This window comes from Lichenostomus cassidix, chromosome 1 (assembly GCF_008360975.1).
Source record: "Lichenostomus cassidix isolate B80296 chromosome 1, HeHo_3.0, whole genome shotgun sequence".
NCBI lineage: Eukaryota > Metazoa > Chordata > Aves > Passeriformes > Meliphagidae > Lichenostomus > Lichenostomus cassidix.
The window spans coordinates 78,513,024-79,089,739 of NC_139479.1; the positions used below are offsets into that span (position 1 = coordinate 78,513,024).

A 576,716-nucleotide genomic window follows, 5' to 3' on the forward strand; every position below is an offset into this window, starting at 1 on the left:
CTGGTTCCATAAGGCTACATTTGGGTGCACCCAAAACCAGACAGCATGTGTTAGAAAAATTTTGAAATGGAAAAAGGCCTTAATCAGAGCATTATCTCCTTGCTTTAGGAGAAACATTTTTTTCCATGTACAGTAACATGGCTTTGAGGTTTGCTTTAATCAAGTAGTACTATTAAAAATTAACAGTAAGCAATGATAATATAAAGTGATTTTTCCTGAAGACCTACTAAATTAGATTTACATTTACAATAATTAATGGATGGTAAATAATATTTTCACATGGAGAAATGGAGAAATTTCAGTAGAATAGAAAATACCTTGTTTCTTAGGACAGAAAGCACAGAAATAGATAAAATCACAGAACAAGGTAAGTTGAAACCCTTAAATTCTCCCCGTATGTCATATATTCCAGGCCCTGGTCCTCTTACTGCCTCTCTTCTGACCTCTCTCCAGTTTCTAATCTCTTTCTCTTGTAGGAGTATATTTTAAATATTTATAATAAATTAAACATTAAAGCAATTAAATTTTAATTAAATATTAAAGCAATTACATGAAACAACAATAGCAAATTGTGCCCTGGAGGTAGAATCCATAGGATCCAAATAGAAGTTCATGGCTGAGATTATCACCTGGAATGCTTAATGGTTACGGAAGACAAATAATCTGTTCTCAATGGTAACCTAAAGTCACTATTAACATTAGGTTAGATGACTTTACATCCTAGATCACTGAACATAAAGAATCCAAGGATGGCTGGCTCAGAAGGAAGCACCAGCACTGCAAGTATCTGAGGGTAGATGAGAGCAATCCTCCCCCCGTGATTGTATTTCAGTCTGTGCTGGAAAGCAAACCCAAGGCACAGATTTGCACTGGAAGCTCTGCAGGCAGCAGCTCCAGTACTCCAGGTATTAATCTTTGACCTCAAGATGCACAGAAACTGTTAACTCTGCTTTGCTTTTAGCAGGATGGAGAATGACAAGGATGCAACATATCCTTGCAATGTATCAATTCACAACTAACTTTAAGTAGCATATTTAAATTTCCCTAGCAAGCAATTCCCAGGAAAAATCCTTCCTGTTTGTACTAAGGCAGTGGTAATGCCCCAACAACTGGATTGTAAACATCCCATATTCAGGGAGACCACTGAAGTTCCTGAAGGCAATTGGAATGATCTAGCAGACTTAACAAAATCAGCACATCACCTTTTATGTGTATTAAGGCTTAAATACTTACACTGCTTGAATCCTCACATGTTGTTCTGTAAAGATAAGATCACCTCCTATCATTGTGTTAATATTTAATGCATTTAATTTTCCGTATTATTTAAAATAAATGCCTTAAAGTGACTTAAAAATAATCTTCATAGCTTCTCTTTTTTTTTCTTAATATATATTTGCCATATAAATGACCTTACAAACACTGACATGTAACTGCTCAGGAGACTGCAGCAGGCAGTTGCTCTCTCTGCGTGGCCTGTTTACAGCAGCATTTTTCCCTGGAGGGCAGTTCATGACATGTCTGAGCAAGCCAAGAACTAGCCAAGTGGGACAGCTGGAACTGGCTTCTGTGCAGCTGGTTCTTTGTACTTTCTGTCTTCACTGGGCGGTAGCTTCAGAGCAGCAGTGTCCACTGAGCTCGGTGGATTTGCTGTGGCTTTTACATCTGGTGGCTATCCAATGGCTCCTGGAAGCTCAGGTTATGTGTGCTGCAGAAAGTTATTCCAAAGATGCTGGAAGCTAAAGGTCATATCAAAGCAGTGGCAGATTTACAACTCACATGCCTGTGAATAAAGACTCCCTTAACTGGCTTGCATTTGATCATCCCTGGCCATACCTTCCTGATAAACACACAGAATCATACAATGGTTTGGGTTGGAAGGGACCTTAAATATCATCTCTTTCCAACCTCCTGCCATGGGCAGGCACACCTTCCACTGGATCAGTTGTGCAAAGCCCCATCCAACCTGGCCTTAAACTCTGGCAGGGATGGGGCATCCACAGCTTCTCTGGGAAACCTGTGCCAGCTCTTCAACACTCCCACAGTAAAAGTTCCTTCTTTGGCAGTGGCCTGAGGGACACTGTAAGGTTTGTCTGCCAGGGCTGGTCACCACATCTTTAGGTGTCTGGCTCATTAAGTCCCATAAGGAGCCCTGCTGGATAATCACTCCTCTACCCGAGAACCAGGGGCTGGAAAGAAGAAATTTAAGTAGTCTGTTGAAGCCTAGAAAAGCAAGTTTAACTGGGGATATGAGCTAAATATATGCACAGAAAGACCCTTGGTATTGCTGGGGAGAACATACATCTGAAGAAGTTAAATTAAGAGAGGAAGAATTTGACATTCACCTGCTGTTAGCATTTCCTTGCCTGCTCTCCTATGAAACCACACATTTCTCTCCACAGCCAGGAGTCCTTCCCGCAACAGCCTAGTGTGCCTTCTGGAAAAATGCTTTCTTCTTTGTGGCTATGACTGCTGGCTCAGAAGAGGTAGGGGGTTTCTAAATTGCTTTCTTTGAACGTTAGAGGAAGTCACAGTCATTGCACTGATGTTTTGTCCCCCATTGCATGACAGAGGGGGGTAGGCAGAACAAAAACTGCAAGTAGGAAAGGTTTTACCAGCAGGGAAAAGCCTGTCTTTTATCTGAAAATGAAGATGCTCAGTAAGTGTTCAGACAGGAAGGATTGTCTCCTTCTTCTTCACGTCCACCTGACTGATCCCTAGAATACTGCAGAAGCCCTCCAAGTTTTTCTGAAGGGCTGGAAATGCCACAGCCAGACACCTATCTTTGATCTTCATGTTGTTTTGCACTACAGATGTTGCTGTGCAAATAAAGGAAAAGGTTCTGTGTGAGTAACTTTAGGTTCATTGAAATCACTAGAGTTATCATTTTAGTGTCATTTTAGCATGATTTTTTTTCATTAGGTGCTCCCCACTTAGTTTTTAGACCACAAAGGCTTCTGGTGCTGTGTGACTTTATGCACCAGCAGCACTGCAGTGTTAATGAGGGGAGGGTTTCCACCGTGATGGACAGGATAGGATACAGAAAGCTGTTTACAAAACCTGTTACCAAAACAGAGGGAAGGAAGAAATAGCTTATTTTTGGCTGATGTTAAGGGGACAATCAGCATTGCTGGTTCCATTTTGACATAACACTTAGGTGCATTTTGACCTGTTTGCCATCTCAATTCTCATCTTTTCCATCCTAGTAGAAATACTGATGTCATTCCATATCTCTAGCTTTGAACATTAGACTGAAGCAAGAATTTTACATAATTTATAGTCTTGAATGTTCTCTGAACTATACTTACTTTCTCTTACAATGCTCTGCTCCATCTCACTCTAACAGTGAGCCTTGCTGAACTGCCAGGTTACTTCTGCCACCTCAAGTATTTCCCTGAGATTGTGTCAAGATCTGTTGGTAAAGGTGGAAAAGAAAAAACAGCTCCTCTACAAGCAGAAACAGAAATAGAAAATTAAATAGGAAACTGACTAAAGTAAGGTACTCATCCATGCTAGGCAAAAAAAAGAAGGTATTCTTGAGGGAAGAGACACTTCTAATGTTGACTTGGTATTTTGCCTTTCCATAGCTTAAACTTCTGTTTCAAGATTGCTGAGAAGGGGTATTTGTGTGCTGACTGGTGGTGACTGGAACACTGTTCTGAGTCCTTGCTCTAACGGGGCACACACTGCAGGCAGCATCCCTCCTCCCCAGCAGCATGAGGTGTGCTCTTGGCTGTTCAAAGTGCTCAGGAAGGATCATCCATCCCCTCTTCTTCCTACACTGAGCTTCTGAGGCCATGCTTCAATCCAGTCCAGCTAGGGCAGCCTGGGCTGTGGAGCTGAACAGGTGTGAGGAAGGAGGAATAAACGGGGTACCCCTGAATGCAGACTATCCCCTGGCCAGGCTGAGCCTCATGCCCAGCACAATGACATCTCTTTCCAGGGCCAGTGCTCACACACGGACTTGAACTTGTCCCAGCTGGTCCCACCTGCCAGTGCCATGATGCTGGAGCGTGGAGATGCCCACAGCAGGCACACTGTGGTGTGGGATGCTGCTTTACACACCCACTCCTTGTATCCCCACTAAGCAACTAGCACAGGACAGCTGGATTGTGCCCTGAAATCACATCAGTTGATGGAGCTCACTGCCCAGATGGCTACACGATGCGATGATGCCTTTTGCATTATTTGAGGATGTGGATTTAATCAGGGAACTGCCTCAGCTTACACACATTAGCTAAGAAACTCTTGGCAAGAGTGCTCTGCAGTGCAAGTAGGGCACCTATGGAGGAATTTCCATGTAATAATGAAATTAATTGGAAGAGTCCAAAAAAGTAGCATTTTCTGCAACACAGAGAGGCAATGAAATGCTACATTCCTCGACAAACTGGTGTATCTTATCTTGTTCCCTCCTTTTAAAGTAGGAGAAAAATCAAGAAGCAGTCAACACAGCTAGGCTTTTCTCTTTGTTTACTTGGAAAACTTGTTTTAACCATCAACTTTAGCAAATTTTGGCAGTTACAAACCTGTACACTTTTTTTTGTTGTTTTGTTTTTATAGCAAAAGAACACAAGACAATACTGCCAACAGCAATTATGAAGGAACAATTAATTTTCAGATGAAGAACTATACCCACTCAAAGTGATAAACCTTCCCTTTTGCATAAGGTTGAATTGGTTGTCATTGGAAAAATGACATTTCTTAATACCTACTTGAAATGGAATAAAAATCATATCTCTAGGTTTTTTGTGCAAAACACATTCATTTAAAAAATTCAATAAAAAAATCTTCTTAAAACCAGAAAGAAGTTAAACAAAAAGAGCTGAACCCAAAGGAAAATTACAGTACATTTTGAAATGATTAAAAAGTTCTCAGATCTAAAACGTTGTTTTCTTTTTCTGTTATCTTAAAAGTTTAAACCAACTTTGATGACTCTTTAGAATTATATCAGACAAATAAACAAACAAACAAAAGAAATTAAAGCAACCTGATTGGCATCAAATATCTACAAAAGCCTGGTAATTTGAAACCATTATATACATTATTTTATAAACTTCTTTTTAAACACCAAAACATACATCTTTTACAAACCAGCCTGCTTGAGACAGGTAAAATTTACAAGACAATCTTTTCCAATACAGTGCTTTAAAGAGAACTGCTTTCATTCCTAAACACCTTTGTCATCTCCTGAAAAGCGGCAGTATGGGCTCATTGCATTGTTGATTAATAGTGTTTCAGGTATTCCTATGACAAAAGAATGCTACAGTTCTGAGGGCTCCAATCTCTTTCCACAATACAGTTCAAGTGCACTCTTAACACTGGTAAAGATTACTTATGGCCTTTGTGTAATACGACATATTTGCAATTATTGCTTTTCATTATTACATAAAGAAATGAATTTAATTTCATTTCCTCCCCATCCGTCCATCCCTTGGATGATGCAGCTAATTTACTAACTGAATGGCCCTTCTGATAATGGAGATGTTAAACATCAAATTCATGAAACACAGGCTAAAAACCATGGATAATGGGCAATGGTCTAAATTTCTAAGGCTCAAATCACAGTTTGGTGTATTGAGAGGAACAGAGATGCAAACAGGCAAAAAGCACAGTTTTTACCACATGGTAAATGATGATAAACCATCAGGGAATGAACCTGAAGATGTAACTCTCTTGTTGGAAACCAATGAAATGTCCATTATTACTGAGTGAATAGCTCCAAACATTACCTACACAGCACAGATGTAGTTTCATACTGGTTCTAAAGAGCTGGCTTCCTCTGTTATTAAGGATGCTTCCTTTTCAAAAGCAGCTTAGCAGAACTGGTCCAGGGTACCTTCAACTCCCTCTCCCATAACTGCAGTTATTATGGATGTAAGAATATACTTACTGGAGCATCCATTTAGCTTTTTCAAGCTTGATGAGGAGTAAAGCTGTGTTCTTAGCATTTTGTCCTGTGCAGCCCATATTTTTCTTTATGATGGAATTTATAGGAGACAAGAGCAACAATTTTTATGTCATATTCTCGAAATTTCCCACCTGCCTGGTTTGCAGAGACAACAGGTTGTTGCCTCCCCATTGATCAGCATTTCATGACATGATTTTTTTCACTGTGCTGCACCCACACTGAGTTTCTGGCTAGAGAGGGTACCGATACATCAAGGCTCTCACTACTTCAGATTGCATTAGAGAATTTAGAGAATGGGAGAAAAAATTCCAAGGACCAAATTTAAGTTCTTTGTGGGACATGCAGAAGAGGAGAGTCTGCTTGAGGGATGGAGCACACAACTTTCAGATTCAGGAAAACAGTGGCAGTGAAAAGCCTTTGACTCCTTCCAGCCTTTTACTGGAACTATAGGTTAAAGAAAGCCATGGGGGAGTTTGGGATCAAAGGTGTCACAGAGCTTAAGAAAAACAGCTTGATTGACAGGAAATTACAGTTCTGTAGTGAATCTCTGCACTCCAAAGTCCTCCTGGTTGCCTTCACATGCCATATCCTATGGAGGGTCCTAGAGGAAGGCAATTTTATGGTGGTCTTCTAGTGGGGCTGTCTATTTCCTCCCATGGGAGTTAAGTGATACTGCAGCTCCCTGGTGTCAGATTTGGCCCTTTACTCTGATTTAAGATACTGGTCAAGCACAGCAACTAGATCCAGTACCTATAGTTTTGTGGGAGGGGGGGTTGCCCTTTTTTTTTTTTTTTTAATGTTTGTAATATAAAGGCAAAATATTTAACATACTTAAGAAAGGTACATAAGCCTAATTTTTACTTTTGCACAAGGCCACTTAATGTGGTGCTGGCAGCATAAATCATGTTGTAGTCACTATAAGGCTCTTTCCATTGCCAGAGTTATTAAAAAGGCTGGCACTGTGCATGACATTCTCAACTCGATCAAAATGCAGAGAAGAAGAACCCTCTTACTTAAGACTCATACACCCCTGGCAAAGCTCGTGATTTCTGATATAAATGTGTATTTGCATTTTAACCAGTTGTTTTTTTCTTTTGCTGCTTCTTTCCAAAAAGCAAAAACTTTCTTGATCCTAAGTTATAAGCCAGTGATACTCAAAAGTACTTCATTAAGCCTATGAAATCATCTGCTACAGATGATTCTCAGAGAAAATACCATGTAGTGGAGCCATCTACAGGGATGTAGTTTGAAATACAGACACACAGAATAAGCAGAGATGTGAGGGGAAGCTCTTGCAGAACCAGGGACCTGGTAATGACAGCAGCAGTGATACAAAAAACATCATATGGCAAAGAAAGGAAATATATATTGGATGTGCTAATATGAACAGTGATTCTTACATTATGTTAAGAATATGTTCTTCTGTTCCAGATTAGAAGATTGTGACTCGTTCGTGCAGAGTAGTAATTAAAAACAAAATAAAATGTCTTGGTTTAACAAGAGATGTTCATATGAAGATCTTACTCCCTAAGAGGTATTTCACCTTTTGATTTGCATTTGAGTCTTATCATTATCAAAAAGAGCCTGAACAAAACCAGAAAGGCCACAGAAGTACCAATATTCACAGAGGGGAATCTGAAGATGGATTTGGAGGGGAGGAGATATTGAGGTATAGAACTCATGAATAGGACAGAGAAGGCTGAACAGGTGATCCTTGGCACCTTCTCAACAGCACTTTAATAAGTAGGTGTTCAGTGAAATGAAATGGCAACAACATCAAACAGAAAAAGTACTATACATTGTATTTATGCATATTTTACTAGTAAAACTCACTACCAACAATATATTACTGAGGCAACAAGCTTGGTAAGAAACACTGATTTTTTTTTTTTTTAATGGAAATTGCTAGGCTCCCATCGTGCTCTTCCTGACACTTTTGATATGTCCCAATAAAGGTCTGATATTGGTGTCTCAGGCTTATGCAAGAATTTTCACTACAGAAGACAGATGACAAGTACACGTAATAACTAGCTGGGGGCTCGAACAGAATTAATTGCATAATGGATAAAAATGTCTCAAACCAAAAATGAGTAGGAGCAAACCTCATGTAAACTGCAGCCCAATGCTAAGAGAGCATCACATTCTCAGGAAGTCATACAAGCTTTAAAAGTGCAGCTAAATTTGCAGAATTGCTTTGCAAACTCTGATGCTCCTACTCTTGAAGAGACATCAATCTAATTGCATTTCCTTTCCTGTAACACGGACTTCATGAACAATACAAGTTATCCTCTATCCTTGCCTCTAGGCTTGCCAAACCATTTTATGGCCTTCTGGCAAATCCCTCAGTTCCTTGCAATCACAATACAAATTTCTTATTTTTTTCTTCTTAAAACCACAGGAATAGTATCAGGGAAAAGGGTTTGAAACGCACCATGAGCACATTCAGAATATATCACTGTTACAGAAGCATGTTTACTTTGAGAAGACCAAGTGACATTCCTAAATTCAATGGACAGGACCTATTTGCAGACAAGTACTTGATAATACTTGTATGTGCAGTACATTCTTTCTAGAACTTCATTCATTTTATTCATATGTCTGCATAATGAGCTGTCTTCTACTGAAGAATTGCTGCATCATCCCAAAGAAAATATCCACACCAATCTTTCATAGCCATACGAGCTATTGGAGGGAAGCAGCAACACACTGTACCTACTCCAAAAATTCTAGAAATCCTTTTTTAATTTATTAAAAGTGTTACAAGCTGCAATTATTTCAATTACATTCAATTAATAATTTTTTTGTGTTGGGGAAAATTTTTGAATAAACCCTTCCTGTATGTCAAGAAATGGCCCACAATTTAATTTTGTGTGAAACTAAAAAAAAAACCCAAAACAAAAGTCAAGAACATGCCCTGGGCATTCAACTGCTGGAACTATCCAGTTTCAGCAGGATAAGGTGATAGACCAAGGGACAGGACGTAGAAAGCAGCACAGAAAACCTGCTAATGAATCTGTTCATACATCACAATGATTTAGGTATTCAATACCTTTTCAGAGTGACAGAATTATGCCATGGAAGGAATGGATGTAAACACAGCAGTAATGCAGGCTTCCAAACTCACATTCACTGGTAAGCTACACAGACACTGTAAAATGCAGTGGTAAAAACATTTTCAGAGCACCGAGCAACAGGTGTGTATATTCTGCTTTAATACACTGAGTGCAAACCCCATATTTCCAGATTGCACTTAACTGCTCAGGCCAAATCAATGTGAATGACCATTTACTCCAATCAGGCTGAGGGAAAAATAGAGGCATATGGATACCATGGTTTTCTCAACCCACAATAATATTCTGAAGCCTTCAAACAAGCCCTGGATGTCCTCAAATGCTACAAAATCATGCACCCAGTGGAAAATCTAGGCCACAATCCATCCATGCAGCTCCACTGACTGAGTCAGTCTACAGCAGCTGAGAGCTCATCCCATGAACTCCAGGGATGGACATTTTCCAAAAGATGTTAAACTAACGATGTGAGGTTACAGCAGCCTTATATATAACTCAATTGCAACTAATTTTACTGCAGTAACTGCAGCAGGAGGACTGCTGTTAAAGAGCTGATTGCCCAAGGAAGAAGTTTCCAAAAAACGATCACCTTTAGTAGTTTACCCCATCCATGTTTTCAGATCCATGTTCACGTTGCATACATGTTAAGGGAGGCTGTGCATACACAGCTGGGCCAAAACCAGGCCACTCCTGAGCCAAACTCTGATATTTCAGGAACTCCCCGTGGATGAAGCTATGCACCTGACATCAGGTTTTAAAAATGACAACCAAAGTAAGCCAATTTGGAGTAAATATAAACTGTATGTATGGGTGTTGCTCTATACAAAGCAGAATGAAATGCTATATAACAAACAAAAATATAGATAAATATTTATGGACAAATAACTGGTCACTTGTCTTTGACAGGCCAATTTGTAAATGTTGCTTTTTTTAGCCATCTGACCTCTTGTATTCAGCAGCCCCAGCAATCAATTGCTTATGCTCTTTGCTGACATAAAATTTCATTCAACAATGCATCCTGGAATGATCCATACTTAATACTGTGGGGAGATCAAAACACTGTAACACTTTTAATAACACAATGCCAGAAACCGCCCCCCCCCCCGCCCCCAAAACAACCCAACTTTGTGAGAAAGAAATTATTTAGCAATTATTTTCCCACCTGCCTCAAAAGCTGAGTTTTACTCTTGGTAATAAATAGAAGGTACACACTCTCCAGATTGTCTGTAACAATTTTGTGATGTATAATACTTAACACAATTGGTCTATTCATGTCTGCACATACAGTATCATTTCTGAACAAGTTAATAATGGGTTATACTGTACTTTTCTTTGCCCAATATATATAGATACACCTTCAGCAAAATTTCTTCTCAATATTTATACTATTAATTGGACCAAATGACAAAATTTAAAAAAAGAAGAGGAGGAGGAAGAAGAAAGGAGCTTCCTTTACACTTGTGTCTGATGCTGGGTCTCCACAAATGGAATGTGAACATTTTCTAGGTTGAGTTCCTCCACGCTTTCAAAGTCACTCATGGCTACTTCAGAGTCATCAAAGCCGCAGCCGGCTGAGACGTCAGAGGAGGAGGCATCTAGAGAGTTGTGCAAGGATAAGGGCATCTTACCTGCACTAACATTTTCTGTGTTCTGGCTCGGGCCAACAGCAAAAGTACTAAATTCGTTCCCAGTTTGAGATCCTGTGGTGTCCGTCTCGTTGGGGAACTGGTGAGGAGGGAGGTATTGGCTCGGGTGGAAGTGCGGCCGTCTCCTGCAGTCAGGGCTCAGAGTACTCGCCATTGAGACCGGCTGCGAGGGTGGCAGGGACTCATATTGGTCTGGGTAATCCTCTGGGAGAGGAGGTGGCAACTGGTCCTGGCTCAGAAACTCCTCTTCGTGAGGGGGAGGGTAGTCGCTGTCGATGTCGTAGCCACCAAGGTAGTAATCTGTTTCCAGTTCTCTGGTGCTGCCATGATGAGCCGAGCCTCCATCCGCTGTCTCAAAATTGGGCACTTCCTCGATGTCGGACAAGCGAGCACTTGGCATCCAGTCAGAGGTATCCCAATGATACGCTGCAGCAGGGAAGAGAACCAGAATGCTCTGTTAGGGTGAGACCATGGAGGAGAGCAGAGGGTCCTGCATGCACTCGCCTGAGTCCTCACAGCACATTGAAATCACAGCATGCGCCACGGGTCAGCCATGCTCTGACCAGAGGGTAGAGGAGGAGAATAAATTGCATTATGATGCCAATGCAAACAGGCAAAGAAACAAAACACGGCCACTCTCAGGCATTTTGCTTTTTAAGATGCCACTGGGTTGTATTAGAAACTACGAGTCCAAGAAACCAAAATGACAAAAGTGTCTGAATTACTGCTTTTCACAGTTATTAAAAAAAAAATTTCAATGCAGTCAGCATGCTTATGGTATCTCATCTCCCCTTCCACCTCCAATGAATTCATTTCAAGAAAAAAAGTGTGCAAGCAAATATTCTGATTGACTGAAAACTGAATTTTGAAACAAAAAAAGTGCCTGACCATTCTCATGCAGCTTTTGAACCCAAAAGAATTCAACAAAAGAATACATATGAAGCAGTTCCAGAAAAAACCCAAACAAATCAAGTCAGTGCTCTGCCCACCCCGGCCCAGTCCAACAGGCAGAAAGTGTCCCAGAAAAAATCACCTCTGTTGTAGTTCTGTCCTTGATCCATAACAGACACTGTCAGATACAAAGTGGAAAGCAAAAAACTGGTAACTCGGAGCTTGTCACCAGCATTGTATTACATGTGAAAATACAAACTCTGCATGCATATTTCTAAAGTACAGCTGCCTCCGTGTCATTTCAGTAGGATTTTTAATTGTTTTTTATTTTAACATACAAGACAGGCTTGTCTGTCAAATGCAGACATACATAAAGAAATGTTTATGTAGTGTATTATATTCCTTTTCTATCATACCTTAATTATTTACCCTCACTGAACAGGTACAGAATTACATTAGAGCTGTAATTCTTAACACAAAAAAAGGGCTATCCGCCATCTATATGCTTTATAATTGCAAAGTACATTTTTCTCTCACTTGTTCACTTTGAAACAGAAAAATAAGAATCTACCATTCTCAGGGCCGGTTCAAACAAATCTGGGCCCACCTGGGCTCAGATACCATGGTGATGGGCACGGTATAAGAACCTGAATAGAATAGAATACAAAGCCATTTAATGGGGCTATCAGCTACAATGCTCCGCAACCCCACACCCACCTCCCACCTGCACTGCCATGCTAGCTGGTGGGGAGGGAGGCATTCCAGTATGGAGAGGGTGCAGGGGTGGGGGAGAGAGCAGGGAAAGAGGTTTTATGTGAGACAAGAGCGGGGAATAAGCTGCAGCGTTCTCTAGATGGATATGCTCTTGTTCAGCCGCATGTTATTGGGCTTCATGCAAGAAGTCATCGGGCAAAGTCTCTGGATGACATTGCTGGAGGAGGTCTGGCAGCAGAAATAGACCTTTATGGCGTCACAGCTCGTAACCTCTGTGGCTCAGACACAGGTGAGGGTGGAAAAGACTTCTCCAGCCCTTCCCCTGCTAAGACCACACTTGCCCTTGCTCATCACCACGTGGTGCGTGTGGTGATGGTGATTTCTTCATTAGCTCGACAGCCAGGCAGGAACTCTACCTGCTCTGCCATGGCCTGGAGCAAGGAGGGCTGGGGCTCCTGCAGCTTTAGCAGCAGTGTCTGAACCGGCCCTAACCTCTCTTCTGCACTTCTCTCTCCCTTCTACAGTGGATTTTGCTGTGTTTGGGTCAGCGTGATGGCATTGCACTCAAGATGTGTCAGGGCCCTCCGAGTTGTGTGGATCAGGATCCAGGATCCAGGAGAACCTCAGTAATTTGCTGACTTGCACAACCCTGGACAGGTCCCTGGGGCAGGAGCCCCAGCCTCCCATGACTCTGTGGCAGTGATTCTGCCCAGAGCTCCAGTGGGGCTAATTATTCACCACTGTCACCAACTCTGCAGCAGAGCAGGCAAGCATCCTAAATCTCATATAAGGAACTGGGAAGTGGGCAAAGCATATTCAGTGACAGTCTCTTGAAACTGCTGCCAGCCTGGCTTTTTCTGACCTGCAAAGGATGATGAGGAGCCAGTGTGTTTGCTTAAGACTTCCCTTAGGAAGGCAAGCTCATTTGCAGTGCCTGTGGTTTCTTTTCAAGGTTATTATAATATTTTTTTTTTTTTTTGAGTGGGATTTTCTTTTGAATTAACCTTAGCTAGTCAATTTCTTTCTGATAGTGAGAAGAATGGTACTCTTACACTTCAGGAAATCAATAAATGTCCTATGGACAAATACTCAAGCGGCATCACTAGCTAGGAGTAAAAGTGTTTTTCAAAACTACTGTGACACTGGCTCAAGAAAAAAATCAGTAGTTTCACAAAAATAATTTACTTGATCACCTTTAAGTATTAAGCAGACTAGATAAACTGAAGTATGCAAAATCTGTCTTAAATTGCTAAGGACAGATGAAATTTTTGATTTGTGGATAACCTGAGTTGATGTAAAGTTGACATTTGCCCAAGGGTAATATGTTGTAAAAAAATGTTGTAAAATAAACAAAAGTAATGTTTCTCTATGACACACCACATTTCCTCAGTGCGTTATGGAAAAAAGAAAACAGTGATATTCCCGCTTTACAGGTTCACTTATAACATGATATGCCTGAGGTTACCCAGGAGGTCAGTGGAAGAGGTGAATGTTGGGTCCTTGGAGCACATTGCCATGCTCTATCCCACGGGCACATCAACCCCACGGGAAGTCACGGCATCCATGGAGCTGTGCCCACACATCTGCAGTTTGGCAGGGCTACCTGGGAGACACCAGCCAGCCACTGCTGTGCTCCTCTCCGTGGGATACCACTGGAGAGCATGACCCAGCTCTGCTGCAGCATGCCATACTTTGCAGACTTCCTGGGTCATCCTCTGTTTCCCAGTCTCTGCAGCCAGGATAATCTCAATGATATGGCTCCATTATCAGTCTAATCTTTTCTCTGAAGGCAATGAGAATAAACAAGTAGAAACATTGACTTGAACAGAAGAGGTTGAAGGCTTGACACCTTTTCTACCACCTCCAGTTACCCACAGATATTTTGTGGTACGTTCCTCTGGCATTTTCATGTTTGCTGGTGAACATGCTGATCTGCAAAACCCAATCCCTGCCACAGGATTGCTGGTCAGTGTAGATTAGTGAGGTTCTGCTGGAATGTTTCACAATGAAAACAGGAAGCATTGTTGTATAACAAGAAAGATAAAAATTTAAATACCTTCATTTTCTATAGTGTCAACTACATTGTTGACAAGCTGTATGACAGTCACTATGGAAGCTTGCAGGGGAGGGAAAGCAGAAAATAAAGGGAGGGGAAGGACAGGTTCAGGTTAGTATTTAAAACACACATCATATGTTACCACAATAAATTCTCTCAAAAGACAGAACTGACATTGAAAAAGAAAAAAGGGCTGCTGACCAATGCATGATTTATGCAGTGGGTTGCAGGACATTTCATTTCAGATAATCCCATATATCTTCAGAGTGGTGATAAATTCCAAACCAGCATTTCCAGAAAGGCATATGGGATGATGTGTATCACCTCATAAATTCAAGCAGACTGGTCAGCTGATTCAATTAACCAAAGCAGTATCTTGTCTACCTGACACTAATTTCTAATTCATTCTTGCTTAGAGGTCTCCAGAGATAGTGCCATGTACTCCAAGGATCATTATCTTTTAGACCATCACACCATCAGAAACGGTGTTAAGCTCAATCTATTCCCTAAGAGGAATGTTTTACTTATTTACCGTTCTGTGTAATACCTCAGAGAGGTTAAGCAGCACGGCTATAATTAGGAGGACAGATCCATATAGCAGGTTCAAATTTTGACCTGTGTGTGACAGAATAGTTTCACAAATGATTTGTGTGTTCTCTGCAGGTGTTCTGCCAAAATATACTTTTCCCTTGAAATAATTAATATAGACTGTGCAGTTGTTTAATGTGGAGGCCTATAATGTGTGGTCCTCTAGATGATCTGCATTTTGCACCACCTAACACCCCTGCGCCTCTGAGGATATGAAATAAAACCCACCAAAACCAAAGGGAAAGCTCTGGTTCAGTGGGCCCTGGATCTGTCACTTTTCCTTTGTCTTTAGTTATGAGGAAACCAATGGCTTTGGAGGAGGCTAGGAAGGGGACCAGAAACGTGGGGCAAAACATACTCTTTTTGTTTCACACAGCCAGCAGACTTAGAGGTCACACAAAATGTGTTAACAGTGCTGACATATGTCGAATATTTCCACATCTTTGCTAAATGTTGGGTATGGGATCACGGATATTATCCAATTTCCTCAGTTCTTGTGAGGGCTTAGCAAAAAGAGCCTTGATAAACCAAAGTACCCATATTCTGTGTCTATGATCAGCATATTTATGCCATCAACAGCACTGGTAATTACACAAAGGAGACTTGTGCTGGCTAATGCCTAATAAACATCATGGAAAAATAAGGGACTCTATGCAATTAGTGCTGCACGGCTGGGAAAAAAGATGGAGGGCCGCTGTAAACTCTTAAAGGAGAAAAACTGAGAGTGAAAAACAGAAGGTCAAAAGCCAGGGTCAGCAGAGTTTTGTTTTCAACTAAGGGCTGGCTCTGGTGGGAGCTGTGCAGAGCATGTGTACAGGAAGGAGGGAACCCCCCCCCCGCCCCCACAGCTCAGTGCAAGTCAATGCTCAAATACAGCATTGCTCAGATTTTTGCTTTTGGACTACAAAAATTACAAGGCACAATAGAAGAAGCCACTGTCCTGTCTCCCCAAAAAGCATGGATGCTGAACTGCATTTGTTGTGGTTTCACTGACAACCTTCTAAGGTTCTTTGCAGGTATGTGAAGTACAAAGAATTAAAATGACAAGAAGAGCATGGATTTATGGCTTCAGGAGGGCTATCCATTAGCCCTTAAGTACAGGCATGTGAGCATGTATATGCTTACTTCTGCCTGACTTTGCCTTTCAGGCTCTTTCACTGCAAATCTTCCCTGCTGCTTCAAGCAAACCAGAGCATGTGGTCTTGCATCGATCTCTGCAAATGACTCAGATGATTTAAGCTTCTTCCCTCACTCTCCCTGAAGATATGGATTTGTTTGAACCCTGAACTAGAAATGTTATCTCTAAAGGCCATATTTTAAATGCAGCTTTCACAAAAAATGAGTGGGCACAGAAGGTCCAGTCTAGCTTCTGTGGGTACTGTGTCGCTGGTTTCAATGGAGACAGGTTCAGGAGTTTGAAATGTCTAACTAGAATATGGGAATTATAGAAAGTAACAACATATAATACATGACCACTTGAATAATTATTCCAAAGGTAATGTAAATATATATATCATTAAAATAATACTTATTCTAAAAAAAGGCTAAAGTGTTTTTTTTTGGTGCAGGGGCAGAAAAGCATTGAGAAGCCTCACAAAAATAATTGTAGTGCTTTGGCCACAGCTGAACCAAAAGGAAGTGCAAGTGCACTTTGTTATCAAGTGCTTTTTCCAGCATTTCAGAGCTCCTAGAGAACAGCTGCATGACATGACTGAGGAACTGAGTCTCCACCAGTTCATTAACTGGTGGCTGAGGAAACCAAGTGCAGTTTCTTTGTGCTAGTCTTTTCCTGTGTGTCTGAGTAAGGCTTCCCTGACATCCACCATCCCTCCCCACAGAAACATCTTGACTTTTCTCGGACCCACTGCTCAACATACACAGGGTGCAGCAACAAAGGTCTGCTCGGAGTTTGCGGCCTCTCTGTGGGCTGTGTATGGCTCTGCCCATCTCATCCCCTGAGATAATGATGCAGGACATGAGAGGCAGGCACTGAGGATGCACCGAGCAAGGATTTAATGGTGCTCTATTGTTTGCTGAGCTGTGATTGCCAGGGAGAAGCCAAGACACTGGGGATTGACTCATCTGCTCATTGTTGCAGCTGAGCAGCAGCAGAGTTTTGTTGGGGCCATGAATGAGACCTGGCAAATAGCACAGAAATCCCTTTATTTGACTGGTGAAACATGAAAGTCATGCTCTTCCAAGAAGCAAAATTACATAAATTCTACAGTTTCACTTGCAACTGATTAGTCAACTTGCTTCTTGGCAATGTGACTCTGCTGTATCATACCTCTAATTCACTGTAAAGCTTGGTCTTGACACAACAGCCCCAAGCATCAAGATTTTTATTACGTTCCTATAATTTACTAAGTGGAACACAAAATGAGGGTTTGAACCCATGACTTTCTGACTTCTAGCATCATTAAAGGATTTCAAAATGTCACATAAATGTTTTAAATAGTATTAGAAAGAGAGATACATAGCTTTTCCCCCAGAATAATAAAGAAGGAATTATTTCTTACCATTATCATCACCGGAATCAGACTGGAAGGAGCTGAGGGACTGTACTTCAGAGTTGCTGCCTTTATTACTTCCTGAAAAACAGGTCACTTCTTCAGCGTCATCAACCCCTTTACCTTCATTGACAGCAAAAACAAAGCAAAATGGTACTCTCTAGGTATGCACATTTATCTATTTATACCATGGACACATTTAAATCCTGCCTTCTATTATTTTAGTGAGAATAAAATTATTTCCTTCACACAGAGGACATGACCTATTCGTCAAGAAGGCAGCTGGTGAAGATACCTAGACTTCTGAAGTGTTTGAAGCCCAATGAGTCTTTCAAGTGGCTGACAACACTGTAATCAAGGAAGAAACATCTGTATTCAGTATTGCCTTTTTAGATGACGTATAGTCTCAACAGCAAAGAAAATGATGACTTAAGGAATGTGGTATAAACAGCTCATACAAGAGATTACAGTTACATTTATCTTTAACTGTTCATTTCCTAATCTGAGAGCCTCATTAAAGGCTTATTCAATGCCTGGTAAAGTTACTGTGCATCTTTTTATTCGTATCAGTGGCCCTTGGATCAGATTTTAATAGCTCCATCACTGACATACAATAGATTATGCTTCAATTTACATTGCTTTTCATCAGGGACATTCAATCTTGACAACTCTACTGTTTAGAAACATAACTGCAACCTATGGTATAAATTCTCCTGTAATTAAACACATATGAATAAACACACTCAACCACACATTATATGAGCAATAATGAGGAACACAGAAAGTTATCCTCCACTGTAAGCACTGAGATACCTGAGCCAATTACAAATGAAGGCGCTCAGGTGCTACCAACATGAAGTACAGCTCTCTACCTGCCAGCTGTAGGTATTTCTACCCAGCATGGCACCCCTCCATACAGTAAGAGCTGATTTGCTCCTCTTGAGCAGCAGGATATGCAGCAAATGGAGTGAGTGCTGCAGCAACTAAGCTGCACTGCTTCCCTCTCCTTGACAGCTGAGGTCTGTCTCCCTGGTATGGCCTCACGGTGTGCAGAAATTCATACAGGTACCCGCAGTGCCTGTGGCACAAACACCAGGAGAATACAGAACAGAGCATGTGTGGTGGCTGGTGTGCTGATGCTTTCAATCAGCATAACTAGATGTAAAGGTTTAAAAGGTCAGCCACAATACAACCCTGAAACACAGTCCAAATAAATGAAAATTATTTCAGTTTTTCACTACAAGACCTTAGCCAAAGAGCTGCCTTAGATAAAAATGTGCTGATCAGGGCACAGGTATAGAATCATAGAACCCATAAGGTTGGAAAAGACTTCCAAGATCATCCAGTCCAACCTCTGACTAAACATCACTATGCCAATTAAACCATAGCACTGTGTGCCATGTCCAATCATCTCTTGAACACTTCCAGGGATGGTAACTTCACCACCTCTCAGGGTAGCCCACTCCAAGGCTTAACCACCCTTTCAGCGCAAAAAATTTCTCCTGTTGTCCAACCTGAACCTCCCCTGGCACAGCATGATGCTGTCCTCCTGACCTTTTTTCTCCAGTTGCCCTGGAGAAAAGGCTGACCCTGATTGTGCATGCTCCTAAAAGGCAGTGCCAGATTCCTCTCTCTGTTCCTCAGTTCCTACTGCTTTAAACTACAGGACTACGAAATTTTTTGGATCATGTAGTTTTATGTGACAGTTTCGGTAAAAGCTGTGGTACAATAGGGTTGAAATCATAGAATCACAGAACAGTTTGAGCTGGAAGGGACTTCAAATATCATCAGGTTCCAATTTCCCTGCTATGGGCAGAGAACCTTTCACTAGACCAGGTTGCTCAGAGCCCCATCCAACCTGGCCTTGAACACTTCCAGGGCTGGGGCATTCACCCCGTCTCTGGGCAGCCAGTGCCAGTGCCTCACCACCCTCACAGTAAAGAATTTCTTCCTAATAGCTAATCCAAACCTACCCTTCTTCAGCTTAAGGCCACTCATGCCCTTGTGAAATGTCCCTCTCCAGCTTTCTTGTAAGCCCCCTCCAACATGTTCTGGAAGATGCATTAGGAAAAACTAGTAAGAGAAAACACTTAAAAAAAATCATATATGGTGAAGCAAACATCTCCCAGTCCATATGACATGTTCTGACTTGCAAGGATAGATGATGTAGGGCCATAACTCTGTCCCACAAAACTGGTATTTCCTGCCATGACAGAAGATGGGAAGTTTACTGCATCTCCAGCAATCTTGCTCAGGAATGGAGGGAGCACTGTGTCATCAGGTGAGAAACCATCAGTGCACAAACAGGGCAAGTGTGGGGAGTGAAAATTCTGTGATGACTCTGATACTGAATGCAGAGGGGAATGCAATGGCTTGAAAAGGTGATCCCATATATCACGCAGCACATGATTTTCTACTTCACTTCACAGACACTGAAAGTAGAGAATATTAGTTCATTTGTCCCTGATGCAAAACAGGATTGCTTCTTGCAGAAGGTTTAAGTATCTTTAACTCTCTTGGGAAACAAACAGCCTGAACCTAGCAGAACTTATATTTGAGAATTCTGCCCCAAATTGCTTTTTACCAACAGCAAGATGATTGTGTTGTATCACTTGAAGAATGCTCAGAGCACTTACTCATATGTGCTTTCTGAATAAGTGAAATAAATGTCTTTAGTCATACTTAACACATAGCAGTAGAGCTCTTGTATGCCTGGTTTAATTATAACCTTTCAAAATTAAATCAGATCACTTCTTGGAGAAATGTAACAATTCACAAGCATTAGGCTGGAGCATTAGGAGTACCTGTGTTACTGTACCTGCTGCACCCTGAAGGCAACCCTCACCTATGGCAGGGAAGAATGAGACTGGCACACAGTGCTACTTACTTTCCGTCCCAGCATCCCATGTGCTCTTCCTGATGGAGTCACAGTCGGAGCGACAGGGAGACACAGCAGGCAAGTTTGGAGCTACACTGCACACTACCACCCCCCTCCTGGCTGTCAGTATTCGAGGGGACTCAGGATGAAACGTTGTCATCTCCTGGTGCTCCACACCAAGCCCGTCCACTATCTTGTCCAGGTTATTCCGTGAGTCACTCTGGAAGCATGGGGTATAGGCCATTGGCCTCACCGGCACCTGTGGAGGCCCAACCTCTTGGTAGATATTCCTGCTGTCTCCACTGTTCCTGATGTTCTTGAACTGGATGCCATTGCTCTTGTTGAGCAGGGCCGCAGTGGCCGGATCCTGTACGAGCGTGATGTTGTTGCGGGAATAGTTCTTCCTGAAAACTTTCTTGCGGAAAATGATGAAAAGAACGATCAACGTAAATATGACAAACAGGACCACGGCTATTCCTATCAACTCCTCCTTGCCAACGTAGGAATGCCCAGCTTGTATATTGGGAACCACCACGGGGCGAAGACCACAGTACTGACCCACATAGCCAGGGGTGCAGTTACACAGAAAGGAACCAAAGATGTTGACACAGGAGCCACCATTCTCACATTCTTCTCTTTCACACTCATTGATGTCTTCTTCACACCTTAAAACAAGAAAAGGAGAGTCTGGAATCTGGAAAATACCTAGGAAGCAGTCCAGCTTGTGAATGATGCCTTATCAAAGCAGTGCCATTAGTCAACACCTTGTGATACTTTTTATCTTATTATTATCATATTATTTAAAGGCATTTTCTTTTTCTACAGCTATTACATGGGGTTTTTTTTTAAGACAATAAAATGGAAATACCAAGAAGGAAACAAGAGTTTAAAGCATCTGATAGATACCAAGAAGGACATACAGCATCTAATGGGAAAAGGCTCCCTGACCATAATGAGACTCAATGAATGTAACAGAGAATCTCTGCTTTTTTATATGGTTTTTTGACTACCCCATGGGTTTAAATAAAAAAAATATTAGAGAAGGATTCAAGGAGAAGATAGCTGAGAAAAAATACAGTAAAAACATCAGAGTATTGAGAAGAGAAGAGAAGAGAAGAGAAGAGAAGAGAAGAGAAGGACATACTGAGTATGTAAAATTATTTAGGTCTGGTGATAAAATAAACAAATACTAGAGACATGTGGGGAAAAAAAAGAAGAGGAATCATAAAGAGAGAGAAGAATTGGAAAGAACAAGAAGTAGTAAATTGCAGAGGAAAAAGTAGAAACAGTAGCCAAACCAGATGAGAAAAAAAGCACGTTGATGATCAGGTCAGGATTTTCTGTGTCTACACCAAGTATATGATCAAGGTAGGGATTTTTAAAAATTACTGCAATAAATTAGCCTTTTATGTCAGAGCTAAGGTAACTAAATAATTGATTCATTTTCAAAACAAAGATTACACAGCAGCTTCCACAGGTTTTATGAGATTGCTCAAAAAGCTGGCAACACTTAGATAGGTGTATCTCAGTGCAAACTGTCTCACAATAACATCCTGAATCAACACTTTAGGAGGCTAAGTTCAGAAAAAAACATTTCCTAGCACGCAAGTCTCGTGGATTTCTCAGCTGCCATAAGCTTAGACTTGAAACAAGCATTAAGGTTGTGGTTATTTTTTGTGAGGTGAATCACAGCTTTTGGGTATAAAATGCCAGATGAAAAATCCCACCATCACTGAGCCAAAAAGCTCCCGTTGCCCACCTGGGGAGGGACACTTACGTTACTCCTGTCAGGCCATTTTTGCAGTTGCAGATGAAAGCATTGCCAATGGGATCGCATGAGCCTCCATTCCGGCAAGGATTTGGGAAGCAGGCTGTGATTTCTGACTCACAATTCCTTCCTGTAAACTGGGAGAGGCAAGTGCAATGGTACCCTGGGAGGTGAGGGACAGAGAGAGGTAAATTAGAATTCTACCACTGAGTCTGTCCAAAAGCAAGAGGACCCACTTGGCTGCTTTACACCAAAAAATAAATTGTACTGTGGGGCAAGGGCATGTTTATGCTCATTCTGGTCTCTCTGCGTGGTCCACACTAATGCTAGACATGAGTTTGTTTTTCTGAGATGTCTGGACAATCTGAGCTCATGTCTGCAACCTGGGACGAGAAAATTGCTGCAGCCCAGACTGTCTAATTCTCATGATTCAGGTAAGAATAAACATCATCCACAAACACCTTTCGTAACAAGAAATATTCTAGCGCAAGGGTGTATTTCCCAACATTTTTGAAAATGTTTGCTGACAGTGGCAGTCTACTGTCCTTTTGAGGCTTCACCAATGAACATCAGCTGAGTGCTTTTCCACCTCTGCCCCTTTCAGTGGTGCCCCTTTCAAGGATGACACAATGGGGATGTGACAGCAATAAAACACCAGTTTTAAAAAGTGCATCATCAAGTCAGAAACTATAACTTCAAAATACCAGCTGACCTGGGCAATACCAGTCCTAATCAGAGCTGATTATGTTCAGTGTGTGCTATCAAATTCTGATTAATCACTGACTGCAATAGATCAGACATAACAACACTCAAGTGGAGGGGGACCCTGTGGGGGATCAAAGTCCCATTTCTATGTTTTTTGCCAACACAGGAGCAACATCAAAATAAAAAAAGCTTTTAAACACATCAAATGAAAAATCTCCTTTTTTTCTCCTCTCCTTGTGATTTCATATGGCACAGGGCCATTCAATAAAAGCTTTATTTAAGGTCAGAAAGAAATCTAGTGAGGCAGTGCATCTCTTGTTGTGAACTGGATATGGAAATCTTGGTGCTTTTTCGCCTGAAAAGAGCACGGAACGTAGGCAGTGAAAGCCAGAATATGGCAAAGAGTCCCTGGAAGGGAAAGACTCCTAAGTGAGAGTTGTTGAACTAGCAAAATTTTCCTGGACATCTGTAAAAAACCTTTGGCTGATCTTTTAAAAAACTCCTTACACAATCCAAATGTCCTAAACAGATGCGTCGACAAGGTTCAAGCTCCAGTTATGAGGTTCACATACTTACTGAATATAGCATATTAAGCAATTGAAACAAGGAACTTTCCTGCCCTTAATACTGCTGCAGTTAGAGCTGAAATGGTTGAGTGCAACTCAATTCAGTGTCAAAATTATTGGCAATCAAGCTGATGTAGTGGAAATATCATCTCTCAGTGGTGAGCCTTTTAAATTTATTTTTAAAAACTTTCTATATCTATGTAACTGGAAAAAACCCAAATACTTGTTTTAAAAGTTACTCTTTCTGCAAACATGGCAGGAATTTCCAGCCGTTACAAGGAAGAGAATTTCATGGAAACAATATGGAAAAGCCCAGTGGAGGCATAAGGAAAAAGCAATTCTGCATTAAGACTCCCACATCTTTTATGTCCTATACGGTTCAATTCACCTTGTTCAGTTACTCTAATTGAATTCTTTCATGGGGACAGGCTTTTGAGAATAAACTTGGAACCAGACTTGCTGGCATACTCAGTCAAGAGTCCAATACTGTTTAATTGAAGATAAATGAAATAGATACTCAAATATCATGCTGTTTCATTGTCCTGCTACAAGAAGAGACAGACACTCTGATCCTTCCAAGGTTACAGAGTTAAGAAGATAAATTATTCAACTTTTGGGCTTCCCGGAAAGCATGTTTAGTCAGCATCAGCAAGATGGGATTATTTTTTTTTGTGTCTTAAAAATACCTCACTCAGACAGTGTGAACAGCTTTCTGGACCTACAGAGATCTGGGTCTGAAGAATTACAAACCTGTGACTGTAGGCAGAATTCACAGCATGAATAAATAAGGCTGTTTCAGTGCTTCCTTTTTATGACTGAACAGTGACATCTATAGTTCAAAAATTTACAGTAATGTTTTATATGTTTTTTACAGTCTCAGTGAGTTTAAGTGAAAAGAAAACGTTCAATTCAAATATAAACCACTTTATTCATAATAAATTCTGCTGCCTTATATAACAGCAGAATATATGTCTTATTCTATTTGTTATCTGATATTTTATAAATCTCCATAACTCCAAAGTGAGGTTAAAAGCAGTTTCTGTTGTTTTTTAACTGAGTCCTTAGGTGCCAATAATTTGTAAGACAAAGCCTTTGAACCACTTTCTTTTTATGTCTTGTGTTTGATTCAGCTAAGTTCTAGGTTCTCATTCTGTAACATATTCTGTTTACATTTGTTCATTATGGAAAACTTGGGAAATACTGATTTGATTTTAAAAATATTTTTACCACCAACTATAAAAGGAACATCGATTTATGCATTTTATACTAAGAAGAGATGAAACTGAATGCACCAGATGGGTTAGATCCCCGTCAAGCAGTGTACAAACAGGACCAAACTAACTGTCTGCTTCTGAAAGCCAACATTTTTCACTGAATTTGATTTAATGATGCTGCAAAACACATCAGATATTAGAAGCCTTAATTACTCACTATAGATTCTAAGTCTAAGGCTCAAATGTAGAAATAAACAAGGCACTTAAACAAGACAGTATTCAATTACCATATTTATCACTGGTGTTTCCTCTTGTTGCACTCGCTGCCATACACCTGGCAAGTCCAAGCCACTGGCAAAAGACACAGAACTTCTCCATGACACACATGCTCAGAGCTGCAGAGCATTCACCCGGGAGGTCTCCAACACAGCAAAACATATGTCAAAATTCATGGAGTAGGGAAGAGAAGAGCTGATATGATGGCTCCAAAGACAGCATATAGCAGCTCAGCCAGGAGACCTGCCAGACCTTTAATCCTTCTCCAAACCTCTCAGCAGAGGCTGTAATTTTGCCCACTACTGCACATTTCAGCCACATGGCTGTGGACAAAGCTCAATTGTAAAGAAAACCCTTTTGGTCAGGAGTGCACCTTGGGTCTAACAAAGGATTTTTACTACACTTTTCATTTAATATCCTGGTAATGTATCATGCATTTCTCCCCTCCTGTTTAGAACAAAAATAACAAGCAAACTTCTCACATTCAAGGACAAGAAAAGGCTCTGTGCCCTGTCGTCTCAGCAGGGGATGAAAAAACTCTTTAAAGCAATGTCAGGCTTGATTCTGTCTACAATGAAAGCACTGACGTATTGGAAATTCATCAACATTTAAGATCATACAGACCATCTGAATTTCCTCCAGGAGATATGAATCTTTTATTTTGCACATGGATGCTGGAAAATGTCGCTCTGCATTCTCCAAGGCAGCAAGTTTTGTGATGTCACCACTGTTTTTCTTCAGAGGGAATCAGCGGGAAAAGACTGATTTCCGGAAAACACCTCTACAATGCTTCTAGGGTGGAACCACAACACTCTCAGCATACGGCATAGTAGCATGTACCAATAGCTACCTAAGAGCAACAACAAGCTGTGAGTAAGAATACAGCCTTTTTAGGTTGTATCTACATTAATGAACCCTGCAGAGCAACAGCAGTGGGTCTGTGGAGCCAAAGAGCTGGTGCTGAGGACCCACCACCCTCACTGCATGCAGCTCAGGGCTTTGGGATCACTTCACTACATGAATTCCTTCTCAGCCTGGTCCTGCCCTCTGAGATGTTGCCTCTCCACAGTGAGAACTGAAGTACAGGGAGAGATGATGATCAGAAAATTCACACCAGACGTATGAATGACCTAAAACATTACATAGACATAAGTCTGCACTCTGTCTTGGGCTTACTGGTTGTTTTATAAGGCTTCTCTCATGCTCCTCCACTAATCTTGAGTACTGACTAAATGACGCAGTTCAATCTTTCCTTCTCACTGTGACTCAAACAGCTTGTCTTACTGCTCTCTTGGAGTGTCCCTATAGAGAGGAAAAGGTCTTTTTCATCCCAGACCTTACTGAAGAGAAACATGCAGTAAGCCAGGACACTACACAGGCTCCCTGCCCATACCTATATTTGCTTGGCACTTAAGAGGCAGAGGCAGTGGCAAAGGCAGGCACGGTGCCATCAGCAGATGGGGTGTCGTTATGTAGCGAACATCTCTGTTGGTAGCATTCCCAGCCTGAGCATCTGAATGTCTGTCTATCCTAAGGTTTACTTGGCTTTATTAAAGAGGATGCTCTGAACTGCTGCCAGTTTCTTTTTTGAACATGTGTATGCTCCTGTTTCTATCTATCCCATGCAAGAGAGGCTGGCGTTTATCTGTTAATGTGGTTTGGCTTTTCCATTTGTCTCTCTGTGTAGTTTCTCTCCCTGCTGTGCAGCTAGACCTGACAAACTCCACGTCCAGAAACAGCCCTGCCCTTGGCATTACACAGCATTACAGGGCAAGTTACCTGATGAGAACTACTGTCGGTGAAGAGGACCTCTCCCAGGATTTGTATTTTACTACGTCTACAGTCAAACCAGGCTACCTTCAAGAAGTGTGTGTTCTTCAGCCATACACAGTTCTGCCACTCCAGTTTTAACTTATCTGTCTTCAAACAGATGATTGCCACTTGTTGGTATGAAAATGAATTTCAGTCTTTGCTGAACCAGAGCTTTCTATGAAAGGATTGGCATGTATGTGCTTTTAAAGTGGGAATTTAAAACCAGATGCTTATAATCATAGCTATAAAAAAGATTAAACAGCCCCAAAATTCATAAAAAGCTTTTAAAAATTAATTGACGTGCATTTGGTATACTCACATCACAGTAAGTTGGGTTGTTGGTGTGTGTGAAAAGGCAAGATCAAGAACATTAGTAAGACCAGGTCAGTTCTGTGGTATTATTACAATAATTTTTCCCTGCTTTCTTTCTTATGAACAACCTGATCCTCAAAACCAGCCATGAGTCATGTTGCCAACATTTAAAACATGCATTAAACCCACCACCAGGTGCCATATTGTATTTTCTCCTCCCTTTGGTTTATAACTCTGTTCATGAAAAAAAAAGAAAAAATAATAGAAGAAAATGTGAAGAGTGGGGAAAGCAATGACTTTATGTCCTCACACTCTGCCCACAGTCCTTGACTCAGTAGATATTTCCACTCAAATGCTTCATGTTCAAATAAAATCGCCTACTCATACAAGCCATGTACTTTAATCAAGGCCAGATGTATATAGGACTGATCAAATTAAAAGGAAGTAACTGTACTTATAATTGCAGGCTTTACAATCATGAGGTTTCTCTCTGTGGTTGAAAACCTTGGTACAATCTTTGCATGTGATTACAGTAAAGCTTTCTATTGCTGAGATTGCTCATGCTGTTACTCATGCAGACAAACGTACATTTACTATTGGCAGCCCTGGAAGTGCCACACTATTATTAAGGTTGTGTGACATTTCCCATTTTAAGACCTCATATTCAGCAGCTTATAGCTTAACCATACTTTAAACACTTGGTTGAATTTTCTTGGGAAATTTCAGTTCAAAGAGCCAAGCTGTTTCCGAAAGTCATGCTGTTTGTCAGTTTCAAAATGCTAACTTTCCTTAAAAATAGCTTTACTGACCCATACTTATGGATAGGGACTGAAAAGTCTGGAAGAATGTGGCCTATACTTCAGGGCTGTGGTTTCCACTGTCTCCCAAGAAAATTGTCCTAAAACTGAGTCTGTCTCTTTCTGCTACAAGTCTCCTGAGCTGTCAGACCTAGTGAGTGCTCATCCCCCCCTGCCAGCCCAGTTTAAGCACACATTCCATCTGCCCTTGGGGTCTCTCCACATTCAGTCCCCACTCTTCAACCACAGACATCACTGGGCAAACACTGCTGCCATGAGTGCAAGCAGAGGCTCACGTCATGGCTGCTTTCTGCTGGCTTAGAAACCAGACTTCAAAAGCAGAGAGGCTTTTCTTCACTCTTGAAGTTCTCTTCCGAGTTGTCTATGCTTCCTCCAACAGGCTGAGATCCTCATTCTGCCCTGTTCCACATGCAGAGGGGTCAGACAGAAAGAGCCACTGTGCATCAGCTTAGCCCTGTGCCAGCCCTGCTTTTTGGAGAAAGACCTTTGCAGTCAGTCCTGAGTTCTGTGCAACCCAGGCACAGCCTGCCCTGCACCAGGTGGATCAAAACTGCTGGGAATGTATCCATCCAAACCCTAACAGCAGCGGCATGGACACACTCCTAGTGCATACAGAGCATTGCTTCAGCAATTCTCCAAACAGGGCCATAACAGGACCCTAATAGGACCCTATTCCCATAACCACAGGATGAAGCAAAAGGTAATTGAGGCAGCTTTTTATTAATGGTGAAACAGGGCAGGAGGTATTTCTCCTGAAAGGATGATCTCACAACAGGAATACTGTTATAGAGGTTTGTGTCATCGATAGTCAATTTATGCAAATTATATGTAAATTAGACACAGCCCCTTTGACTTCTGGTATGTAGCCAGCAACTCTTTCATGTTTTAATGTTGGGTAACCTTTCCTTGACTGTTTTCTTCTTAAGTTAGCTATAAATCTCAGCTTTCTTTTTCTCTCTCCTAATTTTCTTGTAAAGCCCAGCAGGGTGTCCATAAGAAAAGGATATTAACAGTATATGAAATCTGCTTTGTAAAATTCAAATTAGAGGATGTATTTATTAAAACAATTCCTTTAATTATGCCAAATACTCTCAGTTCAGGAAAAGGAATATTATTCTCCAAAAACTTTAAAAGGAGGATAATGTCATAGAAAATATTAGTCAAGAGATCCTGATGCTACCAAATGTCCTGTGATTGGGAAAAGGACCTTTGCATGGTATATTTTTGCATTCTTCTTACAAAAAATGATAAAAGCTGCCATTTTCATTCTTAAGAAAATTCTTAAAAAACAAAGAGTTTTTTTTTTTCTATTTTAAATGGAAGGCAGCTGCTAACATCTATGTCAGCAAATGCAATGCTTAATGGTTCTTAAATGCACATTGCAATTTGTGTCTTTGCAGCTATGATTTGCAATGCTGTTGGACTCTTGTGCTCATGGAATTTAATTACGTGGCATTTCTGCATATGGAGGACACTGACAACAGAATTGCTTTGCCTAGTGGAAGCAAAAATGCCCATGCCTTCTCCTTATGGGCTGGGCTGTAGCACCACCGACATACAGTCAGGGCCCATTGCACTGGAATTATGGCTTTATAACAATCCTTTATTTACACACACTGCTGAGACAGTAAAAACAGCAAACAGATTTTTTGACGGCAGGCAGCCAAAACATCCCTGCAGGGCACATGCCCCTCGCCGAGGCAGGAACGCAGGCAAGTTAAATTGGTTCTGTGCCTGCTTTCCAGCAGTGAATTTTGTTGACATGAAATTGGTATTTGCCATTCCAGTACTAAGATGGGTCCAAACTTCAGTGCCACTTGTTTCTCTCCTACCCCATGTCTCCCCTCAGTTTGAACTGGCATGCGCACGGTGTTGGGAAAAAAAGAATTACTGTAAAGAGTTTTGTTAGAAAGGTTTCAATTTACTCATCACGAGATTGCTGAGCAATACTGTAAATAGACTCAAATAAAATCAATAGAAGGAGCTGTTCTCATGCTTCCTAGGATATGAGGCAAATGGTTAACCTCATTTATTATGGACTCTGAATCAAAGCCATCACACGTATGTTCCTGTACATACTACCTTCCTCCTCACGTCCCACAACACATGCTGGATTGCCAGGGCTGTGCTTCACTCCTCCCATCTCCTTCCATCAACAGCGAAGCTGATGGCATCCTTGATGCATCATTTGCAATGGCATAGGAGAAGAAGTGGTTGAATCAAAGCCAAAGATCAAAAGGCAATCCCAGCTGAGAGCCCAGCATGGACAAATCCACATTGTCAGAACTTATTTTATAAGGTTGGGGCCATCCAACTGAGGAACTTATCACAGTTTGGCTCAGATCTCACCACATGTCAGTCTTAAACTGATCTGAAGTTTAGGCCTAAAAAGTCTATGTGGTAGAGGGGCTCAGAAAGGAAATATGAGAGCCAGGCTTAAACTAATGAAAACCAGAAATAATTACTGTGGGTGCAAGGGAACTGCATGGACACATTAAAGCAGAAAGCTCTGGGGCAGTGGTTAAATGCTCCATAAAACAAGAGTTTAGTGGGAACTTCCCGAGGGAACCATGACCAAAAACCACTGACAGTAAGTGGATGGAAAGATCTGAACTTGCAAAAAACCTCTCTGGTGAGCAACCTTCTTTTCAGAGGAAGTTTTACTCTGCCACAAAAGGTGCATAATGCTGCATGCTAATACAGTATGGGGAATTTAAAGGGAAACTCCTACACTTCAGAGGGAGAACTGCCCGAGAGGAAATGTTCTACCTGAGTGCCACTTTCTTTTCTCCTGCTAACATGCCGCCTGTTCTGGTAACTCATGCACTGCAGTGAGTCACTGGTATCAAATCACACAAACCATCACATAACCACTGGGTAGGAAACTCCAACACAAGCACAGTTTAAATCAATATCCTATAAAGTTTGGATAATATTACCTAGACCCTAGAGCACTCAGGCCTCCAAGGAAGCTGTAAAATACAGTTCAGGGGGAGTTTATAATGGACCAAACTTGCTATTTTCCATGCAGACATATAATCAAATTACTCACTTACAAAAGGACGAAGGTGTTTGTGGACAGCTCAGTAATTATTTGTGACAGCTTTGGAAACAGAGTAAGGCAACACTGCTGTTGCATCTGTGATGGACGTTTGAAATCACCATCTTTGTGTACAGCCTCAATGCTGTAAGGATGCTGTAAATGGATACTGAAAAATCCAGCTGAACATTACAGTAATTGTAATTCTATTGGTTTCTATAGAAATAGGATTATCCTAACAGCCAATAAATCAATTTCCTCCTGGAACACTAATGCAGTAAGAAGGGGCACCATTTCACTGTTATTTATAGAGCAAACAGCTTTTACCCAATTTGCAATACCTATCAGAGTTTTATAGAGTTCATGAGATTTTTCAAGCATGTTGCTGCATAAAACCATCTCTGGCAATAAATTACGGAGGAACACAGGGAGGGGGAAACCCATGAAGTAATGAAAACATTTACCACCAGATGGCACGGCAGTACAGGTGCCGCCGTTCTGGCAGGGATGTCTCTCGCAGGCATCGGGATAAAGGACGCAGCCAAGCTTCAATTCCGTCAGGCCAACCACTTCTGCGAAGCTGCTGCGCTTGTTCTGGAGTGGCAGCTCATTGTTATTTAGAACTACTGAGTCCAGGCAGCCCTGGAAGCCACTCAGGACCTGCGTTGTCCTCTTGTCAGTCAGGCTGCGGACGTTATCCACTTGGACCTGGGCGCCGAAGTAGACGGAGCTGTCTGTGCTGAGCGTCTGAAAGTAGAGCGGGGCTTTGCGGCGCTCCACGTAGCTGTCGTCCAGGGACAAGCTCGTGAAATTGCGGTTCAGCTCCAGGAACACCGAATGCCAGCTTCCATCGTTAACAGCCCTGCCAGAAATTCCCAGGATTCCTGGGCCACTTCCGCAATCCAACTGGAACCAGAGTTTGCCATCCACAATCTGCAGGAGGAAAACAGAAATCAGACAGCTTCAGGCGCTCAGCTGTCTCGTAATATGTTCTCACAGAGAATCTGGAAGCACAGAGAACTTCTAGACAGTCTCTGCACACTGTTAAAGCTGCTCTCCTACATGACACTAAAATAGCAAAAAGCTGTGCCTTTATCATCAGCAAAAAAAAATTGTAAGGTGGAAAACATCAGCTTACTTTGAATTTGCCCAAAGCCAATCACTGCAGGAAAACTGGAAATATAAAAAAACATATGTATGCAGAACACAGGCAAAACCTGGGATAATTATATGTTTTACTGAACAGGACATGGACTTGAGGACCCTTGTTCTGCTCTTGGCTCTGCTGTTGAACAGCTGTGTCTCTCTCAGCAATTCTGAGAGCTGTGACTCTGCTCCCAGTGGTTGATGTTACCGAATGGACGGACACAGCACAGGATCACCTCTTAGTGTTTGAGAGGCTCATGGCAAAGTCAGTGGCCACACTTTCAGCAGGTGATGTTAGGTACTCTGCTCATGCACACACCCTCTGCTTCTGTAACCTTTTAGAGCATCTCAACGAGGTGTAGCTTTGTCCCTAAATGTCAGAAGTTCAGTTTCCTTAATTACAGCTGAAAGATACTGGTTGACCGTAAGTCAGTCATTTCCCAAAGGAGCTACACTACCTGCTCTGTGTATACCTCATACATGATATAAGATGGCTCTGACTTTTCTTTCTTTCCTCATATTTATACTGGGCTTGTGGCTTTAGAGAGTTTGTAGAGGATTTCTCATTCTCCCTCCCATTCCTCTCCCATCCCAGATTTTCCCTCATAAAGGGAAAATCTGTGCTACTCTGCTGGAGCAGGCAAAGTGCAGAGTGAGGGAATAAGCATGAACTGCTGCTTTCTTGATTAGCACTTTACCCAAAGATTTTAGGTTTCTCTAACAGATGGCAGATAAGTTTAAAATGGCTGACAAGGTTGGAAATAATTTCTGATGACACTTTAATTGGATTCAAGCTCTCTGAAAATTCTTGCAAGTATTTTACCTTTATGTCATGCTCTAGGAAGTATTTATTTCTGCAAACCCCATCTCAAGACAGTTCTGTCCCATTATTTATCCCCCTGAAAAGTTCAGGTGCTGTGTCATTTTTCATCCTTGCAGGCAGCTCACGTTGTTCTCTCACTAGTGTATCTGTTACAGAGCCTGACTTCTCTCTGCAATGAGAGCAGAGCTGCCACAGCTGTCAATGCAAGAGCCCCACAGACCTCTGGTGGCCTGCTGAACTGGCATGGCCAATGCAGATGTGAGGATGCTGCAGTGTGTCCACCTGCCTTTGGTCATTTTTAGCCATTTCTAGCATGAATAGTCATGTTAGCTGGAGACATCCCTTGGCATGTGACTGTGCTCAAACTCTTCTCAGCCAGGCTCCCTGATGTGGCTTGAAGGTAAATGTGAAACTGTTAATCTACAGGAGCAGACTGTGCTGTCATGTCATTATCAGCATTTTATATCCTTGGAGGTTGACAAAACTACCTGGAGAAAAGCTAAGGGTAAAATCTTGAGATCTGTAGATTCCTGGATTCCCTTGTCTTTTGCAAATCTTTGGTTTCTTGACTGACTGGACCTCAATCCAAGTCACACTGGGCAATCAGGGTATAAACCACACCACTCCTCCTCTTGGTGATCACTCAGCAGAGTGGACAGAGAGGTGCTAAGCATGGGGCAAACTCCCTATAGATGCCAACTGTCTACTGACTCTGCATTGTATGAGGGGGTGTAGAGGAATGAATACATGCAGAAGGAGCCAGGGAAGGAGCTAGAATTAGCCCCTGCTATGAACAACAGGCTGTTTTGAAGTCCCTGATCTGTAGGATGTAATGAAACTGAGAATTCAGATCTATGAATGTAATGCATGCTTAAGGGGTGGATGTTGCTAGGTACTCCTACAGCTCTATCAGAAAAGGCTAATGGATGTATAGAATAATGAGTCTGCATAATTTTTCATTAACAAATATTTTCTTACATGATTCAAAACTCAGCTGTAAACAGTTTCAGTAGATTGAAATTGGGTCTGTTAAAGCATATTCTCAGGAGGAATCTTGGTAAACAAGATGCCCTGATAAACAGAGAATTTTTTCTGTCCAGAAATGAAGCAATAGTTTCTTTTCTCCCTGTGCAACAACATATTCCATAAACCTTGAAGGTGCTGTTCAGAAAGTGTGGTCTGCCTCACCAGGAATACAAATTGAACAGAAAAATGCATGCCAACATATTACACTTTCAAAAACAGCCATCATTGGATAAGCAGCTAACTTGCTGCTTTCTTAAAAGGCTTTTTCCAATGGAAACTCTTCTACTGATTGTGTATAATATACATATACCTCCCCTATGACTACTTATGCCCTGAAGGACCTGCTGCCTGCATGTCTATTACTCTTACTCACAGAACATGTTTTTCCAATTATCTTTATAAATACAACACCACATTTGAGCACCTGGGATAAATATTACACGATTTGTATACAGGAAACTATGATCTAAAAGATTTGCCATTAAAATATGTTTTATACATCTTTCTCATCCACTTTTATTTCTTTTTACCAGCAGATGATCTGACATACACAGCAAATATATATTGTCTGAAGAGTTAAGTTTCCTTCCTGTTATTGAAGAAACACAAGTAACCTCTGCCTAGAGGGAAAAATGGAAAGGATGGCCTGATGCTTACAGTACTAGCCTAAGACATGACAGATCTGCATGGGAATCCACACTCTGCAACATTCTTCCTCTGAGATCTCAAGCAAGCCATTAGTTTCAGGTCTCCATCAGTAAAAGAGGGGTAACGTCATTTCCCTGCCTCACACCACTGCTTTACGGATACATACATTAAAGACTGTGTGACATGCCCTGATACCCCTAGCAATGGGACCATAAAAGTACTTTCATTAATCAGATGGTCAGAGGCCTTGCTGTTGAGGGGCTGGGAGGAAATATTTGTCCCCTGATGGATCTTGAGGAGGAGGAGGAGGAAGAACAGGAAGAGCTGGCAAGGAGCAGATGCTGCAAAGGGCTTCACACTACACTACTTAGCAGCTTGACTGACCAGGAAGGGAGAAGGTTCTTCCACTTTACAGGTAAACTTGCTGTCCCCTCTCCTAAGCACAGAGAATTCACCCATCATTCAGCAATTAATCCCTTGTGTTCCTGTGATTCCTTGTAACTGCTATGATGTCAGGGTCACTGCTCAGTCCTCAGAGGGGGTTCTTCTTTGATTTTAGCCTGGACCTTGCTACCAAGAAAAGCTGAACTTCAAGCTAACTGTTGGTTGTTTGTGTGTTGTTTTTTGTGTGGGTTGGTTTGGTGGGTGGGTGTTGTTTTTTGTTGGTGGGTGGTGGGTGTGTTGGTTTTTTTGTGGTGTTGGGGGGGGGGTGTTTGTTTGTGTGGGGTGTTTGGGTGGGGTTTGTTTGTGAGACTAGACCTTCACAGATCACCGCTCAACTGGACTACTTCAGTTGGACTGCTACTACCACCCTAACAGGGTGTTAGGTTGTATCTGACTTTGTCAGTGCTTTTCCTTGTATTATTTCACTTATTTTTAATTTCAATCTTAACTTGTGATCTCCTACTGGTTTGTTTTCAAACCAACACACTAACCAAGGGACACTCAAGCAAAAAGTATGGACATACAGTGAAAAGCCAGGCTCTTGTCCAGTCTCAGCAGTTATTCAGACAATAACTTCAGTGGGATGGCTGGTTTGGTTTGAGAGCTGGTACCATCAGACTCAGTCCAGGACTTACTGTGTGGTGTATTTTATCCATCTATGTACTACAACACAGCAGGGAGCCTGAGTTATTCCATCTCACAGCAGAGACATACAAATTTTGCAACCTCTCACCAGTGCAGCCCATGGCACCAGCAGAGATCCTCTGCACTATGAAAGCAGAGAGACACAGCTTCATCCTAGCTGGGCAGGAAATTCCCACAAAGCTTCCACTTCCCAGAGCTTTCTAAGCTCAGGGTTGAGTTACAAGTTCAGTTTTAACAACCAGGACAAGGAGGTTAGCATACACTTAAGCATATATGCCACAGGATTCCTCACCTGTAGAGAAGTAAAAAGAACAGAGATGACTCCAAAAGCTGATGCAATCTGTTACATTTCAACAGTTTCATTCAATGAGCAGAATGGAGCCAAACACATACTGCAAATTATATTAGAGTATTAGTCTGGCTTGGATGTTTGGCTAACATCCATATTTGTGTATCAACATAGGTAATAAAATGATCAAATGGTTCTTCTGAGACCACCTGCAGCTCACACAGTCCATCTGCAGTCAAACACCATGGATACAGCATGCTGCCTCCTAATCTATCTGGGGAAATATTTCGTTAGGTGAATTGCATTTCAGGTTCGTTTGTGTAAAACCGTGTATTTAATTAAAATATTACTCGTTTCAACTCCAGCCACAACTGGGATCATATCCAAGCTTCAGTCCTATCCAGCATAAGCCATGCAGCAGTAATGCATTAAAATGTATAATACACACTTAACTAAACCACGCAAAGTTTCACATTAACTGCCTGGACAGAAGAACATATGCTTGCCTTTTACCATTTAGCAGCTATATTTATTGCATGATGGGAAATCTTTCTTTACCCATTTTTAATCCTTAGAATTTCACAAAACAAGATGAATCTACATTATATTCCTTGGGTGAAAAAAAAAAGATAAATTATGGAATTCTCTTGTGCCATGGCCTTGTAATGCTTTAAATGGTTAAATCTTACTTTTCCCAGTTAGCTGCTACATAGGTGTTTTTGGGACATGCAATCCTTCCAAAGGAAAAAAAGCCCACATTGACCTGAATCTCATTTTGCTCCAATTGTCTTAAAAGCAAGAGCATGCAACCAAAAAAAATGGCCAACCTCTCAAAATCGATGGATGAGTTGCTTTATTTGAAACAGCTGAATAAATAACACCCTTATTTTATTATATCAATACAGTGTAGCTGGTAGGCTTTCAGCAAAGTAGTACACAAGCAGTTTGCTCTATGGAATTGATTATTCATCCAGGAAGGACACTGTGTTATGATTATGAAATATTTCCATCCCTGGAGTTATCACAAATACATGAGCTCCCAAAGTTAGGCTGGTCATTTAAACACCAAAAAGCATATTGCAGCATTAATTTTTAAACACACTGCAGTGGCAGAGACTTGCTTCAAAACAATCAATGCCACTGTATGCCCCAACAGCAAAGGTGTTTTCTGCCTGTCTTCCCATGGGCTCATACCCTGTGGGTCTAAGTTTCTTCTACCTCTGCCTTTATTTGAAGCTCAGTGATGGTGCTGGGCCCTCTGGTGCTAATCCAGCAGATACTTAAGTAGATGCTTAAAATTAAGGTATGTGAGTAGTTCCAATTGCTTTCAAATACAGGAAGTTCAGCAAGTGATTAAGTGCTTTGCTGGAGTGATGCCAGAGTGCTCAAAAGAACACAGGATTTTGTCCTTTATCCTCTATTTGGAAAGCTTCTCCTCATGTTTAATTTAACTGAAAGCAATGCTCAAATGATAACAACTTCACATTTATAGATCTATAATTAATCTGCTTAATGGCCTCATTTCTGAGTGCATCCCTACCTCACAACATATGTACCTGGTTAAACAAAGAAAAGGAAGCCTTACCTCTGGTTTACAAATGAAAAACCCCGTATGTTTAGAAAGTCCAAGCGTAACTTACTTGAAAACACCTGAGTTAGAGATCCCCAAAGTGCAGTCCATGAGTCAGCTGCCACCCCTGACGAGACCTGATAAGGCTGAATCCCTTTAGCATGATGCCATTTGTCTGCCACAGAGCACTTTGTGAGACCTTAGCCTGATACTCCTTGGCTAAAAGACCTTCACAAACCAAATTCTGACAATTCCTGATCTTGTATGTGATACCATTTCTTAAAAAAACTATGCTGAATGTAATGATTTTGCTTCCTTTAAACCCCATTCATGCAGAAACCCATGGCCAGACCTGGGAAAAGGACATACACACAGCAACAGTGAATCCTGCCCTATGTAAAAGCTGAGAATGAGGCTTTGGGAAGGTAATTCCCTATGTCCTCCCCTGCTCAATGCATAGGAGAAAGCAGAGGCTTTGCATCCATACACGACCCTGGACCTCACTCAATGGATACTTGAGGTGGCAGCTGCATCTGAAGCTCTCTACTTCGTCTTTCTTTGTTTTTTAGACCTAGGAAGCAAAACTGCTTGACATGGAGGTTGCACTCTGAGACTGGAGCACAATAACCACAGCTCTTGTTGCTGCTCCTTGAAGTATTATTTTTAACTCTCAGCATTTTTCAAAACAAAATAATTAGGCGATTGTGTGAAGTGGTGACTGAAAACACAATTCCTACCTCACAACTTAAAACTCCATTCAGGTGATTGCAGTGAGGAGTCCTCTTACTGGTTTGTTGTTTTTTTTTTTTTTCTTTTGGTTTGTTTGTTTTTGTTTGGTTTAGTGGGTTTTTTTTGTTGTTGTTTGGGGTGTTTTTTGGTTTTTTTGGTGGTGGTGTTTTGTTGGGGTTTTTTTGGTCGTAGTAGCATCATCAACTTTTCTGTTTTGGTGGCAAAATTTCCCTGCTTCAACTGGAGATTTTTACTCAGTTGTCTGTAACCTGGACACGCTGTGCTTCTTAATGGTGAGAGCTTTTTACACAAAACTCTAGCAAAATTAATTCTCCTATCACCATTCTAACTCCAATTCAGGCCATCTCTGTATGATCACCTATTGTTTTCAAGAGGCACTTTCCACCAGAGCCATTTGTTTTTTCCCAGGTATTTTTTGAAATTACAAAATTGCAAACATTGCCTACTGACATATGCTAACAGCAACCATGATGAAGACTTCAAAGAAGGTCTTCCAACTTTCAGTTTTGCTTGGTTTTTTTTTTAAACAAAAACATATGCCTGAAAGTTCAAACTGCATTTCTGCGTGTCTCAAAGCAGAGGTTAATTGTCTTGTACAAATTTGAACAATGCTGACAGTTCCTGGTGAATGACAGGCAGTACCTTTGCCCATAAAATATTTCAGTCTAACAGTTATAAAATTATTTCTTGTCCATTAATAACTCATCTAGCCACTTCAACATTACCTAAGCATTCAGCCCAACGTACCCTAAAGATTGCAAACACAGACACAAAAGGCTCTGTGCCATTTCTCCCACTGCTGAATTACAGAATGTGGCCGAGTTACAAATGTCAATGTTTTCATTCTGTACCTTAGAGGCTATAGGAGAAATACTATATGTGCAGGCTCTTGGATGAGCCTAGTACTCCCTTTCTATCCAGCATTTATTTGCCATTCCACAGCAACCCAAAAAAAGAATAAAAATGCATGGAGAGCTTATCAATTAAATATTGACTTGGCAACAATCTCCACTGACCCCATGACTCCCTCAACAAAGAATCTTAATCCACAGAGTGCAGAGATCTTCATACTCAGTAGGAGACACGTTCTAAGCAGTTGGTTCCTGGAATTAGCTCGCTAACAGAGAGGGCATATCCTCTAACCACAGACAGGACAGAAGGGAGGAACAGCAATTTCAGCAGGCTTCGTTTTGACTACATAGTCATAGAAATGGCCAAATCATACATCTCGTGCAGCCTGGCTACTGCACACAGACACACATAATGTTCTTATAATGAACAGCACCCAGTGGGGAATTTTCCAAGTAAAGTACCACTAACAAGCTGCTTTTCTGATCATTGTTGTCGCTGCTGTTGTTGAAATTGTTTTCCCCTGTTAGAATCAGACTTCATCTTCTCAATCTACAGATGAAATGAGAACAGCATTCCCCAAATCAAGAGCCAAGAGAAAATACAGAATCAAGAAAAACAACTGCAGAAAAGATAAATTATTTTAATTACCTTCAGAATTATGCAGGGATTAGCTCTGGTGTACATTATAATCCCATTGCTTTGCAGGGTTCGCAGACGGAGAGCCAACTTGAATTCCTCTTTCTTGCTATTTTCAGAAACACGGTATTTAATGTAGCTATTCCCAGCAAAGCTAAGGGAAGTGTGGCCTGAAACAACCATTTTGAGAAGACACATGTGCTTTTAGTGATACATAAATAAGGCCTCAACTGTTAAGTAATTAAAGAATTTATATAGTTAATGAGAATGGCTAGGAAGAAAAAAATAAAACCCATTTTTGATGAGAGAAAAAAAGGTGGCATCTACTACAAAATATATTGCATTTCTGTTTTTTAAAACTATTTTTCAGGGGATAGAGGAAAGTTCTATTTCTCCATACTTAAAAAAAAAAAGAATAAAAAAGGAGGTTTCTCCAAGTATTCAGCATTCTTCAGCTTATACACTCCTGGAGGCACTAGTCTTGCCTCACTGACAACAGAGGCAGTCAAAGGTAATCACACCTGTACATCAGGCAGGTGAGTTTTGAGTTTAAAGTTACGTGTGGGCAGAGGTCAGCCAAAACCTTGCTATGAGCTCCCTCCAGTCACTGCCCAGGACCACAGTTCTGCATCTGCCATGCTTTCATCAGGCAAACAGCACAAATCGTCCACCCTGCAGCCTGGGATTCACTGAACTCAACAGAAAGCTCCACTTCACTGGCTGTCCACCTGGCTCTTCATATCCCAGGGAACAACACAGATGCAGAGAACTAACCAGTGCCCTCAAACTTTCTTTTTGGGGGTAGTGTAGTGTTTTCATTAATAAAGGTTGGAATTTTGGTAATCTAAATAGTAAGCAGAAGAATTAATTATAGAGCTTTGCCCATGGCAGGAAAACATCTGGCATAACATTCTCTAGGAAAAATCCTGTTTTCTCAGCAGCCTGTTTTACTGAGCTGGTATTCAAGCAAGCCAGTGGGAATTTCCAAACAGAAACTGGATCACAGTCTACATACAGCCCCATAGCTATAAAGACAAGTATTTATAGGGCTTATAAACAGACACACCAAGTGCCTGTGCTGAGATGGGTTAAGCAGTACATTTTCTGTTGACTTCACTGGCACCTCTGCCTACAAAATGAGAATGGCAGCACTTTATTGTCCAAGTATATCCCCCTTTATGGCTGTGACATGCACCTGAGCATTCGCCAAGCTTCCCTGGTGGGCACTGGCAGATGAATGGTCTCCGGTTGGCTTCATACCCCACACACTGCATGTCCCCTGGGCATGGCTTCTCCAGACAGGGATCGTTGGAGCCTGGGCAGAGTCCCCCTGCAATAAGTTAAAATACTGTCAGGGATCCACAGGGTAAAGCATGATCAGCTGCAATAAAAGAGTAAGGAAAGACAATTATTTATCGCAAACTTCAGTACAAGCAAAAAATGGCTTAATAATAATAACAACAAAAAAGCCCCAACAAACCTTCATAGAAAGAAACAGCTTTTTGGACTAGTACACAGCAGAGCTGCTATAGTTCTTTGCTATAAGTCTTTGAAAGACTGCCCTAAACCCCATTGGAACATACTATAAAAACGAACTATTATGAGCAGTAACTGGTTTATAATTGGTATTATAACTCTCAGGCCATTCATTTTCCCACAATGCTTCCTGCACAGGGGCTTCAGAGATATGAGGAAAAAAAAAGTACTTGAAGCTGTGTAGCTGTTTTGCCCCAGAACATGCATGAGAAGCAAATTTTAGGAGGTAGAAATGGTCACAGCACCAAGCCTGCCAGTGTTCGAGAAGCGTTTGGACTGTGCTCTCAGGCACATGGTGTGACTCTTGGTGGGCTGTCACTTGTGCAGGGCCAGAAGTTGGACTTTGATGATCCTTGAGGGTCCCTTCCAACTCAGAATATTCCGTGATTCTACGCCATGCTTGGGCTACAGTGTGACACCTGGACTTTTCATCCTCATACTACCTAGGACAGGCTGCCAGCTTGATCATACAGTACAGACAAACTCGCCATTTCCCTGTGTTCCTCCTGATATTTCTGAGATCTAACATCCTATCCAGCTTGCCCAGGCTACCAAAACCTGCCCTCCTTTTTTCTCATCTGCAGGGACAGAACTATACTGACTTCTAAATTTGCTTAAAATACTTGAGTGACATAATTACATGCAGGTTTTTCAAAACCACCTAAATTCTTTACATCTATCAAGCTCAGCATGTCAAGGACTTACTTTAAAGCCTGTCAATGTCAAAAGAATTTTTTGCATTTCATTGGGTTTGGCTAGAACTTCTATGTAACTTCTAAAAGTGTCTAAATAAATCTGTTTTGATTGCGCTAATCTTAAAAGATTTGCACACACTGTCTATAATAATGCAAAACTTGATATAACTGTTGCTGCTTAATATATGACCTTTCAGAAATATGTGAATTCCACAACAGTTAGCCTTTCCTTGGTTGCAATAAGGCTCTTGGGAGATGCAGGGTCAGTTTCTACATTTGGGCATCTGTGTATGGCTGTTATGAAAGCAGACTTCAAGTGCAGGAAAAAAGGCACTCCTGCCTTTGCTTTTGTTGATTTGCAGCTGCAGCATGAACAAAGGGAAAGGCAATTGCTGGGAATGTACAGACACCTCTTGTTTTGTTTATCAAGTTAATTTATTTAAGACAAGCAGGTGATGCATTTAATGATAAAAAGCACCTTCCTACCCATCACTTTCTGAATATTGGCAGCTCTTGTATGCTGCAGGATCTATATTATAGGATCCTTATCATATTCAGAAACTAGTTTACTTTTCAGTACATTATTTTATTTACAGTTTATAAAGGAAGAAATCAACCTGTCATGGAGTACATCTCCAAAAGTAATGCAAGAAAGAATCTTATTGCTCTCACACTTTTGTACAAGCCAAGCAGGGTTCATAGTAAGCATAGCTGAAATTACCTGACACTGTAAGTATTTTCTGGGAAAAGAAAAATTACTACTGTAGCTTTCAAAGTGGACATGGGCTGACTACAAATATTGCAATTACTGTAAATGTCTTCCTTGATGTACAGCACAGTCAATTTAATGTTTAACATCCTCCCCTCCTTCATCAAACATTTGTTTGAGAGGTCTATGCAGTAAAGGATTTACAGTACTGCCTGCAGTACTGTTAGAAAACGATGCATGGCAATCTTTATTAATCACATTAGTAGGTAACATTAACAGGAATAACAGCTGCAATATACAGTCACACTTTAAGCCTTATAGAATCAAGAAACAAATGTCATTTAATAGGGTTCTGCACTACAGAATTATATTCTATTTAAGTGTAAAATCTGTAGAATTCAACAGAGCATATGATGTTTTCTATACTTTGGTTTGTTTGGTTTTTAGCATAAAACTTCACATTTCTTAGAATTCAGTGGCAAGTAACAATTATTTCTGAAATTTTACCAGGTTATTAAAAATTCTACGGGCTGCTTTGTATTTTCACCTTGGCTGTTTTAGCTATTTTAACTCATTCTTATGTGACAAAATACACAGCATTCTGGTGTCTGCAGAGTATATCTCTTCTTTGAACAAACTTAAACCTTTTGTGAGGCTGCAGTTCAAGTGAGCCTGTGTAGCTGACAGACATGCCATTTGGACTAAAGCCCCACAGCTCATCAGCATGCAGCAGAAAGAGGCACTAAGATTTCCAAACGTGGCTCTGCAAACTTTCACATCCCCTAACCTATGACTGTATCTTTGACATGAAGCAGTAAAGGAACAGCTTACTTTGTTATCCATCTCTGACAGGTTTTTTATCTGATTCAAACTCTGATTTGTACTTTACAGCCATCCTTCTGCATTCAAAAAATGTATGGAAAAGATCTAACATACTTGGTGGAACTGTGGAGATAACTGTTTGCCCTGAACAACCAAGAATAGTCCTTCTGGTAAACTACAAGAAAACCAACTTTTTATTCATCCTTCTGCAGCAGGATTTCATAGCTGTCACAAAACTTTAAAATATTCAGACTTGGGAGAAGTGCTTTATGCCTGTCTGTATGGTTATAAGTACATAAGCTACAAATCTGCATTATTGCATTGCCCCAGCTAACATGCATTTTCAGGCTGATTTCACAACTATGTGGAGCAAAATTGTAAAATTGTTCAAGGTTACGTTGTCCACATCAAAGATTTACAGCCTAGGTTTAAATAAAATTATTCTAATGTTGCATTTCCACTCCAAAGAGCAGTCTATTTTCCATCCAATAAAAGATTCAAGAAATATAGGTTCGACTTGATCTTGTTCTCTCCTAGGCAGGTCCACACAATCCACAGCATTCTCTTGAAACTCACATTAGCATTAATAAAACTGTTCTCTACAAGGTTTCACAGAAACACATGAGCTAGCATCAACCAGTGCGTGGCAGGAAAAGGTGGAATAGACCCACTTGATTTTGACAGATCATCTTCAGTTTAATTCTCTAAAAGAAGATAAAAGTATTTCAATCTTCTAACCAACATACTGAGGAAGAAAACACTGTTCCATTGCAAGATGAGAGATTTATTTAATTCCTATTTCTTCCAAAAAGGAGAACTAGGATTGTAAATATATTTTGAAAATTGAGTGCTTCAACAATTTTAACTTAAGCCTTGTGATATCAGGCAGTTTTCGATCAGCCCATTCTCTTGAATTTGTATGAGTATTAAAAAGAGTTTGTGTCTCTCACTTGTAGAAGAAAGCTTCAAAGGAGGGAGACTCCTGAAGGCCAGAGTTGCAGGAAGCTTGTAAAGCAAACTCCAAATTGCTACTTCAAATAATAGTTTACTGGGGAGAGAAGGCTAGCACATGATCTGCAATCTGTTTTCACTTTTGGAGCACAGTGACCAGGTATTATAGGCAGTGATTATTTCATGCATGTCAGTGTAGACCCCATGGAATTATTTCTGCACAAGCCAGCAATGGGTTTCTGCTGGCTCAGGTGCCCCAGGAAAAACTGCGTCACACAGTTATGTTCCAGTGAAACAGATTCTCTCTGAGTTTTAGAACAACAAGACATTTGAACTCTTTCACCCACTCCTTGATCCCAGCTTCCATTAGGACTCCATAAGTGATAGACAGCAATTCCCACTTGTCCTGGTTCCACAGTCATGCCCCCACTTCATGCTTCAGCTCTCCCACATTTTCTATGAACTTGTGCATTCTCAGCATGGGCTTTATTACTGGAGATATTCACAGGCAGAAGCAACTTTCCTTATGCAAGTGTGACATTAAACAGACCACGGCCAGATCTAAAAAAGTTATCTATAGTTCTTTGTTCTCAAGCACAGGCCTTTTTCTCCAATTTTCCTTGCCAGGAGAATTCCAGGATCATTAATATATATGTGTGTGCATCCTGAAAATGGGAAAAGCAGTGCTGTACACATAAGAACAGGGTTTCTGATGCCCAGTCCTTCAAAGCACCCAGGACTCTTTTAGAGGCAATGTGTGCTCTGTGGAGCTGAGGCCAAAACTCATCTCTGAAGAATAGGTTCCATATTAACAGCAGATCCTCACAGTCTATTATTTCCTTTTGTCAGAGAACTCACAAAATAGTAGAAGGGGCTTCATAAAGTCTGAATTGTTTTGTTTCATGAGAAAGTGGTCCCAGACTGCTATTCTCTTGATTAAATAACATGGATTTGTCTGCACTTTTGCCAAACACTCCTGGGTCTATTAGAAAAATTCTTTCAAACTATTAGGCCAGAACCATATTAAACACTTGAAATGGAATTCATCTCCTCTAACTTTAGGGCATGATTCATCTGACTGATTTTAGACATCTAGGGAGAGATGTATCACATTATTAAAAATACCTCATTCTTCCTACTATCTGCAAATGGGGCCTGGAGTGACCAGCACAGATGTAGATACATGCCCATATTTGTCACGATTATTTCAACCCAGTCCTCTCCTGTGAACATAATAATGTAACCTCACTTTTGTCAGACTGTAATGCAGAACAACTCTATAGCAAAATAGTCCCAACAAAACCTGCTCTGCCCCTGCATCTTTGTCTCAACACAAAAGCATTAGTTTGTATAATGAAAAAAATACAAAACAGATTTTTGCTTCTGAAAAATGAGAATGCCATGAGAACTATTTTACAGGAATATATTTATTCCATTCCTCCTTTCTTATTTCCCCCAGCACTGACAGATGTTTGCATACCTCATGCCATGCGATGGGAAGTTGGTAACCACATAGTTCCCTATGGTCACTCTGACACAAGCCCCAGTTTGTGACAATATTTTTCATACAAACACAAACAGATGAACCAAAAATCTAAGGAGACAGTCTGTTATTGGAAAACTCTTTAGTTCAATTTTATTGATTTAAAAGCTAAGATTGATGCATGTGAACTTTTGAACTTATCTTGCCAGAGCTGAGCTGCTGAACCTCTGAAGTTCCCCCACTGCCTACTTTACAGTCTCCCTGCATTTTCACATTAGATAACTCTGTTTGCTCACAAAGGTAATCTAGGTAAGTTATGCACAGCTGGCATGCATAAATTGTGCATATCTGTGACATCTGCCAGTGGGAAAAACACTCCAAGTATGATACATATTTCAAGAATGAGTGAATTAGTTCAAACTCAAGCTTTCAGGGCCATAATTGAATCAGATCTCTGGAAACATATGCAATATTTTAATGGCTTTTTCATAATTCAAGCTATTAATATTTACTGGATGTGGAACTCTCTTAGCAACAAAGGAAGTATAATACTTTTATTACACAGCTAATATCTTGCTAATGCTGTTTTGTTAAACAAGCCAAAATAAATTCGTGCACTTTTTCCTGACTTGCTACATTTGTACATGTATTTACAAGAACTACTGATGGGAGAAGTTATTTGCATTTTTCTAACTTTTACTCCAGTGTTTAGCTTTCATGAAAGCAAAACTACCCATACATTCTCTAACTAATATACCTTCACAAGTCTGGGTTACCTCCTGTGTGAGAAAACACACTGTGTTTACGTAAATACCAAGCTGTTTTTTAATGGCTCCTTAATTAAAAACAGTAGAAGAGGCTGAAGCATTAACTAATGAGGAGAAGGCCCAAAGCATGAATTTTTGCTTCCCACCACGGTATCTTATCTCTGTGCAAATAACAATGAACACCAAGGTGTTCACCTCTATTGGCAGCTATACCTATCTCAGCAGCTCTGGACATCTCTTTCACTACAGGCTGGATGGTAGGCTGGATGTGGTCAACCCCACCCCAAACTGTGAGGATCGCCCATGGGAAATCAGCACACAGTGGCTCAAACAGGAGCACTGGGAACCCCTCCAGCCTTCCAGCAGGACCAGGACAAGCTGCCTGTTGCGAGTGATCCCACACAGCAGTCTTCAAGGCCATGACAAATGGCCCAGAGGCTGGGGACCACAGTGGGTCACAGAACCAGACTGCCTTTCCAGCAGCCTTTCATCCATTTTGAGGATTGACTGGTACATGACAGAAAAACTTGGAAATCGCTGTCCCAGCTGAATTTCTGTGTTTCCATTGCAAACTTGCTGTGCCAGGAGAGCTGCTGGGCCAGAACTCTACTGCACTGTGAAGTCCCTTTTTTGGAGTTAAACTAAGGGATTATGAGGCACAGGGAATAATACATCATTATTGACTTTAATAGGTAGTGAAATGAAATTATAAACAGTGAGAATTTGGCTGCCAGAAAACCAATTTCTGACTGTGAGGACTATTGTTATCCCCATGGAGATGAGGATTTGTGATTTTTTGATACAAAAGTTAGACTAAGCTATAACTTTGAGAATATAAAAAAGTTTTGCAGACAATGTTTCCTGCACTGGCTCCTGGACCTGACTGGAGGATATTGCAGCATTGTCCCTTTTAAACCTGTGAAAATCCTTTATTTCAGAGCCTTTCATGTGTGACAAAATGCTGACTATTGTTATAATAGGTATGTCTATTTGAAATTTTTAACACTATTACTTAAAAAGTGACCAGATACTCTGCTCTTGAATGTACCTCAGATAGAGAATCATGATATTTTTTACAGAACTGAACTTCTGTGGCATTATTATCCATGTGCTGCAGGAAGAAAAATGATTTCTGGTTAAGTTTTACGCAACTTATGCCTATTTTCATCCCCTCTGAGGTCAGTGGTAGAACATAAAGCCCTGCTGACTGCTGCAGAAACAAAGGTTGGTTATTGAGGGATATGGCTGCTGAATTCTTGTACTGCTCTGTGTGTGTGTGTATGTGTGCTTAAGATGAGGGAGACTTAGATGTATTGATTTTGCAGCAGCGTTTTTCTCCTCTCTTAAATGAAGTGGAATGAGGAGCAAATAGCCTGGCAGACAAAAGAAACAAACAGAGCCAGTATTATGACTGCCTGAGGTTTTAAAATCCAAGTGCAGAATCATACAGAAGATTGGCTCTTGAGTCTATTTGTCATATGCCCATGTGAAATCTCTGCCAAAATGTGGGAGCCTGAAACCCACCCTGTCCCCTACTGCATCATTAAAGGTCAGGAACAGTGCTTGCTAATAAAAGACTTGGCTGGGTTCTGGGGCTCTCTGCAACAAGGGGACTGGAAAAGGCCTTTCCACCTGCCTGGCTTAGGTCAGGGGTGCTTTTCCTTGGAGACTGCCGGTGCATTGCTGCAGACCAGGCTGCTCTGCTGCGGTCACAGTCCAGGTTTATTCCAGTGGTGGCACCAGCTGGTTGGGAAACGACATCCCTCCCTCTCCTCTCCCTTCCTCTCCCACTCCTTCCCCTCCCCTGGAAGCTGGCTGATGGCTCTGATTACGGAGCCTTCAGGAAAGCGGTCTTTGTCGTAAAAGGCCAAAGCTCATAAACTTCCATTTACATCAGTAAACACGAACAATTCTTCCCGAGCCTGAGAAATCAATTCCCACAAGGCATCAGCCAGTCGTGCTTTAGTGGACTGAATTGAAATGCCCCTTCTAATCTGCATCAGAGGAATAAAATGGATCCTACCGCACAATGTGGAGCGATGGGAGGGGAAGAGGGAGCAGTACTCACCATTGCACATGCAGCGCACATTCCTGTAAAAGCGGGGACACACAAAACTAATTCGTGCCGTGCTGTAAGTCATCAGGGAGTGGGAATCAATAGACAGACTTTGCTCACAGTGTTGCTCCTGACAATCCAGTCCAGAGCAATTCTTCTCCAGGATAGCAGAAATACGAATCACATTTTCCAAGTGTCTCCTCGCATTGGTAAGCTTCTGAATCAAATAGGCAGGCTTATAGAAGCCACCGCTGTGCATCTGAACGGCAAACAGCATGTCGAGCTGGCTGCTGCCCGCCACCGGCTGAATACTGATGATGTGCAGGCTGTCCTGCTTCTGGGACAGCACGGCGTTGCGCAGGGTGCGCCTGAACCCGTGCATGTGCAGACCCACAAAGTCCTCCGGGGAGACGTTCTCGAAGCGGATGGTCACCGTGTTCTGCAGCATCTCCTGCAGCAGCTGCTCCACGTGCACCACGACATCGATGGGCACCTGGAAGCGGCCGTCGCTGACTGAGACGTTCAGGACATACTTGCCGTTATCCAGCCCGCCGAGGGCGATGATCTTCCCATCATGGCTGTTGACCTTGAACAAACTTTTCTGCTCTGATTTTAGCGTGTATGTTAGGACATCGTACACATCCTGATCTGTGGCGTGAATTTTCCCAATGACTCCCCCAGGAAAATCATCTTCCATGGTGACAATGAAAATCTCCAGTGGAATGGCAGTTGGTTTGTGAATGCTCTCTTCAATAACCCTCACCTGAACGTAGGTGTGGGAAACTTGCTGAGGTTTCCCAGAGTCCTTTGCCTAATGCAATGTAGAAAAAAGAAAAAAAAAATCAAAAAATAAAAACACACATAGAACACAGCCTACAACCATACTTCTTGCTATGTATATATTCTCACAGCATCAGTAATTCTGAGAAGAAATTCTCAAAAGAACTTCCCAAATGCATTTTCAAAATACATATGTAAAGAAGCGTCTCAGCCATTTCTAGCAGAGGAACTTACAAACTCTTTAGGGAAGCACAGATCTCTAAGTGGATTGCAGAGAGAAATGTGTCAGTAGAATGTCTCATTACTCAAACTGAAATGTTCCCAGGATCCCACAGCTATCACTTGTCATCTTCACAACAGAGAATATACCAACAATGTGGTATATTCTGCACCAAACAGAGTTTGGGCTCACTTCTACCCTGGAAAAGAGCCTGAATTCCAGTGAAATACCAGCTTTCTGCATTGCTTGGTGTGCTCCAAAGCACTCCAGACCCTGCTTAGCTTATGTGGATGTAAGGAAGTTCAGAATTTTTCTACAGCATTCTGTACTTCTTCACCTGAAGCAATGAAGAAACATGCTTGACATAAATAAAATTTATCATCCTCCAAAAATGAAATAGGTGCTTGTGCTGTTACTAATGATAAAATATGAGAGCAGCACTGCACTTGGACAGATGACTGTATGACCCAGAGCAGGTATTATAGCATCATTTGCACTTTTTTTATAGAGAGCAAAAGAGCAAGTATGACAAAAAACCCAAGGCCATCTTGACAGAAAGGTGTGCAAACTTGAATCAGTGTCCTTTCCTACAGTAAGAAAAATGTTTTATTGAAGTCACTATTAAGATATACTGCTCCACACATTTATTTGCTCCAGAGAAGAACGGAAGACTTAACTGCTACTGAGCAGAGATGTAGCACATGTTCAAAGATTTTTGTATTTGGACACAGGGAGGAAAATTTATAAGCTGAAGAAAAAAATGGCAGAATGACAACAGGAATATGGACATTACTAGGCTCAGATTAGCAACTCTAAGACACTCTAAAATTCACTCATCTTCACTCCTAAAAGAGCTGGGTGGAGTATTTAAAAATATTTTATTCATATGTGCAGACAAACACACATGTGCATGCAGAAGAAATTACATCTCATTCCACTTTCTATTTTAACATTTCTTCTTAATAAACCTAATACAGAGGAGGGACCTGATAGTGCAAAAGAGAAAGCAGCACTGGCACATATGGATGGGAAGAAATACTTCTACGGTCCATACAAAACAGGAAACTATAAAATGTTTTCACTGCAGAAATCCCTAAAGAAAATAATACTGGGAGGAATCATGCCTCCACAATCTAACAGCATGGTTTTCTGAGCATGTTGGTGCATCTCAGACATGGTGGTCTGTCTAATATTTCATTTATATGCAATACATGGAGCTCTACAACTAGGGGATGCTGCTCAAATTTAACTCTCATGCCCAGTTTTGGCTACACTAGAACGCTGGCTAGCAAATTACCCTGAAAGCAGGATATTTTATGATTAAGGCATGGTAAGAAAGAAAGGTGATTTTTTATTTTCCTACAAGGCTAAAAAAGTAGGTTTCAAGGATATTGAATGGCAAACTTATAAAACTTTGATTTGAACTGTCAATTAGCATCAGAGCTTATATTTTTTGAATTGTAACTAACAATTGCAACTAAGGGTGCTACTGCTGTGAACAGCATTAAATGTGCTTGTAAAAGAACAGAAAGGCTGTATTTAGAGACATCAACCCCAGCAAAGCCAGTGGAGGAAGCAAGAATTTCAGACACAGCTTATGGGACCATGACTCATTTCAGTGAAGAGGTTCATTCCCTAGAATTGCATATTTACTGAACCCTAATACATCTTCTCTGGCAGGCCTGAGAAATGTGGACAAATTACTTTTGGATTTACAGGTTTTGGCAATCAAAATTACCCTGGTTACAAAGCTTCTCCACAATTATTCTAAAGCTAAGTTTGAGCTGGACTTCTATTGCATGTCTTATTTTGACATTCTTTAAAAGCTAAGTTGACCTTGGAAATGTGATTTCATGAATTCTTGGAAGGCTTCCAAAAATTTATGATTGAATTTATGACTTAAAAGCAGAAATGATTTTCCTTCCTAGAACAGTATTTTGCAGTCACTTGTTCTGGGGTGTATTTATATGTATATAATGCATTTTTGCTCATTTTCCTTGCTTAGCTACAGAAAAAAATTGATGAAAATCTTAAACCATAACGGTCCCTGCTCAGAAAATTCATTTCATGCCAAGGAAATTGGAAAGGTGGCTGGCTACCTATTTATATTTATATTTATATTTATATTTATATTTATATTTATATTTATATGAAACTGGGTTTAAGAATATCAAAGAAAATATTCCGTATTGTGCATTTGCAAACTGGAATGTGTGGTATTTGCTCACAGAATAAAATCTGTTAAAGCCAACCCATACAGGCAAAGCACAGGTACCTACCACTAAGAGATTTTTTTGTTTCAGTGTAGATGTAAAAATCGAGTCTTACCTGCACGCAGAGCACATACTCAGTTGAGACCATGTGCTTGAAGATGACTGCAGACCTCAACACGCCGTGAGGGTCCAGTGTAAACTCCTCCTCTTCATTGCCAGTGAGGATGGTGAAGGTAAAAGGGGGGCCATTGTGAAAAGAGTCTTTGTCTGTCACTACCAGCTGCAAAATGCTTGTGCCCACTGGTTTATTTTCCTTTACACATATACACAGTGTATAAAGAAAAGGATTAAAATGATACATATTGCAATCATAAAATACCACATTTTGCTATCGAGAATATTCAACTGAATGCTTTTTGCCCAAGGTGGCATTTCACAAGATGCATTTTTTTCACAGTGCTTATGCCCCATGGACCAGCAACAGAGATGAAGGTACTCGCCACACCTCCAGGGCCTGCTGAGCTCTGTCTGATACTCTGTCTGATCAGCACTGACTAAAAGTCGAGACTCACACCCAGAGCAAGGTGTAAAGATGTGTGAACTTATCCCAGAGCAGACATTTTGAGGTTAGAGTACCTGGTGCAGCAGGGATGAATATTAAAATGTGTGACAGATCCTGTGGTTAAGGAGCCTCAGCAAACAGAAACTTACCAAAAGACTCAAGAAAGATTTATTTATACTTTCTTTTAGATAAGATGATTTGAATACATATTTTCCAGACAGACAATCAAAAGGTACCTAACTGAAACCAAATGCTTGTGCATTTTAAAAGTCAGAGGAGTTTTTGATGTGCAGGATAAACTTACTTGAATTACAGCTGTGTAGTTAGCTGGAGTAAACACGGGGCTGTTATCGTTCACATCAGAAATGTCCACATTGACAGTCACAGATGAAGACAAAGGAGGGGTGCCACTGTCTCTTGCCTGGACAACTAATGAATAACCAGATATCTGCAAAAAGGTGAAAACGTTAAATCATTGTGAAAGTTGTCCTAAATTTTAACCCAGGTTCTTTACATACAATGCACCTCCTTCCATACTCTACAAAAGCTGTTTGGCCTCATTGCCTTCCTGCCCTTAGTATAACATTATCCTGTTTATTGCCACACTGCGCTCCAACTCCCATTTTATAAGGCTACCAATAAACATAACGGCTTCACTGTACTAAAATAACTGTATCAGATAATGCATTCCTGAAACAAAGGGGCAGACAGAAAATAAATGACAGATTAATATCTGAACTCAGCTATTAGTACTGTAAGCTTACATTTTCATCTCTCCTAGGTGTCAGCTGGGATATGTGACCTGATTCTATTTATCGTACAGTTGGTTTCCAAGATATTATATAAATTGCTTATTAGAGCCAGCATCAGTTTGACACATACTGTTTCTAACGCAGTGATGGAGAGCCAAGAAAAAGTTCACAAGCAGTTGGCTTAAACACACTGGAAAACATTTGGGAGTACGAGGGACAACAGTCTCTGTAGCAACAGAGTATTATCCACCATTCTGTGGAAGATAAGTGGGCTTGAGCCTACTTGTTTGCAACAGACACAAACAGCTCAGCGTAGTGCAGGCAGTTCAGTGTATCATCCATGGGCCCTCTACACACATATGTGCCCGTGTGCGAGGTGTGAGCATATGTGACAACTTGCAAAAACTCTGTCTGTGCACAGTGTAGGGATGACAGTTGGGTTTTCCGAACTGCATCCTTATGTTGGCTTCCTTAGGTCTTACAACTGCTTTTTACTGTATATTGCTCCTTGCTTCGCAGGGAAAGCTGCTGACATGTCTGCCCCGGAATCCTCCCACAGGGGAGCATGGGAAGGGCAAAACATGCCAGATACAACACTCTGCTGCACCCTCTCAGTGCAGGGCTGGGAAGGGGAAAAGCATGGCCCTGCAGAGGGGAACAAGATAATTTTAAAGGGGCTTTTTTGGGAGAGGGTGTGAGGGAAGGAAATCCAAATCCATTTGAAAAACAACAGCTTTTTTGGTAGTACGGAGGAGTTTAGACTGAGCACAAAAAATAAGGGGGCTCTTCCAGGATGTGAGACCAACACAAAGCAAAAGGGAACATGTAGGAGGAGAAAGACTGTGATTTGGTGGGGGCATAGAGACAGGAGAGAAGAGGAATCCTGAACTATGGAAAGTCAAGAAACTTGAGGCAGAGAATTAATCTTTTTTTTAACTGTAATTTCTACTGCTAGCTAAAGACAAGACAGGGAATTTTGTAGGATCTTTCAGATTTTTTTTTCTGTGTTTGCATTAATTTCCATGTATCCCAGAAAGGTAGACGGCAAAAGTAATGGTCTCTATGTGATTACAGCTTTGGAAATAAATTTCCTTAAATCACTGAACCTGGGAGTCAGCACTGCCTTTGGGGATCTACAGCAGATGGGGCATCATGTACAATTTTCCCTGAAGGGGTCAGAAACACCTGTGTCTAGGAAATGTGCCAAGGAAGCAAAGAAAAAGACAATATCACAATTTACTTTAACTGAGGGAAACTTTGGAAAATGTAGATCTAACACAGCTGGCATTACACTTGCACACTTGCTGGTGAGGGTAAATGTGTGTGTCTTCATGCAGCCATCCACGAGTGCACTTTAGAAACTAAAGAAAGTCATATTAAGAAACTCAGCCTGTGCTTTTATTACAACCAATTTGTAACATGCACAGCCATTGTTAATCCCCTGTTCTAGACAGTCTGTGGTAAAGTCATTCTACCACCAAACATGAGCAATTTAATCCTGCCTTTGTGATAATACAGGAAGGGGTTTTTGCCACTGTTTTAAGAAGCAGTCCTGCTTCCAGTAAAGAGCTTCTCCTGCTGAGCCTACATTCTGAGAGTAGCAATCTGCTTCCCCAGTTTTGTGGAGACATTGCTGGGAGGCAGGAAGCACGGATTATGTGTTGCAAGATTTCTGAAGCCATGTAGCACTCTCCTGCCCTGCAAGTAGCAAAGGCAACTGCATTTGTTTGTTTTTTTTTCCAAAAGCTGCTAATTGCTAGCTATGGCAAAATGGTGATAAATAATCCTGAATGAATAATGGAGTGAGCAAACAAAGCAGCAGAATCTGTTTAATGAAGCTCTCTTTCACTTTTGGTACAGCCTGGCCACTTCATAACATGCCCTCCCCAGTGGCATGTTTTGCAGAGCGCTAATTAATGGCTGAGGTCTCAGCGCGGCGCTCGGTGCCACAATCTGGAGTATTTTGCCAGCACTCTGTTGCACACACAGCCTCTCGTGAGCACTTGCACGCACAGGGGACAGGAGGCAGCTCATTAACACAGCAGCAGCTTTCTGGCACCACGGGAGAAATCCAGTGCTGCTTCTCTCCCCTCCTCTGACCTCAGCTGCTGTGTGGTGCAGGGTGGGTATGGCAGCAAAGCACTTGGCTTGTACATGGGATTGGGGACAGGGCTGGCATGGAAAAAAGTGGTAAAATGTCAGAAAGACCTGATGGAGCATCTTAGGCTGATCACTGTGGAGTACAAAAGAAACTCCTTTAACACAAGCTAGCAGCAGAGTGGAGATTGATGCACATCTGTAAGCCATTGAAAGTTGAGAAGTCCCACATGTCTTACCCTTTCTCTATCCAATTTCTTTTTAACCTTCACGAGTCCCAAAACAGGATCAACTGAAAATTCATTGTCTTGATCCCCATTCACTATGGAAAAATGAATCTGGCCATTGGGAGGACTGTCCAGATCTTCTGCTATTAACTTTTTTGAGAGAAAAATAAAAAATTAGTGAAACAAATATTAAGTGATCTGTATGATACATTAATTGTTCAACACTCCAAAAAGTAAAACTTCATATTGCATCAGACTAGTTACACCTGAACTGTACACCTCTACAGCATCAATCCAACACGTATTTGTTAGGAGGCTTCCCTTGGACCTTTTTCCAAATTCTAGTCTGAAAACATACCGAATATTTAAATATTAATATTCCATATGAAACTTTCTCTCTGGATTCCCCAGTTGCAAGATGAGAATATTGTGTGGACTGGGGATGGCACACTGCATGCCAGACTACATAAATACTGTATGTGCAGCTCTGAGCAACCTGGTGTAGTCAGAGGTGTCGCTGCCCACAGCAGGGGGACTGGAACCAGATGATATTTAAGGTCCCTTCCAACCCTATGACTCTATGGTTCTATTTCACTGAAAAGTTGAATTCTGCCTTTCCATTAAAACCTATTTCCAGCTGTCTTACAAAATGCAATGCCTTGAATGTGCCATTGCTCTTTGACAGCATTAACAGGGTTCAAAAGAAAGAGTCAGTACCAGTACTATTTTCTTTTGGGGAGAAACTGACAGCAGCTTGGAAAGCAGTAGCAGACCCAGAGTAATGGCTAGAAAATGGATCGGGGGATTCAGGACATAGCAATTATCACTATTAACCAGCGCAGCATTTTGTTAGGGGCAGAGGGCTTCATCTCACCAAAATGCCACCCACAGCCATGCTCACCATGACCACAGAGTCCCCAATGGCAGCATCCTCGCTGATGACAGCGCTGTAGACAGCCTGGCTGAACGTGGGCGCGTTGTCATTGACGTCCGTCACGTTCACGTTCACCGTCGTGACCGCGCTCAGCGCTGGAGTCCCTCCGTCCTTTGCTTCCACTACTAAGTAGAAGTCCTTGCACGATTCAAAATCCAAAGCTTCAGAAATGGAAATCACTCCTTTGAAGCAAAGGAGGGAATGTCAGCAGCCGGCAAGAAACAAATAATGCCGTGGAGTAAGGGATTTGACTGTAGTAAACAGTACAGCATGCTATTTATCACCATGGCACACATACAGCACTAACTGTAACACTGCCCAGCCCAATAAAAATGTTTATTCAGGTTTCTACTGCTGTCGTTTGATTAAAGAATGATGCCAATTGCACTTGGGCTGCCTCTGCAGAAAGGACCTTTCCGAAGCATGAAGCAATGAATGGTTCCTCATGAAAATAGCTTTCATTATATGAGTATCATAGCGAAGAAGTGGGGGCCATATCCACCCATTTACCATCTCATTCACTGAGCCTTTGGGAGAACTGGATGCCGACTCTGGAAATCAGCCCTGACAAGTCAACAGAAATTCACTCCCACACAATTAACTTCTCACGAATTAAATACAAATGAAAGGGATATGTATACCTTTGAGAAATCAGTTGTCTATCATTTAAGTGATTAAACAGAGACTTCCCCACTCAGCTAGGTTTATAAATTTTGTGTTACTTCACCACACAATCAAAATTAAGATTCTCTGTAACTTGATTCACTCCATGCACCCAGACACCCTCTAGGATAGAAATTATCTCATCTCTAGTGTTCTCATAAACCTCAAACAGTATCAGTTTCCTAACGTTCTTAGGAAATATATTTCAGGACTTAATAATCATTACAGCTAGGAATTTCTTCCTATCATTTACCCAAAATAATTCAAATGTAATTTAAGCCCATTCACAATTTCTTATGACTGGGCATGGAGTACAGTTTATTCCCCTGTTCCTCACAGGTACTTTCTACAGGCATGAAAACTAACAGTATGTCTTCTATTTTCTAGCTTAAACAGCCTTAATTCCTTCAGTCTTTCCTGGTAAGTCACATTTTACAGACCTCAGATCATTCCTCTTAATCTTGTCTGGGCTCTCTCCAAATGAATTCTACCTTTCAGCATGACTTGCTGAAAGCAGGAGCCCTGAAGAGAAGCTTCCAAGTGGCTAGCAGAGAGTTCCCACTGATAAATGGTGTGAAGGACATTATTTTTCAAGCTCTGATCAGGCATGCTGCATCACCACTCTGCTGTCTAGAAACTGAGCTCCTGCCTCCAAAGTGATAATAATGGAGCTGTCACACATTAATGAATAATATATAGTTTTAGTTTTGTTGGGTTTTTTTCCTATGTGATTAAGCTTCATTATGGGTTTTTATTGATTTATTTCCTTGGCGTCATTGTCAAATGTGAAGTTAAGTATCGCTGCCTAGGCGTGCTTATGTTTAAATTTTGCTAGCAGTAGTCAACATGATGAAGATGACAGACAACACACAGTTATGTTAAGTCCCTCACTCGAGAGGCAGCAGTCTCCACAGAGTGAAAAGCCATTTTTGCACACAATTATATAAATGACACAATGCATAATTTTGAGATTTTTCAGGTTACTGGTTATTACAGCTGCACTCAAACAAGTGTTATCTTCAGCTTTCAAAATCAAATCTGCTTTGCTCCCAGACTCTGGTGGCAGATTTGTACTGGTCATCCTGAATGCTATGAGAATAAGGGGATCCACTACAGGAAGCATAAAAGAAATAGCTTACTGTAGACAGGACTAAAAACTCAATGAGGATAAAAAATATATCCCACTAAGGAAATTCACAGAAAATGAGGCATTTACACCAAATATGGTAGCTTTGCTTGGTATTTTTTAAACACAAGCCGTGGCGTATTTCTAAAATTTGTGATGTATAACCAAAAAGACCTCAATCCAAGCTGCGGCTGAAGTCAGAAAAAACAAATCAGAGCAACCTAAATTAGGGAACCTGCATAAAGCTACATGAACAGCAGTCACATATTAGGACTGAATTGGTCCTAACTGGTCCTAGTAGCACTGTTTGTTGCTTTCTGAGGGGCAGACAGTTGAAGCTGTACTCAGCTGGTAAGCAAGTAAACACTGCAAGTGTTCAGAAGTGTCTTCCACAGTTTGGCTAATAGGTTGTCACATCTTTATTGGCTCCAACAGACTTACTAATGGAGAAAAGTATTCTCCACTTGAGCTGGGGCAACCAAGTGTGACCATAATTGACATCACTCTCCAACCTAAAATTGCTTTTTAACTGTTTAGTTAATTACCCATTGACAAGCTGTGAGTCTCTGGCCTCAGAAATCTTTTGGTCCAAGAGCCTTCCCCAAAGCATTCATGTTTTCCTGATGCTTTCATTTAGCATTACAAGTAAGAGCCACTTTACAAACCTGTTTTTGAGTTAATCCTGAACTTCCCTTTCTCATTCCCTGATCTGATGAGATAGGCAATCTCAGCATTTGTACCAATGTCTTGGCTTGTAGCAAAAACAGAAAGGACCTCGGTGCCTGGTGACGTGTCTTCAGGTACTGTAACGAGATAATCTCTTCTTTCAAACACAGGGGGGTTGTCATTAATGTCTAGCACTGTAATGGTAACAGTGGCAAATGAGGATAAGGTCAGCACAATGCTTTGATCTGAGGCTTTTACAGTGATGTTATAGGAAGACTGAAGCTCTCTATCAAGTGGATGCTCCAAAATAATGATTCCTGATGACTGGTCAACTGAGAAGTAACCATCTGCAGAGTCTGACAGGGAATAGGTGACTTTTCTGTTCACGCCTGAAAGAGAAGCAAATGGGAAAATTATAATGTGAAATAAAGAAAGCAAAAATCTCTTCTCATCTAACAGAAACCCTAAGCAAAATCTGCTATAGCACTAACCATTCCCAGTGAGGGTGGAGGTAGGAGTGCCTGTGGTTACAGTATTGCTGAAAGTTTGGGAGATCAGGACATGCTCTTCTCACATGACAAATTCCTGTGGGTAAGTTAAGTTCCTTCCCTCATCATGACACTATTTTTTTAAAGATTACTTTGCAAAACTGCTGTGTATTGAAACTTAAAAGCAGAATCCAGATATGGTCCTTGCCCAGAACAGCTTATAATTGAATTAGATGAGACAAGCAGAATGCTGAAATTGGAAATGTCTCAGAGCACATCTTGAAGGAGCAGAAATGTACATAAGGGGAAAATAAACCCATAGAAATACATCAGGTGGCACAGAATGTACTTGCTACCGGTGCTGTCTTGATTCCATTGTTGAGCAAAAAAATATTATCATAAGATGATACCTGTTAAACAAAAGCTGCATCAAAAATCTCCTGCCAAAATATGAGCGTTTTAAAAAGGAAAGTCCCTCAGTCCCCCAACCTGAGAGCAAAAATTGAGTTGTACGAAAGATATCCTGTATTTTTAAAATCCTGCCTGTATTTCCCAATACAAAGCACCTATCCACCTGGCTGCTGAATATGCAGATCTATGCTAAGGTTGTTGTCAGTAATAAGGCCTGAGGGGATGGTACTGACTTGGTTTCTGCACTACAGTGGGATAGCCATTTCAAATCTAATTAAAAGTGAACACCGATATAAGCTAATTCAACTCCCTTGATGCTAGTTGATTTTGTGATTTCATCCTGGGTGCTTCAGTAAGAGATTGTAACTAAAACATAAAGATCCACTAAAACGGAGAGTCTCTGTTTTTAACATCTCTCACTTGAGCATTTGCTGCTGTTTTTGTTGGAGAACAGACTTTACAAGCCTGACATTAATCAGATGAACAAGAGTTACCAACCCCTTCTAGGCATATTTTGTTAATTTAAAATTTGTGACAGTATTATTCTGCTTTCCAGCAGCAAAGCATTGTAGAAATGTCTGATCAAAAGCGGCACAAATCACAGTTGTTTTCTGCTTGATGTAGCAGGAGTTGAGCATCCACACAAGGGGGAGCTGGGAGACTCTGTTCAATCACACACACATAAAAGCTAGAGCAACTACAAAGTCCCAGGCCCTACTTGAAGCGCGTTAGGAATTACTGTTTGGCTCTTCAGAGAATAAAGTTTCTATGCAGTGCTTGAGATACCAGAGTATATTTCAAACGTTCAAATGTCTTTAAAATATGGAACAAATTAAATGGCAATTGTGCAATGAACCAGGCTGGTAGGTTTTTTGTGTTGTTTTGGTTTTTTAATCACAGCAGAACCTCTCTATTCACTATGGCGTCACAAATGGGAAAAATAAGAAGTCCCACCTTTAGCAAAACAGGAAGGCAGTCAAAGAGAGGTGACTCCTGTCCTACAGATGAGGAACTGAGCTCAGCCCACGAGCTTGTTGGAGGTTCCTTCATGTTGAAATATGTAGGCTCTGAACACCCTACAGCTGCTGCAGGGCACTCACTCCTTCCCTTAGTCTCCTGATACACACATCCAAATACTCTTTCAGTCAAACTGACAAACGTTAAAAACAAGTAAAGCCCTCTAGAAAAGCGGAAGATTTTCTAGAAAGCCCTCTAGAAAACGGAAGATTTTCAGGGGCTGAATGGTTGGAGGTGTCTGTGTTTCCAGCTGGGGAGGATCTCCTTCTGTGAGGAATCCTCCATGAACTTCCACTTTAAAAAAAGGACCGACCTGACTATGACAGTTAATGAGTTAGTAATTACACCTGATCCTCAGGGATGCTGGAAAATGGGATTTTCCCCCCTCGATTCTGAGCATGAAGTTGAACACCCAACCTACACATGAGTTTTAACTGTAAAATTATTTAGTATTCTGCACTAGCCACTCATGGTGCCTGCCAGTTGCTATACAATATTACACACTCCTCTGAGGCAGGGGCCTTAACATACACCTTCTACACATGGCTGGGACTGCAGGACAGCCTTAGTCTGGTTTGCACTTTTCTCCGGCACAAATTCCCTATTTAATACTCACTACAGCACACCTGGCACAAGACAGAAGATTCAGATACCACAGTGTTTAAGGGCACAAATAGCTAAAAAGGAGATGTGCAACCGATGACTTGTCCCTTGAAACACCATGAAACTTCAGCAAGAGTATCCTGCAATGGGGAATGGGGAGAGGCAGAATTTGGGGCCTGTGACACCACAGAGGGTGAGCTTACATACAGGATGTGATAAAAAAGTAAATGCAATCCAGTAAATGCAATCTGACATATAATCCAGCCCCTCTTCTTGCATTCTACCTCCTAAAAGTGATGTCACTGAATTAACAAAATATTACTAACATTTTTTGTAAGCCATTACTAGTGATCCTGCAATGGAGACAGATCAGACAGAGATCATGGTGTTCTGGCTGTTCATTCTAATAGATGGGATTTTTAGGCAGAAATGGAGAAAGTAAAATCTTGAAGGTAAGTGCTTTTATTTTTAATTCCTGGAAAATGCGAGAGGAATACAGAAGTTCCAGTGATGTAGGTTATCTTGTACCAGTCTGGTATGATGAAGTGAACAGTCTTATTTTTCCCATGGGACGTGAAAGAAAAGCTCTTACAGGTGAAAGTGCCACTTTATGCAAGGAGAGATAGATCAGGTCAGAAGACCTGAGTCAAGACATAGATACCAAGCCTTGGTGGCTTTTGGCCCAAATGCCAAAAGGAGAATAAAAGAAGGAGAAATACAGAGGCAGATCATAGCTGACCCTCTTGCAGAGTGTGTTGAGGGCTGGAATTTAATACTTGCTTCTTTAGGGGTGTAATTAATTCAGTGAAAAACTGTGGCAGAACCAGCACTTTGAAGAAAGTGTTGTATTACCTCAATAGCTGTTTTCACTCAGCTTTCCGAGGCTGGAAGATAAATGGGCATGAGGCAAAGGTGAAGTAGAAATAGGAAGCTATTTCTACTGGAATTCGAAATGCTCTAGTCCAGAGGGTACCCTCTGCTGAGAGAGGTGTCCACCAGTGTGTGTCAGTGACATCCCTGCCACAGAGGTGATGGTAGATTCTGCTGTGCCTATGAAGGAGATGCTTTCTGTGGAAAGGAAACAACTGCTTCAACACCATGGTTCCTGCACTGGTAAAGAGAGCAATCCTCCCACACTGCTTGCCTACAGCTGTTGGGGCATTATTGTTTGCAAACTGTGTTGTGTCAACTCACTTACTCACTTAAACTTCTCAGATTTCTAAGGTGCCAATCATGAACATGAGATATTTGAACATGGAAAGCCTTTGCAGGAATCACTATTACAGTAAGAGAATTGCAGTACATTATTTTAAAATAAAGGAATAAGGTAGTACATTTTGTGTTCAGACTTGTATTAGCATATAGAATATTGCCCTTTGCCAAATCTCTGGTGTGAAGAGCTTGTAAAACATACACCTACCTAGCCCCTCAAATGCCATTCTTCAAATAAGCTTTTATTCTTGGTTTCTTCTCTACTAAAACAAAGGGGCACGCACTGAATGTCACATCACGACAACTTCCATGTCATTACTACTCTAAATAGCATCATGAATATAAAATAACTTCTCTTCATAATTCAGGATCATCAATATCCTCCTTGTCTAAAGCATAGAATCACAGAATCATTCAGGTTGGAAAGGACCTTTGAGATCATCGATTAGCCCAGCACTGTCAAACCCACCACTAAACCATGTCCCTGAGTGTCACATCTACATGTCTTTTAAACACTTCCCAAGGCTGTAACTCAACCACTTCCCTGGGCAGTTTATTCCAGTGCTTGACAATGCTTTCAGAAAAAAAAAATTTCCTACTCTCCAATCTAAACCTCCCCTGGCTCAACTTGATGCCATTTCCTATTGTCCTATTGCTTGTTACTTGGGAAGAGTCTGACCCTCAACCCAATACAACCTTCTTTTAAGTTGCTGTAGAGAGGGAGAATCACATATAAAGTGAAAGTTGCACATATTTAAGGCCCCACATAGCGTTCCTGCTTTCTGTTTTCATCTGTCACCCTGAACTCATTATTTAATGTGTTTCCCTAAGTACAGCTAAACCACTCATTCTTGTTTATGTCTGAAAAATCATGATTAACTTTGTCATCTGCTCATTTTCATCTTGAAAACCTATGAAAAGGAAAGTAATGTTAAGTGTTAAAAATAAACAAACATGAGGCAGAGCAGAAAGCAAGCTGTAAAAAAATTTATTTTTCAGTTTAGTTTTTTTAGTGGTTTGCAAGCATGCAAAACAAGCTATCTGATTATTGTGCTTCCTTTTGCCCCTTTCATGGTGTGATGATTAACACTGTTGTGTACCTACGACCTTTCCTGAGTACTCAAATGTTAACCACAAGGCCAATTATTAGAAAATAAAAGTCCAAAACTTCATTAACAGCAAACAAGACAAAAGATGAATTCTAAACCAGATTTTATAGTACCCTACTCCATCATGTTGAGATGAAAGAAAAATCTTGCCTGAAGTACCTTGCTGAACTCTAGAAGAATATATAGCCCCATAGGGAAAGTATTTCAAGTGATTTTTACAACTTAAGCAGAAAACCTGGCCGAGTTCAATCCATAACACTGCTACCAAGATAGGCTTTCACTGTTTTTCCCTTTTCTGTGGGAAAAAAATAGCATTAACCCCAAAGACCTTTATTCACACCACTGCTCCAACAGAGTCATGGTACCCTGGGATGAAGGCAGGGCCACAAAGGGCAGAGCTGAAGATAATCAACCCCTGTCTGAAGGGAGATACTGCACAGAAATGGGAGGCATGAACTGTTAGCAGTAGGATACCATCCATGGGTGTCTAAAACCCTGCTTTCCATTTCAGCTGGCTCAGGTGTTGTCTTTTTTGGTGGGAAGTGGAGATCTGGATGGTTGGCTCACCCTCCATCTCTTTCCTATGACATATTTACATATCCCTGGGTACTGGCTTACATCACTTGACACGAAGAAGTGTTTTCTCCAGTGTTCCTGAGTGATTCCCTTGTGCTGATCAGGCATAAGTGTGACAATTTTTCTGAAGTGGGAATTTTAGATACACCTGATTTAGGGTTACACAGTGCAGGCGACAACATGGAGAAACATAACCTGAAGCAGTGGAATGCACATGTAGAGAGAGATAAAACACACATACACATACATGCAAGCATGCATATATGAAGCATTAAGGTTGGAAAAGATCTCTAAGATCATTGAGTCCAACTGTTAACCCAGCTCCACCAAGTTCACCACCAAACCATGTCCCCAAAGCAGCACATCCACACACATTTTTAACACTTCCAGGGGTGGTGATTCCACCCTGGATAGCCTATTCCAATGTCTGACCAACCTTTGAGTGCAGTTTGCCTAATATCCCATCTAAACTTCTCCTGGCACAACTCGAGGCCATATCCTCTCATCATTTCACTTGTTCCCTGGGAGATGAGACCGACCCCTGCCTCGCTGAAAGCTCCTTTTATGTAGTTGTGGAGAGCAAGAGTGTTCCCTCTTAGTCTCCTTTTCTCAAGACTACACAACCCCAGCTCCCTCAGCCTCTCCTCATCAGACTTGTGCTAAAATACTGTGTATATTTTACACATACACACATAAATATATACGTAATTCATATGCATATGTGTTTCAGTGACCCAGTTTAAATACAGGGTTTATTCACTCAGCATAATCCAAGATGAACAATTCTCCTTCATCTAGTTCTTTGCCACTATGTTAACAATGTCTTGGAAATCTCAAAAATTAAAGAAACTACTAGAAATGACAGAGTATAAAGGGTACCGGAATCTTGACAGGTCACCTAATTTATCCATGCACAAAGACAAGATGGATGCAATTTATCCCCAAATGCAGGTCGATTCTTTGATCATGAGCTTGCATAACGTCCTTGGATAACACACCCCAGTGCCTCACTTTTCTTATAACTAAAAACCTTTTTCTAACTTTTTGCTGGGCTTGAATAAAATTAATAAAAGCCAAGAGAAAAAAAAAAAAAGAACAAGGGTCGACTTCCTTCCTCAGAGCTACTTATCTGATAGCTGAAGATGATCATACTTTATCATCTCAACTCTTTTTTTTCCCTGGCAGACCCTCTCAACTGTTTCAGTATTTCCTGCCTTTTTTCCCCAGACCTGTGACCTTTTTTGTCAATCTCCTATATCTTCCTGGAAGATGCAGCCCACATCTTCTTGGAACTGCTGTACCCAAAACAGCACAGCCTTTCAGGTCAGGGTTTACCAACACCGAATAAAGAGAAAGAAATTCTATTTTCCAGCATTACTCTGTTTTACCCATCTCATTAAAATATTTGCCTTTTCACACCAGTATGGAAGTGTAAACACTCCTTCAGCCTGTGGGTCACAGCAATAGGGCTCCATCTCTGCAGTTCTGCTGCCCACACAGTCATTACCCAGACAACATCAGTGCACTTGGTTTTCTTGCCCAAACACAGGATGCCACATTTATCTTGATGACTTGCACTGGGTTTTTCCACACCACTTTTCCAACTGTTAAATACCACAACTGCGGCTTTGACACTATCCAGGGTAACTTGCAGCACAATTCTATTTTCTAACATTTAGCAACACAGTTCTTATGCCTAATTATCCACTCAGGAATGAAAACAGGAGCAATGCTGCACCCAGTAGCTTTCTTAACTTACCCCTCCAGTGAAATGGTTACTACAAACTCCCCTGGTAACAGTTAGGTGCAGACCACGTTTCCCTGGCTTGCTCATAAAAATATTGTGCAGTACAATGTAAAAAAACTTGCTAAACCTAAGCAGTAACACCCACTATATTTATTTCTATATGGCCTCCTCACATGTTGCAGAAGGAAATGAGATTGGTTTGATGACTCCTGCTTGCTGAACACAGCCTAGCTTTTAGTCATCTTAATACACACATGGTCATTATTTTTAATGCAAGGTGGGTGATTGCATTCCCCTGACTAACAACCTGCAGTTTTAAAAATCTGGCCCTCTGAGAGATTCAACACGGTCATGCTGAATGTTTTGATAGAGGTTTTTCACCAAAATCCCTGAATACCTTGTTTATTTACCTCCTAAAACTAAGTCAGTCTAAACTCCAAAGAGCCTGACCATTGTTTTTTTATTCGGCGATTTTTCAAGGGTCCAATGTGCTTTATCTCTGCATTCCTATTAGTGCTTTTGCATTTATTAAGAAGGCAAAATCTAGGTTTTCTCCTGAACTGGGTGAATTTGGACCTGTAGCTGTCCTTAGGACTGGCCAGTCAACTGGGGAATGTGGGACATTGCCCTTCCATTCTCCTCATGGAAGACTGGACAGAAGTCTAATGGGAAGGACACATATCCAGTCCAGAGAGAAGGAGAACAAGGGTACATCATCATGGACTATTACTATTCATTGAATAAGCTCTGAGGAACAGAGCCTAGCACCAAATCACCCACCAGGCTATAGAGCAATGCTCACTCATGCCTTTTGTTTTATTTGGGTTGGGGTTTTTTGTTTTGTTTTTTCTTACGTGGCTGATTCCTGAATTCTTTTTGAAAACAGCTTCAGTGACAGTGGAAAGGCCTCCCTACTTCAACTACACCCCTTACTTATGCAATACTGTTTTGGATTCCTAGACTAAAAGGAATTAATAATTCAAGTCTCTTTCATATCCTGCATTAGTGCACCAACTCTGGTACTATTTTAAAAGTCTGTGAGGCACCGATGTGGGTAAAGATATAGGAAACACCATGCATATTTTAAACAGAATGAGTCGTCCTCTGGAAAGTATCTTGTAATATTTATTTTACAAAAACTCAGACAATACCCAAAAATACCATCTAGCTGGCATCATTGCCACAGTTAACTACCTGTTAGCTGTTGAGTTTTAGTAAATCTTCTGCCCTATTAACCTGTTATGCTTCTTATTAATGATTCAATCCCTGCTTTTGTCTCTTTCAGATCTCAGAAGTTTCTAGAACCATTTTAAGGGACATGCCCAACATTAATAAACTTGCAAAGTAGGGGTTTGCTGTATACTGGTTGTCCCAGAAAATGCAAAATCAGTATCTACTCCAGCATTTCTATTATTTTGTTGCTCAACATTACACACCATTCAGAGATCTGCTCTCCAATCAAGCTGTGACTGTCTTGCACGTCTCCCTGACACTTCTGCAATCTCACCTGGCAACACTTTATGCTTCCCCAAGCCCAGCTGTGAGGCAGCTGTGTCTGCAACAGGCTCAGCTGCCCTAATTCCTTCAAGAGCAAAGCCACCATTGATAAGGCTGAAGTCTGTACTCTACTTCCATGTATGTATTCTTGTAAGTTGCGACCCACTGACCAGCCTGAGTGATTTTTTTCCATGTTAGGCTCACCAGCATCTTGATGCCACTTTCTAAAAACCAGTGATAAACCTCAGAGAACTATCTGTGTTCCTTGGTCACTATTTCTGATAGGTATTTAATTTTCATTGTTTTAGTTGTTTCTTCTTTTTTTTCTCACTGACACAGAGAGAGGACAGGAAGAAAAAGAAGATAAAATGTGCTTGATTCCCCATCCCCTTGGAGGTATGTACGCTCCAAAGTGAAACTTAAAAGAGAAGTCATGTTACCACTCTTCCCTAGTAAAGAAATGTCTTATTTTGTGTGCACCTGCCTTGTGAGCACACATGGTAAGGGCTTGGGTTTAGGTGTTTTTGGACAAAGCAAGTCTTTATTGAAACATCAAAATCAGTGAGGTGAAACTTCTCAGGAAAAATATCAGTTTTGTTACACATTTCTTTGAAATCCGAGATAAAATTCTCCATCAGAAGCTGAAAGAAAATGACACTCCTTCTTCTAGTTTGCCAATTTCCCTATCTATTCTTGCTGGAGAAATTTGGGTTTAGGAAGCAGATGTCTCCTACTGAGAAGGTCAAACAACTTCCCCCGGAAGGGCTGAGTCTCTTCTGCTGCAGCTCTTCCACTTTGCGTGAAAAAGTGAGTAATTAGCTCCTCATGCCAAGAATCAGACTGATTAGAGAGTGATTGATTTAAACTTTCCAGATTAAACACAAATGCACTAATCATATGACAACAGAACCCTTCTCAAAAATCCTGGTTCAAATAATATTTAACTCTCTACAACTGCTTAAAGAACACAATCAAATTCAACCATAATTAATCCATATAACCTCGTTGTTTAAACATATCTGTGGGAAGGTCTCAGATTTTATCCTGGCTTCCTGAATTAGGCTTTCAACACCCATTTTTTCTCTCACACCCAGCTAAGCACCAAAACTTCAAATACAGAGAACAAAGAACAGAAATCCAGGCTCATCATTCAAATCTTCTGATCCCCAAACTAGTTGGATGTTTTTTATTGGAATTGGTGAATAAACCTTAGACTATTCAGCTTGTAGGCTGGGGAAGGGCTGTGGGGCAACTGAGGACAGAGTAGGGCAGTCTGGACACTGCATGAACTCTGCAACCAAATAAAGGCCACGCCTGCCAATTTTTTACCCACCTGCCTGTGTTATCCTGCAAGTTGGCTGCATGCAATACAAGGTGCTGGATCCAAGATGGCCCAGTCCATCAGTACTGGCTGGTTGCACAGGGAATGGGGAGGATCTGCTATGGCTTTAAACCCAGGCTAACAGAGAGGCTGGAAGGCAGCAGTGGCAGGCAAGACAGAGCTGACTGATAAGGCTATTCCCATTTGGAGCAAAATTAGAACCTCATATTCATCATAAACCCAGAAAAAAGCCAATCAGTCAGTGAAATCACTAAACTGACTACAGATCTGGATGGCTGATGCCCCAGTGGTGATGAAGACTGTGGAAGGATGGATAATGCACTGTTCATTTTCAGTACAGAAAGTGCTCCTGCCTTTGGCAGACTACAGCATCAGTCATCATGGAAACAGACCTGAGCACGGAGGTCACTCACAAAGCAAAGCACCTGCAAGTTAGGCAGGATTTAACCATGGCTTAAAGCTCTGCTGAGCTTGGATGATGCTGCCATTCATTCTTGTACTGTGTGAGTGAGGCCACAACACTCTGTGCATGCAGAAAAGACGAGCAGCACTGGAAATGAGGATGTGCCTCCACCTCAGGTTTGGGCTCCATGTTTATTCTGAAGTTTAACAATTTTCTGACATCATGTTTGCCACAACCATGAAAGTTTCCTCAGAGTTGCTACCCTAGCATGACCCTGATTTCTTTGAAACAAGCTGATATTGTAATTTTCTGATGCGTTTGCTCAGGTAATTACACCTCAGCATTCATTCCAGCTCCTCTTGTGCCTTAATTTGAACAAAATGGAGTAATTTGGCACTTTGCTTTGGAGACAGTGGGAAATGAAAAATTCATTGCTTTCTGTGAACCTCTTGAAAAAATGTAAAACCAGCATTTAGCTTTCATTTCTTTGTTTGAACATTTCCAAACCTGCTGGTGGTGTGTAAGTAGCAAATACCATATTGTCGAAATATTAAAAATTTCCAATCACAGCAGTATGAGAGAAAGAATTGTTTCAATTAAAACTACTAAAATGTCCTAGCAAACACACTTATGTATATTCTCTCCCCTTCAGGAGACCATTTAATTTAAGATCCCCAGCTATATGTTGAGGTTATGGAAAATGAACTTGTGTGCTACTAAACAGTTAAAGACATTTTCTTCTGTTGAATACTGTGAAGAACAATCACATCTCTCCTTCAGTGTGTCCAGCTGGTACAGCTATTTCTAAGTATTCATCCAAATTATAAATATATTAAACAGCAATTTATGGTCCAGTCCTGTAATTTCACAGGATATGATGAGATCAGGAACATCAACAGATGTCCAAGGCACAAGGCAGATATAACACTATTTTTCTCTTAACTGGAAATTGTCTTAATTATCCAGCAGTGTCTGACCACAATATTTTCAGGATTCTGTTAAACTGTGTTTAGTTGCAGACCACAGAAGGACTTCCCTCAAGTTTTTGAACACTTCATGCTTCAATACTCATGGCTCCTGTCCTTACTCTTCAAGCCCAAAGCAGAGTGGGCAAATTCTAAGACTGATCACAAGATTAATCCTGAATGTTAAAATTTTATTTGTATGATGATTACTGCCTCCACTGATGTTTTCAGGATAACACTTCAAAAAGCCTTAGAGGAGTATCACAGCCCATCAGGAATATCAATAATACATTTTTCTCTCATAGGAACATTACACTACCTGAACTCATTCATTATCTAGCAACAGGGAATCAGTGATTTTAGTAAAGAATAACAGAACAGTTATTAGAACGAAATCTAGGTTTAGGAACTTCTTTTTAGTCACTTTCTTATGATACAACGTATGGTTTCACTTCTAAGCATTAAGGAAGTACATAACCCCTTCCCATTCATCACAAATCCATCAGCATGGATCCCTCCCTTTAAGTTCTCTAGTTTCAGGAGGGAAGTACAGCAACTAGCTCATGGTTTATGTTTACGTTTTTTTTCATTGCTAACCATCTTATTATGTAAAGTTGGTGCTGGCAAGAACTTTTATTGAAAACTTTTTATTCTAATTCTGTGCCCCCTCTCTCCTTGAATGTCATCTCACCTACAAGAAAAATGGTAATTAATATAACAGTGGAAAATAACAACACTGTCTCTTCAGACAGTTCAGTAGTTTACCACCAGTAATTGGCTTTTCACTGTAGGGCAATATCATAATTTTAATTGTGAGTTTTCAAGCATGGCATATAATGCAGCTCTTCATAGATACATTAATGAATATTTCCTGCTCCTTCATGAATTCCTGTATATATAAACCATCACCCTCACAAATAACTGAGACTTCCAGCACGCACTGCACTTGAAAAAAAAATATTTTTCATGGAATGAAAGATCTGCTTTTTATGTGAAACTACTCAGACCATAGTTTTTACAAAACATCTCCAAAACACAGGAAGAAAAAAAACAACCAAACAAAGGGATTTATTTATTCCAACTCAAGTGAATGACTTGAAAAATTTTCTAATATTCAGTATGGCAAAACTTTTTGTACTACACAAAAAGACCCCCCCTTTAAATATTTATAACTGGGCCCAGATTTCAAGGCTAAGGTCCTCCTATAATAAACTATTACAATTTCAAAGAATGTGCAGTTAAATAACCAGAACATTTATAATGTATATTCAAAGTGTACAATAGTTTTATGCTAAAGTAACCAGCTGGAACAAATGGGAGCTATTGAAGTATAAAATTCTAGAAAGGCTGTGATTAATCAGGTATAGGTCCCTATGGCATGTAACTATATTACTTGCATAAACAGAGGCATGGGTATTCAAAATCAGGGCTCAAGAAAGAGGTGAGACTACTGAAGGAAGAAAGTTGCAATATAGCCCCAAAATGATAATTTACACCTAAACATAGCTATTGTGAGCAACAGAAGAAAAGACTACATGCCTCTGTGGCTGCTGCAATGCTTTTCTGTTTGTAACACCATTATGTCAAGCTCAGACACAAACATTTTCATATATAGAAACAGAAGAGAAAGAAATGCGGAGGATAAAGAAGCAGGAGGAGGAGAAAATGAAGAAATTCAGCAACAGAAAAATGAATCTGCATTGTAATTCCACCAACCCACAGAGTTTTTATGAACATTAATTATTTCTTGCAATGTTATCCACTTACCAACATCAGGATCAGATGCTTGGACTCTCGTTAACAAAGCTTTAGTGGCTGTGTTCTCATAGACACAAGCATTGTAGTGGTCAGATGAAAACACTGGTGGATTATCATTAACATCTTCTAAAATAAGATGGATTTCTGACTGGCAAAACCTGCCACCCCCATCAGTGGCTCGGGCAACCAAGTTGTATGCAGGGATTTTCTCTCGGTCAAGAGGGGCCAAAGATTTCAGCTCACCTGAAATGGTTTAAAAACAGCAGTTCATTATTATTGTAGCAACATCACTTATCCTAGACAGTCTGTGCCTCAAAACCATGTGCTTCACAGGAATAGAAAAGAGAAAACAAAATCCACATTCCTTATTCCAATGAATACATTAAAAACTCATGGCAGTGTCACTTCCCCTTCCTCTTTACCCAAAAAAGTGAGGTGCCAGTGAGTGCAGGGATGACAAACCACTGATGGTGGCTTAAACAGCAGCCTACAGCTTCACCCATATGAACACTCCCATGTTTTTCCAAGTCTGTCTTTCTGTCACTCTCAAGATTTTATAGACTCCTAGACACAGAAACACATCCTTCTTAGCAGGACTTGCTGTGACAGGACAAAGGGTGATGGTTTTGAATTAAAAGAGGGTTGACTTAGACTAGGTATAAAGAAGACGTTTTTTATGATTAGGGTGGTGAAACACTGGCACAGGTTGCCCTAGAAACTTTAACTGGATGTGTCTCTGATGAACATGATCTATTTGAAGATGACTCTGCATATGACAAGGGGGTTGGCCAAGCTGACCTTCAAAGTTCACTTCCAGCCCAAAATATCCTGTGGTTCTATAATACATCTCTGATCTAACTGGAAGTCTGCAGGGAAACAAGAGGATCAGTATCCTGTTCTGGCTATAACATCCAACCTGGCCAACAAAGACATCCCTCTTTCTCTCACCAGCCACGACCATTCAAATGGTCACTCACACCTGCCAAAACTGGAACTACTGGCTGATAGCCAAATGTAACCTAACTCTAATTAAGGAATCAGTATCCACATGTTGAGGGATAAATGCTATTCAGAAACATTTGGTTGTCATCTTACCATTTTCTGGATCTAAGAAGAATTTATTGTTCCCAGAACCATAAAGAGAATAGCGAATTTCACCATTGGACCCTATGTCAGCATCTTTAGCACTGATTTTAAGAATTACTCTGTTTGATGGAATGTCTTCAGGAAACAGTGCTGTGTATGCAACCTAGAGTCAAAAACAGAAATGTAAGCTATGCTGTAGCAGTATTTTACAGTCTTTGCACAACCTTTTTTAAAAAACTACCTGTAGTGTGTCTTTCGATACAGGAAACAATTTTCCTTTACACAACACATTCCTAGAAATTCAAATCACTGTTAAGCTTTGAGGTGTCACAGAAACAATGCCAAATTATGACTCTGAATAGGGCTCATTTTAGGTGTTTAATGTAATACCATTTTGTATCTGCTGTTTATTCCATTGACACCCATGAAATGGAAATTTCGATGAGTGTGCTAACAGAAACAACTGTTTTTATCACCTCATCCAGCAGTTTTGAGGGAAATACAGATTGTGATTCCCCAGAGTGGTTCTTGTACTGACAGTAATCCATCAGTGATAATGTAATGATGGGAATTATACGAGTATATGCATGCACACATACACATACACATACATATATTTGTTTTCTGTGAGCAGTACTATTAAGGAACTCTGGGTTTCATCATGTCTTTTCTTTCACACAGACCTTTCTATTGCACTACCATCCGTTCCCTGTACTGCCTTTCCACAGAATAAAAGAGAGCTAGCACTCTGAAAACTGTGGTCAGGCCAGACTGCATGCATTCCCAACACCGGGACAGCAAGCTACATTTTTCTGCCTTTTCCACTGTATGTCTGGCATCTGTAAAGTTGGGGAAAGCTGTAGTTAAACTAGACTGAGGACATTTCCACATGGGCTGTGAAGGGAGAGCCCATTTTTTTCTGTAGGGGAGGAGTAGCTGCCCAATGCGACCTCACAACGCATCATTTGTTGTAAAGCCAAGTAAGGCCACTGTGTACAAGACTCCTTTGCAAGCTTTATGAGATCATTATATTTCAGTCTTGGCTTCACAGGAATGCTTTATGCTGCTTCTCTCCCAGATCACTACAGATTCTTCAACTAAGACCATGAGGATGAAAATTGGAATTGCCTATGAGTACTTTGAATACTTGCAAGCAGCAAGATTAGCCATAGGGAAAGCATCACTCAGCACAGAGGTCAACTGCCATGGATGGTGTTAACTCACCTGGTCACAAACTGGATTATTGTCATTAACATCAGTGACAGTCACTTCCACAGCAGCTTGTGTTACAAAGAGGCCATCTGTGGCAGTGATGTTCAGATAATAAATGTCTTGCTCTTCCCGATCTAGAGGCCTTTTAACATAAACCTTCCACTCATTCTGAACCAGTCCCAGGGCGAACTTCCCTTTGGGATTCCCTCCTGCAAGAAGACAAGCAACACACAATGAGCTGTGGTGTCCCTTCAGAGCTCCCACCTGGTTTAAACACAGAAACACATCACAGAGGACCTGAAGTAAGCAGCCATCATTTCTTTCACAGCAATTGGTGCTTCCAAACTTGCAGACTCAGGAAATCTGTAATGAAATTACACTCCCTGTGTTTATTGCCCCCCGAATGCCCTGTATGAAAGTGAACTGATAACTTTCAGCAGAAGAAAAATCTATTTAGCAGAGCTGAAGATGATCTCTTGTTCAGCTCCCCGTAAGGGTAATCAAATTCAAACTGTGAACAATCAATAGTCCTCTCAGGCTGGTACAATTGTCTTTCCACTTAGTCTCGGGAGAGGATGTAATACACTGTAGCTCTTGTTACCAAGACAATTTCATTAGCTGTTGATTATGCAATCAAGGACTGGAAGTGGGTTCTATTAAGGAATCCTCTAATGAAAGCTTTATCATACAGCTGCGCCATTCTTGCGCTTATTAAAATTCTAGTTTTTAAAGAAGTTTATACGACACAGGAAGACGCATTAGTATTAAATAGTCCTAACAAGAGGTCATTTGAGGAACAGTTGGAAGATAAGCAGTACAAATAGATCAGATGTATCCAAGAGTAAAAGCTGGTGAAAAGCGTGCGGGAGATAAAGCAGGATAATTTTTTACCACGCCGTAACAGTGAGACTGAACCTGGCAATGTTGCTCTTCCACATAATTTAATTGCCTGGTGACAAAAAGAGCTTGGGAGAAGGAAGTTTGGTCCACATCACCCTCAGGTGGGAAAGAAGAAAGGAAGGAAGGACATGTGACATGCAGAAGCGTGCAATAATTAAGGCGGGCACAGTCGTCCATGTTTCCAACAGTTATTTACTCTTTTATCTGAAATGGTACAATCTCCTGTCTGGTCCATGAAGAAGCACCTTCAGTCACCTTTCCCAGGGTCTGATCCAAACCTCCCATCAGACCAGACAGTAAAACCTTTTAAACCAACATTATGACTTAACTATGCTAGTCAGCTCAGCCCCACACAGCTGCTTGCTCATTTCCTCCCCAGTGGGAATGGGAAGAGAGTCCAGAGGGTAAAAATAAGAGAACTCATGGGTTGAGACAAAAACAGTTTAATGGATAAAGCAAAAGCTGCGTGTATTAGCAAGAAAATAAAAGGCAATTCATGGCAGGTGTTCAGCCATCTCCAGGAAAGCAGGGCTCTGCCACACTGACAGTTACTTGGGAAGATAAATACCATTAACTCTGAACATCTCCCCTTCCTCTTTCTTCCCTCAGCCTTTATATGCTGAGCATTCTGCCATACAGAGTGGAACACCCCAGGGCTCAGTTGGGATCAGCTGTTCCAGCTGTGTCTCCACCCAGCTCCCTGTGCACCCCCAGCCTCCTCACTGCTGGGATGCGTGAGGAGCAGAAAAGGTCTTGACTCTGTGTAAGCTCTGCGCAGCAGTAACTAAAATATCCCTGTGACATCACAAATCCAAATCACAGCTCCATAGCAGATGCTACTTAGAAAATTAATTCTATCCCAGCCAAAGCCAGTAAAGCCAACTACTCAGTCTTCTGTGCCCGGCTTTTTCTGTAAAAATGTATTTGCATATATAACAATTTAGGATAATGCACTATAGCCATAGCAAACTCATGTGGTACAGAAACTGAGTCAGGACATATTAAAAAAGCACCATGCTGCTCCACTGGGGGAATCTGAATTGCAGCTAACTCACTACTAGCTCTTTGTCCACCACAGTTAGCTTTCTCCTACGGTCTCCATGCAGGAATTCAATCAGATAACTACTTTCCATGTTGCTCATGTTTAAGAGTGGTATAAAACTATTAAGGGAATGCTTATTCCCTCTTGTAACGTTCAAGAATGTCAAACATGCTGGTGTACATTTGCTTACAAATTAATCAGGTTTCTGACATGTGTCATGGATCTGTCCAAGCTGAATGGAAAGAACAGGTTCTTAAACCTTTCCCTCTAGTACTTCCATTGAATGACTGCATAAGTAAATATTAAAAAAAAAAAAAAAAAAGAAATCCAAGGCTGAATTTATTTGTTTTGACTCTTCCATCACACAATTAGTGTCTCCGATGTTGCTTCTGTTGTCACAATTCTGTCAGTTCTCAGGGATCTTTTTAGCAAAATAACAATGCAGGGCAGGTCTAAACTTGAAGTTGAGCTTAAAACCAATCAAAAAAGCCTAATGTCCATTCCATATCTTCTTTCTACATCAAAAAGAAGAAGAGAGGTCATAGGCTATAATCTATGTCTTCTTCATTAGCTACCAGTGACAAGATAGACTTTTCTATTTAATATGAAAACTAAGTCAGTTGAGTCAGGCTGAGCAAATCTTTCTTGTTAAGCGTCACCATTTGTGCTAGCTGTGACTGTGCCAAAAAAAGCAAGTTGTAATGAATAAGATTTCCAGAAAATTAGTCAGATAGGCATTATAATTATAGAAGGCTTTTGAATCATACAGAGCACTAAACTCATGTATCAAATACAGATATTTTCTGTTGATAGAAAACCACCCTTTTTGATCATAAACCCAAGGAGTGTTCCCACTGATTTCTATGACAGTCTGGAATAATCACCAGAGGACACATTGTTTTATCTGCTGTGTCATATAAACACACATTTCTCCTAAAGAGAGCTACACAGAGTGTTGATGTGTACTACTGGCCAGACCTGAATACAATCCAAGGAAATGAGAATCTGCCCACTGACTTGAGTTTGAATGTGACTTCAAAGAAGGCAGACCCCTGCTGATTGACATTAAATTCCCTCTATTCAGTTCAATGACAGCATAAAAAAAGCTTAACTCTCCTTTATAAAAGGCTGTAATCTTGTCATAGTGAGTTTAATGTTGTAAACCATTAATAAAAATGGTCTTAAATATTCTTATTTTGCTTCATGATATTAATCAGGGCTTTCCTGCATATTAGTCTTTTTGTAAAAGGAAATTATTAACTGTCCTGACCAACTAGGAAGCAATACACTCAAAGTATGGCATCCCATTGCTGAGAAAAGAGGAAAGGTAAAATCTAATTAAAATCAGCTGGTGGCTTTTATGGTTAGCAGTTACACTACCTTGGAGCAATTTTAAAATCACTGTTGCTTTGTTGCTAATGGAATGGCCTTTAAATCATACCTAGGAATTTGGGGAATATGTATAAAAAAATGGTCTGTGGGAACTCTTTTCCTCCCCTAGGAAAGAATCAATCTGAATGACCAAGAAACCTGTGCAATAAGCAGGAGTAATGGTTTTTCTGCATGTCTTTTTCATTAGCACTCTTTTTCATTAGCACTCCTTTTTTTTCTCTTTTTGCTTCTCAGGGCTGGCTCTATACTTTATTGATGGAAGGCAAAGGTGTACTATAAAGTGTAAGAGAAAGAATGAGATATAAAACTAAAATACCATCAAGGAAATATTCTTAAAAATGGAAAGGCAAAAAAATCCACACTGTGGCCCAGGAAACCATTTCCTGGTACTTATACATATGTCTTGATGCAGATCTCGTTCTGCAGTGATTAATTAACTTTTTCACTAATATATGCAAGCAGATTCAGTTTCCTAGGGGCATTCTAATTAATTAGTTTTTCACTCTGAATAATGTAGCTTTTCTAAACGGAAGCCTCCTGACTACATGTATTAATGGATTCTTTAAAATCTTTTGGCAGTTTTCTTATGTTCTACTTTGAATGTCACAACAGTGAAGTGCTAGCTACAAAAAACACTCCAGTAACTTTTTAGAAAGGCTTTGAGGCTAAAAGAATCAGCAGTATCTTTTATCTTTTGTTACTTGAAGTTTAAATAATGCTCTCCCTCCCTCCCTAGTCAGCAAATAGTACAAAGCCAAATCAAGCTCAAGTTTAAGTAAAGAAAGAAAACAGCCAGATACAAGTGAAATGCAGAGCCACAGTGATCCAAAATAAACAAATACTGACACACATCATTACTAAAGCACACACAGAGGCCATTATAGCAGCTAAAAGGGAATGGAAAACTAGAAGCCAACAGTATCAGTTTTCACTGCAATGTCCCCATCGGGGAGGGGGAACTGAATCCTTACTAACTTATTTATTTAGTTACTGTCTTACATTTATGCATTTATTTAGGTACTTTCAATTCCCAGTTAGAACTCTAGGCATTTGCATCACACAAAATCAACAGGTTTATCCTCCACTTCCACTTTTACATGTTGCACGTTTACTGAGCTTCTAAAATGATAAATCAAATCCTCTTAGCTTTACTACCATAAAATTGCAGAAACTGTTCTTCATCCGGCAGCATAAGGCCTTCCCAAACACTGAAACATCCATCTCTCCAGAACTCCAGTGTCTCAAATATATGACAAAAACTAACAAAAGCCACACCTTTGCTCATACTGGGCGATCAACCCAGCAAATAACCTACTGTGTACAACACCACTTCTTTCTTCCAAAACACCCTGTCCATCTTCCTTGTATTCAGCTCAACCAAGCTTAAAGACTATTGACTCCTTAGCTTTATGCGCCTGATGAAGCCTAATTAACATCACTGAGGAACACAAAACACTTTACTGTACCAGTGTCTTGGCAGCTGACATTTTTGTGGTGGCTTTTCATCATTTGCCACTCTTAAATCTCAGTAATATCTGGCGGGGTGTTGGCTGGCTACATCAAAAGAGCCCTGGTTTTAGGCAAACTGCCTCAAATGATATAGGCAATGACCTCAAATGAGCCTTCAAAAGTAAACCAGTGTGCTTCCTAAATCATCTGCACTTCCTGTTGATTTTCTATTAAGATTTATGTGTAGTGCTTTTGCTTTGTGTCTCCAGCTGCTTTTGAACTACAAATAACAAAGGGCAAGTGCAAAATTTTTTGCCCTCACCATCAAATGCAAATGAAGGTGGATTTGACAATGGCAACTACTTGCCAGCAATCATGGAAAACAATCCTAAACTGAAAGAATCCAAGCAGAATATTTATTTACCCACCAGAATGTATCTACCACTTTTCAAAACTGACCAGAAGACTGCAATAAGCATTTGCATTTCTTAAAAGAGCACAAAGGACTCTTCAGTGATCACATCTGACCCAGAATGTTTATTTCCCTTATCTTCTAAATGATGATTTCTTCCATCTATCTTCTGTGTGCTACTTTTCTCCAGATGCATTTTCACAAAGCTGTTTTTGGTGGATCCACATGTCATTCTCATAATTTGTTTCCTTCTTCCTTTTTGTCAATATACTGTTTCTCCTAAGTTTACTGTATTCACAGAAGTTTCTATGAATCAAAATGCCTTCAGAAAGCTACAGCTTTTGAATAATCATCTAGCTAATCTGATTCCATGAAATACTCAAGTGCACTTCCTGAGATCTGCTTGAGGTAAAGTGTGAATAGACTATTTTTTAGTCAAACTATACTTTAATATGTTTAGACATTTTAATCAAAAGAACCTAATTTCTCCTTCTGCAATTCCCAAGCTCAAATGATATATTCAAAGGAAGTGGAATTTCTGAGCCCATGTGCTGTAATAATTCTGCAGTAGGAATTAAAGAAAGTTCTGGGCTTTGACATCTAATGTTTTCAGAAGCTGACAGAACAGCAAAATATCTGTCATATTTTGAACTGTGATAGAAAGTAAAGTACAGAATGATCTATATTTTTTGAGACACATCTGACAGTTGTTATTCAAAAGCCCAGTTTTTGCTAAATTAACAGGTATGTGAAGAAAAACCACCATGTAACTAAATGCATTATTAATTATAAGAGATGACTGCCAGACTTCAGAACAAAGCTGATGATCACAGTGAACTAACATATCTTTGTTACAAACGTAAGGGTTTTCATTTCCCACAGTACTTTACACTGGGATCCCCAAAATACTCCAAATATTCCAAATTCTCAAATATGAGGCACTACTTACTTAGTTTTACACATGTGGGAAGTGGGCCACCAGCTGCTAATGCACCTTGCCCAAAGCCTCTAAGTCCTGATATTTACTCATAGAACTACTTTTGCCTTTATTTCTAATACCCTACAACACATTACACTATAAACACATAGTCTTTGCAAGCCTGTTAAGTGAGTCCAAAATTTCAAGCTGCAATTAATCAACAATTTTCTGATTGCTTTAAAAATTATGCTAGTTCTGATGTCTAACACAGGCAGTCAGTGGCTAACTGGAGTGTCACACCTCTCCCTACACACACCATCCACAGCCATTTTCATTTTGGTACCTAACAAGGGGCAGGAGCCCTACCCTCCAGAGCAAAATATGCAAACTATTTTCCCAAAGCCTGCTTTCTACATGCCATTTTGTATGTGTCTAATCCCATCCAGTGAAAGAACTGTGAATTTATCCAATAATTTGGTTGTTACTAGGTAGTTAATACTAGCTCTTGAATAGCTAAGGTTGGGGGAAGTGACAAAGTTGCTCCCTAACAAAATCTACTGGACAATGCAAGGTGGAGGCAGAAAAACAACTGCAGCACCCATCACTCGTAACATACTTACACAAAAGCCAGGCTGAATCTAGGAGAAAAGAATGATAATAAATATTACACAATAGGAAAGAGCAACGTTACCATGCTTTGAAAAATGTGTTAGTAATGTAATCAAAATTGCCTTATGCTGTACATAACAATGCATAGCAGCTAACCAGTGCTTCTAAGTATATTACTGTTTCCCTGGCCAGAAATCTGTGCTGATAAGAAATGGCATCCCCTCACTCCATAATGAAAAATTCATTCATATTCCCCCCACTCCTCATTCCAAACAGTGGTATTTCAAAGTGGCTCCAGCATCAACTTTACTATCTCAAAAAGAAAAATGTTATTTCAAAAGAAATTTAAATGCTTGGAAATACAAGGATTTTCTCTGTAAGAAGAAAATTTTCCTTTTCCCTTGTTTGAAACATTAAGTCATGATGATTTTTAAGCTGCCATATAAATTATGATGGGTTGATGGGTACACTACATTGCATTGCAGCAAATCAGGAAGCATTCATCTTGGAAAATTGAGAGAGTAACACAGACACATTCTTCTCTCTCTTTTCAACTTTGCTGCAAATTCTGTCAAAAAAAAAAGGCAATGTAATTGTCTCATTCACAGTGATAATTTAGCTGAAACCCTGCTAAACATTAACCTAAAACTGGACACATGCACAGTTCTTCAGTAAGCTGGTTATGGGAAGAAAGCATGCAAGCTGTTTCTTACCTGTAATATGGTAGCTAACCTGCCGATTGACATCAGATGTGTCTTCATCCCAGGTGCTCAGGACAGCCACAACTTCCCCTGGAGGGTCACTCTCCTTCACTGACCCTCTGTACACCTCGTGCTCAAAGATGGGTGCATTATCGTTTATATCTGTCACAGTAACTGAGACCAAGGTGGTTGAGGACAAGGACAAAGCTTCACCCAGATCTGAGGCCACCACTGCAAAGGTGAAAGCAGAATCCTTTTCATGGTCCAGATCCTTCAGTGTACTGATCCAGCCACTGTTGCTGTCAATGGTGAATGCTTCTGTGATCTTCTCCAGCTCTGATTCCACCGCCAGTGTGTACGTGACCTGCCCGTTTGCACTTGAGTCTGCATCAACCGCTTTAACTTGGATGAGTTTTGTTCCTATAGGCATCCCTTCCATTATTACAGCATCATAGCTGGCTGCTTCAAACACAGGCTTATTGTCATTTACATCCAACACCTTCACCTCCACATCCACAGTCAACACAACGTCTACTTTGTCTAACTGAATCGTGGCTGCGACTTTGAAGTGAAAAGCTGGAATTGTTTCGTGGTCAAGTCTCTTATCCAATTTTATGAGGCCTGTGTCTTGCTCTATGATGAAAACACCGTCTTTGTTGTTTTCAGGTAGCTTACCATTAACTGTGCTATACAAAGCACCCTGATTGGGCAAAACATGCAGAATGTCAATAGTACTGCCTATGAGGGTGTCTTCTGCTATTGTGAAAGAATACTGGGGTTGAGAAAATGAAGGCAAAATGGTTTCTGGGGGTAAAACATGGATGTACACAGGAATGAGGGAATGCTTTACAGGAATGCCACCATCAACTGCTTTGACAAAAAATGACAGAACTGTGTTTTTATGCTGGTTAAAGCTACCCTTGGTGACCATCCATCCATTATCTGGATCTATTTCAAGCAGATCAGGTACTGAAGCAGAGGCTTCACTATACAGAGAATACGTAATTCTGGAATTGGCTCCATCATCTGTATCTACTGCTTGCACTTGGGTCACCAAGTAACCTTTCCCAACATCTGCTTTGACACTTGCTCTGTATTCGACCATCATAAATTCGGGAGCATTGTCATTCTCATCCACTACTATCACTCTCACAGTGCAAAATGTAGTCCTGCCACCTCCATCGAGGGCTCTCAAAAATATATCGATATCACTTTCCAGTGGGTTCTCTCGGTCTAACCTCTCAGTTGTCAGAATCTGCCCATTGCCATCAATCAAAAATCGGTCCTTGGCGAAATCATTTATTATAGAGTAGCTGATCTGGCCATATACACCTGAATCCCCATCTGTTGCCTTCACGTGGATTACCTTTGTCCCAGGAGCAGCGTTTTCTCTAACCTCTGCAACATAAATGCTCTGTGAAAACACAGGGCTGTAGAGGTTGGCGCCAAGGATCTGTATGTGCACCTGAGCTGTGCTGGTGAACAGCCCATCTGACACAGAGACATTCAGGCTGTACAGGGGCTCCATTCTCTGCTTGCGATGGTTGGAAAGGGTGATAACACCGCTCTTGCTGTCCATAATAAAACTGGTCCGATCATTTCCTGATAGGATGCTGTATTCCAGTCTGTCAAAATCAGAGCTGTCAGCATCAGAAGCTTGGACACAAGTCACAAAATGACCCCGAGGTGCCAGTTCACTCACATATGATTCATATATTAACTGGTTAAAAACTGGAGGGTTGTCATTCATATCTGTTATTGAGATACTAACAAGAACCTCACTGCTCAGTGGTGGGAAACCATTATCAGTTGCTCTGACTTTCAAGCTGCACTGCTGTATGAGTTCATGATCCAGCATCCGGGCTGTCAAAATTAGGCCGCTGCTGCTGTCTATATGGAAATAGTCAGTGCTGTTAAAGGTGTCCTGGACTATCTGATACTGTACAATCCTGTTATGGTCAGAGTCAGCATCAGTAGCAACAACCTGCAGTACAGGGGTCCCAATCAAAGAAGCTTCGGACAGAGTAGCATTATAAGCCGACTGATCAAAGACTGGAGGATTATCATTAACATCATTAATGATCAAGTCCACAGTGACTTCAGCGCGAGCGCCAGTGAGGGAGTCGCTGGCTCGCACCATCAGCTTGAAAAGGGAATTTACTTCATAGTCCAGTGGGCTGATGACACTCAGAACTCCAGTATCAAAGTCGATATTAAACTGGTTGTAGGGATCTCCCTCGACAATGATATAAATGATACCCTGGCCTTCTGGACTGGTTGCATTTATGCTTAAAATTGGCGTGTGCATTTCTACATCTTCATTCACAGAAGCTGTATAGAAGGGCTTGTCAAACACCGGCATTGCTTTGTTCACAATAGTAATGGGGAGCTCCACCGACGCAGACAACGATGGGTTACCACCATCTTTGGCAAGAACGACAACCATGTACTCTATATTAGACAAATCGGAGTTGAAGGCTTCTTTTAAAGTGACACTACCAGATGCTCTATCAATTTCAAAATGTCCATAGTCTTCCTTCAGCAGGTATGACACATCACCATTGTCACCCTTGTCTTTATCTATAGCTGTCACTCGATATATCAGGGTACCAGGTTCAGCATCGACCTGCACAGCAGCATAGTATGGAAGCCCCACAAACACTGGGGCATTGTCATTTATGTCCTCAATGTAAACTCTCACCACGACTCGAGCCACACGGAGGTGATCTAGCTCACGGCTTGCTTCCACCACCAACTCATACAGCTCCTGCTCCTCTCGGTCAAAGGGGATGCCAGTTGTCTGAATGACTCCTGAGGTGGATTTGATTTTAAATTTGTTTCCTGGGTTTAATATGCTGTATTTCAAAGGCTCATTGAGGCGATTGCCAACAGCATTCACCACAGCGATCTTTGTGATATTGGTGCTGTTTTCTGAGATAGAAGTGGAATAAAAATTTTGTGTGAAATGGAGTCCACTGTCCATGGCTTCTTTTACCATAATTGTCACCATAGCAGTGCTATAAAATTTCCCATCAGATACTCTTACTATTAGCATATAATGGTCTTTGGAGAGACTATTGTTTTTAATGGTGACTACCCCCGTGCTTGAGTCAATTAAGAAATGGTCCATATTGCCTTCAATTATACTAAATGTTAGTTCAGGAGGGATCTCTGAATCTGGGTCTGAAGCTCTGACTTTGAGAACCTCAACACCAATGTATGTGGGCAGGAGCAAGACTGTCTCAAATACGGCCTGGCTGAAGACTGGTGGGTTGTCATTGACATCAGTAACCTCAATGGTCACTTCAACTGGGCTCTCTGCTGTAAGCTGGGGATTCCCACTGTCTCTAACATGAACATGGAAATGGAAATGGGCTATTGTTTCATGATCTAAATTGGCGATGGTTCTGATTGCACCTGTGCTAGAATCTACCGTGAAATACTTTTTCGCAGTCGATTCAACAATCTGGTAGACAAGCAAAGCGTTCTGGTTGCTGTCAGCGTCGGTGGCACGGATCACGAGGGGACTGTTATTCGCACTCCGCACCACGCTGTTCACAGGAGCAGCTTCGCTTATGCTGCCCGAGTACTGAGAGGAGAGGAAAGCTGGTGGGTTATCATTTTCATCAACAATCTGGATGTTCACAGTGGCATTCGATGCCATGCCTGCCATATTTGTTGCCTGTATGATGAGGCGATAGGAGGAAGCACGTTCATAATCAAGGCCCTTTTGGCTGGTGATCACTCCAGAATAAGGGTTTATGGTGAAGACTCCATCAACGTTGCCATCTTTAACCTCATACACTAATGTGGACTGACTGATTGCCGAGAGAGAAATGACTGAAGTACCAATATCCACATTTTCATTAACCTCTGCTTGGTATTCTTTTAGAGTGAACTTAGGGTGGGAGTTATCTGCCATCGTCACAGATATCCGCACAATTGCTGTTGCAGACAGCGCTGGAGAACCTTGATCAGTCACTTTGACTGACAAAACAAACTGTCCCATTGTTGTTAAGTCTGGTTCCTTGAGTAATGTAATGATGCCTAAAACTGGTTCAATCTTGAATGTGTTCCCTGTATTTCCTAAAACACAAATATTGCAATGAGATTAGAAATGCAATATGACTCACTCGATGATAACTTAAACCAGGAGCAATTAGATACATTTTTAAAGGCAGTTATTTAAAAAAAAAATCTAAAAATAACAACATAAAACTATTCTAAAGGCCCTTTCAGTCTTTCTTTCTGCTAATCAGATAACTTAGTACATGGTATAGGTGTTGACAGCATCAGTAACTCAGGTGTTGCTACCTATATCCTGAGTACCAGCATCTGAGCAAGAACTGCATGCACATTACTCCTACTGAAGTAAGGAAAAGCATCCCTAAATTACAGAAATTAGTCAAATACATGTACACCTAAGGCAAAGAAATGAGATCAGAGGCTAACAAGCCAATTACATGACTAATGGATAACAACTCAGGCTCCTAATTGAATGGGATATTAAGAAACCATACAGGAGATTATAGTAGTTCAAGACTCAAAGAACTGAATATAAAAAGGTTAAAGTGGCATTTAGAAAAAATAAAACAGAGCAAATAGCATAGAAAAGAGATTCAAGTGTCTTGTGGCACAAAGATTTATCATATGATCTCTAAGGAGGATGAATCTAGATGAATGAGATTTAGCAGAAAATGTCATGAAATGCCTGTTACAACATGAAAGCAGGGATATCGCTGACTGCGTAAAGGTGAAAACTGTGAGTATAGATCAGAGAACTTTTGGGGGGCCTTTCTTCTTGCCAATCTCTTCTTGAGCAAGACAGAGTCAAAACTTTCTACATGTATACTTATCCTGTAATTAGAGATCACCTTTAATTGGCAATCCGTATTTTCCTTCTCCATTGAGTGCTTGTTTAAAGTATAGGATGCTGCAGATGAATATGGCATTTATAAGCATACAGACTCTTCTGAATTTGATTCTAAATGCAAACAGCATATACTGAGTTACAGTGATTTCAATCATGATAACATGTTCCCTCTATTGCAAGTCACATCTTAAAATATGGAACTGCTTCCAATCTACAGTCAAGCATCCATCTAAGGCTTGGAGAGAAATGTATCTCAGGTGCTAAACATGAGATTTTGTTTTAACAGTGATTGTTACAGGTGTGCACAGAGCAATAAATGTGTCAATTGTAGATGGAATGCCAAATACATGGAATCCTAAATGAAGTGAGGTAATGTGAACTGTTTTTAAGATATGATTCACTATCTGTTGTAAATTCTGGAGGCTAATTTAGGCTACATACTACCCCATGTAGTTCAATACTGGCAGTGACTTTCTGTTTTTAGGCTTCCTTTCAGATCAGTAAAGTTTACTCTACTATCTAAACCAAAAATTGTGCTATTCACCCAGGAGCTGAGATTCTTCCAGAGCTACAAATTCTCATAAAAATCACAGTATCTGTCACATTTACAGGCACTACAAATGCTGCTGCAGTTATACTGTCAGTGCTTGCTAATACAAATAATTTTGAGCCATTGACTGCCTCCTGCAAGGCCAGAGCTGGTTCTTCTCCTTTAGTAATTTCTTACGAAATTACACAAAAACTACTTTCTTTCCCAATTACTCTCTTCAGATGTAAGATGAGGTGAGTAATTCCCCTGAATGAAAGGGCTGTGTACAATCTGAATTCTGCACTTAAAATCAATATCCTCAATTGCAGATTTTATGGATCATGGAAACTACAGCAGCAGAATGCTGAATTTTGATGCATCTGAGACTGGGACATGTGTGGATAATGCAACTGGAGGAGTGTGAGGCTTACAGTAAATGGATGTTTGAAGTCTGACATTGCAGAGAGAGCTCATGGTGGAACAGAACCAGGCTGTAATGAAAAAGACAGTCTCTAGAAATCATCTAATAGGTAAATCATCTTTTCTAATAATAATATTTTTCTGTCTGCATTACGTATGATTCTATTACCAGTGTAATGAGAACCATACTCCTAAGACATCAGGATGCTCTTTACATTGTGGTGGCAACTCTTGATGATTGGGAGCCCATAATAGTAATAAGGTGTCAAAAAAAAGCTGGGAATAGTCTTGAAAAACATTGCCGCAGGAACGTGATCTATTCTGCTCAGACTTTGTTCCATAAGGCACAGTGTTGTCCTGCCTGGGCATGTGTAAAACTGCCCCTAATCTAAGTTAAAGGCCACTGGAGAATATTGAGAAATAACTGCTAAGACCAAATGAGGTGCATAAAGGAAATATTTGGTTTGGAGTGCTAACATCTTCCTTGGTCTAAGTTCAACACTTCCAGCTGCAAAAGACTTCACCTTTTGGTTTGCTGAAGGTAATCTCCTTCCACAAAGCACACAGGATAGCGACAGAAAAAAAGGTTCCTTGGGTCTTCTCCAAACTTCAGGTTATGTCATCCTAATTTATGGTGTGAACTTGAATTCTGAGTTAAATCACGATGAGATGGTACAGATATTTTTATTTCATTACGTATTTGTCATTTAGTCTGTTCCTAATTGACCTAAGCTATCCTAGCTAGTAACGAGTCTTTATAATAATATAAGGATAAATAATGATCCAGTAGGATCAGAGCCTACCTAATGCTAGGAAGGGCTTGTGATCTGCTTAATATGGGGGCAATCTGAAGTACCTGTGACTTCTCTTTCTGGCAAAAAAAGTTTCAAATTTCGCTATTATTACAATGGAAAGATTCATATTATTAATAAAAGCCCCTAACCAGAAATGAAACATTACAAAATTCAAATGTTACAAATTTCTACGTCTTTATCTCTTTTTCCACGCATCCTTCTTATGTATCTGTTATTGGTTTATCTCAAAGATAATTCTTAACTTCAGATTCATGTGACCCAGAGAAACTTACATTCACTTGCATGTGTGTCAAGAGATAATGCAAATGTTACATTACCATGCTGCTGCACCAGCAGAAGAACGCTTTTGGTGGTACAGATTATGTGCTGAATGTAAATACCTAGAGTTTAACAGCAAAAGCAATTTTAATCTGGTATCATCATGCCCTCCCTTAGTTTCAAGAGACCTTGTGCCATTAAAATGCAGTGGCAGAAGTTCTGGCATAGCCCTGTTCTTAGTCTCTGTGCTCCTCTGGTCTGAATACTGGCAAAGATATCAGGACATACCAGCTGTTGTGGCATTTTTTTTATGGAGGATCTACTGTGCACTGGTCTGAAACCAGAACCCTGAAAACAAGTCACTGGCTGCAGTTTTGAAAAACTATCTTCTGTGATGGCTTTGACCCAATGAGGTCAAAGGTTACTTAGAGGTAACAGGCTCTGTAGCCATCTGGTGAATATGAATCTGACACAGAATAACAGAATGGCTGGGCTTGAAAGGAACCACTAGAGAGCATCTAGTCCAACCTCCCTGCTAAAGCAAGTTCACCTACAGCAGGTAGCACAGGATCCCATGGGGTTTTGAATATCTCCAGGAAAGCAGACTCCATAACCTCCCTTGGGCAACCCATTCCAGAATGAGTTTCTGTTGAGACAGGTTTTGGGTATAGTAGCTTCAAAATAAAATTAAAGAAACCCCAACAAAACAACAAGAAGGTGTCTCATTTGCCCATCTATACAGGAGAAAGCAGACCAAAGAAGCTGAATTGTATGTCAAGACAGATCACCATCACAGCACTGTTCTGTGTCTGGCATGATCCATGATACTTCATTTTTGGCCTCTGTCCTAACCTGCTTCAATAGAATAGATAAGCTCTGCGTTTTCTCCTTTGTCTTTGTCCAAAGCCGTGACCTGCAATACTGCTGATCCAACTGCTGCTGATTCAAACACTGAGGCTTCGTACAATGGGCTGGTGAAGTATGGACTGTGGTCATTGGAGTCTTCCACATTTATGATGACTCTGGCCAGGTTTCTTCTGTAAGGGAATTCTTGATCTCGGACCTACAGAACAAGTGTATAACACACAACTCAATAGTCAGCTAGTAAAACTTCACAAATATTACTCATTTGAGTGTGAATAATACTTCCAGTTCTATTTAATACGAAGTAATAAAAATATCCATTTGTCCCAAAGAACAGTCTGAAATACATTCCTACACAGGACAGCAGATAGTACAATTAGAGGAACAGGAAAGAGCTTAGTTGCTTCTTTTTTCACTTGTGAAAAAATGCATTACAACTAACCATCATGACATAAATTTTAGAAGTGGCAGCCACATGAGATCTTAAATTTGGGTTGAGGTTTGCAAGAAATACTTTTTTTTTTTGAATACTTGCTGAATGGTCATGCCTTTATCTTGCCATTACCTGCTTTACAGCTTATAAGCATGCGAGTCTAGTGCTTGTAGCTGGCAGTGGACTACTTCATGATTATAGATGTATATGCCTTTTTGAAGATGATTTTAGCAATACCAAAAAAAGTAGAAATTACCTTATGAAGTGCAGATAACTGCCAACAGAGGCATTAGTTATCACATTTGTCTCAACCCCATTTAAAATACCTCAGGATTGCTTCACTGCTATTTCTGCCACCACTATCCTCAAAAGTTTGGCTCTTCTTAAACAAAGGAAAAGATCTATTGTATCAGATGGAGATCAAGACCAAGTACCAGGGAATTACCTCTGTCAGCCATGTGTTTCTGTGATTCAGTTTATAGCTATTTTTTAGGCTGCTTGACTGGCAACCTTTTACTCTGTGAGTGGAAACCACACTCAGCTGCTGTTTGCTGAGTCTCACAGCAGCTTTTTGCTTCAAAGAGTGCTCTGGCAAAGATGCCCCTGTACCTAACACATCATGATTAAGTTCTTAGAAGGACTCTGTTGCAGAAGTCTTAAGTGGTTAAAGAAAATAGTGGACTATAATGTTTAAACCAACACAGATTTTTTTAATTAAAAAAAAAAATTGTATGTCGATGATATACAATCTTCACTTGAAAACAGACAGATTTATGTTCTGCAGTTTAGGCACACCAAACAAAAATTGGTAATTAACTTTTTTCTGCACACACAAAGATGTGGAAATATAGATAAAAAAAGCTATTTTGTATATCAACAGTTTATGTACTGAAATAAGTCCATAAAAGTAAGCTGTAAATGAGGTTTGTATTCAGAAAGGCTGTAGCATTCTCCATGGCAAGAAAGCAGTTATCTCCCTGTGAATAACTTCTCAAATAACTTTCAGTTTCACTTCAGAAACTCTGAAAATTACCTTGAGGGAGAAGACCAGATGCCAAGAGATTAAATAATTTCCTGCTTGCTCTCCCTTGAGATAGCAAATCATATCATATTCCATACAATGAATTCACAATAAAGTTTTGCAAAAAGCCAAAATAAAAACTGTGAAATAAACACAAAACAGGCCAGGCAAGATTAAATTAGTGGCTACTTATTGCACTGAGCCCTTTGCTCACACGAAGACTAAGGTATGCATGTACCTGAAGCAGCCATGATTGTGTCCTGAGCCAAGTGAATATTGCATTCTTACCATGACATTAAGGATGTGCTTATCTTGAGCTTCGTGGTCTAATCTCTCCGCCGTATAGAGAACCCCAGTGTTGGGATCAATTCTGAATTTTCTCATGCTGACTGTATCGATGCTGCTGTGAATAGTGTAGCTCAGCTTATGCTTTTCATCTCTGTCTATAGCTTCAATTTGCAGGATTTCAGTATCAGGGAGGATGTCCTCTGAAATGGTGACATCGTAACTTGGCTGAGAGAATTCTGGGCCATTATCATTGTTATCCAACACTTTGATAAGAACCTACATTAACAAAAGAAAAGCATTCAAAGTTACTGAAGTCTAGTCAGACTACTGAATAAGCACCTAGAGAAATACAGTTTACTTTGAATGGCTGAAGATGTTATGCTGATGCATGGTGGGACTGAGAAACATTATTTAATATTAAATGCTTACTTTTCAGATCAAAAGAAAAAGAAAGGATTTGAGTTTGGAAAGAAAATGCTCCTAATTGTAAGACATACTCAGAGCCTGATAAAGAAGTCTGTATTTTCAGAATCTATAGATTGGAAAATAATTTTACAATGGTCATAAGGAAACATTTTGTCCTTCCTTGTAAGTGTTTTGGTTACAAGAGACTTCTAGAGCTATTACAGACTTTCCTTTCCCCTTCACTATTAATCAGGCTATAAAAGAATTCTTTTCATATTGCTTAAATCTGCTTTTTAGACAACCAAGATTCAGCTGAATCCTGTATTTTCTGCCCAGTATACTGGATTGGGGCTTACTGGCAATGTCAAGGTGTGACAACAGCAGAGACTTCAAGTTGCTCTGACGCCTTGGATTGCTCTGAGGTGGGCACAGGAGACACAACCTCACTACCACTCAAGCCCTCCTCATACAGATCAATATGTACCACCAAAGACAGGTGATCTCAGGGCACTGGCAACATTATTATGTTTTTTGTTTCTTCCTTGCTTTTGCTTTGCCAGTGATGGCTGTCTTTATTGCCAACTACTTCTCTTTCCCCTCCAACAAATATCTGTCTTCTTTCTGTTGCAGTTTATGAATGGTAGAATGCAAAATACATGAATGGATGCTGTGATCTTTGCTTCAAATCTGTCTTTAAAACCTCACTATTGATCCTTAAGGAAACTTGGAGAGTGGGAAAACAGGCCAGGGTGCTGCTCTTGCTGCCTCTTACACCCATTTCAATGTAACACAAGCTGACCTTGGTAACTAATAAGAATCACTATTTTCCAAGCTTTGCCTTTCACAAGTTATGTTATGCATGTGTTGCTCTGATGACATTTTGTGGGTTTTGCCATTGGAGAAGTCACTCCCTGGGGACATGTGCTTTCCAGACTTTGTATGCCATAGATTGCTGTGGGCAGCGTGGCAGCAAAACTGTCTAATACTGAAAGCAGAAATGTGAAGAGTTGACTCTTTTTTCAGTGCTAGAAACAAAAAGTATCTTTTGCAGAATATGCTTGTGAAAGCACACATCTAATTTTACAGCTTGTAAAATGGAACAATCTTTTCATTCAAAGGCTTTGAAATAAGAAATAGTCCAGTAAATGACTTGGGAAAGGCCATGCACAGGACTCTTTGGTTAGACTAGGAGACTTGACCCATCACTCATGATATTTTTTTTGTTGCTTTGAAAAGTACTTGGCACTTTTTTAAGCAAGTATTTTATTTTGCTTGATCAAGCCCTGTCCACCCATACTTTCTCAACAGAAGAGATATACAGCTATACTTTTACTGCAATATTGCACAAACAGATGTTGGCCTCAGAGAGAAATGAAACTTTAGATTTCCATGATATGTGGAAGGGTTTGCAGAATACATTACCAGAAGGAACATGAGCAGTTTTAAGAAGCAGTTGTAATGAACTAGCCTGGGAACTGTTTAAGAGACAGCTGAAATAAAATGCTCTGTAAGTTAAATGGCATAAGACTTGCATTCCATACAATTTCATTTTCACCAAATTATGGCACGCCAGAGTGAAGCAGGGTGAAGCCTATATTAAGTTATCCTTCAGTCTTGGACAGATAGCAATAAAATTGGGGGAAAATACACATCGCTGGGCCTATAATAATGATGAAGATTTACTTAGCTTTTTATACTTTTATTGTTGCTATAATATATCAAGGCACGTTTCTGATCTGACTGAGAAAAAAAACCCCAAACCTACATTTCGAAAATATGCAAAGAAACTAGTTGTAACATATGAAAGAAAGCCTGAGGAGAAGATTAAAGACTTGAACTCTAATCTAGTGGGACACAGAGCCAGTGCTGAACCACTTTTGTTAGTGTAAGGCAAAGACACAGAACCAATAGGAGTTGGGGATAATCAGTGTTTAATACTTCTAGATATCTTCTTGAGCAGTTTTGATATTCTCAGTCCTTGACAGGTACCACTGTAACAAGACTGGATTATTTTACTGCTGCATTCTTAACACAGATAATTTATTTTTCTTTTAATTCATGGCCAAAATCTTTGTCATGTATCATTTCAGACAGTCTAATACAGAAGTAAAAACTTTTCAAATGGATTGAAAACACCAAGAAGGTTTGATTCTGCTGATGCTAGTACAGCACAGCCTACCTTGAACAAGTAAGGTTCCTTGTCAGGGAAAGGCCTGTAGCTGTGAATTTATTTTTAAAAATGGTGTGTGCAAGCTGAAGCTATTCTGAAAGACAAAAAAAAATTAAATGTACAGAAGCACACCAATATGTTTTACAATGACTGCTACAGAAATGACATGCTATTTTGTTTGCACAGTATTTAATTACCCCAGAATAGGGATTCACTTCCTATAATAAATTATGCATTTTAGGATCACTGGCAAACTGAGAAAGCAGAGGAGAGCACAAAGGTTTATCCATCCCAAAGCTTGCATTATGACTGTCCAAGCCACGGCTAAGTGATTTTTGCCTTCAGTAGCCTACACAAACGAAACAGGGTGGGACTGCATCAGCATCAGAGACCAAGGGTAACCCATGAGACTGTGGAAATTACAGCATGGATTCACAGAGCAGCATTTCTTCCCACTGAAAAAGGTACAAGTTATTGCCCTGACATACAGACAGGCATGGTTGTGCTTGGGGACTGTGAGGCATGGAGAGAGGAAAAAATAAAAAAATTGAGGCCCTCATTCACTGTGATCATCAAACTTACAGGGAGCTATGCACTTGTAATTGCTTTGATCATTGCCAGAAAAAAACTTATTTTTCCTTTTTTTACTTTTCTCTCTTTCACTTCAAATCTACTGTAAAACTCATCAAGTGCCTATTTAAGTGGCAGGCATCTTCCTCTCTAGAGATGACAGTATTTTAATGATTTGTCAAGTGATCCACATTGAAATACAAATTATTTATTACATACTTTGCACTTCAACAGCCACTTCCATCTGGAGATGGAAGGCAGTGGGTTGGAGATGCTAATGAATAAAGAAGTCATTATTGATTCACAATTTCTTCTATTTAAGCAGTTAAGAGTATTTCTGCTTTTTGTCAGCTGTCCTTCAAAATCCCCGAGAGTCAAATGTAATTTTAACATTTCTCTCCTTTAATCGAGGGGGGTGTATTTTCCTTGCAACAAAAGAAAGTTAGGTTATATATGGGAATACTGATTATGCAGAGCTCTCTTAAACCTATAAATGGAACTCTTTAATATTCTTAAAAATTAAATTATCTTGGGAGTTACTTGAAACAAAACCAGGTAAAAGAAAATGGAGTTTAAATCCCATTTAAAATAGATATTAGTCCCTCAGTTCATACAACATTTTTGAGGAGCAAGTGACTATTATCCCAATATTTTGCCCAGGAAAAACATTGGCTTGCAGCAAGGTGACCAAAACCATGGGTGAAGTGTGGTGGCAAAGGTGGGAAAGGTGTTTTATTTTTTGAGCCACACTACTTTTACTAGGTCACCTTAAATGTCATCCTTCCTATGCAGATTTCCTGCTCCAGCAGGATAACTCCTAGTAAGATGTTACTTGAAAAGAGGGCCTTTTTCTTCTGGAAAGGAAAATGTGAAACTGACACGAACACCAGGCTCATAGAAAACCTGATCCTACAAACATATGGAAAGTTGAGTAAACTGAGTGCCCCCGGATTGTTAATATGGGGAAAGTTTCTCAAATTCATTTAATGGCTGCCAAATTTAGGCATAAAATCTTGGTACTACTGGCAAATTTCCCATTGACTTCAAAAGGGTCAGCAAAAGGCTCCCTGAAGTCTTATGCTTTAGCCAGCTGGTAGCACATCTTTCACCTCAAATCAAGTGTTACATACACTACTGAAGTGACTCAAAGACTCCCAGTGTCTGTGTAATTTAATATTTTCTACATATTCACTTCCAAATAGAAGATATGGCAAGAATGAGCTGTGTGGCATAAATATCCTTTATTACTGCATCAGCGCCTGGGGTGTTAAGCTGTGACAATACCCATTATGTAGACTCAAAGCCAGGCTTTAAAAGTTTCCCAAAGGTGACAAATGGAAATGTTTACTGTTTGTTGGCTGCTAAATAGGGATTCCTCTTTGCTGAGGACTGTTCAACATTACTGACTGAGCTACTTTTCACTGACAAACATTAGCTGCAAGTCTTTTTTCCACGCTCGTAAAAAGCAAACATGCAGCACACCAGTCTCTGCCTGGTTCTTCTTGAAAGCCCGTATCTTTTCCAGTGCATTGTGGGCTTCAGAAAGGCAGCCTTGCCTCCTTCTGCGTCCATTGTGTGGAGCCTAATTTATAATCCGAACAAGCGCTTCGCTAGAAAAGATTTGCTTCTCCTTGCTCACTTCCTATTTCCCACAGTTAAAGCAAGATTCAAATAAAGGAATCATGGGACTCCAAGATTACAAATTAGGCAAAGTAACATTCAGAGCATTAGCAAAGACTTTGTACTCAAAATCGTAAGTGAAAAGCCTAGAGAAACACAATCAAATCAAAGCAGGACAAAACCTAATGCAGGAAGTGTCTCCAAAGCTGTTTTTAATGTTGCCCATAACAAATACCTTTGGTTTAGGCACAGACGTATTTGAGTGAAAACTGGGTAAATGCCAGCAGCTGCTTTACAGGCATTTGAAGCTGGAAGAATCTGCTTGGCTAATTGCTTGGTCTGGGCACAGTGTTGTAGTACAACCTATTAAGTGCCTGAATTATTTAAACTCAGGTTACACTTCTGTACAGGTTTTGAAACCTATTTTGATTTAATACTGCTTTCAATAGTGTTACCACATAGCTTTATTTTCTGCTTCCTGACAAGTTTTTCTGTTCTCCAAACCACAACCTTAACATAAAAATTCAGTTTCCCTATCATCCTCAGTGGCCAGTTATTTATACCTTACTTTGTTCTTTGTGTTATGTTAAAATTGAAGGAAAAATCTTTGCTTCGCAGGCAAGGCAGTGCTGAGATCACTGGATGTGACAGAAAAAAGAAATAAAGGACTGGATTGGGTATAGTTTGGAGGAAATGTTCAACAGCGCAAAAGTGAAAAACTGAATTGAATCCCCATGTCTCTTTTTCTGCCCTAGAAGAATCCACAGCCCAGAACTGCTTCTGGCAGGCTCTAATGTCTTATCTACATTTTGGCCATGGTCCTCTAAGAAGAGCTTTTCACCATTCATTTAAAAGAACCACTCTCACTCAGGGAGACTGATCAGCTCCTCTTAAGTAAATGTTGTAAAGGAAAGGTGATCTCTGAAAGGTGAGACAGAAACTCTGAGCTAAAAGTCAATACTTAGCTCAAGACTAAATGAAAGCCCAAAACCTTCTGCAAGGAGAGACAGAAAGGGGCAATGAGCAGTAACTTCTGTCTGCTCTTCCAGTCTGGTTGGCTCCAGCAGGAGGTGTAAGCAAACGTATTGATCTGCAAGAACTTTTCAGAGGGAATTGCATGTTACCCTCTGAGCACCAACTCTAATGGGAAATAGTGAGGTGGTTTTGCAATATGAGAAACTGAGGTGCTTTTTGCCTCCTAGCTTGGAAGCAACAGCCTTCATGCTTTTTATTCATCTTTTCTATAGCAGTTAGAATGATGGGAACGGAGAAGGCAGGAAAACAAGCAAGGAGTAAAACCATCTTTTTCACAAAGTACCATCACTCCAGAGGCTGCTCTAAAAAATGTAACTATCTGCTAGGACAACATTCTCAATAAAAGTGAAACATTACAATAACTTAAATGATAGTTTGATTATTTCCCCCTGTACTCTGCTTCTGTGGGTATTTTAGCAAAACTCAAGAGTATGCACTACAAATAAGTAAATAAATCATTCCTTTTGCGCTTGTATGCAACAGATCTGAGTTGTTCAGTTAAAAAAAAGGGTTTGGGACAAACCTGACTCATGACCAGGAGAATTTCTGATGTTGCACAGTCAGAGTTAGTCAAAATTGTGGCAGCAGTAGGCATTTAGATGCTATTACAATGATATGCAAGTCCAATAGCTTGCCTAGCAGCTGCAGGAATTGTGTTTCGTGGGAATTTAGAGCAAACCTATGCCTTCAGCTTTTAACAAATGACAGCATGGCCTCAAGCAAAGATGGATAAAAGAAAGGGAAAAAACAAAAGCTCTCCCTGGCTAAGTCAGGAGGCTTAGCCATCCTAGAAGTTAATCACCGTGACTTAAGTTTTATAACCACACTTCAAATATATAAATCAAACAAGTCAACATTCTTTGAATTTTGCCTTCTCCATCCCTTCCCATCCTGACTGCTGCCTGGATGGCTCAGGCTTAGGTGGATGGGCAACATGGCGAGTGGCAGTGGCTCAACATGTCCTGGCACTGTGCTTTTCACTTTGGAGACTGTATTTCTTTTGGAAACCTTGATCATGCCCAAAACAAATAGGCTTTTGGCTACACAGAAAGTTTGTAACCCTTTTTTTTTGTTAATACTCTTTTTTTTTTTTTGCCTCTTTTCACAACAGTGAACCATTATTACAACAGATGTAACTTTTAAATCAAAATTATTTCCTTCCTCTCATGGTACAGTAATGAACCATGTGCACAGTAAGGCATGAAGGAAGTGAACAGTTCATGGGAGTTCAAGGCATGCAGGAACATTGCTGAAGAAACCTCACCAAGTCCATGCCAGGGATCATATTACCCAAACAAAAATCTTTGGCATTTTTATGCTGTATTTTACCACCTCCAACTGCATAATAGACAGAAGGCCAGGAAGAGATAAAGGAAAACAGCTGAGGTGGAATAAAAAGCAAGAGTGTTCCATTGCACATGGTGATCATCAGCTGTTTCATAATAAACCATCACACTTTGAGGGGGGCTTTATATTATTTTATTGTTGTTCAAGGGGATGTATTTATAAAATTCCTTTCTACCTGCTTCATCTTCTAACATATTTTCCTGCTGCTACAGCTAAAAATGCAGGTAGTATTGTGTACAAGGAACAAAATACTTACAATGTAGTTTTATCAAAATCCAGAGTAAGGCCACTGAGAGTCATCAATAGATGACATATTCTGTGACATATTTTAATTAAACCTATCAGTTTTACTTTTTAAAAATTTATTATTGATTTCTAAAAGGAAATAAAGATGACGAAGGTAACCAAAGGCTCCAAAGTACAGCCAAAAATACAGTAGGAAAGTTTTGCAAAAGTGAGTGATAAATAGACTGTCCATAATTCTGGCAGTTTTGAGATAATGATCACTTTAGAAATCTCTGGTGTGAAGACCAAAGAAACACATGCTCGGATGCCCTGGCCACAATGAAATAATTAAACAGTAACCATACAGAGAGAAGAAGGTGGGGGAAGGAAGGGTCTGTACCCACCAGTGATTATTAATGCCATACTAATGCAATCTGAAGCTATCTTACATTCCTAAATAGGTCACATCAATGTTAAAAAGAATGCTCAGGCTTCTTTTAGAATGCAACAGCTTTGCTGAAATATGTTTTTACCATATGTTTTAATTAAAAATGTAGGAGTTTCATCCAAATAGGTTTTGAGGACTGTTATATGGGTCAATTTATTAAATCAAAAGCAGCAGAAACAATAAATGCAATATCCATGAGAAGAGAAATTACTTTTAACCAGCATTTTTGAAATTCCCTAAGCTTTTTAATTTTTTTTTGGCTGAAATTTTTGAGAGAAACAAAAAAGGTCACATTAGGCATTCAACACCATCTGAAATGTGGACTGAGAGTATAGCCAAGATTAAAAAACACAGCATAAAAAAAAAACTACTCAAGAGTTGAAGACAATGCCTTATGGAAAGGGAACATAAAGAGGTCAGTCATTCTCCTTTGCTTGTCTACTGGAAGACTGGGAGGTGATTTGAGTATTGGAAGTGCCTTCCTGGGGAGAAAATAATGTTTTTTAAAGAGTTCCTGAACTGAGCAGAGAAAGGCATAACAGGGAATATGGGCCAGATATAATCATGCTTGAAGTAAGGGATATTTTTAGCAGAGATGCAATTAATTCTGAAACTAACAGGGAAAACTGGATTTCCTACCACCTAACTTACTATCAATCAATGTTTTCCTACCAAGGGTGGATTATCAGGAGAAATTATCAGACATTTTAGGGCTGGTCATAAACAGGAATTCAGACTGAGAAAGCACTCAATGATTTAACAGTTTCTTAGGAAAGCTGGTGTTGTGGCTCAGTGAATACAGACTTACATCTAAAGCATTTGAGCAAAAAGGCAAGGTACAACAGAAGCATCTGCGTGTGCATGCATACATGTAAACATAAAAAATGTTCAGGCCTTCCTTCTGCATTATGAACTAGCAAATAACACCACAAACCTATTTTTTTTCATTTACACTTGCAAAGTAACTAAGATGTCAAATTTCTGGCCCTAAGTAATCCATAGCCCACGACTCCACCTCATAGTGAAGGATTCTGCTGTTTGAAGTCCTTCTGGTGCCACCTGGACATCAGAGTCCCTGTTCCTGTGCCATGAGCCAACTCTAGACTGGTTCCCACTGAGCAGATACCCAGGCTCTGCATCAGGGTCTCTCTGATAACGATGTGTCAGAGCCAGCATTGCCCCAGCCCTTCACTTTTATCTGACCCAACTTTTAATTGATGAAAGACACCAGGCCTGATAAGCAATCCTGCTTTTAAAAGGTTCAGTGGGGCTGTTTTGCAGAAGACATTGTACTCACAGGCAGCGACACTAAAGGAGAGATTCTTTGAATGTTAAGTTTTGCCTCTGAACAATTTCTTTTCTGAACAATTGATCCTGTGTCCCACATTTGGGTCTTGGGAGGATGAGAGGTATAAACTCTATTTAACACAATCAATAGCAATATTCCCCAACACCACAGAAGCACTATTGTATTTTGGACCATTATGGGGTGACACAATTGTCAAAATCTAGGCTTTGCTGCGTGTGACAGGGACTCCCTCAGCTGGAGGAAGGCAAATTACTTTCATGTGAGCATGAACAGAACAAAAGGAGAAATCACGCTTTGAAATGCTCAACAGCCGATTCTTTACAGCCAGATGGAAAGGCTCTGAAAAATATCCCCTCCATTAGTTATTGGTGGTCTCAAAGGATGAGGTTTCACTTGAATGGAAAAAATATTAATTTTTATAGCATATACATTCCAGTAACAAATGAATAACTTGCCAAGAAAGGAATGTGATATTCTACCTGAGTTGTGGCAATGTTTGTTCCATCGGTGACCTCCACAGTCATGTTATACATTGACCTCTGCTCTGCATCCAAGGGCTTTGCAATGACAATAGTGCCCACTCCCTTCTCCGCGTCGAAAGAACTATCGTAATTCCCTCCTAATTGTTGCACAAAAATACAATCAAATTAGCCATCTCTGGAAAATTTCCATTGAAAATATTCCTAAAAGTGGGCATATCTGTTTGGTGTCATCCATCTTAATGGGCTGCCTTAGCATACACAGTATGTCTGGTGACACCTCTTTGTTCATAACTCATTTATGTTTCAAAGCACAGTTTGTATATTGAAAAGCAGATATCATTAAAATACATTGCCAAAAAAAAAAAAAAGGATAAAAATCTAGCAGTACATTTAAGTAAACCATAGCTGAATCTACAAAAAGAATCAAATGGCTATAAGCCCCTAAGATGTGTGCGCTTGCAGTTTCAATAATGAACAAGAATAATTATCTTTTTGTATAGAAGTCATTTCAAAGGAGTTTTACTCTACAAATTTTATTTTCATGAAATCCCCACTGATGCTTCTGAGTGCAAATACCATCATCTGAGTTTTTAAAAATTACAATTATAATCAATTTAAAAAAATGCAAATAGAGATTTGTTATGTTAATACCAAGGACAATGATAATTATTGGCAGCAAAGGTCAAATTCTGCCAGTATTTTAGGAATTATTTAAATAGATCTGGCAGGATACACATTCTAAATTCCTTTCAATAAATAACAAAACCTCACAAAGCACTGTTCATGTACTAACATCCCCTTTTCCTGTCATACACTGAATAATGCAGCGGGGGAAAACCCTCCTGAGTATCGAGTGAAAGAAAGAAAAAGAAAAAAAATCTATTAAAAAGTAAAAGAAAACTATAAATAATATAATCTCAAATATAATTTTAGATTAAGGGTTACAAGATTTGTCAGCCACAGCTATAGTTTATAAATTAGAACCACTCATTATTTCCTGAAGCAAAGCACACACTCCCTGCTGATAAGCTGTTTTCTTACTCACTCTTCTATAAAGTGTAATTTAGTATTAGTTGAGTCTGAAATTTTTGGAGGCTAGGGACAGGGAGAGGTGGGACACAACACTGCTGACAAACCAACTCTTAAGGTATATTCATCACACAGCAATTCAATGCCACTAGCTATGTTCTCTGCCAACCCAGTTCTACAGAGAGGAAAAGCCTTTCAAAGCCCACTGAGTAAGAGCTGCTCAAACCTCCTGACGTGAGGTCCACAGGCAGAAAAACGTCCATGCCATTGACTTAGCTCTGGTGCAATATATGTAAGAGAGATGTATGTGAATAGCTGGTAGTGTCACAAAATGGCTCTTGAAATTCTAGGGCTGGGGACAGAGAAGGGAAGAGGAGAGTCTTCCATGCTCTCCCATCTGCATGGTTTGCTGACCAGGAACTGGCATTATTCTCAGAAGCAGTCATGCATTCAGGAAGAGAAAAAGGTTTTGGCATTTGAAGAAGTTGAAGATTAGGAAGAAACACAGCAAAATCACAGCCCCTGAATTCCTTAATGTAAAGAAACTCTCACTTTTACCTCTTGCACAGGCTATTGCAAAGAAAGGGTGAGCTGGAAGAAACACTGCTGTGTCCATTTTTGCCATGAGAGACATTCAGGGTTAAGTAGAAGAAAATGGGAGGAAGAATAAGAATGCAGGTTGACTGCTGCAGAGGAAAGGCAGAATTGGTGAACTTCTGCCCACTGAAATGATCCAAAGGCAGCAATTTCAGATGTGCCATCAGACTTCCCTATGTTAAAGAGATGTATGCACATATACAAAAGTCTAAGCCTAAAAGATGAAGTTGTGGTTTTCCAGGAAAACACTGGCACTGGATCTGTTGTCATTTATGGTGGATAGAAACATTGCTTATTCCTTACTCTCCTTCTGCAAGTTGTCCTCGATATTTAAGCAATAGCAAGGTATTTGGACATTGATTAAATCTTCGGTGCTCTTAAAAAAAAAAAAAAAAAAGCCTGGAAAAAAAAGTTTTTTCTCTCCAAATTAATGTTTTAAATTGATTTACTTGAGAAAAATTGCACCATGAAAACCTCCTTTGAAGAAAAGAGCTTGAGAGTCATGCAAGGAAATCTCAGCTGAAATGAAACTAGCCTTGGGACAGTAGGAACTTTCCAAAGAGAATGTTTCATACTGATAACCATGAAAACAAAGTGAAAGTCTATACTTCAAGATGCTTAATAACCATCTTAATGAGCAATCAAAAATTATATGCTATCAACTGGCACATACTTCCAAAAAAACCCCTGCCTTTAAAACTTCCAAGAAGTAACATGGAGGGATTAGCAATAAATGTTTTAAATGACCTTCTGCAGGCTCAGAGCTGGGTTTTCAGGGCACCACACAGTCTATTGCAAATAGACCAACTTCTTCGAGCCATTTCCATTAACGGAAGTATACTTTTCCCCTAAAATAAGAACTGAATCCATCATGTGAATTTTTTATACATTATTCACATCTTCCAAAATGGTCTAGTGACAAACAAATTAATCTTGGTTGCCAGCCACCCCAGCATACACCTGTAAGTAACCAGGCAATGCAGTTCATTTTACATTGAATTGTTTTCTATTAAACAAGGCAGAAATTGCATCAAACACTGAGGCAGAGATGAATCAGAGAACATCCTGCCATGAGATTTGTAATTATAATCTATTTTGGAGTGAAACCCTGAATTATTCATGATTCAGTCCTCTACATTTTAACAGACCATGGTCAGATGAAGAACCATGCAGACGGATGAACTTCTGGGAATACTGCATGAGATACTGGGTCCTGCCTCTCATCTGCAGTACTAGAGGCAGTCCGCAAATGGTTTGTGCTGCTGCTCAGCATTCATATTCACTCAAAACAGGTCCTCATATGATGAATGCTTCTGAAGGTGCACTAAACACTGAAGAATTAATGAAATACACATAAATGCTATAAAATCTAAACATTAAGGGTCTTATAGATGTGTTAAGTCTATGCAAGGCCTACTATGAAGTACCCAGAGAAGCATCCACCACAATCATCTTTGAAAGATGGGTGCTGGAGTTGCACAAAGAGAGAGGTAACATTCTTGTGTAAAGACAAACAGGAATCTTCTCTTTAAAACTCTTGCAGCTGGGAACTCCATATGAAACAATTCCTTCCAAAGGTGCCCAGGAAGAGTTGGGAGGGCTGAGGCCCTGGGAGGTGACAGCTGAAAAGGTGTTGGCTTCTGGGGTACTGGAGGCTGTTTTTAAAAGCCTGATGCCATGTCTGTACCAACCCTTTTGAAGTGAGTTTGTCTGCTGTGCCATAAGCTCCCACAGTATCAGTTTTAACAATTTTACTACTGTCCATTTAACATTTTCTTTGATCACAGTCTTTGGATGAAGGAGGGCTAAGGATGATGGCATTTTGTTCAGCTGCTGAGCTTTATTAATGTGAATTTTCATTACTGATTCAACTTTCCAGCATTTGGCACATGATTTTCTTTTTATTGTCTACTAAACCCTGCTTTCAGATACAAGATATGTAGAAGCTGTCTTTGCTAATGTGCTTGCAATTGCATTAGGAAAGAAATATTTCAAATGAAGATAATAGATTGTGAGTTCCTCAGGCACTTTGGGAAAATCAGTGACAAAGAAAGCAAGATGATTGAACTGACAATTTGGCTAGACAGGTTGTCCTGAGAAAGCATTTTAATACTAAATAACCTCAGAGAGATGTGGATTAGCTGCTGTCTATGGTATCATTTCAGGCTAAAATGTAATGCTGATACATCTTTAATACAGATTAAAGACTTCACTTAAAATAATCTGATTAGACTGAAGCACTTTGAGTAGGATTTCATGGAAAGTCCACATCTATTTTAAATGCCATCTTTGGATGAGAAGACTTATCATGTTGGAATGATAAAAATTCATCCAGAAAGCATTTCTTCTCTATAACTGACGATTAAGATTCCCAAAGTCACCTAGCAAAAACAGTTGTATCTACACTTTGGACACTTAAAGTTAAGTGAGATGATTTCCACCCTTACTTTCTCGAGGTTTTTCTTAATGCTCTTGCATAAGCCCTGGAGGCATTAAATTTTTAGAACTACTAATGTTTTATGTCATCTGAAAGTGTGTTATAGTTTATATAGGATTTTCCAATTCCAGCTGTTATCACGACAGCTAAAGAAACAGCCCCTGGTACAAAGGATCTTATAAAGGAACAGCCCCTGGTACAAAGGATCTTATTAGCTGGCCCTCACTACAACTTTGTAGAACAGTCCTTATTTTCAGTTTAACAGATGGTATAGTACAATTAAGAAGGAGATCTCAGGAAATTGAACTGAGATACCTCTGAGCCAACAGTCTATAAGCTGTGTTCCTGGTACAGAGTTGGTCACATTTTCTGTCTGAATTTGAAGTGTTACCGTTGTCCTTATCTTGTTTCTTGGCTTCATAGTCACTATGAACATATTTTTCTTCTGACAAAAGTCAAATACAGCCAAAACCTAGCAGGAGTCTTCCTTCACTGGTAGATAGCAAATAGCACACAATTTCCATGCTCAAACTTACTAGAGCCAGAATATACCGAGATCCTCATATGAGTCTCATTTGGCCCACCATGCCATGATGGGCAAATGGAGGAAAGAAATACAGGAGATTATCTGATTTACAGAACAGTCCTCTAAACTACATTTTCTCAGTGCAGAGAAGATTCTTACTTGCCTTGTCCCAAAGAAAGCTGACAACAGCAAGAACAGTGATGATAAATTGGGCCAATTGCTACAATTCTCACTTTGCTCAGAGAAGAAAACCAGAGCAAACCAGAGGAAACTAATTCACCCTGAAACTCAGAGATGACGCTAAAGTACCTCTATGATTTTCAGAAAAAGAAGCAAAGCCAAAATTTTCATTTATTTTGTTTTCAAAGAAGATAAAATAGAAGAAAAACCTCGAGAAATAAAAATTCAACTACAGATTTTGTTAATCATAACATAATACATATTAGTAAAACGACATGCAAATATTTATTCTTTTATTTACTCTATCATGCTAAGAAGAAAGTAATGCAGACTGAATTTTAGATAAAACTACTGTAAAGAGAGTCAAAGGCTTAAGTTTGCTGCTAAGAAGCTGAAAGCAAGGGCATAAAAAGCAAAAAAGAAATCAGGAAGGTATTTTAGATAGTTCTCAGAGAATATTATTCAAAGAAGGCTAGGGAGCTACACATTTTTGACATTGATGAAAATGCGCAGCACTATGAATTAAATGGTCAATTAACTGAAATTAATAGATATTAAAATTACTGCCATTTAAGCACCCTTGGTAGAAAGTTCTGATGTGCTTTTAAAATTTGGCTGTTCTTACAAAGGCACAGGCTGGGGGAGGAAGGAAAGATGGAGGGAGGGCTGTTTGGAGAACCAGAGAGATGTTGTGCAACATGCTACTTAAGCAAAAACTAGCACCATGCAGCTTAGCTCCAGTGTCAAAGTAGTCATCCCACCATTCCCACCAGTAACAAAGGAAAAAACAGAAAGGGCTCAATTTACCTGGTAGAAATAAATGTTTCTGACTTATCTTGGAGTTCCCATTGAAAATTAGGTTCTCATTAATGACTGAATAAATTTAACAAAACTGATCCAACTTAGGTTTATGTCTTTCACATTGTGGGATCTGCATGAACTGAGAATGGTGTTGAATGCAGTCTGAAAACAGAATCCAGGTATGACATCTCAACTCTTCCCAATTAAACAAACATACAAACAGCTAAGTATCTTGCTCCTCTCTAGTCCATCAGTGGAAGATGATTTTGCTGCTTGCAAGGCTCCTTCCTCTTTTGGAGCTGATGAACTCAAGAACTTAAACAGCTACTAAAAGTATATATGATTTAGGTGCAAAGTTAGGCAGACAGAATACTTTATAGCCAAACTTTATCTGCTCCCTCTCTCTCTTTTTTTTTTTTTAGCTGGGAGAAAGTGCATGCTATGCATTAAAAAAGAGATCCTCTGGAATTCCAATGCCCATTTAGTTTGAAAAGGTCATAAAGATAAAGGTCAAGCTGCAAACTCTATATTAAACCATGCCTCTACATAAGCCTTCAGGGGTTTTGTTGACATTACTGTGAACTATGCACAGAGGTACAGAATCACAAAATACCAGATGGAGCAGGATCAGGTCTAGGTTTTACAGCAGCACAGAAACCATCTCTTGCATCAACAGTCCCATACAGCTTTTTGAGCATGAAAAATAACTTCTACCAATACCCCATGTCTTTCACTGGGCTTTTCAGCACTAGACCTCAATGTTGATGATACTGAGGAACAGTGAGAAAAAGCAGGGTTTGACACAGGCTTAAGGCAGCAACGAGAATCTAAACACACAGTGCTCTGTCTGTAAAACAGGATGGGCTTTGTCTTTGCTCCTTGCGTGCTCAGTGTCTGTAACAACAGCCTTCTGCATGCCCAGGATTGTTGGCTATTCCTATTGCAGAAATGGGTGCTGTTGGTAGTGCTATTATTTGTAACAGCAGCAATATTTAATGAAAACATTCATATGGTAACAGAACTGAACTGGATGGTCAGGGTCACCGATTTCTCATTAAATCTAGGAAAGCTCTGCCTCAGTGACCCTCTGCAGTAATGTAGCATCTTGCAACTTCAGAAGCTACAGCCTATAAGGAAACCATTAGAATTGTTTAAATAGGAAAAATCTTCTAAATCATTTCAACTGGGTTAGGCATAAAGGCCACATTAAATGACAAAGGCTTAAATTGCCTAATGCTCTCCCTATCATCTCTGTTTGGTAGGCAAAAATCAAATATCATTATAAGGTGTTGCTTGATTGAAAGTGACTCTAATAATGAAAAAGAATGTAGCGGAAGAGCAGGGGCTTCTCTCAGGGCAGCATTTTAATGAGAATTGGTGAAGTTGCCATGGAAAGGACCAAAAGAAGTCCAGCAAAAGGTTCAAATAGGAAAAAGACCTGTCAATAACATCAAAAAAGATGGATTTGTCCTGGGAGGAAAGGGTCAGTGAGGAAGGGAATGGAAATGTAAACATTAGCTAATAAACTGCATGTAGGATACTGAAGCAACTAAGGAAATGGCAGGAAAACTGTAGGAAACATATGCTGTCCTCCCCCAGGGACTAGCAGGAACCCTAGGACATGATAGTAGCTTTGGGTTTGATTTCAATACGATTGGCACCTCAGAAACCATGCTACAAAGTCAAAGAGGAAAATATTGCTGCTTCTGTCTTTCATCTGCGCAAATTGGCAATAAAAGGTGGATGAAAACTACTCTGACAGAACCTTTCTCTTCTGGTCCCTGTCCTTCCTGTTGGCTAAACCCATTTGCAAATAACTATTCTGAAATGAGAGCCAGGCTCAATCCTTGTAAATAAAGACTGCTGATGCACACTTTCCACTAAGTCTATAGCAAAGGCTTTTTGTTTCTCTAATCTTTCATATAGCATTTGCTTTACAACCCTTCATTTAAATAACATCACTTTGTGCAGATGCACTATTTTACATCCAAAGGTATGCAAACATTACATACAAGCATGTGCAAATATTAAGAAGCACAATAATTTTGCAAGGGAAATTCTCACTTTTCAGATGTTAAATGAGTTATTTTAAATGACGTTAACTGAATCTGCAGCACAAGCGGGAAAGAAATGCTTAGGAACATTGACTCCCATTTCTCTACTGCAACCAAGCGAGACCCTTTGCTCCCTGTTGTTTTGGCAGCTAATGGCATTTCCCTGTGATTTTATAACTTCTGTGGCTTCTTCTCCTTTTTGCTAAGGATGCTTCTCCCTCCCTATTTTTATAAGCAATTTTATGTAAGGCAATTTTGTGGTTGAAATCTCACATTAAAACACATTTCTCTGTTTCAGCTTGCATTCAAGACAAACTTTTGGTGGCTCCATTTGTAACCCATATGTTGAGGCATCCCATTCTGTTTCACAGTTATATGGATGGCACTGGACTGTGAAAAGTTTGAATTAATTATTTGTGATAAACTGTGGAAAATCCGTGAATAAAATGATAATAATTGGACACAAATACGGTAAAAGCTGTCATAGAAGGAATCGCAGCACATCCATGTGTCGCATCGCATCCTGTCACAGGCACTTATGAAAGATGTAATATAAATTGTCTCAAAAAACTTGCAAAAATAAAAGGCAGCCTGGATAGTTGTATTTTAGCAAATGTGTTTGCACTAAGGGTACCTTCTGTTGAACAGTTCTGCCCACAAGCTGTCTGTAGAATATAGAACATCTCTCGAGCATGCTTGCCACCTTGAAGCAGGGCAGTCGGAAGCAGAAAAAAAAGAACAGAATGCAGAAAAAAAGGTGAAGAAAGAGAGAAATGAGGGACAGCAAGTCTAAGTACCATAAATACATTTAGAAATGAGATTAGCAAAGTATGACAATAGAATTTAAATGACAGACAACATTAAGATTGCAGTAAATAACACAGTATGAAAAAAAACCAATTCAGCCATACAGCGCTCTTTTTTAAGCTTAGCTAAGGAGTCATAACAAAAGCAGGAATATTATTACTATTATTATTGTTATCACTATATTAAAATAGCATTTTCATTTCATCATTAGGAAAGTGCATTTAATAGGAGGGTGGGGGTGGGAAGACAGTTCACTGTTAGTTTCCTTGCTCTCAAAACCACAAATCCGTATGCTTTGCTTCTGAGGCATCCTCCTCGTACCACTGGCTCCACACTTACCGACGATGTCAAACCAGAGGGGAATGTTGGATGGCTGCACAGACACCACCCCGACAATCTCGGTCACTTTATCGCTCTCCATGACGGTGAAGTTGTAAAAGGGTTCGTCGAAAGTCAGGGGCACGGGCGAGGGCGCCGGCTTTTTTATCCACTCGATATGGAGACGTGCAGTGGAAGACTTCTGGGGCCGCCCGTTGTCCACAGCTTTTATCTGGCAGGCACAAAGAAAAGAGGGCTCAGGCTGAGCATCCCAGCTTGGCAGCTCAGACCTAATTGTATCGCAGCACGATGACTGCTTGGAAAATGGCCTTTGTAATCCTAGATGTAAAATCCCATGAAAAAAGAGGAAGATAAGCACTTATTTCTCAGTTTTCACTTTTTTTTTTAATTTTTATTTTTTGCAGTATGCATTGACTTTTCACTGAAAAAGCTGATTTTAAAGTAAAATGTTCTGTTTAAGGAGTGCTGGTGTGAGGTCTCCTGCAGATGCAATTCAAACGCTCCCCACACAGATCCTCCTCTCCAGAACCAGCTTCCCTCTCTGATTTCATCTTGCACCCAGCTCCCTCTTGCAGCAAAGCTGAAAGCTTTATAATGAGCCTGTGTGAGACCATGCATTTGCAAAACATGCTCACCCAGAGCATGTTTGACTGCTTTGAAGTGGCATCTGTGTTGCAGTTAAGTACTCCTTATATTGCCTTCCTCAGGATCTTTAATTGAATTAAAATTGTTTCAGGTAATTTCCCCCATTCTCCATAATGAATATAATTTAAAATTTTGCCATATTGTGTTTTTGCTTTTCCTTCTCCACTCTGTCATGTTCATTAAGAGTTTCCTTGCTTGGTGCTAATTCTTTTTATTATAAAGTCCCTAGAAAGATGGATAGACTTGATATTTGTGTGGTATGCTTTATGGGTTTAGCATAGCAAAGACAAGATGAGCAGCAAGAAACACTGGGCTTAAGAAAAGACTGAATGTAGGTTACAAAATGGGTGCTTTGGTGGATAAAATCAATGTTAACCAAAGAGCTTTCCTAAAAAAAAGGTAAAGGAAATGTTTCTGGCTATATAGGAGCACTGGTGTAAATATGCTGTTATACCTGTTAAAAATGGGAAATTATTATTTTTTTTTTCTGAAATACCTTGCCCTTTTTTTTCCTCTGGAAATGTGTTAAGTGGGTTTGATGCTAACGCTCATCACCCTGCTCCATTCCAGGCAGGAAGGCCCTTTGTGAAAATACACTGAGGGTGTGATGAGCAGTTTCTAGGTAGAAAATCTTCTTCAGAAAATCTTGCTGCATTGTAAAAAGTCTCAGATCTCAGACATGACTTTCAGCTCTCCAGAGGGAAAAGTACTCACTCAAAGGCTGCTCTACTCTGATTCCTAGGTATTTCTCAAAGTTTTGTGTTTTATTTATTTTCCAACATTATGAAGGTATCCCACTATGAAGATAACCCACTACTGTAAGAGACATCACCTCCTTTACTGCAGGTCAGACCATGGACTTCTGACACTTTTATTTCAACTCCTTAACTTGTTGGCGAGCCTTATATGGCTTTATATCAATTCAACCATATTTCATTCTCCCTTTCTTTGACTTTTCCTATATGGTTAGAGTTCTGAAAGAAGAATTTTGACAGCTATTTCTTTTAATTGAAATTGCTTCCACAGCATAGAGAACACAGGACTTCTCTCTTCGGTGCAGCCACCTAACTGGGACAGTAGGTGCCCTCCGTGAGGGCAAACAATTGTGTCCACACAAAAAGTCAGTACTTATTCATCCCCAGCTGTAGCTGCCCAGTCCAACATGATACAACCTTGCGAGCAGACAAGTGCTTGCTCTTCATTTCTGCACTCTCACGGAAATAGCTTATGCTAACAATTTGCAAGTTGACTTAACACTCTGAGAATACTCCATGGCCTGCAATAGCATGAATGATCTCTCAGACTCAATTTTTTGGAAGTAGCTGTATATGAACACAGCTAGATTTCTTAATTTAGGTCTTACATACAGGTCATACAGTAAAGACGGTCATATATCCCTTTTTATATAGAAGGCCTATTTTGGGAAAAAAAAAGAAGAAAATGTCAAATCACGGGTTTGTATGTCAATGAAGGAGCACTTACTGTTAAGATGTCGTAACTCCCTGCTGTGAACTGCTTTCTGGAAGAAACCATCCCTGTTTTGGGATCAATGAAGAACTTCCCATCATCGTTTCCATCCACAATGCTGTATGAGATCTCTGCATTAGGGCCTTCATCCTTGTCAAAAGCAAAAGCTCTGTAGATTGGCTCCCCTCTTTTCTTACGGTCCCTCTCTGGCAGCTTGATCTGATAGACTTTCTCTGGAAACTGGGGTTTGTTATCATTCTCATCCAGAACCTGGACCACCACCCAAACGGAGGACTGCTTGGGAGATGTGCCCCCATCTGACACAGTTACCTGGAAAACAGCAGCACAAGTTATTCTCAGCAGCCACAATGGACTTTATAAACTGGAGAAAGACATAAAACACAAGGAAACACCTTGCCCTGCGCAAAGCTAGCCTGCAGTTTATGCAATCTTCTGTGTACGTGACACACAATAGAAACGTACTCAGTGCTTAACTCAATTTGTCCACAATGCCAAATCCAGGAATCCAGGAGATTTTTTACTTTTGAGATGAACGTGGAATAGGGAACCTGCAGACTAGGAACCTATCTATCAAAACATAAAATCCTTTTATCTCAAATTCTGCAAGTTTATCTCAGAAGAGAGAACTGGAATTAACCCATTAATCAAGATCCCTGCATTTTTTGCAAACATATTTTAAAGTTTCTTCTGTCATGGCAAGAATTTGAAAGATGCATTTCTTCTTAAACCCTAAAAGAACCTCTGTCATTTTTTTCCCATTAATTATTTGGAATTTCTTAAACAACAAAAGGATTTCTGTCAGTTCTTTTCATTCATTACCCAAGATGTGACAGCTCATTAATTCCAAACCTGCTTTATAAGATTGTAAGTAGCACAGAGAGGCAGGTAACAAAAAATTTCTGCTGCATTGTGTAGAGAGTGCACCGTACTGCCAGAAACATGTAAGAAATAAAATCTTTGAGATGAAAGTTAATTAGCAATTTAGCTGCAACTTAAACAGAATTACTAATAATTTTCAATCTGAAACACTATGAAAATGAAATGATTCAAGATCAACAAGCCCTCAAGAGATTTAATAATATGCCTTCAAAATGAAATCAATATGTTTCAAACTTCTCCCTCAATATTTCGATTGCATTTTTAATGAGAAAGAAATAAGGCAGAAAGTTATTTCTGTTTGCATGAAAGAAGTTCAAATTTCATTTTCAGCTACATATGGTAACATGCCAAATCCCACAGTAGCAATTTCTGATGATAGTGAGCCAAGATATTACATACCCTTCCCTGCTCATACTGATCACTGCACATCAACTGGTTTGCTGGTAACTTCCTAATGTTTTATTTTTCCTTAATACTTTCTGGGGTCCCTTGCAAATCCTATAGTCCTGATGTCCAATCCTTAGGCAAAGCAAAATTTTCTAGGAACAATACCCCTTGGCATTGTTCCATCCTTGAGTAAAGAAGTCTAAACTTAGAGTAAACTGCAGTTTTACACTGAGATCAGCAGAAAACACATATTTTCTGTGAGAAAGGTGAAAGACATTATCCCGTTTTCGTATTTAATTATATTTTTAAAGATTGATGCAGTGAAAGGGAGCAGACTGACAGCCTCAGGGACTGAAACAGCTCATTTACAGAAAAGTGAGTGGTATGGCAACATATAGTGGCAATGTAAATTCCTCAAAATAGCCCAGAACCCATTTGGAGAGTGGAATCTGTCTTCTCAACAACATGTACCCATCTTAGGCCTCTTTCTCCCAAGACTGAAGCAGAATCTCCTCAGTGCTGAGTAGGTTTGGCAATCAGCACTTGTTGGGATCACCAGCCCTGTGATTGGAACAGCTGTGGGTGTGATCTCCATCCAACTGCTGGACAGAGATCAGACCCATCCTGCAAAGCCCCCAATGTGACATCTGGCAGTCACCAGCACAGGGGTGTGGGAAGAGGACCCACATCATTATCAGTGTGCTCAGCCATCCAGTTCCCACTAGCAACACCTTCCAGAACAGCATTTATAACGTTGAAAGGCTGCACACACGGCTGTGAATCTGCCTTTCCACTCAGTGAGAGCCACACCACCAGGGATCTCAGCCTCTCTACGCTCTGAGAGAATGTCAGAGCTCCTGCAGCAAACATAAAGACAGTTCTGCCAATTCACTTAATAAAGGCTTGCAGCAATATCTAACTTTTGTCCCACTTAGAGGCTGATCCCCTCTATTTTTGTTCTGCTCCGTTGCAACTGGCCATGACCACAGGTTAGCAAAGGAAAGCCTATTTTGGGTTTCTCCACAGATAATATAATCAATGGTGACAAGCAGTACAGGCTGTATTTCACAGAGACAATAAGAGACACACTAATCCAAACTCAAAAAATGTCAACAAAATGCTTTTTAAGGGGGTAATGTTCCTGCATTAAAAAATATTAGCGAGATTCTGGAAACTCTTGTTCTCTGAACAAATTCAACTTTTTTTTTTTTTAAGACATTTTCTTCAACCTGCTAGTAGTAATCTACAAAAAAAGGTGTGTGTGAGAGATAAAGAGTTTACAACCAACAATGACAATAAAATCTATGAAAACCACTGTGGTATAAACAGTCAAGAAACTATGGTGAAAAAACCCTACCTAAGTCAAGAAACTGCTCAAGAAATGAAGCATCCTCCTGTCTTACCAAAATAGTCTCACGGTTTGTTAGGTTACTGCTGAAATCCTGACTAACATGATGTTGTGGCAGTAAATATGTGCATCCATTTGTTTGTTTTTGTAAGCCCAAACTTGGGGGAAATCTATTCAGTAACAGAGAAGTTGCACTGAAAATATTTGCTGCCAGCAAACATAAGATAGTAATGGCTCTAACACAAAATGTCAGTTAATTAATAAAAATTAACGTAGAATGCCTGAAGTTAATCAGTTCTACTTGAGCTAAAATTTACATCCCTGGAGAGCAAAATGTTAGGTACCACATGAGCCTTTTTCTCTGGGTGACACTCAAAACTTTTCAAAATTACAGGATGCAGCTCCACTCAAAAACTTCTAAGTGCCAGACACAGGAGCTGAAGTTCTTTCTTTGCAGGCATGTAAATTAATTAAGCCTCCCTCACACCAGTGATGTGATTATTTCCCTAACTGTAAATCTGCACCCTGGCTGACCCCTCTTCTGTGCTCCATCATCCTGACCCCAGCCTGGCTATTCAGGTTCCAGCTATAAACAAGGTAAAAGAGTTGCAAAAATTTCCTCTGCCCCTACAGAAAAAACCCACCATGACAACACATTAAAACAAACCAACAAATTGCTGCCAGTACAGAATTGTTCCCAGACAAAAAGGGGGAGAACAGGAGAGGTCATTCAGCACATCACTCTGCAAATACCATTTCCATCAGGACACAATATCACGCCAGCACTTAGGGGCCCCTCTAACCAGGGCAATTTTGATTCAAACATTACTGCAGTTCTTAGCAAAACCCTTGAACAGCTGGAAATTACAGTGAAAAGTAACCAGGGAGGGGAGGGAGGTTAGACGTTCATAGGACAAAGCTAATTCACAGCTGGTATCTCTGGAAATGCAAAAGGCAGATGTGCAGGGCACAGGAGAGCTTGCAGGAGAGAAGCTGTAATTTAGGACCAGTAAGGTTCTTTTGTTTAGAAACCTGCAGATAGCATGGCAGGAAAAAGAAAACAGGGAAGAAATGCAATACAAGTGAATGACAGACTGTCTCAATATCTGTTTGTCAAGATGTGCCATCGAAAATCAAACAATAGGTTACTCTCACAGAAATCAAGATGGGAAAAGGGTAAGGACAAAATCATGGCTTTCCCAGTGGAGATGAGGAATGGTTATTCAGTCAGCATATGTTTTACTAAATGGTGAACACTTTCTCCTGCCTGTGTGATGAGTCTGGTATCCAGACTGAACTGCTGCAGACAAGCTGGTGCTTGACCATGTGCAGCTGAGATGGACCAGCCAGCTATTGTCCCCTCTGCTCCCCTGGGTAGACACTGCTGCTCATGCTGTGTCAGGACAGCCTAAACGGAGGATACAACCACCCAAAGCTGGGATACAGTCATGAGAGCCACTGAATTTGGACTCTCTGACCAATCAGACAAAGGCTTGGTCCATTTGGCAAGTGTAGAATGTCTTGAAAGGAATATGACTATATATTTAATAGGGCCTGAATGCAACAGACGAAAAAATAATATGAACTATTATATACATTCATGGTGAAATCCTTAGCATTGTTGCTGTTTTCCCGCCACCTACAGAGAGTTCCACTACAGTTTTCTTCATAAAATGAACACTTTCTGTCAGGAATCTGTATTTGCCCACTGGCTTTAATGCTTATAACTTTACTGAAAGATGTCTGTCAATACACATATGGGTATTGGTTACCTGGAAATTCTTTGCTAGAGTAACAACAGCCACACCTCCCTCACAACGTTTCCTTCAGCTGGATGGACCAGGGTAACGCCTCCTCAAATTCCTTCTACTTCTATCAGACATGTATTTTTTGAGAAAAAGTGCACTAAAATATCTCCTTCTGCAGAGTATGACAAATTCAGTGTAGTAACAGAACTTTCTCTCCACTTTTGCAGGAACTACTTCAGTCGGTTTGGTTTATAGGTAATAACACTCCCTTTCCTACAAGACTGAGAGATATCCATGTTTATGTTCAAGTCCACAGAACAATTACAAAGCGTTTCCACAGCAGCGGACCTTCTCATTGAAAATATAGATATACACTGACTGTTAACATAGAACAGCTGGAATGTTAGATGTGACAACTTCTTCTTTTTATGACTGTGGAGAAGGCATGGAGCAGACATCTACTGTGAAAGTATTGGCTAAAACACAGCATCCAGCCTAGCAGACCTCAGTGATGGTGACAAAACCAATTTTGTCTTGAGACATTCACTCCTATTATGAATCAGACTGTGACACTTAATTGCAGAAGGTGTAGTTCTTGAATCTTTCAGAATACAAATACAACTGTGAGGACCACCCCACTGAATTAAGAGTACTAAATTGAGTCTCATTAACAAAAAACTCATGACTTCCAAGATAATTATTAACTCAGCCGGAGGGAGTAGCTAGCAGGGATGTTACTTCAACAAGTACAAGACAATTAGCAGGTGTTTAATGTGAGTCATCAAGCCTTGAGAAGAACAAGACTCTTCTTCCATATCATTCTTTGGCAGGAGGGAGTACTCAGCCTACCCAATTTTTAAGTTACGAGGAACTGCCACATTACTGTCATTAGCATTGCAAAAAGCTGAAGATGTCATATTTGCTTGTTTATTTTTTTTAATGTGATAACTGCTTAATGCAAAAACAAGTGAGCTGAGATGCTTTTGCCTCATCAAAGGAGTGTGCATAACGAGGTTTTCAGGTAAAAGTCTCTCCCTTCCCCCAACAAGAATTGCTAATTTTGCTTCAGAAAACCTTAGAAAAGAGAATCTGGTTGAGTTACTGAAGGCAGAAAAATGATCAAAGGGAGCGGGAGAGTTGAGGCATACCCCTGCTGTTAGTGACTAATGGGTTTGTTTCTTCTGCCAACGTGTAAACGAGCTGCAGTACCTATTGTAAGTCTCTGGAATTCAGCCCAAGTAGGAGAAGTGAAAGATTATAAAGGAGAGCTCATCGAGGGATGAATAGAGCTTTAAAGTCAAATGCACTGAATTACTATCTCTGCCTACTTCAGAGGCAGACTAAATTCGTGGCTAAATTCTTACAAGGAAATATTTTTCTGAAATGCACGCTGTTTCTGAACTACGTGTCAGATTATTGCTACAAAGTGAAGGCAGTGTAGCTCAAAGATACACAGAATATGAGAGAAAAATAAATGTACATCTTTTTTTTTTTGTTTTTTTAAGTTCAAATCAAATACTGAGTTAGCTGTAGCAAACTAGATACCTTCTCTTTTAACCCTTTATTTAGCAACTGTGGAAAAGAAATGCATAGTTCTTACTTCACTTATTCTAACAGCATGTGGTGCTGTCCCAAAAGACAAATTACTTAAACACTTCTTGTCCAAAAGAGTTCCAGTCATATCAATATGATCCCTCTTTCCTTACTTCCTTTACAATATGCTAATCTGGGAAATCTTTTCAACCATAAAAAAATTTAATACTTTCACTCTGGCCAGGTATGAGAAATAAATAGTTTAGAGTAGATTTTAAACAGAGATTATTACTGACATAAACACTCTAGGTGTTTGATTAGGAACGTCAATGGCTTCCAGCCACACTCAAGCTAGAGAACGATGCATAATGGTCTGTTAAACCATTTGAGAATTAACGATGACATCAGGTAATTTCAGCGCTGTATTGCTGAAAGACAGGAAGAAAGGAAGGAAGGAAGGCTTTTTCATTTGGCGTTAAATGCTCCCTGTAGTATTTGCAAACCTAAATATTAGAGGAGTGTACTGAAGAAAGCCTTAGAGGCTTCAAATCTTAAACTTTTGTCAGACTCAGAGTGCTGAGACCAGTAGATGGTAATCAAAGGACCTGGCAGAATGAAATATCTGAACGGGTGACTTAGAAGTCCAAAACCACTACTACAACTACTTCTACTGCATTTATCCAGTGTCACACTTTATTCTTCAAGCTTTTTGAAAACACAAACAGTAAACAAGTCTCTGAAAAGAAATGGAAGACTTATATTTCAGCTTTAGTAGCAATAAAAGGAAGGATTTGCATAGTTTTTGACAGTGACCCTCTAAAAGAAAAATAGCAATTTTCCACAGGCATTGCTTTTAAAGTTCATTACAGTTTGGAGATCCTGGCGACCTTTGTGCATCAGGCTTTATTTATAATGTTCTTCAATCAATACATGCTAAGTGCAGAACCAAGCATTACTCCATTACATTCCCAGGACAATAGAGCAGCCTGTCGTGTTAAAGGAAACTCCTTCAGGCAATCTCACAAAGCACCTTCCCCTTCATTTCCCTACCTAAAAAGAAAATTATAATCCTTAGGAATGTCAAGCTCATATAATTTGCTTCTGATGAACTGCAGATTAAACTCTGTCCAGAAGTGACTCTAAGACAGTCACTTTCCCGAAGTCCGAAAGTGCCTCTTACTTCCACCAGCGGAGTTAAATACTTAAAAAGCTTTACCTCTACTGCCGAACTGTAGGATAGTCATATAAAATTCAGCAGAAATCCTCTGGAAAGGAAAAGCATTGCTCAACTAGGATTTTTTCTGACGTTCTAGGTGGTAACAGCAGCTTGAAACTGCACATATCATATCATCCATGTTGAGCAGTATGCAAAGTTTGCAACAAGAAGATTGGAAAATTTGAGATGACCACAGCAAGAGCATCAACCTAAGTCTCCAAACAACAACTGTAAAGGTCTTTTGAGTACATTATGAGCCTCCTCTCTTTGCTAATGAGTCTAGAATAATGAGTCTTGCTAAATATATAATGAATAAGAAATTGGAAAGCAGCAGAATACACTCCAAACTGTCCCCTGGTAACACCTGTCCAAGGACATTCAACCACCTTCAGACTGACACCTTACAAACAAGATAAAGTATGAAAGGCAATTGCTTAAAAATAATTTTTTTTAGCCATATGAAACCTCTTGAGGAACAACCTATCACTAAACGGAAGTATAACTACCATCATAGCCCCTAAACGAGAAAGAAGATAAAAGTTGTCTATTGATCTTCACAGTAAACTTTGAAGAAGGTGTTTAGCTCCTGCTGAAAGTGAAGATTACAATCTGAGAGTTTTGTGAACAGAAAATGAATAGTAAAATCTGAGAATATTTCACATCAAGCAGATTTAAATAACATAAATCTTGCAAATCAAGATATGCATGCAGTTTAATGTTAGTAGTACTCTCTATGTCAGTTTTAATCTGATTCATACCTGAATATCTACTCTAGCCATTTGTGGATTTTGCTTTTCTTGTGATAAGAAACACCTGTGATTAAATATTGATAAGTTCCCCTCTATCAGCTCTACCTCTACAGATAATGCCCTTCTCCAAAAATTTTATCTTAGCACTCAGGAAATACAGCAGCTCTCAGTTTTTGTGCTTCAGAAGAGGTGGCATCAACTTATAAGCTCACCACACTGCTCTTTTCTCGAAGATTCAATTACTCTTCATTTTCTATCCACAAAAGTCACTTGATTTTCATCTTCACTATTAACAGGAACCAAATACCTTCTTAAGTTTCCCCAAAATGATGAAGATTGTTACACATCTCCAAATGTCCATTTTTTTCATAGTAGACCAGTCAATATGTGCAATCATGTAAGAAGAACATTCTGGTTATTAATAAAGACAGAATATGTTACCCATGCTTCCAAGATATTTTCCTAGTATTAATAATTTATGTTACATTTTAACTATCAACAGACATGCCCTGTTCAAAAAATATGTGCCAATGTATTGCCAAAATTTAATCAAGCTATAGTACCAGTCACCTTGGAGTTAACTAATCAATGGTATTTACTTTACATCCCTGTTTGGGTGTGCAGCCATGTCAGTGTGCAGCACAGGTCCCCAGATACCAAAACTGACATGGAATTAACTCCCAACTCTTTTAGCAGAAACTCTCAAATTCAGAGAAGGTGTGTGGCAATATCCCTCCATCTATTTGGCAGTAAGTCAGCAGCTGAAAATCTTCTAATAAAAGTTATACTGTGAAAGAGCTTGCTCTGCACACCCTTAAAAATATTGTGGCAGCAGCTTCTGTTACAACAAAGCAATAACTTCAACTAAAACTTCCAGTCTTCAGAGGAAACAATCATCTTGTGTCCTAAACTATAATATAAAAACTTACTTCTAAACATTTTTTGTCATGATGACAGCCACTGCCTTCTGATGTTGGATGAAACATCCCCTTGTGAGGCTCTGTGATGGTCAGTCTTAAAATGATATTGCTGTTACTGAGGAGGTAAAATGTTTATTTGGCCAGCAATGAGATGAAAGATATACGCTGTACTTCCTTAAATTTATTTACTTTATAGGTGCACTGCATCCAAATTCTATGCTGCTACATAAGCAGAACCAAGGATTTTCAAAAGAAAGATAACACTTTTTTTTTCACTTGGTTGTGCTAACAGGGGATGACACCACCTTGTCTCTGGCAGAAAGGCAGATTAAGATGCATCCAGTCCCATCTCCAGCTCCTCCTCCAGCCATTTGCTCTTCCCCTGTCATCCGTTTGCAGCCACCTCCACCTGCCAATAAACTGTTTGTGCATCTGTGCTTCGAACAGGGCTACTGAAATAATCAGGGTTTAAAATGAACCGCCGAAAGAAAACAAAACCCCCCCGAAAGACAGATGGTCAGTGAGCGATGGCAATGAGAGAGCAAAAGGATGAGGGGTATGCCAGCCCCCCAAGTCAGGCTGGGGGAGGTTTACTACGATGTTTGGTAACTGAAGGAACATGCATTGCGCAACAACAATTTTGGTGATGAATTCTGCAATTTCACTAAAGATAGAAACTTAGTCTCCAACCTCCGCCCCCCAAAATTCTCTGTCTTTGAACTCATCACTTACCAACAAGCCTTTGATCAATACCAAAGCAGGCAGAGCCAGAACTATTAATATTAATGTAAAAGACTTTGTGTCCCATCAGTAACGCTGAAAATAGCCATTTTTCATCTTAGACTGTTTTTCCACAATATGCAAGAAATGAGTGCTCTCCATCCACAGATGCAGGTAAAACATTTCAAAGACAGTTTTACAGCTGACAGACTGACGAGTAGCCTCTGACATTTAAATGCAATTTAGCTTTCTCACAGTAAAAAAATGAAGCTTCCACAGTTTTATGTTCAAAATAAAGCTTACCGGTTAGAAAACTGATGAATAAAAAATTGATTTCATAGCTGGGCAGAAAGTATATAAATCAGACTTTTAAGTGATACAGGCTGTTCCCAATTTTTTAATATCCTGTAGAAACATTCTAAATATGCAAAAAGAAAAATGTATGGTTTAGGCCTTAGAAATTTCTCAGACTTTATTGAATAGTCACTCAGGATGACTGCAGTGACTGCTTTCATTAATCAAAAAGGAAAAAAAGAAGATATGATTTTTTGGGTGATATTTAGGTTATTTGATAGTAGTTTCTTTGGTCATGAAAGAGGTGCAAAGTAAAACTTTAATGAACTTAGAGGCCAATATCATAGCAATTATTCATGCATGTTTGAATAAAGTAATTTTTAGAGTGAGATGAGGATTCCATACTAAAATATCTTACAGAATAGTATAAAAACTCTCAGAAAATCAGTATGAAAAGTAATTAAAATAAGGTAAAGGAGATGAGCATGAATAAGGAGGCTGGTTGTTGGGGCTCTTCCCAAGGCAGATTTTTTTAATGACAATATCCTCTTTTTGTGAGACCAGGTTAAAGTAAATCAGATCAATAACTGCTTTGATTTTAGTAATAAAAAGTTCTACTTGACTTCTTCATGCCTACTTCACAACTTTCTGTTACAAATCAATTTTGGACAGATAACAGGCATTAATTGGGCCATATTTAATCACACTTTCATCTAATAGGCAACACAGTCAAGCCTTATTATCTCAATCTCTGCTTGTCTTTGATTTTATGTGTCCTGTAAATATCTACTACCCAATTTATATTGACATGGGGTCAATTTTACAAGCTGGTTGTGAATCAATCAGCATGGGGGAAAAAAATGAAGATTCCAACTTTGAAGTAAAACTCATAATCTTGGACCAACCACCTGTTTTTACTTTTTCCACATCGATTTTCCAGCTTGGAAAACTCAACCTGGAAAATGAGCTCAGGTGTTATGACCAGTACAAAAGACGTGAAACTGAATTCAGGTAATTGTTCTGGTGATAAAGGAAGAGTATCTGTAAGCTGTGAGCCTTCAGCTAAAGGGGAGGGAAAGTATCCACCACTGCAGCATCACCCCTGTATGCCTGATAACTGACTGGGAATAATCTTACTTAGTACCCAGGCAAATGTGGGATTTTCTGTTTGCTTTAAAGAAACAGCAATTTCACATGCAATTATTTTCTTCAGCATGATTTTTTTCCCCTTGTTGGTTCAATCTGTTACACACAAAGCCAGTGATCCTGTGAACAGCGATGTATACGAGTAATTTTCAAAATGTGTCTAGACCACACTGCCAACATAAATAAGTAGGTTTGTGTATGGGAATGAAGTCCTTTTGGGGTAACGATACAACAGGAAAAGCTGTCCCCAAGTTTTAATATCCCAAATGTGTTAAAAAAAAATCTTGTCCCAAAACCTTAAATTCCCAGAGTAACACTTGGAATGCATTAAAATGTTCAGGTTATTAATATTAATTAATCAATTAATACTATTATAATTAATTAATTGCATAGTGCCTGGAGTCCTGGAAAGGGATCTTTATGTGCCAGAATAATAATAAAATGGTATTCTACTCCTGCAGTGCAGAAGGAATTTTAAAAGATCACAACTTTTAAAATATTCTTAGAAATTTGATTCTTCTGAAGAATTAGCCTTTAACATGCATTTGGGTTTTGTAGCCACAGGATGGCATTCACTGCTGTGCAAAGGGTCAATAAAATGATAAATGTGAATAAAGCTTAGGAAGCATACTTTTTATCTGCAGAAAGGAAATATTTAATCGAAAATTATTAATATAAATTTACTGCTTTCTACTGATGACAACGATTGATTCAAGAATGTAATACAGAAATCTTAACATGCATAGCCCTTAAGGTTCATGTTCTTACATTAAGGCCCTCAACAGATATGTATCTTGCCTGACTCCAGTAAGCTGGGACACTCTAAAAATACAAAGCAGCAATTCCAACCTGGGACACCAGCAACTGCATAAAGCGCTTCAGTTTCACTTCCATAATTTATGGAGTCACTCTATTGGATTTATACAGGCTCATAATTTACTGTTTATTTTCCCATTAGGGCAATGTGTGGAGGAGGTGTTGACACACAGCACACCAACGCGAGGACAGTTGGACCAAACGAATGGCCAAGGTGACCGATAATTGGACTGCAAATGCCAAAGAGTGTGGTTGAAAAGACAGGTATATCAACCCACACATACTTTTCCCAGTTGTGAAATCAAAGTTAAGAGCAGGGACAATCAGCTACAAGTAGCCACAATTTATAGAATTGGGTTTGAAGTCAGTGGCAAGCAGCACCCAATTAACGGCAGTAGAGGGGTCTAAAGTGACTGCTGAAATGACTGGATTTAGAGTGATGAGCAGGAATGTCAGATGGAGAGACAGCCAAGTAATGCTATTAACCTTTGTGAGATTGCCTCGCTGATAATGTGGTCTGGGGGACAATAAAACACTGCATGAGACAATATGCCCAATTTGGTGGTGCAGGACCGATATATGGGACAAGGCAGTGAATTTCCCTGGATTCACTTTATGGGCCTCCAATTAGCCCTCACTAGGTGAAGGAAGAGAAAGGAGGAAGCAAAAAGGATCCCTCTAATGAGTCGCTTTGTTGGTTAGTAGCAGAAAAGATTGAAAAAGCAAAGTTCTAGGAGCTGCTTTGCTTTTGAGATTGTCTCAGGAGCTGTTAGAGGGGCAGGGTGCTTTGCTGGAAATTGTTGTGAGAAAGTTGATTTATGGGAGGTCAGCACAACTACATCCTGACAGGACCAGTGCAAGAGGTGTGATCTCTTGGCACAGGCAAATCAGACATTCCAGCCCCATGCACTGATCCCCGTGGTTAGATGCTGGGTCATTGCTGCAGATGGCTGCTCACGATGTGGAGCCCTGACTGACATTACGTGGAGATGCTGCCAGTGCTCCCTTTGAGAAATTCCACACAAAATATAAACAAACTTGTTCTCCAGAAGTGCACAAAAGTGCATCCAGTTTTAGAAATGGAGTATTAGGAGTAGATCTAATCCACAGATTACTAATATGATAAAACATCTACAACTGGTTCACAGGCTTCGTGAGGCAAAAGCAGTTTGTCAATCAAGTGAAGTTTAAGATACAGTTCCTGTTTTGCTATGTAAGTCTGGTGAATGTGTACTCAGTAACCTCTAGAAAACAGCACAAATGTGTAATTTATTCAGCTACTACTTTTTAGGCATTCAAGGGCTAGTGGAGCACATTGCACTCCAGAGAAACCAGGGTGTGTCTCAAGTTAGGAAGTCATGAGGTAGCTCTCAGCTATAGCTTGGAGGAGAGGGAAGGGACACCAAATTAGCTCTGCAAGAACTGAGTGAGGTACTGAAAACACAGCCCACAGCTCTGAGATGGGTAATTTGCTTTGTCAAGAAGCAGGATAAATGACTGCCTCATGCTGAGCACTGTGCTGCAGCAGCAAGGATTTCTTTTGGGACCTGAGCAGCTTGCTGGAAGTTGGGCATCCCGTCACCACTGTGATCCATCATCAGGCACCCTCCCAGGGCTGCAGAAATAACACATCTTCTGTACACTTCAGACTTCTTTTTATTAAAAAAGCCACAGCTTTCAATTGATACTTTCACACTGAGAGTCGGATGTTATGAAGGTTGAATGCCTGAAGAGAAGGCATTTGAAGAAAGTATTATTTTACTTTTTAAATGTCATTCCCTGGCTGGGGTGCTGCAGTGAAGACTGCACTCAGGCACTATTTAGTGGATTGCAACCAAAACAGTGAAAGATCCTTAACTGTATATGTACTTGGTAAATGCCATTGAAAAAGACAGAACAGGCTTTAGTACTCAATTCAATCCCACAAACATATGTCCAAAGCTACACAGAGAGAGTTTGTGCAGGTCCATTTGAACAACAGGGTTTTGGTGGCAAGGACAAGCAGTAAATGCAAATTAACCTCACATGTCAGTTAATATTTTGATTCCTTCTGCTATAAATTATGGTCTATTGAGACCAAGCTAACACATATCTCTAACACATTGCCTTCTGTCCCTCTCAGTCAACAGAAATCACGCCATTTTGGCATTCTCTGATGTATCAGATAATAAAACATTATCCCTGCTTCTCTAAAATGTGTGGTCTAAAATTTATGACCTTGTAGAAATTTTCTAAATGTTTTTTAAACTGTGGTCGTGTTGGGGTTTTTAAAAAGTGTGGCAATGTAAAACCATGTGTTTATAGTCTCCCTGGGTTTTTTTTTTCAATAAAGTCTTTAAAATAACTGTTTGAGGTTTAAGAATGCTTGTTTTAGTTTACACAACACCTTCAAATTATCTGGAAGGATAGTGGAGGGAAACAAGATTCAAAGGGAACACCAGATATATTTGAGGCTGTGGAAGAAAATATCAACTTATTTACTGGTATCTGAATTAAAGACAACATGCTGGGTCTCAGAAAAGTTGAAGCCATAATTTGACAGACTGCTATTAGCAATATTTGTATTTTTTACTTTCCCAAGCAATGTGAGAAAAAATAACTCATTATTTTGATTCTGACATTTTTGCTCTCCAGTGCTCATGTTAATCCTTGCTTTTGAATATTTAGAATATTCCTTGCCAAAGAAAGTATTATTTTTTGCCAAGCCATATAATGTACTCTAGGACTGCTATGATAACATTTTCAATGTCTCTGTATCATGAGAGATTAGCAAACAGCAATATTACATTTGAGAATGATGAGATTAATCTGTTTCTTGACAACTGAAATTTGTTAGGCTGTGAAAAGAAAATTACTGGTTTTGAGGGCAGATTTCTTTGCACTTGATGCTTCAGGGCCTTTGTATTTTTCTGTTTAAATCATATCTTTATAAAAAGCAAAATAACTGTTTGGTCTCTGATTATTATCAAACTGAAGTCAGATAAGAAAAACATTAGGATTCTTATGTTCTGTGATAATACATTTAGTGAGAAAAAAAGTGTCAATTATGCTTAGTAAACTGATTTTCAACCTGATTAGAGGTTTTCTTATCTCTAGGCATCTAGTAAATACCTTAATTTGTGTCATGTTACAAATTATGCTGCAAACTACAATCTTATTTCAGCACATTTCACACAATGATGCACTTTTGCCATAACAAATTATTATTAAAATTAAAAAAAACCCTAAACCCCAAACGTCACAGTTTTTTCAAACTACCATGATTTTGCTTGACATTTTCCTATCCTGTCCAGTATATCTTCATCACTCAAGAAGAATGTTTAAGGTTTATATTGTGGAGGGACAGTGTGGTGATGTGGGAAAGATCTGAAAGATCAGAAAAAAGGGAAAATACATCATATTGAAGTACATTACAGGCTACAGTGAGAAGACTGTGAGGTGTGGTGAGGCTCAAAGAAAATATCGTGTATTCACCAAGTGCCCGGACTGGTGGGGAGTTCTGGAAATTATAAACCCCTGAATAATAAGAGCTCTAATAAGGAGAAGACAAAAGAAAAAAAAAAAAAAAAGAAAGAAAAAAAAAAGAAAAAAATCCGAGGACAGAGCACTGACAAAACTCTGATGATGTCATTCTAGATGGACATTCTAGATGTCATTCAATGGATTGTGCCTCAAGAATAAAGATTATCTTCACTGTGATGGTAAAAAGGCAGCTGTAGGGAAGATAGTAAAATCTAAAAGACCTTGTAAAAGGAAAGAGTTGTTCCAGTTTTTCCCTTGTGGAGAGGCTGCCTTTAACCACAGAGCTCACAAGTAAAGATGATGTGGGGAAGAAACCTCTTAAGCCTAAGTTTCAGTACCAGGGAACCATCTCTAGTCAGATTCCATGGTCACTGCAACAGCGTGGGATCAAAGAGCATGCGGCAAACCAACCCAAAGGCTACTAAACACAATGGAATTGGAGACTTAGTGCTGGGATCCCCACACGATGTATTGCAGGGTGTAGGATTTGGTGCAGATAAATGGTGGTGGGAAGTGAAGCTGCTTTGAAAAAATCCCAGAATCAATTTTTTTAGCAATAACAAGTCTGAATTCGGAACAGCTGAGTACAGATTACCCTGGGAGAAAGAACAAATGGATGCAAATCTTGTTTAAGGGCATTTTTCTAAATGATGGATTAATTAAAAGGCATACTAGGATTTCCTGTGCCCAGAAAGGAATTTAACAGAGATGCAATGTATTTCTAACTAAGGAAGAAAATGCTCCCCTGCCTTAAATGCAACTCTCAGCTTGGTCTTAGCTGTGAAGGCAGGAAAACAAGACCTCTGCAAAATGTGTGTGTGTGTGTGCATGCATGTTTGTGTGCTCAGACATTACAGACATAAATTAACAGTCTGGCAGCTGATGGGTACTACACATGCTACAAAAAACATGATATAGCACTAAAGCAGACATGCTTCACATAACACAAAGGCTCTGTATATCTAAAATAGATTCAAATCATGTGAAAGATTTCCTGTGGCTTCTGCAGAAGATTAAAACATTGGTACATTCATAAAAAATGTGAAGATTTAGCAAAGCAGTGCACCCTGCACAATGACTCTTTGTTTCACCAAGCACGGAGCCTGGCAAAAGAGACACCCTGAAAGAGTATATCCAATCAATTTGGGCCTGGTAGGTGGGCTTCAGCCTATAAAAAAGGGAGCTACAGATCTTAAGAAACATACAATGAAGAAAAAACCTGTTAGCCCCGAGCTAATCTACGAGCTAATCCCTCAGTGAGAATGCAACATTAGACCAAACTTCTAAATCCTGACTGAAAAGAGAAGCTTGATATAGATTAACCACAGAATTTGCCTGCAGAAGCTTAGCATGAGGAATGATTCATAAAACAAGAAGGAAGACCACTAATACATCCCTCTCTGTTTCAACAGCATTTAACACACGGGTGCAGACCTAATTTTCAAAGCATGCAATAATACTTGATATTTTAATAATACTTTTCCCCCCATTTGCATTGATCTAATGCTCTGCCATCTCATAGTTCTGCCAACAGAAGAGAGAGGCTTTGAGTATATTTTGAATTGCTTTTTTCTCATGCATTCACTCATCCATTTCCAAACACACCTGGGGAAATGCAGCCATGGGTACCAATGTCTAATTCTTTTATCCTTGGATTATTAGGGATAACTTTGGGAAAATACTTGCCACTGAAGCCAGAGATAAGCACACCAGTCAGGATAAGCAAAAAAACTGAACTAGCCCCCAGCATAATACTTTCCCCTCTCCACAGTGACATCACATACGTCTTAATATAATGCTAGTTAATCATATGGTAACTTTCTTGTACTATGCCATGATGCTGAGTCCAGTGAGATTTTAATTAGGTCCAGAGGGTCAAAGAAGTGCTGATACACCTCTAGGCTCCCAGGAGATGCTCAGAACCTTGCAGGGTGACAGACTGCAGGCTGGGTTTCCTTCCTGGCACAATTGTATCTTTTCTGTTATGCCTTTAGAAGATTTGGAAAATGCCTGATAACACAGCACACAAAGTCTGTATGCTGAGTATTTGCTTCTATGCTATGAGGTGCTTAGAGCCAACACCTGCTGTTAGAATGCTGTGGGTCCACAAGGAAAATCCTAAAAGAGGCATTTGATGCCCAGCATGAAAAAGCCAACAGAGCTGTGCTTTGCAGATATTCATTTCTTCATTTCATGACCCAACAGTTCAGGTCAGTGATTCATGAAATCTGTAAAACAAGCTCTCTCCCCTCTGCAAATGCCAGATATATGCAAATCATTCCTTGACTAAGGCAAAGCTCTAGGCAATCAGAAATGTGATTTTTCTAATGAGACACAACCACCATGGTAGACAGCAGTGTGTGAACCAAAGCCCTAGCCCTGGATGACTCTGATCTTGCCAAGCTCTTCAAAACATGAACCCGAATGAGTACCCACAAAATCATCTGTATCTTTATATTGCACCAGGGTTTCATCGAAATAGCTAATATTCTGGGTTTTTTTAAAACCTGGATCATAATACCAGTTGTTCCCTGCCCATTTCTAGCAGACTCACTGTCCAATGAAACATGATTTCATAAAAAATATGTTTTGGGCAGCATTCCACTGTAGATGGTGAATCTCTCATCACACGTTGATGAACTGGGAAAAATAAAATCTTTTCCATGAACTGAGGAGAATAAATAATATATGAGCTGTGCTTTCTTATTTTAATACCAAATAAATTAACACAAGCTTACATTACATCTATAGAAGGTCTATAAGCTATTGGGCTCTTTCCTACAATTGTCAAGCATTCATAACAAAACCCTAAAGTTTTGCATATTGAATTATGAAGATTTTTTACTTAGGAAGCTAATTAAAGACATAAAAGAATACTGCTTTTCTTCATTACTATTGATATCCTGAATCAATAAAATAGATTAACCAAAGAAGTGTGAGATTTTTAATGCTGGACTAAAATCCTGCCATGTAAGAACTTCCATATCAGATTAGCTGGATGGCTTAAACACTCTCCAGGAGAGGCCAGAATCAGATACTATGATATAAATCATGCACTGATTGAACTGTCAGTAGTGTATTTATCCTTGACATCATCCTGTGCAAAACATTTTTAAGAGAGTCAAACTAATCTTGAGAAAGTTAAAATAATGAGTTTAATATTATCTAAAAAAATAGATTGAAATCAAACATTAGCACAAGGCAAAAAAGTAAACAAAGCATCCTCAGGGCTGACTCAAAAGTCTACAAATTTTATGGAAATGTCAAAGGCATTCTTTGCACATCCAGTCTCTCAAGGCTATTGGAATTTCATTGAATAACTGAAATGAGCTGAGGGTCACTGCTACTATTTGATATACACAGACCCATTTTTGCCCTTTTCCTTTGGTATATATATTGTCATCAGAGTTGTGGGCACATTTTCCAGTGGCTACCTGAATTTAACATGGAATACGAAGGACTTTAAACAGACATTTCTTTTTTTGGTGGTTTTTTTTTTTTTTAATCCAAGCTTAATTTGCCCCATTATTATAAATTTATAAAGAGGTTTATTTCTCTTATTTAATAAGAAAACAGAATTAAGATTCCACACGCATGAAGAAAAGTGTTATTAAATTCAGTTTTCCCAATGCTTAGGCTTTGTCGTTTGTGTTACTTCTCAAGACATTATCTAAAATAAAGGGACATTTGGGAGCTATCGAAATTTGCAAAAATAAGAGAGAATAATACATAAAAACATGATGCCTTAATTATTTTGCTGCTTAAAATTTCTGTTCATAACTCTTGCACAGAGACCACTCACTTAACAACTGAACTAATAATATTTTCAGTGATGCACTTGGTAATTTTTCATCTTATCACCTTACATAAGTTAGAGACAACAGTCTAGCTGAGAGACCACTTATCTCTGCAGACAGATGAATCACACCAGGACTTTTCCCATATTTTGCTGTGTAAGACTTTCTGCTCGAATACACATGAGAAGCTGTGTGCAATGTCATATGCAAATCTGCCTCTGAAAGATAGTCTTAACCTCCAGTCATCTCCTGCCTCTGGAAAGTTGTTGGCTATTTCTGAAAATAGCAGCTTGATGGGGGAAAAAAAAAAAAAGGTATCTGGGGGGGAAAGGGAGGGGGGGCCAAGTGCAGCCCACTGGTGCAGAAGAACACAGGGTGGAGGATGGAAACCTGCATCATGGGGTGAGTGAGCTCAGTTTGTGACTCTGAATACAAAAAGTCGTGTCTCTCAGAGATCTACCACCACACTGGCCAGGTGGATTTCCCCTCTGCTGATAACCCCCATGGGGGATATGAGATGAGCATGTTTTTGATTTTCTTTGGAACTGTTTGTTTTCTTCCCTTTCTTTCCTCCCCACCCTCTTTACCTTCTTTTTCCCCTTTGTTTTCTCGTTTCCTTTTCATTTTTCCCCAGAACTTCGAAGTTGACATTAAAGTTCAGCGTGTCTCCATTTGAAGATGACATCGATACATCTTTCATTGTCTTTTTAGAAAGCTGCCTCTGTAAACCAACTGTTCAACTAGAAATACTTTCAGGTGTCTTAGAAATAATTAAAATAGTTTTCTTATTTCCAGCAAGCACAACAAGTAATACTATTCAAACTCAAGCTCAAAAAAAGAGGCTGTTTACCTAATTTTTGAACTTCCCTTGCATTTTTCTGATAGGCTTCAGTGTTAAAAAAGGAAAGGCATGTGCCTTTGGAGCCATTTAAACCTCAGACAAAATGTTCAATCAGACACACTGCCTCATTTTTACACCATCACCAGCATGTCACTGAGAAAAAATGCAGCTTTCTCTGCCAAATGTGGGCAATGCTAAAGAACCATGAAACAAATGCTTACACAGACTTGTAATCCAGGATTTAAGCAATCAATGTGCTGTAGAGCACTATTCAGCTACATAAACCCAATGAACTTCAGCTTTTGTACTTCTCCTGTAAAAATATACATGAGCATATTGCCACACAGCTGCCTATATTCTTCAGAAAATGTTGCAGTTTCTCACAAAGGACCACTGACTTCAGGCATCACGCTAGCAAAGGCTCCAGCCCAACTGAGCAGGCTCAACAGCAAAACAAAGTTAAATTTGTTAAGTTCTTGTGTGGGAGATGCTGTAGGAAAAGAGGAGGATGGTGGAGAACACAGGCTGGTCCAATGCTGAACCACCAGTGTGGTGTTTGTGGGAAGAAATGAGAGGTAGTGCTATTTTTAAATGCCACTTTGTGAGTTTTTAAACTCCATCTCCCCTGCTAACTGTGGCTATAAACTTTCCATTATCAACTTCCCCTGTGATATTCTGGACCAAATTCCAAGTGGAATAAAATTATAATCCCTGTATCAACATTCCCCTCACATTTACAACTCCCCATTAAAAGTGTGGAAATTTGCTTTTTAGAAGGCTCCAATTACAGCAGATTATCATGCTTTCCTCTAATTACTGCATATAAATACATACCATGTAACACAGTTTATTGTATCCTTAGTGTACTTACAGCAAATAGAAACCAATATGCTTCATTCAGCCCATGTATTTTGACACTCACATCAGATTTAGCAATTTGTCTTCATTACAACCCCTTGCACTGTTACTGCCATCCTTCTCAGAGCTGTGCTTGAGCTTCGCAGCAGGAAGATTGATGAAGCTTGTGTATACTGATTTGTGACAAAAGCAGGGCACTTGAGAGGCACTGTTACCATTCTGATCGCACTAAGTTGGCTAAAAATTAGCTGCACTAAGCCAATACTCTGCTCCCACTTCTCCTCCTCTTCAATTAGGGTACATGACTTGGACCTTGAAAGGCTAAGGCTGCTGTAAGACTATTTTTAAACGCATTGCCTTCAGTTGCTTTGTCACTTCTGAAGAGATTTATAGTTCTGACCATGCTTATTAACAGCTACTTTTATTCTTTAGAGACACTTTGAATAGACAAGTTTTTCACCATGACAAATGTTAAAAGATATTTTCTCTATGAATCTACAGTGGTAAATTTAAATAGCTGTTCTAGTGTTTTGAAGGAACAGATAGTAAGGATACAATTTTCACAACTGGCTAAATGACTGAAGAGCCCACACCACATGTACTCATCAGGGAGAGACTAAATAGCCTCAGCACTTTAAAAGCACCAACTTATTATATGCCATTATCAAGAGCATGGAGAGGTCATCTCGCTACAGATAATTCATCCTGTCAATCATGAAGTTTCAAAGACTGTTGCTAGAATTGCAGAAGCTTGTAACTCTTCTGGCTCATTCTTTTGCTAAACACAGGTCTTGCCACAGCAATTCCCAGCAAGCTGGACTGCTCAGTGGTGGGAGCATTTTGCTGAGGCTTTCTGTGTTGGAAGCCTGAGTAACAAAGCCTCTGCAAAAGAGTATTTAGAAACTGCCCAGGATGAGAAAAACGTGCTCAGATCCACTTTCTGGGCTGAATGTGCAAATCAATGAACTGTAGCGTGGATTCAACAATCCTCCCCCTTCAAGCTGCACATGTACACTGGAAAGCAGAGGAGGAACTATTCATGTTCTGAACATCTCAGAATCAGCTGACGCCACACAAGGGTGCAGATCCTGCATGAAATGGTTTCATCTTTATGCTTATTATTGGACCTCCACCGCTCCAGCAGCTGCTTGCATAAAATCACATAGCAAAATCACTAGAGTTTGTAAAACTGTCAGCCACCATTAGGAGGCATCTACAAAAATCATCAGCAGAAAAAACCAACCAGACTGTTTCTGTGGGCTTTTTTTCTATAGCTCAAACTCCACTAACATTCTCCACTTCCAGCTTCTTTTTTAAAGTAAATTACCTTTACATGAGAAGAGAATGTGAAGTGTTAGCACAGAAATTATTAGAAGACAACATATATCCAGAAGGAGGAGGAAGTAAAAGTAGGAAAGAAGATGATGTATCCAACTATTAAACAAGAATAAGGCCAAATCACCTGAAACTTGCACCTCACTTGGAAATACATCATGATCCTCATTCATTTGCAAAGCAAGCAGGTAGCTCTCAGGATTACCTTTCCTCTTTCAGATTGTTATTTAAATACTTCATCACAACTACAAAATCTCTGAGAAAGTCTGTGAAATAGAACAAATGCTTCTGGCTTGCTTCATGTGAGAAAGTAATGTAATCAAGTGGTTATTTTCCTCCCATTTCAGGCAGAACCATTCCATTAATAAGAATCCACTAAAGCAACAGACCATCCTGTATAAAATCAGTGACATCCAATTTAAACCTGAGCAGAAAAATTCTACCTGATAACATGCACTGAATACAAGTTGCAGCTATGTAAGGCATTACAAATGTGTCAGAATAAAAATTAAGCTCTCAACTTGGGAGGTTAAAAAAAAAAAAAAAGGCATTGACAGTGCCACAGTCAATGCAAAATCTGTGAGAAGAAATACGTTTTTCCCCAAATGCCAAAACAAACAAACAAACAAACAATCCCCAAACAACATCACCAAAACAAATAGGAAATCTCAATGATTTTAAAGGGGAGTCCATTTCTGAATTCTTCATTTTGGCTCAGGGTCTAGACATGTTTCTGCACTCACTTTGGAACATACTCTTTGCTAGGTGGAAATCCTGTGACAGCAGCCTAAGGTACCATTAAAAAAAAATCCCTGTGGACACAGGTCCATACATCTAAAGAAGACAATTAAAGGAGGAAGGAAGAAAAATGCACATCTGACCTGGAACGCAGTATTCACTTTGCAACAGAATACTTGTGCACTGACAAAGAGAGTCACTTAGATTCACCTTTCCTAAGCTTGGCAACCATAAAAACACACATCCAGTCCTCACCAGTAATTCATGTTTCCTCTGGTACAGACAGGCACAGGCAACTCTGGAAGAGCAACTCTAAGCCATCATAGGCTCGGCTGGGAGCCGAGCTCTGGCACTACACACAACTACAATGACTAACATCTGCTATCTTATTTCACTTCATTTTCCTAACAACTTCTGTGAAAGAGGTGGAAATACTGTTAATAATGAAATTTGCTAAATAAATACTGGCAGGTATTTACAAGGTATAGCATCTCTATAGCATTAAAAGACAGGCGTATTGAAAATAATTAAAAAGTTGTATCTAGGAAAGGTCTGTCAGTGCCTCACACACACACACTGGGCCAAGGGGAGCAAGGGTTGCTAGGTCAAGCACTAATCAGAGCTTTTCAAAGGGAGCCAAGTTTGTGCTCTTTTACACCAGACAGACTCCTGGAAGAAGGGTATGAAATGAAGCCGGAAGGGAAACACTGCACTACTGGGAAACCACGGCTGTCTCGGCAATTAAGGCCTCCCCAGGGGGTTAATTACACAGAGACAGACAGGCATTTTAGAAAACGTTTCAGTTTGCCACAAGAACAAGCACAGCTTGACCAGCCTGGCTCTGGATCCCAGCCTGGGAGCTCCCAGGAGGCAGCGATGGGCGATATTTCAGCAGCAGTTCAAAGGGTCAGTTTGACCACCGGGGCTATGTCTGCACCAGAGACCAATTCCCTTTCCCACTCACTGTTCCCAGGTGAGTTTTACAATGTGGTTGTCTCCCCACTTCTGCAGGACACCCTGCTCCTGTGTTTCTCTTCTCCATAGCCTGCCCTCCACTTTACTCGCCATGCACAAGCCTTGGAACAGCGTACGACACAAATTTTCCTCTACTGCATCTTCAGCCCTCAGAATCTTGCCGATTGTTACTTTTGCAAGCAAGATACAATTCAGGGGAAAGAGTAGATTAACTTGTATTGATGACTACAGCTGAATTCCTATAAGTAACTAATTTTTTCCTTTTGCTGATAATAGTAGCAGTCCCCCCATCTGTATGGGAATCCTCTGCAAGATGTGTATTTGGCATGTTTCACTCAGATCTCTGAGGCAAACTCATAAATCACATAATTACAGAATCACAGAATGGTTGATGTTGAAAGGAACCTGTGGAGCTCATCTAGTTCAACCCCCTGCTAAAGCAGGTTCATCTACAGCTGGCTGTGCAGGGTCACATCCTGCAGCTTTTGAATGTCTCCAGAGAGAGACTCCAAAACCTCTCTGTGCAGCCTGCTCTAGTGCTCCATCACCCTCACAGAAAAGATGTTTTTCCTTATATTCAGATGGAACTTCCTGTGTTTCATTTTGGGCTAACTTGTCATCCACCAGGATTACCTAGTCCTTCTCCACAGAGCAAAGGAGACTTACAGACCCAAGATTCTCGTCAATAGACATATTTCAAAATCAAAGCCCATTTCGTTCCATTTGTGATCTTCTCTGACAGTATAAACTGGAAAGCTTGAAGTCGTTGGAACACACGATTACTTTACTAACTTTCCAATTTAATAAATCCTAAAAAGGGAAACATCCTTGTATTTCCGTCCATTTATTTATGACATGGAACATGTAAGAATCTACAGTGAATTATCAAGAAAAAATGCCAACCCAAACTTGTATAGTAATAATAAAAAAACCCCTTCTCTCCTGTGTTCTGCACTAACCAAAATATTTTGGGATTTCTAGCAAATAAAAAAATGTAATGAATATGCAAATATGTATTTTATTACATTTTGCTGTTGATAGTTATAGCATTGGGAACTGTTTTGTCCAGATGTTTTATAGCTTGTATGGATATGAAGAGAATTTCCTAAAATACATAGTAGGGATGATTGATTATGTGGGACAATATGGTTCTTTTTACTTGTACCAACAGGAATCAAGAATTCCTTACTCCACAAACAGACAAAAGAACAGAGTCAAAGAACTTTTACCCAAAGGAAAAAACCACACAGCATGGTGTACAGCAATGTGAAAGAAAACACATGTGGCAAAACCAGTAGTTTACAAGCATATCACTCCATATCCAACACATGTGAGCTACTTAGAAACATTCATCACAAGGGCCAAGGGAATGGTTTAGATACTCTTTTTTAGAAGGCAAATTTTAACTTGAAAATTGTTGTTAACAGCCCAGTAAGTGAAAATTAAAATCCCCCATTGACTCCGATGATGCAGTGAATGTGAAAAAGGTCAAAGTTTGTTTTCATCCAAATTATCAGTTTGTACATTAGATCCAAGATGCAAAACTTTAAACCTGTTTAACCCGAGAGACTAAAAATCTTGGCAGTGTTGGGGTAGGTCCATCTATTTAAAAAAAAAAAAAATTGCTCAGGATATTCTAAACTTCTGTCACAAACAAAATTTAAGGGCTACAATACAATACTTAACTGAAGTAGATTAGAGGTGGAAAACAAGTGTTATGCATATTTGTTCAATTTTTTTCCTGTGCCTGCAAATTGCAAAATGTTTTATTTCTTCTGTGTAATCAGGCAATTCCCAGCTTTGTGTGAGTCTGTTCTAAATGAAGAGAAGGGAGGATACCACTCTCCTGGAACAGGAAGAATTGATTTTAAACTAGAAAAATCAGCTAACCTCTTAACATGTATCTTCCACTTAAACTTACCTCCAAAAAATGTTCTGCTTGCTGTTCCCGATCCAATTTTCTTGACGTTGTGGTAATCAGACCTGTAAAAAAAGAGATTATATTTGATTGTCAATACCCACTGAAAAATAGGTATCTTTATCAACCTGAATACAAATTAATGTTTAAAACACTCAAAGGGAAAAAATCTATTTGAAGCTGTATCAGACACGGATTTCTTGACATCTGTCTTTTCTCAGTCCAACCATTATCACTTTCTGACCAACAATGAGTCTTTAAAGGAAAATGCTGTGAGAAAAGTAACTGAGAAACAGTTAACTGTGTGTCTACAGTTAACATGCTACATTTATTACAATGAATGAAAAATACTCACAAAAGAATCACTATTTGTCTTATGATTAAGAGTTTCAATTAATCATTTACATTTGACTGAAATTCTTCTGTAAAAAAACCTAATTAAATATTTTAGAGTTCTCAAACAATTAATGGAATAGGATGCTGATTACTTCCACACCAAGAACACTTGACAAAGAAGGTTATTTCGGTAATAACTACTTGTATACATAATGATTTCCAAATGTAATCATTCTAATGCATTAAAGGTTTTGTACTACAATTTCATCAATTTGTTCCATGCTCAAATTGAGTCTAAAATAAAGTACCCTTTTACATGAATATGATCAAGATATGGTTTTTTTTAAGCAGTGTGCTTTCACGAATGATTAAACTCTTGTGAGATTTATACCAAGGAAAGAAAATTAAACACTTCCAAAGTTCCCTCAAGAAAAGTGATGCATATCTCCCGTGAACATACCTTAGTTTTTTATTTTGTTCTTACTAGAGATTTAAAGGGCAGATTTGGGGTTTCCCTCACACAAAACATTTCTTTGGATAGGAAAATGCATCATGTGCTTGTTTTTTGATAGACCAATTTTTCCTAGAGATAAAGCTGATTTTGGAGACAATGCCAGTGGGCAAAGCTGTTGTCAAGAATTTGTCATCTCTAAGATTACCAAGGGAAACAAGAAAATAAATTCTCTCTGGATTAACTATTCTACTTACTGAATTAATCAGACCAGCCAAGCATCTAAGCACAAATCCATGATGACCCTGCATTCTTAAAAAACCCCATCAGCAACATCATACATCTACATAAGACTTCTAGTCCCAGAAAGCTTCTACAGCTACAGCTACAGCTCCCCACATGCTATCACCTTCTCCTTGGGGGAATCCATTTACCTGTTTTGATGAGAAGGGGAGAAATATTACTTTAAGTAATGAAATGAAATGAAATGAAATTAACAAAGGAAAGTGCACACTACTTCCAATATTTCAGACTCATTACAAGATATATTAGACCATAGAAATGACACCCAAGGGGAGGTCACAGAAATTAAGAGTGCATCATTACAATTACATTGGAGAACCTGGTGCTGGCAAGAAGCTGAAAAAACAAAACAACTGGTATTGCCTGCATCAAGAAGTTGTAAGTATTCAAAACTGTTACACCATATGGAAGACATCTATCTACTCAGTGCAGGAGTTTAAACAGACATGGCAGCACAGATGATAAATTGGTGTCATTCACATAAGATCCCCCATGTCTAAAAACAATGCAAAGATACAGGCAAGCAATTCCTATTCATGACAGAAGTTCAGCCCCAATAAAGTGATAAAGTAAAAAGTTAAAATTGGTAATAACCCTGTTCATCACATGCATGGTCACTATAGATATTTATCAAGCATGATCTAATCACAGAAAGGAATATGATAACTTTTATATAATCTTCCACTTCCTTCATTCCTGATGTGCCATTGTGAACTCTACCTACTTTCCTCTAAAACAAGAGATCTCTAGCTGTAAATTATAGAAGGTCTCTGTCCTCACCATCTTCTTCAGGCAGACAAATTCATATTCCTTTTGAAGACCAAGAGCTAACATTTGAACCTGAGTATCATGAACTCATAGAATGAGTAGTAATTGTCTTTTGTCAGTAAAACTGGAACTACTACTACTACTGCTCCTCCTTGCAAAACTACTGTTATCACAAAGGAGGTTTTTTGTTTCCCTTTGTTTAATGTAGAGCATTTTTGACTGCAGTAATTGTCAGAGTGCCTTCAGACCTGAACTTTGTTCTAAAAGAGGTATATGAACACATAACAAGTCTGTACGACAAAAGTGCCTGTATTTTAAATGTAGTAGATCTTAAAAGATTTAGCATTCAGATTTAACAGCTGATCCTAAAGGGAGCAGATAGCAGACCATCACCATCAGTTCTGCAGAGCTGATCGTGGAGTATGTTGATTGTGAACTGGCATAATTGCTTGGTTTTGCTTTAAAGACAGCCCTACATATAACACCCATTCTGGGCAGTTTCACAGGTTATTAAATTAATGTATAGAAATACTTGCTCCTCTGTGTGTGCAGTTATGAGGCGTTTAGCTTCCCCTCCTGTTCTCCAAGGAACTGTCCCACCTGACACCTGTGATGGCCTCATGCAGTATCCTGGCTGCTCACTGCCACACACATTCCTGAAGCCAGGGACAGATCACACTGTGCAACACTCCTGATCAAAATATAACTACACATAAAATCAGATCTCAATTACTTTATATTAATTATTGTAATGTATTGGTATGGATATGAACCTCGTTCTTTCAGGTTACAAAATTGTATTTCAAGAAATTATGAAGTGTAATCATCAAAACTGAAAAAATAAATATGCCAGTTATGTCTAAGACTACCCACAGCTTTACCAGTCCAGTCTCAAAGAAATTAATTTCCTGGGTTTTATGAAAACCTTGCTGTGTTCCACCCTCCTGTATTCACTACTCCATGCCACAGATACATAATAATAGCAATATTTAGCAGGATGTGGAATTTTATTTTCAAGATATTGGGGCAACTGAGAGAAACTTGACTTTGCACAAGAGACCACATCCAAGTTTTAGGTCTTATCTAACTGTATTAAATTGTCACACTCTGTTATGGTGTAAAGATATTATCTAAAGAAAATAACTCACAGAGAAAAATAAATCCAAGGAAATTATGTTAGGCTGCACTCCTGGTTATGATGGAAACTCACAAGGGGACAATGATAAAAAATGACCCCTCCTTTTTCTCCTATCTTCAATATGTGCTGTAGCCCTTACAGACACAGCCATATGGACAACTCCCCAAAGCCAGCTGGGAAATATAGCACACATTTATCAAAAAATAGTCAAAACCACTAACAAGCTTCAGAAGCTGTTGCACACTTCTCAAGTGGTTTCTCTCAAATTTCCAGGGAAATATCATGGTCCTGCTAAGGGCAGGAGATATTTATAACTGTGATCTTTAAGAACATCTACAAAAGTGAAGAGGAAAACTGTATTTGATAGAGAAGTTATTTACAGTAAAACTATCCGCTTACAAAAAAGGTTATGTCATTCTGCTCACAGAATTTCATACTTTGATTTTGTGAGTTAAAACATCTCTCTCCTCATTCTGGCACATCTGTTCCTCAGACCATATAAATGAATTGTTTTGTTAAACTCCAAAACATTGCTTGACCCAATATTTCAGCTAGGAGATAACTTGCTACATAAGACCTTGGAGTCCTTATACAACTTCCTTTTCTATGATCCCTGTCACTTTTGCTGTTGGAGTATTTTTCCCATCTTAATAAATGAACAATTATTGTTACACTCCTATTACAGAATTTGGAAATGCTGGAAGGTGAACAAGCTTACTCTATACAATCTGTCCCATAATACTGCAGGACACAGTCACAAATCCCTGCTGACACTGACAGGGGAGCATCCTTCCAAAACCTCACTGTACACTGGATAAGATCATCGTCTCCCAAGTCATTCCCCTGTAAAAGGATATTCAGCATGTAGATGGAGAAGAAATGGCAATGTTCTCTATCCCATCACTTTATAATGGGGATGGGACACTCAGAGATGTAGGGTGTGCAACAAGGCACACCTGCCTCAGTGCTTAGATGCAGCCTCAGTGACACAGAAGAAAAAACAGGACCAACACAAAGAAATGCTGATAATTCAGCAAATACATCAGCCTGTACAACCAAAGCATCATCTCACAAACAAATCACCAGTTATAAGGGCTCAGAAGTGTGATCGGAGACATTTCAGCAACACTTAGCACTGATGCCTGGGACAATGCTTTTAGCACATTGAGATGTGCTAAAGGAGGGAAAAGCTCAGTGAAACAGATCAGAACCCACCTGAGTTACTCTATATTTGCAATCAATGAAGCATGCAGCTACCAGACTGCAAATAAAGAAATGTAACTTATTAGCAAACAGTAACTTGGTGATAGGTCTGATGCCATAGGAGTAATGCCAGGCATGTGTGTGGATGAATGCACATGTGTCTGTATCACTGAACATGACATAAAATCAGGAATAGTGACGAATTCAACAGTATGGCTACTGCTTTATAATTTTAAGGGTTTTTTTTAGAATTTGATGATGATCAAAGTGAAGGATTTAATCCATGCTCTGCCTTCAGTTAGCTCTCGTTTCACAGAAGGGTGCACACAGAAATAAAACTTGGAGAAAAAACTGGAGAGCTTGAACAATATTACACAGAGGGAAACACTGCTGTGGGTTTGCTGCTTCTGATGCTTATTCTCTACACATCCAGAACAGCCCACAGCTGTAGGTGTGATAGTAACTAAACTGACCTTTGACTTAGAAGAAATTCACATATTTTTCAGCACTACGGCACTTAGGCACCAAAAATTAGTTTGCCACAGGCTATTTTCTGACACAGATTGAATTTCCCTAATATGGCTGTGAAGCCAAGGAGAGTTCAATAGTCTTCTCCTTATGAAATTAAATTATTTTCATTCAACCTGTGGATGGATAACCTTACCTGAGCTGTTTCCCAAAGTACTGCTTAAAAGATAACAGAATCTGGTATGGAGAGACAGCATATTTAACTGCTATCTCTGGAAGTGCTGCACATTTTATAGTATAAAGAATACTTAAAAAAAAAAAAATTCTGAAGAACTCCTTTATCGATTTCTCATTCTCAAACTTTGTTTAGGTGAAATGTGAAAGAATTGTAACACAGGTACAAGTAGGCTAAAGTAAAAGAAGCCAAATAAATATTTCTCAGTTTTAAGCTTAAGGCTGAGTGTCTTCATAGAGATAGGAGGCTGAGAAAGAAAGCAACATCATCCCCTTCCCTGGAAAAAGATTAACAGGATAAAATTTACTGCATGTTTTAGTGTCCATTAATAATTTCTTTTCCCGCTCAGCATATTCATAAAAACCATTTATTATAATACAAGTGCAGGATGGATGGGTAGGAAGTGCAACAAGGGACTTCAGGTTATTATGCAGGATTTAAACACAACCTCAGAGCATACTGCCAGGCTCCAAGTGATAGCAGAACATGCTTTACACCCTTCCCACTCACAGTGGAGTCAGGATCTTTGCCCAGGACTTCCAGGCAGCACAGGGCCATATATGTCCTGTGACACACAGAGAAATGGTCTGGATGGACTAGCTGAGGTCTCATCTGAAAGATTTCCATTCCCTAGGTGATGAGGGAAACTTCCTCCTCTTTCGGATACTGATCCTCATCTTCAGCGAGAACAATTTTGAAATGGAAACAAGAATATAAAATTAGACACCTTTCTCCTCAGAGTTCTTGTGCCCTGTGAGATGCTCTGAGCATCCTGCAGCACTGTTCCTATCCTGTCACAGTCCAAAGTGGATGTACTTCCTAGTCTGCCCTTCTCAAGTATTGTAAGGAACAAGAATACAGAAAGAAAATCACAAGAAGATATCAAAAGAAAAATTCTGAAGTTACCCTTAAAAGCTCTGCTTGGAAAAATAATGCCTGGGGATTGTTTGCTGGAAATACATGCCTTTTAACCCAACCAGTTAAACAGACAAAAGGAATAAGTAAAACAAACACTGTTTTTTACAAAAATGTTCCATAAATTCAGTGACGGTTATACACACTGCTCATTCACCAAAGCCCCAGGGCTGAATCGGCAGAAATTCATTTGGGAGTTTACGGATTTACTAGAAATCTAAAATATTTATTCACATGACACACAAAGGTATGAACACAGCCTCTCCATGCATTTATGAGCATAGAAGAGAGTATGCAGCTGCTGAGAAATACAGCCATCAGCTGTCAACTGTCCCACTACTCTTTGAAAGTAAATTTAAGTCTTTAGATGGATTAAAAAAAAAGGGCAGCCACGATAAATAGCATTAGGATTTGCGCTGTATATTCAGGAACGTAAAACTATCGTGTATTCCTAACCACAGAAATGTTGAAATGAATAGCAATAACCAGGGTAATTCTATTATCCACAGGCAGCGAGAGGCATTGTAAACACTCTAACAGCACATTCATCTCCTGCAATAAATTAGGAATCGACAAAGCAAAATTGAATTTCAAAGATAAATGGTAGAAAACGATGTACATTTTACTTGGAGATGTAAACAAACATATCATTTTATATAATTACACATGTAAACCTCTAATTTAGAAAGACTGTATTCTGATCTAAATGAATGATACTTCACTGAACAAGAAAGAGAACCCACCAGGCGAGCCTGTGCAATTACGTGGAGGACTGCTGCTTTATTGTTTTTCCTGAGGTGACAATGAGAGTGAAACGACCTTTTTGAAACAAGCTAGGTATAAAAAATGATTGCTTTTTAAAAACAGCTACATTTTCTAATGCATGGTTATGTCAGGAAAGAAAAAAAAAGCTGAAGCAAAACCTTTTTGTTCCTCTTTGGTTGTCCCTTCTGTCTCGTTAGAGTTCCGTCAGCTTATTGCTGAAAATATCAAAACTCTGAATGAAATGCACAGCAAACATTCACTTCAATGAAGATTTTGGATTATGCTTTCCTTTAAAGGCAGATCCTGGCTTTTTTTTGTTCCTAGAATATGTTTAAAGTGACAATATGGTGTGCCAGTCTGTTCTGCCTGTAAAACAGGGGACTCAAAGGGACTCCCTTTCATTCTTTAAAACTCAGCCAGTGCAGTCCTCAGGAACTGGAGGCAAAGCCACAACTCTTCTAAATATTCTTCTCCACTTGTGGAGTGGCCAGGTTTTCTGTTCTGTGTATTCCTCCTGGAAGGCTGTTAGTGAACATGACCATTGAATCCCCTGGTTTCCAGATTGCATTTATGAACAATTTGCAGCTCCATTTTTGTCAACTAAAAAGACGAGGTGTATTGGCTTCCTCTCACTTAATGAATTTGCCATTTCCTTTCCTGCATTCCAGTTCCAACCTTCACCCCTCCTAAGCCTGATGGATGGAGAACGCTGTGTTCCAGATAATGTCTACACAGCCACACTAAAGCAGCCTAACTACTGATTCCTGAGAATGTGTCTAGCAGGGAGCAGCAATCTTGCACTAGCCCTCAAATACAGTGTTTTGTTTACTCCATCAATGAATTTCTACTCTTCAAACTCCCAGAGATCCTTTCTTTGGATTTTCTTTTCCTTTTCCACAAACCCTCCCATTTGGACTATGCCTTCCAATCCTGGATGAGAACAGACTCCCTCTCTTGAAGACAGCATCATTGAAGAAACCACCAAATAAGATCATTTGTCTAGCCAATACTTGAGATAATCTGTTAATGTATGCCCTTCAGCATGCAAATTCCTTATTCAGGACTCATCATTTTTATTTCCTCTTTAGCCAGGCCCATACGCAATATCAATTCAACAATTAATCTCCACGTCCTTGTGCCTCATAAATTCTGCAGTGCAACCGTATCAAATGCATTACTGAAGTTCACGTAGATGACATACAAAGTATTTCTTAGAATATCATTTATCTTATCCGTGACATCAAGATAGGCTGATAAGATTTACTTCTGGTAAACCCATGAGCATTTTTATCCTGTTTTCTATTTATTTTCATGTTTTTAATTATACTGTCCTTCAAAATACATTTGAAAGCCTTGCAGTTGACAGAGGTCAGACAAATAGTTCTGTGACTGTAAGGCTTATTTCTTCACCCTGTCTTCCTCCTCTTTGCTGACATTTTATTTGTTATCTCCCAGCTGCATGGCTTAAATCTCTGATTTTGTAATACCCCTCAGTAGTTACTTGCTTCAGGAGTTGTATTTAAGGTGCCAGTTCTTTCACATTTCTGGAGCACAAATTATCATAGTTGTTCATACTTGATGAAAGAGTGATAGCACCGAGTTGTGTTTGGCCAGGAAGAAGCCAAATCCAAACTTGCTGTGGACAGCAGGATGAGGTCTGCAAAGGCTGCTGTATCAAACTAGTCACTACCAGACTCTTCACTTTGCACTGCAAATAGCTTCAGGCATCGCAGTGATGTGTTTGAACTCAGGTGGGATGAAACTCAAAGTGCATGCCAAAATGCCTGCCCTCTAAAATGATCCCTCAGGACCTATCCACAGCTGCAATATTTAAATGGTAATATTTAATGTGCCCAAGCTGCACTGGCCCCTGCAGCACAACTGATGAGCAATTTCTCCCTGGTGTCATTGTCGCCTGAGTCATCTCTTTGGGCTGTGATGCTCTGGAACAACTGAGCAAATGCCCTTGAGGGACCATCCCACAGGAGCTTAGCTCTTCTAAAACACTTCACACATAAATTCATGCTTTGTAGGATAAGAAGGTTTTCAAGTTCAAATCCTTTTTTTAGACTCACACAAATACGTAGGAATAGAAATAACACTTGTATCTTTTGCTTTCTTCCCTTCAGAAGCACAGTGCCACCTAAAAAACTAATTGCTAATATGATGCCTCAGCACAGATTTTAACATCTCCCTGCATCGCTTTCATTTTCAGGGAGAAATTACAGAATTCTATTTGGGTTATAATTAGCATATCATTATTAGTGGCAGGAATAGCTATAAATATATCTAACTGGTGGCTAGCTTAGTAACCAGCACACACCATCATTAAACAATTTTCTTCAATTTTTTTGTGCACAAAGGCCTCATAATTCTGCAAAAGCAACGACTGAGCCTAACTAGACTCTGGATATAATTTATGCTAATTAATTTCACTGTTTGCAGGAATGAAGACTTATATAATATCTGTGGCAGGCGTGGTGGCATCACTTTCAGTGGAGAAGGGGCTATGCAAATATTCTGCACCTTGGGCATGGATACATCATGAATTCTTGTTCAATCTCTTTCTCTGGTATATTATGACAAAATAAGGAAAAAAGAATCATAAAAAAGTCTCCAATGTACGCTTTTGTGTAAGATATGCATAGGTCACAGCATGATGAAGTCCTGGTATTTTCCCTTCTCAATTGTGGAGGAGGTGCAGAGGGTGTGCAGGGCACAGCTGTCAGTTTCCCCCGCTAGTCTACACACCCTCATTACCTTATAAAGAGAAGTGATTTTGCATGTTTCCCTCAACCAAGCGCTGTTCTCAACACAGGAAAAACAGCACCAGCTTTTTTCCCAAGTGCATTGAAAAAAAAAAGGGTGCTGATCCCTCATGACCATCAGCTGTCTCCAGTTCAGTAAAGCCACACCACTGGGAGAGTGGTGCCTCGTGCTACCTGCAGATTCCCCAGGTCAACTCAATCTCATCTTCATCTCTAATAAGAAAATGACTCATTGGCAGGTAATCTTGCTGATTTGGACACAGAACACAGACCTGTGGAAAGAAGCCTCACAGAAAAGATGTATGGCCCTGTTTCATGACAAGCACCTCACTCAACTAAAACTGGGATAAGGGGTATCTTTCTTTGTAAAGTGCCTTGCGACCTAAAAGGAAAAAAAAAACTTCTGTAAGATACTATTAACTGAAAATATCATGAAACTCACTTATAAAAGCACTAAGCATTTTCTAAAAGTTGCCCTTTTTTTGCTTCTTTGAGCATGGATTTATGAACTGTTGTCAAATGGTAAAATACAGCATTAGGTGTGACTCCCACTTCAGTGCTCAGGATGTAACAAACAGCAAAAATGCACAGCAAAACTAGAACAGGAACAGTGGCTGCTTTTCTCTGTGAAGCCAGCCCAGTGCCCCAACCTTGTGAAATGGCTCGATCCTTTGAGTAAATCAAGTCTCCTCAGATGCCTCTCTCTTGCACAGGTCCCTTTTAGAAATATGATGGATATGGATGAAACAGGAATGGAAACATGTATGTGAAAGCACTCAAAGAAACAACAGTCAGGTTCGATCAACAGTCTGTACTGCTAAACCAAGGAGACAGCTGGGGAACATGCTGTTTATATCTGGGCACAGGGCTCTGGTAAGGTCCCAGCATTGACTTGTCAGCAGGAGATCTGTGGCTTGGTAACAGGAGGAGGGCAGTAAGGTTCCAGCACATCACCTACACTATCATGGTAAGAAAATGATGGGTGATGGCCTTAAAGATATCCAAGATGGGATGAAGAGAGTCAGCAATGAGTTACAGAAGCAGAAATAAACAAAACTGCAATACAAAGGTAATTGCTAATTCCAAAATGTTAAAAGACCTGTTCAAAACTCAGCTCCTTGTCTGTCAAGAAGAACCCAAGAGACACAGTGAGGACTTCAGTTTCCCACAAGAGTCATCTTTGGCCCCAGCACCTGGATACATATGCCTTGGTATGCAGAGTATGACAGTGTGAGTGCGAGAAACCAAGTTCCAGATCAAGTTAAATAAAATAAAATAAAGTGCCCTTCTCCTTTCACAAGGTCTCACGTTGAGTTTTATTGCAATTAATTGTGACACTCTTATTTCAGCTAGTTTTAATCTAGGCAACTTTGCACTAAAATGGATACCATGTTTAACTATCCTGCTGACCACAAGCTGAGGAGAACCATGAGGATAATACATACACCCATTGTGAAACCTATTCTGTGCTCGCCTATCATGACTCAAAAGCTAGTTGTTATTGCACTACTGGATACAAAGGCTCTGAGGCAGAGTGGGATGCTTGGTGTGCTCATTTGCATCTCATTACCCAGCATGCTCTTCCTCCTCAGTGCTATTTTCACAGTGGCATTGTTGTCCGAGCCCTGGGAACAAGTGAAGAGATTTGGTGACTTTGGATGCATGCAGTTCTTTTCTACTTGCTCTGCTCTCCCTTTATAATGACAGGTTTTGCAAAGTGGTGAAAATGAATCGATTTTCGATTTTTAAGGCTGTATGGGTGTGGGTTCGTTTTTTGTGGGGTTTTTTTTGTTTTGTTATGTTTGGTTTTTTGTTTTATATTGTTTTGTCGTTTTTTTTTCCCAGTAGTTTAAGCTATCAGGAGCAAATCTTGAATAACAAATAAGATTACAGAAATGTGAGCCTAATGTTCCTCTCTACAAGGCGCTCAAGCATGAAGGTTTTGATCGAAGAGTAAGAAATGAGATTTAACTTCCTTCTGATTTAAGTTTCATTTGTACAAAGAACCTGTTTCAGCAAAATGTGATTGCAAGCTCATTATTCAGTGAAGGGCAAATATCTTCAATCGCAATCTAGTAAGATCAGCAGCTTTTTCTCTGTTACAAGCCTCAGTGAAGAGAACTGAACATACTGGCTTCTGTCATTGTCTGCATCTGAGACTGTGATGATTTCACCCTGTCCAATTCGTTTCAAAAGCGGTAGCTTCCAATTAAATGTATAAGTTGTCAGCCAGAGTAAGTGTCTATCATTTGAGCCAGATCAGTTTTTGTTTCTGGCAGTTTTACTGCATCAAAGAGTTGATTTACAGATCAGTTATATGGTTTTTTTTCACTACTGATGGGAATAAAACTGCCTCAAACATGGGACTTGAAACAACACTAGGTTACCTGTTTTCTATAGTTTTCAATAAGTTTTAACAAGCAGGAAATAAAACTTCATTCCTCAGTGACTTGATAGTTTTCAACATACACTTAAAAATCATTTTAAAAAAATAAACTCCAGGCAAATTTAAGAACCTTAACATCATGTTCTTTAAAAACACCTAGCACACAAAGATTACATTGTGCCCTATAAATGTCAACGAATTCAGCACCAAACCTTGTGTGAGGTATGAGTTTAGCCCCTTCTTGGGTTAAACAGATTTCTCCCATTTTACAGATAAGGAATCTTAGCTATAAAAGTAAAACTGTGTATTGAAGACTGGTGCTGTCAGTCTCTCAGGTTCATGTTTTTAGAATATGAGCAATTTTGAGAGTCCTTCTTGAGATAAAAAATGCGTAAATGTAGGTAAAAATAATGCACAAATACTTGACATAGAGTCTCTGTGCAAGGAAAAACTATGACTTTTGGGGTTTTTAAGACTTAGTACCTCCTTAAAACATGCAGAGCGTTTGCTCCTTGGGCTCCTTGTGGCAGGAGGCTGAGTGGCATTTCACAGCAGGATCCTGTGACTGTGCTTTGAAGTGTTTGTGCTGCATAACCCTTGATGAATCAATTAGGCCTCCTCATTCACCCAAATTATTGTTTTTACTTGCAGTATTGTTTTTACAGCAATAGCACAGCCTTAAATCTAGAAACTGTACCAGTAGGATACGAAAGGATCAGGTTTTATCTGCTGTAGGTAATGTTTGGTGAAATTGAAACAACCCAGAGGTAAAAGGTAAATGGATTAGGTTTTTGAAACATTTTATGATAGAGTAAATCACTATCAGGTAGCTTCTTAACAGCCTATATCTAGAGAGGCACACTGACCTAAGAGTCACTGTGGGGGAATCATGGAGACACAGGAGATGGGAACAGAGACTGGAGACTGCTTGGCAGCTGGGATGGAGCTGCATCAGTCAGGACTGCCACAGATCCAATCCTACCAGCAAAACCCCACTATTTTCAAAAGGGCCATGATACCTGGTAACAACGACAGACAGAGCTGGGTGCACTGCTGAGGACTTGGGCAATCCTGGTGGTACTTCAATGAGTGGTGATGGCTATCCAAAACAGGAGTGCACAGAGAACTACAATGGCCTTTTCTCTTCCAGAAGAAATGGTTGTATGAGGATTTATGAGAAATGAGTCAAGGTAGCCACAGTGTAAAGTAACAAAATAATCAACAAGAGTTCATTAAAAAGTGAAATGAGCAAACAGTTCATTAAACATTCACTAAGACACCCAATGCTCCAAAATAATTTTGCTTTGTCAGTTAAAGGAAGGAGGACAAAGAAGTGAGAGTAAATGTATTTTTAGTGCATGGATTTTTCCAAGAGTCAATAATACTTCTGCAGCTACACCACCAAAACCTCTCTCAAAGGCAAGGGCTAGCACAGGTGCCCTGGAGCAGAACAGGACCCTGGTTAACCGGGACAGGTAAGGCCCACCGTATTCACTTGCACCCTACCTGGCTGACAAACATCCTTGTATAGTCAAAACAGAGAAGCAGGCACCTCTTAAGCATGATTTATATGGTGGTTTTTTTAGATATCCAAGATAAGAGGAGATAAAATGTAGTTTAGAGGTCTCTCTCTCTCCAGTCACTATAAAGGCAGTTTAAAGATGGTGCAGATGACTACAATTTGGTAAGGGGAGTCACAGCCTCTATGTCCTAAGATAAAAATCCCATGGGGCACATGAGGGAGGCAAAATGGGATTGTCTCTTACCCCTGCAGTTCCTACTGGATTTGGGGCTGTCAGCGTAGCTTTGCAGCATGAATTAGAGCAGCTCCAGACAGCTGTGAAGCAGCTCTCCACCCCTTATTTTAGGCTACATCACCCTCCTTCCCATCATCGATATTTCTCTGTGAGGGTCTGCTGGCTGGCCCTGTCCCTGTCTCTTGTGAAGGAAGGGATCTCTCCCGTCGCATGGCTCAGATGCTTCCCTCATCCTCCAGCCACTGGAGTTCAAGGAGGGAGATAGCACCTGCGACCCCTATTTCTGCTGCTGCCATAAATTCAACTTTCCATTAAATTTTTATTCCTAGGTCAAGACAAGAATGATAGATTAAAAACAAAAATAGCTGAGCATTCAGTATGGAAGCTGCTGCAGCACAGCACTTCCAGCCTGACAGACCCCAGACAGCCTCCAAGTATGCCAGTTATTGATTTTCGTACCAAAACATTTACACTGGCACAACCCCCAGTGAGTTCAATTATATGGGTATAAAGGTGCTTTATACCAGCATAGATTATGAGATAAACAAGCTCATTTATACAGCTCTAACTGCCTTCACTTCAGGGTATTTGTACCGCTTTAATGATACCAGTGTAGTTAAAGCAATACAACTTGTGTCTACAGACAAGACCTCAGCCTGATGGTAATTAACACGGGCACTTCCAGCCACCCCGAGCAGCTGAGGCTTGTGTTAGAAATAGCAACTGACCCATAAAAATTTGCAACAGCATCAGAAACCTCTATAAAACAGCTCCACCTTCAATTGCTTTTTTCACATTTGCGGGAAGGATGTTTATTGTGCCCCTTTTATCAGGCAGCGCCAAGAGCTAAAAGTTGCTTGTGGTCACTTTTCTCTTGCATCTGGACAGCAAAACAAAAAAAATAATCAATTCACCCAGTGACATTTTGCTGTGAAAGAGCAAAGCCAGCACAAAAACGCGGATAGAAGTGGCGGTTAACCCTGTGCTACCCTTATTGTCCCTTATTCTCCAGCTCCGAGTGCTCCAGCAGCCCGCGGAGCACGGGAAAAGGGCTCTGCCATCTGTTGCTAGGGCTGACATCACCCCTGTTTGCTCAGGCTTTGCTCCTCGGGGCTGTGTTTGCATCATTAATCAGCACTGGCCCTGTGCTGGCCCATTCAGCAGCGCCTCGGCTGTCAGCTCTGGAGAACCTCACTGCAGAAAGGAGCTGCCAAAGTGCTTGGCCTCACTCAGAGAGAGGTTTGGACATACATCAAGATTGCTTCAGACAGAGCATTTGTCAGCTCATCCTGGGAGAAAGTGCTCCCTGCACAGTACACAACTTGACAAAGGGAGGAAAAACAATCCCAGAAAACCACCCCCATCTCCCATAAGCACTCTCCACAGGTTAAACTTCACTCCAAGCCACAAAAAACCCAAATCATTTAAAGAAAAATTTAGGTTCCTACTTTCAGTGATTTTATTTTTTTCTTATATGGCTGTTTACCATACTCTACCTGGCATCAAGATAATTCATACCTTCCTACACTGCTCAGCACTAATGATAGACTCACTTCCAAGTGGTTTTGACAAAATTGGGCATCAAAGGAAATGCTTTTCTCACTTTCCAGCAGTTGAGAGGGTTTGCTGTTTGTTTTTTTTTTGTGAAAAAAAAGACAAAAACCAAAACAACCAAAAACCACCCACACCTTTTCATTACAGTGTTTTTAATATCAGTATTTTTTCTTTAAAACTAAGAGTTTGGATTTGAGGATCCCACTGTGCTGTCTAATAGTCTCTCTTCATGCCTTGATGTAGTCCAAGTTCTCAAAGAATCTCAAAGGCAAAACCTACTGCTCAGAGGAAGCTGTCTCAGTGCGTTGCCCATCCCAGAGGAATTGAAGCTACAGTAAATGTATTGAGACTGCTGTTCTTAAAAAGACCAAAGAGGTATTTGAAATTTTGGGTTTTGACACCCAAAAAAATCAAACTTGTTTTTTTCTAATAGAAAAATAAACCCCACAGCAAAACCTCTCAGACTCTCTTGCACTTTCTACAGTGTTTTATTGGACAATGCTCTCAGGCACATGCTGTGATTCTTGGAAGTGTCCTGTGCAGGGCCAGGAGCTGGATTTTGGTGACCCTTGTGGGTCCATTCCAGCTCAGGATATTCTATGATTCTGTGACTCTATATAACTTTGAGATATGTCACCAACTGAAAATTCTCCTTGCAGAAGTGGTTTCTTGGCTGGTATGTTTGGTTTCTGTAGCACTGTTATTCCCTGACAAACAGGTCCAGCCTGGAAGGACTAAGAAGCCAAACTGGAACCCAACTAGCCCTTGAGTGAGTGTGTGCTCAGGGCTGCAAGTAGATGAATCTAATTTCTTGCTTTTCTCAATACTCAGCCACCCCTGACAGCAGCTTTTGAGCACAAACAGCTCACATTTTCCCTGTCCTCTTACCCTAACGGAGGAAGCAAAGGGTTGGCACTGGACAAGGGTCTCCAAGAGGATACTGTGTGTCCATTCTTGCTCCACATCGCCTTTTCCACAAGAATGATACCACCGGAATATAAGACCTTAAATGGAGTTGTTTGATGGCTCTGCATTAAAACATCATCTAAGGGTGAAAAATTCACACCTTTCCAGTAATTTCACAAGAGCTACATCATGGCAGCACCATACTGTCACTGAAACAGTATAAATATTTCAGTTGATATGATGCCAAAAACCACAGAGAATGAAAGTCATCTTGTCTGGTTTTGGCTAAGTAAATCTGGGTGTCCTGCCTAAGCCTGTAATCCAGGTTTCTGCTGTAAAACACAGGAGAGAGTGATGGGCAGTCCAGACTGCTTCTCTATTCAGTACCTACAGACCAGTCTGCATGCCTGGCTTAGCCTGAAGTCTCATTCTGAAACAGTGACACTAACTGAGAAGAGACTAAGGGGACACCTTGTTGCAGTCTAAAGCTTCTTCATGAGGGGAAGAGAAAGGCAGACACTGATCTCTTCTCTGTAGTGCCCAGTGATAGGAGCTGAGGGAATGGTCTGAAGCTGTGTCAGGGGTAGTTTAGGTTGGATATTAGGAAAAGCTTCTTCACCCAGAGGGTGTTTGGGCACTGGAATAGGCTCCCCAGGGCAGCGGTCACAGCACCAGGCTGACAGAGTTCAAGAAGCATTTGGACAATGCTCTCAGGTGCATGGTGTGACTCTTGGGGTGTCCTGTGCAGGGCCAGGAGTTGGACCCTATGATCCTTGTGAGACCTTTCCAACTCAGGATTTTCTGTGATTAACCCCATTCTTCAGTGCCAGCAGCACCAACACAAAAGCTGTCCTCATCATTCTTTGCTCTCCCCTCTCTCCCCCTGCCCATTCCATATATTCAGTAGGCAACCTGGGCAGCAGCATGCTGGCATTCAGAAGTCTTGGTTTCTTTTGGCAATTTAGTACTGAGTTTTAGCTGTTTATACAGGAAGACTTAATGAGTACAGTTACTTGTGTGAAAACACAAGCATCTGTGGTTGTGATTATGGCTAAATTCAGCCTGCAACCTCAGCTGTCAATAGTTTATTATCCTTTAAAAAATATAATAAAACTAAATCACATCCTCTAATTATAAAGGAACCATTTTGAGAAGCCTGAAAGAGGTGACCTGCACCTTCTGGGCGGGAGTGCGCTTGCTGTGCGACCTTCCCGTCACCCGCAGCCTAACGAAGCAGAAATAATTGGGAAATTCCCTCCGATGTCACCTCTCAGACTGCGCTTGCCGTTTCTCAAGGCTGTCATCGCGCTGCCGCCTGCTCGCAGTAATCGCTGCTGGCACGGGACGTGCTCGTACCACGCTGCATTATTAGCAAGCTGTCAGACACCGGCGACGCAGAGCCCCCGTGCCAACACACAGAGAGTTAGAGGGGTAATAATGTTGTTTGGTAGGTAAAAATAACTGAACTCTTAGAGTAAAAATAAAACACAACACAAAACTCTAGTCTTTGGCTGAATGCTATTTTCTTTCTTTCCCAGTGCCAAGCTCAGGAATGGGTTTATAAGGTGGGTACAAGCTGATGTTGAAGAGCAGTAATTTATTTGCACAGTTGTCTCTGCAAGCCTACAAGGGTTGCTAGAGGCGAATACTTGCTATGTTATAATTGCTTTTTATAGGCCAGAGAGTGCCTGTAAACCAAGCCCTGAGTAAGAACTTGAACACAACCTCCACCCCAGGCAGAGCAGCTCCAGGAGGTAATCATGGCTCAGACACACACTCCTGGGTCCCACTTACCCTCACACATCCCTGTCATGTCCCTGGGGCAGTCACCCACCATGGACCTGTGACACTAACACATTCTGGCACAGCTCACTCTGCCCTGGCTCCCTGGGAAGCCCAGAGGCAGGAGGAGAAGAACCCCATGCAGTCCTCATGCCCCTGCTCGCAGCACAGGAATGGAATAGTGAGCAGTGACCCCCCTGTATTAGGAGCAGCTGAGAAAGGAGCAGGGGGATTCACACTCTCCTGTAAAAAATATCCATCAAAAGTCAAAGTCTAGCTGTCAAACAGTTAATTCCTTTATACCATCTCCCCCTACATAAGGAACAGCCTCTCAGTTCAGTTTTCAACCTAACACCTCATTCAAATCTCTCCTGGAGCCCATAAAAAATCTGTGAAAGGCAGTAAAGATTTCAGGAAGAACAAGTCCCAGCTCCTTCCCTCTAACCAGCTCCTCAATATACACTCTCTTCCACTTCTGTTTCAGCTGTAAACCCAGGATACAGGAATACTATCAATTTCAAGCAGTGATCATTATTCAGTATCACAAAGACAACAGGATAATAAAACAATTTACAACTACGTTGAAACACTTAGCAGCTGATCTCCTCTCTGTGCCCAGGATATCAATAGCCAAAATTTCCCCTTTTACAACTGCAGCTTAGGAGCTTGGATCCTGTACCTCAATGCACCCTGCCTGTATCTGTGTGTGTAGCGTGAGATGGCATTTTTCCAAAGGATATGCACTGTATTAAATGGAAATAAAATATGACTGTATACTTCCTATCCTCTCCAAATGAATGAATTTAAGATTCATTTCCAGACACAACTTAGAAAACTGGAGAAAATCTGTGTCACTTCCAGCAAAAACTGAGAAACAGGCACTTAGTGTGTTTCTTGGGGTGTCCTGCGCAGGGCCAGAAGTTGGACTTGAGGATCTTCATGGGTCCCTTCCAACTCAGCACATTCTATGATTCTGTGATGTGTTTCTGAAATATTTATTTCTTACTTATACACATGGTCAATACCTGATTTGAAAGCAGTGTTTAAGTCATCACCATTATTTAGACTGGCACTTAGGAGACCAGTTTCATACGTGGCCATCCTGATATTTTACTAATGTGAGCAAAGGCTGGGTAAATGCTGGATCAGTGATAATTATTATCTCCTGTCCCTGAAACATCTCTGAGGAAGAATATAGTGAAGGGTACACGCAGCTTAACAGTTTTTGCTCTGTCATATCAGCTCACTAGCTACTTGCCAAAGGGATAAACGACCAGTCACCTGCATCCATTCTATCAAATCTCATAATGTTTCTTAGCACAGCAGTAAGAACTGATGTGCTGGTGATGTTTCTACCTTCACAAATCAGGGCCAAAGGCTAGGAGGAGTGATCACCAACAAACAGGGCTTGCACCTGCTGAGCTGCTCCATTCTCTTCCACATCCATGCAAGGTCCACAGAAACATCTAGGTCAAGCTGTTGTTAGAAACCAGAAAAGGCTGCAGCCTTGAACAGCAGCAGTGCACTGGAATGCTGGCAATGTCTCCCTCTGAGCCAGCTTACCAAGCAAACAAGTCTGCACTTGAAAGAATTGTAAGCAACTGAAGTCAAGGTTTAGCAGAACAATTAAAGTTATTGTGCTCTTAAGCATAAGGATGAAAGCAGTATTTCAACAACTACTTTTAATTTTCAGATTTAATAGTCTCAGTTGGGGTGCCACAACTGAGGGTACCTTAAAAAAGTTTTTAGAAGACTGAAAAATTACATCTTCTGAAATCAGATCGTTGTTTCGTTTTGGGTGCCCCTAAACTGAAGCAACTGAAGTTCCTAATGAACTGTTTTAATAATTGGTCTGAATTAAACTAATTACCTTAAAAGAAGGAGAGAAAACACTTCTGTGTTAATATCTGGCACATGGGCATGACTCTTTGGAGTCAGTCCTATCTTCTAAACTCCTCTTTTCACAGTGAGCTCTGGTACAGATTTTACCATATCCAGTGTCTCTCCTATCAAACACTGAATGTAAATTTGTGCTTTCTGTCTGATGACTCAATGATCTTAGAGGTCTTCTCCAACCTGAATGAGTCCATGATTCTATGCTTTACAACCACATGGTTACATTTCTGGCTTCAGATCCTGGCTCACAGGGAAGGACAGCTGAAAGCCATCTACTGCAACAGAGTAGGCTTAGTGCTTGACCCACTTCTTCACACCCAGTGCCTGGGAATGCTGCTGTGAGAGATCCAGGCAAGAGTGTCCACCTCTGCTGGCAAAAAAACAGAAAGAAAAACAGAAAGAAATCCACGAGGCGATAAAAAAGTTGATGTTTCCTGAGTGATCTTTATGCACATTGAGGCAATATGAGAATCTGGCTGCTGCTCCTGCTGTTTACACAACCTGGGGAGCATGTAAAATGGGGCAGAGTACGGTGGAACAGCTACAGCTATTGCTCCTCATTGGGTAGAAAACCAGGGGAATCCAGACAAGGAAAATATGAACATAGCTGTATACACACACAGATAATGAATGCAAGAACAGAGCTCTGAGGCTACAACCTTTCTAGGGATTGTTGGGAATATATCAGGCTTTTCTGTTGAACAAGGATGGGAGGAAAGCAAGAAGCAGTGATGGTGGCCTCTCTACATGTGAGGCAGCTGATGGGTAAGACAGGCCTATCTGACTCTCCTATTAATAACATTTTACAAACATCTGTACCTGATACACTTGTCAGAACATGATGAGTCCAGACAGTCAGTGATCAGGCTGACAACTACATCAGTTTCTCTTTCGCTTGGGTAGCTCCAAGGAGTAATCAAAGCTGCTGTCAACTAGGAGCCATTATGTAAATTTGGGGATCAAGCGTATCTCTTCTTAGTAGTTCCACAACCACCCAGCTCAGTGCCTGTTTGCAAATGAGATGATATTTTCTCAGCATAAGTTTATCTGAGATTTACACTTGTGCTTATCCATCTGGTCTTATGGGATAATTCTTGGGCATCTTTTTTTCTCCTGATTCCTAATGCATTTGTTGCTTATTTAGTTAAGTGGGGGAGTGTATCAATTTATTTTGCCCTTACAAATAAGCATTACAGGAATCTACTTCCTTTGAAGATGCTAAACTGTCCCTTTAATAGATGAGGATTACAAAGATCATGAAAAATCCTTATGCCATTAATACATCTTCACATATTCATTTTGTAAGCAGCAAAACTAGGAGGTTAATGTGTCATTTGGACAGTGCTGGTTTTCAGTGGACCGTATCATTGTGTCCCATCATCTCTTTTTCTACTAAACCACTGGACTATCAAGAAAAGTTATCAAAAATCTATCCTAAATCTAGGGAAGAGAGCTTTCCAGATGTGTGGATAAAATGCTATTTACATTGAGGATAGGAATGGCATATATAAAATACATATATAAAGTACAATTAACTACCAATGCCTTTAAGACGCCAAGACAGCAATTCAGTGAAATATGAAATCCATGATGTACCAACAGGATGGATTTACACAAATTTGACTTCAAGCTTCCATATCTACACATCTCATTTTTTCAGTTTTTGCACACAGTATTTTCCTTCTCTCTCACACACACATAAGAATGTAAAGAAGTGAGTAACCTGTAGCTACCTAGGCCAATATGCTTTGGTGTTTCAGGAGGACTTAAAGTAATTTGTGCTTCCACCTATGAAAGTGAAGGATCTGTCATGGTCAGTCAATACGGCTAGCAATCAGTAGCTCACTAGATCTCAACTGGAAGTTGTAATTATATTTGCATCTGCCTAGGCAGTAGGGAAAAGGTGGAGAGAAGCAAAAAGGCAGACTGGTACCAGTCTGAGTTGTAGCTGCTGTTCAGGGCTTCCCTTCCGCAGCCCTGTAACGGTGGCTCTGCACCAGAGCCACTGAGATCTGAAAAAAGACACAGAATCACAGAACTTATGGAAGGGACCTTAAAGAACATTCAGTTCCAAGTCCCCTGCCATGGACAGGGACACCTTCCACTAAACCAGGTTGCTCAAAGCCCTATCCAGGCTGGCCTTGAGCACTTTCAGGGATGGGGTCTGTGAATCTATCTTTACAAAGGAGACAAAATCAGGGGTCAGGAGGCACTACTCTTTTCCTCACTCTGAAGATCTTGTAATGCTTGAGTAATGCAGAATACACTGCAAGTAATCTTTATTTATTCAGGTCTAAAATATGAGACGCAAGTTTGAGAAAACCTGTGTGGGGAGGGTCAGCATATCTCAAGACTGGACTGGGGCATTAAATATGAATACAGTAAATTTAGTAATAAAAACACTTGAAAAGAGAATGGACAAAAAAAGTAACTTTCAATTGCTTAGGTTTTGTAATCTTCAGTAAGATTTACTATGTGGCAATGTAACTGAAGAGAACAGCCCTCATTCTCCAATTTTACACTACCCTAACTCTGCTGACTCCTCTGTGGCCACTTCCCATTCATGCTATTGTAATTTGGATGAGAATTAGACCAAGTATCCTCATGAAATTTTAATTAAACACTCAGCACAAACTGCAGCAAGTGGAAGCAAGTACATAGAGTAACCAGTTGGGAATGCTGCTGTAACGCTGAGACAGAGACACTGTGTCAAGCCTGTTTTTGAAAGACTGTAGCAGCCCCAAAGAATACATCACTGACACAGAAAATTACCAAACATTTATAAATAATACAGTATGCTCAAACCTATCACACTGCAAACAAAACAGATCAGCAAGCTATCGAGCAGCTGATGGGAGAGGAAGACAAAAAGTCAGCCAGCCTGGAGTCAGCCAACTGATGACAACTGGTGTCAGCGACAGGGCAGGTGAACTGAGGTTTTAACAAGGGCTGTAGAAAGGGGGGCTGCAATGGTGCGAGGTGCCTTCATGGTCCTGACTCTTCTCATAACTGCTTCAGGCTCCTGAAGCTACAGCCACGGCTGACACCCCTCAGCCGCCGGCTAATTCTCTGAGAAAAATCGAGGTAGAGGGAGTGGAGTACGAGGAGTGAAAGGAAAAGTGTGATGCCAGAGATTATCTCCAGCAGCAGAGTGGAAGTGACATTCAAAGCGAGCTTCACAGACAAAAGACAAATGCAGTCAAGAAATCTTAAGTACTGTTAAAAGGCTCTGCAAACTGATATGCCTATTGTGAGAAGCAGTGTAATTGGCTCTCTTTAAGTCTGAATGTCACTCAAAGAGTTTAGCAAGATATAATAAATTGTATCTGCAAGGAGTTTCTTTCCCTGAACAATCACTGAACAGTAATGTGAGATAATAGGTCATAATGCTACAACTGAAGGTTCCTGTCAGGCAGAAATTTAGGTAAACTCACATTGCTTTATTTACAGGATTTGACCGCCAGGCTCAAATCATCACATCAAATCAAAATTGGTAATGAAACTTAATGGATTCTAGCTATAGTAACTAAACCATGATGTAAAATCTACCTCCCTTCTCCTCTTGTTGACATCCAAGTGCCACAGGCAGACTGATGTTCACTCATAAAGTACTCTTAGTTCAGCCTTTTTTCCTGACATAAGATGACAAGATTGTGCTGCCTGATAAAAGCCCATGATCACTTTTGTGCTGCCTGGTAAAAGCCCTCAATTATATTTATTAGAGAAGAAATTATATTTATTAGAAAAATTTTCAGACAAGTACAGGTCTCGATTATACTAATTTGATGTAACTTGCTACAGATTTCAGAAAAAAACACCTGTAGAGAGGCAAGGCTGAGGAAGCTGAGGCCAGTGGTGGTGGATCTATCCATGACATCAGGTCAAAGTTTCAGTACAAGTGGACACCAGCAGCAATGGCCAGTCCTGAGCTCCTGACTCTGTCTGGGGTGTGAATTCAAAACCTTACATCCCCTCTCCTCAGAGAACAGCCAACCCAGACCACAAGGCATGTGTGTGGAATCACAGTGAAACTATCTGGTTCCTCCTACAGCTACTGCATCACAGCAAAACAAAATATCTAAAATTTATTGTCTCTGAGAGAAAGCTTAAACCAGATCACCAATCTAGGAGCTCTTTGGTGGAGAATCTCACCTTGGAAATTCTCCAGTTTTATGTTGGCTATGTTAATTGAATTGTGGTTCATCAAGAAACACCAGGGCTGCCTCAGCAGCAGAGAACAAGGTCTGAACATTCCCTCCAGGTAAATACTCACAGCCCTGTAACAGAAAGTCGTATTTTCTCTTGCTCCCTCTGCAAAGATTGCTGTGCTTTACTTCTTCCATTACAGAAAATCATTAATTCTTTTTTTTGCACTGAGAGCCAGCATAAAAGAAAGGGTACCCAAGGTACTATTATACTGCATCTAATCTAGTACACTCATCTCCTGGAAGAGGAGAAATGCCATCTTGAATCTTTGGCAAGAGGGAACATTAGGCTTCCTGGGTAAGTGCTGTAGTTACTGCATTATTTCATCAAAGTCAGAGCCCCTCCACCCTTCTTACACACATCTTCAAAAATGGCAATGACAAGGTGCAGGCTGCCCAACCTGTCCAGTAGGCTTTCTTTACGCTCAGAGAAACCCTCCTGGATCAAGCTCCTCCAGTTTTACATCTGAATTATAACCCAGGCTGATCAGTTCTGCACAGGCCACAGTGGACCCCAGGACCCTGGGGCAGGGTGAATGTTCACTATTAACACAAATGAGCTAAAAAACGGAAGAGACATCAGGGTTGTGTGTGAGTAGTTACGGCTTTGGGACTGCAATATTAGATTTATGTTATCCTAAGTCTCATTTTAGTCAGTTGATGTTTTCTGGATCTGGCCCCTGGTGACTAGTTAGCTGAAGCAGATTTCCTGTTGCCTAAGCATATAATAATGATGTTTCACCAGAGTAACCACCCAAGTGTCCCTTCACAGCCCATGGAACCTGGCTTCAGAAATGCTGACTTTTAGAGCTCTGTATTTGGTTAAGCAAATCCCATTCCAGGTGTTAACCTCACACCCAAAACTACCATTTTCTGTGGCCTGGAGGAAGCGCACGCAGATCTGGGGGATTATTTTGAGAGGGAAGCAGATGCTGGATGCTCCAACACTTGCTGTGAGAGCTGCAATGAACGCAGGAAGAGGAAGGGGACAGCAAAAGGGAAGTTTTGCCACACAATCTGAAGGCTCCTTTCCCTCCCCAGCCTAGCCTCAGGCACACTGCACGTACTGTGCTCGCCCTTGCACACCACAGGTCACAGCTCTACTCCCAAGGCTAATCCCAAGCAATTTCCTACAGACAGTTATAACACTCAAACAAGATGATTCCACAAAAATCTCCAAAGCAATTTTAGTAGTAAAACAGTGTTATTTTTTTTCCTGACAGTCTATATTAGAAAGCAAACTCACCCTTTTTGGCTCCTACTATACATCTTAACCTTTTGGATGCCATGGAAGGTGACAGGGCTGCATGAAGTCAAGGTTTGAGAATTCACATGCTTCTGTGACATATAATTGTTATTTTCCTCAGTGTCTAGCTGCAGACTCTGGGTGACCTCCAGGATCTGTTTTGTACTTGTTGTGCTTTACAAAAATGTGGTGACACAAAAGTGATGTAGGGTTCAATGGCTGGAAGATCTGGGTCATGGTTTTGCATGGGGAGAATAGATGGTTCTCACAGGAAAACATGAGATTAAACATGACATTTTAGAACATTCAGTGGCATCTACTTAAAGAACACTGTCTATTTTAAACCTGCTCCCTGTAAAAAAAAGGAAAAAAAAAGAAAAAAGATAGCTTGTAGCTACTGTATGAAGCCTGTCATCACTGTGTGTCAAAGCAGTTAAAGAAAAAACATAAACAATACATCCACCTATGACTTCCTTCAAAACACACTGATTATCTATCCATGTTTTGCCACTTAAATACAAAAATACAAATGAACTGCTATGCAGATACTGATTTTATCTTCTTTACCCAAACCCAAGTTTCATGCCATGGTACATAAAGGTTCCTTCAACCCAGGCTAAACCAGGGCTCTCCTGCCTGGGACAGTGACTGGATGAGGGTTGTGAGGACAGACAGAACCTGATGCCATTGCCAGGGAAGGCTCATCCTCCTCTGTATGGAGCTGAGAGGCTGACAGTCCACAAGGTGTATCAGTCTAGATACCAGGACTGCACAGGGTATAATGGGGAAGATGGGTGAAGCCTTGCACAAGCAGAGCGACATTCACAGTAGCCACACAGGCCAGGCTTCCCAAGACAGAAGCCATGGAAAATACAGGCAATATGTATACAACAGTCCTGCTCACACTGCTCATAGTCTGCCTTTCCTGCTTTGTGTTTTCAAAACAGAGAGCTCACACAGACCCAAGTCTGGTTAGAGATTCTGTGCACTGTTAATAAGGAAACAGACTTGAAAGCCCTAGAGATGCTATATTCCAAATTTTGCAAGTAACAGAAAAGTATTTGAGAAAAAAATCCTGCCCCTTGCACAAAGAGAAATTAAGGCATGTGGTATCAAATAACTTTTTACACAAGATTCAATTTCAGGACAATTTGTTATTTTAAACACATAATTCTTGTCAGATTTCAAGATTTGGATTGATGCAGGGCTCCAGACAATATTTCGGGGGTCAACTGACAAGGAAGTATCTGGAATGAAGAGAATTAGGACTGGATTAAAACACTTCTAATTTCAGTGAAATAGATCCTAAACTTCACAGTAAGTGTATGATTTGCACTTGAATTTGCACAGGTAGATCCCTGAACCCTGCATAGGTCCCTAAACAGCACCTGCACGATTGACTACTTGGTCCTTATTTGACTGAGGAGAGCTGTCAGAAGGCATCAAATCGGTGACAATTTTCATAAATAAGGAATTGATTAAAATTCTGCACAAGAATTTTCCTCTTAGAGGAAAGCTCAGAGAACCCACAAGATGCCACAGAAAGCAGCTGGCAGCGTCTCTCGGTATCTTTGGTAAATCACTCAGTCTGAACCATGTTCAACACCTCCCTAAGGTTTGGAGCTGGTCCTGCCTCCCTGTGTTTTGTAGGGCCTGAGTAACACTTTCCATAGGATCTGTGGCCACTTCTTCTGCAGCACAGCACCTGTCTACAGCCTGGGAGAGGTCCTGCTGGGACGTCCCAGCAGTTCAGGCTCATTGGATGGAGGTAGGGAGAGCCATCCCTACAGCTCAGAAGGGATTAAACATGTACCTTCACAGTGGTAACGTGGGACTTTTACAAGGCCACACAAGGACTTCAGGCTGGAGCAAAAGCAAGGCAGCTCTGGACAGCAAGTTCCAAACCCACAACAAGGACATCAGAATTAGTCCCTATATTGCTGTGAAACTACTACTTCACTGCCTGATAAAGCCTTATCATCATATTCACAGATTATTTTTGAACCCCAGAATGCTGGAAGAAGCAGGTGGAACAATTTAGATTAAAACGCCACAATCAAACTCAGTTTAAAACACTGACCCATTTGTAGTGTAAATGATTGAACTCCAGATTGTTTCACTGCACTCCTAGAATCAGACAATGTCTACAAACGCAGGAGAAAACCCCAAACCCATCGACAACCAAAAAAGCATTTACAGGTTATTCCCTAACCATGGCTTGATGTATTGCATCATAAAATGTCAACATCAAAACAATATAGAAAAAATAATTACAGACAGTGTTAGTGTTGTAAGCTGATAAGGACCAGATGGTCTTTTGTATTTATGGTTTGCCTTGTGCATACAAATGCTTTTGGGATCTAATTAGCCTTCTACAAAACTCAAACTGGGTAATTACTATCATTATCCCCTTTTCAAATAAATCTGAAGTCTAAACTGCAATTAAGTTTTTTATCTTACAATTCATATCCACGTATTTTAAGGATTGTTCTTTGCTATCTTTTCACAAATCTTCTTCCAGTGATTGACGTAAATAAAATGGAAGAGCTTAAAATTTTTTTTAAAAGGATGATTTCGTACAAAGAAGAGTTTTTGCTTAGTGGAGTTAAAGTCTTCCTGAGAAACGTCACATTTGTAGTGAAAAGGTTGCTGATTTCCCAACCATTTAATCCTGGCACCTTCATGGTTGCTGCGTGTCCCACATTCCTATTGACAGCAATCATTAAAAACAAAGAATGGGGCACAACTGACAGAGCTGCTGACAGACACGTATAAGGAGGTGCATAACTTCTCCTCTACATACAGTAATCATCTTTCATATGACATGGAGTGGCAGTCATTCTAATTAACTTTGAACTTAGGCAACACATAGGATGATGATGGGCTATGAAAGGGTAGTGGTGCAAATAATAAGCACCAATGTCATTTTTATTGGTTTCTTGCCCTCAGGACAGCTCATCACATGACACAGGTAGCATGCTACAGAAAAGCATGACACTATAATAATGCACACCACTGAATTTGCTTAATAGGGAATTAATCAAAATCTGTCCAAAAATAGATAGCAGATGAGATTACAGTGTTATGAGCTAATCTTCTTCCACCCCCATCCCTGATGAATGATTGTATGTTACACAAATGCACTGCCATTTCCTCTTGCAAGAAAGAAAGTACCCAGTTAAAAGGTGATGCTAAAAAAACAAAAAAATTCCCCACAATTCTGGCAACTAAGGCAGGACATATTAGCTGGTCAAAGTTTTGATGCAAATTCCTATTCTCCTCATGAAATATTTTCATTTTATTTTACTGCTTCTGTGAAGATCATTAAAAGAGTATGAAAATCAGTACTAAAATCAGAGTAAAAGCTGTTTCAATCGGAATTGACTTTCTGATAGTAATATGAGTGATTTCTTGAGATAAACTTCTGTAAACATTACTTTCTTTCTCATGTTTTTTCAAGTGGAAAAAAACACTCAGATTTGACTGTTCTGTGAACAAGGGTTTAAGCATTTCTAACCCCCCTGACACGATGCCAGGTATTTCAGACACAGGACCACCGAAGGCAATTCAGGCTGGAAGGAACCTCAGAAAGTCCATTTTGTCCCATTAACCAAGGGACTGCTCATCCTCTTGATCTTCAATGCAATGCTGCACACCAGGGCCAATTTTTATTAAACTTTTTCCTTTTTGCAACACCAAACCTTCAAGCCTTGAACTCAGAAGGCAAACAGAGGCTCCTATGCTGATACAGAGAGATTCCCAATAGTCCTGCTCCATTTCCACTCAGACAAATTCCCATTAATGTCCGTGTTCCTAAGCCCACATCTGTCGTATAAGGAAAAAACAGTTTTATGCCTGGCTGAGTTTTGATGCAACTAAAATTAGTGTCACCCACTTGTCTATCAGCTCATTTAGCTGCAGCAGGGATGGGTAAGTGTGCTTATAGCTTGCCAAAGCACCCAAGCAAGGACAGGTAAGTGTGGCTATCTTGCCTCTCCCACCTCCTCATTCAGAGATTAATTCCCTCTGCTAACATATGCAAAATCAAAATTCAACTCTTCCCTTCTCTTGCCCAATAAGGACAAGAGATCTGAATCCAGGCCAGAAGGAATATTGCAGTTACCTGACAGGAGTTTTCTGGGACATTCCCTCCTAGTGCATCTGTTTCATTAGCAAAGAAATAATTGTATGTGCATGGGAGCAGGGACAGAAAAATAGATTTCTCTTTTCCCAGATGAGTGCCTGTATCACCTGGCTACTGAGTCACTGTCACTGTCACTCTTTGTGGCCTAATTCTGTAATGATTTCCATGACAACAGAGCTATTTGCAATTTGAATATTGTGGAGTCTGGAAAAAAAAAATTTTACAGATAAAAATGCAAAGAAATATCACAGGTAATACTAATAGCAAAAGAAAAAATGGAAAAACCAGCCCCCACCCAGGAAGTAATCCCTGTCTCTGACTTCAGCAGACAATTTCTCTGTGTCTCCAGGTAGTAACAGAAACTGTTTATGGACATTATAATTTTTTTCTGCCATAGTGAGATAAATACTGCTTAGTTACTGATTTCCTAAATCTTCAATTAAGACAAAAAGCTGCAAACCATAACAAAACATTTCTGGTAGACCTTCATCTGTCCCTAGATGATACATCTGTTAAACAGACAGGCCCTGCCTTGGAATGGTCTATTTCTTTGTAATGACAATAGGATTGAGAATTTTAGTTTAATTCATGTTGTAAGGGACATGTGAAGGACACACAGAACATTTCACTGCACAAATCAAGGGTACAAGATCAGGAGGCTCAAGGACTAGCTGAATTTCCAGTATCTCCAAAGATGAAAACTCCATAACCTCTCTAAGCACCTGTTCCAACATCTGAGCATCCTCAGACTGAAAAAGTCTTTTCTGACTTGTACCTGAAATTTGCTGTATTGCAACCTGTAAGCCTGGAGTGACAAGGATAGGTAGACTGCAGGTTGTCTAAGGGCAGGGGAGATGCATGCTGCTCCAATTGTTCTTCCACAGGCAGAGCAAACAATATTCCTTCCAGACTCTCATGACATCCCAGTTGCACATGTCTTGCACCTGCAGGAGCTATAATCTCAAAAAACCCAACCAAGTTTCCTGGTATCTTGGCATCACACATCAACACAAAATTAGCACAAAATCAACACAGGATTGTGCTGTGGTTGTTTTGTGGTTTGTGTGTTGTTTTTTGTTTTTAATTCTTCTGCCCTTTTCCCTCCATTCTTCTCATCTCATCCTTATCTTTACAATGCTACCCTACAGTCTCATGCTTCTTTTGGCCATGGGAACCACTGAAAGCAAAGAGAAGTGGTGAGAAAGAGGTCCACAGACTTGTAAAGGGCTTGCCAGACTTCTGCTTGTGCGAGTCATGAGTGCAGACTGTCTATTCATATCCTTGTTCTCCAGTAAGAGGATGGGACTAACTGGATGAGGGCTGACTGGTGCAAATGTACAAATCCCTGAGTTCACATGTAAGCTTCTCTAATTCCTCCATGGAATCTGTAAAGCTGGACTTCTTCATACCATCCTGCATACCTCCAGAGATATTCACCTGTTACACTACTGGAGTGATGACTATTCATCAGAGGAGGGAGATGAGTCAGACAATGCGGTGAGCAAATTGGAAAACTCATCTTGGACTACAGCAATGGAACACAAAAACCAAGTGAGGGAGGGCTTACGTTGTAAAACCAGCATGTCCTTGGTGGTGTGATGTGCTTATGGAGTCAACTCTTAAGTGGAAGGAGGGCCCAGAGCCAAAAGAGTAATTTTAAGGCAAAGAAGGTCTCCAGACCCAAAGCAGTAGGAAGGGTGAGCTGGTGGCAGATAGGCTCAAAGGCTCAGGAACCTTTCTTTCAGGGGCTTCCACGGCCTCTGTGAGAGAGAGGAGTTCAAATCTGAAGGAGTTATCAGCATCATTGGGAGAGCCTGGAAAACTCATCTTTGTAGGCAATGCCAATGAAGTAGAAAGTAGAAAGTAGAAAGCGTTTCCAACTAGATTTGGAAAGGTGGGCCTAACATGGTTAATGCTTCTGGGCCATCATGAAACCTTAGCAGTACAATTGCAGCTGCACCATTCGTGACCAGAGTTCTGTGAAATGAAGTGACACCTCCAGATCCATCAATACTGACAGAGAAATGCATGGAGAAGCCTACCAGTATGGAACACCAATATTCACAGTGCAAGGCTGCAAAGCCATGCTCATCTCAGACAACTGTCACTCTGAAAACATGCTCTGGCCTTGGATTTCACTGTAAGTTTGTGCCAACCCAAGTTACTGCATGCAGCTCAGTGCTCTGCTACAGGAACAGAGGATGACTCCGCCAGGAAAACTAGAATCAGCTCTCAGCGTGCTTTTTTCTGACCAAAAAGCGGACAATAAACACAGACAGCACAATTCCCACAGACATGGGAGTCCATGGATGTGGTCTCATAAACATGTTATCATGGTGAGTTCAGGAGAACCATGATAGTGACCAAAGGAGTGTTCAAGTCAGTCAGGAGAAAGTGAAAGCATCCTTATTTACAGAAGCCCCCTGGTACCTGATGGAAGCAAATTACATCTGAATTAATGCTGACCTAAAGTGGTCCAGCTTTGTGCATGAGCTGGGCTAGATGATCTTCAGGTTCCCTTTCAATCTAAGCTTTTCTGTGATTCCGTAGATGAAAATGAATAAATTAAAAATAAGAGATTAAAAGAACAGAAAGGAACTCATCCACAGGACACAGGCAGGCTGTGAATGCTCTCTCTCAAAAAACTGCAGTTGAGGAGAGCAGGAATTATGCATTATCATTCACACCCTTTAGCATGGGGTCCTTAAAGCATTTGGACAGAAACATGACAGACAGATACACCAAGGAAAACAGTCTTGGCACTTGTGTGCTGGGTGCGTTGAGGTCTGCAGTGCAGCGTGCACACAGACAGGCACTCTTAAGGATAACTATATTTTATTCCCCAGCATAAAACTCAATTGTCCCAATAATGGCATGGCTTGCAGCCAACAGTACTGTTATGTTTTGCTCCAAACAATAATTGAGTTGACAGTCCACTTTTTCAGTGGAGGTTGAAATATCAAATTTGATCAGATATTAGTACTGATGCTGCTGCATTTTGCCAGCTTGACAGTTTTTCTGGATGACAGGGGGATTTGTGATCACAGCACCATGACTTGAGAGCCACAGCTGTGGCAGGAAATTGCTTTGGTCATGGGTTTGGAAGCATGTGCTGCAGAATATAATACAGTGCAAGAGTAGGAAAATGGGTCAAACAGACAGAACTCAGACCCAAGTGACTCTGGATTCATTGAGTCATTGAAAATGCTGTGGTCTGAAATGCCTTTCCTGCAATTTTTCAATCAAGATCCTGCCTCTTCTGGACTTTGGATGGATTTCTAACAAGAAGGAAACACAACACAGATAATGAAAATTACAATATGTGTCTTTTCTGCAGCTCTGTTAAACTTGAAGTTGGTGATTATATTTAAACCTTTGCAGCCATTGGTTTTCAGATTTTTTTTCAAGCTTTTATTCAGGGAAACACACTGTGCATATGGCTTTGTCTCCTTGTTTTCAAGAACACGCTTAGCTTTAGAAGTGTGCTTAAATGCCTTCTCAAACTGCTTTGTGATATGTGCCTTAATGCAGGCCGGCATAAGTGCTTAGCCACGTAGCAGCTCACCCAAAAAGTTCCCATCACCCATATGGCTCATTACACTGCTCTCCTGAGATATCTGCTGGATGCCAAATGGCTCCTGAGTGAAGCTTAAGGAGCTTAAGGAGAAGGTGCTCGACCTTCTAATGCCACGTGCAGTTGGCATTGCTTGGGAAACCAAGCTTCTTCCCCTTGATAAAAGCCAAGCAATCACACTCCCCTGATGCAGTGGTGGTGAACTAAGTTACTCAGCATAAAAGCTTCATGAGCTGCAAAGAATGCGGGCAGGTAGGGAGTTCCTAAATATGTACATCTTAATGATACTTCCTGAATTGTGGAATGCAGCTTTGCCCATCAGAAGCTACACTTGCTGACACGCTGTGAACCTCAGACAGACTCTGTTCCCAAAGACCTGAGAGTTAAGTGAATACATTATGTGTGCCTGTCATTCTTTCTCAGTAACATTTTTTTCTCTCTTAGCTGATTTTAACCTTCATTTGACAGGAAGAGAGAATTCTCTATCCAAGTTCCTGAGTCTGATAAAAACAAGCAGCTGACTGAAGGACAGAGGGCCATTTTATTGACTCTCTCTGCTCAAGCTGTAGCACGACTTCATCTGACTTAGTGGGATCAGAGAATCCTCATGTCCAAAAATGAATTATGAATGGAGGAGTCATAGGAAAAAAGCAACTCATCAAGCCCTAGCAGCACCAGATCTTTTTTTCCCTGATGACCACAGCATGCACAATCATATTTCATGCACTTGCTGCATCCTTGATGCTCTTGTGTTTTTTACCCTTTTTGGATGGTGTTAACTCAGCGTGGCAGAGGGACAGCTAGAAAAAGGAGAAAAATACTCAAGCATTCCTTCCCATTCACTTCCAAAATCCTATCAGTTAATCTCCACAGTTCTATGTAGGAGCCTATGTGTCACTGTCATAATACTCAGAGAATGGGAAGGTGAAAGAGTGGAACTTTAGAGATGCATAGGGAGAGAAGAGAAAATTCTGTTTTCCAAACTTCAATTTAAAAGAATCTTTAGTTGTTCTAAAGTATGATTTTAATGAGAAGAAACATCTTCCTTAGTTGTGGATCTCCCCTGTATCTAAGTTTTTTTGAGGAAATCTCCACTAAGAAGCAAGTTCGCAGATGATGTTTGCAGACTTATGGTGCTTTCTGGACTGGAAATGTATTTAAGCCTGCAAGCAGGAAAGAGGCCCCTGGCCAAACCCCCAGCATGTGCTATTGATTCTGGCACAGAGCCACGTCAGCAGCTCTTCCAGGTACTTAAACACTCTCTATGTCTTGTTACAGTGCCCAAGTCATTCAAATACAGGAGTACAGCAAGGTGCAGTTTGCAATATGCCTCCCAACCTCAAAATATTTGCCGTCATAGCCTAACAAATTGATCATATGTAAGCAGAATCTTAAACTGATCTTAAACAGGAAAAATGAACACGAAATCCTTTTTCTTCTGTCAACTCTAAGGGATAAACTTAATGCATGTGCTACTGGCTCCTGTAGTTCTTAAGGAAAAAACTAGGTTTGCATTCTTAACAATAGTATATTCACAAACATTGTTCCAAGAGATCTATTTGGAGGAGAGATGATGACACAGTTATTACAAAGAATCTTGCTTTGTTTGCCAAGCTGATTTGCTTCAGAAAAATGACAGAGAGATAAACCCAGTAGAGTTTCCATGGGACTTTTAGCTCTAGAGGAGACAGGGAGGCCAAGTTATGCATCAAATGGAGCATGGTACCAATCCAAAACTGCCAGTGCTGGCTTTCCGGTGGTTCAGAACATGGGTGCTTCTTAACAGATTAGAAATGACAGATTTAGTGCAAATTTAAAGGGAATAGAGTATTGATCGAGGAGCCAAGGCACCACATAAGCTATCGTACTAACACAAAAGGTTTGGTTCTGTCTCTGCTCCCTACACACAACATATCACACTTTTTCATTTCTGCCTGACCAAGGGGTCCTTGACAACTCGACACAGGATACTCAATGTTATGTGAGTCTGTCAACTCTCCAGGATTTCCCATTCTTATGTCAATCTACCACTTGCCCATTTATTCCAGTTTTCCCTGGAATTCAAAATTAGTGCTAAGGTCAGAGCTTTGGCAGGCAGAAATCAGCTCTGCTTCAGGGAAATGTTGCACCAAACCAAGCTGTAATATAGCAGATCGACTGCACAGCTCTGGTCAAAAGAGAAGCATCTCTAATATTCCTCTTCACTCAGCCCATACTCCCTTCCAACTGTTACAAGCTTGATGGCATCTGCTACCACCGGTCTGAGAGCAGTTTTATTTCTATCCCCCAGTTAGTCTCTGATTTCATGATATTTTATGACTATCCACACCCTGTCAACAACCACCCCCATTTCACTATTGGACCAGGAACATTAACTGGAAGGACGAGGCTGCCTGTGTTCCTTCCCTATCCACAGACTGTCTCTCTTGAAGACCAGCTCTCCTGAAGGAAGCAGGAGGTGTCTCTTGAGTCAAAGCCAAAAGACAAGAAGAGGACTAGTGCAACACAAATCTCTCCAAACATTTTCCACTAAAAATGCCTGGCAATATGCAGCGAAGCCCAGAACAGTGAAGTAACACTGTGTGCTTCAAGCATGAAAGTATAATGTGAGAAGACTTTCAACAGGGAATTATCTAACACAAAACCAGAGGCTGCCAAAGAATTTAGGTTCCTAGTGGTCCTACTCTTCCATGACAGTGCCATCTCAAATGAACATCTGTATTTTATTAGATTATATTGTAATCTGTGCACAACAACTTTAAGGCAATAGACCTTTGTATTTGAAAGTGCTCCAAACATGAATGCATACAACCACGGGTAGCCTGCTACTCAGAGCATGCTGTCTGCACTCCAGCTTCAGGAGCTTTCAATCTGTTAAAATACCACAGAATGTATGTCAATATATCCATGGAAAGGGGCCATAATCCTTTCTATTACCCTTCCTGCTTCACTGCCAGTCACTTTTGGAGCCAGGGAAGGACATTTCTTCGAACATTTGTGTTTCACCGTGCCTTCATTTCCATCAAGACCCCCATAACACATATTGCAGTCTGTTGCAGGCTTCTTTATGCCCTGAGGGAAGAGAGGGGTGCGAGCTGTTCAAATCTAAATCCTCGAATAAACATGATGCAGTCTCAGAAAGTGAAGCCCTGCTGCCAGTGGGAAAGCTATTGCACACCCAGCACCATTGGCTGCAGGAGGTTTGGGCAGTAGGGAAACCCTGCACGTAATGCTGCTGGAGGAGCCTCTGTCTGGATTTAGCACAGCAAGAGCCATGGACTAACCCGGGACACAGCCTGGATGCTTCCTGGGAAGGCAGGAGAGCTGGGTTAGAGAACTTGCAGGCACAGGAGGGGACTGAACCTGGCTCTCCCTTTAGGAGGATTTTTTAAAGCATCATTAAACCACACTGCACAGGCGTAATACCATCATGTCTTTGCAACTCTTTCTGTTGCAAATCAGTTCTTCCCAAACTCACCATCCTGCAATTCTAGGGTTCAAACTACCACGTTCAGACAGCAGCCCTGTTGGTAAATGCTGCTGCTTGTATTGCATCTCAAGTTTTACAACAATAATTAACTGGATGAGCTACGTATGACTCCAAACCTTCAAGACTTGTCTGGTCTTGAACATATTTTAGCTTGGTGTTTGCTGTACCTACAAAAGTCAAGAAATGTTTGACTTCTGTGTTTGCTGCTAGTTCTACAATCAGATGCCTACTGCCTCATTTGATCAGCTGTAAAGTCAGATTTGCCTGTATTTATTTGCCTGTTGACTGCCTTATGGTTTGGAAGTTGTTTTAGTTGCATCATTGTCTAAATTAGTAATTTACCTCAACTTATTTCAGTTCTTCTTAGCTTTGTGCAACTGCAGATTCTTTTCATGCTCCAAAAGAGAAATCAGAGTTTGTACAGAAGACTAGCAAAATTAAGTAACTGTGGTTCAAGTAACCTTGTGAAACAACAGGAGAGCACAACCTGTGAACTACTGTGATGTTGAAGCACAGAGAAAAAATAATTTTGAGTGAACCAAAAACTCAGGAGAACTAAATGCCCATCATCAGCATCATAATCCTCGCAAAAAGAGCATGTGATGCTGACAGCTCAACCTGCTAGAGAATGGAAATGTAAAATCAACCAGCTACTTAGACTGTACAAAAACATAATTTGACTGCACTACTAATGGTCCTTCACAGAAATCTGGTGATCTAGATTCTTATTATAATTGGACTGATGATAATCAGCTGTTGTTGCATTTGATTACAGTGAAAAGACATTAATTAAAATAAATTTTAAAAAAATCTGATTCTTGAATTCTTGTATTAGATGTGCTGTTATGGTTGCCTATAATTTTTATGGAAACATTTGGAATTCTATATGTAAAAATACGCATGTGCATATATACACATACAGTGATTTATAGAACACTTTTATTACACTGGAGTGCAGCTGTAGAAACTATCACGAGGTTGATTCACGAATTTAAAGTAAATCAGACCTAGTGAATTGCTCCAAGATCTGTATGCTGCCATGAACAGAGGTAGATAAAGGGCATAAAATATCTGTGAAAGTGATCCCACAAATCCCAGAGTTAATATATTTTATTTAAGTGGACTATAAGGAATTATGATTTTTCCATTGCTTAAAAGTATTTCACTGTAATTTGCATTGCCAAGATCACATCTCCTTCTTAGAAGAGATGATACAGGACAAAAGGCAAGAACTGCTTTTACAGAAAAAAGAGACCAAACCAATCAGTTCAGTGCTGCTCTGAAAAACAGCTAAGCTCTGAATCTAGGCCTTACGCTACCCAAAATACCTAAACTAAAAGTCTGTTATGTCATCTATGTTACTTACAAGAGTCACAGCCAAAGGGATGCTAGTTAAATGAAAAATCTTAATGCAATTTCCAGTGCTGACCCTTTCAATGCTCTTAATTTTTAGTGTCGCATCAATCTCACTCTCATTGTAACTATTATCATCAAGCAAAGATGAACACACTTTATCAGCAATCAAAAGTGGCTTCTGAGGATTGCCAGCAAAGAACAGTTAAGGGAAAACTTTCCCAATTAATAGACTATTTTCCTTTTCCTCCTGAAGTCAAAAGGTTATATGATTTCCTTTAAAAAAATAGATTAAGGTAAAAAGAAGTCTTTGTGATTATGGGACAAATTTCATTTGAGATGAGGTCAATGAGTGCCTTCTCAATTCATTACTGGGCTGTGCAGCAGAGGACCGGATGGTCAGCCCCCAGCTCTAGCCACAATCATCTATCACAAGGTAAAATCAAGTCTTTCATTTCCCCTGCTGTTTCATGTTGTTCAGAGGGCAATGTAACAACAGCACAATCCTCTGCAGGTTTGTTCTTGGCCACCTCTTTGCCCTGGCAAGTGATTACTAAAATTATTCTAGAGATACTCCGCTGAAGGATTTATTGAGGCTGGAACAGTGTGCCCGTTTAACCAACGCTTTAATCACTAACTGGTACCCACGCTGCTGCTATCAACTCACTGCAGGTTTATCTAAAGTGAAGAAAACCATCAGCTTGCTCCTGCTCTACAAACAGTAATAGGAATCAGTAGCACAGGACGGACTGAGCTAAATACCACTCTGCTTTTATGAAGATGTCAAGGGCTGGATAGAAAGCAGCTAGCTTTCAGGGATTGGACAAATTGCTTCAAAATGCTTCAAGATAAAAAAATATTTTAAAAAACATTCCAGCCAAGCTCATAATGTAGCAGGTACCGTAGACAATTATGAAGCAATACCAAAGTCATGATCTATGCAGACACAATTGTGAGCTGAAATCCTAAACCACTGGGGTCATATAACAGTGTATGGTACAGCTGGTTCCATTACAACTTCTTTCTTTGTGCATCCTGCTTCCTGTTTCATTTATATCCTGATCACTATTGCATCTGTCATTTCAAGCATGTATCTGATTTTCTGCTTCCAGTTCTATACCATCGATTTTTCACACATTTTTTCCCCAAGGAAGGGGAATCATTCCTCCACTGACTAATTAAGAAAACTCATATCCACATATAAATCTAATGCTCCATATAGCTGCCAAATAATGTGCAATAGGCATCTTCATCTTTAAATTTATGATATTTGACTAGCGCCCTGAGCAATTCTTAACTCCACCACCTTCACTTCAACAGGGATGAGTACCAGATGTTCCTGAAGAAGTTACGAGAAGACATCAAAATATGTACCCTGTGCACTGTGGAAGTTTCTTCATACCTCCCTCCCAATTAAGGGCTGGCTCTGAAGCATGAGGGTTTATAATTCTTGGATATTTTTCTCCTTATCCTACCTAGTACAACTGTGGATATTCTCATTAGCCAGTTTTCTATCAAGTTCCATACCTTGAGGCCACAAGCAGCACAGGCTCATTATCTCGCATTACTTTTAATTCTGATTGTTCAGTGCTTGAAAAAATGAACAGTAAGAACTTCTAAATGCCTTAATGACATGAGATTCGCTAAGGGTGCTTCTAGTGGGAAATAAAGCCACCTTTTTCACAAGGAGTAAAGTACCAAAGGTGGAATAAACCTTACCATGATCAGTCAACACGGCTTACAAGCCATACAGATGCTTTTACATTCTTAAGTTTTATATTAAACATTTATTATGTGGATACAACTTCTCATCCTACATCCTTGCTGAAGGTATTTCAAAATCACTTAAAGCCCTAACAGTTTTAGTTTCTTCTTTTTCTAGTTTTGCAAGCAAAGCAGCAATTTAAGTCCACATAACAGACACAACAATTTGCATTAAAAATATGTGACTTGACTTGAACACAAAAACAAGGAGCCTTTTGACAAGCTCAGACTACAGACTGATAAATATACTGTACCTAACTGTGATTAAATATTTAATACTATAGACTATTCGCAGTTCACATATAAAAAGCCACTGACAACTCTAAGGAAATTGTGAAAAGCATACTGAAGAAATCTGCTGATGAACTACATTTTCAAAGGGAACAGTCATTCTTCTACTTTCCTAGCCAACAAGGTTAGCATTAAGAAACTGCTTATTGTGACTTCGACAATACCCTCCTGTGGTTTCATCCTCACGTGCCTTTATAAACTGTGTGCCTGTGACTGTGCAATCCCAAGTACTGCACTGGGAACAAAGAATCACAGACATCTGAGCAAAAAATAGCAGAAGATTTGGTGCAGACAAGGCCTACAAAGAGTGTTTGTTCAGAGTAGCCTTATCTCACATATATCCAAACACAATATGAGTTCTTTTCACTGTTATAGCTCCAAATTAAACAACAAATGTGACACTGGGAGAGAAAGCTTGAGGTGACACAGGCAGAAAGAAAGGGCTCAGGATAAACAGAAAGAAGAAAGCTGTCCCTTAGGCAATATCCAAAGTGAACCTGAACAGTCAAGCTGTTTTAGAAGAAGAGGGCTAGAAAGGGAGCTCAAATGAGATGCTGGACTGCAAAGACAAGGTTTGCATCTGATGGTTCACGAGAGACAGAGGGCAGGAGCCCTCAAACCAAAAGCAGGAGCATACAGTGTAGCTCTCCACGGCTTGCTTAGCAACCCTATGTAAGGCTGCAGCCAATGAGGAATATTCTCCCACAGATGACTCAGTTGGGTCTTGTTTGTTTTCAGTTAGCATTTAGGGAATCCTAGGGAACAAATTCAAATGTAAATATCACTATTACTACTTTTCAAAAACTAGGTGACATTAATTCTGCAAGGGGCTCAGCAACATAGCTGTTTTGAAAACAGATGTCTGGGAAGCCGTTGAATCCAAAATTGGAAATTTGGAAACTCTGTTTCCTACTAGGAGCAATTTTTAGGAAATATCAGTGAATTCTAAAATTTAAGACTTCTCATAATCTCTGTTCAGTGGTAGTTACAATTGCAGATTCCTCTTAAAAAGAATTCCCAGGAGTAATCAGAATCATGTAAATCAAGAAAATATAATCCAAAATTTTAATGTGATAAAGCAAAATTAATCCAACTGCTAAAACTTGAAGTATACAAACACCTGCCAAGAGCACAACCTTATCAAAAAGCATGACCACATGATACGCAGGTTTGATAATTTTCATGTTATTGACCTGGACATACAGCCTGGATATAATGACTTGAATACTGTAATCTGTCAGTCCCTTCAAACCACTGATCTGATTTACCTTGTCACATGCCTCATTCTATTGTAGTTAAAACTCAGAGCTGTGAACTCTGTCATAACAAACATGTCACCTGCAACTGCTTGAGAGCTGTATCAAAATGAGGCATCAAACCTTCTCTTGAGCCCAAAATTAATTTTATACCCAAACAAAGACTATGGGCAGATGGAAACAGAGGTAACATCTGGAAAGTGACAGGGATGAAAGTTTGTTCTCCTGCCAGGACCTGTACGGAAACTGAGGCTTGCAGCCTGTAACAGCCCATAAAAACTTCCAACCAGTGCCTACACAAGGCAACCAAACTGATCCAGGATTTCTATGAGAAGGGCCAACACTGCAGCAAAATGCTGCATGATGTGTAGGTCCCTGTGAGCATCCGGTGCAGTAGGAATCCCAGCAAGGATTTCTTGAGACCAGGTTCAAAGGCTTTACTCTCACTCGAGCCTCTCACATGGCTTCTGCTACCTTCAGTAATGCAAAACAGACACTGAGAACAAGAAGCTGGTCATCTGTGACTGGCCACATCACTTTTGTTTTATTGTGATGCTGCAACAACCCTACTTTTTGAGGGAAAAAACCCCTTATGTAAATGTAAGTCAACATTTCAGTAAACTATCTGTCCTACAGAGCACACATCCTTGCAAAACGATGATGAGTAAATTTCATTTTAGGAATTGTGAAAAGTTATCTTACTCACATCAGCAACCTTCCAGATCTAACGATCAGTACTGGGGAGGAAAAAGCTATACTACAGAGATAGAGTTTTCTTTAAATAATTCAACTATATATTTATGCAAAAACATTAAACAAAATAAAGTAACAATAAATAATATTAAAAATTAACATATCTGAACAAAGCTGCCACTGTCAATCTTGAATACTGTTTGTAAATTCTAGCCATGGGCACTTCAGCACAAGCACAGAAACATTACTGTTTATAAAACATTTGATTATAAAATGAGAGAGGGTTTCCCAGGAATAAACCCAAATTTAATAATGCACTTGAGTATTCACTTCTATCAAGAATAGAACCAGCAAATTTAATACTTATACAGGATCAGTTGCATGACTGCTGATACTCAGTTGCCTACAAATGTTCCATGCTTGGGAATATTTGTTATGTACTCTACTGATCTCTGTTTTTACAATTTAACAATGAAAGGCTTGGTAGCTGTGCAGAAGTTATTAATTTCTATGCTGCATTTCAGAATATCTGGATTTATTTCTTACCACTGAAAAAATTAAAGATGCCCTATTTGCTGGGCCTGGTGGAAATACAAGAGATTCCAGTGTCTGACAGCAAGCAAGTAGCAAGGCTGTTTTCTTTCAACAGGCTTTAGAGATGTTGGCAAGGCTGGGCTCTCTCTCTTTTAAGTCTTCCCAGGAGTTCCTTTACTAATCAAATTGGCTATTTCTCTTCGGAAATCTCTATAGTCTTTCTCAAGGTCTATTCATATCACCTTTAAAGATTGCCTGTTCCAGTAACTCTTGTCTTTGAGAAGTCACAGATTCAGATATTCATGAAACACCAGTAGCTGTGAAAACACACCACTTATGACACAGTTTGGGTCAGGTATTGTCTCAGTCATCCTAAAAAATCCTTACCAAAATCCCTTTCCCAAGTATCAGGAAGAGTAAAAAGCCATGCAGCATCTGCATCAGTTTGGGATGGAGGGATGGATGGATGGATGGATGGATGGATGGATAGACAGACAGCTAGATACATAGATAGATAGATATAGATACACAGACAGACAGACAGCTCTCCCCAATCTCGTATTTGCAAAGTTCATCACTGCCTCTTAAAACACACTTTACAATGACCTCCTTTATATTATTACACATTTCATTGCTCAGACACCCACATCCAGGGTGAACAGTATGTTCAGAACAACCCATTAATTAACAAATTTAATAAGAGAATATGAAGACAGGACCAGAAGGACTTTAAGTAGTTTTGTCCATCTCATGGCCCCAAAGACGGATCAGCAATATCTAATCCTTTCCTAACAGATATTCTCTTTACTACTCTTCCTACTCCAAATATTCTCTTCTACTGTACTGCTCCTGAGGATGTTTTATGGCACTTCACATTTCATCACTGAAATGGACAGCTTAGCTGTCCTTATGGTTAAAACACTTCCCCTAAAGTTTAGCCTGGATCTCTCTCATTACCATGACACTTGCTGAGAAAATGAGCCTGACATTTTCTTTTGATCACAAGTCCAATGAAAAGGTGTCACATAAAAATTGATGTAAGAAAATCCCTTGGAAGCCCCCAGCCTGAATATCAAGTAAAAGAGAAGAGCAGGAGTGATAGGAGCTGTTGAGGCAGAGCACACTTACAGACGGGGCAGCAGCATCACCATCTGCTGGAAGAAGCGAATTTAGCTAATGTACCAGTTGCCACCAAAGGAGGAGTGAGAAAAGCCTTTGGCACATATGCAACATAACGAGAGGAACACAGAGATGCCACACGCTGCCCAGTTCACAAGAAGTGAAAAGTCAAATGGCTTTCCCATGCCACGGAGCAGAATGAATCTACCCTGACAGCCTAAAGTAGTTTCAGATGTTTCAGCTATTAACCACAGTTTAGACTGAAAGCCCAGCCTTTTTAAAATACACCTCCCTCCTTGCAGAGGTCATCTGCTGTGATGGAGGATTCCTGATGTCCTTAGCCCAAGCAGAGCTGGAGCAAACCTCCCCTCACTGAGATGGAAAGTCAGCTCCAAGGACTCAAGCTAGCAGGCATGTCTGTGCTTTGGGATCTGCTATCCCTTTGTGAGGAGCCAAGACCAAAGGGAGTATGAAAAGCTGATAATTGTCTCAGGAACAGATTGGGATCCTGACGAAGAGGAATTTCACACTTCTCCACAGGCACCGCCTGGTCAGATGGTGTTTCTTTGTGCTGTCTGTGTGTGGCCAGGCAGTGAACGCTCACAGGTTCTTGCTAATATCTGTTCTCCCCTTCACAACTGCTGCAATAGCTCTGGGGGCCCTGCAAGTGTGGAACAGGAGGTGTCCTTGCACAGCCGGACGTGGGACGCCCTGCAGCAGAGCTCAGTGGAGATGCCTCCGGTGCCACTGCGGGAGTGCAAGGCAGCTCGGTGCTCTCCACAGGGACTCACGGCATCACTGGTGACTTCAAGGAACACCAGGGAAACAGCAGTGTCCCAGGGCATTTGGCTGCTAGATTTCACAGGAACAGACTGGCTCCCAGTGCTGCTGGTTGAGCCTTTCTGAGGACTCACACTGACAGGGCAATGGAGGCAAATTGCTATTGTGTTGACTTCAGTAGCCTGTGGTGTCAGTTTTGGTGGTGAGCCCAGGCTTGGTGAGGTGTTGAAGATGGCTACCACGTGAATTAATGTCACCTTTCACCATTGATGGTGTTGAGAGGTTTAGTGAGAGGAAAGCCTGCAGGCACTACACAGCAACAGCTATTGGAGCTCCAGAAGACACTTTCTGTTGGGTTTATCCGAAAAGAAAGCTGGGAACTGAGGCAGAGGGTAAGATGCAAATCACTCAAAGTCATTTATGCGACACTGCTCATCCCTCACCCCCAATTCATATTGTTGAACCTTTTCAAAGCTGTTCTCAGGGAACCCCTGCACTGAGCATCAATGACAATAAGCCAGGAAGGTGTATATTTTATCTGCAGGACAAATTGTGTAACTTATTCCAGGGCAGAAGTGGTGATAAGGTCGTACAGAGGGTGACTGCTGGTTAGCGTGTTATCGAACAGTGCTGGGAGTTTGTCACCACTGATGATTTCAGAAGAAATCACTGTAGGATAGCTGTCTCTGGGGAAAAATATAATGGTGCCTCTGGCTTTGTGACAGTGAAGGTAGCCCTGGTGTCTCCTTCATAGTCCTGCCAGTGCAGTGTAGGTCTGCAGCATCGGCTCTCACATGATCTCCACATGAGCCCCACTGAGCTCCAAACCAAGCACCAGCACTCTGACACTGCTCTTCTGACAACCCTTTTACTGTCACCGTTGCTTTTCTACTCTTACCAGGGAAGCATGTGTCAAGGAGTTAATTCCTACCCTTGAGATCTACCCATGACATTGCATTTAAAATATCTTTGTGGTATTGAAAAGCTATAGCTATCAGCAGCCTGCATTCTGCAGTCTGCTGAAAGCTGCCTTTGTACTTCACCAATATTTGATATTGAAGTTATTTTTAAGACACATTTGTTTCTTGCTGTAAGAAAAGACCAAAACCACACCACTTAATGCCTCCTCAGAGCCCACAAGCAAAAGCTATTATCACCATGTGTCTGAAATTGCTACCTTTTATTAAGCTGGCATGTCACATCCAAAGGAATTGCAGCGAGCAGCCTGCCTCATGGATGTTATTAGGGTGGAATCGCAAGCGTGAGCATGGCCCTACTCCACACACTGCTTGGAAGGGAAGACTGATCAGATTTCACATCTAATAAAAGGTGGGAAACTGAACTCCTCTTAGCCCTTACTGCTAATTGCAGAGTGGTGCTGATTGAGGAACAAGCACTGGAGTTTCCAGTTCCGAGACTTTTATAAACACGAAATTAAACCTCTATTTGTAGAAATCAATAATATCATCATCACCCTGATGTGCTCTGTTATTGTCCAAAAAATAATGTCATGGAAGTCAAGATGTAGTTCTATGCCATATATATTTGATGTGATACTTCAACACCCATATTGTCAACCACTGCTGGTGTTACCCTTTTTTGGCCAGTACTGTCACAGTCTCCTGAGCTGGACTGGAGCAAATGGGTGCTCTGAGAGAGGAGGTGAGATGTGGCAGCACCCAGAACTGTATCACTAACACTGTGACGGGTTACAGTGATGCTACATGCCTGTGGCAGTGTTTTGTGTATTTAGCAGCTCCCAGCTAGATCCAGGAGTACCAGAACTGTGTTGACTTCAGTGCAGAAACTGGCATCATGTGCATAAGACTGCACCATTAAGCACCAAGTTACACCTTTGAAAACATGGATTTTAGGCTCTACTGAGATTTCTACTCACTATCCCTTTAGTTGAGCCTAGCAATGGACTGCAAAAGAGAAACCTCTCTGGGGCAGCTATCACCAATTTTCAAATTAATACTCTGCCCTGTTCAGAAGGCTCTCTGCTGGTCACCATAACACGACTATGGTAAACAGGCTGCCAAATGATCATGTTCTGATTTCAGTGATTTTCAGTATGAATCTCTACTGATCATTACTCCCTTCATGAAAGAGGCATGAAACTACCCTAATCACACCCAAGGAACCAGTGATTTCAGTGCTCCTACACATCTGGGAAAGAGATTTCAAGAGTGGAAAAAAACCAGAGGACTAAATGACATACCACCTGGAAAGGAGAAACTCAAAAACCATGCAGCTGTTTATACATTCAAGTAATATCAAATGTCTGCTACAGAGAAAACTACTTTAAATGTGGTAAGACGGACCCAGGCTTTCCAGAGCAGGTCCTTAGAAAGTGGGCTAATTTCAGCAGTGCAGGAAAGCTGAGGATTCATCTCTTCCAATGTCCATTTACAGGCTACTTAGCACTGTTGAAAACTGGACCTTGTCGTCTGGTGTCCACAGACTGAGAGAAGGGTCCACCAGTGGGACTACTTGTTTCCCCATCATTTTTCATAAAAACAAACAAACCTCCAACCTCAAACCTCTGTCCAAAAGGAGCTTTTCCTATGAAAGGGAGAAATGTCAAAGGCTTTGTGACAGCCACTTAGGTCTTTGGCTTGTGAAGGAGTGTCAACAGAAATTATGGTGGTACCTACAATGGTGGTACCTGCAATGGCATCAGATTTGGAAAGTGATGACTGGGACCTGCTGTAGTTCAGGAGTGCCAGACAACAGTTACCTGCACAGCCCAGGACAATCAGTGGGTGCAGCTCCTGAGGGAAGCTTTCAGCTCTTGTTTGAATACAGCCCTCAGCATAAACCCATGGATCAGCAGCCTCACTCAACAGACTACTTGAATTTTTAATCACTCTCTTGAATTCAGGCATCAGAGCAGGTGACTGAGTTTGACACAGTAAATCAGCCGAATATGAGCTATGTAATTGCTTCTGACTTTACACAGAAAAAGCCTGGATAATGTTGAGAAGGGTATCAGAGACATTTGAATAATGTTGTGTTAAGGCAAGTCAAGCTCATAAGCAACAGAAAACAACGTTCAGAAATAGGAAAATGTGTAATAGTGTCAGGGGGAACCTCTTCACCAGAGAGTTCACCAAGTCCCATTTGATTCAGAAGCCATTACCCTGCATCTGTATGTTAACGAAGCAGTTGTTTCACTGCTAATTGCTGTTCCAACAAATTGCTTTTTTTCAATTACAATTTTATTATCAGATTTATCACTGCAAACTGAAATAGATGTATTTCAATTTTAGAAAGACAACAGAATGGTGCAATTAACCACCAGTCTTCCAGAAAGGCAAAAATCAGAGTCTGTAATTCCAAGGCTTTACAAATTCTTTAGAAGCTGAGCAGACATCTAGGTACATGTGTCTTCTGTGGATGTCTGCTTCCAAGAGGATGCCCAGATTAGCCTCTTTTAATTGGGTTGCCTGGATAAAATCCAGACATTTTAAGACTTATCTAGACATTTAAGTAAATGGTTTGATTTTTAGAAATGCTAATACAAACCCCATATCCATTTCAGTTTGGTAGTCTTGCACATTTGAGGCCAAAAGGTGAATTAATCTTTAAGTAACATTAAAGTTTTCTTAAAGAGCTCTCTACTATACAGCTCCACTATCAATGAAGTAAGTAGACTTTGAAATTAAAATTAACACTTTTAAAACTGAATTCATCATTACTTTAGAAATATGAGACCTGAAGAACCTTTTAGTAAGTGTAGATACCAAAATTCCTGCGATGCCTGGAAGGACCTTCTCTTGTTACTAATTCTAAATGTAGTGACTGACAGAAACACAATGAATACTGTGTTAACCACAGCAGAAGTGTCAGTCTGGTTTTCTTGGATAGGAGGCAGAGGCTTCACAAGCCTTAGTCCAGTTCATGCAGGTGCTGTGGTTTGCAAGGAGCCCTGATCAAGACAGTGTAAGAGCTCCTGTGCTACACAAGAACACCATCAACTTTGCTGCACTGGAGAAAGCTGTGCAGGGATACTTAGGACTGTGAGGGATAAAACAAAAATTAAGGAGGAGACTAAAGTATTAGGCAGCAAAAGGTATGAATTTGGCAGCTTCACAGACTCAGACACATGGTTTTGGGAGGATAACGTATCTAAGATGCTGAGGTGGTCTCCGGAGGAAAGGAGAAGAAATTTCTAAGACATCTATTTTTTTCTACTTGTTAAATGAACCTGTGCTTTATAAACATGTCCCTAGCTTGCAAAGAGGGCATAGAAAACTCACACAATACAGGGGAGTGATACCAAGCATTCTGTTCTTTTGTTGTTTACTACATGCATCTTTCTAAATATTGCTACCAGGCCCTAAAATTGTTTCTTCCCTGGGCTGAATGGGTAACAGTATTTTCTCTTCAGAGTAAAGTCAAATGACTACCACAAAAAAAAAAAAAAGCATTTGTCATGTTTGCAGAAAGATCTGAGAAATAATATCCAGTTCAGAAGTGGGGTGCAAACAAAATGAATGTCAAGGACACATCTGATTCACACTACTCCTTACAGCAAACATCTTTCTGAGAGGGCAAAAGCAACCAACAATAATTCTCCTCTGCTGTCACTACTGTAGTGCTACTAGAACTACTGTAAGGACAACCAGTGCCAGACAGCTGCCCTTCCACCATCAGTGATTATGAAAGATTTTGGCTTTATTTAGAAACACAGAATCACTTAGGACTTCTAAGATCATCGAGTTCAACTGTCAATCCAGCACTGCCAAGTCCACCACTAAACCATGTCCCCAACTGTCACATCTACATGTCCTTTAAATAAAAGCAGAACTGCTAATTTTAATATTAATTGCTTTTTTTCTTATTCTTTTTATGAACATAGAATACATTTTGTATTCTTACATTTCAAAACGCTCAGTTTTCTAAAAAGGTTACACTGGCTTTTTAGAAGCTGGAAATAATTCTGACAGCAAATTTATAACTGGAGAAATAACTGCTTTAAATACAAACAAGGCCATAACCATCCATCTATCAAGCATCAGCTTAGAGTAATGGATTACAGAGAAGAGCCACTTTAGTTAATCAGCTTGGACTTTGTAATACTTCTGTGTTTCATAAATAATATTCTAACAGGAGCTTTCCTGTTGGAGACCACTTTGAGCAAATGGTGGAAATGAGTCTGCCCTTTTCCAGAAAGTATCAAATGAGAAGACACAATGATGGCTATCTCTGCCCTTTGAAGCAAACTATTAGAAAATTAATCTTGTTGAAGATGACCTGAATCAGCCCTAGGAAAAACCTAGCAGCTTCAAAATCATACATTGACAGTCAGAAATAGCAAGGCTAAAAGGGGTAAGTCACACACATGCAAATGTGGTTATTTTCTCTACTTAAAAAAACCCGCACTAAAACTTTCAAGGTCTCAGAGACAATGACTTGGACATACAACATTCACCAAGGAACTTTGCTAGAGTCTGCAAGAGATAAGACTGAGTGGTCATGTAAGAACAGCATGCTGGGGTCCTTTTAGGTATTTGTTTCCACCAAAATTGCATCTAAGGCATCACATTGAAGTGAAGTGTGGGAAGGCTGACATCTTCCTAAACACTCTAGTCTAAAGTTTTCCTAAACAGGTAAAACCTTTGACTCCCTACGGATATTTTCTTGAGCTTCCTTTAGAAAATCTATCAATAATGCAACAACAGGATTAGGTTAAAATAACTAATCCATTTACAGCAGAAGAATCCTGAAAGCTTGGAAACAACATGTAGTCCTGACCCCTTCAAGCATGTCCTTCAGGAACAAAGGAGCCTGGTTTGACAATCAGAACCTCAGTGTCACCCAGTGGGATGTGTACTGGCAAAGAGGCATTCCCCTGATGCACAGCTACTACACCACTGAAGGCTGTGTGCAATTAGTGAGCAGCACATCGTGCAAGACAAAATTCTGTCTAAAGTGATTTGGCAAATTTCTGCTGTTACAGAAACTGGTAATGGAGTGTAATGGCTACATATATCAGATGGGGTCTCAGTCATTAAGATCTCATTCCAAGAGAAGAAAACACAATAAAATGGGTAGTCTTTAATTCACATAACAGGCAAGGATAAACACTGAGGTGATTCTGCCAAGATTTACATCTGGGGTTCCAGGAAATCAAGGTATTTTTGGCTTGATGCTTAAGGTTAACAATCTATCTCATCTGGCTATTCATGTATCATCTTTCATCTTGAAGTATTCTACAGCACTTAAAAATAATATACAATCAGAATATCTACTCACAGGAACATTCATTTCTACTCTTCACATTTTAAGAGCTCCTAGCACATGCAACAGATAAGTAATGGGCAGAAGCAACTTGATGTTTTATGATCAGCACAGTTCAATTTCTGCCACTGGTACCATTAAATAAATATATAGACATCCAAGCTCCTCCACTAACAGGCAAACAAAACTCCATCTGGCTCTTGGGTTTTTGCAGCTTTCTTTCTCTTGTTTGAACTGCAAGCTATACTCAAAATGGCTTTGAGTATATATATATATATATAACTCTATATATATATATATATATATGTGAGTATGAATATAACACTGAGATTAGGCATAAATTAAAAGACAATTCTTGATGAAAGAGCAGGGTGAACTCAAATATGCCTGCCCACTGTTCTTGAATGTTGAACATTAGCCACTGCCACAGAAAAATGTAAGCTACTCTGATAGATCTATTATGAAAGCAACTGAATTTGCACGGAAAAGTCCTCAATGTAAGGATAGAACTTCCAATACTAAAGCAGGACTAAAAAACAAAAAAAAAACCAACCAGAAGACAAACAACCCCTCCCTTCTATGCAACTGGTTCCTGTTTCACAAACTAATGCTTTTGTGATCCCTGTTGGGAGGGAGCCCCAAGGACTGCTAAATACCCAAAGCCAAAAATCATGAGTGTATTTATTTTATAATGAACAAGTTCTGCATTCCAAAGTGCATACATTTTTAATTTAAGCAGCCCATATAATGAAATACATACTTTCTTTTTCACAGTTTACCTGCTTTTCTGGGTATTATCTCCCTCATATCATTTTTAAGAGAGTAACAGGGTTATTTGAAAGAAAATATTGGTTGACTGAGAGTAATCTAGTATTATACATCCAACAATGCCCAGTGCTGCATGCTTCCCATGGAGATGCAAGGTACCTGTAGATGGAAGACTTGTCTCCATAGAGGAAAATAGTGGTTTTAACTTTGTATCAGAAGAATGGAATTATTTTCCATTCTAAAGCATAAAACCTGGTATCACTTATCATTTTATCTTACCCAGTGTAACAGTGATAGTAACAACAAACACCTTTTTTTTTTTTTAGGTGGTTCTATTTCACATTACCAGAGTTTCTAAACAGGGCTCTGGGAAACTCTAGTACATTAAGGATGTATGAGAGGATACACAAGTTCTTTAGCTGAAAGAAAATGACATAGTCCCTTCTGACCCTAATGTAAAAATCCTTCAAAGAGTAGGTCAGTCACTTGGTTAATTTAGGGACACTGACAACATAATATTTGTTCTTTGAGCTCCAAGTCTTTGGATTTGCTTTCTTTTTCCTTTAAAAAATCCCCTTTCCTTGAGGAGACCCCATTTACTACTCAGTAGGGCTGCATCCCACTAAATGCCTTCTAGGATCAAACTCCAGCCATTCTATGAAACTGCCCCAGATAATCACAATATGTGATGAGAGGATAAAATTCTGAACATTCCTAACCCCAAGAGTGCCATTTCTGCTCTTTGAAACAGAAGTACAAAGAGAAGAGGACAGTGCATTTTACATTCCCCTCTGCACTACACATCACCAAATTTACTTATCAGAAAAATTATGTATGTTTCAAAAAGGAAAAAATAACCTTGGATTTTTGAGTGAAAAAAATCTGCACATTATCCCCTCTTTAAAATCAGTTAGAGAGCTTCTCATATTTATTCTTTCAGGCTTTAGGCAAGTGATATTCAAAAAAACCTGGAGATTTCATTATGATCTCTTGTATTTTCAGTAATGGCCTGATGGAGATTAACCTCCGGGTTACAGTGAAAGCTTTCATGCCTTCTGTTTGCCATGACTACAAGTACTCTCCAGATGCACTAGACTATTTCCTTAAATGAAACTGAAAAGTTAACACAAAAGTCTTATCATACGAAGTCAGACCATATCATACTAAGCCATGCTTAACCTGAGACAGACAGCCAGCCATGAGCAAGTTCAGTGAAATCAAAATTACTGCACTTAACAGATTTATCACTGAACAACTGTATGCATGCTCCTACCCTGCTGCCAATGCAAAGGAAATCATGTAAACTCTAAACTACCCTGGTGGTGATTTCTGCATTGCCATCAGTCAGGAGCATCTAATGTCCACCACCAATATACTTTGTTTAAGTAGAGGGAGAAAAAAAAAAAACTTAACTAGTGAATACAAGAGGACTCCAAAATTTAATTGTGGTTTACTGGAGGCAGTTCTGTGATTCTGGAATAGGAAATAACATCTCCTAATTCATTTGCTAATCCATCTCTGGACTTGGATTGCAAGTCTCCAAACTGCACAAAATCATATAAATAAAAGTGACTTCAATCACCCATTTTAATCATTATTTAAATCAGCAAGCAGGAAACATTAATTTAAATAATCATTTCTAATCTTGCTTTGCAGCTGTACTTTTTAGTTATTTCCCTAAAGTAAGTTTCAGTCCAGTGGCTGGTAATCATTAAAACACACTTAATTGTAACTAAATTGTAACTATATGCTAAAGTGGAAACCTTTTTGTAACCAGGACAGTACATTAAATCTGCAGACACTGTAAAGAAGTTCTATGCTTTCCTTTGCTACATTTGTGGTTTTCTTTTTCTGGACTACTTTTATTACTTCACTTAGTATTTCATATTTTATTCCTGCATCAAATTGCCCTGGGAGGCTAACTAGAATTCAATTACAAAGTTCATAAATAATATTTTTTAAATTACGTATTACTTACTATGACATGATAGATTAAGTATAGGAAAAATATAATAGCAACTGATTTATTCAATTAATGAAATGCTAGTCAGAAAACTGAACTGCTGATTTCTAGACACTAAGTAAGAAGTGCAGATTTTGCGAACTTCCCAGTGCCTGAGCAAAGGCACATCACAAGTTTTGGTAGATTTGGGATGGATGAACTAATTTAGTTTTCTACTAAATTTATGCAAGAATCATTATTTCAAAAGATCTGCTGCCACACAAGTATCACTGGATTGCACTGGGAGACAGTAAGAAAAAACTGGCAGTGAGATCAGTGTATAAACAGATTCATTATTCCAGAAACAGTTGTCCTTTTGTGATTGTGCTTCTGCATAAGGCATAGATAAGATACTGGCTCTTAGGCATTTGTAAAGAGGGATGTTAAAGAACATCACATAAATTTATTACTCATCTTGTAAGAAGCTGGCTTAATCCATACAGTATTGAATATCACTATATCAGTTTCATGGATTGTAAATAGATTGGGATCATGCTGAACATTAGAGTGACACTGTGTACAAAGTATATTACTTGCACAAATTTATTCTTGCTTGCACTCAGTGTATCCTTGTTCAAAGACAGCATCAGCCAGGAACAAGTGCCTCACCAACAACACAGGGCAAGATGCAGCCCAAGGGACCTTCCCAGCCTCCTGCACTGCACAGCAAAGGGCTGTGCTGAGGCAGAAAGCATCCTCCTAATGGCCAGACTGCACCAACACGCAAATGCAGCCATTTAAAATGCAAATTTAATTAATTTTAATTAATGATGCACCATACTTCAGTTTGAATATTTACCATTTGAGCTCAATGTACTTAGTATTTTATGCCCCTGCTCTGAGCACTCAGCAAATACAAGCAGTGAAACATGTGAAGGGGCACAAAGGTTACACAGGCTTGTTTAATATGTGCTACTGAACAAATGTGACATAATTAATGCTACCAAAAGAATTAACTACTTTACTATGGAAAAAAAAAAAAAGCCCACTTTCTTTGACACATTAGTTTTATGTTGGAAATTTCAAGTGCCTTTTTTTCCCCCATATCTATGCATAAGGTTTTTACTACATTATGCAATGGGTGGGGATTCGAAACAGCTCTACAGTCATTTGTGAGGGAAGATGCAAACGACACCTTATCTTTAGCTTCTGCAGAGAAAATGACTGATGTGAGGAAAACAACAACAACATAACAACGGGATTTAATGACCTGATGTTTTATGAAGGATGGATTCTGTTCCAAGTTTGGAACTGCTGCAAAAACACAAGTGAATAAAATAAAGCACAATTGCAGAGCGTCACCTCAAAATAAAGATTTCATATGGTTGCCTGCAGACTAACCTATTAATTAAGTGTGTGCAGAAGCAATGCAATCAGAAGCAGTGTCTGAGGCTTTTAAACATGATCCCATAGTGTAAGGGCTCCTTGGAGAAAGTAACACATTGTGCTCAGGAACACATCTCATAATTATAACAGTAGAATATTTGTACTCATTCTCAAAGGCAGTGTTAATTGCCACCTCTCATTCTTGAGTGAGACTACTTGACTTTTTAAATTGTGCTGGATCTAAACCTCTGTGTGGGTTGCAAACCATATACCACAAGGGAAATGGTAGCATGCTAGAACATTGCTGCTTCTTTTAGGATCTTAACATCATCACCTTGCTTATTTTCAGCTCAAAATATGGTCAAATAAAACAGAAGGGATTGGTTCTGCTAATTCAAAAGCGACTCAGGATGGCAGTTCTCAGTTTTAATAAAGGAGTTCCACTTATCTTCAGTTATTAACTATACTTAGCAATGTTCTTTTATATCGGCACTTTTTCTAGAACACTCTGCATTATTAATGGAACAGAGAATTGTATTTATAATATAAGGCACTGGCAATATGGAGGAAGGGCCTATTGCACACATTCAGAATTATGTATCTACAGATTCTAAACACAAAAATAAAATAGTGCATGAGACAGGCCGAAGTATACATTACTCCCATTTTTTTCTCAGGGACATTCCTGATTTTTTCTTTTTACCTTACAAAAAAGGTACACACATACACACACACACATATATATGTATGGCCAACAGGACCAGGGCAGTGATTGTCCCCCTGCACTCTGGTGAAGCCACATTTTGAATCTGTGCTCACCTCAGTTCTGGGCCGCTCACTGCAAGAAAGACACTGAGATGCTGGATCGTGTCCAGAGAAAGGCAGTGGAGGTGGGGAAGGGTTTGGACCACAAGTCTGATGAGGAGCTGCTGAGGGAGCTGGGAGTGTTTAGTCTGGAGAAAAAGAGGTTCAGGGGAGACCTTGTCACTCTCTACAACTGCCTGAAAGGAGGGTGTAGCCAGGTGTGAGTCAGTCTCCCTTCCCAAGGAACAAGCAACAGGACCATAGGAAATGCCCTCAGGTTGCTCCCAAATCCAAGAGAAGCAAGTGATGCCCATTACAGCTGCTCACCACTTAATGACCAACACCCAGCCTGTCCCCAAGCAGTGATAGCACGTACTGGCCAACTCCCCCCAGTTTATGAACTAGGCATGATTGTCTGGGGCATGGAATATTCCCTCTGCCAGTTCAGGCCAGCTCTCCTGGCTGTACTCCTTCCCAGCTGCTTGTGCACCTCCTCGCTGGCAAAGCATGGGACACTAAAAATCCTTCACTTACGGCTTGCACTGCTCAGCAGCAAGTTAAACATCAACATGGAATCAACACTACTATCCTAAATCCCAAACACAGAACTGTACCAGCTACTAAGATGAAAATTAACTCTATCCCAGCTGAAACCAGGACAGAAATCAAAATAGAAAGTGAGACCCTGAGGTCCTGTCTTCCAGCAGATTGGTAAGACTTAATTCCAAGAACTTCTCTGTACATCCCAACTTTTGCAGTTGATAAAAATAACTTAATACTAAAGACACTCTAAAGACAAGAGTGACAGTTTCCCATATTCACAAACTGTGAGAACCTGATCTGTGTTTTCCCCTTTCTTGTTCTTAACGGGTGAGACACAAGGCTCGAGCTACAGAAAGAATTTTCTCTTCAAGATACTGTTTCAATATCAATGGCTGCAGCACTTGCTGTTCAGCTGCAGGATGGATATGGCATTACAGACAGTGGGGGCTGCCCCAGAAAAATCACTCAACAGACTTTCCAGATTAAATGAATGAAAGAAAAAAAATAATAAAGAGATTGGTTAAAGAGAATTCAAAGATCCTACTGGATTCAGTGAAAGGCCTTTTAAAAGGAAGCCTTCCAAAAAGTCAATATACTCTATCAACTGGATTTATTCAATTCATTTGTAGAAATCCAGTATGTTTGGGGACACTGATATCCTTTACAAAAGCTACACTGATTACTGTGTTGGGTTTACCAGCCTGAAATTCCTGGAAGCATCCTTTGAGATGTTTCTAAAGAGTGCTGCTGAACACTCTTGGCTGTACAGAACTGAATTCTGGGTTGGAGGAATAGTCTTATTAAAAAAAAAAAAAAAGGTAAAGTTTGTGACACTGAGGCTTGTTGAAAAAGGTACCATACACTACAGTGGGAAAAGCTATAAACACCAGTTCTGGCTGACTGCCTTTGAAAGTAAATGCATTAGTAAATTTTGGTTCAAATAGTCCAATAACATTAGCACAGAAGAAGATGCTGTCAGTGAAAAGACTTCCCTTAAATCAGAATCCAAAGCAAATCTAAAATAATTCCACCACGTAGCTACCTTGTTAAAATACAGTCTCAAAGATGTCTGTCTTGCATGGATGCCCACTTTTATTTAAAGCAAAAAATAAAGATGCTTAACCTTTATGTGGAACATATAGGGAACAAGTAAAGTGACTTAACAGCAAAATACATTGTCTATCTTGTCTTGTACTGAAGAAGTGACTGGAATTCCTAATGAAGTTCAGCACACCTCTCTCTTTCATATGCTCAAAATGCCCTACTTTCCTCATGGTGCTGCCTGCACTAGAAATGTCACCCATTCAACTCAGCTTCTTGCACCCAGCCCCCTGCACTCCTTTCCAAAACAACTTACCTACAGCAACAGACACTGCTTTATTCACCTGACTGGTTTTACTGCATCCTTCTCTCCTTTATCTTCATGCAAACTCGAGATGAGAATAATGCACATTTGTACTCAGTTCCAATATATATGTGTCACCAGGAGTTGCTGGTATTTTCTATGTACTGGCACCTGGGTGATATTTTGGAAGCCTCAGGCAAACTATCTCTTCAATTTAGACATTCCTTTTGTATTGAAGATGTGCCTCTCATTGAACAGCTCAATAACTGCAGTATAAAGTGTTTCTTCAGTTGTTGCCTCATAACACTTCATAAAAGTTAAAATAGAGAACTTAAATAAATGTAGGAAGAGGGATAAAAATAACAACAAATAAGAAAAGGTAAGGTGTATTATGCCTTTTCAATGTGTATGGGAGCAAATTCAGAGTATGGTGTCTCTTTTTCCATATAAAAATAATCCACTATAGTGAGGTCTCACTGAACAATGAACTTTTACAAAGCTGTTTTTCACAAAGTTCAACTATAAGTGCTAAAATTTGTTCTCTAGTGACATTGTGGCAACAGATTACCAGGCTACCTTTAATGTAAAACAATTCTAATCTTTCATCTTATGCTTGCAAAAATCCTTTTTTTTCCCCCTGGTAACACCAAATTAAATAGTTTTAACATATGACACACCTTTCATGCATGCTCTATTTTCTGCATTGAATCTCATCTGTATCTGTATCCAGAGTCCTAGCACATCAGAACTGAAGTGTCACATGTTTAGTTGGCTGTGTAAAAGCAATGACCTAGAAAGTTTGCTCTCCAAACCCAGATGGCCATAGAGCTACAGCCTACATTGAAAAAAGGCAGCAAATAGGAAAAGTACCATGTATGTTGTGACACAATGATCTTTTTGAGTGCCAGCAGTTGGACCTGATGATCTTAAAGGTCTTTTCCAAGTTAAACAATTCTATGAATCTCTGACATTGCTGACTTTTCACAAAATCAGTGCCTTTTAACAATGAAATGCCTCATTTTTTCTCATTCAGATTTTTTTGCAGAACACTAAACAAACTCTGATTTGTTAAAGAACACTAAAGTTTACACTGGTTGTCAAAAGTCTGTCCAGAATTTAAAAGGTCCTAGAAATTGAGTTCTCCTTCTGTTATCTGGAATAAAAGAGGGGTAATGCTTTGACACTTCCAACCCCCTCCACACACATGCTATCTCTCTTGCAACAAAGAAATAAACTACCTACTTTTTATGACTGCTAGTACAACTGCACGGATCTTCACTTCCAGATGTCCTAGCAGAAAAAAACTCTAAAACATTCTTAAAATGGAGGAAAACAAAGCAGGCATGTTCTTTGTGGTGTGTGCATTTATGGCAAGGCACCACACTGACAGAGGCAGCCGCAGCCTGTGCTGTGAAGCTCCTTCACCTTGTTGCTGAGACATTAATCAGACTCTGCTCCTCTTCAAGGACTTCAGGATGTTTTGGTCAATGTCAATGCTGGGAAAATGAGAAGCTTGCCCTTCTGTCAAACTTGTCTTGAGAGACATCTTCTCCAATTATATCCAGGGGCCATTCAGAAGAAAACTCGAACTGTACATGATTTGTACAAAGCTACTTGACAGCATAAAAAATGACCAATAACTCACCGAGTTCCCTTCCCTGTGGTTTACTGCCTCTTTATAGCTTGTTCAAAAGTACTATGCAAACTGTAGTGTTCATCATTAATCGACCTCCTAGCAGGTTACTGTGGCACTGAAGAAAGCTACCCAGCGTGCTCGGAAGCTGTGCACTTTGTTCTTTATAACGCCAGAAGTAATTCTGATCAATTGGAGTATGATGCTGGTACTCCAGACCTCAGAAGTCATTTTAGGTTTTAATAGCATGAAAGGATTGTTTCTCAGCATGCCAAGACAGAGCAGGTGTGAAACACAAAGGACACTGACATTGCTCCACTGTTACTAGCACTGCCAACCTGGAGAATTCAGAAACTATGAAGTTGCTCTGATCAGAATGAGATTTATAAACAAATGTAAGCAACAAAAGAAGACGGGGTGGGCAGATAAGCTGTCTTCTCCCTTTGAATGATTTCTGATTACAGTCTCCTGGACCTCACTACATGAAGTTCAGCATATGTTCCCCATCCCCCTTTTCAGGCTCTTCTCCACCACTAACTTCCTTCTGCACCAGAGTGGGGGTGAACTGAGCCTCGGGTGGATTTCTGACTCTGTGTCCACTACAAGTTCAAAGTGCTGGTAAGTGCTACTGTGCTGTTTGTGTACAATTTGGAAGATAAAAAGCTTCCTCTAATCTCCCACAACAAGCCTTCCCCATCACCAAGTCTTCCCACCCATGCTCCATCCCCTGGCCTTCTGGCCACACCTGTGCATGCAGCCAAAGCTGAGGCACTTGCTGTGTGGCATTTCTGAAAAGGCTGAGCTGTGGTTTCAGGAGCCTGAGGAACAGTAGTTTTGTGCAGTGTTTGGCTTTCAGCCTATACCTTATGGCTATGGAGCTGTATTTAGCCAGGGTCTGCAGTGCTCCTCACAGTGGTAACTAAGTGCTGACTGGCTGGATGAGCTTTAGAAGGGTATGGTTTAAAATTCGGACACACATTTCACGTGAGAGTGGCAGAAGGTACATTAATGAAACCATGTGATTATAGCCCAGAAGTGAAGACGGCAAACATAACACAAAGTTATTTGTTTTGTTGTTAGAAAACTACTGTGGGATGTCTGACAAAGCTGAGGCTGAGATGCAAGACAAGTGCCAAGCAGGACTGAGGTTGCATTTAGGGTGCCTCCTTGAGCTGGTACAGAGATTCTCCCTTGTTAGACAAGCCCCTACTGTGGCGACCTCAGGGGATTCAGATGAAGGCTGAGGCCAACATGATCTACACGAGTGTCAGCAGCACAGACCCCTGGAGAAGCCCACGCAGCCAATTTATCCACCGACAGCTGCAGCAGAGACAGAGCAGGGTGAACAGTTGCAGACTCAGGAAAATCACACAGCCTCATTTCAGGAGATCATTGTGATATACCAAATGTACAGCCCTTTTTGTTCACCTTTACAGAAAGAGCTTAAACTGATCAATCTGTTCTTAGAGATGGCTACGTGTTCCTCTTTAATGACTGCTGAATAGCAAGTACTTGCTAAAGCAGAGAGCATCTGGGGAGAAGAAAATACTGATACCCTAATTTAAAAAATGCCTGGCAATTTTATCTGCTTCAATACCCAAATGGTGTATGTTTGCAGTCAATTAGTCATTACAGATCCCTTTTCAGCCCACATGGCAACAGTTGTTTTTTTTAACTGAGAACAAGGCAAATCAGTCCCGAATGATGAAGCTGAGCCTTAAGTTTTTGATGTCCTCACAAATATGAAACTTTCTGTTTACTTGTAAAAAATGCAGCTATATATATTTAGACTATTATGATAGATGAAGCGATTAAAATGGTACTTTAAAATTATATTAGTATTCTTTTAACACATAGGAAAAGGAAAAAAAGGAAAGTACATAAACCGCCAGCTAAAAAACCCACCAATTCCTGTAACTGTATTTCTCTCAGTTTTGTAATCTTATCATCATGTAGTATTAGAATATTCTTTCTCTGGACACTGTCTTCTGACAGAGAAATTAAGTAATAACCAGATTTGCTATGTAAATGAAACCTTGGTAAGTCACTCAACAATTTTCTTCTCTGTATAACCTCTTCAGAAAGATGCATGCTCCATTTTACATTTTTCATTAATGCACCAAATCACAGGAGGTTGAAAAGGTTAAAGATGTTTAATTGTTACTAGATGATAATCAGCCAGAAATTATATTCTAGCATGTAGCTGGCTGGCAAAGATGTTTCATTTTCCGACACATCCCTCCTAATTCTTCCTTTCCCTTTGGAATTTATCATTAAACTGCATTTATCTGTCTCACATGACACATACGGTCAGGAATCAATCTGAAAAGCCAAATCTGAAAGCTCCTTGCCATTTCTCATTTTCTGTGACCAAATAAGGGAAGAAACCTGCATGACTTTGGTGGCAGAGACCAGCTTTTCTATTTACATCATTTATACCATGACAGCCCTTGGAGGCCCTAAATGTGGACCAAGATTAATTGTTCCAGACCCAGGGCAAGCAAAAAAATGAAAACAAGCTGGATTAAAAAAAAATATAAATATATAATTTCACACCTCTCTTTCCTCTCTCTTTACTGAAAGTGTTGCTAAACTGGGGCTAGAAGGGAAAAAAAAGGGAAGGTAAAGGGATTTCTCATGCTACTTGTCCTGTGATGCCCAGAACTGGTGGGAGATGAGGGACAGAAGGAGGACAATAGAGACAAAGTTTTGGCAATTTCTACCCCGGTCTGGAGCCACATATCCTACCTACCATGCTGGTGGTGAGTTTCCAAACAGCTAAGTTAAGGCACATAAAGTCTTTCCCTAGAACCTTCAAAGACACACTCACACCCTCCAATTAAAGTCAGAATGGGAAGATCAGCCCTCCAGAGGGGTTTCCCTCTGTGCTTTCATTACAGAGGCTTTCTGAAGAGGTTTTTTATGCTTCTGGTTTATGTATGCTCTAATGCAACCTGAGAATTGAACGGTATATTAATATTTCTTATATAGAACAAGTCTGTATCTTATTGGAAATGTTAAATGGATTGGTTAATGCATTTTTGAAAGGTATTTAAATGCAGTGGCATTAAAGATTAATGTAAAAATCTCAATACAGAACAAAATGCAAGATGCTACAGACACTACAGTAATTCAGGCACCAATTTAAGTGGCAAATGGTATTTTTCTATAACCTTACCTCTGCCTTTGTTAACAAAAAAAAAGAGATAATAGGCACAAGAGCACAATAGTCTTGAAAGTGACAAAATATATAAAAGGTCACAGAACTGGATGGAAAAAGGATATTTTGAAATTTCCCTGTTCTGCAGATATTGAGCAGTACTGCAACATCTGCAAAACTCTCTGTGACTGGGCATGAGCTCGGGTTGTTGGGTAGGCTGGCAGGGCACAGACAGGGGAAGTCTTGGGAGCTGGCACTGCACCCTAGAGAGCACATCCCCTAGAGAGCAGGAGCTCTCTAGGGTGGCACATCCCCTAGAGAGCAGGAGCTGCTGCAGAGGTGGCACTTCAGCTGCCAGTACCAGGACATCTGTCCTGCAGGTTTGGGCCCTGGAGAAGCCCTGGGCCCATGTTCCCTCTGAAAACAGAGAACATGACTGGTTGTCTCAAACTATAACAGCTCTTTCTGGTGTTGAAGCCTATGGCAGCAGGCATTGCTTCCTTCTCAAAAGCCAGCAGACCAAGCCACAATAGGTGATCACCACCGAAGAGTAAAGTCACAGTGAAACCTGTGAACGCAATCACAAAAATCTCTATCTGGAGCTGGGTGCAGGGATAACCCCAATAGCATCATGGCAGCCTCTTGGCATGGAGCAATATAAAACCAGGCAATGGTGGAAACCACAGGAGAAAGACAGGTGCCCTGAGGCAAATCCCTTTGTCCTGAACCAGGGAGCCCTAAATGCAAAGATCTCAGTAAGAAGAGAGGATGGGTGAGAGCAACCTGTGCAGCTGTGTCATGCCACGGAGCCACCACACTGCACTTTGAGCTCCCCAAAAGCTGCTAAAGATGGAGCAGCAGCAATGCCAAGCGTGACTTTGACTCTGGGAGCTGACTTCGGTGATGGAGAACATTTCCACTGAATGCAGATTGTGTTTCCATGAAAGCCAGTGCCGCAGCATACTACATCCTTCTAAACAGTATTATTAAACTACCATAATAATCACCCTGTTCTTCAATCCAAGGTCTCAAAGCACATTACAGGCAGTAATGAAATAACTCACACAAGAGCACTGTGAGGAAGAAGGGGATCATTACTGCTGCTGCTCACAGTCATAAAGTCGTGCTTTTAGACACAGAATTTCATTGCAAGGACCAAGAGCACAAGTGTCACCATATACTTCACTGCCAGTTATGGGTCCTGTCAAGGATTTGTCATTGCTTTCCTGATGCTCAGTATTTTAGCCAAAGTCTTGAGACTCTTGGTAATTACAAGAGACTCAGCTTTCATTTACAAGAAACAAAATGAAAACAATCTCCAGAAAAAAGCTGTATTTGTGGATCTGAAGTTTGAAATCTGTTCAGTCTGCCCTAAACCAGAAGGCAAATGAAAACAACAAAAATGTATTTTCTTTTTGTGCTTCTGATACTCCCAGTCCCTTAGGGAGCTACAATTCCTTCTTGGGGGCTGAGTCAGGCTTTCTGTCGGCGTGTGGGCACCAGCCCTGCACCGCTGGCGTGAAGTCAGCTGGCTGGGGCAAAGTCCTGACCTCTGCACAGGGGAAGCCACTCCAAGAGACATTTCCAGACCGTGCATGAGCCTTATGGCAGAGTTAAGGAGGGAATCCAGGTCTTAATTACCCCACATTTCAAGTTAACGAGGAATTGTTAATACACAAGTGAGTGAAGTGCCAGCCTGCTAGAGCAAACACCGTGCAATGTTGCAATTTCAACTTGTAGCTGGAGTTCAGAGGAGCGAAGCTCTAACTCATGACTCCCCCCCACTTTCCTTCATCAGCTAAAGCCAACTCCTCACCCGTGATGCCTTGATTTCCAAAAAGACAACTCTCTGTGACTTCTTACATTGGCTTCTGTGCCACTAGCAAGTTTTTGCTGGCGGGTAAGGAAGTGAGCACCATCCTGTTCATAGGGCAGAGCCCATGGAGTGGGTGGGAGAGCATCAAGGGACAGCAAGGACATCAGTGCCTGCCATTTTGGGGAGCAAACATGACTGCAGTGCTGAGGTGATGGTTCACACTGGACCTCTTCTGTGCTACACAATGCTGATCATCATCTGCAGCTGATAAAGTCACATTGGCTGGGCTCACAGTGTGCATAAATCTGTGATCAGTAGGAGCAGAGTGGAAACAAGCTGGACTTCCAAAGAGCATCTGCTGTACATTTTGGAAATATCAGAACTGGGGGCTTCATCTTATTTTCTCTTTAAATACATACTGTGATGTTTAGAAAGCTAACATCTGTCAAGTCTCCTTACCTATGTATATCTGTATGTATTTAGAGGCAGAACCAAATTTTCCATCTTTTGACAGTAAAGGAAGCATTAAAGGGAGTAACTGCCCCCAAGCCAAAACCCTTCCAGCTCTAGCCATAAAAACAATGCAGTAATTTGCCCTTGAAGAATAGAGACAGCCATGGTGGATGACAAACGGCTAAGCCATATGCATTCACCTCCTATCTACAACAAAAAGAAATTAAGCATTTATCAGCTTACTGTGGAGCCAGCGCCATAAGCAATAATTTTTGTGAACAATAACCTGGCACACCTTCTTTGCTGCACTGGTAGCTGCTGCTGCTCATGTTGAGAAGGTCCTTGGAGCTACTTCATACCCACCCCTTGCACCTGACCCTGTTTTTCTCTGCATGCTTTGGACTTAAGCAGGAAGGACTTTGGAAGTCACGTTCAGACTGTGACCACAAATGGCTTCATGGAGGCAGAACAGCCTGCATTTTTCTACATGTAAGTCAATGACAATATGGCACCAATTAAATCAGTTCTTCTTTTCCTCTCTCTGCATTAAAAACTATACTGTCTTTAATTAATTAATAATTCGATTAATGCATATAAGTACCAGCGTGTGGAGAAATTACTATGAAGTAAATGGGTTTTTATTCCAGCAAAGAAAGGTACAATGAAATCTAATGGTGGAGAGGAGAGGCAGACAAATTCAATGAAAAATAAACCAGACATTTCAAAGAATACAAGAGATAAGCATTAGGGGGAAAAAAAAAGGTCTCGCAGCCTTTAAAACAGTATCTTCCTGGAATACAGGCTTTAGTCAAATACCAGTTAGAGATCTCAGTGTAGGAGTAATTATGTGATTTTCTACCATGTCTACCATGAGGGGTCAGAGCAGGTGATACAATATCCCTCCGACCTTAAGACTATGAATTTGTTCATTCACTATCCTATCACACTGAAAAAATCGCAAAACGTCTTCTTCCATCTCTAACCCAGAAAATATCACAAGCAGGAAAAACAGAGGAGCTCTCATGCATTATGCTGGGAAGTCTAGGAAAAAATCACTTTCATCAACAACTAAATACATAATGTATTGCATTACAACAGTGAAAATAGCATCAAAATTTGTAATACAATATAGTAAAAAAATGGAAAATAACTATCTTAAATTAACTACTTTTTTCTAAAATAATTACTTTAATCCAGTGAACTTTTGAGTGGCAGAGATTTGAATTTTTTCTTCTATGTTAAATTATAATCCCTTTAAATGGAGGAGATGCATACGGGGGGAAGGGGCATTTCATACTCATGACATGATTTATGGTCAATATGCTGAAAGGCCATGGAAATCAGCTCCAACTGTTATCTCAGATGAGAATTTTTCTCTAATAATTTCAAATGAACCTGGCTAAATATACTTTCTCATTTCACACTCAGACAATCACTAAGGGTTCAATCCCACACCCATCTGCAGCAATGGCAGGAATCCCATTGACTTCACTGAGAGCAGGATGAGAGCCTCTTTCCTTGAAGGTGTTACAGCTCATTTATAGCCATTTTTTCCAAAGTATTCATGAGACAAAAGAGTAGAGCTGTGTTTTTTTCAATTATTAAATTAACAGAGAAAATGAAGCTGGGGTTGTTCTACACCAGCCTGGTGCAGGTGCCAAATGCACAGCACCAAACCATTCAACCCTTGGAGCCATGTTAAGAGACGACACCAAAACTAGCAGGAATGTATTTGCAAAGGCATCTAAAGTGGATTCTCAAAAGTCGCTTCTAAAAATAATTTCCAGGGATTTTTTGTGATTTCACCCAGGGTCGCTGTGTCATTTATCCTACAAATCAGTTTTGACCGAATGAAAGATTGCAACACAATTCAATGTGGGGAAAGGATAAACTCTAAAGTAGTAAGATCAGACTGTTATTCATTTAGAGTACTTTCACATCCTGACAGTTCCACGATTTCTGGGAAAGATTTATCTTGTCCTAACAAAATCATTTCTCAAGTGTCATGACTCAAGTGGACCTCTAGTAAAAGCAGGGTTGAGGACTGGGTACCAGATGGGAGTCAGCACCCTGCATTTCACACCATCAGCAGCACAGACACGGTGATGCAGGGGGGATGTCTCTTTCCAGAGGCTGGGAAAAGTCATCCTGCAGTGATTCTGAAACCACAACAAAAGGGAAAAACTAACAAATTCGTGCAATTTAGTCTTATCTTAAAGTACATGTAACTTGCAACTGGAATTTAATTAATAATTTTGGCAAAGACTGACTTAGGAAGGGTACTTCATGGACTCTATAAATAATTTCTAAGGCACTCACAGTTTCATTTATACCTTTTCTCTTTCTAAAGGTAACTGAATATTCAAATGCACATTTGTATTTTAAGTGTAATTTCTAATTACATGCACAATTGCTAATCCATCTGTTTACTACATACTGTAAATGCCTGTCGTTCTCTATGCTTGAATAATTATTGAAAATTAAATATTGTAAACAGTCAAATTAATTTCTCTCAGCATACCAAATTGCAAGAAGGCTGCAAGATGATAAAATATTACATGCCCCCAGAAATGGAACAAGTCACTCCTGCCCCACACCTCGCTGAATGTGCTTATTGATGTTTTGTAACAGATAGGAAACTTTTTAATCCAAAAATTTATAACGAATCCGGCAAGCTCCATTACACCTTGCTATCAGTGAGAGAGTGATTTAAAAGGAATATGGTCTGCAATGTTTCAAGCTGTGACAGAACAAGAAAATCATGTTTCTTATGAGAGGCAAGTTGGTGTTAATGTTTTCTTATTTTAATCCTGTTAGAATCAATATAGGAATATATATAGCAATTTCTCTTCTTTTGTTGATTTATTTATAACATTTCACAGCAATAATGGTATTCAAGAAGCCCACAGGAGAAAAACATGGGACAACACTGCATTTGAATATATATTATCCATTCCCAGAAGAGACATGGCCTCTCCTCCCAGCTTTTTGTGCAAAACAGAGCTGTGCCATAAAGCCCCTCTACTGCTATGCTAATTTTGGGTTTCAACTGTGTTCATTACGCATTAATAGCTTCTTAGTCCAGATCAGATCATTTGTTTTGCGCTCCTGGATAGTAATGGTCAGGGAATTTCACTGCTTGGCCTCTGTCTGGACCATAACCTTGGAAAAGCACCTTTACAGCTACAACTATCCTGAGCCATAAAAGTAAGACCATTTCTAGTCTGAATTTCTCTAACTTCACTGTCTTTCATGCCTTTTATCTGTTAGATGAAAGAAAACCTTTGTCAGAAATCCTGTCCCCATGTAGGCACACACAAGCTAGGAAGCCACAGCCTCTTAAATTTTTCTTGACAAATTACACAGACTGAATTTCTTCAGCTCCCCGTGGTATGGTGGTGCAAATTTTAGGTTTAAAAAGGGGCATTTGAGAACCCCAGTGATGAGATCCTTTTAAGTAGATGGATTGATACAGGATCCAGTCATGCTTGAAAAGAGATGATAATCTTGCTCTAAATGTCTGACTCTTATTTAACCATGAGTCCCACTGCCCACACAGGTAGACAGGTGAAAAAAACTTAGGATTTTAACTCTGGTACACCTGTCTACATGCTCATAGTTACCAACGAGAAATCAAGAACCCAGAGGCTTTCCCTGATCCTACCCTGGCTGTAGACAGCAAGTGTCTCTATAAATCCCTGCCAAAAACCCCTGGAGCTCTGGTGTAGGAGGAAGGGATGGGGATGCTCCAGTAGGTATTTTATTTTTCAACTGTAGTTACAGGACAGTAGCCAGCTTTTCCAGAATATAAAATTTCACCTTTCAGGAGCACAGCTGGACATCATGTTTGAAAACTTCAGCCTTTCCAGAATCCTCTGCCCTCATGCCCCACGCAAACAGCAGTTAAGCCCTTCTCTTGTGAGACTGCCGCTGTCTTTCTTTACTCATGAAAACTGAGGAGAACAGGGGAAAAAACCCTCCAAACTTATACACATTCCAATAAAGAAAAAAAAAATCCACTTTGAATGCTTTATGCTGAAAAATCCTGTAAGTAAAAAAAAAAAAAAAAAAAAGAAAACCAAACAAAAAAGCCCCACCAAAAAACTGCAAAAACACCAAACAAAATAAAACCAAAAACAGAAAGAAAGGAGAAAAAAAATGAAGAAAGCTAAAAGCAAAACCCACCAAGTGCTAAATTTTGGAAGTAAACTAATTAAAAATTGTGTATATATATCTACACACCTCAGAGAGAGGGAGGGAAATCTCTCCATAGATACAGATGCAGAATATATATATATCCTGTGCACAATTTGGAGCAAATCCCTCGCAGCCCCTCTCTGCAAGTTCTGCAAGAGGCTGGGAGCTGCAGCCCCAGGATGAAGCCCAGGGCACACCAGGGCACAGCAGCACCTCGCCAGCATGTGTCCCACTGCCCACTCCTCCCTGGTGTAAAATCCTGCTCTCCACTCCTCCGCACACCAAGAGTGCCCAGCAACAAACTTAGCACTGATCAATACCTCCTTGGTTTTTCTGACGCATCTCCATCTGCTTTTCCCCATCTGTTGTCTCAGGCTCTCCCTAAAAACTGCGAGCTTTTTCGGTGTAGCAACCATCTTTTACTCCAATTATCCTGCCAAGCACGGCAGGGTGCTGCCTCACGACTGCGGCTGCAAAGGTGCCACAATATTGCAAATAAATATTAAAATAAAATAAACCACCATTTCAGATCACCAAAAAGGCAGCACAGGTTTTGCTTGTCCTGACTGAGTTCTTAGCTATGAATTATTTTTAATTACTAAATAATTGAAATAAAAGCACTAAAGAAAATCCACAAAAAACACACACCCATGCAAAAAACCCCCACCCAAACACAAAAACGCAAAAAAAAACCCCCAAAACCAAACCAAACAAAAAAAAAACCCAAAACAAAAAAACACCCCACCCCCCAAAAAACCAACAACCAAAACAAAATAAACAAACAAAAAAAAAACCCCACCAAAAACCAAAAAAACCCCCCACACAACAAAATCCCACCCAGAAACAAAAAGACAAAACCAAACCCAACCTGAACCCCCCACAATACTTACTTTTCTGGCAAGACTCAATATGCAGAAATTAGGGTATCTTGAGAACATGATTTTGTGGTTTGTGTTATTTTTTTACTGAAAGGCACTGTTAGAGGAGGGGGTGAGCATTCATGATGACAAAAGCCAAGTCCATATACATATTTGGGTGAAACAGTTTTGGAAATGCAGTATTTTCTGTGTGATGTAACTGTCTTTACATAGTCACTTCAATAAAGTATGTATTATTTTCTTCATGTTTTCATCTCCTCTCCTCATGTTTGTTAATAAGCAAAAATAATTTCTGTCTACACAGGAATTGTTTCTTCTCTGACATTTTTGTCTCCCCATTAGATCTTCTTTATGCTCTCAGTACAGCACTTCAGTTGTTAATAAGGCAGCCTGGTAAAGAGGTTAGGCTGATGCCTTGCAGGGTGTTTGTAAAATCCCAGCTATTCTGCACAATGGCTTCAAGCAGAAAGTAGAAACAGAAGTTTTGGAGGTGGACAGGAAACCTCCTCCTGCAGGCTGAATACAATAAAAAGTCCTAGAGATCCTCCCTGCTCAACACCAGGCAGCAGTAGGAGAGATTCACCAACAGATTGGAGCTAAACTGGGGAGTGGGGTGTGAAGCCCACCCATCCAGCTGACCAAACAAGGACTGTATCCAAATCCTGCATACCTGCTTCTGACACTGAGCTGTGCATGCTTCTTAAAGGACTCTGTCCTCTGCAAGTGAACCCAACTCAAGCCGAGAAGTTTTAACACATACAAATGCAGGTTGTAGGTATATTATTGAGTCAAAGCTGCAGCTCACCCCAATCGACTACTTGAGTTAATTCATAAGCATGTGCTTGCCTTCTTTTTCTTCCCTTTAATACACAGCATTCCCTTAATCTGTTTGGGTTACATTAAGTGCTAGAAGAAAGAAATAAAAAACCTGAGAGAAATCCCCCGAGAAATTACAGACTCACATGAAAAATACCTCAGCATCATGCATATCTAAGCTGTTAATATAGTCTAAAATTTTTCCATCCATGCACCTACTTTGGGTAATCTTGTGTGTGTTTATCCTCTGTTTAATCAATCTAATTCACACCTACTCAATAAACTAAATTTAGCAGCAATTATTCTTTGTGTCATTCGCAGTGCATTCCCAGGTCATGTCTCAAGAACTGCCTCAAACACATAGAATAATAAGGATAAAGAGAAAATTCTCTACCCCCAGTTGCCTTTCCTAAAGGATCTATCCGAGTGATATAAATGATGGGCTTACAACATTTGTTCAAAGATTTAAGAAAACTCATCTCATTCTCCTATAAACAAAAGTAACTTCAGCATCTTTGAGCAATGACAGCACCTTTCCGTAACAATATCTTCTAAAGGGTAAGATGGTTAAATTCTCAGGTGGCACAAACCACATAATTCAGCTGAAGTTGTAGTACCACAAGCACTTGTGCTTCTTTAAGCAACTTTGGTTTAATACTGCACATTTTATTACACAGAGTCTGTGATTAAAATGAAGGTCAGAAAATACAAGCATATGGTGAATGGAAGCAAAATTAATTATAGCCAAAATATTCTCTCATAGAGCAGACTTACATTTATCTTTTGGGTATTGTGGCTACATTAAAAAAAAGGTGCATGTGCACTGCTGTTCATACACTGTTGGTAAGTTAAAATTCAGGAAATAATACTTAGTTTTCAAACCCAATCCCTTTAAGAGCTGCAAAGCTACTTGCTAATTACCATATAAATAGATCACTGCAGCACAGATTCCTTGCACGCAACTCATCTGACACAAACATTAAATTTCTCTTAGAAGGCAACAAACCCACAGCATGTCTTGACATTGCCTCACATACACAGAAAGCAACGAGGAAACATGTTCTTGCACAGAAAGGACAAACAAATGTAATATTCAGAAAGAAAGAAAGAAAGAACACGATTACTGGGGGGTAGTGGGGGACTTCAGTGCTCTGGGTTTGCTTCCTTGCTCCATGACAGCACCAGCACCTGGCTGATGGAGAAGGGAGTTGCTTTATCCACTCAAAAGACATGAGTTAGCTCTGCCCTTATATGCCCAAGTTCCAACAGTGTCACCTAAGACTCCTCAACCCTGTGCAAATTGCAATTCTTTCTCTCCTTTGGGCAACCCAGGGTTGCGTTTGGACAAGTGAGAAAAAAGCCAATGAAGGACTGAAAGGCAGGACTGGGAAACGGTAGGCCAGACAGAAACAGGACAGAAAATAAGTTCTACTGGGGCTCCAATATGTCCAGGTAACTTCTGCACACATGGTAGAAAACACTGGTGTCAGTGTAGCCTTGCACTTAGCGGGGCAGGATGGGCTGGACCCATGCCCTAAGGCTTTGTGCTACATGTGGCCATTGGCTTTGAAGGCAAATTAAGACCAAATTTTTCTCACTGGCATCGGATGAGTTAGCTGCTTCCTTTACATCAGTTCCCTGCTCGTAAAACAATTAAAATGGTCCTATTCTGCCTTACCAAACAGCATGAAGGTTGTAGCTACCACAGGGGGAGAAACCAAGTAGGTACAACAAGCAAGGAAGTAGAGACATAGAAAAATTCACATGATGATCAATGTAAAAACAAGGTTAAAAGAGCATGGGCCCATGTAGAGAGTGTTTTTTAAAGATCCAACTTCAGAGCTCTTAGAGCTCTGTAGAAAGCTGTGTATAATGTGAAAGCTGCGATTAGGGGGCTCTTCTGATATTTAACCCCCAGATACTGCTTTATTTTTACACACGTATGTCTGCAGTTAAATTAAGCTCTGTGCATGCAGACATATGGCAGCACGATCTGTACAATTACACAGATAAGGTCACGTACTTAACTGGCAACAACACTACTAATTTCAAAGAAGTTGTGTCAGTCTTCCCAGGAAAAGAAAAACACTCTTATTAACATAAGGGGAAGGGGAAAGAAGAAGAGAGTAATTTCACAGAAAATAATTATCTTGGGTTATAACAGCATAACTGATGGAAACAGAGAATCAGGAAAAAAGGGGGAAATAACCCAATCCACTGTTAAGCTTAATTTTTTAACAGACTAGTTTAGCTGAACTGGGAGGTGATGAGGCTTTGGGGGTTTAATATGTGCTGACACAACCTCTGACATGATGGAAGACAAAGAAGAATTAATAGTTGGTGGTTACTGACATCGTTATGGCTTATGCAAACACACCTGCCTTCCAAGTTGCCTTCTCTTTTTATTTCCATTTCCCAGCTATGTTATTTTTTTTAATATCCACATGTAGCATAGGTCAATCTAATTCTGCAAACAGGAAATATCACTGGTTGTATCAAGGATTGAATGTTAGCTAAGAGTAAACCAGAACTACATTCTTTGCCTCTAACTTCCAGTGCACAGATTTTAGAAACTGCTCACACAACAAGGTGAAACACTATTCAAGCCATGAAAAGTGCCTGTTCTAGGACGACAGTGTTACTGTATTCACTGCAACTGAGCAAAAGGGAAAAATGCTGATTTAATATTGTCTGCTTGGGATTTGCAGCATCCAACGTCACAGACATCTGTAGTAACTCTGACTGCTGAGCAAAAGATAAACGCAAGTTACTTGATTGATTGATTGATTGATTGATTAAAAAACAGTAGGAAATAAAGGCAAAGAGAACCCCATCAACTCCCCCTATCCCAAGCTTTCACCTACCTCATCTGGGCTAACATTACAGCTTATTTTCCTCTCTGGCAGCTCCCTCTCCGTACCCTGTGCATGAATGCAATACTCACAGGCTCCATACCTCAGCATCCCTAACTCACCAACCTAATTCCACCTGCCAGAGTTCAGATTTGGACCACAAGCAATTACTGTAATGCAGGGACATTTGCTGGTATTATCGTAATAATGCATGGCAGGATATGACAAGTATCCACAGCATTTGCATTGTGCATACATTTACATGGCTGTTACTCAGTACTTGTGACACAATTTCACCCAGTAAGCTCAACTGTGCTTCTGCCATTGATAATAATTCTAACAAGAGAATTTGGCTACCTGGAAGTGAATGGAACACCCCTAATTACAAATTAGTGAAGGAATAGTACAGCATATTAAATAGGTAAGTGATTTCTTGATCAGTTCTGCCTAGCTGTGACTTACAGAAATTTATGAGTACAGAAACTGAACTGACAGACATGGTAGAAAAACGAGTTTCACAGCTAAGCTGACAGACAAAGTTGCTTCTGAACAGGCAGAATATATGCTCTGTTGATGTTTTTTAAAATAATAAATGATTGATACAATGCACAACAATGTAGATTTATGAGATTAGGGGGAAAATTGTTCCAGAATTGGTGCTGGGGCAGGAAAGGAGGGAGCTGTCTAGGTATTGGGCAGAAACTTCTTGCATCAGAAAAAACTGTCCCACCGGCCCTTACCATGCTTATGCCCTTCAGACATAAGTCTCTACTGAAGCAAATCGGGAGTTCAGATTAAAAACTGGTGCTGCATCAAATAAGTGAGGACACAATTGTCCAGTCAAGGCAATGGGAATACTCCTTAAAATTCTTTCTGTGAAAGAGGTCTAAAAAAGTCATCATGGAGATCTAAAGAAAGGTTAAAATTTCTATAAGCCAAGTATAAATCTGCTGATTACAAAGAAATGGCATTTATAAGAAATATTGTATCTTTACATGCCATTTTAAAAGAGGCATTTGATACCAGAGACATCAGCAATCTCAACCATATTCAGCACTTCATGAATAAAAACCCACTACTAGCAGAAATCAGGTCTGTTCACAAGAAATCATAAAACTAGATTTATTATTTTATTAATTGCAGCATTACTGTAGCCTCAACTAAGGTGACAAAGTTCACACCTTTATCCCCTTCACAGATAACATATACAGATTGAGAAGGGAATTGCTGCCAGGGAGGAAGGGAGGAGGGAAGAGACATGCCGGCCAAATTTTGTCATTTTCAGTGGAATCAGTGGTCTGCCCTTTAAACTATACTTACTCAATCTAAAATGGTTTTATATTCCTCTTCATCCTACCATTTTGGAAGTGATGCTACTTTTTTTTTTTACCTTTTTGGTTTTTTTTTTTTTTGCATGCTATGAATACATGATTGTGAAGGCATGTCTGTTAATGCCAAGATGCCTGAAAAATCAATAGCTTGCATTTCCACAGTGTACTTGATCTGCAAACTGTCTACTGTGAATTAATTTACAGGACAATCACACAAGGTAAGAAAATACTTCCACTTCCACAAAGAAAAAAAAAAAAGAAAAAAAATCATGAGGTGAGGTGACTCACTCAAAGTCAAAAGAAGAGTTCGTGTCCCTGCTGTGCTGCAGCTCAGGATTTAATTGAAAATTTACTCTGGGGAATAAACGTGCCCTGGCAAGCAGATGGACTTGATTTACATCCTCCTCCCTATTTTTTTTTCTTCTTCTCTTCTTTCTTAATTATTACTATTATTATTGTTATTATGACAAACTCCTTAAGGCAGGAACTTTGTCTAATATGCTGTAAAATGCCTAGCAGGCTTATGGGTCCCAATGTGATTAAGCACGTAACACCAACATCCATGGTCCTTTGATTTTCCAGCTCCAATGATGTTAACCCTGGGCTCCAACCACTGGAAATATGGTGTCTAGTAAAGAATAAACCATGCCAAAGCAGAAATTAAAGCTTTTAAAATTCTCCAAAGCTCAATTTTTAACAGTGAGTGTGTTACAAAGAAGTCATTAAGAGCCATGCTTTTAAATAATAGAGAAGTGAAAGCAAAGAAAGTAGATCATTTAGCGTGTGTTGATACAACATAAATTACAGAGAATGGAAGCCAGCTAATGTGGTAGGGGAATTACATTGTAAAAATCTGTATTAATTATGGTCACATATCTGTGATGGATATACTGGGCTGCACTCTGCAACTGTTGGTGAACTCAGCAAGTGTACAAACAGCGTTCAAGAGCACGGAAGGAAAGGGAGACCAATTCTGCAAATTCCCCATTGACTGGAGAGCCCCACAATCAATGTCTTTTCCCTCTACAGTTTCCTCTCTGCTGTTGGACAGGGCAAGGACACTTACAGGCTGAACAGCACTGAGATATTCATGCTATGATATGACCTGCAGAGCTGATTTTCATCATACACACGAGCTGTCAAAAAGGGTTCCATGGCCAACACACAAGGGAGATGCCCTTCAGAAGGAGCACCCAGTGGAAGGGAGGTGACCTGCAACACCATCAAAATTCAAAACACATTTTCTAATTTGATCACTATAGCACCTAGAACGCATCCTGGAGAAAGACTGCAGTTTAGACTAAAAGCCCCAGAGAAGTTAATGGCCTTCATTTACAAGATGTGGAAGATCTTATTTCAGAGGATGCTTATTAAGAATTTAGCAGCATGGATGGAGCAGCCAGGACAGGTGAGTGTCCCTTGACCACAAGAACAGGCTTAGAAACCTAGAAACCCTCCAGGACGACTGGGAAACCCCTCAGGGCTTTCAGAGCAATCCCATCCTCAGGGTCTGCTCTAACAGCAGCTATAATATTCAAGTGTGATAGAAGGACTGCTCCATCCCCAGGAATATTCATGGCCAGGCTGCACGGGCTCCTGAGCAACTGGTCTAGTGGCAAATGTGCCTGCCCATGGCAGGGGGGCTGGAACTAGATGTTCTTTAATGTCACTTCCAAACCAAATCATTCTATGATTCTGTGATTTCTGGGCTGAAAAGAGGCACTGGGTACCCAGCAGCTGGACAGCTGGCAGCCATTGGGATGTGGAGCAGCAGCAGACCACTGGATTTATCTCAGGCTGCGAGATCAAAGATGTGTGGGGATTTCTTGGGACAAACCAAAGAAAAGCAGCTATAAAAATCAGGATGTATGACAGGAGGGTGAAGCACTGTTTCAGTATGGCAGCGCAAACGTGGCTTTCAGACCCAGCAGGATTCTATGCCGGCTGGCTTTGTCAGCGCACAAGAAAGCAAAGCCCAGCCTACTGAGAAGAGTAGCATTCACCAATTAAATTATGAAACTCACTAACCCTGGATTAGCTTATATAAATATTAATACTACTTCAGCCTGAAAATATCCAGAGTCTTTCCAAATCTAGGTGCAGATGTGACACTTCAGAGACAATTTCCAGAGGCAGAGTATTGCTGCTCTGCAAAGATGTACTGACCAACAGGCACTATTTCTAAACCTGCTCGTGCATCCTGCCTTAACCACTGCAGCAAATACTATTTCAGGGGTGCCAGGGGTCTGCCTTTGTTTAAATGGTACCAGCTAAAGCTAAGCAAGGTGTAAGCAGAATTTCCAGACACACAAGCATAATTTTTGAGTAAATTAATTAATAACTGTGCACGAGAGTGGAATTTGGTCTGCTCGCATGTTAGGTAACGAATCTCTTAAGTAGTCTACATAAGACTGAAGAGAATCTTACTGGGTTTGTTCAAAATATTTTAACACTAACCAAAATAATGCAATGGTTTGAATTAAAATTAGATTTTTTTCCAGAGTGCAGAAACATAATAAATCAATGCAGTAAATTACCCCCGTGCTGTGAAATTAACACCCATATACATGAAATGAAAATAACAATTTACAGCTCTAATCCATCAATTTTTTTTATTAACTCCATTTTCTGTTTTATTTACTTTCTTCCACATGCCTCTCACCCCAAAGTAACTTGCTTGGCTCGGGCTGAATGTGGCACTCCTGGGAGCTGGTCAGCCCAGCTGCTGTGGCAGCAGCTCTGCCATCCTCCCCTTCTCACACCACCCACAAAGGAGCACAGCCCTGTGACCCTGTGCTCTGCCAAAGCAACCCTAAGCCCTCCCAAGCACAAAAGCCAAGCCATGAGGAAAAGCCCTGGCTCTCCCAGAAGCCCCACCAGGGTTTAGGCTGGCTTGCAGCTGCTGAAGATGCTGAGCTTCAGGAATGCCTCCGTTGCCGCTGCGTGTATACACAGATGGGAAACAAATGCCCAGGGGAATGCCTTTCCCTGTAGTCATGTAACCCCTAAAGTCACCTCAAGTTTTTGAAAAACATGCTTCCTACCCCCCTCACAAAACTGTGCTTTGCAATATAGTCATTTTGCCCACTGTAAAGCAAAATCCCAGCTTGCTCTCTTGGACCTGCTACACTTAGGCTGCAGTGTCCACCAGTCTGCGGAACAAGGCTGCCTTGTTCTCGAGTGTGAATGATTTATGGCTTCACACATATTCATGTGCTACATTATTCACTTAGTACTTGTACCTATGAATATCAGCTCATGAGATAAAAGTGTGGACTGAGGTGCAAACAGATGCTTGGCTGTATTTTAATAAAAATACCAAGGTGGGAAAAAAAAAAGGCCTTCATGGGAGGTTGCCCACACTGCCTTTCCAATCCTGACACACATGGGAGGGCTGTTCATGTTCCCGTCATCTTCCCTGGAGCACCCATATAAACCCCAAGCCCGAAGAGGAGGGCCCTTGCCACCCACGTGCACTTGTGCCCCCACAGCACAGTCAGAACCCCATGAGCTGCCCAGCGTGACTTCAGTGCCCAAATCTTGCTATCAGCAGCTTTTTAGCTGCTCTTCATTTCTGCAGGAGCAACTCTTCATCTCTAAAACCCACAGAACAAACTGTAGGTAATAATGCTGAAAGGTCTGAAGACTGCCTTCAAACAGATCCAAATGCACACGATACATTTGCAGTTTGACTGCCTAAAATAGCCACTGCGAGCTGTGCCAGTCTATAAAAATGTAGGAAGTGACAAGTTGTCTATTAAGAGGTTTCTGCTATCTACAGACATGGTATACAAGGAGCATTGTTGCTTCTGCTACCCAGATAATCTATCAGAGTGTAAGATTTGGCTGCAATTATAATCATGAATTAGAACCAGGAACAAAACCTGGACTCCCTGCGTCCCTGCTACATCAGACATGTAGTAGTAGTCCATGTGCCTCTGGAAACCTGCCTGATCTTCATGAGCTACAAGGCAGCTGAAAGGGAGCTCCAGAGGAAGGCAAACTTGGTCACTGCTGACCTCCAAAGACAACTGAGAACATCCCTATGCCCCAGCATACTCCCCATGTCTTCTGCTGCTTCCCACTAGAAGATGTAAAAAATGCAGGATGCTGCCTTCGTGTTGCCTCTCAGCAATGGATTACTCACGGGAGTGAGATGGCAGCTTGCTGGCAGTGTTTAAACTTCCAAAGTGACACAGAAAATAAAAGATCCCCTTTCCCAAATGACTGTTCTCCCCCGACAGCAGGAGCATGCTCATTCAGCCCACGTATGCAGCAATCGCAGCATATTTGGGTTCACATTAAACCTTTTCATCTTGATTATACAGCATGCTGTCGCATTTAGGGCTGCTGTGCAACACTCTACGTGAGTTACTGCTGTGCTGAATCCCAGCAAGCGCACGGGGCTGGCATGCTACAAACCTCTTCTGTGTGCGCAGAAGTCTCCTGTACAAAACAACTGGAGTGTGAATTACTGTCTTAGAGAAACTAGTGCACTGCAGGGAGATGCTGAAAGGAGCCTTGTCAGAGAACCCCAGGGGCACTCTCTAGGAAAACCCATTATTCTTTTATTACTCGGACATCAGCATCCCATCAGGAGAAAGCTTTCTGATGTCAAGGCCTGGCACTCCCCTTTGGGACAAGGGATCTCTGCACACACACTCTCTGTCAGCCTCATCGCTTTCAAAGGCAAAAACAAACTCAAAGAGGCCACCTCACCCAGTTCTCACTGCTCTGCATTTGGCACTGAATTGTATAGAAGGGGATGACTTATCCTGTCTATGACAAATCACAGCCAGCCACCAGCAAGGATGCTCACTGAGTGTAAGGGGGGCCCTTTGGGAGTTGCCCAAGCAGCAAAGTTACTCATCCTGAAGCCTTTAAGTTCTCAGATAGCAATTTCCACAGTGCAAATGAAGATTAACCACTGTCAATGTTAACTGTGCGAATAAGAAGATCTCACTGTTAGGGAAAAGTATCCCTGCCTGCTCTCCAGAAGGACAAAGAGCCAACCCACAGGGTGTGCCACCAGGCTCGGGTGCTGCAAGGCTGCCACGTGCCCAGCTCCAGTCCTTGTCACAGGCTCGCCCTGGCAGAGAAGCAGAGCTGTGCTGAGCAGATTGCTCTGCGGGAGGAGCTGACGGAATGGAAGCACGAGCATTAAACACTGTGAGTCCTAACTCTGCTACTTTGCCCAGATGGGATTTATGGGGTTGGGAGGGGGAGAAGAGATGCAGATGGAAGAGCATCTTCGGCCATTCCAAGTGTTAAAAATAAGTGAGATATGTGCCTTAGGGCTCAGCAGATTGAACACAGTGATTATACAGTCTCCATAATTCCTCACCTGGTCTTATGCCTGAGAAGATCCTGACCCCTTCTTATGCCACACATTGCACTAGGATTGCCCAACCAAATGCTGAAAACCTATTTAGTGAACATCATTTCCATAAACAAAATTAAAAATGTCTCCTCTCATGTCTATTCCTTCTGGTTTTTTAGCTGTTTGGAAATTTGCAGCAGATATACATAAACTTAAAAAAAAAAATCAAAATCCCAGAACAAAACTAGGAGCATGAGAACCATCAGGAGCACTGTGTGAATTCTCTGAACTACCTGCATAAAGATCAGCATATTGCTCTGAAAAATCCCCTCGACTCTCTAACTCCATATCATGCTGGAGGGTCCCCACAAGACCAGTAAGTGAGAAAAGCTGGATACATGCTGGCGTGAGGAACACCTGCTGCCAAGCACAGGTAGGCATCCAGCAGAGCATCCATGACCTCAGGCTACATCTCCTGGGGCAGTTTTTTTATCAACATCATTCAGCAAAGGCACCCAGGGTAAGATATGTGCAGAGCTGCTCTGCACGGATGCTATGCTCCACTGTCAGCCAACAACAGTATTTGAACTAAAAACAATCACCATCTCTGCCACACTGCACCCACAGGCTATGTGCCCAGCTGTTACAAATCAATGCAAGCACATGGATTTTTTTTTTTTTTTAAAGGCCAGAGGGACTTTTAGGTCATCTAAACTGTCTTTTGTATAAAGCAAGCTGTAGAATTTAATCCACCTAGTTTTGTGGAGCCTTATTGCATGTACCAGCCAGCCATCATGTCACTCACTTCAGTGGTGCTACACCAGCACATAAAGAATGAAATGCTGCTATATAACCTGCAACAGCTTGAATCTGCTACCTAGCATTGCTCTGCAGACTCAGTGCAGCAAAGTCTCATCCCTGCAGACGCAGGGAAGAGGCAACAGCCAGCAGTGAGTCAGTGACCCAGGGCAGAGTGATTGCTGCAGCAGCAGATCTGCAGCGCATCATCTGCCAGTGAGCTTGGTACCAACGCAGAGCACAATGCTTTAGACACATACAAGATGCTTCAGTCACATAAGCAACCAGAAAACACAGGTTTGGGAAGCAATGCAACCCCAGTGCATCCTGAAGGGGAGAAAGCTGATAAATATGTAAAATGCATTTTCCCACTGCCCTGAGGCAACAGGGTTTTGTTACCTGTTTTGGGATTGATTACAAAGAAGTTCTGGGGATTTCCGCTTGTAATCCGGTAAGTCAGTTTTTCATTAGTGCTGGAGTCAGGGTCCTGGGCTTGGATCTGAATGACAGATACATCCTTTGGGGAGTTTTCCATGACGACTGGGTAATAGATAGGCTCAGAGGTGAGAGGGGCATTGTCATTCACATCCTCCACTTCAATGTAGACTTCAATAGTAGTGTAGAGTGGGACGACACCATGATCAGTTGCATATACTGTCAACCAGTAGGATTTGGTCGTCTCCCGGTCAAGAATATCTGCTGTGTCAATAACTCCTGCAGAAAAACAGCAAGTAGAGGATGTCAGGAATAGGATCAATAAAACATCACATCTATTTTCATTAGGCTGTGCTACAGAAATGTGTTCAGCATATAACAAATGCTCCACCCATAGAAAAATTCAAGTTGTGCAACAAATGATAACAGAAACTCAAGCTCAGGAGTTGTTTTGTGAACCCAGCTCAACATCTCAGTTTTTGAGTGAAACTGAGTGGGAGGGAAGGTGAAAAGATGGCTCTTCACAAATGTCCTAATGCCACAGCCGTATCTTTGCTAGACCTGCAGCTGCCAGAGTAACAGAAGAAACACCATCATTTTCTGCTTTGTGATGCAAACTTTTATAAACCTTGGTAGGGAGAGATACAACCATTGACAATGAACTGCACTAAAAAAGTGACTTGTCTTTTCAAGTTCCTGACTGTGCCCTTGCTAAAGAAGAAAACCTAAGAGGCAATTTAAAATTAATCTGTCCAAGTTCAGAAAATGGATGGTAAATTTAAAATTGAGCTCTCTCATTACACAATGCCAAAATCCTGGGTAACAAGCAATCAAAAGTTCACAGAGTAGCCCTCAGACAATGAGTATATCCTCTTTTATCACACAGGAAGGAAGGGCTTGGCCACTTTACCTAATGGAGTAAGAAAACATCAGCTGGTTTCCTACATAGTCCTAAGAAACACAAGAGCAAGCGTGTTTGTGTATAACAGAGCCACAGAGAGGGATCGAAGTACCACCCCCTTGCCTGAACAGTCCTGCCATGAAGGACATCCACCCACCTCATTTCTGCCTAAAGTGCTTTAGAAATCCATCCTCCTCCTGACACAATCACCTGGTTTGTATCTGGTTGGAACCAGATGGCCTTTCAGGTACCTTCTAAACCAAACCATTCTATGATTCTATAATAAAGCAGAAACTCTTTCTGCCATTCTAAGACTTGCTTGTATTGGCATAGTCCAAACCTTCACTGGCTTTTAAGCACTGACCATGAATGCACAGAGGACCAAATACACCAATACCACACACAAAATCACACCAGCATCAAAAAAAGCAAATGCACTTCCTCACCATTTCTATGACATTTCCCTCTCCTCATACAGCACTGTTAAACCTTGAGAGACACACTAATGCAGTGGATCTCAAGCTTAAGAAATACTCAAAAGGACAGTTTGCAAACCATCAAATCATGTCATTAGTAGATGGAGAATGATGGAGAAATTGCAGGGCAAAACAGGAACACAAGAAACCTGAATTTAGTCTCAGATGTGTTTGATGCTATTTAAAACAAAATTATCACTTAATCACTGAGGACAGAAGTGCTCTAAGGTCAGCACTAATAAAAGATACGTGTGTCTTTTCGGCTTTCGGGGATTTTTTTAAGGATCTGACTACACTGTTTCCATGATAGCTTCAAGTCTTAGAAAAGTTTTCAAGGTAGTAGAGAACTCAACCACACAGTTACAGAGATGTCACATGTATTTATTTGCTCTTGTCTTTTAGGATATATATTTTTGTTTAATACTACAATTTTTTTTCATGTTTTGGCTTTTTTTTTTAATGCCTTTTAATGCCAGTTCTAACTGACAAGTATATTCCTAACATTTGATCAGCCATATAAGAGAGGAAGGGGAAAGGACCAGCACTGATTCCGGTCATGTACGGGCTTAGGTCTTTTCCTAGTAACCTCAGATCCATGTCCTTCCCACTCAGATGTATTATTCACCCATTGTAGGTGAGCAGGGCAGCACTGGAGGACAAAGGCAGAGTGTATTCTAAATATTCTTGCTGGCAGCAGCCTGTGCTACGTAATGAGTTTCTGTAGAAACATGGGTGAAATATATGGTGAACTGTGATGAAAAAAGCCTGCAAGTCCAGAAGAGAAATTACACTGCAGTGATGAGAAGAGCCCATAACAACCCATGGAAATAAATAAATAAAACGAATCCACATAGGAAAGAATGAGGATTAAAAGATGAATATTAGTGATCCTAGAGATGATGATTTATTCAGAAGACAAGAAGAATTATTTGAGATCTTTAAATAAAATTTGAAGTAAGTAGGGTTCTCCCCCAGCGAGAGCACAGAAGGTTTTAGCAGATTAACCTATGTTTATGAAGCTGAATTTCACTGATACCGAGGTGATAATAAATCTATCTTCTGAGTCATTCCTTCATTTTATAACTCCTGGCAATAGTTACTTTTCATTTCTGAATTTCAGAAGGAAAGGATCATTGAACAAGCATTAGCTACTGCCAACAGGTCTGCTATACTGGTTCTTACTTTTGGTTTATTAAAGGGTCCCAGATACAATTAATTCCTTTTCCTCAATAAATCTTGTAATTTCACCTGTCAACACCACACAGCAGCTTGATAAAGAAGAAGGCTTTGTCACTTTCAGGTTTTCCACATGGAAATCCATCCATCCCCCTGGGAACACCTTCCATGGTGCTCTTGAATGTTCTGCACAAAATGCCTCCTTGCTGTACATTCACATATGGGGTATAAAGGTAACACCCACAAGAATGCACAAGCCGCCCAAATATTTAATGAATCTCTCCACATAGGTATGGATGACTCCTTCCAGAGGGATGTCAAATGCCATCTTCATCTGAGGTGTTAACCCTTGAGACTAATGAAGACACTTGATCATCAACAGTGCTTCTTTATCACTATGGCATGGATTCAAAGAGGCTGACAGAGCTGGCATCAGGAGCTGCAAAATATTCCCTGGGGCAGTCCACAGATAGGCTCTCACTCACTTTAGCTGAATGAAAGGAGGGGGATATCCTTGGATAAAACCACAATAAATTCAGGAAACACATCACTTGCTTCAAAGCTTGTTGGATTAATAGATACTACAGAAAGACAGAACTCTGTTTTCAGGACCAGGAGAGCAGAAGGGAGTAAAGGCCTTTGGGAGCAGCTCTAAGCGCTTTTTTTGGACAGATTTTGTGGTCCACTCTTTCCAGCTGCTTGCTAATTAGAAAAGAAATGTGAACAAAGTAATGATGCCTGAACTAAACAAATCAAGAAGAAGAAACAACAGCAGAAATCATGAAAATTTCAATGGGACTAAAAATCAAAAAGTTCCAAGATTTTGCAGACACATTTCTGAACAAGACAGAAAAACCAGATGTTCTCATCCACTGGGATGCTACATCATGGAGGCACGACTGCTTTTTTACTTGAGACAGCTGAAATCTAACCACATAGTCTGTGAGCCAGCTCTTTATGTTGCCCTCGGCTGCATTTTGCAGTGTCCCTGGAGCCCTGGAGCCAGCAGTACCTGAGGCCCAGGGCAGCCTCAGAAATAAAGCCAGACAACTCAAAAAGCAGTGCCACCAATATACTTGCCACTGCATTCCTCCAAGTACATATGCCCCATGCAATTTGCCTTATACCACGTGCATTATGAACACTGTAAGTGAAAAATAACAAGAGTGCGTTAGTTGCTCATTAAAATCCTCAGCACATTTATATGTAAATTAGGTGCAGCCCTTGGGCTCGGCAATGTGCCAACAATGCAAAGGTTGTGTGCTTGTTTCTCTTTAATGCTTGTTTTCCCTCTTTCCCTTAGAAAATAATGGGATAATGTTTTCTGTATGGCTCCTGCAATTGGACACAATGAGACACTGCATTAGGAAGGACGAAGGTTAAAAAAAAAAAAGTAAGAAACTAGTGGCTATTAAAGTGGACAAAGAATCAGCGAACTGGATTTCCCTCTTTCCTCTCCCACTGATATGCTGTACATCTGTCACCAGAGCACTTCAAATGACGTGGTCCACTCAAAAAATATCTGAAAGTATTAACTATCATGATGAGAAACCTGAGAGGCTCTTGAAACAAAAAGGGATTAGAGAAAAGCATTATTTCTTTCATCGCCTCTTTTTTGTCCCCTGTTTGTTTACTTTACCTATTTGACAGTACTGTGTATATAGGTAGTGTGATGGATGGACCTGACACAGCTCTTCAAGAGAGTGTTTACTGGAGCTGTCAGCCTGGCTGTTTACATAGGTGCCCATTGCCATGGATATCTGCTACACACATACGTTCCTCCTAAAAGTCAGATCATCCTTCATGAATACCCTCAATAGCACAAACATTGAAAGGAGTTCAGTTCTGTTTAGTTTTTTCCAAGGCAAGATTAAAAGACAGCTTGGTGGTCTGTAAGAAGCTGTGCATGGAAAAGCCAGAAGAGAATCACAAAGCTCTTTAATCTAGCTGAGAAAAGCAAACTGAGGTCTGATGGCTAGGAGTCAATGGCAGAAAAAGGAGAGTGCAAATGTTCAGCAAGGAGGGTATCTGGCAGGAGCAACTGCTTGTCAGGGACAGGCCAGAATCTCCCATCATTTGGCACCTTAGTACTGGGACAAGACAATACAACCTATTCTTCTATCCGAGCTATTGGCTTAGCTGCAAAAACTAATGTAGTATGAGATTTTGCTGAGTGACTCAGTAGCCCATGTTATAAAACTTGCTAGTAGAAGCAGCCATACCCTCAGCAAATTATGAACAAGGTAAGGGGTAATAAGGACCGACTAGGAAGTATCTGCGACTCTTCCAGAAACTCTGATACAGAAATACTACAGAAAAAGACTTAGTTCTCTCTTTTTCAAAGTACTGCAGTTGTTTTGCAGGGGGACATATTGCATCAGCTCAGTTATCAATTGAGAAGAGCCTCAGTGACAAAAGATGTTGCTTATTCTCCTCAACCCCTTTCAGGAGTGTGAGCTAATTGCACAAATGTGCATCTCAGACTGGGAAATCAGGAAAGGTTAGATAAGGTGAACGGCCCATTTATTTCCAGAGCCTGGCTCAGGAACAACCATAGAGGCAGGCAGGAGGAGTGGGAGGCAGCAAAGGCAGAACATGCCCTCATCACAAGCTGCAGCTCAGGGTGCAAGTGACACTACAGTAACACACTCCCAGATATTCCTGGCTGCCAGAGTACAACATGCCCATTCCCACCCAAAGCCAGTTCTTCTCTATGCAAATGCAAGGTTTAGTTGTTAAAGTCACTACAAAAATACACAACCTTCAGGGTGACTGAAAACTAAGGGTAATGCATGCACCTCCCTGACTCCAGACCCCAGGACACCAGCAAACTCATTCAATATGTCCAAGGGCCACATCAGTTTCTGCCATGAAACACTAGAAAAACACATTTCCAGAGCCCCCATCTGCCTCTCCCTCCTCCAGCTTCCAAACAAAGGGGCTCAGTGCAAACTAGCTACAAAGCAAAAGCTGGTTTGTCCCCAAATTAAAATGACAGAAATGAGGCCGCCAGGAATGCCAACTAACAGTGAAGTACTCAGGGCTCTGTTACATCCCTCAAAGGAAGAAACAGAAAAATCACTGATTCCAAAATGCTACTAATTATTCATGATCCTTTATCAAAGACTCCGTGAGTCTCCTGGCAGTAAACACAACACCTTGGCTGTCACTGAGCCGACAGCCAAAGGTCCTTGTTTGCATTGCCTCGCTGGGAAAAAAGTAATAAATAAAAGTAGGTTGAGAAGAAAACAGTTGAATAATGAGTTTTTTGGTTTATTTTCTGTCTCAAATACAGAGGGAAGAAAGAACTTGCACACCTCATCTGCCTGCACCAAGATGAAGGCTTTACATCCACCTAGCTCCTTTCCTACTCCCAAGCTCTGGCCAGATCCTGCCCCCACACATCGGTGCACAGGGGAGCCATGGAAAGATTTGTGAGTGTAAATGCAAATGTCAGAGCTAATTCAGATTCCTTGCATTGAGCAGAGATGTGATTTTTGAAGGACACTTAGTGCAGAGATATTGTAGGCAGGAAAAGTAAAAAAATATTGCAAGCCCACTATTCATCAAACCAGTGAATGTAAAATCAACCAAAATGTCATGATTCGTAGACAGGAATTTCACACCCAATTAAGGAAAAATATTTATGATTTCAAGAAAACTAGCATTATGCCTAACCCATTCTTTTTTTCTTTATTTAGGTCCTTCATAAAGAACAGTTCTGTGTGCATAAAAGCAGAGTGCATACATCTTTTGGGAGATATTTTATTCCTTATTTTCATTAAAGGGTAAACTGTAAATATAACCCAAAGGATTAAAGAGTTTTAGTGTAATGAAGATGTGAACCTGAGCACCAATGCCAGACCAGTTCAGCACACTGGGACCACCAAAGCCAGCGGGAATCAGAATAAACCATAGATTATGTTCACCCCTTTCTAAAGCCTTCTCAAGCCATAAATAACCAGGGCCAGTTCTGAATGTGGACAGCAGTATCACATCAGCCACAAACTCAACCGGAGCATGAAGGAGACCTATCGCTCATCCCCCCCACAGCTCGCAGCCGGCAGCTTTGAAAATCTGCCTCCTTACTCTGGTGATTAAACGCTATTTCAATGCCTTCATTTGAGGCCCCCTATTGTGCAAAGTGTGCCCTCCTGTTTTTATTTTATTGCACAAATTTTGTAGGCTTTACTGCATATTAAAACACAAACTCAATTCCTATTGAAGCAAGAAGAAAAATCTCCACTGACTTAAATGGAGATTAGATCATGCCCAGGAATGAGTCCAAAAGCAATATTAACTTTGTGAGGCTATACATACCTACAACTTCCTAATATTTTTATGTCTGGTTCAAATACAAAACATATATAACAAACCACTCTTGTCAGACACTGAAAGACAGGTTACATTCCTGTCTAGGGCTTAACTTCTAATTTTCTCTTTTTTACTGATGTTTTGGATGTACAAATTTACTGTAACCTCAGAGTGCAGTTTCTGCAGTGATTATCACGTCTGAGTTCCCAGAGCAGTAAAAGAGAATTAGAAAGCCAATCCTCAACAATGCTATTTCCAACGACACTGAGTAAGTCTGCAAATAAACCTTTTACCCTGATATTACACACAATATCATGACCATCACAACCAGCCAGAATCGTGGCAAGGACATTCAACGTGTTAATAAATGTAATATACCTGCATGCAATAGGTAAGTGGGTAGATAATGTACAGTTTACAACTGTGGCTGGACACAACATGCAACCTTGTGTTTCAGAGGCAAGTTCAAGGTGTTGACTCTTCCCAAAGGAAGGAGCAGTGCTGCTGCTGCTGTGAGCAGAGCACTGGTGCTCAGAGGGGCTGTAAACAGCTCCTGCTCACAGAGGAAACAACCACCCAGCAATGGCTAACATCAAACCTGGCCAGTTGGGCTGAAATGCAGCTCAGGTGCATATGGAAACTGCAACTTTTAATGGCTGGAGCTGATGGTCTTCTCCAACCTTAATGACTCTGTGATTCCTCTGACCTGTGAGATGCTGGGTGGGACAACAGCCCAGCCAAAGTCAGGGGTACCTGTGTGACCTGAATGCAAAGTGCAGTTGAGTTGTGTTCTGTCAGGACCATTAAATCAGGTACAGCCCATCAGCACAGCTTACACTGGCATGACCTCAACACCAGGCTGGGGAGGGTGTCCTGCCTGAGCAGGAATCCTGGTCAGCCCTGCCTCTGGCTGCAAAACATAAAAATAACTTCATTTACTAAATGTAGAGAGGAAGTTCAACTAACTAAAGGCAATAATCAAGTTTAGGTCTGGCCACTGCCCTCTCAAATAAAAATAATAATTAAAACATAAGCATTTAAACTATTTTTATAATAATGTATGAATAACTTTATGTTTATGAATGCATTATATTATATCTAAATAAATAAATAAATATATAAAATGTATATAATGTGTATATATATAAAATATGGAGTATTTTATATATATATATATATATATATATAGGAATGAAGTGACTCCAAGGGTGAATGTTGCATACTGAATTGGCAGTGCCACCCACCACAAGCACTGGGTTTTCTCTGGGGTCAGATCACATCTTCCCAGGTGTCTCCAAGGCTGACAGCAGAGTTGGGGCACTGCTGCCACGAGGGCAAACTTCCCAGTGAAGCAGCAACTTAATGGCATTGAAATGGAGGCACATTTCAGATCAGGGGCTTGACCTTCCAAGCTATTTAGAGTTTTGAGGAAAGATTCCTCCCTCTTTACCTTGAAATGACTTAAATTCAATGCTGTTTTCCTTTGCTTGCTTTATTTGAAGCTGGGGGGAAGGCTTACAACTTCACATCAAAATGAGCTATCACTTAAATATGACATCTTCAAGGTCACTTACACATCAATTTCAGAGCAATTTTCCAAACATATCATCAAGACACTGAACCAGAGGCTTAGTCAAATAAATTCTCTATCTTCTTCCACTTATGAATTAAATGAAATAAGATGTGCCAACATTTTTACCTGACTAGGCTTTATTACCATTTTTGTATCTTTCAACACATCCCTCTACTTATTTAAAGAAATATTCATATTCATCTTGCTTTAATAGCTTTTTCTTGGGGAAAAAATAAAAAAAAAATCTTATATGTGTAAACGAAAATTACAGAATGGACAACTCCAGAAGAAACAAATTGCCTTCAAAAGCACAAATACAGGAAAGAAACCTCTCATTTATGAATAATCTCTGTCGAAGCTTAACACAGTCCATCACTGCTAGACAATGCAATAAAACTCAGCAGTAAAACCAGGCTGAGAGGAGTCATGAAGCACCACTGACAACTACACTGCTGCCACATTCCATTCCCTACTTGCTCCAACTGCGTGAGAACAACGGGGCAAGTCGTGATGCTGCTCTGACAAAGGGGATGTGTTGCCACCCTGCATGGCTTGAGCCATATTGTTCAACTTTTAGGAATATGGGCTGCCACTGGTATCCCTTTAGTGGTGGTAGATTGACCTTTCTCTTTGGTCTCAGAGGCACAGCAAAATATGATGCCTACGTACTGAGTGACTTTGTGCTATTCCCTGGACATGCACAGGCTCAACTTTTCAGCCAAAGGGACTAGAAAAACAAATGAAAAGTGCAATTTTGTGACTGTGGCAGGTGTCCTGCAAAATTCAGATACCTCAAACTTTCACTAAATCTTGCAGGAAGATCTACTGTGGGAATACACTTTTAATGTAATTCAGGAGAACAACAGTTGATGGTGTAATTTCACTCTACTGACTATGCTTGTTTTTTTCTTTTTTTTAAAGCACTTGTGGGTACTGCATTTCTAGCCACAAATGAATTACAAACTGGGAACTCTCTTCATTATTATAGCCTCTCTGTATGCATTTTTCCCTCTGGATTTGTCCCTACAGCAAATGACAAGTTCTGCCTTATTTTCTGAGCACCGCTGGGATTTCAAAACTCTCACATGCCTTGTGCCCACCTCCACAGCGTTCCCAACCAAACCAAACGTGGGGACGGCAGCAGCAGAAATCCTCAAGTTGCTAGCACCAAGGATGAAAGCTGTTAACCCTCAATAATAATCTGCTTGAATATAGGCATTTTTTCCTCAAAGGGTCTGGCTAATGCCCAGAGTAACCCAGATTTTTCACACATCCTCTTTAGTAGATTAATAAAGAGATCAAAGTCCGAACCATGTGTCCTCTGCCTGGAGGACTGGGAAGCTATTTTAAAAAGAAGGGTTTGCTCCTGGTTATTTTAGAAATAAGATCATAAGTGCAGTAAAGCTGAAGCAGAAAGAAAAGATGGATAAAAAAGGCAAAGGATGCTCAAAAGGATTCTGATAAAAGTCCTGGCAAGGGACTTCTGTGCAGGGTCTTCTTCCTTTACACAAAGATCTGCATCTTTTGTACTGCCTACAGTACAAGACATTGCTTTGGGAGCCCTTCTGCAAAATCTGTGCCGATCTGCCTCAGGTGTTTTGTACCAGGGGTGAGGGAGGTGGAGGTAAGCAGAAGCAGCTCTTCAGGGGAGCCTGGTTGCTGGGGGAGGCTGCCCTGGAGAGCAAGTGATCCTGCATATGGAGCAGTGCTGGCCCAGGATGGTTGGGCAGAGCACACAAGGAAGTATTGGGAATATTCCAGCTAGGAGATGTCTTTTTCTTTTCAGTTATATACATTACACTGAAAACAGATTATATGTATGTTTTACTGGGAAAAGAGTCATCTTCCCACTCACTCCCCCACTCTGTTCTTCTTGCTTATTTCTTTTGGCCCACAGCAAATGAGCAACCCTATGAGAGAAGCAGCAATATTACCCTGGAATCTGCGTTTATCTCTCTATCCAAACATTAACCCAGAGGAGCAGTCAAAAAGGAGAAAAAGAGTACCTCTGAAATGGGTTTATAGCCACACTGCCCCTGAATATGAGCATTTCAGGAAAGAGGAGTGTGATGCACAAAGCCAGAACAGGAGCACCATTTAAGCCCTCCATGCTTCCTCTTCTTGGACATACCATGCATGACTCTGGAGCCTCCTTTACAAAGCATATAAAAAAATTGGAGATTAACAAAAAAAGTCTCCACAAACAGTTTGAGGAGCCGAGACAATGATTTATGGTAAGGGAGTTTAAGATTTCAATCGGCTAAGCTTATTAAAAAGAAGATGAAGAGGCAACTTGATTAGAAAAATCCATGTAAGGTTCATGGGGAAATATTACTGGGAAGCAAAGGGCTCTTTAATCTATCAAAGTAAGGTGGAGCAACATCTAATGATTGGAAACTGAAGCCAGGAAAAATAAAATTAGCAATCAGCTTGATACCCTTTATTATTTTTTTTTTAAGCAGATGATTAATTCCTGGAATAAACTCAGACATCTGCAAATGAGAGCTACAAACTGTTGAGGGAGAAACATTTCATGGCAAATGCATGCTATGCTTTAGTTAGAGAAGGATCATTTAGTAAAGATGTAAGAATTGATATATAATAGTGAGCGATATAAAAGGGATGAAATCAAATTATCTGGTTTTTTTCTGGTTTTAAGCACTACAGGTCTGTGAACACGGTCCAGCTGTTTTCTCCAAGGAGCTTGGAAAGAGAAGGTTCACTGGTACTGGGCTGCTACAGTGCTCCCAACACACCCAGCTGCACTTCCATGGTCATGTTATGTTGTCTCAACCGCTTCATTGCCAACGTCACACTGGGGAGAAAACACATCCAGTGAAAAAAAAGAAGCTCCTGGTATCTTCTCACTTCACATATGAAGGCATGCAAGAAATGGAAGAGCCTGTTCTAGAGATGTGCATTAGAAGCAGCACATGTGCTGATGTGACAACTGGGGAGCCTGGAGCAATGTCCACTGCTCCTGCCCAGGCAGAGCACCTGGCGGGATGCACTGCAGGGGTGGCAGGCAGTGAACAGCCTGGTCTCAGATTAGAAGATGCTCTCAGACAGCCAACTTTGTGGCTTTGCAAGAACAATCAGTTGTCCCTTCATTTCTTTGAGTGAAATTTCCAGTGGTAAGGATATGCTTCATCAATATTGTAGCAGAACCTTCCTGATTTGCAAGAAGACATTTTGCATATCACCATGAAATGCAAAATGCACTGGATGCACTGGATGCACTGACACCTGAAGTTTTATCTAGACCCATTTGCAGGACTTTCCTTAGGTCCATAAAAGGAAAGTTCTTCCTCTGTATCACATTGGTTTTGTGTGCCAAGGGACAAGGTACTCCACAGTAAGCATGTCAAATAAAAAAAGGTGACTTGTTTTGGATCAGTGCTACAGCTTTAAATTGCCCAGAAGCAAAGCACTTCATTTTTTCTTAAGTATGCTTTTAGGTGTATTCTATCCTCTCTTCTCTAGAGAGGCTGAAGAAGAGACTCTCCACCTTTCATCATTCTTATCTAGAGGGTGTAAAAACACCTCAAATTGCTGCTTCTGCCCTGGGCAGAAGTTTCAGTGACTGCAGCAGAAAAGAATTCAAGAGGGTTGCCTGGAGGCTGAAGTTTTGTTCAGATCACCTGACAACACTGAGAAGATTAGGAACATTTCCTGTGTTTGCTTCAGAAAGGACAGGAGTTCAGTTTCCCTTGTTGAACTTACAAACGACTGTCTCTGGTACATTTCTAAGAACAAGAAAGGTTCTAACACCCCAGACCTATTTCAATAATTGGAAATCAAACTCCACAAAGCAGTACCCATGGGACACCTTTTGCATAGATGCTGAACTTCTGCAAGGAAACCACACTGGCACCATGTTTTCACTCTCACTGTCATTCTGGATTTAACCAAGTAAGGTCACAACCCCATGTGGTAACTGATAGTTGAAAAGCTGATACCCACTAATTCATACCAAAACCCACCTTCCTCAAAAGTTTGGGGGTTTGTTTTTGGGTTGTTTGTTTATTTGGCTTTTTTTTTTTTTATGTTCTTATTTTGTGTGGAAGATGGCACGATGTTCTCACAACTCTCTTGAAGCTCCTTTTCTGATTTCCCAACAACTACCTCACCAACATACACCTTTCACCAAAAATTCTCATTAGTCTTCAAAGACTTCTCACAATTTAGCTGACTCTCTCTTAGTATGGAACAAATATCCACAAAAATTGCCAAGTGCAACCCCAGATGCCTTTAAGCATCCTTCTAATAGTAAAGTCTTAGAGACAGCTACAAGTTTTGTATGGAAGGCACCTTATCTACAGCCCTATCTGTGAGTGTAAAAAGTAAAATAACTAGAACTCATTTCCATGCTGGATTTTTTCCAAATCCCCTTGAGCAACCTTGCAGTACCTCTGCAGGAAAAACTGCACATGATCATTGAGATAGTCAGAAGTTTAATTTTCTACCTTTCATACAGGAAATGGAGCTGTGGTTATAATGTCAAGCCTAGTGCAGACCCTGCACAAGCAGACCATAATTATGCTTCTGTTTCTCTCCTTACGCTGTGTGATAATAAATCCAAGGTTCAAAGAGTGTATGGGAATATGCTGGAGTATACTGGTGGAAAGCACCATTTTTTTAATCTTGGGGAAGAATTAGTCTTATATTTATCTTCAAAAATCTTCCCCAGGTAGGATATTCTTCTTCGGACAAGGCAACAGAAGGGAGAAGAAAGCTGAGATACCCAAGGGACTGTGGCAAATGAGAGCAGTACAATAAAAGCCTTGACTCAGACAACTCTATCGTGATCACTGGGAACAGTGCCAGTGACTCTGTGGGTGCTTCCTTTTGGCTCTGAAGAGAGAGAAGCAAATAAATGTGCTCTGGCTGCTGCACTCCAAAGTATAACCTTTCATGTAAGACACAAAGGTCGGCCCTTATCCCACTAGTGCCCTCCAAAGGCATGGCACTTTCTACCAGCTTTACCTCTTCATGGTTCCAGGAGATGTTATGGCTCTACTCACATCAGTGGGGAGCAAAGTGGGCAGCTTGGCGCTAAAGGGGTGCTGAGACTTCAGCATCCACCCAGATGTTCCCTTGCTATTCAGGGCAAGGCTCAGATGCAATCTGCAGGAGTAAGTATTGCCTTCCCCAGCTGGTGTATCTGTACGTGCACATAAACTGCAGCAGCTTCATTTTAAAGTGTTTTATGATGAGGTGAACTAAGCTCCCTGAAGAGGCAGGGAAAGTGAGTGTCCTGATAAAGTAAATAATGAAATGTTGCAGTACCAATATAGGCTGTGTGATCCCTTGAGGGAAACCACAAGCATGAGCCCTAATGAAATAAGACACAGAAAATAAGGGCTTTGCTGTGGACACAACACTTACGAACTCATTATGCACTGCAGTGACTTCTATCACTTAATCACACTTAATCATCATGATGAAGTGTTGTATATATGTACAGACAGGTATGATATGTATAAAAACACATATACATATACACTCACAGACACATATATTTTAAAAAAAAGAGGAGAAAAGGAAAGGTGATTTATTTCATTTTCTGTAAATGGCCAGACATAAATGCATAGTATGCTTTCTCTGCCTGGATTGCCTTGCAAATCTATCACTGTATGCAGTTTAATCTATCATTGTAATCTTCCATAAACAGTTAGCATTTGAAACCACATTTGTGAATATTTCAGCTTTTAAAAATATACTTCTATTTTATGCTTTAAGTTCCTTAACACTCAGTAATATCAGTGTGGGCTTTGCCTAGGGCTAATTGATAGGCTGCACTTAAGAAAAGCCTATTTGTCTATTTATACACAATTTTGAAATGGAGATTATATTTTCACTGTTTGAAATGCATCAGTTTGAGCAAATCATAAAATGAAATGTAATTATTTATTTATAATGCAACTTTGCTGACTGTGAAAGCAATAAACCCTATCAAACAAAACCCAGGAAATTATCCCTGATCCAAGAGCGGAAGCATGGCTCCCTCTAATTGAGTTTCCTTTGCTCTTATCTTCTCAAGATCCCTTAGATTGTTTTCCAATTTTCATTTCCATTTCTTCCATTAAATGCTTCTAACCCATGACCTCCATTTACTGCCATCCATTTATCTTCCATTCTTAATTGAGATGTAACATGTCCACTTGTCCAGTGCTGAGCACTAAAACTCTGACAGAACAAGCTTGATACGTATTGCCTTCTTCAAGAAAGCTTACCTGGGAAAGTGCAGTTTAAAACTCGATTCTTGGACAGGTAAGTCTGTTCCTTTAAACTTGAGTTTACCTTATAAACATACAGTGGTGAGGACCAAAACCCCAATAACAAATAATAATATCTTTGGTTTTATTTGCTTTTACAGATACAGGATGGAATTGTATTTGTCTTGACCCTGGGAGGGTACAGGGTGACAGGGCCAGCAGGAAGAAAACATATAAGGCAGCTTTCAGCAGTCAGTCACTCTTTGCTTTCAAACAGTTTTAAATGTGATAGTTTGCAATCGAACTCTCTCCCTCAAGACCCAGTGTACAGGAATTTTTGAAGGATGGCATTCTTTAGAAAATAGTTAGACTTTATACGACATCACTTCAGGAGATCTTGACAAACATTAATAAACTACCAGCAGCCAGGTGCTTCTGCACCTATAAGCTGGGTAAGCCCAGCATCAGTCAGAAATACAACAGAAGGGAAACAGTAAAGCTCTAGCTACCAAGCAGTCATCATAATCTCACAGAGCATTGCTAAACTGAAGCAGGAGAGAACCAAACAGCCATATCTTAGCCTCTTGGAGCAGTAAAGTAAAATTAATACAGCACCCCAGGCTACTATTAAATTGTGAAATGTAAGAAAACATACTGTGGTCAGGAATTCAACCTCTCAAAATAAACAGATGAATCACTTCATACTTATTCTAAACTATTAAATGTTTGCACCAGCGATACTAAGTAAAACACAAATTTTCTGGGATCCTGAAGGTGAGCAAGAGGAGAATTTGTCATTCAAAACCATCGTACCAGGGACTAAGCTGGAAAACTCCATAGCTAAAATGCCTGAGTGGAGCACGTTCTTATTTCATACTCCAGAGGCGCAAACTGCAAATGGTGCTGACATACCCAGATGTCTTTAATTCCAGGTTAAGGCTTGGTACTGATATATTGATAGTGGTGCCACTCAGGTCTGGACAGCACTAGGCTGGATGTGCCCAAAGGCTGCCTAGAAGCAACACAACCATGCTGCTGCATAAGTGAGTGCCAGGCATCTCCCCAAACACTCCTAGGACCAGTCCAAATTTGAAAAAGGTGTCTAATGAGGTTGCAGCATTTCAAGGAATGTCCAGAGGCAGTCAGGGGCAAGAAAGATGGGTTGCTCTGTCTTAATTTTTGAATGAAGGTGACAGGCAAACCTGCTCTTCTCCACTTTGCAGTAAAATCTCCAAAACCAGAACTGAGGAGTATTGTGCCGTGTACAGGTGCCATTTACACACAGAACAACAAACAGGTACCTACCTGGCTCCCAGCTGAGCAGAATATTAAACTTTATATTACAGCCATTTATAAGCTGCACAGTATGCTGTCTCCTGGTATCTAGTTGCCTGATGGCCACAATGAATCATACTTTAAGATTATGTCACCCACTACCTGTATGTCCAAACTGGCTCTCATAATTTATGTCTGGAGAGTTGCTGTCACATGAACAAGGTGATGGAAAGGATCTCTGTTAACTGGAACTGTGACCATGCCACTGAAAGGCAGCACAGACTTTCCCTTAATCTCAATTTGTAGTGCCAAGAGGAACTGTACTTTCAAGGCTTCTGATCCCAAATGCTACCAGAGAAGACTCTGGGAAGACACGAAAGCATTACTCTGGCTGGTCAGTTAGTTCTACCAAAGCACTGGGGCATGCAAACCAAGGTCTGAAGGGATGTTCCTTGCAAGGGACTTAAAGGCACAATGTGGAAGTAAAGCAGAGGCTGAGAATGAGGAGAGACTGTGGATGTTTGCTGCAGAAAGCACCACTTTGAGGACAAAACAGGAGGGGAAGCAGCAATGGCATTGCAACGACATTGGCATTCCCAGCATGAGCGTGCCTCTACTCACTCACTACCAAACAAGCATCTGGTGCCACCTAATTAAAACACCAGTTCCAGGACGTGACATCCAGCACCATGAATCAAATGAAACATCTGCTAATTCTTACAACAGCCAGACAAAACAAGCCTAAAAAAGGCAAAACAAACACGCACACACATTACTAACTTTGGCACTGACATCCCGACTGAACATAAGAACAGTATAAAATTCCCACATTATTAACCAGCGCATCTTCAGCTTAACTGATTGACTGAGCAAATTTACTACAACACATGTTCAGCTGCTCAATGGGCAAAACTGGATCAAGTTTTACAAAAGTGGGCAAACACGCCTCGCCGCACAGCATTGCTCTGTGGAGGGGAAGCCTCCCTCGAGCTCGTGCAGTCTAATGGTGCAAGCTATTAACTCAGGTGATTAAAGGACTGGGGACTGCAGAAATCTCAATACATGCATGGCCTATTATAGCACAATGCAGGGAGTGTTTTCCCCAGTGACAAACAGATGCTTTGTTTTTATTTCTGCTATAAATAATTCCGGGGGTTTTTAATAGGTATACATAATCAGGCATTTACATGGTTTCCAGCAGAGAAGCAATATTAAGCTACTACGTTACAGCCATTCATAAAGTGAATACAATGCTGAAATTACTTTTTATTGTCATTATTATCCAACAATCTCTACAATATGCGTTGTTACTGCAGCAGTAAAATGATTAGATTCTGAGCATTGCTGAAAGTCTGTAAGTAACACCATGGAGGTGAGCCCTTAGCAGAATCGAGTATTTAAGGAGAACTTCAGATGGTCTAATTTGCTGAACACCATGGGCTCCTGAAAACAGAGCAAGGACACAGGTCATGGACTCAGTTCTGTCATCTTTTACACCAGCAACACTTTATGTATATGGTTTAACCCTACCAGTGAGTGTAACCTGCATGTGTGTGATGACATTTCTTGAAGAGCTCCACCTCAGTACATAATCTCATTAGCAGTTCTGTTTATCTTTGCCTTCCCTCTTGCACAAACTTATTGTCCATCTTGCTTGGAACTTTTTTTTTTTCCTAATTCTCACTGTAAGACTTTGCAGGCAGAGGCTGTGTTTAACCTGAATAAAACCTCTAGAATGTTACTTCACCTCCTTGCCCTGTTACTGATTTTCAAGCAGCATTTTGTATGAAAGAAGTAATCAGAAAGCAAGTGAAAGGACAAAAGACATTCATCGACGCAAGAGAACATTGGGTCAATCTGGCACTAAGGGTGGAGATACATGAAGGCATTTGGAAGTGCTGCAGAAGGAAAATCCTACTGTAACCCATAATGACCTATTTATGCTCAGTCAAAGAGAAAGAGTCGGGTTTTGCTTCCTCCCCCACACCCCCATGATGAAAGAAATAGGAATTTCATGAAGGGATAATACACAAGCTGATTGCAGCAACTTGCAAATGAACTAGCAGGGGGTGTCTGGGAATAGACACCAATTTTCATTCCGACCAGAATGGAAATTTCTGTATTAAAGGGCATTATTTCTGATCAGCCAGCATGGAAAGGGAAGCTGGTGCAATAAAAAATGTGAAATTTCTCCATGATCAGGACCAGGAAGAGAGAAGGCAAGCATCTGAGGCTGCAGCCTTGCTAAATACTAAGATGAGAGGGATGTGGAGAAGATGCAGCTGCCAAGGCAGTCACTGAACAACACACTTCAGAGATAAGAGACACCAGCCATTCTTCGAAGTAATTGTAGCTGCCAAGAGCTATAGAGAAAAGAGTGAATTGAAGGGGATAGAAGGGTCAACTGCAGTGAATATGAAAACAAGTCAAGGCCAAGGACAGGCATGACGCTTTGGGATTTGGCCAGGAGGTGATAATTTGTGGGTTTAGTCAACTGCAATCTTAGTGGAGTAAAGAGGGCAAAAACTCTGAAAGAGAGAGTTGGCAGTGGGAAGATGAAGGCAGCCAGAATACAGAGGAGGAATAAGGAGCTTGGGCAGGAGAGAAAAGGCGAAGGGGCGCCTGGCAGCAGCAGATATGCTTGGAGAATTGTGGGGTTTTCCCTGTGCAGGGACACAAAGGCAGAACAGAAAGTTGAAGGTGTGCCAAGAAAGAAAATAGGGTTAAGTGAGGTGGCACGAATAACACTGAATAAAGGTCACTAGGGATTGAAGGAGGAGCAAGTCAAGAGCGGGAAGAATGAGGTTTGTCCACTGTGGGTCTCACATGAAAGAGCTAAAAATAAGGATTTCTATCCCAAAGCACCAGTGGTCACTGCTCCTTGGCCATGAGGAAAAGCTGTGCCCTCCCACTGCATCCTCCTCAGCTGGTCCTCTGAGGCTTGTGTGTGCCTGCAGTTTGGGAAAAGGGTTACCAGAATCTCTCAAAGAGAAACGGCATCCCTTCACATCTTCTGTTTTAAAATAGAAACTAGATTTATAGAGCACCTGGGTTAAACAAGGCACAGTATATTCTTATCTCCCTCTCCCTTTCAGCTGAATCTCTGTCAGGCTATAAGAAGCAATGACTTCGACTTGCTTTCATCTGCACTTGGTACACTCACAGAGGCGTAACACGTACCAGTCCTGAGAAGTCTATTTACCTCTGTTTCCATTAAGACCACAGCAATAACCTCTAAGCAAATGTTGCATGAAATCACAATGCCATTCACATCAATGCTGAATCGCTCATGCCTCTGAAAAAAATCCAGATCTCACCCTCTAGTTTTAAAAGTCTCCTTTAAGGACAGCTGTAAAATTCCTCCACTGGTCATATCACCATATATGTGTCAACCAGATCACTGTTTTCAGTGGACATATTTATTATCAACTTCGGGATACAATTTCTTATGCTATTTACAGAATAGAAAAATATATCCTGACAGTTTATAGGGGGGAAAAAAGTGTTACGATCAGACAAGGACAACACCATTACAATCACAACAAAGCTGCACTTACTGACCCCAGCAACAAAGGAAGAGTTGGAGGGAAATTCTATGTAATATTTTATATCCGGAACTAATTAAAGATCTCATTCCCCAAACAGCCAGATAGCAAACATAAGCAGTGCCTCCAGATGAAGGATTCCTATTTTGATGGTTACTGTAATGAGCACATTCCCAAAGGAAAGAGCCAATAAAAAGCATCTCCTATCTGGAGGATGCTGAATGAAAGTTGGACTTTTCTTAATTTTACTGCAATTCCTTATTGCATCATATCAGCCTCCACCAAAGGTCTCAGTTCAATTTTTCTGTAATGAATTTGGAGACTCAAAAGAAAAATTCCTTCCCATCTTGACCAGCTAAATTTCTCTCCTTGACTTAGAGCTGACAATGATTACGAGTAAAACACCATTTTTACATCACTCTGTGCAGTTTTAATTAAAATTTATTAACTTGAGAGAAACTATCGCCCTTATCACCAACAGACATTTAGAACTAAAATGCCTTTTATTGTGTTATTAAACTTTTTCAGACAGAACCATCACTACAGCTGCCTGGTGGCAAATTAGACTGATCCTCTTCCCTGCCCTGCCTCTCCTTTCACATGTAGTGTGTCTCAGACAAAAAGAAAAAAAAAAAAAAGGATCACACTACTGTCTTCTGCAAAAAAATGTTATCCCTACACTGATAAGAAAACACCTACATAACTTGCCCACTTCTTGTAATTAAAAAAAAGCAAATAAGAGGGGCCAGGCTGTGAAGCACCAAGCCCTGGATCATGTGTGCTTTGAAAGGAACTTTGGAGTCACTTATAGAAATGATAGGTGAGGATAAGATAGTCAGAGGGAGAGCACATAAAAGTAAAAACATTTTTAAAAAATACTTTTAGAAATGGAGAATATTTAAAATGCCAGAGAGTATAATGACAGGGGTTAGGTAATAGGGAATGCTGAAGGGAGTTGGAAAAGTAAGCTGTAAACCAGGAGAGCACCAGACTCTTAAGTCCAAACAGAATGAGCTGAAAATGTTGGGTAGATTGGCAAGATGCAAGCCGAGACAAGGGATGAAGGAAAGTGTTATTGGTGACCTGACTAGTACCTTCAGTGACAAGGAAGAGACAGCAGAAACTAAGAAAATCCCTCACCTATTTGAGGGACGGGAAGGGATGTGCTGGAGGTGTGATTACAAATGAGGCTCAAGCCAGGGTAAGAGTGGTGAAGGACAGTATGTCACCAGAGCAAGAATCAGGCAGAAAAGAGACAGGATGGGGAAGAAGGAGAAAAAAATAACAGAGATTTCCCAGGTTAGATGGCAGAAGAGAGCTGTGGGACCAAAGGCTGGTCCTAAAAAAGGCTGTACAAAGCCAGAAGAGGCAGGATGTGACACAGATGAAATTATGAATAAAACAGAATCAGCAGTGCTCTCAGCAGTGTAGCTGTGAAAATACGATTTTACATGTGGGGTTCATTGATAATGTCTCTCTTGCACTGAGTGGAAAGGAATGGGGACCAGGGACAGAGAGAAAAACAACCATCGTGACCACTTTTTTTTTTTTTTTTTTTTTTTTTTTGAGTAAAACTGAAAAAAAGGGCAGAATTGGCAGAGAGGTGTGGAGAAGGTTTTTCTCTTTGGGGGAGAGGAAACACTAGGTGCTGGGTAAAGCACAGATAAGCACAAAAAAGGAGAGGCTTCCCAAAGGGGGAAGGCTTTCTGAGCTGAAGTGGTTAAGATTCTCAAGAAAAGCAGAGCCAGAAATCAAATTGCTTCAGTGAGAGGGAGAGAACACTCAAGGTGAGAGACAATACAATAGGTATTTACCATGGCAGACTGAGTGGAGTGGGATCATTTACGTGAGCTTTGAAAAACAGTACAAACACAGCAAGCAATTACACCACAATAAATAAAACAGCAGCTCATGTGCAAATGAGGCACCTCACAGAGTGTGCACAGCAGATACAGCAATTGCCAGAAGAGTCGATATTTGAGGGGCCCCGAGGGTACAACTGGGATGCTGTCCCCAGCATAGGCAGAAGGAAGCAAGTGCTGCCCTGCACAGCCCTTCCTCTGCTAACCTGCTGCATGCAGATAAAAATGTCAAAATGCCTGAACTGGGAACAAAAAAGGATGTTTTCAATTCCCTTTCTCACTGCCTTCAAGATAGCCTGCAAAGTTACGCAAACACTTAGTTTAGGCTGCTGATAAAAATCAATCCACTTCTGTTTAATGGGATTTAGCAATTAGTCACATCCTGGTTCCAGTAATTTTGCATGGCTTTCTAACCATCTCTCAAACAATATTGTATAAGTGCAAATATCTGCAGTATCATAAACCTTCCTCCTGCAATGTGGTCCTTGTCCCACTTTTTACAGATAGGACAGACTCAAGATGATTTCTGCCCTGTACTTGGATTTCTGACTATATATGTGCTCCCAGCCACAGTAAAACATCTCTGAGTATGGCCTCATGGAATATGGCTATTTTCATAATATCACCAGCTCATTACTCGCCTTTTGAGCTTGACCCAAAGTCCTCACAACACTCCTGGCAATGTCATCACCTGCTGTGGTTGGCAGCACTGCACAACACACCAGTCTATGCTAGGCCTCACCTCTTCCACCACTAGCACATTTCTTGCCTGGATAGGATAAAGTTGATGAAGACAATCAGGTCATCCTTCTTCAGTAAAACCTAGGCACAAATCCATAGCAACATGAGACAAAAAACCTGTCATCTGTACCTATACCACTGATTTGAGTTCAGGAGCTCAGGGCTAAAGTTGAGGGTGAGGCCAGGTACTGCAGGCAGAATTTCCCAGTGAAAAGATGATGTTTAGAGAATTTATTATTATGAATAATGTTTATTTTATTCAGAATCCATCCTTTTTAATCCTTTTTGGCAGGGCTTATCATGGAATGCAAACTGAAAAGCATTCTTAACTTTGTGGCTTCCCTGGAAGTTGTTAAGCAAGTCTGAAAAGCTCTTTTATTTCCCTACTCATTTAAGGCTCTTCTTTATGTGCTGGCTCTTCCTTGGGCTGCTTAGTGCCTGCGAGATAAACAGGATAGGTTTATGCCTAGCTGAAGAGGAATCACTTAGGACTGAAAAGGCAGGAGTCAAAGTGACAATCCCTCAACTCCCCGCTGCCCCTCTCCCCTGGCTGAATTGCAGCTATCAGGTTGTGCTGGAGCTTTTGGCAAACCATCTCTTGTTACAGTCAGGTGTGCAGCATCCCACCCTCACCTCCTGCCTCCTTCTAGTGACCTGCAATTTATACATGCAGAAAGAACTCACCCACACAGCATTTCTGGGACTCACACACTTCATGCTACACTGTAAGGTGTCTCTAGAAATCCCATCACCTACATTATTAGCACAAATGAGTGTTTTACATAAACAGGACATTTTCTACCTACTTTTTGCCCATTTATGATGAGGCTGGTGGTGGGGAACCTATCTTCTCAGATGTAAAGCTTATATGCTGCTTCACTGACTGTGCTAGAGAAAAGCCTCTGTCTTCTTTACTCACAACCATCACTACTTTGTCAAACTGTCTGTTTCAACTGAAAACAATCCTCGTATTGATTGGCACTGGGATGGATTTTAAGGCTGGCAGGAGGATAAGCACTTCCCAACCTTAAGCTCAGTGATTTTTACAAAGAAATGTGCTTGGACAGCTACAAGTCTCCTTTTACAAAGACAGTTTTCAGAATAAAATAACCCAGTAAAGGCTTTTCACTGACAGTCACAAATAATTCCAGGAGCATAGTTATAAAGTGTCTAAAAGATGTTTTAACCTGTCTTGAAGAACCTGTATGACATCTTTGGTTGTCATGAGAAGGACAAGGAATAAAAACATAGTTACAAGCCTGAGGGGTTACTCTTGGAAACTGGAATAGCATGCACTCTAAAAAGATATACAGAAAAAAAGCAGAAAAAAAGCCTCCCACAGCTCTGGGAGCCTGTCATGATGAGTACCCAAAGCAGAGGTTACAGCTTCCTTCTCCAACCCAGGAGCTGAGCGCTACTCATCATCCCCAGGACAGAGAAACCCCATAGGAAACAAGGTGCTCATGTCCCTACATCAGCCACATGTAGCTGTCAAGAAGTGACCACAGCATTACACTTCTCTAACCTGAATACAGCTGGGGAGAGGGCTGCTAAGGAGTGAACTGAAAATAAGCCAGGCAGTCCAAAAAATAGTAGTTTTAACCTTTCATTAATCAACCCCTCAACTCCTCCAGCTCTAAAAACCTCTCCCACTCCAGTTTGTCTTCTTTGCCCTTCCAAAACATGCGTCTCCATGCTGACCACTAACATGCCACAGCCACCAACCAAGTCACACTGAGCCTGGGATACAAAACACAACCATTGAAATCACAAACATACAGAAAGCCTGCACTCAGGCTTATCATCGTTACTTAATCACATGTTAAACAAGCTAAGAATTAACAGTTAACACATGAAAAAAGTTGGCTTCCCATCAAAAGCAATTATAATTAATTCCTAAGAAACATATTTCTGGATGCCAAATCAGATGGAGGAATCAACTGGGGGATAGATACGCTCCTTCCACAGCTCCACTCGAAATTCTAATTAAGAACAGAAATACAAAAGTGGTTGTGGTGGAAAGGTTAATAGAAGAGGAGGAAATCTCTAGAGACACCATGCCAGATACTCTGTCTCTCTTTTTGGCTCTTCCACACTGTTCCTTTAATAGACGGTCCCTAGAGACATAGACACAAAAACACACACAAACATTCTCTACCACATGGATATTTGAGCAAAAATAGGATGACCACAAAATCATGTGCTCTGCCATACTAGAGATCTTGTGGACAAAGTGGCTTTGAAATGATGGGCTCTGCTGCAGTCAAAAATCAGCTGCGTCAGAAAAGTTGAGCTGCCTGGGTAAGAAGAGAAAGGAGAGATCTGTAACTCTGAGGATGCTGAGTGTGCAACCTACTCCCTAAACAACAGCGGCACTGAACAATTACAGCTCAGACAATAGGAAGACGGTGTGCAGTTCAGAAGAGTAAAGAATGCTTTTCAGCTAAAAAGCTCCTTTCTTTTGCACAGATTCTGCTGAAATATTCATAAGATAAAGAGAACCTGCACAGAAGAAAGAGCTTTCTCGATAAAACTATCCTCAGATTGGGAGCCAAAAAAAGAGGTAAGTGCTTCCAGCAATGTTTTTCAAAGCTAATGGTCTCCCATGAAGCATGCAGAAAGACAGGAGAAGACTTCCCTGACTCCTTAAGACATGTTAGCCTTATAAAAACCTTCAAGACTGAGCTGGGTGTTCCCAGTTTGCAATTCTTGCCTAGCATTGCAATAAACCTGACTGTAATACCTCTGAGCCATGAACTATCCCCCATATTTGAACTGCAGGTATTGCAAATACTGAGAAAAACACTTTCGGTATCACTGCTGTGACAACCTGGGATTGCTCACCATGAGTAAAAACAGCCTGGTTAAAACCAGGCACTTTTGAGGTCAACAAAAAGAGGTTTGGGAAAACTTTCAAAAGATTTGTTTTTTTAATTTTCATTTTTCAACAATTTCTCCCATTCATAAGTGATGCAGAAGACGGGGGGAACAAAAGCATCCAAACCAACCTCTACTGCCAGCTCCCAAGTCCTTGTGCATATGCTGCACAATTGGGAATTCTGAGAGAAGATAAAGTTTACAAAGACCTATGAAACATTGTTCTGCAGGAAGGAATTGTAGGATGAAGGTATCTTTTTTTAACTTCCATTGAAGATATTTTCCTCTGATAAAGAATATATCCCAAAAAAATCACACCACTATGGTCATTCAAACCCACCCATGAATGGTGTAGTGGTCACCTAACAGCTTAAATAATTCTGTAAAAAAGCACCCTTGTTTAGTGTTCTTCTTTTGATGACTCAAATGTCATTCATCTGGAAATAAAGCAGCACAGAAGTCCCACTGCCTGTGATTTCCATAAATATTTAGGCTGCTTAACCAAAGTACTGTGCATAAAGGTATCTTCAGGATTATTCTATACTTGTCATCTTATCAGAAGAAATGTTTTCCTTCCTATTATTTATCTTACATAAAGTGAGCCATAGTGCTGGGTTATTTTTTGCTATTTTAAGATTAATTTATTGGAAATTCTCTTTCTGCATTAAGATTAATTTAAGACCACTAAAACCGATAAACTGTTGTTATTGGCCCCAGTCCACACTACCTTTTAACTCTCTGAATTTTCATTCTAGGGCTCTGATGAAAGATTCATTCCAAGTACCTAAAGTAATCTCTACTTTCTACCCTCTCTCCTATACACCACATTTTTTCCAGTATAATCCATTTTATGCTTTCAGTTATAAATACATAGTTCTGTCTACCTGGCACTTCAGATAACAGAGGTCCCCATATAGCACAGTCTGCCTAGACCATGTTTCATGTCAATCATGAGGACCTTCTCTCTCACTGATGCTGCCCATCTCACCCTTGGTCTAAAAATAGAGGGATGAAGTATTTCCATATTCAAGGCAGAGAGACAGAAATCAAAACTCCATCAGGTTTCCACACCTCAGTAAAACACCATAAATAAAACATTATAAATCTAGCAGTTTGGGGATCAAACCCGCTAAAAACTGACATCCAGAAGAAATGGATAAATTTTACGCAAATTGAGGTTATTTCATGCTTTATTTCTACTATTTCAACTTACTGAAACAGATAAGCTCAGCGCAAATGGGGGACTGGCTGCCACTCAAAGCTATGAAACCAAGTGAAGGGGTTTTGTAAAACTACATTTTCAACTACATGAGTCTTTTTTTTTTTCTTTTTATATTAAAAATTTCATCACTCTGAAGAATTTCTGATGTCACCAGAAATAATAATCTGAAAACAAAAAGTCTGCCCAACTTGCAACATACACACACTGGTGCTCAGGCACCAACATAGTCAACACTAAGAGTTTTAACTTCATTAGCTGTATAGTTGAATTAAAGCACACACAGGTACCTAATGTTACACCACACATACACTAAACCTAAACTAATATTTAGAATCCTATGATGTAGGGCAACAAAAACCAGGTCATAAATGTAGAAACTTCCTAATACAATATTTATACCAATCAACTTTATTTTTTATGACACCTTGCAAGACATAAGGTTCTTTAGAGGGTTAAATAATAAATGATAGGAGAGAAATGAGAGGGAGAACATTGTAAGGACTTAAAATTTATATCGTCTGATGAAATATAAACCGACATGAACTCATTGAGGGAGGAAGATACAAAGAAGCTGGCCCAGATAGGAAAACCTGCAGAGGCCCTTTAGTGTTAATAGAGCCCGTTTCTTTGTTTTTATCTTGAATCTTATTTTCATTCTAGGATAATACAGTATTCACAGGCCAGCTAAGGGGTAAGAACTCTGTCAAAGGACAGCATTTATTAAGATATTATCAAATATTCTCCTATTCATGTTCCATGGTGTTTTCAAATCTTGGATCAAATTTTGTGCTTTTTTAAGAAGCTTTGCAGCTGGCAGGTTGTTTGTTCACTGTCAGTGCACACAAAGGAGAACAGTGGCACACAGGCACCTCCCAGGCCTTACTGGAGAATAGTGGCTCAGACACACTTCTTATAGGTATCACCATAATGAAATTTATTATCATAGCACTGCTACTATGTTATTGATTATTATATTTGGTTTAGTATTATATAACTGGTTAAACTGTTATATCATCGATTGCCACCTGTGCAGGAAGGATCACATGCTCCAGTGATGCCGAAATACCACCTCCAAAGTCTCCATTTCACTGACAATCAAACTCAGAAAAACACTGTCAGCAGATCCAGTGAATTACAGGATTACAATTATCACCAAATACCAAGCTTCCTACCTGTGAGAGTATTAAATTTCTCAGTGAAGCCTCAACAGGCTGGTTGCACCACTCCTGCTGTGCTAGCGCATGCAGCACTCACAAGGTGATATCTCATAAATAACAAGTATTTTCTTAACTGGGTCTTTCAATTATTTAGAGATACTTGGCGAATGCATTGCTAACAGCTGTTTTATAACAGATTTCATGGTACCATACACCTGGTGCTAATGCTTCAGCATGTCTAAATGGTTTTCTAAAGATTACACAATCAAACATCGTAAGATAAAATCACTGTAATTGGAGCCCTCATCAAAGAAGAAATTACCGTTACACTTTACAAACCCAACACATGACTTTCCAAGGGTGAGCAAAAGGTAATATTATGATGGCCATAGAACTAAAAGATCTCTCCTAACCTTATCCCAAATATAGGGATCCCATTTCTTGCTGGGATTCTGTAACAGGCTTACAGGGTCCACCTGATAATATGGAACATAAAACCCATCTCTCATGCCCCAACTTGATTTTAAGCTAAATAAATATTCCAGCTTAATATCAAAAGCAGAATAATAGCTCAAACACTGTGTCACAGACCCCTTTTGCTTTTCTGGAGGCAATTGTAAGACTCAAAATTTATTAGTGACCTTAGAGTCCAACCTTAAAAACTGATTTTCGCAGCAGTGATACTATGTTGAAAGCATTTATTCTGATCCCTAAATACTACATAAATAAGTGAATATTTTTTAGATGCTGAATATCAAATCGATGCCAGATAACGGTTAGTTTCACACAGGTGTTTTCAATAAAATAAGCTGGATTCAAGTAATGCAATACAGACTTGCTGAATGTGGTGATAGCTTTAGGGAATTTGCTATTAAAACAACACGCAGAAATTGCACGTGTATCTCCAGGCTTATAATCTGCCTGGAAATCCATGAACAGGAAGAGAATTTTTAACTATGCTAATTTCTGCAGGTAATTGAATGCTGTAGGATTATGGTGACTGTGATTTGCACAGAAATTATGTCTGTGCAGGTGTTTAGGTGTGCAAATATCCATATGGAAAGAAATCTTAGCTTTACTGAAATACCAACCTTGCTACTAATTTAACTGGGATTCTGAACACAAATAGAATATGTTAGATTAGAACACATTGGATGACATCAGATCAAAGACCACATTGAGCTGAATAAAAAAGAAAGGAGAGAATTGATGGGCAAAGCCATGGACATGCAGCCACCTGAGCAGCTTCTCTTGAGCTCTGAAATCCCACAGGGTTCACTGGGAAAGTCACCATTCTCCTCAATTAATTCCTAGGAAAAAGACCATGAGATTGGTCAACAAATAGCCTTTTCCCTCCTCCCAAGGGTTATTCCACAGAGCAGCTGCAACGTGAAGCAGCCACCTTGGTGCAGACCTTTTCACCACCACAAAAATAAACACAAAGTCTGAAGTTGGTGTGAGTGAAACTGAATACCCACTGGCATCTTGGAGTGGCTCAGTAACACTGACTGAGTAAAAAGAAAAGTTATTCTGATTAACCCCCTTCTGTTGTTGTCTCTTAGGGGAGTTGTGCACCCACTCCAAAAGGCTGGAAATGTACTGTTTTTATTAAATCACATTCAATTACAATGGTATTTATTAAAACCAATAACTGCAACTGGTAAGAATCCCCATGTGCTTGTTTCTAGGTATTTAAATTAAGTTAAATGCACAATAAACTTTGCATTGTTTCAATTTACATGACTCCTGAGTCTTTAGACATCCCGTAGGCAAAATTCACAGACTTATAAACTTCTATTAAACATGAACATATGGTGGACTCGCATCCTGTGCTGTTTCTGCTCTGTGATTTCTGCTCAAGGGTTATGAAGTGCCTTGCTGCCGCTAAATCCACTAAAGCAGCCTTACACCAAGCCAAAATCCCCTTTCATCCCAAGGAAAGGTGCTTTTTTCCCAGCAACAGTTCCGATGAAACAGTGACAGTCCCACTGAGACATTTGTTTTCCCCATGTCCTGGCACATGCCAGGCTCTAGATATACCACTGGGCCTGCATTTTACATAGCAGATTTACCAATGCTGTGGCATCTGGGCCACTACACAGTTCACAGACCTCAGAATCCACCAGGGATATGGATTTGCAGAGGCTCAGCAACGTGAGAAAGTCTCCTCACAGAAAGATATCCCTTCAGTTGCAGCTGAGGAGGTGTTTCCCATGGCTTTTTTCCAGTACTGCCTTACTGAAGGCTCCTGGAGTGGCAGCCAGGCTCTCTCACCCACCCAAAAAACTGCTTGCATTCAAGGAGAGATTCCATGCCTTCAATTGGCAACCACTCTCAGTCCTGTGTGAGCCACCACCCTCATCAGCTTTCCTTGGATTTGCATTCAGGGTAGAAGCAAATCACTGAATTTCTCATTCAAGGCCAATTCTTGATGTAGTTCTTCATTCTGCCCTCCCCTTGTCTAATCTCATTGCAGGGTTCAAGTCAATATCACATTCAGACAAATACTATTTTCATTCCATTCCCTTGGTAATTCTGTCTATAACATTTCTCTCAGGTTCAGAGTTTCCCATAGTCACTTTTTCAACATTTTAAACATTTTTTGCTGTAGAAGTGCCACTCAGTTTCCCTGAAATAGTTTGAGTCCCGCGCTGAAAGCAAAGAATTAACTACACACAATGTAACACATCTTCCCTGCACAATAGACAGTTCAGACAGTATTTTCTGAGAACTCACAAATAGGGTCATTTGTCATTTTGTGAACAAAAATGTGAAAATGCAGTTGGTAGCAACCTTCTTCTGACACTACTCTACCCATATCTTCATCCCTCTGGCACAACTTAAGAGGAAAACATAATTTAAAAGAACAATTTGATCTGTTTCAGGACTTGAAAAAGAATAAAACCCTCTTAAACACTCACAGTAATTATATAGATATTACATGACCTCAGTACAGAACAGAGCCAAGATTCTTTGGGTGAAGTGACTGTGCATTTCCATTCCTGAACATTTTTGATTTATTTTAAAGCTAACCTTAATTCTAGATACATTGCATCTACTAGGTTTATTTTAGAATATTTGCAGTATTCCTGTAATGTGCCCATCCCTAAATTGCTTTCAAGTATTCTTAATCCTTATCTGCATTTTAATAAAATAATTCTGTAATGTTTAAAATGATCCCTTTGCAGAACACAAAAGAAATTCAAATTTATTTTGACTCTGTGGCTCTTAGGAAACCTCTATTAGAAGCTGAAACACTGTTCAATGTGCCTGTTCATGCCTATTTTGCTTTGCTAAATCCCCACCTCACTTCAACAGATTAGGAGTATCCAACCTAACTGAAAACTCTACTGTTCCTGCTTATGCCATCTGCTTGCTATGAAGTTTTCCCTCTCCTAATATGTCACACCTCACAAAAACTCATTCTACTTCCAGCAACCTAACTGAACACCACAGTATTTGTGTAATACGCAGGAACAGAAGGAACAACACTATTTATTCAGTCATCTACACAATCACCTGTAGTACCTGGATTTGTCACTAATGGGCTCTCCCCAAGTGCTGATTAAGTCACATAGTGCTTATCTTCTGACAGCAGGCATTACATGGTAAAACTCAAGGAAGGAAAATAATAATCTTAGCCCATCTCATAAGAATTTTAAAATGTTCTTGCCATTAATCACTACACTCCTTTCAACAAACTTTATCTGGCAGCAAGACAAATCACCAAAGACAGAGGCTGTATCAATATTAAAAATACAAGACTACAGGAAATTTCCCCAAAGAAATCTGGTGACATAAAGACATAAAGCTCAGATCCTACTTATCAATTTTGACATTTTTTTTTCTCCAGACAAATAGTATCATAACCACGAACTGTGTGTAACAGATGTGGGTTATCCGTATCTGAAATGGAATATGGCACACAACAGCTTTTAAGGTAAAAAGGAATCATGAGATCCCATAACCTGACCTCTCATATAACACAGATAACATAATTTCACTCATCTGACCCTTGACTGGACCTCAAAATCTGCACCGTGCTGCTTATATATTTGCTTAAGGGTCATTTTCCTGAGGACATGGGAAGATGGGGTGTAGGTTTGCAAAGTGGTGGCTCCCACTCTGACATTCAATTGCAAGTTATCTGACTGCAACCTCCCCTCTTTGGGGTCTTTTCCCTCCTTCTGTGCTGCACTGAAGAGTCTCATAGCACCTGGCACTGTCTCTGGGTGAAGGCTTCTATCAATCAATCAAAGGCAAATCAAGACTTCACCTATCTAGATAAACTAAGCAGAATAAACTCTACAATTTTAAGATTTCTCACTGAAAAAGTCTCTATTACTTCCATGACTCCAGTCATTTTCTCCTTCCTTACTAGCTTTTCTGACTCAGGTGGGGGCACAGATAGCCTCTCCTAGTTCTTGTGGATCATGTAAGAAGTCACTGAATTTTCTTTTTTTCCCTTGTTTCCTTTTGCTGTCAGTCAAAGATGAATTATTTCCTTAAGGTTTCAACCAACCCCAAACTTAAACATTCAGTTCTGAACTATATAAAACTAGGCAAAATATAAGTGTAGGTCTAGAGAAACAATAAGTGGGCTTAAACTTCTGTGACAGCTTGAGCCAAATAGGCTGACCTATTTCCATACACCCAACACCACACTGTGTGCTACCAGCATTCACATTTGTAAACTTTACTATCCTGTTTGATTTTTAATCACCAACCAACCAACTGTAGCATCCAGCAGCTACCAAACCCATGGGAAGACAAAGGGAAAGTGTGCTGCTGTCAATTGCTTTATTTGACATCGGTATTGAATCCTATAATAATAATTGTCAGTAGAGTAGGATGGTGAGGAACAAAGGTAAATTTATACTTATGGCATGTTCCTTCCTTTAAAGCTGTAACTGTGGTAGTTATACATGCACCTCATTTCATATAGTCTTAAGAGTCTGAGGCATTTGTTTTCTGACCCTCTGCTACTGGAATCTCTTCATGCTTCCATCTGCTTCGAAAAGTCCATCTCCCCCTTCCTTGGACTGAGCAACAGTCTCCAGCCCTTGCAGGTCTTGCATATCAGACAAAATCCAAACCAAAACATTCAAAAAAGACCCTGGCTAGCTAAAATCTGAGGTGAGGAAAAACCATCTGTAAGCTTTAAAAAGCCCATGTGCACACAGACACACACAGTAAACAAAGAAACTATTTGAAAGCTATAATAAGAACAGTTTTTATTAAAGTCAGAAAAAAATGTGGCAGAGGATTGGAAGAACCAACAGCAAAGGAAAAAGTATCCTCTTAATCTTTTTCTTTTAATACCTTAGACTCAACTACATATTTCTTATATATTTATAAAAAAAAGGGGGGTAGCAGTTGCTAGTTGCTGGGTGCAGCCATTAATCCAAGTGACTACGCTGACATCAGAAGCAGCATTTTCCTCTGGTGTTGCTCCCCAGAGGAGGGAAGGTGATGCTGTTCTTTTAGTCTCCAGTTGCTGGAGGGAAAGAAACTCAATGACTGGACCAAACGCAAAATTACTTTAGGGATGTTGCAGGAGATGCCCATTTTTTTAGCCTTTTTATTGAAAATTTTTTGCAAAATTGGGGAAATTAGCAAACTTGATTATGTGTATAATTGACAAATATCATCTGTGAACTGACACATTGACTGTGGAGACTTGTTACAGTAAAACTATAAAAAACAACCCTGTCTGTTGAAGTCTGTGTGTACTATACACAAGTGTTTTGCTGTTTGCTCACTGTCAGCCTGGTGTCACAGAGCAGTGGGGAAGAGAGCCCAACCTGCTCTGCAATCCCCCGGGGTGAGCACCAATCCCACATCCTGCCTGGGCTCACCCTGTGATTTCCCAACCATGCAAAACCCAATTATTGCACTACAAGAAACTCCCAGCTCTCCACACATCCTTTTAAAATATCCTAGCACCCTCTGTGCAGCCTGAGTCTTTTATTTGAGATTTTTTTTTTACTGGAAAGGTTTTTCTGGACTTCAAGTCTATCATAAAAGACTGTGAAGAGGACTTAGAAACACAGTCACGGATGATTTCCAGTGATTCACCTCATGCGAGATAAATGATTAATATTAGCCCAATTATATCTTACAAATTTTATCTTCCGCTTCTTTGCTTTGCCAAGGAAAGGCAGATGGTAAGTCAGCCTACAACTAAGACATGAAAAAATGAAAAAAAAAATCCCTTCAAGACAAGTAAGTGCAAACTGACCTACTTCCAAACGAGAGTTTGAAAGAGTTCTGGGGTTTAATTACAGTTATATTAAAGCAATGCTTCCTCAGAAACTTCCAAAAATATTAAAAAGGACTAATTTAAAAGCTCAGCAAAACAACAGGCACAAGGAGGTCTGGACTGAACCAAACCATGAGCTCATTTTTGCTGCTGCTTGGAGCCAGATGTAAGCCTATGGCATGAGAACAGGGAGACCTCCCTGGGCAGGCCTTACAAGCTTCTGGCAACCTAAAATTAAAGAGGATTCCTGAGCCATGAGAAATAATTCCTTCTTGGTTAGTAACAGCTCTACAAAGGCTTTTCATCCATACCTTTCTGAAGCTGTTTTGTGTGCCCATTTTGGCCCTGGTAGGCAGAGCAGCCAGGGGTGCAGGGCCATGGAACCCCAACACATGGTGCTGGGGAAAAGGGGGTCCCTCTTTTTCGCTCTGAGCTTGCTGCCCGGTTATTTCATCTGACACACCTAGACCTTTTAGCAGGCATACCCGTGAAAAATCGCTTCTTTCTCTCTTCTCTGAGCCCCTCTGGAAATGGCATCTCCACATGCCACAGTCCCTCTCCATTTAATTTCCTCTCACACAAAAGCCATTTGACTAACACGAGCGTCACTATCGCCTCGCTACAGCTTCCCCGTGGCACATCCTTTTGATCTAGCACCGGGTGTATTTTCACATGCATTTCTCATTTCTTCAGTCTCCATGCCTTGGCAAAGGGTGATACTGATGACTCAGCCTCGCACGGTGCACACACAGACGTATGCATTTGCTCACATGCTGCAGAGGGGAATGTGCACTTCAAGTCCATTCACCAGTAATGCAGAAGTGTATGGCTGTGGAACTCTGCTCCTCCACACTTTGCCAAACTTAAACGACTCAGTACTTAAACTTTCATACGGGAGAGCTCTATCATCAAATTAATTACCATCACTCTTCATTGCAAGCCAGAGCAAAACCAGCTGCCAGTTTTCTGACTGGAACACTTTGCTTTGTAAATTTGGTGAAGTGAGGCTACGTCTGGTCTCCTGGTTTTCATGGGATGGGTAGATATGCATTTGTGTTTGACTCTTCGGGATGCTCTTGGTGTAAGAGCTGCAGATCCAGGGTGGGATGTCCCTGTAGCTGCTGCTCTGGCTGCAGCAGTGCTGGTCACTGTGCAGGGAGAGCAGTGGTATTTTTATTCAATATGTTAAGTGCTGTATGATCATAGAATCATGGAACTGTTTAGGTTGGAAAAGACCTCTAAGAATCATTCACCCAGCACTGCCAAGCTACCAATAAACCACATCCTCAAGAACCACATCTACAGATTTTTCAAATGCCTCCAGGGATGGTAACTCAATCACTTCCCTGGGCAGTCTGCTCCAGTGATAGATGAGGAAGGGGAAAAGTTGGGAGCACGGGATTTGGAAGACAGGGATGGACTAGGACAGACAAACGAGGTTGGGATGAGAATGACTGTGAAAACCCATTTCTCCACACCTGAGACTGGAATATGGAAATCTCAGACTCACCACTTTGGAGTTTCTGCAAAACCCACAGGCAGGCCTTACCTCCCTGCTAACCCCATGGGACTTTCCAAACATATGTAACAACAACACCAACAATAATCATTATCATCATCACCATGATCAACACTACGAATTACAACTGTAGAGTCAGTCAGCATTAGGAAATACCAGAAGTTGTCATAATACAAAATTTAACTCATCCCCACTTCAAACTTCTTTTTTCTTTTTTTCCTCAGCAGTTTTTATCTTGTATTAGGGACCAGAGTTTACATCTGTTACTCGACTTGGGTCTCACAGTATCATCCCACCACAAACATACACGTTCCCCCACCACATATGAACCCAGTTGAAATTACCAGCACAAAAGAAATTATCACCTTCTTTACTGCCTAGCACACAAAGGCATCATGGCTCCTATTCCTGCTAAAACAAAACAAATAAAAAAAATCCCAGGAAGAACAACAGAAAAACCCTATAAAACCTTTAAATAGTGCCTCTGTGTGAGAAGTCACCAGTGGGGTGCTATGCAAGGAGGGATGTATAGGAAAGGGGATAAGCATGCACATACACACATACACTGAGCCCTAGATAAAGGCTTGCATACAGGCTCAAACTGAAGAAAAGGGAAGGGGGCCAGGAAAGAAACTCCCTAAAAAACAAACCTTACTAGCAACAACACATCACTTCTTCCATAGCACTACAATTTTGTTGTTTCCCACGTTCTGGGTTTTTTCATTTCTGTTTTGAAACAGAGGGAAGAGACGAGGGACCTCTTCTTTAAAATGCTTCTGTATACTATGTTAAGAAGCTCATTTGCACTTTAAAAATCCTGGTAGTGTTACTGGGTTTGCTTGAACTTTGTGGTGCAAAGCAAACAGGAGTCTCTCTAGACTTTCAAGACTCAAATATAATTCCATTAATTTTCAATTAGTAGTTGGTCCACGTACATGCAAAATAAATGATTTAGCACCTTAGTCCTGAGATACCAAAATCTAAATGGAGGGTTTTTTCTTCCTCTATTGTATCCTGTCTGCAAATATTAGTTACCATAACAGAATATCACGTAAATCAAATAACTGCCTCTTTTTCATAATCGTGCTGGCAGCTGCAGTGCCATGTTTCAATGGCTATCCACTGGAACTCATTAAGAAAGCATTATGTATAGTAAATTAAAATGCAGGGCCTATGATCTGCAGACAAAAGAGTGACAAAGCTTATCAAATGTGTGCTGTGGACTTCTCATTAACTCAGGGCTTTAAAAGGCATTGTCCTCTCCAAGCAGGTTACTGTGCTCGAGCATCTCTCTGTTTGCAATGAGCAGCCTATATCTCATAGAAATTGCTCTGAAGAGAAGTCTGTGTTCCTTATTCAAAATAAAACAAAATTTTGATGTGGATGAGACTGCACCCTGAGCCAGCTATTTTAAATGTCTATGCATTTGCAGAGCCCCAGCACACAGTCTGACTCAAGGCAATGGGTGCCAAGCAGAGATGAGCAGCATTTGTGAGGACTTGTTTTTGCAACCTCCTGGAACTTTGGGGAAGCAACAACTGTGGCCTGTCAGCAAAGGAGAGCTGAGAAATGGTCCCACTGAAACCATCAGTAAACCTCCAGCCCTGCAGACCCCAAGGTCAGTGCAGAAGGAAGGGCAGAAGGTGCTCCAGGCACAGGAGCTGAGGTTCCCCTGCAGCTCCTGGCACAGCCCATGGTGACACAGCTGTGCCCCTGCAGCTCATGGAGGTGAAGGATTGAGCAGAGATTCCCCTGCAGCCCCTGGAGGATCCCAGCCAGAGCAGGGATGCCCAAAGGACGCTGTGACCCTGTGAGAAGCCCATGCTGGAGCAGCTCCTAGGCAGGGCCTGTGGGACTTTGGATAGAGGAGCTCACACTGGAGCAGGTTTGCTGGCAGGACTTGTGACCCCACGGGGAACCCACGCTGGAGCAGCTGTTCCTGAAGGACTGCACCCCATGGAAGGGATCCTCGCTGGAACAGTTAATGGAAAACTGCAGCCAATGGGCAGGACTCACACTGGATAAATCCATGGAGGACTGGCTCCAGTGGGACGAACCACAGGCTGGAGGAGAAGAATGTGAGGAGTTCTCGCTGAGGAGGGAGTGGCAGAAACAATGTGTGATGCCTGCAGTCCCTATTCCCCATCCCCCTGTGTCACTGGGAGTAAAGCTGAGCTCAGGAAGAAGGGGGAGGTGGAGGGAAGGTGTTTTAAGATTTGTTTGTTATTTTTAATTGTCCTACTCTGATTTTATTGATAATAAATTACATTAATTCCCTGAGTTTTGTCTGGTTTTCCCATGATAGTAATGGTGAGTGATCTCTCCCTGTCCTTATCTTGACCCACAGGAATTTCATTATATTTCCTCTCCCCTGTCCAGCTGAGGAAGGGAGTGATAGAGCAGCTTCGGTGGGTACCTGGTGTCCAAACAGCATCAACCCAGCAACAACTCTGATTTTGTGTTACTGATGATTGTGTTTTACATTACAGATGGCGCACAATGCAACTACACCTCACAACATGGTATGTTATTGTGAAAGAAACATGAAATCCAAACAGCTGACACAAATTTTCTCAAGTTTAACGCAGGGATGCAAAAAGCATTTGTCAGTGCATCTGACAGATACATAATTATCTTTGCCCATAAGCTTTGCCATAATACTGCTGGACTTGCACTGAACATGACAGTGAAGACAACACTGGTTGTCACTTCAGTAAGCTCTGATTTCCCCAATGACTGCTATTCAAAGAACATCATTCACTCACCAGAAAATTAAAAAACACATCAACAAACTGCCCAGACCCTCACAAGTGCTTAATTATCTGCAATGTCCTTAATACAAATTGGGGCATCGACATTGATGCTCCTTGACTCAGCTTCAGAAAGAGAAAGAAATAATTTATTAAAAACATTCATTCAATATTCATCTGGGCTGCAAAATTCACAAGCAGAAAAATGTTAGGAAGAAATAAGTGGTGGGGACAAAAAGGTTAATAGCTGCTGTTTAAACACTAACAAATGAACATGTCTTAGACCTTGGTAATTGAAAGAGAAAATTAACTATTTTCATCTGATATTTCTATTTCCAATGCATCTGAGTAATTTCTCTTTGTTACTTTCCAATGCTAGGCATGCTGACAGGCAGTGCTGCATAAAATACAGCACAGCAGCAGGAGAAATAGCACATGGCAGTGTCATGTCTTAAAACAGCACAAGACTTTGGCGCCTGTTCAGACGCCAACACAAACAGAGGTTTCCTGTTAGAGGCAGCCACCACAATGATAGCAAAGCGATCTCCAGGAATACCAACTTCCAGCTCCGCCAGCCTTCACAAACCCAGATCAAGACACCAGGCACACAAAGATATCCCTTGGTTGCCCCATTCCATGTGCTAACACCTCCCTCTTGCAGGCTCTGCGCCGCAGGTAGGTCAGCAGCCCATTTCTCCAGCTGGCTGCCCACAGCAAAGCGACCACCTGAGTTCTCCCTATTTTCCACTGTCAGCTCTTCAAAAGACCCTGACTAGGCCTGATGCTGTTGACAGCCACAGGCAGGTGTCCTCACATCAACTCAGCCCCCCTGCATCTCTGCCCATAGAGGGTCACCACCCAGAGGATGGACCTCCCAGAGTCTATGACACCAAATCTTCAGCCGTTAAAATGCAGAGATGGGAGAGAAATCCTCATGCATGTAAATTTTCCTCCTAACTCCACGGTCTCAGCATTTAGCAAGAATTTCTGTTCAGCATAAAGGCCCAGAGGCTTTCAGGTGGAGGATTCTGACCAGAGGGTCCCTTGCCCCAGCCTGCATAACACACAAGGTGTGGGGCATGGCATCTACAGCCCACTTAGACCCCAACTCCCCTGCATCACAGCCAACATTGTCCTTTCAAACAGTTATCAGGGACCTCTCAGAGCCAAACTTTTGTAAAACTTTGCTATATGGAAGACTGAATTTGGGCCTGTCAGCCCACCCCAAAGTAAAGGTTTTGGGTCAGACCACACTGGCTCTTCACATGGATTAGCTCCTGCTTCATCTTCAAAGACAAACCTATAAAATCCACCCCCTCAGTGATATGTAATATACGTACAATTTTTCCCCTTCCCTTTCCCTCACCTCTTGGCTGCCTTCTACTATGAGACTGAGAAGGTCTTTGTATTGATTCACGTTTAAGTGAGATATCAGTATAGCTGGAGAAGGAAAAAGAAAATGAAGATTCAAGTCCCCGACCTTTGCCAAATCAGTGAAACTTATACAAGCATTACAGTTTTCATCACTGTGCACAGATGTGACTGAGGATATGGGGTTATTACTACTTTTATATACTGGTAGGGCTGACAGCTCTGAGACCCCTTGGCCAGCCTCTGAGTCTAAACAGGCTTTTGCATTTCTGTGAAAATAAGCTGACAAGTAATAAGCATCCCCATGACCATCCTGCTTGGCACTTCCTTGGCATTTGATGTAGTGGTTAACTCTTGCTTCCAGGGTTTCCAGTGAAGACAGTGTGCTGCTCCCTGAATCACCCAGCTGCACAGGAGCCTGCTCAGGCTGCTCCCTGAGGAGGACCAGAGGTTGCAAACAAGCAGCCCAAACATGACATGCATTCCTGCTGCAACACCCATCCAAAGGTAAGAGGAAAGAAACAGCTTTGGAAGAAGAGGTGAACTCATGGACACTGTAAGACCTGCATTTTGAGATTTCACATTCATTTTTCAAGACTGTGCATTTGAAGACTTGGTTGGGTGTGTGGCTCCCCATGGACAGGGCACTGCTGTTCAGTTCTGCTTCCCAGATGTATAGAACGGGGCCACTATAGAGTTAATCACCAGGCAAAGGTTCACCCGTCTTGACAGAGTAAATACCCAAAACAGTAAAAACACTTGGAGGTTTTAATCTGCAGAGATCTCCTTGCAGGCCTAAGGAGGCCAAAGCTGAGCTGAATTGTGCCATCAGACAATGACAACACTGCTGTGCCTGAGGCATTTTATTGGCTCCCCATCATAGCAAGCTGGTTTCAAAAATAATCATATGTGGGGTTTGGCTTGTTTTCAGAAACATTTCATTTTTTCTTGTGGGTGTCACTAGATGGCAGAGCCCATCAGAGGGCTCCTACAACTACATTTCTATTGCTTTCAGTACTTGGATTTCAATTAAGCAGTACATTCCTGGGGTTTTCAGTGGCTATCTCTAGGGTAGTTACAAAATCAATGTCCTTTAAAACAAACAGAGGAAGCTTACATGTTAACGATATGAATGAATGACCTATCTTAATACACTCCATGTTTGGGATGATGACATAAATTTAACCTTTGACTCAAAAATTATTTAAAATACCATGCCTGAAGACTGAGTAGCCTCTGAGAAGGCACTATTTGGTGCTGCAAGTAGATCTAACATCTGAATCTCTGTGATACTCTCTGGAGCAATGGCAGCCAGAGAGTTCAAGCTCCTCATGCTGGGAATCTGCATTTCAAATGCAAAGCAAAACGTCCCAGCCAGGATGGTTAATCCGCAGTTCATTTATGCACTGAAGTTACTGACAGTAGAAGATGAAAAGAACAAGTCACGAGAAGCAGATAACCTGGGAAGCAACCTGCACAAATCCCAGCATGAAAAGTTTACAGCAGCTGTGTCCTGCTATTATTTAAACCACCTGGGCAGAAAACAGGCTTTAACAAACTGCTGCTTCACTCTGTTAGACTCATTTAAAATATTAATAATATAGAATCCACTTTGTCAAGAGACCCATTCTCGGCAACTCCTGGCATCTGCAGGGAAGCTCCCCACACTTAGGGATCGACCTTCATTGTGAGACTGAATGTCTCCAACACAGGCTTACAACTGGCAGTCACAATTCAAATAGGCACACAGAGACACACAGAGAGGTAGGTCTGTGTCCTGGTTCCAGCCAGGACAGGGTTAATTGTTGCAGTAGCCAGGAGCAGCATGATGAGGACCTGTACATTATTCTATGCCACCCTACATAATTTTCCAGGGATGGGAAGTGCTCCCTCCTGTGTGGCACAATATAGCAGAGGGAGCAGTTGGGTATCGTCAGGGGTTTTCCATGTGAGTCATTCGCCTCCTCTTGCCCTCTGTCACTAGTAGTGTTGTTCTTACTGCTTGTTTTCTTCCCTCATTGCTGTTGCCAGTAAATTGTTCTTTTCTCATGCCATGATCTTTCCTTTTTACCTTTTGTGCTTCCAATTCTCCTCTCCATCCCACGGCAGGAGAGAGCGAGAAGGGGGAGCGAGTGGCAGGATGGTTTGAAGTGGTTTCAGTGGAAACGATAAATTGGAGAACACCATTCCTAGACCACAACAGTATGATACAGATAGATAGACAAACAGATACATACATACATACATACATACGTTCACATGTAAAGCAGAATAAAACAGCTTAGCCACCAACTACTGCTACGAACAATGGATTGCTCAAAACTGGCAAAATCCTGCTGCACACATCTCCAAATTGTTTTGAGTTTGTTTCTATCTATTTTTCAGTAAAGGTTCCCCTTTACAATACAATTTAGTGTAGGAGACTATATATATCAACTGGTTGTTAAAGCTTTCAGAAGGAAAGACAGAGGCAATATTTGTATCAGACAGAGTGGAAATTTTTGGCTTTTCCACAAAAAAACACAGAAACCAAAGTGTTTTATACAGCTTTGGAATATCGAGGAAAATTTTTCTCCAGTAAATTAAATCTCTGTAATACCTTCATTCTATTAGTCTATTTGCCAATTACTTCCCTCCCCATGATTGTGATGCTCTCAGATAAATTAACAAACTGGAAAAATGACATGCACCTTCTATATGTGATAACCCATCATCACCCTGCTCCTGCCAAGCCAAAGCCCTCATGTTTCAAGAACCGCTCTTTTTTTTTTTTAAGTGCTACCCATGGGGACAGCCAAGCATGCCAAACCCTTCTCATTCAGAGTGCTGCAGATGGCAAAGGGGAACTGCAGGATTATGTTCTCCTTCCTACCCTAGGATGCCTATGGCTACAGGAAAGGTTCTGCACACTGAGGTCTCCTCCACACTGGAAGTACTTCTTTCTCCACAAAAAAAGCAAAAGGGTCCCAAGGAATCCAATCATCCCTTAAACCCCATCAATTTTAATCAATACCTCTGGTGTCAGTGAGAGTAGCACCATACTCAAATCCAGGGATTATAGATCCAGTGCTGAGTAACACAGCAATGCCACAACAGAAGCTCAAAATGCGTTAAGAGACACTTCGGGTAGAAGATGCATCTTTGAAGACCAACCCTACATGGCCCCCTAAGGATGTCTACCTGGAAACCTTCAGGATATGAACAGAATCATCTCATAGTCAGCACCAAGGGTGCCCACGTCAATACTTACAGGAAAAAAAGGGCAATCTCATCCAAACACAAGCCAGTTGTATTACTGACTTGGTCTCCCTCTTCAGAAAAGTAATACCCTGCTTTTCCAGGATATTACTTTAAGTCTATTTACTCCTAAGTGCTGGCTTCCGACTTCATTTACCCCAGAAATCCTTTTGTCTTGAGGAATGGCGTTTCTGGTCACTAAATGCATCCACAGCTGTTGTTTGGTTATCTGCCAGAGAGAGTCATGTCTCTTTAACCTTTCTCCTCTTTTTCTTTTTTTTTTTTTTTCTTACATTCTGCTCATTTACAGGGCTCATCAGAAAATCCTACTAGGGATAATTAAGTGTGTAAAGCGCCTTAGCTAACCAAAATGAAAGAGCTCCTTGAATATGCACAATATGCTGCCATATGAAGAGTTTTGAAGGACATGAGGACAGCTCACAGTGTTTTGAGTTTGCATGTGTTACGGCAACTAGGAAAAAACCCAAACCAACAAAATCCCAAGCACTTGAAAATGCATATTCGCCATTAAACCTCACCAGAACAACAAGGAGCGGGAGCATTTGCTAGCCAGCTCTGATGGGAATGACTGGATATGAAATGTGAAATGTGTGAAGGTATTGGCCTTTCATCTTTCTGCCTGCTAATGTGAACCCCAGGTTAGCAGCAACAGGAAACACAGGGCACAGGTGGTAGCATCAGCACAGGCCCAAGCTGAAAGAGTATAAAGAAATACTGTGCTTTCTGAAGGCTACTCTGTCATGCCCAATTTTTGTTAGGAAGCATTAAAAACATTTGTTCTGCATTGATGACATGGGCTTGTCTATGGGAGAGGAATTCTCTGAGCTGAAGTATCCTTTTCCTTTTGATTGCAGATTTCCTTTTAAATATAAATCAAAGCACCAAAGGAAATTGCACACAAAATTAAATACCTAGAACCTGCACCCAGACACAATAAACTTCCATGCATTTTCTCAGCAGATGCCTTTGTCACTCATTTCTAGGAATATCACTTGCTATCCCCATTTCAAATGCTTTAAGGAATGATTTTACCACAAAAGCTTTCAAGAGACCTCATGCTACTCTTTGAGGCTTCTCCCTGCCATGTCCCCTCCTCAGACTCTCTCCTGTACCTGATCAGCCTTTTAGCTGTGTTTCCCAGAACCTTAAACCAGATTACTTAATCTTGGCTAGGTTTAATAAGAGTCTCTAAGTAAAAGTAATATTTCTATACTGTCTTGACTTTAGTATCTGTATCAATGTGGTACTATCAGCAAGTAATACTTGCCAGTATTTGGAAGTGAGGATAATGATATCAAAGTTAGTGATAGCTGCAAGGCTCCTTCCTCCAGTGCATAGCCATGGCCATTAACAGAAGCCTCTGCAAACAGACTAAAACCCTTAAATCTGCCATTAAACCAATGTCTCAGCTGCTCACGTGGCACAAGCATCTTCATAAATCTCCCTGGGGCTGCTAAAGCAGGTTGTTTAAGGATGTGAGCATTTTTTTCTGGGTTTTTTTCTGCAAGTTTGGAGGCTATGTCAGGCTTGCAAGGCTTCACTGCTTCACAGGGAATGAGCCAAAAGGGCAGGCAGCGTCGCTATCATCCGAGCAGAGTGTAGCTGGAGCATGAGCATGGCCTATAATGGTAATGGCACAGGTATCACCACCTTGATAGTGGCTCAGATATCACTATTTCCAGTGGCATAATCTACCAGATGCATATGGGTGTAGAAAAAACTTGTTACTTTAAAAATTTCTTAGCAAGCGGCAAGGCTTCTTTGTGAGCAGGAAGGAGGACTGTTGAAAGATGTTAATACATACATTTCACATGATGCTAGAAACACAAAACAGCCCAGGTTGGAAGGACCTCAAAATACCATCTGGTCCATTCTTTCACAGGAAAGAGAGCGTAGCTGAAAAATGTGGTTTGAAATCTAATGTCGTCCACAACCAGATAATCAGTTGTCCATATTCTTAAATTGCTGCATATTTAAGCACTATAAAAATGTTGGCAACAGTGAGAACACTACTAATCATTCTTTTATTTACCTAATGATCATCCCTCTGATATACTCCTGATATACTCATTCAGTAAAAATCAGCAAATGGCCACCTAAAATTTGCAAAACTCCAATATATTAATTCCACACAAATAAAAAGCATCAATACAGAAAAGAAGAATCAAAAGTGTAAGCAAAACTGTATTCCATCCTAACAGATGAGTAATAGATCCTTTAATGATTTTTAAATGTGATTGAATATAGAAAAATTATTTGAAGGCTTAGAATACATTGTCTAATTTCATCCCCTAGAAGCATATTCAATCAAGACCTTGTTTTGGCTCTCCAGGCAATGCCGCTGCCTCCGCTGACCTCAGGTCTCGACCTGCATGCCTTCAGCCATGCCAGTCCCTCATTGCTTCTGGAGGGCCCCTCTTAATTCTCAGTTGTTGCACAGGATCACAAAGACAGAGGAAAAGTCTGGACTAATACACTCTTGCTAAGGTTTTCATATTTCCTTTGAGCTTGCAATTTAATTCAAATACAAAGATAGTACAAAAAAGAAAATTCAGCAAACCACTTCTGCGTCTGAAGTCTACTGAATTCAACACAAGTCTGTTTCTGGTGGGTTTTGACATGAGCTTGCCTATGGTTTTAACTCTCAGGTATATCCTCCAGGGGTCTTCTGGACTAACTCCTTCCTGCCCCTGCATACTGGGGGATGCTCCAGGCAGCTCTGGCCATATCCTGGCTGGTGGGGTGACACCAGGTGACACCCACAGCACCATCCCCTGATATTAAAAATGAAAGACTTGATGAAGCTCTATTTAATGAAGCTGTATTTAAATAGTATATGGCCTCTTCCCCTATTGTTCCAACTTCGTTATCTCACTAACATTGATGTTCACATGCTGGCAGCAATTTTAGAGATTTTGGGTTGTTTCATTTACCAAGACAGAACTTTACTTTAGTTTAACAAAGTTGAGCTGTACAAGGTGCCTGTATGTGTTGTGTGTGCCATAAGCATTAGCATCAGAGGTTTTCACAGGTCAGCAGCAAATGCATGTCAGGAATGGCAGTTACTGGCATCATCTGACAAGTGCCCAACTGCTGGACAAAAAAAGGGAAGGGTCATTGCTAGGAATGAAAAACATTCTTTTGCATTAATTTTTTCTAATGTTGTAACAGCTCATAACAGTCATGTAAAATTAAGGCAGACAGATTATTTTTACAGGAAACCAATCCAGTTTTTACTGACAAACTTCCACAGCCAGACAGTTTTTAGGGTTATTACAGAGCATGTGCACTTCAACCCAAATCCCAGAACATTTATAGAAGGAGATGTTAAACACAATGGAGGTGCTTGGCCCATTCAAGACTCCATTCAGGGTCTTTGCAAAGACCACAAACCTTTTTTCCCTCCACACCAACAGCCTATGCAGCAAGATCTGCATCCAGTGCCAGGTGAGGCAAGGGAGAACACTCCCAGTCACCGATGAAATGAAGTCAGACAGAAGTGCATACAACCCCTCAGCTTTGTTCATGGAGCACCTTCCCACGATGCCAGCTTACTAAGTGATGAGCTTGCCAGGGTGCTGGTCAGCGATGATTTAAGGTTGAGGTGCAATCCATGACTGGTACTGAACACTTCTAAGCATTGTTTACTGTCTCTGGGTGATGATTTACAGGGTTTGATTACCCATTTTTCAAAATGGCCAAAAGTGAGATTAAAATGTTTCAGAGGCAACTGCTAGTATTAATCTCTGCAGCAGGGGCTGGGAGCAGAGCTGTCACTCAGGGACAGGATGGCATCCTGGCTGCCAGCACTGCTACAAGGCAAGAATCCTTAAAAGCAAATGCCTTCTCATAAGATAGACTGGTGACGGGGAGAACCACAGCCAGGCAAAGAGGGTTTCTGAATGGTAGCCAAAACACACACAACACCAGTCAAAATTCACTGACCATCCTCTGCTGACTACATCTCAGGGGAAAAAAAAAGAGCACTGTAACACTGCCAGCACTTTGTGTAAGTATAGCATGTGCATTTTAAATATCTGTATTTAAATCACTTTTCCTTTGCACCTAACAGAGAGCAAAAAGTACAGCCCAGGCAGAAGTCATAAGCTGGGCTGAAGGGAGTCACTTTGGTGAGGCCCCAAGAATGGGATGGAAATTCCAAATATGGAATGCTGAGATATTGGCAGGAGCAGACAAACAGTGGGCAACCTCCCTGCTCCCTCCCAATCTGAGCCAATCTCACCAGGCTTGGCAAGAAGTTATCTTACCTTTCCAGGGGGAAAAAACAGGAACAAAGAGGGAGAAAGAACATCAAAGTAACTTCTCACTAGACTTCAAACTGCACAATAATATCTTCTCCACAAGGGAGAAAATATACTAAAAAAAACTCCAATAAACCCACCAACCTACAAGTCACTTTGCTATTTTCAAGGGGTTTTGCAAATACCTGAACAATCACAGCTATTAACAGTAGCTACATTTTTGTGCCTGATCCACAGAAGCAAGAAATGCAGAGAGGGAAGTTCAGTGTGCTGCACATCAAAATGAAATAAATCATAATTATAGACTGCTCTATTCCATCACAAGGAAAGACAAACACTACTTTCTCTGCTGGTCCCCCACCCCCCTGCCTGCACAACCTTTTTTTTCACTCCCGAAAATAAAATTAAAAAAATAAAAACAAAAGCGTTTACTGTAATAATTTACTGCTGAGGTCAAGAACACGCTCCAGGGGTGGTAGTGGCAAAGAGGAACTATAGTGGGAATACAAACAGATACTTTCCTTCTCAGCTGCTTTGATGTGCCATTCCTGGAAGACTGGCTTTCTTCCCTTTATAGCTTCAGGCCCGTGAAGACTTCACATTTTTCTTTTCCTATTTTTTTTTCTTTTTTTCTCCCAGATATCCTTAACACAGGACCTTTTCCCGACCTCACAGTAATAACAAACAGGAGATGAAAAATCTGTGTGCCACCTTATCAAAGCCATCTGCAGAATTTAAGCTTTCATTTAAAAATAAAAATTAAACTTCTAGCCTTTAAAGGTTGCAGAGATAACCTTCTCTATGTGAACTGATCCACAGCCATTCTCTATTTCTATCCTCCTTTGTCAGACTTTCTTGAGGTCTGTAACTGCTCCCCATAATCAAACAGACTATTTGGGAAAAACTATTTCACAGATAATGGTTGGCTTGTCTTTCCCAAGTGAAATACCATTGGTTTCTCACTGCTGATAGGTAAAGCTGATAAGCAAAAGCAAAGTGAGGCTTTTGCTGTACATTCCACAAATTCACAGCACCAAAACACGGACATTTATAACACATACATACATAAGTTCAATGCTTATGAGCCTCATTATAGTTCACCAAGAAAGACCACTTTTGGATGCAATTCATCTTGCCAGCTGGTCGGGTGTGCAGGCAGAGGCAGGCACTACTCGGTGTGACTCTTTAGGCACATCTCAGACACTGGCCTTAAGGTGAACTGCTCTCAAGCTGCCTGATTCTGAAGGGAAAAAACGGCCTTGGTGCTCACAGCTCCTACTAGAGACATGGCAGGGAAATTATTAGGGAAGATAAGGGCAAAAATGACTGCCCCGGATGATGGATGAGCCCTGCTGCAGAGATGAATTTTTTTCCAAATTCTCTGTTAATCATGCAGCGGATAAATCTCTCCTCCTTTCAAACAGCTATCACTGTGATCTTGCCCACAGAAACAAGCCTCCCTGGCCAAATTGGTAGGACTAAGCATTCGTCCATCATGTTCAGTTTCTTATCTCCAAATGAGGTTCCTCCTTCCCCAAGGAACAGACAAGAAAAAAAAACTGAACCAAACAAAAAGAAAAATAGACACAGAGAGACCCAGCACATTCCCAGTTAATTATGTATTGATAAAGCAGTGATTCATCCATTCTGAACCTAGTAGACGAGTCTGAGAGAAAAAACACAGAACTGATTTTATTTATCAGCTGCACAGAAAGCCTCAAGTATTAAAAATTTCCTGAAGACTACACTAGTAATCTTCACTCTCGTCAAGGGTGATCAAGGGTCAGGATGAGCAGGTGGAGTGTGTGTATATATATGTACGCTTTTCTTTTTCAGAAATAACTCTTTTTAAATTTTCCAAGGCATGGGACTTTTACCTTCCTTTGCAACCATTCTAGTATTTAGTGACTTTCATTAGTAAGCAGCAGTCCCAATTCTACGTAAAAGATTTCTCACAAGGACTTTCAGCCACTGGATCTTGTTAATGCACTCACCAGGAGAACCCCAAAGATGCTGGCCTTCAGTAACTGTTCTCTGTGTATCCACATGGGGGGATGAAGACACCAAACAATGTTTTCTTTGATAAAAGCAACTATATTAAGCTCCTTGCTTTTATTTCTCCTTGCAATGACTGAAATCTCCTCTTGTCTCTGCTCAGTACCGCACTGCCAGCATCAGAATATGATACCTTTATTTTATTTTGTTCTGCCAGGATTTTCTTTTATGCATCAGGAATTAGCCCTTTTTAAGCCATGTTGGCAAATAGCCTCCTCATCTTTAGCACCCGCACCTATCTTTATCTCATCTGTAAAGATTTCATACCATTGTCTAGGTTGCTGCCAAAAATACTGAGTAGCATCAGGACAAGAACTGCTCCCAGGAACATCCAGTGAGAAAGAACCTCCTCACTGATATTCTCTCCCTAACAACGACATTTTGACACACATCGTTAAACCAGTTTTGAATCCATCTAGTATGTACTGTTATGTCTGCACAAGTCAAAACAAAAGATCTTGGTGGCACCAAGTCCAAAGCCTTGTAAAAATGCAAGTACACTCTAACAGCAGATTTTACGTTAGAAAACATGTCTCTCCATCCCGGATTGGCAGAAACCATATTTACAGATACAGTAGCTTCATAATGAGGTGACATCGAGAAACTTTTTGATTTACTTAACGAAAGCGAAGTATGCAAGAAGATGAAGAAAAGGAAGTAATAAATCCCCAGAACAGTGTCAAAAAAGTAGGTGTCAACAAATACAGGAATGAAGAAGAAAATGTCAGCAATTTCAGAGTAGAACTGAGCATTTTATTCACAGTCAGAATAAAAACCAAATCCAGCATATTAATCTCTTAAATTGTTCCATTGTTTCATAGACCAAAACTGTCTAAGCTACATGTTCTATCATGAATCTGGAAAACTCACTGAGTAATATATTGCTTCCGTTATTCAGAAAGATGAATAATGGTCCTTTCAAGCCTTAAATTCCCTGTCTCTAGCAGACAGAATAAACCTTGCCTACGTTAGCAACAGTATGATGCAACTGGAACATGTCTGTACAGCAGAATAATGGGTTCTTAGGAGCCCAAAGCCATACTCTGTGCATCAGGGGGTATGCTTCTGCCTGCTCCAGTGGCTGCACACCCATGCTACTGGAGTGCACCAGATGCTTATCTCCCAGTTCAGTTTTCCAAAAAGGCAGCAGATTTGGGCCCTCTGAGACCTTCTCCCAATCTGAATCAAAGCCAAGTAAGTGGGGACAAATGGATTTGCTTCCAAAAATCCCTCAATCCCAACATATCCATGCACACACTGCTGAAGGACGGTGAAGTCTGGATGCAGAAGGCAAACAGAAATAATTTAAAATGAGCAGAACATTTTTAAGAGTCAGGAAAGCCGTATCTTTACTATGTAAAGATCTGACATTTTGGGGGTGACTCCATACTGATAAAATTTAAAGCCATTATTAGCAGATGTGAGCAGAGGAACATCATCAACAAGCTTATTTGTAACAAAAATGGCTACAGGACACAACTGGCACTGGGTCCTACCACAATAACCACTGCAGGAATGGAAGGCTGCTGCCTCAAAGGGAGCAAACAGCTTGGTGATCTACCCTCAGCACATTAAAATACAGATACCTCTGCCTGGATCTGGGGGAATTACAGTTATTTCTGTGCATGCACATCCCCCAGGATGTGCCCAAGCACTTACTCCCACAGCTCACCACCTCTTGTAACCACTGTGTAGGAGAGGAATGTGGTCTCACCACAAAGCCCTAAATGTGGATGAGAACGAGGCATAAAGCACTTGGACTCCCACTAAATATCACAGTATTTCCAAACACTCTTCCCCCCAGCTTTAAGCCAATTTTCTGAGCTTTGGCCAATATATTTGATTATTTCTAATTTTAACGCAAACAAAAAAGGCATGATGCACAGACTGGGGCTCATCCCTCTTTTTCTTTTTTTTGGCTTTCAAAGCAGCCATTTTCTCCATTAGATCATATTTGTTTGCTTTAGACTTCAGAAATAAATAGCAGATGACATTATGCTGCAGTTACTGTGTTTGCTTTATTCATTTTTCTATTTATTGAAATTACAATTTCCATGTGCGAATTTTTCCCCAAATGATAACACCCTCCCCCACATGTCCCTATTTATCTTACACCCTGGAAATTATGTTTCTGGACATAACCCCACACCCTTCCCAACCACTGTGGCCAACTGTATATAATGGCCTTAGAGAACTAGGGGGTCTGTCCTTATTTTATCTTGTTTTAATTCAAAACCTTTTTTGAATTTGAAACTGTTCTTTTAATCCTATCCTCCTTTAAAGAAAGGAAAAGAAACAGGCCTGGGTTAGCATAAGCTAAAATACTGTATTTAAACAATTCTCAAAGGATCCCACTGGAAAACGAAAGAAAACAACAAAATCCCCAAACAAACAAAGCTCAGGCTTGCCCTGCTGCTAGTGTTCTTTGCTGCTCTGTGACACAGCACATTCCAGAAATGGGCAAAAACCCCCAAAACAAATCAAACAAAGCAAAAAGTTCCACCATAGAACAACAGCCCAGGGAATCCTACTGATAAAAACAGGACCTGTTTTTTGGCCACAGCAGGTCTGAAGGCTTTGACTTGAGGTGAAAAGCTTGGGAAGAACCGAGGTCCAACTGATGGGCAAAACATCGTGCAATCTCACTGCAGCCAAACACAATGTCCTGCAGGCCAGCTAGTGCTGTGTGTGGTGGGGTGCTGGCAACATCTTCTTTACCCACCTCCCACCAGGCATCCTACTCCTCATAGCAGCCTCCAAGTCCTGGGCTTGTCCTTATGGAGAGAGGAAATGTGTTCTCTTTCTCTCTGCAGTGATAAAGCAGGACTGTACAGGGAGGAACCCAACACAGATGCTTCTCCTCCATCCTGCTTTTGCCCCACCAGCAGAAGAGATGTCTACCATGAGAGTTAAATCAATGAGTGCTAAAGTAAAAGTATTCTTGGGGCCCAGTCCAAGACCACAAATTCAATTCCTCCAGGAATACAGGCATGGAGCAGACATGCATATTTGAAAACAAAAAGTGAAAACTCTACCAAGCAAAACATCTTCCTGCACGCACACACTGCTCCATGCAGGCAGGGAATAAACCACAGAAGACAAATTCTGGCCATCCCACTGAATGCCCAAGATTATAGTTATGAAAAGGGAGGCAGCTGAGCCAGATGATGCAATCACATATTAGAGCATCATTGCTAAGGTCCAGTGCAAATACAAGAGGACTGCACCTCAGGCATGTACTTAGATTGGAGGGAAAACACCATCACTACAGAAAACCTAAGGACATACAGTGGGTAACACGCCATGGAGTTGTACTTTCTGCAATACGTTTGCATGCTATATGATCAGACTAATATCATCTTATAGCCAGTATATAAATTGAGGGGGTTGTGGAGGAGAAAGAGGGAAGGGTTTCACTCGTTTTTCTTACCATGTCTAGTTGCCTTTTGTGTTTAGAGAAATATAAATAGCTATATCATCACAAGGCAGAGATTAGATCTAAAATATCCCTTGGAATGTGAAAAACAGATTCTTAGAAAGCTGTTCTCTGGTTTGAAGCGTGTGGAATAAGGCCATTATTTGACACACTGCCCAAAGAGGCAGCATTTCATGGAGGAAAGATTCATGTGAGCATTCCTCTTTGAGATAGCAAAGACAATGCTTCGTTCCTCAAGAAAAGAAACATATTATTATCTCATCTGGAGCAAGAGTGATTTCACTCTTTAATATTCATGTGAGAAGGCAAATAGTTCATCCTTAAAAGTTTGCTTGTTTATCCATGTAATGAATGTCATGCTTCACAGAAAAAAATAGTTTGGTGGTAGTGCAATTTCTTTGAGCGCTAGTTTTACTTCTCTTTTTTTTTAAGAAAAACCCTAGAAAACCAATATTAATTTTCTGCTAAGTGATCAGTGATCCATTTAATGTCATCTGTTACAGAACAAAGCAGCCTTAGGATGGGGTTGTTGAACTTCAGCAGGTTCAGTATTGAAGTCTCTGTTGATTTCTTTCTCACTTCCTCCGGTGCATCTTAGAGCAGAACTGGCAAGTTCTTAAGCACTTAAACTGTTTTTCCCATGATGAGTCATACAGAACATGCTCATACTGAAAGCCCTGATTAACATTTTCTTCTGAAATCCTTACCAGTGGCATTAATAAGACTTTTAAAACTTTGAGCAACACGGATGCCCTCTCTTACCTCACTGGCAAAGCAATGTCATTCAGAGTAAGAAGATGTCCAAACCCTGTTTTCAGAAGCAGAGAATCCCAGTTGGACAGTGTGGCCAAGCCTGTCACAAATGTGTGGAAGTGAAGGCAGACTGAGGCCTCAACAGCTGAATATTTACAAAAAAAAATTTAAAAAGCACATTAACTCTGCACTGCTGTACCTGAGATCAGCACCACAGTTGTTGACATCTGCTGCTCCCCTTCTTTCTACTGATCCACACAGTGAGAGAGGCTCCGTTTTGAAAGCTCATCAACCCCTACAATTATGACAAAGTATACCCACTGCCCCCAGGAGAAAGGCTGAATTTGCATGAGTATTCTGCAGGGAAGCTGATGTTTCATTGTCCCAGCCAATTGACTGCAATGGAAACATCATCAAGCCTCAAGTGTACTCTTGTCCTGAGAGGGCTCTCATCTCCCTGGTACTAGAGGACCCCATGAAAGCTAATGTATTTATCACCAGCATCACTTCTGTAAAAGAATGCTTTTATCCCTGTTGACAGAGAGAAGCACTCATCTGTGGAAATACTCCATACCAAACTGTGACCAAGATCAGGAGGAACTGTCTATATATTTTTCAGGGGATAGGAACCTACATATTTGCTGAAAATCCTCTAGTGTATCATCTTCAGGTAAGAAACAGGACTTGTAGCAGCACATCCTTTCCAGGGGACGCACAGTGCCAGGAGCAGGAGCCTGAAGGTGACTTGCAGGGTGCAGTCACCAGGAGCAGAGCACTGCTCACATCATGTGAATCCACCCCAATCAGCCCATGGGTGCCCTCCACCATGCCCATGAACTGTGAAAAGGAGAGAGGCATCAGAGACACAGGCATGTCATCACCAAAGGCAGGGAGGTGTTAGGTCCACCCACCAGCTGAGCTGAAAACTGCCTTATTTATTTGGAGAACACATGACTGTCTTCCCCATGTGTAGGCTGGAGGACTTCAGATTGGAACAGTATTCCAACCCTATGGAGGAGGGCAGGAGTCCCGAGTCACCTGTGGGCAGTTTGCTTAGCTACCCCCAGCTCAGTCCTGACCAGCCTTGCCAGGGCAGCACTTATTTAAAATCACTAAAAATTATAAACAGAAAATAAAGCCATGATGTTTGTAAGTTGAAACAGAGTTTTTACAAGAAACTGTCCATCCCGCACACTGAAAGCTGACTGGCAAAAATGGTTTGCTCAGTTCCTATGTGTGAGGCTCAAGTTCTGCCAGTTCTTGTGCAATACTGTTTCTTTCAAGCTGCTCTCGCTTTCCAAAGCTGAGGATCACCAGATCCTTGTGTGTAACAATATACATGCAGAGCACAAAGAGCACTCAGAGAGCTGGACACACGCAGGGGGACAGTGAGGTTATGTCCCTCTCATCTTTCTTCACACTCCTTCAGCACTGCAGCTCTATCTAGTACAAAGAAGGACATAGTAGAAGAAAACTGAGCACAGAGATCTGTTCTTAATGCAAAAGTATTAATAGTCTGTTGAACAGGTTTTGAGACAAAACATGAATTTCTGAGGCAAACCCAGAAATATTAGATCGTGGAACTAAAAATCCTCATCTGGCATGGATTGTTTATTCCTATATTATCTGTTTACTTGTACTAACCACAAAAAGATGAAAAAATCAAACAAAGACCATGAACAAATACTGTATATGGGTACCAAGATACCTAAAAGTGCCATTAAGTCTGCATCATGCTCCAGTTTTCTTCATTTGCAGAAGGACTTGGCAGGTTATCAGTTCTCCATCAATAAAAAAATAATAACTGTTTCTACTGTACCTCTATGGGACTGCTAGATCTCAGGCTTCCTCTAAACTGAAAATACCATCCATAAACAGCATGCAGTCAACTGAAATATCACATATCAACTCTCTGTGATACCCAGACAGGATGCCAACACCAGTCTTGCAACTGATTTATGGAGTCCTCAAATCTTCTGTTCCTAGTGGTGCTGGGAGATGTTTCAAACAAGGAGAAGTGTAAACAAACTGAAGTAAAAAGCACATTACTTTTATTGTGTAAATCCAATGATATAAAGTAGCATAATTGATGGAGCCACTATAAGACCAGCCCCCAAAAATATAGTTGATACTCTGCATGTTTTTTCTCCCTCTAAGTGAGCTGCAACAGACTATTGAGCTTGTTTCTCACTCCCCCCTTCAATTTTTTTCCTTTTTTTTTTTTTCAAATCCCTTGGGGCAGAGCCAAAAATCTCAATGTGCCACAATAACCACGTTTACTTATTTCCAACTCCTGTCTGTAGTATCATATCATATCAGCTCAACCTGGCATCAACATGGTGCTCTTCACTGACGAGCCCAGTACGGAATCCAATCTGTTCCTCATTATGTGATGCTCAGGAGATAAGGCAGGGTGGGAAAAAAAATCCAAAAAGGAGAGAAGGGGGAGCTAACCAGGGCAGCAGCTAACCAGGACAGAATTAGAAATAGGAAGCAAGTGATGACTGACAAAAGTGTGAAGGAGGAACATGACGTACGGATGTAGAAAGAATGAAAAATAAAGAAGGTGAACCAGTGAGGGAATGGGACAGGTGGGAAGGAGGAAAGCAACAAGACAGAGTCAGAGGAAGGGGAAGTGAGAAATCCTAAAGAAAACAAACACTACTGAAAGAAAATTCCATTGCTTCCTAAAGCATAGGCTTTCTGAATAATTCTTCCCAGAGCTTAATTCACTGACGAAATTGAAAAAAACCCAACAAAACCAACTTCCAAGGCCCGTGTAGAGTGTTCCCACAACAATCCACTACCAACTGGCTGTGATTTCCCCTAATTGCAAGTGAATAATCAGGTTCCCCCCTGGGCAAAATGTTCATAAAAAAACAGAGCAGAGTGAGCGAGGAAACACCTGCTTAATGAGTGGATTTGCCTTTCCAGAAAGGCTGGTGTATTGGTGCATTATGCAGAGTCACAGCAGAGTTGGGAGTGGGTGTGAGCTTACACAGTCTATTAAGCATAATTTAATTGCATTTAAATAATTAATAATGAAGCATGTTTTAATTGCATATAATTTCTTTGTTGTGCAATGCTGCGCACCTTGCGAAGCCCAAGTCACAAACCCTCAGCAATGCCAGATCTCAGCATGCCCAGCTATCTGCAGCCACTGTATCCATGCCTTTAGACTTAAGGTACAATTAGCCCAACACATGGCACTACTTCACCCACAGCCCTGCCTCCGCCATGGGCCACAGAATGGAAACAGGACCTGAAATAAAATTGCTGTTCAACATATCTTTGCTATCCAGGGGGGCTTGGACATACTGGAGAGGTGAGCCCATATCAACCTCATCAAGCTCAACAAGACCAAGCAGCCTTGAGGCCAAGGCCCTGGGGGTGCTGGTGGATGAGCAGCTCAACATGACACGGCAATGTGCCCTCACAGTCCAGAAAGCCAAACGTGTCTTGGGCTGGTGATTCTGCACCTTTCCTCCCCACAGTGAGACCCCATCCGGAGTCCCCATCCAGCTCTGGGGCCCCCAACATAACAAGACCATGGATGTGTTGGACTGAGGCCAGAGGTGGCCCTGAAGATGATCATAGGGCTGAGACACCTCTCCTGTGAAGACAGGCTGAGAGAGGTGGTGTTGTTCAACCCAGAGGAGAAAAGGCTCCAGGGACATCTTATAGCACCTTCCAGCACCTAAAGAGACTACAAGAGAGCTGGAGAGGGCACGTAGTGCTAGGACAAGGGCGAATGGTTTTCAATGGAAAGAGGGCAGGTTTAGATTGGGTATTGTGTAGAAGTTCTTAATTGTGAGGGTGGTGAGGCACTGCAACAGGTTGCCCAGAGAACTTGTGGATGCCCCATCCCTGGAAGTGTTCAAGGCCGGGTTCTTGGGGCTTTGAGAAATCTGACCTAGTGGAAAGTGTCCTTGCCTATGGCAAGGATGGTTGAAACTAAGATGATCTTTACGGTCCCTTCCAAACCAAACCAAACCATTCTGTGATTCTGTCTGCACATGACACTGTGGGTTACCTAAAAGACAAAGGCAGAGGCAACAAGATCTTGAATTCCTATGTAAACTGAGCTTAAACTGGAAGTCAGGTAAATGCACAGATGTGATCCCAAAAGCCTGCTCCGTAGTATTACCTAAACCTAGAAGTAGCTCCCCAGAGTATCCTTCTCAGTCCCCCAACAAGGCTCCCCGCTTGCCATATGGATTCTATGATTATTCATTCTTTAGTAATAAACATTTTTTCCCCTCTTCTTTGGGGGGTGCATTAAGGGAATCCAGATGCTCCGTTTCATTTTTCTGCTGGAGCTGCATGCCTAGCACTAAGGCTTTATTTAGCTATCCAAAGTATGTAACTATGGCTCTTGTCCCTGTGCTTTAAAGTCTCCCAAAGATTTCAAAAGCAGCTGCTTACTTGGTTTGCCATATATGGTTTCATGATGGTGTGATTAATATGGGTTCCCTTGGAACTGGCTCAGGTTGGTTTCCACATCTCACAGCCAATTAATCAACAAGCAAAAGAAGCCCTTTCATGCCAAAGGCTGATACAAAGTGCATGATAAGGGCAAGAGAGATGCCTGAGGCATCTGCATTACAGGGAAGCAGTTATTTCCTTCCTTTCAGAAACCATCACACTTATGCCTGCTATGCTCAGACATTGTGAGGGTCCAGGTCAACTGAATTGTGTCAAAACCCACTAAAACAAAAAATAAGAGGTCTGCCCACCAATGTACATGTACAAGGCACCTAGAAATCTAGCTACCTTGTACATGGGGAAGAGTCATGACAGATAACCTGGGAAGAAATACAGAGAAGCACTTGCTGCTGAATTCAAAACACTTAAGTTCAGAAAACTCCTTCAAATCATTTAACTTGATCTTTACATTACAGGTAAACATACATCTCCCAGCTACTCCCCCACAGACCCCAGTAATTTCTGTTTCGTTGAAGATCAGTTGTGTTGGGCTAAAACAAGACTTGGCAAGACAGCCAGACCTAATTTAAAAACAGAAAGAAAAATCCAACATTTCCAAGGATAATTTGTTCCAATGGATTGTAACTGTTAAAAATGTGTCTCACTTTCTCTGCAAATTTGTCTCCCTTGGCTTTTAGACATCCCTTTGTGCTCTCTTTCTCTACTAGGCTGAAGAGCCCTTTGGTGCTTAATGTTTTCTGTCCTTGAATGTACTTGATGCTTGCAGTGAAGAACTCGTCATTTCAGACAATTTTCCTTTCAAAGCCTGTTATTTCAGAGTAACTGCATACCAAAGTTAAAAATCACAAAAAGTGTCTAGACTACTGTATTCCTCCTGAAAATATGCTTACTAAGCAGGATTACAGGCTAAAGCTCAACTTAGCTGGTCAACTGTATAATAATGTATTGTTTATTTAATACTATTTCCAAAGGCTTTACAAATTGCTTGTATAAAGAAGTCTGCACATCACTGAAATTGTCCTATTCCTCGCCACAAATTGGTGGCTTGGTGAGCCTGAGCAATGTTCTGTAACTGGGAGTAAACTGGCTGTCCCCAGCACCCTGTGGAACATCTACGTCTTGCTTTTCTACAATGCTTCTTGAATAGACATTAACTATCACAGAGCTTACACTATTCCAGTGTAACAGCTATCCCAAACCAAGCTGGTATTCTGATCTTAATTCATAGCACTCTGCACAAGAAAGCATCTTGTTGATTGCCAGCTGCATTAAGTGCTACACGGAAATAACTGGTTGTGCTATGCAGGTGCATGAACAAACCCACACGTGTTAGCTGCTGGTAACAACACCTGGAGTTATAGTCACCTGAAAATACCTTCCACAAACACTGTTTTTAATGGCTTACTCGCTCCTTATCCAGACTGTAGCCTGTAACTGCCTGAGATTTTCCAGGCCAGACTGCCTGCACTGTGGTGAGTACCTTTGAAACTTACCGAAGATGGAACAATTACTTTTTTATGCCTCATAATAAATCAGAGCTGCCAGAAGATTTCTACTGTCCATGTCTTTTGCAAGATGGACTTTGAATTGGCATGGGAGCAGCCTTCAAGTCCAAGTATTTTATTTCTTTTCTCTGTTAAATGCTGCTCATCTTCTCTCCCAAATGACAAGCCTTCAAAAAACTGTCACTGACAAATAGTTGCTGCTCATTTCCTACAAGCTCAGAGCTGATCTGTGCCATGTCCCTGCAAACCAGATGCGATCCACTCCATATCAGATAGGATGTCACATGCTATTGCTGTTACTGGCTGAAACAGGCTTTGCAACCTGTTTGTCCCAGACATCAGTGCAGGCACTGTGCTTGTCAGTGCTCTCAGCAGTCTCCCAAGGCAGTAAGAAAAATAAATGTTTCCAAAAAACATATAAAAATTTGAAAACAATTAAACCAGCAAGTGGCGGGAGGGAAGAAAGGGGAGAATAGATAGAAGACGTTATGTCAAGGATGCTGCGGAGAAAAACCAAGGAATGAAAACCTGAGAAGAGGAAGAGGAGATTTGGAATTGTAAGTAAAGGAGGAAGCTGGGACTCCCACAAAAACAATAATATGGTTATCCGAACATTGGAGAAAAAGAGGCCCATGACTGAGAGCCAAAGAAGGGAAAGGATGCAGTTATGGGGTCCAGCAGGGAGGAGCCTGGAAAGCAACAAACACCCTGACAAAGAGGATGAGGCTGGAATGAAAGTCTAGACAGTGGAAAGTATGGACAGCTAGGGTGGGGAGATGAGCCAGAGAAGACAAGAAGGGAAAGAAGGGAAAAGGATAAAAAAAAAGTTGTACCAAGGACAGGCAGAAAAAGACTGTACCTCATATGCTCTCATTCAAAGCTTACAGTGAAAAAACAACTGCAAAATCCAATGGAAAAGAGTGTTGTGTCCATGCCTAATGATGGCTGATGCTAGACAGTCCGTTACTAAATGGGTTTGCCATTTATCACTGCCACACAAGGGTATTTTGTTTATCTTTCCCAGCCAAGGAAATCACACACTGAAACAACAATCGCTATTTTGTGTGCCCCAGCTCTTCTCCCCATGGTTGCTGTCTCCTCGCCTGCAGGCGATGAGGCTGCTCTCAAGTAAATCAGGACCACAGGGGGCATGTTGATCCTGAGGATGCTCATGTCACCTGCTGCACAAGCTGGAAGGCAGGCACGGAGGACAAAAAGGGGTTAGAAGAGCAGAAGCTCAGCTGAAGGCTCCATGGGCAACTGTACCCCAACCCTTCTGCCACAGACTTACTCTGAAACAAGGACTTAATGGGCAGCTTCTACCTGCACACACCACAGCTCCACCTATCCTGGACACTCCCAGATGTAATGGTCCTCAGCAGATCCAGCTGGCACCAGCTTTTCCCAGCACAAATCCAGTGCCTTCTAGGGGTGTGTGTTCAGACAAGTCAGACACCCAAAATCATCTACAGAAAGATGCCTTTTGGAATGGTAATCATTCTCTATTCAAATGCTGCCCTACAAACTTCAATTGGAGTGTGGAAGAGAAAGAAGTTGAACAGTCATTCAAAGCCCAAGCACCACTCTAGGAGGGAAAAGAATAAGATAATTGGTTTGCAGTCAAAGTGACTGCTTGATCCTTTAAATTCAAACCAGGGGATACTGAAGGGCACGAGGGGAAAGGCATCAGAGGCAGCCTTCACCCTGCAGCTACTTAACCCTGAACACTTGCATTCTCTGCCTTATTAATCTTCTTTTAACATAATTGTTTGCAAAGAATAAGCAAAGACATGGTTTGCTCTCCTACTGACAGGCAACTGGATTGCTTTATGACTGTGACACCTTTCTTTGTATTTTATTTAAACAAAATAATAAATACATATCACTGGTTTTAAATTTACCTGCCTAAACCTAGACACAAGCTGTGTTTACTTCTATATGAGACATTGTTTCCTAACAGGAAGGCAGAATTATCTGATAGAAAACACAGTTAATGTAGCACAAACAAGTTATTAAATGGAGTCCAACAGGGCACATGACGAGCAATCCCAAAACCACAATTCAATGGGGTAAAACACCACCATGCAACTGAGCAAAATAACCTGCTTCCAAGGCTTAGAGACTGCGTGGGATAGAAATAATTTTAAATCAATTGAGTTCCTGTTTCTTGGCAATTTGATAGAAAGGAGAAACAGTGTAATTGGCAATCAAGTACTCCTTTGGGAGCTTCCAAACAGCCAGCTGGATTTGTAAATGCATGTTAATCTGCCGGGGCCAAATCCTGCAAGGCGCTTAGAGCAGTGGGGTAAATTGCAAGCTGGGCGTAAGTTATTCCAAACAGGGATGTAAGCAGTAAAGGAGTACAACTTGCATGTCAAAGGAATGCTGCTTTTGTCCCTAAAAGTAAATAGAAACCTGCTTTCACTCCCCTGCCAACACAGAGAGTTCTTTCAATGTAATCAAGCACAGATCTACTCACCCTTCACTTGCTAAGCAGTAGCCAAATATAGCTCACGGACTAATATGCAGTCTGCATGACTAATTAGCTGGTGTCTTTTATCTAACTTTCCTTCAACCTTTATATGCTTAATAATATCTATTTATTAAATCAATGAGCTTGTGTATAAAACTGAATCCATGAGTTTATTTTAAGTCACTATATATAGACAGGATTTCATTGCAGAAGCAAACACTATGGACAAACTACTGCAGTCATCTGGATCCAGCAGTTGGGAGTGAGGGGGGACACTGATGATGACCTGAACCTGAAAGTACAGTTAAGAGTCCTTCAAGGTTTATTGCAGGGTTTGCTTTGAAAAGAATAGCATTCTGACTGAACTAATAACCTTCTGGCATTCCTTGAAATAATTTCCCTCAAATATTGATTGCCTTTATCTGAAAACTATGAAGTTTCCCTAACACCACATGTTATGAAGGAAGATGAACTAGAAGTGACCTTTCTTGCTCACCAACCAGACTGTTCAAATAAATAAATTCAAAGAGAAATTCTCTTCAAAGAGAGATATGCTTCTTGCCCAAGACTGCATCTCTAAACCATCCAACCAACCATCTTAGGTATTCCACTTAGGAGAGGTGACACTGCGTCATGCAATGGACTCTATCGCTTTTATGGCAAGAGCCAAGACAACTACCTAAAAATACTTGTCTGACTTCCAGATGGCTAAAGTCAGGTGAGATGAATTCCACCTCGTTCTGGCATTTCTTTGAAGAAATGTCTGACTTTCTGTAGAGCACCTCCAAAGAACTTCACTTTGGAATCACAGAACAGAGTCATATCCTGAGTTGGAAGAAATTCACAAGGACCATTAAGTCCAGCTTCTGGCCCTGCACAGGACAGCCTAAAGAATCACACTGTATGCCTGAGAGCATTTTCCAAGTTCTTTAACTCTGTCAGGCTGGTTCTGTGACCACTTCCCTTAGGAGCCTATTCCAGTGCCTAACTACCCTCTGGATAAAGAAGCATCTCCTAACATTCAACCCAAATGCTGACCAAAACAGCTTCATGCCATTCCCTCAGGTCCTGTCACTAGTCAGCAGAGAGACCAGTGCCTGTCTCTCTGCTTCCCCTTGTGAGGAACTTTGGTGGATTTCTGACAAAAGCCCCACTTTTACATGTGAAGGTTTTTTCTGCCCTTTTTATCATATATGTCCTCCAACAGTATTGAAAAAGAGATATGAAGCTGAATCCTAGTCCTAGAGTTGTCCCCTGGGAGGTGTTTGAAATCTTTCATAAAACCAAACCTTGCAGGGACAGGCAACCTGCAAATAAATCCTTCAAGGTTGCTGGGGGAGGCCAGACCAGCATCTTCTGGATGTCCCAGGCTGTCTCATATCCCACTAACCCCTACACCGAACACAAGATATTTCTGAGGGATTTGCAAGCCAATATGTGTTAAGTATGGGCAGTTTGGGGAATGACAACTACTTTGGGATTGGTGCTTTATAAGCAACACAAAAGGTGTGGAAGAATAAATTCTTCCCATGTGAAGAATAAATATAATAACATCATGCTCCTTGCATTTCTCCCCTAGTAAAGAACACACACTCCAAGAGGACAAATTTTCCCTGACCCATTAACATGCAGCCCTTCACATCAAACAAAGCAAACTGAAATTCAAGAACTGCAAAGTAATTCCTGAGGGGGGAAAAAAACAAAAACAAAACAACAAAAAAATCCCACCAAATTCTCTTCCCCAGGTTTCACATCCTCTGAGGAAGCAAAATCATGATGTTCATGTCAGTTCCAAAGGTACAGAGTGAAATTAGATGCCTCAAGGTGTACTAATTCAGCAACATGAAGATACGTTTTGTTATTCCTGAGACATTTCAGAAAGACCACTTCATTCTGCATCTGGCCTGCGATTATTATCTGAATGCATCTTAAGGAAAGTGCTGTGACATCCACAACAAGGAAGTGTTTTAGAACTAAACCAGACTCAACAGTAGAAAATACAACAGGAAGTAAAATACAGCACTGCTTCCCCAGAGATGGCTCTATTACAGCCTCCAGTAGTGCAAAGTACCAGAGGATTACTTCCTTTCTCCTGCTTATAATTAAATGCTAATTTGGAAAAATGTACCATAAAAAAAAACCCCAACCCTGAGATTTGAGAAAATATTTCTATGGTCTTAAACCCAAGGCCAAATCCCAACACAATCGATACAAGCTGCTGGCTTCCTTCATTTACACTTTCTTTTTTCACTTCGTCCTACATTCATACCTTTTTCTAAGTTACTTTGTTGGCAAGCCTCCAAATGGTCCCTTCTGGGGCCTGAGCTTGGCTGGAAGAGCTCTGGCCACTGTTCCTGTACATCACCTATCCTTGCAGCTAAAAGGTCAGGTAAGTAAATCTCCCTTGGCATGCCAGGAGCATGACTGCAGGAGCAGCAGGGTGTAGACCAGCAGACATCGGTGGTTTGGAATGAAAAATAAGGAAATTCACTTTTTCTTCATATGAGGGACAGATATTCACTGAAGACTGAACTGCAGCATGCCACCAGGCAGCGGAGCTCTAGCATGGGTCTGTCACAGAATCATGAAACTCACGAGTCTCCTGAGATAAAGAGCATGAGAAGAGCTCCCCAGAAGACATGGGAGGAGAAGGACTGGGATATGACAGTTTATTTTTGGCTATGACTAATACAGCATTCAAAATAAGTGCTTCACACCCAACTTGAAAGAGGAAGAAAAAAAACCCCCGTTTATTAACAACCCTAAATACAGTACTTCACTAACTACAGTTACTCTCTGACTAACACTTAGAAAGCGATTAAAAAGTATATAAAAAGGGCAGGGATTCTGCATTTGAACCTAAACAGCAGGAATGAAAGTCATCCTATTTTCACTGTATGAAGATTAGGAAGTCTATTGTAAGGTAATAATTTCATTTCAAATATAATTCCTGAAGAAAGCAGTGCCCTATGCATGCCTCCTGAACAGAACTTTTCAACTTCTAACATTAAAATCCCAAGAATATTGTTTCTGCAAACCTAAGAGATGACAATGTGATACAGTCAAAGACTCTCCTCTCAGTATGGCAGCTAATTGCTCTCCATTTACTCACAGAAAGCTATCTTCAGTGGAGAAACTGTAAATAATTTGGAATTTTACACCAAAACTGTTGTGTGATTGGACACACCTTTTTCCGTGTTTCTCTCTTCCTTTCCTTTTTTTTTTTCTGTCTCTTAAAACTACAACTGATAAAATGAATTTAGAATAGGAAGGTAAAACCATTAACAATTATAAGAATTTTTTCCTTTGAGAAACTCAGAATGAGAAATTCAGTTTCTTAGCTCATTGTAGAATCTTAAAATCAGCATAAAATCAAATGTTAACTACAATTTAAACACTGAACTGACTTGGCTGACTATCTTGACCTAAATTTGCTGGATTCTTAGTTTGTGAAAATGTTCAGTTTCAGCTTTTTGGATCAATTCAAGAAAGAAGAACCTTCAAAAAACAGAAGATACCCATGGATTAAACCAATTCCTACCAAGACAACACATCTGTGGATCCTAGACCCTCCATATTTGGAGCAAAAGTAAATGTAGACTGCCCATATTCTTGTTAGTTGCTAGGCTTTCCACTTCTAGAAACTTTATCAGAGGGAAAAAAATAATAAAACCCACCAGAGCTCCCTCCCTTATCTTAAAGGATGTACCAGAGCTATCTCTGAACTCAGCCTTTCATCGTACAATGCCAAATGGACTGTGAAATTGTTTACCTTAATGGACAGTGCTACTTTCTCTTAGAAACAGAATAAAATTTATGGAGTAATCTAAACCAGAACAACCAGATTTTATTCCCCGATAGTGGAATTGCTTCTGTCGTTTCTCTGCTCCCATGGCCACTAACTCACCTGAGAAGGTGAAACTTCAGCAGTCACATCTGCGCCTCAGTCACACACAGGCAGCGCCGATGGAAACTGCAGTGCTCGGGGTGAGAGGAGCTCATCAAACCCTGCACTGACACCTACCAACATGGGCAACACATCCTGCCAAATGAAACTAAGGGAATAGCTTCGGGACTTTCATTTCTGACTCAAGAATTGTCATTTTTCAATGGCCACACGATTTTATATACTTAAATCTTCAACCATTATGATAAAACCCAAAGGCATGTAAACATAAAATGAAAAATAAAAGCTCAAAAAACATTATGTTTTCATTTAAACAGGATCAGACCCAAAATATTTCCAGTTTACTGACCTTCCTCAAGGATTGTATATCAGCAGTTCCCTATAGAAACGTATGGAATAATCTCCTCATTTGACGTACTGTGTCTGGACAGCAGAAGTCATACATTGGTCTAACCCAGAGCCCAGGAATCACAAGTCAGTTATGGCAGTAACAAATGGGATTCTAAGCCATCCAGACTTCAATCTCATTTGATGTTTAGGTTATTATTAAAGTAACTCAAGGCCACAACAGAGGATAATTCAGAAACTGGATGAAACTGTGAAGCACAAGATCTAATATCCCTTCCAAAATTCTTAACATCAACAATGATAAATCTTCATACCTTTCAAAAAATCTGGTTTAAAATACAGGATACCTTCAAATTACTTCTTGCAAGTTATCAAACTGATATCAGGATGGCAATGTTATCAGCCCAGGGCTATAAATTACTAAGTTTGTTTCCACCAACAATGCCATAAGCCCTTAAAAGTTGCTTCAAACTTCTCTTTGGAAATTCTGCCAGAAGTAATCCTATGACACAAGACTAGTACATGGTGTGTGAGGAGGAAACCTCCGTAAATCCAAGCACCTCCCCTGAACTTCAGGAAGTGCAGTTAGTACTTAGACTTAGAGTAAGGAGCTGTGGCCAACCCAAGACATGAGCACACACTGTAAGAACTCATTGAGAGCAGCCCTGCGGTGAATGACTTGGTGGCTCTTATGGATGAGAAGTTGCACATGGGCCAACAGTATGCATTTGCAGCCCAGAAAACCAACCTCATCCTGGGCTGCATCCAAAGCTGCATGGCCAGCAGGGTGAGGGAGGGGATTCTGCTCCTCTGCTCTGCCCTTGTGAGACCTCACCTGCAGTGCTGCATCAGCTCTGGGGTCCCCGGCACAAGAAGGACATGGTCCTGTTGGGGCAGTCCAGATGAGGGCAATGAAGAGGATCAAAGGGCTGGAATACCTCTCCTATGAAGACGGGCTGAGAAAACTGGGGTTGTTCAGCATGAAGAAGAAAAGGCTCCATGGAGAACTTCTAATTGCCTTCCAGTACCTAAATAGGCTACAACAGAATTGGAGAAGGACTTCTCACAAGAGCATGTAGTGCTAGGACAAAGGGGAATGGTTTTTAATGGAAAGAGGGCAGGTTTAGATTACGTATTATGAAGAAATCCTTTTCTGTGAGGGTGGTGAGGCTCTGGCACAGGTTGCCCAGAGAAGCTGTGGATGCCTCATCCCTGGAAGTGTTCAAGGCCAGGCTGGATGGGGCCGTGAGCAACCTGATACAGTGAATGGCTCACAGCAGAGGGGCTGGAACGAGATGATCTTTCAGTACCCTTTCAACACAAACCATTCCCTGATTCTATGATTCTAAAGCTGCGAACTGTGGCATCTGCGTTCCTCTTTACTTCATTTTATTTTCTCAGGGAATGTAAGAGGGAAAGAAATTTGAAATTGCTAAAACTGCTATAAATACCAGATGGACAAAATACGGCAAGCTGTAAAAGATGAAGGGTAGAGAAAGAAAACGGGGAACACTCCAGGGATAAAGGATTCTCAGATTCTCCATCTGCCCTGACTGTCCAACTCCATGGAAATAAAGGAACCCAGGAACCTCACAGCATGAAAAATAATGAAAATGGAGAGCAGATGATTTTCAGTATAATGTAAATGCCACAAATGATACTCTCTAACTTCTGAATAAACAAGTTGAAATCCAAGGAAAATTAGAAGGGAAGAGTTAAAGCTCTCTGCTATTTATTCTCATATAATTTATACAAACAATTTACAGAACATATCGAAGCAGTCCTATAAGCTTTGCTTTTAAATCCATCTTCCTTTCAAATTAAAAGGAAATAACATACTTTGATTTCAAATGCATTTAAATTAGTGTCTTAACCTGAAATCTGCTATGGAAAAAAATGCAAGACATTATCTTGAAATCTACAGGAATAAAAGCTCCTTTTTTGAGCTCACAAAATTCAGACATCATTCTGGGTGAAAGAGAAGGAGAGAGAAATCATATTTTTCTGCTTCTATAATCCCAGAAATGTAAAACTGTAGTCATGTTTTTGTAAGACTAACAATAAAACAAAAACCTTATAATACATCTAAAATTGTGGCAAGGAAAAATACAGTGAAGACGAAGAGGCGAAGTCCATTGAAATCAGATGGCAGCAGAACCAGGAGCAGAACAGGAAAGTTCACCAAACATGGACATGGTGGGACAGACAGTTGACCCTTGACTTGATCACTCAGGGTTGACTGACTGATATGCTTCATCCACAAATCTCTCTCCATACATCCAGACAGTTAAAAAATTCCTGGACGATATTCCAGTTACCCCCATCATTTTACCAGCTCATCAGATCCACTGCATGTACCGCCCATTCTGCTTCCACACCAGGGCTCAGCTGGGCTCTGCTCCGTGGACATACTACATTTTACCCAGCTGATGTGATTTGACCACAGCAAAATAAACTGATACTAACTAAAACTGCAGATCACAGAGACTACAAGCACAAGTCAACGGGTTTCCGGGTCTGGCTTCCTAATGAAAAAGGCAGATATTAAGCAACAAAACTGGTGTCATTTCCTGCATCCTGGAAGTCAGTTTATATTTTATTTAAGGGTACAACTTCTCTGCAACTATCCTTACATAAAGGTTTGGTGTCTGGTGCAACCTGGTCTGATAGACTTGCTGTGCGTTCAGAGTAGAGAAAGAGCCATTTCCAGGGGGCAAACCATCCTCAGAAGAGCCTGTTAGAGGAAGCTCAAGGGACTGGACACAACAGCCAATTTCTAGACAAATGGTATCAGGTAAACTCACACTACACCATCTGACACGCAAAACACAATGCCAGCAAATGTATCAAGTGCATAATTCAGACTAGGCTGTAAATAAAATTCTCTTTGATGCACTCTGGCTCCCACAGCCAGGCAGAGCTTGGTCCCTCCCACCTCATGGGGCCAAGACCAAGCCTGTACTCCACAGAGATGCTAATACCAGGTATCAGGAGTTTATGAGGGATGAAACCAAAGTGTGCTGACACTTATACCACTGTGAAGAAGTTTTCCAGTAAATATGACAACTATTTCAAGTAACATCTAATAAGAAAGAATCCTTCTGTTGATTAACAATAAAAACTCTCATTACAAACATCACAAGTCACCTTTTCAGTTCAATGTTATCTTTGCAACCATGTCTGCTTTTCCTTTGCAATCATTACATTTCACAGCAATCACTGAGAACAGTTTATTTCTACACACAACCTAGAGAAACCTCCAGTTTGTGAAACAGGAAATTCTCACACTTGGCACTGCTCTCACATCATAAAGTAAGTGTACACATGCAATTTTATAAACACATTTTATTAGCTTGGCTAAAATAGTTGGGCTGCAGTGCTGACATTAAAGTTGTAAGAAATTAATTTCAGAATTATTGCCCTTCCTTTGTTTGCGACTTTACCCTATTACTAAGCATTTCTTCACTAGGCCTTCTATGCCACATACCTGCCTTCAACTCAACCCTTTCCTGCAGTTCAGCTCAAATTAATAACACATTCAAGAACTGCATTGGTGAAAACGATTTTAAAATGTTTAAAAAAAAAAGTTAAAATATTTTCTACGAGAGATTTAAACTACGGAAGGGGTCAGAAGTAGCAGGCAGTTATGGACACAACCAGAGTTTCTGGAGAGGTTGGTCCAGGCTGCTGCTGCCCAGGATGGAGCCCAATGAAGAAAGACAGATCAGGGAGGGTATCCCATGCTCACAAAGTGAGCAAAACGTACTCAGGAAGCAAAAGGCAGTGTAAGGAGTTTCCAGACAAGAAAAAATTCTACAAGGGGTGAGAACAGCCTCGAGTTGGTTTTCCCACCCAACCAGGACCATGTAGGGATGTGCCAATGGGATCCAGGTCATTAAAGCAAGTGCTGGCGTGGCTGCCATCTGAGCCTGCAGTGCTGGATCTGCATGCAGGTACCACACTGAGTATCTGCAATAGACTGTCCTCTAAAAAAACCCTGAGGTGGATGGAGTTCTCTTTCAGCTGGAAGACAGCTGAAGTCACAGGTTTGGTACTCATGGTGGATCTACAAATGGCCAAATCAAACCTTTACTTCAAACACAATCTAGTATAGTTTTCCATAATCTTTGCAGCATAATTTATAGAATTTGGACTGGATGGGTGGACAAGATGAAGTAGTTGGCTGGACACAAATAACAGAGGTCTGTAGTTCCAAGTGTCCCTGGCTCATCACACATCTGTGGGTTCATTGTGATAAGGGATTCTAAAAGGTCGGGAGTGGAACTGTTGCTGTTCAATCACAGCCTGGGTGGTGGATAAAAAAACCAGCCTCACCCAGTTCACAAATGACAGCAGTTTCGAAGGAACAGTGGAGAGCAGGGCTTCTCTTCAGAGGCACTGCAGTAAGATGGAAGAACAACTGACATGAAAATAGTTGACAAGAGCCACCCAAAACTTCAATGAAGACTAATATAAATTCCTGCACTTGAATTTGCTATTCATCCACTGGGACCCAGTGGGAGAAAGCCAGAGGAAGAAGTCATGGTGGTTCTGGTGGGTAAGAGAGAGCCAGCAGTGTCTCCATGCAGTGATGACAGAGCAGCAGGGCCAGTTTTAGACTCCCCAGTGCCAGTGTCCCCCTAATGACAAACTGATATCTCTCCAGTAAGACTGTCAGAGGGCCCAAGCATGCAGTGAGTGAGAAGATAAAGGAATTGGGTCTGTTTAGATTGGGAAGAAAAGGTTGCTGGTAGCAGAGGCAAATCTCATTGCAGTCTTCCCACCTAAAGAGAGGCTGCAGAGAAGAAAAAGCACAGAGAGGAAACTGTCACACGTGGCAGCAAAATAAACCTCTGTTAGAACTAAGAGAAAACTCACTGCCAGAAGTGTGGTTAAACACTGGAACAGGCTTCCCAGAGACATTTTTTCAACCAACTGGACCCAACACTGAGGTTAGATCAAGCTGGAGCAAGAGAATGGGCTAGAGGACCTCCCTATCTAAAAGGTTCTGCAATTTTCTGATGTGGTTTGAAATACAGATTGTTTTAATTTCTGAGAAATCAGACCATAAAATTTCTGTGTATTTCCTGTCTTAATTTCTTTAGTCCTCTGTTCCCCATCTGCAATGTGTTATTAACATTAATATCAAGGATGGCGTCCAAGTCCAGATTCAGATTCTTAAATGTAGGTGTCTTGATGTGAGCCAAACACCTACGCTCCCCTCATGCTCAATGAGCATCTGAAAAATCAGTTCCCTCCACACTGTCATTCAGTGCCATTTAATGTTCCTCAATCTTATTACCTGAGGCATCCTCAAGGGCCTGACAGATATGACAGAAATTATTCATGGACTGCTACTCCTGTGCAGTTCTAGCAGGAGAGTGGGTAGGTGATGCTGGGACATATGAAATGGCCCTGCTAGCCCTTCAGCTGGCCAAATGCAGGTTCACACTCAGAAACACCTGGCATCATGCTCACACATCTCCCCTTGCAAGTCTCAACCTCTAGCTGAATCCCAACCAAGACTGCCACAGCCACTTAGGGTCATCTTGAAAAAAAAAAGTAAGATACAGTGGGAAGTGAAGAGAATCAAAGGAATACCAGTTTAAATATAATGGAATTCATTTTATACAAAAATATATCAGAAAAAGGTGAATTGGGCTGCAATAAATAAAAGGCAATGGAAAAGCAAACTAATTAACAGTCCCCAAAATACTGTGCTTTGAATAATAAAGACCATGCAAAAATGCTACTGCTACCACGAATGACTGTATAATTTACAGGTATCTGATAATGCAGAGAGTGGACAGACCAGATTCACATAGGTATTTCCCTAACTTGCAAGCTTTTCGGCTTTGCCACCTTAACCATATTCTTTTAATGCACTTTCCATGTGCAGTGTTCCAGGCACAGTCATGAGTATATGAATACTAAAGGGTGAAGTTTTCAAAGACACTCAGTGTTGGATTAACATTTCTCTCCCTGAAGACCAGGGTAATTTCTTTAGTCTTCTGACATCTTCCTCCCCCTCTTCCCCACCCCAGCTTCAGATTTATAATGTAATTTTATACAGCCTTACTTTTTCTTCTTGAAATCATTCTTGCTGCTTTATGAATTACATCCATAATATCATGTTCTGAACACCTATTTTAAGGAGTTTCTTTTGTCCTAATAGCTCATACAGAAAATGGGTTGAGGCTGGCAACACTCCAGTAAAATCCAGATTCAGTTACTCCATTAAGAAAAAAGTTAATACTTTTGCATATGCACTAATCTACAGTATTAACTAACACATAGCTGTGAAATAATGTCATTATTTTTTTGCAGCACCAATATAGTTTTCTACCAAATGCCCTAAAATGAAGGGTTTCTTCAGGGTACAAAATAAAAGCACTCAACCTTAAAAATTATAATCTGTCAGCACTTAAGTATTTTAAGAAATTATTTTATTTCCTATCATATTAAGTAACGCAAATTGACAACAGCTCTACATGCTGAATGCATCCAGATTCATTTCCTGACTGTAAAGAATCAGTGATATAACGTAGCAAGAGACTGGTATTGTGCTCATGAGATCACTAAGCAGCACTGCTTACAGAATATTTAACTACACTCTACAAAGATATTCAAATGTAGCTGTCAGAATGTGCTTGGAAAATTTCCACCTAATACAAAAATGCAAGAGATGAGAAATTATCTCCCTTTAAAGGAAAAAGTTCAAGGTGAATGTAACCTGATTAGCTCACTTTGTTATTAATTAAATTCAATAAAAATCCCAAATATGGCATGCCATCTTTTATTAGCATTTCTGCAGAAATAAGAACTATGTTTATAATTTAACAAAATGTAGTCAGAATTAATGAAATACCGAAGAATAATAACATAGCAGAGGAAGGAGTTAAGTTCAAAACATTACACTGGAGAAAATTTAGTACCTCCTAGAGAGATTTATAAAAAAAACTAAGTCAAATTATCACTACGCAATTTGCATCTATTTATTTATAGATCTGTAAAATATATGTGTATATATATCTATATAAAATCCTATTACATACTCCATATGTATTGTATGTGATAGAAATAGCAATTTCTTTAAAAGTGCTGAAGATACTTTAAGAGGGAAAATGTTCATCAAAGAGCAACAAGACATCAGAAACATGGTTCCTTACTCTCCTTTCTGTCTCAACTGGATTTTTTTTAATTTATTCATGCAATTCTTACCTCCTGCCATATGGTAAAAAGGTTCACTTATTTGTAATATGAATTTGCCAAGAAATGGCCTGAATGTTATTTGTGTGTGAAGTCACTGCAGTTTCAATATTCACAATAGCCTACCAGCTAACCTAACCCTTCCAGTAGAGAAGACAGATCTGCTTTAGCATGGAAACTGGGCAGCATTGCCCCATTCATCTGGACATCAGCAATGAGGATTAGCCCAGGGAACTTTGTATCTCTGTTGCTCTGCCAAACTTTTGGGGTATAAACATAGAATTATACCCTGCGTAGCTGCCTTCTTTCAACAATACAGAAATTAACACTATGAATATTCCATACAAACCCGTACTTCCATTTAAATGGAATTTTAATTAGTAGAAAATATTCTTTTAATCTCAAAATACTTATTCTCTGAGAAGGTATATTCCCAGGCAAAAGAACTTTCCATATTAGAGCCTTCTAGTATTACAACAAAAACAGGAAATCTCCAGGTATTTGAGCAGAAGTAGTAATACAGAAAGACTCACTTCATAGCTCAGCAAGAATTAAAGCCCACTTAATCAAAAAACATTGCTAAATCTGTGGCTTACCAGAAAGCTCCAATGGGTATTAATTGATGCCATCTGTATACAAGGAAGAACCCATTTGTGACCCAAACGTCATGAAAATCAGCATAATTACATACTTCACAGTTCAGGTGATTTTTTCACTAAATTAGGAATTCAAAGTGTGACTAGAGTTTCATCATTTGATTAGCTTCAGCTCATGGTGAGTATTTCCTTCCAGCTAAACCCTGAGAGCAATACTGATAGTTAAAGATGTATGTGTGAACTGTTAAACATACAAAGAACATTAAAAGTTGAAATACAACATTTTTCCAGTCAGAAACTGGTAGTCAACCAGAAGTTATGAAGAAGCTACAAAATTATACTATGTTGCTGGAAGAAATAAGTAGCTCAAAGAGGGGGAATGGGACCCTTAAAGGATTACGGAGACCATCAGGAGAAACGCTAGGAAAACCCACACCATCCCTCCTCAAGGAATGAGACAGTACTAGCCTTCAAAAAAGAGAAACCTCAAAAAATGTGACATTTGATTCAAAACATAAACATGCCTCAAGCTAAGAAGTTATGAAAAATGCTCTCAGTAAGTTTATCTGTGAGACAAATCCATCACTCCCATGAAGCACAAACCAGATTGTATTTGGGAGACAGAGAACTGTATTCCCTCATGGTTCAAGTAATTTGGGAAGCACCGAGGTATTTACTCAGGGAATGACTAATTAGGTATGAAGACAAGGGGAAAAATAAAAAAAAAAAAGAGGTGCCTCTTAATGAGGTAGAAATATAATTATTTTTAAAGATGCATGAACTGCAGCACAGTCTTAGGGAGAAGCCAGGCACATGTCAGGATTCAGCTTCAGCTCTCTGAATCAGTTTTGTGTAAAAAAGGGTTTATTTGTCACCATGCCAGACACTGGGACATCACTGAAGTAATGATGAGGCTGAGGACGAAGGGGCCAAAGTGGCAAAAAGGAAATGCTCCTTAATCAGTCCAGCATGCACTGTGGGAAAGAGGGACAATCTCTGGGCATGAAGTCAGCCCCAAGATGGATGGTGAGAAGGGAGAAGAATGATTCCTGTGACAGGGAGAGGAGGAGCACAGTGCATATTGACTGTGTCCCAAAATATTTGAAAGAAAAAGTGGCATGAATTTCTACCCGCTGCCCAAACACAGCCACACATCCCTGCACTAATAAAAATCTTCCAGAATAAATGTCCCCACACTCGGGACATTTAAAATGAAGGCCTAAGGTCATAACGCAAGGGGTCAGGAAGATCATTAAATTACCTGCAAGGTCAAGGCAATTATGATGACTGATACTTATGACTTCACCACGTACTGAAAAAACTAAGGAACTGAATTGTTTCTATTTAAAAAATACACCATTCAGCAGGCTTCTGTACACCCACACATGCACTTATCCAATGCATCACTACCCAAACAGAACAAAAATATATTTTAACAAATCTTGCACAAAGTCAAAACACAATTCCTTCTACAGACATGTTAGTCCACAAATCTGCTTTTTCATTCAGTTTAGACTGTTAAATCTCTTATGGATATCTATTACAGATATCTGCCAAATCCATAATTTGCTTCGTGACATTAAGTAATAAATACATAATGCAGACACACATTTGTCCTTTTCAAAATTCAGTTGGAATCCATTTCTTTAGAGAAGAGCATGACCTGTCCAAGTCACCTTCCAAAATTCAGAAAATCTCCCTCTACTGAGGCATGCACTCCAGTCTTCACATCCTGGCTCCTACTTGAAAGAGGAGCTATGTACATCCAAGCATTTGACATTAAAACAGGAATTTATGGCTGCTTTGAGCACCATTGGCATGTAGAAGTGCCATTCATAAAGCAGACACTCATGGCAGGGCTCACTGTTCAGGCAGAACCAGAGGACATCAAGATCCATAATGAAAATTTTCACATGGAAAAACCCCATGCAGGCTGTTCCTAAGCCTGGAAAGTGCTTCACTTTGATCTGTTCAGCCTTTCATGATACCTATTAGCCTGGATTAAATTAGTGGTGAACTTTGTATTTTGCAAACAGTCACACTCAAATTGTTTTCTTAAATATACTTCTAAGAAGGCACATCAATGCTGAGACCAAAGTTCATATAAGGAAGTATCTGGCTCTGTGTTGCTTAAAAATGCTGCCTTTTGGTGGCTAATGTAGGTGGAAAGGGGTCTGTTCTATACAGCACTTAAAAAACCTCCTGGATACCAGCCCTGCTGATTAGTGCTTCAATTTCATAGTCAAATGGAGGTCACTACAGTAGGTGTTTTTCAAAGGAAATGATTAGGATGGAGAAGGATGTAGGGAGGATTTGCTAGAGATGAAAACAAATGACACTGTCCTTGCAATAAAAACTCTGAGTGCAGCAGGGAGGGGAAGATGTATCATCATTAGCTCATTTACCGGTTGTGAACTAGCAAGGGCTCATATCCATGAATCTTTTCATGCTGCATGCACATTTTTAAGAAGGCAGCAAGCTCTAGCACACACAAGTGAGATCAGACCAAGTGATCACACAAGTAATATGCACCCAGAGAGAAAAATAACAGTGGAAGTTTTCTAGCTGGCATACTGCTGAAGTCTGTTGCACTGCAAATGGAGGAAGAGCAATGGCAGACACGTCCAAAAAAATGAGCTGTGCTCTACTCTCCCAGTGGAAGAGGTAGAGCACTTGTCAGCTACTGCTGGGCAAAATTAGAATCATAGAATCACAGGATCATAGAACAGCTCATCTCAGAAGGCACCTTAAAATGCTTTCTTTAACTAACCACCTACTTCCAACCCTCCCCATCATGGTATTGAGTTTACATGGCCAGGTTTTGGTAGCAGAGTGGGCTACAGGGGTGGCTTCTGTGAAAAAATGCCAGAAATTTCCTCCATGTCCAGCAGAGCCAGTGTCAGGCAGCTCCAAGACGGATGTGCCACTGGCGAAGTCTGGGCCCACTACAAATAGTGGTAACACCTCTGTGATAACATATTAAAGAAGATGAAAAAATAGAAAGTACATTTTCTTGTGAGGCGATAAAAATCAAAACACTGGTATTTACAACAAGGCAAGGCTGAGTGTTAAATTCCTCCTCCACGCCCAATGACTTCTTCTCCTTAGGTAAGAACAAGATTTTGCTGGTGAAGAGGAGAAAATGGATGCAGCAGGACGGACTCCTCTTGTGACAGTTTCACTGGATTTGAGCTCTGGCAATAGGCACTTGGATTTACAGAGGAATTTAAAAGTCTAAACCATACAAACAGAAGACTCTTCAACGTTCAGAGGCTGCAAGCTGACTGCGAGCACATCTTAATTCTCAGTGGTTTTTTATCTCAAGCTCAACTCTTCATCTACCCAACTGTAGATGTAGACTGAAACACTGCTTTCATTATAAAGGGTTGACTTCAGCAAAGCTAATCCCCTTCCAAAACACTCAGACAGGTATTTAAATCCTGCTGACTTCATTGGGTTAAAAGCACTCAGCTAAATAGGAGGCCAGTGCTGGTGGCAGATAATAAAAATCTGTGACAGACAGACAGGAAGACAAGACATACCTGGTTATGCACGAATTTGCTAGAGAAGGCTTTGGAAGAATTAAAAAATGGGAGAAAGCTTTCTACTTAATTGAAGATTAAGAAGAAGTAGAAATAGGAAATGCCCGACAACTGAAGGTATGACAGGTTGACAGAAGAAGGCAGGAGATTACACAATTAAATTAATTCCTTTTAATCTTTTTATACATATTGTAAACAAGGTATCTCTATCCCATGAAAATTACCTTTTAAAGGCTGGGTAAATACATTAACTAATCCAAAAATCCTTTTTTTTTTTTTTTGAGAAAACAAAAGCCAAGCAGGGAAGACCACTATAAACAGTTCTGACTTTCAGAGAGCCTGGTTTTCTCTTTATTTATTCCAAAATAGAAATACCGCTTCAAGCAGCTAAGGAAAAAAAAAAAAAGGTTGTTTAAATGGAAATGGCTACACACCTCATTTGCAGTGACCAAGAGGATGCACCCTAACCATCTGCAATATTACACAAAACCAACAAAGCAGACAACTGGTACCAGCAATTCTCACTTTTTTCTTTTTCTTTTTTTTTTTGGAAAACAGTTTAAAAAGCAGTCTAAAGCATCCAGCAATACGCAGTAGTGAAAGAAATTTTGATGGCTCTGAGTTTATTATTGACAGTTAATTGCAACTCTTCCTTCACATACACGCTGCCAAATACTGTAATTCCTGCTGGCATCTTGTACTTGTGGCCCAGGTAAAATAGCAGCACCCTGCACCAGCATGGGGGAAGAGCCAATGGGTGCCTGCACGCCAATTTTTGACATCATAGAGCCACCAAGGCCACCCTCAAGGCCCATCACTGCCACAGGATAAGCCCCCAGGGCTGTGGGTGTTTGGCCTGACCCAACTCCATGCTGATGGGCAAGTGACCTTGCCACCATCATGACACAGTCATTTGAATTGTCATTTCATTTTCAAGGACTGATTTTCTCAGAACAGAATATCCTGATGAATAATACAAATAGGCTACATTATTCCCTTCTGCTCATTTTATGTACAGATATACAGGAATTTTGATTGCAGCCTAAAGAGTTCCTGTTTCACCCTAATATCAAGGGTACAACCCATCATGCTCAGCAATATGGAAATCTCAGTTAACAACAAAATAGAAATGTTAATTCATCTAGGAGCTGCTTCATGAGAACAGAGATATCCATCTATTGCTTACTGCCCCGTGCTCATTCAAGAGAGAAACCACATCTAAATAAATAACTAGAGATGAAAATGCCAATGCCTCCCAGAGTAAAGAGATCTGAAGGCAAATTGCAGGAAGCCTACAGGATACAGATACTGCATTAATGAGAAATGTGGTCTGGAGGATTTTGAGTTGAAGTTTCAGGACAATAAAACTCAAATTCAGCAGCTGCTGCCGTGATATAACAACCGGCAAGACAAATACTTTTCTTTTATATATTTCTTTTTCATTTGTGGTACTATACATTTTGTTGCCATGACAACTAAATGTTTTCTGCCCATCTGTATGGTGACAGAATAGATGCATACATCTGTTCACGGATCTTGTTTTTAAAAGACAGATAATATTTTCCCAACTTCTGTATGTTTCTAAAGCTCTCTTCAGAATGAAGCAGAATATTGCAGTTTCTCTAAAATAGTGGACCATAAATCACACCACTCAGGCAGCATGTTGCCCAGGAGACACTCTTAACATCACTCATTGCCACCACAAATGAAAAAGTCAAAACGGAGGCTGGTGACAAGGACCAGGGAACATTACTTTCAGCATGGCTTATTCCGTGTTGCATTTGCTTATCACCATTAGCAATATCACTACCTAGAGACCAACTTCCTTTCTGGCTGATTAGAAACACAAAACCATTTTCCCACAAAAAAAGACAATATATGAATGATTAGGGATAGGGATTTTTTTTTTATTGCCATGTAGTTTAATAACTCTTTAAAGTTTTTGCAGTATTTTCTATCCCAAAGCTTCCATATCTTTTGAACATATAATTCAACAAATAAATAAATAAACTTCAGTGACATCAAGCAACTCAACCAAGGCTGTAGCACCAATAATATTTGTGCTTGCCAAAACCTTAGGTACCTCCATTAAATAAAAAAATTATTTCCTGCACTACCTAGCCCTGTTCATACAGACAGGCCAGGCTGTGACACCGAAACATGAAATTATTCCCAATCACGATAAATTCCTGAAATCTTTAGGAAGGTTTCCACTCCTGTGCTTAGCTCCAGTTAGTGAAAAACTGGAAAAACCCATCCAACTGGGTCTGGAATTAAAGCAGTGCAAGGTGGAGACAACAGGGGTTTTGATAAGGAATAGCTTGCAATTTAGACTGTACAGGCAAGAAAGACACTTCCACAAGAAAAAAAAACAAAACAGAAAAATCCAAGAAAAACAGAGAAGGTCAAGCATCACGTGGGAGAAAGGAGAAGTCTACAATTCTGCTTGCGCAGTAGAAGTCATAACTTTAATCAAACAGAGTGGAAAACTGGGAGGAATATGAGATGTTAGAGCATGCTTCCCTAAAACAACTAGTACCTTCTATGCCTCACAACGCAGCAAATATTTTGGCAATGCAGTGAAGCCATGGTAGATGCATCTTCCTTCAGCACATTTTTGAGCCAAAATACCCTGTGCTGCAGGCAGCATTAATCTGCTTCCCCAGCTTCTGCATTCTGCCTCAAACTTCCTGGCCCCAAGCCCAAAAATGGGAATTAGTTGCTCAGATTAATTTCTGTCACTTCTGGTGAGCCTCGTACCAGATTTAAAACAAGGATACCGTGGCAGTGCTCCTTATTGACATGGAAAATACTCTAAGCAGGCAAGTTAGCTAGCAGCTGCCAGAACTATTTATTTAGGTAAATAAAGAGAATCTTCAAATGAGCTTCTGGTGTATTTTGGTCTCATCTAAAGCTTTCCCTCCTTGCTGCACTTACATTGCACCCACGGCATGGACACAAAACATGCATATTTCTGGTATGCTTTGCTGTCTACTGTCCTACAGCTGTGCATGCTGGTCTGTAGGTCCTCCCACTTTCTGGGGTATAGTATGGCATGAAAATTCTGGTTCTGGTTAATAGCAGAGCCCCAACTAGCCCATGCCCTTGATAAATTATGTATGGTATCACAAAATGTATTCCCTGTCTCAGGAACACTGAAGCAGCCTTTCCCCATGGAACCTGAGGGGCAGAAGTGTAACTCCAAAAAATTCTGAGTCCACCAAAATGGTTTCCCATCATGTTTTAAAAGGAATTCTTTCCCAAGGCAACAGTTCAACAGTTCATCTATGGCCACGAGCTCCATAACTGGAAAGAATGGCTAAAAAGAATTCTGTAGCTGCATTTTTTCCCATTTAAAATGATGCACCATAGGACTACCTGCAGCACAAAGCCACAGCCAGCCCCTTGGCCAGGTCAAACAGAGACACAGCGATTATGGCATGCAGGGAGCCACAGTAAAGATTTGTTTCACTTGATCCTGAAATTTATTTAGCATTTTATATCTACCCAGCATTGCAGTGAGCCAGGCTTTGAAGCATCACTCACCCCTGGAAGGCTGAAAGGAATGATTGAGCAACCTGAGCACATGGCTGTTGGGCATGTCCAGTGCAGTCAGTGTAATATTTCCATAGTTAATTATTTGGAATAAATGTACTGGCTTAAATAGGTCACTGGGATTCTACAGTTCTCCTGGGAGATAGGACTGGGAAGAAGTGACTCCTGAAGGGACTTCTTCTTTAACACCCTCCAAATACCAAGTGACTACATTACCCAGTTGCTGCATTGCATTTTGATACGTTTCCATCAAAATCACTCACAGAATTTTAAAGCCATTAATCATGCAAGTTCCACAACTGGCACAAAACTGCCTTTGACAATGTGATGATCATTAGACTCATTGGACAGACAGGTAAAGTGAGGCATGAAAAGGTTAGTTATATTGCCAGAGGGATTCTGTCTCTCTCCATGACATGTAGTAAGCAGCTTTAGCCATCTGATAGTTGTTCTGACTTGAGATTTCAGCCTGAGGCTCAGGGATCCACACCATGAACACCAGACAGTAAATAAGCACCCTAATCAGCTAACACACTGAATCCCCATGTTAGCATACACCTTGCTCGCTCCATCACAACTGACTCTTGCACATCAAAGCCAGGACAAAGCAGTAGCTCTTACCAGGTGTTATTTCCAAGCCATTCCTCAATCTTGCTAAAATCACTTCTGGTTTATCAGGACGACTCTCCACCAAGCAACTTCTACAAAGCAGGGAATTACAAAATTTCCATATAGACAAATATACATCTAATATGTCTCAGCATGAATTTCAATGACATGAATTACACCACTGCAGCTCTGTGCATGGATGCTCTAGAACCCACAGGGCCACAAGCATCAAAAGGGCAATACAGTACTTCAATTTGCACCTGATCTCCTTCTCTAGCTCCACCAAAATGGCTTGGGTTTGCAAGGCCCACAAATGCAACCAGGGAGCTGATAACCCCCACTCTTTTCCTCAAAAAAACCCTACAAGGCTGAGCTCTTACTGCTTTCTTGACCTAGTTCACCAGCGGCTGTGGCAAAAAACAAAGCCACTGAGGGGAGGCAGTAGGAAACAGCTCTAAGGACCAGGAATGGGCAGCCTGTGTTGCAATCAGAACAGTTCTATGCCAGAAGTAAAGGCAAACCACACCTTATTTATTGAAAACATGGGATTCTTCAAAAGCAATTCAAGTTGCAAAAGCTTGTTAAGTCATTAGTTTGCTTGGTTGGTTGGGGTTTTTTGTGTATAGATCAGTCCTTTAGGAACCCCACTGGTAAGACTGTATCTCCTGGATCCAGGTGATCAGGGAAAGGGGATCCATGGTCCCTTTTACCAGAGGTTCCCATCCCCTCCAGGGACTTGCCAGGAAAATCCTAACCCTCTTGTCAAAGTGGACTGGATTATGACTGACAGTGTGATCACGCAGTTATTACTGACCACGTTCAATGTCTAGATAGAGCTTCCAACTGTTATCAGATGAGTTTTAATTTGTGGGTACAGAGCAAGAAAAACAGATTTTCTGAGAATTAGCTGGATTTTATCTTTGCCAGTGACAGATTAATGTTCATTATGAGAGATTAAGCAATTAAAGGAAATCCCCATGAAAGAGCAGAAGCATATGCAAAAAGTTTTAAACACTGCTATGTTTACACAAAGACAACACAAACCCTTCTGTGCTCCTAACAATATAGGAGTGGAGCACTTTGCAGTGCAGCAATGGCTACAGCCAAATGTTTTTTCCCACTTCCAGCATCAACAAATTCAATCTTCATAGTTACGAAAATTCCGACATAATGTAGATATTACCTTCCAGTTTTAGAGAGAACCTGTGACAGGTTTGGACAACAAATTGATGGATGGACAAACTTTAAAATCAGCAGTCCTAAATTCATTAAGTCACATTTGTTAAACAGATTTTGCTATTTACCCTTTAGCCAGCACAGCTAAATGCCAGTCCTGGCCCTGCCTCATAAACAGCCCCCATATCCTCTACAAATATCACTATGGGCACAATTCTTCCTTTTTGGATTATTTTGCTTTTTTCCAGCATGACACTCTGTACCTCAGAAGCAGCTTGCTGCCCACACTGAACTACTGCCCACACTGAATGTTCCAAAAAGGAAGATACCTCATTAAAGGCAGAACCACACTGGGTTGCAAAGGAGCCACATCCTTGCACAACGCATCTCATCTCACTAGCAAATGGCTGGGGTAGCTGCTCATCGTGGAGATGAAGACACACCACTAACCTGAGGTACAGACAGCATGGAGCACACTTTCCTATCCTGGCACTGTGGGAGTGAAAATAGCACATTAAATGCTTGCTAGGTTTCCAATGGGAGCTGTACCAGTATCTCACAGGGGCTCAATCTGCTGCATTCAGGATTTCCTCACAGAGAAGGATGAGGTGAGTTTCTCTGAAGGGCAGTGCTGTGGAAAGGGTAAAGCAAGGGAGGCTGCTCCAAACTGGAAGTCCACCCCATACTGGGAAGGCACCCACAGCTGCTCAGAGCACTCAGTGCCACCCAGAAGAATCAGCCCCAAAAGCCTGCTGAGGTTTCTCTCCAGCTGCCAGTCCTGCAGCAGCCCAGGGACCCTGGTTATCCCTGGATCAGCCCACATGGCTGGTGCAGGTGGCTATCCACTGCTCTTTCCCCCACAGCAAAACAGAAGGTTATCACCCCAGAGGAAGCTGCATTAATCATTGATAATGGCTTGAACTACAGCCTGTCATCATCTAAGAGTTACTGCTAAATGATAATTAACCAAAACAAACTAATACAGTGAGTGTACATAGGGCAGAGCAAACCAGACCAGTTCATCCTTACAAAGTAACTTAAAAAGAAACAGTAAAATCCAGTCCTTTTAAAACCAGATCCAGGACCCTGTACAGTGTAAGAAGGGTGGTCTCACGGAAAAACAAGCTGGGAGTCAAAAATCTGTCCTATCCACCACTGTTCACTATGGCTAAGTACAGCTTCATCACTGAGATGCTGAACACCTGAAGTTCCCACTGCTTTTAATAAATTTCTGCATTGTCATTCCCCCCTCCCCAAAAAAGTGAAAAAAATCTCAAACTATTAACTTACCTACACCTTTCAGTAAAATGGGAAACTACATAACCATTGTACATCAAAGAGCTTCCTTCATTAAAATGTGGGAAATAATTTGTGTACTTTAGATGAAAGGTGTTCTGGGACTGTGAAGTATTCTGGCAAATTTAATTAAATCCCATAGTTATTCTCTTGTAAAAATAAAGTTTTTTGGAAAAAAAAATTAACTGATTGACAGTAACAGTTTTTTTCTTTTTGCCAAATCTTTACCTTACAAACTGAACCACTGGCGAGAAGCAAAAACATTTTTAATGATCTATGTGTAAAGTTACATTTCCAGAACACAAATTCCTCAGTAAAATTTTTTAAATAAAGATAGAAAAATCCCCAAATAAAGATGCATGTAATTCATTATGGGCTGCAAAGGTCTAAAATCAGAAATTAATTTGCTATGCATATTTTAGTAAAACTGAAACACCAAAGGCTTCAGAGGTGAAAGACAGGCAGATTTTGCCATCGCACTGTGGAAGCAGAGAGCTGTTGAAACCACACACAATCAGATTACTCTCACCTTTCCAGTCCATCACCTTGAAGAACTGTCACTCACACATGTACAGTGAGCCCATTTTGCTCCACTCCAAGATGAAAATATCATCAAAGTAATTGAAAAGCATTTCCTAAGAGAAGTAGCTTCAGGCTGCCTCCCTCTCAAGGGGGGTTGTGGTAACCAGACTGTCTCCAGTGAGTAACAGCTGCAAAGCTGAGACATCTAAGAACAAAAAATCAACCCATGTATCTCAACGGAGGGGTGGGTGAGAGGGGTGGGTGAGCGCTACAGCACGTCCTGATATCCCAAATCATTTAGGTGGGCCATGTGCTGGCATGTGCCACAGCTCTCTCCAAGGAGAAAACAAAGCCCACTTCAGTTCTGATGGAACACTGCAGCAACACTTGTGACAAATTTCTTGCCTCAACTGAACGGATCTACCCCTTTTGTTGACCATGGACAAAATGACCAGGTCAATGCCAGTGGACAACTTAACTCTGGGAAACACAGCAGTGCATCAGTGCAAACACCCAATCCAAACCAACTGCAATGAAAACCCCCTCCTCATGTGCACTCTGTTTGGCTTTCTCTCAGTTATTTCTTACTGGCAACACTTCAATGCTAATAAGACACCATAAGTGTATAAAATGCAATAAAGATGTTTACATTAAACAGCAGACTACAGATTAAAAGAATCTGTTCCATGAGCTGCAGAAGCTCATCTCCCAACATCTATTTTCAGGTAAACATGTATATGTGAATCAAAGAGATCTGACAGTGGGAGGGCTTTTTAATTTTATTTTATTTTTACCTTGTTGGCAAACACCTTACAAGTTCCAAGACTTGAACACTGAAATTAGCCAAACAGCCTTAAAATATGACACAATTTTTTAGCAATGAGAGCAACAAAAGCTTGGAAAAACTTTCAAAGCAACTGTCTGATTAACCATTACTTGTAGCCCTTGAACTGCAAACACCTTTATAAAAAGGACCCCTTAATCCAGCTTCTAAGGTAAATCCTAGAGACCATCTACATATTCAAGCAGGGGAAGAGATACGTGATCAGTCCAGCGTTACCACTCCAAACCAGCGCCACAAATTCCTGATTAACTCTGTCCAGTTCTGCTGCTCTAAAAAGCCACAGAACCTGCTGCAAGGTCAGATAGCAAAATGTGTCCTCAATTTTATGGGCCAGTTGCGATTTCTCTCTTGGACTTGTTACAGGAAAGGATTAGGCAGTACAACAAAATGGCTCCATGTAATCTTAGACATTGTCCAAACATCCTCCTCTGTATATCCCTGGGAGAGAGCAGTGCTTGTATTGCCCTCCATATGCTCGTAAGCTCGTGGTTTTGCACGAACAACATCGCTTCTCAATGCCCTTGGCTTCCACTGGTGCTTTGGAGCAGCTAAAATAGATTTCTCTCCAGTATCCTCTGAACTACCATGAACTGCTGCTCATGGTCTGAAGTGATGCCAGGATCACTGGTGCTCATGTGCTCAGAATGAACACCAGACACTGGAAGTCAGTTTTCCTCTAATATCATCTAACTCACTACCTTGTGGCTTGGTCCCTTCGCTGGCACCTTGGAGATAAGCTTTCTGCAGGAGCACCTGGGTGTAATTTAATGGATGATGATGCACGAGCTAATATAGAGGTCACTTCTGGGATTATACACTAAGGGAGAGAATAACAGAACACATAATACAAAATGCTCCTGGAAACATCTCTCAAGGGTAATAAAGGTGACAGGAGGAAATACAGACTACACATTTCTTTATTAATAAATAAATTACTTGGAGATTGAGACAAAATGTCCTATCACCAGGAGCATCCTGAATAATAAAGGAGATTCTCTAAACATTTTCCAACTAAGGGAAAGCATGCAAATTACAGCTAGCTATAAAAATTGTACGTTGAGAGCTGTTTCACGGGGTATAAAGCCTAGAGAGCTGAACAGCTTGAATGGAACAATTCTGCATGACTGGCCTCACTTAGGAGACTTTGAAAGTATGTCAGAATGATACTCAGAGCCTTTTAAAGTAAATATTTTCATAAGCTGAGGCATTGTTTTAGATTTCATATTATTATAAAAAAGTTAAACAAATTTGCTTCAGTGAAACTAAGACAAGCCTTGTTCCTTACTAATTTAAATCTAGAAATGACAGGGAAATTAAAAATGCACAGACATGGAATTTATATATAAATTATTGGTTTTCTACCAAAATTAATTTTAAAGAAAAAGAAAAATGTTAATGATTGTATTCCTAAAACTGGAAATCTTATATGAAGAACACTTGCACTGTTAAAAGCTGCCAGAGATAACTCACAGAACAAAGATAACATGGTACCCCAGGCTCAGAAATAGCTGCTCTCAGGAATGCTTTATTCATGCCTGACACAGATACAGGCTGACAGACCAGATTTTGGCTAGGACTGTGCTCTGTGATCCATCTGGCACACTCCTTCCCAAAGAGGCTGCTCAGGAGAGACACCATGGATGAGCTGAGGGCTGATGATCTCACCATGCATGCCTGCTGCAAGTGCCTCCCCAGTGAGCAACCCTCTTTCCCAAGCCTCCTCCTAGCAACACCCACTGGCACTTGTCTTGTGGCATGGCCTGAAGATACTTGGAAAACTGGGCTTAGAAGCCTGGGATAATAAAGTGGCTCCAAAATACTGGCTCTGGGTAATGAAATTTGCCTACACTCTCCAGGAATATGAAGAACATCCGTAATACTAATGTTTAGAAACTACCGTGCATTCAATTCTGCCAGTGAGTCCACCCAGATCCACCCACTAGCTCCTACACACCTCCATAAAATTAAACAAGTGAGATGAGAAAAACGTGTATCACAAACCATTTTCATTTTACTTCAGTTTTTTTCCAAGGAAGCACTAGCAATGGTCCCACATAAATATTTATCAAACCACTCAAATTGTAGTAAATGAAAGTATCCTTCAACCTGCATACACAATAACTGAAAACTATTTTAGAAGACAGCGACAAGATGCAAGGAGTCTGAAGCAATAAATTTATTCCTTTCTGCCAAATAGATGTAACAGTGCAGGTAGGTCTGGTTTATTGTAAACTATATCATCTGGTGTTTCTAGTTTCCATTTTTAGTCATTTGAAGCAATGATTAGGGTTTTCCAGCACCAACTGCCTTCTCCAGCCACAGTTTGTCAGGAATTTCTATCCCTCTTGAGGTATCCAAACAGAAGATCAGACCACTATCCTTACCACCATAAATAAACCCATGGAGTCTGTAATAATTTGAACTCTAGCTCCATTTAATAGCACCTTTAAGCTTTCAGCACTGCAAAAGACAGAACTGGTTTGTTAATGAGAATTTCAGGGCTGAAACACCTAAAGATAAAAAGTCAACACAGTCACCTACAGCTTGCGCTCTTACCAGAAGTCCTCTACACAGTAGGAATTAGTATCAGCTAATGCCTAAATCTAAAGCTCTAATGAAAGTCCAGGGACTCACATTCCTGAACAACCTTAAGAAACAAAGTTAGTAAGTTTTGAAATAATTACTTACGTTCATGCTTATGGGCATTGCAAGAACATTAAAGATCCCATAAGTGTTTCATTAATACCACTATTTGATCTTTGTGTTCCATTTCAATGAGACTTAGGATGTTTCCTTGCTTTCCTGAGAGCCAGTAAAAGACTTGTTGCTTCAGTTTTCCCACCTGTGCAGTGGAGCTAGTCGATCCTTACATGTCAGGACGCTGCCACACCAGCTCTGACAAGCCCTACAGAAGCCTCTGCCGCAGAAGATGCTGAGTGTGTCTCATCTCTCTGCTCCTCTACAATTCACTTTGATCATTTGCTATTACCAGTACATCCATGGGTAGCATAAGGGTAAATATAGAAACTCTTCGAGTGCCAGGCTGTTACATTAACATGTAGAAACAGATGCCAGACTCAAAAGTGGAGCTAGACTGAAAAAATGCTGTTTAGCCAAACTATAGATCATTAAAAAATGAGAAGGATGATTCCAGCATTTAGGTTAGGACTGATCTCATCTAACTCAACCTTTCAAGAAGTCAAGAACTCCCACTAGTTGTTAAAATCTCCTCTGCAGCCAGGAAAGGGGTTCTGATAGGTGGTATTTAGTCACCCAAGGCAGATGATATCATAAACCACATGCATTTGTTGGATTCACCACCAGCTCCTGCGACAACAAAAATACACCACTTTGCTGGATCAGGACTATGAGGTGCACATATCAGAGTTGAGAAAATCCAGGTTTTTCACAAGGCAGTGCAGGATCTCTGACAGACACCATTTCCACAAGAGTAGTCATAGCTATTAGAGCTAACCTATGATGGAATCTCAGAGCACACTTTCATTCCACAAAAATTTTTACTGCATCTTTGCTCACTTTGTGTTACAACAATCCAGAGATATAAGAACAGGTTTTACACAATTTTCTTCTAAAAAACTGCAATCAGCAGACTGGCAAAGAGAGTGGACGTGCACACCAGGCAGGAAGCAGTAAAGATGAAAAAATGGCTCCAGCATCTCTCCAGAGTTGCGCAAGGGGAAGGTTACCACTCATGCAAGTCAGATCCAAATATCAGATTGTTTATCAATTTCTATAGATAGAAAAGAGGGTGGGATGCTCTACCCACTACAATAACACTGTATTCTCAGAAAATGAAAAATCATAAAGCATTATTTACTTAACTCTCACCCCTACACTATTAAAAACCTTTTTTCCACTTTTTATTTCTAGAAGTGCACATATGTGTGGATTTCAGAATGAAAGATAATTCCCTGAAATTAAATTAAAACCATGAATCTGGTAGAGAGGAGTCATCACAAATCACCTAGCAGTAAAGCTGACGGTATTTATTCTTGTTTGCAGTTAATAGGGACAGGCTATGTCTGACCAAAGCAAGACACTCAGTGTACACCTCTACCTGAGCTATTCTCACAAGGACCTCTGCACATGATTTACCCCACTTATCTCATATTTTTACATTAGGGTGAAATGAATCATGTCTCTCAGTTCATTGTTTCTTTCTGTTGACTTGAAGAAGCCTGCAGTGACTAGTGCTCATTGTAGACGACCACATTTCATAACAGATTACATCTCTGCATTCCAAGAGAATGAAAGTGATGCAAAAAGAACCCAAAAACACAAAAAACTCCAAAGAAAGAAAAAAAAAAGAAAGCAGTTCTGAACAGGAGGCAGAAGGAAAATGAGAAACCACAAAAGGAAGGATCACATTACACATTCCTTGATGCAAAGTTCTTGAGCGGCAAGTTTGTGACATTTATGTCAATAGTCAATAAACATGCCATTGAAGATAGAAAATCAATGAGTTTGAACTGTACATCTAGGCTGGTGACAAACTCAACATCTGTTGAGGCAGGAATCAAGAAATAAGAGCTCTCTATTAATACAAAAGTTCCTCCATTTTTTTTTAACCTGTAGAAAAGTCTTAAACCAGATTTTTAGCTGTGAATTATGACTGTCTTCTAAACCCATGAGGAATTTCATTTTCTGTCTAAGGTAGTGGGAAACCACAGATGGAGTTGAATGGTCAGGAACTGCAGCCATCCACTTCAGGAGATTTCCTGTTTATTTACTGACTTGTACTGGCTCTGCCTCCTGGAAATGGAAAGTAAATCCACTGAAGCAAATTGGAAGTAATTCACACTTCTAGCTGGCAAATCCTTGCCATGCTTCTGGTCATCGACACAAATGAACTGGAGTATTTAGCAGTGAATGCTGTAACAACAATAATCTTCCAAACCAATTCTATATGACATGAGACAAAGAGCAGCACTGCAGGAAGGGAATTCCAGGCTCACCCCCATGGTACATCTCTTACCAACCTGCAACAGCACCCAGATTTGCACATTTACGCTGTGCAGAGGGATCCACAGGGACCAATAAAGGGAAAACTCCCAAACTCACTGAACACAATCCACTGTTCCGACCTGAATGGAGAACAGCCTGCTGTGGAACCCACACCAAATGCCAGATCAAGCTTAGTGGAGTTAGATCACAGAATCATAGAATAATTTAACTTGGAGAAGACCTCTAAGATCACTGAGTACAACCATAAACCAAGCACTGCCAAGTTCATCACTACGCCATGGCTCTGAGTGCAACATCCACACTCATTTTGAACACTTTCGGAGAAGGTGATTCCACCACATCCCTGGGCAGCCTGTTCCAATGCCTCACAACTCTTCCAGGGAATAAACTTTCCCTAATACTCAATCTAAACCTCTCCTGGCCATTTCTTCCTGTCCTGCCACTTGTTACTTAGAGAACAGACTGACCACCACCTCACTACAACTTGGTTTCAGGCACATGTAGAGACTAAGAAGATCCCCCTGAGCCTCGTTTCTTTCCAGATGCACTTATATGCACCTATATACGTCTGTAGTGGAAGAAGAAATAGCCACCATGAAAACAAAAATGCAGCAGAAGGTGCAGTGTGTCCATCACGAAGGCCTGCTTCTCTTCAGGTATCCTGGCATCATTTCAACTCTTCAGTACCAATGTGCCTCAGGGAGCAAAAGCACATCTCACTCAACACACAGGGCAACACCATTAAGATGTAATATTTCAGAAAAATAATAATAATGCACTTGTGCAGAATTTTGCTGAAAGCACAGACTTGCCTGCAGTCCAGCCTGCTAACATATCAGGATGAATTTGGCCCAGTTTATACCCTAATGATTATAATGGATGCTGCAGTCATCTTTTCATTAAGGTAGCAGCCAAAAATATTGATTTGCTGTACTTCACACTCCTGCTTACCTTCACAAATTTCAGGAGAGACGGTACATAAGCCAATAGAGTTGGTCAGTTTAAAAGTGACAAATGAACTGCGCTGAAAGTAAATAAACAGCTATCTCTTTATAAATTAATTCAATATGTGACTTAAGCCCTTTTCTACAGCTAGAAAGCTGATTCATCATTCAGCAGCATTTAAGTTGCCACCAGTTCAATAGCAGAGTATTAATGTTGCATTCTATTTGACACAGAAGGTCAAATTCTGCATTCAGCTTGCAACAGCATGACCCAGAGTAGCGCTAAAGCCCTGCCCTCCACATTGCCCTGGCTGCAGCTCTGCACCCAAAGTGTTCTTCAAATTGCTTTCAAGAAGGCTTATGTTGTATTGAACATTTGGGGAAAACAGAACAAGAATCCCAAATCTTTTGATCTGCTGGATTATCAACTCCCTTCTGGAATGATTAAGTGAAATAGCACAGGTTGGCTCATGTTCATGTAACACTCATGAATGAGTGAAGGGCAGAAAAATGTTTGCATCTTGGGAGATTTGGGACTTTTTTTCCCCTCCACAAAATACATTTCAATTTTGGAAATAAAGAAAGTATGTTTAATGTGGAATATTGAGTACAATTCCCATTTACATTAAAACATGATTTGTGCTTTAACTTATTCTAGGCCATCATCTCTACTAGCGCAGGCATAGGCTAAAAAACTGATTATTTTACTTATAAGTGACATGCAAAGAGTTACTCTCCCTACCAGCTCTTTTAAGTTCACTACATGTCAAATCCTGAGATTTCTGTATCAATACTGCAGCATTTGGACCAATCTCCTACTGCTTTATAAAGAACACATTGAGATGAAGTTGATGTTACTCAGTAAGTAGGTAGGACAATATTTTCAAATGCACGAGCTTAAAATTTAAATGCATGTCCAACTGTCTAAATAATGTTGCCTGAATGCATTCAACTGCTATTAGCACTGTAGGATGTGGGAGCTCCTAATATTTCTGGAAATTAGACTATGTGCCCTCTTGACTTCTGACACTCAAGCCTGATGCTTCTGGACATACAGTTTTGACTGCAGTCATCTGGGTACAGCTGTAGCAGCGAGACTATAGCAAAAATAGAATAAAAATATTTTTCTCTGCTTATACTTAGATGAGAGCCACAGCATTTGTAATGTCGTCTGTTTTTCATAATGTTCAGTTTAGAACGTTGACATTTGATTAAACAGTTTGAATTTGCCAAAACATACATTTTAATCTTATGTTTAATACCACATTCTCAATTAAAAGCTTCAGAAAAAGACATACAAACCACAGTAAACCCACAGACCTAACATATTTAACATAATATCTGAAACTGTTGACTAATATTTTCTAATTTCCTCACTACTTCTAGTGGTGCACAGCTGTACCATTACTCCCAACAGCCATCAGACATTTAAACAGCCAGTTTTTTAAGTGTTTTACTGAACACACTTTTATATTTAGCATTTTGAACATTTTCCAATAGGGTGGAGTGGTAGTAAAGCTCAGCATCTTAAAAACCTTCACTATAATAACAATGCTTTCTAACGTCAATATTTATAATACTACCACCACCAAAGGAAAACTAGCACAGCTCACTTACAGTTATGAACCTTTCCCTGGATTTCCACCTTTCTCTACCACCACCAAAGGAAAGCTAGCACAGCTCACTTACAGTTATGAACCTTTCCCTGGATTTCCACCTTTTTCATAAGCACACCAACACTGATTAACACCATGCTACAAGAAAGTCTATTACACAGGATGGCGTATCAGTCCAGAATAACTTCCATGAAAAATTACTCCCAACAACAAGAACAAGACCACAAATAGGTTTTAGAACAAAACAATCTTTGTTTCATGCTCCTTATTTCCTTTCACTGGGTTTAACACTGGATTCAAGGTCATGAGTATTATGACTCTGTGGAGGTGACCTGAGTAATTTACAGTGATCAACATATAATACAGTGACTGTAAGCAAATCATTCCGTAGCTATCACTGAGTCATCACATAGCTGCTGAAATGTGTATTATTTCACATCCACAGAGTGATGAATGTAACCAGGTAATTAACTCACACCATTGCTGTGCTTGAAAAATCCTTATTTATAATTTTATTTTGCTTCTTAAGAAGAAGTGAATTTTTTGTAGGAAATAATTATCCCTAAGCTTTGCTTTTGAAAAATAGAACTATGACACAGAAAGGAAATTAGAAACAAAACTCACCAGTTTCCTCATCTATGCTGAATCTCCCCAGGCCACTGCCATCCCTGATGGAATACTGGATCTCCCCATCTCTTCCAGAGTCCTCATCTCGAGCAACAACTTGCAAAACACTTGTACCAACACGGGAGTTCTCCTTTACAGATCCAATGACAGCAAAGTCAGGAAAATAGGGGGTGTAAAGGTTTTCGTTAACATCCACCACTTCAACTTCCACAAAAGAAAGAGAAGAAAGAGAAACGGGGCGCCCCTTGTCCTTGGCACGCACGGTCAGGTTGTAGAACTGCTGCTTCTCATAGTCGAGCTCCTTGTTGAGGCGGATGGCGCCGCTGGCTTTGTCGATCTCGAACCGCCCGTTGTAATCGTTCACCAGAGAGTAGCGGACTTGGCCCCCCAAGCCCAGGTCTGGATCGTGAGTTTCCAGCCAAGCAATGACAGTGCCCACCGGCAGGTCCTCAAGGACCTTCACGTTGTAGCTGGATGGTATAAAGGCTGGAGAGCAATCGTTAACATCATCCAAAAACACCTTCAGAGGCACAACGGAAAACTGCTGATGGCCACTGTCTGCTCTGTCCCTAGCCTCAATCTTCAGTGTGTAGTTTGCTTTTGCTTCCCGGTCTAGCTGATCTGCAACATACACCACTCCCGTGGAACTGTTGATGGCAAACTGATGGGTGTCTGTCAGTACTGAGTAAGTCACTTCACCGTTAGATCCCAGGTCTTTATCTCTGGCTTCTACCTGGATAATCTCTGTACCAAGACTTGTACTTTCTAAAATATTAACAGAGTAACTGTCCTGTAGAAAAACAGGCTTGTTATCATTTGCATCCTCCACAGTGACAGTCAGCAGTCTCCACGCAGATTTCTGTGGATTACCTAAATCATAAATTGTAATATTAAGGAGATAGAGCTCTGTTTTTTCACGGTCCAAGGGCATGAGAACACTAAGTATCCCCATCTCCATGTCAATGTTGAAACAACTATCTACATTACCATCAGAAATTGTATAAAGTACTCTTCCATTAAAGCCTGAGTCTGCATCATAGGCTTTTATCCTCAGGATGGTGGCACCAACCGGCAGATCCTCTGAAACCTTCACATCAGTAGGAAAGGATTTGTCAAAATGGGGTGCCTGCCTGTTGACCGAATAATAATCAAGAAAACCATCTTCCAAATTCAGCTTCACATTTGCTTTTGCCTTTTTGAGCAATTTTTCTGCTAGCTTCTGAGCAACTCTAGTTTCTCTACAGCTAAAGGTCTTTGAAGACACTTTCCCATGAACAACTGAAATATTAACAAACATAGCATCAGCAAAGTTCTCTCCATCAGTTGCCGTTATCTTAAGGCCAAAATTGCTGTTCTTTATGCCAGAGTTAACAAGAGATTTTTTAAGTTGCAGGACACCAGAGTCTGGATTTAAATAAAAAATGCCAAGTTCATTTCCAGAGATTATTTTGTACTTCACAAGCTCTAACTCATCTATGTCTATTGCAGAAACAGCAGTGATATGACCACCAACAGGAAAATCAGACGAAATCACTCCCTGACAGGCCACTTTTTCAAAGAGGGGTTTGTTATCATTGACATTGCCTATGTATATGGTGACATTCACCTCACTTTCGTGGCGGTAGGGAGAACCCCAGTCAGAAGCTCTCACAATGAATCTGTAGCTTTCTGGGGAGGACTCAAAATCAAGTTCTTCAGATGTGCTGATGACACCTGTAAACTGGTTTATTGTAAATGGCAGTGAGTTCAGACTGGCAATGCTGTAAGTGATGTATCCATTTTCTCCCCTGTCTTCATCAACTGCTGACACTGCCAAAATGCTGGACCCCACAGGGACACTTTCATTGACAAACGAGCTGTAGGAGAGCTGCTGGAACTCTGGAGTGTGATCATTGGCATCTTCTAACCTGACAGTAACCTGTGCTTTTAAATCACCACCTTTGTTTGCATATACTTCTAATTCATAGAGGTCCTTCTCAACAATTTTCAAAGGATGAGCAGTAGTAATAAGGCCTGTGTTGGGATTGATCTTAAAATACTCAGCATCCTCACTTGGAGATATTCTGTATTCCACACCCTGAGGCTCAGGCATCAGCTTAACTACTGCAACCACCACACCAGGAGGTGAAAATTCACTGATCAAAATATCATATGCTTCCTTTTCAAACTTCAGGGGGATACTTTCTTTCTTGGGACTAGCAATGTGGACCAGTTTGACTGCAGAAAATTTCTGAGGAGATCCTTTGTCCTTCGCTTGGAGAGTCAGGTTATAACCATATGGGAAGCTGTCCCAATCAATAGGCTTTCTTTCTTTGATTTTGTACTCATTCATCCATCTTCCATCTTTAGTCAGAAAGAATTGCTCTAGCGGATCTCCAGCCACAATGGAAACAGATTCTATTTCTCCATTGGCTCCTTCATCTAGGTCATCAACGTTAACAACTGCATAGGTAGGTTCCTTGTCTGATGGGAAGGGAATGTGGGTTACTACATTTATTGTTGGGGCGTGCTCATTTATACGTTCAATGTGAACATAAAGCTTGGCAGTGCTGCTTACGCCATTGTTTCCATAAAGCTTCATCCCACGGTCCACTGCCAAAATCTCAAGGTCGTATCTGTTTTTCTCATCGTAATTTAACCGGCCACTTAAGGAGATAACACCACTTGTAGGATGAACTGAGAAGAGATCAACTTTATTTTTAAAGTAATAATAAAATTCACCATTGGACCCAATATCCGCATCTGTTGCGGTCACCTGTGCAATGCTAGTCCTTAAAGGAGTGCTTTCTGCTATCGTGACAGAATATGTGGTTGGTGAAAACAAAGGCCTTAAGTCATTCATATCCAAAACCTGGATGTTCACTTTAGTCCATGCTTCCAAGTCCTCTCCTCTGACAGACCCTTTTACCATCAATAAATAGTTGTCCTGGATTTCTCTGTTCAATATAGCAGAATTCCCACCTTTAGTCCTTATCCTGAGGAAGCAAAAGTCAGCAATGATGACTTCCTCTGCTTTAAAAAAGCCCTCATCATCACCAGACACTATCTTGTACTTGATATCCCATGAAAGGTCAGCCAAGGTAATGCCCATCCTTGTCTGACTGTTGACATAGGTCCTGGCTGCGGAATTCTCGTACACTGTGGCATTGTAAGTGGAATGTGTGAAGTGAAATCCAAGTGGAGCTGTCCCGTGAGCCACCTGGCAAATGGAGGCCAGGAACTTGACAATCAGAAGGGCAAGGCATGACGGAGGTAGCCGTGAGCCTGACCAGCGGCCCATATTCACATCCATCACATCATTCTTTCACCCTGTGACAGAGAGAGAAAACAGGAAATGGTTGATCAAGAGATAAAAATCGTACTGTGAAAGTGCTATGTCAAAACGACTTACTTAATTTCTAATCAAAAGTAAAATCTATTTAATATCAATTCTCCATATATTTAACAAAACAGAAAGGGAGAACGTTATACACACATATACAATCACATCAGCTGTGGGTATTTGCACACGTGTGTGAGTAGTATATATGCATGTACACATTCAAGCACAAATATCTACGTATATGTATGTATGTCTGTATTCTTTTTAAAGATCCTAGCACATCCATATACACATGCACAGAGTCCAGAATAATAATCATAGTGAAAAAAAACAAAACTAAATCAGCCACACATATTTGTGTAAGTTTATATACAAGGATGAACCACATACAGAAATTATTTTTTCTTATTTATAAGCAGCTCCAATTAAGGCTAAACTTGTTTGTTTTCAGAGCATACTGGAAAACTCATTTTCAATCCCAATGTTTGGAAAGGACACAAGATTTTCACATGTATGCAGCACTGTGATAGTCAAATGTTTCTTTTATTTTTTTTTTATGGTCAGTTAAGGATGACAAAATTTGAGCCACCAAGTAAAATCAAAAAGCCATTATGCAGTCATTACTTTAAATACAGACACCTTCAGAGAAGGTTCAGTGCCTCACTTCAAGAATCTAAACTGTGAGGTTAAGCAGAGACAGAGTAAGTGGAGGCACTGGCTGAAGGTTGCTGGAGGGTATGGCAGAAGCAGGGAGCCAAGTCCTGCTTATCGCTTCCCCCTTGGAAGCAGAAGAAAGGAGCCTGAGGAAACCAGGCAGGTGCCTACAGTAAGGCAGTGGGAATAAGCTTCTTTGTTACAGAGTACATGCACTGCTACTTGTGAAAATCATAGAAATCAATTTTAAAAGGCAATTATTGAAAGACTCAATGCACACACACGTTGTTCTTATTGCCATTTAAAAGCTGCTTGAAAGTGTAGTTTTCTCCAAGCTAGAATATAGGGCAGAAAATGATAGGAAAAGCTGTCAATAATGACACAGGTTAATTTGAACTTCCAACATGATTTCAACTTCCCCATGGAGACCTATAAATTGCATGCAAGTTTTGGAGTACGAATTCATGCTAGTTAACACCTCCAGTGTAACAGAGGGACTACTGCAGTACTAACAACAATCAGTTTATCATACTGATGTTGCAATGTCCACACACAACACTTAACCTCCCAGTCCCACAGTCTATATCCCATCGTTTAACATACTGATGAATTTGGTCAATTCTCCCAAGTGTTTGTCAAACCACTCATCTTTCAACACACCTATTTTCACATGCAGTTCTTCCCTTGCTTTGTTTCCTTCTTATTTTCTTTTCTATTCTATATATTAAAAAATAAAGAAAAAAAGAAAAACAAATAAACTCTTTAAAAAAGAGAATAAAAATTTAAGATTGTATCACCTTCTGGACCTGCATTCCCCAGTAGAAGGCAAATTTTACTTGTGGCAGTTCCTTTTCTGAATATGCCCACTCAATTATTGTGCACACAGCATGCGAGTCCTATGACTAACATTTTGTTCCATACTGTTCATACATCAAATAAGCACAATTCTCCAATATGCTTTGAGTACATGAGGGAACAGGTCTCCCTGTGCTCAGGCTGACCTCCAGGACTCCCAGGATGGATTTTTTTCTACTCATCTAGGAAAGATTATTTTATTCTTGTTGCCATTTCATTCTGTTTAAAGATCAGCAGTGGCACCTTATTCTTCAGCACACAAACTCATCAATTTAATGCACTGGTATGAAAATATCAAAGTCCCTTATCTTCAGGGGCCTTAATGTGACCACTTCTGAGGGCTGACACTAAAAGCTGTTGCATCAGATTAGTGTGGGAGATGACTGTTGCTGGTTGTATTTTATTTATTTATTTATATATATATATATATATGTACAACATACAATAAGCTGCCAAGGAAAAGCCAGTAAATGAAAATGAGAAATTCTAATGAGACAACTCATGAGCAAATAAAGGCCTGTACCTCTTCTGTGATGTGCATTATTAAAACAATCAACAGACAATCACTGCATTACTGCCTTTCATGAAGAGCATTTCAGCATCCTTTGTCTGTACTACAACATCACTCTCTCCCCTTGCTAAGAGAGAGAGAATTTTGCTGGCTTATAAAAGAAACTGATGTTATGTTTCATATGAGCACCTAGACTTTTCTCACCACAGTTCAGCAACCTCCTAGAAATTTATTTTCCTATCCTTTGAAGTAAGGAAATGAATTGTCTTATCCTATTTATGTCTCATTTGGTGGTCTAGTTTCTCCTGTCCATGCCATAGTTCAGCCTGAACTGGTTTCTCTCCATCTTTCAGGGTCATCAACATCAGGTTTTCAAGTTCAGCATAACTGGAAGTCAGTTTTCCTGAGAATATAGTTGCTACCAAAACAAAATTATTTGGAACTTTACTTTCAGCCCCTACCCGAGGTTACAGACCCTGCTGTGGCAGACAGGCATCAAAGTAGATGTTTACAAAGCTGTGTGATTAAGGGATCCTAATGAAAAAGTTGTGTAGATTCCAGGCAATATAACATGACAACCTATTCCATTCATTTTATAATTTTTAGAGAAAGCCAGGGCTAAGACCTAATCTCAAACACACTGCTGCAAACCCAGTCACAGTCAATAGTCTACAAAGTTTTAGAGGTTCAGTGCAATCAGTATCAGTCCTGAAACACTAAATTCCTTCTAGAAGCAGCATATGTATATATGTGTGTGCTACTGAAAGCATGTTTTATCTATGTGTACATATGTACACACAGACACACAGTTTGTGTATCTTTAGGTAGAATTTCACAGTTGGCACTGGAAAAATTGGACCCTCACATCAGGCAGCACTTTCAGAGTTTGATTTCATTTCAGATGTGGTATGCAGAGTTCTAACAAGCTCCTCATTGAAGTTATTCATCTATCCATACATTTATATGGCTACCATCATTATATTATATGAAAGTCCCAATGGATGAGCTATTAAGCTGCCACTTGGGCAACCCAAGAATGTTTTATTCATTTACTGAATTCCTTTCTTCTGGGATATTTGTTTTTAAGGGCTCATAACACATACATACTTAAGACACAGGAAATGTAATGAGATAGGTTATAGAAACAAAGTACAAAGCAACCCGCCGTAAATTAGGAGGCATTTCTTTAAAGGCACTTCTTGTCAAAAAATGTTATGGTTTCAAGTGAAGAGAAAGGTTGTGATTACTTTTGCTTGATTTTAAAACGTTTGGGCAGGAGCTACTAAATAAAATCCCTTGATACTCTCAACATGGTTAGTATGAAGGAAAAAAAAAAGAAAAAAGAAAAGAAATGAAGGGAAAAGGGAAAAAGGAAAATTTTCTGAGAGAAGAAAACAGCTCAACAACAGGAGCAGAGACTAAAAGGAAACAACTCCCTTCTAACTACCCAAGGAGATGAAAAAATAACATAATGTAGGAGTCCAGCATCTTTCCACTCTAGCTCTCATAAAATACTCTGGCCTTAAAGCGGGAAGGAAAAAATGGAAAACTAGAACAGTGTCTCTTGATTTTTAGTACTCTTTAAAATAAACGTGAACATCATGGAGAACTCTATAATTTCAAATTCAGTTCATCATTCGAGTAATTTTCCTTTGCTCCTGGAACAAAGACTAACTATATGACCAAACCTTGCAGAATAGCTGCAAGGACCTGTAGGTGGCTGGTGCTCCTTAGAGGAATTGAGAGAGGTATGATCATCATTCCTTTATCTCATCTTGGCTCTGGCAACCTGCATTCTGGGCTGCATCCAAACGTAACACCCCACCAGACAGAGAAGGAAGACTGAAGTCCCAGGAACTGCCAGGATTCCTGCACACAAAAAATGTGGCTCTCACTCAATGTGCAGATATGAAACAAGTGCTATGTGTTCCTTGGTTTGACTCCTTCTCCCTAGGCTAATTTTTCTAATTCCAAAGATCTCCACACCATAAAATACTTGAAAAAGAAAACAGTGCACATGTCTCTTAGGTAAACAAGAGCCAAAAAGGTCTTTTATAGAATATAAGGAATACAGCAGGCAAATTTCTTCAGCAAACAGGAGGAATAAGCTTTTAGCAGGCCACAGAAGAGATAACAGAAGAGCCTTCTCCTCTCTGCTTACCTTACACCTCCAAGCCCAGTTACACCCTGCAAGCATTTTTCCAGTTGACCATTAGGCAAATTAATTCACCATTGTGACTGGCTAATATAAAACAACCACTAAAAACATTTTTACGGCTCCTTTAAAGAGAGAAGAATCCAATCTGTGCTTCAACTTCCAGCTTCACTCAACAAAGGGTGAAGAACCAAATGGAGCTCTTACATATGGGTCCTCTGGGCTATGAGGAGGAAAACACAGTTTCTGAACTTCAGATGAGAAATTTCTGAGCATCAAGGTATTTATGCACCCACATGTATTGGGGGGGAAAGGGTGAAAAAACCTTGAGTTAAAGGTTTTCATCTTAATCAGTATTTCCCTTGGAAGCTGGGAAAGGAAGGGTGTCTTCTTCCCACAGGACAGGACTGGAGTCCTCATGGGATGGAAAAATACTGCAATTTGAAATTACTAGTGCTCCCTCAAGAGAGTTGTCACAATTCTCTTTCAAATGGTAGCTATTTAAATTTTACCAAATAAACAGCTTTACAGCAAAAAAGGTATATTCGAAAACATAAACATGTTTTTAGGAAGCAGAAGAACAGTAACATCACATGCCCATGAAGTCCAAATAGTATGTAGAGAAGTCATGCATCTGCTGCAAGAACAGAAGCTCTTGATTTCTTTGGAAGTGACCTTAATCTTACAAGTAACACTTTTCACTCAAACATCAACAGCCAATCTAGTCTCATGGTCTAATCATCAACACACAAAACCCACAAGCTTGTAACACAGGCATGAAACCTGTTCTTCTCAGTGCTCTTTTCTAACAAAAACAGCAACTTGACTACACAAAAACTTCCGCATGACCAGGCCATGAGGACCTGCAAAAAAGACACAATGAAGATTGCAAAGCATTGTGACTATGAAAGGCTTGCATCAAGCTGCCTCAGTGATAGAAAAATTTGACAACAAATCTGTTATCGATATTGCAAGCAGGAGGTGAGAGCCCATGCACATCAGTGTTCTCTCTTGGACAAAGTCTCTTCTATAGCACAAGACCATTGAAAACTCCCCCAAACTCATAGAAATTAGCATTTAGGCATATGGACGATATCAATCTAATAGTTTAAAAACCAAGGTGTCATTCTACCTGCAAAGCTCAAGCACAGACTGAAGAGAGACATGGATTTTTTACTCTCATTACACAGGCAATATCACTAGCATGTTGTCAAATGAATAGTGAATAAGGGAAAAAAACATGTCTAAACAACACTTTCCCTAGCCAGACAACTTCCTTGCACTCCACAATAATTCACCCAGTTACGAAAGGCTAACAATTTACTGGCCAGGAAAAGAAATCAGAATATAGAATAAGACTTTAGAACTTGTGCCATGCAGAAATGAATTAAAGATGTGTGTCCAAGTCTAGGCAGGAGGGGAAAAAAACCTTACTGACACTGACAGATTTACAATAGGAGATATATTCAGGGAGCTACCTGCTCCCTGATGAGCACGAAGATCTGCTTTTCCATATATATGATTATAACATGATGTGTTTATCCCCAAAAGAGAAGGTGAAGACGAAATGATCATTTCTGCAGAGTAAGCCCTTGCAAGAGACAGTGCTATAAATCCTAACCTTCCTCAGAGCTGCAAATCCTCCTGCTGCCTGCATGTCATTCCACACGGGAGACAGGCCGCTCAGCGTGTAGCAAGTGTAATTCAGGCTGTCCCTAGGAAGTGAAGATTTAGCCACCCAGCCGTATGTTATGAATAACTTTGTTTTGCTAGCAGGTGCTGGGGATTTTTTCCATACAACACTGATTTTTGCCAAGTATCAGTTCATCAGCTCGCTTCCACTTGCGAGCAGCAGCCAGGCATCATTTGTCTTCCCAAAGAGAAGGTGCAAAGGGTCTGCTGGACTCTCCCTTTCCCCGCGAGGATGAAATGTGGCTTGGGGAAATGGTAGGAGGAGGGGGGGAGGAATAATGTGCCACCATGTGAGATCTGTCAAAAGTGAATTCCTGGGAGCCACCTTACAAAGGATTTGAGCTTGTCCCTTGGTGGTCTGCCCCCAGGGAAACAAAGGCTGATACTCAGTTTTCATGCTTTGTGTATTTCAAATCCCCTCTGGCTCCTGCTTCTCAGTCACTGTAAAATGGGGCAGTTTGGGGCAGTTTCAAAATGAGCCAGTTATTTTCATGGGACTTCCTTACGAAACACACTCGATATTATTTCTTATTTATCTGGCTTTTTGTTCTATTTCCCCTTACATTTTACTCATAAATCTACTTTGACCTCCATCCAAGGAGCCCTGGCTTGATAGCTCTTTCAAGATGCAATGTCAACAGCAAAAAATCCAGCACTGATGAGTCTTACTCCTCTCACTGCTGGTCTTTCCCCAGCTCTCCCTTCACCACAAGTAAATTTGGATCTCCTCCAAACAACCAGCTTTTACCAAGCTGCACCTCTGATCCCCAAGGGTAAGAGCTCTACTCATACACCCAGAGGCTGCTGAGGATGGGGAGCTGGACCACAGCCTGCCATGGGGCACATTCCAGGTGTATTCAGTGGGAATTAAGCAGAGATTTGACTGGGCTCTTTGCAACTCTGTCCTTACCATAATGCAAATAGTAATAATAACAACAATAGTAACAATAACATTGAGACCGGATAGTCTTTTGTGCAAAACCCTAGAGCAATCTGAATCTCAGCTTTTTACAATACCTGGGGAAACACAATGAAATAAGCACTTTGTGAGCTGCCGTGCAGTACTGATGTGAATGTGAAATCCTGCAGCTAAAAAAGCATATTCCACTTTTTGAACACCAAGGCTCAGCTCCACCCTGCACTCTCTTCCATGACTGTTTTCCTGCAAACTCACACCCTCTAGTCCCAGCTGCCAGTTGCTGCCTCCGGTCTGCTCTGTATTTGGGATACTGCACATACTCCTCCTGACAGCTTGCAGAGGCTTGTATAAACTATTTGGATATAGTTTATGGTAAGAAAGAGTTCCATGAGATTTACAACTACTGTTTCCAGGGCCATAATAGGTATGTAGGTATAAGGACTACAGTAAGCTGTTACTCTCAGAGCTAAAAAATACTATGTATCTCCCTCAGACACTCTGTGTGGGGAGGTAGGGCAGCTTAATTGGTCCAGACCTTTATGTATGGGCAAAGGAAGGGAGATTGAAAATAGAGATGCATATACAAAAGCTTCTTCAGCATTGACAGCTCCATGTAAAACGCACAACATAAAATGGAGATGAAGGGAAAAGACTGTCAGGTAGGACTAGATGATATTTAAAGATCCTTCCCAACTCTAACCATTCTATGGTTCTATGATTATGAGATGCCCAATCAAAATGATAATAGTACAGTAAGAAATTTACAAAGAGACTGTGGGATAAAGCTTTTCACTCTACACCAAAGAAGACATAAAAATATATCCAGGTGCCTTTGGAAGAAAAAAACAAACCCACAATTAAACACAACAACTACCTGAGAAACAGCTAGATCTTACTAACCTAGACAGGAAAAAAGAAAGTAAAAAAAAATTCTTTCTTGAGGCCAGAAATCGGATTATTGGTTTTGCAATGCCATTTCTCTTCAAGGGAGCTGTGACTCACAGCAATAGAAAGAGATCATGATGGAAGTGGAGGGAGGAAATATTTTGATTGAGATTCTCAACAACTTGGAGATTTGAGAACAAAACCTAGATTTAGCAATGAACATTTTTCTTTTGATAGGGCAGGAATCTGCAGGGTGCTGGCAACACACTGGAGCTGTCTACAACCAACTAGAGATATCTACATGGGTCTGGCTTCTAAGCACTGCAGAGCAGCCACCTTTCTGAAAGCCAGGACCCAAAACCTGTCCTCAGTGGCCCTCTGATGAAAGAACCTCTGGAAACGTGGATGAAATGTAAAAGCACACAACTGTTCCCCCCCCACAAAAAAAAATGAAGAAACAAACAAAAAAAGGATTGTTTATAACTACAGTGGCTGCTCTCCAACTTTTTCTGCAAAAAATCAGAAAGTTTGTCATTTGTTCAAACAGGCAGTATTCAGACAGAGGGCTATTGCCATTACTTTTTAAAATTACATCCAGCTCAGGCCATAGTAGTTGGTTAACCTGCCTAAGCAAGAAGCAATGCACAGCTACATCAGGTCAAATAAATCACACTTTCTCTCAGATAAGTGGAATACACAGTGCAGACATCATGTGGGAAATAGAAAAGTAGACAGAGTCAGCCTGAAACCTAGCAGTTCTGAGAAAAACCTAGAAATTTCCTTCCAGCTCATGTGTTAAGGTTCAATCACTGCAAGGAGGAAAGCTCTCCAACAAAGCTGGCCTTGGACTGCTATCTGCATTGGAAATACCCAAATCCATACAGGGTGCTAAATCCAATTATTTTGAAGGGGATATAATAACATATTATTTTCAATGCTCACAAGGGAGTGCTTGTGGCACTTAAAGAAACAGATCTGCCTCAGCTGTGTGGAAGAACCTCTGGTACTCTCCCTGGTGCCACCTCCACCAGTCGCCTGCCCCCCGAGAGCAGCCCCCAGGGAAAGGCACAACACTGGATGTCTTCCTCACGCTGGAACTCCCCCAGCAAACATTTTACCCGTGCTGCAAACACAATTCTTCCCCCCTCACGCATAGATATCTGACATGATAACTACTTTTTAGTTAACCATACATTAACTCAAACCACCACAGCTTTAGCCTTCCAACTCTGCCAGCTCAGTCACCACAGCTGGGAGTCCCTCAAAGCCTGTTGCGTGTTTGGAAAGGTTCAACTTTGCAAGCACAGCTCAGTCAAAAGCTCCACAGAGCAGAGATCACTATTTAAAGCTGAACTGTTAGCTATTGTTTATTTATAGCAAAACCATTAATTCCTAATCACATATTTGTTTGCTGGAAAACCAACGCTCCAAAATAAACACCAAGTTTAAAGACTGTTCACAGAACACTGAATGTTATCAGGAACAGTGCTAAAAATGTAAATCAGAAACATCAAAACACATCAGGACTTCAACTGGAGGAACAAACAACCCATTATTTCTGTGCCAGAAAAGAGGTTACCCATAAGCCGCCAGTTACCCACAGAGTCATCTACAGTCCAGCAGTTATTTATGTCCTGAAGAATAACACACACCATGGCAGAGTATCTGTTGAAAGTATCTTCATGGCAATCAGCATATGTTAGATTAAATGAGGTAACTCTTAATATAGATTTTTGATAATCACCTTGGAAAAGTGCCTTTAAAATATCTGGCATAAGAAGCAGAACCTCAGAAAAAGTATACTTTCACTTATGATCCAGTTTCACACGTCAAAATCATGCAAAATTAAGGAAAAAAAATAAGCTGGGCTTTTTTTTTAGCTCTCCTCAATAACGGAGCTCCATGCTTCCCTCTGAAGAAACATGTTCTTCAAATATCTACAGGAGCATCTCATGGAAAACCAGGGGAAACAGCCATATAGAGTTACAATTTGTCCTTTCTCTATGAAAGGCACTTTAAACAAGCACAGAAGCCCAGGCTTCATGGAAAACCTCACCACCAGTCACACTGGGAAGCAGGTACAGACTCCATGGCAGACTACTATCCCTGAAATCCCTATGGGCACTGGACTTCTCTGAGGCACCCACACCCACTGGCTGTCAGAAAAGCTTTGACTGCAAAGTGCCTCCACCTGCCCTGACAGCACTGCCCTTGAGACCCCTGATTTTCGTGTATACTTGAAGGTCAGACAAGTGCACACACTTTGCCCATTTCCAGATGAGGAAACAAGCACAGCATCTCAAGCTCCTTGCTCCAGGTTATAAAGGAGACCCCCCCCCAACAAAACCCAGCTGACAGCTCTCACTGCCTTGCTATGCTGCCCTTGGTCCCTGCACAATCTAGTACAAAGCAGTACCCACCAGCATTTATGGCCTGAATTTCCAGAACAGAGGGTCCTACAGCTGTGTTTCTCACCACCACTGCAATGACTACCATTCAAAACTCATAATTTATTCACAGGTCAGGAGTTTGGGTTTGATCTTCAAAATTACACGTAGATCTTGGAAAGTTAAGTGGACATTGATCATGACATGGAGACCAGTAATGCGGAGGTAATAATAATAATAATGACAACAACAACAACATCAATAACTGACAACATCAGCTAACAATAACAATAACTGACAACATCAACAACAGTGTTATGACTCCATTACGTTGTTGACAATGGCAGCAGGAAGAACAGTCAGATCTCAGTGTCTCACCCTGTTCTCCTGGAGTCAGGATCAGGATCATCTGCAGCCAAAGGCCAAGTTGCAAAGCCTGTGCTCCCAAATCCTGGCCAAGCACACCAAACACTGGCTGGAGTAAATCACCTAAGCATGCAAGGCAAGGTCAGGCCTGGTTCCCTGACCATGCACTTACCATGTCTCCCTCCTGTACATCAGTCAGACTCCTTGCCCTGACTTCTCCCTGCCAGCTGGGAGCCCCCACTGTGGTGGTGCCACACCAAGTCCCCACACATGAATCTTCCTACTGGAGCCACCTCAACCCTTAGACACTCTGACAAGCAGAGAAGTTGCTAGTGAAGTGGCCACCTCACATCACATGCTGAACATCCAACCTAGTGCGTGTCAATAGATGGGGCAGGATCACATGTCCCCAAGCTGCTGATCCATGTTCCCAATACACAGTCACTAGCTCTACACCTTCTGTTTGTGCAGCAGGAGGGGAGGAATCAGTGCTGGCAACCCCATACCATCCCACCTGTTCCCTCAAAACCCAGGCTGCTCCATCACTTCTGCCTCGTCCCAAAGGTGCTCTGATGGTGCGCGGCTCCCAAGAGCTGCCCTAGGTACATAGATGTTCCCTCTCAGAGCACCCCACAGAAGCAAGCTCAGGCCACATGTTCACCATTTTCTTACCCTTTTTCTTCTGACAAGATAAAGGGAAAGCTGCTCAGCTGAAATTAAAAGGACTCCAGCCTAAATAATGGCTCCTAACTCATGCCCACTGAGGCTCGCTGCTCCTGAACTTGAAACGTCAGTTTAAAATGAAGTTCCACATAACAAGACACTACTTGCAGACAGCTCTTCCTCAGGCTCCACCATGCACTGACTGAAAGTCAGCTTCCATTTCAACCTGACCCCTGCAAATCTCCAGAAAGGTAAAAAACCAAAAGAAGTAGTTAGAGAGAGTATCAAGTCAAAGATAAAAATCATCAGGAATAACTTAACCTGTGTGTTTTTCTGATGGAAGTATACAGGGAAAAAATAGTTATGAAATAGCAATGAATAAGCTTACTAAAGCAAATCTACAATCCGCACTGGAAGAGGAAAAAAGCAGCATGCCTTGCTCGTGAAACTATTGTGGGTAAGGACAAAATATCTGTGAATATAATATAGTTCTACACAACTTTGATAAGGAGAGACTGCCAATAGCTTTTGGCATATGAAATCTGCTGTAAGGACTTCAACAAAACTGAGTATACTGTAAAAAACCTTCTCATATGCATCCCTGGAATTTATCTTCAAATGCTACTTTATTACATTCTGTATTCTGTGGCTTTTGGAAAAATACTTTTATTTTAATAAATGAACTACACAATATATTGTTTCTCTGAAGAAAAAGCATCAGCAGGAATATAAAGTAGCTCTTTATAACACTAAAAAACACACATTTTGAACTTGAAACCAGCTTCCAGTAAGTGAGAACACTTCCAATTTGAGTGAAGGTGTACGCACACATGTACAGCCCATTTCATCACGCCCAGCTGCCCTCATACCTCATGTAACTACACAGCCTGTGACAGTTACAGACATTTCAGAGTTTAAATCCTTGTTGCTGCGTTTCTAGGGGATATCCCAAGGTCCAACGAGGTCTCGAAGAACATGAAAGCATTAATGCTTTTCTCTGACATGCAAAAACATTGCTCCCAAGCAGACATTCCTCAAGTGCTTATGAAAGCATCCTCTGCAGCCAGTGGAAAATCAGATGTGCTGAAAGCCATGGAGGTAGCACACACAGAGAGCTCCATGCTCACGTGCAGCATCAGTGAAGGGCCACGACACATGGTGCACCACTGTGTGAGCCTGGGCACCACAGCCTCAGGCTCTGACCAACTTCTTTGTAAGAGTTGCAGACACTCTGCACAACTAAACCTAATTATATTCAGGCATAATCCTTTCATGCCACAGCTTGATGATCACTTTACAGCAGGATAAGCCACCGTGGCCACCAAAGCAGCTGTCCCAGGCTCAACCCCCCGCACTTTTTCCTGTTGGATTTTTTTGTGTTTTTATTTTTTTGTGGTCTGTGTGCGTATGTGTAGTTTTGGCATTGTTTTTGCCATCACTGTTGGTTTGGGTTGGGTTTTGTTTATTTGTTTTTTGTTGATTTTGAGCTCAGTGGGGATTGAGCTGCCCTATTGCAAAGATGCCTGTGAACAAAAGGGAGGGAGGGAGATGGGAATGGGTGGCTGGGACAGGCAGGAGGGATCCTTTCCATGTCCATGGCAGCTCAAACTGTTTGCTAAACAACAGCCGGAGTTGAGGCAACCAAGATGGTGTGTAAAGAGCAGAAAGTACCTTTGAGAAACATACTGAACACTATCAAAATACCCAAGCCTTAAATAGACACATGAAGTATTTAAATGCTTTCACACCCATAACAAATTTTGTTTACTGCCCAGCATTTAAACAGCTTTTTCTTTGCTATTGTAAAATTGTTCCCAAACAGTGTGAATTTCATGTTACAATGAATAGTAGCACTCTAACCCCTATTTACAACCCATTCAGCAACATAATTCCAGAAATAGCACGCAGGATTTCCACACTTTAAGAAATAAAACCTGTTCTTGGCTCAAAAGAATTTGTGCAAATTAGCTGACAAGAATCACTCCCTTTTGTTCTTCCTCTCTGATACAGAATATTAAAGGAAAAAGAGAAGCACTAACCAAGTAGTATGAAAAACTTTTATTAAAACCATTAGAACCACAAAGCATTGTTAACGTCCCTCTCGTAATTATATGCAAAATGTTCAGTATCCAAGGAAACAGCGTAGTAATGAAGTTGGAGACTACTGTATAAATGCACCTTCTAAATCACCAAGAATGTCTATTCCAGAGGGACTGGCCAGTTTGTTAGTCTGTGACACCCTGATCACTTAAACATGCTACCGCTTAAAAACAAAAAGCTAACAAGCTACTTTTACATAAAGGACCCTTTTGTTTCCCATGTACGAACAGCCCCTTCCTAGCACCTATTTACAGAGTTCCTCTGCAGAGCTGAAGATTTCTCTAAGCCCATATTCACCTTCATTGGAGCAATGATGGCATTAATTAAACTGCATAACCAGCAACAAATGAAGCAGAGATGCTGTCCTTTGCTCCAAGTTCTCAGCAAACTGAAATGTGCAATAGGAAAATACTGAAACTGCATTCTGCTCCAGAGCCCATTGGTCTGAAATCCATTTCATTAGCACCCCACACTACCGCATATTGACTCATGCCCACACTATTAAAATTAATTCAAAAATGAATAGTTATGCTCCAATATCAACAGCTCATGCTCTGGGATGTTTCCTAGGAAGGCAGGCTACAGTGAGGAAGCCAATGCAAAATTAACTCCTGCTTTTTCGTGTTAGCACTTAGAGCATCATGCTGAACCCTTGGGTTTTAGGCTGAATTTCAGCAAGCATTCATTCATTCTCCTGATTTCTGTGGCAGCTTATTCCCCCCAACAACCAGCATATAAAGCAGTTCCAGCAGGTTCAACCACTCTGTCATGCTGAGGATGAACTTTGGTATTCCTCCCTTCCAGTTCGTGTGACAGTTTATAGGAGAATATACCTCAGCATCCCTGCTTCTCCAGATACCCCTGCGTCTTTCTATGTGACCTCTGCATTCCTTTTTGGCTTATTCTTTTCCATGACTGACCGAGAACACACACAGTAACAGAACTCTGTTGCTATCCTGGGTGCTTTCAGGTATGCTGATTTGATAAAAGATTCCAGCACATTCATGCTGCCTCCTCTTTTGTGCCTTGTCTCTTCAGCTTTCACAAACTTTATTCCTTTTCCAGTGTAACCTCTATCATCTCTGTAAGAGTTAAAGGCAACTTGTCTGCCCTGCTCATTCCACCCACATTGCTTTGGGGGGTTGGGTCTCATATCATTTAAAGAACTTTCGCATCTTCAGTAAAGTCTGTCACTTTTTTTACACTTCCCCTCTTCCAGATTGTGTAGGCATGATCCTCATTTTCCCACCATGAACAGCTTCATCTCCTGGAACACCTCACTGCTTTGTCTGCTGCTTTCTCTTCTCAAGCTCCAAAGCTCACTTTCACATACCACAACAAAGATCTTGCCCAATTAACCTTTTTAACAGGGTCCTATGCCTAAAACGCTTTCTTATAAGGCTGTACAAGTTAGGGCCATAGCTTTCTCTCACTACTCCTTTTCTCTCTCCATCAGTACATCCCAGTTGTACAGCATGCCCCAATGGCAGTTTCTGCATTGTATCAGTACACCTACAAATCTAGCTTACAGCACTATAATTATCTGATTAACAGACTGGCTAAACCCTTTATTTTCTAAAAGCATTGCCTTCTATCCTTGCACTTGCAGCAGTTGTGCACTCAAAGCAGTTGAGTGAGTGAGCTTTCTCATTCCCACTCCATTTTACTGTATGGTCAGCTCATCCACATCAACAGCATTGGTTTTTTATTTTGCCTATGACCAACAGCCATGACAGCAGTAACACTGAGGGTATCACACCTCTCTCAACAGCCACATCAAAGATGGAATAACCAGAAACACTACACCAATGAAGTCAGAACCCAGCAATGATCACAACCTGTCAGAGTTGTGAGAGCTGTTGCAACTTAGTCAGGCACTTTCTGCTTAATGCAAAATGAAAAAGTTACAGTTCCAATCAAGGATGGTGAATTCAGAAAAGTCCAGTCTGGAAGGGCAGGAAGGCATTACAGTAACTTTCCAAGATGATGCTGCTTATGCAGACTCACCAAGAACTCAGCAGAAAGGAAACGTTGAGGAGATTTGAACTAAATCAGTCTCTAATAGGCAGGTGGTGGATACAAAACTGCAAGTATTCACTACCTCCACAAAATCCACTGCCAAAAGGGTAGCCCTCCCAGCCAAGTCATCAGCACCCTCATTTTCAGAGGTACATGGCACCTATAGCTCGATTCAATGGGAATGTCACTGTTCACTACCATGGGAAAATTGAGCTCTCCACTTCTTCCTGTTTTAGTTTACTTATTGTGGTTTATGCTTATCTGTCTGCCATGAATGTCATGAGGTTTAATTAGTTTTGGTCTGCAAAACACACTGAGTTCCCCCAGAAAAGCTGCATATGCAATTACAGTAGGATCCCTGCAAGATAATTTTCTTGGCATCCCCAGACAATCCAGCACAAGAAGCCAGAGGACAAGTCCAAAGACAAGGTACTCAAAGCACTAAACTCTCTGCAATCCCCATCTGTAGCTCAAGGATCAGAAGTTTCAGGGGCAGCATTTTGGTGAAACACATAGCAAAACTGCTGTGGGAGCTGCAGACAAGTGCTGGCAAAAACATTATTGACAGCATTGTTCAGCATAAATAAAGCAAGTAAAAAAAAAACAAAAAACAAAACAACCAACCAAACAAAAGCCTTCAAATGGAAATATTAGGGGAAAAAAATGGAAATCAACAATACTAACAAAAGCACCATGTGGGTTTCTTAAATATCCCAAACAGCTTAAAGTTGCCCAGACTCCTGTATTCATTAACTGTTCAGGACACAGATTTATTTATTTATGGCTCAGAAAAGAATTCCCAGCTCAGAAGCTTTCCAAAGAACAACCCTCCCCAGTTCTGCATGGCCACTTCAGCCAACTTGCCCTGCCATTTCTTATTCTGATGCTAATGCAGTTCAAACAACCCAACCCTGCATTTTTTATCTATGCAATAAGCCTATCTTTAGGTCACTTAGTTGTGTCAGTTTAAATCACAACATTCCCATGGAAAAAAATCTGATCATTTTATTTACTTCTGGGGACAAAGAAGGCAGTAGAAAAAAAAGCTCATTATAAAAACACTTTCTTTTTGTTTGTGGTGCCTAATTCAAGCCTCTCTGAAATCTGTGTGAATTTAAACAGCAGTTGAACCACAAGAAACAACAAATTTTAATTAAGATTTGCAGTTGCTTTTAAGACAAGGTACCCTGAAAACACCTGACTGTGCACAAGCTTATCATAATATATAATCATATAATATTATTAGATCTTATCCAAAGTCTGCTTGAAAAAAGGCCAAGATTCTATTGATCTCTGTGGGTTTCAGATCCCTCTCCTTTGTAAAATAAGCCTGGATTCTGCTACTCCAGTTTTCTCAAGCATCCACACAGGAATATTCACAGGGCTTCTCACAAGAGGGAAAAACCGTGAAGTTGAAGCCATCCATGAAAGGTACTGGATTTATTCCAGATGTGGAGCTGGTTTTAATTAATTTGGAAGCATTTGAAGTATTCGCTCATTAAATATGCTTTGCATTTTACACATGCACGTAAGAGAGTAAGAAAACCCAAAACTGAAGCCAAAATCATAATGTCTTATTAAAAAGACTCTGACACCACTTTTAGCAAAATTAGGCTCATATGAAGACAAGAGTTACAGCACTGCCATAACACACCAAAATCCAAAGCATGCAGTTCCTGCACTGCCCATCCATCCCTAGGCAGCCTCACCTAGACCAGGAGAACACACTTGGTTGGGAGCTCTCCTATCTCCACTCAGCCCTGCACCACTCCACACAGGACACTTCCCTCTATGCCCATCCCCATCACACAGAGCAATCCTGCAGGTTCAAGATCCTCTGTACCAAAGGATGAAACAACTTACGGCAAATCTGTATGCCAAATCATCATTGCTGGTAAAAATCATAGGATATCCTGAGTTGGAAGGGACCTACAGGGATCACTGAAGTCCAACTCCTGGCCCTGCACAAGACAGCCCCCCAAGCATCTGACCATGTGCCTGAGAGTGTTGTCCAAATGTTCCTTGAACCCTGTGAGGCTGGTGCTGGGATCACTTCCCTGGAGAGCCTGTTCGAGTGTCCAGCCACTCTCCGGGTGAAGAAGCTTTTCCTAATATCCAACCTAAACTCTTGCCAAGTAACTTCACACCACTCCCTCTCTGGTCACCAGAGGGAAGATATCAGTGCCCGCCCTCCTCTTCCCCTCGTGGGGATGCTGCAGACCACAACGAGCTCTCCCCGCAGTCTCCTGCTGTGCAGCCTGGAGCCAGGCGAGAGGGAGGCTGTGCACCGAGGCAGAGCCACATGCAGAAACTCCAGCGCAGACCAAGCGAGGACACGTTTCTGCTCCGTCTCCACCTGCCTCAGGACACCGCCCACCACAGAAGCGGGATGCTTCAGGGGAAGAGCACCTGTATCGGCCCACACCGCGCCCCGCCGGATGCTCCCGGCACCAGGGGGTGCAGGCTAGGCCGGCAGTGCCCACGCTCGGTGCAAAGCCACGGCGGGCAAGCCGTTCCCGGCGCTCCGCCGGCGGTGCCAGGCACCGGGATCGGCGGCTCTCGCCTCCCCTCTAGCGGCTGACCCGCGCCCGCGGCTGCTCGAGTGTCCTGTCCTGGCACGGCCAGAGCACCCTGCGCTCCGGCCAGCGCACCCTGCGCTCCGGCCAGCGCTCCCTGCCCCGCCCGGACAGGGATGCTGTGCTCGGGGAGCACGGACAAGGCTGAGCCGAGCGCATCTGGGCAGAAGCAGCGCTCCAATGCTTCCACGGCAGCCCGAGACTTTCAGTTTGGAGAGGAGGTGCGCAAAATTGCCATAGAGCAGGAAGAACCACAACTAAGTTCAGAAGTTATATTTTTAATTGTCTCTCTGAGATCCAAAAGAATCACATATTTGGTGACAACAAAACTCTCAAACTTTTCCTGCCCTAAGACTGAGTTTCACATCAGACAACAATGGTTTTGTCTCCAAGGGTCAAATTTAATTCTACTAATCACCAAGCAGGTCAGTTTCTCAGGGACTGCAGTTTTACCAAGCACTACCAAACTGTGTATGATGTTCTCCTGTTCACAACCAGCATGGAAAACATTATAAAACCCCAAAACTTCACACTTCTTCACAAGTCTTTTTTTTTTCCTTAAAAAAAAACCCAAGCAGGAACATTCCAGTTTCTTTCCTTTGGTTGCCAGTGCTAAAATATGCTAACAGCATTAAGGCAAGGGACGACTTGAAGAGCTTGCAATCTGTATTCGGCATAATTAGCAGATGCCAATTTATCTTATTACTGCTTCTTATACTGCTTTCTATATTATAAAAAGGATGTCAGTGAAAACCTGTTATCTAAATGACTGTTTTCTCAGACCTGGTATAAAGCAACAATCATGGGAAAATAAGAGTCACAGAGAATGTGTTAGGAAATACCTGATTTTGAAATGACATTATAAACAGCTATAGTAAAGAAAGAAATTAATGCCTACAGACAGGACTTTTCTCTCTTCCTTCACACTTCTTATTTTTAGACTGTTTTTAAAGTAATTACATATTTGGTGGCATTCCTGGTTATTCAAATAAGCAATGCAACATTCCTGGTAAAGCGACACCACTAAATCAGTTTGCTCAACTGTCTCAGCCACTTATGATTGCAAAGCATGAAAAAAAAAAAACCACCCTTAAAGTGCATTTTCCATGCAGAGAACTAACAGCTAAGAAGTAAGAACACAAATACCTGGGAAAGAAAGAAAAGCAAGCCCTAAAAATCAGCCACTTCCAAAATACCAAATAACAGGCTGTGTCACAGCTAAGGGGACAGTTACAGAGAGCACTCCTGCCTGCCTGCAAAGTAGAAACACATTAACACGTTTTATAAAACAATGCCCTCTTGAACTAAGAGGCTGTTGAAGGATGCATCCAGCATATGCGCACAAAAAAAGCAGCACGCACCCAGGTTGTGGATTAAACAGGTTTCTAACACATAAATGACATAATGATCCGGTCCAGGCATCATTTGCTGCTAATTTTGCTTGGTGAAGATGCCTTCCTGCTTACAGTTCTGCATATTACAATGCAGAGCAAAAAAAAATATTTTAATAAACTATCTTCTGACTCTCAGGCTAAGTTGAAGAGCCTTGTAAGGCTATGCTTCTCCACAGCTTTAATCGATTTCAGCTATAACTTCATTTGCTATGCCTAACAGACAGTGTAAACTTCACCCTTCCCAAGAATTAGGAAGAAAATAACATTTCATACTCCCCCACAAGCAGCGTATGGAAAGCACAAAACAGAACCACTGCACACATACCCCCCAATTAAATTGGTCTCTGTGGAAACTAATAACTTTCCACAGTATGCACTGTAATCCAAGTAATAATTTTAAACAGGCATAAGCTGCAGTGTGCTGAACTAAGGCATTCTTACCTTGCGAAGGGTGCTTGAAGACATTTAGTTACAGTCAGAGAGGAGAATGTGCATGTTGCCAAGTATGTGCCATGCACTGGGGCCATGCCTTACCCCACATCTGCGCACGCACACACCAACTGGGTGCGTGTGCTCCCTAGGTAGAGAAAGAGCACCAGCAAAGATAAGCAGCAGCAATAATGCCCCTGCTGTATGTCTCAATCAGTGGCGAGCTAAGCTGGAGGAACCATTTGAGATGAAAAGGGAAACAATTCTAAGAAGCAAGATCTTTTTTTCTCCTCTGGATGCAAAGAGCTTTGCTTGGGTGACCTATAATACCTTAACACAAAAATCTTCACAACCCACCTCCCTCCTGAGCCAGGGAGTTGCACATGTCAAATGACACCACACAAACAATGCACAAAGACGTTAACAAAAATACTAAAGAGCCCCTTACCTTTTAGTCAGAATAAGTGACAGATAACAGTCATAAGAAACTCAGTTGGCACAGTTGCTGTACGTATTTCTCTGCGGACTTCTTTTTAGTGGTCCCAAAAGCACTGAACATAAAAAGCCTCCAGCCTGCCTGCTTCATTCTTCAGCAACAGAGATACATGCTGTCACGGTAACGCAGAAAAAAAAAGCAAAAGGAACTATAGATCTTAGTTTTTAAAGCCTTTGTGCTTATAGGGAAGAAAAAAAAAAGGAGTAGGGAAAAGAAGGAACAGAGCAAACACTTTTTCTAAGAGAAATGTGGTCTTGGCTATGTAAGTAACCACAGCACAGAAACATTCAGTTTGAATTTCCCTGTTTGCAAGCTCCTTCGGAAAAATAAGAAAAAAATTCGGTCTTTAGGGGAAAAAAATCAAATGCATGGATGGGGGGAAGGGAGAGGAGGAGGGTACTGCTCCTATGTGACATACATATGGAATGAGCATTAGAACAATGCTGACAGGACAGCTAAGCAACTGCACTCTGGGGCAGCAGTTTTCAAAGCAGAGCTTTTGCAGCTTCGCAGAAAGGAGAGGAAAACAATTCAAATAATAAAAAAAAAAAGCGCTCCGCAAACGGGAGGGAAAAAAAGAAAAAGGAAAGAAAAAGAAAAGAAAGGAGCTGTTAATTCAAGAGCAACTACCAGACTGAAAAAAAAAAAAAGAAAAAAAAATAGTTGGCTAATTTCTGAAAGGGGGGCGGGTGGGAACCGCCGCGACTGCTTCCCAGCGATGCAAGCAGAAGCCTTGATGTCTAGTGCACTTACATTTTATGCTGCGCACAGTGGGTCCCCTCCTCCCTGCCTGCCTCCCTCCTTCTCTCCCTCCCTCCCTCCCTCCTTCCCTCCGCCCTCCCTGCCTAGGAAGCTCTCTCTCCCAGGGGACAAGAATTCCAGTGGACCCAATTAACACTGTACTTGGCTGGCTCCTTGGTATGATCGATATTAAATAAGAGGAGTTTTAGCAGCATTGAAAAATAAAGCAGCCATGTAATGTGTGGCTGATGGAGACTGCATTTTTCCTCCTACGTCTCTACTCCCCCAGTCTCGAAACAATCCAACGCAGCAGAAAAAAAACAATTTCAAAAGCGTGTGCCAGTACCAGTGATCCAAGCTGCATCAGATATTTGTTAGGAACTTGATGGGAGCCCTCGGCTGCTCATTTCACTAGCTTCGGCAGTACTTTAATAAAGTGGATTTACAAATCAATGGAAGGAATCCAAAGGTTCACAAACAGGCTCTTTCATCAGGTCCGCTGCCTGACCGTACAGGAAGTTTGCTGAAGGGGTCTGGGGACTGTTTCACCAGCACACTTGTTTTCAATGGACTCCCAACAACATGACTTGTTTGGTTTGGGGAAAGAAAGGCAGTAAGAGGTTCACTGCTTTAAGGGAATGCAGCCTAGTGTGTTTATTGCTTCATTCCTGAAGCACGTGCGACAAGGCATCCTGCAAATTGCAAATTATTTTAATTTGAAGGGGGAAGTTGTTGGGAGGCTGTAACCTTCTTTGGTCCTGTTTTCCCTGATCTATCAATCACAGATTGCCATGTAAAAACAATCTACTACAGGCTCTCTCTATAGAGGAAAAGCAATTACTAGCATTAACTCTTGCAGTTGCAAATTAATACAATACAGTCCACAACTGATAGAGTCTGCCTGCAAGCCATTAATCTAAGAATAAATGGGTCGTTTGCTTAAATCCAACTGCACTGAATTTCACAGGTTAAATGCTCCCCTTTCCCTTACCACATTTCCATTTCTATTTGTAAAACTCAGTGGAAAGAAAAGAAAGCCATATTTATTTGCTGTGGCCAGTACAGTTCCAAGCTAACAGTATATCCATCAGTGAAACTGCCTACAATTACAGGATTTCAGCACCAGTATCTGCTTTTCCCTTTTTTGTTTCTGGGGTGGTCATGATCTTCAAATTTAACCAAATAAATAGCACTGAGCAATATTCTTGATTAAACAGCTGGGTTGACCACTGACTTGAATCCATCTTGTTAAATTAATGTTAGATTGCATTTCCATACAAATAAGATCAATTAAAAATACTCATAAAACCATGCGATCAAAGGCAGTGAAGAGTTAAATTAATTAACTCAAAAGGCCTCCAATTAAATAATGTTAAGGTTATGATTCTCCCTCTAGCTACAGAGGAAAAAAACCCAGCAGCAGGACAAATTTCTGTTAGTGACTACTAGCAGTAGATCCAAATATCATACCGTTTGTCACAAATGCTTTATGATGCCAAGTAACACCCTTCACAGTGAGATAAACGTGGGGCATGCAAAACTCCCAAGCAGCAGTCAACTATCCCAACAGATACCACAAACGAAAGTTGTATTTACATGGGAAGAAACAAAAGACTGCAGCTATACTTCTTATAGACATGAGGGCATGTTTCTTGAGCTACAGTAATTCCAGGCTCGTGTACTTGCACCTGTATTTGTGGTGAAGATGCTGCACTTCACAAATATTTTTTAGCTGAGATTATTTTTCTGAGCAGAAAGCGTAAGGGAAGAAGTACCCCTGATTAGCATGGCACCAAGCAGGACAACACTGGGGGCCAATTTGAAAGAGAGAAAAATAAAATATCTTCATTTGAAATCACAGGAATTTATGTAGATCATCATGTTTCACAGTTGTTACTGATTCAGCACCACAGCATGGCAAACTGGATTTGAAGTGAGATACAGAGATTGCTGGTAATACCAACCTGACAGTCTAGAGTCAGCAAAATTACTTTTCTCTTTCAGTCCCCTACCCTAAATTAGTAGGCAATGCTAACTGGCTAGTGCTCCTGACAGTGGCCCCAACCTTGTACACAATGCTTCCCTCAGCAAGGGCATCAAATCACTTGGCAATTGCATCAGACTGAACTCACAATCAAATTGTTTACACAGAAAAATATTTTAATAATGATATTATGCACTGGATCTATACTGGCTATTGAGGCCCAGTAGGTAGCTCCATTTTGGGAAAGGTTGAGGTTTCCAGCCACAGAGGGGAACATAAGAGCTCTTGGAGCCATAAATGATCCATCAGTTGGTCTGTCATCTCAACACTCCCAGGCACTAGGAATGTCTTCATTATCCCCATTTTGGAGATGATGATTTGATGAGTGAAAGCCTAAATTGCTTCCCCAAGGAGATGCAAAATGTGTTGGAGAATAGCAGGAAACTGATTCCAGGCTTTTCAAGTCCCTTACTAGCAAAGATTGTTCTTGTTCAAACATAATCAAGTGAATTTGACATATTTTTAAAGTAATTTGTTGCTTAAAAAAAATCAGCACCATTCTAGACTACTCTTAAATCTGAATCAAAGCACTATTCATAGTATTTGAGGAGCACCTATGCTCCTTAAAAATTCTGCATGTGTATTCACTCTCAGGATTTATTCCAAATAAAAATTCACACTATTTTACTAGAAAATAATTTAAAGATCGTTTGGCAATTAGAATTACAGTCCCTGTTTGGTAAGACATTTGAAGCCAGTGGGGAATTCAGTGAAATAATATCTATGTATGAAGAAAAAGGGATAGAAAACATTCCTCAAAATAAGCAGTATGGCAGGATCAGACCAAGTCATTGGTTCATGTCCTCTTAAAGTAAAAAACATTGAATGCCACAGTGAAGGTCCCAGTCCCTGGCTGCCAACCAAACAAGCCCTTCTGTTGCTGGAGGCAGGGAAAGAGGGATGTGCCACCGCCATGACCTGAGCAAGAGATTCCTAGGAAGACTCTGCCATGCACAGGCGTCCTGGTGAGCTGCCTGTGCTGCCTGGAGGCCTTGTTCTCCCTGGACAGCCTCGGCACACCCCTCCTGACAGAACAGTCCTCGGAGATCAGCATCACCCAGCACACAGGCCATCACTGCTGCCACCATCAGGCATGGGGCCCTGATGATCCCACTAACAGAATCCACAGAACAGGACATATTTAGCCTAAAATAATCGGGAGGAAGAAGCACTATTCTCAGAATTTGCTTTGTTCACATGAAAGGCAACTCTATGTAAGCTGTAAGGAATACCTAGCACGAGTCCAAGATGGAAAGATGCATCAAAGAAAAAGAGTTGCTACCAAAAGAGAGAGAAGTCAGTATTAGTACCTGAGGGCAGGAACTAATGATTGCTACGGGGGCAATATTATGTGACCCAGAGGAAAGGCTACGAAAATTTTCCTCTTTTCTCCTTTAGAAACTACACTGGGAAGTGCCAGCATTTATAACTCTCTTTGGGGAACCATAATCTATCTGGGTACCCCCAAGAACATATGACTGAAATTGCAAACATGGAAGATTGGCTATGTAAAGATAAATGGTGTAACAGAATTTCTAACAGCTAATCCACTTTATTACAGGCATCATCAACTCTGCTCATTATATAAACCTCCCAATTCAACTGTTTTCAAAGACTACAGCCTTTGGCAGTATTTAAAGTTGCTTACATTTTCTTTCTAATATAATCATTTTGATTATTAAGAGGGAAATAAATTAGTAGACTTTTCTCTCTTTCTTTATATCTGTTTTCATATAGTACAACAGATAACAGAAGTTAGAAGAGAAAACATTTAACATTTAATATACCTTGGCTTCAGAACATCAATACTCAAAAACAAGGCTGACCACGTGGTGATGTGGTCTTTGCTTAAGAATGTGAAGAAACGTCTGTGGGTATTTTAAATATTTACCAAATGAAGGGGATGTATATCAGGTTGCAGAGCTCTGGATTAAACACACTTTCAAGAGATGATGATTCATGTTAATGTACATCAGTATGGTTGGAGTTTTGCTTTGTTCTTTTTAATTTCTAATTACATTTTAGTAGCAGAATAAACAGAAAGAACACATAAAGCCAGAAACTAAACTTAAACTAAAATTAAGGAAAAACCTTTTAAGGCACTTAACATCAGAGAAGGTTAGTCAGCCAATTACAATTTACAACCAGGCAGTAAACCGTGGTGAAGTTCAGCTGACTAATGCTCTGCACCATTATGTAGCAAGTACCAAAGATAAAAGGCCAATTTCCCATTTGAAAATTGGGTTTCAGTAATGTGCAGCTGCCAGTCTGTGGGGCTGGGTGATTACCTCCCTGACAGCATCCACTAGGGAGACAACAATCTCAAAAAAATGGAGCTGCAGCACCCACTGCATCCCCTTCCATGCCCCAGCTCTTCAGGAGGTGTTCATACCTCCCAGATAGGCATGAGGGGCTCACTGTACTCTATGCTAAAGCAACTCTGCTTTGATAAACTGGGAATTAGGAAGTCTTGTTTACATCCTCATGATGCTAACAAACTCTCTAAAGGCACTTTATTTCAAGTGACCAAATAATCTTGATTGGATCTAATTTTCACATTTTTTAAAGTCCTTATTCAGTGGGTCCAAAACAGACCCTCCTGAGAAAGGTCCTAAAAATATGACAGAACACAAACTTAAAAAAAATAGTTATTTCTAACCATTCCCACCAGAGATTCTTTTGCTCTGCACTAGCAGGGTGCGGAATCACACTGTACCCAAAATATGACTGCAACACAGATGAGCAAACCTCAAGTAATTTTAAACAAGACTGAACAGCAATGCTGTTCACAACTGTGAAGCTACAAATACCAGCACAGACCATGTAAATCTAATCAGGATCCAGGAGGCTCTGACCACTGACCATACCATGATAAAGCACCTGTTACTGTGGCTTCATGGCAGACACAACCTCTCAGGCAAGCTTGCTTAAAGCAACTGGGACATTTTTCATGCTTGTGACTGTAGCATTAGAAATTTATATAATTTACTGGGGAGGAAGGAGCTCTTTCTAGAATGAACCAAAATAAAAATAAAATAAAAAATAACATTGGAAGAAATTCATACTACTCAGCTGTAAATGCTTGGTTGTGGTTCCCAAGGCAGCTATGGGAAGTGCAGTACAGTACAGCATCTGCCTGCCCCACTGAGTACATGGTCAGCCTGGAACATTTTTCTATACAACCTCTCCAATCACTTCTCCCAACACAGACTGAGTTACTACGCTTTGGTTCCTTTCTGCAGCAAGGAAACCTTCCCCCACTGCTCTGCCTTGGCAGCTTAGGGTAGGAGCTGGCTCAAAAGCAGAGAGAGACTTGTATCTGAACACAGCCAAAAGAGCCTGCAGTGTTGGTTAGGGCAAACCAGCCAAAGTCTACTGAAGAAGCAACTACGTGGGCCCAGACAGTGGGAAGGGAAAATAAGTATGTGTTTGAGCGTTACAAGTACCTATGGAAATTGCTAGGTAGTGATCTGTGATTTCACTGAGAAGATTATATGATGGTATGGCTCCATTGCTAATTTTGGTTACTGATACATCAGGCCTTTCTATAGGATATTGGCATACAACATGGAATAAATTTTAAGTGTCACTTTGCTTGAATATATATCTCCAACACATGCTAATAACAGTTCAAATGAAAAACTCTGCCACATTATAGATGCTCACATCTATTACCTTCGAAGACAGAAACTAACTGCTAAGCATCATTCCTCAGAAATGGAGAGAGAATGTGGGAAAAGAGATAGATAAATTTGGCAAGAGATTGCAAGCACCCAGGATTTCTGTCTCCTGCTCACTGCAAGCCTGCATCCTTTACTCCTTCTCCAGTTTTATTTTAGCAGCAACTTTTCTAAGCACCTTTTGCAAGCCAGCTCAAGATAACATGAAGTGTGCTGGCACATCCCACTACCACAGCCCTGTCACTGTGGTCAAGAAGTCAAAACCCTCATCAATGTACTTTCAGAATACACATGGCATTAGAGTAGTGAAAACCACTCTTTGTTATATGTGGACACCTCCTCTGAGTCTCCGGGGAAGATTCTGGAAAGATACAACTTGTAGGGGGTCTTCGGGCACACCAGGAGGGGGTGCTTACTGACCTCATCTTCCCATTTGGGAGGCACCCCTGAAGGTCAAGCTATAGCTCAAGTATGTTAGCTCCAAACTAAACAGGCAAAAAGACAATTTTATCCTCTGATGCCTTGTTTTCCACTGGTTTGATAATGCTTTTCTCATCAAAGCTCTTCCTCACTCCTTTCCCCTCTTCCCCTGCCCACCCTCCCCCCGTAAATGCTTCATATTCTGTGATTTCCCTACACAGGTCTCACTTACCAATTAGAGAGGAAGAAGAAGAAAACAAATTGAGAAATCATTCTGAAAAACCATCTATTTCTAACAGGTTTCTAGCATGGCCAGACTGATGTGTTTGTGATTAGGAGAGGCTGGGTGAGTGTAAATGTCTTATAATTTTGACAGTTTCTGTTATCCTCAGAACAGATGTTCTGCAAGTTCTGCTCTATTTCCTAAATGCCATCAAGTCACAATTTCCATCCATTTTAGGGAGATCTTCTGAAACAAAGTGCATGGGTCTTTAAAGTTACTTGTGCTCAGGACTACTACTTCAGGGGATACAAGGCCGGTTGCTGTGGTTGCTGAAGGTTAAAACTCTCAGGGCTGATGCCTTTATCAAACCCAAGCACCAGCTGTGGGAATGAGTCCTCAAGGTTGTGGATCCTCCACAAAAGCAGCTTCAGAGCTAGAGGTCCTGGCAAAGGAAGCTGGAAGTGAGCAGATGAAAAAATGCAGCACCCTGTTAGAAAAAGGCAGCTGGGATGGTCTAACTTAGGTGGATTGGTAGAATAGGCAAATGTCCCAGTAAGAGGAGAAAATAATAAAGGATCAGGTCTCCCCTTTCAATTTAGTTTCCATGTAGATGACTCCAAGTCTGGCACAGTAATAGATATGTATCAATCCTCTGGTAATTTTGGGACTGAACAGCATTAATCAACATGGGCTTCAAATCCCAAAGACAGGGAGGATGGTAACTCAACAGGTACAGTCTACTTTCAAAGGCAATCCTCAGCCAGCCTCAGGAGGACCTCTGAACCCTTGTTTTACTATCTCCAGCAAGGATGAAAAAACAAAGCTTAGAAGAATTAATTTGCCTTCAATTCTGACAATTGTTGTGAGAACAAATTTACAGCTTCATCGGTTTTCCCAGCCTGTCTTCAACTCCCTGAACCAACACAACAAAGAGGGGAGAGGAGCAGGAGTGAATAAATTTATGTTGCCCTGGTGGCCACTTTGCTAAGTCATTTTGAACTCATCCTTTCTCAGCAAGTGGAAAGGTCAGGAACAGTGCTGGACGTCCATGACAGGAGACTCAATGGGCAGAGGACAGAGCAGCACCATCTCCACCATGTGTGCCATGATTCAATTGTGTTAGGGTTCAATGATCTCTGCTCCGAAACTCAGGTTAGGGTCCTTAGCTTATACACTGTTATTTATTACAGTCCAAACCCAGACTGCACAGCTCCTTAACGTCTGATATTTTACACAGAATAAAAGTGTCAGAGCAAAGGACATCCACGTCCCCTGCACTGAGCCATCTCCCACCCCATCTGAAGTTGGTAAACCTAATGAAAATGTGACAAAAGTCAGAACTGCAGCCCATAATATTCAGCACTATACAAGAATGAGGGCATAAAAAGACATAAATGGGATAAAATGCAGCATATCCTGTGAAGTTCACATTGTGGCAAACGATTGAGACAAGACGTCAGGGTTCACCATACAGAAAGCAAAGACTTCAGTTTAATTGTTACTAAGCTACATGGTATGTCAGTAATAGGGTTTATGGATGTTCCTGGCAGAGACAGAGGGAAACCCATCCTCTTGGGGTAGCTAAGTGCTTGACTTCTGTGTATTTTTATGTGTTTGTCAAACACTCAGACACTACAGGCACTTAGAATCCTTTAAATAAATAAAATGCATTGGGTTAGTTCAGTGCAAAAAGGCAGTGTATCAATGCATGTTAACTACTTTCAATGGAAATTATAACAGGGTATGAGTGTAAGTGCAGAGAAAAGAAAAGCCTAATACAAATAAGGTAGCAAGAAGAGAGGGGAGGAAATGTCAGGCTGGCAGAATTGCAGTCTAAAAGAAATCAGAACAGTAGATCTGAGAATAGCTCAGATCATAAGATAGGGAGGGAGGGAGAGAAAGTACCTCCTGTTTTACTGTGATTGGACCAGCTTACATTTCATTAGAGGGAATCCAGGATAGGCAATTGTGTAATCAAGAGCCAGACAGCTTTACTCATTTATAATTAATTCAGAGTACTTTGAAAGTGAGCTTAGAAAATAGCCAAGTGCTTCCTTCAAGGAAACCTCTTGTAATGCTTCTGCAGGGCACCGCAAGCAAAGCAGAAGTTGTTCAGCTGAAGACAAAAGGTTTTCTCCTGACATAAATGAATAAAGTGTTACCACAGGCAGTGAAGCGGAGAACATGGCCCATCTTGAAGGAAGGCTTTCATCCAAGCACTGTATTTTTACAGCAAGAAACACCATTCCAGACTGTTTGACACCATTTTAAGGGTCGAGGGGGTCTCAATGCATTATGGGCTGAGATGCAAACTATTCAGTATTCTATTTACTGTACATAGACAACTGCTCCCTTAGAGGCCAGCATGACTTTTGGCTCCAAAACCACAACCAGCACTTCCATCTACCCACAGCACTTGCCAGAAGAGTGGGCCTTAAAACCCAGCAGGGCTGCACTGCCCCCCATAGAGCCCCCACCTTCCCCAGCCACCATGCTGTGAACTGCATTGACAGCGGGGCCCTGCACACTGGCACTGCTTATTTGCTCAGATCCTCAGGTATTCATTAGCTGTCCTGTGCCCACACAAATAATTCACAAAGTTAAATGCCGCCTTCCGTTTCGTGTAGTTACTAATTTATCCACACTTAGCCTCTCATCTGTAATTCACATTGACATTAATGAAGAGACAAATATGTGTGTAACAGAACAGAGGCAGTCCAAAATAAATGAGAAAAAATAAATGAGAAAAAATGTGGTCACCAGAAACCAATTATACATTCAAAACTGTATTGTGGAAAGCACTGGAGTGTTGAAATCAAGTGAGTAGGAAAACGTACCAAAACCACACACTTGGACTGGGGGAAGAAGGGGGGTGCAGGGATGAAGTTGCTAGCACATACAATCAGTCTCAGCCTCATGGAAAAGAATATAAATATTTAGACATGAACAGACCTCTTAAAATACAGTTGCAGAGTCTGCTGGCACATGGACAAACATACAATAAGCCCACCAATGTGGAGACACAAATCAGGTAAATCAGACATGAAATTGGCAGGCAACATGCACAAGATGCATTTTGTAAAGGCAAAAATGTGTTCACCACCAAATATAAAGATGATTTTTCCAAGACAATTTGAAGCTGCACTGTTAAATAAATAAATATTAAATATTTAAGGCTGTCCACCTAAGTGCTATCACTTGGAGCACATGGTGGTGGCTGTTTCCTCCACCAGCACTCTTCTTGCTACAACAAAAAAATGAAGGATTTAAAGAGAAATACTTGAACAGTCTTGCTACTTTGAAAGCTGAACATCTTCACCGATCACCCTGAAAGAGTTAACTGCTTCAGAGCTCAGATATCCTTCTTCCCATGTCTCACGATAAGTACTGGAAGATTTATGTGCAATGAATTTCCAACTACTGATCTGCACCAGCTGGGCTGTCAATCAGCCTGCCTATACAGTGCGTGTTTTCACCTCACCATGTTCTCCTTGCATGTAGAAACACACACAAAAGCATGCAATGCCCATATTCCTACCAACTGGTGTAGGTGAAATGTTGCTTTGGACTTTCCTCGCTACTCCAGTCTAAGATAGGCATTATTTTCTCACCATGGTGTCTAGGAGAACAATTCCAGTCATGACTTTGAGACAACAAAGAGTATTTCACAAGCAGAATGACATTTCCTCCAGAGTCATTTGCAGTGAATACAGGGTATGAGGGAAATCTGGGAGGGATGCCCTAGGATCAGGACACGAAACTTTCCTACATAAGGAATAAAGAAAAAACTCATTACCCTATGGAAGTCTTTAATTATTACTTTGCCCAGATAAAAAAGCACAAAGTTGCCATACAACTAGATATAGTTACTTTAGGATCTCCAAAAACCTAATCAGATTCCCTTAAAAGGTATTATCTCCCAATAAATACTAAATTCCTTCATGGGAGTCTCACAGTTTCAGCTCAGTACATGGGAAAAGTTCATGAAAACAGGTGCCCTACTCCAGGTCATCAGCCAACCCATTTTAATGGATTATCAGTTATTTCTTTAATACTTGGAGTCCTTCTCAGCACCACCACATATTCTTTACTTAATTTCTCAGACACATGACTAAGGGAAATGCTTGAATCAATAAACCTTTGCAGAACAACAGTAAGCAATATAACCTGTGATTAAATCTTGGGTTTGATGTAGAACTCAGCCTGAAGAAACACAATTAAAACAAAAACAAAAAAACCCCATAAAAAACCCTAACCACAAAGCTCAGAAAAAATACTTTTCTCTCCCATTTTCTAAGATTTCACTAAGCCATAGACCTGAAATAATTAAAAAAAAACCAAAAAACAAAACTTCACAGACATGCATCATCCTTGAGACTCTGCCTGTTACAACACGATATTACCCCAGGCTGTTGTTTTTGCACCTGCATTTCACTTCCGAACCTGGGTTACAGAGAACATGATTTCAGAAAGGTTAATTAGCAGCTATGTAAACACCAAATCCTTGCTATGTATCAGAGTGAGTGTGTTTTACTCCAAAGGCTGAGCATCCCACGAAGAGCAGGACTTTGAGCTTCAGCACCAAGCCAGACTCTTCAGCAGGATCCATAAGTTTTTTGTGCCCACAGAGGCCTTACCAGAGCATTCTGGAAATTTTCATCCAGGCTTGGCTGCCTATAAATAGAGCTGCAGCTCCCGGGGGCGGTGTGGCTGTGTGCTGCTGGTGTGCTCCGAGTTGCTAAGGAGATGGCAGAGCGAAGGCACAAACCGCGTGGGGAAACCGAGAGGAAAGCAGCACCGCTACGGGGTCTGGCTGGGAGCCAGGGAGGTATCCTCCTGCGGCTATCCTCTGGATCAGAAGGGAAAAAAAAAAAACAGAGGAAAAAAACGGATGGAGCTTCCCTCTCAGCCTGACACAGGCCAGATGCTGGGAACGCCAGGGCAGGCATTCCCATCAACAGACTCCTGAATAGTTATAACAAAACATCAACCTTCTGGGCTCTCGCAGCATCCCTGTTTCCTGAATCCAGACCTGGGCTCTTTATAACAGAGGACAGTAATTATAGCTTATATTACAAAGCTCCAGCTAAAGGAAAAGGAATTTTTGAATCCTTTTATTATTTTGAACGTAGACTTGTAAACAAGACGGGGCAAAAGTCAAGCTTTGAATTGTTGCTGTGGAACAAACTACCTAAAGGAACTGGGACTGGTATGACTCCTCAGACAGAGTTTTCAGATCTGAGCCAATTAATTTATCTTTGGCTAAAGGATGCCTGATTGGACATGGAGTCTGGCTCAAGACAATGAAGGAAAATAAGGTTCATCCCGATTTAAGACTGGATGCAGACACTACTGTCCATTTTAGCCGGTGGAACTACATCCCCAAATAGCAAATTACTCAAATCACTGTGATGGTAGCAAACATCAGCAAGACTGACTGCACAACTTGACAAGAGGAGGTTTTGCATTTTCAGCATGAATGGAATTACAATTTTACAAGGTATATACCAGGCTTACTTAAAGTTTATGCAGAAGCAACTTTACAACTGCTTCTGGTAGACTGGAAAGCTGCTTGAAGATAAAGGTAACTACAAGAAAAAAATATGAGTAATGTCCTAAGAGCAAAAACCCTTAGGAAAACAAAAATTACAAAGAAAAGTGTAGTAATTCCCCAAAAGGAACAGGCAAATACAAAAAGAGCCAAGGTTGTTCCTGCAAATGCAGCAGAAATTATCTGTAGTGTTAGCTGTGGTTTCTCACAAGATCGCTTGGTTGGCATAGACAATTAAATGCTTTTGTTTCCCAAGACTCATCCACAGCTAAAATGATACATCTTAGCAGAACAAAGGCAGTCTTTCCTGCCAACAGTATAAGATCACCTCTCACTGAAAAAAACAAAGACTTAGCAGAAAAGGTGTATTTTTCTTTGTGGTCACCGCTGTTTCAAGCCACAGAAGTATCAAAGTGTGTCTGACAGTTTCTCAATATTAGGTGAAAGAAAACTGAACTATTTTTTTCTCCCCGAGACAGCAGTGAAACCACACTAAGAATATTTGAAATAAAAAGCACGTAGAGCACGACTGATTTGAACTCTTACTGTCTTCCATCTTTCACAGACACTAATGCTAACAGTAACTCGCTAGCAACAAATTGATGGAAAGAGAAGGAACATATGATCACGGCTTATTTCCCAGTGTACATATTTCTTAATATAGAAAAGTGTATGATAGATCTGCCACCATCTGATCTTGATTGTTGTAAAACCAGTCATTCTGCCTTCATCTGCCAGAAGAGTTTGAGAATTACTGGGGATATTTTTGGCAGCCTTAAGAACACAGAAGCACTAAGGCATATTCCCAGAGGACAGATGAAAGTTTCTTAATAATTTCTATCTATTAAATGCCACTTTTGCACATTACTTGAGGATTGTCCAGTGCAATTTTAAGTTAATTGAGGAAAGTGGGGAAAGAGACTTCAGATCTTACTTCTGTTATTGCCTTTCTTTTTTCCCCACAGAAGTTTTATTTTTATGGCACTCTTAAAAAATCAGAAATCTGATCTTGTGTCTAATAAATTTTATGACATAATACATTCACTGAAGAGGCAACTTATAATAAAGATCTGATAAAATATTATTTAGTCATAAATATAACCCTTAAAGGGGTGGTGGGGGATCAACAACCCTCTCACATATAAAACCAGGGGAGAGAAAAAGTGGTGAGTTCTTGTTCAATGATATACATTAGTTTTTGAAGACCTAATTTCACATTTTGATTTCTGGAAAAAAATATTTCTGCCCTGATTCAGCCACATTCCCTGTGAAAAAAAAAATCTGTTTTTTTCAGAATTTTATAAGGATGACTGAGCCAATATAATTTGACAAAACATTGAATGCAAATTATTTGTATGAGGAACATTATTATGGCCAAGATGCAATGGACACAAATTGAAATACAGGTAATTCTTTCTAAATGTAAGAAAAAAACCACACAATCACTTTTCCACCATGACGGTGGTCAGGCACTGGCACAGGTTACCCAGAGAGATTATGAAGTCTCCATCCATGCAAATGTTCCAAGTTCAACTGCCAATCTGTAATTCTGACTATGAAGAACAAAGAACCAAATTTACCAATTGGATGTTAAGGATGTGTTAAGGGTGAATATCAAATTTAATCTAATCTCAGCTATACAAATAAAGAATTTAATTTTGGAAACTTAAGACATAAAACTCATAATAAAGTGTTCTTTTAAATGAACAGAGGTCTTAAGTAATCATATTGCGTATTTGCTAGCCAGTAGAAGAATGTATACAAAACTAAAATACCATTTCTTTTTCCATACCTTATATTTCCAACACATGAAGTGCTGTGCCAAAAAATTCTCAATTTTCCAATTAAAGGAACAGTTTTGCAGCAAGGATTCTGGATTTCTCTCTGCACATTGCTATAATAGTGTTGATGGCTATGACCTCTTTTCCTGTCAATCTTTATTTCCATATGCCATCTGACTGTCACACTTCCTGTATTTCCCTTTCTATTTTTTTCATTTCCTAAGCTATAAACTCATGTTAAGTTACTCGAAACCAACACCACAACAAAGAAAATAAACCATGCAGCCCTTTGTGAGTGTAGGAGAGCCAGTAGCTGTGAAAGCCTCTTCCAACCAAGCCAGAAATGCATTTCACATCACTAAATGATGCTCTGTCCAGCACTGACTGTGCAATACTTCAGTTATTACTTGGCCATCACTGCTAGAGTTGGAATTAAATGACATTAGCAGTTTTGCCCTCAATGCCACACATTCAGCACAGGCAGATTCACAGCTCTCTTGGGTAAGTCAAAGAGGGACAGAAAAAACAGCAGGAGCTCAACCTCTGCCGTGAGCAGAGGTCTGGAGCACAGACAGGCAAGCAGAATTTGAAAAGCTAAGCTGAACAGCAGCAGCTGAACAAGCAATATCTAGGGGCACACAAATCTGGAAGATAAGAGCGAGCACAGCAAGCACAATGGTGCAAGTCACTAGAGTGCAGTGTTAGCGAAGGCAAGCATTTAAGGGCCAGCAAATTAAACTCTTAATCATCTGAATCCAGGTATTTCTACAGTGCCAGACAAAGAAGCTTCTCAGTCTTCCTTTAAAACACAGATGTTAAAAACAATAAAAAATGGTGGGGGGGTGGGGAAGAGTCCAGTTAAAATATACTCTAGATAATAACATTCTCACATACATTGTAGAAACTCTTGACTCTCACTGTGCTGGTTTCCTCTGCACATTTCTTTCAGCCAGGCTTGTGGGAGAGGAGGGAACTGTGGACAGACTCAATACAACTTTCAGGTTTGTGTGCATTAGCACTGTTAAAACATCCAAGCTGATGAGATTTAAAGGGTTTATTTCCCTGCTGAGGCAAAACCTTTCACTGGGTCAAAACTGAATAAAATTTGCATAAATGTGTGGATTCATGCAAGCATGTTTGATAAAAAGTCTACACTGAGAAGCCTGGGCTCCTTCTGAGTATTCACTGCCATCTCTCCAGAGGTTCAAGTCCTCTCTGCTGCCCTGACAAAAAGGCAAAGGAAAAACGGGAGCAGCAAGTAACACTTGGCTGAAAATTGGCTCACAGAGCTTTCAGAAGCTTATTGCTGTGAATGCAAAGAGTTAAACACCACCAGGCATGCTGTGATGTCACACACCAGTGAAAAAACAGCAGCAGCTCTACCCAAAGCAATGCTGCAAAATAAACATGAGGCTGAATCAGACCCCTAAGCTCTTAAAGAGAACAGTGAGCTAGATATAGATATGGATTTCCCAAGGTGAACCACTTTTGTACCAATGCAACCTCCAGGCATTAGTGTTTAACCTCCTTCAGGATTCAGGTTTGATTTCAGGCTAACAACAACCAGTTGGAACAGCCATACAAAGTAAAGCTGAAGAATACTTAAAAGGGATGGGAGAATCCAGCTGAAAAGAATACTCCAGAGGGCTGAAAAATAAAAATTCTGTCATCACAGTGGAATCAACTTCAGTTACAGCGTTAATGGTAGCACTGAATTATCCACTTACCACCTGAAGTTGATACAAGCTAAGAAATAAAATGATTAAAACTTAGAGGTGCACCTTTCATTATCTGGGCCAGGGGAAGGGTGTGGCAGGGGGAGGGGGCGGTGCTGCTATTTAAGCTACAAATAAAACTCTTAAACTTTCTCACTGTACTAACGCTGCCCATCTGCAGTCCCCACAGGGTTAAAGCCCGTGAGCTCAACCCTGCTTCTCAGTTTGGAGCTCTCTACCACTGTGACCAGCTGTTAGAGCTTAGGCATATCATCAGGAATCCAGTGACACAGCAAAGGTCTGAATGCACACATACATTTGTGACTCCCTGTAAGCTGAAAGCTGACCAAAAAATTATGTCCATGACTAACAAGTCCCATCATGCCTTCTAAGCCACTTCAGTATAAACTGATATGAGAACGCAACATTCGTCAAAAACATTACCTTTTCTTAGCAAACTTCTTTAAGTGGGGATGTTATGCTTTTTATTTTGTTGAAAAGTATGAAAAATATTCAACTGTGATAGAGACACGGCCACTTGCAAAACAGATCCTGTTCTGAACCTTGCAAATACAACTGATTTTGTTTCCTGCATTGCTCTAAGGTCAGCAAGAAGTTAGAATTCAATCACTAGTGCGAGCAGCAGCACATTTTTCTCTCCAAAATAGCTGTTACCCGGGGGCATGAGGCATGGCTCAACCACCCGGGTCTGTGAAGCGAGTCCATTTCTATGCACAAGGGCTGTGGTGGAGCTTCTTCACCCACCAGGCTTGTGAGAAGTGTGACACAAAAGCAAGGGGAGAGAACTGACAGGGGATGGGAATATGAATAAAGATTAGAATCAGGAAATTAATGTCAAGTGAGAGGCAAATATTTCCTTTTTTCCTCTGTTTTTCTTTATTTTAACTTTCAAAACACTGCCAAGAGAAAGAAGGGGAAAAAGTTAGTGAGCGTGACAGCATCACTGGAAGACACAGACTGGGAAACTGGCAGCTCAGACGTGCCAGGGCACAGCCCAGGCAGGGACAGAGCAGTGGGTTGTGGTCTCAGCCACTGGCCATGCAGGAACACCATATAGGAGCTGACAGGGTTTCCTCAGAAAGCTGGGCCAGGCTACCCCACAAATGACAAATAAAATCGGGTTTAGAAAGTGAAAAGTGGGTCACAGCTAGAGAGAGCAGGATGAGCCCAGTGCAAGGGCTGTGTGCAGTGGGCGATGGAGAAGCAATCAGCAGGGACCTCAAGGCCATTATTAGTGGTGCTATTATGCAAATTTGGCAGCACCCATCAGCCTGTCAGTGTGGTAGCAGTGAGCTGCCCTGGGCGAATGCCATTAAATGCCCCTTCCCCAGCCTACATTTGTAATGCTCGCTTTACCCCACAAAGGCCACGGCTCTCCTCTCCCAGCTCTGCCCTTCCTGCCCCAGCCTCCTGCCTGTCACATGTTGCCCGAGACCCCTCTGCACCAGCACCCCTGCGCAATCTGTTCCTTCCATCGGGGTCCCACATCCCCAGACATCCCTAGCACTGAGCAAAAGGGTGGCCTGGGGCAGGGGACACTCCGTCTCAATCATTTCCACCCTGGGCTTTGCCTCTTGCAGAGCCAAGGGACAGGAGCGCGGCAAGCATGGCCATATTGATAAGGCTGAACTCTTATTTTAAACGTTTTTAAACCTTCAGTCGTCGTCCCCCCCCCCCCCCAAGGCACCAGGGAAAAGGAAAAGGGCACAACCAAGCTTCTGCAAGAAGCAGACAGGCAGTCACCTCCCACCTCCCACTGCTGGGAAGGACACGAGCACTGTGGTGAGCTCAAGGAGCACTGAGCACAACAGCCCTGGCACACTGTGCACTCTCCCAGTCCTCCCCTCAGTTATCATTATAATCTCCACAGGAAAAAAATCTGGACTTTTTAAACAGTGCTTAAATGATTCTCTCCCCCAAAGAATTAAATTACCATTTATAGCCTGTTCTTCCTATTAAAAATTTAACAATTTATTCATCACTTCTAGGACTGAAACCTTTCATTTGTTTTACAATGAAGAAACCTTTGATCTGCAATTCTCCAAGGCTACCATTTTTTATTCTTTAGTTCTTCTCATTAAAAATAAAACACCTCTATTCTCCAAAATGCCTTGATGGTACTCTCAAAATGCCCATTATAACAACGAGAAGCCTTTTTTATCCTTACCTTGTGATAGGCACTTTGGAAGTTTATATGAGGCTTCTGGGGGTGTTTTTTTAATCATAACAGTACTGTACTGGTGGAAAAAAAAAAGGAGAGGGTTTACATTCATGATCACCTTCTCTCAAAGACACAGAAACAAATAGCTAAAATAGAGTTTCACTATACTTCTTCACCTGGCATGCTGCTTTGGGCTCACCTGAAATGAGTTTGCCCTGAGTCTCCACAGTACACCTGAGCCCTGCCAGCCTGTCTGCAAGGGGCAGCTCTTAAATGGAGCCTAAGCCAGAGCATGCATTAGTACTCAGAGGCACAAGCTGCAAACCCTATTTTAGCATTTTTCCCCCTTGTTCATCCTGTTTTGCACAGCTGGACACACAAAGATCCCTTTCAGCAAAAGAATCATTAGCACTTGGGTGTGACTAGGACTACAGAAAGCAGATTTACCCCCACCCAAGCTACTAAATGTGTGTTTCACTTAAGTAGCTCTCAGGATGCTCCCACCAGCAGCAGGACAAACTGTCAAAGTGGATTTGCCTTTCTGCATTCCTGTTCCAACCACATCTCACCTACTCCAAGGACCACACACTTGTCACCGGCTTACTGCATAAGGTCTTCTTCATTAGAGCTCTTAGAGACACAAAGGTTACACACTACTAATCAGTGGAACAGGACCAAGCAGCTTCCACCCAGCTTGAGGTTGTGTGGCACACCCTGTGTCCAGCTACACAATATCTTGGCATCGCATGAAGTTCTAGGATGCAACTGCTATTTTACTGTTGGGTTTCAGATCAGAAATCTGAAATGACCCAAGTTTTATCTCTGTTGCTTGGCAGAGGAGAGCCCCAGGGTGCGAAGTCACCAACTGGGCCCAAAGCCATCCCAAATTGCCTTTGGTGAATGGCCCATGGGATGCAGGAGAGCCCTGGCAGCTGTGGGCCAGGCAGTCAGCAAATTCATCTTCGAGCTTGTCCTTCCTATGTATGAGGTCCTGCAATAAGGGTTCCATTTTAAGCTATTCCCCAGCACAGGAGCATCTCATGGACTCCTGCCTGTCCACCACACACAGTTCTGCACTCTGCCTCTAAGTGACACAGACCTCCACTGCAACAAAGATTCAGAAAGGGTATTTTTTCAATAGACCTAGGCAAGAATTTTCCTTTAAAAGCACATATTCAGGAAAAAATGAATTTTTATCCCAAATACACATTTTCCTGAACTCACCACAGAAACTCTGATGCCTGTCAGGAAAAGCAGCACTTGAAAATCAAAATGTGATGTTTGCAGTTTGATTTTTAACATGGAAGCATTTTCTATACAATTAAATCCTACTTCCTGCACACCTCTGTCACAGACAACTGAAGAACACGCTAGAGCTGAACTCCTAACAGACTCCCAGCACATTCTAAACCTGAGTTCAGCTCGGATGCAATGCAGGGTCAAACCCACAATCATCTTCGGAGGTCAAGGAAAATGAAAACTTAAATCACCCAATTCCCAACACTTGCCTTCAGCAATACCAAAGCAGAACAACCAATTAACTTGGTAGAGAAAAAATAATACACTCCAGTACTGAAGCAGAGCATATCAGAGGATCAAAAACCACTTAGTGTCCAAGCCTCTGTTTAGTGCAATGCAAGCTCTCCAGCTGCTAGAGAGGGAAGTCAGCTTTTGCCAGCAGACACATTTGTTTGGAGCCCGACTTACAGCCACAGGAAACTGCCAAGTGTACCTGTGCTCCCTCATCCTCATCCCAACAGTTCTAGCTTCCTTCATCAGGAGGCAGCAGAGGAGGAGCAGAGCCAGCAAGAAGCACAGAAATCCAGAAAACTACTCCATAAAATAGCACGTGGCTAAGTGCAGCTAATTACACTTTTGTCACCAAATACAAGATGGACCAAAAATATTAGTCTTGAAAATCACTTGCACATGCCAGAATATTTCCAATCTGCATAAATGGATTCCATTCAAATATTGTGAAAATGAATTCATCCCCAAAAAACATGACAGGCCTAACTGCATGTCACCAGATGTCACCCAGGCTATGATGAAGCCACTTGAGTATGCTCTTCACCAGCATTGCATAAGAGCCGTGAATGTCTGATGAGCCCCAGGAACATGGATTTGCCAAGCACTTGTCAATCTCCAGCGCATGTTACTCCTCTTCAGCTATCCAACGCCGGCATCTTGTTCCTGTGTATGTAAAAGCTTGCTCAGCGTGTTCAAATTGCTGCAATTCTGACAGTCTAATCATTTGGCGAAACGCTGCTGTATTAACAGATAACAGCTTGTCCTCTCTGCAAACAGGAGGCTCCTACTCTGCATCACTCACTTCGAGGAAGATGACGGATGAAGGAATTTCACCTCCAGCTCCTCTTGATGGGATAATAGTATTGATACTTAATGCCCACTAGCCCCAAAGCAGTGCTCAAATACATCCTGGGGGGCTGTTTTTTAGGTGAAATATCACACACATACAGAGAAGAGGCATTATTCATGTTTTACAGAGTGTTTCACAGAGACAGAAAAGAACTTTATGTGACAAAGGAAACGTGTGGACTGAGACGGAAAACTGAATTCATCCCACCCAGCTGTAGTCCAAGTAACCATAATATTATTGAATTAGTGCCCTGTTAAAAATGAGTGGGGATCGGAGGTTCCCAGAGTGTGGTTTGCAGTTAACCTTTGCTCCATGAGTCACAGGAATGACTGACAGAGGTCAGGCCAAAGGTTTCCCTAACCCAAATACTGCCCGATAGTTGTCCACAACAAAATTTGTATGGTGGAGCAAAATGAGGCAAAATACACTGTAATAACTATAGACAGCAACAGAGTAATTTGCAGCTCCCACATTTCAGGAACTGCAGGGGATTTTTCTCTTGTTAAGGGCATCTGATAGATTTCTCTTTCATGAATTTGTACAGATGCTGTCTGTTGGCACAAAAACTTCTGGCATCCACAAGATCCAATGGCAGCAAACTGCACAGCTTCATTACAGATCTCCAGCAGGTCACTTTAAGCTTGATGCCTCAGACTTGAAACAGCTGGGACAAAAAGTAAATAATCCTTCACTTTCCAGCTAAGCAAGTTTGCCTTTCTAATAATAGTTATTTTAGATCCCATTACTGTGCATACAAAGTTAAGGTTATTCTTTGCATAACTTTGTATTCAGGTCCACCCTGAGGAAAATGCTACGTTTTTCACGAAAATGCAGCAAAGTTTTAAGGCAAATGGTATATTTTAATGGTCTTTTTGTTGTTTTGTTGATTTCTTTTAGTATTAATGCCTTCCCTATTCCACAGGGTATGACCAGAAAGAAACAACTCCTATTAAAGAGTCTTGCAGTAGGTCGGTAAGGAAAATGCTTAATTATTTAGGCCAATGGCTCCCAAATGGTCTCTTCTAAGTGTGAACAACCTTCACCCATTGCATTTCTTTCCACAGAAACCCCTCCAAGCATTCTTCCCTTAAATGCGTGATCAACTCCATCCTCCTGTTTCTCTCTGCATTTTCTCCACAACTTGGATACCCATGTCCATGCTCACAATACTGTTTGTTAAGTGCGAGGCCTCTCAAAGAGACCAGTAAAGGCAATGAATACCTTCACTAAATCAACAATGCATTGATCAATGTATAAGCTGGTTTGTACAGGAAATAAACAACCTCCATCCTGATCAAAGGTCCTGAACAAGTAGCCTGACAGACTATAAGGAAGTGTTTTAAACACTGCAGGGCACTATGTTTGCATTTAATCTTTTCTTTTTTATTACTTTTCTTTTTTAAAAAAACACTTTTCCCCAACCTGTCAGTGTTTGCTTTCCAATATTTGTTTATGCTATGTAAGCTGTAGGTTATTTCTGTTAGAGACCCTAATTTCCTCCTCTGCTGGGACTGTGGCGATAGCCCCAAGGAAGTTTACACTGAGAGAGGAGCATGACAGGCAGTGAATTAAGTGGTTCAGAAAGAGATACAATTAGCTTTCTCAGTGGAGGAAAATGAAGAGAAAAAAGAAATTCTTGGCAGTTCTATTCTCCTGTCTCTGTCTCAACTTCAGAAAATGGACATCAAGAGACAGTCAAAGAAAATAATCATCAATATTTGAAACTTGATATGAGGTGATTTATTGACACAGGACTAATAACAAGATCTGTCCCTTTTTTTTTTTTTCCCCCTTTTGGTAGCCAATTCCTTTGCTCACTGAGTTCAATTCATTTGTTTCTGCTAAATGTTTGCTTTTCAAGCTGCCCTAAAATTAGATGGCAGGAAGCCCACAGCTCCTGTGTAGGCATCTTCCTTACCAACTCCTAAGCTGTGAAGTGCAGAAATGGTGTGTTTGTTCCAGTGAAGAAAGCCTGGCCAACATTTCCAAAAGACTTAGAAATGCTTTGAAACCCAGTGTTGAAAGCTCCTGGACTGATCAGGACTCATATGCTGCAGGAAAAAATCCCAACCTTACAGAACAGCAACACCAGTATTGAGGAGACAGATCCTGAGAGACGTTTGAGTCCTGATTTTTGTAAATGCCAGCTATTTCTACATCTGATGACTAAACTACTAAGCTGTCCCACCGGGCATTACTGGAAGTATTTATTATTTTTAATACATGCTGCCTCCAGGCAGAGGCAAACAAAGTAAAAGAGAAAGGACAAGTGTCCCTTCAAAGGGACTGCCAGCTGATATAAGAAAGCTGTATGTATAGTTCAGACTTTGCCCTATCAAATGCATGTGCAACTACAAAGGGAGTCAAAGCTTTACAATCATGCTATTCGAGTCTAACCATTTCTTTGCATTTAAAAATATACAGAATGCCATGAACATTATTATTCTTTAATGGCACACTTTGGCCAGGAGAAATGAATGCAGGAAAATGAAAGACAGGGGTTGCTATTGAAAATTGAAGGCTTCTCATTAAAAGTTTTTAAAAAGAAAAGTGGAGTAGTTAGGAGAAAGTGTCCACTTTGAACTCCCTTCTCTTCTTCCTCCCCAGCTGTGCTCTGGACCATGAAGATTAAGAAAGTATTAAGAAAGAATGCTTAATAATGGATTTTTCTTAACAGCAGATTGCAAAAAGTGTAAAGGAAGCTTAATTTGAGTAAAATAATAATGACATTTACCAAGCCAAAGACTGTTTTTTAATAAGGAAGTCTACATGCAAACCAGTAATTTTCACACTTTCATGAACAGAAGGCTGTTCTATGATAGACTATAAAAGGCTGTGTTCAGCTGTCCTTGGGATTTACAAGGTGCTAATAACATCTCCCATAAATTGTTTACCACTCTAGAAATACATTTAGATAAATGCCACCATGGTGGGTGAGTGATGCTACTCCGAGAGGGCTCAAAGTACCATGCAGTCAATGCACAACCTTTTCACCAGCCTCTTTGGTAATGTCATATCTGAAATAGGACAAGCATAAAACTTGGAGCCTGCTAGAAACAGAGACATGACACATGAGACATCTACTTTATGAAGACTAATTTGTGAAGAAACAGTAAGTTATTCCACAATCCATCTGTTTTGAGCACCACAGAGTTCTGCACAACCAATAGTGGCAGCATGCAGCACAAACCTCCCAGGACTGATCCCAAACATTTCACCAGACACGCCCAAAGGTGGACCTTGTAGCATTCTACGAACTCTGCAAAAGGCAGCAGCTCTCAGCTTCCACTCGATTTCTATTGGCACCTGCAACCTCTAATTTAGGAAAAAAAGGCTACAGGATGGCACACCCTCACTGAAAAAGTGCCAACGCCTACTTTACAACAGCCCTTTTAAATTCCAGGATCTCTTCCAGCCAGTTTCATCTAACTTCCATTTGATTTTATTTCTACAGTCAACAGCCTCTTTGCTCAAATACCTTTTAAGCCATTATTTCCTGAAGTGAAAGATAATGCATCATTATCCTATATCATAAGAAAACACAGTGCAATACTAGATCGATATCTCAGTCTGCTCAGCCAGCCACAAATCTTCCTCTCCTTATCACTCAAATAGTAAAATTCCTCATAGAATCATAGAACGGTTTGGCTTGGTACGGATCTTAGAGATCTTCTAGTTCCAACCCACTCGCCATGGGCTTTCACTAGACCAAGTTGTTTAAAGCATCATCCAACCTGGACTTGATACAGATACCTGAAGTTTTTCTCTTCCACAAAAAACTCTTTAAGATTTTGTACCCTTTCCACTTAATGGCTTTTTGCCTTGAAGTCAGTTGCACACTTTTGAATGATGCATTTCCTCTATCACTTCCCCATCTGCAACTTACACATTTGTATGAATTTAACTGTGGTGAACAATAAACTCAGAGCCAGAAGAAACAGCAAGCAGCCATAATACGAACTTCCTCAAATGCATCTGCCTTCATTTTGGTACCAGAGCAGTCAAACATCTAGTGCTCAGTGGGGATCCATCCTCTGTTCCAGCTGATGTACCAGAGAGTCACTGATGATGAGGCCATTGAGAACAAAATTTTCATCTTACCTTTAGGAAAATTTTTTTTCTGCTGACCCCATGTCATGTCAGTCAGAACTGTCATCCCATGGTAGCAAGCTTGATCCAGTGCTTTCCCAATCAGACTTGAAGCAGCCACCAAGGACTGAGCTGCCCTGCCCAGTCGGTGTCATTAACATGAAATCACAAACTAGCTGGGGATGCATGTCAGTCACAGACCTCATTTTATACACAGATTACTTGGACAATGGGGCTCCTTTGGAAAGGTACAGAGGACATGTCCTATCACAATACTATTACAACACTGTCTTAAAAATTGAAAACAGTGGTCACAAGGTATGATTCCTTATCAATCTTACAAGTCTTCAAATATTGAACCTGTTTCATCTGTTAAAAAAAAAACTAAAACAAAAACAACTCCTCCAGATAAACTGTGATTGCTTTGTTTTGTTTCAAATAAAACCACATCTGGTTTCCAAGCACATGAATTTCTTTCTAATCTGAAAAGTTTTTCCAGTCCTGGACTTTGTTTGTTTGTTTTATTTAGCTTGCTTTTTGCCCAGCTATTTAAAAAAACATATAAACAGAAGGAAAGGTTGACAAAAAATGACAGAAAGTGATATCCCAAGTCATCAGGTCATGAACCTTTCTACCACAGAGTCCAAGCAAGGCATAGTCTTGGCACGTCTTTTGAAAATCTTCACAGCTTCCCTACTGACAGTGGAGGACAACCAGCCCTGGAGAGTTTATACCCACAAATAATAATAAACAACAAACAAATAAACAAAATCCAAGCCCAAAAAAACCCACTTGGTTTGGATAAAATTATGAGTGGATTTTTAAGAGTATGGGACTATGGACTGGCAGGGGCTAAGAAAAAGTAGCAAGAAAAGGGCTTCCTCCTCCTGGTAGCTTTCAGCCAGAGCTGTCCAGCGGGGAAGGCTCATGGACTGACACTGCCAGCTGACAATGCCAAGCCCTCACTGTGGCTGGCAACAGCCACGGCACACAGAACCCATCCACCTCTCATGAGAGACTTTAGAGGCACTCACATCTGGACTGGAGAGGGTTACCCACACAAGATTTCCAAGCACTTGAAGAGGACAAGCTCCAGCCATGAAGGGAATAATTTTAGTAAGCAGGAATGGCTCAGATGGCTCCCTCAGCCTGCAGGAGGCTGTGTGGGATCCTGCTACCAACATCAGTAGGCATGGAGGAAAGTAGAAAAGGAGCTTTGTGGTCTCCAGTGGGTGGGTGTCAGTTGCCTAGAGGAGACCCAGCATCTCTGCCATGCCTGTGCCTCCTCAAAGGGCAGTGCTTCCCGGACACCAGGGAGCTCCTGCCAGCTTCCCAGCTCTGGGCAAGAGCACAAAACCTTGGCTTGCTCTCAGAAAGACATCACTATTATTCTGCATCGATTCAATGTAGTATGTGTTCCCTGTCTCCCAGGAGAGCACATCAGGTGACAGGTCTCCTCAGGCTATGGCTGTGACCTGCCCCAGCCACAGCTGAGGCCTGGCCTGGCATTGCTGCACATGCTCCCTCTGGATTCTGGAGACAGGAGTGAGAAAGAGACACAACTTCAGCAATCAGGTCTTGATCCTGCTCACTAAGATGATAGGATTTCTCTTTGACCATGATCCACCACTCCAATTGTGTCTGAAACTACCTGGAAGAAGGCTGCAGACAGGTGGTCAGTCTTTTTTCCCAAGGGACAAGTGACAAGACATGAGAAACCGGTCTCTAATTGCATCAGGGAAAGCTTAGGTCAGATATTGGGAAAAATTTTCTTCACTGAAAAGGTTGTCAGGCACGAACAGCACGAACAGAAACACCACAAGAAAAATCCAGCAGTATCAGGAGAGTGTTAAAACATGCAAATAAGCAGATTACTTTGTCTGGGAGTGCCCATGGGGGCCTCGAGGGGCAGTGAGCAGGTCTGGAGCCTCCTGCCCTCTCCTCCCAGCTGTCCCTTGCCAAGACCAGGCACTGCCAGCAACACAGCACAGGCTCCACAGCTGACTGGCACTTTCCCAGGAAGAAAACTTTCAGTTTGGTTTCAATTAAAGAAACCAGTCTGAAGACAATTTAGTCCCATTTCCAGACACAGTGATTTCCAGCTCCCCCTTTTAAAAAATTCCTCTCCAAATACTGCCAGTCTCTGGCCGCTTCACAAGCAATACTCTTTTTAGGCTGTGGACGTTAATCAAGCTGCTCTTTATTTTTAGATTTTCTTCATATGACTTTATGCCACAAACTCTATTAACATTATGCCTTGGAACATCAGAGTTATTCACAGATCAATCAAACTGACAGAAAATGTTCCTCCTGCCTTGGGAGAACTGAACTCAGCTGGCTTTTCAAGAGCAAAGCTTAGAGAAGGCAAAAAAAATTTAAAAAATACCCCTCACACCATAAATCAACCAATTGGACATCTTGGCTATGAATGAAACTTCTCTGAGGAGGTGGGGAGGAAGGGAACAGAGCAGCAATCTTTTCCCCCCAGATGCCTGTGTGTACAGATTAAACACCTCTCTGCACAGAGGGTTTGACTTCAGGGCAGTGCCCAGTGCAGGCTGGGGAGCAAGGAGCTATGTCTGTATTTCCGGTCCATTTAAAAATGCACAATGTCTCACTCTTGTTTCCTCACTCTGTCTCTCTCAAGATACTGGAGGGTATTGGAGCTGCAAGAAAACTTAACCCCTGATCTCACCCCAGCCTAACAGGAACCTTCTAATTCACCAAGCTCAAAACTAAAATATTCAGCTGAATTGCTCTGACCTAGGTATGGTGAAACCTACTAAGGACAAGGGAAGGACTGCAACACTACCTTGCACTCCAGCCACCTGTCTAACCAGTGCCTAATCAAATGCTTCATTCTTCCCTTCCCCAAGCAGGATTAAGAGAGACTGAAAATAAAAAATACAATTACTTCAAATGCTGTCTTTTCTGTTTATTGTACTGAAGCCTATTCTTGAAACCACCCCCCTCCTTCTCTCCAAAGACAGAAGTCACAGGTCAGTGGTGCACCCTGTACAAGAGGCTGAACTGTATCTAGATTTCCTTACCAACACTTAAAAATACTTGGTAAACTTCTACAATGTAGATTTTTGTTGGCACTGGGAGGCACAGAGGTAAACCATTAATGAGGAATATAAACCACTGCATATGTCAACTGATGGAAGGGTAAAAAACATCTCAAACTTGGAGATGCAAATTAAAGTTATGCTGTCAGCTAGTACCACCATTTCTGATTGGTAAATTCTCATCTGCTACTGTTACCAGCGAAACCTTAGATTATGGACAAGGAACAAATTATATGCTTATTTCTTCCTCCATGTGCTTACACTGAGCACAGAGGCATAGCCAGCAACTCTCATAAGCCCCATACAACTGCTCACACGATGCCACAGGCAGATGGGGAGAGACCCAAACCAAGGAGTGAAGTTCCAGCTCCTACAGATATCAACAGCTGCAGTACCATAAGAGGTATGCAGGGAAGTGTTAGCAGCTACAGACCGTCTGCTTAGACCCAGCAATACAAAGCCAGGCTGGCAGTAACAGGAAACCTTTTTCCCCTCTCAAAACAAAAATCCATGGCTTACTGAATGTTCCCCTGGACATGCATTTCTTTATATTCACTGGAAAGTACTGAGTACTTTTGCCTGCTTTGTGCCTTCAATGTGAGCCACCCAACATGCTTGTACTCTGCTGCCACTAAAAAATAACCACCTAAAACAAACAAGCCCCAAACACAAAACAGAAGACAGTAAATATTAAAGACATTTCCCATTCCCCTGCTAAATTAATGCGGACTAAGATTTCACACAAGAAAAAGGATTGAAAAATTTGGCTATGGAAACATTCCTGTTTGGAATTCCATGCAGTGACACGTAATTGGGTTAGTCTTAAGACTGCAGGAACCTAAATAACAACTTTTGTAAAAGCTGCAGAGTCCAGGAAAATTCTGTCACAGGGCAACACAAGGTGACATTGTCCAACGCTTCTGCTTTTTCACATTTATAATGAAGCGGATTGTTCTCATATTTTTAACCATGAGAAACTTTACAAGACAAACCACGGTCCAGAACCATACATTCCTATTCCAAAGGTGTTTCAACTGATCTGTGAGCTACCCTCCAACCTATGGAAATGAACAAAAAAGCACCAAGCAATAAGCTGTATGTTCACACAGGCAGTTCCTGGCAAAGCTCCAGGTGTGCAAGAGCTTCCACCCTCACTGCCCACACCATCCTGGCTGGGTTATTGGCAGGATTCTGCCCGCAAGCCAATGTCACACTGCTGCCCAGTGCCACACACCAGGACCCCAGGCAGCACATCCATCTTCTGTTCAGATTTTCCACAGCGGGGAAACCATCGTAACTTTTGGCAAATACAGAACTTCTACTGATGAAGCACCATAGTTGCTGATATGGGGAGAAAATAAAAGGGGGGGGGAAAAAAAAAAGAGAAATTCAGCTAAAACTCTGCTTATGATTTAAAGACCAGAGGACACAAGTTTCTTCTCTGAATATTTTTTGTCCTGTTAGCAGTCAAAATTACTGGTTCTGGAATATCAAAACAAACAGGGCTTTTGTTATGCTTTCTGAAGTGTTATATTTACACATATTTTTTTTCTGGCTGCTCCTCTGATGCTTAAGGAATGATAAGGATTCCTTACTGCATTAAAAAGGTTTAAAATGCAGTGCACAGCCAAGCAATTTGAAAGCAATTGCTATGTTTCTAAAGTGAACTTTAATCTAGAAATGCTCATAAAAATCATATTATGGAGAACGGAAACAATAATGTTAATTAAATAATTTGCATTTACATAGCAATCGGTCCCGAGGGCCAAGCATATAGTAGCACAATTCACATGAAATACACCACGTGCTCAGCAGCAACAGATTTTAAAGATTTGACCTGAAGAAACACAAGTGTATGCAACACCTGCTTTCCCTTGCACCTTCTGCCCTCAGCCCTTGCAGAGCCAGTGGCAGCCACAAACTTTTGGCTGCTTCAGATTGTACAGCAGGACTTTCATGCTTGGTGGTTAACTGTCTGAGAAGCATCCACTCCTCTGGGCTGTTCTGTTTTGTTTTTCTAAGCCACAGGGCACAAGTGGCAACAGGTTTTTGTTTAGCAAGATGCTCCTGCCAAGCACAAGCACCGTGATTAACTCATCATGCCAGGTCCTCTTCAGGCAGCTGGGTGCAGGACAGCTCCTCTCCAGGAAACACAAACACAGACAGGACCGTCCACCCTTAAGCCTTCTTTCCTTTCTTCAACACAACCAAAGATAACTGTGGAGACACTTAACACCCACTGACAGCACTAACTCAATATTCCTGGTCAGAGAGGATTTGAACATGACAGAAATAGCATTAACTGCGTTACAAGAGAAATGAACTCTTTCCAAGATACTGCCCATTTGAAGAGCAATGCCAAGCTCCTTATATTTTTGTGGGTTTCTTAACGACTTAGGAAAAGAATTTGCAGTGGCAAGAACCAGAAACTCCAAAAGCACATGATTCTTTTTAAATGACATTGTCAAGACTTAAAAGAACAAAATAAATAAATAAATAAATACATATATAATGAGGGAGAGAAAAATAGAAACAGAAATATATATACACTCTTAAAAAAAAACATATACAACCCTGTCTTCATTTGTGGTTTTTGTTAGATTTTCTGCCCCATTTATTAGCTCTGTCAGGGAAGCAGCACTAGCTAATTTCATTATTTGTTCTCAGCCAATTTGACTTTTTGGCTTCCTTCCTACGGCCTAACAGAGTTGCTCTGTTTCCAAAGAAGGGAAAACAGTCACTGCATTACTGGAGATTGGATAGTTTCTCCAAGCCCACTCTAGCTGGAAAGTTCCAAGGCATTGCTGGGAGAACATATGCAGTCCTCACCTTCTTCAGGCTGCTACACAAACACACCATGAACATGGAAGTGCACAATGAAACACCTGTAGGCTTTCCTCCTAAGTGGGCACTTGACACTGCATTAATGCAAAAGACTTCAGGTAGTTCTTCACAGGAGTAGCTTTGATCTACATCACCAGTGAAACTCCATTAAAACTAAAGGATGCATCAAGTAAGGCAGATCTTCACATGCCCGAAGATCCCAATCTTTTGTAACACAGCCCTTTAGCAGCCCTATCTTGCCTCCTTTTTTCTGGGGGAAAAAAAAAACCAACCAAAAAACCCTAAGAAAAGGAAGAAAAAGAAATAATAAAAGGTAGGCCTAATCTAAGTCCCACAGGTTTCAAAGGGATTTGCATATGGCCCAGTGCTGCCATAGCATTTTTCACTTCTGTCGGGCATTAAAAGAAATAACCAAATCTTGAAATTAGAGTTGAGTGTTCCTTGTGGCAGTGCTGAGGAACTGAGCCTTTTTCCTCACCTCTTCATTTTCTTTTCATCTTCAATTTTGTTTGCCACTGCTAACTTAATATACAGAAGTTAATTTCTTTCCTGACTCGAGGTATCACTAAGGGAATATTGAGTGTTACTGTGGCGGCTGGAAGTCATTACCTCTACACAAAAATTAACCTGTGGCACTAATCTCTTTACTTTTTTCTCTTCTTTTTTTTTTCATTTTTTATTTATACAAAACCACCTGCCTTATTAATACTGCAGTTGAAGCAATTGCTAATGCAAATAACTGAAATTCTAACCACATTAAATATGCAAATGTAACCCCCTAAGCTTTTCCTTAAATCAATATAAATAAAATCTTGTTTCTTGAACTGCAGAAGTACGAGTTATCCTGAAGCAATGCAGTGTGCACCAAGAAGAGAATGGTTTTCCATCCTGCCCATCTTTACAACAAACCTTTCATAGGAAATCAGGCCTCTTATTTATGCCAGCCTAAAAGGAAAAAGAGACACTAGTATTTTTAGTTTGGAAATGGGTATTAGACTAAACCCTTAAGTAAACTAATTAAATGGACTGAAAAAGACAAAATAATGGACAGAAAACAACTGAAGTTGTTGGATACATTGAATATAGTGTTTATACAAAGTTAAGACATTCAACCCATTAATCCTAATTTCTGAAACAAACTCTTCCATGCCCAAGTACATACCAGGTGTAGAAATGGAGGAGGAGAATCGCCTCCAGTCCAAAGACATCTCATCAGAGTAATTTTATGTATAACACTCTTTTTCCAGAAATGTTACAAGTATGTCGATGCTATTTTCCAAGATGTTTGGTGCACACTAACAGCACGGAAAATGAGCTTGTGCTGAGCTCCGTGCTGCTATTGCTCGATTGCAGCTAGTTGTCAACATACCACTGAAAGCAAGCTGAGGTTTTTCTCACTGCAGTGTATTTTGATGACTGCTGTTGTCAGACCAATGAGGTCACCCAGGAAAGGAACAAAACTTTCAGGTGTGTGCTCATCCCAGAACTGTATAAAAACCTATCCAGCTACTCTCCACTCAAAACCATTTAAACAGGGAGCAGATTTAGACTAGACATTAGAAGGAAATTCTTCACTGTGCAGGAGGTGAGGCACTGGAACAGGCTGTCCAGTGAAGATGTGGATGACCCATCCCTGGAATATTTGAGACCAGGTTGGATGTGGCCCAGAATAACCTGGTCTAGTGGAAGGTGTCCCTGCCCATGGCAGCAGGTTGGAAGTAGATGATCTTTCAGGTCCCTTCAAACGCAAACAACTATACGATTCTGTAAGTAGTTAAAACCAACACAAAGGAACTGAACAGTTTTCAACCAGAAATGGATTACTCTCACTTAAAATCAACCCATGTTAGGACCTGTCCTGGGGAAGGCTCCCACCCTCATCAGGGAAAAGCAACCAGCACCTCAGCAAGGCAATGCACCCCATCTCAAAAAGATGCCTCAGAAGAATGGACAAAACACTGCTGGGTACCAACTTTCTTTCTCCACAAGGGAGGGAGGGGAGGATGGTGTGCCTGGCTCATGCTACACTGCCATCTCATGAATACTGATGTTCAGCCAGATGAAGCCCAGCCTGCTGGACAGCCCACTCACTCCAACAGCACAGTAGGATGGCAGTACTTTCCATATAGCTACTATTGATTCAGGTTAGAAAAATTAATCCCTGGGTCACTCAGGGGCAGCTAAATGTTTTCAAAAAAAGCCAGACATAATTAAAAGCATATCTGGGCAAGAATGTGAGGTACAGAAAGGTGGGAAATTACAGTGTGTTTCTAAGTGCTCTTGTGTATTTTGCTACACTGAGATTAAAGGGCAGGTCACTCCCCTGGCAGTTCTCAGAGAGAGGGGTATGTATTTACTAAGGCATTTACACAGAGCAAGTTACAGCTGGGAAAGTAACGCACTACCAGTCACCACCTTGATTTACCCTCTGAAAGCCTGAGAGTTTACCTGACACTTAGAAACTGCAACACACACATTTGCTAGCCCTGCATGCCCTTTCCCTGCATCCTCCTTCACCGTTCACTGAGCTCACCTGCACAGACTTGTACTCTCCTTTAACTGGGAACTCCTCCGGCCAGGGAGTGCATCCCTTTCCTCTGAGCATGGGTGACTCACACCAGCAGGAACAATGCCCAAGACAAATTCAAGTGCAAAAGGACATCACACCAGATCTGCAGGGAGGCATAAGCCTGCACCCCCAGGCAGAAAGTCAGGAGGAAGCTTTTCATCAAGTGCCAAGCAGAGATGCTGCCATCAGGTTCTGTGGAGGGATAGGGCATTTTGGCCAGGGCCATAGGCCATGCTTCTGATCCCATGTCCTTCCCTCTGGTTTGGCATACAGCTAGAAGGGAACTTGCAGCAGCCTACCATCACAAGCCTTCAACAGTCCGAAATGCTGTTCTCCTCTAATACAATGGTGTTACTGTTACCACTGACAAATGAAAGTGATCAGGCAACCATTCAATGTGCAGGTTTTTTAACTTTTTTCCTTAATATCACAGGACCAAGATCCTACATATTCTATTTCAGCCAAAGCTCTGACTCAGTCCATGTCCTGGGCATCTGTCCTGCATGAGATGAGAAATCAAACACTGCAGCACCTAAGCAGCTTGAGGCTAGAGTCTTAACTTGAACCTCACTGCTCTCTTCTGAAACTATTTGCAAAGCAGCTTAATAACTGGGAATTTTTCAATATATTTAATTTTTTGCATCCTTTCCAACTCTACCTCTCTTCAAAAATATGATCCTTCATAAAATCCTCTAGAGATTCCACCTTTTGCTTTTCTGGGATAATAGCATAGTGAAAAAGAATGGTGTTGAAGTCTGAGGATATAAAAAATGACAGAACTTCTGTTCCCCAACTCTCCTTTTTCTCTAACAAACTACCAGTGAACTCCTCTACAATAATAACGCTGCTTTTCTCTCACTATTCAAACTGCTTACTACCCACTCAAAAAACATGAACTAGGTAATACTTTACTAATGTTTTTTGGCATCTTTCACAGTGACACAAAACCTAATGAATTCCAAAGCATTTCTTCAGTTTCATCACTCAAGTTATCATTACTGTAATATTGATGATCACATACATTTTCTTTTTGTTTATTTTTGTTACATCATGTCCAATTATTGCACTCGTTACAGTCAGTCTAAAGCAGCAAGGTTGCTACTGCTTGGACTCAGCAAAATTGTAAAGTAAGTGAAGCAAGGACCACCATGAATGGTGGGAAAGACAATTTTTATTTTGGATTTACTTAGGGATGATGTTTAACCAACAAACAATTTATTAACTAATAATTACTTTCAATGGTATGGAAATACAATCCCTTGCTAACTTCATTGCAATCTGTCGTTCTTTATCATTTCAGAATAGGAGGCCATCAGATTCTACATAACCTATCCAAAAAATGTAGTGTAGGCTACAGCATCCATATTATGAAATTCTACTTTTGACAGCCTACAGAAAGCTGGGATAAAGCCTCTGTCTTTTCCCCTCGCTGGTTTTGACACAAGGTGAAGATTTCTAACATTAGGCTTCAAAATGAAGCTGTCCTGTTCCATATTTAGATAATGGAAGCCTCTGTTCAGAAGCCAAACCTGCAACATTAGGATTATCCTCTGCCTTCTCTGCTGCACAGGCTGTTTGTCTGGGTCTGGGTAACAACTGTCTGGGTCCTTCTGCGTCCATACATACCTGCACAGCTGAACTGCCCCTAACTGGGAATGAGAGGTAAATTCCACTGAAAACAAAACCACTCCCTTTCTTTCAGAAAGAGAGAGAAGACTGACCTGCTCAGAACACAATCCAACAGAACAAGAGGCACAAGTGCACATTATGGGCTGAATGTACCTCAGAAGGGTTACTGAAAGTTAAGCAAAGGAAAGGAAGTCAAGCTTTGAGTTCTTAGTGCATCACTACTTGTAACTTCAATGAAATATACACAATGAAGAATGTACTAACTTCCTTCTTTCTAAAAATGACCTACCAGTCTGATGAAAACAGTACTTATATTCAGGCCTACCTTTCAGAATGTAAAAGGTTAAAAATGGAAAAAATAAATAAAAACACATCACAGACTGCCTTTCTCTTTGCAAAATCCCACAGAGCTCCCCTTGGGCCATGGAAGTAACGGTTTGTGAAGCCAGTGACCCCAACACTGAGGAGCCACCTTGCCCATGGCTCTCAGGGAAGAACCTCTGAGACTCTTCCTGAATGCAAGAAGCACCAAACCAAGGCAATACCAGGGCCATGACTGAAGGAGTGCCCTACTGCTTGCCATAGGTAGCTTGTTTGCTGCTCCCACACAAACACCAGGGAAGGTTGGTACACTCAGCTTTGACTCCCTGCAGAAAGGCAATGCTTCTACCTTGATGGCACCAAAATTCCACAAAGGAATTTTAGAAAGGTGAGGGTTGATCTTTTCTTTCAGGTAACGAGTAATAGGAGAAGAGAAAATGGCCTTAAATTCCACCAGGGGAGGTCAAATAGTAGGAAAAATTTCTCCACTGAAAGGGTGAAACAGGCTGTCCAGGGCAGTGGCGGAGTCACCATCCCTAGAGGGATTTAAAGGATGTGTAGATGTGGTGCTTAGAGACATGGTTTAGTGGTGGACATGGCAGTGCTGGGTAACTAGTTGGACTCAAGGATCTCAGGGGTCTTTTTCAACATTCATGATTCTGTGATTTTGTGATTCTATAAAATCATGCATAAAATGCAGGATCTCCTGGCGGGAACAGAAAACACCAAGTTCAAGCAAAAGCTTTGGGTGTTCTGTGCTCTTTCCCTTTGAGTCTGGAGGCTCACATCATTTCTGTTGGGAAAGGTCATTGCCAAGTGGTAGCTAAGCAACAGCTGAAGAGTTGTGGTGGTCAAAAAGAGCCACAATGTTTAAAGTTAACTTTTTAGCAAGTGATGGACAGTCCTCAGAACACCCAGTGACATCCTTCACAGGAAGCCCATTAAGGGGATTTCATTCTATTTCTTAAGTAGTTTGCATATTTGAGCCAAATGAAGCTAGGGACTAATCTGGAAAAATACTGAATAAATATAGGAGAGGTACTTGAATTGCTCCCTGGCCCTATTTTACATTACACCAAAAATTCCAACTTTCCACAAGAAAATACTGGGAGGCCAGTGCTCAGAAGGAAGCTGATCTGCACTCCCTTTTGTGCCACTTTGGAGGCCCCATCTGCTCCAGTCAGGGCAAGGAAAAACAGTCTGTCCACTTCTTGCACTGCACAGGTGGAGGAGTGTCCAGGGGCACAAGCCCCAAACCCTCCCACACCATGGAGCACAGGTCAGTGCAGTTGGAGAGCCTCCACTCTGCTGAGCTCCAGCTGCTGATACATTAATGCCGCACATCCAAGGGTTTGCCAAACAGTCCTCTGATTAGCTGGATAACAACTGCATTAACCCAGTCTTTGCGACACTGATCATTGTTAAAGCCTCAAGCTGTACAGTGTTGTGTTGTTGGATCCAACCGACAGGGTTGGATCCCCACTTTCTTTGCTTCCCCCCCAGCCCTCAGATCACTGGCTACCACAGCTTTGAGAGGTGGAGCAGGGGGTGTCCACTCACCATGTGCTATCACTGATGAAATGCAGGTGCTACTATGCTGTCTGCCTCTGGGGCTGAAAGGTCTCATCCTGAGCACTTTCTGTAATTCAGGCACATAGATACTAAGCACACACTTCAGCAGCCAAAACTTTGAATGCCCCTTGTGCTTAATCTGTGCTTTAGCTCATCCACCTGAAGCATCTCCCCTCTGGCACATGGGCAGTCTGACCAGTCTGCACAATGCTTGCTGCCCAGTCAGACCAAAAACCTTTGGGGCCTAGTGAAATAGCAGTAACTATACCATGGAAGTCAACCAGACCTTCCAGCATGCCTTCTCCAGTCAACTCCCATGCCAGAGTCAGAGCCAAAGGAAAAGGGTGAGAAGCACATTCTGGCTGCTGGATCCTCCGTGCCTTCAGCTCTCAGCACAGCCTTACAGCCGTACAAACAAACGTCGGCAGGGTAGTCCCTGACCTACTTTCCCTCCCTCACACGGAGAACTGTGCCATTGTGAAACTGCCACTGAATTTCAGCTTCACAACGATGACAAGAAGGATTTCAGGCAGCCACATGCTGCGTGGCTAATGGTGACACAGTGGCTACGGCCCTGGCATCCATGTCTTCTGCTGTGGAGCCTCCACCGTGCCAGGCTCCAGCTGCTGCAAGAGGCTGAGGTGGAGCCCTCCAGGGCAGCACAGCAGCAACCCACCCACATCCCCAGGTCTGCTGTTTCTCTGTCTTTCCCCTCAGAAAAAGGGGAAATTATCCTGCCTGGAAAACTATCCCCAAGTTGTTTCACTGAGATTTATGGCACACCTTCTCTGCCTTTGAAGCCCTTCATGCTGCTGAGATCACTGCTGACTCCCCACTGTCTGGCATGGAAATAACCATGCCATCACATTAATGCCACAATTAAAGCCCAGAAAGCCAACTGTATCCTGGCTTGCATCAAAAGAAGCATGACCAGCAGATGACAGAAACGATTCTCCCCTTCTACTCTGCCCTCATGAGACCCCACCTGAAGTACTGCATCCAGCTCTGGGATCTTCAGCACAAGAGGGATGTGGACCTGTTGGAGTGAGTACAGAGGAGGGTCACAAAAATGATCAGAGGTCTGGATGAAGAAAGGCTTAGAGAGTTGGGGTTGTTCAGCCTGGAAAAGAGAAGCCTCTGGTGAGACCTCATTGTAGATTTCCAGTACCTAAAGGTGACCTATAAAAAAGAGGGAGAGTAACTTTTTACATGGGTAGATAGTGATCAGACAAAGGGAAAACTGTTTACACTAAAAGAGGAGAGATTCGGGCTGTGTCAGGTTGGGTCAGGAAGAAATTCTTGACCCAGAGGGCATGAAGCACTGGAACATGTTGCCCAGAGAAGCTGTGGACATTCTTGCTTACCACAGCTCTGCAATGACCTAATGGGTGCCCAAGTATGGATCTGAGCCTAACTTCAAGCACCCAAATTTGACTAAGTGGGCTGAGAGCTGACATTATGATCTCCAAACCAGCCGTGCAGCATCTGCACTTTATAAGAGCTCACACCAGGCAGCCAAGCCTCCTCCAGGCACCAGGAAGAAGCTGGGCCTGCAACAGGAGCTCCCTTGCCTGCTGTGCCCACATCACCTCTGAGCAGGGCATTTCCGGGCACGTACTGGGCACTGCTATTCCTGTGACACATCCTCCAGACCAGAGCAAGTCCTCTGGCTGAAGAGGGTGAGCTCAGCCCATCTGCACAGACGTGCTCCTGCTACAACAGCTTCTGCATAGCAAAAATGCCTCTCCTTTGTCCGGGCAGGTTTAACTCAGGCTCATGGAGACCTGGCCATTTCAGATCCCAAATCTCATTTATCTTTGCGAAGGATGAGGTGGCCAGGCAGCCTTTCCTGAGGGCTGATGACCGTATTTTCCTGCATTACCATTTACCACTTAGCCTTGCAGCCCAGGGGGAAAATTTCAAGTCTGTACAGATTAAAACCCAGGACAAATGGGGTCTATCATGTTAACTCCAAGGAAAGCCTCATCCAGCACCTCCATGTAATATTAAATTAAATGACAGGGGAATAAGAAAGGAAGTCTCCTCCCAGTCTTACAAGAATAGATTGATCTTTAGATGTTTTCTTTTCCCTCCTATGACTACAGAATAAGAAACAGTCATAACTCCCACCAAACATTGTGCCTTACTATCCTGGTCCATATGCACTGAAAGCTATTTTAATATTTTGATAGTTTGATACCTACAGAGGGTGCAGAGTCCCTGAGGAACTCCTCCTCCATTTCCCGCATAGGGACGTGTTGTGCAATACTATCTTGCTATTCTGCAATCCTTTTCTTTAAAAGAACATTATGCTATTAATGTAATTATCTGATTAATCTTTCAGCCTCACTTTGCATGAAATAAGCACCTGGATACAGAATGCTTTTTCCTCAAAGAGAGTGCACCTCAAGTGTTTATCCAGCACACTAATGTAAGTGATACCACCAGCAGCCCAATTGGTGGCCAAGGAAGAAAGCAAGCGTTACTACTGAGCATGCTGGGGACAAGCAGGTATTAAAAAATACTTCAGAGTAAAAACCTCAATATCCATCCCTTTATACTGACCACCTCCTCAGGATAAGATAATTCCCGTTTTATGACTATGAAAAAAACCCCTTTAAATGAATATATTGAAAACTCACACACGAGTGATTTGAGTGCCTTACAGAATTTAAGGTCAAGAGGACACTGCCTGACTGCTTGGTTCAGGCCAAATGGCTCCTGGATCAAGTGCACCATTTTGAACTGAACTACACCACCTCTCAGAGAGGCAGGCACCCAGTTGTAAAAGCAGACGACAGCCATGCATTGCATTTCTGGATGAGTTTTTCCTAATCATTAATTGCACTTACTGTGAAAAGAAAAATTCAAGTGTACCTTATTTCCTTCAGCGCTGCTTTGCAGAACACTTTGTCGGGCTACAACTCCACCTGCTAGACTGAAGTAGCACCTAGTCTCAGTAATCTTCTCCCTATGCTGGTACAAACAGACCATGAAAAAATACCTTTTTCACTACTACTTTCAATTCCATCTTAGAGTGGGATGTAGGGTTGTGAGGTTTTTTTTGGTTTGTCTGAAAAACAACGCCTACTTTCTGGCTTGCAAAATTACAGGGTTTGGTCATCAGATGCAATTTCCTTAAGCTTCCAATTTCCATTCACATTGCCTTCTCCAAAGCTTTTACTTTTAAATAATTTGCTCTGAAATGGTGTAAATGCTATAAGATGTTGAGATGATCCTCCCATCTTCCATGCAGCAAAGGTGAGTGGAACAGACATAGCAATCAAAAGGACATGAAGCAATGTCTTCTACTCACCTTTAATAAAATGCTGGGTTTGTAAAGGTCTTCAGAGAAGTGAAACTCTGATACCTCCACTGAAAGATTTCCCTGAATCAATGGTCAGGATAAGGCCCTGCTGCAATGTTTTAAAACTTACTGAGAAGCTATTAAAAAAACCCACCAAAACAAAAGAAAGAATAGGCATTCATTCTTCAAACTTTGCTAAGAGAGTTGCCCCTCCATCTTCAGTACTTCAACCAAAACACACAAGCAAAATCACAATCTCTATCTCGTCCCTTGCTTTTGTTGTTGTTGTTGCTGCTAAGCTCCAGCAAAATCCCTTCAGGCACATCAGAATGCAGCAAAGGCATAATTAAACCTTCAACAACCATGAATGGTATTACCTTTCACAATACAAATGGATAAGAAAGTCCTATACCTCTGTAAGGACCATATCTGCTAGGTGTAGCATGTATCAACCCCTCACTCCATTTTTCATTGTGTAAATCTGTAACTAATGGTGATTAATACCAAACATAAGAGATGTAATGGAAACCTTCATATGACAACACTGAACACTGATGAACCCCAAAAGACAGCCAAGGTGTGTTGCCATCTATGTACAATTCTCTCATATTCCCTGCAGAAATCTCCGAAGGCTGGCAGAAGGTCCCCATCCCCTGTGAGAGGGGTTCTGAACCCTTGTTCAGAACAGTGAAAGGCTCAAAGACAGAATCACAGTGCCAGTTTGTGTAGTCAACATAGCACTAAGCTGCAGACTCAGTCCAGAGGCTTTTTGCTAATTTCTTCCCTCCTTCCCATGTCCATTATCAGCTAAGGTGGGCGGTCTCACCCTACACAAATGATTCCCTGCAGTCTGAGAAACCTGCCAGGCACCTCTTCATCCAGCTAAAAATCCATCCTCCTGGACACCAAAAATGTAGAATACAAACCTATGACAACCTACCAAACCACTTTCCAAGAGGTGATCCATGAACTTGCAAAACTTGAGAACTTGATTTGTAATGAAGCAAAACAGCAACATGGCAGCCTGCTCAGCTCACAATTGCTCCTGACATGTCTGTGCTGAAATGAATTTGTTCACTTACTCAGAAAGGTTCTCACCCCCTAACCAGGGCTGACTGATAGGCAATGCAAACATGCAGTCTGGTGCCCAAAATTTAAAATTGTTTTATTCACCTCCTTAGGGTTTTTTTCTTTTTTGTTTTAAATGAATTCGTGAACCACAATCTCTCAGCATGTTAGCAAATTCCACCTGCATTTATGAAGATTCAGGCTTTAACCAAGATATTTAATATCTATGCCTATTTGTTACCATTACTAGCGCTGAAACCCTTGTGGCCCTACATGCTTATTTGTCACACTAGTTTAGTCAGCACAGTGGATGTAACAAGGCACAATGCACTTCAGGTTCATCCTAACATTAGAGAGAGCCTCCGTCCCCCATAATCACTGCCGCACACAGGCATATCTTAAATTAAGGAAGATCTAAAGGCTGGAACTCGACATAGCCCCAGCTTCCATTTATACTATCAACACAATCATCTGGTCACCTCTCCTTTTCTTTGACAGCTGTAATATCTGCAATTAAAATCTGAATCAGTGGGGGCTATTTTAAGAACAAAGAAGGTATTTCAGCTTGGTAGAACACTGCCAGATTGGGTAGGATATGCTACAATTGGTATTCCAGCTCATTAGAACAGCTTTGCCATGGACTATTCGTTCTGAAAGCGTTCTGCAACTGTATATACACAACACAAGCACCACTCAGCATAGTGTTTGCTGAAATGCAGCCAGCTCCATGTTGTCCTTGCACATGAAGGAACTTGTCACAACAGCCCTCTGGGGTCACAGATGAATGACTGAAGCCAAGGAGAATTCAAGGGAAGTGCAATTCCTTGCTGAGGACTAGCATGGTAATCACCTCCCCTTCTGCATGAGGCATCACAGGAATACTGTTGTAGCAACCCAACCGGTCAGGAATTTGCTCCATGCTGCAACTGGGAGTCACCCTATGAGATTCTCCCACTTCTCCTCCTTTTCCATGGCGGTGATAGCTACTGCTTTCCTCCTCCAAAACCCTACACACCACATGGAATCCCCCAAACTGAATCCCCCAAAAGAAAAAGTGAAAGAATCATTTAGGTTGGCAAAGATTTCTAAGATCATCATGTTCAGCCATTACTTTGAAACTGGTTTTAAATGCTACAGTACTTTTTGCCTGTAAAGACACTTACAGATGTGTGGAGGAGCAGGGAAAGCCTAGATCTGAGTCTTGCTTGGAAATGTTTTTAAAATGCCATTTGGAAGAACACACATTCCCATTCAGGAAGGGTGAAAACAGGTATATTCTGTAAGCTGAAGAAGCTTCATGCAGTTGAAAAAGGAAAAAAAAAATTTAAAAAAAAATTAAAATTTTTGCTTAGCTTTACTCACTTTGGGTATCCTAAACAATTAGAGAATCCAAGTCTGTATTTATTTGAATATTCTACCTGTTTAGAGATGGGTTCTCATGGGGCTAGATGCAAAAAGCTTACTATAGTGCCAGAATAAGGTAGAGGGGTTTTTTAAATAGTTTTCGGAAGGGGAAAAAAAACAACAAAAGAAAACCCCAAACCCTAGGGAAACTTGGATTCTTCTTTCATTTAGTGTTTGAGCTCCTTTCATTCATTTATTTCACCTTCCCTTTGCTGAGATTTATTTTAAGTATATTCAGTTATTAAATGCACCAGATAGCATGAGAGGAGAGATAAGTTTGCAAGACATGACAGTGAAGCAAATTTAAATAGTGGAACCTGTCAGTGCATGTCTAACTCCTGTGTAATGTCTACACCCTGTCCTGCTATGATGGTACACTACTGAAGAACTAGATACAAGCACATCCCAATGATATTTATCACAATGGATTTGTTTTAATATATTGCAACATTTCACTTGTCTTTACTGTGCTTTCTCCAAAAAAAAGCCCAGTATTCCAACATCCTTAAAAACGGATATTGCTAATATTGGATAGGCTGCCCAGACAAGTTCTGGATATGGCATTCCTGGAAGTGTTCAAGGCCAGGTTGGATGGGGGTCTGAGCACCCTGATCCAGTGGAAGGTGTGCCTGCTTGCAGCAGGGGGTGATGGAACTGGATGGTCTTTCAAGGTCCCTCCCAATCCAAGCCACTCTATCATTCCATCATATATTGAACTAGCACAACCGATCAAATACATTTCTGTTTTGTCAGGAAATTGTAAAAAAACTGTGAAGCATCATACTGTTTATTCCCCCCACATAGCAAGCTATCACTTAATTAACAGAAGCCTACAAGAGTTTCCTCTTCCCAGTCACCGGGGCATAGGGGCACATAGATGCATCTTGGAAGCTGAGAGATCCATGCCCTTTTGAACCAACAACGATGTACTCCCCTGAAGCTCCTAACATGGCAGCAGATATCTCTGTTTAGGCAACACAACTCTAGCCTTCATGCCTATTTAGGCATTGCAATGCTCAGTGAGCATTGCACCAGTTGGCTTTGGGCCTCAGTCATTTGCGTGCCCTCCAAAAAGAGCCCATGAATGCTGCCAGGACAATGGATACCAGTCAGAAGCTTTCAAAAGGAGTCGAGATGGAAGGGGAATACAGACTGCATCCAGACACTGTCAGCATCCAGACACTCTCAGAATGACAGACAGCTGATCAGATAATTCCTTAACCCACAGGAAAATAAAATCCTCATGAATTTTCATAATGCATAAAGTCATTACAAAGAGCAAGGATGGGATAACGTGCTCTCTGCCAGTGTGGGAGTACTGTTTGGGTCCCTGTATTTGGCACCATCTACTGCACCCATCACTTGTCTTCCAGGAAGAGATTAAAAACTGAAGCTCTGAGAACAGGCTTTCACTAGATTAGCTCACCAATTCTCTTTTGCTTGCAGATCACATCAATTAAGCACAGAGCAAAGACAAATGTGCTGACCTGGTATGAGGACAGCCCAAGTTCAAGCCCCTGCACCACTTGACTCAAAGTAAGCAGGCTGAGAAAATGTGCTTGAGTCAAAAAAGGCATCTGAATTGCAGCACCCTGACCCTTCTGGTTTTATGGAAAGAAGGAAAGCAAAACACATTTGGACTGTTACAGAGTAAGGTCTGATTTCAACCTTTTCAAGTTACTGAAAGCCCAACTGCATTTCTCTCATCAGCCTGACACTCCCCAGCAGGGTTAGCACAGGTAAGAGCACCTGTGACTAAGCTGGTCCTGCCAAGTTGCCAACAGTCACAAAGGCCATATGTCTATATAACCTTTGGTGATTTCCTTTGCCTTCCTTTGCATGTCCCTGAGTGAATAGTCACAAGGACCTTTTCATTGCTGGGTCAAATGCTTCTGCAATTCTTTGCCAGAGAACTGGGAAATTCATTCACTCTCTCATGTACCCAAGGAAAAATGCAGGAAAGCTCTGGGGAGCCTACTGGTACTCCATGGAAAGTGGGAGAGTTATCAGCTTGAGTGAAAGCAGAACATGGGCACCAAACCATCACCAGCACAGCCAGCTTGAAAACATCACTGCAGGCAAGGAGGGGTTTTCTGTGTGAGCACAGGAGGAGTGAGACCCACGACTGCAAGCAAGCAGGAGGCAGAACACACTCTGAAGTTAGGGATGTTACCAGTGAGCTGGGCCAACCTGCTGCTTCCCAGCAGTGGGCACGGAGAAGCTGCTTATGCTGAGTCAGCAGAAACAGGACTGCTTCATCTCAGGAGTAGACTTCAAACCCAGAAAATCTGATTTCAGCTCTCCACTCTACAGCAGCAATAGTTTAATCACAGCAGTCATCTCTCTCACAAGAAGGATAAAAAATTGGCACCAGTGATGCAACACTGACACTAGAAAGACACTAGAAATGCCAACATCATCAGCCTAAATCATCAACTCTCTGTTCATGGGCAGTTTCTCAAAAAAAAACCTATGAGAAATCTTGTTTAAAGAATAAAACCAGAAAGAAACAGAAGTGGTTTGTTTGGTTGGTTTTTTTTCCCAAAAATATCCTTAGTTGATGCCAGGCAAATCTCACTGATGCCCTGCCTCAAGGAAAAGTTTTCACACCTCCAGTACTATCTATCACCTCAGGTAGTGCTTAAAAGTGAAGAATTAAGGTCACAGTGACAATGTACAATATGGTGGTAACAGATCAGGCACTGTAACAGAGAATGCATAAGGTAAAATGAAGAAAGACTCTTTTGCATTACCTTGTCTCAGGTTTAACACTCTAAGAATTTATTCTTAAGGACACTATGGGTAAACTGGGTTTGCCTGAATAGCCTGTGTGTGGTATCTCTTTATATGGATGCTTTGAGCATCCCGGCTCATTGCCCCATCACCCTATGGAGGTAAAAAGAAAAAAAGAAAAAAAAAAGCAGCTATTGATAATCAAGCAGACAGTATAGTCAGAGTGCAGAGGAGGAGAGGTACATCTTTAGAGACACAAGTTCACATTCTCCCTAAAGCCACCTCCTGCCAATGCACCCAGAGCAATAACCACTCCATTCCCTGCATTTCATCAGATTCAGAAACTGGTGTTTTAACTACAGTACACCGGACTAGAGAAGTTAAGATGGTTCTGAAACCTTTTGCTGCCTCCTACAAACAGGAGCCAGATCTTGCCTATTCAAAGACAATACACTACACATTTTCATTCACTTGTGGCATGCAGAGAGTTGCCAGGCACACCCTGAAAAAATTCATCAGACTCCTCTCTCCCATGGTCTCCTCTGCTGGCTTCAGCTTCTCGTACAGTAAGGAATTAGTTAACTCTTGCATTAGTTCTTAGCAAGCGTTTTGGACTACACTTTGCCAGGGCATGCAATAGCTGCCCTCTCCTCATCTCATTAAGGCTGTACTGATGTGTGATACACTCGTGAAATAAGTCTTGCTTTATTTTCGTTCAATGCTATGCCAAGCTCAAATATAAGAAGGTCACAGTGGTTTCTCCAATGCAATCAGAAGTGAAGAATAACTAAAAAACAAGCTTCAAACCCAAAATGGTATTTCAGTTTTCCTCTCTCAAGTCTAGCACTGCAGAATAAAAACGTCTGGATCATTTCCACAATGAAAACATGTAAATTAATTATCCTCTTATGTTGATTGATGCAAGTTATTTTGGTTGAGAACAATGCAAGTCACCCGCAGTTTACAAAACAATATGTCAACAGAATGAGCTAGACCTGCTGAAGAAACTACTTGTTGTAGCCTAAAGCTATTTTTGCACATGCATAACCTTGAATTACAGTTTTTAGAAAAAAAAATACCACTTCCACGTTTTGATCAGCTACTAAGTTGAAACTTGCTTTTCCTCACGTACTAATGAAGCTATTAATGTACCAGATGAACATAAACGTAAGAAGGTTACATAGAGCATATTACCACCTTTTTTGTTGCCAGCAACTGAGAAGTGACAAAACTGAAAAATTTACAGAAAAAGCTTTTTTATCAAGGAAAAAATCCTTCCAAGGCATTAAGCGTTACTCTCTCAGCAAGTTTTCTGTTCCTTTAAACCCCCAGCATATTTACATGAAGAAAATAAACCTGTGTAAACAAAATGTCACTATAGATGAAGCCTCACTTTCCATTAGACCTTTAAAACACTTCATAGAATGTTCTGTAAGGGCCAGAGCTGCTTGCTGCTACAGTCTGACCTGTGACACCAACACCCACCCTCCCTGGTAAAGAAACAGGACACAAGTCACGCTGGGGAGGGCAAGAGGGACCCAGCAGAGGTGTTGGTAGAAAATGGGTTCAGGGCTGGAGATGATCAGACAGTGATGATTAAAGACACTGCACATAGTCTTAGGTGTGACTATAGCTATCCATAACATACCAATGGTTAGGACCTGCGTGTACATCATCCTCCCAGGATGCCCAGCTCAGAGCATGTACATCTCAAAGCCCTTATGCAGCAATCCCATAAAAATTAAGGGCCTTGCTGGTTTGCTCTTTTTAAGATTTGGGCAAACTAAAATGAGTCATAAGTGGAAGAAATCTTCAAATATGCAAATATATACTGCAAGGAATCAAAACATTTACCCGACACCTGCTTGCTGGAGGATTTAACTCAGTCAACAAAATTTGCGGGTAACTCTCTGCTGAATACCCAGCTTCTTGTCACCATCTCAGCTTCTGGGGATGAAGAATCTGGGATTCCTGTCAGAAAACTGTCTCCCACTCCTATCTACTTCTTATGTTAACTTTCAAGAGCAAGATGGGAGAAAACTGTGAAGTTTCACATTCCTCCGCAATCCAAGTTGTTGGAGAAAGCTCATTTTGTCACCTCCTCCCTCCTCTCAAAGCTCTTCCCTGAGCCAGAGGTATAGGAAATCTGATTTTATTCACCCCTCTGAACTTGCAGCATCCTACATTATCACCTCTCTTGAGGATAACTGTGGTATCACTCAGTGCTGCTTGCTGCTCCCCAGAGTGACACCAGCTACGAAGGGCAGCTGAGGGACAATCCCCACCAGCCGCAAAGCTCCCAGTATCAGCTGCAGAACAGACCGTGGGTCCTGCTAACTTCACTCTCCAGCTGCTAGGAAAAGTATTTCAGCTGCTGATCTGCATTACATGAAGTTGTTGCCCTAGAAACGTTAAGTGATATTACAAATTCAAGCTTAAAAAAAAAAAAAAATTGTTTTTGCAAAAACTTTGTACTTCTCGCTATACCTTTCCCCCTCCCCCTATATCTGAAAAGGCCTAAAATGCAATAAATGCAAATAAAATCACAGAAACACATGAGGAAGCCTTCCAATTACAGACAGGGAGCAATTTCCAAGCACTCATATTACCTGCATCTTTTTGGACATCATATTGAGACCTGGCAAACTAAAACAGTTATTGCAATAGGGTTATATTACTCAGGTCCAATTAACAGTGGATGTAAAAGTGAAATGAGATAAACACTACTTTGTGCTAGCAGTCTTACTGAGTCTGTGACATTACCAAAGATCAAAAGAAGCATCTTAAGGAAGATGTTCTCACTGCAAAATAAATAAATACATTTTAATGAGAAGGAAAATATCCTGTGTGTCAAGAATTAGCAACCTGAATGTGGAGAAAGACTCCCTGACTGCAATGGAAACCAGACCTTAAAAACATCAGATTAACCACAAGCTTGCAACAACAGCTCACTCTATCACTTCTTAAAACTCAAAATACAGAAGGAAATGTAAACTAATACATATTCTATTTCTGCAGGATACGTATTTTCCCTACTCACCTCCTTACAGACGGATATTACTTCTCCATAGGTGTATTATCTCTCTGTATTTCTATTTCCAGAAAGTAATAAAATTCTATTAATCTGAGGCCAACACAGAAGCAGGAGAAAACGCCCCAAAAGTCACCTCCCTGCCTCCTCCAAAATTTAGACCAGATGTATCAGACTGAAGATGCTAAAACAGAAAATCCAAACTAAAAAAAACCAAAAAAAACCAAAAAAACAAACCTTAAATCTAACTAAATTAAAAAAAACAAATCAGAAATAAAGAAGCAAATAAATCTATCAGAAAATCAAAACAAAAAATTTTAAAAGGTAGATGAGACTTGATTTTTCATGACTTTTATAAAATAGGCAAAGAGAAAAACCTTCAATCTCTTAAAAAAATTAATTGAAAAATTCATTTCAAAGGTGACTGACTAAGATCACAAATTATGGGTTATACCTTTACTGTACAAAAAGCAGGACAGAAAAAAGCAAACAAAATATATTCTGAAATTCTTTTCAACCACTGACTGGCTAAAGCTACAGAAGGTAAAACCATGCAACAATCACAGGAAGGAATACTCCAGCCTAACTGCAACCTGGACTTGCATTAGAAATACCCATACTTCATCAAAATAAAATCCACACCAAAGAGTATAATATAATGATTTTTATCTATTGAGTTGACTCCTCCTGACGTGAAACACAGTTCTGGAGCTGTGCTATAAAACCATCAATATCACATTCTCCAGCTTTGCATGCTTTGTTTTCATGAACATGCCAACTATTTCTCCCTTTCAATTTTTGGCTTAGATTTTACAGCAAAGCTAAAATTTTTCTCAGACAGCTACATCTCATACTAGAGATTTTATTAGGCCAGTTTTTCACTTGTATTTGCACACTACCACCTAAAATCCACACTTCTACAAAAACGTACTTCCATGCTTACAACAAGGAAAACCTGACAACCTGATGCAGGAGTACCATGCCTAAAGAAGCTCATGCCGTGTCAGATGAGGGATCTTTCCAGTTGGATGCTATTACCCCAGGCTGAAGACAAAGCACCAATGAAGATGGGTACAGGGCAGAGAAGGAAAAGGCACTTAATTCCTTTTTACTGTAAATTCATTGCGATTACTAACAAAGCCACTTAGATACACAAAATGAAGAAGACTGGACTTATCTTTTAGTCCCAGTCATTTGGCAGGTTTGACTTTTATTACTCCTGCAACTGATTCTACCATACAGCTGGTGCATTAAATGAAGAATCATTTCTTCTCAGAAACTCCCCACTCCAAAATATAAGCCTGTTACACACCACAAAATTATTTTAATATTTCATATGCCTTTAGCACTGCATCACTAGTTTTACAAACTTCTAGAAGACTTCAGAAATTGTTTGTATAACCTCCTTAGCTTGCAAAGCAACAGGATGACTCAGTTAATTTATTTACATTTTCTTTAATTTGGCATGTAAGCCCTCAGAGACATTACTTTGTTGTCATCTCCACTCAAATTCTGCCTTGTTAGCATCTAGAGAAATCAATGCCATGGAGCACTTCATTTTTATAACTTCATCTTCTTTCAACCTAGAGCTTCATTAATGTGATAACTAAACAGGTACACAGCTTGCTGTCTCTCTACGTGTTAAGTAAATTTATACAAAAATAAAAAGAGAAAAATTAGATGAGGATGCTTTTTAATTTTGTGCATGCACACATTTTTATTAAAGCATCTCATTCAAGTTTATGAAGGTTTTTTTAACGGTTTGGAGAGTAACTAGCAGGTTTCCAGGTGCAACAACCATCTCTTGTTCCTTTCCACCTTGTCGCCTAAAAAATGGAAAAAATTTTGGAAAAGCCGGAAAACTGGAGAAGTACATTTTTTATTTTAAAAGTGTTCCTAAACTACTCTATTTGGATGAAAATCCTTTACCGTCAAAGCTAAAGCAAGCAAACATAAGTAAAATTTAGAGGTTCCAAAGCATTTCCAGAACAATGACACATTCAGGATTTCTCACGGTATCTTCAACTGAAGCAAGAGATCTGGCTTCCTAGAGTGCTGACAAGTCTCCTGCTGCAGCTTTGTAACCACCAGTGAGCCCCAGATCATTCCTGGCTCACCAGTACCAAAGCATATCCCACCCATTGCTGTCATAGCACCAGCATCCCATCCCAATTCAGTTCTTCCAGTTATTTCAAGTTTCCTAGATGGAAATGTTATTATTTGAATCCCTCATTCAATAAGCACCCATTTGAATAAAGACAGGTTTGAAATTTCCCTTCCTTAAAAAAATTAAAATAAGTAATGGTTAATACTAATAGACTTGACTCTGTTGGAACAGACATGTCCACGGAACATCAACACATCCATGTTCTGACCCATGAATTACTCCTCCATCATCCCCAGGATGTTTCAAAAAAAAGCTGTTATATGGTCACATCCTCTTTCCTACTCTACCTTATGTGATTCCCAGACATACCATGACCATCGCATCGTCCTTTCAGTCACTTCAATCCTCAGGAGCCAGAACTTCAACCATAATCACATCACTAAATAATGAGGCTTCCCAGTGCAAAATGGAAGCAAGAGAGCATTCCCATTTTGCTTTGCCAAACTCCAGTCCTTCTTTCAGTGGCCTCCTCATTATGTGCAAAATAATTGGACTCTCACCCTCATGCTCATTGGGGAGCGGGAACTGTGTCGTCACTTGCTTATCACGCAAAAGGCTTTCTGAATCAGGGCACCTCGACTCCTGCACACCCCCTGTGACAGCAGCATTGACCAGGGGGGTCCCACAGTCCCTCTGCCACCCACGCCGTTGCACCATTTGCCTTGCATGGGACATACAAAGAGACAGGGCCTTGCACCAAGGTCAGCAATCACATGCGCAACACAATAATCTTGCATGGCCTCAATTAATCTGCTTTAGTCCCTCCATCCATAAAACCCAAAGACAATAGGTTTGGCTATCTCTGCCTGGGAATGCATGGCTGACACAAGTTTTATCTTCATTTTCAAAATCAAAATAAAACATGTTTTCTGCAATTCTGACGAGGTACCCAGTAGTCCTTGCTTTACTCAACCAACTCCAGATTAAATTGCCATCTCAACTTCCTCAATGTGTGAGGACTGCAAGTCTATTTAGGGTCCTTTTCAGCTGACTGACCTACTTGCTACCAAAAAGACAGGCATTAATAGAATTTCCTCTCTCTCTCTTAATTTCTGCTATTGTCTTCTTTCTAATTGCTGCTTCCCAAATAGAGTTCCTGTAAGTTTAGCAAGCTTACCTCTGTCAAGAACTTTCATCCAAAACTTCCACAAAATACAATGCCCAAATGCCTTTAACAGCAGGTATCTAGAGAAAGCATATTAGCAATTTCTAACCATCCTGGGTCTTCAAATCAAGAGAAGCCTAGCACTAACATAGTCTCTCTCATTTGTTTTCCTGAATATCTTTCTTTGTTCTTTTCTCTCACCAATATAACTCTAACAGAGAGTGCATGGTAGCACTACTGGAGGTCACTAAACTCACCCAAGATAGTAAGTGGGGAATTTTTCTCATCCAATTCAGCCAGCAAAACTTTATGAATCTAATCTAAATTAGTCAACTCCATTGCCACAGTAATCAATGTAAGCAGCATGAATCACCTCCCTGAGTGCCTGGTCAGATACATGGGAAGGAATGAAACCCACCTGGAAGTGCTTATCATTAACCATAGAGGGAGGCTCTGTTACTAAGCTGGGGTGACCTTTCATGCATGGAATTCCTTTATCTCTAGCTTGGCTGATGATAAGGAGGCCAGGAGACCTGTCTTCTTTGGGGGGGTGGGCATCAGTTCTCAGGACTCAGACAAACTGCAGCTCATGGGTGATGTTTGACTACGTTAATATCTGAATCAGTTTTCTTTAGAGAAATACCATGTAAGTACTTCTATGCTGCTATTAATTGTCTCTTACAGGAAAAGGAAGAACAGGAGGGAAACCTTGAACAAAAATGCACGGTGCCCTAACCAACATGGCTTACTTTTTTAGCACTGCAGTGCTAAGCCAAGCTTATGTGTCTTCTTCCTCTTGGGCAGAGTTGCTGAGCATGGTTTGCAGATCAGCAAAAATCTGAGGACACGGGGGTCCCAGATCTCACTCAGCCATAGTACTTATGTGGCTGTGGAGCAAGTCAGTTCACCTGCCTCTGCCTTTATTCCTTAACTACAGAAACCAGAGTGAGTCAGGATCCTGTCCTAACTCATGAAGCCTTCTGATATGTATCAGTGAAACAGACTACATGTCTGTGGGACGGAATTGTCTCCAGCACCTAAGTGCAGCCAAGCCTCCAGAAGGGGCTGGCTTGGGATGACCAGTGAGACCATACCAGATAGCAGCAGCTCACAGCTGCATAGCAGCATTTTGACTTATCAGTCATTCCTATCAAACTGCTCCATAATCTCCCTCCTTCTAAATGTTCATCTTATGCAACACTAAATACCAACATATAGTAGATATTTCCTGGGAACTCATTAGAGAAAGCAATCACTAGAACAAATCAGGACCCTGTGTCTGTGCAGCACTACAGCAGGTGGAGCACAGGTTTGTCCATTGAAATGGAGTGAGGGCTTGGCACTAATCCCTTCCTAGGAGACAGAGCTTTGGGACTTACTGCTAGGGGTGAGACAAGCTAACATCTGCATTGAAACCCTGCCCTTCAGATTCTGCAGACATGCAATACAAGACCTGAAGATGATAGAATATAATATCTCCCTCCAAATGAATCTGGGAAATATTCCCTAATGTGTCAGAGTGTCACTTTTCCCTTCAGTTTCCTATTTCAGTGGAAAAAGCACAGGCACATGGGGACAAGGATGGTAAAATGGTTTCCCTAGTGGGACTGTAGGTCTGCAGACTTATTTATTCATTCCCTAACTACTAAATGAATATCTCAGAGCAGATTTGAAAGTCTGGATATTGTAGAAGTTGCCAAACTTTTATATGATCACAACACAGCCAGCAATGAAATCTGCTCCAACTCAGGGAAAAAAGTCCTCCACACTCTTAGGAAGAAAAACCTGACTGGTTTTGTAAATGGTGGCAAACCCCGCACACCTCATTCCTGTTTTTGTCCCAATAACCTAATGTCAAAATCAACTCATGAATGAGCAGGGAAGAGATATTAAGAGCTAAAAAAGAATCAGTACTGGAAAGCAAGCTAGAAAAAGGTTTTTCTTTTAAATTACCAGACTGACTGATACCTTAAAACACACAATCTGGTGTGTTTTTAGCTTAATTGTGTGGTTTTGTTTGGCTTATGATAAAATAACATTACTGCAAATGAAGTGCTCCTGCTGGGAATGGCAAAGACGAGATGAGCTCAGTCTACAGCATTTCTGCATGTAGATCTTAACAACTACCTGATTCATCTCAGCTGCACCTGGGATTGACCTGCTGGAATAACCAGGTTGAAGTACCTCCATTTGCAAGGTATGGCATGCAACTCTGCATGATGGTTGGTTTTAAAATCCTGCTCTGTAAACAGCAGGCGCTCAGCAATCACTTTGAAAAAGGCTCTGCTCCCATCTCCACCCACGACATGGGCTTCAGCTTTATGCTTATTGCCCAAAGGGAAGGAAGGAAGGAAAAGAGCAAACCAACCAGCCGTATCTCCCTCAGGAAACACACCCGGAATTAATCCAACTTTGCCATTTTCACAGAATCTCAGCCCTAGGACTTCCTAGCAGGTATATGGAAAGGAGATACACTCAAAGACTTCATTTTTCCTTTGGATAGGAAACCTTGCACTGACTTTATTAAGGCATATTTGAGCAAATGCCATGCCACAGGCAGCTCTGGCTTTAGAAGGCTGTTTTGATAGACCTAGAGCTGAGTATTACTGCAGATAAAGCTATCCTAAAAATCCAGCCCTGAGCTGTCATTTCATTACACTGAGAACTGTATAACCAAGAAAGGTTTTCAATTACAACCCAGGCTTACATTTTTAAATATTTGTTATAGTTAGCCCTGGATACTTTGGTGTGAAACTTGATCAACATGTTGATATATGCAGAGATTAAGTCATCCAGCCTCTACTGGCAGGGAAATGAACATTCACGAGAAGTCACTATTCTTTTTGTCCGAAATCCAAAGAATCAGATTCTAATCTCAATTTCACTGTGGTGGATTGACAGTGACTCCAAAAATGCCGAGAACTACTTAACCAAGAGGACACCAGAAACTAGGACTTCTGCTGACCTTCAGCAACAATTACATTTACACTGTCAGTACAATAAAGACAGCCCACGCATATAGTGCACCCTGAAGGTGGCCAATCCTATTATGAACAACTTTAAAACACATAAGAGCAAGATTATTTAAATCCAGTAAGGACATACTACAATAACAGCCACAATCCTCAATGTACACACACACCGCACAAGAACTCCCACTCCACAGAGGGTAACGACCTACATTAATTTCTGCTTAATGACTCCTATTAAAGCCAGTGCATATCTCCATATAACCCCTGAAGGGCATCTGCGAGGATGGCCATGAGCACAGCATGCTCTGTGGCCAAGACAAGCTCCCTGCACAGCCTGCTGGCTGTGCAAGCCCCAGCTGCCAGGGAGCACCAGCCACCACCATGTGCTCTCGGGTTCACCAGCACAGGGGAAGGCTGCACCTCTGGCTGCAGTTTTGGTCCTGGTGTAAGTATGTGAACAACCCCCAAAATGCAGAGTTGACATCCAAACAGGACTACCCAAATGAGTAATGATGCTCCTACAGCTCCAGCAACACAGCAATCAGGAGAAAAATTACTTTTAATGTAAAAGGCTAAGCTCTCTTTTGCACTGGTATATGAAACTGGGATGGTCTTACTGTGGCTGAGCACTGGGAGAAGAGCATACAGTAAAAGAAAAGCAACAAAAGTGAGAAAGGCAAATTATATGCACAAAAGATCACTGCAGGATAATTCAATTTCCTTCCATTTGCCAAGATCCTCTTAATGGAGATGTAAGCCAGGCCAGTCTACAGTGCAGGTGAACTCCTTGCAGGGCATACATTGCAAGCTGTGACAGACTGTTAAATCTGCAGGAGTCATGGAATGCTAAATTCATTTTATGAAAGCTTGGGTTAAGGAGAACTTGCACATCACAGCAATTGTGAAGACAAAAGGAAATCACTCAGAAGAATTAGTGAGAAAAGTGATGCAAATTTCTTCAAAAAACACATTCTTTTAGCTTATCTGCCTATCACAATAATGCCTTAGTCAAAATTTCTGGAAACAGGCAGAAAAAATGCTTTGATTATTACCATCACCTTCACTTTTATATACAAAAAAACAAACCAGTAACGTAAGGGATGAAGCATTCCTAAAGTTACCAAATTTTGAGAAGTCAAATTTGATTCAATCTCAGCCAGATCCTCTGTACATCACTGTCTCCCAGAATCTATGTCCAGATAGTTTTTCATTAGCTAACTACATGCCAAGTGGAAAATGTAAGTATGAAAGCACATTTTAGGCTTGTCAGCCTAAGAACACCAAACAAAGACATCAGCTGTGTTGTTCTAGCCATGCTGAAAATCTCAGGTATTTAAGACAGCTTTAAAAAATACATAAATAAACCAGTGAAAGGCTAATATAACTGAAGCTCCCTATCTTTCTTCTTCTCCCCATTCCCCAGCCAGGTACCCAGCATCGTCCAGGACCCCGAAACTTCCATTCACTGTTTCTCTTCCCCATCCTGCACTTCTCAACATCCATTAACCCACACCCAGACAGAGAAGTACATTCTACTCACTCCTTACTTATCTTCAAGTCCTCTCTCTCCTCCCTTTCACCTTCTCCTTAGTCTTTCCATGCGTACAGTCTACATGTGAACAAGTCAGCTGTGGATCAATATCAGAATCATTTTAGAATGATTCAAGAATTCATCTTAGCCGTCACTAAACTACTACAGAGAGAAACAGCTCTTGGAAGGAGGTTCCAGAACCCAGCTTGTGGAAGCGGCTGAGGAAGCAGAGAGAAAGGAACAGAACTCCGCATCCTGCTGCTTTAACATGGTATGCAGGTCTTTTTCCCTATGCTATGATAATCCATTGGGAATCACCACTGGCTTAATTTCCAGCACAGCCCTTTGGGCTCTGTGTGTCAGCATGATCTGCTGGTTTGCTCCAAAGCAGAACTCAAGCACGCACTCTGCAAGCTCAAAGGAGCAGGGCCCAGCATGAGTCCAGCTACACCTCACCATGTAAATTCACCCAAAGACAAACCACAGCCAAACAGATGCCTCATGTATTGGGCAAGGGTCAATCCTCAAAGCCCCGACAGCAGCATATGTGCCTCACCATTTACTCCTGACCTCACGACACGGCTGCAAAAGCACACAGAAAATTTGCTTATAGTCCTAATGATCTGAATCACAATGGTTTTTACTCATGCAGTAAACCACACCAAAGGAGCCTTGTGGGCATCTTTAAACATTCCCTGCACCAAATGGGCAGGGTAGAGAAGCTCACAAACAGATGCTGCCATGAGAAGCTGAGGGAAGCGAGCCAGCAGCCGGCACAGGGCAGCAAGGCAGGCTGGCAAAGCCTCGTCCGATGCATCAAAGGTGATCCAAAGCAGACACATCATTTGGGGAGAACTGTGTTCACACATGGAAGGTAAATAGTAAGACTTCAGAACCAGTCTGCTCCCTAAAGACTCAAAAATTCCCAGCATTATCCAGCCTCCTGGGTCCAGGCAAGTGGCAGAAGTCCCAAGAGGATTTACCACCACAATGCCTCCAGCTATTCAATATCTGACAACATGGAACACTTTGGCTAGCAGAAAGCAACATCTGCCTTTTTGCTCTGTTTGCATCCCAGCCCCAAACGAAAATCTGCAGCTTAAAATAACAATAGTAACAATTACTCCTACTCTTGTTCCACCCAGTCCTCTAGCTTCTCTGACAGAGGAACATTCCCTTTTGGATAGTACAGACTTTTTCTGGGTTTGAACCGCTACAATAATATGGACACCCATTATCAAGAGCAAAGCAGAAGCAGCACACATATATATATATAAATATATTTATTTTTTGTTTTGTTTTGTTTTTTTACAAAGTGCAAGGACAAATCAAAAGGCCGATCTTCTTTAAAGGAAAGCAGCAATTACGCTTCCCTGAAAATCCTAACAGAGAATAGTGCTGTCTCGATTTTGACTGAAAAATATCACAGCAAGCTGTGGAAATATTGTACATGTAAAACCTCAGCTCTGAGTTTATTGACTACCAGTGTATCCATCACTGCACTACAGCAAAAATCCATAAAGCTAGGTCATCCCAACACAAGCTGGCAACTCTACCTCACATGCAATCACACCACAAAGATGCAGCCATGCAAGCAGTGACTTCACTCACCTGCAGCAAGAGCTGTCATTACCTAATTGCCACTTGGAGGATGAATGAAAGAATTTCAAACATCAGCTTTCAAAAAAATCCCCAAAACTAAGCTGAACAACCAACCTAACCAAACCCACCCCCCACATGTGAATCTCAAAATTGTTAACTCTTTATTTAAATATGGATGCATGGATAAACAAGAAGCTCCTGGACAAACTCAAACACAAAGAGGAAGCTTATAGAGGATGGCAGCAAGGACAAGCAGCCTGAAAGGAATACAGAGAGATTGTCCAAGCAGACAGGAAGCAGGATAGGAAAGCCAAAGAACTGACAGAATTAAATCTAGCCAGAGATGTAAACAGCAACAAGAAAAGCTTCCACAGGTACACCAGTGATAGAAGGAAGATTAGGGAAAACGTGGGCCCTCTCTCTGTAGAAGGAAACAGAAGACCTGGTTGCCTGGGATACAGAAATGGCTAAGGTACTCACTACTTTTGTCTCAGCCTTCCTTGCTCCAGTCCCACCACCTAAGTATACAAGGCAAAGTGAGGGACTTGGAGAAGAATAACCAACCACCTGCTGCAGACAGGTTCAAGATGTTCAAAAACATCTATGGAACCTGAAGGGGCACAAGTCCACAGGATCTGATGAGCTGCATTTGCAGGTCCTGAGGGAACTGGCTGAGGAGGTGGCTGAGCACTATCCATCATATTTGAAAAGTCATGGCACGAGCACAAAGTTCCCACTGTTGGATTAAAAATGGAAAAAGGAAGATCGAGGGAACTACAGGCCAGTCAGTGTCACCTCTGCACCTAGCAAGATCATGGACCAGATCCTCCTCAAAACTGTGCTAAGTAAGGTACATGGAAAATAGGGAGAAAATTGGTGACAGCCAACATGGCTTTGATAAGGGCAAATGATGCTTGACAAATCTGGCGGCATTCTTTTTAGGGGACACAGCATTGATGGATGAGGGAAGAGCAACAGACATCATCTACCTGGACTTGTGCAAAGCATTTGACACTATCTTGCACAACTTCCTTATCTCTAAGCTGGAGAGACACAGATTTCATAGATGGACCACTTTGTGAATAAGGAATTGTCAGGTTAGTCACACTCCAAGTGACATTGCTCACGGGGTAGGTACTGGGAGCAGAACTTTTTATCATCTCTGTTGGCAACATGGACAGTGGGATTGAGGGCACCCTCAGCAACTTTGCAGATGACACCAAGCTGTGTGGGGAGGTTGAGATGTTTCATATTAAAAAGATACTAGTGCAACACATCTGACAGCAAAACTGGTATTTTTACTGTCATTGTATGTGCTTATCACCAAGTATAACCTGCAGTATCATGCAAAGCCCTCAGATGGTTCAAAGGCAAAAATAATGTATGTTCAATGTTATTTAGGAATATTAATAAGCACCTTTATTTTAAGATGTAAAGCATTAATAGCTGTTCTGAAGAGGGCTCACTTATAACCTTTAACAACATTCAAGTGTCTGTAATTTTTATCAGATTGTTTGGATTTTGATTGAGCTAAAGTCCTGAAGCTACAATTAAACTTGCAGCTACCTTCTCTCACTAGGCTTCCTGCAACAGCTGGAAGACTCTTTGAAGTCTGCAATGACATGGAAGAAACGTTATTTATGGCTGGTTTGCACAGTGCAAGCAGAAACAAGTTGTGCTGTGCATTTCCAGGGCTAGTGACAGATCATTTCTCACCAGCACTACAGGAAGTCTTCAAAACTATTTCCCTCTCCCCAGATGCTCTACAGCACCAAGCTAAGAAGCTGGAAATGCTGCAGGGCAGAATTTCAAGAGCTCTGAATGGCCCAAAAGCAATTCTTACTACAGTCAGCATTAAATCCCACCACCAGCACCACTGAAGACAGAAGTGGCCAAACTCAGCCTGTTGATGGCTACCTGCCTGGAAAGCCCACCACATTTCAGGATGGGCTGCTAAGCCCATTTAAAATTTTAAAATAATTTTAAAATCAGGGATGTCTTTTAAAAGAAGGGAGAAATAGGCTTAGATAGTAGAGAAGGAAGGAGGATTTCAGTCCAGAAGAGCCACCCCACATACTGGCACATCTCTCCAACCAGCTCCACAGCCAAGGGATGGGGCTGTGGACTCTGTAGGCACAGAGGCACAGCACCACTGAAGCCCTGCAGCAGGGGCTGCTCTGTGTTGCCACATGTATAATGACCAAGCCAACATGCTCTGATGTCAAAGGAAGTTATGCTCACGCACTGGAAGCCATACAATTAGTAGTGTCATCATCTAGGAGAAAGAAATAAAATATAGTTTTCTCCCAGGCAAAGCCACTGGTGTTTTTCATTTGTGTTAACTTGCTTTAAGTGCCTGCAGGGCCCATGCCTTTGATTTACTATGGATGACAGGCAGTACAGGCATAGACATGTTTAGGTACAATTATTATAGTAGCCAGGCTCATACACCAAGAACAGCAGTGAAATCAACAACAGCTCAATAAGACAATGGACAATTTTCCAACACAAAACACCACATCTCTCTACATCCCTGCAACCCTACTCAAGGTCTGCTCTTGATTCTTTGCAGAAAAAAAAGGGTGAAATCAGCAAGTTTTCGTATCAGTGGTAGCATTGCTAGTAATCCCATGCAACATCAATTTCACCCAAACAAACCCCTGTATTTTGTAGTTTTCATAGAATCATAGAATCATTTATGTTGGTAAAGACCTCTAAGATCGTCCAGTCCAACCATTAACCCAGCACTGCCATGACCACCACTAAACCATGTCCCCAAGTGCCACATGTACACATAATTTAAATCCCTCCAGGGATGGTCACACTTCCCTTGGCAGCCTCTACCAATGGTTCACAGCCTTTTCCATGAAGAAATTTTTCCTAATATACAATCTAAATATCCCCCGGCACAACTTAACACCATTTCCTTTTGTCCTATGGCTTTCTACATTGTAGAAGAGACTGACCTCCACCTAGTTACAACCACCTTTCAAGCAGTTGTAGGGAGCAATAAGGTCCATCCCAAGCCTCCCTCTCCTCCAGGCTAAACATCCCCAGCTCCCTTCACAGCTCTTCATCAGACTTGTGCTCCAGACCTTCCCCAGCTCCCTTTCCCTTCTCTGGGCATGTTCCAGCAGCTCAGTGTCTTTCTTGTACTGAGCACAGGATTTGAGGTGTGCCCTCAGCAGTGCTGAGCGCAGGGGGACAATCCCTGCCCTGGTCCTGCTGGCCACACTATTGCTGATCCAGGCCAGGATGCCATTGGCCTTCTTGGCCACCTGGACACAAGCTGGATCATGTTCAGTCACTGTTGACCAGGTCCTTTTCCAATGGGCAGCTTTCAAACCACTCCTCCCCCAGCCTGTAGCACTGCACAAGAAGAAAAACAAGCAAGCTAAGAACAGCATCTCTCTCACACCACCACTTGATGCATATTCTAGTCCAGCTCAAAGCAAGTCCTGCCTCCATCTCAGCCTTTAAGTTCAAGCACTAAAGAGAACACAATACTTAGGGTTTAGACAATACACGCGACAAAGGATATAATACTGGTTATCATCAACTCTTTGACTTGCACTTATACAAAAAAAACAAAACAAACTGCAAACCCAGAAGCTAGAAGTCCATGCAGATCCCAGAGCAGAAGTTTGAATGACGGCCCAGTGGGGTTTGCTTAGAACCCTCTTCACAGCACTGCCATCTTTTGTATCCTGACAGTACTAACAGTGCCCAAAACTTGCTTACCATTAATATACACATCCAGATGTTAACCACTCATATGACTTCAGAGTCTAATACAATGCCTGTTCTGATAGCTATATTTTTTAATACTGGAATGAAATGAGGCCTATACACTTACCTAAAGTTAATAGGAACTAGTAATTTTTTTGTTTTAGATGCACAAATCCTCATAGCAAACAAGCTAAGAGAAATTAACAAGGTATAATTTTTAACTGTTTAATGTATTCTCCTTATTTAAGTCTGTTAAAGTAATGACATAAGGATTTACATGCATGGCAGGCTACTCAGTTTCACTTTGGTTTATATTTTCATTCCTTTCATCATCATAAAGGAGCAAAATACCTAAAAGTCTGGGGTGAATGCATGGTAGAAGAATGTACTGTAAAAGAAAACTGTCTGCACTGGAATTACAGACAACACAGTATTTCCACTGGAAAAAAAATAATTCAGAAAAATCAGACAGATTCAAATACCTCAATCCCAGTCAACATTTTTGGTGTATATTAACAAACCCTCTTCTATTCCACTGAATATAATAAACTGAAGCAACAGTTGTTGTAAAGATCAGTTGTAAAGATCAGTTTTATTACATGGACATGACTTGGACCAGCTTTCAATCAGCACTGATTAAATGCATATTCTGATATTCTGTACCACATACCTTTCAAGACCTCGAAAAAAGTAGCAAGTTCCCATTTGTCACTGTCATGTGACACAAAAATTTATCTAGATGCTGGATATATGAAGTGTCTCTGAGAATAACTCACTAGATCACATACACACAGGAAACTCAGTGTGTGCAGGCTAAGTAGGGTTGAATTAATGAATGTACTGTTGCTTCACATATTGAGTGTCTGTCACTGAACTGATAATTTGCAAATGCAGAAGCAGGCACTGAGAGATGTACCGGCTGCAGGCACTGACAGATCCCTCCTCTGCAGTTTCAAGAATCTAATCGTGCTCACTTCAGAGTTCTTGATCCATGTTCCTGGTTATGACTCAGGACACAAGCAACGAGACAGTCAGCATGTCTCCACGTTTGGAGTTTTGTTTCTACTCCTATCCGCCCTGATTTCCTTCCCAAGAATGCTGTCCTTGTGAAAGGCACAGCATGACATCCTAAGAGACTTCTGTCTTCTCTGCCTAACAGACTCAGTCTGGGTGCCAGCAGTAAAGCAAAAGCTTCCCTAGAGAATACACCAAGATTACCAACAAGAAGGGAGAACTAGTTCGGGATTGAAGCTTTGGCCCATTGTCTTCTATGGCAGAACTCCCACTGAAGTCAGCATAGCCAGGATGTCACCTCTGTCACAGCAATTTTGAGTCCCTGCCCATTCTGCCTTGGAACTTCCAGCCAGCACAATAAGGGTCTTAACAGTGCCAAGAGCTTTTGTGTTATGTACTCCAGGCAGAAGTCATGAAACCCTTCATATAAGCAAGCAAATACTCATCAAACAGTTAGGAAATTTAAGACAGGGCTGAACTGTAAAAGGGATTCAAGCCTGCATCCAGAAGCATGGTGTTTCACACTGGCACACCATTCTAAAACAAACCATATCCTAACCAACTTTCTGTCCTTCACAAAAACCTGCCTGTAAATACAAGCTGTATGACTGCAGCTGGCATGTGTCAGAAGATATTTTAGAACTCAGCACAGAAATCTATCTGTAGTGGAACAGCACCTACAAACTGCTCCTAACAAGCAATGGCTAAACACTAACTCCCTCCTAATTGTTCATTTCATTGTATTTGACAGAATCCATCGACCAGACTGCATCAGGTCACAGTAGTGCAACACAGTAGGAGTCATGACAATATAACCTGGTGGAACAGAAGGCCCTTGTGTGAGAAGCTGGAGCAAGCCAGCATTTAGGGAAACTGGAGGGGCTACACTCCATCACTGTCCGGCACACGCGATAATAACAAAACAGTAACATAACACACAGTTCAGGAATCATCCTACATACCATCAGCATGCAGGTATGGAGCACAGTCATTATAGTACCAACAGATGCTAAGTTAAGAATCAAGCTTAAAAATGAACAGGAACAAAAGTAAATAAAATTATGATTTGCTGCATCAAGGCAAGTACAGCCAACCTGCTGATTTTCTACAACACTAGCACCACCAAAGGATCAGTCAGAGGGATATCCATAGTTTGCAGTCCTGCAGTACACTGGCTCCTATATGGCTCTCTCAACAAGACTCCAAGTGTTTTTTGAACACAACGTTCACACCTGTAAGCTCTTTCTCAGTAGCACTCTCCAACAGCAAGCTGGATCCGGAGGGATCATTCCTTCTCTCCTTGCACTCACCACCAAGTCCTCTCCAAGCAACAAAAGTACATTTTTGTTCACTTGAACGATTAGCCCTCTGAATGTCAGCAGGAAGAGACAGACAAGTACTAGCCAGGCTATTCTGCCTTGTTCTGCTTTCCCAGCCAATGCTTATACCCTCCCACAACTGCTCCAGACCAGGAATGAGTCCTCAGTGAAAGCAGTGTCCAGGCAGCAACTGGAATGGTGCAGCAACTCCGCTCGGCACTCCTCATAGCTCACCCTCTCCTGATTTTTAATTCCTTTTCTGAGAACCAAATTTCATAAAGCATTTGCTAAATGAGAGATGAGTTAAAACACCTGTGCTTGTGGAGAGGACTTTTTCTTTCTGCTGGACAGAGGTTGGTTAAGAACACACAAACCCTGATCAAAAGATACACCTCTCCAAACTGTCTGACAGCACTGCAAAGGCAAAGCAAATGAGTACAAACAGAAGCATTCATTTCCTCGAGTCCCTTCCTTTTTACAAAACTTGATGCTTTAGTGCCTCTGCCGGGATGCCAATGCTGACTTCCCTTTAAGTCCTATTTACTTGTATATATTTTAATTGAATCTGGGACGAAGGACACTCGGCAACCCTTAATCCTCCCAAAAAAAAACCAAGGGCACTAAGCCACCATGAAAAATGGTAATAAAAAAAAGAAAAAAAGGTAAAAGACACCCACTGATGCATTCCTTGGGGCAGAGAGTCTCTCTTTTCCTCCTGCAAATAATGCAGCGGGATTCAAAGAGCGGGCAGGAGAGGCTGGATTACTTCCTTTCATAGAAGTTAGAGCTGGGAGAGCCACGTTTAACCCATCGCCAGCCGGAGCAGGTTCCCTTCCCGGGGTGCACAGCCCAGGCACGCCCCAGCCCCTGCACACACACAGAGCCACAGGGACACACGCTCACAGACGCTCACACACGGGCCGAGTTTCGGCGGGCGCAGAGGGGCAGCCGCAGCGAGCAGCCCCAGCAAAGCCCGGCAGGGACCAGGGGACACGGCTGCTGCCCCCGCTGTCCCGGACAGAGCTCGCTTCCAGCTCCAGCCAGCGCCCCGGCGCTGGGAACGGAGAGGGCAAGGCGAGCCCCCCCTCCGAAAAACACTGAGAAAAAAAATAGATGGACAGACAGATAGACAGACAGAAATATGAACAGGCAGGTCCTCCGGTAACACCCGTCTCTCCCCAGCCCAAGCAGCTGCAGCCAGTCCCCAGGCTCAGCCAAGAGCAACTGCAGCTGAAGAGCAGCAACAGACACGCACAACCCCTCGCCCTCGCTGCCACAAGTTTAAAAAAAAAAAAAAAAAATCAAAACGCCGCCAAAAAAACCACTACCAACAAAAAACTACAAAATAAAAGCACCTCAAAGGCAGCGAGGAAAATTTTAAAACAGGAAAACCCAGCTCCTGGCTGCCTGCGAGCCAAACCCCGGTGCGAAGCGGGAAGCGCAGCCGGGGCAGACTCGCACTGCTGCACCTTGCAGGGCAGAGCGGGAGCGCGCCCGGCCGCTGACAGGGAGCGGGATGGGAGCGGGACACGGGCACGGCGCACGGACCGTGCCGCGCCGGAGTCCTCGCGGCAGAAGTTTCCCCGAGTCGCGGCCGCAGACCCCGGAGCCCCCGCGGACCGCCGAGTTTGCCCGGCGGAAAGTTTCTCCGCCATCGCCTCCTCGCCCCTCCCCAAGCCCCAGGCGGGTACGCACCGGCCGGCTCAGCTCCGGGCGCTGCCACGCGCTCTCCCGCGCTGGCTCTCCATGCCGCCCTGGGTACCGCGGGGCTGTGGCAAGAGGCGAGGAAGAACAGGACCAGGGCGCTGCCCGCCCGGCGCCGCGCCGAGCTCAGCGCAGCCCAGCGCAGCCTGCCGGGAGCGCGGCCCGCGCCCGCCTCCCGCCCGCAGGGAGGGACCGCGCCGCCGCCCGCCCCGGCCCCAGCCCCGGCCCCGGCCCCGCCCGCCGCCGGGCTCCCACCGCCCGGACCCGGCCCGCGGGAGGTCGAGGAGGCGCTCGTGGAACGTCTGTCCTCCAGGGGACTCGCCCAAGGTCATCCGCTGCCGGCGGTGCGCCGCGCCGCCCCGTGTGCCCCGCTGCCCTCAGGGGTCGCCGCTCCTCTCCTGCCGCCGGGCAATGCCGGCTCTGCCCGCAGCGGCTGCCGCTCCGTCCGTGCCCGGCGCGGCTTCACCTGCCCCCCGAGCCCTGCCGGGAGCCGTGCTGGGTAGCGCCAGCCCTGTACCTGGTACCTGCCCGCCCTGTACCCCGGGTGGCCGCTGGGTGGGCACCGGGACACGCTCCGGGCTGGCTGCCCGATCGCAACCTGCCTGGGAGCGCAGCTGGGCGGCTGAGCCAGAGGTCTGTGAGAGTCTGTGACACTGCTGCGAAAGCTACACGTGTCCAAAGAGTTGGTCCCTTTGGCTTTAGTAGGGAAAAATATATATTTAGTGCCTTCTGTGGCTGTGAATTGATATCCAAGTTCTCACTCTGCCTATTTTAATAAGGTGGTGTGATGAGGCACCTGTTTGATCATCTGTTCAGTTTGTTTCCTTCACTAGCAGTAGAGCTCAGGCCTTGCCTGATCAGGTGTCTCGTTCAAGAGAGAAAGACAGCGATCACTTTAACATCTTTTTTTTTTTCCTTTTAACAATGTCTACCTTCAGCTATTCCCTCTTCTGCAAGAGCTTTGAAATGCTGCTACTTTTGTTTTCTAGTCTGCTGTTCTCTCACTTTGTCCATGCCTTCCACGTGGCTGCCGGTCTCAATTGCTAAACCCAAGTACAGGTAAGAAGGTCCCTGTGAGGACTGGCAGCGTAGCACCCGTCACTGGTTCCATTAAACACTTGTGCCCCGGGCAATTTGCTGCAGTAATTTAGTGTGAAGGTGAAAAAACATGTAAGCAAACAAAAACAACCAGCAGCTCCACACTAATCACAAGGACCAGGGTAATAACCGCAAAGCAGGAGGGCATGGGCTGTGCTGTGAAAAAGGAGAAGGCAAAGAAATACAAAAACTGCTTGTAAAATTTAGCATCTGAAGTGAAAAGTTCTGCAGTGGTAGCATGTAACAAAACCCAGCCTTGTCTAAAATCTACAACTGAGCTAATGATTTCATACATACCACCTGGTTGCCCAGGTCATGGAAGACAATCTTGCTTTAAAAAGCTGTTTAGAAGTCACAAGTTCAGAGCCTTACTGTGCCACTCACTAAATGAACACAGCAAGGAGATGTCCTATTCCAAAAGGCCCATAATCCACATCAACAAGACAAATTTAGAGTGGGAGGAAAGTGTATTATGCTGCAGATGGCACTGAGAAAGAAAGCGATTTGCCCAAGGTCATGCAGGAAGTCTGTGGCAGAGCCAAGAACTAAACACAACTCTCCTGAAATCCAGACTATAAATAGTGCTTGATAATTGCACATGAACTCCAGAAAACACACATTACACAGATGATTATCTTTTGACCAGTATTTTGGAGTTATTGGGCTCCATTTCATTATAATTTTCAACTGCACTGATAACTGAATGGTCACTTTCTAAATTTAAACCACATTGTTTGAAAGCCCTCTACCCAGAAATTCATACTGCAGAACAAAAGGCACTAACAGATAGCATCTGGGCCAACACAGATGCTTTCCAAGTGTGTCTCCTTTGCTACCCCATTCCTAAAGCAGAACCAGAGGGTCTCCAAATCTTAGCCCTGGGAGAGGAGGATGATCCTGCTCCTCATAGTGTTTTCCTAAGGCTCTAAAGGGGCTGTGTTGTGCGTAGCTACACTTTGCTGGTAGCAGCACCCTGGATTTAATCCCATATTCCACACCCCCTGTTTATCCCCATTAAAATATGCCCTGGAATACAGCTTTCATTTGCTCTTATGGCCAACCTGTCTCATGTCTCAGAATGTGCCTTCTGTGTGTTCTCTTCCTATTCCAGCTCCCTCTTAGTGGTTTTCTTAGCCAATGCAGAGGCGTTTCTTGCAATGCAAAACCCACGCAAGCAGAAAACAACAGTAACATCATGTGGCACCCTTCAGGCACCCTTACTTGTCACTTTAGGAAAGTTATTTACACATATATTTAGTGGATTTTACAATGTATAAATGCTAATGAGTATTAGTAGAAGCAGTTTTCCTAATTAATCAATCCTACCAGCATGGTAATGATTTCTGTTGTTCTTCTGGAGCTTCCTCCAGCAGGGAGTGAGCTCTGTCGATTAACAAGACCATTTTGCATGTATATAACATTTTTGTTCATCTATAACAATCTCATTATCTTTTTTTTCCTCAAGGAGGTGAGCAGTTCTCAAATTATGCTTAAGGAATAACTAGGGCAGAAAGAATCGTATTGTCTCCCGTATCACCATTTTATAGCTGTGTCTCTGTCAGGTTCAGTAAAATTTACACTATTGGGAAAGATGATTTGGAGCAGGTTGAATATGATGCCCCAAATCAGCAGCAAGAGAGGGATGGCCAGGAGCAAAACACGTACACTGACACCTTAGAATAACTTGCTATTTTACAGCAGGTCTTTAAATATTCAAATGATTGTTTAACATCTTTGTTGGTGGCATGGATGGTAGAATTGAGGGCACTTTCAGCCAGTTTGCTGACAGCACCAAGTCTGTGGTACAGCTGACATGTGTCAAAAACAGCATGACCAGCAGGTCAGGGGTGGGGATTCTACCCCTTTACTCCACTCTCATGAGACTCTACCTGTAGTACCTCGTCCAGATCTGGAGCCCCCAAAACAAGAACGATGTGACCCTGTTGTAGTGAGTCCAGAGAAGGGACACCAGAGGGCTGGAGCAGTTTTCTTATGAAGACAGCTGAGAGAGTTGGGGTTGTTCAGCCCAGAGAAGAGAAGGTCCTGGGGAAATCTTATGGCAGCCTTTTAGTACTTAAAAGGGGCTGCAGGAAAGCTAAAGAAGGACTTTTTACAAGGGCATGTAGTGATAGGCGTGGGGTAATTGCTTTGTCTGAAAGAGGGCAGGTTTAGGTTGGATATAAGGAAGAAATTCTTTACTGTGATGTCAGTGAGGCACTGGCACAGTTGCCAGGAGAAGCTGTGGATATCCCTGAAAGTGTTCAAGGACAGGTTGGATGGGGCTCTCAACAACCTGTTCTGGTAGAAGGTGCCCATGGCAGTGGCATTGGAACTAGATGATCTTTAAAGATCTTTTTCAATCAAAAGCATTCCCTGATATAATATGATATTGGACAGGTGGTGGCATGATTAATCTCAAGAACTGGAGGCCCAGTGGGGACCTCCTCTCTCTCTACACCTGCCTGAAAGGACAATGTGGTGAGGAGGGACTCGGTCTCTTTTATCATGAGAGGACTAGAGGAAATGGCATTAACATGAAACAGGGGAGATTCAGATTAGTTATTACAGAAAAATATTTGTTGTTAGGGTGCCCAGGCAGGTGGTGGAGACACCATCCCTGGAGGTATTTAAAAAGCATCTGGATCTAGCACTGGGTGGTGGTACAGGGGTTACACTGGTAATACTGGGTTGACAGTTGGACTTAAAGGTCTCTTTCAACTCTGACAATTTTATGATTCTATGATTGTATATCTAATTAATAATGTCATTATGCTCTACAGATAGAAATCAGGAAACAGCTTTTAGAGTCTCACATCCTGAGTAGCAGGAATTTCTCCTCATTTTCCTGCCAAGACAATCAGATTCAAGAAGATGTGAATAAACCACTGCGACAACACAGTATTTCACATTCTCTTAACTCAGTAAATTGCCTTGAAATTATTATAAATAATTCAGCTAGTATAAATAAATGTAAATCTAAGCAGAAAGGAAAGGTTTTCCCAAAGATTCAAGGTTCAGGAGACAGGAAGGCAAGTTTTAGACCTGATGTTAACTGAACCAGTTGTGAGCTATTGAAGCTGAATCTCAGCATAATATCATAAATTATGAAACATTGACATTTCACTTTGAATTAATGCAAGGGGCTATTTATACACTTTTTTAGAGACAGTTGCTTGGGCAAATTAATACACTTTTTCCATCACCAGGCCAAATGTTAGCAACACTGCTATTTTTCAAAGTATCCAACTATTTGCATATTGGAAATGTTTTAATACAATCTGTCCCCCAGGGCTGCTGTGTGAGTTACTTTGAAAAGGTAATCAGTCATAATTCACTGGCTCCTTAATCCATAAACTAACTTGATTCAGTGTACTACCAGTGATTTTCAGTGTGAGAGGTTGCTCGTTTTCATGCAATTGCTTTCTGTTTGAGAGCCACAAGCCACCAATGTGGGAAGAGGCATTCAATGGGCTACAATTGCCTTTCTGGGCTTGCTACCAATAAAAGGTCTACCAATAGCAGATAGCAGTGGAAGAGCAAGGCGTTAGCATGTAGCAAAAATATTCCATATACTTGCCTGAAATTTGAACTTTAAATGTGACTATATAGCAAGACACCATTATTGCTCATATGTATTGACAATGTTTTTGTCTTTTTTTTTCTTTTTTGAAGGGTGAAAAGTACAACACTCTGAAGTTACTTTTTGTGAGACTGTTTTTTACAGATCAGTGTTTTAATTGTAATTTCTGATTAAGTATGTGCTTTAGTATTGGATGATTAGAATTACAGACAGTGCGTAAGTACTTCACTAAACAGGTTTAAAATAATTGAAACAATTACTTGAAATGTCATCCAAATTATACAAAACTCACTAGCCCCTTTTTGCGAATTCAATGGGTTTCACATCCACCATTATGAACAAGATACTGTGGTATCTCCTGCTCAGAGCCTTTATCCTACAGAGAAAATCTCCTGATTCAGAAGTGCCTCAAGACTGATGTGAACAAATCTCAGTCCAGTATCCCATAGGCGGGTTTCTCTCTGACTATCTGATTCCCTGTACAGAGGCAGCCTCCTGGTCATACCAAGGACTGTACTACAAATTTCTTGCAGCTTTTTTGTCTCTTCTCACTTTTCCTGACAGTGAGCAGCAGTAGCACAGTGTTAAGAAAGTTAACAAGTAGTGACAGTGCTCATAGACATCTCTAGAAACATGATGTGGCAGCACAAGACAGCTTGATGATGACGACACCAGGAATTTGCTTCAAGGCCATTCTTCACGTTTCCTCAAGAAGCAACATTCCTACATAGATGTTATTCAAGGGCATTGCATGGCACTGCTCTGCAGGAGGGTCAGCAGCAGAGGGTTTGCAGGAATAATTAGGGGGATAGGTACAGCACAAAGCTTATCGCTAGCTTACAGTGCCATTCAACCAGAAAGATCTGTTAATGCGGGAAAAACTGGATCGGGGTTTTGCCAGATATCTGCATCTCTTTTAGAGGCTGCAGTGGGATCACACATCAAAAGATCCATTTTGAAAGTGCATATTGAAGTATTGCCTTGTATTATGCTGGATTATACCTTGCAGCACAAAGTTATTAGCATTTCTAGCAGCTGAATGTCAGAGGTTTGACTTAAACTCACAGAGTGAGATCATCCCATGTAGAAGGGAAACTTTCAATCTGGTATGTCTGACTTTTTCAATTTGAAAGATACAGCAATAACAGAATCATAGAATATCCTGAGTTGGAAGGGACATCAATGATGAAGAGATCGTTGAGTCCAACTCCTGGCTGTGGACAACTCCCAGAATCACACCATGTGCCTGAGAGTATTGTCCAAACCCCTCTGAGCTCTTGGTCCTGTGACCACTTCTTTGGAGAGCCGATTTTGTGAGGGACAGGGCTACCTCTGACTGTTTAACTTAAATAAAGTTTGCTTTTCTCTTAGCTCTACTTTGCTCATTCCAGCCATAACCCAGTCTCACTCAAGCCCAGCTGTGCTCAGCGCTGTCTCAAAGAGGAGTGCATCAAATCCACAGCCTCCCTTCCCAGGGAGCAGACCTGCCAGTCAGAGAGGGTTGCCATGTCACCAGTGAGCTGAAGGCAAATCACAGGAGGTGATGCTGGAACGCTTTACCCTGCATCAGGGTAAGAGTGCATTTGATGGCTTGATCTAATGTATCAAATCCTGCTCACAGAAAATTGAGAGCAGGTTTTGTGGCTTTTTTAAATTTTTATTTCATTGAAACAGATCTGAGAGAGGAAGGAAGTGCTGCATGGAGCCAGAAGTTTCCATTTGTCTCAGTTCTGCCAGTGAGTTTCTAGGTAGCTCTTGACCTTTACCTTAACCTCCTTGAGTTTGATTTCCCATTTTGAAAAATTAAAGACAGAGTCACTAGAGATCATAAGAAAAGATTGTATTTTTGCAAGTATACCAGTCCAATTGTAGTTTGATTCCCTGTTTTGCTATCTCTATATTGTGAGACTTTAGACAAAACATGGGTTGTCTCTGTGCCTCAGTTTTATGTCTGTGATACAAACACAGAAACATTTTTTGTCGGTCTTCTGGTTTTAGACAAATAAAATATATATTGTTTTATATTTTACAGTGATTTACCTTCTAGATGTCTGACTTTGACTATGTCCTTCAATTTTATTAACAGGTACGATAAATAGTTCTGATATTTCTCCCTGGAGCACTCTGAGGTCAGTGGAAATGTACACCATCAGAAGTATGCTATGTTAATGCAAAAGAAAGAATTAAATGAAAACAACTTCATTTTATAAAAATTGTGAAAGGTTCTGCAACCAGACAGTAGAAAGCTATAAGGATCAGGATAACATGCAACAGGAGGGAAGGACTGATCTTACCCACAATAGCTTTGTACAGCTTTTATTGTTCATTGTACAAAGAACTGACTCCAGTAAACATTTAAACATGTTCTTAACTTGATAGACATGAGTGGCTTTTTGACTTCAATTTTAATGCACGTTTAAGCTTAGGCATGGCTGTTTGTGGGGTGGGGATTTAGTATGGGATTCCCTGATTCTTTGCACACATGATTTCATTAGGTGTTGTCTGTTTCTGTAGCACTGCCTTAGGGCATGAGCCAAGCCTGGCTGAAGTTGGTGGAATCTCTACAGATTTTGATGGCAGTCGGACTGGACCCTTTATGGGAAATAAAAACAGATTTTGTGGAACATAAAGCAAAAAAAAAATCCTCCTAAATTTGTGGGGATGAAATAGTCATTTCCTGTTTAAGGACTAGAGACTTTATAAATCAAGCTTCTAACCAGAGAAAAATTTTACCAGCTGTACACTGAGCTGCTGAAAACAAAGAGGAAGTATTACACAGACTTAGCAAACCCTTAGTTTTAACTGAGCAGAAGGAATTGCTTTGGCTGTGCACAACAGTTCAGCAGGAGGTAATGATCGTGTTTATTTGGGTTCACAGGTTCTTTTGCTGTTGTGTGCTTTCATGATACCTGGTTTTAAAAAAAAATGTAGAAAGTATATATTTACAAATGCCAGCTTATCTGTGGTTGCATGCCATAGCTGTCATCTCACATCAGGTGAGATGGCTTTCAGTTGCCATGCCAAGCAATCCTAGCTTAACTTGTGTCACAGCTCCTGTTTCTGCTGTTGGCATCAGCTCATAATAGAGTTACAGGATTAAAAACTTGTCATCTCTAAAAGCCTTCTTGGTAATGAGCAGAGTATGAGAGATGAATGCAAGGCCTGTTTGATTGCATTGTTACTCTCCCTCTTTTGGTGGCTGCATTAATGACAGGTTGTCAGGTGCATTTTGTAATTCCAGTGCTGGCTTTGCATGCTGCCCTCTGCCCTTTGCTTCCAGCTGAATCATCCCTGAACCGCAATCCCTGGTGCTTGCACTCAGTGAGATAACAAACAGAAATGATGGAAAGCAAGGAGAAAAGAGATGATAAAAAAGAGAGGGGGAAAAAACAGCTATCGGCTCGTCAAATAAGCACATCCAACATGCCAGTGTTACATGACTTCAGTAAAGACAGGTAAGAATAGTGAACTGTATAATAGGACACAAAGAGGAAACTAGAGACCATAAAAGATAAAAGAACATTGGAAATGAAAGGATAAAATGTGATAAAAGTCAATCGAGACAAATATAGCATTGCGATTTTGGGGTGTCGTGTTTTAAGTGCTGATACCTACTGAATGCTGCTGCCTCACAGCTCCTCAAAGTACCCACCAGACCTGAGGAGTGAGATGATCCAGCTTGGGAAGGATTCTGGTTTTTACTGGTGCCATTTTCCCAGTTTTCAGGAGATATCTGCAAAGTATACACCCAGAGGGTTAGTTACTCTCTGGGGTTAAGGGAAGATCCAAAGGAAGTACAAGGGCTGAAGATGTTTATAGTACCTAGTTACAGATGATGCAAGTTTTGGGCATCAGTTTGGAACAATTAGAAATGGACCTGGTTAATTGTTGGCTGTTTAATACCCGCTGAAAATCAGGAAGCTCTATCACATCCTTCCATCTGGGAAACTGAATCATAGTTGCAACTCTTACCCCGGGGCCACAAGGGCAGAAATGGATTCTCTGGCTTCTATTAAAATGCAAATTGAGATGTTTTCCACTTTAGAGAAGTGATGGTATCTCTTTGTAGAATGAATTCTTTGGTATCTAGTAAGTCTCTTTCAATCTTTTTCTCCTTTCTTGCAACATATTTTTGTAACTCTTACAGGAATTTAATATCTTATAGATCCCTATCCTTCTAAACAGGGATTCAGAAGTTTTGGGAGCAGACTGCCTGACAGAGGCAGGCAGGCACAGTGTGACTGAACAAAGCTTTTTGTCAGCAAACCAGTATGCAAGCACGGAAAGCAGAAGGGAGAATTTCATTGAGATGTGAAATAGGGAAACCCTCAGCATTTCATTGAGATGTGAAATAGGGAAACCCTCAGTGGGTTTGACATTTGTAGGGCCCTTGGCTGATGTCTCTTTGCTTTCAGTCCTCAGTGGCAAAATGGCTGTGATCTTTAGTGAGACCAACCTGGCCAAACCTATAGAAAATGCAATGTTACGTGGTGTCTCAACCTGAGCAGGTTGTTAAATGAGATTATGACTGTTTCTGTCCCATCAAAGAGGTAGCAATCCATGGGAAAGCCACATCCTGAAAGCAGCATGAGCTTCTTTGCTATGTTTAGGAGGTTACCTTACAAAATAACTCAGCAATCTCAATTAAAGAATGTGTTTAATGCACACAAAAATCATCTTCCTAGTAGAAAAATTTGAAGCCTTTTTAATGCCTTCGATCCACTTTGCAGTTGCTCCATATATTCCACAAGCCTTCTGGAGCCATTAGGGTGTGTGACATTCACACAATAAAGTTGTCAAGCTACTCTTATTTCATACATGTCAATTAGCTGCTGGGATTAACTATACACTACAGGGAGAAGCAGCAAGGACAAAGTTGGCAGCAATCTGGAGAGGAGAGAGGAGAGGAGAGGAGAGGAGAGGAGAGGAGAGGAGAGGAGAGGAGAGGAGAGGAGAGGAGAGGAGAGGAGAGGAGAGGAGAATTAAGAGATGCACTTAGGAGAGAGCTGGGGAAAATGAGGAAGAAAAGAGCTTGAGGGACACATGTTGGGCTGCCTGGGTAATGATGCTTCCATGAGAGATATATTAATAGGCTAAACCAAAGTAAGATCTGACTGAAGTGTTTGAGGCACTCAAGGCCTGGCCTTCAAGAGGAGAGCTCAGCAGGTGGTTCGGAAAGCTGGAGGTTATTTGTAGGGTTGTGTGCATCCTAGAGATTGGTAATGCAGTGTTGTGTTATAAAGAAATCCCAACAGATTTTACTGGAGTCCCAAGGCAAAAGCTGAGATGGTGTTCCTCTGGAGCACAGGATTGGTCATACTGTTAGGTCCTCTTCACCATCTGAAATGTAGGAGCTTATTGTCATTTCATCTGCTACTTGAACGGCTTGAACATAGCAAAGAAACCTCCTGAACTAAATTAATAAAAAGTTGAATAAAAATCTATGTATTTATTTTATCAAGCATGAATTTCATGTGAGAATTCCTGGATTGGTCTTCAATGGAGATCAATCATTTGATGAAGTGCCACACTTCAATTATTCATTGTGACAAGAACTGGGGAACTGCTAGACTGGACCCAACCAGACCCCATCAGGATTCAACAGCCTACCTCTGAGCATGACTGTCTTCTGATGTTTTGCAGAGGCAAGAAACAGCCTAATAGATGATGAGGGAATAATTTGCAAACAGAAAGTTTCTTCTGGTTAACTCCAGAGAGCCATTGATTGGCTTCTGTCCTGAGGCATTACAGTTTATATCCCTAATATATTTTTTATTGCCTAATAAAACTGTTGGCTGTTGCCATTACATGGGTAATGGACATTTATATAAAACTCTTTATGAGCTGTAGATGGGGATCATCCTCTTCACCACACACGAGAAGCCACCTCTGGAGTAAAATGCAGTAGGTGTTTACTAGCATTGGCTCTATAGATAAACTGCAGTTGTATCAAAGAGGAAGAATGACTCCTCATCCAGTCAAGCATGCCTAAAAAATCTAAAAAAACAGATTTTGCTTCTCCTAGAAGAAATTAGACCAAAACAGGGCCTTCTGTGCTTCCTGGAAATCAGTAAGTCCAAAGAGTTTGGATTTCTGTTGTGTTTGGATTTCTTTTTCTAGAAAGCTAGAAAAACATAGCATTTCAAGTGTAGCATGAAGGCGTTCCCTTCCAAGTGTCACCTGCTGCAGTTTGAGAGGGATGGGAGATTCCAGGATCCCCTGAATTAATCCAAAGATGTTTCTGCAATGAGATTTAATGTGGAAAAAATGGCTGCTTGAACATTTTTTCCTTTTTAGTTATTTGTTACTTTGTACTCCTCATCACTTGAAATAATTTTCTGTGTTTTTGTTTTAATTTGGCTTTTGTAGATCACAATAAAATATTCCTCTAGGAATGAAGAAAAGTCATCACTGAATCTAAAAGTGATAAGGAATTGCCATTTCCTTTCACAGAACCATGGTTCAAAAGATAGAGTGAAGTATAGCTACAGAAGCTATGAAGTCCTTGGTCTTGGTAAGGGAAGGACTGTCTGAAAGATATGCAAACAGAAAAGATTATAAAAAATCAATTCAGTCAGTATTTTCAAAGAATCAACATAGCATTCAATACTGTGAGAAAAGAACAATTTCTAGTTTGCTTGGCTTACACAGTATATAACATTTGATGCAAAAATCTGTTTCAAAAACAAAGTATTCTTTCCTGTCATTGCTTTTGTATATCTAATAGCATACAGCACTCATGCTAAGATTTCTATCTTTAAAAGATGGATGTTAGTTATAATCTCTCAAGAATAAATATTCCCTTCCTATATAATTTGAGAAACTGAGAACAGAGCTTAAGTGGATTGCTGAGGGTTTCCTGTACCTGAGACTACATTAGAACAGGAGAGTCCTTGTCTCATGGGTTTTCCTTCTAAAACGGTAGTGGGGAGTTATGCCCATACCATTAATTTCCCTGTCTTTCTTAAATACATGCCATCATTATAACATATCTTACCCATTTGAGTTAATCGGATATAAAACATTAACTTTTGCAAAGGTATTAGACATTCACCAAAGAGCACTCAGAGATATTAGAGGGTAACATCAAAATTAACATGGAAGCAATTTAGTCCTTCAGTTTAAATGCCTTCAGCAAAGGATTAAGATTTCTCCATCACCACTCAAGCACTTCCTTGCATAGTCCTTGCTTATCATGCTCCCCTCACTTCCTGTGCTAGTTACCTTTTTAACATAAAAGTGATGCTGAGAGTCTTTCCTTTGGTTCCTGATAGTTTCATCATTCAATTGAAAAAAGCAAGTGACAGTGTTTTTATCAATGTGTGGCTTATGCTTTTCTCTAGATATGACCTATAATGTCCAGATGACTTAATGTCTTTGAAGCTTCACCCTTGTTGAGGGTAAAGACTGAAAATATCGTTTAGGCTTAAGAGGCACTTTTAAAGTGTCAGGGCACAGAGCGACAAGATGAGTTTGATGTAGTTTGGGCTTCTACCAAGCAGATGTCTGATCTTTCTCTTGGGCTTTGCTTGTAAAGATTGTTGAAGCTAGAGTGGGGGGAAATGTATCTGGATACCTATTTCCCATTTCTTCCTCCCCAGGTGCTATTCCAAGCTGCACAATATCTCTCAGAAAGTCAGATGATATTCTGCAGTGGTACTGACATCAATGTGTGGTACTCATGTTTCCCCACAGCATCATCAAGCTTTGGTCTGGCATTGGGCTTCAGTACAGAGTGTGTGGTGTCCTTCCCTCAACACTGGCTGCTGAGATCAGCTGGAGGAGTACTGCCCTGTCATGCTGGGCTGTGTCCAGACTATTAAAACTTTTCCTTTTTAAAATTACAAAACTGGGAGGCTGCCACCAAGCTGTCTGTTGGCCTTTGATCCATGCTAGCATCTAATCCATGGCTGGAAGAAGGTGCTTGGCCTGGGATGCATAGTGTCAGGAACTCTGACAAGTTAGCAATCTAGAGGACTGATTTCCAGTACTTGGGAACATTCCTGGCGCTATTTGTAAGCAGAAGTGTATATAAGCTTACAAGCATATGTGTAAGCATACTCTCTAACTACTGTTTTCCCACAAACCCTGTCATTTTTCAATGATCCTTCATTTATTCAATCCAGATAGAAGCTGGTTCCTTTGATTTACATTTTTTACACTCCTTCATGCTCCTGCATATTTTAAATCTGCAACGAGTGTTTGTGAACTTCCAGTCTGATTGCCCACGTAACACTGCATTTCCCCATCAGTCGACAAAAGTGATAGCTAAATGGTTGAGGCGTTCCCTTTATAAGCAAACAACCTGTTCTTTTGGCGCTTTTTGGTGCACTTGGAAGTGTTCACTGATAGATTTAAATTAGCAGGATCCCACTTTGAATGCAGCTACACCAGCTTTTAGTCTGCTTTCATTTTGAAACAGGGCTTCTGTGCTCACATTCTCTGTGCATCTATCTGTCACTCTCTTTCCCTGTGTTTTTTTGGCTTGTGCAATTTCCATCGCATTTAGCAATAGTCCCAAGGAGATTATTTTTTGACAAGTTCTAACATAACAGAGGGTGGATTGATGAGAGAGAGATGCTGTTAATATTCCTGGGATAAGGGCCACAACAAGAACTCAAGTGTTACTAAGGCACCAGGAGTACATCTGCAAGGCATAGATCCATAGGAGACCAGACTTCCTCAGTTTCAGTGCCTGCTGATGTTGCATGTTTTGTCCATATTTACCAATCTGACAGTAATATAGATCTCCTGGATTTTTTCCCAATTTATTTTCATATTCTTTCCCAAAGGGGGTCCTGAATGAGTGGGATTTCTACTTTTTCCACTCCTAAGCAAATCTGAAGGAATTCCTGGATCTGATTCCAACAGGCCTTTTCCTTTGAAAAATTACTGTTATGAATACAAAAGTAACATCACTAGGCCAGGAAAGCTCAAAACTTTGTTTTTCATGGGTATGAGTAAGAATCTTTCAGCAATTTTCAGCTTGAATGTCTATTCTGTTTATGGATCACAGCAGAAGGGAAAAAAGAAAGTCATACAAATATTTTTGGAGCTGAATTATAAATGGCAAAGATGTTCCAGAAATCACCTCTGCATCATTCAGTCTCTGGTGCTGGCACACTGTGCCTCAGGACTTGCTGCTGGGTTTTTGAACAAAAGCTGTAAACTGGAAAAAGAAACCAGTTTGCGGCTCCAATTTTTTGATGTCTGTGCACTGAACTGGATCCTATCAAGATGGAACAGCCTTCTTCTGTAGCAAGTGGCAGAATATGAAGCAGCTGGTAGGAAAAAAAAAAGCAGGAAAAACTTGAGAAAAAGATATTAGAAAAATCTCATGCAAACACTAGTGAATCATCCCCACAGGCTTTCCACTTGCCCAGTACACTATATGAGTGCCAAGACCAAGGAAAATCACACCACTTTATTTAGGTAAGCTGCTTTCCAAAGGCAAGCCTAGCATCTGTAGGCTCTGTCTGAGAGAGCATGTTGCAGCCTTAACACCATGAAGATGCCCAGATGATGGCAGGTGGGTTTGTTGGTTTGTTTTTTTTTATGATAAGTGCTACCAGAATGATAGCAGAGAGCTTACTGTCCTTCTCAGCGCTACCCTTGATGACAAGTGGCCTCCTTTTAGATTAACCCTCTTGAGATCACCCTGCTGTTAGATTGTCAAGTGAGTCTCAGCATGCAGGAAAACCTTGTCCCATGGATTTCTTTCTTCCTGTGTATGTGACAGACACTGTGCAAATTCACCCAAATAAATCTTCAAGATGTAACCCACAGGTTTGCTAGTTGGCTCATAGAGTAGCAATTGAGGGCTTTCAAGAGCTATTTCACCCATTTTGGGGCTAAAAAGAAGATAAGAACTCACATGGCAGCAGCAAAGGGGAAGGCCTGCCTGGCAGTGGTGTTGCTCTGAAAGGTGCCGGTAATGTTGCTATATTTCAGCTGAATCCAGGAGAGGAAAACTCTGGTTTCAAACTGGATCTGGGAGGTTACACTTGCTGTCAGACAGGAGACAGGCTGCACTCAAACCAGATCAGAAGAGAATCATAGAATGGTTTGGGCTCGAAGGGACGTTAAAGATCATCTTGTTTCATCTCCATACCATGGGCAGGGACACCTTCCACTAGGCCAGGCTGCTGAGAGCCTCATCCATCCTGCCCTTGAACATTTCCAGCGATGTGGCATTCACAGCCTCTCTGTGACAGTGCTTCACCACCCTCATGGTAAATAATTTCTTCTTTATGTGTAATCCAAACCTACTCTCTTTCAGTTTAAAACCATTCCCCCTTGTCCTGGCACTACATGCTCTTGTAAATAGGCTCTTTCTTGTAGGCTGCCTTCAGGTGCTGAAAGGTCTCAGTTAGGTCACTCTTTTCCAGGCTAAACAAGCCTGATTCTCTCAGCCTTACCACCTAGAATCTAGGCTGAATTTTTTGCCTTTTATCCGGGTGTAAGTATCTGGAATGGGAAATGACCAAAGTTCATCATCTGGCCAGTGCTGGGATCAGGATTGCTTGGAAAAAACTAATTTTCACAGGTGCTGTCTCTAAGGGCAACTCAACTGATTGCAAGTGCCAAAAGCACAAATGATGATCCCTTCAAAAGGCATTCAGAAGGTTGAGTCAGAAGGGAATGGTTAACCCTTCGTTAACTGAGTGAGTGGGCAATACCACCACTCTTCGGAGTCTGTCATATTGGAGGACTTCCTTCAGCTGCTTTGTGTAAGCAGTGGTAAAAAGTCTGGTTAAGCATCAGCTCTGAAAGATGCTCCTTTTATGAAAGGCATAATGCCCGGTTAAAAAGGATGCAGGTGTGGTGTGTTTGAGAAAGGTTTATGCGCTGGTGTGCAGTGGTGATTGCTGTAGAGTTCAAAAGAACAAGATTCTCCACACAAAATAAATGCAGGGAAAGTAAAGTTCAGATTTTGGGACATGCCTTGTCAACAAATGCTACTTCAGCCACCAGAAACAGTTCCTGGTAATGACTGCCAATACAGTATGAGTATAGGATGAAAGAAATAGCTTTCTGTTTGATATCACTGCAGCTTGCTGGTAAATAGATCCTCAGTTTCTGGAAATCACTAGCTAATTATCCTGAAAAATCATGATTCTTTAAGAGTGTAAATATCTTTAAACAGCAATTAAAAATAATTGTAGCTCAAAAGCTATCATGTATTTAAGAATAAGGATCAACCTCGCTGGGCGAGTACATACTGCAAATTGAGGAAAAAATTGTGGTTTAGATTTTATGATAGTTTTTCTAGTACCGGTTTTGTTCACAGCTATGGATTGCCTTTTAAATGCCTGCCACTTGATCAAATTTAAGTGACCCATGCCAGCTGAAAAGGTCGTAGAATATCCCTGTCCTTTGCAGCATGGTGGGAAGCACAGCCTATTTTCTGGGATTCATTCTTGTATTTTGGGTTGCAGCCCCTCCAGCAGGTTTTAACTTTGTCAGTGCTTTTGAGGAAAGTCTTTTTTAAAAAGCATGGGGGTTTTGCCTGTCAGATTTACTGAATTTTTTTTAAGAGCTAGGCAGGCTTGAAACTAAAGCAACAAGCAATGAGTTAGCAACAATAACTGCTTAATTATGAAGTTTGTTGAAGAAGAAAGAAACTCATGGAAGTTAGCATTTGATTTTACTTAAATGCATGCTTGTGTTTAGCTCTTCCAGTGCCTCAGTGGGACACTAAAATAGGAAGCTGCAACATCACTGAATTGTGCCCACCACTGTGCTGGCTTGGTTTAGGAGACATAAAGCTTCAATTTCCTGCTTCCTTGATTAAACATAGTTTCTTCTTTGATTTTGTTGCATGTCTTAATTCTCCTGGTTATTTTAAATAGGCATATAATATTAAAACTTTTGCGAAATACAATCATGATGACTCACAGTCTATAGGACCCTGTTTCCATGCTGTATGCAGTTTTCTTGTAATTGAATTAGAAAATAGAGATATAGCAAGCTGGTCCTCCTCTCTGCTCTCAAGGTGTTTCTCTGAAATTTACTTCTTGGTTATATTGCACAATTGCACAGATTTTTGCCATACTTTGTAAACCCCAGAAGAGTTTCATCTTACAAAGAATTTGGCCTCAAATGTTTTCCTCCCTTTACACTGGGTATTTTTTTGTATCCCCAGGCTGTGGTGTGCTGCCTTTCCTCCTGCTGACAGAGCTCTTGTGGGATCATCCCATCAATTGCTTCAGGAAACCAGGTTCCTTTGCTGGTGCAACACCTGGCATTGTGAAACCACATCCTTACATGTTTGAAAAGGCCATTTCTAGTTGCTTTTTAAGAAAATCACTTGAGAAATAATGGGCTAGATTAAACAATATGTATGTAGATACAGAGCTAATTTGAAATGCATGTAGGTGCATAAACTACAAATGCCCATACATAAACTCTAAATGTGTTTATGACTAACTCTAAGTGTTTATGTCACATTCGCCTTAAAATTTGCATGCAAAGCTGATTTATTTTGGGGCTGGAGTGACCTATGCTCAAGGTCAATCTGACATGCCTCATACAGCTCCATACATTAAAGGTAAGGAGGATTCAAGTCCTGCAGAGAACTATGAAGAATTTTGTCTTATTTTTGAAAAAGTTTCGAAGATGGCCACTGTCCTGCTGTTTGTCACAAATTGTGAAAGTGGTTGTAAATGGCACTTGAGATCCTTTTCCAGCCCTATTTCCTACAATTTCTATTATCCCCTTAAAGTAATTTCTCAATTTAACCTTGGCTTTTCTTTGAAAAGACACATACTATATTAATAATATAGGTGACAAATAAAGCATTTGGAGTAATTTTTCTAAGTTGCCTCCTCTCTCTGACAGTCACTTTCTGTCAGGTTTGGCTTCTGCCATCACAGCCATATCGTCCCAATAAGACAAAAAAAAAGACTCCCACTTCAAGAAGAGATGCCTGAAAAACGCCCTTGAAGCCCAGACTGTAGATCTATGATGCCTGCTCTGCTTTTGTGTCTGCTTCAAGTTTGGTGTGTGAGATTTGTTGTTGTGGGCCAAATGTGGCCCTAACCTCTGTGTGTCTGTCTGTGTCTGCCTGTCTGTCTTTCTGTCTGTAAGAGCCACTGGGTAGTTTGGCCAGGCTGAGGAGGCAAAAGTTAAATTGATTCAGCAACATGCAACGAAAGTTTCTGCTGACTGGTTAGGCAGCTTGGATCAAGGCAGTTCTGACAAAAGGCAAAGGAAGACCAAGTTTTTCCAAAAGACTGGGAAAAGATATGGACTTGAGTGTGGCTGTGAAAATAATCATATCTGGGTAGCAGGGCCAAAATGCAACATGAGAAATATAAGATGGTGGGTCCAAAAAGCGTGAGAAAGACTGGAAGCTGCAGAAGATGGTCCAAGAATAGAACTGTGTGGATGAAACATGACTACATTAAAACAAAGCTCAGCTGGCTGCTTTTACCATTTCAGCTTTTTGAAAAAGCTTTGACCAGGAAGACTTTGTGTTTTCCATATGGCTGCAACTATGCTGGTCCTACATGCCATAAAGTCAAATTTGCACCCTAGGGCTGTGTCATTCCTTGTGGCTAGCACAGGTCTCTCTCGTGAGAACATTTTGCTGTGTTTTATAAACAAAGATAAAGTTTGGATGTTTTTGCAAACAAGGTCTCGAGGTTTGGGCAGTTCAGGCCTGGCCAGTTAGGCCTAGGGGGAGGTTTTTGACTGACCAATCTGGGTGACCTGTGAAAAGTCTATATATATGGAAATCAAAATAATAAGCACTCTCTTTTCTTGCCTGAGAACCTGGGTTTCTACTTCTCTGCTATCGGCTCAACAGCAATAATTCCTTGCATTGGAGTAACATCATGGTGGAGCAATGTCATTGTCTAAAGTCAAGGAAGTCCCCAGACTTGTCCCCCAGCCTTGGGCTCATTGCAGCAGAGGAGCTTAAAAATAGAGCATCTGATGCCTAAAGGAATCCCTATAATGAGGGTACCTTGGGCTTCTCCAGGAGGTATGGGTTAATCTTGTGCCTTGCTGGATGTGTGCTCTGGTATCAACCCAAGGCCATGGAGCTGGCATAAAAAATAATTCACATTTTGTGTTGCTCTCTTTTACATTGGAAAGGCTGCATGACTTGAGTGACACAATGCAACATGGAAGTTGAATTCCTATAGACACGATACTCACATACACATACAGAAATGTATAAAAGAACAGGAGGCCTTTCAACTCAACATTGGCCCTTGGTAAGGCCTTCATTGCAAGCAACTGAGCAGAGGAAACTGAAGGCAAAGTGGGACCATTAAATCACTGAACTTCCTGTACATAACAGGGTATTTAATTTCATTCAGTTACCCTGCATGAAGCCCAAAACCTGTGTTTGTCTGAGGCATAGATTCAGGAAAGGTGTAGAGTCCTGCCCCAAAGGCCCCAAATGGTGGAGAGTTCAGGATATTAAGCACTTTCAGTGCTTTAAAAATGTGTGCCTATTTCTATTTTCCTTTTGTATTTTTATTCTTTAACTAAATAGGTTCATATTTTGCCTATTTCTGGTAGGATGATGAGTTTTCTATAGCTCATGTTGGGAATGTTTAATGGCAAGCTTCAGAAATAAAGGAACAAATGAATGTGTGTTAATAAAAAAATGGAATATAATAACTGGAGGAATATAATAAGGAATAGAATGACTGGAGAGCACTTGTTCTTTTTCTAATCCTTGAAGTTACTACAGCATTGTTCCACCTTGTGGACCCTCTTCCCATATAGGAGGAAGGAGATTGGCCTTTTGGAGACCCGGAAGGTACACCAGGGCCGCATACCAGGGACCTGGCAGAGGTCTCTGGTCGTACAGCTGCACAGTGCACTGGCCCTGCCCATGCTTTGGATACTGGAAGCAATATAGTCCCCACTGGCAGCTTTGGATCCAAGTGCTTAATACTGCTGAGTGTGGAGCAGACCTTCTGGCTGAATTACTGTACTGATGGAATTACTGTACTGATCTATCTGAGCTACTTCTGCATCCAGGAAGGGCTCAGATGGCATCTCCACCCAACCCAGCACTGTCCCATGGCAAAACATGGGAGTGGTTGGGTGGGCTTGGTTCATGAGCAGCATATGTACTGGAAATCCACACCAGCTGCTCCTTTGGAAGGCCTCCTGGGCATGCTGAAAACCGACGCAAAAGCGCTCGGCACAAAGTGTGCAGAGCTTCGTAGGCTTTCTGCTGTGCTCTGATGGGCCATGAAACAGTTAACAGCGTTAGCATATGAGCATCTGAGTTAGCATCTTGGATGTGAGGACTGCAGCAGTTTATATTTCTTGGAGCAATTGTTTCAGGCTGCTCTGCTGTTCCAAGCCCACGCCATTGCTCCAGTGAAGCTCAGCTTGGATTTTCTTCACAGTTGTGACAGCCAGAGATGACTAAAAATACAGAGTGCTGAGATTCCTCTGAACAATTGTGAATTCTGTCTTCCCTTTCTTCCCAGCTATTCCTTCTGCTTGCCTTGGAGAAAAGTTGGTTTGGTGGGGAGCAGGGCTAGATAGAAGGGGTTAATTTCTTTCCCTTTGTATTTTTAAAGGTTGCTTTTACATTCCGGCCCTACGGGAACTAAAAAAATGTCCTGATAGAGGCACATCTATACGTATACAGTTAGCATGAAACACAAACAGTTAAGGTGATTTAATCCATGTTTCTAAAGATGTGCAAAACCCCTGAATTAATGTGTTGTGTTGGTATGTAGTATAATATATAATTACACTTCAGTAAATCTGAAACTTAACATTAAAATTATATAGGTCAGATAAACTTAGGAGGGAAAAGAGATAAAGAGATTTTTTTTTTCCAATTCTTGCTTCCACAGATGTAATGCCTTCTCAGTCATGGAAGGATTTTGAGATTTTTTTCCTTCTGGTTCTAAACACACCTTTGCTTTGCCTTTTTTTTAATGTCCTGGAAACCATATTTCCATAAGCTACAAGCTTTGATTCACTGTTAAGCGTGACATATGGTTCCTCGTTTTAAGGAATTTGATAAGGGTATCACTTGATCTTTCATGTTTAGTAGGAATTCAAGAAACAAAAGAGATGCCAGAATGTGGGGCAGTAGCAGAGGATCTCTGACTGAATCATTCCTGCCAGTTTATTATCAGTGTTGTGCTGTAAATAGTTCCCAAGGCAAAACCAGAAGAGCAATAGGGGCACAAAGTAACTGAACGGGATTGCCCAGACGTTTAGAGAGAGGATGGGTAAAGCAAATTCCCACAGGGTTTAGTCCAAGCACACTGAAGTTCATGCTCTGTCATGATTCCTTAATGTTAATGCTCTAACTGCTTTTGTGGCAAATGTTACTTTATACATTTCTAAGCCATAAAAAGAGATGCACTTAAAAAAATGGCCACCCCCAAGCAAAAAAAAATGAACACTTGTTTGCATTTAATAATCACTAAAACTTGAAATTCTAAATTGGATTAATTGTGTCTATTATAAATTGATGGGGGAATAGCTATGCATTAGCCCTGAATTCTGATTACCTGAGAGGTTCCACTTAGAGTATAATTAAGAGCAACTTCATAGTAGTGGTACGTGTATGATTGAATAATACATGCATCCCCTGCTGATGAAATTCAAGGCAAATTGTTCATGGAGAAGTAGAGCTTTTTTTTTCCTCTTGTTCCTGCACTTAAAATGTTGAAGGATTATTGCAATTGCAGCCCATGCTTACACTATTAGCAGAGATACACCAAAGCTTTTGATGCAGACAATTTTTATCTTAAGTACAGCTAGCAAAAGAATCCAAATTTTGCAGCTCAGCCCTTATTCTGTAGAGCATTGTGTTCCTAGGTGCCTGTGGGGGCTAGTTTAATTAGGAACATAGATCAGAGCTTGAAAGAGGCACGTTTTCCAATAATACAAGGGACACCACTTTGTTGACAGCTCATTGCTTAATACATACGCCCACTAGATGGCTGTAATTGGTGTGGTCATTTGTTAATTATAAAATATTTTACATATTCCTGGCTTTGAAGCCTTGTTTACTTCTTCTATAATATCTCCTTGTGCTTTCTCAATCAATACAGATAACTTCTCAATGCATAACCCCAATCAGCTTGCAGCCAAGGTACCAGACTGAAGCTGAAAATTTTTAGGCTCCAAGACTTGACAACCCCTTTGGGTGCTGCAGTCTTACCCCTTGTAAGAGAGTGCATGGGGTTTTCACAGCACTGTACCCACAGACAGAGGTGCTTTAAGCCCTCCATCTCTCTGATGAAGGAGGCAGCACAGCCACGTCTGCTCCACGTCAAGTGGCCAAACAGTCTCTGTGAAATTGCTGAGATGAAGGGATTCAGGAGGAGCAGCTTGAGGTGATGGGAGAGTGAAAACTGAATGGGGTGAAAACTGAACTGTAAAAACGGGACAGACAGAGCTGTGTGGTGGCGCATGGTGGCTGTGCCAAGGTGCACCCATAACAGGGTACTCGTCATTCCTCAGTGCCTTGCTCTGAGCGGTGGTTCTGCCTTTTCCTTTTCTGCTGTTCTGTCCCCTGATGTTTAATTTTGAAATTATGCATTTGTCATGCTTGTCACCAATATTCAGATAATCTCTTAATTCATTCACCATGTATCGTTATGGTGAGGAGCTCTTCATTAGAGTGAAGGCATGTCTAACTATGTTTTACTGATATCAAAGTGGGAGAATTGGGAGAATGCTTAGCAATTTTGAAGCCTCATTCGTGAATTACAGACAGAGGGGCACAGAGACATTGTGTTCATGTTACTGACTTACCAGTCTCCGTGTCAGAACCCATCCTCAGCACTGAAACTGCAGTTTTTGTGCTGATTTAGTAATTCCAAAACTGTACTGTGATGACCCAAGGGAAATGGCCCACTGACAGCTTGGGCCACGATTCTGAGCAGGATTTAACAAAACTCATTCAGTGAAAAGTTGAATACATATGATCACCTGCAAGGGTTTCAAAATTCTTTTAGTTCAGAAAGTTTGAGAGCCACCATGGGTGTTTATAAATATATATTTGCACTTGTCATGCATAGGTAACAAACAATTGCAGAAACCTACTGAGGTATTTGTGAATTCAGTGGGAAGAAAACCTTCCTCTAGAACCAGCATGTTGTGGATCACTTGGTGCCCAGTGTTTCGAAATGCTGATGATCTTAACTTTCTGTGACCCCCTTGGCATTTGATGGCACTGTTGTCCTGTTGGCACAGTTGTGCTGGCAGCACTAAGGTCTCTCCTGAGGTACAGCACCAAACGTCTGTGTGTCTAATACCCAATCTCCCTGCAATCTAACCTAGGTTACTGCTATGGATTTTAGTGCAGGGAAGGTGAAACCTTGGAAGGCTGCTGTCAGTACATGAACCGTGAGCCACCCTGCTGCATACAAGACCCTTGTATTTCAGAGGAGGTTGGCAGCCATGCCTGCATGGCCATTGCACCTTCAGCAACTTTGGCTAAGCAGCATCAGGAAATGTCCTATTTTCTCACTTGCTTTTCTTAGAAATCTTCCCACATGCTCTCTGCAGGCTGAAATCTCAGATGACCTGAGGGTTTCAGCTCTATTAGCTCACCTTGGATTCAAGCATCCTGTTTTCTGTACAGATATAATCCCTGGAAAATATGCTTCTTTTTCCTGTATACAAAGTGTATTTTTCAAAAGTATATTTTCCAGTTACCTAAAACTTGCAAGTGATCTGTGCCCTAAGATTACCTTTTAACTACTTATCCCTTATGTTGTTTGCCATATATTACAGGTACATAAATCAAATAAAAACAAAACACAAACCCCTAATTTGACACATTTCCAGAGGCTAATTATATCATGGCAAGAGCATTCACTTTGTTTTAATGAGCTGAAGTATTTATTTTTTTCTTGGGGTTTTTTTGTTTTTGGTTTTGGTTTTTTTTTTGGCTGGAAATGTGTAATATGCCTATGACAGATACTGTGACAGAAAGAGCCAGCCAGAACATTTTCTTCAAACTGACTGGTTCATAACCCAGTGGTACATTTTCCAGTGTTTTTGTCTGAGCAATGAGAGTGGAAATTTGCAAACAAGACTCTATATAGGCAGCATATGAGGGTAGGAAACAGTAGAGTAAGTCAGCAGCAATTTGTTTGTGAGAGACAGCATGCCATCAAAACAATCCTTACCGTCTGTGTGCCTGCAAAATGTTGCTTTGTCTTTGTACTTCTTTTATCACAAAAGTAATATGTAATGGAACAAAAATTTTCGTCCCAGTTTTCTAGTGTGGAAGTAGAAAGAGTCCCCATTACAAAGAATATCAGGAAGGAATTAAAAAAAAAATAAAAGGTGAAATCTTTTCTTAGATATGGTAAGAATGAAGTCCAGTCTGATTAATGTTGCCCTCAATGCCACAAAGAAGCAAATACAAGTAACCTTGGAATTAGACATCTCATGGGTTAACTCCTGTGTTGGTCCCAGTTCTCTGCCTTGGGAATGTTGCACAGCACCTATGCATCCCTAAATTTCTCTTAGTCCTATTGATTTATAGGGGGAAGTTCAACATCATCACTTCAGTGGAATTTCTTCAGTGTGGTATGTATGTTATTTATTGAAGAAGGTGCTTCATGCAAAATATCTCATATATTCCAAAGCCAGAATACTGTCATCTTTCCCTAAAAGTTCTCATGTTCCCCACCCTGCCTGGGCCCACCAAATTCTGACTCAACACACAACACCCTTTCCTAGCCATTTCCATGTTTTCTTGTTCTCCTTGGGAGCAAATCATCCTTGTTTGGTAGATGGGGGCTGGACTATGGATGTGTAACTCTGTGAGGATCAGAAGTCCTGTTGGTTGAAGTGAATAATTTTCTGCAGCATTTTCCCCTAGGCAGATTTTTGTGGCAGTGAGGAACCATCATTGGCAAAGATGCTCCTTATCTATGGAGTCAGTGCTCCTTACAGCACATGCTATGGCCAACACAAGTGAGGCTGCAGCTGCAATCACTGTTCCAGAGCAGCCAGTCCTTTGATTTGGGGATCAGTCCTTGCAAATTGACATATTCCTGCCCATTTTAGGTATGCCAGTATCTACAAAACAGGTCTAGTGTAATGGTAGGGGGGAGACATGAAAATGGGAGGATTCTTTGGCTTGTTCCTTCCCAAACACACCTGATCTCTTCAGAGTAATTGTGTCTTGGGCTGTTTTATACTATTCTCCCACCTCAGTGCTGCACATTCTGGATATTCAAAATCCAGGATTCACAGACACCTTCCAAATGCATGAGAGAAATGCAGGAGACTATCAAATTGTTTCAAAACCCAATTCTTTCTCTGACCTCCTACTGTATTCTTGTCTTCCTTTTTTATTTTTCTTCATATTTTTCAAGCTTCAAAATTTCTTCTTCAGCCGTAAAAAACAGGATCATTCTTGAAAAATGAAAATAAAACTGATGTATAGACACCAGACCCAAGGAACTGCAACTTTAAGTAAATCAGTAAATTTCTCAAGCCTCAATAAAACAGCAACAGTTGGCAGCCCTGGAGCACTAACCATGCAACCTTATTTATTTTCTGTTATTTCCTTTTTATGCATGTGTCCAGAAAGCAGCACAGCATGCTATAAGCAGTGAAAAATCCTTTACTCTCCAGAACCCTCATATTGACCCATAGTAACCCCATTTTCTAATATGCAGCTGTAGGGAAAGCCACATCTCTGACTGGATCAAAAGCCCAGCAATTTGTGTGCCTGAGTTAAAAACAGCCATGTTGTGCTTCTGCTGGCATCAGCAATGAGGTTGGTCAGTTTCTTAAGATGCTTTGGGTTATTCCAAATCATGTATGTATAGGGCCAAGGAACATTGCAGTTATTTTGACCAGCAAAATACAGATCTACCTCACCTTTGCTCTGTCTCCTTGATGCCTTTACAATGTATTTGCTATCATAGTTCAAAGCATTTTCTTTTTTCTAGCATGGACAGAGTTGAAGGAAGTTTTGTCTTCTCAGTTCTTCCTTGAACATGTGCAAAAGAATGCATTTCCTCTGGGAGAGAGAAAATATTAGAAGCTACTTTTATGCTCTCTCTGCTTTGGAGACATGAGGACTTTTAAAGTTTCACATGTGTAAAGGTGATGTATCGATGGTAGAAAAATGTCACATCCCTTGACATTTGAATAAGCTAATGGTCGCTTCCCTAGGGCTCTCTAGCATTGAAAAAACCCCAGGAATTCTGACATTCAACTTGCTAGAAGTGGAATTACAGATGGTTGCTGAACTCATTTCAGTGAGTATGAAAATGGAGGGTGAGGAGTAAGAAATAGAATAGCACAACAGCTCTTTATTGCCTGCTAAAAAAGTAGAAGTCAGCTCCAAACACTATTTAACACAGAAGTCTCATAGAACATAGAATGGAAGAATCTTCTTTCCCTTTCACCCAAAAGATACAAAGGTAAACCAATTTTGGAGGTCAAGAGACTGGGGAAAGGATATATTTTCTTTGATAAGCAGGGACAGCTGGAAAGTGCTGTACCATATCTAAATAATCAAATCAGTTTTTTTCCTGGGGAGAAGGATACCAATTTATTTGAACAATAACCAATTTCCAATAGAAAAGTTTGAAGAAATTAAAAATACAATTTTTAATTGTTTATAGATATGTTGCTGTAGTTTCTCTTTCTGGGGTACCCAAAGGCTATTGACAAAACCATGTAAACTTCTGCTTCTCATTGCAAGTTGGACTGTACTGGGCTTATTCTTTGGGGATTAATTTTATTTCCTTCCGTTTCCACAAATCTTCCTGGTAAGTCCCTGACCTCCAACCTCAAATGCCTGTCTTTGTAAGGGAGGGGGAAAAAAAAGAGACTTGCTCTATAATAGCTTGTTATAAAATGTTCGTGTCATTTTGAAAAGCTTGGAAAAACGGTACCAGGTAAAACATCTACTACAAGACGTCTGCTGAAAGATGTGCAATTCTGACAGTAGTCAGATAATCTTGGCAGCAATATTAGCTCTACTGCATCTTAGGCAATAGGCACTGACTTCCCTTAGATGAAAATCATAGTGCAAAATCTGTTTCTGATCATGTTACTGCATTTTGTCGGGTAGAGAATATGGCATCAGCCTGCAGCACACAGAGCATCTTGGCACTGATCCAGCACAGCATGTGAAAACCATGTTTCTATAAATATGTGTTTAATCCCCATTTTCAATGGAGAAGAAAGGCCCTCATTATGTCTCATCACTGAAACTTAAGGAAACAGTCCTGCTGCTGTTGAGGACAGTAGCAGAGTGCTACATATTTAACGGTGAGAATGTGGTCCAGGGTCTCACCTGGCTGGATACCAAGTGGTCCCAAATGTCACCAACGTAATGGAGAAAAAGTATCAATTAAAAGCTTTGTGGTATTTAGTTCTAACCAGCATTTATCTGGAAGGGGCCTATACTTTCCCATTGAAGCTGGAGATACTGTGAATGTTTATGTTGTGAGGATTCATCTTAGATGAGGATGGAGATCACAATTGATTGGGTATTCTTGTGCTCCTCAATGGGCACCTTTTTCTCAGCTGCCCTGAACATACCCTCCTAGTTTCTGGGGCACTAGGGCAAGCTAATGCTGTCAGAGTATTCCCAGATGTGAGCTGCCACCCTTTGTTTCACACTGTCAAGTCTGTCTAAGATCATTAGTTTAAATTCCAATTAAAAAAAAAAAAAAAGGAAGTTGGTCCTTCCTTCAATCATCAATGTTGTCTTTTTTTTTTTTTTTTTTTAATCCAAGGGTAAATGTGAATTGTGTGCATGGGCTGTGTAATTGAAATCTCTTGACTTAAGAAGTCATATCATAGACAGAAATGATCGTTTTGTGGTGAAATGAATGGGTAAATACCCAGGAGACTCGCTGTCTATTCCTGCTCCAGCAACAGATGTCAAGAATGGTTTGAGATGTGTTGGTTAATATCTCTCACCAGCCTGTAATATCCTAAATCCGGGTGGTGGTGAAAGTGTTTGAAGAGCAGTGGTTATTTAACTCGCTTGTGGCAAGTGCTGTAACAATGCAAAACATTATTGCTATTACTGAATTAATTTTGATATGTTGCTCCAAAGCAAGCCTGTGTAGAAGGAAATTATGTCATGAACTGGAAAGAGCATATGGGCATTTCCTTTTCTTAGTCACTAAATATCTGCAATGTCAAGTTCAAGTTACAAACCTGAAGTTTAAATTCTGTTTCTATCTTGACATAGAGATGAAGGCTGGACATTTGTCAAAGTTACAACCAGATGCATGAGCGCCATTGAAGGCTGTAAAAAATTATTAGGTGCTAATAGATTTATAAAAATGTTGAAACTCATTAAAGAGTTCACTGACCTTATCTTTAAGGTTATCCACTAAATATGTGGGACATGTTAAAAATGAGCCCAGAGTCTCAGCTGTGGGAGATGTGCTGTTGCACACTGAGGATCAGAGGAGAAAGGTTAAGAACCAGAGGGGCAAGATTGTAGAACTTCCTCTGATTTCCCCCAGGGAGGAATATAACCACAGTGGTGATTTGAAAGGTGTGTCTTAGCTGTGCCTGGCTCTTCAGGTCTTTCTGTCCTATGCAAATAGATTCCTGGTGAGACATGATCTGAACATGAGGAACTTCATGTCCTTCCCTGTCCTTGTGTTCCTTCTTTCATCCTGTGTCCCCTCTCTCAATCTCTTTTCCATGCCAAGTGCCAGGAGCTTCTTTCAGTTTCTACCACTCACACAAGCCTGAGGTCTCTTTTTCTGGCTGTTACCAAAAACCTGCACTGGGGGTTGAGTGTATTTATTTCCACGAATTCCTTCTTTTCTTCTCTCTTCTTACAGTTCTGTAAGCAATGCCTTGTTAGGCAGAAGGATACCAGTTCCAGGTTTGTGGGAATTTGTCCTTTGGAAACTTTGGTAGTGTTGTGATAAATTTATGGATCATGACTGGAGCCATGCTTTGACATCAGCAAGAACATTTTTTCGGCCATGTATGGGAAGATATTATTGCAGTTAAAAATACTTTAATATATAATGTACAGTTGTGAAAACTGGTATGGAAAGGAACCAGAGTTATCTTGCAAAGACCACAAAATCCACTCTTACTTTAAAAATCACTAGTGGCAGACAGCCTGTTAATAGCCAATGCTGAGTTGTGTGAACACATAACTTTCCTTGCCAATGAAAACACAGCCCTATGTTTGGGGTCTTCTACCTAAACATTTCAGCCAGAGGTGGTTATTCTGGTTGTCTATGGCACTGAGAGAGTGTCATCAGTGTTTTGTGCATGCACACATAAGTGAGGAACAGCTCCCTGATCTTGTAATCACAGTGCTGTGGTTACAGACAGTCCAGGTTTCCTCTAATTAGAATCCCATTCTAATAACCAGAAAATTTTCACATCTAAAAGAATTAACAGCCTGATCGCTTAACAAATCATAGTAATTTTCTGGTTCAGTCAGATTTTTGAGCTGTTTTTTCCATAATCTTTAGTTCTTAACTGTGACATACTGAATCTTAACATTCAGAAGCATTTTATGATTCAGTAAGGGGAAGGATTTTTGTTTGTTTCTTTCTTTGTTTGTTTTAAATGAAATCAACAGTTTTGATGTCATTTGCAAATGATTGTGTCTGGAACTGATTGAAAATGTGCAGTTAGGAAAATCTTTGCAGGAAATCAAGTTTTAGTGAAGCAGATATTTTTATGAGTGTTATCTGCTTTCCATAAAAATCATGCATGTGTTGTGGTAAGAGCCATGAAGAGAAATCCTGAAACATTGTGGATCTAATTACTTTCTTAGTTCCAACATCTCTTGCTCTCCTGTGTATGCCATGGGCCTGCACTTGACTGCTTTCTCTGATACCCAAGAGGATAATTTTACTCTTACTGAGACAATCTTCTTCCCTTTAAAAAAATACAATGGTAATCAGAAGTCAGAGAGAGTTTTTTGAATAGTTCTGCTGCTAAAGAAGCATGGAAAGTTGAAGGAGGAGGACAAACCCATGCAAAGTGAGTCCAGAGTTTGGTTTTCAGAGCCTTGCTGGGCACCTGCATGCAAAATACTGTCAGTGGAGTGAGACCAACTCTCTCCAGTGCCTCTGTCTTCCCACTGTTTTAAGTGGCATGGCATGGCTGTTGATATTCCTCACACACTTCAGCTGCTGACAGACAGTGAATTCCTTGCCTGCAGTGTAGTTTCGTGGGGACTGTACTCAGAGGCAGCAGTGGACACTACTCAGATGAGAGACAAGGGGAAAGCACGGGAGAGTGGCATGAGAGGGACACCTGAGGTTTTGATTATCTTGCTGCTTCAGCACCTATCTGATAATGACTGTGTGAGGACAAGGAGACATTCATGTGTTTGAAATAGTGCTCACTGGAAGGTTTAAAACAAAGCCAGTCAAGAAAAATGATGGTGCTGAATATGGTGGTATATTGAATGGAAAATGGAAGATGGTGATATTTTGAATATATTGCATATATAATATTTCTATAAATTATGTGTATGCTTTCTGTTTGTAATTGCAGTATGAACTTCTCTGTCTATAAGTGTGCATATATCCTCCAATCTCACATATGGTTTGTAGTAAAATTTAGGGTTTCTCTTTCTAGGGCACCTTTCCCCCTCTAGCAAGGCTCTGTGTGCATATGGCTTTGGACTGAACGATGCATCTGTTACTCTAATGCTTCATTTCAATTCATTATTTCTCTTGTCATGTCCTGCATTATGCAGCTCCAGGTTTTTTGTATATATCACTTTCCACACACCTAGAAAACAGAAATTAAACTTCTTTCTCCCTTTCATTTAAATAAAACATGATAAATAAATAAATACATAAATACATAAATTAAAGTGCTTGGGAATCAGACTTGGCCTCTGAAATGTTTTCCAACTTAAACGTTTTTCCAGCATAAAAGGTCCACTTGTGGCTCCTTTTTGTGTGTTTATTGCTTTGTGCAGCCAGATTTTGATAGAGCCAGAACCAGCAAGTTCTCCTGCAATATTCATTAGACATTAACCTCACAAGGAGAACCTTTCTGAGTACGTACTTGAGGCTGAAAGGCTCCAATGACTATTGCAACCCTTTTGTTTGTTTTTAACTGGGACATTGACATAGTTGAGAAGTTTCAGCTTTTAGCTGGGTTGGGAAACATTTTGTCTTGTTTACTTTGGAGGAGTAATAGGTTTCTTTCCTAGTGCTAAGGACATAGTTGCTATGTGTCTGCTGCCTTTGCAGAGATTAGGAGATTTGATGGTTGTATTTTCAGAACTCTAGTCCAAATATCCTACCCAGTGAGAACCAATTGCTGCAAGGGAAGACCCAGTACACAACCACAAAAAACTTGATAAGCAGCTTATGTTTATGGCCTTTGCAACAGGAAGTTGAAGTATATATACCTGCATTTTGAAATGTTTCTTTGATTTGGAGGTTTGGTTTTTTCCTGTATGAACAGCCTTATCTTGCTCATTTAGTGCTTATATGCATGTTTGCATATAGTTAGTATACCCTGAAGCTGAAGGAGGTTAAAGAAAAAAGGTACTACATTTGTTTTGGTGTTAGAAATTCACAAGTTTTGTGTGGGTTGTTTGGTTTTGTAGTTGGAGAATTTTTTTGTTTGCTTTGTTTTTAGTACCCAGGAACAGGAACAAGAAAAGCCATATTAAAAATAACACAAAGTTTCCACACATTTTGTGAATAACACAGTTGAAGAAGAAATTATTAACCACCAGACATGCAATAAATTAGAGACTTTCTTATGGTATTCAGTATTCCTCTCGAGTGACCAGTGATCTCCACATGCTAACAGATGGATTTAAATTGCACATGTAGCCTCTTTTTTCACCTCTGAGGGGACGCTTCTAAAATATTTGACTATGGTGTTTAATACCATCAGAGAAGGACCTTTTAAATAAAAAATACAATAGGTTAAGCAGGAATATAATCCAACATTAAGATGGAAGCATTCTTACATAAAGTGTTCAGGGATCTTCAGTTACAACTGCCACTGTTATCATTTTATTTCATATATGAAGAATAAATGTATCCTAGCTTGCTTTCTCCTCTCCTGGTCATCTCCAGTTTAGCTGAGAAATGCAAAGAAGACCAAATCACACAAAACTCACAGGTGATAAAACAAAAGCACAAAGGTTGTCCTGCCTTACAACCCATCTATGTGTCAGCATCATTTACACCTGTATAAGAAAAAAGCCTAAACTGGCTGTTCTGATTTAAAGCCCTCTCGCACTAAGCCACTTTTTTGCAACATAGAGAAGGCATGAGGCAGAGTATAATACAGCTTTTCTTCCCCTAAATTGCACAAATCTTTGGAGAAAGCAATTTAAATAACCCAGTTTAAATAATTAAAAAAACCCTAACCTGTCGCCTCCAAAGTCAGGTGCAAGAGCACCATTCCTTCCTTCTGGGAGATCCAGGTGCCTAAATGCCTGTGAAGGATCAGGTAAGTGGCAATTTCACCTGATGTAACCTGAAAGAACAAACTCTTCTCCCAGTTTGAAACTCCCCTTCAAAGTCCCACATAAGTGGGAATATGTAGTGCAAGTGCAAATCAGAGACTTAATGTGATTTCCTGGTCCTCTCTGCAGATATAAGTGCAAAGGATTAAAGGAGCAACTTAAGCTGCTGAAAAATTCAGGGAGTTCCTGAGCATTCAGACATTTCCCTTTTGTGGGAAGGGAAAGAAGCCATAAGCCTCTAAGAGCTGTGGTGAGAAATAATGGCTTGGTCCTTGTTTGCTCATTTATGAAAGGTGCAACTCAGAAGATCAGGGGAAGAAACCTGGATCTGAGAGAAGGTGTAACTTTCCATTTATCATAGGTAATGAGGAGACAGATGGGAAAAAGGAGGCATTTTCTGTGGGTTGATTAAAACTTGTTTTTGCAGAGGTAGAGAGATTTCTTTCTCCCACTCTTCCATCCCTTCTATATCTGTTGCTGTAATTCATATGGGTGTGGGGATTTAGGGGTGCAGTGCCATGGCTGACCTCTGCCTCAGGAGCATTTCAAACCTGTCTCTCAGATCAGAGAAGCTGCTGTGCTCTGTGCTTGTATGTGTATGCATATGTGCAGTGTGAAATCCAAATTTAAATCAAGTTCGCTTCATCCCATCTGTGGCCTTAACTTATTTGGATGCTCTTCAAAACCTACAAAAATGAAAGTCTTGAACAAAGTTGGAAGTAGCAGAGCGATTGGCTTTTATTAAACCGGCAGGACTCCCCCTTCCACAAAAACTGTCCCCAGAGTTTATGCCCCGTGGGTCACCACTGTCCCCAGGTAAGAGGACAGAGATGTGGCCAACCCCTCCAGTTTTCTGGGCTGACTTTTGCCACCAGCTATTGCCTGTGCAGAGGAGGAGGAGGAGGATGGACATACAGGCTGTTTGAAAGCTGCTGCATCTGCTGCCAGCATGCCCTCTGCTCAGTGCTCCCTGAGGGATCTCTCTGAGTCACGCTTCCACCCCCAGACATGTGCAGGGCTCTCCTTGGGAGAAATGCACAGCAGCACAGGAGAAATGTTTACACACAGGTCTTTTAATATTAACAAGAGGGAGATGGGTTTTCTCTTCTTCATAGAAGGCTGCAAACACCAGTGTAATCCAGGGGTGCACCAAAACATCCACAGTGTGCAAACATGCGTGAGGATCTCCAAATTGTGGGTTCTTTCCTGTGAAAAGCTTCTCCTGAGTCAAGCAATTTATCTGTGGAGGTAATGGGATGCCAAAGATTGTCCCATCTGCAAGAGCTTCTTTGCAGATGCATATCTCCTCTGGGAGGCTTTTTTTTCTTCGGCTTCCAGACAGGAGTTAGTGGCCATCATCCTTTTTGAGATCCTTTGTTCTGTACAGGATGCCAGCAGTCACAGAGTGGAAAAGAGGCCCCAGGGCTGTATTTCTGCTCTGTGGGGAGAAGTAAAGGGCGGAATAAGGAGGAGCATGGCAGTTCCTCAGGCCAGCTTTGGCAGGACTTCACATGTATGTGCTGCGTGGCTGTGGCTGCATGTGCCTGCAAGGATTCACTACTTGGCAGGCACGATTTAGCTCCCTTCCTCTGAAAATCTGATTCTATTTTTCAATTAAAAAAAAACCTTTTTTTTCCTTTGGGTATTGCATTTTATATGGTGTTGCTACCAATGCCAGATGACAACATTCCCCCCTGCCACTGTGGAATGAAATGAAGGAGAAAATATGGAGACAAAAGGAAAAATTGCTTTGATTTGGAAGCATTTGTTAGTGATTCCCCCTTTGGTTTCAGGCTGGAATGATTTTCTTTCTTTACTGCTTTGTATGTATCTAGGTACAGAGAGATCACATCAGGCAGTCCGAGAGCCTGGGATGCCATAATTTGACGAGACAATATTGCAGATATGCCATTAGCATTCATGATTGTTAAAGAGATGGTGGAAAAGAAATTGTCTCTTACAATATGAATATATCTATTTCACAGCTTTTTCAAAGGCAGACATGATGCAATCACTTGTGAGGCTGGATTTTTAAGTTTTGCTGCCACTCTGCCCTATTTTTATCTGTCGCTTGAGACATCTTGTCCCTGGAAAAATCAAAGTAATTTTAAGACGACAAAAAAAATTCTGGATCACTTTTGAAATGGCCTCATATCTTAGTGGGGATGTTGCATCACTGGTAAATTCAGCATTTAACATACACATAGTTGCTTGCCCGCGGGAGGTGGGACAGAGAACAAGTTATTTCATCTGATACTATCAAGTGATGATTTATGGCCTGCTATCTTTTTTCTGACATTTATCTGGAGTTTGCATTCTTCATAACCTTACAAAATGCCTATTGGGTGTCTTTTGTTCTTCTGTGGGGACAGCAGAATTTTAAATAAGAGCACAATTAAATGGAAAGCTGAATTGTAGCCAGCAGGATGTTCACAATAACGCAGTACACTGGGGTGCTGTGCAGTATTGATCTCCTGATGTTTCACTGGGGGGTGACTTAAAGACAAGCCTCTTTATAAAGTTGCAGGTTTTCCATTTAAACCTCCCTTCCATTATAATGGTGAGTTGTGCCAGGCTCTAAGTTGACATAATTAGTTCTGATGCAAACCAGAAGTTTGAGATTTAAATAAAAGTCCGTCTTGGTTGTTATTTATCTTTGTTCATTACTGAGCTGTGACAAGTGGTAATTCTCACTTGTTTATCACCATTTAAAAAAAATAAACCAAGAGAATGTCCATTTTAGATTTAAAATAATTACTTGCTATTTTGTGGAAATTAATCCATGCAAAGATGTGTAAGAGTAGATGGTTTCACAAGCAACTTACTTGCTACCTCAAAAGGGAGAAGCTGCCAAGAAATAAATTTCCTGATGCAAACTTAGTTAACTTTTTTATATAAAGGCACTAAACTCACCTACACACATTAGAACTTCCACATTTTCTATATTTATTTGAAAAACATTGGCATACCCAATAAAGGAAGAAAAGTACTACGCATCATTCAGTGTAAATCACACCTAGGGCACCATCTGTTTGTTTTTTTTCAATATAATAAACCAACCAAAAGTTAGGGCATCATCTTTTATTTTTCAGCCTCTAAGGTATGGTTTGGAGGTAAGTGTGCATAAAAAGATTTGCCTTTGTCTTTACAGAGATGCAGCATATAAAATGAGTTTTGGCATATATTTGTGGGAGAGGAAAAGTAAGGTGTGGAGAAGTTCTCCAGTTCAGTTCAACTCTCATTCCAATGGAGTTGTCTGTGTGAGAAGCAGTCAATCTTGAATCCCTGCTTCTTAAAAGAAGAGGAGCAAGAACCTCTAGAGTGTGATTCACCTCTTTCTCAGGTGGATGGCTAAAACAGAAGATATGAAACATGCCTTAGCAGAGAGATTTTCTCCCCACTTCCTTAGGGCTGTTGATCTGTGACCAAAGATCCATCCATCCATCCATCCATCCATCCATCCATCCATCCCATCCTTCAGCACATGACTATAATTTCAGCATTGGGTAAGTGACTGTTAAGTCAGTTGTCAGAACTGTTCTTGGGTGTTTAGTCTTGAGACCAATGGCTACAGCAGGGACCTGCCAAGTCTGTCTCAGATGCTGAAATCAGAACAGCAGAGGACTAGGAGGGACATAAATTCCATTTACGTGCTTTGGGGAAGAAGTCTTAGTTTCAAAGGGAGCAGCTGTCTTCTATCTTATTTCTGGTAGGTGCAGATCCAGTGAATCATGAAGAAGACAGAGGTGAATTTTACCTCCTTTTTTGAAAAAAGAATATGAGTTTTCCCTGGATTAGTTTTTAAATAAATAAATAAATAAATAAAATAAATTGATAACAGTACATGACCTTGTTCTGTTCCTTGGTGCTGTTGGAATAGAAAATCATTTATGTTCTTTCCATGGTAAGAGTTCACTCAAAACTTTAAATTGCCATTGTCATCTAAGACTTAGAAATTAGGAGAATATCCATCTAAAGGTGCCAAAAAGCAGGAGGGAGATAGAATCCTAAATCTTTTTCTTTCAATGGCAGATAAGGAAAAAGAGAGTTCAAAAAAATGGGCCATCATAGAGTCTCTTGCAATTTCATCTGAGTATAAAAAAAATGAAAAAAGTGATTTCAATGACAAGCTCACAAACAGGGTTAGTACATTTCATTATATGGGATCTAATCAGTCAAATGGCCAAGGTTATGGTCTGTGATTAATCACCTCACTTGTTGCTCATGCTCCTGCCTCTGCCTAGTGCTGATACAGATCAGCAGCCCCTGATGTTCAGCCACAGCTCCCCAGATTCACTTAGGATTCTCAGAAGCCCAGCAGTTTTGGGCAAAAAAAGCAGCATAGACATCTGTCAGGTGTTATTTAGGAACAAATCATTGGCATGTAAACTTGGATGTACTGTGGCATGGGAAATTCACATATTTGAAGCCTTTTGTAGACATCAAGCCTACCTATCGACACCTCTGGCAGCCTCTGTTTCTCCTGACCAGGTTTGTGAACTGTCTCATCATTCAGAGTGTTCTCTAGAAGGTAAAGTAGTCACAGCCTTATGTTGCCAAATGCTCTGGAGGGGAGGTGCCATATATAAGCTCCACTAGTACCATTTCAGCTCAATAATAATTGAGGCTGATTCCATCACATGCCTGGGGTTCAAAGCAGGTATTTCTTATCCTGTGAATGCATAGAAAATCTATTAAATGATGGCATGTATCAAAATAGATACTGTTGGATCATCCTGACCAAATTCTTACACACTCCTTTAAGAGGTGGCCCAGATGCATGTCCATCACATAACCAAAACTGATCTCTTGTGTCTCAGGACAGAACTGGGTCAGGCCCTGTGAGAGGAAGTACAGCAGCTCTTGTGCATGTGGTCCAATGTCGACAAGCACTGCTGTGTGCCTGGGTGGATGGATGGATGGATGGATGGATGGATGGATGGATGCATGGATGGACACTCTCCATATGTTGAGCTCTTGGCAACATGTGTCAACAGACGCTTTGGAGGAATGGATAAATCTACAGCCAGGGAGTGGAAGAGACTCTGAAGAGCCCTCAGGAAACAGAATGATGAGGACCAGGCTGAAGCCGGCCTAAATAATTAATCTGGCTTGCAGCTCAATCCCAGGTACATATGAGAAGATGATTAGAAAACAGCTGGCTTGGGCTCTGGGCAGATGGTTTGGCTCTGGCAGCTTTGTGGTGGTACTGCTGGAGGCTGCTACGGTGCTTGAGAGTGAAAATTTAAAATGTTGAAGTTTTGGAATGAAGTAGAGAGGTGGTTCTGAAATTACTTTGGCAACTGAGTCAGTTATTGATTGATATTTCAGATATTCAGGGAAAGACCTGCATCAGTAGTTGAGGACAAGACATAAATCCAAGGGCTAGCTACCTACAGACCTGGAAATATGTCATGAGTCTTTTCTTCCTTTTCTCGATTTTAACTTGGAACAATTGATGATCATATTAGAAATCCTGTTAGAGGCTTGGCTTTACTCATGTTTCTGAGGCTTGACAAATTGCTTTACACAGGCTATGGAAACTGCAATATCTCAGTCCCCAAACAGGCTGCAAAACTTCCTGGAGTTAAGGCCAGAACCGACCAGTTCATCATCTAACCTGACCTCTGCTGTTCTTATCCCAAGCTAATAAGCTTCATCCAGTTTCCACTGCATAGTCCCAGTAACTTGGCTTAGAATAAAGCAGTTATTTCTGGTCTGGAGGTGAATGACTGCTGAGTTAAGCTGTGTATGATCAAGATTTTCTCTTTTCTCAGTCACTCTGCAATGCTGATATATTTTGCTTCATTCCAAAATGGAATGAAAACTATGTGCTTGTTAAAACAATATCTATAAAACTCCTTTAAAAAAAACCCCACCAAAACCAAACCCAACTATCCCAAGCTTCAAGCAGAACATTTAATATAAAGAAAAATGAAAGAATTTGTTTTGATAACAAAATTTAAAGCATTCCATTTTTTAAGACTTTCTTCACTTGCCTAATGTATATACAGAAGTTAAATAGGGAAACAAAATATCATTGAAGGTCAAAATGGTCTGTTCCATTTTTAGAGTTAAGTCACACCGAAATCAAGACATAACATTCAGATATAAACAAAGATAACATTGAAGTCTTTTAAATCTAGATGCCAAAGATAGTTAGCTGGCCTCCTGCTGAACTTGTAGTTTTTGGGTAAGATGAGTCAGAGATCAGAAGAACCTGCTTTTCTATGCAATATAGGTAAAGCTGCAGTGGAAATTACGTAGATAAGTTGGCCCAAACCTGGGTGCTCTGATTACTCGTCTTAATGGTATTTTTGGATAGTAACCCAATCACTGGAAAATCCCTCTCATCAGTCCATCTGCTGAGCTCTCACATGAGTAGTTCTCAGAAGTTCAGGAGCCTGTGGCCATTTGGCATAAAAATTATGTAGGTGGCAAATCTCCACAGGGTTTTATTGTGCGATGCTTCCCCTTTCCCAATTAATGTGATTTCCTTATGGGCCAGAAGGATGGATCACTTGGTGGTTAACAAGGATGGTGATCCAAATACATCCAGCACATTCCCTTTTGGTCTGTGGCCTCGTTAGTCCCTCTTGCTTTTCTCAGCCTGTTGAAACAGCCAAAATGATGGAACTGTCCTACTGCAGGGAGCTCAAGATTTAGGGCCTTTATCCAAGACACGTGCTGGTGATAGAGTCTTGTACCTTCCTTGGGGAACAGCAGGTTATTAACCATAAGTGTCATGCAAGGAAACTGCATTTTCCAAACTGTATCAATTAAAATATAGCATGTTATGCAGCATCAGAGGACTGAAATTGTCTCCAAGAAGGGTGTACATTTTTAAGAATTTACATATACCTAGATAACTGAGGCCGTATCTTCATACTTAGCTTTTACAAGGTAAATCTCAGCATTATTAGCAACCAGACAAGAAGTGTCATCGTAAGTCAGGGTTTTGTTTGAAGCTCATCTTTGCTGAGGCTGTACTAAGTTATTCTTGAAAGGGTGCCCTAGGTTGCAATATTGATGTAGTTAAGTATTCTATTACCACCAGCTGTGGGCCATTAGCTGCTATCACCCACTCCGGATGACAGGCAATGGGCCATCCGTTAGCTATTATCACTTGCTAATGACCCACCCCGCATGACAGGCAATGGGCCATCAGAGACCCACCGTGTGACTCATGGACTTATCTCATCCCATTGTGAGATGCTCTGCCCAGGAGGGGGAGCCAGGTGTTCCCACGTGGATATAACCTGGCCTTGGAACTGCCTGAGCTAGCCCTGTCTACTGGGTTCCCAGAGGACGAGAGCTACACTGGATCTTCAGCTGGAAACTAGACCTTCACAGGATCACCGCTTCAACTGGACTACTTCAGTTGGACTGCTACTACCACCCTAACAGGGTGTTAGGTTGTATCTGACTTTGTCAGTGCTTTTCCTTGTATTATTTCACTTATTTTTAATTTCAATCTTGACTTGTGATCTCCCATTGGTTTGTTTTCAAACCAAGACATCTTTTGGCGCCCAACGTGGGGCACGACCTGGGGAAACTCAGAAATCCTATCACCATGATGCTCAGCTTATCTATATGGGTTCTGTATCTCGCTCTCTATATTTTTCCTCAAATGGGAAACTATCTGCCTGTCGTATTGGTCCTGTTGCGACCAGGGAATGGCATGAAAATTGCTCTATTGGTTTATTATGCCTATTGCATGGTAACCTGTGAGGCGATGAATACCATTCGGAACATATACTCAGTTTTGTCTGCCTGGCCTAATCCGAGCCACTACATCTGGGACCTCCTCAGCAATCATACCCAGCCTCTGGGGTTAGGAGGAGAGAGAGATTTCTTCCAGCCTTTCAGGTCAGGCACAGCTGTTTTTGAGGATATTGAGTTCTCTCTGGATGCTAGGGATGGCATAATCTTTTTGTTAGTTCTGTTTTCTTTGACCAGCACTGTGTACCTCATGCTGAAGATCAGAACAATATCTTGTCTTCTTGAGGAGGAGAAACAAAGCAAATCAGCAGGAAAGAGGAAAAGAACCAAAAGAGCAGTGGACATCTCAACACAGACCATTACCAAATCGGAACAGCCGAAGCCTGTAGCAGTTGCCCCCGTCCAGAAAAAGAAATCAAAGAGCAAATCAGTCCGCACAGCGACTGATGAGGATGCGGCAGGACCATCTCACCCAGCAGAAGAGACAGAGCCGGAGATCATCACTCGCTCTCTATCCCTGGGGGAGCTGCGTGACCTACGGAGGGAATTCACCCGGCAGGCAAACGAGTCCATCTTGACCTGGCTGCTCCGCATCTGGGATGCCGCCGCTAATGACACCATTCTGGACGGAAGTGAGGCCAGGCAACTGGGATCCCTGTCCCAGGATGTGGTCATTGACCAGGGAATTGGGAAAACCCAGGAAACTCTCAGCCTCTGGCGGCGATTGCTGCTGAGTGTACGGGACAGATACCTGTGCAAAGAAGACCTCCAGATGCACCAAAGGAAATGGAACACTATAGAACAAGGTATCCGATGCCTGAGGGAATTGGCCGTGCTAGAGATCATTTTCTCAGACAATGAGAGATTCCCCAAGAGCCCAGATAATGTCCGGTGCACTTCACAAATGTGGCTAAGATTCGCGCGGCTCGGACCAGAGATATACTCTCGTTACCTGGCAACATTGCAGTGGAGGGAAGGCGAAGACCAGGTGGGCGTGTTAGCAAACAAACTGAGAATTTATGAGGACACTGTCACCGCCCCACTACGCACCCATGTCTCATCGGTAGAAACAAACCTGGCCGAGCAAGTCCGGAGATTGATTGAAGAGAGCCATCAGAAACTAAGGAAAGAGCTCACAGAAAGATTTTTCCATGCCACACCAAAACCAACCCGAGTCTCTGCCATCAGGAGCAGACGTACTCCAGTCAGGGAAAGAAAACAAACTCCACGACGTGACCTCTGGTTTTTCCTTCGAGAGCATGGCGAAGACATGAGGAAGTGGGATAGGAAACCCACCTCCACCTTAGCAGCCCGGGTACGTGAATTGAAAACAGAAACATCCACCTCAAGAAGCTCATCTAGGTACAACACTGCCCCAGTCTCTTGTGGACAGAACCCCCAACAGAATGGAAATGATAATATGACTGATCCTCTTGAAGGAACCTCAGGAACACATTTACAGGAGGAGAACATCGTGCACCAAAAACAGGATTAGAGGAACCCTGCCTCTAGCCAGGTAGAGGAAAGGGATAACCGGATCTATTGGACTGTGTGGATCCGATGGCCTGGCACGTCTGACCCACAAAGATACACGGCTTTGGTTGACACTGGCGCTCAGTGCACCCTGATGCCATCCAGGTATGTGGGGACTGAATCCATTTCTATTTCTGGGGTGACAGGAGGATCCCAGCAGCTGACTGTACTGGAAGCTGAAGTGAGTTTAACTGGGAATGAGTGGCAGAAACACCCCATTGTGACTGGTCCAGACGCCCCATGCATCCTCGGCATAGATTATCTCAGGAGTGGATATTTCAAGGACCCGAAGGGACATCGCTGGGCTTTTGGGATAGCAGCCGTAGAGACAGAAGACATAAGACAACTGAATACCCTGCCTGGTCTCTCAGATAACCCGTCTGCTGTAGGACTACTGAGAATTGAAGAACAGCGGGTACCAATTGCTACAGCAACAGTGCATCGCCGGCAATACCACACTGACAGAGACTCTGTGGCCCCCATCCATAAGATGATTCGGGACCTGGAGAGCCAAGGGGTGGTCAGCAAGGCTCACTCACCCTTTAACAGCCCTATATGGCCGGTGCGTAAGTCCAGTGAAGAATGGAGACTGACGGTGGATTACCGTGGCCTGAATGAAGTCACACCACCACTGAGTGCTGCTGTACCGGATATGTTGGAACTTCAGTATGAGCTGGAATCCAAGGCAGCAAAGTGGTATGCGACCATTGATATTGCCAATGCCTTTTTCTCCATTCCTCTGGCAGCAGAGTGCAGGCCTCAGTTTGCTTTCACCTGGAGTGGTGTGCAGTACACATGGAACCGACTGCCCCAGGGGTGGAAGCACAGTCCCACCATCTGCCATGGACTGATCCAGGCTGCACTGGAAAAGGGTGAGGCTCCAGAACATCTGCAGTATATTGATGACATCATTGTGTGGGGGGACACAGCAACAGAAGTATTTGGGAAAGGAGAGAAAATCATCAAAATTCTCCTGGAAGCCGGTTTCGCCATCAAGAAGAGCAAAGTCAAGGGACCTGCCCGAGAGATCCAGTTCCTGGGAGTAAAGTGGCAAGATGGACGGCGTCAGATTCCTTCTGAGGTCATCAATAAGATCATCGCGATGTCTCCACCAACCAACAAGCAGGAGACGCAAGCCTTCCTAGGCGCCATAGGCTTTTGGAGAATGCACATCCCTGAGTACAGCCAGATCGTGAGTCCTCTCTACCTCATAACCCGCAAGAAGAACGATTTCCACTGGGGCCCTGAACCGCAGCAAGCCTTCACCCAGATCAAACAGGAGATCGCTCATGCGGTAGCCCTTGGCCCAGTCAGGACAGGACCAGAGGTAAAGAATGTGCTTTACTCTGCAGCCGGGAGCCATGGTCTGTCCTGGAGCCTTTGGCAGAAGGTGCCTGGTGAGACCCGAGGTCGACCACTAGAATTCTGGAGTCGAAGTTACAGAGGGTCTGAAGTCAACTACACTCCCACTGAGAAAGAAATCTTGGCAGCTTACGAAGGAGTCCAAGCCGCCTCAGAGGTGATCGGCACAGAAACACAACTTCTCCTTGCACCCCGACTGCCAGTGCTGGGGTGGATGTTCAAGGGAAGGGTTCCCTCTACTCACCATGCCACTGATGCCACGTGGAGCAAATGGATTGCCCTCATCACACAGCGCGCCCGTATTGGAAACCCGAATCACCCTGGGATTCTGGAAATTATAACAAACTGGCCTGAAGGTGAGACTTTTAAATTATCTTCAGAAGAAGCAGAGGAGCAAGTAGCACGTGCCGAGGAAGCACCCCCGTATAACGAGCTGCCGGAGAGTGAAAGACGCTATGCCCTCTTCACCGATGGGTCCTGCCTAATTGTAGGCGCAGATCGGAAATGGAAAGCTGCAGTATGGAGCCCCACACGACAAGCTGTACAGGCTACCGAGGGACAAGGTGGATCGAGTCAGGTTGCAGAGCTTAAAGCCATCCAGCTGGCTTTGGATATTGCTGAACGAGAGAAATGGCCAAGGCTCTATCTCTACACTGACTCCTGGATGGTAGCCAATGCACTGTGGGGATGGTTAGATCGCTGGAGAAAGGCTAACTGGCAGCGCAGAGGAAAACCCATCTGGGCTGCTGAGATTTGGCAGGACATCGCCGCCCGGGCAGAAAAGCTGACCGTGAAAGTTCGACACGTGGATGCACATGTACCTAAGAGTCGGGCTAATGAAGAGCATCGTAACAACGAGCAGGTGGACCGAGCTGCCAAGGTGGAAGTGTCACAGGTGGATCTGGACTGGCAGCACAAAGGAGAATTATTTCTAGCTTGTTGGGCCCATGATGCCTCTGGTCATCAAGGGAGAGATGCGACATACAGGTGGGCTCGTGACCGAGGGGTGGACTTGACCATGGACAACATCTCACAGGTCATCCACAGCTGTGAGACTTGCGCTGCAATCAAACAGGCCAAGCGGGTGAAGCCTCTGTGGTATGGTGGACGATGGTCAAAGTACAGGTATGGGGAAGTATGGCAAGTTGACTACATCACACTTCCCCAAACCCACCAAGGAAAGCGCTACGTGTTGACCATGGTGGAAGCAACCACAGGATGGTTAGAGACCTACCCTGTGCCTCATGCTACTGCCCGGAACACCATCTTGGGTCTGGAAAAGCAAGTCCTGTGGAGACATGGTACCCCTGAGAGAATAGAGTCTGACAATGGAACCCATTTCAAGAATGGCCTCATAAGCACCTGGGCTAGAGAACATGGAATTGAATGGATATACCATATCCCCTATCATGCACCAGCTGCCGGGAAAGTTGAACGGTGCAACGGACTACTGAAGACAACTTTGAAGGCACTTGGTGGGGGAACCTTCAAAAATTGGGAACTGAACTTAGCAAAGGCCACCTGGATGGTTAACACAAGGGGTTCTATCAATCGAGCCGGTCCTGCCGAGTCCGAACCTTTGCACACAGTGGATGGAGATAAAGTCCCTGTGGTACACGTAAGAGGTTTTTTAGGAAAGACTGTTTGGATTACTCCCATCTCAGGGAAAGGCAAACCCATCCATGGAGTGGTTTTTGCCCAAGGACCTGGTTATACTTGGTGGGTGATGCAGGCAGATGGAGAAACCCGTTGTGTCCCACAAGGAGACCTTATCTTAAGTGAGAACTGTGTAGATGGTAATAGAATAAGGGGTGGATAATGCCCTAGGTTGCAATATTGATGTAGTTAAGTATTCTATTACCACCAGCTGTGGGCCATTAGCTGCTATCACCCACTCCGGATGACAGACAATGGGCCATCCGTTAGCTGTTACCAGCTGCTAACGACCCACCCCGCATGACAGGCAATGGGCCATCAGAGACCCACCGTGTGACTCATGGACTTATCTCATCCCATTGTGGGATGCTCTGCCCAGGAGGGAGGAACCAGGTGTTCCCACGTGGATATAACCTGGCCTTGGAACTGCCTGAGCTAGCCCTGTCTACTGGGTTCCCAGAGGACCAGAGCTACTACTGGATCTTCAGCTGGAGACTAGACCTTCACAGGATCACCGCTTCAACTGGACTACTTCAGTTGGACTGCTACTACCACCCCAACAGGGTGTTAGGTTGTATCTGACTTTGTCAGTGCTTTTCCTTGTATTATTTCACTTATTTTTAATTTCAATCTTGACTTGTGATCTCCCATTGGTTTGTTTTCAAACCAAGACAAAGGGGTACATCTCACACCAGGAAATCACTCTGAAAAGGCACCCTGGGAAGTTCTGCTGCTTTGTTTCTTGTTGGAATATTGGAATTTATGCAAATTGGACACTTTATTTCCCACAAATCTGCGTTTAATATTCCAGCTGCCACTTAATTCAATTCTTACTGCAAAGGAAGTCAGTCCTGAATAGCATCTGAAGAGGCCTGATATATGTCTCATATGAAACCATTGTAGGCACATTAATGATTTTTCAAATAATTAAATATAATAAACTGTCTGGCCATGAGTGTTGGGCAGTCCAGAAAGTCAATGTTTCACTGAGAGCCAGCAGAAATGAATCAAAAAAGGGCATTTTCATAAAATGTGCCTGTGCTTTATTTCAGAGAACACCTGTGCACTATGTTTAAGTTGAAATTTTTTTTATTGTATGAACAAAACCAACAAAGGCTGTTGGAGAATTTCCCTTTCACACATGTGGCTCTGCTGCTCTGCTGATGCTCTTTGATTTAGAGTCTTATTCAGAACTCAGCTGTAAACTGCAAATCAGAAACAACCCATGAACACTGAGCTGGGCAAAACTGGGTAAAGGACCTACTCCCTGGTGTCCTTGACTTTATTTTTGATCAGTAATTAGACCAGCACACAGTGTTTCCCTCTGTGTGGTGATGCAGATCTGTGTCCAGGGTGATGTTGGGGAAGATTAGACCTCCTGTCCTGCCAGTCTCAGCTGTTCTCCTGGCCTTGTGGAAATCCAAGCATCAAGAGTGTTTGGAGACTGGTGTTCAAGGGGAGGGTGAAGCCCCATCTAAGAAGTGCCTGCCTCTCTGCAGGGTCTATATGAGGAGTATAATCTGTGTAGTCAAAGGTTTAATTTCTGATTGGGCTGGTTAGAAGGGGGCTTGAATTCTGAGTACATGCCTGACAACAGTGTTCTCTGGGGCTCTTCACTTACACCCCAATCCTTTAAATATTTTGGGCTAGGAACCATCACAGGAATAGCTGCATGAATGCCAGTGTGCTATTTGCTGATGCAGTTTGCTTTTAAAATTGAATTCCATTCAATGAAACCTTATTCCTTTTGTTGTGATAAAGTATCATATTGCTGGACACATCCATACAGATCATTCTCAACTTGTTAATATGACATGAGGATTTCCTGTCTGAAGTAAGTGTAAATTAAATTGTTCTAAGTGAAGGAAATCCATTCCCCTACATGAGCTCAGCGCAGAACATATTCACTTCTGACTTTCCATTTATGGTAGCTGGTGAGTTTTTTTAAAGCTTCTCATATATAGGTCACAGAATAATTTATGAGAGTGAGAATATAATTCTTCCATGTAGAAATGTAAAGCACTATCACAGGCTTTTACCACTGTAGTAATACTAATTCAGAGAGTAGAGAGCTCACATTTCTGAATTTTAATATGAAGGCCCTGCCTACTATGTGAAGCAAGGCCTCAGGTGGTGCGTGGTGATATATGAACCATTTATTGATCTTCCCTAATGGGATGAATTTTGCCTATCAGAATTAGTGAGGAGCAATCCAAATTTTAGCTCAGTGTCTCATTTGCGCACCTAATTTGAATTTCATTATTATCAGCAGTTTGGAGTCTGACTTGGTTTGATATTAACAACAAGTATTTGTATAGGAGTCTCCCTAATTAAACTGAAATGTCAACTTTATGCCTCTATGTGATTTTATTTTCTAATTTAAAGTTCTGTTCTGCAGGAAGTGCTTTAATTTAAATAAATCTCTTGGGGGAAATGTATTTATTTCTTGAATTTCAAGTAAGTTATTGTCTTTGGAATAAACAAGCCATGCAATGGAACTAGATTGTCTCGAATGTATGGAATGGAAGTTGGAGTGTTGAAGAACTACAGACAAGGGGTATCTCTAGCCCTGACCAAAGGCTATGAAGCTGGGGATTTTAGGGCTTTCTTGCTATGCTGCTGAGAAACTGCAAAGATTAGATAGGGAGACCATAGATTTTGCTTTTGCAGACAATTTTAAAACATTGGAACTTTTCATTTCTGAATTTGGACAGAATTTTGACATGTCTGTATGCTCCCGTGAAATGTGATGACCTTTCAACACAAAGCTCTGATAAGCACATGCTGAGCTGATTTTGGAATCAGGACTTACTTACACAGAGAAAGGCTGAAATGGTTGGGACAGCTCAGTCTGGAGAATAAAAGTGCAGAGGAATTTTATCTGTAAGTATTTGATGAAGGAGATTAAAAGACAGAGTTGCACTTTTCTCGGTAGTGTCCAGGGAGTGCACAAGAGGTTATGGGTCTCAAGTGAAATACAGGAAATTCAGTTTAAACATGAGAAAAAAGCTTTTTCACTGTGAGAGTGGCCAAAATCTGGCACAAGTTGCCCAGAGAGCTTATTTAGACTGTTTGAGTTATTAAAAAAGGAGCTGGACACAGCCCTGAGCAGCCTGATTTCACTTACTCTGCTTTGACCAGGCAAATGAACTAGTTGATCTCCAGAGGTTCCTTCCCACTCCCATGCTTCTGTGATTCTGTGAAACTCCGGGGGATCTTAGTCCCTCCTCAACCATCCCCAGCTGGGATTGGTGCAGAAGGGGACTTTTTAATCTGGGAGCTGACGTTTCAGCCTTCCTAGCCATTCCAGCATGATGCAGATGATGCAGAGCTGTCGCTTTCATGAGAGTTTTGAAGTGGGGATCTGTGCCTTAAACATTAGATCTCCTTTTCACTGGGGGATGTTCTGAAATCCTCAATGGTTTTGCATTAAAAGAGAACAAATAGTTGAAATACTGGGCCCAGACAGGTCAATGGCAAAATTCCCAGCGACTTTAATGGATCCAAGAATCCACCAATGTCAAGTAACAGCAATGCATCTATGTTATGTCTGAATCTTGTTTACAACCTTTTGTAGTATTTGTCTTTGACAAACAGTATTTACAGAGCCATCTGAGTGTCTAACTGCCTTGAAGCAGAGCCATTTGCAAGTGATTACTGAGGATTGTATTTAAAAATGAAGCAACGCCATTCACAGTAGGACTATATTTATAGCTATAAGAAATGCACCAGACATTAAAAAAATTACAAACTTTTCCATTTTTGCACAACTGAGAGACTTACCTAAGCAGCTTGAGAAATCTAAAAGACAACTGCAATATAATCCTAAAAACTGGATTAATAGTTGTATTTTTATATATGCAGTATTAATAGCTGATTAATATTGCACCCTAATAGACAAGGAGTGAGCATATATATTGAAAATTATCATCTTGAAACATTTGTTTTCTTGAATTTCATGCCCAGCATTATTATACTAGGTTCTTGCACTAAGTGTTTCTGAGAAAAACCCTAGAGGATGTATTTATCCATTTTTACTGGTGAGATTAGCTGGGTTTTGAAACTGGAAGTTTAGAGATGCAGGATTTGCATATATATGACCACTGCATGTGCTGTGATACTGCACATGTGCATTCATCACAAGCAGCTCAATGCAGTGTAAAAGCCTGTCTTAACTGGGAGCATCCTTTGGGTTTCAGGGTCTTCATGTCCTAAAACTGGGGTACTTAATGCCTGGCAAGAGCTGAAAAGTTGTCGTGGAAATACATAACCCAAGCATGACCCAGTTGTACTCTACACTGAAAATTGTCAGACATTTGCTAGACAAAGCTAGGAAGAGGATCCTTATCTGAAAAATAGAAAATTGTTTTCTTGTCTTTTAACTTTTTGATCATTTACTGCAAAAAATTTATCAGGAAATATTTAAGAATAATTGGCATTAGAATAGATCAATATAAAAAAAATGCATAAAAGGTGAATGCATAAAAGTTTAATCACAGTATTTGTTTCTTGCCTCAACACCGTGAGATCACCTGTGGCCTTTCATCTGTGTCTGCAGCTCCAGTGCAGTCTGTCCCCTTGCTCCTACAGCTCCTCCAGCCTGGGCTGAGCAGGCAAACCCCTTCATCTTGCCTGTCACTGTCTGTGTCAATTCAGCAACAGAAAGAGGCTGAATCACAAGCAGAATCAGGTGCTTTCTGTTCCACTTCCAGACATGTAATATTTACAACATTTTAAATTAAATTAGTTGTTCGCACGATGTTCAGAGAATTAATCCTGTATTAGAAAATGTTTAGCCTTTTCCTTTCTGCCTTCCCCATCTCCTTGAGAAGTGTTCCTAACAATCACTCTGGGGTTTGGAGTGGTGGAAGATATATTTTGATAGCTGTTTTCTTGAGCAAGATATTGAACATCCATAACAATTCTTCATAGTTATTAGATATAGCCATTTCCAAAGAACAAAGCAGAGGATTAATTTCCTAGCTAATTTGTCTTCTCTTTACTATGATCTAGGATATTTTTCCAATCCAAAACCTGCAATCCACCCATGTTCTTTAAGTAATATCTGTAATGTTGTTCCTTACAAAGAGTGACAATGCCAGCAGTTGTTCCTTGGCTGTATTCCCAGCAAGTATAATTTAACAGGTGAGAAATAAAGTATGTGAGCGAGATAACAGTGTGATACTCTAAATATACTCTAAATTTAGACTATAATTTTTTGTAAATTGTAATTATTCTTTCTGTTTTTCCACATTAGGCACAGAAAGTTTCAGTATCATCTTTATTAAAAACTAAGAAGGTTCTGGAGTTTGACTGAAAAGAAAAAAAATGTTCTATCTTGTTGCAAGTTGTTATAAATCAAAGAACAATTTTGGTTTGTTTTTTTCACAGCCTTCTTATGAAAGACAATTGCTTTGGAGCTAGTGTTAAGAAAGATAGCCAGGAGCCAGGGTATTGCTGTAAATTTTGCTTATAGATCATACTTGATTAATTTCTTATTTTAGCTGACTGAAGAGTTCATTTCTGCTCTGCAGGAAGTCTGCTGCAGGGTAGTGAAGACGTTTAATTTTCTGCCTTGGCTCAGCTTGGACAGATCCAAGAACATTAGGTCTACACAGTACATTCTGGAAAACCTTGCCAGCTAAATGCTTTTTTCCCACCTTTCTGTGTTTTGTTGAAGTGTCTGGTTGTGTGTGGGATTACATGTTGATTCTCAATTTTCTCAAGCCCTGGTAATGGCACTTTGGAAAAGAGGAATTTGGAAAAGCTCATGGTCTGTTGTGGTGTACTGATAAATGGGCAGTTGTTAGGTTTCCACAGAGGAGTGCATTGAGGTCATGCATCCAGTAGGAAATCTTGTTTGGGTGTCTCTTACACAAAGTGTCCCCAGAAGTTCAGATCTTTTTTCATGGAGACAAAAGATTCCTTTTATTTGAAGAGGCACATTTTGAGGTACAGCAGAAGACACTGTTGTAGTTAACTGATAAGGCTAAAAGTAGTTTTAAATGTGATGAATTTAGGATTCTGGAGCTGCATTCCTAAGTAGGCAACAAGACCATTTAACATCAGGGTAAAACTTGCTGTTAAGACAGGACTTACAGTCCTACATCTTGCAGATACTTTTGGAAGTCTTATCCATTGGCTTTATGTCCAAGAGTTATTATACCTTGTAGTTTCTTTTGGAAGTCCATTGGCTCAACAGCCAAGAGTGATTATGGAGCAACTGTGATGATCAGATTTTGCCATAATATTAATATAGTCTGTTCATAAAGAGATAATGATCAGTGTTTTCCAAGAGAGTAGTCTATCTGATCTTACATAAAATGCCAACCAATCTGATATGTAAAATGCTAATTGTCATTGTGTTGGAGAGAAAGTCAAATCTCCAATATTCTGCATCACTTTGTCAGTACTATTACAGTGAAAGATAGGATGTAGCTCTTTGTGTGTCAGAGGTGTATCTGTTAATTTCCAAAGGCTTTTTGTTGCAGAATTGGAAATGAAAAGAGTCTCTAAAGGATATCTCCCTAAACTTGTTTAATGTGTCTATATTTTGTTAATTTATTTGGAAGTAAGTTTTTAAAGCCAAATTTTATTACGCTATAATGGGCAACACTGAGCTTCTTTGATTAAAGATATGTTATTACTTGGAGCCTATTAAAAAAAAATTAAGCATCTCAGCCTTAGATTTTGAATTGAAATATGTAATGATCCATGTATTCTCTGCTCTGAGTAGCCTGTCAATCGATATGGATTTCAATACTCTTATATTTTAATAGCTCCCTTTCTTACCTTTTGTTAGCATTTGTCATTTTGATGGTCTCCAAAGCTATCTTAAAACCTAAGCACCTTCTCAAAATTTTATGTTAAGAGTATAATAATAAAACTCAAACAACAGGAAGTCATAAAACTTATATTCATGTTTTCTTTCCATTTTAACGAGCTGGAGTTTGATATTTTTCTTTCACCACAATCTCTTTACTTCATGAGTGATCCCAATGGTTTCAGAAAAAATACTTGAAGAACAGAGTAGTATTCAGTCAATAAAATAGAGAGTATAGCCTCAGAATGCAGCTATTTTCCAGTATTAGGTATTCCTGTCATAAGCATCTTTAAAATAGGGAGAAAAAGGTATAGAAAAATCCCATGATGCTAAACTTCCCTTCATATTCATGGACAACCTAAGGGATAAAAGACAAGTTGATCACTAAGGCAGTGTTTTCAGTATTAGCCATCTTTTATCTTAAAAAGAAAGAAACAGTTGTTTTAGTTTCAGCCTCTGAACTTTTCTTTCAATGATGGCTGCCCATTCAGTTTAGAATATCAACTATTATATACTTATACAATTCATCACAATTCCTGAAATTAGATATAAGTAAAAATACATGACTTAGCATTTCAGAATCTTTCAGCTGAGCTTTTTATATACAATACTTGTTTATATGTCAGGCTGAGAAGGAGGCTGGATCAAAGATAAACTAATCTGTGGATATCTTGGCAATGCTTCTTTTATGCCCTCCACCCCAGAGAAATAAGTTTGGAGATTCTACATTTTCGTGAAAACATCTTAATTGGAGAAAGGGAAAGGACCTGAATCTTTGAAAATACACAGAGAGACACTACTGTGGATTTTGACCATGATGCTCAGTGTCAGGGATTACTTTTTTTAGTGACTTAGAGAACTGTTAGTACTTAGAGAGCAGCTTGATCAGTCTTTGCTCTGACTGTTGCAGCTTTCTGTAGGTGGTTACAATTTATTAGCTGGCAGGACAGTGGTATGTTTCGTTGAGAAGGAACAGAGAATATGTCTGCCTGTTGACACTCCACAGTGTTGTGTGGAAGGAAAGCAGAGTGTAACCACCTCTCCTCTGCAGTGCTGGCAATGAAGGGTTGAGATCTATGATTTTACAGGAACTGGCTGTGAGAATATTGTGAGCTGGTTTTTTTACCCTTGTTGCTCTTCTTGATCTTGTCTTTTTATAAATTTCTAAGCCTTACATCTACATAATTCTGTCATAGCGTGGCTCAGTTTTGCACTTGGTCATGCAAGTAAGTACCATGTAACCATTACATGCATTAAATATCTCATTTATAACCTGTCGTGGATGTCTGACCCATCAAGAGGGTTCATCTGGACTCTGGTCTGCTGCTGACTTCCATGTAAAGGTCTCCCTAAACTGGGCAGGTTTGAAATTTTATTCATATCTATCCAAAGCTTTTGGGGCAGAAAATGAACTGTTGTGCCTACTGAGATCAGCTGCTCACTCTACACATGTGTCATCACATCACTCATCATGGCAGGAAATTTAGGCTAAGATACATGCCATGGTAAGAACTTGGGCACTGCTGACCTTCCACCAACTGGAAAAACTCTCCTGGCTTCTTCACAATACATATATTTGTGTCTCAGCTCAGCTCAGGTATGAGTTGGGAGAGTAAATATTCACATTGCTTACCACAGAGAAAGGCAAACTGTCAAAGGAAATGTTAAACAGAACTTTACCTGAAATTGCAAACATCAGTATGCTGAGTAGCTTCAAAATAAAGTAATATGAGAGATAAGGTGGTTTACTCATGAATGAAATATGCAGTCTACTGACAGCAAGGAAAAGTGAGAAAAACAAACATTTAATATACAGAGGATTTGAAATTCCTCTTTGGAAATCACTGGCAACTTGTCTCACCTAACAGGTAAAAAAGTAATGCTGTTCAGGGCCTGAGTTTCAGAAAAGGTCCTGAGGCATGTGGAGGTGACATTTTCTGCACAAGCAAGTTCATTGAAAGCAGAACAAGTGATATGAAGTTGTTTACTCTGGCAAGTTATTTGTGCACAGGTTTGTTTTCCCAGTCTTGACATTGGAAGATGTCAGCTTATCTCTCACTCTTCAGATCTCTGTTCTGACATTTTTCTGTCATTTTTTGACATGACAAATGTGAGTGGCTGTGGGGACTCAGGCTCCAGCTATCTGCCTTGCGCAGCTTCCCCAAAAGGCCAGCCTGCACTGGCTGCTGTCCTGGGGATGGACATGGTGTCTCTGCTCCTCAGCAGTGCTGCCAATGGCATTGCTTCCAGGCTTGCTACCCCTCTGGAAGGGAAAAGTGGAGCTAATGGGAGTTTGTAGGCTGGAAAAATGCATAGGTTTCCTGTTGCTAAGCATGCTGTGAAGAAAGGGGGAATTTGTGGCTATATTTTTTGACAGTCAGCTTTAAGGTTTAAAGAAACGTTTAAAAATATATGGTTTCATTGAAGGTCTCCAGTCTGACTTTCAGGCATGTGATTTGAGGATGGTGACCTTTTGGGGGTGTCAATCTGCAATGAATCCAATTCTGGGGTATAAACCCACTAATATCATTGCTTTAACTAGGAAAGGAGTGATTGAGTGACAGAGGAATTAAAGTGGCTGCAGGAGTTAAAGTGGCTGCAGGCCACCTCTGTATGGATAAGGATGTTCACCTGATCCTGAAATGCAGAAGTAGCTGAAGGGCTGAACCTGTCCCATTGTGCCTGCAGCTGATGGCATGTGTCCTGCTGGAGTGGTGGTGAAGCCCCTCTGTAATGTCCAAGAGTTTGTGCATGTTTTAGTTGTGCCATTTCTACCTTCTTCATATTTTTCCTCTGTGGGAGTAAACAAACCAAATGTTTCTGTGTGTAAAAGTGGATCAGCTGTGGTTAAGAATGCCTTCTGCACCAATACCTACAATTAAAAGCAGATTCTTTGCATGGGTGGGAATGTCTGAGAAGTGTCACCTTCTGGGTAAATTTATAGCAGTTTATTTTATCATTATAGATGCAAAAGTCATATTGAGTAAGTTGGTGCTAAATAGAGGTATAAAACAGACAGAAACCTCATGCAAATGGCTGGCAGCAATACCTCAAAACCAAATCTATCAGGGAGCTTGAGAACCAGGCAAGTAGACAGCACATCTCAAGGACAAAACAAACACCCGTCTCCTCTGGGTGCTCTCATGGGGGATGTCACTTGCTCATTGTCCACATGCACCAAAATCCTCCACCTGACCCCCTTCCCACCAGCATCTCTTGCCTCACTGATGGCAAGCAGCTTCCTGCACAAGGGACCTTGTGTTTTGTCCTTTCTTCCTTTAGTTCCACAGTTGTCTTCCTGCTCCTAATGCCGACAGTCTTTTCCTTAAATTGCTGGAATGTTTTTAGCTGCCAAAGTGCATGGTGCTCAGTGGAACAGGATACTGAGCTCTGTCTGGCAAGGTCAAGCCCTCTTCCTCACTCCACTGGTGTTTTATCCATCCAGTGCTCCCATTTCCCTCTTGCTTTTGTTTCTTATCTTAGACTGGTAACTCAAAGACAAAAGTGCTTCTAAAAACATAGTTATTCTAGGCCTATCCTAAAGGGTCCTTGGAGATGTGGAAGCCTTGGCCTTCAGGAGCGTTGGAAACACTGAAATAACAATTTTTCCAGCTGCAACTGAAAAATCCACAAGTTACAAATACTTGTGTTAAGGTGACTGATCATGCTTGACAAAGAGCTGACTGGTGAGCCAGCTCAATCTCCTAGGGAGAGCTACTATCTACTGGCAGTGAGCTAAACCAGCTGTCAGCCAGCGATCAAAAAAAAAGACATAAATTTTGTACAGCACAGGAGCACAGCCTTACACCATTCTGGGGAAGGGAGGGAAGTTATAAATGGGATGCTGAGGTCAAGAATATGTTTGGGACCCAGTAGGAAATTCCTTTCAGTAAGCCAGCTTTTTGGGCATGAGCTGCTGGTGACCAAGGGTCATTGGGCTGCTTCTCTGCCTCCTGTGCTGGAAGTCAACACAGTGCTGGTGGCTGGCTTCAAACATGGTGATTTTCCATAGGCCATAGAACAGAATATAAAACTATGGAAAACAGGGAATATCACTGAGAAGCTTCTTTTACTGGAATTAATCATCAACTGATGTACTCAGCTGCAGTTTGGTTAATGCCCACAGCTTTTGAAGGTGTTTATCAGGTTGAACTCTTCATGCTTTCCTAGGTGTTTATCTGATTCCTTTCACTAGTGCAGCTGGTTTGCCTCAAAATAATAGATAATTCAGCAGGGTTTTTTCTTATTTTAAATCCCCCCTTCCATATTAAAAATGATAACCCAGAGAAGATTTATTAATTTGTGAGAAGAATCTTAAGAGCTACACTTTAAATACTCATTCAAAAAGCATACAGTTAATTTCATCCAGACACCTTACATACATCATTCTTATTTCTTACTCATCCTATTTAGTTTTTGTGACCTTCATGCAAAATTTAAACCATGTTTGGAAAGCTATCACAGTGAATTGAAGTACAAGATGTGAAAAGCTATGAAGACTTATGTTGGTGCATCAATCAGAACCTCTAGATTTTTAATTTTCTTCTTCTTCTTCTTTTTTTTTTTTTTTTTAAGATCTGGCCCGTCATGGTTTATCCGAGTACTATTTGTGGGGTTTTTATTTTATGTATCTGGTTTGGGTATTTTTTTTTTCTTACTTACTATGGATAGGTAGAATGAAATTAGGCAGTCTAGAAACACTCAGGTAACGCCATAGTCAGAAACAGTGGAATTGATATACCTGAATACCTTGAAGGTTGCTGTTCAGTCACAAGTCTATCTACAGACATGGTTCATTTAAATTGCTATAAAGCTGGAAGTGTCTTTAAGATGTTTAACTAACACTCTTTTCAGAGCAAAGACAGACCAAATAAAAATGTATTCATCAGAACAAGGAACGAAAACGTGGAAATCCAGAGAGTTGGTTTTGGCTGAATGTCATAAATATGCAAATTGTAAGACTTGGAAATAGAGGCAACAAAGAAAGGAAATAATCCTTATGGCTCTGACTCTGAAGGAGAAATCTTCCTTTAAATTTGCTACTCTTTTTTGACTGCCAGCTCAGTCAAAGAAGCTTGTGACAAGTAGCAGAATGGATTGGTGGCAATAACTATTAATAAATGTGATTGATGCAATAATGTCTAATTGCCCCTGGTGCGTGTTCAATGAACTCTTATTGTACAAATGCAGTGGAAAGAAATATGTCTTGTACAAGATATATTTAAAAAAAATTTAGCAGCAATCCTCAAGCATTGCTCAGAAGCACAGCTTAATCTGGGGAAAAAAAAAAATCTTAGTGTGCTGTGGTTTGGTTTTTTTGTTTGTTTGTTTGTGTTGTCACTGCTCTTTTTTGTTTTTTTCCTTCCTTCAGTATTTTGGTTAGAAAATTCACACTTGAATCTGAAGGAGGAGTTACATAGTGCCAGTTAAAATACAGACTCTAGGATTTACAAGGCTGAGCTGTGCCACAGACATTTCTCCACATGGTTAAACACTGCTGGAAGTCCTAAAAGGTCAGTGACAGTGTTGCAGGAACACCTCTGAAACACATTGAAAATGTCCTGTCTCCATTTCATCACTCAAAACATTTGTGCTGTATTGCTCCTGCAGCTGAAAACTGTTTGTTTTCCCAAGGTACATTGCTGTACTTCCCAGAACATGCTCTTTGTTTACTGGGAGTAAACGGTCCAGGGGAATGAGTGCTCAATGTGATGGGCAGAAATGGGATCAAGTGAGACATCCAATGATTCTGGATGCAGTAAAACATGTTCTTTTGCTCCGAGTGAATGTTAATGATGTTTCCACAGTTCATGAATAAACTCACTCAGAACACAAAGTTCTCAGGGGAAAAAGAGCAATCTTTCCTATTAAAGAAATATGTCCATGTTGCTATTGAATCAGAAGTCACAAGTAGCAACAACAGTTGCTGACAGTAAAATTAATTTAAAAAAAAAAGTGCATTTTTTTTGTGCCATCAGTTCAAAGTGCTAAAAACATCAATGCAGAAATATCCTAGCTCTCTATGCTGCCAGTATGTTGTCCAAGCCCATGGCATCAGGATATCAGCCAGCTCAGATCTCTCTGTGTGTCAAGATTTGTTGACTTCCCTGGATCCAGTTCAGGGCTTTCCTGGCCACGCCATATGCCCAGATTTTCCTTTTGTGGGTAGCAGGGAAACGAGACATGTGGCACATTATTGTGCCAATATGCAACCCACCAGCAAAGCTGGAACACTCTTGCAACCCACACCCAACTTCTGCTTTCTCTTCTCTCTGGCATTGTGACATTTGGTCTAAGAACTCTCCCATGAAAACATCCTCGACCTGGTCAGCCCTTCCCTTTTTTTGGATGTGGAAGTAATGAATGATCTCTCCTATCTGATCACTGGCAAGGAGCTCTCTCATGTGTCTGTGCATTTATAGCTCGGAAAAATATATATATTTGGTATGTAATTTGGATTTTGGTGTGAAACAGCTGCAGCCTGGAGCAGGTGAAGATTTTGACACCACAGAACTTTGGTCAAAGTCCAGACCAGACAACTTTGAGGAGGACACAGTTGCAAGTTCACACCAGCACCTTTTTCAATTGCTCTGGACTGCAGTGGGAGAGAGGAAGATCTCATGACCTCTGCCAAAGGTGAGTTTTGAGGATGCTTCTGAGTGCCACTTCATTTTCATGCTGACAGTGGACAAGGTTTCTGAACACTCTAAAATTCAATGCTTCATACTGACATGGAAGAGGGGATTTGGGTGGGTTTTATGCCTTCCTGGCATGCTGATGGCAACACAATGCCATTGGCCCTGCTGTGCTTTGTTTGCCATCTCACAGTGTCACCCACGAGGCTCTACAGGTGGTGTGCCACACATGGATCTCTTTTCCCATCAAACTCCAGGAGAAAGTAAGAATAATAAACATATAACAGCTTGGTGTGATCTCTTAAATGATGGTAGTTTCTAAATGCTGAATTTTTAGGTTGCCCACTTGTCTTTCAGGTGTAAGAATTATTGGTCATTTCTGACCCATCTGCCTTTACAGAACACACTGGAGAGCTGCAGACCAAAGCTTTCAAGTGCAAAATATTAACCCTAAGTCAAATCTCTGAGATTTCAATTCATGTCCACTGTGATAAAAATATATTTATATAGACTATACTGCATATGAATTCATTGTGGTGGACATAGAGACTTATTTTCCTCCTCTAAAAAGAAACAGTTTAATTAAGGAAGTATCAAGTAAGAATGTGTTTCTCCAGCTATAATTTACAGGGAAAGCATGCTTCATGATGAACGGGAGATAAAAGCTGCCTTGAACAGCTTACAGCCTAAATAGACAGATAATATAGCTGGAGACAGACTCAATCATTCAATAAAGGGCCAAAAAAGGGCTTTTTTTTGAGTGTGGATTTGATTTTACTCAGTATGTTTTTGTGTTACCAAACCATTCAAGTGTGGGTATTCTGTCTCCTAATCTGGGTTATGGAGTAAGACAAGTTTTCCTAAACAGGCTGCATCAATCCAGGCATTCCAGCTAAAATTCTCAGCGCAAAGTCCTGCAAACTGCTGGAAATAATTCAGTATTAGACATCCTTTATCATTTCTGAAGCAAAGCAACAGATAGGAACAGGAACATTGCATAGCATTTTAGTGATGTTTTTGTTGGACAGAAAGAAAATATATGTCTAACTCTTAGTTGAAGGAATTTCTCACAGTTATGTAGTTAACTTCTAATTCATTGCCAAAATTTATTTGCTGTTAGGTGACATTGACTGCATTGACCAATGGCTCAGATTATTTTTTAAGGAACAATTTTATAGCTGAAAAGACCACATATTACAGAGCCATTTATAAAGTTTAAATGTCTTAAGCTAACAATGTGTGATTGCACAGCCAAAAGTGAAAACATTACGGCTTGCTAGGAGAACTCTTAACTCTAATACATGGTTATGAAATTGGGCTCACGACAATGAAAACAGAGCTTATGTCAGCACACTCTCTGTAATGAAGCAGCAATTGTAATAGAAATCTCTGTGCTTCATCTTGCTGAGGTGCTCTGCTTGTGCCTGCTCCCTGATTGTTCTGATTTCATGCAGCCACACTGTGAAGCTTTTGTATGAATATTTAATACCACAATTTGCATTACACCGGTGCAGTTGTGCGAGGGACTGTACAAACCACATAGTGAGAGCCAGTCTTTCTGCCATGAGTTTAAATTTTAAATTGACAAGAAGACAGAAAGTGTGGGAGAGGAAAGATAGGCAGAAGGAAAGAGGCATATATACAGTTTCCTTGAACATAAGTAGCAGAGAGACAGAGAGACAGTACTTCTGAGCCTTGTGTCCTACTCATTCCGTCTCTAGGAAGCTTATTCATGTCTTTGGGTTGTGATAACAACATTAAGCACACTTGATAATTTACATATTTACTCCTTAACTAGATATTGGCTAATTCAAAGTCACTGTATCTGTTCCTGTTGTAAGGAATATCTCATCACCAGGAGAAGCAATGAAAATATTTCATTCACAAAAGGAAGCCCACAAAGAGCCCATTTTAAAGCCACAGGACTATCATATCTTGTCCTGATTTGCGGGCTTTTATGGTTTTATGGTCTGACCCGTGATACCTCCATTTTTGTATTATCTTGTGCTCAACTGCCAGTATACAGTGACACCTGCAATTTCACAGCAAGGCAATGAAGCCACTGAAAAATTTAACACTTTTTTAACGGATGAGACTGATAATGACACCAGTGGTTTCTATGCAGAAGTGATAATCTTTTCTTCAGTTCTTTTTAATCAGCGTCATTCATCTATGTCATCATGAGTGCTAGAACTACCTTCAAGAGCAAATTTATTTTGGGAACTAGGTACAGAAATTTGTAATTTGCTATTCCCAGACCATATTTTATTAATGGCTTAGATGTTGCCAGTTATTACTTCAATAACCTTCCATTCACGCAGTTAAAATGCAGATGATATATTTGTCTCATAATGGTTCTTCATCAATTAATTGGCAAGGCTAGAGATGCTTTGAGCCAAATGAGAGCCAAATGATAGCCAAATGCTTTGATGAGTTGTGAGAGCAGAACGCAAATGTGAGTGAGAAGCACTTGTTTGGGATGTGTATGAAGGAAAGTCGACTGAGAGACATATTTTTGAAGTGAAAAACACAGCAGGATTAAACTTCACAGTGATGTAGACCAGAGTTAACATAGTATTTAATTTTCTTCAGTGTATCCTAGTGTTTCTACTGTGTATTCAGACTGAGAGAAAACTTCACTGGCTGTATAGAGTGGAATGGAATGGAATAGAATATTTAATTCAGAAGGGATCTAAACTGGTCGCCTAGTCCAAACAGCCTGCCCAATGCAGGGCTGATCAAAAATTAAATCATACTATCATGATTTAGCAGAATTTTATTATTATATTTTGGAACAGGCTTCCTAGGGAGGTGGTCAATGCCCCAAGCCTGTTGAGATTAGGTGGCACTTGGACAATGTCCCATATAACATATTTTAGAGGTACACATTCTTGCAGAAAAGTGCATGTGTTTTTGAGGGCATGCATGGGTGGATGTAGCTGTCTGTCTATCAGTCTAAAGCCTTGTCCACTTGAGGATTTAAAGGCTGTTTCTTTCCTAAAGGACATGATCCCTTAAAACTTCACACCACCAACAAAGGGAGTGTTTAATCCATATGCAACAGTACTTATGCAACGTGTGGGTAGATCTAATCCTTCCTAGTACAAGGCAGTGAGACAAATGCTTTGTACAGCCATTTCTGTGTGTTGCTATTAAATATATATTTACACCTATTCATGTGTTTCTATATATAAAAGGAAGTGGTTCAGGAAGGCTTTTCAAAGTTCAATCAAGGGCTGAAGACAGTGTTTCATTAGAGGAGAAAAGAGTTGTGTTTGCTTTTTATGCAATTGAAATGAAGAAGTTCTAGGGCCCACCCCTGTGATTCATTTCTGTTAGCCATGTAGCTTCTAGAAGGATGTTATGTACATGATTTGACCTGAATTTTCTCATTTATTACCCATTCTCATAGCCATACTTCCAAAACACATAGGAAACCACGTTGTGCTTCTTTGTAATAAAGTCCTAGCAGATAGTTCTAAAGCATTACCCACACATACACACTAAAGGTCAGTGTTTAAACTGAAAAACAAATCATGTGTGTCAAGGTAGAACCACTACAGGAATTTTCATTTTAAAAAATCTGTAAAAATATGATATCAAAAATGTAAGCTGTATTCTATTGTAGTGGAAGGTGCCTAAATTACTGGTCTGTTCTTGCCTTTTATATATTGTTATAACCACTTCTGCATAGCAAATGAATAGTATTATCATCTCCAGGAGAAAGAAATTAAAGGGAAAAAAAAAGAAAGCCCAACAACAACAGACACTTCTTAATCATCTTGCTTTAAGAGATGTGCTAGTTGTGAGCCAACAGTGTGTGTGGAGAGAGATAATTAGAAGAAAAGCAGAGATTAAACAAGAAAATTTAATTTATGTGTATAAAGGCAAACACACTAAGATAAATGTTTAATCCAGACTATTTAACTATTTCATTGTTCAGTTCCCTAGTTGAAATAGAACAGAATTAATAGAAACAGAAGCTCATGGTCTCTTTGTGCTTTCCTAACTGTATCCACTTGTCTCTGGTTTTCTTTTGGGATGACAAACTTCGAAAGGTAAGCCTCATTTTCCTCACTTTCCCACTACATTTGATGAGGTTTCTTGAATGCTGATATAGAAATGCATGTGAGTAATTACAAAGATGAAGAGTAGTTGCCCTTCATGATAATTCAGCACATTATCTATACACAGCCCAGCAAACAATTTTTTCCAGGAGAATCAGATTCTGAAGTGAAAAACTAGCCAGGGAAGAGTTCTGGAGAGCGTGGTAAGGAGTGCTTTCAGAGAGATTGATAGTTGCAGTGGCCCCCAAGCCCAGTAAGGCTTTGTAGTCCTTGGCTATTGAACTTAATTCCTCCTCTTAACCTCAAAAATATTTTAAATATTTTGTAAGAAAGGTGCTTCTGAAGTTTCAGGGAGACAGAAAAGTTGCAACTACAGTGTGAAAATGCTGCTGTTTCTGGACAGCCAGAGGGTGTGAGTTGTGGAAGCTGTTCTGCTGTGCTGCCATCATGTCAGTTGCTGTTCAAAGACCATCCAAGAACTGGAGTGCTTCCCCAAAGACTGCTGCCAGACCAACAATAAGTAATAGGACAGGTAAGGCCTGGCTGCAGAAGATATCACTGAGCCAGAGAGAGATAGCTTTGGACTCTTAATTAATTAAATGGCTCTTTCTTAAATCAACTCCATTGCCAAAGAATGAATATTAAAAAAGAACAAGCTGAAAAGTGTCAAATTAATCTTGAGTTATATCCCTAGAATACAGTGACAACACAGTATCTTGGGTTTTATGAATATTACAATTTCTGCTACCTGGCTGGAGGCTAATTCTTAATCTACCATGCCAAGGATGCTTTACAGTCCTCTGTAATAATCTAGGATTATTCTGTAGCCAAAAAAATGCTCCCATAAAAGTCAAACACACTAAGAGCATAAAAATACTTGCAAAACCCAGTGAAATTCAGGTTGTTCAGGGCACATGAGACCTAGTAGGTTTGGGACCTGAGGCTCACGTAGCTCCTGTAGAGGTTCCAGCATTTTTCTTGACTGCCCTTCTTCTGTGTGATATTATTGACCAGGTCATGATTTACAGCAGTGTAATCAAATTGAGGAGCCAGACCTTAGCAAAGTGAAAACACAAACGATTCTGACTAGCTCTGAATCTCAACACATCTAATACTTTACTGTTAGAGCTATTTGAATATTTATTGGGAAAGGGAACACACTAATTAAAACCATAATTTTTGATTATAAAAAATGTGAATTTAAAGTCTGCCTGGAACAAAAATGTCATAGTTCTCCTATCTGGTCTTGTTAACCTACTAGTGAAGTAAAAAATATTGAATGCAAGAGAGTTCTAGTTTTGCCATTTTTTTTTAATTTAATTGAAATCTTTTTTCTAAGACCTGTTTAAGTATAAGCCACACTGAAGCATTGAAAACTGGAGGGGAAAACACTGTGATGAGGATTCACTGAATTGCTTTTTTTTGTTCTCTGGGAAGAGGAGGGCTCAGCTGTAGTTGCTGCAAGCAGAGGTTTGCTCTCAGTCAGAGGAATCTTACCAGGATGTCAGTCAGATCTGGGGCAGTTGCTTCCAGTCATGGTAGAAGGTTTAGGGATTTCCTGGTTTTAGTGAATTAAAAATGAAAAAAGTAAAAACAAGTCACAGCAGGGCTGTGAGATGGAGTGATGGGAGAGTGACAGGAGCATATTACTACATGTGTTAACAATTACCATCATGTGTAATTTCAGGTAAAAGAAAAGGCGAACAAGCAAAGGCTGTTAAAATCAATAGTGATCCCAGGTTAACTTATATTCCTCAGAGAGGAATTTTTCTAATCTGACATGTGTGGTGCAGTCAACATGCTGGAGGGAAGGGATGCCATCCTGGATAGGCTTGAGAGGTGAGCCTATGCAAATGTCATGAAATTCACCAGGGCAAAGTGAAAGGTCCTGCACCTGGACTGGGAGAATCCCAAGTACAGACACAGCGTGGGCAGAGAATTCCAGACTAGTCCTGGAGAGAAAGACTTGGGGTTGTTGGTTGATAAGAAACTCAACATGACCCACAATGTGCACTGGCAACCCATAAAGCTAACTGTGTCCTGGGCTGCATCCAGAGCAGTGTGGGCAGCAGGGTGAGGGTGGAACTCTGCCCCTCTGCTCTGCCCCTGTGAGAGTTCTGGTGAGACTCTGCCTGAAATACTGCATCCAGCTCTGTGGCCCCCAACATAAGAAGGACATAAGCCTATTGGAGTGTGTCCAGAAGAAGGAACAAATATGGTGAGAGAGCTGGAGCACCTCTCCTATGAAAACAGACTTGGCTGGTCTCATGTTGGGACTTGAGAGAGCTGAGATTATTTAGTCTGGAGAAGAGAAGGCTCCAGAGAGACCTTAGAGAACCTTCCAGTACCAAAAGGGGACTACAAGAAAGTTGGAGAGGGACTTTTCACAGGGGCCTGTTGAGATAGAACAAGGGGGAATGTCTTTTAATGGTAAGAAGGTAAGTATGGTTTAGGTATTAGGAAGAAATTCTTTATTGTGAGGGTGGTGAGCCACTGGCAAACGTTGTGCAGAGAATCTGTGAAATTCCCATCCCTGGAAGTGTTCAAGGCCAGGCTGGATGGGACTTTGAGCAACATTTTCTAGTAGAAGGTGTCCCTGCCCATGTCAGGGGCATTGGAACTAGATAATCTTTAATGTCCCTCTTCCAACCCAAACCATTCTATGATTCTGTAGTATTAAATCTGCTGCTATAAGTGAAATCAGCTGCTAATATACATGCATAAAATATCAGTGCAGCTAAAGAAAGGAATGTGCAGAGGCCATGGCAACTTGTTGAGAAGTGCAGGAGATGTGGGTTTTTCATATGTAGCTTTTAATGCCCTCAGTACAGCTTAGATGGCAACAAACTGAGCATGGGGAGCAATACACAGCAGCTTAGCACAGAGTAAGTGACTACTTTTGATTGTCACTATAAACTCGACTCACCATATCGACTCCATTAACTCTGTATAGATCTCAGCTAACAATGCAAGTATATTAGTCATCCATCAGTATAGGACCTGTATCAGTTGATAATATAGACTTTCTGTAGATAATGGCACTCTGTGTACCTTCTGATTGGAAGCAAATCTATGATACAGGTTTGATCTCTTTTTCTCTGCAAATTAAGTCATTAAACCAAACATTGCTAATGTGCTGGTGCTGTGCCATGGAAGACCTATCCATTAGGATATGAGCCTTGTAGCCCAGCAGGCATGTGTGTATGTGTGTGTGGATAAGAGAAAACTCAGTTTAGTTTATGCAGGTGCATTGTGCAGGTGTCCTGAATCCTTCAGAGGGTCATCACCATCTGCAGGTGGTGCTTTATGTGATGTCTGTCAGGAGTAGCTCATTCTCTCTCCTCTCAGCCTCAGGGCAGAATTGCATGATGACTGGCTTGTTGCACTTTTTTCTTATTTTTCTTTTTTTTTTTTTTTTTTTTTTTTTTTAATATGAGGTAATCTGTTTTTCTATGGTAAGGGAGGTCCAGGCAGCACAGGTGTATTCTCAGTGACTGAGCATCACAACACCAATAGCTGGTGCTCTAAGTCATGTGAGACAAAAGGGGCTGCTGTGGACCATATGCAGTGACAAGGCCCAAAACCAAGTTTCAGAAGGAAAATATGCCTTTTTAAGGTAGGAAGAATGTGGCTGCTGCTGTATTACAGCACCATGGCTTCTCTCCTGCACTAGTGCTTTATACACCCATTATAGCTGGCTCTAAACAGGCTGTGAAACCTGTGAGCTCCCAGCAGAGGGAATCAGGTGCAGGAGCAAATGTTGGACTCCAACTTGATACAAGATTGATCAGGCTCAAGGGCACATCTGTCTGGGGTGTGTCTGTGTCTTCCCACCTGTGCTAAGCCATCTGGACACTTTCCAGTTCTGATATGGAAGCCAAGCACTCACAGTTGATTAGAGAGCACCCGGGCCAGCGCTGGCTTGTCACTGGCTAGCTTTGGGTTATGAGTGAGTGCCATCACCTTCCCATACATCCCAAATCTCTTCTACTCAACTCTTCTTGCCTAATGCAAGTTTTGGAGTTATCTATGGGTTTCTTTAAGCAAATTTTTTTCTAGAGATTCCTGTCACCTTTCTTAAAGCTTCATTGTCTTCAGACCCAAATATTACCTCAGAGTTTAACCCTCTGTGTCTAAAGGGTTTTCTCTTTAGAGGTCTGGGTGTATAAGTCTGAAATTCTGTGCCATTTGTGAGTTTGGGTGAGCTGACCTCTTTTCAGAAAACCTTGGGGAAAAGTCAGGGCAGGGAGCTGCCTTCTGCAAAGCCAAACAGCAGCGTGGTTCAGCAGCTATGGTCTAGACAGTACTGCTTTAAGTTCTGCAACAATTTCCAAATCCAAGGAAGTGTACTGCCTGCTGTCCATTAGGCCTATTATAACTCTTGTCCCTAGGCTTTTAACTGATATTTGGAATAGGAGAAGGAGGTGAAGAAAACTTCTATACTCTTCTGTGTGCCCATGCAAGGATCAAGGCCATGCTGAGCTGTTCATTTAGTGCAAAAGGAAGGTCTCCACTTAGGAGCTTTACTTGAGGACCTTCAGGGATAAATCCTTTTATTGTGACCCTCCCATCTATTTGTTTGCCACTCAATAACACCAAGTCAATGCTTTGGATATGCCCCATTAGTGCTGTTCTTTGTTAAGCACTGACAGTGGATTTGGCAGCCTATAAAGAACAGCAGAAGATGCTGCCGAGGTGGAGAATGTGGACATGGAGCGCTGGCTGTGCCCTGGCTCAGGTCTCATGATTCTCACAGCAGTGGATGTGACATCAGGAGCAGGATCTTTCTGAAACACTGGACTGCAGAGCACTCTAAGTGCTCTGAAGGAGTCAGTCCTTCAGTTGGGACTTCATGGTGCATCTGCCCAAAGACTTTGAGTATTTCTTTTGCAAGAGGTCTGCCAAATCCAGTTGGAGGACCTAACTCCTAATTATTATTCCTGGAAAGAATAGTCCATCCTGTCGCCAAGATTTATTTGGGAATAAATGTTAATTTTTACTTCTCATCTGAAAGGATAGTATCTGTCTGGTGTACATTCTCTAATGATGGCAGCCTGACTAGATGTCAGTGTGGTCTATATTTGGCCAAAAGGGAGAAAAAGAAGAGTAATAAGATTTTGTAAATGTATGCATACACGTATATGTACATATATATCTCTGTGTATTCACTCACCTATGAATATACTTAATAGATGTGTATTTATATGTATTGCATGCAAAGTCAAGGTTGCTGTCATTCCTTTAAGCCTGAATGTGTCGAGGGTGAAAACATTTGAAATCCTTCTTCCCTGGACATTTTTTCCCCCTAAACTCCTCTTCCACCAAACTATTGGAGTGACAGAACCATCCAGCATATTTAATGAAAATAGATATTTCTTTTAAAGAAACAATAAGATGCACCTTAAGTTCACATATGGACTCTGATTTGATATAAAATATCCTAATCAATGGAGCTTCAATTTACAGCAATTTACAATTAAGTTGTGTTTTCATTTTTATGCTATTTGATTTTATTTTCAGCAGCAGTAGATTTTAAATCTGTCTCTTTATTCTTTTTGCATTCATTCCATTGGTGAAAGATATATTTTTAAAAATACTTTCCAGGATTAAGCTTTTTAAGTATCAAAAAATGAATCTGCCAACTTCATTGTACTGAAATGTGACCTTTTCCTGCTGAAAAAAATCTTAAAATAATTAGGTCAAAGTTTTTATTGTTGGTATTTGTGCTACAGTAATTCATGGCTGATAATTTAATTGAATTTTCATATGTATGAAGCAGATGTTATAGGTTCTCTGCTACATCACTATGGTAGTGTTAGTCATGCAGATTTATAATAAAGCAATCCCTTATTGTTCCTTCCCACATTTATCTACATTTTGTGCTGCAGCTGATTTCACAATTGTCTCATTTAATTATGAACATTGACATCATTTACAGGATTTATGCATCTAATTAAGTGGGCTCTAATAGAGAAGTTTCAGAAATAAAGCCAAGAGACTAATATATGTTTGCTAGTGGTTACATCAGTTTCCATTCTTCCTCTTCAGCAAGAGGCCTGGAGAAAAAAAATAAGGTATTTGTCTCCTGATAACAGAAGGAGTCTCAAAATAAAATATTTTCAGTCTTCTCAGTCACATTATATATGAAGGAATATTTTAAAATGTTGAATTTATTTTCATAGTAAATACTGCTTAAAAGTAACAGAGCAGAACACAAAAAGAGGAGTGGTAGTGAAAACTGAAAAGCCGTGGTATAGAGGCAGTCTGTTGACCAAGGTCAACAATAACTGGTAAACTACTTATTAAAGTGTATATTTATTCATTGAATATGACTTTGTAAACTGTGTGTGCATGACACTAATACAAAGTGTGAACCTTTTCATTTTCCAGGCAAATATAAAATGAAAGAGATTTGTTGATTAATGATCCTCTAAACTGGTGGAATGGCCCAGCAAGGTCAGGAATGAGAAAAAATCCAGTTCATTAGTCAGCAAGTTTTCCTCCTCATGGTTTAATTGCTCAAGCTTTCTTATTTATTGGTCAAGACAAGGGAAATGAACAGGAAAAAAGCCATCTACACTATATTCCAACTCTGTAACAGACAGATAATTCTTCCCTTCAGGAGTTTTCATTTCTGCTAATCCCCAAGATGTCATGTGTTGGTGTGGACACAATTCACTGGAAACCACAGGTAATATTACTTTATCCTGACCTCCATCAGAGACAGAACAATAACTGTGTTTGTTCATGTCAATAAATCTGTTTATGCTTGATTGTCCTTCCTATTTTAAAGCCTTCTGGTGAAAGGGTCATCTACTATGACCATGAATGAGTTGTTTGGTCATTTATTCAGGATCAGGCTCATCACCAGGAGGCCTTTCTCATTAAAGATGACAGGGAGGATAGCCTCAATTGGGGTACCACTGGTGGGAGTAAAGGTCTTCTATCTCATGGTAATGCCTCGTATCTTAGTAAGTCTTAAGGAGGTAATAAGCATTCAAGAAGATTTGAACCTAGAGTAGCTCACAACTGATGAATAATGGTAGTTGCTGAATCATGAAACAGCAGAATTCAAAGGGACATCAGTCATCTAGCCTGTCCCTCTGCCTCAGCTATCCCTCTTTACCCATGATAACCTTTCTCTTCTCTTTCCTCAGTGATAAAATTCATCACTCTCTGGGCAATCTGTTTACATGAATGACATTTGTGAAATTCTGTGACTTCAGAATGATTCTGTATTGTATTGACATAATGCTATAATTTTTGATTCTATTCCCAGAAAATATGGAAAACAATTTATCATTTTCTTTTACATTTTTGAAGGTTCATGTGTCTCCTTTCAGTCTTCTGTATGAAAGGGACACCAGATCAATTTTTTCTAGTAGGGAATAGAGAGAGGTATTCAATACCCATGAAGCATGTGTCAAAATTTTCAATTACGTAGATGTAATCTGTCTCCCACAACATTTAGTGTAATTGTAATGATCAGTATTTCTTTCTATTCTGATCTTTTCAACAAAATCTTGGTGTTTCTTTTGTTTTCATGAAAGATAGAGATCCAGGAGTCATGGGATTATTTGAAACTTTCAACTTTTCTCAGACAAACTTTTCAGAGAATTATAGCAGGTTGGGGGAAGAAGGGGAAGTTTCTTCTGGGTCAGCTTGTCCTTCTTCTTCCTCCTCATCCCTGTGAAAGATATTTTTCCTCGCTTTAAAATTACAGATCAGCAAAAGCTGTTATTTTGCTTATTTTAGCAATTCACATAAAAGAACATTTGCTAGCATTGTGTTGGCCAGCAGACCAAACAAGAGGTGTGAAAGCTTCCAAGCACCTATGGTTAAGTAGGAAATGGTGACTGTACTAGTTGACAAACTGCAGTGTTTTTGAGAAACCCATTACCTCCAGGAGAACTGTGGTATCTTTCTCAGAACAGAGGAAAGTCTGATGGCTAGGGTTGGTATTTTCTGTCTTCATGTTTTCACTTTGAATAAACTCCAGATGCAGAAGTAGCTTTAATTCCTCAGAATATTGTCACTCCTATCAGCAAACAGAGCTGATAATATGTTGAAAAACTGTAGCTGGGTGGCCATTACATTTAATTCTCCAGCAATTATTTTTCCCCTGTTGTTTCTCATCCTTATGAAGACTTCTTTTCAAATACTCCATGCTTTATCCACTGCCACTGAGCACATATCTCTGGTGGAGTTCTTGTGTAATGACATGGAAGGCAGATTAGGCTAGCAGTAAAGTAAAAAATGGATCAGGCTGTGTGAGAAACACAAGGTGACTTTACAACAAGAACTCTATCAAAGGAGAGGTGTGACTGGAATTAAGCAGAAGACAACTGTGGTCACAAAGTGCCAAATGACAGGATGGAGTAGTCTGTCTGAAAATATCATAATGCCTGCCACTTAAGCACACACAAGTGCTTGAATAGGTAATTTATTAGAACGTTAGTGCATTGCACTTCTTGTTTCTCTGTGCATTAGAGGAAAAGGCGTGTTTTATCTTAATATGCTGAATGTGTTTTTCTTCCGTCCGCAATCCACAGTTAAGTGATTTAATTTTCATGTCTGACTTCTATTTCTTCCATGGACCCAGAAATGTTACATCTGTAATGCCCTGATGAGAAATCCTTTAGAAGTCAGTGGAAAGTCTTTCACTGACATTAATGGCCTTTAAATCACACTTTAAATCAAAGTTTTAAATTGAAGAACTGAGTTGGTAGCCTCTGTATTTCTAAAGATTAGTTTGCTGATGACACTGGGCTATATTTATAAGAACTGAATATTCACTTTACCATGAAAAGCAGCTAATTGCTCTTCTATGTACAATGTCTGAAAATGACCATACTCTTTCCTGAAAACACAGTGGATGTCTTTTTACTCTTTCCTTAATGTGTTTCCATTGTGTTGAACCAAAAGAAAAATTAAACCATTCTCTTGCTGTAAGCCATTCGTACTGTTATTATCTGTGTATCTGTCAACCTTGGCTATTCTTGTAGGGCATAGTGAGAGTGGGGAATAAACTCATCTGAGCTCAGCAGGAAATTAGGTATGTACTTGCAAAATAAAGCGAGCTACAAATAGAAATGCTTTTAAAGAGGGAAGCAAGAACTCATGTAGGAAGCATCTAAAAGTAGAAAAGAAAGAGTTTACTGGTCCTAAGCTAAGGGGCCATGTCCAAAGTTAGATGAGAGGGCACAGGTGGGATGTGGGGGCTTTGCTTTCTCTTGGGATCTAACAGTTACTATGTGAAGGATGCAAGAGGTTATCTTCCTGCATGCTCTAATGTTCTCTGGTTTTGGGAATGTGTGAATTGCCAGCCACTGTCAATCTAACAGAGGCTTTTGCATTCCCCTTTTCTGCCTTTTGTGAATGCCTATGAATTCTAGGACTTCTGTTCTTTTGTAAGTTTTGTCTTGTCTCTCTGGAAAGAGAATAGAGGGGGAAAAATGTGCTTGAAATATACTTAAAAGAGACTGGTTGGATAGAGTAGCTGGGAACAGGTGCCCCTGATGCACATCACAGACTCTCAGGTGCTACTGCTGCTGTGTAGCAGTGATAGCAAGAAAGCAGTTCAAAGCTTTTTAAGCTTCCTTCCTCCATCTGTATTTATACTCATTGATATCCTTATTCTGCTGAGAGAACCGTATTTAGAGAAATTATTTTCACGCTTGTAATTACCACTCATTTTTCCCACCTTGGAATAGAAGTGCAAACGTGTGAGGACATAGACTACATTTGTGATTTTTGCAGAGGTCTAGTGATCCCTTTGGAAACATTTCCAAGCATATTCGTATCTTTCGCGCCACTCTTGCAATGTATACAGCAGGCAAAGGTACGTTTCAGAAGGAAGATGTATCCCTTATTTCTATCTAAACACACCAGTATCTCCATGCAAAACTATTTTGTGCATGATTACTATTTTGTCTGAAAAGCAGTTTTTCTTCCTGAAACAGATCCCCATGTCCTGCTGCCCTTGCAGCATCCCTTCATCAAAAGTAGGCAGACAAGGTAAAAACCAAGCTACCAGAGGAAGCAAACCAGCCCCTCAGAAACAGAGTGGCAGAACTTAATTAGACACAAGGCTTTCCACAATGCCCCCCATGCTTCTGCAGTGTTGAGTTCAGTCATCTTGAATCTCTAAAAGCAAATGCAGGTGAGCAGCACATCCATAATTCTGTCATCTCTAAGTGGTGAGTTGTGCCTTTACCACACATTCATGCTCCCTGCCTTGGAAATGAATAGAGTGGCAAATGCCTGATGTAACATACTTTCCATGCTCTGAAAAAGCCACACATCTGCTAATATTTATGGTTCTTCACTTTCATTTTGTAATCCCCTCACCTTTCATCTACAATGCCATCTAATACCCCTTTCATTTTCCAAGGATCAAAATCCACCGATTTCACTCATCTCACATTTAGCAGATTATAATCCCCAAGACAAAAAGAGAAATTATGCTAAGCTCCTGGCACAATCTATTCAGCACACTGCTGAAATGAGGCACCACGGCCCCTGCTGAGGTACATTTGCAGCTCTTCCTTTCTCCACATACACAGAGAATGCCTGAAGCACTTCACATCACAATCACAGCTCTCCTGATTGCTCCATTTTATCTTCAGCCCTTCAGGACACTTATAGCTAATAAACTAGGGGCAGCTAAACTACTGGCAGGTGCTTCTTCCTTTCGATCATTTCAGTCAGAATCAGCAGAATTAAAGTTGTGTGGGTAAATAATGTATTTGTATGGCTTATGTCTGTTATTTCCTGCTTTTCAGAGGTCTGAGATTTAGGAGTTGCAGAAAACACTGTTAATAGCTGCAAATAACTCTTGGCTTTGAGGATGTCCTGGTGACTCTGAGTATTTTTACAAGGAAAGGAAACTCCTCTGTAAGTATACATTCTGGGCATATGATCTTTAAGGGCTCTATGAACTAAAGTCTTGCTATGATTCTATGAATTATGATTTTACAATTCTATTTTTCTTCTCTGTCTGAGCTGTAGTTGATGTCTGCATGAGGAACAACAACATGATTCTTCTGTAAGGTTCTTCTCTTGCAGATATTATATGTAAAGAGGGAAATTATCTTCAAGCTCTTGACCTTCAAATAGCAATCCCAGTCACCACGTTCTCACATTTCAAACTATGAGAGTCACTTCAAAATGTTGAACATGTTTTTCAACAGATGCACACAGCCTGGATTTCCTTTTACTTTATTGGACATTAGGAGCCTCAGCAACTTCCAGGAGTGCCTGCAGCAGTGCTGGCCACCAGTGGAATTTCTGTATCAGGGATAAATCCAGGAGGAGCACTGCTTTTTCTGGTGCTATGTACTGCTCCTGCAGACATGGGAGATGTCCCATGTCACTGCCTGTGGCCTTAATGTGCAGGCTCCTCCTTTGCCATTAGGAAAGCACAGAGGAGATATTTGTTAGAGGGGTTACAATCACAGCTGTCCCTTTAAGGAAGTGGGACATAACCTGTCCTTATTCAGTTTAATATGTAACTTATTTTATCACATTTTCACATGAGTTAGCTAAGTATTTGAGGCCTCTCTTCTTATGCCACATGGAAATCCTATGAAGCTTGTCTAAAGAAAAGCCACCTTTCCTGCAAACCTTCCTTTTTTGGTGAAGAGATGTTTTCTGATTAACAGATGTTCTTAACCTGTAATCAGAGTTCTTAATAGAGCTATACTGAGCAGTACCCAGGAGCTGAATATCTTTTGCATTTTCTTTTCAAATCCAGAGTATACCTGTATTGGTTCTGCTGTGTTCAAACAAGGCACACTTGGGCATACATACCCTTTTCATTCAAGACATACTCAAAGCCAGAAAAACAGGCCATGTTGTATTCTCTTATGTACCTCAGTACATTTTCTATGGAAATACAATCTATCCTACTTAATATATACCAATCTTCCTCTGTATGTTTTGAAGTGAAGAACATTTACCTGACCTGTGTCTGGAAATGGAGTTGTACCTCTTCAGACAAACCAGGGGTATCATACTCCCTGACTTCCAGGAACCACTGTACTCCCACAGATCACTTATGTGATGGCTGTCTGAAATCGTATACAATGACCTAATACTTTATTTAATAGAAATTTTCCTATGGATTTAGCTGCTGCAGTATTTTTTTTTTTCCTGTGGGGAAATGAATTCTGCCAATATAAGCAGAATCCTGTCAGTAATGTTCGTTCAGTCCATATGAAGCAGAACCATAAAGGCCTCAATTTCTAACAGTAGCCACCAAGACTTTGGCTTTTGCTGCAGCTCTGCTGGACCACTTTTCCAGTCCTTTTGACTAATATTTCATATTCATGTCCTGTGTGCTTGAAAAACACTGATACAGTTAATTTTGTGTGAGTAGTAATTCCCACAATTCGTGTCTCACCCCAGCTCTTCTGCAATTACTCTTACTCCTTCACTACAGAGAATTATTCCCACATTTTCATATTACTTTTAAAATATTTCGCGCACACAACTCTGCTTATGTCTGCAGATTTAAGACCTGTTCCAGCTTGCTTTACTTGTCCTGCCCTTGATTTACTATTTGAAATAGTAAATGTGGAGCATTTATGTAACACTTTGCCTATGGAGGCTCCACGGTGCAGAACAAAGGTGGCAGGTAACACTATCCCTGTTTTACAAGCGGTAAAATCTGACATAACAGCAGTTTCAGCTGATTCAGGCAGTCCTAAAATTAGGGGAAAAACTCACTGGAGTTGTGCTTTAGCAAAGTAGTGTTAAATTAAGCATTTATAAAGCACCAGCCCTGTGATACCTCTTCTCACTGACACAGAGCTGAAGAACAGCAGTATTGAAACGGGGGGAGAAAAAGTGCTAGAACAATCACATATTGCTGGGTATAAGTATAAGCTGGGAGAGGATTGTCTGGAGAGCAGCTCTGTGGGGAGGAATCTGGGAGTGCTGGCCAGCAGCATCTCAATGTGAGCCATCAGTGTGCCCCGGCAGCCAAGAGGGCAAACCACATCCTGGGGTGCATCAAACAGCATCAGCAGCTGGTCAGAAGAGGTGAGTGTCCTGCTGTACTCAGACAGGTGTTTCACATACCTTTCCTCTGCCCTTTGACACCCCTGGTATGAATATGGAGGTCTTAAGCCAGCCTAAAGCAGTGTAACTCCATGAAAACCAACAGAATGACACCACTTAGAGCCAGCTGACAGCCTCCATCATAAACGAGCATCTCCCTCTGTCTAGAGAGAGACAGAGTCAAGCTTGCTTTTTAAGATGCAGACAGGATATCGATTGAAGAGGAGTTGAAGACCACCAGGATAGTTTTGTTTCCAGTGTAAGCATCAGTCTTCATTATAGATTAAAAGTACTGTGTCCATGCACTTGCTCCATTTCTCTCATCATTTATTTTAATCACTGCTGACTTTCTGTTTTGCCTCCAGTCACTTTGCTGTGACAACAATGATTAATAAAGATAATTCAGAAAGATATTCATGGACAAAATAGGATTTAATATCTGAGCAACAAACATATATCTTATCTTTTAAAAGGAGAGGTCTCAAATTACAATAAAATTTAAAAAAAATATTGTCAGTTCTCTAAGCCACGCTGGACTTATATGTGACAAATGCACTGTAACCCAATCATGCCATGGAATCACTATATAGTTTGCACCAAATAATTAGAGAGAAATGGGAGACCAAATTAAAAATGTGCAGGGGTTTCATTTTGGTTAATCACAGGTCATTTTCAAGGCTGAGGCCATTCTGCAATTCCATGTGCAACTCCTGTAGAAACCACTTTCAACCTGGAAATGAGGCATAAACAGAGGATTTTCAAAAGAATTATTAACAGCCATGGACTGGAACCCAAAAATCCTTTTCACATTTTATGTGCCACCAAAAAGATTAGCCACAACCTGCTTTTTATTTCATGAAAGTCATGCAAACCATGGGTTGCAAAGGCCTTGCTGTATTTTGTTTCAGAATTTATTATCTCACTGGCCAAGACTTTTACAGTTAAGATTCAAATAATATATTTCCTATGCTACACAAGAAGAAAATTTTCAGCCACGTTCAAGTTCTGGTAGTGCAAACATGTCAGCCGTGTCTTTTGTTGGCAAATGGATGTTTGTATTTTCTAGAGAGATTTCTAGAGTGGGAATTTCTAGAGTGGGATTTTCTAGAGTGGGAATAATACAGTCAATATTGAAGACTGTCACACAGAGTTTGGTCAAAATGTCCAAACTTATCATCAGACTTCTAAAACTCTGCACAAATAGAACTAAATTAATTTTCAGGGACACTAGAACCCTGTCACTGCCATTGACCTCAGCAGTACTTGGCTACTCCAGGGCTGGGAGAATGAAGATAATTTTATTTGTCTGCTAAGTATTAATTTAGCACCTTAACCTATTTGATCTATGTCTATCTCACCAGGTTAAGTATGGTGGTGAAAACTGCTGGGTGTGGAGGCATATTGCTCTGGATCAGTTCCCATTTACAGTAGGGTTTTGGGAATGGTTCCTGGGCAGTCTAACATCTAGGATATACCTGGGATTTCAGTAAAAGACATGGAGTGAAAAAGCTCATGTGTATACTGGGGAACAGTCTAATGGTTTATGAGCAAATATGACTTTGATTCAGGGTGCAAGAACATTCCTGGACATACTTGGATTTATTACCATAGGTGCAGTGCTTTGTGTCAAAATTTTGCTTACGCCTCTTAGGGAACTCAAGTATAAGGTAATATACTGGGGTAATCCTGTGGTTTTCACTCTGTTGAAAAACTTAGCTTTCCAGGAAGTTAATTTTTAGAGAATTAAATCTTCTCAGCTACCCATTGGTCTAAACATCTACCATGTCTGTGAAGGACCTTGCTCCACTCCACATGATACACAAGAGGAAGCACTTGATCAGGAATATAGTATGAAACTGGTGAGCAGGCTGCAGCTTGGCACAAAAGCTGCATGTAGCGGAAAAGCATAAGGATTTGTGTTGAATCTGTTACGAGAGATATTTCCCATACTCTGCAAGAAACTATCAGGCATCTCACTCCCTTGTCTCCTCCTCCTTTTCAAACACGATTATGGGCTTCTGGTGTTTGGTGTGGCCCTGCTATTTGTCATCTCACACTTTACTGAGTGCCTTTTACCTGGGGGCTGGCAGTGAAAGCAGAGCCTTTTCAGAGAGAAGTGATGGCTCTGGGCTCCCAAGATGGTGTGGCAAGGGCAGTTTCTTACTTTGGCTGTGGCTGAACAAGGGTGTGATGGAGCTGCAAGGCAGTGGCTTCAACAGAAATTTCTCTTTTATTTGTATTTTTATTATTTTCTTTCAAGAGTAAAATTAGGGAATCATTGTGAATCTACAGAAAAGGGACAAAGCTAATATTCAGGAGCATTTATTTAGAAAGTCCATGTTTTCTATTCTCTTCTAAGACTGAAGTCATACCTCATGCCATAAACATCTGCTCATCTTGCCCAGTGTGAAGGAGATAAAAGTCAAGATTACTCTCCTTCCCCACCCCTTCTCTCCTGAAGCAGAGCCCCAGAGCTGGAGTGGGAAAACTGTAGCTTTTTTCTTCTGAGCCCACAATGTAATGCTAACAACAGTATGTGCAAGAGCAGTAAGCAACACGTGGTGTTTATACATGTGAGCTGAGGTCCGTTGCTACCTCAGATTTGAACTACTCCAAGTGAATTTCTCCCTTTCTTTAAAGGTATATGAATTTTCTACATTTTATTATGAAGTCAGAAACATGCCTATACTGCCCAAGAACTGTTCAGTACCTATTCATCCAATAGCCTCACAAGTTATTAGGTGCCCCATCTGAGAAAGAACATGGTAAAACACATTCCACAGTGCTCCAAAGAGGGCAAGCACACTTATCTAAAGTGGATCAAGAGAACACACGCATCTATACCACATGTTCTTTTTAATTAACAAACACTTTACCAGCACAGTAACTTGTATTCACAAGATGAGTCTGAATGGAAATCTGACTTTAGACTTCTTGAAAACTGCTCTAATGAGAAATTAAAGCTACTGAATGATCTTATCAGAAAAGATTCTGAACACTTTCCTTGGGCTGAGAAACAAAATCCCTGAATGCCCTTTTGTGCTCTGAGTCACTGAATGTTACTGGCTTCTTTAAGAAATGTTTTTAGCTGGCTATTAAATGAGATCAGAACCAATCAGACCATCTCTCGCTGATGATTTCTGGAATAAAGCATGAAAAGAACTAGGTAATTTGATCCCACATTTCCTCTCCTGATTCTTTCATTTTGTTTAGCTATTGTGACTGATTAAACAGCATTCAAATGCCAAGAACGGGAAGGAAGGTGGGATGTGTTCTGAAGGCCTTGGCCAAAAAAAAAATTCAGTAAGTTTCCTTGCAAAAACAGCTAAAGACCTCATAGTGAAACATCTTTGTATGTTTTTAAAATGGGTCTCCTTGGTAAAAAAGAGTATTTTATTTCCTTGGGCATGGCCAGCTAGGACATAGTGGGAGGACTATCATAGGAGCACTTAGAAGCATAGCTTTCAGGGACTGTCTCTGTTCTATTTTCTAAAAATCTTTTCCTGTTCCTGAAAAAGAAAAAATATTTTTCAGTTTTTCCAAATATGAACCAAATAAGAGAACTGTGAAGAAAATGTGGAGTTCCTCTCTTTCTCTCAGAGATGAATTTGTGAAGTGGAATAGAGTACATCAGAAGCTCTATTAAATATGACTTACCAAGGGTTAATAGACCAGGCTCAAAAGAACACATGTGCAGAACATGCCATAATTTGGGTCTGTGGAGCTTGCCACAAGCTCCATCAGGGCTGAGATTTAGCTAGCCTCTAAAACATTTGGGAGTGCTAGTGAAAGCCTATGAATTCTGAGCAGCAGATTTTTCCTGGCTTTGTAACCATCCGGAGGTATTTCTTTAGGCTAAACAGATGACTTACACACCTCTTAGAAGTGCCATAAAAACGAATATTAGGAAATAATACACTCCATGCTATGTTGGTTTTGTGTAACAAATTGCATAATGTTTCTATGCACAGTACACTTCCTTTGTTGTGTGAAATATTCACAAGCTTTCTCACAGAGATATAATTTTTCTACTGTGGCATCAGCTGTGTAATCAATGTTTTATTGGCCAACAAGATTGAAATGCAGCTCGTTCAATATTATTATGTGATTGAGGTTAAAAATCCCTCCCCCACCTCCAAAATAAAGTATTAGATAACCTTTATTTAACATTCTAGTGGGTAATTCATTTCAACTGAATACTTACAACTGGTACTCACAGACAGGATATTTTTGTAGCGATGGAGGCTGGGATGGTGGCGCTGCACATATGTTTAATTCCTTATCGTCATGATGATCAGCAATGACGGTTTGCTGAAGGCAGGTGGAATGAAGCTTACAATGGTAGAGCTCTGGCAGCAGTGACAAATTGTGTAGTTTCCACTTCCTTTTAACAACAAGATCTTCGGAAAAACCTGCAAAAACATCGGATCACTTTGTTTCAGTTTTGGATGCTTGCTCTGAATAAATCTCTGTCATCATCAGCTTCCCTTAGTCAGTGGAATGGTTTAGGCATTTAAGAGCACAAGCTGAATGCCTCCTTTTAGGTGTCCCATATTAGATGAACAGTTGGAGGAAAAAATGTTCTGTTTCAATGATTATTTCTTTCCAAATGCTATAAGGGGAAACTAGGAATCTCTCTAGCTGCTGAAGTCTGCATTAAATACTTGTAATCAGATGAAATACAGCTTAATTAAAAGGCCAAAATGATACCCAGAAGCTCTTTATAACTGTATAAAATATTGATAAGGGGTCAACAAATCATCTTACAACAAAGACCAAGAAGTAAAGCATTGACCTTCCAATGGAAATGACTACTACATATTCCTACTTGTGCTTCCTGCTTTATTGAGAGGTTTTGTCACAAAAAATGGTAGAAGGAAAAAATAGAAATTAAAAGTATATACAATAGAAACAATTTTTATATTGTTGTTGTCAATTACAGTGGAAGGTTTTCTGTCCAAAAGAGTGCAGAAATACAAAGCTTTGCAAGATGCTGCAAACAAAAATAACCAGATTGAACAAACACTCATGGCAAATTCTTTCAGTGTAAAATAATTCACAAACGGAAACACCTTAAGGTTGTAAAACATCTTGTCATGCATCTTCAAACATGTTGATGTGACAAGTTACAAGATGAATGCAATTTGGCAGGTATACATTAGGACAAGTACTGTAGCACATGTAAATACTTCCCTGTTTTCAATAGAATTTAAGCTTCTAATATTCCAAACTGCTTTCAAAAACCCACACCAGCCCTTTTAGGCAGTGTGAGCACAAATGACTGTATTATTCCTGAGAATGAATCTAGAGTTACACATGATGAAATGTAATCAATCCAAGTAAAGTCAGAAAGTTACCACCCATCATGTGGTACTACCTAGCACTGATTGTGTGTACCTTTCTGGCATACAGTCAAGAATGATCGAATCATTGTGGCATAAGAAAATCGTTGCCCAGCAGCTGGGTGGTAACATTTGACTCTTCATGCTTTCCCCCACCATTGGGGAAACACATTTTGCTTCCTCTAATATGTTTTGTTTCATGATAGGGTTAAGCCAGGAGGCACAACTGTCCAGATGTGGGAGCTCAGCTGCATGGTGGTAATTTGTTCACCTGTCATAACTCAGTCCTGTTAGATTGTGTGTCCGCACCTGCTGAGGTATATGCTCTGGATCTGGTTCTTTCAAAGTGGTTCTTTGGGTTCTAAAATGTAGAAAAATTTGGAAAATTTTCCCTTCTGTTTGGGTAAAACAAATTTTAATTGTGATCTAACCAACACAGACCTTTCAATGACAACAGACACAAATAAATAAATCTCTCTGTCAGTTCAATCCTCTCTCAAGAACTGGTTTGGAAAGTGTAATTTTTCCTTGTGGTGAAAAGTTTCAGAAGAACTAAGTCAGAGCAAAAGTTTTAAAAACTAGTAATGTTAAACGGCAATGAAGTCTGTATTACAGTCTTTCTTCAGAGCATCAGTACAGATGAAAAAAGGATCAGAAGGCTCTTTTTTCCTACTGTAACCCCCAGGAGCAGACATTGATATGGAAAATCAGGCTGTCCCACTGTTTTTTACAGGAAGGTGGTCCTGAACTCACTCTCTGAAGTAAAAAACAGCAGAAGCTGTCTTCAGTCTGTTTTCTTTTCCACCTTCTGTTTCAGTAAGCATCACCAGCAGATTCTTTCTGAAAATTTCAGGGACACTAGAGGTCAAGTAATTCCTTAAGACTATCCTTTGGGACACATCACTGAGAAAACAGAGAACAGCGTGAACGGTAGGAAATGGTTTCTATAAAATACATATTAGAGCAGCACAGCAGGATAGGACTCCATGAATAATTGTTTTCTTGATTTGGATGAAAAATGGAACAGGTTTTTTTTTTCCAACATGCAATGTTTTCTATTTTTTAAGTTGTCTAAATAAAAAAATCAATGAAACAATGGAAACATTTAATTTAATCTGTAAATGAAGAAGGCTATTCTAATTTTGGATATCTTTAGGAAAAATTATACCAATGGCTCTAGAGGACTTTGTTTAAAGTCTTTTCTCAAAATAAAGGAAGAAAGTGAAACGTGTCCCTTTTAATCAGTCCTTCAATATCAGGGGAGCTTTTTCAGGACTGGAAGACTGGAGTTCATTTCCCTGCTTTGCCTAGGGGAAGGAAGACTCACATCTCCTATGGATAGTTCCTTAAATTGCTACTAGGCTTTTTGAGTGGGTTGTTCTCAAACTGTAGTTTCATAATTGGTGGAGTCAGGTCCCCTTTCTGATTAAAGCTACAAGATTACTATCCTCCCACCTTTTCCTTGGATAGCTGTTCTGTTTCCTTCCTTAGTGCCTCTGCTATCACTTGTGAAGCCAGGAATATGGCCTTGCTGCAAGCTACATCCATGTAGAAGAAAAAATTGCTTCTGCCTGGATCTGATCCTATCTCCAGGTTTGCTCCCCAGCTGCTGATGGGTTGGTACTGGTGTGAGGGGAGGAGTGGGACTGCACTGCTGGAGATGGCAATGGAGCATGCAACCTGGGATTTCAGTTCCCTGTGACCCACAGCTTGAATTTTGAAACCAAGCTCTCTGATTTCAGCTTAGCTCGAGTGAAAAGAGCAGGTGTCAAGCTCTAGGGGAGCATAAGCCAAAGCCATGCAAAATAAGAAAATTCAAAACACAGGCAGAAGGAAAATTAAGTCCTCAGGAGAAAACTACTGACGTGTGATGGTACAAAACTCCAAGAAATGAGAGCAATTCAGGAAGGTCGAGGTTCAGGCATTTCCAACGAGGAAGTTGATACTTCCCCATCTGACTGACGGCTGCCTGGACAACAGACACTCACAGGGTGCCTCTGTAGTGGGCAGCAAGTGTGCTCCTGCTGAGCCTAGAAGCCTGTTATCCCTCACTTCCTGCTGTGTGCATTAACTGATAAATAATTGTTGTGAGCTCACAGCATGTTTACATTCCTGCCTGCAGTGTCTCTTCCCCAGGCTGGCCACAGGGCTACCCACACCCCCACTACTCCTCACTGACACTGCAGAGGGCTCGAGAGGAGCTGCAGCCACTCACCACATGATCCAGTTTAAGGGGTCAATTAACGCAACCAAGGAGACGTTTTGATCCCCTCCCGCAGAGCTGGGAACCAAGTCTGGGTCAAAGCCCTAGTCACTGCCGTCCTGGGTGAGATGGGGTGACCATCAAACCATGCAAACAGTTTATTCTCTGTGCCCTGCTGCAGCCCAGCAAGAGCCATCCAGTGTGATGTGTCCTCTCCTGCTGCAAATTAGCACATGGCCCACCAGCAGCAGAGACAGACATCATATTGCTGGTAATTGACATGCGTGGAGCTGTGCCAGTCCACACCAGCTGAGAATCTGGCTTATGGACAACTTGCATTGAATTTATTGGCAGTTCAGTGTATGCACATAAGCTTTGTCTTCAAAGCAGAGAGGGGGTTTTCTGCAGGATTTACAGCTACCTTCCTGTAAAACACTAGGAGACACTGGATGCTGGTAGTTTCTGCTACAAATTAGTAGCCAAAATCAGTTGCTGGTGGGGATTGTAGGGCTCAGTTAATTTAGTTTTACTGAGGTTACAATCTGTGCCTTGTCATTCGGATTTTGCAGCAAGAGTCACCTCTGCATAGGAACAAACATCACTGAAGACAAGACATAGCTGACACCCAAACTCATATAACATATCGTGTTTCCTTCAGGGAAAGAGCACATGCTGGGGTGGAGACAAAAAATTCACTGAAAGATATTGTTTGGTTTAGTAAGAAGACACATTACATCTCTCTTGCACATTATAACGGTGAGCTAAATTGATCCTAAAAACGTACTGGTCCGTACAAATGGGAAAGCTGCTGCATTCATATGTACATAATAGGCTCATCCCTGCTGGGGAGCCAGCAATAGGTTATGGGTAGTTGAGAATCGACATGCCTAATTGCTTCACCTCGGTAATCAGTGACGAAATGTGGGCCGAGGAGCAGGGGTAAGAGTAGCAGGGGTGGCTATCAGGCAAGCTAATGCATTATTCAGCTATTTCTTCTCACAAAGCTTCATTTCCAAACTAGTGATCTTCACTGTAACTCCCATCCTCTTCTTCGTATGTCTCATTAGACCCACTGGACTCATTTACACCTGTTCAGATGAGTTAGCTTTCAAAGGCAATAAATGAAGGGGGAAATGGAAAAATTGCCTGCTCCCCAGGGGTATTTCTGTGCTAAGTCATCCATTACTGCTTGACTAACGTCCTGAAGCATGAGATTTTATACCCTTTATGCATTTTATTCTGTTCTATGCAACTAGCTGATATTATCCCTATGTCTAATTAAGATTCTCCCTCCTTAATTCTGAAATAGAAAAAAATTGCTTCTGTATTTCCTCACATAAAGCTATTTTATGAGCTGAAAAAATGATCTTTGTTCACAACCTGTAAAACTCTGCACTTCCTGGGAATGAAAAATGTTAGCGAACTTTTTCTGGCATATTCTGACATACGAGTGTAGAAAGGAATATATTGGCATTTAGAGGCTTTTCTGTATTTGGAAATTCAAATGAGGGGATTGAAATCAGTCAATTGTTTAGTAGTTTCAGGGCAGATAAATGAGTCGGCTACCTATTTTTTTTTTCCTAAGGGGAGTTATTCAGATCAAGAAATAATCAGCAAAATTGGCAATCAGCAAATGAGCCAAGTAGCATGGTCATTGAATTAAACTCCTGAAGATGCATTGCTCCAAGACTGAAAGCTTACTTTATGAATCTGTTGAAAAAAAACAGTTCACCTTCCTTCATGAGTTCTTTTACATTGACATTATTTGCAAACCTTCCTGTGGTTTGAAAATGCAAAGAAAAACTGCAGGAAAAGGTTTTCAACCCTTTCAAAATCAGCTCTATTTTTGCTCACATGTCCTGAAAGAAAGCTGTTTGTCCATACAATGTTTTCTAAAGATTTTACAGTAATGTATTGAATTTCAAAGTTCCCTGTTACAAATTTTTCACTTGTAAGAATTTTTCATGGACAAAGTCATTTGCTTATCTATGTTTGAGGTTTCTTCATTTAAATATTATAAATGGAGAATTTTGCTCTTATGAAGAACCAGATGGAAAGCAGTAGAAACTTTGAGGAAGAAAATGGGTAATTTTATTGCTATAATTTTAGGATTCCAGTGCTAGTCTTTTGTCCCAGCTCTTCTCACACTGCTGTAGTGTACAGATATCCCAAAGCATTTTCCTTTATGAGTGTATTTAGTCTACAGATATGCAGATGCTCAGGGTCTTGCCCTTTCATTTGGTTCCTATTTTTCAACCTTATAATCAGGCTTATAATCAGGCTGTTCCAGAGTATATCTTTGATCTACGTAGGCTCTGACTAATGTTAAAATGTAGATATTAAGCATAATTTTTTTTGTGTGTCAGGGTTCTCTGGAATCTCCCTTAGCAGGTTTTTGATAGCAGCTCTTGTATAATTTAAAGAGCATACAGGATATGCTAATGAGGCGTTGAAAGTATTAACAGCATTTGCAAAATTAAGAATTGGAAGTGAGTCTCAAAACGAGCCCTTGGAATTTAACTTACATTTGCAAGCACAAATATTCATATTTTCTGTTAGTGTCTTTGCAAAAATTGCATTCTCTGGTGTTTACGATGGGATGAGGTTTTATACAGCTTGTAGAAATTTATCAAAGTAGTGTGGTTGATTTTTTACAATAGTTTGTCTAGGGATATGTTTTCTTGAGAGGACAGAGAATATTTGCAGACATATTTCCATCACTCCATCTTCTGCTTGCAGAGCATAAAAGGGCCTGAAGTGCTTTTCAAGAGCAAGACTGATGGATAGCCTTCATCTTTAGTCACCACAAACAAACAATTCTCCCACACAAAAAAGAGAAAACAATAAGAGATATTTTTAATGAGCTCCTGGTGCCAAGCATTGCAGGGCACCCTCAGCTTCCTACTCTCCCATGCTGGCCATCCTTATCAGGGTAAGACCCCTGGCCCCATGGTGACCATCCATGCAGCACCTTGCATGCAGCACCTGCTCCAGTCCAGGCATGAAAGGGAGCTGGGAGCACATTTGGGGGCTCAGCCCCTGTGCAGGAGAAGTCAGAGCATGTTAGATATTTATTTTCCCTCTATCTAGCACCAGCAATATCAGTATTTTGGTGTGTGACATCCCATGTGCATGTCCCTATGCTGTGTAAGAGGAGTTTTCACTCAGCTTCCTTGATGTCTAATGACATTTATTTTGGCAACAGCTTTTTGCACTGGGGCAGCCCTTCTGAAGAGAAAGGACACTGCAGAGCATGGCTCTATCTGTGCACTTGGTCTCTGAGGCCTTAGTGTGCCTAATACTGATCATCATTTGAACAAAGCTGGAGGCTTTCCTGGTTTTCAGTGTGTTTTTCCTTGATCTTTTTCAAATGACCATCTATCTTCTATATCACACAGTTTTCTACAGCATCCATCACTGTTCAATCTACACACTTCCCTGCTGAATCAATTCTGTGTTGTGAAGTCCCCTCAGGACTCTGCGGCTGTTTCTGCTCAAGTCCACAGCCTGCTTGGGGAATACTTTGTTTTAAATCATCATCATTCTCAAAACCTTTTAAATTGTGCCAAAGTATGACTGTCTTTCTAGTATGGACAAAAAAGGGCTTAGGACTGTGTGTTTGGAGGGATACAAGATAATTTAAAATATGTGGTTTTGGTCAAAATGCCAAGATCTTTTTTTGAAATCAATTTATAGGGAAATAATTCTCTCTAAGCAAAGTATATTGAATCTTCATTGCCTTGTGTGGAATTCCTCACTGTTTTAAAAGGGGCTTTACTGAAGGAAATAAAAGAAATCCAAGAAGAAAAGAGAGATATGCTGTGGCTTAAGGATCTGTTTAGTATTGTCGTAAGGTTCTAGAGAAACAGGTTCTGAAATACAATACTTGCTGATTTGTATCTGATGCTGTTAGTCACAAACCCTGGCAAGTACTAAGAGAGCAAATAAATTAGTACAAATGACAAAAATACACTGCTCCAACACACTGCTAATGCTCTTGTAGTTATTCAGTGATACCCAGTGTCGAGGGTGTTAATGGAAAAGAATAAAAGATCAGGTGCCTGATTTTGACCTTGCTAAGGCTGTATGGAGTCCCTCAACCATGTCACTTAAGCACCCCACCAGCATGAAACATCTACCCAGAACTTAGTTTCTGTGCACATCTCATCTACACAGCCTTATTGCTGTGACTCCAGTTTTCCTTTGCTTCCACTCTGATTTCTGTTTCACCATCAGCCCTCTGCTCAAATTGGCTCTGATTTTTGCGCTCGTGGAGAAGAAAACTGCTGTCTCTGCACAGAGCCCCTCTTGTAATCAGTGGAGAGCCTGCACAGGGAGTGGCATGCTGCCAGTTGCCAAGCTTTAGTTTGAACTTGAAAGATTTTGGAGTCAGAGCTGTCATCCTGATGTTTGTTTCTTACAAAAAGGTGTAAAAGAAATGAAGCTCTGAACCTGGCCAAGGTTTTGGGTGTGTGGCCTTGCAGACACTAAGGAGGACCCCAAGAATCAAAGAGACACGACTTGCAACTCAAGGGAAATCATTCAGAACCAGCTTTGTTGAGTGCTTTGAGATCCCTGGCTAAGGGAAAAACAAGGCACTGCTCATATCAATATCTTATTGATGTGAAGTAGATTTAACTGGACTTTTCCTTGGTGGGTTAGTTTAAGGTCTTCATGACTAATAATATTTAAATCAGTAATTCTAATGTTTCAGATAATTGCTTCCCATTGATGACCAAAGGCTTCCACTTCCTTAACTTCTAACAGAGCTTTTTGTCCTCCCTGCCCAAGCTATCTGTCTCTGGTCATCTCTCTTCCAATGTGTGATGATGAAACAGTCCATGACTGTGTCAGGAAAACTCCCAGCCATGCACACACAGCATTACTGGAAGAGACAGAGTACAGCTCTATGAATTTATTCAGGGCTGTCCAAGAGCTCACAGCACCAGGAGCCTCCATCAGTAACAGACAGTGCAACAGATGCCTGGGGGCTGAGTGGGATAGTGCCAGACCATGCACACAGGCTATGCTCCAGCACATGGAACAAGATTGTTCTCCCCATTAATTTCCTTTCCTATCTTGTCTTCCCACCTGCTGCCTCATTTCCCTGCTGGATCTGGCCACCTGCCCATTCAGCTATGTCTGTGTGGGAAGGGGCTTCCCCTTGCTGCTGCCCTGCCTGGTGTGCAGCCTAATGGGACCCTGCATTTTGCCTCTGGCTGTTGATGCCTCCTGCAGTAGGAATGAGGGGTGTTAATTCAGGAGAGAGATCAAGAGCAAAGCCTGGGCTATGGGCTGTGAGCTTGCTGCATATTGGGTGGTCGGCCATAACTGTCCACAAAGATTTGTTCTTTCTCCAAGACAAATGCTTCCATGATAAGAAATGAGAGTCACCTGTCTTCTCTTCCATTGGTGGTTTAAGTAATTAGTATATGATGTCAGATAAAATCATAGAACCATAGAATCATGGAAAGGTTTGCATTATAAGGGACCATAAAAATCTACTTCCAATGCCTTTGCCATGGGAAGGGACACCTTCTGCTAGAGCAGGTTGCTCAAAGCCCTATCCAACCTGATCTTGAAACCTTCTGAAGATGAGGCAGCAGAGAGTTTCTCTGGGCAACCTGTGCCAGTGCCTCACCACTCTCAGAGTAAAGGATTTCTTCCTAATATCTAATATAAACCTACCATCTTTCAGTTTGAAGCCATTACTCCTTTTTAAACCATTTCTCCTTGATATCATGTCCATAAGCACCCCACAGATCAGCCTACACTCTTCCTAGTTCAGAGCCAAGGTTATACAAAGGAACTGTCCATTCATGCCTGCTCAAAAAAATATTGCTATCCAGCTGTTTGAATTTCAGTTAATCTTTGGGACATTCTCAGCAAAGTATTTTTCTCCTGCTGACAGTCAATATTGCATTCTCATTAGTGACTGAGTAATATGTTTGAGTTGTACAGAAACAAATATTTACAGCTCGTAGGGGTAGAGAAAAGAAAGTATTAAGGAGTAAGATTCTGCTATTTGAGGCTTGCTCTAATTATGTGCTTCAAATTCATATGGGGTTGTCATATTACTGTGTTCTTGGTGAATGAGAATAGGAAACACCATGGAACTATTATCTAGTTAGTTTGGGTTTAAAAAAAAAAGGAGAAAATTTTCTATGACTTTTTATGGTCTACAGTTACCCAGAGGATATGAAACATCTGCTTTTCTGTGGTAAGTAAAGAATAACTCCAGCTGAGCATCCAATCACAAAATTAATCTGCATTTCATGGTCCATCTAAGAGAAACCAGAAACTTATGCTATTTTAGATGATATAAGGATATATTCTAAAGAAATTTTCAAAACCAGTATTAAGCAATTAATAAAACCAAACTGGGGACTAAAAAGTATGTCTGATTTTTTTCCAAACTAGTGTTAATTTTGTTATTGTAGAACAATAGGTAGAACTTTCCCTTTTGATTGAAATTAAAACTAATTTTGGTGATACCTAGAGTAAAAAAAAAAAGCAAAATATATCTTTGTGCAAACTGAAATGATGGAGCACAAAATTCTTAATCATTCATTTCAGGTTCTTGTTAATCTAAAAAGATATCTGAGGCAAAGCCAGGGAAGAGTGTTCCAATAGCAAAGAACATGGAAATAAAACTGAACTCAGACAGAACCAAACTGACAAAAATTGCATTTAATGGAGGGAAAAAGAAAAAGACAAGAAAAATAAAAAGAATGCTAAATGAAAAAGGAAGCAGGCAAAGAAAAAAAAGGTGGAAGCAAACTATGCATGGTTTTTGTTTATCTGGAGAATTTTCCTTTTATCAGTCTATTTTAATTGTGTACTTACTATTTTCTTCCAGTTATTCACACTACATTTTACTTGTAAGTCCAGTTTTGTTCCAAAGTAAAGTTCTTTTTTTTTTTTTCTTGTTTGTAAGTGTATATTGATTATTTTACTCTGCTTGCAGTGGAGCTTGAAATGAATATTTTTCATAGTTTCCTTGCTTGTGCACCAGTGTTATCAATAATCCTGGCAGAATATTAGTAAGAGGAGGTGAAACGGGGCCCAAGCACCTTGATTTGCTTGATATAACTGTAATGACATAAATAAGCTTACTACTGATTTCTACTAATGAGATTAGAACCAAGCCCTGTGAAAGCTGAGCGTAAACACTACACTTGACTTGTCCAACTTTAATTTTCAGGCTCTGCTCTTACTGATGTCCACAGCAAAGGGCTCAGTAACACTGACACATCTTGATCTAGACATGTGTCTTTTTGGTAATACCAATGCTAGCTTTACTGAGATACATTTCCTTTAGACTGGACTCTAATGGAAGCCCTGTATGTCCATGATATCCAGCTGATTAGAACATAGGTACTCCTGAAGGTGGATGCTTTAGACTGATGGGATGAAGCCCTTGCCACTTCCATTTAGCAGTTTAAAGTAAGGCTGGTTGCCTACATGTACACTGCAAATGAGAGGAAGAATGGCAGTGCAGGCCAAGACAGGCATCTGAGTGAGTGATTTCCTCATTTCTCTGACCCCACCTGTTTCTCTCCTTGGAACAGAGCAGCCCAGTCTCTTTGAGGCCAGCTCACAAGTCACAGAGTCCCTCCTCCCCTTACTCCTTTGACCTACTGTCTGCTTCATTTCAAGGAATGTATGGCACACTGCAGGATGGAAAAGATTATTTCTGATATCTCTATCTGTACTGAACCTCTCACGTGTGCTCTCCTGTCCATCCCACCCTCCAGACTGCCAGAGGAACATTTTCCTCTGCTGCCTTTTGCTTTCCCAGTCAGGGTTCCCCCCTTGCTGTGCTAGCTGTGTGTGCAGCAGGGAACAATAGCTCTGTGATGCAGAAGGGTGAGAGCTGTCCGTCTGAGCCATGCTGTAACATGTTGGGTCACAACTTCTCAGTTTCAGGAGAAGTTTCAATATTGCACTCATGAAAACTCCTCATGAAAAGTAATTACATTTTTATTTGAGCTGAAGAAATGTCACAATAGATTTGAAATTTTGCATTCAGGCCAGGGACAAGAGGAGCAAGAAAGATGGTTATGTGCATATAAGGCAAGCAAAATTAATTTTTTTCTCTGCATAGCACTGCTGGGATTATAATTGGAATAGAGAGTCTTACAAATGCTGTGTTGCAAAGCCAACACAGAAAAGTTAGGGAGAGTTCAAAAGAAAAGCAACAGTCTTGTCAAAGAAAACTTCTCCTGGTTTTCCAGAGAATTTCAAGGGCAAGAGGCCTCTGCAGACAAGGAAAGAAGTCTGAAGGGAGACAGAGTAGCAAGCCATAACACAAAAAAATGATCATGCAAAGCATGGTGCTTTGCCCTCACATAACATCTTGGTATTGTTGTTTCTCCTTATGGCAGGGGCCAGCCTTGTGCAGGGTGTCAGCCAGCAGAGACCTAATGAGTCATTTGTGTGTGATCTGCACAAATACAGAAGACAGCCTGGCAACAGCCAAAGCACTCAGAATTTTTTTCGCTGTTGATATTTGTGCATTTACAAACACATAACCAGAGAAAAAAGTAATAGAGAGTATTAAATGCCATTACTTGCAATTGATTTTGTTTATGGTTCAAAACATCCCTGGTTTTCATTCTACATCTCACACTGATGGGAAAAAACCCAAAGCAAAACACCATGAAAAGACTCAGTTTCTTTCAACACTGCCCAAATGAGCCAGACTACAATTAAAAATAAAAGCCAATTTTATCCCTATAAATACTCATCTTCACTTCACTTTGCATGTGGTGTGCACTAGCAATAACATGGGAGACAACAGACATTTCTGGGCTTAGTACCTTAAGCCCAGCCCTCGCACTGAATGGTAGCATAACCACCATGGTCCCAGCTGTAGCTACTGTTCTTCCTGCAGATACCAGCTCTGATGGTCCCACAGAGGAATATGCCTGCTGGTCTGTGGATACAGACCAACTGTGTTTTGCTTGCTCAGAAATTACTCACACAAAATCCACACTGTATCCCTGAATATTACAATTGCTTGCTTTATAAGTAAGGAAATTAAAACACTTCAGTCTCAAAGATGACTTCTCAGAGGCTGGAATACTTCAGGCAAGGAAAAGGCAAGAGAGTCTTATTTTTCTCACTGTGGGTTATCTCAGCCTGAAAGAGAAGAAAGCTTCTTTATTTTTCTTCCTAATTATATTTCATAGATGTCCCAGAACAAACCATTTCTGCAAAGCCCCTTGAAAGTGCATGGGGTGATGTGAAATATGGTGTGCTTTCCCAGAAGTGCTATTGGAGTGCCCTTTCTTGGCAATACAAAGTACACACTTGAGCACTCAAGGGGCAAGTGCTTCCCTTCAAATGCTTCCCAGTTGAAAAGGAGGCACTGAAAGAAAAATTGCTTTCTGTGAGCTTTGACATGCTGTGTAAGGCAAATAATGATCCCACAGAGACTTACCGGACTCAGGGTGTACCTGCTTTGCCCTCTGTGCAGCTCAGGACAGCACATCCTGGAACAGAAGAACAGTCTAACCTCTGCTGAAGGGAGCTCAGGGCTGCTGCAGCTTGGCAGTCACTGCCTGGGTGGTTTCAAGGGAATGTCTCTACATTCTCTGCACACATCTCCCCTTTGCTTGTGGGAGGCAAGTTCAGCTCCTTATAGCATTGAAGCAGAGTTTGAGACCTTGGGAAGAAGACCTTGGGAAGAAGACCTCTCACTGGACAGTCACTGATGAAAAGTGAGGAAGCCAGCCCAGCACCACAACACCTATGTGATGCTCAGAGGCTGATGCCTCTACCAGCCAACTGTCTGAGAGTATAAAATCATTACAATGAGATGCCCAGTGTGTGACCAGCTAAGGTGAGAGGAAATGAATCTGAAATGAATGCTCAGCAGCTCTGCAGGGCAAGGGAAACTGCACTCATAGACCTCCTTCATCTGTTTTACCTGCTTGGAGTCAGAAGTATTCAGGCCAAAATAACTCCCTTTATCTTTTCTTTCTTGTGCTCTGGAAATGTGATCCTAATATCTTTTGAGACTTTCCATTGGGGACCAGATCTATTTTCTGTGTTTGTACAGAAGGTCATACTCCTTTACTCTGTCTTCTGGGCACAGACAGACTCAGAAGGATCATACTATAGAAATAGAACTTTCATTAAATCTTTAACCATATTCAGTTTAATATATGCAGCTTCAGCTTATATGTCATGCTGTAAGAAAACAATATCTACATATTTAAAATAGTTTCTTAAAAAGATAAAGTTGATCCTATTTCTCATCTGCATTCATTTGGGATTACCAAAAGAAGCTAATTTCTTCCATCATCTGAAGCTAAATTTGATGCAGCTCTGAACTTGGGAAAGCAAGTCAGACTGTCAAGCTTTGGTGTTCAAAACTGGACAATACACTGTTGAAGGTAGACACCTTTATAAGTAGGAACCAATTTTCATGTTTCCTGAGCTCTGCTTTTATTTGTAGTGGTAGGTACAAAGATGCCAAGAAATTTTACTTTATTTTGTTTAAATCCTTTGTTTTAGAGTCAGTTTAGGTACTGAACTGGAGTCGGAAATTCATCTCTTCACAGCTACTCCAGCTTTCCTTTTGTGAAGTAAGGCCCAATCACCATACCTCTAAAGTCAAAGGCAGGACTTGTATTGATTTCCAAATCGTTGTGGCCATAAGGCCTTCTCCAGATGATGTAAGGAAGGGTTCATTTACTTGGATGTCATGCTTAATTTGCCACCACTATTAAGTAGCTGCACTGTCAAGAATTGCACAATTGGGCATTTGGCCCCCAAATCGCTACTTCATTTTCATTTTTAACACTCATTTGGTGAGAATGGAAGTGAAATTAAGCAGTAATTAGGGGACTAAATACACAACTGAGTAATTCTTTTGTCCAATGTCATGCAGGCCAATGACCACAGGTCTTAAACAGAAATGCCAAAGGAAGCATGAGAACTTCATAGTTTCTGTGCTGTTATTTCAGGTCTTTAGAAAAGTGTTCAAAGGTAACTGTTGCTAAAACTCCTCTTCAGTTATGAATGCTAACAACAATACACCTTAAAAAGGTTGGTGGTTTTCAGTTTTCAGTTTTTTATGTGGAAGTTGAATCCTTTGATAAACGACAGTCATCTTAATTTGCTTGCTAACAGAGAACTTCTAGTGAAATGGAGTGTATTAATTTTTTCCTGGAAAGTGAACACATAATATATGAAAAACTGCGAGACTTACAAAGTATGATGGCTTCCAATGCTGGTTTTTGAAAATAAATACCCTTTATGTTTAAAATATATGTTTGATCCGTGGAAACTGTCATTCCAACTGGTCTAAAATGTACAAAATAAATCACACTGTGCTTGAAGATAACCAAGATTTTGTTGATAAAGTGTAATAGAATATTCACTTGGCAACAGAAGAAAATGAGCTAAAAAACCTTTCTGATGAACAAGCCAAGAGCATGACTCAATTTTTTTCCACCCTACTATTTTGCAGCCCCAGGTTAAACCCATCACAAGGAGTGCTCCCAGAAAACAGACTGATAGGTAAACCCCATTAATAGAAGATTATAATGACTTCAAACTGCCCTTGTTCAAGGATGAAACATATGGAGAATCCCAAGTGGAAGAAGAAAGCACTTGATATTCCATGGATGCAGCTGGAAATGCTTCCTTTTGACTTCATGAGCATGCATTCAAATAGGCGTGACCTTGGATATTTTTTTCCCTTGCAGTACACAATTAGCATTGTCCAGAATGATAATTTATGGATAATTTTTAATTGCACAGAAATTGTGGTATTTATAGTGAAAACGGCACGTCGTCATTGAATTACTATAAAATTCATAGCTAATTAAATGCTTTGTACCTTTAAGCAATTAGGTTTGTGTAGTAACCTGTTGCCATTTCCTACATTTATTTTAATATTTAACCACAAATGCTCTCTCAGCAGAGAATTGAGCTCTCTTATGATGGCTAGAGAGAGGGGGAAGGAGGAAGTGAGTGGGTGGGTAGGAAAAAGTGATAACAAAGGTTTTATTTCATCCTGCAGGTGACATTGAAGACATATTGCCATCTGGCATGATAAACATTATAATATATCAGTGCTTGTTTGCCAGATGTTGCTAGACACAAATAGACAGTGGTTCTGATGCATAGGGATGATTTAGCAAAATGCATCCTCCTAAATTGGAGTATCTGAGTTGTCACATTTTATCTTGCTCCCACTGGCTAGGTATGTAAAGAAGGAGGGAAATCAGTTATTGAAAATTAGGCAAATTGTACAGTAAAGCCAATATAGTACTGCAGACCAACAGAAATAAGGCCACTGTGTGTAATAGCTAGTTCAAATTGATAGTCCTTGAAGTAGGCCAACACGTGATACTGTGCTGTGCCAACACTTCATACACTCATGCAAGCATTTTTCAAACATAGATTGCAAGGCAAATAAATGTACCCATATTTCTTAGTTTTTCAAAACAGAACTTTTTAATTTCCATTTTGATCAGAGTGTGCATGTGTCTGAATAAGTGTCCAGGCTCTCGCTGTCTGGGAGTTTTTCTGTCTTCCCTAGATGAGACATAGAAAGTCATAAATATTAGTATGCCTTTCACACAGAAAATCAGATATTTTTTGTCCCACGTTGCTTATACATCAAATAAATCCAGGATGGTAGGGGACCATGGAACCTGTGAAAATTGAAGGTGAACATCAGTAGGCATTGCAGACACTAGGAGGAAATTTGAGTGGCAAGAATTCTGCATTGCCCTGAAGGTAGTCTGTTATTTTCATCTGTATTGTAGCTATACTGGGAGTCAAAACAAGCTGGCAAAAAACCCAAGACACAACAACCAACCAAACAAGCCCTGGAAAATTTCTTTATTCATTTCAGTCTTTTTGTATCAAGCCCATGGGCAGTCTATGGAAGACACAGGAATGAATTGTAAGAATGAAACAGGAAAAAAATGTCTTTTTATTCTTTGATCTTCTGTATATTTTAATTTCTCCCAGAAACCTCCTGTCTATTCAGAATAATAGGTGGGGGAATAAAACTGAGAGGGTTAGGAAATGGCTAGGAAGCTTCCACCCTGACAAAGCATCTGTCTAGGTCTAGGCTGCTGCTTTGACATCTTGGTTATACTGATGCTGTAGACCAGACTGATGGATGATATCAGAAGAGTAGAAGAAAAGAATAAACAAAGCATTGCTATAGAGATGTCCACAGGGCAGGGCTTATGTCACATTATTTCATCTCTTCAGAAAAAATGAAATATCTTGCTGGGTTAGACCAGTGGCCCACATAGGACAGGTTTCTGACAGTGCAGAAAGCCCAGCTGCAGTCAGTAGCATATCTGGTTGTGGATTTGTCACCTATGGCTAATCTGTTTCTGAATCTGTTGGTCCTGTCTCTTTCCACAACTTCCCGTGGAGACAATATCACTACCTGTGAAAAGCTGAATCCTTTCAGCTGCTTTAGACTGAGCTTCTACCAGCTTCAGTGTTCTCAAGCTAGCTCTGAAGTGTTCCAGACAGTTCTAACATCATGGAATCTGTTGGACAAAAATTCTGCATCCCGATAATCTACTGACTTAATAATTTTTTGAAGTTCAATAAGACTTTTATTGAGTCTTCTCTCCAAACTGTAAAACAGAGATATTTTTAATCTTTCCAGATACTACAGCTCCGTCCTTTTCCTAATTTTCTTCTCTGTATCTTGTCTGTCTGTGCAATGACCTTCTGGAGGTGTGGAGGTAAGAACCATGAACAGTAATCCAGATGTGGGTGTGCCAAGATTTTGTGCAGTGCCAACATAAAGTTTTGTGTTTTGTTCTCAGAGCTGTTTCTGATGATTGCTTTTTGGTCCCATAGCTGATAATTTTTTTCCACTCTGTGAAATGACCATTGACCCGTATCTTCTGGTTCCCATCCTTTAAACAGTTTCCCATCCATAAAGGGGCTTTTCCTTCAATGTCTTATCGTTGCTTTTTTGATGGTCTTTTCAGAAAGAACCTTCCCAAAATCTTCCTGGGGAACCAAACCTGTTCATTGTATCAGCCTAGAGACACAGAGCCTATGATGTTCATTGTATCAGCCTAGAGACACAGCCATTGAACCAAGGCAGGAATTCCCTTCACAAGTGCTCTGCTGACCCTTTCCCAACAGGCTGTCTTGATTCTGTGACCCTTCACTGTATTACAGACTCAGCTGTCATGCTAAGGCTGGAGGTCACACTTGGCAGCCTGTGCTTACGAGACCCTGCCTGACCTTTTTCTGTGGACAAATCCCCTTGGCACACCACCTTTCCTCTAGCACAGGGGATTCTAGCTGTGGCGTGTTTGTCATGTACCAGCTGTGGCTCTGCAGTTTCACAGCTTCTTCAGGTCTCCCAGGTAAATGCCATCCAGTCCTGGTGATGTCTTAGTTGCCTGCAGGGTTTGAAACACCCCATGTGTGTGTCTATCCTGTCAAGGATCTCTGACCTACCTATTACAGAAAAAGTTAGATATGCAGGTTTTTCCCCTGCATAGTAAAGGCTGATTGAAAAAGTTCACTGAGCTTTTCCACTGTGGAATTATGTTCCTTGAGTCCATTTTTCATACTTTGGTCATCATCAGTTCCACTGATTAATTCACCTGCATCCTGCTCTTGAAGTATTTAATGAATATGTGATCATCAGTATAAAAAAGCCACCCTGTGCATGCTCCACAGTCCTAAACCTTCAAATCACCTGTTTTCCTTTTGACCTGTTTCCCTTATTTGAGCAAGCTTTCAATTTTTTAACTGTTGACCTTTTCTCTGTGACAGCCTCCTTAACTTTCCCGTTGAGCCATGCAGAGGGGTTATTAGATTGCTTTGTTTTCCTTTTGAATTATGGCACATATTTTATCTGAAATCCTACTACAATATTTTTTCCAAAACCTTCATGATGCTTATAGATTTCTTGGGTTTGGACTACTCCTTTTAGGCTATGTTTTTATTTGTTTCCTTGAATCAATTGCCTAATTTTTCTGTAGTCTCTTTTCTTTCATATTTTATTTATGAGAAACAAATTCTCCTGAAAAGTTAATAGGGGCTATCAGGTCCTTGCTGGAGGTGTGAGAGGATGGATCAGAACAGCCAGGGGCTCTGAGTCATTCACAACAGCACAGCAGTTATTGTTACTATCAGTCTCCTTTTTATTGTTTTTGGAATAACCCAAAACTGTTTGGCTTTTTTTTCTTAATATTCTCCTTTCCTCCAGTGTAATGTTATGTCTGTTGTTCATTTAGACATTCGTCACATAGATTTTACTAGTTTTAGATATATTTATAAAGCTATATCCATATATATATATTTTTTTTTTTTTTAAATGACAATCCTTCTTGGCATGATTTTCCCCCTAGAACTGTTGGAAAATTAGGTGTCTTTTAATGAAAAAGCTGACAATTTATATATTCATTGAAATTTTGACATTTTTCATTGTTGATTCTTCTGGTTTTCTGAATTTTCAGTGTTGATTAGTGAAATTATGTGAAGCATGTCTAACCCATTACTCTGAACTTATCTTTTTGCTCCTCATGCATTTTTCCTTTTCAAAACCTCTCCCAGTCCAAAATCCTTGGCTCTTTGCTTGTGAAAATTTCTGAGCATCAAGAGGAAAAAAATGCAATGAAAAAGAGGATGGGCCTTCATGTGCTCTGAGTAGGATAGATAACATTTATTATGTTTGCTAAATGATAACGTGAAAAGATGGGTGTGAAGAGGCCTTTCCAGTGCAACAACATTTCATCAATAACTTTCAATTTATTGAGCAAATCTGCATTGATTTTTTTTCACTTTCATTTAGTGGCTTTTTTATGTCTTCAAAGTTGGCCTTTTTCTTGCTTTTGTTTCATTTTTCTTTGATATAGCATTGCTAAGTTCCATCTCACAGATGAGTGCTGTACCCTTGGATTGCACTGTTGACATTTCCAAAACTGGAAATACCTGACTATACAACAAAGAAAAGAAATCATTTCATATCATAAATGGCTGTTATACACTGTTTCTTCAGCTGACTAAATTCATTATTTTCTGTGTATTTAAAAGAGCCACTCCCCATAGTGCTGCACATCAGCCTAGATTTCATCCCTAACATCAAACAGAGGTGAGAGTAATGGGCTTTTCATTTATGGGACATTAATGGTGTCTGTATATAAATGAGAAGATATGTTTCTGATATCTTTGTTAGTTGAAGCAAATGCCATTTAACTTCAGATGGTGTAAAGAGGACTTCAAGGAAACTGAAATGAAGACAGGACTAGAGGAGTTAGTGAAGGATTAAAAAAATCAAGGAATACCATATGGAGAACTAGAAAGCTTAGCATAGAGTGGTGAATTCCACTTGGGTCTTTGTGAGAGAATGAAGTCTTCTGTGTGTGTTCCTGTACTATTGTCTGGAAACCCTTTGATTTGTGTTTTCTATCATAGGTTTCTCTGTAAATATCAATTAATAGATGCAATGAGATAGTGATTTAAAAAATAAAGTATGGACTGTAAACTAACCAGTACAGGATAGTCCATCCTGAATGAAAAGCTAGAGAAAGGCAGGTGTAAGAGCTCATGCAATCTCCCACCTCTTCTATAGTCAACAGGCTCCTGCTGAACTGACCTTGCTGGCTCTTGGCAGGGGGGATTTGCTCATTGCTGGTTTCTCTGAGGTATAGCAGGGCCATGAATTGGTTTTAGGAGCAAAAACCAGCCTCATTTCTGGACTCTTCTGTGTGTATGTGTGTCTCTGCAGGAGGTACAGTTGCAATGCACCACATTCACTACTAAGAAATATGATCAAGGATGCTCTGTTCAGTTTAGAATCCACGTGGTTGCAGGAAGACCCATCTTTCTTGCTGACAGAAGAAATTTGCACACACATGAGCTATGAAATGTGGCTTGGTTGTTTGCTGGGTACAGTCACTTACTTTGATTGTTGCTTTCGTGGTTTGCATTCTGGAAAGGACCATCTGGCTTCAGGGAGGCTCATCTAATGAGAATGACAAATGCCTGCTGAAACACTGGTAACTTTCTCTGACTTTGGTAGGTACTTCAGACATTCTTTAGCCAGAGGGTCTGAGACACAATAAAGTTCCTTCTTTTAATAATGGTGGCTAATATTACATGCTCCCTGTTAATATTTAACACCTCTAATGAATTAACTGATTTTCACTGTTCTTCAATTCAAAAAAATCAAGAAAAACTAAGCATGTAGAGCACATGCAAAAATGCTATCTTTTGCTTTGACACCCAGATTTAATGCATGTGATTTTGAAATGTCATCCTAAACATTCAGTAGAGGTTGAATGCATGTGGGATTTGTCAGAAGCTCTTGAGAGATCTCTGCTCTCATATTCCAAATGAGCAAGCTCCTTTTCAAGTGATATAGGAGGGAATCCATTGGCAGGATCATATTCTTGCCATGCTGTAGGAGGCACAAGTCAACAGGCATGAGTCAACCATGATGAAAACTTCTGATCCATCTGTTTGTCTTAGTCCTCAAACTCTTGTCCAGAGTAAGGTCTGAGTAACTCAATGATTAATTTTTTATTTAATGGAGACATTATTTCTTCAAAGATGATTTTGTGGGGTTGGACATAGTCACCCTACTTTTTATTTGGTTTAACTTGGCAGGTCTGATTATTTTTCCTAGCCCTCATATAATCTTTTATGCTTATTTGCTGACTCTTGGGGATGATACTTTTATGAAACTGAGTAGTGCAAAAAGCTTAGAGGCTTTAGGGGTTTTGTGTTTGACTTTTTCCCTTTCCCTAAGTAAAATGAGTAAAAATAGCAATTGCTATCAGTGCATGTAAACAGGAACTATCACTGTGTTGAGATACAGCTACACAACCTCTCTGTCACTTTAATGCAGCTGATTAGTCATAATTCTTGCTACAGATCAGAGGCAATGAGTTTGGATGTTTTATGTGATCTCCTGGGAAAGGAAGCTAGCCTGTGCTGTACCTCCATGGATTGGCTGAGCAGTGACAATGCAGCCTGGATTAGAAGCAGCTTCTTTACTTCTTTCTGACTCTGGAGATGTAGTAGCTGTTAACAGATTCTCGCTGTAGAGGCACTGCAAGGTCATTGTAAAATGTGTTTTTGTTATAATCAGTGTGAACACATGGGTTGTTTACAGGGAAGGAAAGGGAAAAAGGAAGGGGAAAAGAAAAGATGATCAAATTAGAAACATGCTGGTGCTGAATATAAATCTTGCAGGGACAGAGTTTTGGTTGAAAACTCTAATTTGTAATAATAGGTCCCATAGCTCAAAGTTAGAACAGGCTGAACAACTGCCAGTCAATTTAAATTCTGAAGAAAAGAATGATTCTGAAACAAAGACTGGGATAGATGTAAAGATTTTATAATTAGTTGTTGCTTGGAATCAAAGTGAAATGCTGGGTTTTAGATCAGGAGAAGACAGGTAGGAAGTTTCAGTGATGAGGCTGAGATCCTTCTCCCAAGCATGGAATCCCAGGAGCCTGGTCAATGGATATGTGGGCAGGGTGAGGGATGTGACACACGAGTCTGCACAGAAATGTATTGTGGAACATCTGGAATTTTGGCTATATGATTTCAAGAGGTGGTCATGCTGGATTGCAGATCCCAGACCATCTTAGAAGAATTTGAAATGATGATAAACAGAGGTAATAAGGTCCCCTTGGATCTTAGAATCATAGAATCATGGGATGGTTTGGGTTGGGAGGGACCTTGAGGATCATTTGATTCGAACCTCTCTGCTATGGAAGGGATGACAACCACTAGATCAGGTTGCTCAGGGCCCCATCCATCCTGGCCCTGAATACTTCAAAGGATGGGGCTTCTCCCCAGTGAAGCAATATTTAATTCTGGATAGCTTTAAATGATCCCTCTACAAGGTTCTGAGAGGAATTCGGTGGAACAAGGTATCTTCATAAGTTTAGATTAAAGTGTATGCTTAAAAGAATGTATGTGTATATCTAAACATGATATTGGATTAAAAATTCCTTGAATTCACTGTTGTAAGCACTTCATATTGTCCTACTCCTCCTACAGCATAAAGTGGGTTTTACTAAAAAGCCAAAAAGCAATAGGACATACGACACAGAATTCTTGTAACCACCCACAGTAAACTCCTATTGACTACTAGTGGAGAGAGACTAAGCTGGGTTGAATTAATTTTTAAGAATTAAAAATCAACTAATTATTTCACTGGAACATAAAAGAATGTGGCTAGGAAACACATTTTTTAATCTAATTTAATTTTATTTTATTTTGTAATAACACTCATGGATCATCTGAATTCTGAGATGATCTGAGTTGACAGTCTGAGTAAGTCAGAGGGGTTGGTATCATTTGTTATTACGTTGGGTTGGGATTTTGGGTTGGGTCCAAAACTAGTTTTTGATTGCTTGCAGCTGAGGGTGTTAGAATGAACTGCATGACCAAGATTGTTCTAGAACAATTGCATTCTGTTGGAAGTAAGGCGATAATAACAACTAATATCAAGTCCTTCATAGAATTAATTCAGTCTTTTTGATGTTCATGAATTGTTAATGAGCAGCCCGCGATTTTATTTGAACTTCTAAATAAATTAATTTTCTCAATATTTTTGATAAACACTTTTTTCTTTCTGGATTGTTTATAAACAATTAATTGCTAGTACTCCTCAATCAAAATTTAATTGGTGTTCATTAAATTTTATCACAGCCAATATTCTCTGTGTTATATTTAGAGCTAGGCAATAAACATTTATTTCACTTTTTTTTTTAAATTTAATTTTTTTTAAGGTTTAAAAAAAACCCCAACATTTGGAAATTTCTTGCCAAAGAAGAACTAGGGTGTCATGGAACCCAGTGGTATCAATGCAGGCTGTATAATTCCTGCATGGAACAAATCTTTGCTCTGCATTTTGAATTACAGCCACTTGGAATAGTGCCTTTGTTTTTGGTTGTTTTTTTTTGTCTTGTATTTTGACATGGAATCATTCTTGATGAAGATTTTATTTGCACTAAGAAACCTAAAGAAAAAATGTGTTGATTTAAGTCAACAATGTTTTCTGAGGAAACTGGTTTTGATGAAAAACCCTCTATTAACTCTCATTATAACACACATTTCAAAACAGAAGTAGTCTAAACTCCTCAAAATCAGGGAAGAAACCACCATCATCTGCTATTTCTTCAATTCAGCCTTCACCCAGTTTAAGTATTTGGCACTGGGGGAAAAAAACAAACTACTTTTCCAATAAAAAACTATTTGCCTGCAGCAGCAATTTTTGTACCCATGAGCAAGCTAGGGGAGGTGGGATTCACCTGGCTAAATGAAGCAGTCTAAACCCAAGTTACTCAACTGAGGTGCCTTCGAAAGGACATTATTTCTCTTATCTTTAGGTAGATGTCTACATTAGGTAGACTGTAGGTGGCATGGCAGTATTTTTAACCAAACCCTGCTTGTATTATCTGAAATGGTCATTTATATGTCTTTGCATTAGGGGATAAGCTCTTAAGACTTTTTCCCAGAATAAATGTTCTCATTTGCAAGTCCCTTAATCTCATGCTCTGTGAATTCTTTTAATACCCATTTAGAAAGAAGCATTTCTTTGAATGTCCGGTCCAGTCAATTTCTTCTCTAAATGGCTCATGGAAAAGGGGGGATATGGTGTGTTTGATGTTGGACTGCCTAAAGCCTTTGAGATGGAATAACTTCTAACTTCTAAGATATATGTGCCAAGAAGCACCAAATATTGCTAATCTCTAAAGCTTTTATGTTCTTAGAACACAAAATAACAAGCTACCATGACATAACGCTTTACGTAGAGGATACTTGGAGTGGGGCAGATAGAATTAAATGCTTAAAAGAAAACTTTTCCCTTTGCCTACGTATTTTTTTCCTTTCAGGCCAGTTTCTTTTCTTTCTTATAATCCTTTGTGGACATAAGCAAACTCCACAGGATCCCTAGGAAAGCCTCCTTCACATCACTTTTCTAATATGATTTCAGATATGTCCTCTGCTGCCAGGAACCCTCCAGCTATGTTCTGGAGTTTCCTGTTCTGTGTTTGGACTCACTGTATATTTCTAAATCACTTTTTGTGCTATTTCACTCCTGAAGCTTCACCCAGCTGTGATAATTCCAGGAGGATGCTATTTCTCCTTCTGTTCAGAATACACCACAATATGTAATTGGCAGAGATTTGGAAGCAATTAAATGGCTGCACCATCCATTGGAGATGGAAAAGCAAATTGTGATTTGCTGTTGTATCTCCCTCTGTCTTTAAAGTCTTCCTCTAATCTCCATCACAGATGTGCTTGTGCAAGGGAACAAACATGCAGCTTCATTTCTCTGGTCACCTCTTTGCAGGGCTCCTCAGTTTCAGAGTCTGTTCAGGATGCTGCAGCACAGTTGCTCTTTAATTGAATCAGTAAATAAAAATACAGAGACAAGCACACAAACACAAAAATATACATGTACACACATGCCTTGCAATTTTTTCATCAGCAGACTATATAAAACCTGAAATTAATGAAGATTGTCAAGACAAGCCAACAGAAAATAAAGCAGTGACCCTGATACTTTTCAGATCTTCATTACTATCCAGGTGGTCCTACTGCAGTTTGAAGACTTGTCACAATTTGCTTGACACTTAATGCTTTATTAAAGAAAATATGAAGCAACACTTGAAAAGAAGACTTTCTATGCTTGATACAAATGGAACAGATGGACAAGATTTTGCCAGGCAATCTCTAAGGAAATTGGCTCAACGGGACACCAATGAAGTTGCAAATGAATATTTGTACAGGTTTAATTCTTAGCTCATTAGCTTTGGACAGAAAATTTTGCTGTATGTTCCAAAATTTGGTATATTGTGAAAATGTGTAGTTTCTGCTAGTTTTCCTGAGAATTATATACAAAGCATGCAAGCACCCAAGAGCACATGCAGAGAAACAATGGACCTTAGAAAGTATACATTCCTGGTGGAAAAAGCCAAGAGGAAGAAGAATGTGAAAAGACATTGTATTTATCTGTCCTACTAGCTTGGGTCCCTGGAATAGTAAGTGGTAAATACTAGTTTTGAAGAACACACATCTTATACACAAACACTGAACTGTGTGAAGAAACTAAAAAAAAAACCAAGCAAAACCCCCAAAAAACAGACTGCAAATTAGCAGTCCTTTCAGGAAAAAAAAAAGACATGAGATTGCAGTGTTTGTCTGTATATTTGAGAACAAGGCAGCAATATACATAAGGAAGTGGGTGTTTGTTTTCTTATATTTAGCTGGAAACTAAAGAAGCCAAAACCAGATTGTACTTTTTATAATTGCAGAAAACCATCCACACTTCTAATAACTGTCTGCCTTTTGCTACTTCAGTGTGATACTACAGATGTTTTATTAAGTGAATTGTAATATCCTCTTGCCTTGAGAGTCCAACATCATGTGGTGATGTAATGGGATGTTCTTACTTTTATGTTCTTTCTGATTCTTTGCCCCCATTTATTCATTTAAATGCTTAGACAGGTGGTTTGAATAAGTCAGGAGTACTACCTTTTAATGTATTCTCTATCTTGCATCCTATGTTAAACTGTTTCTACTGAGTAATAGGAGAAGGGGTAGTCTTTCTCATTAATAGATTTATGAAAAATAACCCCATTCTGTGGCACAAGGGCAGGAGGGTTAGCAGAGATTTGGGGTTTTTTTCTCTAGTTCCAGGAAGGTGTTTTTTAGATGATTTGCTGTTTCAGACATTCCTAAAACCTGCATCTTGGATGGACATAAAAGAAATGTAATTTGTTTGAGAATCACATCTGTTTTTATTTTTAAATGCAAGCTTTTAAGGCAGAAGGGATATATTTTACCAGACCATCTGACAGAGCTGAGCAAAAATGAATGTTATTTTCTGCTTAAAAATTCTTCTTTGGTTCCCTGACTAACCAGGACTCTGAATATGAAATCTGCCCATTTTTTAAATCTGTATTATTTGATTTAGTAGGAGATACTACGTGTCTCTCACTCCTCTGCCTTAGGACATGTTGGCTACCACATCTTTATTTTGTTTTTGGCATTTTGGTTTCTGGCTTGTTAGCACATGGTGGTTTGTCTGCATGGGAATCTCCTCATTTTTTACCTGTTTTTTTTTCCTCTTCACTCTAATTTTCATTATCTTATATAAAAGCCTTTCTAAAAAAACACCTTGCCTTTATTTCACAAAATATAGAATTGTAGGATCATAGAATCATAAAAGGTTTTGGATTGGAAGGGGCACCTTCCACTAGATCAGGACCTTGCACTTGGCCTTGTTGAGCCCCATGAAGGTCTTATGAACCCAGTCCTTGAGCTTGTCCATGTCCCTCTGGATGGCAGATAGTTTTCCTAAAAATTTAATTTAATATCTCCTTACTGCTTTCATTATTAATGCTATTACTATTTTTTTTTCATACAGGAAAGCTATTTAAATGGTCATCCTTGCTTTCATGGTAACTATTTCGTATATTCCTGAAGAGATTTAAATAATTGATCTTGTTCTCCAAATAAGTCACTGATTCATGCATCTACTGAGCCACCACCACTCCTGTGCCAGCTTTTGAGCATGTTCAGCATTGGGAACATAGAAAAATTTTTATAACAGGCTCCTTTATCATGAAAGGTCTATTGAAAACTACTTGGCAAGGAGAGAGTTCTGTATGACTTCCAAATACATAAAGGACCTTCATCTGATCCAAATTAGGCCGATCTGTCAGCCTAAGCATATGTCCACTGAAGGCATATCAAAAACTCTTATTACCATAAAGAATACGATTCTGAACCTATTGCTTAAACTAAGGACTTGGTCTGACTTAAAAAAAGCATGTACATAAAACTGCTGTGCCTGTGTGAAATCCCAGCAGGGCTGATGGCAGGGTTTATGTCCAGGACAGTTGGTTATGCATTGCAATTTGTGAGGAGAATAAGCTGCTTGACATTGAATCGACACAGAGCCTAATCAGCCTGCAGGAAGTAAACAAACTCCCTATCTCTCAGTGAAGTGCACTGGGCAAAGCTAAGCAGTGCTGGGAAATCCCAGGCTTTAAATCAAGATACATGCTGGCTCTGGGGCTTTAGGAACGGAAAACTGAGTTAACTCAGCTGTGACATGGGAGATCACCACCATGAAGAGCACATGCTCCAAAAACCAGCTCAGCTGTGGATGTGGGTGGCAGCTTGCAAATGAATGAGAGATGCCTGAGAGCACGAACAGCCGATGTTGAAAGTGTTTGGAGTTAAGTGCATGTCCTTCCTCCTTCTGGGGATTTCTCTGGCTAGGAAAAGCCCTTGTCTGGCTCGTCTTATCCCCAAATCTTAGCACTGCCACAGTATGTTTGGTGGATTTTACAGCTATAAGAGCTCTGTATTTCTTTAAATTTAAAAGCCTCAGGGACAAAAATTCTCTGTATTTGATGGAAATGAGATATCCCTCATGATTGTGTCCAGAAGCTTCATAATTGCGAAATAATGTTTTTTTTAGAGTCAAGGAGTTCTATTTCCATCAAGGACAAATTTTTGTGGTCCAAGATTTCTGGAGACATGACAGTGTATGTAATGCACAAGACACACGGATATAGACATGGACTTATGTTACCATATTATAACTTATATGAAAGAATCATAAAATGTCTTGGATTGGAAGTGACCTTAAAGATCATCCAATTCCAACCCCCTTGCTGTAGGCAGGGACACTTCCACTAGACCTAGCTGCTCAGAGTTTGATCCAACATGACCTTCTAACACTTCCAGGGGTAGGGCATCCACAACTTCTCTGGGCAACCTGTATCAGTGCCTCAGTGCTCTCATGGCAAAGAATTTCTTCCTGATATCAAATCTAAATCCACCCTCTTTCAACATGAAGCCATTCCTCCTTGTCGTCACGCCCTTGTAAATTGTCTCTCACCATCTTTCCTGTAAGATTGCTTTTAAGTACTGGAAGGCTGCAATTAGGTCACCCCAAAACCTTTTCTTCAGCACGAACAATCCCAATTCTCATAACCTTGTCTCATGGGAGAGGTGCTCTATCCTTCCAATCATCCTCGTGGCCTCCTCTGGACCTGCCCCCATTTGTTGATGTCCTTCCTGTACTGGGACTCCAGAGCTGATGCAGCACTGCAGGTGGGATCTCACAAGGGCAGAGCAGAGGGGCAGAATCTCCTCCCTCTCCCTGCTGCTCACACTGCTTTGGATGCAGCCCAGGACAGAAACAGCTCTCTGGGCTGTGAGTGCTCATGGCTGGGTCATGTCCAGTCTCTCACCCACCAGCACCCCCAAGTCCTTCTGCCCAGGGCTGCTCTCTATCTGCTCATCCCCCAGCCTGTGCTGATACCAGAGATCACCCCACCCAGGTGCAGCACCTTGCACTTGGTGTTGTTAAACCTCATGAGATTCCCACAGACCCACTTCTTGAGCTTGTCCAGGTCCCTCTGGATGGCATCCCATCCTTCAGGAGTGTCAGCTGTACCTCTCAGCTTGCTGTCATCTGCAAATTTTCTGAGAGTGATCCCTTCATCTATGTCATTAATGGAGCTGTTAAATAACCCTGGTTGCAACACAGACCCCCTGAGGAACACCACTTATCACTGGTGTCCACTTAAACCCTGAGGTGTTGACCACTGCCTTCTGGATGAAACAGTCCAGACAATTCTGTATCCACTAAAGAGGTCACTTATTAAATCCACCTCTCTTCAATTTAGAGAGAAGGATGTTGTGAGGACTGTGTCACAGGTTTTACAGAAGTCCAGATGGATGACATCTGGAGCCTTTCCCTTGTTCACTGCTGTAGTCACCCTACTGCAGAAGGCCATTAGGCTGGTCAGGAAGGACTTACCCTTGGTGAAGCCGTGCAGACTGTCTTGAATGACCTCTCTGTCCTCCATGTGGCATAGCATGGCTTCTGGGAGGATATGGCTGCATTAAATGATGTCTTGCCATGCCACACCGTACCACAGGACACAACACTACACTGCTATACTACACTATGCTGCAATACACTACACTTTACCTCACTATATCTAGGAAAAAAATAAGCATGACCTATTTACCTTCTGTGGACCTTGCTCACATTCATCTAGCATATAATGGTCTTGCTTAAAGGCTAGTGTCATTCATATTGATAACTGATTTTTAGTTCAGTAGTCGCAAACTTTGATCCCAACATCAGAGAAAATCTCCAATACATATAACAGAGCTGCCACTATTTTTAGAATGCAGCAATTCTTTTACACGGAGACAATTCTTGTACAGTGTATATTAACTCCTCAGAAAGCCTTTCCACGTGGTAAAATAGATTTGGAGAACAAAAGCACTGAACATTGCAACTTGAATAAGACGATGGTCTTTTATTGTTAGCTTTGAAGCACAGAACAATGTCTGAGACTTGTTCTGCAAGAGAGAAAGGGAGAAATAGAGACTTTCACCTCCATTTACATTCTAATGTTCTCTCAAAATAGAATTCCTCTCTGGCCCTTGAATAAATACCATAGGGTAGCTTGGGGATATTGCTTTAATTTCTGTGGCTGGCGTCAACAGAATGGGACACAAACAGTTCCCTTTCTCTAATGTTTATTGCCACTGCTTGGGCAGGGATTGAGTGGGAATAACCAGTGCAGAGAAACCTTCCATGGTACAAGGGCTGCCCTGGCCTGAAAATTCACACTGATCCCAGTTATTAAAATGATAGACTGGCAGGGCTGGCTCTAACAGTAACCTCTCTGCAGCTAATAAATCCCATACTGAAGTGGCAGTGCTTCCCATCACACACTCTAATCGGACACAGGAGCTGCTGACAGGGGTGATGGCAGGGTGATGGTGAGGAGGGGGCTGGTTGCATGGGAAGATGTGGTAGGTAATAAAATGTGACTTGATGTAGGATGTGGTCCTGCTATTTAGTTTCCTGACAGCTTTTTTTTTTTTTTCTAATAATTTGTTTGATTAGCAAACACAAAACCCAGCAGAAGAGAGAGGAAGGACACCAAGAGGAAATTGATTTGCTGACAGAGACCTGTACAGTTTTGAGTTTCTTACAGCTAAATCCTTTCTACTCCCAACATCTATTTGCATACTGTCTTCTGCAGAATATCTGCATTAAATCTACCTGCAGCTACATAGCCCTGCGTGTATGTGCTTGAAGGGCTGTCATGTTGCATCTAGCTGGCAGCACTGGGACAAAGCAAAATCTGAAAAACTGTCTGCCCTTTTCTTACTGTGACAATGTATGAACTGTTTGGCTATTATTAAAGTTGTCAGCATGCTGCAAACAGCTCACTGATGTTTTACCAGGGTTATGATTGCTCTCACTTGGCATTACTGTTGGCACGGGCACATCGGGGAAAAGAAGAGGAACCTGCACACAGGCTCAGAATATGAAGTTGCTTTTAGGCAAGTTTAAGTCAATATGCATGAAAAAGGAAGATCCTTACCCCATATCCTCAATAACAGTCCAGTAGGAAGTCAGCTGGGCACAGAGAAAGAATGATCAGGTAATCACACCACATAATATAGGCTAAATGCAGGCAAAACTTAGTGCTTATTTATTCTCTGTGGTTAGTACTTCAATACACAGAATTCTGTGTTTTTGAAGCTCAGACCAGGGGTTTCTGCTGCATGAAAAAACTATTGCAGAGCCATAATTGGGCCAATTGGATGCTGTCCAAAAAAGTTGTGCTCTGTGTCTTGTAAAAACAGTTTTTTGGATAAATACTGTACTACCTGGTCAACTAATTTTGGATATTGTGAAAGTTATGGTAAATTAACAATTCCCATTCTATAGCACTGAAGTGGCAGGCTGAACAACCAGAAGCTTGAAGACTCATGTTGTGGTTTGACTCTTTAGTCATTCCCATGTGTGTGAGCATGTTTGTGTGGGAAAAAACAAGAGAAAGACTGTGCTTGGACCTGTGCAGAGTTTATTGTCTGGATTGTTCTGTGTGTTAACACCTCTCACCCTTGCAGTTTGGTTTGGCACATTTTTCATCAGAACTATTTAAATGGTGGCATGTACTGGTGATGAATTAAAAACATACTTTGGGAACATATGGGGTGACAAGTAATTCTGGATAAAAAAGCAACTAAAAACCCACTTCAGTTTTTCAGAACTCATTTGGCATTAGCTAAAATCTTGTCCTCAGCTGGGGAACCAGTCAAGAGAAAACTCCAGGCAGATGCAGCAGATGACAAAACTTTTGTTGCCCACTCCATTCTGTGTGCTATTTGATGATTTAAATTTGTAGAAATATTGTACCCACTGCTGTGGATCTTGCTTGGGTCCTTATCAGGTGTGGCATCTGGACAGACCAGCATCATGAATGGTGGCTCAAGTTCAAACACTTTAGTTCAGATTGTGAAACCTTTGCAAAACTAAGATAGTTCTCAGAAGACTGCAGGCTTCAGTTCAGCTCAGCTGTGTCCTCATACTGACCAGCAGGAACTCATAAAAGTTTTTGTTTCCACTGATGCAAGCAATGTATGGTGCTGGGAATGAACATATTGACTTGGTGGTTACTTCTCAGCTGCATCTGCAAGATAAATTATGCAGGGGAAAAATTTGGAAGACTGAAATAAATTTGTGATAATTTATCCTTCCTTAGCCAATGGCTGCTCTTTTCTTTCCTTTTCTAGCTGATGACCAATATCATCTTCAAGATCACCTGTGCTCTTTCAGTCTCTGGCGCTCAGCCTCTACACTGGCATGGTTGCTTTTCAAAGGTGCAGTACGAGAAGACCTGATTTGCATATGTTTGATTTCAGCTGAATGCCATGGCAATCAGAATCAATTGTGTTAATATTTGGTGGCCATAGCAGCAGTTCTAAGGTAAATGAAAAATTCGTTCTCTCATCCATATTCGGTAATTACTGAACCAGCAGGTTTTAGAATGTACTTTGGAAATGTAATTGAAAACATTCCATAGCAGTCTCCTGTCAAATGCATTCACCCTAGTAAACACTCACAAAAAAGATAAATCAGAAACTTTTTGGTTCTAATTCTCTCTCAGTTCCTAGCTAGAATCAAGGGAAAAAATGAATGAGAAATTTAGACAGGTCATCTATAGTAACTTTTGTGCAATTCTTTGAAATAGAAGAGGGTTGTATTATAGTGATTGATTTTTGTGGAAGTAAATTCTTGTATCAAAGAAAGGCTCCTGCCATGGAGAGAGAAAATGCTTAAATATCATCTACTTATGCAGAAAATTTTCTGCCTGGGGGCTGAGAGGCTTTTCTCCTTCTCCAGAGGCAAAGGTACCAAACCCAGCTGCTCAGCTCTGCCATGGTAGGAAGCGCCTGGTCTGGCTCCAGGAACAGTGGTGCTAGGATTGAAATGTGAGCACCATGGATTGTCACTGACAGGGCATGAAATGTGGGTAAGATCCGTGCATGAACTGGGAAGCATCTGACTGAGAGAACTGCTCAAGGAGATCTGGTGTTAGGAAGGAGAGTTTAGCTTTGGCCCTCTTTGCATATGTGGATCTTGAAAAACACAGAAGGAAGCAGCAGTGGAAAGTGGACAGGGTAGAAGGGAATGAGGTAAATAGAATCTAGGCAGGTAAACCTGCTCACCTTTGGCATAAAGGCTGTGAGTAAAACTGTGATCACCTACAGAAAAAAAAACATTGCCAGACAGATGAGGGAGGTGATCCTTCCCCTCTGCTCAGTGCTGATGAGACATGTCTGGAGTTCTGTGCCCAGTGCTGGGCTGCCACTGCAGACAGACTTGGACATTCAGGTCCAGCAAAGGTCACCGAAAGTAATTAAGGATTTGGAATATGTGCTGTGCAAGAAGTGTCTAAGAGAGCTGGGTGGTTTTAGTCTGGAGAAGGCTCAGGGGCACCTTATCAATTTATGGCTATAAATACTTGAAGACAAGGTGCAAAGAGGACAGAGCCAGGCTCTTTTCAGTGCTGAGAGGACAAGAGGCAGTGGGCACAACCTGAAATACAGAAATTCCATTCAAATGTAAGAAAAAAGGTTTCTCACTGTCAGGGTGACTGAGCATTGAAACACATTGCCCAGAGAGGTCTGGCAGTGTCCATCCCTGGAGATATCTACTACCTGACTTGACAATGGCCCAAGCAACCTGCTTCTGCTGGCCTTGCTCTGTGCAGGGGCTTGGACTAGATCTTCAGAGGGCCCCTCCCGACTCCACTATTCTTTAATTCTGTGGTAAGGGGAATTTCTTACAGAAATATGGATTTTATTCACCAACTACAAGTGCTAGTCCTTCTGAGAATGATGCTCTGTTCAACAGTACTTGATTCTCAAAAATGCTTTGTGGAGCTCATCAGTTTAAAATGAAGACCCTTAAATATGATCCAGAGAGTGCCTATAGATTCTCACTTTTCTTTCATTTCAGTATTTAAGTCCTTGAATCATGTAGCTTGCCTCTGAGTGTTTTATTGATGTAAACTGAAGATTAAAACCAAAAAAAATTAGGGTTTTAACTTTCCTGAAAATAACACAGAGAGTATCATAATGGATTTTTATTACATATTGTTATAGAGATAAGTATCTTCCTTAGTTCCCCAATATTTTAAGAAATTAGAAATAAAAAAGGAATCTCAATATTTTCTTAGAAGTAATTCTATGCAATATAAGAGAAGACTATTTCTGATTTATTCCATAATATTTGATTGATATAACTCTCCTCCCAAAATATTATAGGGTGTTAACTTGGCTTGATACAAAGATTCTATTAATAAAACATATGTAAAGGGTTAATAAATGAATGATAGTGACAGTAAATCCTTTATAGATTTGGGCTGTGTCTTAGTTATAAGCACATCAATAGATGACAATATTGAATGTCATAAGAGCTAATTAATCAAGCCATTAGACTGCATAAAATGTACATCCATTCTTTAATCATTTCTTCAAAGCTCCAAGCGTCAATTATTAACCCATTATAAACCACTTCAAATTTTAATTAAAAATATATCATGGTGTGAATATGAACACCTCTGATATTTTAAAGACTTCATGTATATCTTCTTTTAGGTCTCTTTGGTGCTGGTCCAGGTGCTAACCATAGTACTTGCAGCTCTAGAGGACTGGCCATAATATTTAGAAGTTCCTTTCCAGTTCATGCTTCCACAGTTAAATAGATGAACATAAACTGAATATGGTCCATTAAATCAGCAGGGTAATATCAGGTTCTGACATCTGTACAAGTGCCATCTTTGCTTCCTCCCAAAGAGAGTGATAATTTCCTGAAAAACTTCTCCTTCAATGATGAAACCATTTATATATATTGTATACTCCTTTCTTGTTGTGCAGCAGAATTTTATAACTGAGGAGCAGAACCTTTTCCCTCACTGAAATGGACTCTGTAAGATAGCAATCCTAGATACTCTCCAGACAAGGCAGGCAAAGAGAATACACTGAAATAGATCAAGTAAACAAATTCCTCACCTATCCTGAAAACAGACAGATATAGCTGGTGTAATTTAAGACAGAATTTATGAAATTTCGGCATTATTATGCAAGATTGGTCTACAGTTGTGAAGGAAGCAGTGACCTGAATAGAAGGCAGAATAATTTGCTTGAATAAATATTTAGGTATCAGTACAGCACTTAATGTGTTTCTTGCGTTGTTGCCCCTTGAAGAGAAGTTGGTTGGAGAGAATGGAGATTGGTTTGTTTTTCATGGCTGCATCATGCCTGGCCTTTGGCATAGGCTTTGAAAAATCCTGCTTTTGCCAAGTCCTGAGAAGACAGGGCCAGATCAACCATCAGCTCATGCACAGTTGGCTTTATTGACCAAGTAATACAGCTACCAGTTAGTTACACAAGAACAGCTGTCTTGGAAAGAAGCTGATGAGAGGGAGGAAAGCAGCAGAAGCTGCCAGTTGCTGTGTCAGTTTTAAACTGGGTTTAGCTACATTCACCAAAAGCAGCTGGAGAGAAACTCACATAAAGTCAATTAAAATAATTAGTTAAATACATTAAAGTCAATTTACAGTGACAAAAAAATTTGGCCCACTGGTGTAGGAAGTAAATGTCAGTACTGATAACTTCTGCTTTCCTGTGTTCATCACAAAACTTCACTTCTTTGCTCAGAGTCCTGTTAATATGGTGTAAATTCCAGATATTTGATAGATTGGAGAAGTTTGTTATTTTTGCTCTCTATAAAACAATATCTGTCTGAATTCCCTTGAATAAATGTTGTGATTAATTATGGGGCTTGTGACTCTGCTTAAATAGGTTTTCATCTTATGCACAGGGGGTTTTGGAGTCTATATTAACCAAAAGATGAACCTGCTGGTGATGACACCTGACTACAACATGTTTTCAAACTTTAATAGCTTTGATTGGCTTACAGGGGAAGCATCTTCTTGGAAAAAAAATAAATGTTTTGCCTGGACGACTCTCCCACATCTGTGTTTTTCTAGTGAAATCCCTAAAATAAATATCTGATAGGGCCCTGAGCTCCTGGAAAGACGCCATATGCTGCATTTGGAAAGATCAGAATTGCAAAATAGATGTTTTGAAAAGAGCATACAAAAATCCTTACATGGCCCCAGTGTAAAAGGGAACAAGAGCTGTCACATGGCCAAAATGTGTCAAGCTCTGGGTTTGTATAACTGTATTCTTTACTTGCTGTAGGACTGTGTATGCACAGGGAATTGCAGTCCTCAGTCGTCCTCTTTAATCCATACCATAAAATGAAAAACTGGAGTCTCCAACTCTTATCTTCATGTCTATACTCCCCTCACACTACTTTTCTTGTTAAAGTCTAGCTGGAGAAAAGGCTTTGACTTGGAGTGCTGCTCTCAGCTCTACCAGTGCCTTTCCTGGTCACACCAGCCAAATCACAGTTCAGAGCCCTCAAAGAGGGCTTTGAGCTTGGCTTGCAACCTCTGAGTGCTCATGGGGTTTGTAGAGATGGGCACTGCCCTTTTTTTTCTTGTGTGTTTTGCACTACAGTCCCTAAAGTTCTCTCTTAGTGTTTTGTTCAATGCCTGGCTTAGCTGGACTTAATCTTACTTTGGGCTGCAAAGAACAACACCTGAGTAACTGGGACTCTATCCCACTCTCCATTGAGGAGCGTGTAATTACAAGCACAAACAAAGTAATCATTGCTCCTTGAGCATTGCCCAATGCTCATTTCATGGCCATGAAGAGTGGTGTCATAAGGAATTTTATTAAAAGGCAGTGTTTGACTGACTTCTCTGTGCGCGAGTTTAAAAGAGGATTAGGAAATGCAAGTCAATTACTCACAGAAGAAACATTTATAGGACAGAAAATTCCCTCTGTTCCTTTCTGTTCTCTCAGTCTCCAGAACTTTAACTCTGTCTGGGTAGTGCACATTTGCATTCCCTAATTGACTGAAATACAACATCAAAAAACATTGAGCTGTGTGGTGCAGAGACCTCCTAGTGAAAGAGTGTGAGGTATCGTGTACTAAATAATGACTGAATATACCTGTGCTTGTTTGATTTATTTTGATATTTCATTTTCCCTCACTTTTTAGAGCCAATTAAAGTCTAGAGCCAGATTCTCACCTGTCATGAATTACTTAAATAAAATGAAATCAATGAAGATACATTGATTCATATCCACAAAGGATCTAGTCCATTCATTGCTATCAATTGAAAACATGGATTTGGCATAGCATGTTTGGGAATAAGATGGAAGTATTTAGCATAAAAGCATTTTCACATTATCTCTCCGACCTACAAGAATATACAAACACTGGAATTTTTATGGATGTATCAGGCTTCCTGGAATATGAACAAATAAACAAAGATAAGTACAGGACTGCAAATTAGAGTGGAAGTGCTCTCCAGTGTGACATTTTGCAATTCCACTATGTCTCTGAGCATGCCTGCAACCAGAAACATAGAAGAAAACAGCATGTAGTAGACAGATATGTCAGTCTGCCTTCCTGATTTTTAAATGTCAAATTTTGTGCAATGATAGAATCATGAGAAATTTTCTCCTTGTTATAAAATACAAGAAAGAGTAGACTGAAAGTTTTGGCTGGTATTAATTATCATAATAGGATAGGGTTTTTTGATTTATATTGGTATAGATAAAATATCAACTTCTTTTTAGGTTGTGTTAATTTATAGCCATGAGAGCTTCTAACATGCCCCATCCCTGCTGTGTTCAAGGCCAAGCTGGAAGGGACTCTGAGCACCTTGGTCTAGTGGAAGGTGTCCCTGCCCATGGCAGGGGGGTTGGAACTAAATGATCTTCAAAGGTCCCTTCCAACCCAAACCATTCTCTGATTCTATAATTCTTGTGGCAGTTACCTAATCACAAGGCACGTATTAGGCTCTTTCTGTGCACAGGTGTTTTGTTCCCAACAGTTAATTTGCATGCTTTTTTTCTCCCCCTTCTGTTCTATTCAGACTCATTATTTTCATTGTGTTCACTTCCGTTCACAGAAGTAAAAAAAGGAATTTGTGCATCTTTCTTAAACATGGTCTTTAGATTTATTATTCTGCATATAACATTCAGAATATTGCTGGTAAGTTCAGCTGCCAAATGACCCTCTGGGTTTTACACAGAAATTTTGATTAGGTTCCTTCTCAGACCTTAGAAGCACCTGTGCTTAGTGCCTCTTGTTGCTGCTGTATTCCGTGACATTTTTTAGTCAATCTTGCATTATACCCTGACCTCTTCTGTCAAAGGTCAGCCACCAGGAGGCAGGGTGCAGGGGAGTAAGGGTTGCTCTTTATGATTTTGGTGCCAGTTCAAGCATGTTTTCAGTCCTTGCTCTCCCTTATGTGCTTGGATTACTCCTTTCAAGTGCTCTTAGAGTGAAACCTCACAAAGGTGCTCTTTTTTACTAACATCACAGAGTGATCATCAAAGAGTGATTTTTATTTATTTCAGATGACACTTGAGAATTGCCAGTAGCTTTTGGGACTCTTGTGATCGTTACAGAAAACACTAATGTGATTGTCTAATGTGACATCATAGCTGGTGAGACTGGATATCGCCAAACAAGCTCAACATAAATTCTAGAATTCAGAGAGAACTTAAAATTAACATCTGGCTAATAGAAAAGGTACTATTAAAGGTTTTGGCAGGGAGAATTTTTTTCTGAGTAAACAGCATTTGAACTTGTATGTGCACCTTTGGCTGGTAATGTCTGTAACTAACCAAGAAAATATGTTATAGATCATGTATCTCCTGTGATACATGTGTGCGAAAACAGAAACTTGCCATGGGCAAGTCCAAGTGTCATAGTCTACTAACATTTGCGAAAGGCATTCAAGAAAATTTCTCATTAAAGGCTGTTAAGGACATGAAGATTTGAAAGGATAAAGTAATTGGATAAATAACTCACTAAAATGTAGGAAACAAAGTAGGAATAAATGTTCATTTCCAACTGGGAAGTAAAATTACCAAAATAAACCCACAGGCTGTGATATCCCACATTTGGAAATGGTCTGGTAAAAGGTTAGATAATGAGGTGACAGAGTTTGCTGACACTACTGCTGTTCAATGCTGACAGTTGGCTGAAATACTGAAGAATGTCCTTGCCTTTATAAATGACCAGGTGAAAAAAAATGGCAAATGGCTTTCAATTTAGATACATAAGTGAGGGATAGGTGGATCCCAGCTTTGCAAATACGATAATGCTCTGAGCTGACTAAGACTCAAGGATGAAGTTTTTGTGACTAGGATGGTTAAGTGTATGGAAACCCCAGCTCAGGGCTGAGTAGTTGTAGCAATGTGGGGTTTTAGTATTCCATGTGCTCTCTTTCTTTCCCCGCTCTGTATACTATTGGTTCATTTTGAAATATATTCTGCTGTACCTGAAAACCTATTGGTGTATACCCTTTTGCCAATCTTCCCTTCCTTCTCCTGGGACTGGGTCTTAGAGAGCCAGCCCCTGCCCCCTTCCTTTCCCCTTAAAAGCCAGCGCCTGGGTCTGAGAGAGGTCTCCTCTCTGAGCTGGCAGCCCCTACCCTGTCCCTGCCTTTCCAACCCTCTTCTCCTCCCCTGCAGCCCCTCTCCCCGTTACCCCAAATAAACCTCCCTGCCAGAACAGAGATGGAGTCCAGGTTCGTTCCTTTGCCTTACTTCGTTTCCTGCTAGAATTTCTGTGGTTGAAAGACTCGCGCCATGCTGCGGGACCCCGGGGACTGCCCGCCCCAGATCCGGTGGGGTTACACGGACCAGAGACCTGGTCTGGGGGGCAGCTGGCTCCTGCCGCCCTCTCAGACCCTGTATGTCAAGTAGTAGTAAAAATATACACAGAAAATGGGAAGGTAGGAACTCTTAGGAAAGTGAACCAAAACAAAACAGAAAAAAGTGTAATGTGATTTCAAATCCAGGATTTTCCCTCATCTTCAGCATGCTGTGAGATCTAGTCCACTCAAGCCAACTAAAAGATACAGTAAATCTGGAAAAGATACTAAGTAGAGAACAAAAATCTGTCACATGTACAGAACTCCTTTGTACAAACAGTGGTTGAAGAGATGAAATCTCTTTGGCCCACAAAAGAGATGGTGAAGGTCCATGCGATCATCAGTAAATATGGAAAAGTGTAGATAGAACATTTTGGAGCGCATCATGGTAAAAGTGCTCTTAAGAGAATCATTTAAAGGCAATGTTATGGAGAAATTATTTTGGCCTCAGAAACCACTTGCCAAATAAGCTGGAAAGCAAGGAATGGTTGAAAAGCCAACCTTGTGACACAGATCATGTTACTCACCTTGACCCAAAGTATTGTAAAGAGGACTGAGTCTGTTCTGAAGACCATAAAATGGATGTGGCTAAGTGTTGTCTGTGCATGATGGACACAACAAAGCCTCACACTGGATAGATATTATTCCTGCGTAGGACTCAGGATTTTATAAAGAATGAGGGGGAAAACAATCAAAACAACAACAACCCAAACCAACAAACAAACAAAAACCAAAAACCCCCACAACCAACAAAAAAAAACCCACCCAAAAAACTCCCACAAAAAGCAAAAAAACCCACCAAAAAACCAGAAAGAAATTCCCAGCTGAGTACCATCAGAATCTGAAAAAAAAAACCTCTCAAATACCTGTAAATACCTGGACTTCAATACAAAGAAGTATAAAAGCTGATGAAATCTTGTTTTTCGGTAGCTCTGATATTTTTTAGTAACAGCTGATTTGGCAAATCTTGCAATTGTTCACAATGAAGTTCCACCTTAGGTGACCACATGTAATTCATTTGCTCTTTCAAGTGCCAGGATAAGCCAGAATAGTTATTTACCTTCACAGCAGAGATTTCCTGACTCATGTGCTTTGAGAACACACCAGTGAGTGGGCTGGAAATATTCCTTTGTTTGGGTGGCTGGGTATAGTGAGTGGCAGTGGCCATAGAAGTGGTGCTGCTGCCTTCTTCCTGCACGTGACTGGAGATTATCAAACGACACTTGAATTTAATGCCTTGAAAACAAATACAAGGAGGTGGTTAGAGTTGCATAACATGAAGGTAGGGTGTATAATACACTGCCAAAGGCTGTTGCAGATGCTAAATGCTAAACATTTACATAAACGCTAAATGTTTCAATTGGTTGCATGGATAAATTCGTGGAAGAAAAACGCATTCAAAGCTATTATAAAGACACTAGCTTTGGCTCTGGGGCTTCCTGTGTTACAGATTGTGGAGCACTAGAGGAACATTCTGGGCAGCTGTGATGATGATTGCTCTGACTTTTAACTATTTCACAGGTGTCTGCTGTGTTGCTGCTGGAGACAGAACGTGGGGCTAGTTGGGACCTCAGTGTGACCCAGGGCAGCTGCTGTTTTTCCAGACCGCCTGGTTTCCATGGGTTTGAGTGTTCATACCCAGGGCTACACAGAGATGTGCAGAGGGTCGTGAATGACCTCCAGTCTGCACTCTGCCCAAGAGCAGGAGTGAGGGGTGGGAGATGGGGAAGGGTTTGACTACAGCGAAACCTCTTGAGCTTTGTAGTAGATGACATGCCTGGTGCCCTTTTTGACCTCTGCTGCTGTGCTGTGGCAGGTACCACCAGTAGTAGTCATTGTTGAGACTTCCTATATAATCATAATTATATGATTGCATTTACAATTCATACCCCTGTGTTTAATACCCTGTATTGATGGAGATTTATGTTTATTGTCCTGGAGGGGCTATGGGAAGGCACACAGCCATTCATTCACAACTTACTTTGCTGCCTGATGAATACTTTGCTGCCTGTCCATTTCTTCTTTAGCATAGACAAATTTATACCATTAAGAACACTGTAAAAATATCAATTAACAAATGCTTGGATTTTTAACAGAAGATAGAGGAAGATTTTTACAGTAAGTTTAGTTTTGAAAATTCTTATAAATGGGGCCATGTGAGCACATGCTCAAAAACATCTGCACTTTCTACTTTGAAGAAGCAAGGACATGAAACGCAAAAGATAAGCAACTGACAGCCATGGAGGTCATGTTCCTACAGAGCAGATATCAAAGGTAAAAGTGCAACCTGCTACCCTCAGTAAGTTATTCACTCAATTCACTAAATCACATCCTGGAAATGCCACTGAAGACTTACTGGAGTTCCTTTCTGAAATAAAAATTCTGGAAACGGTTCCAGTCTTATCCTTGGCTTATTCTCTCCGCTTGAATTGCTTGTGCATCATGTGCATTGTGCAGCCCTGGTCTGTCTTGGAATGAGTCCTGTCTTAAATCAGCAGTAAGAGAGAGGGCAGCATTTGCTGAGATGACCGCTAGAGATGTCTAGAGAATTGCTTTATCTTTTATGGATAGTGTAAAAATATGATAAAACAAAACAAATGCTTACAAAACCATGAGGAAGCAATTAAGTATCTGCAAAAGAAGTCAGCAGAAAGAAGAATAACACAGAGCAGTACACTTCTCAGTGAATGCAAATCCTTAGAAATACATCCTTGGCTCACTGCAGGTATTTTCAGGCTACTTAACCCAATGGGAACACGACCAGTTTTTTCTGGGCATGTGAACATGGCACGACATGGAGATTTTACCAAAAAACCTCTGAAGAGGATGTGCCTGGAGTAAGATCGTACGTCTTGTTGAGCTCTGGTTTAGCACAAGAAATCACTTGGCACTAATCTCTTTACTATGCTGCTTTAGTTACACAGGTCTGTTAGTGGAGCAGAGCCTTTGCCTTGTCTCACTTAATGTCTTTGTGGTGAAGGAGAGAGAAATTTCATTTCTTTCTTTTCTGAAGTTACACTGATGATCAACGAACAGCTTTTCCAGAGGAACTAAATTACTTGTCCTTGTGAGCCTCTGCTGGAAACAGCTTCATTGTTTATCAACTGCTCTGAAGAATCCCACACAGACCCCTGCTCATGGACATATCAAGCTGTAATTTCATGGCACCCAGATTGCTTTCTGTTACAAATATTGCTTAAACCAGCCATATTTGCTCTTATAGTTATTTGTCTGAATGTTACTAATGGGTCCTGTTATGCTCAGTAATCAAGCACAGTTTATGCCTGCAGCAACCTGTAGCAGCTGGAAGCCAGAAAGTTAAAGTGTATCTGGGGTCGAAAGTGTTCCTTAAAATTAACTGATTTTGTACATGAAATAGACTGCAACTTTTGTTTGACAGCATTCAGTATGAAGTCCATAATTCATGGTTAAGAAGCCAAGAGATATGTAGAAAACCCATCCATCTAGATCTCACTCCCCAAATGAAATCACTTTGAGGAGAGGAAAGTTATTCCTGAATAAAAGGATTCTTCCATCTTGATAACCCTTGAGCATTTCTGCTCTGCTTTCACATTTAGTGTTACATTAAGATCACTCTGGATGCTCTCTGGATCATATATTCAAAGCCATGCCTTTATATTATAAGCTTGAGAGAAATTAGCAAGAGCTCATGGGCAGTGAACATCCCATTCCTCTCAGCATGGGTGAGACTACATCTGGAGTGCTGTGCCCATATTTTGGCTCCTCAGGACAAGGAAGATGTTCCTGTACTGAAGCAAGTACACCAAAAAATCACTAAGAAATAACTAAGAAAGTTATGTGGCTGGTGCATGGGATATAAGAGGAGATGCCGAAAAAAGAAAAAAAGGAGGGTTGGTTTCAGCCTTAAGACAAGACAAGGGGAGATCTTGCTGCTATCTGCATTTTCCTAATGGGATGTTGCCTAGAAGATGGAGCTGAACTCTTCCCAGAGGTGCACAGGACAAGAGACAGGTTTAAGACGAGGGTCAGCAGACAAAAATTAGAATATGTGAAATTGTGATTAGTTGTAATGCAATAGATTTGAAGCTGTTGCCCAGAGGGATTGTCAAATCTCCATAACTGGACATCCTCAGAGTGCAACTGATTGAGTTTCTGAGAAACCTGAGCAAACTGCATCCAGCTCCAAGCAAGAGGCTGGACTACACAACCTAAAATTTTCTAATCTAAACTACTCTTTGATTCTATTCTAGTTCTGCTTTTACATGCCATGACCTCATGGACATAGTGTTTTTTCCAGTGCTGAGCTTCCTGACAGACATCTGCCTGGGAATTGAAAGTTAAGTTTGTTGATCCTGCTGAGATAGTTGAAAAGTTATATAAATACCCATACTGATCATACACCCAACATCTCAGTGCCCCAGAAAATGTTTATGTATATATGAAAGAATGTTGCCACTGGAATACCAGTTCCTACTTGCACATATTTGTAAAGTGACGGAATTCCTTCTGGATTTCCCAATTGCCAGGTGTAATCTTGGTTTTTCTTGGTTTCTATCCAATTTAATCTAGCTGAAACTCTTGGGACAGTGCAGAGGACAAAAGGGAAATATTTATACAGGCTGTGTCTACAGGCAAGAGATACTGCAGAGATAAAAATATTCAGAATTTACCCTGTTTGGCAGGAGTTATTCTGAGTGCTGCAAGAACACACTGTGTTAAAAGAAAATGACAGGACCAGAGATGGAATGACTCACTAGCCTGGATGTTAAGACAATACCCTAAGTGGTGGAGGCTGGTTAAAGATCTTGCCTGAATGATACACATAAGGGATTTATGTTTTTTTAGGAGATAGTTGTGTTGAAATACAATTCCTGCCTCAGTTGAGCACATTATTTAAACCCCAGTAGCATTATCTGGAGATACTGAAAGAAGTCTGCAGCAGTATTCTTGGATCCAGTGTTTCTGAATCTTTTAAGCAACCTGGGAAAAGTGCTCAAAAATTCTCTAGTCAAAGAAGTAAACTTAGACTTCAGTGTTTGAAACAAGTATCATGGGCATGACAGTAAGAGCATCTCTAGCTCATTTGTTTTTCTCCTTTGCTGTTGTTCTGATTTTTTTCCCACTCAAATCGCTTTTGTGAGTTGAGTTAAAGATTTTTTTTTGTATAAGAGATGGAGAGGGGGAGGACAGGGCAACAGTAAGCAAGGAAGGGGAGAAGGCTGGCTTGTGGAGTGTGGTTGTGAAGAGGAGATCCAGCCACCTTCCATGGAAGGGGTTAAATTAAAATAGCTTGACTGCCATGGATCATGACCGAAGTGAATAAAGGCAAAAAATTGCATGCTAAAGGTATGGGGAAGGTAAATTGGGCACCTTTACCAGTGCCAGTGTCAAGGAGGGCATGTGATATGTGCTGTGACTTAGATTTTGAAAAATAAACCAAATACTTTAAGCTTTTCCTGGATATTTCAGTCTTTATTTGATATCTCTGTCGGAGTATAAGTTTAGACTGACCTTAAGGGACCTAATAAGGTCTCACCACTGAATGCTATAGCTACAATCGTATGTAGAAATAAATTACAGGAAATAAGACTACTTTATCACTTAAGGCATCTATTCTGGGCAGGTCATTCTTTGAATACACTTTTTTTTTCTTTCTACAAGTCAGTGAATATGTCCAAACACATTATAGTGCAACGTTTAATTAAAAGAGTTTCGGCAGAAAGGAAATTGCCGTGAAGGTCACTCTTGACATTATTCTCAAACAATCAAAATACTGAAAACAAGACTCTGAAGGCCCACCAAGCAGCCAAGGAATACATAGAGGGCGTGTAAAAGTGTGTGTTGAACAGTAGATATCCTTTCCATTTTTCATATCACAAGATCATCCAATCAATTACATAAATAATTGTGGAAGAGAAGCAAGAGAGGGAGAGGCAAAGTGTGCATGACTGAAACTTTTCAAATATCACTTTAGTTATATCTGTGCTGTGATGTAGGCTTCTTTACGTAGCTCTGTAAAAGTCAATTTTTGCATATTTCCCCCTTTTTCATGTGCTACCAATGGAAAGATTGAAGAATGACTTATTATATATGAGTTATATGCTACTGTCCATATGTGTGTGTTTACCTGTCAGAGGAAGAAGTGTGGGGATGATATGTCTCCTAAAAATGCTGATATATAATAATTGTTGCTGACCAGAAGAGGAGAAATGCTATCATATTTAGCATTTCTGTAATCCTTTCCAGCTTTGAAAGACTACCCAAGTAGTTATTAGCTACTGTAAATCACTGAAAATTTTCTGTAAAAAAAGTTTATGCGGTTGTTTTCAACTGTTTTTTCAGTCAGTTTTTTTTTCCTGGAAGGAGATAGTTTCAACAAAAATAGATTAAACTGACACAGAAAAAAATAGAGAAGAAAAACTGTATGGGTGAAACCAGAAAGAATTAATTAAAGGTCTTGGATGGTATCTTGCATTTGTTGCAACCCGTGTTCTCATATGCATGCCTTCACTCTAGCATGAAGAAGAGACCAGCTCAGCCATAATTGCATGGTCTGTGACATACTCCAAAGCAATCACTTGATCTGTCATGAGAACAAACTGAAGGCCATGGGGTGCCCCTGCAGGCTGTACCTGGATAAGAAAGGAGCACAAACCATGTGGATACCACCTCATGAAGTCCAGCGTTGTGTTGAATCCACAATGTGCAATGCAGTGTGTTGTAGAGAACCACAAGGTAGCTCAGAGCAACCCTGCTATGTGTCATGGACTTATTGGCATCCTTCTGCAATTCCTGAACAAAGATACTGGCTCACATGTTTCACGGGATGTGATGGAAACTGCCTAACATAGCATTCATGGCAGTATGGGTGCTTTGAATACCCATAGGCATGTGCAGCACCTCCAGGGGATGCTGAGCTCAGGGTATCACTATCCTCTCCTTCCTTTCCTGGGCATGTGCTGAGGATTCTAGCCTGGCTAGCCCCACATCCAGGAAGACAGATGTAGAAAATACTCCAAATCCCCACAGGTGAGATACCCACGTTTGTGTGGTGGGTTGACCCTAGCTGGACACCAGGTGCCCACCAAAGCCACTCTATCACTGACCTCAGCTGGAGAAAGGAGAGAAAACAATGAAAGGCCTGTGGGCCAAGGTGAAGACAGGAATCAACCATCTCACCAATTACTGTTATGGTCAAAACAGACTCAACTTGGGGAAATTAAATAAAGTTGGGGTAACGTGAAATAAAAACAACATCTTAAAACATCTTCCCCCATGCCTCCCTTCTTTCTGGGCCCAAATTTACTTGCCATTTTCTCTACCTCCTCATCTCCAATGTCCCAGAGGGACAGGGAATGGGGGCTGTGGTCACACGCTGTCTTAGCCACTCCTTCCTCCTCAGGGAGAGACTCCTCACACTTTGCACACTCTTCTCCTGCTCCCCAGTGGCTCCCCTTGCACAGAAGACAGTCTTCCACGAACTTCTCCATTGGGAGTCCTTCTCATGGATTGTGGTTCTTCACAAACTGCTCCAGTGTGGTCTTTCCAGGAAATGCAGTCCTTCAGGAATAGGCTGTTCCACAGTGGGTCTCCAGTGGGGTCACAAGTCCTGCCAGAAAACCTGCCCCAGCATGGGCTTCCACTTTCCACAGGGCCACAGGTCCTGCCAGGAGCTTGCTCCAGTGCATGTTTTCCACGGGATCATTCCCAGTCTCCTTCAGGTATCCTTCTGCTTCAGCATGGGATCCTCCATGGGCTGCAGGTGGACTTCTGCTCCATTGTGGACCTCCATGGGCTGCAGGCACACAGCTGCCTCACTGTGGTCTGTGCCATGGGCTTCAGGGGAATCTCTGCTCCAACACTTGGAGCAGCTCCTGCCCCTCCTTCTGCAGTGACCTTGGTGTCTGCAGAGATATTTCTATTATGTGACTTAAGGCAATATCTGCTCATTACTTGACTTAAGAAGTTATGCTCAGTGCACTCCATGATTTTCCTGATCACCTACAGCTCGCTGTGTGACTCTTCCAGCAGATTTTTGGGTGGTTGGAGTTCCGCAGCAGGACTAGAGCCTGCAAGCGTGATGCCTCCTCTAGCTGGAGCATGAAGACTTCATCAGTGGGCCCAACTTGATCAGGTGGCCTGTAGTAGACATCAACCTCAAGGCTCCCTTTGTTTTCTCAGTTTCTATTTCTTACCCATAAGCTTTCACCTGCTCATGGCTATTTGTTCTCAGCTCTTCATAATCTCTCAATTTCTTGATGTAGAAGGCAAAGCCTCCAGCCTGTTGTCCTCTCCAGTCCTTCTGAACAGTCTGTGGCCATCAATAGCCACACTCCAGCTGTGGATTCATCCCAGCAATTTTCAGTAATGGCAACTAGGTAATATCTGTCCAGCAGCTTGGTGGCTCCTAACTCCTATTTGTTGTCCATGCTGAGTGCATTGGTGTAGAGGCCCCTCAGATGGACAGTCAGTTGTGTCACCTTCTTAGAGGAACCCTGCCTAATTCCTCTGAGATATTTCACTGGAGTTTCCCTGTTGTGTCCTATTACCTCAGGACCCCCTGGCTCATCTCCCTAAGACTTCAAGTGTGCTGCAGTGTAGCCAGTGCATCTCAGAGCAAGAGACACATTCAGATGAACAGGATGAATGTATGAATCTCTGCTGCTTCGGTGCAAACTCCTGCAGTTTAGTATAATGGCAGGGTAAAGTGTGCTGAAATACACGTCTACACTCTTGCTTCCGTACCTCTGCTATGAAGGATAGGCTGAGGGCTGACAACATGCAGTTATTAAGTTGTTAAACTGTCAAATTAAGTCTGTTGTTGATCATCTTGGATTACGCTGCTCAAAATGTTGACATGTGAAGTTATTTGCAACCTGTATATCAAATTTGGACACAGGCGCGGTTATTAAGGTATGGTTCTTTGGTGTCAAGCAGGAGCCCTTTGTGCTGGGCTGTGCCTGCATGTTTATGTGGCAGGAGTCATTCTTTGCCAGGAAGATGAACAAGGTCTGGCAGATAAATCAGCGATGGGTGATAAACAGAAAAAGAGAAGTAACTTCACCATGGCAATACAACAGATCTGGAGCAGGTCTGCAGCAGTCCGTGTTGCCTCAGAAGCTCTATTCTATTCCTGTACTCTGCTCTGTTTCAGTGTTTTCCTCTGTCTTAAATAATTTTCAACACGATGTGAAGTCATAGGCAATAAAGTAATTTGGTTGCTGAGGGCTTATTACATTCCTAGGATTTTGCAGCAAGCCTATTTAGAGAAAGCAACACATACTTATCAATGGATTTAGGATTGCTATTCACTAGTTAGACACTGTAAAGAGAGTAGAGATCATGTTGTTGGCGGAATTGTATTTACTGTGATTGGATTGAAATGCAGCTGCACATTTGCTTCTCAAAAAATAAACTGGAGATGACAGTTTGAGCTAAGTCTCACAAAAAAATTTCTATGGTAATCCTTGGATGGGCACATTGGAAAAAGATACATCTGTCTTTGACACTGCTTCCATGCTAAAAAAAGAGATGAGAATAATCTGTACATCCCAAACAGAGTAAATGCTAATATTTTCAAGAGTCTTGGCTGTATGTGCAGGAACTGCAGGCTGGCACAAAGGTTCCCGAGGCTTTCCTCTGGGTCCTGAAGGGAAGCTGTTTGGCTGTCCCAAGTGTGATGGGGAACTCCTGAGTGTGTAACAGGCTCTGCTATGGTGAAGGTCCTTTTCTGCTGCTGTGTGATAGCTGCTTTTAAAATGGGAGATTCTCCTTTCTGCTCCCTATAGCTGAAAGCTATAGGATTGCTTAAGTTCCCACATATTTTTTTCCCCTCAGCAAGAAAATATTGCCCCTTGGTGCCCTTTTGCTACCAAAGGATCACTTTGACATGGGTACAGTCTGATGTAGTTCATTCAAAAATATTAAAGGGTCACCAAACGTCATTAGTTATATCATTACTGATGACCTGAGGGTTGGAGCTTTGGTTTCAAATCCATCAGTTTTCAGCTAATAAAGATCATTAGCAAGTAAAGATAAATGAGGGATGTTATGTGGTACATCTGTATTCATTTGCTATATTCAGACAGTACATTTTCTACTGCAGATGTGAAACTAGCAAAATGAGGGGGATGATAGGAAACAAAACTGTTTTTCAGTTTCCAAGAGACAGTTTCTGGCTAGAAGAAAGTACTCATTGACAGCAACCGCTGAGAGAAAGAAATTATGAGCTACTGGTCAGCAAATCACATCAAATCTCAGCAGCAAAACTGATCAGCCAGAATTTACAAGTGTGATTTCTTTTCACGGCCTTGGCAGTTACTGAACCTTTGGGATTCAAAGTGACATTGGAAGTTAATAGCCTACTTCTTGCTACAACAAATAAAATTAAATACTTCTTGTTTTGATGAATCATTTTCTGGGTTGTTAATTAGAAGGCCTGGCTCTAACAGAGATCCCAGAGACTGCTTTCTGCTTCCTGCTGACTTCTGGGGCCTGATTCAAATCCTGTTTGAGGCAGTGGGTAGACTCAATAGGGTTTTGAATTAGGTCGTAAAAATTAGTAACTATAAGCAAGTCACTTTATCTGTCTGAGCTTCTTTGTTTATGTGGTCACGTGGGGACAGCCAGTAATTACTTACATTGGGATGTTTAGAGCATTTTGCTGTGTGTCCGTGGACAATATCATAGAAGGAGAAATTAGTCATTTAAATGTTCATAATCTGTTATTTATTCTAAATTATATGCAATAAATACCATAGTTTATGATAGAATTAATATCTGATTCTATAATAATTGGCAGTTAGCTGTAAAGGGTTCACAAAGAAATGCAAATAAAACATTAACATATATGAAGTAAATGATTTGTGAGAACATCTAAAATCACATAAAAACTTAATGAAACATAAAAAATAATTATGATACATGCGGAAACAGCACTAAACCACGCTCAACCTGTGGTGTTAGTAATTCTCAGACTTGTAGTTAAATGGCAATAAGTAAATAAAAAATACACAGCAAATCATATTGTGCAACATAATGAACATCAAGGCTGAAGAAAGAGGATCAGTTATAATGGTAATTAATGCAGGGTGGATTCTATCTTGGATTAATTCAGCCAGCTTCATTTAGGCAGTTCCAGGAATGACTCTTGAATTGCTTGTATTGTTATCATTTATTTTGTACATGGCAGACTTTTTCCTTTTACATTTCTGTTATTATTATTATTATAATCTATTTTATTTTATTACTTGGATAAAATACTTCACCATTGAATCCATTTGACTGTTTCCTTCCAATGGAAGCATGACATCCATATTTCTAGAAAGGTCTTTAATTTCAGAAATACTGATCTTACAATTGAGTAGCAATATTAGTCTTGGTAGGAGAGTTCCTGCCCTTAGTTTGGATTTCACCCTGGGTTGAGACTTAGGCCAGTGACACTTCTCCTCACCATCATCATCCCCACTTTTGCACAGGGAGGAAACATCAACCCAGTGTTACACACTGGAAGTTTTCTACGCTGATGATGGAGAAATCTCAATCCCAAGCTATGGGAGCTAAGACCTGACAGCCTACATGTAGAAAACAACTACAGAGCAAGCAGGTAATGAAATCTTGCTGAAATCTTCAGTAAAACCTCTCTGGCTTTGCTGGGAGTGACACCTTTCACAGACATGCAGTGTGTTTGTCACTAAAGCCAAGGAAGCTCTAATCTTCCCTCTTCAGAGAGAACTCCTCCCTGGGCCCCACAGGGCAGTGGTGGCAAGGGGTGAGGGGCGACCTGCCAAAGGGGCTGCAGCCCTACACAAGGGAAGCTTCTCTTCCCTGTCAAACTCTCCTGGAGATCTGGGGTCATTTGGTTACATTAGGGGATGAGAACTAGTTTTATGTTGGTTTTGCACACGTTTTGCAGGGTGATTCTGGTGACTGAAGAAACCAGAAAAAAAGAGTGTTTTCTCTCATCAAAAATAATCCTAAAGTCACAAATGCGGCAGGGAATACAAAATTTCTTTTCTATTTCATATGAGAGAAGCAATTATAATTTTTGTTAATGAAACAGAAGTGCTGGTAAGTAGCATCATTTAGTATAAGGAGTTTGGGTGAGCTTTTCCTTGGTACCAAAACTTAATTTTTATTGGCATCGAACAGCAATCCTTAAATTGCCAATTAGAAACTTAAAAGCATATGAGGATATAAACAAAGAAAATATTTGGAAATGGAATGCAAAACAAACTAATCCATCTCTAAATGCTAAATGTCTAAATTCATCTCTAAATGTCATCAGCTAGTGTAACCACCCTACTAGATGGAAAAAAATTACAAGTTCCCTGATTATGTGTAGTCTGTGCTTGTATGCCAATATATTTGTGTGGGCCAAGATGTGTGGGCCTGATAATTGCCTGAAAATTTGTGTTTTCGCCATTATTAATAAGGTCAAAATGTTCTTTCCTTTATTTAGGAAAAAAAAATAGGGGAAAAACACCACCTCAATATCTAAACAATGCTATAAAAGTGAAGTGCAGCAAATCCAGAAGTTAATATAAAATTCACATGTCAATCTGTCTGTGGGAAGTATTTTGAAAGCCAAAGGCAACTCAGTAAGAAAGGCAGCAGAAGCAGCATTTCAATTAGGTGAGAAGAGAGTAGACCTTGACAGTTCATTACTGAACTGGCTCTTCCAAATACTGCCTTTTCTTTTTTTCATTGTCCCATTTAGTTCATTAATGCTGGTCTCCAATTAGGAACAATATTTCTAAAGAGATGTCTGGTTAGTAACCTTTGCTTTTTTTTTTTCCCTGCCCAATTCATACCTACAGTTGTAGAATTGTAGTGTAACTTCTGAAATATAAGGGCTGAATTGTCATTAGTGATGGTACAATAAATCACTGAGCCCCAGAGTACAAAGATCCTAAATGGTAAAGTCACAAGAAAAGGAAGAAAGGGATGGAAAGAGAGAAAATCACAGAACAGCTGACCAGTCCTTGGTCTTGTAAAATGCACTTGCTTTTCTTGCAGTTCTTTTGCCTTTAGGCATCACACAAACTCTGGGAAGAAGTGATATCAATTTCAGGCTTTGATGAGGACCATGGCAGCAGGGATTTTTGCTTACTCTGCCTCTGCAGCAGTAATTTCAAGCACGTTTGCTGTGCAGGCTGGAGAGATGTCACTGCTGCCACAAAACCAGAGAGCTCAGGTGCAGGAAGGGGAATCTGGCACATCAGTCATCAAGGTGCCACCTCTCCTCATGGTGGGGGAGTTGAAACTAGATGGTCTTTAAGGTCCTTTCCAAAGCAAGGCATTCTATGATTCTGTGACATGCAGAGAATCTAGCTCCCTAGAACTGTTTCAAGTTCTTCTGTGAATCTGTTTCTTCCTGCTATATTTTCCCAATTCTTAGCTGTTGAGATGTGAGAACAGAGCTAGGACAGGCATCAGACAAGTAGGAGAAGACAGATCTCCATTCTCCAGATACCTATGGAATGGAGAACTGCTTCCTGTTTCAAAGTTGCTGTTTTCTGATTTTTTTTTTTAATCTTAAATTACAAAGCTCAACTCAGTGTTGAAAAGATAAAATTTCACTGACTCGAGAAATGAAAAGTGCAGCATCTAATTCTTTGTTAATGAATCACTCTCTTCATAACATCACTCAAAATTCTGCCAGCATTCTTGAAAAATTAAGTCTTGTAAATAACACTTCTAAAAGCTTCCAGTTCCTGAAGGATGTATGTATTTTGTCAGAGCAAGAAGGAAGTACTCAGCATGACACAAGACACCGACCTACTCCCCAGCCATGACAGTTTATTCCACTTTAGCAGACACATCTCTACCAAGATGCATAAGAAACAGGAGCTAAAAATTGAGCTTGGGAACTTAGTATTTCATAGGTATATTATGCTAAATGGCTTACCCCTTATTGATTCACATAGTTATTAATCAGGAAAGCCTGAGTATATAATCCCACCTGATCCTTAGGTCCTTGGAAATGACAGTTAAAGCTGGCAGCTGGCTTAGTGGAAGAATGGTGGGATGAAAAAAGCAAATGAATATCATGTTGCATTATTCATATAATTCCACTAAAAGAGACACAGGACTTCCATTAACTGTTGTTGCTCAAGAGCAGGACTCAGGATAAAAGTATGTCTGAAAATAGTAGTATAAGGCTGTGAAAACCCATCCTCATTTTTCTGGGGTTTTTTCTGGTTCTTTTGTTTCTGTATTTTTTTTTAGTATTTGTGACCTTTGACAAAATATTGATATTTTAACATTTAGTTTCTATCTGACTGACACATGTACAGCTCTTTCTGACCTTGCTCATGTTGTACAGACATATTTAGATATTGCATTTGATCATAAAAAGCTGCACAATAATGAAGAAACAGAAGCTGGTGTGTCAAGTGCATGTGTTGCAAATCACCACCATAAGAAAAATGCTGCATATGTTAATGGCTAAGCAACACAGTGTTCCTGATGTCCGACCTAATCCAGACTTTTTTTAACACCATTATAATAGCACTGGTATTGTAACAGTGTCTAGACAACACAGACAGAAGCCAGGAACCCTGTTGTATTAGCTATTAGTTTAAATGAAAGGAGGAAGCAGGAAAAGAAACATGAATATATGAAATGGCTTGCCTACCTTCATTGAGCAAACCAGCAGAGAAGCTGGACTGGACTTTAGCTAACCTTTTATTTCACACTGTCATGCCTTTGGGAGGGTTTCAGCTCATTTTGTTTCAGTCTGTGCAAATTTAACTTTAAATGTGAGCTAGACATCCAAATCCAGACATAGTCTATACGCCAGAGGCATATTTGAAGAGCTGCTCATCCCTTCCTGGGACAGCAAATATGACGTGGAGAGATGAACTGCTCTTTGTCAATGCATCTCTTTTCCCTGTGACTACAGAAAGAAACTAAAGGGTTGATTTCAGCGAGATGCCTAATTTAACGAAGTTAGATCAGATGAAGTACACCTCATTTTAATGGCTCATAGTACAAATTCCAATATTCCAGACGTGCAGCACAGGGATCTTCAGAGACATATTAGTCAAAAATCCAAGATATGCTCAAAGACATCTTAATTTAAACTTTTCTGTCTTAATGTGAATGCCAAAGTAATAGATCTGATTTAAAATGTGCCTCGATTCTGTTCTTTGAAAGCTTTGTCCTCACCTAATATTTTATTTTTCTGAGGTTTTATTTTCAAAGGACTTTTACTTTTTCACACTGCAGTTTTCCAGTACAAATTTGCACCAACAAAAGCTTTATGGTATACTACTACCATCTCTTTCACCTCAGTAATTACAGGACACAAATACAAAATTAAACAAATTGTGCTACGGTGGATGAACCAGAAGTCTTTACTGAAAACAAATCCCTGCTCATTTCAGCAGCAGGCGAGTGAAACACAGGTCCTGACAGGTGGGAAATGCTGTTTAACTCGGGGCTCTACCCAAGTGACACACCACTGCATATTTTTCAGGCTGCCTTATTTTACTGTGCCAAAGAAAATAGCTTTTTCTTGTTCTAGTAATGTGTATTTTATGTTCTATGAATAATGTATGCTCCCTGTGTAACTTTTCACTTCAGCTTTTGAAGGCATAGGGTGCTCCAATTTCCTGTTTCATACCATGATGTGGACCAAAAATGATTAGAGTTCCTGAAGTTGCTCATTTGTCTAATAAAATAACTTAATACAAAAACCTTTGCAGACTTCTGAGATGTGACTTTCTGACGATTAACAGAGCCCAAACCACAGGATATGTCTTTTTCCCAATGTAAAAGACAGCCTCATGCTGTCAAGCTCTCTGTTTCTCAAATTCATTAATTTCACACAAACCCCAGATACAAGTCACAGTTTCACTGATACATTTTTATACTAATTCCAAATACGAGTCAATCTATGCCAATGAATTAACGGTTAGTCAAAATTCAGTGGGATCTCACCCTAATACATGCCATTTAAAAGGCATGCCATTGTCACAGCATTTGGGATTTTTCTTTTTGGTCCAGAGGGCATCCAGCTGAAAGCTATGAGGAAAGGTATGAGCTGGTAACACTCCTGATGTGACTGTGGGATTTCCAGGACATCTGGCCATTTCTGCAAGCAGATGAGCAGGGCTGGGTTGGGCACTGGATGCACAGCTGGCCACTGTGCCTTCAGGAACCCAATCTGGGGATCTTGGAAAGCTTATTAGAAGTGTTTATCTTTTACTAGGGTTTTTATCTCAACTATGAATTTGAATGCAGGGAATTTATGAGGGAATGCTTCTCTGCTTTCTGAACCTTTTGCTTTGTGCCACTTCAGTAGGACAGTGACATCCAGTTATGGCTGATGCTGCTATAGGGAAACACAGTAACAGGAACAGAGCTTGGGTTGAAGTTTCCCAGAAGCTTCTCACCTCACGTAAAGGCTGCCTAGAAATGGCAAGTAATGAGGTTGCCACCTTCCTCTTTATTGAGCACCATAACTTCTGGTCAAAAAAGCCTATTTTTTCCCTTTTGGTATGCCTTTTCCTGCTTATATAGTTTCCTAAGGCTAGAAAATAACATCAAGCACAGGAAGCAATCTGCGTAGCACGTAGAAAAACCTTCCATGTAGAAAAATAATTTCTTTTTTACTTCAGATCACTTTGCAAGTGATGTGAAAATACAAAATTTAGTAGGACAAAGATGAGAAAAGGCACTTTTGCTGCTAGACAAGGAAAGTATTATACAAAGAAAGAGACAGAGACGAAGGAACAAAAAGTTGGATTTTAAAAGAAGCAAAAGTACCAGGAATGTATTATCACAGACTAGCTGCAAATGATGGGGAAAAACAAAGAACAGAAGCGGTGCTTAACATTAATCAGAAGTTGCAGCATAGAGGAAAGCTTTAAGTGAACAGTTTGAAGAGGAATCAGTGCTATGAGGGGGTTAGAGAGAAGAAAGGTTTCCCAGAGGGTGCAGCAGCATCACCAGGAAACAAACCCCCATGTGTGGAGCCTCCCAGAACAGGTGGAGGGGGTGAAGTAGAACAGCACAGGCAAGAGGTATGGGTCTGATGCCAGGGGGACTGATTCATGTAAAATATCTCTGGATTAAGCAACATAGATCAGGGTAAGACTAAGTTAAGCAAAGAAAGCATTTTCTTAAATCCACTCACATGCACTTTTAAATTAACATTTATCCCTTACTAAAGTAGACTTGCTAAAATCCTGATGGCAATTTTGGCTTGTCCTGTCTGAGCCTCTTTAGTTGAGCTTGAGGAACAGGAAATAAATGCCCAGTTTAGAAGGCAGGTTCAGGGATGAGCTAAAACTTGGGAAGTCTCAGGGTGGAGGAGTCCCAGATTGATAACCTAATATAAACGAACCAGGTGGTTCCTTATCTTTTCTTGTGTTTGTCTCACAACACAGACATCTGTTTACTGTTTTAATTGCCAGGACTGTGAATGATCATGTTTAAGCTTTCTACATGCTGCACACAAAAAAATATTTCCAGGGAACTTAGAACTGTACAGGCTGGTTCACACCTGAGGTTAGTACATCTTGACTAGACACTTCTAGTTTTGATAAAGCTACAACTTTCACCTGAAAAGAAAAATGAAGAATGGAAGTTTCTGAAAGGCTGCTCTGAGCAAAGGAAAAGCCTGCTTTGTTGAAACATCTAAGAGAATATCAGGAATGGGGAAAATAATATAAGATATATTTTTTATGTTGGGTTAAGGAATAAAAACTTGATTTTTTGAAGAAGCCATGGTGGTTATTTCTGCATAGAGAGGTTAACCCCAGTTTTGGTCTCAGTATTTGTTTAGGTCTCAATCTAACAAAGCCTTTAGGCCAGCTGTGAAGTAATGTGAAAAAAAATCCCTCCAGAAGCTACCACCAGGAACTCATCCGGATGAAGAAATTGCTTAGAGGCTTTGCTGAACCTTTGCAGAAAATTGATTCGTTGCTAAGGTGATGTTCATATTGGTATGTAAAATGGGTGAGGGACTATTTTCTTGTTTTGCTGAGGAATGGCATGGCACAGCTCGTAGCTCATAGGACTGTGACTGAGCTTGTTTCTCCCCATGAACTACTGGGGGCAGTGCCAGGGTGAGAGCAGGAATGCAGGCATGGGCCAGAGCTACACCAGAGTTGTGCTGATGATTGCTGTTAGCCTGGACTCACAGCTGCACCCATGTGCAGTTTTGCTTAATGCTCTCACCAGCCCCTCCTGGATTCCTCACAAACCACTTAGTGTAAAACCCTGAAAAGGTGTGGTTTTCCTATGTACATTCAGTCTTTTCTAGTTTAGGATTCCCTCTGTGTGGATGAGGACTGGATCTCTGGGACATGAGTGCCTTGCAAATCCATCCTATTGCAGACACTCTGCTCAAAGGTATGGCAGGCACATCTGCATCTGCAGAGCCACAGGAGGAGATGCAACTCTATACAATACAGGGTAATTTCACTTGGATTTGATCTCTGTCACTGCAAGAAGAGGAGATAAAAATTGGAGCAGTCTTTAAAAACCTCGAATAAACAAACTTTTCAAATCATGGGGAAGATGTCTCAATAATAATCCTACTGGCAGGTAAAATGCTATCATATAAAGAAGAGTTAAAAGGAAGAGGAGCAATGTCTGGCTCAATGGGATATATATGCAGCCTGAACTCTGCCTTACAATAAAGAGAAAATATGCTGGAAGCAGGAGCACTGTGTAATCACACAGCCCCACTACATTTCACAGCTGCTTTTACTGAACTATGTCCATTTATTTAATTCCTTCTCTTCTGCAGGTTTGTTGGGAATTATTTTATGAATTTTTTTGAAAATAAAAGAAATTTACAGACAAAAGCATCTGACTGTCTCCTGTAATAGGAGTTTAATTTTTTTTTGCTTGCTTTTGTTGGTGTAAAAAAGCTGCAGTACATTTTTTAGGAAATAACTGGCAGAAATCTGTTGTGGGTTAAATTAAACAATGCGAGAGAAAATAAAGTAGGTAGTTTTCTATTGTAAAAGACAGGTAGTGTTTTTGAGTTAGTACGGATGAATTTGATTCAATAACAAATGATTAAATGTCATTTAAACTAAAATCAAACTGGACCTTAAAAGAAATGACAAATACAGTAAATGAAAGTATTTTAAAAATAAAATTCTAGTATCTGATGGAGGTATTACATATTATATTTTATATAGAAGATGTTATTCTGTATTTACCTGCATTTACTTTAAGCAAATAAATGAAGCATGCAAAATCAAATGGATATTAAAAAAACCAAAAAAGCCCAATGTGTTATGTTATTGATTCCAGTAGGAGAAGGGCTGAACCAATATTCTGTGTCCTGGTACAGTTACTTAGTTTGGGGTTCAGCTCATGTAGTTTTGGGAAATGCTTTAGCTGTTTAAACACAGATTCTGGATGATAAGGATTACCAAGAAATCCTCACAGGACTGTCAGCTATGGCAACGTACTTTGGGCAAGTGGCACACCTTTCTGGGATGGCAGCTGGAGGCCAAGTGAGACACTGTGCCACATACCAAATGTTGCTGGAAGCCTGCTTTGGGCAACAAGATTCCCCAAAAGATGTCTGTGATGTAGAGGTGGCTTCCACTCAGATTCAGACACCTGCATTTAGATGTCTACACACAGGTGTGTGCAGGTGTGTTGGTAGCTAATGCTAGTAGCTGTGAGTACTACTAGTAGTAGAGTACTCACAGGGAGCTGCAGCTACTGTTTCTGCTGCCAGAACTGTCTTGTATTTGCACTCCAATACAAGTCTTCTTAGCAGAGATCATACTTGGGACTGAAGTTCGGAGAAGACCAAGAACAGGAGCATTTTCCTCTGACCAGTGCTGGAAGTTACCCCTTTAATTGTCGCAGTCTCATCAATTATTTTTAGGATCTTCTTTGGTAAGTACCAAGAAACTCAGCTGGCTCAATCCAGAAAAAAGATAACTTTTTTTGATGGCAGGATCCAGATGAGCTAGGTGCAGAGAAGACACTGCTGTTAACACAGATGTAAGATTAGATTCTGCTGCCTGAACAAGGGTGTGTAGTACCTTAGGTGCTGTGGTCCCACCCAGCAGCCCAGACAGCCTCTAAAGGCCACTATGAGGCTTGGACTGAACCTTGAGAGGCCAGGCATTGGTACACCTGCAAATGCTACTGTCACACCTTTGGACTGGGTGGTATGGAGATCTGCCAGTGCCCCTTCACTCTGGTAAGGGGTCAGCTGCCATTGAAGACATGCAACTGCATGGGATCGTCAGAAATCCTGTATTATTAGTAGCAAAAATATCAGCTGCCATCCTGGGTGAATTTCCAGGTGGTTGTTTACATTTCATCTGTCTTCAACAATAAAAAAGTGCAAGCAGAAATCTGGGAAAATTACAGAGGAATCTTGCTTAACTAAGCAAGTAATTTTTTTAGGTAGGAGTATATGAGGATTTTATTTTGCTGTGTGTTAAAAGAAGGCTGACATTTTTAGTGTTTGTATCGCAAATTCCCACTGTTTTCAGTCAGAATTAGCCATTTAATCCTTTAAAAGTCTGGCTCTGAGTCCCATGGTTTCAAGCACAGCCCCTGCATGTTCCCATTCCCATCCCAATTCCGTGCCAATGTGGATGTAAAGCAGTAGCCCAACCCCACCATCCATCTCTGAAAGACACTAGCACAGAAAGTGAAGCAGATGTTTTGCGTCCTGGTGGTGTACATGGATTTTCTCTGCATGTGCAGGAGCACATGGACAGCAGGGACACAGGGGTTGTTGTGCCTCCAGGGCAGGGAGCCTTGGGAGTCCGTCCAGCCAAGTGGACACAGTGGTCTTCGTGGTTTGCTGGGGGGACAATCAGTGTGGAGCCTCTTCTCTCCACCAGGTACTGCCATCACCACCAGCAGATATAACTTTTCCCTGGGGAGAACAAAGATGGTACTGTATGACCTCAGGCAGCAGTCTCCTGTTCCCAGGTTTTTAATGACTAGGGATATCTGGAGTTCTAAATTAAATTATTATTGCTTTAGGTAATTTTTTGCCAGGAATATGGTTTCATCTAGTATATGTTTCCCTGCACCCACATGGACCTAAATTACAGACTTGCTTTCAACAAGGAGCTTTAGACCATGCTTGGTTTTTTGCTGTCAAGCAAAGTCATTATATGAAATATGGGCTCTCTCATGGAATAAAGTTGCCAGTATACTTAAGTTTGATTAGTTACAAGTCTAATTTTTTACAGCATTCTAATATAAGATAGTAAACATGATGTACAACACTTAGTATAATATAAATATATGCAAGAATGAGATTAACTTCAATACAGTATTAAATTTGAAGTAAGATCTGATGTATTTTCGCTATAACAAAAAAAACTTTTAAGGAAAATAGAAACATTTTCTTCTTTTTCCCCACAAAACCATAATCAAGTTCTGTTTATTTCCACAGAGTATATCAATACCAAAGTAATCACATTTACTAATGGAAAATCTGTTCTGCTGAAATAACCTGATCAGTCCCAGTGAAGACATTCAGTCTGGTCCCATGAACACTTATTTTCCCTCTCCTAATAGCTCTCTCATACCTGTATTGAGGGCACAGTACATTCTTTGTAATTTTAAAATCTTTTTCAGTCTTTGTTTCTCCCTCTAGGTACATTATCTAAAGGATGTATCTTTCTATACTCATGGTTTACAAAAACCTAAATTAAAATTAACTTGGCTAGAAGAGAAATAATTTTTTCCTATATTTGCCAGTATTTCCCTTCTTCTCTTTGTCTTAGAAGGAGTTGGAAAACAAATCCCCTATTTATTTTTTAATCATGCACACCCACAGCTCTGTAAAAGAGGTTATTGCTCACCACAGTTACTGGTTAATGTCACAGTGCTCCACTCCTACTGTTTAGCAATGGGAAGAGCTTTCTAACGAACCTGACTTTGCCAGAAACCATGCTGGTTTTAGATAGTCCATGAACATTGTTTAATAATTAATTAATGTGATTAGCTGCCTTCAAAATATATTGTTTTATTTTCTGGACTTACCTTCTTCAAAGACTGGGGTGTGATAAATGTCATCATTAAGACTCTGTAACATATGCATGGTGAGCTTTCAAACCAGGAATCTCTTCTCTGTTAATTGTGCAGTTGTTATTATTTTTCCACTGGGATGTGTTCCTCAAGCAGACAGAAAATTTATACCCCTCTTCTGCCTTTTTTAAAATTTCTTCTTGTTGTGCCTGTTTTTATTGTTTATTCTCATTTTGGGGGGAAAGGTAGCACACAGCCACACCAGAAGAGAAGGGATTTGAGAGGACTGTGACAGATGTAAAGGTGGTGCACATGTGGTGCAGACTTAGAGGCAATAACTCTACATGGAAAAGCCAGCAGAGAAGGCCAGGAGCTTACTTTGAGGTCAGTCAGCTCCGGATCTTTATCTCTTCTTTAAGGCAAACCTTCCAGTGTCTCTCAGTTTTCCTCACCTGCTACAGCCTTGCTGGATGTGAAAGGAGCAGGCTACAAGATGGGTTATGACTGGAAACATTAAAATCCTTTTAAAATCCCTTACTCACTCCCCTTTCCTTTCATTCTGTAAGGCAAGATGTCAAATCTGGGGATATAAAAGAGCCCACATGCCCAAAGGTGTGGCTTTGTCATTGCAGCTGCTGGACTGTCCCTGGTCATGGCAGAGCTCAAGAACAGCCAGGGCATGGGCTGTGACAGACACCCTTGAGATGCTCCCCAAACCTGTCCCACTCGACACCCCTTCCAGTCATGGGGAGAGTATGACAACATTTTTGTGATTGATAGCTGTTTGCTCCCCAAAGCAAGCATCAAGATGTGCTAATTCAGGTTAAATTAGGCAAATAATTTAACTTATGAAAATGGAGAAAATAAAGTGAATTAAAGAAGAATATCTCTGAAATTGAGCTGAGTTCCTGTTTTGAATTATGTCTTTACAAGTTGCAAAAAAACCCTGAATTAAACTAACCCAACTTTAGAAATAGATACTTGAAAATGAACAAAAAACTTTCTTTAGATTTAACTGAGACATTTATTTGATCCAAAATACATTATATCATTTTTTGAGTAATGGAAGGAGGAAGACAAAAGAAAGGAACCTCTTAAGTCAACCTGATTGATTTTTTCTTTACCTTTTTTCTTTTTTTGTTTAGCTACTCTATCAAAAATTCATTTATTCTCACAAGCATAAAACCTTGCTAAATCTGAAGGTAAATTACTGTAATTGCTAACTGCCTCAGATCCTGGCAGGATGTTCTGATATCTGGAAAGAAAATCCATAATTTACAGACAGTATAAAAATGCCCATGCTATGTAGATTAGAAAAATAAGAAAAGCCCAGACTACTACTCATGCATACAGATAAAAAGCTGTAACAGTGGCCCCATATACTAGCATTTTCAGCCCTTGCCTTTTAGAGAGTGAAAAGTTTTTATGCAGCAAAAAAACTATTTTGTTTTCAGTTATAAACTTTTCATTAATTACTATGCCTATTGCAGCAATAACTGGAAGAATGAGTTGGGACCAAGATGCTCACTGCACTATAAAATCAGGGATTAGAGAAGGACTGGAGATTTTTCAACCTAAAATAGGCAGAAATTGATACAAGACAACTAGAAAACAAGGTTCAGAAATAGGTTGGTAACAGGAATCCCTGGGCTCTGACAAGGAAATGAAGAATAGGAGAGAAATACCAGGGTTCTGAGGATGGAAATGAAAGAGCAAATGAAGAAACAAGTCGCTGGCAATTGGCAATGCTTCAATGCTGAACCTCTGCTGGAATGCTAAATGTATACAACAGTGATGCTACCAGAACACTAGCATGGTGACCAGCTGCTGTTCACCAGCACATGGACCATGGACCTCTTCTCCAGGAGGTTTAATAGATGCTGTGAGGCCTGATAGTATTAGTCACCTTTCCAGCATACCATTACCAGGAATCTTCACCCCATACTACCTTCTGCAGACCTCACAAATCCATGTTTTTCCTTTAAAAGAGTGTAAATACAACACTTATCATCCACAGGGAAGATTGGGAAGTCCCTGGCACCCAGGGACTGCAGCAGGTGCTGGAGGGAGAGGACCATCAACTTTTCCTTCTGTTGGGGCAGAACTTCAGCCTGAGCACGGGGTAGGCTATAGGATGCTCAGCTTTGTCTGTCACTTGACCTGGTCTTTTTGTTCTGGTCTGGCTTTGGCTTATTTTGTGTCTGTGCCCATGTTTTATCGGCTCCAGCAGCTGGTCTGGCTATGCTTGATGGCAACAGTTGCAGCAACAGTCATTTTAATCTGGAAGACACCAGGGTGGGTGGTATGAGTAATTTATGTGCTCTTTCCCAATTTTGGGAGCTGAGAACTAAGGCTTCCCTAGTGATAGAAATTGTGGAAATTAATAACAAAGAGGGAAGAGCAATACAGGGCATGACCTAGTCTTTTGTGAAAATAAAGGAATCCAAAAGAAACAGGAAAATATATGGCCTCATCACACACCTGTTCCGTCTGCCCCTTCTGACAATATATCCCTGGAGACTCATTGAGCATGGAACTGCTAAAGACTTCACCATATCCCAGTGGCTTAAAAAGTCACTTGCTCTACAGGGGTACTAAGTGTTTTATTTAGAGGAAATCAATGTGTTCTGGTAGCATCTGCCTTAAAATCCCCTCTGGCACGCGGAGGTGCGTTTCCAGTGCAGAGTCAGTACAAATGAAACACAAGATGCTTTTCTTTCCCACAAAGATTTAATAATTGGACAGGAATGTGTGCCCTGGACTAAGAGGACAGCTAAGGTGGACAGCTAGGTGGATAGCTGAGCTGGCTAGATATTGTAGGATTCTGCTTAAAAAACTGTCTAACTTAAAACAGGTCAAAACTGTACTTTGGACTGCATACATGAAATTTACACAGATAAATTTGTATTTTGACTCCATTCTGTGTTGGTTTCCTCTGACACATCCTCAGCCCCAGGTCTCCCAGGCCAGGCTTGGTCCACTGCACCAGCAGCTGTACAAATACACGATACACTGCTCACAGCCTAAAGGAAGAAAATAATCCATCAGCAGGATTGGCGATGAGGAGCTGAGGTAGCAAGGGATTAACAAGAACGTCTGACATCATGACAGAAATCTTTGGCAGCACTGTCAGAACTCATATCTCTTCTGTCCTAGCCTAGTGCACCTAGGAATGGAGTCCATCCGTCATCTTCTGAAACAGCTCCAACTTTATGTATCAGTCCAATGCAGTATGTGGAGTTTCTTCCCATGTGTTATTTACAGAACCTGAAAATTAAAACACTGAAGCAACTTTTGTGCCACACTCTTTTTCATTTCACATTTTATGGATATGTGACTTTTGTCTGGAAATTATTTTTTCCTTTCCAAGCACAGTACTGTCTAGAACAAGAATATGCCACTCAGGCAGTCTGCTCTGAAAAGCAGCTTCTTTCATTTATTTCACATGGACAGCTGAGATAATGGCAGAGATCGGGAGGTGCCATTGTGGTTTCAGCATGCCCCATTACAAAGATACCATAATACGTTCATATTCGGCTGAATCCAGACTTTTTATGTTTTGCCCTCAAAGCCCCCGCTTTTAAGCATACTGGGGGCAGGACCTCAAGGTCACTTTCTGGTACTGCAGGTAGAGACTGTGTTTTTTTCCCTCTGCTCTTATGGGTCTGAGACCTGAGGATGGAAAGGAATTAACCAAATTAACCATGCTGCCCTGTGTGCCGGCAGACAGAAGTCAACAAAAATGTGGGAGGAGATGAGATGTTGTGCTATGCACTGGACAAATGTCTGTTGTTACAGTAAGGGAGGCTAGAGTGGTGTTTTAGTCCTTTCCACTATGAAAACCTGGCATTTTCCCTGTTGATGTACTTTCTAGTATTTCTTAACATCAGTTATTCTGATTAAATGACTGCTGCTTAGGAAGATAAAGAAAGTAAAAAAGAGGCATCAACAACTAATCAATTCCACCCACTTTTTAAAAGACTTTGTCAATTCACTCTGAGAACTGATTGTTCTTGGTTAAAGGTGATCAGGTTATTGCATCTGACAGCCTCTCTAAAATAACAATACAGACTTCAGGCATTTTTAAATCAAAGCAGTTCAGTACAGATCACAGTTAAAATTTTACCTTGGTTATATCTTTATCAATAAAAGCCAAATACTCCTCTTGCATAGCTCAACAAAATGAGGAAAGTAACATTCATCCATCCAAAGCTTTTGGATTTGTTCATGGCTTTGCTGTGAGACTTGGATCAGGGCATCAGTACTGCAACCTGGTTTTGGGAGCACCCTGAGGGGGACACTGTGAAACCAAGACTACATCTCTACCAGCACTAAATCCTGCCAAGCAGCATATTTGAGGTATTTGGGCTCTGTCATCTACATTGTTTAAATGTTCAATTTTCGGAATGGCTCTTGGCATGCTTTTGGCTCATGTTAAAGTACCATTCTCCTAAGTAACTTGTAGCTATTATTCAGGTGCAAACACAGGCAAAGCACTGTTCCCAGGAGACAGCGTGCATGCTGCCAATATATTCTGAAGGGCAAAAGGATAAAATGTTGTGGAAATGCACAGTACTCTGCACATTGGCCTCCCACACAAAGACACAGTCTAACACTCAGTTATTGTTGTGTTGGTGTTAGCATTTACATATAGAATTGCAGAGTATTCTGAGTTGGAAGGGAACCACAAAGATCATGGAGTCCACCTCTGAAGTGTATGGCCCATACAGGGATGAAACCCATGAGCTTGTCATTATTATCACCATGCTCTAACCAACTGAGCTATACTCAGGTTACTGAGCTAATATCAGTGTATAATATACAGATCAGGAGCCTGGTTTTGAACTGAGTCTCCCCATTCATGCTTTGGCTCACATCCAGTAGAAGGTTTGCAGAACCTGATCTGGATTTTTCTTGGATGACATTAATCCAGAAAATGTGCACAACTAGCAGAGTCCATCTGCTAGGCTCCAGAAGACCATGCTGGAGGTCCTCTGCAAGGAGTCCCTTAGATGCACACAGTGTGAATGCTGGGTCCTTGGCACCATCTCCTGCTCCTTCTTGCTCATCTAGACTTGGTCTGGGGGGTTCATACCTGGGTTGCACACAGGTGGTGGTATGGTCACACTTTCGTGTGTGTCAAAGAGGAACTACAGCTCTTGTCCACCTGGAACTGGAGAAGGACCCCCATGGATTCCTATGGTGAAGGTATTTCTTATGTCAGTGAGGTTGTAGATAAATCCTAAATGTCATTATGGTCTCTCCTGGATCTATAGCACAGTTTTCAACCAAGATCCTGAACCCACAAGTGTTGTCATAACACTGGCTTTTGAAAATATTTGGGTATTAAAGTCACTGTGCAGGGCCAACTGAGTGGCCTTCAAACCCATCAAATGTGTTACAACACAGGTATAAAAGACAACATGAAAAGTGTCAAGCACCCAATCAGAACAAAGGTCCGTAAAATGTGTGAGCTTGATCATAAGAAGATGCAAGTCAACGTAGTGATTTTTTCTCTCAAAGATCAGCAGGAATGTTTTGGAAATAGATCTCCCAGAGTTAAGCCTATCAAAAGAGTTATTGTTCTAACACCATGGATCACAACCCTAAAATATCTGTCTAGGCTCGGGCTCATTTTTAAGTGAGCCATGTCAATGCCTAGCTGATACCTGTTACGTGAGCAGCTTGAAATATCAGTGAGATTCTTTAAAGGCTACTGAGCATTTTTACCTTGAAATTTTGTAGGACTGCTACCGTAATCATGGTTCTCCAGGGAAATTCAGTGTCTCCACAGGCTCACACCTCTTCAACTACTCTGTGCTGACTTCACACAGTTACACTCCCGCCCGTAAGTTAAACCATGCAAGTCTTGCCTGATTCAGGCCTGCACCTGACTTTTGTGTACGTGGACATAATTTCTGTGGGATTGCTTCTTTATATAGGGCCTGAGGTCCTGTTTGGAGATGCCTCCCTGCCTGCTGAACCACAGTCCACACATTTTCCCTAGGAACCTGTCCCTTTCTGTGATTAGAACTGTAATGCTGCAGGTAAGGAGAGTGGCAAAGGAAACATACAGAAAGATTCTGCAAGTCAGGAGAGATGGATGGGTTTTTTTTTCTTTTTAATCTAGCAAAATAAATAAAAAAACCAAAAAACCCGAGTGGATTAGCATACTTCAAGGCAGAGGTGATGAAGCTGCAGGACATAAACAAAAGCAAGAACTGCTGGATGACATACACAAATGCACCATGACTATGATAAAAGCAATAGATTTATGAGAGCTTCGTATATCTTGTGCTCTTCTTCATCACAACCTGCTCATTTAAGTGACATCAAGTGTAAATATTGAAAACCCAGATGACACGCTATTTTGGATATTAGTTCAACCTGTTTATCCTATTATTACCATGACATTTGCAAGTGTTATCTTTGGGTACCAGAGCATGGATGAATAACTGTGAATGATATTTCAGAGCTGTCCTATCACTAATGAAATCCAAACTCATAATTAGTTTCATCTAAAGAATATTAAGTTCCCTCACTAATCATTTATGGGTCTTATTCCAGATTTGTAATATACTTACTGATATAGGAGTTAACAGATTAGGTTGCTGAATGCCTGGAGTGATCATACAGACAATGGAAACAAAGCATCTTCTAAATCAATCATCTTGCCAGCTATTTAGCTGGTTTTGCTCCTAAGAGATCATTGGACAGAAGACATTATTCAAAGGGAAAAAAAAAATCAAAGAGAAGAAAGTGCATTCATTATTATTTTCTAACTGTGCACACATACATAGTCCCAGCTGCTTATGCAATGTGAATGACATTATTTGTATTTCTTGAAGAGTCCCTAATCAGGTTCTGTACTGCTGAATGCCTTTGTTTGGGAGGTAAGCATGTCTCTGAATTAACCTCTCTAACACTTCTCTTTCCCTTTGTGCTGCTCAGTGTGCACGTAATCCTGGGAACCGTTCATCTTGGATTCAATTGTCCATTGTCTGAACAAAAGACCAGACATCACTTAAGACTCTAGGAACTGACTGACTATTTACAGTATATCAGAAGTCCTTTGGGCTTTCATTTCAGGTTTTAGCAGAGATTTGTGGTGAAATTCGTTCACCTTTTAGCCCTTTCTGCTGTGCTGGATATGCTTACTCTCAAATTCTCTAAATCTATTTATCTGTCTAGGACATTAATGCTCAGCCCAAAACAATGAAATTATACAAACAATGTTTTCTGTAAAATCTGCTTAATGCAGTGTATTAAGATTCCTTTTGGCCTTTTATAAGAAAGGTTGTGGAGGGATGTGTGTTTTGCCCGGAACCCAGTGCTGTGCTTTCCAAGTTATTTCCGAACAAAGACCTCCGCGCAGGGTCTGCTTTGTCTGAAATACTATTCACTTTTTCCATTCAGGTTTTCTTCTCTTCATAAATTTAATCCTCAGCCCTGGAATTCTCTCCTTATTTTCTTAGTTATGATGAGAGTGAACAGCTGGACCATTTTGCAGACTTTGTTGATAGTGCTTAGTTCTTACTTTTTCTTTCCCCCTGCCCCCTGTTTTTCAGACAGTCCCTGGCTCACTTTGTCTGGCTACTGTCTGACATGTCAGCTTACACTATTCCAACTCCCAGCTGTTCTTTCCTTTCATGCTATGGATTGTTCTTTGCGTTATAGTCAAACATGGGTTTTTATTTCCAAAGGGCTAATCTGTTTCCACAGCAACCCATAAAATGGAGAAATCTGATCCCAGAACTTTTCTTTAAAACCTTAAATGTGTATATAAACACATATGTATTTGTCCATCTTAAAGGCAATTGCTCTATCTGTGAAATGGAAGTTGTTATGAACACTCAGGAATCAGTAAGTTCTCAAACTGCTTAAGCTACCTCACATTTCTAATTCCTATTACAGATATTGGCAGAAAAGAACTGGGAATATTTTCCATCAAATGTGGTTGCAGTTGCAAAATTGAATATGTTAAACTTAATTATTGGGATCTCCCTGTTTACTCAGTGCCAGATACTTCTGTGTAAATGTTGCTGGCTACCTATTAATAGTCAGTGTCGATGCCACTGCTGCAGACTGACTTGGAAGCAAGAGACTGAGCTGATATCCCACTGTTTGGGCTGTAAATGCTCTGGAATCTAACTGAAATACTAGTGTGTAAGGAAAGCAAGATTATGCCTTCCTCTTTTGAAAAGCTGTCCTTTTTAGCTACTGAAGGCTAGCAGCAGCACAGGCTTTCGTTTCTGTGGATAAATGGAGACAAACAGCAAATGCCAGTCTGTGGAGAAATCTCAATCTTCTCTGTATGTGTGTGAGCAGTTTTGAATGGAGGTGAACATGTACAATGAAGCAGACCCCATGTAGAGTCTGTTCAGATGTAATGGCCGTATCTCATCACCTGGAAGTTCAGTAAAGTGCATTGTTTTATCTTGTTCTAAACGTGCTGATCATCAGTGAAATTTGGCAGCTCCAGCTGGTTGTCTTGGCCTTACCAACACATTCAAGTCCTCTCAAGCTTAGTGCCACAAATCCTTCCACAAATTCGTTGTGTGTTGGCAGGTATTCAATATGGAGTTGTGCTCTCTTCAAAAGCCATAAAGGCCTGTCCTGTGTTTATAACCTTGGGCTTGGCAGTCAAGCTTAGAGGATGTCTCTTTGGAGGTTAGACCAAACTTCAATTCACCATTCATGTAAGGATTAACTTCATTATGTTTAAACCAGGACAGTGACTGGATGGATACCATCTGGGCTGGGAGCAAGAAGACTGAAAGCTCCATGAGCTCAGCCTCTTCAGGGCAGGTTAATTTGATTTGGCAAAATATCTCACTGCCTATTAGTGCAGGATCCAGGAGTGTCAGGAGGGAAAAGCTATGGCACATTTCAGTTTGTACTGAGACCTTTTCTTTACACAGTTTTTCACCAAATACAGAGCATTAGGCATAAATGTATATTAACAAAGAATCTGAATTGGGAGTTAGCTACTAAAGGTTTCTGAAAATATTTTTAAGTGGTTTTAAATGACATAAAATAAACTGTAATTGAATGGAATATTTCTGGGAGCAGCAGTTCACTTCAAACTCACCTCTTGCATTGTCACAGAGGAGTTTAGCTTCTTATTGAATTTTTATTTTAAGCAGTATATATTATAGGAATAAACTGTGAAGATTTCCATCAAAGTACTGCGTAAAACATTCCTGAAGCCCACTCTCCTGGCACTGATAAGAAAAATCTTGATTCAAAGATTTCTCACCTATCTGTTCATGGACATTGCGCATGTGTTTATTCTCATCTTGCTTGATCCACTCCCTATTTCTACCCACTGCTGCACCAGATATCACACAGACACCCAATGTACTCTTGTGTGGTCACATGTAAAACCACTTGCTAAAGAGGTTGGTTTTCAAACTTGTTTGGACATGAAAGGTTCCATCAGCTATTGTATTGAGAAGAACCTTAGCAAGACTCACAAAACACAGCAGTGAAGCTACACTCAGCAATAAATTTGATTAAATACGTTCCTGGAGAATCAGAGCTCCACTTGGTTTTCCCATTGCTTTTAATTCCTGTTTTCATTCTTTATCTTCCATAGAGATTTAAACTTATTCCTTCCTTCATATTTTTTTTCCTTCTCTTTCAGCTCAATCACACCCACTGTATGAATTGTGTTAGTGTCTGAGAGAATTTTTATTCTGGGGCAGTCCTTGCAAAAATATTCATAGCAACGTAGGCTGCTGATGCAACACCTCTGGGTGACACTAGCATTTTAAACACAGTTTGGAGGAGTGCTCCTATTTCCTAGCACAGTAAAAGTCATTGGCTCATGACTAGAATCCCAGGGCAAAGAAATAATTTGCTCTAATAAGGCTAATGAGGTACTGTGACTGTGTTATCATTAAAATTGGGGAAATCTTATGGTCCCTGAGGATTTGTGAATATCTCTAACTAGTCTTGGAAGGAAGCCAAACTAGTTTGATGTTTTCCATCGTGCCCTCCTCATCCTTCACATCTGCTTCCTAAATCCTTTGATGATTTGAACAAAACCCATGTAAATATAAATATATACATATACACGTTTTCTCCTACTTTATAGCTAAACTTGTGTTATTTACTGAGTTCTACCTTCTGTTGGAACTTCAAGAGAAATGGGGTGTTTATGTTTGCAGTGTTACTTCTTCTTCTGCCTGATATAATTTTAATTTTCTCCCAGCTGGATTCCTCTCTCCCTCTCCCCAGACCCTTTCAGCACAGGTTGTTTATCCGAGATTGTTCAAAATAATAATTAATTTTTTTAAATCCTTAGAGTTTTGAAATAGAGGCAAAGCTCTCACCAGTGCTTCCAAGGGCATAAGTCATTGCAGTACTTACAGTAAGCCGAGGAAATGCAATTATTGCTTTTTTCATGCATGACCTGTGGTAGAGGAACCAAAAAATTGTACATAAGGAGATTAATGACATATTGCATGAGTAAATGCCCATCTGTGGTCCCTCTGCCCATAACTTGTGCTTTTCTGTGCTCTGTTTGTTGCATGAGTTTTCTGTCTCTCTGAAGCACCAAGCTGTCTGTCATGCTCTGCTCTGTGCACATGCAGAGTCCAAGAGGCTTCAAAAGCATTAACAGTGATTGCACATGCTCTGACCACCTGCCTAAGATTTGACATTTTCCGGAAGCATCAGCTTTAGCACAGGTGTCATGGAGCAAGTTTAGGTACTTCTGGCATTTATGACATGCAGACATTTGAATTTCTGTGTTGAATGAAATATGGACTGTACTGTTTCAAGCACTCATATGTTGTTTGAGATCTTCAATTATTCATAATGAATAAATCTGAAAAATGCTAATAAGGCCATTTCATCACTGATCAGGTGAGGCACATGAATTGTAAAGCTCAGGCAGCCAAAGCCTGTGGAACAACAGATGCACCAGCAGCAACACGAGGAGCCACAGCTCTCCTCCAGCCTGGGTTGGCACCATGACCATTTTGGCACCCATTCTCTTCCTCTTGGGGTGGGTTCCCACTGTTTCCACTGCCTTCTTGCAACATAAAGCAATGCAGAAATATCAGACAAGAGCTTTTTCTGTCTCTTAGCCACCTGTGCAACTTTTCTTTCAAGCAACCAGTGCAGACAAATTTCAATACTCCTTAACTGACACCAGAAGGAGTGTTTGAAGGTGAACAAAGAGCTGTGTCTTCAAAGTGGTTCTTTGTGCTTGTGGAATAAATGTCTCTTCTCTCTACCCTTTGTGGCCCCAGGCGATAAGAGCCACTTTGGACAAAGGACACAAACTGAGAGATATGGGATGGACAGCTCAGTAACTTGATGGGCAAATGTGAGTATTCCACCCCCAATCCTCTTTAACAATTGGACTTTCACAGTACAAAGCCTCCTAGAGTCTGGTTTTCTAATTAAAGCAACTTTAGGAAAAAAAGGTCCAAACCTTCACACTGGTATTTTTTTCCTCCCAGGCTGTACATTTGCAATAACAGACAGTCTCAGCTTGTCTGAACATGCTTCTGATATAATGAGTCAGAGGAGTTAACTAATTTACCAGAGCTGGTCTCACTCCTTTGCCTTGAAAATTCCTGTATTTAGGTAATTCATATGTGAACTTCCTTCCATCTCAAAAAGAGACTGAGGGACCAGAAAAGAAAATGAAAAGATTTTAACATCTCTCCCTACTCCGTGTATAAATCTGCCTTTGGGGTTTGCTCATCCTCTCCCAGGGCACGCAGATTTTGCTTTGAGGTTGTAGTCGAGACAGTCCTGAGTATTTTGATATATTCTTCCTTCACAAACACGGTTCTTACACTTCACTGGAAAATCATCCCCTGTGTCCGGTCTTCAGATAGTATCTGAGGTCATTAGTAAAATTCTTTTAACTCACAGAATTACAGCTTGAGCTTAAGTTCCACTTCACAGTGCAGGAGTGGCAAAGATTCACACTTGCTGTGTTTCAAGCATGCCTCCCTAGGTTACACAGAAAGGCTGTAAATGAAGGAGGTTAAAACTGCTACTAAAACTAAATGATATACACAGTCTAATAATTAGGATTGATCTATGTTAATAGTGGGAGCATCATGAAAGCCATGTCCACTATGGTGTAGGAGCCTTCACATACCTCTTTTTTATTTCACAGCAGCTGTCTCCATGATGTGTGACTCCTTCAGGGACGTCCTAGGAATCAACCTCCTTCTAAGATTTCTAACTACAGAATACATAAGAAAAGGGAAGATGCCCTAAGCCAAGAGAAGTAGGGACTTTGGTATAGTTTAATGGCTGGCTTTCTGCCAGCTTGATCTGCCAGAGTGCACTGGATGTGTGCTTCAGGAAAGCTGGGGCTGGGGCAGACATTCTGATGATACAGAGGGCACCTTTCCTCTCTCCTTTGTTTCATGAGCTCAGAGATGTCCCACCTGTGTTGCACTGGATGACAGATGTCCAAATCAGTGGCTCACTTTGTCTGGGATTGCCACAGCCATATGGAAATATGAGTCCTCATGAATATGGCTTGCAGTGGGCAGATATGGGACAAGAAATGGTGTGAAAAAGCCTGGTCCTCTATGGCTCTTGTGCGCTATGTAGGAGGAGCATGCGATAGCCCATTTTTTATGAAGTGCATGATGCTCTTCAGCAAGACATTTTTGATGCTATGAAACATCATTCATCAGGATTTCTTGGTCTGGAGGTGAGAAAGATCTTGTGCAAGAGGTTTGGTGAAATGTTTTGCACACTTGTCCAGAAAGTAGTGCTAAGGTTTGCTCCAAGTGCTGGTGTGGACCTATGCTGAGATTTCCAGGCTCCAGAAAAGGGCAAAACTTCATCCATGCCTATTCATCTGGGCTGATTTTTTTAACCTTCATTCATTAACAATTTGCATGTTGGCTGTTTTGAGGGTCTGTTTCTCTTTTTGTGCTGATTAGACCATAGATTTGAAGATTGAAGTTGCTCTTAGTTTTTCTGTTATACTTTGTATAAAATATGTAAGAATAAAAGGAAATAAAGAGTATGATTCACTATGTGGCATATGAAAGATTGAAGCACAAACTGACTTACTGATTCAGAGCACCAGCCTGAAATGCAATAGTGTGCTTTTCAGAAAGTGCTAGCTTTAGTGGCATTCAAGAATAGGAATGTCATGTGTTGTTTCACCTTTAGAAAACCTCTAATTCCTCTGCGAGATATGAAAGCTTGATATTCTGCTTACATTTCCTAAGTAACAAGCTTTCTTACAATCAGTCTTTTTGTCACTCTCCCCTCTGCAGCTAAAAATTTTATATAGAATCATTCAGCTTCAAGAGAAGTGAGCATCCTGCACAGAATTTCCTGTTTATGTAGATTAAATCACTTTTTAAGCTGTTGGTGTGTTCATACTGCCTGAGAAGAGGAGGAATTTGAACGATTTCTCCCATTTCTGAAGAAATGCTGTTAAGAAACACTCCAGGGATGATGTTCTCTAGGAGTCTCACCACTTACTTCATTTTATTCCACGTTTCAGCCAGAAGCATTGAGGGAATTCAGTCTGAAATTTCAAATTATTCTGGGCTTTTATTCTACTAAGAATATAAATATGCAAACACTCACATAGGGAAGGGATGAAAGAAGGAAGGAGAGGAAAGAAAAAGGAAAAAGAAAAAGAAAAAAGAAAAAGAAAAAGAAAAAGAAAAAGAAAAAGAAAAAGAAAAAGAAAAAGAAAAAGAAAAAGAAAGAAAGAAAAAATGCTGAACTTTAAATTGAAAGTGCAGCAAATTTCAATTAAAATTTCAATTGCAATTTAGCACTGCAACTTTTTGCTGGCATACAGTTTTCCTCAGTGGTCTGTTTGGACCTTTTCTCACCTTTTTTCTATGAATGAGTATCTATTCAACACAAACCCTTTCCATAGAGAGGAAGAGGGATTTTGAAAGTGGATGCACAATCTTCCTCCCTGCTTGCTGGGATTATGGGATTCAGTGCTTCAGGACATTGCAAATTTCTGACAGAGAGGATTGACTACCTACGCAGGAGAGTTGCAGTCCACATAAACCACAGAAACATCTCCCATGCTAGAGAAATGTCTTCCCTCAAGATGGAATTTGCAAAATACCAAAAAGTCAGATAATTTAATATTTACCAATATACAAACTGTAAAGATTCACAGGTCTATAACCAGAACCTCCAAAGCATGTAGTCATACTTCTGTCCAGATTTCTCTGCTTTTGTACCATTTCTGATAGAATAATAATAATATTTGGGGATTTTTTATTATGAAAAATTTTCTGGGCATTCTAAAGCAAAAACCACAAGTGATCTATGCTTGTCCACACTGATTCTAACTGTAATAACATTAAACTTTTTTATTAAAAGGCACCTTTTTCTGGATACAGTGTTGTACTGTGAGGATTTGGCACAAACAAGGATTAATAGTGATGTTTCTTGGAGAGAATGAGTGCCTCAGGCAATAGATAAGAGGGTATGAGGACCATATAAGTACTTTATAAAAAGGAATAAGCTTCATTTCAACTGTGGCAGTCAATGAGAAATATAACTCCTCTTCTTATTATCATTTTTATGGGGTTCTAAATTGTGAATGGTGCTTTCTGGATAAGTGACATCACATGTTCTTGTAATATTACATTTGATTTAACTTAGTAAAGACTATAAACTAAAGAAATTTATATGGCTGTAGCGGTAAAGAGGTGATGCCATATATTCACTAATGTGTAGATCATGTTGACTCCCCATTCGTTCTTACATACGATTTATCAAATAAAATGTTGGGAAATATGAGTGTGAACTGATGCCCAGGAAAGCCTCCATCGTTGGGAAGTGATGAGAAGAAAGTGTCTGAGCTGGGCTCTAGGCTGTAGCTCATGGTAGCTGGCATGAATGTGCATTGTGGTGTGTTATAGACAGACCATGAGCTCATGGGGTTGGGCTTCACTTCACCTCGGGACATGGAGTGCCAAATACTGGGAAATCCACGGACAGTGACCATTAGATAACAGGATATGTCCTTGTATGCAAGGGATGCAAGGGATGACTGTATCAGCAGAAAAAATCTGCAATAACTAGGGAGATTTGTGGGGCAGAAGCAGAAGGATGAGAGTGGGGTGGAGATATCCCTAATAGTAGTACAGAGAGAGCTAAAGCATTTTGCTTTACAATTTTTTTTTCTATTTTTTGTTGGAGAACCAAATGAGTGCTTGGAAGAGACTCAGACATGGCCATGAACCTTTTTAAGTCTGGGAAACATACCAGGCTGATGCTGAATTACATTAAACTATGAAGGCAAGTATTTTTTTTAGCTTTGAGAGTCTAGTTTTCTACAGGTATTTTTCAAACAATAAAATTAGTTCTCTCCCAACTTTAAAAATGCTCACAGCTGTCAGGATGAAGAGTGTAGGGGAAGGTACTTTTGATATATGGCAGGGCTAAAACCCTAAACATTTATCTATTTAACAACACTTCACAGTTGCCAGATTTACACACACATTGTGTTTAGCCCAGTAGTAAAATTTATAACAGTCCTCTTGGACAGCATAATTCTTTCGCTCTGCTAGGAGAAAACTATATCCAGGGGAAAAGGCAAATTTCCTTTAAAGACCAGTCAGTTGTTCTGTGAAATGTTTCATGTATATTTAAGGACATCATTAACTGTGATAATAATATTTTTCTGTTACTAAACCCAGTAACAGGTTTAGTAGAGACTTTGTCTGCAGTGGATATTTTGTGTAAAGATATTTGGGGCTATATTTGGAAAAAGTATTTATGTGACTCATGTAAGATAGGCATCTAGTGAGGTTACAAAAGCAGTGAATGTTTTGAAAAAAGCAGCAGTGAAAACCAGGGTGCTCTGGTGCTTTTGAATGAGGGCTCCTCGGAGTTATTAGGTAGCAATGTGGTCTAGAGCACTTTGGCCTTTTCTCTAGTATTCCAAAGTCAGGTGTTGTATGTTGGATCTCATGAGGGATATAGGCAGCCTGTGTGACTGGGCTGTTTTGGAGGAGAAAAAGCATGGGAAGGCATGTGGGAAAGAGATTACTGGAACCAAGGGAAAAGGAATAAAAATTTTTAGAGTACAGAGCTTGATTCCCAGGAGGGATGGGAAAGGATGAAGAATGTAAAAATTTAGCTATTTTGGAATTTTCTGTACTTGAATTCACTGGTTCCAAGTGCCTTCTGTACACTGAAATGTGTAGCACTTGTGCAGGGGAAGGTAGATCTATCTTAGCTCCTCCTTGGATTCTCCTGAAGTAGAGTAGGACAAATAGAGATAATGTTAAAAATTGATCACATTTGGGTTATTATGTACTACTCCAAAATTTGCTGTAAGAATGGAAATGTTGCACTGGGGTGCATGGGCCACACTCTGAAATGCAGGAAGTGTCTGGTCTCAACTCCATACTTAAAAATGCTGACAAATGAAGAGCTACTGGTCTTGGTGGTCTTCGTTTCTTGTGGGCTTTCCAAGACGGATGCAAGAAGCTGGTGGCCAATCTGTCAGGATTCAGCTTTCTGATGTCGGGAGCTTCACTAGATCAGTGTGTTTCTTCTTGGAATTTCATTTTCAGTGAGCTTTGGCATCTGATGAAAACCAAGCTTCTAAATGGCACAGACAGGTGTGCTTTAGTAGAACAGTTCAAGGAAATACTGCACTCAGAGGCACAGTAGATGATAACCTGTTCCCTTTCACTATAAAGGAGAATAAATTCACTTCAGACAGTCTCTGGTCTAAGTCAATATCCTAAATAGTGTCTCAGAACTTTGTACAGAAAATGATACAAAAATGGGTACAGAAAATTTCCCTTCGTAGGAACAAAATTTCTAAGGGCCAGCTGTGTGAAGGTGGTTAGACAGTGATACAAAGGCAAATGAATATGTAGAGAGGTTTTAAAGAGCTTCTAGTTGTGTGATTTTTATTTTCTAAAGGAGTTAACATTATAGAGGGCACTTACAGAAATTGCAACAAATGCCTTAAGAGACCTTTGTAATTCTAGTCCTACAGGGCTAGGAACATTTCATTCCATCCTGCTTTGTCCATTTGAAGTTATTTTACTGTTGCACTGAACAAAATGATGCTTCTGGAGCTGACTGTATGCTGCTCCATCAGGAGATGCAGGAGTGCCATTGCCTTTCTTAGCGATATGCTTCACACAAATGACAGCTGAGGCTTAAATGTGCATCCAGGCACTGCTCAACACACAAATTTCTGTACAGTCCTATCTAACATTGCTGAATTCAGTCTTTTCATAACTGATTTAGTAAAAAGACAAAACAAATAATCACACAAACAAACGAACCAAAACAAGCAAACAAAAAGCACAACAAAACCCCCTCAGGCAATCAAGATTCTCTCAGGCTAAAATTGCTTGGGTGGTTTTTCCCGGAAAGAATGGATCTCAAACGAAAACTAAATAATGGTTTTACTTTGATCTTGTGTTTTGGCTGAGACATTCTGAACCAACTCCACAAAGTGACTGAGACTGAAATGGAATTCCTCCAAACAGTCATCTTAGCCTCCTAATTCTACCACTAAGCTTCTAAATGTGAAATGGTACAGAATTGTGCAATTGCAGCCAGACATTATAAGCAATAATTATCTGTAGTCTGTCACACAATACTTCAGTTGTAATTTTATACCTCTTTGTAGACACTCTGTTTACTTTACCTTCCACATACCAGCACTTGTCTGTGGTAGTAAACTGCTCTGAAGCCTTTTTATTCTCTTGTATTGACAAGATTAGTTAGGTAAACTTGCATCATGGTTCACCTGCCCCGATAGCTGAGTGAACAGAACTGTTAACACTGGCATCATGTTTTCTGTGATTAATCCAAGCTTTCCTTGAGTATCAGTGTTTGCCTGGGGCCTGCAGTTTTCTCTGGAAAGCCACAAAGATGTCTGCCCTGCGCAAAGTGTGTGTATCAAGTCTTGTTGATTATTATTCAGTGTGACAGTGGGATGACTGATAAAATAAATGAGGAGAATAAATAGCAGAATTAGTTTTTAATTTCTTTTTCCCTTGATTGCTTTCACTGTGTGTTTGAAGAGGCATGAAATTACGGTAGCTCTCCTGTATTAAAAATTGCCAGGAATTTGTGTGGATTCACTTGCAGAAGGGCGATCTCACAAGACCTATTACAAAGAGAGAAGGAAGGAAGACAGGCAATTCAGAAGCAAAAGGAAAAATGTGGTTTTTTTCTTGAGTATTTTGTTTATAAGCATTCATGTCAAACACTCTTCCGGCAACACAATGCTCATAATGTTTATATGTGTAAGACTTTCACACTGATAAGTTCTGTTCATTAAATTCTGTGTTTTGCCTGAGTAAATCCTACAATATTCACAATCCTATAGGCATTACAGGAATTATGGTTGTATTTATCCCTTCATATAATCAGACATGGAGAGGTTAGCATTTATCTGCATTGGTAATATCTTCTCTCATAGACACACTGTTTAACATCTTTGTCGCTGACATGTACAGTGGGATTGAATATATCCTCAGCAAGTTTGGCAATGACACCAAGATGTGTAGTGTGGTGCCATCATGCCATCCAGCATGACCTGTGAACACTCACACTTAGCATAGGACAGACTCTTCATGAGTTTCCAGAGAAAATTTGTTAGAAGCCCAACATGAGCTGTAATGTACACTCACAGCCCAGAAAGCCAACTGTGTCCTGGGCTGCATCCAAAACAGTAGGGCAAGGCAGGGGATTCTGCCCCTCTGCTCTGCTCTGATGAGATCCCACTTGCAGTGCTGTATCCAGACCTGCAGGCTTTGGCACAAGAAAGATGTGGACCTGATGAATCAGGTCCAGAGGAGGCTACAAAGATGACCAGGAGGCTGGAGGATGTTTCCTATTGAAGATAGGCTCAGAGAGCTAGAGTTGGTCAGTCTGGAGAACAGAAGCCTTTAGGAAGAACTTCTAACAGCCTTCCAGTCCCTAAAGGGGCTACAAGAAATCCAGAGAGGGACTTTTCACAAGGGCAGATAGTGATAGGACAAGTGGTAATGGCTTTAAACTGAAAGAGGGCAGGTTTGGTTTAGGTATTAGGAAGAAATGCTTTACTGAGAGGGTGGTGGAGCACTGGAACAGGTTGTCCAGAAGTTATGGGTGCTTCATCCCTGGAAATGTTCAAGGTCCTGTTGGATAGGCCTTTGACAAACCTTGTCTAATAGAAGGTGCTCCTGACCACGTCAGGAGGATTGGAATTAGGTCACTTCCCACTCACATGTGTCGCTGTTGAGCTGCTAGCAGAGAAGTAGAAACCCAGGTTCTCAGGCAAGAAAAGAGAGAGTTTATTATTTCGATTTCCATATATATAGACTTCTCACAGGTCACCCAGATTGGTCAGTCAAAAACCTCCCCATAGGCCTAATTGGCCAGGCCTGAACTGCCCAAGTCTTGAGACCCTGTTTGCAAAAACATCCAAGTTTTATCTTTGTTTATAAAGCACAGCAAAATGTTCTCACGAGAAAGACCTGTGCTGGTCACACACATGGTTCTATGATCCTGTGACCCTGACTCGCACAGGCCCCAATCATGAAATTGCCAATAGTAAATGATGCTAATTTAACAAATTCTGCTTGTCAGACTAGTCTGTGACCACGTGGCTTTATCCAGTCCACAGGGCAGAGTGGCTGTGATTATATAAAATATACCTGCTCATCCAATACTGGGCTCCCTTAAGTGTTCTGGTCTGGCTTATGACTGTAGGAAGCCAGTGTCACTCTTTGCAGCTCCTGTCCACAAACATCAGTGCTTATTTTATTTATTTTCTTATGTGAATGATTGAGAAGCTTCTGAGTTATATATATTGTATTTTATTACTGCTATGTCTGAAATTCAACACCTCCTTGCTGGGTTTTAAATCTGTGATTTTATGCCAGTTTCTTCTCCACAGGACTCAGGTATACCATCTTTGTTTAAACTTGTACTGAAAAGGTATCAGCAATTTTATTACATATATCCTAGTTTATTTGAGAGAAAAGAAAAATCAATAACTTTACAGATGTTTCTTGCCGAAATGCTCCATTGCTGTTTGGTGAGCTCGTTTAGATAATGGATTTTTACATTAACTGGCTCTTAGGAGTTATTTCAATAATTTATATAATGCAATTTTTTGCTTGCTTTCTTTCTTTCTTTCTTTTTTTTTTTTTTTAAGTAGTGTTAACAATTTCTAAAAGCAGAACTAAGAGCACAATTTAAGGCATCCATTAAATGGCCAGTAGATGGCTGAAATTTGGTCAGTTTTGGTAAAAACTGCCCTGGCCGTAAATTCCACCTAATTATCTTATTCTGAAAGTCATGGGCCACAACAATGCTAATTTCTTGTACTACTTAGTAGTCAGCATGTGCTTAGTTTACAAGGCAAAATGGATCCAACAGACCATACCAATCTCCTTGTCTCTGCAGCAGCCAATAAAGTAATTCAGCTATAGAACAAACTTTCTCCATCCTTTAGTCTTTCCTTGTGCTTGTATATAATCTTCATGGTTTTGGGTGGGACGTGTTCACACTAAGAAAATTCTTAAAAGATGTTGCTAAAAGTAAAAAAATGGTTGCAAAAAATATCTTACTTGTGTTAGTTAGAAGCCCATTTGAAATTTTATAGTCTCCCTAAATGTTCTTGATTTAATAAAACATAATAATCTTAAATTCAGCTTGACTGCATTGCTTAACAATAGTAAGCCAGATGCAGATACAGCTTGTACTTCCTGTGCAGATATTTGCAACAAGAGAAAAATCAATTTTCAAACACTTATGTAGACATTAATTTATACCTGGAGCTGAACTTTATCACAGTGAAATGGCTGATAATTTTACAGTGAATTCTGTGTGAGCAGTATCACGCACTGTTGTTTTTATTTTATTTTTATATCAACATTTGTGCATAGAAATCCATGGTGCTTTCAGCCACCATCTTCTATCCCAGGTCTTTGAACTTTTAACCCTAAAACCTTTGTTGACAGGCTGTAAATTCCTGAAATAACAGGAGGCTTTGCTGACACACCAGTAAGCATGTGGTTGAGGGGATGAGGGTATCAGCATGCACCTGATTTCATGGTGACATGGAAGAGGGACATGCCTGAGGTGTGTATCCATACCTGGAAGCTCAGAAGGACACACATAGACCCTTGAATGTCATGCGTAGAGGAGGGTGGAGAAATACAGTAGTTTATGTTTTTGAGAAGAATGCTGTGATTTCTCCAGATTCCAATAAAAGGCAGCAGCAGCACAAAAGGGAAAGCTCATGCCCCCTATTTGACCCCTCAACAGGCCTTGTCGCAGTGAGTTGCAATGGAGGATGTGTGATGACAGCAGTCTTTGCTGATAACTGTGTCACCTCCCCTTGCACAAACTGAGTGGGAGATTTGGGGTGACACAGAAGAGGAGCAGCTCTGTGACAGGAGCACTGATGTCTTGGGATAGTGAGGACTTTCTAGATAACATCCTTGGTGCATAAGACCTTGCAAAATGTAAATATTTCTGTTTGATAGCCTTTGATGGTTAGGAGATGTGAGAGGTGGGAATTGCAGGAGGTGCACGTCTGCCCAGTGTGAAACTGCAATTTCTGGAGGGAGTTAGGGGAAGGTGAATCCTATGTGACACAGGCTGAGCCATGGATTTACTATGCAGGCATTCCAGTGTGTCTGTATGAATTTTCAAAAGATAGTATATTTGGGCAGATTCCAGTCAGTTTGCTCATTCATTGTATAAATAGTAAAAGTTATCTTTTTTATATCTAGGTTATGTGTTTTCTCTTGTTCTTTTCAATCTCACAGTTCATACATATGCACCGTGTACATTTTAGAGGCACTTACATCTAGAGGTCTCAGTTTTCTGACAGTGAAAGATGTTTTTACAGTTAACGAGAAAAAAATTGTTGGTTTTCGTCACTGACAAAGGAAAGGAAACTTCTTTCATAGTGATTTGCAAAACACTAGCTATTCCACGGCAGTATTTAGATACTTACTAAAGAAAACATTTTACCAGTAACTTGGTCTTAGCTTCTCCTAAAAAGGTAATTATGTAAAATTGTGATTTCTTAGCCTGAGAGGCCACTCCTGAATTCCGCAGTAGTTGAATGCATGTGTTTACTATTTCTTTGTCACATGTTTGTTTAATCACATCAGTTAATATTACATTGCAAGACCACTCCAGGTTCATTTTTTTGGATTCTGCTATAGTTTATTTTTGCACATGTTCCATTATTAATGAGCCTCTGAGTACTTTGTCATGTATATTGCATCATGTAGTTATTAATTTATGTTTATTTTTCCTGCCTGTTTCCATGTATGTTCAGCATGTACACACAAATTCCGACCTCCTACTGGAGCACTGAAGGAGATTATATTGCAGATTAAGCATTATTCTGAATGGTGTTATAAAGACTTGTTCCAAACTTCACCCTTAGTTCTTTCTATGGCTTCCAGCTGCAGTCCTCATGACCACCAAACTATTTTCTTTCCTCTAGCTGTAGTCTCCCAGATTGTCTTTATTTGCATTTCTTTTCCCTTGGACCACCACTTTTGATCTTTCTGCCTCTTCACCAGATTTTCCAGTAAGGACTCTGGGATCCAGCAGACACAGCTGCTTGAGGGGCAAGAGTCCATAGTGACTTATAGGAAATTCCCTTTTGAGGACAATTATGGCTTTCGTCTCCTAAATATGGGTTTGAGAGTGCTAGTCATCCAGTAATAAATTAGAGCTGTGATGGGAGATAGAACATGCTTGGGGAGGATGGTGTCCTTCACTGCTAATTCCTTCAACTCCTCAGAGGTGAGTTTGTGTGAATTCAGAATCACTAGCAGTTCTGAACTTCTGCATGCCTCCACAGGAACATCAGAAGGCACGTTGTGGATAGAAATTTCACTTCTTGATGAGTTCCTATCTCAATCAGAGCTGATGTTTCACAGGGAAAGCAGATGCAGACTGTCATCTGTCATGGCAGTTTAGTACTGTCCATGCCAGCAGTGGTCCAAGCCGTTGCTTGCAGCTTGGCTTTCACAGGGTCTCCTGGGCTAGCCTGCTTTCCAGAACAAGTAGAAACTATCTCATCAGGAGCTTGTCTGAGCTGTCACAGCCATCGGCAAGATGGCATTTTTATGCAGGAGTATTGGTGCTGTTCAATGTAGAAAGTGGCATTTTGGCACACACTTGCATAGACACTCCATCTCCAGCTCAAATATCTATTAAATTATTTTGAATTCACACACTGCATAGACTCAGAACCGGTCCCTGGCAAACTGTTTTCAGTATGGTGACAGATGGAAAAAAATTAGAAAATATGCACTAATGTTTCTCAACTTGTAAAAAGAAAAAAAATTCCGATTCTCTGCAGAAAATCACAAGCCCATCACACAACTCAGTCCTCACAGTATTTGCTTTGTCTGCCAATTCGGGACAGTCCTAGACCCAAACACTACCTCTTCAAAAGTAATACTGAAGAAACTCAGCCAAGTTTGCCACTGGGCTAAGACATGACACTGATTAATACCCACCCACCAGCACTCTCCTCCGGAATGCCTTGGCTTTTTTGTTCTAACCTTGGGAGGATGAGCAGAACACTGAACTGAGTCTGTCAATAGCTCTTCTGCAGTTGCTGTACAAGGTTACAGTAAATTGGATTATAACAACTTTCTGAGACCAGTTTTCAATTCATTTTAAAGTTTCTCCAATATCTAATGCACTTCCTCTTCTTTCCAAAAAAATGAGCAATAGATCCTCATATAAAATCTAAAGATTTTGAAACAGAGGATAACAACACATCTGTTAGAAGTAAATCCCTAAACCGTACTAAAGCTTATCCTTATTTTAATGGTCAATGTTCTCAAATAATTTTCCCCTGACTGGACATTTAATAGGAAAGATTTATTTCATGTTATTTATGTAAGGTTCTGGCCTGTACCACATTAAAGGCTGTGTGCTACACTGCATAGCCAGGGAACTGGCTGCAGCTCCAGCTTGCAACAAGGAATTGTGGGCAGAGATGGAGAATCAGCTTTATTCTTCAGAGGACCAAGTACAGGTTGTAATGGTTGCTGAGGGAGATGGTACAGCTCACAGCTTGGAAAAACAATTGCAATACCATGGAGGAAAGGAGCCACAAACCATGTTAGAGAAAGGTAAGAAATCTGGGAAATAGTTTGGATTTGTGAAGAGAGCTGAATTTCCTGTTCTACTAGTGTAGATAAAAGCTAGGAGGTAAACCAGAGAACTGTAGAAGACTTGAAACTTTTTCTCTGTTAAATGTGGGATGATGTGGTGACACACGAAAGAGGCATGAGAAGGAAAGACAGAGTCTGAAATGAAGAGTGCTTACAGGGCTATCAGCAAAGAGATGAAAATTAAAACTAGATGAGAGTAAGGTTACCTGGGGACTGGTCTTAGATAATCCCAGTGAATTTACCACAAATTCTTATTGGGATCTGCCTCTTTGTTTCCTTATTCATGTAAAAATTTCTTCAAACTGCAGGTTATCTCTTCTCACAGTGAAGGAATAAAAAGTTGGCCTGAAGAGATCCAGGTCATGCATGCTCTTAGAGGAATCATCAATATTTATGCTCTTCAGATGCAATATTTTCCATGAGATTTGTATGCATGCATATGCCACCATGAATACCATATGGTTTTCTGAATTTCAAGTGAATTTTGTGATATTTAAGTGTGGCACAGGATGACTGTTTCCTTGATGCTAGCTGTGGAAGAAAGAGAATTAAAAATATGTTATTTTTTTAATGACTCATAGATCCATCTTAACGAAAATATTATTTTAAATGATGGGTACCTAGGAATGATCTGAAAATATTCTGTTGAGTTCAACTGCACAATATTAGCACTTCAGAGTACTTGTCTTGGCAGCTGTGACAAAACCTAAAGTCAGCAGTATTCCAGATAACTGCTTTAACTGGAAGACCCGGTGAAAGAAACACCCAGCTGACTGGAAAGAGACCCTAGATTTAAAAAGGAATATTAATTTCTTTAATAAAAAGAGCAGGGAAATGTCCATGTGAGAAGATAGGAGTCATACTTATGAAAAACCTAATCCCCTTGTGCATCCTTCTCATAGTTTGCATAATCCAGCTGCTTTCCTTTAGAAGATTTTGATTTCCACATTTTCCAGTTGTCACATGTTGGTTACAGTAATGATGTAAAACAAAGTGACACAAAGCAGCAGGAGGACATCTTTTAGCTGAGCAACTCAGCAAGGAGATTAGGTATCTCTTGTGTCTAGCTTGATGGATCCCCAAATCTTTCATTGCTGCCTGCAGGAAGGACGCTAACAAGACAAAGGTATTTACTTGGAAACCCCACATAATAATCAAGGGGTTTTCTCCTTGATGATCAGGTTGGTATTTCCAAACTGTTCCATGCTGACAGAATCTGCTACTCTCATTTCTAAAACAGTATTTTCACCATCATTTAAAATGTGAAAACAGCTGAAGAGATTGGATATGCTCTGATCACGACCAACACATTCACCTGACAAATGGACTTCTAATCAAAGATTTCTGGTTTTTGTGTTCCAGCTAGCTTGAAGTGCCTTGATGGTTGGTCCATGAAACAGCAAACTTTTAGGGGCACCTAAGGATTTGATGTTATGAGCCTACAGAAAGTGTTCACTTCTGAGGAGCTTCAGCAGTATAGTGGGAGCTATCTTTCATTTCTTCCTGAATGTGTCTGAATTTTGCCTGAGGCTTCTATTCTATTTGGGATCTGTTCCATGATCTTTAGGCATGCAGAAGATTTTGGAAGGAGCATCTATCTATATACATATATATATAAATCAATCAGGAATGTCCATGTAAGGTATTACAATAATTATTTCTTTTTTCAGTGTTCAGCTTAATAGTCAGCTTAACTATTTCCATGGGCCAATACCCTCAGTAATGAAATCACCTCAGGCTTGATTTGAAAAAATAGCATTGCAGAACAACTATGGATTTCAGTGTCTCAAACACCTAATGTACTTATGAGAAATAACCAGGGAATAAATTATATTTGCCTACTTAACCAAGATAAGAACTGATCTCAGAACCCAAGTTAATAAAAAGATGAAGCCAAAACATGGTATTAAGAAGATGTTGTGTTTCCTCATAAGGACAATGATGGTTTAACACCCAAAACTCTTTGTGACTGGAAAAGTCCTTTGGTTTATTCCACATGAAGTCACAGGTATGTTCCAGCTTTTAATATATAACACTTACAACTTTAATGTAAGACAACTTTTATAATGTCTTGTCCTCTGCTAATGGATAATGTTGTTGCAAGAGACTTTCTGAGGAGAAACTTAGTGGAGACACATCCTACAAATTTATTTATTAAGTCCTGCAATAAAGACTAATTTGGTGACAACAGAAAAAAAAAGTCAGAGGTCATTGAACCAGATCTCTAATTTATAAATGGAGTATAATAATATGTAAAACACTTTGGTAAGTTTCAGAATCAAACCCACCATAAAAATTGAAGATTCCCATTAATAATCTTAAGAAATAGATTTAATTTATACCAAAACATTACAGTGGAGTGTAAGGCATTGTCCATTATCTGCTGGATGCTAAAGTGTGTTCTGCCAGAAAATAATGCTTCTCTTATCAACACTTCCTACTTAGTAACTGAACTTTAACTCCTATAGGAATAATTAGGATCACTGATGAGAGTTATTCATGTTTTTTCAAAGTCCTGTGAACAACATGATGATCTGATTTCCTGTCTAGATGCAACCCAGGAGCATTTACTTATTCATGGAGTAAAGAATAGCTGCTAGTGATTACATGTAATTTTATAAATTTGCTTTTATTTCCTACACGGCTCATCCCACTCTCTGTGTTTTAGTAGTTAGTTAACTCTCCTGTAGACCTCTAGATACTCAGGTTATAGGGGAGCCACACTGAACAGTGGGAGCAATGACAACAGACACAGTTTTTCTTCCCCTTCTCTTCAGTGTTTTTAAGGAAACATCTTTCTGTGCGCCCAGGCCAAGTGATTCCCTGGAGGGCTCTTCTCCAACCATACAACACCAGCCAGAGAGGCCAGACCTTTAATACTAGGTTGCATTGTCTAAACAAGGCAATAAGTTTGGTCACTGAGACACTACCAGAGGAGATGAGCAACCATTTCTTTTAGTATTGCTATACATTAAATGAGCTGTTAATTTTTAAATTAATTTAAAATTCATACGTTTTTTAGCAATCACATTTAATGTCTCACCTTTGCATTAAAAACAGCTTTGTAGCAGGTCCAAGGTTAATACTAAGAAGTTGTTTCAAACTCTTTGCACTGTAAAGAATCTTACATTTTTATTGTCGTTGTTTTCTTCACAGGTCCCTTTCCTCTGGAACCCCTCCAGGCTGAAACACCCCAAATCTATCTGAAGTTTTGCAGATAGGGAAGGGCTGGATTGGCCTAGTGGAACCAGCTTGAGTGTATTTGTGTTTGTATATGTATCTGTGCCAGCTCACGTCTGTGTGGATACATTATTTGTCTTGACACCTTTGTTCCAACAATTCTTCAGTACAAAACTAGTCTTGTGTTTGTATATGTCTCCCATCATACATGTGTTGCAAACTTTATTAATGACTTCTAGAGCTGCTTAAACTCTCCACCTTATGGGTGTGAGACAATGACTCTGCAACAATGCAGCTATGAGAACAAATATTTTTGATAGTACTTAACAAATAATTCCTGTATTTGACATGTTTATTCATTTCTGAAGTTATAAAAACTCATTCATCTCTCACTCCTCTAAGTATAGGCAGAAAAAAGATACCTGTCATAACAAGTTCAACTATAAATAAACTTCTTGGAGATGTCTCTAGCGAAATAGGAGCTATTTCTGCTCCATATTTGGATTATTTCACTTTGGGAAAAATTGGAGCAGATCACCCACACATCTCCTTCCTTAAAGCTGTCCAACTCCTTTCTGCAGTGGTGCTCACTGATCTTTTAGGTTGCTTCTTTTAACCCACATCCTAGTGGCTTCGTCTGTGTTAAACCTTCAGTGATGCTTTGCTGCCTAGAACCATGCTGCACCCAAACCCTCAAAAACCCTGCATTGCCTGGCTTTTAAACAGAGGATGAGATGCAGGTAATGTTCTGCAGACAGAGGATGAAGAATCCAAAAATGTATTGCTCCACTCCTGGCAGTGTCAGAGATATTTTGGCAAACAGAGGTGATCAAGTGGTTGTAAGTCCCCTACCACAGTCCCTGGGAGTGAGAGATGAAAGAAACCACTGCCTCTAAGTGCCTGGGAAATACCTTTGCCATAAGAGCACAGAGAGCTTTCTACTCCCTGAGGCAGAGCATGTGCACCATCCACTTTCTGCCTCCTGTGAGGCTGAAACTCAGACCTGTCTTAACCAACTCAGTTGAGTCTAAGTTAACTCAGACCTATCATAACTGTCTTCTCACTCCCATGTTTCTGCATAAGAAGTGTAGAATTGTGGCCAGAGATGAGCTACAGTGTGACAAACATGTAAATTTAGGCACAGTCATGGCATGCAGGTAATTTGAATCATCCTATGCATTGCATTGAGGTAGGCCATACCCAATGAACCAAAAATTCGTGAAGTAAAGCATGGTTACAGACTTCATCACCGTTCTCTTGATGTAAGAGAAAATTGTTAAGAAGTGGTGTGTCCTCAGAGGCAATACATTTATTTTTGTGGCTGAACTTAGAAGACTATGCATTGTGTCAGCTCTGTTTAAACTTGCTCTTCTTGCTTATCCATGTGATCCAGTGTGCTGAAAAATATATTTTTTTCTCACCTCCACTCCAAGCAGCCACTTCAAAACTGAGCCCAGAAAGTCTAACAGAGCTAATGACAGTGCAATCGGGCAACCTGTTCCATTGGTATTTGGCAGCATTGTCACAGAAGAGAACGATGTATGAAGGGGAATATAACTAGAAGGATAGTATATTTTATGGAAACAGAATGCAATTATTCAGCTCAAAATTAATGAGTTATCAGCCACAGTTGTTCCTTTATCACCAAGCTGCTCTTTACTGACAGCAAACAGAGAGGCCTTGGGCTTATGTCATATCTTAAAGAAGCTGCCATGCGTCTTTAAGGACCGTAAAAGGCAGAACTGTGGTTTTATGTCTCAAGGCTGATGTCCATTTTCTATACATGATTAATGTGTTTTACAAATAGTACTTTGACCACAGAAATGGGAGGATATTTGTCAAAAAAAAAAAAAAATCTGAAGAACACAGAAGAATGAATGGATGTGACTAAGATTTGGGAACAGATATTGCATCTTCGTTTGAGTGCCTGAATTTGTCTTTCATGTGTTTGAAGCCTAGCATAAAACAAATCAGGAATCATAATAAAGGTGTTTACCAACTTGCTCATGTAGAAGTCTGTGAGAGTAAATTGCTGCAGACTGGCTTATAAATTTCTGTGCTTTGTTCCAAGTAAATTAAAAAACACTCCTTCAAATATGTTTATTAGTTTATATAACTCTTGTTCTGTAATGTTGTCTCATCAATATGTCAAATCGAACAAAAGTGGATTATGACCTGGTCAAACGGTTTGCAAAGATCATCTTTGAACAGTAGGTATAGGAATCAAAAAGATGGGAATAAATTTGTTGAAAGCTTGATATAGCTGACATTTGAAATTATTTAATTAATTCCTAGTCACTTGTTTCAACTGACTTAAGTAACAGTGCTTTCTGAACTGAGACTAGAAAATGTCTCCCTTTTAGCCACTCATCTTCAGCTGTCAACATGTACAGGAACAATTGTTACTGTCAGAACTGACATGAAACATCAGCCACAATCCTGAATTAACTTCCCTTTGGATGTCTCTCAAACTGCTTTCACAAGCAGAAATCCAGTCTCTTTCTTCATTCCACAGACTTAGTTCTTGATTTTTTTTTTTTTTGGTGGGTTTTCATTGAATTTGTTCTTTACTTATAGTATTTTATTTGCCATTCTCTCTGGCATCTAGTCTGCATGGCATGTGTAAATTCTTTTTTGAGCCTTGCAGAATGGGAAGAGAGGAGCTAGGGCATTTGTCTGGTAAATCTCAGAGACCAATGCTGAGAGGCTGCAAAAAGAAGGAAGGAATGGAAGCAGAATTTGTACTTTGCTCAAGCAAGCAATAATGTCAGCCTTCATTACTGTCTTAATTTACAGTGAACTCTCCACTGATGGTCTCATACATTACTGTGACTGTATTCAGAAAAGGGCAGGGATGATTCTTTAGCCCTGACATCCCACAGGTGAGCTGTAATGAACACCTGCATCAGGTGGTGCATCCTGCATGGGACAGGGTTTCTTGAAAGGTCTAACTGCACCAAAAGAAGCACTGAATGTGGCCAAAGACAGGAAATCATATTTCATTTGGTAATCTTGCTCTTAAAATGAGTTATGCCTAAATGTGGTTCAGCAACATATGGCCAAGAAATCTCCACCTCTTGTTGAGGTGAGACTCAATTTGTATCCCTCTTCTGTTCCATCTGTAGCTGGGCCTTGGAAACTTGAAATCTGAATACGAGAGCAGGTAGGGGAAAGGTGATGCAATCCTTGGGATGGATATAGCATGGCACAACATACTTTCCCACAAGTTAAATGCTGTCAGAACTACCAAATTGATTGTAGGGTTAACAAAGGCTTGATTTGGTTTTTCTAATGATAACTTTGATAATTGTATCCTTAAATCTATGGACTGAAAGACCAAGGGTACAATTTTTTACAGCCAATCATATCTGAGCACGGTATGAAGAAAAGTTGCTTCTTTTTAGTTGGATAGAATGACACATTCACAACTTGTGGGTTTAGCGGAAGTTTCTTCATAGATTTCTATGGCTTTTGGATTAAGAATGAGATATTTACTGGGCTGAACAACATAACATTATCATATTTTAGAGAGAATTATTGTCAGTTAAATGGTAGCAAAAAATCCAGTGTAGATTGTTATGTTTCTCAGAGTCTTTCTGATGCCCTGACTTTTAAAGCAGGATATATATGGATACAAATTGCTGCTGGAATTTACTCACTGGACAAAATACATTTGCTCCTGAGAGAAATCCAGATGCATCTCAGACAAGAAACCAAATACCACTATTGCTTAAGATGGCAAAGCAACTGGAGGAGCATTCATTCAGTCCATGTGAAACAATTTGGGGATTTTGCCCTCCCTGTCCTCACCTCTGCTGATGCTCATGCTCACTGAAAGCAAAGGGATAGAGTTTCATCTGGAGATACTTAATAGCTCTCAGATGAGGTACCTTAGGTGAGCATCAGGCCTGATGGAACAACTGCTGTAAACCTCAGTGAGCGACAGGAGAACCAGAGCCATTCACGATGGTTAATACAAGTTGCTGGCAGACATTCATTACACACATATTACATAAACACATATAAAATCAGATATTTATATATATATGCATGGGTTTTATACACATAGATCACACTTTAAATTAAACACGTACAAATCATAGGTCAAGCTCGTAAGAGGCAGCACTGAAGTCAGTGGAAGAAAACTGGGATATAGAGACTTTTAAAACTTATTTCTGCTTTAACCTACTTGGATGTTTCTCGGAACAGAATTTGCTTCAGTGAGAATAGTCAGGTGACTAATGACTGCATTCCTAAGGAGAAGATTTGAGAATAGACTGTTTGAATCAATAAGTGAGCAATCTTTAGATCTCTGAGTATATAACCAGAGAAAAAAGGTGAAGCAACTATGGTTTCTCATGCACTGCATTTTTGTTTTTCATTTGGATGAACAAGCACACATACTTAAAGAACTCTTTGCCAACAGCAATAAAAGACTTTGTGCCAGACTGCTATTGCTTATGTTATAATATTACTTTGTGACTGGAGCTGTATTTCTTGTATTTGGTACTTTTGTTTGTGCATTGTTAGGTTTGGCTGGCTACAGTACTAGTGTACTCAGGGCTGGCAGATCCTTTCACTCATTTTAAAGTGTAAATATTCACATTCACAAAGAAGTGATGCCTTTTTTGGGCCTAATGAATTCAAAATCTCAGCTATGCCTTTTACACAATGGTTAGAGGAGAGAAAGAAGGGAGGAGACTCCTGCTAAGATTTTTTTTGTACCTATAGTTACTGTATTAAATGAATGGAGCTAATTAGAGACCAACATTCTGATGTCTGTTGTAAGTATAAGCCAGACACTTTTATGGGAAGAAAAACAATACTGAATAAGCAAAATTTTTCTTTCTTTCTTTCTTTTTCTTTTTTTTTTTTTTTAATTCATTTCTGAGTGGAAAAGCATTTCAGCTGGCAGAAACCAACACAGATTTATTATTCTCCATGGAATTTCTCTGGCTAACAGGGTTTACAACTGAAAAACTGAGAAAAAAATCCAGAACTCAAATTTCTATCGTCTTTTCATGAGAAATAAAAGTGTATTTGTCCCTTTTTGTCCCTTTTGAAGAAAACAACAAAAAACACAAGAACAAAAAATCCTTACCAGCCTTTTCCCTAATCAGCTAGATCAGAGGTATGTTTTCTTACATCTATTTCACCTCAAATATGCCTAAATCCCTAGGCACCACACCTTGGAGAGTCCTTTGCACTTCTGGCACACAGAGGTTTGCATTTCTTATAATTTGAGGTGCATTTGAGAATTAAAATTGGACTCATAATTCAGGGAGTCCTACCTCCCTAAAGAGTACCTGCCTTGCAATATAAGGATGTCTGTATTTCCTGTGGTAGCTTATCATGCTTTAGAAAGTTTCATCACTAATAAGTTGTACCATCTGTTGGGCAATTTGCCTAGATCCCATTTTGCAGGCAGCACTCCTGTATTTAGTCATGCTGCAATGTGCACTAATAGAGCAGATAGACACCTGTCTCCCTTTTCCCTGTATTTGATGAGGTTGGGTGGAAAAAGCCTTGTGTGTTTTACTTTTCTCTATTCCTTTTAATAATTTCAATCTCTTCTTTGCTTCCTCTGTGTAAAGCACAGAGAAGGTTCTGAAACTAAGCATCTAAACATAACCTTAAAAGTTTTTTTCTTTCTTTTTTAAATTATATTTCTTAAGGAGAGGAGAGGGAAGGGGATTATAACTGGAGTTTTAAATTTGTTTTCTTTCCCTTAAAACCATGTCAGTATACTCATGAATGTTTCTGGTTTATGCTGTTTTGTTTAGGGCTTTTGTCAAATGTTAGTTTTTCCCTTGCATCTGACCAACTTTGAGAATCAAAAGAGGTCAAGAGGAAGACCCAGTACTCACAGCTGACCTTTTGGAGCACTGTATAGAAAGTGATTGACAGTTTTCATTTGGCTTAAGTCTTCAAGGGCTATGAGATAATGTAACACAAAGTCATTTCTCATTCAGTCCCTATAGGGACATTAAATGTTTCATATTCAGTCAAAAGTCACTGAAGTTATAAAATTCATTACATTCTATTTTAATTATATCCATTTTTCCCCCCTTTTCTTCACTAGGTAGCAATTATTGGTGAATATATATATTCAAGTTAATCTGCATTTTCTTTCTAGTCTGAAATCTAATATGCAGTTGCACTAAAATTAGTCTGTTACCAAGAGAATACTACAATAAAAACTGGTAATAATGAAATAATTCTGTTTGGATTTAATATAATTCCATATTAAATACATTAAGGGTTCTTCCATAACCTCTTCTCTCCTTTGATATTTTTCTCCTCCCTTTTTGGTGCTGTTCACCAGCACAGCTCATGAACGTAAAATCTTATCATTGTTTTCAGGGTGCTAAGAACATTACTGCATACAGGCTTCCCAAAAGTGGGTTGTACTTTGAAAAACATCTATGCTGATACCTGTGACTAACCAATAAACCTCTAAAGAAGATGGCTGAGAAGAGATGGGTAAGGGCAATGTGCCCATGAACCCTGGGGAATAACACAGGGTGTGACTGACCACAGCTGTTGCAAAGATGGTGAGTTTTATCTCACCACAAAAAAGGGAGGGGAAGGTGGCCTTTGCTGTAGATAAACACCTGTCAACGGCTGAGTAGATCAGCTGAGGTTGGAAATATTTCTGTTTGTGGTCATTAGAATGGTTACATCTCCCTGAGTTAGCCAGACCAATATGGGGAGAGTCAATATGAAAACTGACCTAATAGCAAAGCAATTTTGAAGGGAGCAATGGCCTTAAGCTGGGTTCAACTCATGTATTCCTTTCTGGCAATTAGGAAGTGACATGATGGTGAGCATATTACAGGGACCAGAAATGGGAATCACATTAGCATTGTGGTTGAACTGTAAAATGTAATTACTATACATTTTGAAAAATGTAATGTATTTTTATTGCGTTCTGCAACATATATTTATCACTGTTAAATCAGGAATCCCACATTTATATTATTTGATCTAATTTGATATTAGGCCTTAGCATGATACTGTTTTTTAACTTAAATATTTTTTGTGCTTTTATAAGAACAACACAGCCCTTCCTTTTCTGTCGGTCCTCAGATGCTGAAGATTCATTAGCAGTCATTGGGACCATGTCTTGTAAAGTGTAACTTAAAGAAAAGGTTTTATTCACCTGATCCATTGAGAAGAGCACAGGAAAAAAAAAAAAGGAACACCCAAAACAATAATGACCAATAGAGCAAGTAAGTGTAACCTCAAACCTTATGAGCATCATGGCAAATGTTGGTGGGAAAGGTGTAAAGCTGCCTTTCCTTCCACATCCATTCCCCTCATTCTCTCTCTTCTTGCAAAAGCCCCAGTCATGGCAAATATCTTTTGTTCCACCTATGCCTGTGCTGTGGCTGCCCACTGAATTGGATTTGTGTATGGCTTAAGACCCGACGGAAACCATAGATTCCTACTTTTTTATTACCATTGTCTCTCTTGAAATTCAAGTTTATGAGGAACCACTCTGAGGATAGGGCTAGAAAGTAGAACTAACTGGAAAGAGAAGCTGCTTAAATAATTTTCCTTTCATTTCAGCAGAGTGACAATGCTGTGTTGATTTCAGAGGTATAATATTTTGGGAAATAGTTTAAAAAATTCCCACAGTGTTAAATTATTCTCTTTTAATACTTGACAAAATTCTGCTGTATTTTTGTTTAGAACTCACATTTAGTTTTAAGTTTTTACTTGTATGTTTAACTGTGTATCCTTTTATATTACTATATTGGGTGAATAATATGCTGTATTATATATTTGTAAACACTTTGTACATATGATGTAGTCTAAAAGGGTGAAAAATCTTGAAATGCTTTGATCTGGGCAAAACATTTCCAGTGATGCAAAATATAATGCTAGAGATAGCAAAATCTGCAGGGACAATTCTGGTAAGTTGTTCACAAAAATGAAATTTCCATGCTCTTATATCCTCCTTTTGCGGACACAGCTTGAGAGCTCAATCAAAATTAGTCAGAGTAGCTTGAGTATTTGAAGGGGAAGAAATTAAATTTAGAATACTATTAGGATTATTCTGGTATTTTAGGTCTCTCTTATACCTGCTAATGGGATATACTGAAGAAGTGTTAAACATCATCAAGATTTTTAAGTTAAGGATGTACCTGACAAATAGAACATTGTACGACACTCTCTTACCGACCCTTTTGCCAAAGTTCACTTCTTTGTGAGCCTCACAGCAGTTGAGCACATCTGGGTCCATTTGTTCCCCTGCCTCCTGTTTTGTCTGTGAGCAACCCGAGACAGGGTCTGTGCTACAATCTGCTTTCGCACAGAGTTGGGCATGACTGGCCCTGGTTTGTGGCTCAGGGCAAATCTACACTGCACA

The 576,716-nt window shown here is 40.8% G+C and overlaps 1 protein-coding gene across 7 annotated transcripts; it reads right to left on the bottom strand.

The window, feature by feature from the left end:
* Nucleotides 1-4,450: 4,450 nt before the first annotated feature.
* Nucleotides 4,451-400,518, bottom strand: FAT3 (FAT atypical cadherin 3). Of its 7 annotated transcripts, XM_085065236.1 has the most exons (29): nt 400,377-400,518; nt 311,465-314,776; nt 218,228-218,542; nt 137,464-137,525; nt 111,715-112,029; nt 109,588-109,798; nt 109,076-109,144; nt 100,815-100,954; nt 91,207-91,482; nt 89,453-89,663; nt 81,718-85,791; nt 74,294-74,490; nt 73,079-73,232; nt 71,993-72,226; nt 58,855-59,244; nt 56,368-56,582; nt 55,479-55,616; nt 52,695-52,838; nt 51,944-52,141; nt 48,628-49,426; nt 40,792-40,926; nt 39,609-39,766; nt 31,232-31,700; nt 22,034-22,187; nt 20,266-20,921; nt 17,388-17,501; nt 14,281-14,340; nt 11,653-11,688; nt 4,451-11,045 (listed from the first exon to the last, which is right to left on the bottom strand). In XM_085065236.1, exons 2-29 carry the CDS (start codon nt 314,757-314,759, stop codon nt 10,426-10,428), a joined length of 13,839 nt encoding a protein of 4,612 aa, XP_084921362.1. In that variant the 5' UTR covers nt 314,760-314,776; nt 400,377-400,518; the 3' UTR covers nt 4,451-10,425. The 7 variants fall into 7 exon arrangements, with proteins under 7 accessions (XP_084921362.1, XP_084921316.1, XP_084921307.1 ...); XM_085065190.1 differs by lacking the exon at nt 109,076-109,144 and having other exon boundaries at nt 17,388-17,459; XM_085065181.1 differs by lacking the exon at nt 109,076-109,144.
* Nucleotides 400,519-576,716: the final 176,198 nt, after the last annotated feature.

Bases quoted from the DNA above. Each gene is read 5' to 3' on its own strand.
- FAT3 (XM_085065236.1), bottom strand. From the start codon at position 314,759: ATGGATGTGAATATGGGCCGCTGGTCAGGCTCACGGCTACCTCCGTCA. The intron at 109,145-109,587 runs GTAAGTGTGGAG...CCCTGCTTCAAG, and splicing joins CCTCTGGTTTGACATCGTCG to GTGGCAAGCATGCTCGAGAG. The intron at 100,955-109,075 runs GTACCCTTAGTG...TGCAACAATTAG, and splicing joins GCAGAACTGTTCAACAGAAG to GAGGGAATTACGATAGTTCT.